We start from the raw sequence: 503,563 nt of genomic DNA on the forward strand, positions 1-503,563 counted from the left end.
CGGACCAAAATGTACAGTACTCAGTAGCTGGTCTAATTAAACCCATTTTGTGCTGAAATCTTCTTAGAAGAAGGAAGATTCTGAAAGCCAGGGAGACTGTCTGGATTTATCTAATTCTTCAGATTTTTTGTTGCATAAAAAGCGTGTATTAAGACAAGCCATCCAAACAGTTGCATTGCTAATGGAACCATATTCCTAATTCTTTGGCTCAGTAGATTCCACAAATCTTTAAGGCTTTTAGGGTGTATAACCTTTCATAGTTTGTCACCACTTCTGTCGGGATGGTGTTCCCTTTGCAAAATGTGTAACCCAGGGCTCCACATAAACTGTTTGTGGTCATAGAATGTTGCTTTGGGACAAACTTCCAAAATAGATTAAGCAAATTTGGCCTCTGGCTGCTTTTAGGAATTCTGCAAGTTTTCACACCCTTTTTAGAAAACAACCCTCTCACAGATCCAGATATCCTTTTTAGATGAACAAATAAAAACCCATAGAACAGTCAAATCAAACTAACAAAACACCCCACACAGCCTTTACAACAGACGGTAACACAGGAGGAAACCTCTATCAGGTCCACTAGAGACTGTTATTGATTTATGTGTAGGATGCTCCTGTTAATGCATGGCACTACTAAGCCACAAATTATTCAAGGAGTGATTTTTCCAATACACAACAAATACCACTAATGATTAGTGATCTTAGGAATGTGCTCTCTGTAGTACAGAAAGGATGTTATTGTAGTGATATAACTGCTTCACGTGACCTGTGGCACGACCTTCTGTGTCTGGTGAATGGAAGACAAAGGAACACATATAAATTACTTTCGATTCATCTTCCATTACATGTTGCAGGATGTCTTGGTGACTATTACATCTTATAAGCTGACTTAAACCACCCTCATCTGAGATATCCTTCCATTGACTTTGCTTTCGTTGGGGTCTCTTCGTGTGTTGCTAAAAAGGTTTCAAAAGGGGAAAAATATGAAATGTACTAAAATCCTCATGTTTAACATTCCCTAAATATATGAGAAGCCACCTCCTGGCAGCTCTGGCACAACTGTAGGCCAAACAAGTAAAAAATGTGCATCAAAATTTTGCTCTCTTTATTCTGATGAACCAAATCTATTCTGGATTCTTCCATGATTTGGCACAAGTGGTATGGTTGCTAGGCTCAAAGAAGGAGAGAGAATGCTCTGCATGTTTCTTTGTGAAAAAAACTTTAATGAGCCCTGAGCAGAGACTTGGATGTAGTTCAGTTTTCAGCATCTTAACGAGGAACGGTAATGTTAAAACCATTAGTAAACATCCTCTAAATAGTTCTTCAGGCAACTCTGTGGACTGGGTGAGACTGACTCCTGAGATGCTCTTCCTGCCATTTTGGTGTGGTCAGCACTGGACACCGCTGGCCAGGAAAGCAGTATCTGTTTCACAGAGCTGTCTGGGAGAGGAAGTAGAGAGCGATTTCTTCCTTAAGACACTTTTTACAGTGGAACCACTGGAGCTGGACACCACCAGGACACAGGGTTGACTTGCAGCAGCCCTTCCACAGCAGAAAGGATGAACCACTGGCAGAGAGGCCAATCTTTGGAAGCTGTGGAGTCCCAAATCCCCTCTGCCTTGCGGTGAGAGTGAGTGTGGTCAGTGGAGGGCTGAGAAGGTTTCGATTCTGAAGCTGAAAGAAACGTGAAATGATGTCCTTGTGGGTCTGGCTCCCACCCTTTCTCTCGTGCCTCCATCCTTGCTGGGAGGATGCAAGGCTGGGACTGTGGCTATGGAAGCGTGGACATGGCGACGTTTCATCAGCATCCGAAAAATACATTCATTTCATCTACCACTGAAAGACACGTAACGAGGTGCTCCCTTCCATGATGATGATGATGATGGTATTACAAAGGTGATTCTTTGATCCTACCTAGTGCTTAGGGTGTATTTCCCCCCAAAATACGCTTTCTTGACAACCATGGGGAACTAGCTCAGTACAGTAACAGCTACCATTAGTCTCTCCAAATGTGCTGTTTTGCCTTCTTGATGTGATTTTAAAACTTGAAAGTTACTTTTTTTTTCTTAAAAGTATTTATTCCCCATGGGTGAGTTTAGCCTCCTCAAGCAAGCCTCTCTGATACACACTGTAAATGTCAAAAGCTAGACGACGATAACTAGAATCGCAGTGTCTTGCGACTTTGGGGCGAATCCCTTGCTTTTCTAGAGCTGAACTGGCATTTCTGCGTGGAGATCGACGACACCAGTTTATCCTCTTCTATTAACTACAGCAACACTCGTGTTTCCAAGGAGTTTTGTTTTTCCGGGCGATTCTGCCTCACTTAATCTCTACTTCGAAACAAAAAAGCGAAATGCTCTGGGGCCAACTCCTCAAGGAGGACGGAGGTGGAATGAAGAGGACGTGTAGGGGTCGACTCCCAGGGGCTCCGTTTCGGGGCCGTTAACCCCGCGCAGGCCGCCCAGGCGGCGCCGCCCGCCCGCCCCGCGCACCCCCGCAGCGCCCAGGGCGCGGTCAGGGACGGGGCGCGGGCGGGGCCGCAGCCGGAGCCGCCGCTGCCGCCGGGGGCTTCCCCCGCGCAGAGCGGCCGGGACCCCGCGGCTCCCCGGGCAGCCCCTCGGCGGCAGGCGGGGGGGGGGGGAGCGGCGGCAGGAAGCGGGGCAGCCCCCCGGCCGCCGGGGGCCGCGCGCCGCGCACCCGGAAGCGGTTGGGCCGGTTGCAGGGGGCGGTTGGCGGCGCGCGCTGGCTGGCTGGCTCGCAGGCGCGTCCCGCCGGCGGCCGCGGGGCGCAGGGCAGAGACGCGGCCCGGCCCGGCCCGGCCGCCCCGCAGCCCGCGATGCCCTCGGACTGCCGGCCGCGCTGGCCACGCCGCGGGGCATGGTGAGCCCGGGGCGGCCGCTCCCCGCGGGGACCCGGCAGGCGGCCTCGCTGCTCCGCCTCAGCTTCCTCCTGCTGCTCCTGCTGCTGCTGCTGCTGCCGCGGGGCACCGGGGCGCAGAAAGGTGGGTGCGAGAGCGGGCGGGCGAGCCGCGCTGCCCGGCGGCCGGGGAGAGGGGAGGCGGCCGGGCGGGCGAGGGAAACCAGCCCCGCGGGACTCTGCTGCGGCGACAGGGAGCCCCCACCTCTGGTCTGCCCCCCGGCATGTGGCCCCACGCCCCGAGCCTGCCCCCTCCCTGGCCACCGAGGGGGGAAGGAAGAGCCCCGTTCTTGGAAACCCCCTTTTCTTCCTCCCCGCTCCCCCGTTGTGGGGTGCCCGCCCCATCGGGGAGCCCCCACGGCCCCCAAGTGCGGGGAGGTTTGCAGGGCCTGGGCTGCTCCCCGCCGCCCCCGAGCTCCGGCCCCAGGGGGAGCTGGGGGCGGGAGGGCTTCGGCCGGGCGGGGCGCGACCGGGCCGGGGGGAGACGCTGGGCTGCGGGGGTAGCTTGGGGGCACAAGGGCGGTCCGAAGGCTGGGGGGGGGGGTGGGGGGTGGTGTCGTCTTGAAGGACATCCCGGTTCTGGGGGAGGCTGCCCGAGCCGCGGGTCACCCCCGGGTTTGTCCTCCGCAGGCTGTCTGTGAAGTGGCGTGAGCCAGGAGGTGGATAAAGGGGAGATTCTTCTTGCTGTGAAAATAAACTTACACGCGCCCAAGAGCGTGTAGAAGCGTGTATAGGGGTGAGAGTCCGGAACGTGTGATAGACAACATGGGTTTTTTTGTTTGTTTAGAGAAGTCGGTGAAATTTCTCCTCCTCGGGTGGAATTACCGATTAGGCTTTATTTAGCATGTTGAAAATTACGAGGCACAGTTTGGTCACTTCATGGCGGAGGATCGGAGGATGCCACATTAACTGTCGCTTTGATCATATGCTTGGGAGAAAGTGGTGGGGGTGAATGTTTTGACAGCATCTTGAAACTCACTTCTGGGAATATACGGGTTGAGGAGAGAAATTTTATGGTTTTCAATGCCGCTTGCTTCTTGCCCTGGTCTTGCTTCATTTCAGAAACTCAACTCGGTTTTCACAAAACCTTTTCTTTTTGTACATCTGAAAAAGAGATGGAAATATGTTTGAATGTCAGAGGTGCTGTATTTAAATGCGCAAAGGGTATCAGAGATATATGCACTGTACTGTTAAGCATACATTTTGGTTAATTTTTTGAATGGAAAAAAGTCAGAGATGTGTCCATAGAGCAAGCTAGTCACATTGACTTACCTTTTAATCTTATTCCCAGCTAATTGCATTTAATTTTAAGTATGTTCCTATTGTCGTGGTTTAACCCCAGCCAGCAAGTAAGCACCACACAGCTGCTCGCTCACTTCCCCCTGGTGGGATGGGGGGGAGAGTTGAAGAGTAAAAGTCAGAAAACTTGTGGGCTGAGATAAAGACAGTTTAATAGGTAAAGCAAAAGCCATGCACACAAGCAAAGCAAACCAAGGAATTGATTTGCTATTTCCCATGGCAGGCAGGTGTTCAGCCATCTCCAGGAAAGCAGGGCTCCATCACGTATAACAGTGACTTGGGAAGACAAATGCCATAACTCTGAACATCCCCCCGCCTTCCTTCTTCCCCCAGCTTTATATGCTGAGCATGATGTCATATGGTATGGAATATGCCTTTGGTCAGTTGGGGCCAGCTGTCCCGGCTGTGTCCCCTCCCAACTCCCTGTGTACCCCCAGCCTGCTCGCTGGTGGGGTGGGGTGAGGAGCAGAAAAGGCTTTGACTCTATGTAAGCACTGCTCAGCAATAATGAAAACATCTCTGTATTTTCAGTGCTGTTTTCAGCACGAATCCAAAACATAGCCCCATACTAGCTACTATCCCAGCCGAAACCAGCACACCTATGCATGTATGAAGCTAACGCTAATAAGAATTTGGCATACCTGGTTTGTTTTGGTTTTGTTTTAAGTTATAATGGAGGAGGAGAAGACCCATTTGCTTTTGAGAGGAAATTGGGCAATTTTAACATTTAGCCTTTTGAAGGCTGCTTGCTGGGTGAGTCGGGCAGCAGCAAGGTGTTAGTTCATGTTGTAGGAGCATCACACTCCAAATACTTGTGCTGACCTGACACTTGTCTGACCTTTTGGTGAGCACACTGAGTTTGTTATTCTAGAAGAAAACTGAAATAACTGGGAAGGGGTGGGGTGGGGGACGAGTCACAATTTTCCTCCAGATTATTGAGTCGAATTGGCTCAGTGAGTGGTCAGAGGCGTGCTAGAGGGGGTGGCAAGATGCCATGCACCAAGAAGTGGGACTATGTGGACAGCAGGCTTTTGGTGCTCTTCACTTTTATCTTTCTGTACTCTGAGAAATGGCTGAAGAGCTCCTACCCAGAATTTCAATTTACAGCATCCCTCTAGTTAACACTTAAAATTTGCACAGAAGTATCGCTTTTGAGCAAGAGGGGAATGTCTTTATTGACGACTTTCATTTTATTTGGTAACAAAAAGCAGAGCTTGTTTTAAGGTTACAGTCTCTGGTGTTGTTGAATACAATGCTCTTCAGTATGAGAAACTGTTGGAGCTTCTAAGAAAAGTTCTGCTTGTGAGGGACTGTTTCCTTGCCAAAATATTTTCATTTATCTTATTCCAGAGAAGGTTGGGGAGCCCATATCCTGTATCTTTAAATGCTGGCATAGTTCTAATGGGTGAGGAGTTCCATACAGAAATAAAACTGCTGCCTTGCTCATGAAGGGTCTGTGCAAAGCCGTTACTAGTGCATTAAATATATGCACAAGCTTCTAAGAGAATATGTTTCTTGCCAATGAAAGTACCCAAGGCTTAGGAAATTCCACAGTTAAAGTTGCTTTTAAGCTGTTTTATAAAAATAGTATTGTATTTTCGTAAGTGATACTATGTAGGAACCTAGCCTCATTCGTTACATTAAGGAGGTTGATCCTCTGTTAATAAGCAACTATTCATTTTCTTTTCTGCTGTTCAGCAGCTCTAAGCCTCACATACTACGTGGTATTTAAATCTTGTTCTGAAGATAGAGTGTTTTCATTTCTCACATGCTTTTCTGTACAGCACCTCACTAGTATGAACCGATTTAAAAATAATAGTATGGTTTTGGTCAATGTGAAGGTTGTTTTGAATATTGGGTCAAATGTTCTTCTCCTCCTCCTCCCCTTCCAGATAGCTGCAAACTGAGGAATGAAAAAATGCAGGTACTGCTGTGGTGAATATTCACTTAGTAGCCCACTGTATTATCTTGTAGGATTTGAGTGGGATTTTTTTCAGTCTATAATGTTGAAAATCATTCAGTGTATGTAATTAACATTCTTTGGTCAAGGTCTTGAACTTGAGCGTCTCACTGTCTTAGAAAATAGGAGTATTTTGTATGAGGTGGAACACCTTCAGAAACACTGGAAAAGACTCAACAGGAAAGTACCCCGTGCTGTGTTTCATATAGTCTAATGCTTCAGGGATTGTCCAGCCGATGGCTGTGCAAGTCAGCTCTTGCAATTTTGAAACAATTCTGTAGTGACTCTAGCTCCTGGTGGCAAGGAAATTGATATTTGAAAAATACTTAAAGTGTTTTAGTTGGTTTTCATGTAATTAAGCGGGTGTGAATGAAAACAAGCCAGCACCATATAAGCTTCCTGCTCTTTGTGGATTGCATTTTGAGAAACAGTGCTCTTAACAGATGTTCAGCTAGTGACATAAAGTCAGTATGGCCTGTTTGTTAGTTAAGTTTAACCTTTTTTTGGATGTAGAGAAACGTTGTAAGACAGCTAAGAGGGAAATGGTTGCATGGCTTTCATCAAAATGGAAGTTGAGTAATGTCTCAGTTATTCTGAAGGTATGAAGATTGTAGGGTCTGTGGAACAAAAATTTTGTTATCACACATGTAGTTTAGTAGTCATCTGTCGGGATTCCTAGTGGATACTGATTTGCATATGAAACTGGAATAAAGCCTTAAGTTAAAGATAAACTTTGGATTCTGAAGTGGATACCCAAGTGATTTGAAGCAGATTTGTTGCAGCTTTTTCTGAAAAAAAATTAACTCTGGATGCTTGTTTGTGAATGTGATTGCCACATTTTGTTCTAAACAAATACCAGCCCATAAGGATGTTGTTACATAATCAAACCTGGTTGAAGAAAGTACAAGAAAGTGATTCATCACTGCAGCTTAAAATGTTTGCTTCAGTGTAGCAGAGATAAAGAATTTTTGAATGCGTGGTGGTGAGTTACCATGATCTGAAAAGCTAAACTAATGTGTGCAGTGAGCCTAATGAAATGGTTTTCCATGGCCTTGTGTTTTGTGATTGAACTGCGGTATTCCTGGATCTGTTGTGTGTTCCCTGTTCCTCTTCAGTTCCTCGGTGTGCCCTCCCCTTCTCTCTGCAGTGCTCCTGGTCTCACCTCTGCTTGTCCATCTGGCAAAGCAGTAGACAACAGTGGCTTTGACTGTGGTCAGTCCAGAATTAGGCACATGCTTATCCGTCTGCCTAGCCTCTGCCTTTCTGTAGGATCCAAAATAGTTTGTGATTATTCAGATGTTGGTGGCTGAAACAAACAGCTGTAGTGACTGTTGTGACTTCCCGGCCACTTACTGTACAGGGGTGTCTCAGTGTCTTTGTTAGTGAAATTGCAGCATTTTGCTTGCAGTATGCTAAGTTCAGAAGTTCCTGGGACAGGTGGGAAGACTAGAGCTAGCTGTGTGATTTTGTGAACTTTGTTTCCTTAAACTTTGTTTGAGACTTGAAAATAACTGTCTGTCCCTTTTGGTTGCTAAGATAACCTTCCAGTTGTGAACTTCAAGCCTGAAAGGATCTAACAATGTCCTCCAACTGTAGGTTTGGAAGACGGGTGTCTTGATTTGGGGAGAAGGAAGCAGATAAAGAGAAGGTGGCTCTAGCTACAGATCCATTAGCTGGGCAAGAGTGGGGGAGAGAGGGACAGGGTATAGCTTCTCCCTAGATACCCTGGAGGAGATGCTTTCCTTTTGGAACAGGGGACTGACAAGGGTTCCAGTTGCCAAGGTAGCCCATTGCAGGTGTCTCTTCCTGCTGCAGAGAGCTGCTAGCATGTGAATATAAAGCACAAAACAGTCTGCCATACAAGCAATTGTCATGTGCTGCCCTTCACACATAGTTGCATTTTCTACTCTTGCTAAATTAGATTGGGTGGTGTCTCATTGCCCTTTGTATCCATTGTCCTTGGCTGGGCTCATCTGGGAGGAAGAGAGTCACAGCCAAACCCATAAGGAATTATTTTGATTAAAAAGGCCCCCAGCTCTTTGGATGAGAGATTTATTATCCCTCAAATTAACAGTAGGGTAAGTCTTTTACGATGGGGTGGGCAGTGCTCAATTGAACTATTTGGTTTTGCTAAAAGGACAGTTTTACTTAGGAATGCAGAGTGTTTTGAAGATGCAGTTGTGCAGAATACAGACTCTTGGGGATTCGGGGATGGGTACCGTGTAGGCAGGAGTGCTGTGGCAAATCCCCTTCATCCGTGTGCTGAGAAGTTCAGAAATAGTTTTTCAAGACCAGACTCAGGGGTTGGCTAGGCTTAGCTGACATGTCTCCTGATTCAGGTTTTCTGATGCTCCTTGTCACTTCCCAGCATTGCACCTTGAAGATAGACGTGGTGAGGAGGAGCAGTGCTCTAGAAAATCATGTGGAGAAATGCTGTTCCTGGGGGAAAGTGAGCTGGTATTGGAAGTATAGACCTAAAAATGGTGAAAATTCTTTGCTTTTGAAAACAAGAATCTCGGCAAAGTTATTTTTCCTCCTCTAGTTACTGAGCCTTATTTGAAGTGGTTAAGTGGGTCTGGTGGGCAGAAGGTACGTACATGTGTTCTGCAGAGCCATCCTTTCTGGGAGGTTGCCTCACAGTACTGATTCTGAGTAGTGATAAATGGTGTAAATGGTGTTAAGTCCAGTTGGCGGCCGGTCACGAGCGGTGTTCCCCAGGGCTCTGTTTTAGGGCCAGTCTTGTTCAATATCTTTATCAATGATCTGGATGAGGGGATCGAGTGCACCCTCAGTAAGTTTGCAGACGACACCAAATTGGGTGGGAGTGTCGATCTGCTCGAGGGTAGGATGGCCCTGCAGAGGGACCTGGACAGACTGGATCGATGGGCCGTGGCCAACTGTATGAGGTTCAACAAGGCCAAGTGCCGGGTCCTGCACTTCGGTCACAACAACCCCATGCAACGCTACAGGCTTGGGGAGGAGTGGCTGGAAAGCTGCCTGGCCGAAAAGGACCTGGGGGTGTTAGTAGATAGCCGGCTGAACATGAGCCAGCAGTGTGCCCAGGTGGCCAAGAAGGCCAACAGCATCCTGGCTTGTATCAGGAATAGTGTGGCCAGCAGGAGCAGGGAGGTGATTGTCCCCCTGTACTCGGCACTGGGGAGGCCGCACCTGGAATACTGTGTCCAGTTTTGGGCCCCTCACTACAAGAAAGACATTGAGGTGCTGGAGCGTGTTCAGAGGCGGGCAACGAAGCTGGTGAAGGGTCTGGAGCACAGGCCTTATGAGGAGCGGCTGAGGGAACTGGGGTTGTTTAGCCTGGAAAAGAGGAGGCTGAGGGGAGACCTTATCGCTCTCTACAACTACCTGAAAGGAGGTTGTAGTGAGGTGGGTGTTGGTCTCTTCTCCCAAGTAGCTAGCGATAGGACAAGAGGAAATGGGCTTAAGCTGCGCCAGGGGAGGTTTAGACTGGAAATTAGGAAAAATTTCTTTACGGAAAGGGTGGTCAGGCATTGGAACAGGCTGCCCAGAGAGGTGGTGGAGTCACCATCCCTGGAGGCGTTTAAAAAACGGGTAGATGTGGCACTTCGGGATATGGTTTAGTCTGGTCTACCCTTGATTAGTCTAGAGTGGGCTTGGTAGTGTAGGTTAATGGTTGGACTGGATGATCTTAAAGGTCTTTTCCAACCTAGATGATTCTATGATTCTATGATTCTATGATTCTGTTCAGCCCAGCTCATCTTCAGAAGCCTGCTGAGGTTGTGCTCGCCTAGTCTGCTCCTCTAAAGAAAGTGGGAATCACCATTTTGTGTAAACACTCTTCAGAGTTCCCATACTTGATCCCACAATTTATTGTATTTTGCTTTGGATTTAGGCAGTACAATGCACGTTGGTTTTATATATATGTGTGTGTGTGTGTACATGGCTATAAAAATGAAGTATCTGAGCTTGTGTTAAAAAGGTAACATAAATGTTCTTTCAGAAGCTTGTACGCTGTTACTGTGTGCCTCTCAAGCCAGTGACCTTCTAGCATAATTAGTGCAGTCTTTAGGAAAATTATTTTCTTGCTACGCAATGGAGATGTTCAGCTTTCAAGATTTGGAGGAATATTTTCAATATGTTATTCACATAAGAGAAAAATAATCCATCTCCTTTTCTGCAATCCTGCCACCTGCTTTATACTCTGGGAAATGATGCATTAGGTTTTTAATGTGATCAGTGCTGTTCTGTATAGTTTCAGTCATCAGCTAGTTAAGAGGTGCCTTGAATGCATCAGCTTTGATAGTTCAGATAATCATCAGTACAAATGCAATCTTTGTTGGAATTGCTGCTTGACATATTGGCAAATGTTTCTATATTGATTATTTTATCCATATTTTGAAAGGTTTTTAAATAAGCTACTGTGTGTCACCCCTACCTTTGTAGCTGCACCTTGTGCTTTGGGGAAGCAGTTAGGGTTACCTGGAATTTGTTTAGTAGTCAAAGGATTTCCTTCTCTGCCTGCATTTTCTGATTAAGAGTTGCTTTTAGATTAATTTCTTTAATCAAATATTATGGAACATGTGTGGTCCCTTGTTTTTTTTTTTTTTAAAGAAAACAGTGATATAGCTGAAACCATTGTCCAAGAATAGACTGTGCATTTGTTACTAAACTGAGGTGGTGGGGAGAGGGAGAAGTAGTAATATTAACGTAAAAGGCAATGTAGCAACTTGCATTAGAATAGGCTCTATAAAATTTTCAGTGCTGTTTTTTATACAGAGTGGTGGGTTATTGTCTGTGAAGCCTGTTCATTAATGTGGTAAGACTGTGAAGTAACAGATTTTGCTAAGCTTCGTGCTTTGCCTTCCATTATTTGAGGCAAACAGCTTGAGCTGTGCTATTCATATTCTATTTGAGATTGATGCTTTATATATATAATAACATATATAACACTTTTTGTGTTATTTGAATTAAAAATTATACTTGAAAATGTGCTAGTGATTTGACATTTGGACCGCAGAATAGTGTTGATTTTGAAAATGGCTTTTGTTTAAAGAATTCTTTGTCTAGTGTTTGAAAAAGAAAACAAACCCTGCCCCTTGGGTGAGTAAGAAACATTTAACCTGTGCTGTTTCTTTTTGGGCATGTTATTTCTGCTGTTTCCCTGCATAACCACTTAGTTTCCCTTGGTGAAGAGCTGTGAAAGGGTAACATTTCTTTATGGTTGCTAAACTCTTCAAAAATGAGTTTAAGGCAGATAGTTCATACCTGTTCAGCTACTGGTATCTCAGTTATTTCAATCAGTTGATCTTGGAATTGATACAGAGGCACTTGCTACTGCTTATGGCATTTGGATACTTCCTGTTGGCATTTCGTACAAAATCTCTATGTTTATAATTGTCAGTTTTATTTGGGTTAGAATCTTTTTTCTTTGCAAATACTGGAATAAAAATAATTTACCATGAGTTAGCATTCTGTAAGGCTTAGACCAGCAAACAGCTGATGGGTGCTGAAGCTCAGTCATTAGTTATCCCTTTGACTTTGGTAAGACTAGTTATACCCTGAAAATCAGGCACATGAATATTTATCTTTGACAATAAGTGACAACTCATACTTCTAAATATTTTGTTGCGAGTTTGCAGTAAGACTGTGATTTGAGTTGACCTCCCTAGGTATAAAACAATAGAAATACATTTACAATAACAACATAACGTACAATACGAAGTGCGTGAGCCATTAGAAGCGCAAGGATTCTTAGCAGCTATTGGTAATCATGTTAATAAGGTAAATCCTTTTAAAGAAGAATGATTCCTGGAAGCAGAATATGTGTAAACGGGAGCTGAATATGTACTCGTCAGTTGTGCTCGCTTTTAATTTTTGATAACATGAAGAGGATGTTTTGGCCTGTTCATTGGTCTCTGTACAATAGCTGTTCTGTATTTTGACTCAGGTAGTTACTATGCCTTACAATTATTTGACTGCTGATCTTAAGAACCTCGGTTCTTCGTATCGTAATGAAAGTACTAAGTTTTAAGTTTTCAACTGAATGAACTTCTGTCCTATTAATAGAAATTCCATGCATCTTGTTTTTGAAGGGTAACACAATTAGGAAAGTTCCAGTTCTGCACTATTATTACGATAGCATACATAGCTGTTGCATTAGTAAATGTTTTTGTGTAAGCTGAATAAAGTTTATGAACTTAGTTGTGTCATTCTTGGCAATAGTAGGATTGAATAATAAGGAATTCACCCATATGCCATAAATAAAGTAGGTGCATTTTTTAAGAGTAAGTTAGAAACAGTTGGTTTGGTGGGGTTTCTTGTTTGTTTGGTTTGTTTTTTTTTTTCCTCTCCAAGTGTTTAAAGCATGCTAGCTATAGTTAAAAATTCTCTCTCAAGATACCTTTAAATCAAGTCTGAAAACTTTCTGGAAGGTTAAATTTAATGCCACATCCTAAATTCCCTTTGGTTAGAATTATGACTAGCCAACTGTAAGTAGTTGTGGTATACGAGAAATCATACTTAAAAGGGCCCTTCTGGTCTTCAGTACTGTGAATCCATCCTTCTGTAAAATGACCTATAAATTAGGATCAGTGAGGTACAAACTTGGCACTGTTTTCTTTTTGAAAGGTAAACGCTGGAGGTTGGTTGGTTTGTTTCTCTGTGTGTTTCATTTTTGTTTTTTGGGTTTTTTCTTGAGAAATGTTTCTCTGGTGCTTTCTTTATGCCAAAGTTTGTCTTCTATTGGCAACACTGTATTACATCAGGTTTGTTAATTGTAGTATTAAAAAAAAGAGGAAAATCAGATATTTTCAGACTTTTTTTTTTTCTGTTCTGTGTGGGTATCTTTGGTTTTGTTAACATTTTTCATTGTTCAGTAAAAGTTTTAAATAAATGTATTACGTTTTAACATTCCTACATTCTTTATGATGTGAAAACGTAATTCAGCTCCAGCAAATTACAGACTACCTTATTAACCATATTCCAGAACTTATACATAATTTACGTACTGAAAAATGAAAATAAAATTAATGGTCAGATGATCTATATGCTCTATTAAACTGCCCTCTCCACTTTGTAACTTCCTTTCTTAATCTGCCCTCTAAACCTTCCTCACAGATTTTTGAAGTTCTTTCCAAATGTGCTTTTAGTTCAAGGAAGAGGTTTTGTCATCCAAGATTGAAATAATATCCATCAGAACAGTAATCTTGCCAGCTACTGATCTTTGGATCATCAGCTGTGGTGAAATTTGATGTATTGTGCATGAGACCACGTGGATTCTCTTTTTTAACTTTTCTCCCGCATAGTGGTTCTTCTGATAGAACTATTCCTTTAAACAATACGCTAATTTTCTTGGTTCTTTACTTGAAGTGCTGTGGGAGATAACCATTTTATACATCCTCGAGAAATATTATTAGTGGTGGAAAAGGGAACTTGAAAAGCTTGGTAAGCTTCTGTAAATGGTTGTGAGCAGATAACTTTACTGTCCCAGTTTCAGAGAAGGTGATGTTGTAAAAGCTTCCCAGAGTGACGCTGTCAGTCATATTACACCAATACTGTTTATCTTGGTCTGGCATTTAAACAAAGCTTGAAAATAAAGCTTTTTTTTAAAAAAAAAAAATTGTAAAATTATTCCGGATTTGCAAAAGGTTAATTACTTTTCATCCCTAAATGCCATTTTCTCCTCATATTCAGTCATCCATTTGTGGTTTTCCTAGACTTAGATTGGGCAATCCTAAGACCTCCAATCTTGCTCTGTGAAGAGGAAATCTTTTCAGGTCTCTTAATTGCCGTTTCTTGGAGGAGTAGTAGTAGTAGTTGTTTCCATGCCTGGTTGCAGCTTTAGATACTGATGCTTCCATCAGTACCTGGTGAAGGGATAGGAACACTGAACTGTTTCAGCAGTTTTGTCACAGTTCTCTTTATATGTTCTATTTTTTGCACTTCTAGTTTTATATTGAGGTGAAACGAAAGTGGCATATTAATAAGACTTGGCAAGACAAGCCACTTGTATAGCTGTGTGGACGTAAATGTTTTTTGTGTAGAGAAACCCCACAGGAATGAGGCAGGTGAAAGATCCTCAGTATCTTGAGTGGAAAGATGAATTAGGAAAGCAATGGAAACAGAAGGTGAATTACAGTGGTGCAATGTTGCTTGGTTACTTCTCAGAGTTAGGAGATTTTGACTCTGATAGTTTACTGTAGTGATCTAGCATGTATGTGGTATATGTTGTGCACTTATGTTTGCCAGCAAGTCCACAGAGGTTTTTGTAGTTGGCAGCTGTTGCATCTTTAGCAGGACTGTAGCCAGTTAAATCCATATCTGGTCATTTTAACTTTGCTCCAAAATGCTTGAGATGTGGGGGAAAACATCTTACCTTGTTCTGCGTGGTGGAAAGAAGCCACTGGTGCTTAATTTTTCTTTTACAGGTCCATGAGTTTTGTGAAACCAGGAAGCCCTGGAACCACATTATCTGTTAATTTCTATTTTTATGCTGTTGTATACAGGTCTCAAAATACATCTCAGTATGACAAGGGTGGAAAGAGAGATCCATTAAATTTAATGCTTCTGAACATGTACATATGAAGTCCAGTGGTGATCAGTTTTTATCTTTTTCTCAAGTATATTTGAAAATGTCAAATAAAGCATTTTCATTACTTTCTCTCTTCATTTTTAAAGAACTGTTTCCAAGGTCTCCACTTCTATTAACACAAAGCATCCTTTTCTTCATGCTGTGAAGAAGTTAGAGCAGCTGATGGGCAAATTTAAAGTTCACAGATAGTTTTTACTGGAGCTTCACATGTGCTTTTGCTATAGTTTTGTGATAATTTTGGCACTTAAAACCCAGTGACTCAAGTGTGTAAATTTACTGTCATCTTCCTAGTTAATCAGCTTATTATTCAGTAGTACATAATGTTTGTTTTATTGATTGTATTTGTAGAGGGTCACAAGTGTGAATCTTCCTTTTAAGGGAACATCTACAAGGCCAAATTAGGAATGAATTACCTTTTAGAACAGATTGTGTATTATATTTCATGATGCTAGAATGAAGCCATGTTGTTCACAATGGGAAAATGCCAAACAGTCCCCATTGTAGTTTTGAAATTAGAGTTGAAAAGGAGTGTTAGAAATTAGGATGATGCTGTGTGTCGCCTACACAGGCAGACGGAAGTACTGGTGTAGAGATGTGGAGTGTTACTGTTTCATCAGTTGGATGACAAACTTTAAAGAGGGTTAGAAACTGATATTTAGAAGGTTTGAAACTGTTCTTGGTGCAGCTACAGGGTGCAAATAATTCCAACTGTTTTTTGAGGTTTTCTTTTTGAAAGTATCTAGATGCCCCACTGTTCTTTGTTCAGGTACCCAAACCATCAGCTTTCTTCCTGCCAGCTTCTGTTGATTTCCCAGTAGCCAAACACGATTTTTACCACTGGCTGCTACTGTCTCACCCTTTCCTCCCTGTCCCTACCTCGTGTCCTCTCCATTGTGCAGGCTCCAGTGATTGTTAGACCCCTGTTGACCCAGACCCGTACCCACACTCAGTAAAGGCAGATAGGGTGGTAACCTGGGTATAAAACTGCCCTACAGCTCAACAAGGGTACGGTAAGCACTGGCAGCAGGCAGAGCGGGAAGTTGCAGCTGTTTATAAAAGGCAAGATGGTACTGCAGCGGCTGGTATTTAGATCAGTGTATGCCACCGTGGATCTGCGCGTAGGCTGTGCCGTCTCATTTATGAACTGATAATGGAAGAGAGAAAAAGTTGACTGTAGTGTTAATTTAGCATGTGAATTACTGGTATGATTGGAGAATTTTTTGCTGCTTTGTTGACATTGTAAGGCTTGTGAAATTTCATTTGGTCCTGGCGTGGTGCAGAGTTTGAAGACCTTCCAAGAGATTTGAAGCCTATTCTGACCGTGACTACTGCTTATTCTCATAGAGTTTTGCGTGACCATCTGTGTGTTATTTTTCATTTACTTCATCAGCTGTGTTTCTGCTCTGTAGCAGTTAGAGCACTGAAGCACAGCAGTGTTTATTTTTATGAAAGTGTTGGTGCAGCTCGCTAAGTAAATGATATGTCTTGGGAAGCGGGCAAGCTGCATGTGCCAGACAAAAGACAACATAGAACTTGAGCTGTCACTGCAATTCAGCATGGGCAGCAGATCAGGAGGGCTTCTGTGTTATGTACCATTGAACACAGAGCCCTCTTTACAGAGTCCTCATGTAAATCACTTTTCACCATGGCTAGCCTGTCTTTGTAGGCTGCCTTTGCCTGCATACTATTTAAGCAAGTCATAGCTGTTCCTGAGGACTCACTCACATCATTTCCCTGACATCAGTAAGCAAAAGCTCTGTGACACAGTCTTACACAGCTGATCTTTCTTTTCTGTTCTTTTGAAGTAGTCAGTTTGGTTAGTACATGATAGCAGAAGAAGCAAATGACTTACCTGCTCTGACGATTTAATATTTGAGATAATTTGTTTTAAAATGTTACCGTTTTTTGGATGTTAATTTTAGCAAGGCTAACTGTTACTCTTTTGTGTAAAATTCAGTGGCTGAAAGCTAAGGCTGCATTTCCAGAGATGGAGATTGAAAAGCTGTGTGTACAGATGAAAATAATAAAGTGCTAATTATCACTAGCCTGGCATGTGGCTAGCGTTGTAAATGAAAACAGTAAAATGTTGTAATGGCATCTTAAATTTTGTACTTTTGCTGTTAAGAGCAAGAATCAGCCTCCGTCTCCTCCCCCTGCCATTACTGAGCTGCCAACATTCTGAAAGGCAAAATGCTTATTGTGCTTTAACTTTTGTCCTGCTGCTACCTTTGTTAAACCTCAACCTGTGCTTTCATTACCCTTCTAAGGGTGCCCCCCAGCAAGTAAATCAATCCAAGCTGAGACAACCCTAATCCCACCTGCCCTCCTTTCCTTGCCCTACCACTGGCAGTCGCACAATGAGCTGCCTCAGAGCGGTGAGTTGGCTGAAATCTAACCCTGGGCTGTGGGAATGGGCAGGGGCACTGGTTCCTCTTCAGCCAGCTCAGTTCCCGAAGCCTGCGTGCCACTCCTGTGTGACTGGTCTTCCCACGGGAGGGGTAGTTTCCCAATCATTTCTGGGTGGGATTCAAGGTTGCTTAAAATGCAAACACGGGCTGGCAGTGCTGGTGAAAGAAGCAGTTGCTGGTGTTCCCCTACTCTTACATTGTCCTGTCCTTCTGTCAGGGAAGGCACTACTGCGTCTGTGCACTAAAATAAATTGGGGGATTGCTCTGGGTTAAAACTAACACCTAGTTTTATCTGAAGTCCCTGGTCTGGTTTACCATGTGGCTGCAGAAGTGTTTACCTCCAGTACCAGGAAGGGTGTGAGAACAAGTGGCCAGAAGCGAGAGGCAGACAAGGCTTGCTTTTGTCTGTGGCTGCGCTAATTTAAAGTGCCTTCAAGTGTTTATTGAGCTGTGGCCTCACTTGTGGAAGTGCGGGGTATTTTATGTTGTGAAACATCTGTAATGGGATGAAATGCTCAAACCCATGTGTTACTGAGGCGAGTAAATGGCATAAAGATGAAGGTGGACTGTATGCTTGTTGGCTTGTTAAGAAAATTAATTCTGGCAGAGGAGCAGATTCTGTCCTGTGGACTTTGGTGGGAACAGCAATGAGTTTGGAGGACACCAATAAGGGCGTTTGAAAATACCTGAAAAAACTGTTTAGAATTTGATGTCTCTATGGTGTTAATTCCTCACTGCTTCTTACTTGGGGAACTGTTTTGTTGGTTGTGTAAACTTTCTTACCCGCACTGAGAAAAGCAAAAAGTAGATACAGTGTCTTTTAGTGGCACACTGATAAAGAGCAGGGAAATGCAGAGTACAGGAGCTAAACAGAAGAGAACTTATAGTAGTGCATTGAATCAGAAAGAGTTGTGTATTTGGATGAATGCTTTAAATGACTTAAAATGAATGCTTTAAAATATCTTTTTGCTTATGTAACTGTAATAGATTTGATTCTACCTATTCTTAAGAAAGATTTAATTCCATCCTCTATGTAGTCACAAACTTAGAGAAAATCGTAGCTTTATATATGTAAAATCTTCTCAGGAAACCCACTGGTTAAATTGAGTCTGTTCAAAGGGCAGTGCCACGTGTTAAAATTGAGATCAGTGTTTTGATATGCATCAGTTATGCCTCATAGACTGTAATCTTAAACTGTCTGATGTCTTTATTATTCTCTTTTCTCCAAGTAAGGAATGGGAAAGCATTCTCTAGTCTTAAAGATTAATTTTTAACATGTTTTGGTAGTGAGAACAAGATTAGCAGTCACTAACAGCAGCCAATCTCGGGGGGGGGGGGAAGTTCTGATTAATTGACTTCAACAGCTATAAAGAATAATTAATCTTTTTTGTGGGTATTAATAGAGTACTTAGCACCCACTTTTGCATGCGCAGTATCCTCACATTTTATTAAATTTCACATTTTCTTCTTATCCAGTGCATTTTGGTATGTTTGTGTTGGTTCAAGTTCTGTATTTTGTTGATGTAAAGAACTTGGGTATGAGAAATCGTTTTAAATCACCTGCATGATTGCATCAGACATCGGCGTGCCGTAGCCCGGGGGTCATATGTAATCTGTCAGGATAATTCATCCGGACCGCATTCGAAGGCGCCTGCAGAAGAGATGAATGGTTCTCCTGACGACAGCAGTCTGCTTTCCTCTACCGGCTTCTTAAGAGGCGCCCATGTTTCCAACACACGTTTTGGTGAAGAGCCGAGCTTATTCATGTTTGCTGTGAAGATGGTCCTCAGGACAGATGAAATTCAGTGCACATCTGCAGACCTTCCAGCAAATGTCAGGTGGAATGTGTATGTGCAAGTGATCTGGTGCTTCTGCAAAGAGCTCAATCTGTTCTGCAAGTGCAGTAGGTCTGTTGTGTGACAGAGAGGGCTGAAAGAAAGCACGAGAGAGACTCATTCAGCTGTGTACTGACAACAGAAGTTGTCAGCCTATTCAGGAATAATTGATTTAGGAATTAACATCTGTCTCTTCTATGTGTTCTCAGATATTCCACTCTCATGCACACAGATTAACAGAAGCAAAAGATTCTGTGGCACTTAAGAAATGACTTCCAAATGAATGACGTAGGTAATGCTCCTATGTATGTGGCTGTACTGCAAAGACTTGTACTTTCTCTTTTTCTTGGAGAAACTGCTGAGTATTGCAGACTGCTCCCGATACAGGATGTATATGTGTGTCTCTGGAGTCGATCGGTGGTATTTATACAACTTTGGCAGAAATGATGAAGCACCACTTACTCAAGAACTACCCTTTTATAGTACCAATAAAATAAAATGAGGTTTCATTGTTCTGCAAGTTTCACTGGAAGTGTGATTTTTAGAAATTTCCAAATAGCTCCCGAATGATGCTGCTGCCCTTGGCAGACTGTATATTGCATGCCGGACATGCAATTGTAATCTTTAAATTCTTCAGGCATGAAGTGTCTGGCACTTCTGCTATCACTAACCTAAGTGAAACACACAACAAAATGAGATCTAAAATGTCCTGTCAGAATGAGCTGCTACTTAAAATCGGCTTCACAGTAGATGCAGTTCAGCACAACTTTTCCTTTCCATTCTTTTCTAGTGTGGTTTGACAGCATCTTTATGGATAGATTAGATGAGTATTTTTCCACACATGTTTTCAAGAAAGCCTACAACAAAAGGGAGATTTGAGATTTGCATTTCCATTAAATTGTGAGAGACAGATTCGACAGTTTTTCTATGTAGCCATTAGAAGCAAGACTGACTGTTCCAAGCTAAAGGGGAAATTTGACATTTCTTAGTGATGTGTGTTTAAAAGAAAAGTCTCAATGTCTTTTTAAAACTTAAAATATTTCATTGGCATTTTATCATCTAAACGTGTAAGAGTGTTTTTGGAGTTAGTTCGCTTTTCTCGTCAGAAAGGTGTGCCCTGTTCATCATACAGATGCAGTGCTCATGTTGTTTCATGCTTGAGGCAGCTGAACAGTAAACTAGTGAAGAGGATGGTTTAAATGAATGTTAGGCATGATCGTTTCTACTTCTAATTGGAGAAATTTACAGTTTAAGTACAGTTTGGGTCAACAAAGAGACCCAAGTGCTTCTTTGTCTTTGACTGCCAGCAGCATAGGCTTAAGGTGCGTAAGTGTGGGGAAGAATCAAAGATACATGATTGTGTGCATTATTGGTATTTCTGGTTGTAAGAAATAGCATTTGTGTGGTTACTGCATTGCAGTAACAGGCCCATTGAAATGAGGAAAAATTAACTACCAAGTATTCTAGTTTGTGCAGCCATTGTTATTTTCCTTAAAATGCACTCAGAACAATGTATCTGCCCATACAGGCAAAAGCTACTATGATTTCATGTTCAAAAGGCCACTGTATTAGTGTAGCTGCATAGTATTTTCAATCTGTAAATGAGTAAATGGTTGCTGATCCTGTCACAGGATAGGAAGAGCATAGAACTGGTTAGCTGGCTCGTTGTTTTTATTTAGGACATAACCTGAACCTGCTGCTTATGGTGAGAATTAATTTTATATGTCTGCAGTATAAAGAGTGTTGAAATACTAGCTGCAGATATCACCGTGAATAAAGACCTAGTATATATTTATTGTTTTTATTGTTGTTACTATAATAAATTCCATGTATTTTGTAATGTGTGTGAGTACTTCCCTGTGAAAAGCCAGTTTACTAGCAAAGGAATTGGTGTTTTTTCTTAACTGTTAGGCATATTGTGACTAATAAGGAATCTGACATTTAAATGTTTACTAACTACTAAACCAAGGCCATGCAGGTTTTGAATGATAAATCTTTCACTTACTCTTAGGTTTATAACATGCCTTTGGCAAGAAACCAGGATTAAAATGATACACAAAACATACGGCTTAAGTTACCTCTTTGTAACAGTGGACAATTGTGTCTTGTGTTAAAACAACAGTAATTTAGGAAAGTAATTTATCAACCGTCACCCAAATGGAAATATTTGTTATGGGATGGAACAAAGCGTTTTAAAGCAAATTGCTCAAATTGGATGAAGAAAAACGTGGCTAAACAACAGCTTTACAAATAGAATTGATTTTGCTGAAGCAGCTATTCCAGTTACCTTCTCCAAAGAAGATGCATGTTTTGATTCAAGACTGCTAACAAGAAAGAAAAAAAGCTGCAGTTTGCATCTGTTTGTGATTCTGTATATAGCAGCAGCACTTTAGCTTTTAGAACATGCAACTTTCAGTGTGCTCAGATAGAGCATAGGTTTTTTTACTAGAAATCAGGTGCTTTTGCAAACAGATCAATCAGACCTAGTTAAGTACCACAGGCTTTTTCATCCATCACTTCTGTGCATTGGACTTACTCTTCCTTTTTTTTTTTCCATTCAGTCTTGCATGGACTACATTTAAAAATTTTGAAGTTTAGTTAAAATTCTTAAATACGTGTGCAGTTTTTGTCCCTGAAGCTTAGCTTGCCTTTTCATGTTTAGTGGAGGAACTACACATACTAGCATGTAATATGAAACACTTTCAGACTGACATGTCTGGCTGTCAAAACAAACCTCTGTCAATACAAATGATGTTGATCGTTGAGAATTTCTAGAGTGTGAAATCTTGACGTAATGTGAAACGTCATAATCGCTTGGTAGGAACTGTGTACACAGGCATGAATTTTTAAGGGTAAAATGGACCTACAGATAATAAATGTATTTGCAGTGGTGTTGAAGATGGTTTTTTAGCAGCATATCTAATCTGATTTTTGTCTTTGCTATTTTTGCTTACATTGCTTTGTTCAAGATCCTGAAAGATCCTGATTGCTTTTACAATAATATGTACAGATCTCTTCCAAAAGACCTCTGGACCTTCTAGTGTCCAATCTTGAAAATTATAATGCGGTTCCTGGCCTACTCATTTCATGGGAGTAAATTCAATAAATAGGCTTTTTAGCCTCCAGTGCTAACAAAAATAAATCAGAGATGTTATGGGGCTTATTTTGTGGGGCTTATGTTGTTGCAGGTGTTAATTTTGCTGGATGTGTCCTTGTGCTCAGGACATCTGTTTCATCTTGATACAGTAATTTATAGAGAGCCAGTGATGGTGGATGGTGCTTAAAGAACATTCCTATTTCCAAAGCAACACGCAAATTCTTACACTTCTTGTACTGTATACTTGGGGAAATTAATGTCTAGCTGTTGAGTTAATATATTTATCAGTTTGCTCTTTATACTTTGATTTTGAGAATACACCATTTGTGCTATTTTTTCCACTTGTTAAACAAGTCTTCTGTAGTATTGTTACTGCTGTTTAAAATTAATACTCAAATGTTAGGTAGAGGGCTCCAGGTTGGAGTTACAATTTAATTTCTTGTACAAATCCAGAAGAATTGAGCATGTTCTCTGAAGAGCTGTAAGAATTAATTACAGCATTAAAATTGAGGTACAGTAGAAAACAATGCACTGGCAGTTTGATGATGGTCAGACCTGGCAGTTATTTTCACTAGAGTATTTGCTGTCCATTGTCTTTCCACTTCTGTTCTTTTTCATCGTGTTGTGAATACAGTAACAACAGCAAAACTGATGTGCTCTTATTTTGTTGTTGGGTTTCTCCCTCCTTTTCAGAACCTGTTTTCTTCTGTACATAGGTGTTGAGGGAAGATGAAATAGCAGGGACACTTTCTGTACTGTCTGTGCAATTTTTAAAGTCATTATGGATTAATTTTTGTCTCATTGAGCAAGTTGTAGCAGCTCTCTGGTCACCTGTGATGAGAAGCTAAACACTAGGCAACATTAGTTGAATGCTATTTTCTCACAATTGCCGTTTCATCTGCATGTGACTTACCGTGGAGTTTTCTTGCAACATGATTAATATGGTTAAAAACCCAGCAAATCTTATACCACTGCTGAAAACCAGGATGACTAAATCACCAGTGAATCTTTGAAGATGAACACGCATAGCTGATGTATTTTTGTTCTTTTGTAGGTGATGGATGTGGACACACTCTTCTGGGCCCTGAAAGTGGAACTCTTGCTTCAATAAACTACCCACAGACCTCTCCGAATAGCACAGTTTGTGAATGGGAAATTCGTGTAAAGCCTGGGCAGCGAGTTCAGCTCAAATTTGGCGATTTTGATATTGATGACTCAGATTCTTGTCATTCCAGTTACTTAAGAGTTCACAATGGGATTGGCCCCACCAGGACAGAGATAGGTAGGAGCTTTTATTATTGGTATTTGAAAGCTATTGTCTTGTGTAGAACTTGGGTATATTGTTGGTACTTTTGTTACTTTTAAAATTTCTCCTTGTTTACCTGCTCTGAGCATAGAGTAACTACTAGGTGTATGGTACTAGTTAAGTTTTTTTATAGCCCTAGAAAACTCATAATTCAGTTGGATATTGGGCAGGGTAGGACCTTGCCTGAATACATCATACACTGCTTTGTACATGTGGGTTTTGAGTCTTACGAGAAGTGATGAAAAGAAGGAAGTGTTTATTATTTACAGGAATCTCAAATAAGGTAAAGAAATTAATTTTAGTAATTCTGTTATCAGAGTTGTGTTTTCCTGAGCTTCATATCAAGGAAACCCTGCCAAACTTTGAGGAGTGCTATGTGTACCTTACCGCAGTAGAAAAACAGCCATCAGGGACCTGTTCTAGTAAATTTACTGCTGATAGTACTGCTACAAAGCACAGCTAAGGAAAGATTCTCCTGTATGCTATACAGGTCTTCAGTACAGGGCGGGAGTGGAGGTCCAACTGTAACTATATAAAAATAAAAGTAGTGAAGAAAACAGTAGTCTGATTGTCCCTTTCTCTGGCGACATGCTCATTTCAAGTACGCTTACCGTTGTTGCTCAGCAGATGAACTCTCTATTTGGAGTGCCAGAGTATTCTTAATGTGATTATTCTTAAGTAATTGCATTTTGTTTGCTGTTATTAAAGCATATGTAGATGTCTTCTTGACACAATTCCTGTATCCTAAAAATGTACTGAAAAAATGATGAGTAATAATGGTAACAGAACATCCTACATTTTGTTTGTGCGTACAGCAACTTGATGTTAAATTCAGCACAGATCCTATAATAATCCTTGATTCTTCAGATTCTCAAAGGAAACTCCACTGTTTTTTTTTTTCTCAGACATTTTCCAGTAGCTTGCGAAGTTCTTGTAAGTGGTGGAGTGGGAAAAAAATGAGTGGCAAAACTATGAGGGTCTTCATTTAAAAAAAAAAAAAAAAAAAAAAGTAGTATATATATCTTACCTGAAATACCTTTCTTTTTATGTGGAATAGCTCTGATCTGAGCTGTTCACCTTGGTGGTTACCAGGCGTCAAAAGTTGTGTAGTTCAAATGTCCCCCATCTTCTGATAATGTCCACAGTTTAATTTTTGTCCTCTTTAAGAGGACAGATTGCATTTCATGACTATAAGGTAGGTTTTTTTTCAAATAGCAGTGTAACGTTATCATCTATGTCAAGATACATGTAGGGTTTTAAGACCCTTGTTTGGATAAAACTCAAAATGAATTGTCATTCTTGCTTCACTAAAATCTCTTGTTATTGTGCAGGTTATTTTTATTTTCTTTCCTAAAGCTTTAATCTGGAGAGAGAAAGGAGATTTACTTCACCGAGATTCTTTTTGTGCAACTTAAATGCCAATCCCACTAAATTGAGTCTTTTTATAAAGAGGCTAATGGAATGTTAGCTTTGTTAACCCTCTTTTCCCACTGTTACCTAGGTAAGTGTGTGTGAAAATAAGTATGTGCCTGGAGCCGTTGAGCCAGACTTGGTCTAAAATAGGAAATGCTGAAGTCCTAAAATGGCAAGGAATGTCCAGTTCTGATAAGTCTATTATTCACTTTTACAAGTGACTTAATGGGTTTGAGTAAATCTTGTACTTTGTTTCTCATGAATTTCAGCTGTTCCCAGCTGGTGTAGTAGCACTGTATGTTGAGCAAATGTGTGTTGTTCTACTCTTAATAAATTAAATCACAGAACAGTGATAATAACAGTGGCAGATAGAGACGATGCAGATTCGTGAGTGTTCATGTTTGAAGCAACAAACACTGGAGAGATTAAAGAGTGACCTGAATTTGTTTGGAATAAATCTGGATTTATCCTAAGTTTTTCCATTCAAGACTACTGACATGGTCTAACATAAAAATACTTGTATTACATAAAATCTGAAATTCAATGATACTATCGTGGTTTAGCCCCAGCCAGCAACTAAGCACCATGCAGCCGCTTGCTCACTCCCCCTGCCCCGATGGGATGAGGGAGAGAATCGGAGGAGTAAGAGTGAGAAAAACTCCTGGGTTGAGATAAGAACAGTTTAATAATTGAAATAAAGTAAAATAGTAATGATAATAATAACAATATAATAATGATAATAATAATAACAATATACAAAGCAAGTGATGCACAATGCAATTGCTCACCACTTGCTGACCGATACCCAGACAGTTCCCGAGCAGTGATCGCTGCTCCCTGGCCAACCCCCCGCCAGTTTATATACTGAGCATGACGTCATATGGTATGGAATAGCCCTTTGGCCAGTTTGGATCAACTATTCTGGCTGTGCCCCCTCCCAGTTTCTTGTGCACCTGGTAGAGCATGGGAAGCTGCAAAGTTCTTGACTAGCATAAGCAGTACTTAGCAACAACTAAACCATCAGTGTGTTATCAACATTCTTCTCCTACTAAATCCAAAACACAGCACTATGCCTGCTACTAGGAAGAAAATTAACTCTGTCCCAGTCGAAACCAGGACAGATACCTACTTTAACCCAAAATGACTTAAAAATTGGGTTATTAGATTAAAAAATGAATTGTTAGTGGGTTATTTCATTGGGAAACAGAGAAGGTTACTAATGAAGCTTTTAAGGGCTAGTTCTTGTTCCAAGCCTTTTGAATATTTACCAATAAATCAGAAGAAGATTCCAATCCTTGGTGTTAAATTTGTCTCTAGTTTAAATAAGATCTAGAGGTGTGCTGTATTAGATTCCATCACAGTCCTATTACTGTGTGTCTACAGTCAGATGTACTTATTTAATACACACAACATAAGCCCAGATCTATAGGAGCAGAGAGTGTAAGCTACTGTGGGAGTTCCCTCTCCTGCTGTAATGTTGCTGTGCAAAGCACTTGGGGTCCTTCAATGCGTAAGTGCAAACAAAATAGTAGTATTACATCTTCTGTGCTTACCATTGACAGAGGCGTCACGGCAGTCATGTTTTGTCCATTTCTAATGCCTACTTTTTAAAAAGATTGCTAAAAATCTGGCGAGAGGCCAGGGAAGAGTTAGAAAAATGATTTAGAGCCTCAAAAGTATGTCTTGCCATGAATCAGAAGGTACATCCATCTACAGTTTGTCAAAGGCTGTATCTCCATGGTGCAAGCAGCACTGGATAGTTTATCCAAGCTAGATTTCAGTGTCTTGCCCTGTGTATTTGCCCGAAGAAGAGGATAAATGGTGTCTTGAGGACAGTCTGACCTACCCTGAGAGGAGTCTCATGCTGGTCAATCATGTAACAAAATTTAAAAAAAAGGCAAAAGAAAAGTGGTAGTTGGAAAAATGATGCAGCTCATCACAATGACTGCAGTTAATCATTGAAACATGACTTAAAGCAAAACATAGGGTCAATGTGGAGCCTTGGTAAAAGGGAACTTACTTCTTTGTAACTCTTGCTGATAACCAGTTTAAGTAGTGAATTGAGGTAAGGTTATATTTATATAATATTATCAATTTCATTCAAGTATTGTAAAATCTGTTTTTTTTAATTAGAAATACCCTTGCTTTGTTAAAAAAAAATCTGAATAAGCAACATTTAGGAAGCTCTGAATAATGGTAGGAATTTGTATTTCTATTTTTTTTTTATTCTATTAGTATTTGAGAGTGGAGTTCACTTTTTAAAGGAATTTGATATACACATTATATTTGTTTGTGTTGTGTTTATATTTGTTTTGTATTGTATTTGTTAAGAAATATTCCTGCAGGGCAGTGTTATTCCACTCCCTCTACTTTAGTATTGTAATTTGCCTTTAGTTGAGAAGGCAGTCTGGCTTCTTGTTTTGCTATTTTACGATATGATAATATACTTACTATCAAGAAAGCAAATAAATGAATGGTAAATGGAAACATATGCAGTGCCATTTGCTGCTGGTGATTATCCACTTCGATGATCCACTGCAGAATCTTAAATAGGGTTATAGATAGTTTACAACATTGAATGGTCAAGGGAGCCTATAGAACAGACGATTTTTGTTTTTAATTAACAGGTTAATTAACTGATCAGTATTTTATTTAAGTTTCTAGTTAGTAGGACTGGGGAGTTCCATGTTGACTGTTTAACAGCCATTCATCCAGGTAACGTCATTTGGTAGTAATTCTAGGGCTTCATAGGACAAATATTGCCAGTATCTGCAGACTCCAGCATCGCAGTTTAAAATGTATTATTTTTGGTCATTTTGGATGCCAAGAGAAGTATCCAGATGCAGAACCTCTGTTAGGTTTTGTAGATGCGGTGAAACAGAAAGTGAACCACTTGCAGTTTGTATTGATGGTACTCACGTATGCTTGTATGTTAATGCCGAAGTGCAGTGAATCATGCCTGCTCTTGTCCAAAATTAAGAAACGTAGTTGACAGAAACCATGAAATAGTCAACAAGAAAGAAGTGCCCCAACAGCTGAGGGAAGAGAAAGGCTTCTTTCGCGTTTGCTTCTGTAGATGATTCTCGTTGCCCTAACTTGATCTTTTTCCTTGACAGATTTCTCATGGTCTTTGAAGAACTGACTGCAAGGGTTATGCATGGCTAGAGGTGAATGGGATAAGGTCACATTTATTTGCAAGTGTTAAGGGTATGAGAGACTCCCACCTGTGGACAGTGGCAAAATAAATGTGGTACCCATACTCTGCCATTTGCTTTAAATGGACACTGACTGCATTATTTAGTGTCATGTGCATGTATTTGGTTTTGAATATATGCCAGAAGTAATGTGAGCTTACACTGCAAATGAAAAAAAGATGCTTATTACATATGTTGGTTTTGGTCCATGTCTGTTCTCCTCCTTCTCTCCATAGGAAAATACTGTGGGTTTGGCTTTCAAATGGATGGTTTAATTACTTCGAAAAGTAATGAAATCACAGTACAGTTCATGAGTGGAACACACACTTCTGGACGTGGATTTCTTGCAGCTTATTCAACCACTGACAAATCAGGTATTTATAATTATTTGGTAATTTTTCTGTGCTGGTAAAATTAGAGCAAACTAGTAAAAACACGGAACTAATTTATTTATTCCTGCGTTCTCATGAATTAACTTCTAAAAATGAAGTCTTTTAATACAGTCTTCCTGATACTTCTGTGTAGGAAATTGGACTGTTCAGTCACTATTTAAGTTATTGTATTTTTAAAGAGATTGTATCAAAGCTTACCCTGGATAGCAGGGCAAGAATCACAGTTACCTGTTATCTGAAGCAGCTCTTTCATTCATAAAGGATGAAATGCATTTTTTCAGGTAGTAATCAAGGTGGCAGATAACTAAAAAATTTTCTTATTGAACTGTATATATTTTATACAGACCAGCTCGTGGAAAATTTTATTTCAGTAACAGTTTCCTATACTCTCTCAACTCTTTAATTATATAATCTGCTGACTACTTTTTAGGTTTTTTGCTATTTCTTGTTTTTTCCATGTTTTTGGTTATTCTAAAGGAGGCTGCTGTATTTGTTTTGCATCTCCTTTCACTGAGTGACATACGTGGTCCACAAGGAAATGAAGGATTGCCAGCAACTGCTTCACAAGGCAGAAGGCTTGAGAAAACCCTTTCTAGAAGTAATTCTAAAAAGAACAGATAAAGAGTTTTCATTTTTAATTTGTATTTTGTGGGTTTTCTGATGCTTTTCTCCCTGTATTTTAGACTTTGTGTGCTGATACACAGCAGACTAAATGTAAAATTTGAGGTATCAGTCATGTATGCCAGTAACTAATGTTTGTTCCCTATGCTTCCTGGTTTTAGTACTGTATGACTGTTAAATGCTGAAAACACAGGCCTGCTTAGCTAGCTTATTAATTTAATTTTGTGAAAAGAGCATATGTTTGTGTCTCTGAATTATGTCAGGTTCTCTAAAGTATAGCTATAAATTAAAATTAAGCGGCACAAAAAAAGAATGTTTGTAGTGTTTCTCTTCTTGTGTGTGTCACATTCTCAGTGGATTTCCCAGTTACTCAGACAAATTATCAAGGTTCTACTGTAATACAAAATCTGTTGCAAGAAAATTTAGTAGGAACATGGTTTTTTTTCATTCTGAGACTTTCAGTTAAGCCACAGAGGCTGAAATGTGTATTTTTGTGCACTTTAAAAAGCATACTCAAACTTGTTGTCTTTATCATCCTCTTGACCTAACATTTTTTCTTTCCAGACCTAATTACCTGTTTAGACAATGCAAGTCACTTTTCCGAACCAGAATTCAAGTAAGACTGATATTACCTGTTTCTCCCAAATCTCTTTAATGAAGTCATCTTACTGTTTCTACTTCACTCTGTTACTTAAACCTGATGCAGCTTGAAAATTGGCTGTCCAGAGACCTTAAGAAACAAACTAATTAGGGTCAGAGCTGAATAATTTTGACATTTGCACTCTTCCTTCCTCTCTCTCTCTGTCGCGCCCCCCTCCATTTTTGTTATTTACATACAGTATACAGTAGAACCTCGTTAATTTGCACTAACACGTAGGAGCTAATATCTCATTCCCGTAGAAAGAATGTTGCTTTTATGAACACATATTACAGCAGGTACATGCCTTAAATACTGAAATTCATATTACAGTTATCTAAGGAGCACTAAACTATGAAATTGTTAAAAATTACAAACCCATTTCATAGTGTGTGAATTAATGAGGTTCTGTGGAGACATAAAATGCTGTATCTTCTGTTGGGGGAAACATGTCATTTCCCTGTTTTCTCCTTCTCCATTTCCATCTAAAGTGAGGGCAGTGTTTAAAGCTGCAGACTATTGTGAAGTACATAAACTTACTTTTTGGAGAACTTCAGCCCTGTCATCACGAAACGTTTCAAAGTGCGACCTTTGCATTTCTCTTTGATTTTTTCCAAGTTCCAAAGTAGGGCTCTAATTGTAGGTTCTGGCCTTACTCAACATGTGTTGGAGTCTCTGAATCCTGCTACTTTCATGGTATCTGCAAAGTTGTTGAACTGCAGTGAAAATGCTAATGGTTTACTCCACTGTTAAATCTTGAAGATTTAATAGTTTTTGTAGGTGCAGTATGAAATGGCACTAGAATATGAACAGGGGTTTGCACCAGAGGTGCAGGTGTCTTGCCTCTTGTTTTTCATGAGCGAGTGGCATTAACTGAATTTGGCCATTTTTTTAATGATCAAAGCATTGCCAGGAGCTATTATATAACAACATTACTTTTCAGGTGTATTGTTTAAGGATGCAAAACAACTAGTTAAACACATCTCTAGTTTATAAAATAAAATTCATTAATATTGGTACTTATATGACTTTCAATTTACAGAAGCCATGCAGTATTTATATTACAAAATGCTGGGTTTATTAATTTATTATATTCAGACTGGAACTGTAGTTTCAGCTGAGACTTTTTGTATCTGTTTCAAATGTCTGTTCTCCTGCTGTGTACTTATATTCCTGAGTATTTTTTTGTCTGATTCGGTGTGTCTTCAATTAGCATATATCCTTAAATAGTGATGTATGAATGATAACAGTGTATTGTAAGTCAAAACCATAGTGACTATTTTATAACATTGTAAGAGTTGTAGTTGCATGCATATCTTGACTTGGTATTTTGTTCTCTTCCAGTAAGTATTGTCCAGCTGGATGTGTGATTCCTTTTGCTGATATTTCAGGAACTATTCCCCATGGATACAGAGACGTAAGTAAAAATACCGTGGGCTCACGTGAGTTTTGGTAAAACGTACACTGTGTAATTACAAGTCAGTTATAGTTGTTCTGCCGCCTGGGTTCTGGACTTTGTACCTCCTAAAGTGAATAGCACGGTACTCATTTTTTTGCACAGCTGCTAAATGGCTGGTGCTTCAGATGTTGCCATCTCCAAGAGGTGAAGTAGTGTAGTAGAGGCTCAAACATTTTTGTAAGGCCTGCTGAGAAGGCCTGTGGATCAATCAAAACATTGTTTTCTACTTCCTCTTCTGTTTTTGTTGGATTTCTCAGGTTGGGAAATTCAGATTTATAGAGAGAGAACCAGTTCTTTTAATGGTGTCGTCTTGTTTTTGACACTGTAATGCATCTCTGAACAGAAGGTCTCAGTGGTGATCTTAATTTTTTATTACAACATGAGAGATGAAATACTATGTATGCTCAGCAGCTATAAAACCATTTGCAAAATGGAGTTAATACTGTAACATTAATAGTTCTATAAATTGGAAATGCAAATCTTTAATAGTGTACTATTTACTAAGAACACTACAAAAACCTATACACTTTTTCTGATGTAGGCTTTTGTAACTGAATTAGCATACCTGCCATAGGACTGGAGGGTGTTTGCTTTGTTTATTTTTAAGTGATTATAATTTTGCTAGCAATCTGGTAAAAAATTACATTAAATCTTTTTGTTTATCTTAAAATACTCCTTTAATAAGCCTAGATCTAGCACAGAGGAAAGACAATTTTAAAACGTGAGCACAGATTTTAATATTAAATATAAACCTGAAGTATGCCTCTCTATTTTCTTTTCTCAGATATCTGTAAATCCTAGGCTACCTGCTTAAATAATTACCCATATGTAAAAATGTCACCACAGCGTAACTGTGTTATATGTTCTGGTCCACAGTGAGTCCTCACTAAGCGGCTGCAAGGTGACTTTTGTAGCTAGTAACAAGATGAAGTTGATTCTCTGCCTAACATATTTGCAGCATCAGAAGGAGTTCTGCTTGGTGGGAGTGAGAGAATGAGTAAACATACTTTCAGTGTGCTTTCTATTAAAAGGTTTCCTATGTGTTTATGTATTCAACTTCTGTTTTCTAATGTCACAGATTTATTGTAGGCTGAAAGTCTGGCTATCTGGCTTTTCAGACTGATTCACCTTGCTGTTTGTTTGAGCTTATTTGATCACAAGAGTTACATTCCAAATACAGGAGTGAGGATGCAGTGACATTTAGGACCTTCTTTCTGTGTTTTTATAAATTCCATAATAAACCAAAGATTCTAAATAACAGAGATAAGAGTTAAATAAGAACAGTATCTTAATGTAATAATAACAAAGATTATAACTGGACAATGTAGCATTTACAATATACAGTGTAGTATTTCATTTATTTACAATGTAGTATTAAATCTTTCTTTTTCCCTCCTCTTCAAGTCATCGTCACTTTGTATGGCTGGTGTTCATGCAGGTGTTGTGTCAAATGCTCTGGGTGGCCAAATTAATGTTGTAATCAGCAAGGGCATTCCATACTATGAAGGCTCCCTGGCTAACAATGTCACCTCAAAAGTGTAAGTGTACTTCCTATGTTCTCCTTACCTTTAGCACCTTAGATCTTGGTAGTGTCTTATCGCAGGATTAATTTCAGCTAGTGGAGCTACGTGTTCCATGGCCAGGTTCTCTTCTGTAAGGTTCTCACAATGCTCTTTTGCTACGGTGTGATTGTTTTAGCAGATATTTTTAACTTCTAGACCATAAAGATTAATTTTCCAAATTCTGCAAGGAGGCTTTCTCTTCCAAAATGCATGGCATGACCATAAATTCCTAATGGTCTGTGGAAAAAATAATAATTTAACGGCAACTTTTTAGTTGCAGGGAAAAGAGTATAACTTGCCATTTTATCTCAGAAGTCCCAGGAATGAAAGCAATCAGAGGAGATTGATTCTTGTTATTATGATTAGCTTAATTTAAAAGGGAAGCATTTTAATGAAGTCTTGCATTTTGCTGGGCAGATGTTTGGTTGAAAGCCTTGAACCCAGACAGCATCTCTGGACTAGATTTCAGCTGAAAAGGTGTTTGTACAGAAAGCGCTGCAACTTGGTGACAGGAAGTGTTACTTTAATCATGAAGTGCTTGTTTAGGCATATGTGCATAGGTTTCAGTGGCGAGCAGTCAGACAAGAAAAATAAATTGAAGACAGTTTGTTTCAATTTTCTTCACTGACTACCGCAAAAAACATCATCTTTTGTTCTCTGCAGGGGACCGTTATCTACAAGTCTCTTCACGTTTAAGACGAGCGGTAAGCATTATCACATATATTACGTGTTGATACTTTCATACAAATTTTGTGAGTAGAAGTAAGTGTGCTGGTATTTTATCTCTTAATTTTTGTTCTAGTTAGTGAGACTTTTTTTTTTTTTTAAATGCATTCCTCAGTAATGTATATTTTTGAATTGTTTTACTATCTCATTTTGGTGATTAATCATCACTACCTTTATAGGTACAGTGATGTATAAAGTAAGCCTTGCTTATCTGCAGAAAGAGATTTTTTTAGGTTGTGTTCCTCTGCTATAGTCTGGTTTAAAGTTACTTAACTCCCATACTTTAAACACGCTGCTAAAGCAGAGCTGGGCGCTTAGGAGTTGCTCTTTATTTGTAACCACTGTGCATTCTAGGTTTTTTGCAGGTTTACTCCTTACGCTTGCTTTGTTGCCTGCTAAGAAAGCTCGCAGAAATCCCCAGATGATTCCTCAACTTTCTCCACCCCATTTTACTTTTTTTTTCCTCCCATATTCTTGTAACTGAATGCTATGTGATAAATTACTTGTCTCCCTTGCTCTGGAAGGGCATCTCTTAGGCCTTGCTCTGTATGTCGGTTGTGCTCCTTCTTGGCCGCTGTGTTTTGTTTTGTAAATGTGTACCAGGTTGCTGATTGGTATAACAAGTGTTGCCCCTTTTTAAAGCTAGTAAAGCTTTGCATGTTTTCACTTTCTATCAATTACCCATTTTTCAAATAAATTAGCTGTAGTTTTCTAAATGGAAGCTAGCTTTTTTGTAAGTCAATTTAAATGCCATCTTTGAATGAATGTTGGAAGTATTGTGAAGACAGTGGCTTTTCCTTAGTCTCTTTAACTGTTTTAATAACAATATAAAAAAAAACCTAACAAAAGCATTATGTCTGTTTTCCATAAGGATAAAGTTGAAGACAAAAAAAAAAGGGGGGGGGGGAATCATACATGTATTCCTCAAAAGTAAACAAATACTTTTCCTAATATATAAATAGAAATGATGCTGAATGGGGGTAGAAAGGCAGTGTTTGGAGATGGAAATGTATACAAACAAGAAAAAATTAGAAAATATAATGCACATAATATTAAAATAATTTCTCTCCCAGACCCTCTGCAAGAGCTGGAAGAAGGAATTGCATGTCTGGTGACCTTATGCATGGTGAATATTAAACACAGTGATTGAGGCAGGGTTTGTTGCGGGTTTTTATCTTTCAGAATGTTATCTGATAGTGTATATGAAAGTAATTAAATGGCCTGGAAATACAAAGAGGTAGGACAAAATGCTTATCTAGACTCTCTGGATTTCAGTGACACATTTGAGAAATTACTGAATAAGCTAGAGACAAGATGCAGGTCTAGATTAAAATGTATGTAGTTTGGCAGCCTAGGAGTTAGCTGAAGGAAAAAGAGGACTCCGTAGTGTGCTCAAATGAGGTTTATCAGACTGTGGTGAAGTTACTAGTGTGGTTGTTCGTAATAGTTGGTTTCATGACGATACAAAATAAAGGAGTGTGTTATTAATGCTAGAGGTGCGGTCAGCGCAGAGGAAGGTGAAACTATTTGTACAGGAAGACCTGGCTGACTTTGAGACTTGAGTAATAGAATTTAATTGAAGAATCCCAGAGCAAAAAGTATAAGGTTGGGTACGTAGAGACTGAGGCATTTCTGCTTCAAACTGGCAGGATGTTAGATGGAAATGACAGATGAGGGAAAGGATTTGGTTAGTGAAGTGCTAATGTGATCCTGTGCTGTAGCAGGTGAAGCACGTCCAGTAGAGACAACGAACTATTAATGCCATCGAGCAGGACGTTGGCAAGGCCTTGCCTGGGATCCAGTCGCAGGTGGGCTCTGCCGCCTGGGCCTCCCTTGAGGGACGAGCACCCGACCTTGGTGCAGAGGAGAACTGCCGGGGAACCTGCAGGGAGAGGGGGAGCTCACAGCAAAAGGGAAACCGGGCTGGGTTGTTCAGGCTGGCTGACTGAAGGCAAAGATTGCTCTCTACTGATACATCTGGGGAATATGGATATGAGAGGGAAAAACTGTTGGCACTACAGAACAAGATTTTAGCAAAGAGCAAATGGATATCAACTAGCCACGAGGAAATCCAGCCAGGAATTTAGGAGATGTTTTTTAGCCATCAGCAGAATGCGACATGGGAAGAAACTTTTAGTTAGAACAGTGACAAAAAAATACAACCAATTTTAAGGATGTGTTTGAGCTCAAGGCCAGGATTATGACATGGCTTCCTACATGCTTTGGTGTATTATTGAAATTAATGTTGTAATACTGAGGTGGGTTTAAAAATCAAGAAGTTATATAGACAGAAAAAGGAACGAATGATCAAGTAGTCTGTTTCGCATCCCTGCATCAGCCATACATACTCTTAAACCATGACAGCTCCCCCAAAGGTTCTCGTCTACTGCTTTGTGTGGGTGGTGATTGAGCGAATATCCACACTACTCTTGAGCAGGCATAAATCGTGGAATACTCATGACCACAAGTTTGGTTCCAGCATCACTGTTAGAAAGCAGAAGACAGTGTGTTTTTTGGTAGTGTTGTTATGGAATAAATTTAGATGGTGGTTTAATACTTGCATGTAAAGTCTTAAACTCCAAGCAGGTAAAATCCTTGTGTAACTTGAATTTTTGTTTTGAATCCTCACCTTTTCTGTTGCTCAGGTTGCTATGGGACACTGGGGATGGAATCTGGGGTAATCCCTGATTCCCAGATCATGGCATCATCTGTTCTTGAGTGGTCTGACCAAACAGGGCAAGTGAACATTTGGAAACCTGAAAATGCCAGACTAAAAAGGGTTGGTCCTCCTTGGGCTGCTTTTATCAGTGACGAACATCAGTGGTTGCAGATTGACTTGAATAAAGAAAAGAGAATAACAGGTAAGTGAATCTGATGTGGCTTTTAAGCAGCATTCAGAAAGTTTGGTTTCTGACATCCTTTTTTCCAGTGCTTGGTCTTAGATAAAGTCCAGGTGACGTTTAATTACCATTATGGCAAAGTTGGTTCCATGTCCTAGCTCATATGCTGAGGAGCCTGGAGTTGAACAGGTGGAGTTTCATAGCAGAAAACACCTCTTCCTTCAGCATTTGTTGAAGTGTTTCCTGTGGTTTTGATCGATCCTCAATGCTTCCCTTTTCCTGCCAATTGTCTCCTTGGAGGTGCAAATCCATACCCAGTCAGCTCAGTCCACTGGTACCTCTGATGCAGGTGCACTGACTTACGTTTCTAGGTTTTCCCTACTGCCCATCATGGCCGTAGTGAATCCAACAGTGGAGACAGGAGCAGTTGCAGTGCAGTGTGCGATAAGCAGCAGACAGAGTGAAGCAGCTTCAGCCTCCCCTTCACCTCCTCGCCTGAAGCGGAACTTGGGCTGAGAGTTGGGGGCGGTGGGCCCCCTCAGCAGTCTGTTGCGCTTTCCCTCAGCAACGGACCAAACAGTGCAGACCGATGCAGCCAGGGTCTGGGTGAGGCTCTGCTCCTTCACAGAGATCGTGATGGACCATCCGTCGTGATTTTAGTAGCTGTGTTTATTTGGAGAGAGAGCTGGAGGTGCTGTTTCCCAATCCGCTCTGGATGGTTTGTTTCACATTTTGGGAGCTGAGCTTATGGTTACCTGTTCCTGTGGATCGCAGTGTGGCCCATGCTGAGCAGTGAAGCACTGAGGCATTTCCATTTTGGGGTTAACCTCAGGGGTAGCCTAAGTATTGGCAGTGTAGCTGTTGTATCTTCTGTGCTGCCGTTAGTGTTTTCCATTTTGATTTAATTATTCAGAGGTGATCCGCTGCCGTTAATGGGCATGTTTGCAATCTGACTTAAAAAATAAAGTGGCTTTAGGTAGAGTGCTTCATAGAGCCCTGGGCTTTAAGAATATCATGAAACATCTTCCTCTGATCAGTTTGGGTTTATCTCTTTCTCACATGCATGAGCTGGTCTCTGTCAACTCAGCTGCATGCCCTGCTATCAGCAGCTTGGCTTCCTGTCATTAAGCCACTGGGGTTTACCAGCAGCTTTTGTTATTACCTCCCAGGGGACTATTTGGATTGTATGTCACTCCTCTAATTCCTGTGCTAACAAGCTTTTACAAAACAGCTTTCCTACGTGTGTTGTTCTGCAGCACTGAAGCATCAGCTTTAGGAAGCTACAGTTCTTCCAGCGGTGCTTTTAGGGTGGCAGTGCAAAAGCAGGGAAGAGTGGTGCTGTCTCGGCAACTGGAGTCAGAAGTGGGCCATGGTCAAATGAACAGGCCGTTTCCATCAAGAAATGGGGGAAAGTGCTTAGCAAGGTTATCTCATGAGCATTAAAATACAACAGTAAAATGATCATGAAGTTCCAGTCACTGTAGAAGCTTCAGGCCCTGGCACCTTGGATAAACTTTTTGAAATGAAGCTGGAGCAGTGGAGATTCCAGCTACATAATTCTGGATTCAAAAGCTGATCTATTAATTTTTACAAATGGGTACCGTTTTTTTGTCTAACTGGGCACCTTCATTTTCACAGGTATTATAACTACTGGGTCAACCTTAGCAGAGTACTACTATTACGTCTCAGCCTACAGAATTTTATACAGTGATGATGCGCAGAAATGGACAGCATACAGAGAACCTGGCGTGGATAAAGATAAGGTAAAAGTACCACACGCTTTCTAGGTATGTTCTATGGAGATTTCACAATTGTAAATATGACTGATTTTGGTATGGTGAGGAAGCATTAAATAACTTCCCTTTCCAGTGTAATTTTGCATCCTAAACAGCATCTATGCAGAAGAAAATAGGAAAATATGTAAATAGGTAAGGCTTTGAACAGTTCTGAAATTCAGAGATTATTTTTATTACTATTTGGGGGTGGGAATATTCTATACAAGAAATTTCCATTGCGAGTGGTAGGCTGCCTGGTACTGCGTCCCTTTAAAAATAATCAGATTTCTTTCAAAATAGGTTGTATGTTTCAAAATTAAGGTTTACATTCTTACCTTCTTGTGGTTACAGAAGAAATGTTAGGGGTTGTATAATTTTCCATCCTTCATAGTGTTTCTGTCAGTCTTGCTTTTTGACAAAATACTAAGTTTGTTTCTTGTATAACAGAGCAGCTCTTGCAGAGGGGAGTTTTCTTAAAAAACGAAATGGTGTGGTCAGATTGCAAATGCTTTGCCACACAGAAAACTTACCCAATGTTAGCGGCAAGATAATCTTATTTTCCCTGTGTTTACAGTTTTGCCATATTTAATAGTAAAAATAAGAAGATTAATGTCCTCCGTGGTCTTTCTTAAACAAATGAGAGGATTCTCGGTAACCTGACTGGAACTAGGATTTCCTTCTTTTTCTTAAATTCTTGGATGTAACTTACCTTATTTTCATAGGCCTGTGGTATTACATAAATGTAATAGTAACTAGTAAGCTAGTAACTTTTCAGAAATGGGTCTTAAGAATGGTAACTCTTTAGCCGTACTTGGTTTTCTTCTGTTTACTGTGGGTTAAGAATGTTTCAAGGTGGGACATAGCATCCTGTTGATGAAGTGAAAGGTTGAAGTATCTTGTTTGTTAAATTAAGAGGTTTTTGAACACTGAACATAATCACAGTAGGAAACTTTCCTGAGAAGAGGAGACTTTACTGTCGTGCAGGTCGATCTCCTCAAACCTACACGTGAACCAAGAGAGACTGTTAGTATGAAGTATTCAAGGGGGAGGGAAAAAAAAACCCAAACAACCCAACATCTTTTGCTAGTTTTTGAGTGCCCTCTTCTGGCCATAAAATAAAATCTCAGCCAGCAAGCAGCCTAGATTAAGGCTTCATGTTTAGTTTGGTTATTTTCTTGGAAAACCATTGCAGCTGTTGCCTTTTAATTTGAGCATATTGTTTTTTCTTGCAAGTTCATGAAATGAAACAAATTGTGGAGCTTGAAGTTACAGCTTGAACTTGAATTTTTTGCACTGTTTGTATCATTAGGTACAATGCGTGAAGAACCATGCATATCCAGGAAGCGCCAGCTGTAGTTATTAAATGACAAAAAAAGGGTTCAGTATGGTTCATCTCTGAGGCTTCAAAATAGCAGATTTTTCGTCTCTCTGACATCATCTCGCTTGATACAGCTTTGCTTTTGGATGCATATGCACACAGGCTTCTCCCTTTGAGTCTTATACAATTGCACACCAGCTGAACCAGGAGGTGCTATTCCTCGTTTTTTTTGGAAAAATATTTGAAATTCTTAGCGTTTTTCAGGAGCCTAGAAGCTTCTCCAGGGCTTTCCTGTTGTCCTCTTAGGAAATAGCTTCTAGGGATCCGTCAGTACTCAAGAAAGGCTTTTCTTACAATTTTTATATATGAAAAAAAGAATAAAATGCTTGAATTGGGGAAAAAATGACAAAGTTGCAGTGTTGGAAAAGTTTTGTTTGACAGCACAGAGGCAAATGGGGAGAGAGTTTGATAATAAATGGAATATGAAAGTGATTTCTCATCAAAAAACTTTCACTGTATTGAGCTCAGAAGCAATTTTTTTTGCGCAAAAAATTAAATGAACAAAAAATACCGAGCTGCAGGTAAAGTTAAGGTACTACCATAACACTTGACATCAAAAGCTGGACTAATAAAAGCCATGAGTAAAGAAGTACTTTACTATTAATCCTTCTTGAAGATAATAGTCAGCGTTAACGATTCTTGTTGCCTTTGCTGTTACATGCTCAGCCTCAGAAACCTGAAGTGAGACTAACTTTCAGCGTTGGGCATCTATTTTCCTAATCTGTGACTTCTGCATTTGTTGCTCGGGTAGCCAGATGCAGCGTGCACCCGCTTTTAGTAGCGGGCACTGGCACGGCACAGCACAAACAAGGATACAGTTCAGCAATTTGGGCTGGGCGCATCCCCTCCAAGAGTCACCTCTGTATTTTGCTTCTCATTTGCATCTTTAACAAAAGAAGTAGTTCTCTGGTGAGACCTGTAGCTACAAGCCTGGCAGCTTAAGAGAAAAAAAAAAAAAATCACCCTAGTTTAGGGGGAGGTGGCTGTAAACTGGAACCCGGTCTTCTGCGTTCTTGCTATGTCTCATTAGATTGTGAATCCTTGGACACACAAACTGCGACTGCTTTGTGTTACTCCTTTATTTCCAAAACAACACCGTAGACTTGCCCTCGCATTCAATGTGTCTTCATCCGATGCTAGTAAGTGTATTTAAGAACAATAAGCTTAAATTCAGAGCAGGACAAATATCACCGAGCGCCATGTGCTTGTAAATCAGCACTGCAGCAAGCTGGGGAAGAACAGAGACCCTACACTTTCAAGGCAAATACCTTGTGTTTGCCTACCTAGGTTTTTAGTATCATGAATGGGTTAGCAGTTAGTTTGATAGCGTTACTTGGATACAGAAGAATGAAAATGCTGGTTAGCAATTTGTGGAAAAAACAATACGCTCAAACGTGAAGCGCTGCATTTACATTACCAAGTGATTTATTTTCCTGTGCCTAACTAAATTGTCTTATGTGTCTATTTGTAATCAGTCAGTGCTTTCAAACATGAAGAAAATCAATGCCCATGTAAGGACAAACCAAAATTCTTACGTGTAAGTAACAGTAATGGGGGCTCGTGTCTCTTTTGAGAGTGGAGACACGTTATGTGCATCAGGGAGCCCAGGAGTGAGCCCCTTAAAGGTCCCTAGGGTTGTTTGGGGGTTTTCTGGGGCTGTTGAACGGGTAGTTTCCTGGAATAATTGTTTTCATTCAAACCTGTAGGGATATTCTGGTCATTTTGTTACAAAAACTTAAATACAGGAGTGCAATACAAAAATCTCTACCTCGCATATCAGGGTTGAAACACCAGCGATCTGCACTGATCAGAAGTGTGCTAAAAACTCTTGACTGCTCCGTTTTATGCAGACACACCAGCTGTTACACAATACAGTCCTTGTCTGGAAGAGTGGCAAGGTGCTTTATTGTTTACCAAGGGGCGTGAGTGAGCAGAAAACTTGCTGTAGTATTTATTTTTCAGGCAAGCGTACAATTCTGTTCTGCATTATATCCAACGTGCTTTGCAGTACCTGTATCAGTGCTTTAAAGACAAACATGTTACTCGTTTGCTGTCACCTCTGTGGTGACACGCGTTGCAGTAGCACCCAAGAGCTGCATTTGCAGAGCCAAAGCCCAACTGCTGCGCGCTAGCGTGAAGAGAGTTCACTTCCTACCCCAAGACATGACACCGCACCAGCCCTCCCAAAGACGACGATGGCATGGCTTGCTGGGCTGGAGTACTGGGCCCAGGCTCTATATTGTTTTAAGCAGCTCGGTGCAAAATCTGTAGTTGGCTGTAAGTTTGTCAGTGTGCTTACACGGCATCACACAGTGCCTATCTGCTTACTGCTTTCAAATTCCAACCAGACAAGCCCGTTCTGTATTGTCGAATTTTGATGAGTTCTTTGTGTGCCAGGACCAGCAGCGAAGGACCAGCTTTAGCTCTCCCTTTATGCAAGGTCTGCGCCTTCCTCTTCCACAGCCGCTGGCTCCCTGCGAGCGAGGCGCTGAAGGGCGCTGAACCGGGATCCTTTCGCTCCGCTTGTGCTTCGGCCCTTGTAGGCAGCAACCGCTAGAGGACAGCGCCATTACGTACTTGACTGCCTCTCTGAGTGCTTTCTAATAAATGCCATACCCAGTCACGGGACAGACTGTGCTTAAACTATTAGGCTGTGTGAAGGCACCGCTTAATTTCTGCTTTCACATTGCCATAACTGCTTGAGAGAGAGGGATATATATTTGAGTCGTAAGTGCAAAATACCAAAAAGGACTGAGTTAGAATTATTCAGTGCCATAAGCATGTGAGATGGCTTTAACAGCAGGCGTTGCCTGGAGAGCATCGGTAGAATATTACACAGCACCTTCATTCTAAGTAAATAGTTGCATACACACCTTTATTTTATTTAGTTATATATTTAATAGGGCTGAGTGAGTGGAGATGTGCAGGCAGCAGCACCGTTCCGGGGTGAATTTTCAGGATTCTGCACCGCTTATTTTTCCTAAATAAAACATCCAAATTGGCTGTAGTTACTTAGTTGCTATTGCATGTGTATAACATAACATCTGTGTGTCTCTTATTTTTTTCTTTTCTAGATATTTCAAGGCAACACTGAATTGTACCAGGAAGTTCGCAATAATTTCATTCCACCTATTATTGCACGCTTTTTTAGGATTAACCCCGTAAAGTGGCACCAGAAAATCGCAATGAAAGTAGAATTGCTAGGATGTCAGTTTAGCATAGGTAAGGCAACTGAAAACCTTTCAACTCTGCGAGACAAGCAGTGAAATAATTTGGCAAAGATTACACTGTGGGTATCTTTTCAATGAGAAAAAAGTCCTTCTTAGCTCCATAATCCTTCCGTAACTGATACTTCTGAATTTCTTCCAAAGTTATTACACTGAATCTGGAAGATACTAGTTTAGGCGTAAACAAGGTAATTTAGAAAATAAGTGTTTCAAAAGACACCAGTCACTTGCTTTCTGTGTTAATTGATTCACGGGTTTTTTTCATTATATAATGTGAACAAAAGCATCAGAGCGAACTGTTCCAGCTGTCTTCTCCTGAAAAGGAAACATGGAAAACTACCACTTCAAAAAACTTTTTTTATAAATTCTTTTCCTCTGAAGGCCGTGCTCCTAAAATCACCATGCCACCACCACCTCGGAACAAGAATGACGACAAGAATGATGACTTCAGTGAAGACTTCATTCATTCAGTGAAGACTTCATTGCAGACAGATAAAACAACTTTCACACCTGAAATAAAAAACACCACGGTGACTCCAAGTGTAACCAAAGGTATCCACAGTTAAGCAGTAGAAGTGTTTGGGCAGTCCTTACGGTACTTTGGCATAGATTAAGTATGCTTTCTAAATTTAAATTTTCACAGTACTTAATGCACTATAGCAAATGATCAGTCTTTTCTTTCTAATATTTACCAGCTCTTAAATAGACATATGATAAAAAATGTACAGTTGCATACTGCATGCAGACACCAAACCAGTCTTCCAAGTCGTGTATATATGAGGTTCCGTCTTTCAAAACTTGTTCAAACTGAGTTCAGCTTTTAATTACTGAACAAATTTTGTCAGAAGGAGAAGTCGCGACTTGGACTTCCCTTCGGAATTAATCAGATGTAACTGCTTTGTTATTTAATTTGATAATTTCTTAGGACAAAATGCTTTTGACATAGCTAATCTTTTATGGAGCAGTCATGTTGGCATGAAATTCGAAAACCAGCATCTGGCATCATCATTTTGTTTATCAAAGAAAATTGTTGGAAAAGGGAGCAGGATCGCTGCAGATGTAGGCATTGGCGACGTGGCCTTTGGATGGCAGGGGACAGGATGGTCTCAGGTCACACGCAGACCCAGCACAGGCTGGTTGTGGTTAACTGTCAAGGTACTGTGGCATTTACTTCTTCTAGGAGGTTCAAACTGAGGTGGTTGCATATTCCTGGGCTCTTTTGGTCTTCCATGTTAAGAATGAAATACATTGTTCTAGCAGAAAAATCTTGCTTGTAGTAAAACAAATCTGTTGATCTTGATGAAAAACCTTGCAAAAACGCCAGCTGTGCATACATGTAGAAGAGCTAGATGTTAATTGACATTTACACTGTGGGAGCATCCAGCAGGGAAGCTTGGCTGGGGGATCTGGTGTGAGAGACGCTATACATAAAACTGATGTGCTTTACCCAAGTAATTTTCAAATTAAAAACTGATTTATGAGAAGCTCTTCTGTCTGACACCACTTAATTTAATGGCTTTCAGATGTGGCATTGGCAGCAGTTCTGGTTCCAGTGCTGGTGATGGTCTTCACTACTCTGATTCTTATCTTAGTTTGTGCGTGGCATTGGAGAAACCGGTAAATGAATAGATTAATGAAAGTGCTTTCAATGAATGTTAGCCTGGTGTGTGGGAAGGAAATGCTGCATGCATCGCTATGGGAACTACATGGTCCACACTTGTGGAAGGATTTTTTTTTTTTTTTTTTTTTTTTTCCCAGAACGGTATTCTCTGTGAGAAAACGTTCACTTGAACAGCAAGGACTGTGAAACCAGCTGTTGTAACTATTTTCATTAGAAGTGCTTTTACTGAAGACTGGTTTCTCCAGTAGCAGCAGACTGGTGATGGCAAGCCAGGTTACTGGTGCTTACACTTTAAATTTGAGGACCAGTTACAGCCAAGGTGATAGTTGCTGAGCATTAATTAATGCATCTTCCCATAAGCAGACTAGCTAAAATACCCCCCTTTTCTTTTTTTCACAGCAAGAAAAAAACTGAGGGCACTTACGATCTACCTTACTGGGATCGTGCAGGTAACAAAATGGTTTTATGAAATCCTTGACTTGGTGTTTTTGGTTTGATGCGTATTTCGGGTTGCAGTAACACAGACGATTTCCACTAGCAGAAGCTTCTCTAATGCGAACTGATGGAGGCATAGTGAACACTGAATTTCTTTTCTGGACAGACGTAACTGCTTCATTGTCTTGACTTTTCTCCAGAAATAGAAAATGCCTTGTCTCCTGCTAGAGCTTACAGCTTCAGATTTTTTTTTAGTAAACAAAGTATAGAACCTCTTAAATATACAACGTGAGGGGAAAAAATAATTTATGAGGAATGTCTTTATACATTTGATAATCATATATATGGTACTTTTTTTGGCCTGGAAAAAATCTTTCACCTTGGTGTATAATGTCTGCCAAATTTTGTCTTTCTTCATTGCCCTCGTAAGCACGTGGGCTTGTTTGCAGACCCTTTTAGGCATATTTTCCCTCCTACTGTCTTTGCCCAGTTAACTGGAGGTCAGACAATCCCACCAAGCAGCACTTGGCAAGTGTCCTGAAAATGCTTCTGCTACAGCATAAAGGGCTGCTGCAGCACTTGGGTTTGTACCGTCTGCGTGACCGTGCTTCACCTCTCTGTCCTCATGTTGAAAATACCCACTTCTCTGTGTGTGCTCACTGGCCGTTTTAAGTATGCCTTATCCTTTAGACAAGAAACTTTTAATGACCTTGTCTTCATTTATTACATGTCCGTTTCTGATAGGTCGCAGCATTGTCGTCTTAGACTATTAGACTCAAAATAGCCTGTCTTTGAATGTCAGTGATGGACGTGCCTAGTTTTTTTTCCTGTTTGCTTAAATGTCAGTGTTCAGTATGTAGGTCTGTTTTAAAAGGAAATGTGGCAAAATGCAATATCAAAAAAATGTTGCTACACTTCTCTGTGGAACCTCTGCCTGTCGCAGGCTACCTCGAATTTTGTTAAACAGCATTCTGTAGTTTCGAATCTCCTGTTTCTTGGGCTTTACCTACAGGATGGTCTCTAACAGCTGGAATGAAATATGTTAATGGACAGCAAAACTAGAATGGCTCTGGCTACTGGGGGAAGGGATGGGGGGAACCTAACAAAAGCTGCCCGCCCTACCTTCTCTCAAGAAAACGCTCATGACCGCGGTCACTCCTTGTCATTTCTGCTGAAGTTAAAAATCCTCTTCCTTCAGGTTTTTGCAAATATTCACTGATCAGCATTTTTCAACAATGTGAGTTAGAAACGTGACATTAACAGTCAGCAACCACAATAATTAAGTGTACTCTTAGGTTATAACTGAGATTGTCTAAAATGTTGGGTAACTATTTGATTTACAAATTGGAATCATGGCTGATTACCTAGTATTTATTTTGTCTGTTGTATTTTTATGAGTTTACTAATGTGATCAGTAGCTCTGGTGCTGCTGCTAATGGACATTCAGGGACAGGGTCACTGGCCTGCAGCAGTTCTGCAGGTGTTTGAAGGGGGAGCATTCAGGTGAGAGTAATGTTTTCACCTGCAAATCCTCAGTCTGCCAGAAAATACTAATATATCTTGTAACCTTAGGGTCATGCAAATACCTGCTACTACAAAATATAAGCCGTGATGTAAAAGTATTTTAGTAGCTTAAAACACAGTATATATGCAGTCTTAGGTGTTTGTTTTGTTTTGTTTTTTTAAATCCACATGAAGGATGGTGGAAAGGAATGAAGCAGTTTCTCCCAACCAAATCAGCGGAACATGAAGAGACTCCTGTACGCTACAGCAGCAGTGAAATTAGTCACCTAAGACCAAGAGAAGTCCCAACAATGCTGCAAACAGAGTCTGCAGGTACATTTTACTGGATTTGTGGGCTATATATAGGTACATATATGAAATGCCCAAAAATGTCAGGAATTGGGCTACATTTAATTATTTCCTGTTTGTTTCGGGGAACAGAGGAGAAATGAATAGTTCTGTTGATAAGTGCATTTTGTAAAATGCAAGCTTTTTGAGACCTGTTCTCGGTGTATCATAAAAGCATGTATTAATCGACTTGATGTGCTGTGGATAGACGCTTCATGCAGTCACTGAAAGTTTACTTGTACTTGTTCTGAAACCCCATAAACAGTTGAAGAATTTTTTTAGCCATGTTTTCATGCACTGGAAATTATTTCCCCCCATTATCTTTATGCACAAATCTGAAATGTGGCTCTTGGTTCCCTACACTGACTGTATGGATTAAATCATTCTTTTGATCTAGAAAAGGAGGAGTTACTGCTAACGGCATGTGCCCTTTACTTGCTGAACCAGTCATTAGAGGAAGATGAGTGACTGTGCCTTTGGTTCTGCGCTGATGTGCTCACGTCAGAAATACACAGCCGTGCAGGAATTACGGCTTCACAGCAGGCAGAATGACTTGTCTCTTTTTGCCTAGCTAGCCAGGTTTCTCACCTCCTGCTTTTGTAACTCAGACTAGCTGTTGAACTAAAACATCTCAGCTGACCACATGCAGGCTCCCCACCTCAGAGGACAAACCCTCTGCCCCAAGGACCACTTTTTATCCAAAGCCAGGCAGGATAATTTCATTTAATCCTGATTTTGCAGGGAAGCATGTTTCAAAAAACTTTGTTTTGAGGCAGATTTACAGCATGGGAAATTGCAGCTCACAAGGGAAGAAGTATAAACCTGAGAAGTCAGGATGTAGCTATCCTGATGGCTTTAACTATTGGGTGGAAATTACTTTTCTTGCCAAAGTAATTGGCACTGACGGACAAAGATGGACCACTGGTTTGATCTAGGATAATAATTTATGTGACACTATTGACAGGTTGCATTCAATGTGATGCCACTGTAAAAAAAAAAAAAAAAAAATCCATTAAGCCTGTGTTTATTTTGTTTTGTTGGGGCTTGCAACACAGAGTATGCTCAGCCGCTGGTAGGGGGAATGGTCGGCACGCTTCATCAGAGATCAACCTTTAAACCAGAGGAAGGGAAAGAAGCAAGTTATGCCGATTTGGACCCTTACAATTCACCTATCCAAGAAGTTTACCATGCTTATGCTGAACCACTACCTATAACTGGACCAGAATATGCAACTCCAATAATCATGGACATGTCCAGCCATCCCAGCACACCTCTTAGTGTTCCCTCCATTTCCACCTTCAAAGCTGCGGGGAATCAAGCTCCTCCACTGGTTGGAACTTACAATAAACTCTTATCTAGGACAGACAGCACGTCATCAGCACAGGCACTGTATGATACACCCAAGGGGCAGCCGGGGCCAGGTGCCGCTGACGAATTGGTGTACCAGGTACCGCAGAGTGTGGCCCATTCCACTGGGAGTAAGGATGAACTAAGTTAGCTCATGAATACAGTAGAATGATGGCTTGTTTTTAAAAGCCAGTTCCATAAAGCTGTCAGTTTCATTTTTTAATCGCATTGTGTTGATATTGTTAGTCTTAAATAATACAATGTTGAACCAAAAGATGTGGTGTTGGAGGTCTGGGAAACCAGTAGTTCTGCCTTTCCTTAAGCTGTATATATAATTACAGCTTGTTTCCTGCGAAACCGTGGACTTTTTTATTACTACTGTACAATTGTCGGTCAGACATGAGAGAAGAACTCTTCAAGATTAGCTTCAGTAATTCATAGATGTGAATGATAAATTGGGAGAAAGAGTTCAAAGTACGAAAGCCAATAATTTCTTGCTAATGGTACTATTTCGGGGGGGGGGAGAAACCCCAACACCCAAAGCTCCTAACTTTCTGAGATCTACATGTAAGCGCTACAGCTTCTAAAATTCATTTTACCCTTTAAAATGCCTGCACAACTTTGGACTTTAAAAACTACTATCAGGACTGATGGCAAAAATCCCCTTAACTTCATGGCATAAAATAGTTCAATTCTAAATGAAGTTATTTCAGCTTTTGTTCACAGGATTAGGGATCATCAGCTGTGTGTTCCTCAGAAGTTTCCCACCATTTTTGTTAGCCTTCCAAAACTAGAGTCTGCTGTCTGTACAATCTGGCTTCTGCCTCATCTCCTTAAGCCACTCAGTCTGTGTCTCCTGGATCCCTAGGAAGGAACAAGACTAAGTCATACAAGCAAGCTACATGGCAACTGCTTTTACATCTTCCCTACTACGTGAAGGCTACTCTGAGTAGCATCTGCCTTGAGTTCAGACTTCCCTGACAGTCAATGTGCAAGAAGCATCCAGGTGTTTGAGGCGATTGAATTCAGGAAGGTTCTGCCTCTCCCCCTGCCCCGCGCCCCCCCCCCCCCCCGGGAGTATCTGTTGTTGTGTGTTAAGATGGGAGCTTATACAAAGGAAGATATGTATATACTTTTGTGAGTGCTTAAGGAAGCACACAAATATTCTAATGGTGCACAGTTTGTGTTATACACGCATTTAGCACATACGGTACGTTTTAGCACAACTGAAAAACTTTGGCCTTACGGCTTTTCTTATGATTGTTCTTATTAGGAATATAAAAGATTGCAAAACCTTTCCAAGAGAACCAGTACTGTTCCAAAGAGTGTTCCATTTCAGAAGCATTTAACTGAACTTGTAGCCTTTGAATGTTCTCTACTGTGAAAACAATCCAGTCATTCTATTTGAGGTAACATAGACTAGTTTTAGCTAGGTAATCATGAAATGAAAACAATTTGGGTGTCTGTCTTGCCCTTTTTTATCTTGTTAGGAACAAAGCACAGCTTTTTAACCTAAGTAGTAGAAAAAACCCACAATAAAAATGCTTTATTTTTATTGTAACAGCACTGGTGGGAGGATGCTGAATTAATTCATACATGTGAAACCCCCTATCTACACATTAGCCCAGTTTTTATGGACTTCAGTGGTTACTGTTTGTTTCCGTGTTGTAACTCAAGTCAGCCTTGTGTATTGCCCAGGGTCCTTAAACTAGGTGGAGGACATCCAAACTAAAACTAAACTAAAATACTGTTCAAGAGGGCTGCCACCCTGTCTTTATACCAGTACAGTACCCTAATTTACACTTGAAAATTTGTTTGCACAGGGGCTGTATATAAACTCAGTAATCCAAAATTACTTGTGGCCTGTTCAACATGTAGAATGTGTTAGTACATACTCTGTGCTACCTTGAAGCCCAATTCTACAAGTTTTGATCATTCATTCTCATTCATTGAGGATGATAATTATTTTTAAGCCTAAATGTGAACGTAAGTAAGGGTGGTATATGAGACCCATTCATGAAAAAGAAGTTCCTGCCTATAGTTGTACTTTTGATGTTACTGCAACTTTTTCTGCTTGATACAGCTAATCTGCAATCTTTGTAGTTTTGCTTAAACAGGTAAGGAGTGTTCTTACCTATCAGCAGCAACTACGACTTTGAAATTATCTGAGCTGATTTTATCTGAAAGGGGTAGGAGGTTATTTATTTGCACTAAGATGTGATGTATTTATTCCAGCCAAGTTAAGAAACCTCTGCATTCTCAAATTGTACCAATTTAGGCTTAGACAAATTAATGTACCATAAAAATAAATGGATGTGTTCGAGTCAGTAAAACTAAGACTCTTGGATTTAATTTTTACTGTAGGCTAAGATGGTGTAGGAATTAAACAGTTTCTCTACAGTGGGTTATTTTTTAAGCAATTTAATGCAGTTTCATTATCTGAACAGCATGAGCTGTTGACTGAAATTCTTAAAAACAACCATTCAAGTCAGTCCCTCTTCTGAAAGAAATGGGTCCCAAGCTTTGCTCCTTGCTTTCAACGTGTTACCTGCTAGGGCTAAGAAGATAAGTTTGAATATGTAACAGTTGGGTTTAAAGTGTATGCTACAAACTGTTAAATATTGATTCCCAAATGTAAGTTGCATGACACACTTAAGATCAGCGTTCTCCTGTGTACAATACAAGCAGAGGTACATTTAATGGGTCTCTTCTACATGTGAAGACATACGGATATAAAATGTATTTCAACCTTGTTTGGCTTGAGTATTCTCCCAGAATGTATGTTCTTACCTCAGCATGTATTGTAGTTGCTCAGTATTTGTATATGTTGCTAGAACTTAGACTGTATAAATAGTGAGGGGTTTTTATATGTATGTTAAAAAGTATTTTAAATAAATTGTACATACATATTACTCAGTATGTTTGTATTTAACACCTACTTTATATGTAATTCGTTTTAGTTTGGCTCCAGCTCACTGACCCTTAGAAGTGGTAAAGTGACACTTACCAGAGCAATCCTCCTGGCTGGAGCCTGCTGCAGGGGCAAGTGGTATTTACCAGAGGGAGCTTCCCTGGAGTTAGCTGCTGGCAGAATGCCGGCTCTGGAGTCCTGTGTGGTGAGGGGCCAAGGCACGGCACAGGCAGCTGCCCTGTGTTCGTGTAATGAGAAAGTCAGGCTCTGGTCCTGTGGAACCCATTGCTTAGATGCAGAGACAATCCCCCCACCAGTCAGCACACCACCTCTGCAGTGGTAGAGGGATTTGCGCTAGTTTATTCTTAGCCTAGACCAGGGCTATTTTCCAGTTACTGAGAAAAAGCTGCTTTTGCTTTCAAAGCTTTTCCCTCCTTTATCTTAATTCTAGCACTGCAGTTCCTAAAACAAGGAAATCATAAATTACTCTTCTTTTGCAAGTAGAAGGTTAAAATTGGATCCTAAATGGCTCAGTCCTCTGCTTGTCAAACTGAAACATCCTTGTAATGTTACAAGCAGACTTGTCTTCAGAAAATGAATGCCAGTATCCTGCAACCATCCCTGCTTTAGTTGACCGCTGTTCCTGAGGGACTGCTGTGAAGTGGGACAGCCATCTGTGTAAAGCAGAACACCTGCCATTTCTTTACCTCTCTGCATCTTGTTAATTCTGCATGAAACGCAGCTTGCTGAAATGCTGCTACTTCACTTGGGCTGTCTCAGCTTCATGTTTAAGGTCTACCACATCTTGCATGATGGGGGCGGGGGTTGGAAACTTGAAGCAAAAACGTATCTAGATTTCTGAAAATGTTTCAGGAGCCAAAACCGCCCTACTTTTACACACCTTAGTGTGCATAAAAGTCTCCTGACATACTGGGTTTTTTGTTACTTTCCCACAAATGCTGTAGAGCAATAGCAAAAGGCCATGAGAAGTGCCTAAGTTAAAAGGCCAAGTATTCTGTTCACTACACAACTAGCACATGATTTCTAGGAAGAGAAGTTCCTGAAAAAGTAAAGCTTTTAATCTAAATGAATGAAATCTGTCCTTCATCCATAAGTGTTCAGCATTTGTACTGTTTTACGCTGATGAAAACAACGCACTTATGCTTGCAGTAAACTCTCTTCTCCTCCTGTACTGGGAGTGCACAGGCATCTCTTTGCAAGCTGGAAGAAACGCCTCTCACTCTACTGGACACTTCAGCTGTCTCTTAGTATTAAAACATCAATGAAATGCACATACTTCAAATGGGTGATGCTGACCTGTGAGGAGACTAGCACTAACGAACTGTGACTGTAGGTGCTATTCCAGTGAAAGTCAGCTTTGGGAGTTGTCTGTTCAAACTTTTCTTTAGGTAAGTCTTAAAACAGTTATTGATAGTGTAATCAAATATACCATGGTTCAACTTCAAGAGATGCACAGCTATCATGCTTATGAAACCCCATTATCAGTAACCAAATTCTGGTCTAAAAAAGGCATATAAACCTTGAAAAGCTTTCAGCACACCCAGAAGTTTATACCAACATCTGTCTCCGCTGCCTTGCAAAAGGAAAAACAACGCTATTTTTTTTGCACATGTAATGACAGTGCTGCACATGAAATTGGAACAAAGAACCCTACCTACATTCACGTTGGCAGAAGCCTAAAACAGCTTTTAAGTGTACTTCTGTCTGCATGCTGAACTTACCGAGGGCGACTACACAGTCTACCTAAACCCAAAGTTAAATAATGTGATTCTTTTAGCTTTTTTACCTTTGTATGTGGCTTTAAGCAAGACAGAGTTCAAAACAGTCAGGATGCAACTGAAAGGGAAAGTGGAAGTCTACAAGTCAGGTTTCACGCTAACACAATGCCACAATACGTTATTAATAGTCCATAAATAATTTTTAAGTCTTACATTATTTTCTAAGTGCCTGCAGTTCACTTGCCTTGGTCCTGAACGTGCTGCAGCTTCACAAGATTTTAGCTCTCCAAACGCAGCTTTTTGAGACAATGGGCTGAGTGCCAGAATCCACGCTGCTCGGGCAGGCTCCTTCATATTGGCCTAGTCTAGTACATGAGTCTTTCTGAAACAAAGGCAAAGAGAGTTGAATTTTATTAGTACAAAAGAATCCATACTTTATGTATCAAACATCTGACACACATCTAAAACAGCTGATGCAAATGCATGGATGATTGATTAAAATACTGCTTCAGAAATCCCAGAAACAGGTCTATTCAAGCCATTCTATAGATTTACTTTATAACCTCTCAAAAGTAGATTCAAAGATACGTTCTGTACTGCTGTACCTTCAGTAATTGTGTGAAGTTTTTGCCGCATCAAAAAACCCAAAGGCGGCCCTGTTACTGACAAAAATGCTTTAATTGTCACTTTAACTACCTCTGAAGTAGACCACACCACTAATATGTTTAAATGCTATAACTATTATTAGGAGAAATTACCAAAAAGTAGGATTTGGTAATGAAGTTAAGCAAGCCAAAGCTCTTGTAAAGAAAAATGGTCAGACTTTGTTTTAGCGTCTCAGCCGGAAAGCAGGATATCCAGCAGCACGACTGCCTGCTACTACTGTGGCTTACTGGCACTTCCACAGTTAGCGACCCACCTTCTGTGCCTGGAAACTCCAGAAGCCTGCTGCAGCGTCTCCAGGCACAGGGGACACAGGTGCTGAGGGGGGACTGCGCCTCACTGCCTGGTCATCTTCCAGCACCAAAACAGCCACTTGGCACCGCCACACACTGACTTGGGGAATCACAGAAGAGGTTTCATTTGCTCCCACAAAAAGCCTCAGCGGTATTCAGAACCACCACCAATAAACAGTTGAAGTTCTTGCACCGATAATTACTTCATTTCACATTAAGGCAAAAAGCAACTTTCAGCATTCATCTTATACGGCCTCTCCCACACTAGGAATTACTTTCTTACTGTTTCTGCAAGTTCTTGCATTTTTTTCTGTTGCACCAGTAGAAGCGCCATTGCCTGCTGTACAGAATATTAGTACAGGTATTAGTTCCCCCTGTAGAGGGAGGAATGCACACTTTTTTTTTTTATCTAAAGGGAGGAGTTATGCCAACTTTCTTACTACCACGATGCCTAGCGCAGGCATAGGAGAGGAAAAATAATTTGCTAGAATACATCCCCATTTGAGAAGAGCTCAGTTTGCGCACTATATTATTACCACTCCAAAGGAAGTGAAATCATAGAATCATAGAATATTTCAAGTTGGAAGGGACCTGTAAGGATCGAGTCCAACTCCCTGCTCCTCGGAGGACTTTCTAAAACTAAACCATATGACTAAGAGCGTCGTCCAGACGCTCCCTGAACTCTGACAGGCTTGGTGCCATGACCACTTCCCTGGGGAGTCCCTGGCCAGAGGTGCCAGTGCACTGGTTAACGTGTCAGCCGTGGAAACTTCCACCCAGCATCGACCTTCTGTCTTTTGTCTCCTGGTGCACGCTCTCCTCCAAAATACCCTCCAAAATACCCGATAAGCTGCTGCATAATGGAAGGTTCACAGGTGAGTTCTGTCCACTGCTCTGCAGTGGGAAGCACTTATTTGGGTCTCCTTCACCCAGCCATCCATTTTTTTTTTTGTTTTAAAAAAAAAAAGCTTGAAGACAATGCTCTTTCAAGTTTGGCTGAAATTGGCCCACATCTTTTGGCAAAGGAGAGGGCACAGGAGATAGACCATGCAGAAAGTCTCAATTCCCTCCAGAAAAGGATCTGAAAAAGCTCCATAATTAGTCAGTCACCACTTGCTTTGGTGCAAGCTAAGCATAAAAGTGCAGCCTCTGTCAAGGCTTCTTATGAACCTGCTCAGGAAAGGAAAGCAGGTGGAGGCAGAGAGAGTTAAAAAGTGCAGTGGAAGGTATTACTGTCACAGCACATATACTGTGTCTGTACTAACGGTTTTGAAAAGCTGGTCGTGCTCCCTGAGCTGTCAATCACTGCAAAATTTTGTAGTTCTGTTTTCAGTGGAGGTTTATAGTATCAACTTAGATGGAATAGTTCAAAAGGTAAACCTTGTTTCAACAGTTAAACGACATTCCTTAGCTGCCAAAGTCATGAAAAGCTATCTCTCTCACATTTCATTAACTAAAGAGGCAAGAAAAAGAGTTTTTCATAGCAATTATTAGGAGCAAATGAGGAATGGCTACAAAGAAAATAGAGCAGAGGGAATTTTAAATGATGAGGACCTTTAACATAGTAGTTTTTGTAGTTTAAGATCAAAAGGCAGACAAGTTTCACACATGCCTCTAAGAGGCTATAAAGTAATTAAGAGCTGGAGGTAAATAGACAAAAAAGGCCAGTGGTATTTTATACTCCTTCATACTTCAAAGTGAAAGAAAACAGAACCTTACTTTTAACAGTCATCTCTGCTCTACCATAGTAAACTCAATTTAAAGGAAAGATGAAAATTGGACAAACCACTGGAAAACTCGTCAGGACAAGTAAAAGACTTTAAAACCAGTGTGGATTGTTATACAAAATACACTATAAATAAACTGACCAGAAAAAATAAGAACAAAGGTCTTTTACCATTATCTACATTTCAAATTCTACCATTCAAGCTAAGAAAGGGTGTTGTAAAGGCGACAGGCTCTGTGGAGAGGAGCAGACAGGAACCACCACAGCACGAGTGGCAGAGATGCATCCTACAGGCTAGAGAGTGTGAAACCCAGGCAGCGCTGAAACCAAGCCTAAAACCAAACCGAAGGCTGAACCAGGCTGACACAAAGCTGACACCTACACCACGGGACCACATGGGATTTATGATGTCTTTATGTGTTTTGCCTTACTTCGTCATGTTGATTCTCTTCTTTTTATGTTGCTCCAGTTTTTTGAACTGAAAAGCCCTTCTGTCCTTTAGGGAGCTCACTGTAAGTAGAGGTCGAGGAAAATCTATCTCAAAGCTCCACCCCACAGAGGATCCCATCACAAAGCTGCACAATTTGCACGGGAACTGAAACAGGAATGTATAATTTACATTCACTGCAGTCTAGCAGATAACAGTACGTTAAACAGGAGTGCATACAGACATGAAAATAGTACCTGTCTTGAACTGGTATTTGATGTATCGTTCAATCTCATGACACAGCAGTGAAAATTTTTAGTTCACAGGAATCTTGCTGAGATTCAAGATTTGTTTTTAGCTCCTGCTGTGGACACAAAGTTAATATTCTATGTCAGAAATAACAGCATTATAAAACACATACAAAAATGTAAACTTATTTGTGTATGTAAAACAGCTATGATAGAATATATTCAGGATTAATTCAAGATTGCACTTGCAGAATAAAAATTAGAATACTCTCCAGACACTGAGACAAAATACTGCAAACAAGCCTCTGCTTTTTTCTTCAGGTTTTATGATGACAATTTTGGAACAAAAAACAAAATGGAGAAAAAAATTAAATCCCAAAGGAAGGCCCTAAGCCATCTATATTAAAAGGCAACTTACTCCAATGCCTCCTTCTGCCCAAGAAGACTGATTCACTGGGAGCAAAAACTTGCATTTTTCAGTAAAGCTCAAATAAATGTTTTGTAACTTTAAGAGACTTCCCAGCTGCAGTTTCATGCAACAAGCAAGCATTGCACTGGTCCAAAAACTCATTAACGTAAAAAGGAAGCCAGAACAGGGTTCATAGTTCTCAGCCCACGTAAGAGCATTTTAGCTATAATCCTGGAAAGTCATCTTCAGACAAGTGGGCAAAAAGACCTCATGTTACTGTCCTCAAAGAATTACTCGGCATCCTGTCTTAAGTCATATCTGGCACAATAAACACCATATAAATAACCATGCACCACATTCTTACAATATACAGTGTTTGATCCTATCTCACTATCTTAAATTATTCAGGACTCAAAATTATTTAGGAGATTCAAATGCTAATAATAGTACATTAATCACTAATGAAGAGCAGCTTTCCAAATACTCCCAAACTCTTCAGGTATAACACGCAGAAAAAGCAAGCTCCCCCCACTCCCCTGCTCTTGCATCCATAAAGTTTCTAAGGCTTCAAATAAGCAACACTTCTGGTGAGGACATTCTCTCTCCCAGCAGCAGCTAGGTCCCCAACACAATGTTAGGTCCCAATTTTGCAACTAGGTTCATGTAGGACAGCTTCCATACTGGTTTTGGTGGGGCAAGGTCCAGCACAGCACCGGGATAATTAGCTCTCAGAAACTGCTCAGGCAATATACGTTAGGGACTAAATATACAACAGGCTCCAAGGAAGCTCTGTTGTAACTGCCAAAAGGGAAGTTTTTTTGTGTGTGTGTGCTTGCTAAGTCCTGGTTGTTTCTTGCTCTTTACAGTGTCTTGTTTTTTATATCACTCCTCCTCCTTTTATACCTACCTAACATCAACCCTTCCATTACTAGCCTAGATGGTGAGCAGCCTAGCTTATTTTTTACATTTCTGAAGGTATTTATAAGCATGTACTACATTGCTGTAATAAACCATGGGGCACTTGGTTAACACCAAACACTTAAAGCACTCCTCCAGCAGCATGGACTTCCAGAATTTTCAAGAGCTGTCTTCCAGCCCAGCTTTTTGGTAATCACAGCAAACCATAATACAGTGTTATTTTGACAGTTATTTTAATTTCCCAAAATGAAATGGGATCAAAATCCAGTACTTTGATGTAAAGGAAAAAACCCCAACATCTTAACAAAATTCCAGTTCCTAACAGCAGATTATAACCAATGATGTTTCAATTATGTTTTCACAGCAAAATAAAAACAATTTACAGTTCTATGGATATTTTACAGCATTTTTTCAACACAGTAGAGGCAGATGAAACCATATACACAAAGAACTGGTCTCCTACATAAAGCAAACAAAAAAGTGCTGATTATTAAACCAAACTTCTCTCATAAAACTAGACCTCCGCTGGCAGTATTCCCACTGTAGTCCCACAGTATTCCTAACAGTGGCAGATACTAAATTTGTCAGTATCAAGAGGCTGAAACCATTATTCCTTATTCCAAAAGTTTCAATGTTTTCTGCATCTGTATCAGATTTTAAACTCATGCAATAATGAAACAAACAGCCACATGATATCCAGTACCAATAAAGCTGCCTGCAAAAATGAGTTCCCACTGAGCTGACTTCAAAGACCACTCAAAATACAACTATATTACTATTTTCAAAACTTCTGCATATTTCCAAATTTGGCTTTTTATAAGGCATGTGTATGACTTAGCATTAAAAAATTCCAAGAATATTTTTTCTGTAAGTCATTATACCAGCACTCTAATAAATTAAAAAAAGATATCCCTCCTTAATGTCAGCTGTAGATGATGCTATCACCTTTTTGCTTTCTGTAATGCCAACAGAATTTGGACACCAACAGACTCTAACATATATTGGTATCGCTAATCTTTTGTCAGTATAGCTAGTCTTTTTCCTTAACATATATCTGTGCATTTGAGACACTTACTTATCTCTCAGTCTCCACCACCAATGACTTCTCTGATTTATCAGTCTGCAGGATAGGTGCATTACAGTTCGAATGACTAGGTCCAACTACATACCTGTTGAATTCTCCTTCATAAATGACAGTTTAAAAACTCTCTAGTGATGAATTACTTTGTTGGTACAAACAGAGAGGGGTACAAAGAAGCTGTTTTCCTGTGGGAACAACATTACTATACCTTAATTTAAGGATTTTTTTTTTAAGGAAAAATTAACTAGTAATGAAATGTCAGACTTATGCAGGAGCTTGGATGCAGGACTTCTCAGAGCCAGCAGACCAACATGTAAGAGTTCTGAGAAGCTGTATGTACAATTTTATGCTATTTCAATGAGGTTTTTTCCCTTTCATTCTGCATTATAAGTTATATTTGACAAATTATTGTACAATATTATACAACTATTTTCAAGTTCTGCAGTTCAAACACAAATAATTTCAGAAGATTTTCATTCATGTAGTTAAAAAAAAAATGCTACCTGGCATACCTTTTTGCTTGTCTTCAGACTTTGCTTGAGTATAACCTGAGATGGTCTGCATGTCTTCTAAGCATGAGGCTTCATACAGAACCAAACAGAAATTTAACATTAAAAAAAAAAAAGTTGATTTTCTTTAACTGATCATTTTTCTATAAACACAAGCACCAAGAATGTATTTACAATACTTGTTTATCTAGTTATATGTAGTTATATGTAGTTCTATTTCAAGATAGTGCTACAAAGTTTTGCAAAATAAAAACAAGTCTTTATTCTCACTAACTTGGGGAAAAACATAATGTGAAACCACATTTTCTTCTGTACAAACCAGTTATATAAAAATACCACTGTCTTAATCAGGTTTTCTCCAGTACACTTGCAAGACAGTTTTGCGATTAACTGAAGTTTATTTCTTCACAGCATTGACAACTCCATGGAAACAAAACAAGTGGATTCTATTACCAGCTACTTTGAGGTTGATTAGCAAAGACCTTGATTGTATAATCTAAATATGCAATGGTAAATACTTATAAAAGACCCTACTGAGTCAAATTTAAAATTGCCTGAATTCTGAATGTGGGTTATTTCAGCTCTAAACAAAAATAAAATTTTTGCTTTCATATCAAGTAAGTGAGGTATTATTCAGCTCAGAACATCATTACTTATACAAAAAAAGCATTTTATTCTTATATTATTACAAGAAATTACTGTACATCTTTTTATCAACATACCTGTTTTCAGATGAAAACTGTATTCAAAAGGCCTTAAAAATAAGTGAACCACAGACTTCCAATTTTTTCTATTAGAGAAGGAAAGCACAAATGCCTGGCAAATGCCTGGGATCAATCCAGCATTTTCCTCTCAGGCACTTTATTGATCAGTGAGGATCACACATGGTATGTGTGAACTGAGTTGGAAGGAAGCATACGGTTTTTTAGGCCTACAAAACAAAACAATTTCCCTGATTCTGTTCTAGTAAAGAATAAATTGTGACCAAATGTGCCTCTCATATAAAGGCACCTGGAACAATTGAAATGGATGCAGACATGTGGATGTAGTAATGTCAATCTCAACTTAGAAGATACCAGATTAGGCATGGTGCATGGGTTGGGATGCAGTTGTCACATTGCATCATCTTCTATTTGCCTAGTTTTTATGCTTTGACTTGTTTTTACTCTTTCCTAGCACATGGCTGGCATTGGAAGCTGGTACGAAGCTAGATGAACCCAGTCAAGGTTGTTTTTATGTTACTAATGCTGCCCAGCGCTACTTGTGATTTGGCGGTCCCTGGGCTTGCTATCACAGTGGCTGCTCACACACAGAGGGTCCAAAAAAAGCTGCTGACCATGCTAAGAAATGCACAAATAAGTAAAAAAGAAAGGAACTGTACTTCATTCATACAGACACAGTGCTGAAGCAGGTTTGATCCAACACTGGGATCTCTTCCAAGGCCACAAATACCACAGATTCCCACATGGGAAACTTGTGAGCCCTGGTACACAAGCATGAAGTGTTTGGCATGTAAGCGCTCCACTGCAGGTTCAGGTGAGACCCAGACCAACGTCCACTCACAGCTGCCAGGCGTGCTAGCAAAGGTAACATGGACAAAGCACCAGCTCCAAAGAGCTCTTTCTGAATCCAGTGTGATGAGGCAGTGCTTTCACAAAAACACGTCCCCCGGAAGGCCCACAGGGAGCCGGCTGAGTCCCTCGGGCCCAGCAGCTTCAAGCCGGCCTCGGCCCTGCCGCAACCACAGCCCACCCGCTGACCTGGTGAGGGCGGGCTGGCGGCAGCGTCCTCTCGCCTCAGGCCGGCCCGGAGAGAAGGCTCCGGCGGGGCCGGGGGCCCCGTTGTTCTGGGGCCGCCTCCACAGCCACGCGCCGACCGTTACCGCGCTGCGGTGGCCTCGCGCTCAACCGCCTGCCCCCCCACCTGCTCGAGGTACGTTACTCTACAGCCGTTGCCGCGAGCGGCAAGTCCCACCCCCAGCCAGCTCCTCGGGGCCCCATTGGCTGCATCGAGCAACTCGCCTCCCGCCCGCTGCCCACCGATTGGCTCAGGCCGCCGCCGATCAGTGCGAGAACCCGACCCCCGGCGACGGCGCCGCGCCAGGCGGCTCACCTGGCCCTCTCAGGGCGGGCGAGCAAGAAATCGCGAATTAACCAAAATAAAGATACGCTGGCCAAACCGGCGGGAAGCTGGAGGATGGCAAAGGATCCTACTGCCAGAAACACGCACGGGATGTGCCAGATAAACCGGCAGCAGATAATCTGCAACTCACCTCTGAAAGGTGGCGCTTACAGGACACCCTGTGGTAACGGTCAGCCGTATCTCAGGGGAACAAACGCCACTTGCTGACAGCTCCTGAATTTCTTAAGTCTTTCATCTGATAAAACTTACCTTGCAGGGAGGGACTAAGATGACGCCAATTTCTTCCCTGCTGTTATGTCAGTCCCATTAGGGAGGTGTAAGTTTTGGACAAGGCCAGCATCCGCTAACCACATTTTCCTAGTACAATCTAGCGTCTTTACTCTTAGCACAGTGAAGTCTAAAGAACAAGTATGCTAAAGACTCCAATACACGAGACTTGCCACTTCCATCAGTTTCCAAGGAAGTCATGCTCTGTCTGCCTGTATCCCCCCCAAAATAACTTTGGAGTAACATTTGAGGAAAACCTGCCAATGCGTCAGTGATGTTACAGTTGTTACAAGTTTTATGAAACCAGAAGTGAACAAGAGTGCAGACAATGTCACAAATACATGGCTCAGGCTACCTCTACATAAGCCTCCTTGCGTAAGAGCTACTGACTCGCCACCTACAAAAGAAGTAAAGCCCAGGATCCAAAATGGGGACAACTCAATTAACTTTGGTACACTCCTGAAACTTTAAAATTATACCCACCCTGTAGGAAGGGAACACTTTCCCCCCAGAACTCAGCATTATTGAACTGACGTCATTATGGGAAATAATCTTTCAACAGCTGAGAAAACTTAAAATTACACCTGACACATTCATACTTCATTTCTTTCTATGACATGATCACTATCACCTGTTAGGTAGAGATGAGAATTCCTGACAAAACAGTTAAGTTTCAGGGCAAATCCCAAATTCAAAAACTTAGCCTATTTACTTATGCTGTGTGAGACATTCCATTTCAATCAAAACCCCCAAAAAGCCAAAAATTATGAGAATGCCCAACAGGCTTGTGCTCTGTCTTCTAATTTTCTTACCTCCCTTTGAACAGCAACTCTTGACCTTTTCAGTTAAGACTTGGCTTTCCACTGGTTGCCTGAGGTGAAGTTATGAACTCAGAAATCTGAATGAAAAATTCCTCAGGCTACAGCCTAAAACCCATTGGCACAATGACAGTTTATACATCTGTTAAGCAATTCTTGTATTTAATTCATTTTATCAGTAACAAAAATATGCAAAGATAAAATCTTATCCATAGCTTTACTTATTAGCTCATCACCTTTGTTTGGGATCAATGCCTTTTTTTATGATTAACTGCAAAGCCAGAAATGACAGTGCATGAAGCAAGCTTGTTCAAAGACTTTCTGTGATCACTGCTGTATCTCACACGAGACCCAGCAACAGCGAGCTTAAAACATGGAAATTTGACTGTAAGCACCAGATTTTTTTTTCTTTACCGAACTCGGCAAATGAAAACCTGTGCTTTGTTTTCCTCAAACCAGGAATGGCTGACACCAAAACTACATGTGAACACCACTGATACATGTCAGCCCCAGATTCTGATGGCTGATCTCCAGCCATGGCTTATCAGTCATCAGAAGATTATACTATGAAAGACCCTAGATGCAGAAACCTATCTGCTTTATAGGCCTTCTAATTCTTGTAAGGTGTAGCTGATGACTCACTGATTGTTCTTTTATTATTTTTACTTTTAGTGACTTTAAAGTAACACTGCTGCAATCAAAGCAACACACTGAGCATAGAACCAAGGTAAAAACCAAAGCTTCAAAAGTTGCTTACCGTCTAAATTGGTTGTAAATAAAATTCCCAGGATCTTAACTAAGCCAGATAAGCAAAAGCACTCATGCCACCACTTGATTTGTCCATGGGCTGCTTTTCTTACGATCGTTATGCTATTTTGTCAACCTCCAAGATAGACAAGCTGCACACAGCACTACCTCGGTGCTCTTCCCGCTCCCTTACCTTTTCTACATTTCCGTACTTGAACTCTGCAGGCAACTCAGAGAGGTCAGAAGCATAGCAAGCCATAAAGATGTCCTGGCAGCACACACTGCTTTCAGCAGAGACCTGGGAGGGGTCTCCTTCTGGATGTCCCGCATTTGGATGGCACAATGCAGGCTAGCAAAAGCCAGCCCACGCGCGGACTGTAACCTAATTACACAACTTCAAAACACACCCTGCCACCCACCAGGACGAAGCACCACTAGTGCATTTCCTTGGCCTCCAGCATTGGGGGACACAGTCCCGTTGTCCTCTGCCGCCGTGACAGATTGCTCGGCACACCCGCTGTGGGGAGGAGTGTTACTAAATGCAGATGTTGTTATTGTCCTGAGCTGTTGTGAAGCCTCTCTCTGCACTGTCAAATAACTGCCACATTTCACCTCAGAGGCAATAACAGTGGCTCAGTACACATCCCCCAAATGTTAACCTGGGGCTATGGGCAGATACTACTTCCCTTTTTTTCTTTTAACCATTCTGGGTTTTTTGACACTTCTATTTCCAGTGTTTTCAGGTTCATTGTCACTAATAACAGTCCATAGAAAGCCCAGGGTTTCATGTAAGTTACTTGAGAAACCTCAAGAACTTTTAACCTAATCTTAAACCCTGAATCCCCCAGTATTGTAACTGGGTTAACAGAGCTGTTAATGGAACAGTTTCTCATTACACACAGGAATCATGGGGAAAAAGGCAAATAACTTTGGGTAGCTGGGTCTGACACAGTAGAAAACCTCACTTTTTCACAAGTTTTTTTAATTGTTTCAGTGTGAAAGGGATCATTTTTGGCACTTAAATGCAAAGAGACAATGGCTGTAATTGTGTGGGAGTGGAACTGAATGGCCTCCTTTAATCTTGTTTCATGCTGTGTGTTTGTCAACAGGGTATATAGGTACATACTCAGTAGATAACACAGATATTTTGATTAGAGCTGTCTGAAATATCAGCTTTCCAGGGTATGAGCTATTTTGATTTCTTTACCTATGGCAATTACCATTTGATACCATTTCAATATTGCCTCTACTTGCACTGGACCAGAATCAGCCCTTTTGCCCTTTTTCTCTCCTAGTTGGCTATACAGGGAAAGGGAGAAAACTCATGAATGTAAGCAAAAGCCAAACAAGCCCCACTTTTCCTCTGCCTGGCTTCCCACAGCCTGGGGAGAAAGCAGGACACAGAGCAAACATAAACTACTCAACAGTCCTACTCTTGCAAACAAGAGGTCACCACAGGAAAGGCAGCTGCCCAAGGCACTCCCAGCTCGTAACGAAATTGTTCTTGGAATTGTAGGGAACAATGCAATTAGAGAGAACTGAGTCAAAACACCTTAGCTCAAAAAAATAGACTCTGTAGGTCAGAGAGTGTGTACTTTCCATTGAAAACCGAGAATTTTTTTCACTTCACTTGGCTGCTCCCCAAAATCATATGGGCTTTCCAGATCACATGTCAGGATACACTATCAAGTAGCTCAGCCAAATTTCTTTGCCTCCACATTCAAGAGCAGAGAAAGTACTTTGCGCCTTCCACCATTCTCCCTCCTTGTGCGAATTGCAGTTTTTTCTCAAATCAGCTCTGTCTCTCATGCCATACTGCTCCCAGCCAAGGAAGACAGCACCTTTTTACCACGTGACAAGCAACCGCTTTCTCCTATTTTAGATCTAAACTTAAATCCAAATTGGTATGCAATCTCTCTTTACATTATCAAAACTTGCCAAGCCCTGCCTTCCCTGAACTGCTATCTTTGACTTTACTCTGGTATTAGTATTTCTCAGCGGACGAGGAGAAAGCTTTTGCACTGTAATGCGTCATTAAAATACATGGCACCCCATCCGAACACTATTATTAATAATCTCCAAGCAACACAGCTGTTTATATAAAAGAGATGCAGCATGTAACTAATTTTTCCACATTCTATAGGTCTGTGATCACGCTAATCTGTTTCACACAAAGGACTCGTCCCTTTATTTTTAGATGAGATGAGTTAAGCAAATGTCTATGTTTAGAACACAGAGAAATCAACCAAGGCAGACAGATACTGGACATAAATGCATGAAACTGTAAAGCCTGATAAAGACTTGGAAAAATTCTGTAACTGAAGTGCTACTGAAATATCCTGTAACTCCTGCTTCACTTTTATGTCTCTCTATATAGATATATGTCCCATGAATGAAATTCAATCCTAAAGGGAGCTGGCAATAAAAAGTAGTACAACAGTTTTTGACATTAAAATACAGCTCTCTCTAATACCTCCCTGTAATTTAGAAATGAGATTTAAATTGCATATAAGTTTTTCATAATAATGGGATCTTTTCACCTCCAGATATTTTTGCCACTGTTAACACTGAACTACAGAACTCCTGAAGATACAATGCTCCCATGTGTAACTGTCACCTTCAAAATTACAAATGAAAACATGTATTAAAAAACCCCAAACCCCAGAAACTTATATCCCATTTAGCTCACCTGTTTCAGTCCATGTTTACCATATAAATTTAGATTACATCTACTACCAGGAATCCTTTGTCCAGTTTTCCATTTACTAAATATTCACTCCCCAAAAGGGGAAGAAAAAAAAAAAAGTCCTCTTTATTTATCTGTTCCAGAAAAAAGATGGGGAAAAGAACAAAATGCACTTTCTGCTGCTTTAAGCATCTATATCATTAATTTTGGTCCACCAAACGTAAACCCCATTTCTGACATGCATCTTTCTTTTTCTGAGTGAAGGAAACAGGTAAAGTTCCATCAGCTCAAAGAGACTGAATATATGTCAATGATACAAGATAAAGCTTTAAGTAGCAGTAACAAAGGAACCACCATTTTCCTTTGAAAGCAAAAAATATTTTTTTTAGTATTGCGCTATTTTCTGAAGTGCTGGCATCTGTAGGAAAGGGATTCAAGCAATTTAATAATTTTGCTATGCCAAAAAATTACAAATAATGGCAATAAGACTTTTATGGCTTAGAGACATAGCACTCACAGTGATGCTGTTGACTTACACTTTCCATGTACAGGTCTTAATTTCATTCAGCAATCTTAAACCTGGACATCTTCGTACTGAATTGACAAGTCTACATAAGTTAACCTCTCATAGAAAAAGGCCCACTTACTATTGGTGGAAGTATGCTTGATAGATAAGCTAATTAAAATTCAATTTTGAGAAGTTTTACCAAGGCTTTTTCTTTTTTTTTTTCTTTACTCAAGAGACATAATCTTAATTCATAAAATCAATGTGCAAGGCAAAAAGCAGCACTGTGCCAGAGACACAGTATTGGTCATGACACTCCAGGTGTTTTAAAAGCAATTTGTGCCTCAGTAAAAGTACATCATCTCTGGTTCCTTCATACCTCTGCTCTCCAAATGCCAGTATGCTTTCCCTGATCAATTTGACTTAACGATCCCCTAATAGCCAGAATAAATTAATTCAAAGTCACATTAGATTTTTGCCTGGAACCACACTTCCTGCTGGTATCAGCAGCTGACAAAAGGGGACAATCCCCTGAGACCTGCCACAATGAGGAACATTTAATGATGGCTTTTACTATCCTTCTGTTATGTTAGGCCAGTCCTTCAGCCAGGGCTCTCACTTCTGTTTCAGCCCCTGCACAAGAGGGAATAAGGTGGGAGCATAAAACAATTCCAATAAACATTTCATAGAGGTAGAGGAGTATTCCCCAATGTGGGCACTGAGGAACACATCTACAAAATTTTCTTGAGAAGGCACATTCATGCAAGCTCTGGCATAGCTGTAGCACTGGCACTAAAGGCAGCATAAGGAGGTTGCTAAAACTTATTTTCCACCCTTCCGAGCAAGGCAGATTCCATCTGCTGGGAGCAGTTCATCAAAACTGCCATTCCGTTGCTCTGGTCTGGGCAGCACAATCCCGAGTGACAAGACAGACACTGCGGAGCTGCTCAGAGTTAACAAATTAACTGTCGGAGCTCAAGCAACAGCTTCCAAGGACACTGTTCAGAGGGTACAAGAAAGATGTAAGACGTGTTTAAAGCTGTGGGGCAAGATAAAAAAAGAGGTTTTGGGTTTATAAATGAAGACTTAGACAACTTCCGCAATAATAGGAAGAGGAAGATTTGTGTGAAGACAGGTTTTCCCTGTGGAGGGGGGTTTGAAGACAATGTACATTTCAAGAGAAGAGGTTTTTGCACAAACCTCTGGGAGATAATGGGCAAACTGTAAGCACTACTTGCTAGACTGTGTTTTCTAAGTAAGTTTTTTTTCTGGTAGACACTGACTCACTGAAATACATACCTCATTATTCAGTCTCTTTTTACTAACATTTTTACCAGATACTTCATGAAGAAATAAAATCAGTGACAAGTGCACTGTGACTTAACCACCCAGATGACATATCATTTCCTGAAAGTCAGTTTCTCGGAGGATTTAAAAGAAAAGAACGAAAAAAGGAAGAGAAAAAGAAAGAGGCTCCTGTGGTCCGTCTGGAGCCAGAAATCCTAAGTTCAGCTTTGGCAGCAACTCCCATCAGGGCTTTCCAGAGGGCTGCAGGAGATTACATTTTCAAAAGGACTTAAAAGGTTTAGGAGCACGCCTCATTGTTAAAAGAGATTTAGACTAATGAGCTTAAGCATTTCCAAATGTACTGCTTCATGCTCTGTCTTGTCCAGCCTGGTCAGGGGTAGGGTTCTCCCACAGCTCCTGACAGATTTAGATGCAAGGGTTTGAAATACTGGAACCCCGTTTCTACTGCTTTCTGATGGAGGTGACTGGCCCCGGACCAGGAAAAAGCAGAGGGGACCACGCACCTTAGCCCAGCAGGTCAGCATAACCCATCGACGGAGCGAGACCGTACTAACAGCCCGGGCTGCGAACGTCAGCAGCACCCCTTCTGCTGCTCATGGCACAGTTACGAAGAGGAGATTAAAGGAAACAGTACCTTCTGTGGCTGCAATCAGATTCACCAGAGGCCATCTGTCAAAGGTCACAGGTTCCTAAGTGCCTGAGACACTTTTAAAAGCAGACGTGGGTGTCCTTGACAGTGGCACGCGGCCCTCCCTGTGCCACATTCCCTTCTCTTGCTCTAGTCTGTGATTTCTTTCTTGGTTTAGTATGGACTTTTTTTTAGGGGAAGGGGAGGTAAGGCACACAGAATACTTACCAAAGGAATTGAAGTGTTTTATTCCATTTGTACTTTTGCAACAGAAAAATTATTTTAAAAAATTTGGATGTACCATGGTATACTTGACCTAAATTCTTCAGTGCTATTCCTACATTTTGTGAGAGACTGGAAATAACGCCTAAATGTGTAAAACTTTGAACATGAAACATGAAAACTGATAAGCCTATTCATGAGCTGCAGTGTTTACTTTCTGAAAACGAAGTTGACAGATTTTCTGATGCTTTGTTTTCTATTGACAGTAAGTCACCACACCACAGAAATGGGGGCTTGAAAGGGGAAGAGACATGACATGTCACATAAGAGTCCGTGAACTTTTGCGTGGAAGGGTGGGGTAGGTAGCAGTGCAATTGTGGCCTAATAGCTATATTAGGTAGATGTTTCTGCTAAAATGTTTAGCAATAAAGGAGTTTTTAATTTAAGCTTTCTATTAAACCATAATTTAAAAAAATGTAAATCAGCATTTTGATGCCCTCTAGCTTTGCAGGTTAGCCTCAGTACCTAGATAAACCCAATAAAGTGCGTTTAAACAAACTCCAAACTCCTAAAAAATGCCCTGTATTCAACCACAAATGAAGTATCAAACTGTGATGAATATGCTGTGTTAAATTGGTTTCTTTTTCAGGGTAGCTGAAAAAGCTATATAAAACCTAAGCCAAGCCATTCAGCCCACGCGTATGGCCCACAAACAGACTTTAGCAGCAAGTTCTACCTGCTCAAGCTTTTTGTTGGATCAAGACCTCACTTTTTACACATCCAAAGATCCATTTAAGTCAAGAGAAATATTGTCTGAATAAAGGCTGAGTAAAAAATTAACAGGGACCCTTACTTCTGGCCAGACATTAGTACCCTATAATTTCTTTGCTCTTGCAATTCATTACGCTATCTTGTTTGAAGGCCATCTCACTACAAGTTTCCTGGGAAACAAATTTAGGAGCACGCTTACATTAATAAGAATGCAGCCTCAGTTAAGTTTGGTTTTGGATGATGGAACAGCACTGCCCATCAATTTGCTTACGTTCACCAAATCTGTTACTGAAACAGACCCAGAGCTCAGGGGGAAGAATGAAAGGTCTGTGCTGCATGTTCTTTGTTCACAGGACACCTTTGCCTTTGTGTTCAGAAAGCCAGCGAACCTTATTACTTCTGAAAGTATGTCTTCTTCTTTCTGAGCTTTAAGTGGATGGCAGTTATGACAAAACCTGTCAGGGTTGCTACTGTGCCAGAAACCACGTAGGCAATTCCCAGGAATGGGTTACTTCCTCCGCACCATACCACGGTTGAAAGAATCACGTGCTTCCTCCCCTTGAATTTGGTAACAGGGAAATCTGACAGAAGAAAGTTAAGGTTTCGCTAACAAAGTTTACATTATTTCCAGGAGGAGAAAAAGTAGCGGTAAATGCTCAAAATCCTTTCCAAGGCATAAAGGGTTTGGAGATCTGCGTTTGCTGAAAAAATTCCTGATCTGTGATGTCGCTCTTATTCTGGGTCCAAAAACCCAGTAGCAGCTGGTGGTAAGAAATCCAGTTATTTTAGACACAGCCTCTGTGTGAACATGGTACCACTATTTTTTCTTTTACATTCTAAATTTCAGATTCATAATTTATGTAACTTCTACAGTGTTAATTTGCTATGAAAACTCAGTTGAAAATCAGCCTTTTGGGCAGCTTATCATGATGACCCTCCACCTATTCTCACCAAGGGGAAGTGTTCACCTCTACCTAATACGTTGTCTGCCCAGAATGTCGTATGATTTTACCTTTCACCTCTCCATGTGGTAGCTTTCAGAATAGAACTGTGCTACAACATTTAAAATCATAGCTCTATCGGCGGAGAGAGAAGAGAAATTATAGCCAGCTTGACATAACTCCTGCTGACAAAACAAGTGCTTTAGTCAGCAAAGTTCACGCTGTTCGGTGTGACAGCACCAAAGTTCCTGTCAGCACGTGGCGCAAACCCGCCAAAGGGCTCTGCTGGCACAGGCATCCTGCACAGCTCTCAACGGCAGGGATTCCTCTGGCACTTCCTGCACCCCAGCAAGGGTGTCTACACACCTGATTAGGCCACTATTAAATATTTCAGCTAAAACAACATCTTCAACCATCAATTCAGGTTCCCACTCTTTGGTTTTACCCTTTGTATAAAGCTGCCATGTGCCGTCTCCAGCCAAAAGGAGGCCCCTCAGAAGTCAAATCCAAAGTCACGTGCTGCCATTTGAGTCACATGTTTTAACTCCACCCGCACGGACTACAGAAAGTCCACTTGTAGTCTCATCACCCTCACAACTAGGTCTTTTTATGGTGATGTAGTTTGGGGTGTTTTGCTTGGTTTCTTTGCCATTTTACTATACAAATTCCATCTGCTTCCATCTCATTGTAACTATCTAATAGTTAAGGAGCGTCTTGGATAATAAGAAAGGATACTATAGGAAATATGAAAAGTGTAATTCCCTGCTGGGAGGCCATCCGCAAACTGCCTTATCCGGCTGACACGACGGTAAAGATTTCTGAATGTAGCAAAAGCTGACACTCGCATCCAGATAATGAAGTCGTCATTTACATAACCGTTGTTCCTTTCATCTTCCTCGTCTAACAAATATACTGGTTTCTGCCAGTAAGGAGGTCTTGCTGTCCCTGGTGAAAAAGAAAGAAACCAGGAAAGACATACCGTCAGTAAAAACAGTGGTTGGTTACTAACTTCTGGGCCTACTCACAACCAACACAGAATATGAGATACAAGAGAGACACAAGACTGTGTCCAGTATTGAAAAAATTATATATGCTAGGCAACACTTTTCACCCAAGCATCTCCACTCACCTCAATCATGAATGAACAGAGTTTAACAGTACCCAGGGGTTGCTACACATTAGAAACATCAAGCACAGGAAAAACAAAGCGACTTGCACAAATGAAAATACTGTTTATTCTGGATTCTTGCCTCTTCAGCAAGCAATGCACTCTCTGTAATGAGGAGCTTGCCTTCATTTTTGCACATTAATTTTTTCCTGTAGGAGTCTTTTTGCAGTCTAGCAGCACAGCCTATGATATTTAGAATCTGCCATATGAAAACTACTTAGATAATTAACTCTTGCATATTGCATCCAGCACAGCACTGCCTTGATTCAGGATAGGGAACTTTTAGTCCCACTTCAATATAGATTAACCATAACAAGGAAACAGTCCTAGCAAACAGCTGTTTGAAAGAACTAGCGAAGATGGCAGTTTCACTTGGCTCACAACTGCCTAAAAATCTGCAAAGGTGTGAAGAAGATGTGACAATGCAATTCTCCTTCGTAGGTGTTTTCAGTAGAAAAAAATAAAATGACTGTATCCTTGCTTTCTCTGTATAGATTAAGCATTACACTCAACTATACAGAAGGGTGTGGATGCGGGCTAACTTCAGTCTTCCAAAACCACTTTCTCCCAATTTCTAGGGGGGGGGGGGGCGGGGTGGAAAGAAAAAAGATATTTTGGCTAAATCTGGCCTCTGCTCTCAGTCACCCTCTAAAGCTGCTTCTCCCACCTCCTTTGGGAGGTACTTCTCCCAAAGGCGATTCCCATCTGAGAATGGGAGACCTCCATACACAGGCAGGGAGGGAAGCCATTGGAAAATAAGGAGTACCAGTGGAACCATTCTTACCTGCAAACGCAGAAGAGAGATTGTATGATTTTGGATTGCGAAATTTCACATTTTTATCTGTCCACCAACTGTTTCCAGTCTTCAGCAGTGGTACTTGAATAACAGATGAGTTAAAATTGTAAAAAAGATCAATAGTATCTGCAGGGAATACATGAAGCAATACGTGTAAGTCAGTCATTCTCGTGTCCAGCATGACTAACTAAAACTGACACACTGAAGCACCTTACAAATGAATAGAAAACAAACCAACCAACCAACCCTGGGAAAGGTTTCATCATGACTGTGTACAGAGCACTGTACACTCCACAAGAATAATTAAGCTTCCAGAGCCTTAGAACGTGGGAAGTTTTAAAGACTGAACATGCTCCTAACAATAATCTTATTGAATCCCTGTGTAGAAATACGTGCAAGTACGTTGTGTCCATCAACTCCTCTGTAACTAACTTCTTTACAAATCACTTTTGGAGCGCTCTAGCTAGTTGCAGAAGTTACTCTTCTAGTTAGACTTCCCCTAGAATTTCTTTGACAGTTCTTCTGAACAAATTGCTTTGTTACATATCGTGTTTTCAGAGAACAGGGGAGAGATGAAAGCACCATCAAGGGAATCCATGATTCTTTGGAAAAAATTTTGCTTTAGTTTTACGCTAATTAGCCCTTGTCTACCAACTTGCACATAAACACTTCCTTAAATCAAAAAAAGTTTAGTTAAAATTGTGCTTAACTGTGCCATCCTGTTTTGCTGGGCAAAAAGCATTTGTTTTTATCCATTATATTTTCCTCCTCAGCTTAGTTTAACATAAGGCAAAAACATTTTAGGTCTCATTAACATTTATGTAAACACCTAGACAGCCAATGAGATGACGGGCAGGGACAGTTAGATGATGAAGATGGGGAGGGGCTGCTTTTTAGGAAACATGAAAAACACAACTCAACTGCATGAGCATCAATGAAAACATACTTTATTTTATCCTGCTACAAAAGCTGTGTTCACACAGCTCCTTAAGGCTCAGACACACTCTTCTGAGTAAGAGATCATTCTGTGCCCCACTACATCCCCAGCTGTTTGTCACTGGTTTATTAACAAGAGCTGCAATTCTCTGAGCTCTGCCTGCTTAACTGCTTGTCTGACTGCTCCCTTACCTGCTAGCTTGGGTTAGAAACCTTTCCCATGGCAGGAACTTGGCCATCTTCCTCATTTTACAAGGTTAGAGAGCAATTAGACAACCAGCTAAACTGCCAAAAGTGAATGGGAAGCACCCTCTTTCACAGCAGAGGGACAGAAATGAGCTACCAGAGGAGGGATTCAGACATCAACCCCTTCCCCCACATCTCCAGGAGCTGGAACATTTCATCACACCGTGCACTAAGGACAGATGCAGAGGCAGACACTGGGAGGTTTACCCTCAGCATTTTAAAATCTTACTGTCTCTAGTTCTCTGCAGGAGCATTCTGTCCTGCAGCCAGGGCTCCAGAACAGTGTGGGCTGCACACAAGTAGCTCTGCTGGCCTAGGTCTGAGCCCAGTCCAGTAAATCAGACTTCCAGGGGAGCAGGTGGGTGCACAGGCAGATGAAAATCAAATTGATCTAGAAGTTACTGAATGCAGCTGCCCTTCACAAGTCCTCTGGTGTGGCTGGCTCAGCTGCTTTAAAAGAGCTGTTGCATTGCCAAAAACTGCTGCATGGAACAGGTTAAAAAGAAGGGGGTGGGTGGGTACAGACAAAAAGGATGGGGTAGGGGAGAAAGGTCTGTACAAGTTTTTTGTCTCCTTTCCTCCCAAAGAAATCCATTCTGAAATCTGCCAGTACCCATGGCAAGGAGCCCTCTAGGTTGCAGCCTAAATATACTCGCAGGCAGATTATGCCCACTAGGTTACTATAAACAGAATCAAACCTGGGATCAAATTGAGTAAGACTATGCACGCTTCCAGCATTCAAAGAACAAAATGCAACCACATAGATCCACAGGTCCAAACCAATATGAAGAACATGTCGCCTCCTTCTAAGCACACCACTTTGGGAAGGCAGAATCTGGGCTCTCCCATCACTGCTCAATAATGTATTTTTTAGCAAGGAAGCATGCTAAATCTGTTGTATCATCGTTCCTTATTTCACCAGGGACTCAACTCCTCAGTCCTGTTGTATATTCACATTGAAGGGGGCCTTGGTAAATGAAAAATATTCCTCAGTTTCAAAATGAGGGGCAAGTTACTAAACAGTAAGAAGCAGAGCCCCATATTCACCCAGTAGCACTGCCAAACAAAATCTTTTGTGGGAGAAAGACAGAGATCTTGCAATATCGGGACTCAGCTGGATTGGGGTAACAGAATAGTTTCAAGCGGAAATTAGCAAGCAGATGTGGAGGTACCCGCTTACCATTAAACATGCTGTTGGCAATAGCACCGCATGGAGCCATGGGCGTCCCATTTTGGTAGGTGGTGAAGGGCGCGCAGTAGCTCTTCTGAATCTGCATTCAAGGTCACAGAACAATCAGGCACTGAACTTGGGGGTTTTGTTTTGGTTTGCTGGTGTTAATGTTCTCCTCCCACTCCTTCTTCTGAAAAGCCATTGAATAATTAAGTCTCCAGTACCTTTTGGTCACATTAGAGATGCATCCAAATGAATGGGTTTGTAGTTGAGGAACACCTTCCATATCACACTAAGTAAACTTAAGGTCTCCACCAAATTCTGCTGTGGACTTGCAAATTCCAGACTACAAAAACTCATTTGAGGATCTGCTATTGTAACATAGCTACAATTTAAAATGTTCCAGTGAAGCCTTGGCTTACCCTAGAACATCTTATTTTTCCTCCTTTTTAATTTTGACTGGACTGCTTCACTGGTGGAGAACAGCAAATGCAGTTAGCCACATTACTGCAGTTCTGTGCGGAAATCTTGATGTACGGAGACACAGCATGAAAAACAAAAGCCCATCAATTTTATCACCTCTCCTATCCCATTTCATAAGAAACTATAAATCCTCAGGTGTTTAAACACAGAAACAATTTCAAATAACTCTAATAAGCTGCGTATCTGGTTGGCACAAAAGGCAAAAGCAGTTGCACCTGGATGCAAACAAACAAGCTGACTGGACGCCTGAAGAAGCAGATGTACGGAGAACTTGTCTTGAGAGTTACAAGAAGCAGTTTATAGAAACAACAGATTATTATGGCACAATCACCCTATGTACTACTGAGAGGACAGCGTGTGGACTGTATGTATCTTAAGAAATGCTACTTTTAAGCCAAAGAAAACATGTTTTAGATTTGTAAGTAAAAAACCTGAATGCAATAATTACATTCTCCAATTTCCTTTTGCAGGCCTGCTGCAGGTGATGCTGTCTAGCCTCCTCTTTAGACCTCTAAGTTGCATACTTCAGAATGCTACATGATCACCTATTTCACCATAAACCTTTTCCTGCTCCTTGTCCACTTCCAAAGCCAGATGGCAAAATGAAAGACTTAATATAACTTAATTCCCTAACCCTATAATAAGAGCACAGCTTAAAACATTTCTGGCTAAGATGACTGAAAACACTAGAACGAAAAGCTTTCTGTAAATTTATTTGAAAAAGAAAATGTATTTTTAATCAGCATCCCTACAAGGTGCAGGTTTGAGAATTGCAACACTGGACTGACATCTTTTATTTATCCTCTCAATCTTCCTCTCTTATTAACTTATCAGACATAATGGCCCTAACAATCATAAAAGCAGAGACCAAACACTGAAAATCTGCACCTTCTTATTATTCCCTAGAGCCATCTTAACACACTTACAGTTACGCTTAGTTAGCTCTCCATATGGTCAAAGATGCACCTGATGGAAATACTGATGATCTCATAATATAAAGAAGAAAACTTACATTTACATTTCGACCCAACAACTGTGCATCATTTCTTGATATCATATATCGACGATGGTTTTGATAGAAGTTTTGCAGGCCATAGTACATAAAAACATCACCCTAGAATTCAAGGATAAATCCCTTCAATAAGGAGAGTTCATGTAGACAAAAAGAAATCCTATTACTTGCTAAAAAAGAGAGGGGAAGAGAGTACTCAATTCATATTTAAGTGTTGGTAACTACACTCTAAGCAATTACTTCAGAGGACACTGGCTAGAATCTAGTCTTTAACCCAACTGAAAGTTTTAGTATTTTGGCACACAATTAAATATACTTTAAATCACCAAATGAAACCTAAAATAAACATGCCCAATTATTATTTTACTCAAGATGGCATGGCTGGCCATGAACCTGCAATGACTATGAATAATTTTGTGGAGACAGACACTCATTTTCTATAAAAGAAGGTGCAAAAAACCTTCAAAAAGTACCCATTAGCTCTTAATTCCTTCAGATTTTTAAAAAAATATCAATTACTTGAATCCTTTGGAAAGTTCAGTCCTATAATTAAAAGGAGAATGCTAAGCAGGCAAACACAAGCAAGAAAGAGGATTATCAAACTATAAAAAAACATTATTCAGTTAAATGAACTTCTCATCTCAAACATCACTGTAATCTGAAGAATCACAGAGTATTTTAACAGCCTCTTCAATACTGAAGAACCCTAAAGTGACTTTGTAATTTAAATTGCACTGTAATTTTAAGGGATCATTTATGCAGTATTAAGCATAAGATCTCTTTGGCGGAACTTGAAGCATTTTACCAGTCTCAGCAACATAACCCAGTAGTTTAGGACAGGAAATGAAGAATACTTTTCCCAAATGAAACTGCAGAATGACATTACTAGACTTTAACTATTTCAAGATCCTTGGGGATTACAGTATAACCCTTGCAGAAAAGACTACAGGGGTTTACTTATGACAAGTGGTCAGAGCTTCAGATTTCCTTCTCGTCTGAGAGCTTAGCAGTGCAGTAACAACCAACCCCAGGCCAAGGGCAAGAGTTTGCTACTGACTCAAAGATAGAGAGGTCACCTCCACAATCAAACACCATTTCCTCCGTGCCCATCTTCTCCTTGGACATCTCCTAACCAAGGACAGAGGTAGCCTGATCTTGATTATGTTTAACATGTACCAAAATGAATAGCAAAGGCAAAAGTGTAAAATTTTGAGCATTTTGTGTTTTTAGAAAGTACAAAGAAAATTTAGTCAGGAGCTCTACAAAGCAGAATTAGTGTATTTTATCATACAGGGATATAAGTAACAGGAGGTACTGAGCAACTTGAGTTGGTTTCTCATATCCACTTACCAATATGTCTTCCTTTAGCGTGAAATTAACAGAACAGTGGCATTCCTTATTCCAATTAGAGGAATTTTCACGGAGTTTTGAACAATCTGAACATTTATCTGAATAATCAATCTGTCAGAGAAGTGAACAAGCAGAGGTATTCTCATAAATGACATGCACACAGGAAAAGGTTAGTGTTTTAGCTCCAAGACTTCTCAGAGCGGATTTCTTCTAAGTGACTCTGGACTGCCAAACACATTGTTAAAATTCAACAGAGGCAGAGAATCAGGACTTGGCCTCAATGAACATTCACAAATTTTATCCCTAGTATAAAGCTGGTTTAGAGCCTTTGATGATTGTTGCAGAACCTCCACATCTGCTCCTCGGCAAAGGAGTGCTGAGTGAAGAACACTTCTGCAGCTTGGTCTGGCTAACCAAGTAATGCTTGACAAATCCCCACATGCTTTACGGCCCACCCCTCTTGAACAGCCTGGATGTAGTGCTGAGTGTTGGCTCCAACCAGGAATCCATTAACACCACCACAGGTCTAACCAACCTTGCCTCCAGGTGGCATTTAAACATCAGGGCTCCCTGCATTTTAAGATTTTGCCCCAGCAAACATGTATGTTCTTCTAGTATCAAACACTATCAAAAGGATTAGTTTATTTCCCTTCAAAACCCCGGGAAATAATGACAACATTTCAGATATTACCAGCCAGTGGCAGTACTTACCACCCATATTTCAGATATTACCACCCAGTTAACCACACCGTGCTTGGCTTTTATCGGTGACCAACTATCTCTGAGGATTTTCACAGGAATACTGGCTGCTGGACACATGTCCAAGGCATGAAGCCATTGCTATCACTGTTATCCAGAAGCAAAAATTCAAAGCCTTTTCCCTCCAAACGTAGCCCAGTTTCTTCTTCATAGAATATATAAGAACACCACCCCCAAACAAACCTGGATCTCTCTGACGCTGTTTGCGGACAGTATGAGGCAGACTCCCACAGGAAGGCAGAACGCGCCTGTGAGAAAGAAGCTGGAGAGCACAGTCGCAATGGTAGGCTGGGGCTTCCAAGCTGGTAGCTTCTGTTGTTTGAATGCACTGTTATCTGGACATCTGGAAGGACGCGCCTCTCCTTCTTGTGGAAGAAAACTTGCCTTGTTTTCCATTTTCTTCTTGGTGAGAGGAAGGAATAATATACTTGCGCTGGTGAGTGTTTAGCTGAGATACTGTCCTTACTGTTGGGAGACTGTATTGTTTGTTCAAAGCTGCATTATGGCCAGGAATTACTTATTAACTATATCTCTCTCTTCCTCGTTTTCTACATTTGTGCCTGGATCCCCATGATCAGCTTGTACCAATCAAATGATTGTGTACTTTGGTCAGGGTGTCCAGCTCATGCCTCCTGGAAAAGGTTAAACGTGCTTTTTCCTGCCCCGCAATTCAGTAGGATTTGTTATGTTGTACTCATTTGCAGGGATACTGCCAGCTATACTGGAATTTCTGTGTAATCTCAGATGCATTATTTTTTCTCCCTTCACTTCCATAGCTGCCCAGCTAACAGGCATGGCATACAATGAAAGGAGCTCTACTCCGATGGCAATGGATGCCATTTGGGAGGACTGCAGGTGTTGAGACAGCATGGGACACAAAACGTTGCTTTGGAAGACCAAATCAATTTTCTTAACCTACTACATTCATTGCTATTGATTCAGATGCAATTTAAAGTTGTAAAAGGTTACGTGTTCTTTATTACAAAACGGCAACTCATTCTCAAAACATCTGATTTGGACCAATGGCTTTCCAAGATGCTGATGAGTTGCTCACCTATATTCCATCCCGCCCTCTGAAAAAATTGCATCCATTCCCTACTATCCACAATGACAGAAGAATCACCCAGAGATCATTGCCTTTTAATTTAAATGGTCAAACAGAAGAATATTTTTTGCATACTTCAACAGTTTAACCAAAATAAAGTCTCAATATACAGATAATTTATCATGTAATAGCAAAAAAGTAGCATTTGGCCAGCTCTAGAACAGATGGATGAAAAATACCTTTTTGATAAATTACTGAAATTCATACAACATTTTCAAAGAACCTCTAAGGCAAGAAGTAGATTATCACTCTCATGAGAGAAGTAAAGGTCTCCTTTGGGACAGCAGAGGGAGATAATAGGGAACTGAATTCTACAAAGACTTTCACACCCAAGTTTGCTCATCTTCAAAGTGACACAGTAGTAGATCTAGCAGGTGAATGCAATGTACCTCTAATTTCAATATCACATTGCTCCTGCAATAAAAATCATACTAAAACTATAACCAAAACTTCTATTTTATTATTAAAAGGAAACTCAGAAAAAGTTGCAATATGCATTCTTTCTGTATTGATAGACGTCTGAAAAGTCGAAATTCTTCATTCCATCACCCATTAATCACTTGCAAATTGTAGACAGGATAATAGTAAAATGCAGTTGCAAACGACTTCCTTGTTGGTAAAACCATTAAAAGAGTCCCAGCTTCACAGACCCCTCTCTGCACAGCTTTATAATACACATCTCCAGTAGGTCAATTGTTTCTTTCTTTATCTGAAGAAAACAAAAACCAAAGAAAGCATCAAAAGTTACTGATAATGCTTTGGCTAAATACCATTATTTATTTACTCAGGCACCTCACTATAGGACTAGACATTAAAGAAGAGGTTCCCATACAAGGTCCTGAGCTCCACAATGTTTCCACTTTGTAGAATACCTAACATTTGCTCTGCAGTCCTAAAGGACAACTATGGCTCGTGCAGTCCCATCTAATAGGGCTAGAGCTAAGCTGTCATCAGTACAGAGCTGATAAAACATGCCACAGCAAGAGATCCACCCTGGGCTGCAAAATCCCTGTGGAACTTTCCGGAGTATCAACGGGTATCAAGTAGTCCAAGGGCAGTACTGCACTGCAACAGCCACAACATTGTCTGTGTCTGAGACAGCTGAATGAAAGCGAGCACAAAGGTCAAGTCTACATGTGCTGCATGCAGAGTACTTCGGTTTATAACACGGATATGGCTGCAGCTTATTGCTTATCTAAAGATAAAAGACGAATGTACTTGAGAGGAAATATTGACTACATACTTCAGCAAGAACACAAGATTCTCTATCATCATAGCTAGTCCAGAGTCTCCCTATAGCTCCCTCTTCCCACTTTCAAATAACTTATTTGCAAGTTTTCTCTCAGGATTATATCCTTCAGTGTCTCCACTCCGCACAGGAGCAAATGACGTAAGAAAGTCTGACCAGTCTCTATTCCACGCTGGATATGCTACATGAGGGTGAAAACAGTTGTCTTTCTATCGCAAGTCCATTTCTTACAAACCTTTCTACTTTCAGGAAACCTGAAACTTAAACTTTCTGTATTTTCAAACTTACTCAAGGCTCAGTGTTTGTGTTCCCTGCAGACAATACAATGTTTTTTGTTGAAAAAACTCTATTTGAATCTTACAAACAAGTAATTTGAGGACTTGAGACAGCTCTGTATTGCCATCAACCTCTATACACAAAGATTTCAAAGCAGGAAGCTTGTCCTTTGGTCAGATCAGAAAGTATACAAACAATTTTTATTTAAACCTTTACACTTCAGTATAAATCAAGCATGCCAAGACAGAGTCTAATAAACTCATTTATCCCCCCCACTGGTTTCTTTGTGAGCTTTCTTTTTATTTCCTTCTCTCCACTGTTTGGGATGAATGGTCTGAGGCACATAGAAACAGAGAAAAAAAAAATCCAACAGCATTAACTAATGAAATGTTGAGGCATCTGAAAGAACACTGGATTGGGGTGCCATCCATTATGTGGATGTGACGGGATACAGGAGTGCCATATGGGAGGATTCATGTGGTTTTAAATTCATATATTTATCAGACTATACCACTGTGTTCATAATTCTCCACTGAATATGAGGTGAGTACAAAAACATCAAGTAGTTTGCACCTTTAAAATGAAGCTACAGATTTTCCATGAACGGCCAATAAGTACATGTGCTTCCAGCTGTTCTTGCTTTAGTGTAATTACAATGAAATGTAGCAAAGGAGCACCTTAAATATGCAAAGAAATTATTGGGTAAGTAAGGTTTAGAGCAGGGTCAGTATGCCTTGTTTCCAATTTTAAGGGCACAATTTTTCCTCTACAACTAACACAGGATGAAAAAAATAAGTACATCTGCCAGTTTTCTAAATTGTGTTGTTGGTACTATAAGTCCTCTTTTCTTTGAGCAAACTTACTACTAATCTTGGCATGTATTTGACAATTTTTATACAAGCAGGGGAGTTAAGATCCTCTGCTTACTAAGACTGTATTCCATATTTCACGTCTGCAAGTTGCCAGAAAATGCTATTGATTTCTACTCTGCTAAGATGCCTTATCTAAAAAATATTATTTGTGTATCTTTTATTACTGACATTCTTATAATGTTCAGGAATCTGCCTGATGTCCGCAGCAGGACAAATAGTTGCAAGATGCTCCACTTACATAGCTCAAGATGTCAAAAACCTTTCTGTATGTTGTGCTACCCGAGTAAAGCGCACATTTGAAGACTTTTCTGTAATCGCGTATTCAATATTCTGTAATCACACATAAATACCTATTCCTTATGCTAATGCTATATAGGATGGTGTAACACACTTACTTGGTTTTAACTTGAACTAAGCCTTAACATTTTGATGTTAAGATAGCCTTAAGATTTTCCCTTAATGAAATACAGCTGGAGTCACAACTGTGGCCTATATTCCTAGACAGACATGCAAAAATGATGTGATGCTACCTACAGTGAGCTGAAAGGGGTAGTTCAGGTTTGCAATAGCCCAAAATAAAAAATTAGCAACATAATTTTCATTTTTTTGAGGTGGATCACCTATAGTCTACTGTATATATATTTACTTCAGCTGACTTTAAAAATCCATCCCACTGCAACCAGCACCTTTTGTACTACTATCTTGTGCTAATATAGCTGTGAATTCATGTTCTCCATTCTTTAAAAAACTTACAGGTAAGTGTAAGCACCATACAAAAGAGCCTTATGTATTTTACCACAAGAGGGAGCCTCCTTGCCTCAAAAAGCAGAGCTGGTTTCTTCGCTACTTCATTTCTGCAATGTATTTTTTTGCGGGGTGCTTTATCCAAGATTATTAGGAACCTGTATCTTTGTCTATGTGGGACTGTAAAATACAGCACACTCAAAAGCATGGACAAGAGCAGAGAAGGATTAGTGACTGATAATTTGTTTCGCTTGTGAAACAGCTTAATGTATATATGCAAAAAAAATCCTTTTCCCCTGGAGATTCTGCATATCGGCCTGCTCTAAATGTGCAAAAACCATGGAAACACTGTGCAGGAAATTGGTAACTCTCTAACGACTGGTGGAGGAATCTGCCTCTTTCACTCTCCGCTGGCTAAATACCAGCTGATGCCCCACAGCATATGGTAAACATGCCTTGTCACAGCAATAAATGTGAAAGCTGGATTACAGAATTGAAAAGAATGGGGAATTATCTTAAGAGGAGTCTACAAATGATGGATGGCTCTACATAGTTTGTACCCTACCTCTTGCCAAAAAAACCCCAAAACAAAACAAAAAATCCCATGAACTGTCTGTAGCTTTATTCACAAGAAGTTACCTTACTCTCAAATGGAGACAAGTAAATGCTTCTCCAAAGTTTTATTTATTTTTTGAGGAAACTTTTGCGCAAAGTCCTCTTACCAAGAGGAACTTCCCAGGAACAGGTAGAATAGCCATCTAGCATAAACAGGAGAAATTCACAGCACAGCTGCAGAAGTCACAGCTGCGACTTGCAACAAAAAAGGAAAAAATCTTCCTCAGGAGGTAATTTTGAGACCTGAGAGTACAGACTTACCAGTCAAATATTGACTTCCTTGTGTTTCTAGACCACTAAAGTCAGCTTTACAGAAAGAAAACCTTACTGACCAAGATCTGGGCACTAGAATCGAAAGTAATGAATACACAGAATATAATATATACAGGTGCTTATACAATACCTCAGGGATATCCATCATTCTCCTTAGTTTCTGATCTCTCCAATTCCAATCCAGAATCATATATTTTGTGGAGTTCAAGCACAGGCCATCTAAAAAGGCAAAATAAATTTTACTACCAAGATAATATGACATATGCTTATCAAAATGGTTTTTGGCTTTTACATCTTTTGCTGTCTGTTTCCAAGGAAACTAATCTTTGAACACTTAAGTACTATATTTGCTGGTTGGAAAACTAATGGACTGACACTGCAAACTCCCTTAACCACATAATCCCATGCCTTTTTGGAAGATAAACACAAAAGCAGAACAACTACTGTTGCCAGGCTTGTCAAGAGCTAACATCCTGCCAGAAAATAATTCCTCAAACTTCCTCTTGATGAAACCACAGGAGTTGAATTTCCACAGCTGATGAGGAGCTGGTAAGTGACAAGGACCCTAGCCTGAAAACTCCTGCTAATGGAACTGACAGTGTTTAGCAATTTACAGGACTGGGTGCTATGTGAATGTGAGTCAGGTCAGTGGTACTGCTGAAGAATTCCTTTATCCTCCAAAAAAATTGTGGTGAAAGAAGAAAAAGGTCCTTTCTGAACTGGCCCTCCAGCTGTTCCGCTGTTTTTCCCAGTCTTCTACACGATGCCCACAATTTTTTTGTATCAGTTTTGACTCCTCTTAATTCTCTAGTGACCTGGCACTGCAACACTAAGGTGTCAAAAAAGGAATAGACCTTAAGATAAGATGATACACCTCTTGTCCCTGCCAGAAGCTGCCTCCACCTAACGTGGCAATGTGCTGACGTGCTCAGCAGTAATGATTTAATGTTGGTGGAAGGCACAGGAAGCAACACAATTATGCTACTCCTGTACCCTTTTGGAAGGAGCAGTAGAGTCCCAATCCACAGCCAGTCCCTGACCAAGAAACCACAGTCAGAGCAAGGCAATGTTTAGAAAGAGGAATGGAAAGAATCACCTTATCATCTTGTCATTTTGTTGTTCATTTTTCTTTGTGTACATAACGTCTATTGAGTAAGTAAAACTACTCAAAATTTGGGAAGAGAAAAGGAGATTTATGTAGAATAGTTAATTTCATTACAGACAAATCAGAAATAAAATCAAATCAGCAAGCAGATCTTTCATCGACCCCTCAAAAGTTTACACTGAGCTCAGAGTGACATATGATACAATGACTTCTGCCATTATTTCCTTTTGATTTACTTGCAGTGTTTAGCTTCCTGGAGCTTTAAATCTTACACCATGGTTTTGCAATCACTTTCAAGTCAGCATAAATCAGGATTCCTGCCAAAAGAGGAAATCCCCCATCTCTGCCTGCTCATTACCTGATTTTGTGCGCACACTGGTTGTGTTTTAATTGGGATCAGTTCTAATTGGTATCAGTTCACTGAGCTGCCAAACAGACTCTTGAGCTAGTGCAAGAAGCAGGAAGGGGGAATAAGTGGGCACTGACTGGGGTGGTGGGGTAGTATTACTCTGCCTTTCTCTGGTAATACTGATTTATGTCAGCTTAAAGTGATCATAAAATCAACTAGTAGAATCTTGACCTCATTTTGACTGACACAGTAGAAGTGGAGAAACAGAACTGTACAGTTTAGTACCCAAATCCACATATTCATGTCAACCTAAGCACTTCAGAAACAGCTGAAGTCTCACTTCTCATGAGACCAAGTATAAGATACCTATGGAGAAACCCCTCCTTGTTCTCCTACCTTGCTCCACTAGCGCTTTTACTCTCCCAGGAGTTCCAACCCCGATGTGGAACACGCCTTTCTCCAACATATTCATCTGTTCTTTTATCTAATTTGAAGAGAGAAAGAAAAACCACAGTAAGACCACGATTGTTTTAAAATTTCTTCTCAAAGAGCTGGAAAGAAATTCAAGATCTCATAGTATCTCTTTCTAGAATACCATCAAGTAACAAATACTATTCATCTTTCAAACTGTCAAACTGATATCTCTGGGAGAAAGTTTAAGAAATATAACAGCCGGCTGGGCATCACACTTCTCCAGAAGTTTGGAACAATTCTGGTCATTTTCAACTTCGAAAACCTGCTATTGCACCAACTATTTTTGGAGGTGAGAACAGTATGCTTCCTTCAGCATTTAAACAAATTCTCTTGAAATATCTGGAAAACTGACAAAGCTGAATTAGCTCTAAATTCCTTCAAGATGAAGACACTAGAAAAGGGTGAAATAAAGCAAGTGACATTTGTGTGTTTGACAGTATTTATATCAAAGGCCAAATGTCCACTCATTGCTTTCAACATCCCCATAATTTGTGCTTTCCAGTAGGTATGGAAATTGGGTATCCAGGCACCCAACTGGCAGAATACAAATGTGGGTGCTGGTACAGTTTGCTTCTACAAACCTATGTGTGTGAGCCTTCTATATGAACAGGCAAAAGCCGTTTGAATGAGCACCTTGCAGGAATGTGGAACATCTTTAAAACATTGCACACGCTTAAGCCTCTACATTCTGCATAGGATTGCACCAGAGCTATGGAGATGGTGTTTCGCTAGATTCGTCAAACTGCAACAATGGGTTACCGAAGCATTACCTAAAGAAAGGACCATTATATGAACACTACATGAAAGGCACTATTGGTAAAACCGAAAATCATACAACACTAGTTGGTTGTTTAGTTGTTCTATCAAATTTCCCTTGCAGCCCTCTTACCTTTATGTGCTTTGCAAACAACTTGAGGACTCTGCAGTCTCCTTTAAATGCTGTCATTGACCTGGCAATAAAAAAAATTGAAAAAGGAAATGCAAGCATCAGGGTCGGGAGACCACACAGCAAGAAAGCAAAACTAACTGGCATTTCCCAGTATGCTCGAGACACACAGTCCCCCAGTGACCCCTGCTTGTACTTTGAACACTATGTACATTCTTGTTTGCTACTTGATCAACAGTGATCAACAACTGGACAAACACAATAGCAGATATCAGTAGGGGGCAATATTGTTTAGATAGTTTTTCAGATAGTATTTAATAATTATGGCCTGTGCTTTCACAGCTAACTTAGTTCAAAACTGACTAATCGCCAAATTCTAATTAAAAAATATCTCAGTTACTGAGATACAGGCATGAATGAATATGTGTGTGCATGTACAAAAGGAAAGATCTGTGCATGGACCAATCTACATTTCACCGTCTTTACTGCAGAAGTTGCCCAAATTCCAGTTAATCAAAACTCATTTGTTGGAAAACCTGACTTGTTTTTCTGACACTCCATTTTGGCACACAGTAATAACTCATGTTCTGCATTAGTCAAGCAGGAGACAGCATATCCAGTATTTACTGAATGTCATTTAAGACAGCTTTCTCCGCATGTTTTTTTGCAGTGCACCAAATTTTCAATCTTCTCTTGTGCAAAGCTTAAGGTTTACATACAAATATATATATAAACCACCCAAGTCTCAGATGGTAATATCTGCATGCAGAGGCTAAGCACTACAGGCACATCTGCTATATCTATGCTATCTAACTGTGGCATGGAGTCAAACTTCCCAACTCTCCATCTCATGTTGTACTGACAGATAATCACAGGAAATGGGGTCAAGACACAAAAGACAACCATGAAATCTGTGAGATATACATTAATTCATCAAAGTCATCAAGAGTTCTGGAATAAGAAGGGGGAGGATAGAGAAGGGAAAAAAAGAGGACAGGGAACACCGAAAATCGTCATCTCTGCACAGAAGTTTTGCCAGCCTGAGCCAGCTGAGAACATGGATGCAGACCTGGAGGCACTCAGGCCACATGCATGTGTTGGCACTTGAGGCCCTGGAATGCCATGTCCTCATTGCCTTTGGTGCAAAGTCATGATTTGTAGTGGTGGATCATGATGCTTTCTGGCTTTAGTCTGTTCCCAAGTATAACATGTTGCATGTTTCCCCCAAATTGGTTACACTTTATTTCTGGTTTTTAACAAAAATAGCACTTCCATGCAACTGAAGTACTGTTACTTCAGTCTAAAACCAAACACCACACTCCCACAGTTTAAAGAAGCAAGGGATATTGCATCAGTTTGAGTCAGTGAATTTGTTGGCTAGCAGAGGACAGTGTCCCAGTTTTGCCTTTATGTCTGTGGTTCCAAGACAAAACCTCTGACTGACTGCCAACCTCAACATAACATTTGCTATCGACATACTTGATGAGTTCCAAGGAACGAAGGGCAGAACTGCAGATAACCAGCATCACGACCGACTTCTTCTCCTTGTGGTTTTTACGGAGTTTTGCCCACTTAGGACAGACTGCAATGAAAAAGCCCGTGTACACACACAGAGAAAGTACTACCTGCCACAATTTTAAATTACATGATGAATAGTAGCCAGCAGCAAGAACACACATGCTGACTCCTATGAGGTCTGGATCTCTGGCAACACTTTTACATTTAGTCATGGCTGAGAAACTGGAAAATAAAATGCCCCAAATAAATAAAATACAGAAATATCACATAACTGAACAAATTAGATAAGCATTAAAAATCAACAGTTTGTAAGGTGACAAGCCCATTGTCTTAATTTGCCACATATGGCAATTTGTATCAGAGAAAACCAACTGAAAAAATACATTTACCAGACGGAAAGTTCTATATAAATATATAAGAGAATAGAAGTTCTCTTGGTTCATGTCAGCAGACAGCTGCAGGATTTTTACTGTAAGATAATACATACACCTACTACTGAAGCCACAATAAATTACTGACAAATAATCCCTAGCAATTAAAAGAAACCCTAAAACATTTTAATACAAAAAAGTGACAGAGTAAAAAAGAGCCAGAAAAACAAGACCTGTCATGAAAAAAAGAAAAGAAAAACCCTTAAAATTATTTATATTTCATAATTAAAAATATTTGGAGGTGCAGATAAAAACGGCAATGATGTTGCGTTAACAATGTTTTTCATACAACTTTCATCTCATCCAACATTTTAACTCACTTTCCTTCAAGTATGAAGAAAAACTGTGGGTGAGATCATTGGCTGGCAAAAAACAGGAATCTGAAAACATAAAAGGAAAAAGTACTTTTGTTGATGTATTTTTAACAGCAAAAGAAGTATATATGTTTGCAGCATAACCACTAGTTACATGGATGAAATCACAACTGCGTTAAAATTCATCATCAATAAATTACTATTTGTGAAACAAAGATTAATGTACACCTAATGTACCAGAAGCTTTATACTGGAGAATTCAATGAAGGTAACATCCTTCAATTCAATTGCAATTCCTTTCTTTTCTCCCACCATGAAAAACCCTGAATACAGGCCTGCACAGTTGTGATCACATACTTTAAAGAACATTTTTATATGTCTTTGCCACAATCATTCAAAGGTCCTAGCCAAAAGCCTTACAGTCAGCCTGCTAGACTGTTCCTCCAATCTACCTATGATGGAATACATTTGTAGATCACCCAAACAATTCACACTGTATAAATGCAAGAACCTACCAATAATCTACCTGTCAATAAGTTGGTTTCTCTTTCTGGCCTTTCATATTGTGGTAATCTACCTAACTATATCGACCCTAATGGTAACACCTACACTGCATTTCAATGCCGCCTTCTTCCTTCATTTCCCACTGACTGCCTATCTTTTACCCGGTCACTATGTTAACGAGTAAGACATAAAAGCACCCTGTGGCAGACACGCCATTTAACTTCAGGTTTCAAATAGAGGCAATGAAGAAAGACAAGGTCCTAACAGGTTCTTTGGAAGGCCTTTCCTTTCTCCAGTGTCCATATAGAAAGGCTAAGTTCTTAAAATGGTGGTTAAAATTAGATGGTCTGAAAATGTACCATTGTTGTTAAAGGTCCTTTGCCTGATGGAACGATACATTCCTGCAGAGCATTAACAACTCTGTCTTCAGGGACCCACATATTTGACATCATTCTGCATGAAGTACAGCACCTCAGGGTGCCTGTCTATGGAACGAGATGTTTGCTGATATATTTTAGCTAAATCAAGGAGGTTTCCTTACAGACATTATTCATGTTCACATGGATGGCGCATTGTGCTAATGCTGGCAGCGTCACTCTGATTTCCCTTGGAACAGGGAGTGCGACAAACTTGGTTTGTAGCTCATGCCTGGCTGAAGTCCTGCCTGCGTAGTTTCTTGAGCGTAGCTACTCTCCATCGCTGTGTCTTCTATTTAATGGGTGTTGTTTTGCTGAAAACTTTCATTTTGTACTGATCCCTTTTATTAAATCCAGAGACTGACATTTACTGGGACTTGAGCTCTAAAGGGAATGACTGTGTACAACTGAAGGATCAGTAGCTGATTTATTTTTAAAATCATGTTTAAAAGATGCACTTGATGCTAGTGGGGAAGGATAGGGGCTACCCTTCCATAAACATTTGGTGGTAATAGGAGAGCTCTTCACACACACCGCGGTCCTTTCCTCCCAGTGGCAAAATACCTTTGCTGTTGTTTTGCTCCTCTGAATACATTAAGACTCATTAATGACTGAAGAATTCAAAAGATGGTTTCTAAAGGACACGAGCTTCAGTCACTGACTTTTCACCAAGATTCCAGCAACACTGGAGTTATTAACAACAATTTTAAACGAAAGTTTCAGAAAGGGGGGAAAACCACATAGCTCCAGACTTCAGCAAGAGACCATGCTGACTACAAACCTGACTTTCTGCACTGTGTCAGTTAACAAGAACACACAGCTCCAAGGAGTTGCTTGTTATTTGCTTAGTGCTTTGACGTGAATGACTTGACAGCTGTAGAAGTTCGTAAACTCCTTGGCACTCCAAACTTCCAACTCTCAGCAAAAAAAGACAGAAAAAATATCTCCATCCAACCCAAGAGCCAATCCATATGGAAATGGGTCACTTCACTAGCCCAAAGGGCTCTCTTCATAAGAAAAAAAACAAAGCAATTTATTATTTGCTAAAACCCCTAAAGGTCTAAAAATATTTAACAGAAGCTTTTCAAAGCAATCCATATGGGCCTTCTCCAGGTTTTCTTGATTCAACAAGAAAGCTGAACTTGCTCCATAGCAATAAAGAGGGTCAACCTAGAATCATGGATGTTAAGGAGGAGCATATTTATCTAGAAAGGCAGGCTTAAACATTAAAAGAGAGAAACCACTGCTGGCCTAGAAGGCTCCTATACTGGGCACAGGTCACGAAGAGTTCAAGAAGTACCAAAGGTGTACACAGGTTAGTTACCAGGCTGTTTGCTCTTCATGAGCACTACCAACAAATAATGGAGAGTGCCTATAAAATTACACTGCCTCTTTATCTGCAGAGTAAGAGGCAGAGAAGTTCAATGTTGCCTTCACCTCTAATGCAACCTCCAGAAGCTAATCCTGTTCTGTCCTGCTTTGCCTTTTCTATTGCTGGCTTTTAACTGGAGACAGAATACGGGAAACCAAGAGCGTCCTCATTATGTTTAAAACTCGGACACTTCACACTTGAACCAAATATACCATCTCATTTCATGCCACTCCCTGAAAAACCATTGTGTTCAACATCTCATAACCATGTCAGAATGACATCTCATTATTTCTTTGTCTACTCCTGCCAGCCCTCCTATTATGCATCTGGATTGACTCAGATAATCCCAGAAACAAAATACATTTTCACTTTCTCTGTCAGCATCTTGGAAGCTATTATTAGGAATCATATAATTTCTATTAGAAAAGTGAGCTCCTGAAATTAATACTTTACAATAAAAGGACACATTTAAATAATGTTTCTTTTCATTTCTGTAACTCCAAGAAACCTCACGTTTATTGCAAAGAAACTAACATCTTTACTTAAACAGCAAATTAATATACAGTATAAGAAAATATTTCCATAAAAAAGTACAACTCAAGACCTGTCCCAAAAATCCTCTTCTGCAGAAAAAGAACTGAACAGTATCATGAAAACAACGTTATTTATCTATTAAATGTAGGATAAGTTACCTGACAGCTTTAATTCATCTATTTCAATCACTGAACGGTTTTCACCAAAATGTTGACTAAGCAGATTTTGTAGATCTGCAGGGACACCAGGTTTTGGAGCAGATTTTTCCAGAATATCAGAAATTTTCTTCTGAAAAAACAAGTAAAATGGGTAAGTATAGCATTTCTGTAATTTCTGCTCTTTGGCTAGCTAACAACACTGTAAATAAATATTACTCCATAACTTTATACTGTTATATTGGCTTAACTACAGCTTAATTAGAAAACACGTTACGATGGGACAACATTCCCATCATCTTTAGTGGGAATGCAGAGTTCAGATGCAAGTTCAGATACTTTCATGAGATGATCTGTGAGCCCAAAGACAAAAAACTCTTGTGCACTCACCTGAAATGCTGCCGTAACAAAAACGGTTTGTCTGAAAGCTGGTTTTGTTGAGTTTTGCTGCTGTTACACTTCAGTATCAGTTTGAAAATTCAGGGTTTTCTTATAATTTGTTTTAATTTATTATTCTTAAAGCATAACAACAGGAATCAAGTGATTATGTAAGTCTTTGTTATATTTTTATTAAAACAGGGTAACTATCTATCTATTTTGGAAGGAAAGATGGTTAGCTATATTCACAGAATGCCATGCAAGTGTGATGAAAATGAGTTAAAAGCTCACAAAACCAGAAGTCAAGCAGAAAGAGTTCAGCAGCTGCTTTGTTCTTCCAAAATGTATAATTCTTTAAACCAAACTAATAATTTTGAGAGCCTGGACATGAGTTCATAATGATTGTGGTTTACACCTTAGGAATGTTAGCCAATATCAGGTCTGAATTTTCACTGAAGTGAAAGTGTTGCCATATTTTTTCCCATAATCAAATAGATCATCGGGGTGGAACAGCCCAGGGTTCCCATTCTCTGAATGATCTGCCAGCATTTAAGAAAACAGCAGATTTTCAAGGATAGAGGCAGACTGGAGAGAACGGCAAGAACGTGAAGCCTCTCTTGTTCTCACTGCGAAGTGATTCATTTGTGAAAGGCAAGCTCAAGGTTTCTCAGCTGCGCAAGCTAGACTGAACTTGCCATCATGAGGATGCATGGCAGCATAAGCCTAGAAGCGAACAGGAGCAGGAGAGTGTGGTTAGGGCGGAGCAATAGGGTACGTATCTGTGAGGGAAAGTGAGATTTCACAAAGAGATGAGGTGGGCCTGGAAGCATTTTTGGCAGCTTTGGAGGGGTGGTGAGTACCTTCAGTGCAATTTTGGCAGGCTAAGATCTGGGGCAGCACAGATCAATGGAAATTTTGAAGAGAGCTATAGCAGGAATTTTAGTGTAGGGGACAGATCTTTTTCTATCCCTCTTTCCCTCAGTCCATCCCAGCACCCACTCCCCTCCTTGTCTTCCATTCCCCACCGCTCCATCTCTCTCTTGCCCAATACCCCAGATACTCCCATAACAGCAGCATAAGGGGCAGAAGGCTGAACAGGGGAGAGCCACACAGGGGCTGCTGGAGCCGCTCTACCCCACAGCAAAGGCAACGTAGGCAGCTGCCTCTCCCAGCCATCTGCCACTCTGGCCACGGCTTGTTCCACCTCTGCTAAACACCAGCTGCACGTTTGCAAGACCCCAGCTGAATCTTTGACCGTGGGATACACAGAGATGAAATGCCTATGCCTTCCTCTCAGTCTACCTTTGGCCTGGTGCAAAGCCCTCTGCAGTCCCTGGAAGACTTTCCAGCGGATGTCTGGCTGTTGAGCAGGTTTTTGCCATGTGTGAATCTGCAGCATTCCTTCCCAAGTTTCACCCTCATTTGGCACTGTTGTATTTTTCTGCCATGCAACAACTGTCTTCCCAAAGAATGACCAGAGGCCATCTGCAGCATACACAGCCTTTGCATGAGGCCCACAACCGAACCTCTTCGTTGTTCTTCCTATCACCCACAACTGCTCTTCTCCAGCCCCACAGTCTGCCTCTTAAGTGACCCACATTTGGGAACCTCTGATTTAGCAGACAGCAAGACAGAACTATCAGGCTCATTTTACTTGGTAATTCAGCACACGGCGCCATTCCACAGGACCATTACGTCATTCGTTGGGCCACTTGGTTCCTTCAGGAAAATTATGGCACTCTGGAGGGGAGAAGCCTGATGCTAACGAGAAATTCTGTTAAGACCAAGAGCAAGGACACCTGAGCAAACTCTCTTCCTTCAAGGAGAGCTGTGGGGAAATGTTCCTCATGCAGGAAGTTTTATTATTTTTCTTCCAATTCATTCCAGATGCTTAAAAGCAAAGGGGTTTTTCCCCCCCTTTTCCTTATTATCGGAGAGAGCACTTTGTTTGGAACCCATACATCAACCTGATAAATACTTCCTGATGGATTTTTTGACAGGCTGTGTATGTCAACTTAGTGGCCTAGCCCCACTGAAACCAAAGGTGTAACTAAGCACCTATTGTTTGCCTGAGAACGGGGTGTTTTTGTCAGGTTTGGTTCACCAATCTCTGTCATTGGATGCTTTCGCTCTGGCAGCAGTGGAACAAGTGCTGTGGTCACTTCTGCCAGAGCTGCATTTAAAGCTAAATCCCACTCTTCCCTCTTCCCATTCCCTGGATGATTAAGAGGCCTGACAAAATATAAGGCCACCTCTCAGCCTTATGCTATTTACAGTCTGTCCTGAAAGACAATTAAGTTGCCTGGTGCCATGTATCTTCCATCTAGACTGCAGAGTGTGTTTGTTGTCGAGGGTGAGGATGGAGCATGGCCAGAGGAACAATACAGAGTATTTATTTATATACTTATGCTATGAGGAGAAGAACGAACAAGGACAACTCTTGGCTTAAAAGATGTAACAGCAGCTGGAGCCTGACCACACCACGGAAATGCGGCAGATTCTGCAACAACTGAACTTCCACCTTTCTTTAATGCAGTTACATTTGCCCAGTGTGCAACACTTGCAAGTGGGGTGTAGACATATACAACCCTTGAGCGGCATAGACACAATGCCCCAGTTCAGGTTGGGAATGGGTATTTTGAGTGAAGTCAAAAAAGTAGGAATTTCTATTCTTCTCTAAAAGAGGCTGCAACATTATGACCATATTATTTCTCATCCTCACAGGGTTGTCCTAATTCTGAATCTTGTAATAGCACGTACACCCACTGCCCAGTCCCCAAACACACTCTAGGACATTCATACCTTCTTTCTCCTCTTTGCCTTTACAGCACTCTCTTGTTTTTCTTCAGGCTGACTTAGAAAACACTCTGTAGGCTGCAAAGCACATATTAAAAAAAAAAAAGTAAGAAAAAGATTCAACATCAGATATCTGATCACCCTGGGGGAAAAAAAAAAGTCAACAAAGGGAGGTAAGAGGGGATACATAAAGTATAATGCTGGGTTAGGAAAAACCAAACAAAACCAAGCTTTCCCACCTGTAGAAGGGATCAGATTCTTACAGTTACATATATCTGGAGTAATTTTGGAATTGAGATCTATGTTGTTGTAACCAAGAGGGGAATAAAAGAACAGAAAATTGAAACACACAGGCTGTAGTCACAATTCCATAAAATGGTGGAAAGCAAGTTTCGATACATAAAAAAAAACCCAAGAGAAAAACATGAACAACACCTTTCACAAATTTTATATTTTAAATCTCTGTTATTGTGTGTGATTGTTTTTCTAAACTTTGCCAATAGTGCTCTAAAATAACTGGGTCTAAGGTGAGCATCCAGACGGTGAAAGATACCACAGAACTGGATGAGAATAATTGGAAACAATCATGCTCTGGATTTCCTTTTACATTTGTAATGCAAAATTTAGGAAAACATGTTTCGAATTTGTTCTGCCCCATTCTTGCTTTGTCTCCTCATAGCAGGCAGGGTCAAATACACACAAGAAAAATACATGGTGCATTTCAGAATAATCTTCATCCAACATGTGTTGCTCTTATTAACCCTCTTTTGTGCCTGAGTGAGCAGGCTGAATCGGTCCATTTGTACCAGAGCCCCTGTTCACATAAGCCAGGGTTAGGATTTGTCCTTAGCCATCTAAAATTGTCCAAAACAGAGGAAGCAAGGCACAGGCTTTCCTTGTTTTGAGCATAGCAATTCTCTTTTCTTTTGCCTTCTTAGGGACTTCCGCTTCATGGAAATGCAAATTAATCTACGTAGACAGGCTTTAGAGCTTAATAAGTGACTTGATGAAGAGCAATGGGGAAATAGGCTGAGCTGCAGGGAAAAGTTCCTTGATACTAGGATGCATTTGGCTGGAAAAATCTGCTCCTGTGAGAAACCACGGAGAAGTCTCATCACATGGAGCATTAAAAGCTCAGGAACAGCAAATCCAGCAGTGCTCCCTGGGGAAAGCCCGGAAGAAAAGTATCAGCAGGAAAGGGAGCCCAGCCGAAAGCCAGAGAAGCTGCTCCTTTGTTCCCTTGTGAGGGTAGCTTCAACAGAGCCAAGAGGGCCAAAGGAACGCTAACAGAAGTTCAGGGTATCTGAGCCTTTCTGAGCCCTGCTTGCACTGCCCCCCCTTAACAGGAGGACTTCATGACAACTGGTGCTATACGACCCTGGCCAGCACATTTGTGCATTTTCAAGCCCACTCTCATATCCTTATCAGAAGCATTTTGTGGACTTTAGTTGTTCATATTATGCCCACATTTCCCTTTTTCTCCCCACTTCCCTGGCTAATTTAGCTATAAAACCCAGGACCACCATGCTCAACACAAACAAATCACCTACTGCTTGCTCCTGCTTTCTGTGCCATGATGCAACCACAGCCATTGCACTTGCAAAGGCAGTAGCACTGTATAAAAGTGGCCCTGAAACTGGTTGAGGTTTGAAATGATACTTAGGAACTACCAGAGAAGATTTGGCTGGGGACTGGCTACGGCCAGCAAAGCACTCTACAACTAGGGCTGGAGTATAACTCAGCCTGGATCAATACCCACCCCATGAGAAGTTGTGATAGGGACCATGTCTTGCCTCAACAATAGAGATCTGTCCCTGTGATTTTCTCAGGTATAAACAGATACTATCTTCCATAGATACTCAAAGACCACTTGCCACGTGTTTTAATCATAAATTCCATGTTCAACATCATATTTTACGCAGAGAACAAGCCTTTGGATTGATTTAGTCAAGGGATACTACCAAGCAATCAAAAAGACAGAAAAGGGCCAACTTGAATCTCTTTCCTCCAGCAGAATATGATGGTTCCCTATCCTAGAAATATCCCTGGATACCCCTATCCTACCACTCTTTCAGCATATCGGAAAAAGCACTCATTCACGTCAGGCCCATGTCCCCCTTCATACACATTGTGAGCTGTTTACATAAATCTGCAAAACACTCCCAACCGGTATCTGCATGAGAAAAGAATAAAACCATGCCACACAGCTGAAAAATTTTCTCTACAGAAACAAAATTTTCTCATTGATAACCCTGCACCGAGATGTTTAAAAGTATCACCAAATGCAATCGCTTCTCCTTTGAAGGCAGCATGTAACCCTTTCTTTTAACAGCAACAGAAGTACACAGCAGGCTTGTGGTCAAAGCCTTGCTTCCTCACAGAAGCATGTTAAAGACTCAAAATTATCTCCTTTACAACAGCACATATATATATATACATATATATTTACTCATAGTATACTATTAGCCCAGCAATAAGAAGTCCACTTTATTCAGACATTAAAAATAACGCCATAAGAAAAACAGAAACTTCATGGTGGTGAATGGCTGTAAACTTACATGTCTTTGATGATCTGCAGTCTAAAATATTTAGGCATCTGATCTAGACTGAACTTCTGACCCTTACCCAAATGTTAGTTGCCTACTAAGAATTTCAATAGCTCTTTGCATGCCACCCTTAAGAAAAGGTCATGTGCATGTTTTTCTTATGCAAGACACAGAGCAGGCAACCTACTGGTTTTTGACATGGCTCCCTTGTGCTCTGTGTTTTTATGCTATTTTTACAGGGAAGTGCTTAAAATGCAGAAAACAGGAAATTTGTGCTGAGACCATTGATTTATGAACTAAAATGTCATAAATTCCTTGTTTGTTAATCATAGACAGAACATAAAATATTTCCTGTATTATATTTCTAACAATTTTTTTTTTCTTTACATGTTGCCAAGTTACTGGAAATTCAAATGTAGAGTGAAAACATTTTTGCATGTGTGTGAAAGTTTACATTCTAGGTCAGCCATATACTCTGACTTTTGGAGTCTGTAACAAAGTAAACACATAAATGCGCCATTCAGATTGGAGGCAAATTATTCATTTCATTGTAAGCCTGAGGATAGCCTGCAGACTAGAAACATAAATGTTCATAATTTTATTTTTATTTTTTGTCTCCTGACTGGCTTTAAGGTGCCAAGTCCACTGCAGAATAGCTTCCAGCCTGTGAATAAGGCAGGGATGAGTAAAATGGGTTATGTTATATGCACCAGAACTACAAAACTACTAGCTTTCCATAGATACATCTGATTTTGTGAGGGTTTTGCTCTAAAAGACATGCAGTAACACATCCATGACTTTGAGCTCCCATAAAGCATTGCCTCCTGGAGTTTCGTGGCTAAACATCAATTAAACTGATTCCAAAATGTGACAGGAAGAGCTGTGGCAGGTGTTCTGCTACAGCTGAGCAGTCCCAGTCCACCTTGGCAGGATACCCTGTGTTGGCTATCCTTTCTAATGTTAGAATCATAGAATCGTAGGTTGGAAAAGACCTTTAAGATCATCCAGTCCAACCATTAACCTACACTACCAAGTCCACTCTAAGCCAATCAAGGGTAGACTAGACTAAACCATGTCCCGAAGTGCCACATCTACCCGTTTTTTGAACACTTCCATAGAAAGAGCAAAGCAACTCCTCCAAACAAACTATCTTAACTTAGTTCCAAATGCTTAAGTGAAGATAATCGTGATAGAATGTGGCTCCACAGGCATCCTCACTGAGTTCAAGTCCTCAGCACCTGACCCCTCAGTAGAGCATGTACAAAGGCAATACAGCTTTCTCCTGTACTGCTCGGTTCTCTCTTTCCTAATCAAAACATGGAACCAGTTCAGGTATTTGGCTCACTTCACCTTTGGTCTCCTTGGAAAGACACCCAAAAGCATAGTAATTGCTACTGTGTTGTTTACACTTCTCTGTTACAAAAAAAAGAACACCCCTGGCAAATGGTTTTCACTTGGGCAACTGCCTAGGCATCACACAGTGAATTTAGCATTGACCTAGGCGTCAAAATTAATATCCATGACCTTAAGGAGAGATAGCTTCCAATGTCATTTTAGCTCTTTGACAGCCGTTCAGTCAATTCTCCTGTATGGTATCAGGAAGGCAGAAGAAATTTACCTTCAAACAAGAGACTTCTTAAAATCAGCTGACCTCTAGGTGACTCTTTTTTGCTCAAGTTGGGGTGATGCTGTCTGTCAAAGACCATGCTGCCTTTTCCTTGGCATGCTCCATGTAATGCTGAACAACACAGTTCCTACTGGTTTTAAAGGAAACTTTTAGTAGTGCAAGGCTATGAAAACATCAATCCCTGTAGATCTAAATTCTTCTTCACTTGGACTTTGCACTGGGGACATGGTTGGGTAGACATGCTGTACAACATTTAAATATAGCTTTCAAGACCTTGCAGGTACAGGGAAAGGGAAAAGATGAGAGGGGAGGACACTTGGTAGCACCATCCAGGCTTTTATCACTAGACAGTCACTTTGCAGGAGACAGGCCTGGCAATCTCAACTCACACAAAACAAGAATGAAGTTATTATTGAAATATACTGGAATGTGATCACTTTCAAATAAGGCAAAATAATTTAATAAAACAATCTCATTACATGATCAGACAAAGAGTGAAGAAAACCGTCCCTTGACTGAATGCAAGGGGACTATGCTTCCCAACACATTATCATCTCTGTGCTCTACCCAATTGCTAAATTTACAAACCTGCTTTCTTTTCTTTGTCACAACAGGTTTGGAATCTGAATCTTGATGTGTTGCTGTCCTATTATCACTTGCTTTCTCAACAGCTTCATCATCTGAAGGATCTAATGAGAAAAAAGAAGGGGTTTTGTTACCGTTTTCAAATCCATCTCCTATCTTTGCATTCAAAAATAGGGATAAAATCTTCAGCTGAAAGCTTGTCAAAATAACACAATCTCAAGATTGGCAATAAGTACAGCAGCAAGAGAAATTTTTATCATTTTGGAACACTAGTATTTGGCATTTATTCTAAGAAAAGTCCCGGGTTTCCCCTCCTCTTCACAGTATTACACCTGGCAGGCAATAGATACCTTTATGTTTCTGGAATGCTGCACAGTTGGTGCCAGCTGCAGCATCAGAGGTAGAAATATCTAATCCTCCCAAAATCTCCCTTGAATTAAGCTAAGCAGTGAACAATGAAAGAAGGTATTTTTGATAAACTACATCTCAAGCCGCATGACATCCCTCTAGATTATCTCAGAACAAGTAAAACATAATCTTGGACCCATAGCACTGCATTCACCACACATAATTACAGACCTATCTCATTTGACCCAGAAACAAGCAATAGCAGTGCTACTGAAGACTAATGGCACTATGGTCTATGGGATCACTGTAAAAAAACATCTTTCTTGCATCTGACGTCTTTCAGAATAAGTCATCTCCTTCTACTAAAACAATTCTTGCAGATGAAGGAAGAAAAAAAAACATAAATCAAACCAAACACACACAAAAATGCACACAAAACCCACCCCAGCCTCCATCTAAAAGCCCAAAATGTCTTACTGACACCAATTACCTACAAGAGGAAAAATCACAAGATTGGTATAATGTCCTATTGTATAAAAATATATGCAGACATTTTCTGCAGCCACATTTTAATTGTGTGTCTGTTACTTCAGTAATAATTAGGCAAACGCACCATTCCCAAAGTTTAACCAGAATGTCCATAAGACTAAAAAAGGCTTATGTTTTGAAAGAACGCTATTTAAATTAAGATGTTTCTTCTCATTCTCTTCTTCATCTCTTATCTACAGAGAGACTTTGGGGAAAAAAAATATCCACAGCAACAGTTCCCTCTTATAGTGCTATATTAGTGCCTAACATGTTGCATTCAAACCCAGAAGTTTCTTCTGGGGACTGAATTACTTCCCTGATTGTTATCATCCATCGAACTGAATAATTCAATTTCTGTATCTGGAATATTTCCACCCAACAAGTACTTAGTCATTTTTGCAATCTCCTGTATTCTGAAGTTGTAAATGGACAACTTCAAGACCAAGTTATTTATTTTGCATGAAGAGGAACAGTACAATTTCTTAAGCATCACCCCAAGCATGGACAATATAACTACATCTATGCAATCACTAGCTGTGAGCAGAGTAAACTGATGGCCAGAGAACGTGAGAGACAGAAAATCAACTATGGCTGGTATTTACTAATTCCACATTGAAATAGGTACCTATTGAAAAAAGGTAAGTGAAAGGATATGTGAAAGATATGTCAAAGAATTTAAGTGAAAGGTAAGTAAAAGGATATGAAGGGGGAAAAAGGAACCTTTATTCATGCATAGATGCAACATTAATGGGACAGAATGGGTAACAAAATGGGTACATATTCATGCCTGGAAGGATACCATCTTGCAATTTCCACTCCTTTTCCCACTTTGAAAAGCTTGTGTAACAGTCAGCATCCTAAAGTTGGGTTGCGACAGCTGCTAAGAGTTCAAAAAAGTTTGGAAGTTTGAAAGCTAGCAAGTGAAGAAAATCAGTGAATGTTTTAGCAGGCTGGATATCGTTTGTCACGAAATCTTACTTGATATAGATTAGATTCTTGGCAAACCGCAACAGCTTTAGAAACAGAGCAGCAACTGAGAAGAGAATTTGTCTTCTGTCTAGTACAACTAAGAGACTCTTAAGTTGAAGGGGTTAGATAAACACGTTAATGAACTTAATTCAGACCAAAATGAATGCCATGGAAGAAATGGCAGCACTTGTTTGCATCTCAACACAGGATGAAGACACAGTCTGAAATCTTAAATGGGAATCTACCAAGAAAAGCTCCCACTTCCCAGATCTAGAGCAAATGCACCAAGTGGACACTGCAGCTCAGCTGGCCTATTTGCTTCCTTCTCTTCGCAGGCACAGCCATCAAATCAGCAGCTGAACGGACTGTGGCCGCAGGACTGCTAGATCCCATGTGGGGTGAGGGGCTGGTGGCAGGGGAAGAGCAGGGATGTCACTCCTGGCAGCCCTTTACCACAGGCTAGCTGTAACATTAAGTTGACCCTTAAGCTGGTGCTAAGTCAGCCACAGAGGACACTAGGTGGCCGGCCATTCTGGGATCTCTTCTCAAAGGACATGAACGAGGGAGGTGACAAGTCTAAATCTCAGGCTTACTCGTACACTAGGAAATATACGGCACTGGTCTCCATGAGCTTCCCTCATAAGCTATTTTCCCTCTCTTCTGAGGGACAAACTGCGTCCGATTGACTCTTCTTCTGAGCTGCCATTTGGATCACAAACAAGAAGAATGAACACCCACCCCCAGTATGACTGCCACTTTTTCTAGAACATCACTGTTACTGTCTTGAGAGTCTTCATCAGACATTGAGTCTTCTCCCATGTAGTTAGCGATAGGACGAGAGGAAATGGGCTTAAGCTGCGCCAGGGGAGGTTTAGGTTGGAAATCAGGAAAAATTTCTTTATGGAAAGGGTGGTCAAGAATTGGAAGAGGCTGCCCAGAGAGGTGGTGGAGTCACCATCCCTGGAAGTGTTCAAAAAACGGGTAGATGTGGCACTTTGGGACATGGTTTAGTCTAGTCTACCCTTGATTGGCTTAGAGTAGACTTGGTAGTGTAGGTTAATGGTTGGACTGGATGATCTTAAAGGTCTTTTCCAACCTAAACGATTCTATGATTCTATGATTGGCTGAAGGTGAAAAGTTTTCTGGGAAAGTTTACTGGCCAACAAAAGTAAAAAGGAGAGAGAATTCCAAAGCCCACTACTTTCTCTTTTTTTTTTTTTTTTTGACATTGTCAATGGTGATATGGGTTTACTTTATTATAAATTTATTATTAATGTACAAAAAATATATCTAGTCCTGTACAGCCTAACACATGGCAGCAGGTAAACAGGGGAAGAGAGAAAGCTGAAGGTTTGGGAGACTAACAGATTTGTTCCTTATATTACAGCTCAAATATCTATGTCAATCTACTGGGTTCTTCCGAGGATGTCCGAGTGCTCCTGCACCATATGCCTGCCCCTATACACCAACAGATCCTTCCCTGGCCTATTCCTCTCCAAAGTCACTGACCACTTATGTCCTCCAGCCAGTTTGGAATCTCATGTATGATGCTTCATTAGAAGAAGCTGAAAAATTACATTATCCAGCATACTCCTGAAAGTTTAAAAGGTCTCCTGGTAACTCAGTGTTAACACTGTGCATTACCATGGGCTTGTTTCCCTCTGTATCACCATTCCTCTAGCAAATTTCTTGTGCTGCATTTTGGTAGGGCAGCTTCTGTGTCTGAGAACCCATCACTGACTTTTGTCTCTTCTGTCCTGACTCCAGAGACACTGGAGGAGTGACCAGCTTTTACACACACCAGCTCCCCAGACCTGGGGTCCTGGATGAACTACATCCAAGTGGGCTGTGGAGCAATGATATGAACGAAGTACATCAAAGAAATCAGAACTAATTGCCTCTTTGTCCCTCTTGCTCATCACGCTTGGGCCCCAAACACCCATTCCAGACTATATCTGTGCATGCCTCACTGAATTGAACTGCTGAGCCAGCTCTTTCTCAGCATATTTACTTCACATTGGATATAAATGAGAATTGCATAAAATAGATTCAGGGGAAGCTGCCTGTGATCTTTAAGCATTCCTTCTTAAATCCCACCACCATGCTCTGAAAGGCAAACAGGAGTCATCTAAGTTTTAAATAACCTCTTCTCTTTCTCAAAACTAAAAGCCACACAGCTAGCAATAGCAATCTAAAACTGGACAAATGGTTTCCATGAACTGAAATAGCCTGACAATGTACCACCTGTTCACTGCCCATCTGAGTTTTGGACTGCACATCGGGAAGCAATGTCCTTCTCCACTTTCAGCAAGAAGCGAGAGAAGAGGGAACCAATGTCCAGCCCCAGACTCAACAAACACCTGTGAAAACAGTTCAAATTTGAGCATCTTTCTGCAGTACCCGAGTATCTTTATTTCATACAACAGGAGGACTTCTTATCTGTTCCAGAAACAGCCACTCACATCCCCATCAAGACAGCAGCTAGTTTTGAGCTGTGATTGTTTGTGACACCACATCAGCTCCCGTGCTGACAGGCACGTTTTGTCATGGGCAAAGTACCACGGGCCAGACTCTGCCAACCATGCTCACATTAAACAGTGTACCTTCTTCTGCAAATAGTTACCTTGATGTCAGTGGGCTATTCACAAAATAACTAACTCAATGCAAATAAATGCAGAAGCACCCAGCCCACAGATCCCAAACGCGCCTGTATCAGAGCAGCACTGTTTGCCCTGCTTTGAGGTGTCAAGCTGACCAGGAGACTCCTCTCTGCCAGAACAGGAGAACACAAATCCTTTCTTAATAATAAATTGGCTCAAATGCAGAACCTAATCGATTAATACAACGTTGACTTTCATCTCCCTTGCAGTGCAAATGAGCAGGCAGGCAGTTGCTGATGGAATATGCTGCTGAAGGCATGATGTTATTCAGTGCAACAATCCTCTGCATCTGCTTTCCTGTGACATATGGACCTTACGCAACCACAAGGTCGTCAAAGATGTCTGAACAGTCATGTAATACTCTCAATATGGAAAAATAAATGTGAATTCCACAACTCTTCACATTTTTTCCTTTGGTATTACATCAGCGGCATGGCACATAATAACAGGCTTCCCAGTCATTGAGTATTTATACTTGATTTTATTTTGAACCATGCTGAAATGGAAAAAGCCATTTATGCTTAACACATACACACACACAAATACGAGTAAGACTTTCTCATTTATGATATTGATCACTATTTAAAATTATTCAGTGCAATGGTTTCTAACTTTTAAATTTAATACTGATATATACACTTCCAAGTACATCTATATGTATACTAAATATAGACATATACACATGTTTATACACATGCACAGATACTTAGGTAATTTAACAGGTTCCCTTTAATCATCACCTTTATTAACTAATATGTTCACAAAGAATGCACATTTGCTTGGTTACTTATACTAGTACTTTTAAAGGCAGACAAGACCTTAATGATATAGGAGGTAATGGCATGTGTTTTGATATGAATGCAGTTTTGTTCATACAGAATGGCTAGTACATACAAATTTCTGTTTGCTAGGCTGATACACCATTACTGAGACTTCTGACCTTCACATGCCACTTTTCTACCCTGAAGTGATTAATAAAAGCGTTATAGTGACCGCAACGTAAATAATTAATTCTATTAAGAACTAAGGCTGACTGAAAAAGTGCAACTCTTCTAGGCAGCACACCTCCAAATGCCTCAAAATAAAGAAAAAAGTTACTACTGAAAAGGAACAGAAAATAATCCTAAAATTCTTTGGAAAATGTGACTTGTGGTTTGAGCCAGCCCATGACTGAAAGAAAGATAAAGGAAGCTCACAGAAATGACGGCAGCTATGGGAAGTTCCTCATAGGAAGAGAGGAACAGAAGGGGTTTTTGAGAGAGAAAGGAGGCATGGTGCTTACAACTCTTCATAATATAGGAACAACGAGAATGTAATTAAAAAGAAAGCTCAGAATAGAAAAATATTCTTTTGCGTACATACCCAAAGATAACTGAGGGAATGATTTCCACTAGGGTTTTTTTGGGTTGGTTGCCCCCTCCCCCCTAAAATCTGGAAGGTAAGTGAGATCAGACATCTGTTTGGTATCCAGAAGACCCCAAGTGACACAGCCCAGTACAGGACAAGTTCATTTCTTACCATTAAACTAATCTCTGTGACAGAATTTGGAGGGAACCTGCCTTACATATCCACAAGGGAGACTCCCTCAACTTTTGTTTGATCTGTCACTGCCCACAGTCAGAGACATACTCTGGGTCAGAAAAGCCTCTGGGTCTGAACAGAAATCCCCTGCTTTCTTCCTTATGCTCCCATCAGGGCTATGTATCAGTACTAAACTAGAATTACCTACATGAAAATGAAGTTTATACATAATTTATTATTGCCCGCCCCCTGCCGCATTTTCCATCCCCAACTTCCATCTTCCTCTGACTGTTCTAAAATCGCCTCGTATCTGAAACCAGACTTTAAATAAAGCCTGTGTTTTCTAATTTTTAACGAAAAGCCTGTGGAAATAGGTTTTACATTTGTTATGCTCCCTTTCTAGTTTCAGATATGTTACAGGAAAGTATGTGCTTGTCATTACTCTGTAGGTGGACATAGTTCATTCAGTTTGGGTGTGCTACATTAGATTAATTTCAGGCTGCTTTGCAGGCTATGTTTTTACTTATTGGTTGATTAAACAGTACTGATCTGTGTTCATTAATCTGGGGAAAAATATTTCTCAGTGTTCCCAGCTTTAAATTCAGCAGATTGAAAAATATTTGATGCTGAGTAAAATGCCAAGTGTGTTGGGCACATCTCGAGTTTTTTCTTAATTGCCATTTTAGATTTCTTTTCTTTGGGAGAATGGGAGGAGAGGGGCAGAGAGCAGGTCAGGGAAAAGAATAAAATTGAAGTCTGAGATTTCAAAATATGAGAATAATATTCTCATAGTTTTGCCATCAAAAAATGGCCTAAATCTTCAGTGAATCAGATTGAGTAATCTTAATGTCAATGCGCTATGTTGAATTTTTCTCATTGCATCTCCCCTGCATGTCCCATCAGATACACACAGTGCAAGGTCAATTAATTTTCTGTAACATGTAACAGCTGTCAGCAAAATTGGCTCCCAGGTCCCTGTTCATCCTTGCTCAGTTGAGAGGCCTCCCCTTGCCACCACAGTTGTGCTGATCACAGCAACTGGGCTAAAAGTGGTGATGACAGTATTTTAGCACACAACTGTGTTATCACTCCTCAAGGCAGCAGGAAACACAAAGCTCAGGCAGGTCCTGCCATGCTGCCCACCAGTATTCAAAGGAACAGAGGAGTTCTTTTAAATAAGAAAGGCCTGGCTGGGGGGCTGATTAACTAAGAAAAAAGGATTAAAATTTTAAATATTTTAAAGCATTCCAAGCTCAACTACTTCCCTGACAAAAGGAAAGGGATAGAGAGACAAGGAGAGGCCATCAGAAGGGATGGAAGGATGCCGCGTAGCAGTGGGAGAAGCAGGTACGGAAGCCAGTGGTGCACAGCGGCAATAGGCAAGCAGCAGCTCAAACCGCCTCCTGGACAGATCCCAAATTACTCAGCTGTGTGGCACCAGCATTGCTAATCCTGAAAGGAGGATCTCTTTCATGTCTACCAGGACAATCCTCTCTAAGTTCCCTCTCTGTAGGCAACGGACAGCTTTGAATTTTCCTGATGAGAAGTCTAATAATAGCTCAGATACCCTGGAGCCCAAGGCATAAAGCCAACTGGCCAAGCAATAGCTATGAAGCTTTTTTAGGGACCTCCAGACCAACCACATGGAATGGCTAAGAGCGCAAATGTTATTATTAATACGGTTCTTCAGACCACTTGCTGGCTATTTACCACGACAATACTTTAGAAATTGCTAGAAATGAGATAAAATGTTAGTTACAAAAGTCATCTGTCCTTGAAGAAGATCACCACATAACCATTGCATCAAAAATAGCTACAACAGTGTCAGTACCCTCTTCATTTCTTAAATTGCTCTGGCTAAATTAGGAAGGGTCTGCTGGCACCCCCAGAAAGATAAATAATTCTCCCCATCACGGGCACACATCATCTGCAGTGGCATGACTGAGAAATACAGATGACAGATTACAGGGAGGGGGGTGGAAATCATCCCCTTACCTCCTTGAATAAGGATTAGCTAAATCATTTTAAACAGTATAGTAAAACAAGATTTAGTCTTAGAAATCAGTAAGAGAATACATATACTGACAGACAGTGAAAAATGAATATTTAATTGCATCAAAAGATGTAATATTATAGCTCAGTGGAAATCTTTGATGCAAGGATGACAACATGGTTAAGCAGAATGCTGCTTCAAAAAATTAATGAAGATCTTTCCTTTTTTTTTTTTTTTTTTTTTTTTAATCCCCTGCATTTTAGCTTTTGCAACTCCCATTTTAAAACACTGATGAAGTTTTCATATTTTTCTCACCAGGGTCATGAATGAAATGAAGTGCCTTCACTCGTAAGGCCTTAAAATACTTGGGTAGTTTGACCATTTGGAACTGGAGAGGAGAAACTGTGAATGACATGGTATTTGTTATTGTTACTAGGAAGAAGCTGCACGTAAAGCTCTGTTGCAGGTGACTACCAGTTAGTTACCGTTCCTTTGCTGACTTTCCCTGTTAGCCTACTGCAACAGAGAACAGAGCTGCCTCCCTGCCTGGGCTGAGATAATCTGCAAGGTAATTACATGTGGTGCCAGTGCTCCATCATCCCAAACCAGCCACGGTCCCCCAAGGTCTGGGCACTGTTTTCCCTTCCCATCTCTATGAACTAAGGACTCCTTTCCCAAAACACGGCTACTTCAGCACAGCAGTAAGTTTTCATATCTGTGAGGATGCCTTGAACTGCAGACTTTGCCTGCCAAGGTACTTTGAAAAAGGTATTTTTGAAGTGTACTTGTGAGGCATACCTGAAGGGCATACAATATGCAACTGAGCAGAAACAGACACAGGCAGAAACAGACACAGTCCTATCAAAGAATCAAAAGTGCTTCAGTTTTGTCCCATTAGGTAACATTCAGACGGCATAAGCTCCTTCCCACTCCATCCAGCCTAAGCTTGTGCCAAGCAGAGTGTCTTGCAAGCAGTCTCCAGGAATTCCCTGTACTAGTTTCTAAGTATTGGCATTAGCTTGTACTACAAAGACAACATTCTTAGAAAAATGTAAACCCCTTTCCTGGGCAGTTCAGAAGGCATGTCTACCATGAGGAATTTTTTTTGCTCGATAAATCTGGTGACAGGATATTCAGTTTAGGTTCCTCTTTCTTATACTAAATAGGAATTTAAATTAAAATCACTACCCATTTAAGCAAAAAAGAACTGGTCTTAATGGAATAATATCAAATTAGTTCTCACTATGCTCTGATATGATAGAAAATTTTTAGCATACAGACATAACTATCTGCCATGCAAAGGATCTCCCACAGAACATTTGTAACAACTACCTCTCCTTTCTCCCTTGTTTTTAACACTTTAATATTCAAAATGGGTTCTTCCAAACTCATTTTTGACACGCCTTGACTCGCTGACTGGGAGTGAACGAAAAGACAAAATAAAGGGCATATTGGAAAATAAGACCAGAGGAAATCCTCTGTTGTACACATGCAAGCACAGAAGAACAAACTTTACATGATCAAGCTTAGGCCCAGCTTGTAGTATAGCTACAATCCATCCCTTTGACTTTATCATTCTTATATATTGCCTTGTAAGACAGAAACATGTTAGAAAAAATCACAGAAAGTGACTGAGCAGATGTAAAAGTAGTAGGCCACCCTCCCCCTAATAAAAATAAGTTTTTCTCCTGCAAGACAAGAGTTGAATTTGACATCCTATCACTGCCTTACACAAAGAATAACCGCATCACCAAGGTAAGAAGGGAGAACTCAATACTCATTTAGTCACTGTAGTTTTAAAACCCATGGTAAGCAAAGGGCAAACACGAAGATTTGACATATTAGGAATATGACAGGCCTTTTTATTATTTGCCATCCAACTTAATTTCTTCATTACGGGTCTGCCAAACAAGAACAACCAGAGCCTGAAGACAAAATAATACATCAGCACAGCGCGCAAATCAGTTCTGTTTGCTCTAGTACCCTTCACCAAGGACACCATGAGTGAAGGCTCAGATGACATCCACAAGTCGCTGCAGTCTCCACATTTCTCTTTCTTTTGTTCTCTCAAAAACTATCCTTTACGCTGAAACGTCCAATAATTTCCTTAAATCTCCAAATTCAGTTTAAAAGCTTATTTCTAGAGATATGGGAAATGGGAGACTCATCTGTTTGTTTGTAAGTAGCACAGGTTTTGGCTGTTCACAAATCTACTGGATGAATGTTATAAAGTTAAGTATTTAACCTTGTAAAAAGGGCTTCTCTTCTTGATAGATGCCAGGCATTATATACCCTACAGTCACTTTAGAAACCACTCAAAAGGATGCCAGTAATACTGTGCAACAGGTTTTGCTAGTAAGAGAACACTCTACCCAATTCTGAAAAGCAGAGGAATGGGGCAAGCCAGGATACAGTTGACCACATTGGAAATGGGCTGAGACATTATGGTTCACCTGGTCTTCACCTGGTGAAGTGCTCCATGGGAGCTTTAAACAACTATAAGTGCTTCGGAATTTGGGGCTAATCAAAAGAAAAATCAGTTCACACATACTAGTTACAGAATGTATGACTGTACGAGGGGGAACCCCACAAGGCTGGCTTGAAGTAAGTATCAATCCCAACAGAGGCATGTGAGAGAGGAAACAGCCTGGGCTCTGGAAAAGCCAGACCCAGATCATTCCAGAGGAAATGCTACCAAAGAAGGCTGGGTAGTCAAAGAGAAAAACTGTCTACAAAGACGTGGAAAGACCATCCAGCATCATAAGGAAAACACAAGTTACAAGCCCAGGAAAAGCTAGGCACAAAATAGCGCCTGACTGCCTTCTACATTTCCATCTTGGCGGTATGGACAGGAAACTCATGCAAAAGCCATCCTAAAGAAACTTGAGTGTATACAGCTGTCAAACAAAATACTGTTCCATCCATCTCAACGAACTCATACAACCACTCTTAAAGCCTTTTCCCCTCCTTTCAGGAAGTTCACATTACTGTGGTTGGTCAGGCAACATTTACAGCCCTGCAAACAGCACCGCTCTGTAAAAGCCTCCCCAAAGATTAATGCTCCTTCCTCAAAGCCAAGCAGCGTATTGTTTGTATGAGCAAGAATACATCCCTTCTCCACAATACTCATATAGGAGAAGTGCACGTCACAGTTCCTGGCAAAGTATGACTATTGCTGTCCTTTAGGACCCACAGAGCACTGTGATTCCTTCTTTTTCTAAGAACTACCAATCTATCATGGATGGAAGCTGCTCCAGCTGTTTGCTGTGGAGTGTGAAGAGTACTAACTCATGCTGGGGAGGAGTACATATTCCCTCCCTTATCCTCATCTCCTTCACACTCTGAATGAGGGGATCTGTGGTGATTTCAATATCCCACCACTGGAAAGAGGGGCAGAAGTGGCAGCAGAACTGCAGAGCTGGAACTGGTAGGGTTGGTCTGGATTGCATCAGGGTACCACCCTGGAGCGCAGATAGCATGGTGCTATTGGTGTTCAATCATGTTGGTATCCTGTACATTTAGAATTTCACTACTTATACAGTGCTAGTATGTCACTCAATGTATGCCTATCTGGAGGCAGACTCGTTCCTTTTTCAGGTCCTCTCTTCAAATATGAGCATCCTTCATTTGTTACGATATTCACCCCTAACAAACATTTGTTCTTGTTAACAGGGAAGAAATAGGTAAAACTGGGAGGAAAGAACTTAGATAAATCCACAAAACCATCTAATGGGTGGGCTCTAGCCTAGGTCTGACTATGAGCAAGTTTTGGCCAGGAATGTAGTATGGTCCCAGATGTGATGTCTCCCTTAATACTGCAGGATATTCTTATTTTCTACTGTTCTCCCACTATCTTGGGAAGCAGCTGTGGCACACAGCTGTAGTTCTTGTTGTGAAGGTAACACACAGAGTCTGTCTGACCCTGTGGACTTCAAGCCAATAGATCATGATAAAATTACACAGTGGAACTTGCCATAAATAGTAGGCTTCAATTACAAAAATATATAGCACACTTCACAAAAACTTAACAGCCCTAATTACTGTTCATAGATACACATTGCTACGTTACTGACCACTGATATCATTCATGCCCTTTTGGCTCTCACATATTTTGCAGACATACACATCTATAGTATGAGGTTATCACACTCCTGATGCTTTCACAGGTTTTCTCTCAATATTAAAAATTGCATGCATGCATATAATGTAGGATACACTTAGATATATGTCATCACCAACAAATATATCCCACTGAAGAACAATACTGCAAACAAGCTTTTATCCCAACTCTCCTACATGTCTTAACACAGAATGTGAGAGAAGACATTTTGAGTTGCTCAGATTTACATTTCTGCAGCTTTTTTTATTCAGAAGCCTTCATATGAGATAGCAGTATCAGGTCGCTGTTTGACGGAGTATCAGGTTAACTCATATCAAGTTAAATTCTCCTTCAGGTTAAGAACAAAATACCCTGACATGTTGCCACATAGAGTTAGAGTGGCAGATTCCCCGGATTATAAAACATCTGTTGAAAAGCAGTTCGCTATCTAAGACACAAGGGTTATGTTTCTACGCCTCTTATTCTCTTGCTTCCTCCTCTGCATATACTACACATTTCTCTGCAGTTTGGTCTCTGATATTGCAGGCTCTACTGCCCTTTCAAGCTACTCTAGCATCTCAAATTCATACAGTATCAGAATATTCATTTGTGGATTTAACTCACTGTTCCAAAAAGTCTTACTGTAACAGCAAGCGAGAGGAAGGATAATTTCTTATAGACAGAAGGTTTTAGGAAAATACTACACACTCTGCTGCATTAAGGTTTTTGAGAGGAGGAAAGGTGGCAGGCTTTTCATCTATGTCAGTGCTCTCTATTTAAGACTAGCAATTACAATGCAATCTCTCATCTGTGCAGGTCTCTCGTGAACCGGCATGCGGCTCATTTGTCTAAATGATCAAATAAAGCACATTATGACTCTATCAGTTGCAACTGCCATAAAAATAGAGCTCATACCTACATTCATTTGCTGCAAGCAGATGGTTGATTGCTTTTCTGTCCTTTTATGTTGTAGTCCTGTTCCCTTAGATCCTCTCTTTGTAGAGAGTCGCATGCTGGGAGGTCAGTTTTCTGACAAGGTCATCTGCCTTCAGAGTATGAAGAGAACTGCACAGAAAGTGGGTTGGACTATATTTAGAGTTTGGTCCAACTCCGTGCCAAGGTCCCCCCACTGTCTCTCTCTTGCAGCACCATCTCAGGTCTATTCTTGCAGATTCTCAGCCCACAGAACACACGAGGAGAGGAAAGTCGCTCTGAGCTACTACTGGATCGAGGTTTTTGCAATTTGCTAAAAACAAGTGGATCAGAAGCTCAGATGAGGACTCCTTAAATCCCTCACTCTTCCAGTATTTATTTTTCTTTATTCAAGTGGATTTTCCCTTTTCAAGTGAGTAAGGAGAGGAAACTGCCTGGGATACAGCAAAAAGAGTCTACTGAGCTAAGGTAAGCTTGCTTCATTTTGGTATTGCCATCATAATTAGAGAGCAATTGATGATGACTGGGATCAGACATGCTTTTTCTGCTAGATCAGTTCTGCATGTCAGAATTAAGGGGTTTTTTGGATAATGAAATTCTCAATTTCAAAACATCAATTTTCATTATCACTGTCTAAAGGAAATAGGAAAATAAAAGGATATCAGCACGTGCAATAGAATATACATTATCTGCTTTTACCTGTTTAAATTAATGTAAAAAGCATACAGCCATGCCAGTAGACTGTATCATTCTGAAAGTAAGAGAAAAACAGATGTGTGACTATATTCATGATGATTACATATATAGGTGTGCATTTAGATGTGCTGAGCGATGTTTTATCCACATTATTTTGTACAGTATGAGAAAGTATGGCTTCAGGTTTGCAATACAGGGCTTGCTGCAAATAGCACAGATATTTTAAAAAAAAAAAATTTAATAGATGAACACATGCTCAAATCCGTTTACGTTCCAAAGAAGTTGCTCAGCTTCAACCAGATACAGGCAGGATTAAAGATCATATTGAATTCGGTCTACTTTTTGCTGTATGCTTTACACTGGTCCTGCATTCATTCTTCTTTTAAAAACACATAAGGCTGAACAGTTTGTTTTCTCAGCACCATTTTAAACTGTTGATATTCTTAAGGGGAAAAAGCCCTGGACAAAGTACAGCATCGCATGCCTGTCTGTAAGGAGATCCTAACACACTTCAGGTCACATGGACATCATGATACTGTGGTGTGGACTCCAACATGAAGAGATTGTTATCATGTAAAGACACTCTGGAGCCATGGATTTAGCACTGGCACACACACATAGTCTCTAATGCAACATAACCATAGCAAGCACACAAGAATGGTAACCTGAAGAAATAGGGTAGAAAGGTCCACTTGACCCAAAGGTCCAAACACTGTGCCAAAAAGTTCTTCATAACATAAACACTACATAAAGTCTTAGCAGAAACATCTGAAGAAAGGCAGATGGGTTCTGGATTAACAGTAAGCAAAGGGCAAGAGAGGTCACTAAGTCACTGGGAGTTCATCTAAGCCACGACTGGGCGAATTCCTGCACTTATTTCAGGTTGTCTTTTCTTAACATACCTGCTGGTTAAACAATGCCAAGCATCAGGCTGAAAAAGTAAAAGATTAATAAAAGATGGCAAAAGTCTTACCTGCTGAAGAAACTTCTGATTTTGGTTACTTCTCAACTCTTCCTAAGATCATCTCATTGTCCTGCTTCTGATTTTTGCTTAATAATTTATGCTTGGAGTCTCGAGTGTTAAATTTATTTGGAGGATCCATTTCACACAAAATACCTTCCTAGCAGTCCTAAGACTCTTTAACAGATGATAATTAGGGTAGCATGCCGTGGAGCCAACTTGGGCTGTGTGGCATGTGATAATTCAGATTCATCCAGAAGGTTTATATTGCATGAATTCAAAGAAGAGGCTGTTACGGGAGGGTTACTTAAGTACTGCAAATATATTCATCAGCAAGTAAAAGGCTTCACAGTACAAAAGCAACTAGCACAGCCTAAGACTGGCAACAACCTTTTATAAACAGTTGTTATACACTGATAGAAAAGAGAAAAAACCACATCTTTAAAATTTTTTAAATGTTCAGGTTTTGCCTGAAGTTATTGCTTAATGAATCAACTTAGTTTTTGTGACACTTTGTGGCACCTGTTCTCCATTTGCATGTGGGAAAATGTTGTTCCCCCATCAACATTAAAGACATCTGGGGTGTAGGGGGTGGCTTAAAAAAACAGCAGTACAGATGTGACTGTAGCTTACAAACACAGCATTCACAAAGACCCCTGTGGCAGAGGGGTGGGAGCACCGCTGCTTCCCAGTGGCAGCCAGGGACTAGCTTGTTTTGAAGGGAGGGTCATCACACCTTCCCCACAGAGCTGAGCCTAAAAGATCTGTCACTCAAACTGGTGGGAGGTTTGCTGCTATATGGATAAGAGGATGACAGCAATGGAAAATGGCAGTATCACTTCGATGATAAAGATGAACACGACATTACTGGAAGAAGTTAGAAAGAAGCACATCTTAGTGAACAGGCCTCATATCCTAATGTTGACAAACCTCAGTCTGCTTCTAACCTCTTTCCAGTTGGGGCCGATCCTGCTTGGTAGGATCCTCCTCTTACTATTCTCTCCTCTCCATTATAAAATTCCAGCACCAGAATGAGCCGGCTTCATCTTGCTAAGGTGTGACCTCCAATAGGCACGATGTGCCCATCCTAGGGGAGACCACCATAGAAAGGAAAAAATTTTAAAAAAGAAAATAAAAAGGAGGTAAAGATCTTTTTTTCCTCCTCTAGTGCAGGAAAGAAAGACTGAAACCCTTCATTTCTATTAGGGGGGCTTAGATGGGTTGAAATCCACTTTCCTCACCGGGGGTGGGAGGGCATGGCTATATGTGTTGACTGATGTGTCCAAGGTTGTGGAGAAGGAAGAGGAGGCTTGGCTGATGATATATGGTGCCAGCTGGCCATGCAAAGCTCCAAGGGGACATTGACAAACTCCTGGCTTTGGCACTGTCACCCTCAGCTGAGAGGTAGAAGCAGGGCCAGAGCCAGATGGCTAAATCCGAACAGTGCCAGGGGGTTGAGTAACTCCCACCAGCAGTCAGATCCCTACTACTGCCTGCTGTATTTATGTTCCTGCTTGGGATCTTTCTCCTGGTGCAACCAAACAACAAATGATGCTGGGATTTTCCTCCCTCCCTGCCAAACTGAACTGACAGAAACAAGCTGGGGTTTTGAGGGGAGTCAAATCATACCTTAAATCACCCTGAAACAAGTACCTTTAGCAAAAGGCCCTGTCAGATGCTACAGCATCATTGGCACATGGCTCTGTAGTCAGCCAGCAGGACCCAGGACGCTCTTCCGCCCACCACCATCGTTGCACAGCTGGTGCTGCAGCCAATGTCCAGGCAGGAACACCCAAAAGGGGATGGAAGAGTGTGAGAAGGGTAAAGGTGGCACCTGGAGAATCAGTCCAAGAGTACTTGGGTACAGTTCTCTAAGTGTATGCCTGCATGAGGAGGAACACAATATTTGGAATGAAAACAAGTTGCTACAGCTGCTGAAGCAGCTCACCTCAACACCTGCATAGAAATTCTCTTTCAAAAGCTTTTGTGGCTATTGCCATGACTCCTGAGTATACTTTCCAGGAAGAGACAGAGGATGATGTGCCAATACATGCTGTATAGGGAATAGAGATACTTGTAGGCACAGAAAAATCACAAAGCTATAGTTAAACAAACAGTTAATCAAATAATTGTAGTCATTCTGCTACAGAATATTTTCCACTGAGACTTACTGGTAACAGGGAAGGGGAAGGAAATCAAAGTTCATACTTGCAACAAGCCTCATAGCCCCAAGCTTTGTCTGACCTGCTTTCACAAATCCATCTCCCAAAAATAGGAGGGGGGGAAAAAAAAACCCCAAACCCAACAGATCTTTTCCATAGGCTCCCCTGCTGCATTTTGCTCTCTGTGCATCGGAGGTATAGTGGTATCTGGTTGCAGAAAACAGTCTGCTCTGAGGTGAGGAACAGCTTCAGCAGACTGCATTTTCTTTCAGTTTGGTATAGTGTTGGGACTAATGGAAAGATCTCCAACATTGTTTTTCACATTTTGCATTAGGAAATATTACTTTTAACCGTGGCAAATTCACTTTTGTCTACCCAAAGCACAATAAAGCTTCATGTTCACATCTAAGCAGAATAAGGCACAGAAAAAAAAAAGTCCACTTGAAGATCTAGGTACCCTACAGGCCTGCAGTACCACACTGCTTTGCAGCCGCAATTGCCAGCTCCAAACTGGTGAAAACTGTAGGCAGATCACTGCCTGCTACGTTTGGTGCCTTACTCCTTGCGCAGCCGCCTTTGTGGTTCCACTCAGTACAGTTTTAGGGGTCTCAGCGCTTACTTCAGTGATTATCCAGGACTGGTACACAACCCATTCATGTGAGATGAGGTCTGTTGTGCACAGCCTCCACATAAAAACAGGAACCTGGCGTCTTCTCAGTGCAGGCGGAGGGGAGGCAGAAGGACCGGCCCCACCTGACCTCAGACACTGACCACCAGTGCAACCGAGGACATAGCGGATGCAGCCTGCTTTCCCCTGGTCACATCTGCATCTCTCTGTATTTGTCATACAAATGCATACATTTGCACATACATATGTACACAGTTGCATACAGACAAATGACACAGTTGCAGGGGGTGTAGACCCACTCTCTACCCATTAATAGTAGAACATACTATTTTAGGCTGAGATGAAGCATGTCCTTTGAAAAATGCATTTATTTTATCTGGACTTTCAGTTTGGCTAGATGAAATGGAGAGCAGCTATGACAGCTTTGCCTAAAAATGATGATTAGAATGAAATTAAACAACTGAAAGTACTTTACCTGGAATGTTGTAAAAGTGTGCAGGGTTATGAGACAGCATGTATATACCCAGAGCAGCAATGGTTATCTATACTTGAAAATATGCCTTCAAAAGTATTTAAAAATTGAGGACATACAGCTGGCCACCTGCATGGATTGTTTTCTCATTTTCATAGAGCTGTTCCCAACTCCATGTTTAGTGACAGCTACAGAAGTAAGCTGAAAACAGAGTGCTCCAGTGTGGCACACGCTTCTTATGGCAGTAATGAAGGTACACAGCATGCTCGTAGAAAGACCTTTGCTCTCCCAGGGGAGCTCAGCAGGAGCTGGGAGCCTGGGAAAGCACCAGCACAGCAACGGCTGTGCTTTGCTGAGGAGTTTCTCTATGAACAGTGTATGCACAGCTTTCTGCTGCTCTGTGACATCTCCCAAGGAAAAGGATTATACGAAAGGCTAAATTGTATCAGTACGTTTCATTTGCAGATGAAGGTGGTTAACTTTAAAACAATTCCCAGTGAAAATCCCACCCATACAATGTCGCGTAGTCATGCAGGGAAAAGCAGTTAAAACAGGGATTATACAAAACTCTAACACAGATTTCTTATCTTCCATTATGTAAGCCTAAATTCTTTCAATCGCAGCAAATTTGCAGTGATCACTACTGGGGCTAAAACACCACAAAAAGTAATCCAACAACATGGAATTCTTTTGTCTCAAACATCAGAGAGTGAAAGTGCATATGCACAGCTGCAAAACTGTAAATTACAATTTTACATAAAATTAAACTTGGACTAAATATAGTCCTGTTAAAATAAATTCTTGGAGGTGAACTTTTCCATTTTTTCACTCATAACCAGCTTTTTAGTATACCAATCTGTTCCTCAGGCATTCACTTGAACAGGAGAACAGTGTCCAATCTCTAGCACACAAATAACATTTTAAAAAAATCAGTATTTACAACATGGTTGTATTTAGCACAGTACTCATGCAATTTTCTTAACCACTAATAATATTGCAGAAGCATACAAAGGATGCAAAGGATGAAAAGAATGTAAAATAATCCCCAAATGAATGATAAATGTTTTAGATACTCTCCCTAAAGAGACAGTTAAAAATCATGTGCAAAATATAGTGAAAAAAAATAGGCATTTTACATCAAGTCTTGCCTGTCTTTAAGAACACTCAATTTAAATAGAAAATGAGTGGCAGCCATTCTTCCCGTTACTATATTTTATTCTGCTAACATAATGGTTAGAGATATCATCCAATACAACTTGATGCATACCATCGTATGTCCACTCACACAATACCTGCCTAAAAGAGTGGGAAGACAAGAAAATCCCACTTGGGAAGAAAGTGGGGTGGTACAGGGTGAGCTTGTCAGTATATGAGAAAAAGGAAGGGTTGAGATGATGCATCAGGACTCGTGTGCTCAAGCACATGCTGTTGCTGTGCAGTCTGTCTCTCACAGCCAAGCCAATGGGCTGCATGTTCCCCACTGTACGTTCACCCACCAACCAGCACCAGTTAGAAGGCAAGACAGCTCAGGTTGCGATGGAGTTTCTTGATATAGATAAGTAGACACCAAGAGATTGAAACTATATGACCTCTCAACTGTTTTGCAACAGGAAACTTGAGACTCTTAAAGGGGGAAAAACAGCGTTCGCTCCCCCTCACACCAACTTTCATCTGACCTCCAGCTGTCTGAGGTGAACAACATGTAATCTAATTATAGCTTTCTTGAGTCTTCCTAGAGACTGCCCCCTTACGTGGGCAAAGAATCTCACGAATCTCTTTCAGAGCACAGATCATCCTCCACTTTAGACGACTCTTCTGCCCCATCACAAATGTGCAAGGGGGGGCTCCCCGTCAAGTTTGCTCCACGCCAGTGCAACTGAAGGAAGAAATGCCAGGTTTCACCATGCAGAATATGGAGTGACCACTGGAGAAGGCACAGCTAGCTTCTCTACTGTCCTTTCCTGTGACATGTCACTTAGAAAGAGCTGTTAACATTGAAGACATTTTTATTATTAAAAGTGCAAAGCTACGGTATGTACTGAGCAGTTTCATACTTTACAATTGTGGAGGATGTACTGCATAGATGAGTTGATACGCTGTGTTTTCTTTGCACTTTGTGTACATACCCACTACATGTGGTCAGAAGAGGGAATCCTAGAGGATTTATTTGGATGGAAGTCAGGTGCCTGTATGTGCTTTGTTATATTAAAGCGCTTTGGAGTACACATTTCTACATCTGATAGGGAGTGCTTAGCTTTTAGCAAATCACTAGCACTTCTTTCATCTGACTTCGTCTTACTGCAAAAACCAAGATGCAGGAATATCCCTTAATGTGATGTTTTGGAGTCTAAATAACATACGTAAAGTGCTATGGGATTCTTGAAGAAAGTGCTATACTAGAATAAAATAATAGTTATTACATTCAGACAGAAGGAACATGAAGTACCTTTCTTTAACCCTTGAAAAAGCATCAGTGTTTTTAAAAATATTTTCGAGAATCCAAATGAGTTCCATTCAGACCATTAAGATGAAAAACAAAGTTGGGGCTCACTCTGTCAGAGAGACACAGCTCAGTGGGATCCCTTTTAATTTGGAGTTACAATTCTCCAGTCTCAGTATCGACAGCCACAATCAAAGGCTTCTTTGTCATGTCTTTGCTAGTCAGCAGCTTCTGGGTGAATGTCCTGACATGAAACAAGAGAATGATAAGGGTTAGCCCTATCCAAAGGGTTTCACTACTGCATCCAGCTCAAGGACAAACTGATGACAGACTATGTAAAGCTGGGGTCAGAATATATATGGTATGGGAGAGACAGAAGCAGTGCTTTATCTAGGCCCTGAAGTCTCAACTCTGGAGACAGCCTGGTAAGGCAGATATCCTCTGCTATCCTGTATGAATTCACATGCTGTGAATTCTTCATTCGAGACCCTGTTGGGAAACGTAGTCTCCACCCACTTGATTTACTGCAGAATTGCTGATAAGGAAACCCCGCTGTAGCAGAACATTACCCACAGCACAACAGGGATGAGATACACAGCACATCTGCAGAGGGGAGGTTGGCGTCTTAACCAAAGTTACAGAAAACAGCAATTGTGAAATAATCCAAGTCTTACAATATGGAAAACAGCATAGCCCTCAAAACAGAGATACTTTGTCTCTCACCGTTTCTCTCTGGCTGCAGAAAGAATGGCCATATACAATTAATATTATCAAACAGAGCCTGGCATAGCAGTAAAAAAAATAAATCGTATGTACTGTCATGGTAATTTTATCCTTTTGTTTAATTTTTTAAACTGAACTAATTACTTAGCTCAGCAACGGTCAGGACTGGAAGGCTGCACCAGGACTGTAATGATAGTAAAACCCTGGGGAACAATTTTGATTATGGTGGAGGTTTCAGCTGACTACATTTTAATTAATCGGAGTAGTACAGCACTCTGAATTCCCAGGTATCCCATTTCAACCTGCAGACTAACATGACTTGTTTTAGGGCATATTTTAACATTGTTCTAATAAATTCTTCAACAGCTCTTTTAAATCTCAGAGGTAATCTAATTTATTTTTTATTTTTATCATGGAGCCTTTCAATAGGCATTTCAACTATAAATCACTAAAATGATGTGGCTGCAGAATGCCAAAAATAGACTCAGAAACCAAATATCTCTTCAATACTTGTATTAATTAAAAGCACAGCAAATTTTCTAATTACAAAACAAAAGAAGTTTTTTCATATTGATAAAGCATTTTAATTTAAACCAGGTCTCTACTATAATAAAGACAAGCCACAGTAGCATTCGGTTAAAAAGCTCAGCAGTGAGCCAGCATAATAATATTAGACATCATCCGTTATAGGATAAGTTGTCAATGGCGAGAAAAGCAGGATGTTCAGGGTTCAACACACAGTGCAGTGTCTACATTATCTGTACAATCCAGGCTTAAGTGAGCCATGCTTAAGGACTGACAAAACATGCGTGGTCTGAGAAATATGCGGCAAATGAAGAACCAGATCCCAAAATAAGCAAGTTTTGAGCTAATATATCACAGACCCAGCAGAGATGATGTAATTTATATCTTTAAATTCACAAAGCACATTAATTTTCCTTTGCATTCTTCTCTGCATCCTGAATTCCCCAGTGGTTTGCTACTGTATGGAAACAAGAATGTTAAACTGCCCAGTACTCTCCCGGTTTCTACTGAGATGCTGCAGTCCCCAACATCAATTAAATGTGACCTGCAGAGGTGGCTGTACACTGCCCCTATCCAGCAGCAGTAGTAGACACCGAATCTTCCTCCAAGAGGGATGTAAGAACCAGAAAAAGATCCAGATGTTACAAAAGGACCAGGGAAAAACCTGAAGACAGCCATCAAGCAGAGAGGGCTAAATCCAAGAGAAGGACAGAGCACACCACTGAAGCTAGCGGCAGTGGTGGCAGGAAAGGGGATGACGACAACAGATGTGGAGCTCTAGCTCTGAGCCGGTACACTTTTCCATGTCGATCATGTCGAGAATGCTTTTTTTTCTACAAAAAACAACCCTCTCCTCTTCTCAATGGGGTGAGCTGCTGCACCACCTGCTCGGTGTCTGAGAGATCATGGAGAGCTGTTCCTTGGTCCCTGTGTGGGGGTGACTCCTGCTGTCTCAAGGCACTATCTCTCATACAGCTGTAGAAACACACTTGCTCCTAGCAGCATCTACACCTTCTAAGGGGTAGCAAGCCCCTCATTGCTACACCACTAGGCCAAATGCAGCACACGTGTGCCAGCTGTCCACTGTCATTACCTAAATCTTTTGAGAAGACAGGCACCATAATTATGACTTTTCCCCTACATAAGAAAAGGCTTGGGGCAAGAAAGAGTAAGTAACTTCACATGGTCCCTTACCCCAGTGTATCCATAAAGCTGCCAAAACCCAACCCAAAATAAAATAAAATACCAATTAGATTCATTTTCCAGGGTGAAACTGCTCTGTGTAGGATAAAAAGCGTGGTCACTTCTGTGTAGAAGCAATGAAGCAAATGTGATTTAGGAGAATGATAATGGATTTCCTTTAACAATGGGAAAGGTACAGACCTAAGCTCACATCTCTGGCAAGGCATCTAGTTCAGCAATCACCATTTCCCACAGCATTCTCCTTGGGAAGCTGGCAGCTCATGGCTTGGATGGGCGTAGTCTTCGCTGGGTAAAAAACTGGCTGGGCAGCCAAGCCCAGAGAGTTGTGGTGAATGGAGTTAAGTCCAGTTGGCGACTGGTCACGAGCAGTGTTCCCCAGGGCTCCGTTTTGGGGCCAGCCTTGTTTAATATCTTCATCAACAATCTAGATGAGGGGATTGAGTGTGCCCTCAGTAAGTTTGCAGATGACACCAAGTTGGGTGGGAGTGTTGATCTGCTGGAGGGTAGGATGGCCCTGCAGAGGGACCTGGACAGGCTGGATCGATGGGCCGAGGCCAACTGGATGAGGTTCAACAAGGCCAAGTGCTGGGTCCTGCACTGGGGTCACAACAACCCCATGCAACGCTACAGGCTTGGGGAAGAGTGGCTGGAAAGCTGCCCAGCTGAAAAGGACCTGGGGGTATTGGTCAACAGCCAGCTAACATGAGCCAGCAGTGTGCCCAGGTGGCCAAGAAGGCCAACAGCATCCTGGCTTGTATCAGGAATAGTGTGGCCAGCAGGAGCAGAGAGGTGATTGTCCCCCTGTACTTGGCACTGCTGAGGCCACGCCTCAAATACTGTGTCCAGTTTTGGGCCCCTCAATACAAGAAAGACATTGAGGTGCTGGCGCATGTCCAGAGAAGGGCAATGAAGCTGGTGAAGGGTCTGGAGCACAGGCCTTGTGAGGAGCAGCTGAGGGAACTGGGATTGTTTAGCCTAGAGAAGAGAAACCTGAGGGGAGACCTTCTCTCTCTCTCTACAACTACCTGAAGGGAGGTTGTACTGAGGTGGGTGTTGGTCTCTTCTCCCAGTGGTTAGCAATAGGATGAGAGGAAATGGCCTCAAGCTGCACCAGGGGAGATTTAGACTGGATATTAGGAAAAATTTCTTCACAGAAAGGGTAGTCAAGCATTGGAACAGGCTGCCCAGAGAGGTGGTGGAGTCACCATCCCTGGAGGTGCTCAAAAAACGGGTAGACGTGGCACTCTGGGACATGGTTTAGTGGGCATGTTGCTGTTGGGTTGATGGTTGGACTGATGATCTTAGAGATCCTTTCCAATCTTAATGATTCCTAGTTTTTACTTTCATTAAAAAATAATCCAGCCACCAAGCCAGGAAACATGAAATTGCTACTCTACCCTTAATTGGTTTAGTGGTAGACTTGGTAATGTTAGGTTAATGGTTGGATTGGATGATCTTAAAGGTCTTTTCCAACCTAAACAATTCTATGATTCTACTTTCCTTTAGTTTCTGCTAACCTAACAGTACTACAGATATTCTATTTCACAGTTGTCATTACCACAAATGTTACAGGAGTAATTTGCTACAGTAAATAATCACAGAATTGGGTAAAGGCAAGGGCATTCTTGGGAGCATGTAAAGTTATTCCAAGCTGGAAACCAGTTGTTCATTCCTAGCAGCAATTGTGAAAGCAACACTTAGAGCGTTTGGACTGAAAACCTCAAAGAGGAAAAAGCATCAAATGATTGCCACAGATCAAGGCACAGCACCTGACTTTTTGAGTTGGAGAGGCAGTTTCTGCACAGACTTGCAAGCCTGAAGCTTTTTTTTTTTTTGCTTTTTTTTTTTTTTGTTCTCCCCCCCGCCACTGAGCAACCAACCGAGTACTTAGTTCAGGTTTCAGAAGAGCTTGAGTGATGTATTTAACACCCGCTGGGTACACCACCACTTACACTGTGTTCAAACCAGAAGGAAAGGAACAGCTGCTATTGCTCTCCCTGCCTCAGGTTAAGCACCAGGAGTGGGAACCCCCCACCAGGAGCATGTGAAAACACCAGCACCCACACGCTGCAGCCTCCAGTGATCTAGAATTCCCCTCCTAATTTTCTGTTCTTCACTCGTGCCTTGTCTTTTATCTGTATCCAAGGATGAGCAAAGGTAAATAACTGAGTGCACTTTACCTGGGGCTGACCCTAAAAGCTGCTTCAAAGCTGCAAGCTTGGGCAGATCCCAGCCAGGATCTCTGAAGGGAGCCCAAAAGAGCTTGAGCCTACAAAGCCTTATCACTCCACGGCTCTGAGAAATGCTCTGGCTACTAACCAAGCTCCTCTGCAATATCAAGAGCCACTAATGTCCCAGATGTTTTCTACACAGCAGTCACTAAGAATGTGAAGATAAATTAAAAGAGGGTGGGAAGCTGAAGCATGCTGCCCTCTGGCCTAGGTGATCTCGACAGAAGTCAGGTTTTCTCAGCTCCCTTTAACCTTAGAGCCCCAGGAAACATACCCTGGCAGGAAGTCTGCCCTAAAAAAATGTGTTGCGGGTAAACCATGGTTATGTTAAAAATCACCCACCTGTAGCTACTAGCCCTGAGTTGCTGAACATAGAGAGGGAGGCAGCATTATTTCTGAAAACGGGGAGGGAGAGCTTCTTCTAGGCAAAGAATTGTTCTGTCTTTATTCTTGCACCACTAACAGTACCAGTGCACCAGTACACTACCGGGACACAGCACCAGTGCTTTATGAACACATGCCATAGTGACAAAAAAGCTCATGACTCCAAACTGTATCTATCATCTACTTAGTCATGGACTTGGCAGTATTAGGTTGACGGCTGGACTTGATGATTTTAAAGGTCTTTTCCAACCTAAATGATTCCGTGATTCTATGATCATGAGAACTCGTGTCCCAAAGAAGAATGGGACAGATAAAATGCTGCCTTAGTGCAAGCATTGGTTTTACTGGCTTTGGTTTGTTTTTTAAAAACTAGAGAATCTGCACATCTCCTTCTCCTTAAATTGCTCATGCATGTTGGGAGTGAAGACTGTGCATTTGAAATGACTGAATCACAAGCATGCCTAACCAAGTAAACCTTACAAGGATGAGGGGGAAACTACATGCACTAGCGTATTCAAGCTGCCTATGCACGCAGCAGCTGCCTCCTGCAGGGTCACTGGAAAAATCTGTTCAGCCATTCTGATTGCTTTTAAGATCAAGGAAAATACAAACAAAAATACAGGGCATTGGACAGAACGCATCTCAGACAAAGCAAGGCATTTTTGGATAGGCTCAGACAGTTTCTGGCCTATTTTAACACCACTTAAGATTGGCAGAAATTTTGTGGAGGATAATTTTTGTCTCCACCATTTGATGAAGATCATGGCTTCATTGCACAGACCAGCCTCGGTAGGCCAGTAATACACAGGGTGCAACAGACGTAGGTCAAAAGTCTCCAACCTGTGCTCAACACAGAAAGCGTTCAAGGTATCAAACAATTCTCTTTTTAACCTTGAAATCCAAAATGGGAAGCAGAAGTGATTGTGGAGGATTTTCATTCAAAAAACAGCCACTGTTCTGGCTCGTCAGCCATGACTTCTGTTAGCATGTACTTCAAGAAGCTCACAGTACCCTTGTACTCTGCTACACAAGTAGGAAACAAAGTTCCTTCTGCAGTATTACTGTGTTGAATTATGGGGTCATTTTTCAAAGAGAGCTTTTAAGTGTACAGAGCTAGGAGTTGGACATGATCAGAAGTCCATAGATCTGCCTGCTACTTTCAACACAGTCGACTACAAGGTGCAAGCAACTTGCCTGCAGAATCAAACAGGAGTCGATCTGAATCTGTCTCAGATGGTTCATCTCATTCCTCTCAGGAGGCCCAAAACAGGCAGCTGCTCCTCCTCAGTAGGAGTGCTTGCCATGGCATCCCAACAGATTAGGCTTCATTCTACATGAAGATATACATTATTAATCTTATCTGAAGCAGACAGTGCTGACGCCCAGCTTCCTCAGTGTCTGGAAGAATACCAGCTGTCTCCAGTTCAGCCCGCGTAAATGGAGAGAATGTGTGCACGTATCAAGAGGAAATATTTCTTAAAACTTTGCAGGATTCAGAATCCTTCCCTTCTTTCCCCTATGCACTATCACAACAACTGCCTGGGATTCATACCCCACTCCATCTCTCTGCATGCCCAGGTGCAATAGACTCCTTTTTGTATCTTCTGCTTACAAGATAACTGTGCCTCTTCCTCTCAGACAAGGACCTGGCCCCAACAGCCCATCCATTTGGTTTTTTTTGGGATGGGTTACCGCAAGACTGTCTTTATCAGCCCAACCAAAGGAGATGCCCAGATTATGCAGCCAGTGGAAGATATGGCAGCACACCTCCCAAAGCACAGGAAAGGACACGATAAAGAAAAATACTGTACTCAACAATTCCTTAGCTTTTACTTCTTAGAAGTCCTTCACGGGCTTGGTTCTAAGGTTCAGCAATCTCTATGGTCTGTTTTCTTCATCAGTCTTGGAGCATTACAACCAATAGATACCACATAGCTGCTAGTGTTGTAAATAAAAAAAAGTTCATTTCTACTGCAAGGCAACCAAGTTGAGGAAGAACTTTTTACCCTGAACTTAAGAACTGGTCTGTAAGGGGTACTGGATAAGACTTGTATTCATCAGCCCTTCTTAAAAGTGGTCACAATCACCTGGATGGCAAATGACACAAAAACCAGGAAGAAAAGGATCTTTACTGACTTACAGACCTTTCAAAGCCTCTAACAATCTCAAAGATGTTTTAATGGTTGTGTAGACATTGCATAGACTGGTGCAATACAAATACATGGCTTGACAGGTAGATTAAGCCCTTAAAAACCACAAAACACGAAGCACTGTAGCTAATTTTGCACCAGAAACTTGTTTCTTGGTCCAGTTTTCCATTTCAGGATGCAGTCCAGCAGCAAGTTGGTTTATGGACAGTCCCATCAAGACACATGTATCTTACACATCCCATCCTCTCAAGAAAAATAGGGGTCTCTACTGTGGCAACATTACATGTGAGGAAGCACTATTTTTAAATAAAAGCCTTTCACTCTGTGTTAAAACAATTTCCAAACAGTTTTTGATATCCTAAATCAGGGGCCAAGACTTTGCTAGCAAGTGGGAAAGTGTTCTACAATTTGAAATGTTGCAGCCAACCTGATGAAAGATCATTCAAGCAATGTGAATGGCTCACATGCAGTCATTTTTACTGTAGAAATTGACACACCGTGTTCAGCTCTAGTAAAACTACACTATTTGTTATTATGGAAAATACACTAATTCTACTCACTATTTCCCACAGGTTTACAGCACTAACAAATCCGGATTTGTGTCATTAATCTCTAGAATTAATGACTGACTACCAGTAAGAGTGCAGTAGGTGGTGATTAAAGCAATAGAAATGCCCCATAACACAGATGTTATTGCCTTTGTTTGGGGAGGCACTGTGTGGTAAGTGAATATTAACTTCAAAGATCCAGCTCATTTTACACAGTTGGGCGCTCTGATTAAAGTTGAATTTGGAGCATGTTAGTGTAATAACATGCTCCCAGTATTTTTTTTTTTAAATCGGTAATTATAATGAAACAAATATGGCTGAGCAGTATTACCCTCACGCGCTTACATCATTAAAACAAGATGACATTGTTACTTTTATTTTCTAAAGCTTGTTTTCGGCAAAGCAAGCCATCTGTTCTCTCGGGTACTGTTTAGAAAGCAAGATTAGTAGATTAAGCCATTTACCTCCTCAAGTATTGTGCTTTTTACATTGCTATGTTTACCACACAGCTTCAGGCATGGAAAACAAAAACTGTCTTAAACGTGCAATCGCCTCAGAGCTCTTTGACAGGGCTGTTTATGCCTCTTGGATTAGGCTGATAGTTTTGTAGCATGAAGTACCAGGCTTAATCCCAAGTATAAAGTACTCAACAAAATAAAGATCTCCAAGTAGAAGGCTGAAACATATTACACATCCATCCTCAAATTCCACAAGGCAAACCTATTCATCCATAAGACAAACCTGTTCATATATATCTACCTGGAAAGTATGAACAAGGGTGTTTGACTAGAGCTGAAGTAATCCTGTTTATAATCGTTGCAAAGGAAGACTAGATAAGCATGTATACCTCATCAAATTAGCTATAGCCCACACTTGTATCTGGGTTTGATCCTTAGAGTCATCTGTGTATTTTTATTGAGATACATTCATTAAGCCTTCATCACAAAGCAATGACAATTAGTTTCCTCCATTACCTGGTTTCCAATTAATCAGTGGTCTTAAGAGTCTGATGTCTCACACACTAATGTAGACAGTTGGAGCCAAGATCTGCCTGTTTATACAGGACAGAAAACAATTTAAATATACACTAATAGAGAGAGTTTGATTTTAATTACATTAGACACAGTATTTGTCCAAGCAAGAGCACAAGGGCAGTACATTAAAAAACAGAAACAAAATAAAACCCCAAAAACTTGGCTGTTGAAAGAAAATTACGGTCACATCTCTCATGTTAGAAATGTTGATAAGAGTTTGGGGTTGCTGCCAAAGCTATTGTCATCCTGAAGATGTATTGGCTGCTGAGACACTGGTCACAAGATTTAAAGAATAAAACAACATTTAGTTTTATATAGAACTGTTACTTCATATAAAATTAAACAATTTGTTTGCTTTTTTGTTGTTTTGTTTTGCTAAAACCAACCACCATTCAGCATGTATTTACAAGAATACACATCTTTCAGGAGTCTTTTAATCAATCATAGGAATTTGTAAACCCATTTCAAAAATAAATATTTAGAGGTCATGTAAGCAATGAACTCAAATAATGGCTTAGATCCAGGCATTGTGTAGACTGAATGATGTGATCCTCCAGACATTTTTCTGCCCATGTGGTGCCATCAAAGAATTTTGGGGTTTTTAAAAAATTAAGGAAGGAAAGAAAGAGACAGATGATGAACTGTGAAATGAGACAGGGGTAATGCAAGAGGGGTCATATCCCACCACTCAAACATGACCCAGCAGAAGGGAAGGAATGAGGTAAGAAGAAAGGTCAGAGCAGCAACTGCAACCAGGTCTTTCCTTGGAAAGAGCTTAAGAACAGAATTAAAACAAAAAACAACCCTCACACTTCTCAGACATCAGCTGCTCTCTGCACTCTCCTCTTCTCACTAGTTTGGTAAGACTTTTACTAGACAACCTTTTTTAATTGCCCACTTGGACCCTGAGGTACTTGAGGAAAGCCCTGAGGGCTCAGCCATCACCCCAGCATAAAGTGTGGTTGACAAAATACTCTGCTCCACTAATTTATCTTTCCTTGATCAAAGAACTTCCTGGGGGTCAAGGAAAAGGGGAAGGAAAAACACCACCTCGCTGTTGAGAAATTATCTCCCATTTCAGACCACAGGACAACTCTAGAAAAGTGCTGCCTCTGCTTCAGTTCAGCAAGAGCACAAGAGACTGAGGTACCTTCTTCTGAGTTTGACAGCCATGGAAAAGACCTTCTTCCCCGGCCTTGCCACCAACCATGTCAGGTCTCTGTAGCAATTTGCAGCAATATACTTCATTGGGCTACTCTGCTAAATAAGTTGCAGATGCTTCTGTAGTAAATCTTTCCTTAGTCGTGTGCTTCAAAAAAAAAAAATCAACTGGAAAAGTCTGCTTCATAGGCTCCGTATCAGCCACAAAAAACTGCATGAAACCATGAAGTCAAGCCCAAAGCCCCCCGGAGGATTCTAGAGCACCACCGTCACATCCCCATTTTTCAATTTCATCCACTCAGCTGAAAGGATGTTTAAAACCAACATTTCTGGGGACAAAGAAAATCTCATTTTATTCTTCTCTCATTATTGAAATGTGGTTGAAACCTTCTATTCTCAGAACAGCCAAAAATAAATAAATGCCGGTACATGTAGGGAAATTTTAGCCTCAGAAGTGGAATTTCTCACAAGAACTTTTGAGCAGCTGAAGATGTGGGAAGGGACACTATTACTTGCTCTCAGCTAGAGCAGCTGCTAACGCGATTATAAGGGCCCCCTTTAAAGTCCATTTGCACAAAAGGAGGCGAGTCTGTCAGTTAAATAGCAGAGTAATTTACCACCACACCCATAAACCTCTGTCCTAGAACTGTCATACACCTGAATATCATCCATGAAAGCTGACCCCATGCTCAAGGGAAATGCCATCTAAGGCCTTACTGTAAACTTGAGCTGTTTCAGACCCTGAGATGCCATTTCTTAACAGTGTGACACAGGCCACCGTGCTGGAAGTCAGTCTGTTTCTGGGAAATGCCACTGCACTTCCACTCCTGACTCTTCTTTCTCAGGTTTACTTGTATAGCTGAAAAGCTTGTTTGGTGCTCCAACTCATCTATACCGTGAGTTAAAATGTTAAACATTAAACACTTAGTACTTCATTAGGCTGAGATTGAGAATCTCATAAAACCCAGGATACTTAAGCTACGGCTCAAACTTACAAATTACAGCCTTTTTCCCAGCACCTTCTGTATCTGTAATAAAAAAAAAAATACTACACAGTTTATCAGAAAAAACTTCTATACAAGTAGAGTGAGATATCAGAGGACAGCCATAATCTCTAATGCAAACAGGTATGCCAGAACAGAGAACAGTAAGATGATTTTCCTCAAATCACACACCCAAGTTAACAGCAAAGACAGGAACAGTATGCAAATCTCACTGAATTGATAAAACATCAGTAAGCCCACATGTGGCTTTTCTGCTTATTTATTCTAAGTGTCTCTACATCTACTTATTTTTCACATGCTGATTATGCAAGACTGAACTATGCTTTTCCCATACTTGTGAAGTGTTACATGTAACTGCTCATTATTTTCACTGAGTGAATTACCACCAGAGTGGGAATCATACCATTGAATAGCCTTAGCTCAATTAAAATCCCAAGCCTTTATGTTTGCAGTTACCATATTTCTCTTACAGTTACTAAAAATATTATCATATTTCTCTTATTTCTGAAAACTCTTTGTGGTTAAATAGGACAAATCTCTATCCCCCCCTTACTACTTGTAAGGTAGCCTCTCCAAGTGCCCGCTGCACAGAGCTCCACAAGGATAAGTTTGACTGACAAGTTAGACTCACAAAAAAAGAACAAGAAAGCCATTGAGCATCCCTTCTAGTGTTAGTGGCACACAGGCAGGGAAGATCAAACAGGCAGGGAAAGAGAAGCTGCTGTACTCCTACTCCCTGCCTTGCCTGTGCAAGATCCCTGTTTCTCAGGTCACTGTCAGTGATTCCTTGTCCCACACAGAGCCCACAATGTGGTTCCCACTGCCCATCCCCTTTACTTTGTTTCTTAGGGAAACAGGGCTTATATATGATCACAGTATCTGGGTGCATATGTCTATGTCTGTGTGCTGATCCCAGAGTTTTTGTCTCAGCCCACAGTCATTACACCAAGGTTTGACAAAGGGCCGGAGAAAGCAAATTCTTGCAAGTTCTTACAAGTTTTGTGAAAACAGGCAGGGAGGCGATTCTATAATTATCCTCATGGAAGGAGAGGCTGGCATGTGCGATCCTAGAGAGAGGGGAGAATCCCAGCAAATTCCTCAACCATGGGAAAAGTTTCATCTGAGAGTCACAGTCAACCACTAGACACAAATTTATAGGAAAGTAAGCATGTTCAACCCCAGTGCTCAGAAAACTACTCATCTGGCTAGACAGGCACTGTAAAACATAGTCATTTGAATGATTTAGTCCATTTTTTCTTCTAAGAAATCTTACTGAGCACTGGAACAGGAAGGAGCAAACTGGTGGGTGACACACATCTGCTAGCACAGAAAGGATCTTTATAAAAGCAGATTTTGTATTTTCCAAATTAAGAAGAAAAAAAGCCAGTGACACGGTGTGGCAAGGGATCCTGTTTGTTTCTAAGCCCATCTTTTCAAACACTTTGCATGCACATACTTTCAAACACAGAGAAGTATCCATTCTGAAATGGGCATCGGGGCAGAGCCAACATCCATGTTTTGGGATAGCTGAGTTTATTTTGTCAAGGTCTGTATAACAGAGCAGAGAGATCTATTATGAGTATCTTGATCACACATCCCCACCCAGCACTGGTCGTGGCTGCTTAAGTAAGGGGGGAAAGGGGAAGACTGACCCCCCATTTTCATCCGTATTCAAGTCCTGCCCTTAGTTGCCTGTGCCCAGTTCAGCCCCAACGACCCAACCTGGCAATGACCCATCACTCATGCTGTTTACCATTAACCTTGCTCATGATGATCCGTGGCAGTCACAGAGCAAACGCAAGCCACTCACCTGGCAGATCTGCAGGCACTTGGGGGAGGCAGCCAGTGACCTTTTCAGCCAGCAAAAACTACAGCAGGAAGACAGTGCTTGAACAAACCTTATCATGTGATAGAAAACTTCCCCACTGGCATAATAATGCAAGGGGAGACTATTTTCCACTGGCAGTTTACTATACGAGGATGTAGCCTCAGTACAAAAAGACGCATGAACTTCCAGGCTAAAACAGTTATGACGGGCCACAGCATGAAAGCTCTTCCATCCCTCGAGGAGTTCAAACCTAGCCAGGCACATTGCCTGCCACAGCAGTACTCCTCTGAGAGCCAGGTTTTTAACAACATAGGCAGCCCTTGGAATACAGGCAGCACACTCCAGAGGACAGGCGACTCAGACAGACGGCTGCACTGTCCAGAGGGTCTCACTGGTTAGTGAGAACTGAGCTTTGCCACACTTTCTCTTTCTTGAACCCTCACCTTCCCAGAAATTGAACAGACAGTATGGCAGGAGAGCTGTGGACTCCCTACAACTCTGTCCACCTACCTCACCTGCATCATGTCTTGGTACCTTATACCACCACCTTCTCTCCACCCCACAGATAGCTTCCTTCCCACCCCCCGGCCCCTGTGAAACTCTAAATGCTATTTTTCACAAGTAGAAATTACCAACATTGATATAATTCTTACTTTTTTTTCTTAAATTTTAAAAAAAGCTCTTTCTGTTTGCACTAAATATATAACTACTCCAACCCCCCGTGACTCAATATCTATCTATAAATACTTTAATGGAATTTATTCAACTTATTTTCTAGTTTCCCAGGTGATGACATGACAGACCTTCAACCTGGTCTTGCGTAATCAGAATAGGAGAGGTCAGTGAATTGGCAATAACAAAGTATTTCAGAGCCAGCAACAGGGAGAGGGAGTTCAGATACTTGATGATAATACACTAACGCAAATGCATACTTCCCTCCTCAAAGACTCCAGCAAAAGAAAAAGCTTTAGGAGTGGATTCTTCACACTGTAATCGCCCACAACGTTTCCATCTGGTTACTTAAGCACTGTCTGAATTGCTTGAATTAATCTGCAGCTAACCTGCAACAAGGACAAAGATCTGTTTTCTGAAGTCTAGAGAATGGACCAAAATACAACAGCTCCTACACCTCTGTGAAACTTGTAACAGACAATCAAAGACCTCAGTTTAATCTTTTTGCCCTGGTTTTCACTTGCCATAGCACTCCCCAAGTTAACAGGCTCTTCTCATTTTAGGATGAACATGCATTGCCTGTGGTGCCAGGCTTCGGTCATGCCTGCTGCCCCCAAAACAGGCACCGTGCACCTCTTCCATGGCACGCAATGGGCAAACCGTTCCAGTGAAGCTCTTCTGGCAGGGCTGGGTCACGATACTGGCAGTGAGTGTGGGCTACAGGGGACTCCTGAGCAAGCTAGATCCCTGATGTGAGAAGAAGTGGGCCAGAAAGACACTCACAGGAGGCAAGAGGAAGGGAGAATGCTTCTCCCCAGTAATACTGAGAACTTGAAAAGACTGGAGTTTGGCATAGAGAAATGCATGGGCTGCAACGTTTTTTTTCCTGAACAATCCTCCTCCATTCATGCACTCCTGCACAGCAATGTGAGACTCCCAAGAGGGAAGCTCAACAAAACACTTAAACTTTTCTTTGCCCAGGAGAGCCTGGCCAGCTCACCAGAACATGGCAATCTATGTGGAAGAAAAAAGTAGCAAAAGAGTTAAAACATCAATTTAAGTCCAGACTGGTTCTCCCTTCTCGGTAAGGCCCCATGTAGCTGCTCCTGTTAGTGAGGCACTGGAAGGGGTGATATTTTGGGCCTATTCTTCAGCAATGCTCTATAATCCCTGGCTATGCAGGAAGCCTGCCAATCAGCCACCTTGCTCTGCTTGCATGCAAACCCAAGTCGAGTAACCTGAGGAGACATTAGCAACTCAACACTCACCGCAATTTCACGTCGTGGTCTGACCAAGTGGCACAAGCACTTAACCACAGCCTTTAACAGCAGCATGCTGTGCACACTAATCCCTCCTTGATATTTCATGTCAGCTCCCACTGTGAATCAGCACAGACGGCAATGGATTTTGGCTTAACAAGCCAACTCAATTGCACTTGCACTTTTTGGAGCAAGGAAGATTATCATTCCTACCTAAATTACACCATGATCCTGACCGCAGCCCGCCAACCTCCTCCAAATGGTGCCTTACTGGAGCTAGTGTGCAGCCAGGAGTGTCGCAGCTGGGACTGCCTGAAAGGCTTGCCCATTCCCTTCAGGGGAAAACACCAAAGGAGTTGATGTCATTTACACGTTACCTGACTCTGATGAGCAAGCTTGCTGGCAGCCAAACACAACACAACAGTGACACTTTAAAAGAAGTGTTCAGGACATGTTTTTCATTACCACAGTCATTCCAAAAACACCATCGCCACCTCCACCTTATCCCACTGTGCAACAGACATTAACAAGCTGAAGTGATAGCAACACATGGATGATGAAAACATTCCACCAGCAGACCGGACTATGCTGAACACTGTGTGGGGACGTCAAGTTAGATATGTTCTGTACCCTGAAGTGTTTTTTCATGGCACATTAGACTTTCTGATTTTTTTTTTTATTTTAATTAAATATTGTGCTGAAGCTCCCTGGGGCTCCTTTTTTGCAACAAGGTAGAACTTCACAAGTATAAAAATCAGTTCAAATAAAGTAAAAAAAAAAAAAAAAGCCAACAACCCTTCCGATATGTTTTCCTCCAAAAAGAATGCATTTTTCCCTATGTCTTCTGATTCCCTCTTTATCTTCTTTGCTTTAAAAATATGACAGTAGAAATGGATAGTCCTACAAACCAGAACTTCACTAACACGCCACAATGCACACACTTAACAGCACTAGGCATTGATACTGTAAGTTGATAACAGTAGCTCTGCTCAGAAGAACTGCTGTGTTCTTGCCTGATCAAAACCTAACAGCATCAAATTTCTCAGATCTTCAGTGGATGAGGGGAATGAAAGAAGTTCAAAGGCCTCAGGTCCAGAGTGAGGTGATACCCTGAGGCAGTGTGGCACAGAAACCTGTGAAGCCAACAGGGCACAGGAAAACAATTCATTTGACTTCCACATCCAGAAATGCCAGGCACTTTGAGAGGTACCCACGGCATTTACAGCTGGCTGGCTGGAGGGAGCTGTGGATAACATTTGTCCTGAGCAAGGCTCTGACTTACTCATCTAGATTAGGAGCATCTTTTAATCACCCCATTTAAGAGCAAGGCTTTTGGAGGGATGACTGTTTTTGATAGGTATGCCAACAAACTAATAGCTCTACCAGCACTGAAGGGCTCTCTTATCTTAAGACAAGAAATTGCACAGTGTCACTTCTAAAATAAAGTCAGTTATTTCCTTCCAACTGGTATCTGAAAGTTGCCAACAGCAATAACAAAAGTATTCAAGAGAAAAAATAAGGGAGCACAAACATGGGGATTAGCTGGAAAACAAGACAGTGTTTTTTTTATTACTGTTACTATTTTTAATTGCAAATGGAGTCAGAACACATTCTCCTAGTGACAACGTAATTTAAGCAATCTATTATTCAGTATTATGTCAAATCAACATTGTGCAAAATCTTAACCTCCATCTCAGGTTCATCCCTCTATCCTACCCCCAATATACTCGTTCCAAAACCCCACTATATTTAACTCTGAGTTTATAAAGCAGATAACATAAATGCTATTGCACTTAACTCTAGGGAATTACCATCCCAGAAACTCCTGCTGGGGTAATATTTAAAACTTTAGTCCCCAAAGCAACATTTCTCAAATGACCTCAAGCCTTAAGTTACCTAAGTTGTATCAAAGCTGCTCAGACATGTTGTTGCTGGCATCGGCTCAAATTCTTTTAAAATATAGTTAAGATGTGCAATAGAGAACAATAAGGGTAGTACATGAGAAAGATTTTTAAAAGCTACTGATCAGAAAAAGCAAGGCAGATCTTGCATATAAACACGAGCAATCTTTTTAAAGGGTGGCTGAGTGCCCCTTTCACTCGCAGCTTACTCAGCCATTATGCTCTTCAAAGTACTGCGTGCCTTACCCTTCAGCTGTGTTAAGATGCTATTGATCAAGGACCAAGATACATGTTAATATGTAACCTGCCAGAGGTGTTTGAAATTTGATCTGATCTCATCAAAAGAGAAAATTCCTCACCCTTATTATGGAATGCAGAAAGTTACCAAGTGCCCCCAAGCAGGACACGGCTGCCTATAATGCCTTCCCCATACCGCAACACTGTCAGCTCCAGGTGAACCATATGGGTTCTCCATGCTATCTCCATCATTCAATAGTGGCTTTGAACCAAGAACGTTACTATTGAAGAACAAGGGCGGAAGGGCTGAATCCTAAGATAAGTAAGCGGCAGAGCTGACCTCATAAGCTGTTCCCTAGAGCATACCATTGGGATCGCATGAGGTTCCTGGAAACATTATATGAAAAACAGACATTGAGGTTTTACCATTCATAGGCAGGAAGTAAACAATGTTTACCAGGAATTAAACACACTTATTATTCAAAGAAATTGAAAACACAAAACCCACATGCAAATCATGCTGGGGTTAAAGAGGTACTTGGATCCAATAAGGGAACGCAGCGGGAACATGTCAAGGCAAAATCCACAATTGTAGCGTACACACATGTGCACGCTTGTGAACGTATAGAGAGAACTACAGACATAGCTTTCCAATGCTCTTCAAGAAATGTGGCCGCTACATTAGAAAAACAAGAATTAGAGAAGCACTTTGTTTGGTTCAGATCATCTCCCAAAGAAGCGAGTAGAAAAAACAACAACAAAAACCTCCAAAGCAAACAACCCACTTCAGCGGGAAGAAAATCAAACTACTGATGAGTACTTCTGAAAATCCTCCCCATCCTACTAACATGCTCTGCCGAGAGCAAGCTGCGTGAGCTGTCAAGCATTTCTGCTTTTGTCCACTTTGAGGTCCGTCCCATGCAGATAAGCCTCATGCCTGGGTTTCTCCCTTTACACATGGAAGAAATCGACTCTATGTATTTAAAGTGTGCACTTTAAAACATCCTCTAATACTGAAGATTATCCTTCTGTTCTCACATGCCACAGACTTTCAGGGGGAATTAATTGGAAAATAAAAGGTTTGAGAAACATCAACAATACAGAAAAAAGCAGAAGATACATATGGGGGGCCTAGAATTTGAAGCCGTGATCCTATAATTCAAATTTCTGCACTTTTTTTTTTCCTACTGTGGTGACCTCAGGGACAAGTATCTGTAGACCTTAAAACACAGGCACCCCAGCTGCCTGAGCTGCAGCATTAGGACCCACAGTTGGAGACACCTGGCATAATTTTCATTTTGTATATTCCATGACAAGCTCATGTGGACCAGACTGACAATTCGTAACAGAAACAGTAACAGTCCTGTACTGGTCCCCTGTCACCTTGACTGCTGGGAAACCCACCAATTTCACACTAACTAGCACTTAAAAATGGACCATCACTCTTAGTTTTGGCTGCCCTAACAGCTGGTCTTAAGATGAAGTAAAACCAGAACAATGATACTGAACTAGAAGAACATTACAGAGTGATTATTTCAGGGAAAATAATTCAGTGGGCTTTTTTATTTCACTTGGGTTAAACAGGTTTAGAGTGACCTCCCCCAAACATTTTATTTTTTTTTCCAGTAAGTTGCAAGTTGCTCTGAGCAGCTGAGGAAGACTGCATACTCACTCAATACTCTGAGCTCAATGTTTTTGTGTTTTCTTCCCTTAGAGGTAGATTAACTACTCAGGAAGAAATAATTTTAAAAGTACTGTATTCAGTGCTTACATAGTGTCTTCTATCAACAGAACCCAAAGAGCAGCATATACTTTTGAATCACTTATCAACCACAAATCCAGAAAACTGGACTTGCAATTACTCAGTCTTTCACAAAAGATATCAGCTTTTGGCAAAAAAAAACCCTTCTAGTTTTTCAGCACTAAAAAGCGATACTTTTTAGGACCATAGGAAGGTAAAGAAAAATAGCTTTTGATCAGTCCCACCTCACACAGCCAAAGTCTCATGCCTAAAAAGAAAAAATTTTCTTGATGTAGCAAAGCTGCACTACACTGAGATCTGGGTATTATCCTGGTGCCTGGATGACTCGATTCATAAAAATCCATAATTCTATCAATCAAAAAGCTGATAGGACACAAAATCTCAAGTGGCAGGTACACCACTGAGAACCTCTCAGCTCCAGCTCCACCCACTACAAAACATAAACATCCGCATCAGGTTCTGCAAGAGAACAGACACAAACCCCAGCACATCCCAAGGCCAATCCACTGCTCTGTCCCCTTGGCTTTATAATTCTACATAGAACTGAAATAAACCCAGCTCAAGGCAGCGTTCTGAAAACTCAGTGTACTAAAAATTTGTTCTACTCATATGCTCCCATGTCCTAAGAGACAGGCATAAACCATGACGAAAATATTAGGTTTTAGGGACTGAGATCTCACAGATGAGAACAGAAGAAATTCAACTGAAGTCAATGGAATTATACCCACTGACATGAGATCACAACACAGCACTCAAAATACCTTAAATCTTAAAATCCCCAGATGCAACGTCTGTGGCCAATGTCTATATTAGCTACACGTGCATTATCCTGAAAGGAGGTTTCAATTATTTTTATAGTGAGATAATGTTCCCTTGACAATCTTAAAGTCTTAGTAGCATATAACAATTAAATTTCATTCTTGAGAAGACAATAGCAAACATCTGCCACTTTGAACATATACAAGAATTAGCAATTTTTCCATTTTCTTCACAAGAACAGTGACTTTTCCACAATACCATAAAGCTACTGACAAGCTACATACAATAATTTGAGGGGAAAGCAAGGGGAAGTCTTCTCCTAGGCCAAGTGCAAACTGGAAGTTTTACAGTTTGCCAGTTGCAAGAAAAATAGGAAACAAAACACTTCATTTTGTAATAAAGTATCAGCTAACATACTTAGCAGAAGGAAACCCGTTCTTCACCAGCCAAATCTGACTTTCATTCGGTGAACTAAAAATATATCTGCAGAGGTTTTGTTAATACGGTTGACCTCAAATTTTGGAACTTTCTTCCTTCCAGATGCAAAATAGCTCAAAATTATGCATTTTCAGGGAAGGATCCAAGGCCCCTCTACCGTCTATTCCCCACAGAAGTTAATCACCAAGCATTAGTGAACACAGCCAATCCTAGAGACTAAGGAAACACTGTTATCCCCACTTTTGGATAGAAAATTGAGCAATTAGTCTCTTCTGTGTTTTCTACGATATACTTTACAGCATTGCTATGCAAGATTTAGCACACTGCATGATGCCACCACTGACCTTTCCTAGTGCTGCGCTCCTATGTTTGGTCCTAAACTGATTAGAGGAAAGAAAATAGCACAGTCGTCAGGGCTGTGAGCAAATGTACATTTTTCTCTTCTCCTCCCCTCCCCACTTTTCTTAAGATGAAGGCAAGGGAAGAAAAGAGACTACACATAGGAGAAACACAGAAGAAGTAACTTGAAGGTGGCAATATGAAAAAGCTACTTAAAGCTTGTTTTGCCAGAGGAAAAACAGGGAGCTGACATATCTTAACCAGCAACGTCACTACAGGTCAAGCCAACTGTTCACTTCAGCCAGTTAATCCAAAGTACAATTTGATTTGTCTGTGCTAGGAATCAAAGAAGAGGCAGTTAATTTTTTTTTTTTATTATTATTTAAAAAAAAAAATTGTGACTGTGCCATAACTAAGGATTCCTTGTAACGCGTCACCTTAATGCTTATCAAACCATGGCTGCATGTGGGAATGGTCACTCAGGGCCGGTTCCTGTCAGGACTGGCAGCACCAGCAGCAGCATCTTCAGGCCTTCTTCTGAACTATGGACATGTGATCAAAAGAACTAGTGGATCACACTTGTTTCTCTAAAATGTACAATCCAATAATTTTCCTAGAATGATCCTGGGCGTAAAAAGACAGGAAGGTTAGCTGTGTTCATGCCTAAAGAAAACAAACTTCAGTTACTGGAGAATAATGTTCCTTTCTTCTCTAAATGACCGTTCACCTGCATGGTAATGCTATGAAGCACCTCATCAGTATGTCCTTCCCCTGCCCAGCTCACCCCAAATAGGGTCTCCAATTTTCCAGCAGCACAGTGACTGCAGAGCCATTCTGCACCAAGAACCAAATCCTACTCAGCATCCTTTTCAACAGTGCTTTGCAAAGATGTGGTCTTGTTAGCTGCTCTGCAGACCTTGGGACCAGGAATATTCATTTAGAGATGCTACTGGAGGTTACCTACACTGATGGAAGGAACAAATCCCAATCCCCACCAGCAGCTGTACCCCAGCACACTAATAACAATGTACGAATGACAGTCTGCCACCCAATGCGACCACCTCTGAGCCAAGCCAGTGGCATATAAGGCCCTTTTTAAGACAGAAATGCAGAGTAATGCATTCTCCTACAGCTTAAACCCCTTGGGGGTGGGTGGAGAAAGCACCTTCTACCAGCAGTGTGGAAGTTCTTCAGGCAAGGATGGAAATACCTGAGAAAAGGGCAAAGGAGCAAAAGACAGCAGCTTCATTTCCTAACCTGACATGGAACTTCATATGCACTTAAAGGAAGTTACTCCAGGAGAAATGCTGCATCTCAGAAAACGTCTACGTATCGGGGACATGGCACTATGTCCCTACTGACCAGAGAGCTGGTCAGTAATTACAGTCTCAGCCTCTTCTGATTTCCTTTTTAACAGAAATGATAGCCCATCAAAAACCTAATCCTCTGCAAACCAGTAGGGAGCAGGCAGCCTTGCACTCATCTTTTTTTTGTGAGAACTTTCAAGACCCAATAAAGGAGACACAGAATTATCCCATTCCTCTCACAAAGTGTCACCAGATCATTCAGAAACTTAACTATAACCCATAGTTACAGATGCGGAGAGCTCAGTTTATGGTGCATTTTTGCATGTATATTAGCACAGAAACACACAGTATAACACAGATTCAGAAAAACAAACACCATTTTAGAGGTGGAGCTGAAGTGACCTCAAAATGAACCTCTTCCAGATTAAAGAGGCACCCTTCTGAAGTTCCAGTTATGAATCTAGGACCCCCGGGTGACAGGGATCTACTTCTGAGATGCATGGAAAACCAATAAGCTTGGCTCTACAACCATGCCTTGCAGGGGCTCCAGGAACAAGTCTCTTCCATCCCCACAAGCTGTCTGACATCCTCTGAGGACATGGAATGAGACCGGTGAAGAACAGGAATTTAAAACAGGCTGCAGGACAGCGTTTTACCAAGAACAGGGTGTCTTTGGGACTGCAAACAGCCCAGTCTACGTGCAAGGCACAGGCACTCTGGCCAGCGGAGTCACAGAGAAAGGGGCAGAGCTGGACAGGCTCCCACCAGCAGCAAGGCAAAGCTGCAAGCACTGATGCAGTGCTCTTCAGAGACTTCAAAACAGTCACAGTGAACACAAGCCCTCCCTACTTGTGCTAACCGAGCGTAAGATGGACCTTAAAAAGATGAAGGTATGAAGGATCAGGAACGCAGGCAGATGCAGTTATGTGGGCTGGTCTATAGGGAACACAACATCTTCAAAAAATCACCCCACTCACTTGCAGTGAGTCACTAAGGTGGAAAATACAGCTTTTGCTCTGCTCCTTCTGAGGAGGGAGCCATTGCAAGGCTCTAAATTGGTCTCAGTGGGGATCCCCTCATTAGTCATCATGGTTCACTATGAACCAGAGGTACTTTCTGTGAATGGCCAAACCACAGTGATGAAACAGATTTTATGTGAAGCAATCCCCTGCCACAACATAGATGCTATCAGCTAGTGTCATCATCCCGCATTTTCTTTTGTGAGTGAAGACGTTCAGTCTGACCGCTTATGTGTCAAACAGAGGGAAAAGGCCTGCTGAGAAGGAAGCTTTGGATTGCTTCTTGGCAATGCACTCTGGCCCTGGGCTCTAAACCCTGACGCACCACACGTAAGCAGATTATGCTCTTCACCCAGCAAACAAGGAGGTGCAACTCCTCAGCAACGAATGGAGCTCTCGGAGCTTACATCTCACTACAACTCCACCAAGTAAGAAACATGAGGCTGGAAACCAGGCTGTCCCACAGCAATACGAACTAAAAACTGCAAAGAAGATGCAAAAAAAGTTAAAATTCACAAAAGAAGTGATGCAAATTAGAAAGGCTTGAGTAACCTCAAGCAAAGAGCAACAAGTCCCAGAGGAGCTCTGGCTTGCCAAGACAAGAGGAGCAGCTGAGCGTGTGAGGGTGAGCACCATCCACTCTGGCTGCCTATGTGCAGAACGGAGGGAGGAGGAAGGAGGTGCACAGGATCCCCCTCTGTAAGGCAGTCTCTCCATCTGAAAAATTTAATCCAATACAAATTAAAGTGCTAAGAAAGTAAACGTAGCAAGAAGTTTAAAAGATGGTCTTAAAAAAAAACCCAGAAAAATGGATGTTTGTCTTATACGAGCCAAAGTTGTATAGCTTGATGGTTTTTGCTTAACTGCTTAATTTTGAGGCCAAGCCTTGTTTGCACATTTGTTTCATTCAGCCTACAAATGAGGAAAAATATATTCAGGGTACAACAGTCTTGACTATAGCTAACTTTTATTTGTAACAAGGCTGTTTCACTCTACTTTTAACTTGCTTCTGAACTCCGAGTTCCTTAAGATACCTTTGCAATAAAAAAAGATGGTAAAGTTTGCAGGTTGACTTGAGTTGACTCCCACTTTACATGTGAACAGGAGCTCTTCACAGCTGGCTCACAGTTAACACCCTCTGATCACTCCTTGGCAACAGCTGTAGAGGTCCACCACTGCAGTTAGCCATGAAGAAACAAGAGGTGGGGGAAAAAAGCCTACAGGCTAATTGTTTTTTTTCTTCCCTATCTTGCATTCAGAGATGACAGAGACGTAGCTTGCTATGTGAAAGTAGCTATGTGAAAGACAGCACACATCTCTGACCTGCTTCACTGTAGCTGAAGTTCATGTCACATTACATTGACATGGCTGCAGAAAAGTAAGCACAAAAGCAATAAATTACATTCCTAAGGAAGCAGCAGCTACCTAAAGCAATGAACTAGTAGGTTGGCAAAATCTTGCATCACAGTGCCAGGACTTTTAGGTCATGAAGGCAGGCAAGTGGGTACAGAGTGAGGTAAACAAGCATCTTGTTTATACTTCAAAAGCTCAAATTATGTGATGTTTCACAAACTTTTTCCTAGTGTGACATTTTGATTGGTTCATCCAGTTAAATGGCTCCAGGATGAACCAGTGATACTGTAAAGGATCTAAATTGCCATCCTGTTAAGAAGGGTGATAAAGACATGGGAGAAACACCCACAGAAATAGTAAAGGAAGGCCTGTCTTTGTAAGCCTGTAATTGTACTGCTCTGCATTGCTACATAATCTATTTTAAAACCGATTGGGTTCTTGTTTTCTCCCGAGTCCCTCACCCTGAATCTGCCAACTTTTCCCATCCTTTAGCTGATCCTGACCGTTCACGTCTCTCGCACACCTCAACTCTGTTAGCTGAGCCAGCCTACTGGGGGTCTTTACTGTGCCTTTGACTTATACAGGAATTTTTCTGTCAGTACAAAGAAATCCTAACCAAACTCTTCAAATAAAGCCAATACATATGCTTATAGCTAAATACAATAAATCTGAAAATTGAACCAATACAGCAGTTAGATCAATTACATTTTCTTACAGTGACTAATAATTTCTTTTGTGTTTTAAAAGTAAAGACTTACAGTTAACTGAAGCACAGGAAAATATTTAATGTGATTTTCCAAAGCACAACATTTCTGAAGCTCTGCCAGTCATGTAGTAGATTGAACACAGCATTACGAAGTATTCTCACGTGTAACCACAGTGACTCTATGATACAGGTTATTTAAAGTCTTGTGAGATTCACTTATAATTTTAGGTAAAGTATATTTCTTAAAGCATTCCACTGGCAACCATCCGAAGCTGCGTTCCAAAAACTGAAGTGCAAATTTCACAGCCTCTAAGCCCTGGCAACTTACATCCTATAAAATAATCAGAAATATTTATCTTTTGCAGAATAGCTGGGATCCCATGCCCTTGCAGACAGCTTTTGTATTTTGTTCCCTAAACAATACAAATATCACAAGAGCTGCTAGCAGGTTGGAAAGAGGTCAACAAAACTAGTGTCAGGGGCTTTTTATTTGCTTTCTTTTAAACTCCTTGGGGAGTCGAGTGATCAAAACCTAGCAAAGTGCATAAGCATGTTGTGTAACATGCTTGTTAGATCTGCTGGCTTCAAACTAAAAAGACTATAAAACAAAATTCCTATTATGGATATTTCTTGATGTTTGGTGGTCTGTCATACATTCCCACTACAGATAGTCATTTTTATCCTCTTGCTATTAAGGTCTCTGACTAAAGAGCATTGCTGCAATACTTCCATGAAATTACTGTAATTTGGGAATTTTACTTTTGGAAAAAAAATGTAACAGAATAATTAACATGTCTATCAATACCGCTCTCTTAATTAATGCCAAAAGTGGAAGGGCTGAATTGTTAACCACTTGCTTGCTTTAGCTATCACATTGACAGATCCACTTCTAGCATTTCAGCAATGCCAGAAGCCAGAATCTTCCTCTAATTCTGCCCACAAAGATCTGTCCAAATGGGCGATGCACTCACAAGAAACATCCAAGATAAAGATGTGTCTTCCTAGAAGCATCTGAACTGATACTTCACTGCTGATCCACACAAAGGGAAAGCAGACAATTTTGAAGCATATTTTGTATTTACCCTTAAGCAGTTCTTGGGTGAAGCTTAATAAGCTGGTTTTGATCTATGAAGTTCTCTGTATCTCCACGCTAACTACAATAGGAATGCCTCGCCTTTTCTTCATCTGATGGGATGGTCTGAGACTTGCCATCAGTAGAGACAATCTTTCCAATGCTTTCTTTACCAAATGCTAAATCTCTGGAGACCTTTTATGTACAGTAACCCACCACTGTGGATTACGGCCAGTGACCAGCAAACGGTTTTGAAGCTTCACCAGTGTGACTGAGAGAAGAATCCAGCCCAAGTGCCATAAACACCATAAGCCAAATCTTAGTCACACGGAATTCAATCGCAAACTTCCTAATGATTTTGTAGAATCCAAAATTTAATTTCGAGTTACAGAAACTTATCAATTAAAAAACACAAAGGGAATTTGACAGACTTCCTCAATATATATACTAAGGTAAAGCATTTTGCTACATTTTGACTTAACATTGAAAATATCCTTCCAAAATTAAACTTTCACATCCTTTAGTATTTCCTACAAAGTATTCCACCTTCCCACTCTCCTGGTATTTTACTAGCAGGTTTTAACATCATAAAACACCACACTACATAAAAATTCATCACATACAGCAGACTTCTCTCAAAGCAGGTGAAATCACAGATTCTGCAGGCAGTTTAGTAGTTTTTCCTCTAAGCAGCTAAGTCAGTCTTTCCCCCTAAAAATGTAAAGCAGCACTTTAGATCTACACATATAACTTGAATATTATTTCTTAAGTCCTCAGAGAAACTACTGATACCTAACAAGCTTTATTAAAAAACAGACAAAAAAAAAAACAAAACCCAAAAAAACCAAACCACCAAACCGAAAAAACCCAAAGCAAGAACTGCATTTGGTTTTGCATGGAAAAAAAGAGGAAAAAATATTCTCCAAAAAAGCTAGAGCTGAAGGAAAAAAACTTAAGTGCTTACACATCTGCTGGAATTATGAGCATCTTACTCACCAAACTATACAGTCTCCAGCTTATCTGACATGGCTCCATGAATGCACCTCTCTGCCCCCAGTAGAAACAGTTAAAGATGTTTTAAAAGTCTCTGAGGACAGTTTAAAATGAATCAAAAATGTAGAAACATGAACCAAGAAAAGCCTCAAATAAAGTCTCTGATACACATGGAAAGCTCTGAATTCAATCTCACAAAAGGGTGGCTTTTAAGTACAGCCAGTAATTTATTAACTATGAAAATGTTTGACTAGCCTAGACATTACCAAGGGCCTTTTCATTGCTAAATAACATATTTTATCAAATGTTGTGTTTAAAAAAAAGAAAACAAAACAAAATAAAACCCCAAACCAACAAAAACACTGTGTGGTTTCCACCTAGGAGAAAGCAGCAGAAAAGCATCCTTTTTCAAGACTGATGGTAAACATACTCCATGTCATGTGTGTAGGACAGGTTTTCAGATAACATTGTAAGAGAAGCAGCAGCTCTGAGGCTGGTGTGCCAGAAGCAGAAGCACTGCGCATGGGGGTGAACTGGAATCTGCATTCACCAAAGACAGGGATAACAAAACAGAATTACTAATTTCTTAGAAAGGCTTCTGGTTTCCCTTTCAAGCCCAGAAAGCGTTCACTCAGCATAATGCAGAACTTGCTACTGCTGCCTCTCATTCTTCAGGTACAGAAGTAGCCACATCCACACTCATATCATAACCTCCCAGCTAATAAAAGCTAACCAGTAATAACCTTTCCTTGGCCACAAAAAAGAAGATAAAAGAAGCCTTACAGTCAGAGGAGATGACAGAGAAATGCTGTCCACAGTGAAAGGCAGATGATATCAACAAGAAGAAAAAGTCCCTCTGACAGCAGCTGCTTCCTGCTCACTGTACAAGCTTCACTCCATGAGTTTCACTCCCCAGATTTTTCCAGTCAAGCACTAAGTAGAGTGGGACTGAACAAAGCTGTGCATTGCAAGTCTTTTTTTAATGCCCAGGAAAACAGTGGATCCTGAGAGATGCCAAAGGAACTTGCTGGGGAGAACCATGGTACTGTTTCAGGATGCAGACAGGAGAGCAGCATCTTTCTATAGCTCCCACCTGGCAACCACTGTAGATGCCTGCAGCAGCTCCGAGCTAAGAGCCAACCACCAGCCACCAATCCAGTCTACATCAACCCACAGTGCAGGTGTGCCCAGCTGGTCAACCTTCACGTCCTTACCAGGTTACTGACCTCAACAAACTCCAAAAAGAACAGACAGAGATCAGGAAAGTGAGTTATAACTGAATCTCCCAAAAAAGACTCAATTTGACTTCTACGTGACTTAGCTAAATTGTGAGACTCCCATAGCATATTTTCTTCTTCTTCAGCCTACACCCAAATAAAATCAGCAATAGAAATCTCTGCTGAAATTATCAGCCTCAGTAAAACTGTATGCAACATACTTGCCTGTAATTGCTGAACACAGGTTTTACATCAAGCCATGCTTCATCCTAAAGTCCTACTGATCTAAACAGTGACAAGCAATGCTCGTCTCTCCAGTCTGGTTACTGCAAACGTGGCTCAGAGTAGGCTAGAAGACGGTCAAGTGATGCTCATGTGCCTTCTGCTAAACCCAGCTGGCTCTGCTATTTTTTAATTTGTCAAAGGTGAACATGAAAGGTGAAAGGTATAAGACATGGAAGGGAATAAACCAGACTCTCATATTACCAGCTAAAAAAACAGCTGACAGGAGAGGGAGTAGGCCTTTCATAATCTAATGAAAATGCCACATCAGTTAGGACATGTATGTTTGTCATGTTTCTGTGATTATTTGTGCAATGTGCTTAGTCTGTACACTAGGTACAAACTCAAAGGAACTGAAGACAGACAAATTTTTCCTCATCACCTCCACAATCCTAGCCTTCAAATGAGCCCAGACACATAAGATGTCCCTGACATCCAAATCTGACCCTTGTTAACTAATATCTCTCACATTGCACCAACCAGCTCAGCAAGCTCTTTTCACTCAAACACTGCAGGGTTGGGGGGAGTAAAAAGCAAGGAGTCAAGAAATTGAAGAAATTCATAAAATGTAGCAATGTCTAGTAAGACACTATTATGTTTGCAGTTTCTTTTCAGACTACAACCAGACTTTTTTTTTTTTAAATTTTTCAAGGGCTAAGCACTCTTTTTTAGAGGAAATCTAATCTCACTACTTTCCATGAAGCACTCTACAAACCCAAACGATTGGTTAGTTCTCCTGACTTTGATAATAAAGCCTAGGAACTGTAAATTCTGTTTGCAACCACCAACTGGTGGCCACCTTGCTGAGCAGGTAACTTTCTTGTATTTAAAGATTCAAAGCTCCAACACGAAACTAAATAAATTCCTAGATTCCTGCATGTGGCTGTACTTGCCTCTAAGGGCCTTATATGCACCTGCAAAATATAAACAAAAATTAGATAATCCTATAACTATAGTTCCAGAATTTATGAATATGATTTTATTCCAGATTTTGAATAGTTATTTGCTTCCAAAAGAGGTATTCTTTCTATGGCTTTTCCTGCAGAAAATAGAACACTTGATTTTGATTATTGGCCCTGAAAACTAGGATCTTTTATTTCAGAGTCAGTCAAGCTGCCCCTTTTGTGGAGAGACAACTAACATAAAATCACAGAATCATAGAATTGTTTAGGTTGGAAAAGACCCTTAAGATCATCAAGTCCAACTGTTAACCCAGCACTGCCAAGTCCACCGCTAAACCATGTCCCTAAGCACTACATCTACATGTCTTTTAAAGACCTCCAGGGATGGTGACTCCACCACTTCCATGGGCAGTCTGTTCCATTGCTTGACAACCCTTTCCGTGACGAAATTTCTCCTAGTATCCAATCTAAATCTCCCCTGGTGCAACTTGAGGCCATTTCCTCTTGTGACTACAAATACTACAAACAAACCAGTCAACCACTATGGGGTTTATAATTTCTCAGGTTTTAACACACAGAAGGCAGAAGACTTAGGTAGAATACGAAGAAAACAAAAGTTCAGGACTTGCCCCAGTCAGATGTACTGTGTGGTTTAATTTTGATACTAGTCAGTGTTCACAAAAGCCCAGAACTGTCTCAAGCCAACTCCTAATTACGCAGGCAAATTAGGAAAAGATGACCAGAAAAGACTACAATATAAATCAAACTAATCATATGTAAAATTAGGCTAAAGCACACACATGCCATATTATTATTTGAAAAAAACCTAGTGGCTAGATTTCCGTAAGAAGCAGGTGCAGGTTTAAGAAGCAGTGGGCACTGTAATTAGATCAGCCCTTACTCTGCACTCATACATTTCACAGCCATTTGATGCACCAGAAGGTGTTGGGAGAAGCCCTGGTCTTGCTAATCCAAAACTCAGATAGCCACCAGAATTAAATGAGAGCTGATTAACATAACAAGGAGTTAACCCCTTAAATAAGCTATTGTAGGGCTCCCTCCCAAGGGATTTCTTAATTGCTATAAAAACAATGTTCCAAATCCAGCTTCCATTGCTAGAATGAAAACAAATGCTACAAAGAGTATGATGAGATGGAGGCCTTCACACAGCCACTGAGTTGAATGATGGGACCTCACATGCTGCTTTAGTTACCAGATTTAATGGTTTTAGTATGCCCATAAAGACAGGCTTCAAACTGACACTATTCCAGCGGTCACAGCTCACAGATTCTAGGCAATCCATCATCAAAACCCTTCAAAAGTATCAGCCAAATTTAACATCAGCACCTGATATTATTAAACAGACAGACCTGCACTAAAGCATTCTCGCATAGGAGCTTAAACAAATATTTCAGAAAATGCGTGTTATCATAAAATATACTTGGTCACCTCATCTGATCTCAGCAAGCAAGCATGGGGGAATTCACCTTGTATGGCATTAAAATCAGTGCTGCAGATTCAGTGCTTTACAAACAATGCTTCTTTCTCCTAAAGTAATGATGAAAGCCCTCCTTCTTCCATATTGCCTCCTCCATAGAGTTCTTCAGGGTGTTGTCTTCTGCTAAAGATATAAAACTTAAGTCTTGGCCATTTATGCTCACTAAAAGATACGAACTCCTCCACCTTCCCCCACTGCTAGCTTGTCCAAATCCCAATTTAGATTATTTCTGCCTCTCCAAAGTTCCCCTTTGGTGACACCTGAGTAAGCAGCTGTATTTTCTCCATACAACTCTTGTTTCTTCTGTCTTTTTCCTAACTGAACTGCCAGAAGTTTTTCAAATGGAGCAAAAGTCAAGCTAGAAACTTGTTTTGGGGCAAGGGGCAGCTTTTGGTTTTAACTTTTAAAAATGCATGGTATATGTGTCATCCCTGGAAGTGTTCAAAAAATGGGTAGACGTGGCACTTTGGGACATGGTTTAGTGGGCATGGTGGTGTTGGGTTGATGATTGGAATGATGATCTTAGGGTCCTTTGCAATCTCAATGATTCCTAGTTTTTACTTTCATTATAATTACTCCAGCCACCAAGCCAGGAAACATGAAATTGCTACTCTACCCTTAATTGGTTTAGTGATGGACTTGGTAGTGTTAGGTTAATGGTTGGACTGGATGATCTTAAAGGTCTTTTCCAACCTAAACGATTCTATCACTCTATGATCCAAACTAGCAAGATTTCAAAATTCAAAGGAAAGCAACCACAATTAACAGATGCTTTTACAAGAGCAATGGTGAGTAAAAACTAGCCACCAGGCAAATTCTAACAATCCAAATTGGCTAATGATCAAGGAAAGAGGCAGTTGCATCCAGCTACAAAATAGGCACCATTTTTTAAAAAGATTTTTTTTAAAACAGTCTTTGGAATTCATAGACAGATTTTATTTGCATTTTCTGTAATGAATTGTTACAATCATGTCCATCAAGAGATGGAAGTTGTGTTCTAATGTTACTAATCCTCTTATCAAAGTATTTTAGACACTGATTACAGCATTATAAGGAACAGCCAAAATGTGAAGACACAGGGGGAATGAAAAGGATGCCAAAGGACATCCTTTCTTAAGGGGAATGAAAAGGCTTAAAGGAAGCACAATAGGATGTCACTGCTCAATTGTCAATGCTCAAAAAGGTCAGTTTGGTCATATCACTTCCTTCACTGCTTTGTATCAATACTAGCTCAAGCTCCAGCTGCTCACCTGGTACTGTACAAAACCTAAACCCATATATGGTTACCAGTCTCTAACATCTTTTCATTTGTATGTTCATGATTTATATGATTTCAGGTAGATCTTGTCAGGAGAATTAGGAGAATAGGACCAACCTGACAGCCCAGAAGAGGCAAGGCTGCTGCAGCTCCTTGCTCCCAGGTGCAACCAGTAGCAAGGCTGAAAATGTATTCTCAGTAGGCACAAACACTCTCAGAGCACATGCACACACTGCACATACACAGATATATACAGCCACCACACAGATACTACACAGCCCCTCTCTGGCTGAACAGGAAGAGGTCTCCTAGTGAGAACATATGTATTTTATATGTACACACATGTACTTATTATGCATATGTGTGTGTGTGTGTATACACACACACACGGACAATATGGATCCCTTCAGCAGCTGGGCTCAGACACTCGGTCTGCCCAGTAACTGCTCCTGGATCCCAGTCCTCCCAGCTGCTGGCACCTGGACATACGAGCCCCCAAGGGCACTGCCCCCCTCCAGCTGCTGACAGAGACCATCACACACACATCCAGAGTGGCTTTGGACTCCCCTGCTCCACACACATGTACCTGGCTCCCAGACCACTTCACCTACTCACTGGCCCAATCTTTGCTACTGCTTCCACAGCCGGCTGCACACCCACACTTGCTCCGCATGCTGCACCAGGGACGCACGGATCTCTGCCCCCTGGTTCCACCCCAGTGGCTGGCACTGGGTCTCACTCACTTGGGTGTCCCCAGGTGCTGGCACCCAGGCACATGGGCCCTGCAGCCTGCAGTCCCAGCCCAGGTGCTGGCACCCAGACTCTTGCTTGCTCCAGCTGCTGCACCACGATTGCTGTATTCAGACCCCCATTTAGACACACAGAATAGAGAGTCCCTCACCCAAGAAAGAGGTAGAAAGGAATATAAGATGACACAGCACAGTCTGTCCTGTCAGGCACAGGGCATGGCCAGACAAGCATACTGACCAGCATTTAGACACAACTGGTCTTTTTTATGCCCTTAGCCCTCTATTTTCCCACACTTGCTCCTCCCCCAATCGCCTAAATGCCTCCCTTTGCCCGCCTTTGGTTCTTCCCTGAAACTTCCCATAAGTCTGATGCAATCCCAAAATGCTCTTCCCCTGCATCCCATCATGTGTGCCGTACATCTCAGCAGCAACCCTCCCTCAGTCCAAAAGGTGCTCTGGTATTGACTCATTTTGATGGGTTTCAGGTCTCGACTCTGGGGCTGAGGCTCTCCTGGGACAGCCCTGGGAAGGGCCCAGACTGACTGTCTCTTCCTCCCAGTCCTTAATTTGCATTTCTACCTGCCATTGTGCCCTTGTGCTCCTCTGGGCTTGTGGAGGTGGGCCTCTGGTGGGCTGATGGCCCCTGTGATGGGCTGGGAGGAGCCCAGGGCAGGGTACTAGTTGGGATCCCCCATCTGCCTTTGGCTCACATAACCTAGCAGATCTTCCCATGCAAGAGTGACCTGGCAACTAAAATGCCCTGCCCCACCCCAGCTTTCTTTTCCTTTTCAATTATTTATTGTTTATAATTGGTGAACATCTGCTTTTCCTACTGAGCATTTGGTATAATTTAGAGGAAGAATGAAAGGCATCTGTATTAGAAACACAGAGGCACTGAAATCAGACCAAACAATCCTCACAGAAAGGATGAGAATAAATTCCAGCCAAACGCAAAGGTGAATTTTCCAAATTCCAGTACCCCTCTTTGTAGAAGCGGATGCATTAAGTATTTGTCTGTGATCTTTTTCAACTTTTAGTTTATTATCAGGCAAAGAACTCCATAAATCTCATTTAACATTCACTCTGACCGCGGGTACCTTTGGCCTGGCCCAATGCAGAGCTCACAAGCTGGCTTTGACACACGGGATCCTTTCAGCTGGTCCAGCACATCACCTTGGGAGAAGAGGAGGAGTGGCGGCCGGCACAGCAGACAGACCTCCCTGGCCAATGCAGGCACACAGAGCCGCTGCGCTCCTGCCGAAAGTAATTTTTGCTTTCTGACCGAGCACTGCACGCAGCAGCCTGGTGCGCTTGTGGGGAATTGTAAGGCTTTTTGACCAATTCTTTCCAAGTGTGGGGAAAATTACTGCTGCTTATGTAATCTGTCTTTTGCCAAATGTGAATCTGGGAGCTCAGCTGAGCTGATGTTATTATTTCTTTAAAGTTAAAGAGCCAAAACACCTTTCAGTCTGATGCTCTTCTGGCTTCCACCACTGACTATAGATTCTGCTAAAGAGTCACACCACAGCCCTAAATGGCATCTATACCACTAGGATCAAACAAGGTGTTTTGTTTAAGGTACAGTTCAGAAGGCAAGATTTGGGAATACGGGGACACAGAGTTGTACGTAAGCAAACAAGCAGCAGCAGCATTATACTGTGTTAGCCCCATAGGTCCCAGGTACTACGCGATACCTGGTTTACCCGCATGATGGTGGGCTACCTTGCTGACCTGCGGCTCCTGGAAAGAGGCAGCCCCAAGTGTCTTCAGACAATTCGCAACCTTTCCAGCTTGTTTCTTAAATTGGAAACTTATTTAACCTCTTAATTGGCAGCACATAATTCTACTGTTTTATACGCAGAGTCTGTTCATAGCATATACCTTGAAGTTCTTTAGCTCTTAGTTTTCTATACCACTTAATGTAATTATGTATCACTGAAACACACCAGAAGACATACAAGCCAAGAAAAGAAAACAGAGACAATTAAGAAGGATCCTTCTCTTAACAAAAACAACACACTGATTACTTGAAAGCCCATTGTCAGGAAATGGCAGTGATGCATATCAATTTCAAAATAACAAGCATTAAATAAAAGCAGAAAACCAATTGAAGGAAGGCTGTTTTGAAAGCATTTTTACAGCAGCAATAAACCCCAGATTCTGAAAGACCTTTTAAGTCCAAGGCCACATGTTCTTACCAAGTACAAGAACTGGCTTACAAACTGCATGTAAACTGAGAACAAAACAATGGCAACAGTCTTCAGATTACATCTGCGATGAGAAATGGCTCCTCCAAGAAAAGGACGCCAACCCACCTGCCTCCACCGTGACTGAGTTTGGGTTGATTCTTACTCTCAGTCAAGTTTCTACTAACTCGAATGATCATTTATCATATCAATGCTCAGAAAACCAATGTCTCAAGTTTAGAAACTTAACTGTTGTATACATCTATGGAAAAAGAGTCTCTTCTGTTCATCTCGTGATACCTTAAAAGAAAACAACACGAGGGTATACCAATGTGAACAGGCGTGACAGAAAACACTAGCTTCCTCTTCTTTAAATAGCTTTGGCTGGCAAGGAGTAAAGGGGTTACTGCAGACTTCTCTGCCCATATGACTACTGAGGGATGACTTCAGGTTAGCAAGGTTAAGGAAACAGCTGAAAGCAGCAGTTCTATTTTTAACTATTTTTAATTCAGAGGCCCCTAAACACTGTCTAGCAAGGAGCAAATTTAAACTAAATAGAGGGGTGGGTTTTTTGTGTCCCCCTCTCCCCTAATTAAATTTTAGAGACCCTGTGAAAAGGACAGTCGATTGGTGCCACCCTCAATCCAACCTCCAGGTCTGTCACTGCTGCAACTGAAAGGGGCAATTGAGGTTTTGTTATTCTCAAAACCAGCATTCTGTGGCAGCAGATAATGCTTCTGCATCTTTCTTACATCCACTGTTAATAAACTTGATGAACCAGTCTACAACCCTCTGCTGACTCAGCATCAGCCAAGTCTGTTTGGGTAACCGTGAGCTTCTTCCCTTTTCACTGTTTCCTCCAAAGCTGATCCATATTTCCAGCGTTCCCAGTGACTTTAATGAGAGCCACCAGCAACTCTTAGGGATGCTACTTTAAAACCAAAAAAAACCAAAAAAGCAAAACGACGAGATGCAAAGGCAAAACCTGTTTGCTTTACTTGGTCTGGCTAAGCATAAAACAGTGACATAAAAATCCTACTTTAAAAAAATTGCTATAAAATTCTTGCTTCCTTCTATACTATATTCCACCTGAATCCTGCACGTAGGGGTAACAGTAAGACAGCCTTAAGACACTTCCAGACACCTCACTACAATTTCTTCTGTGGTAAACAGACCAATGTCAGCTAGCAAAACTGTCTGATTCTCAGTGAACCAACTATAGGTGTCATTAAAGTAATGGGAACCTGTAGCAGGGGAAAGCTGGGCCTCAACACTGGTGTCAGTGTGTCCTGGGCTGCTCTACACTTGACTCATTTCTAGATATTCCCACACGCTCCAAATTGTGAAATTTACTTGGGAAACCTTTCAGAATTCCCTAAAGTTATTTCTGTCATAGCAAAAAGTAAAAGATGAAGTACAGAAATATTTGATTTCAATCAATGTGATGAAAATCTCACTATAGGGAGAGAAGAGGGAGGAAAAAAAAAAAAGAAATGGTTGATTTTGGCTATGGTTGCTGCTGCTGTTGTTTTGCTGCACTTTGTTTTAAGTAAAGTTACGTTTTTCAACAGTGACAGAGCTCAGTTACAACTTATTAGCTATAACTTGTACAGTCAATCTTTGTTAGATTCTCTATCACCTGAAGCCTTTAAATCAATATTGGGCACCTCCTTAGAAGGTAAGTGGTAGCTCAGCCAAGTTTATTGAGTTGTATAAAAAACTGCTAGATTAGGCTCTATGGTTTATGTTTATGTAAGATTGCAACCATGACATAATGTCTCTAACCTTAAGTATTCACTAAGCTATAAAGTACCCAAAATACAAAGGCCCTAGGAGCTACTAACTCTAATGGACACAAAGGTAGGCATGTAAAACAGCCTGCTATATGACAAACAAGAAATAATCGAGTGCAGTAACTCCAACAGGGGCAACTTTGGTGAGGTATGGAAAAATACTACAAGCACTATTGTGCTGCAAATACAGTGCTGAAAATAAAAATTCACATATTATAAGAGGACAGACACAACTACAGAACATATCTGTTTTACCAGTGCCATGGCAACTATAAGAGAAAACACACACACACTGACCTGAAATAGTAGCAACTTCATCCAATTAAGAACATTGCTTAAAAGGGAACAAGCAAGAGCTGGCTGACCACGTATCCATAAAAGCTGGGAATATTTTCTGTTTCCAGACAGTGTTTCAATGCCTTTACTATTTTTACAAAAAAAACAACCCCAAAAACCCAAACCAAAACCACCAAAAAACCTCCCCAAAAAACAACACAAAGAAAAAAAAAACCCAAAACCCCACAAGGTGGGTTTGTCCCTGATTTTATAGTCCCTGAGTACATGAAGTTAACAAGCCGAACAGATGCACGCTTCAGGGACTTCTCCTAATCCAAACTGTCATGTTTCCACCCGCCTTGGAACCTGCTGATAAATACAAACTCCCTTAACCAGACCCTGATCCCACAGGCTGATCTAACCCTTACACAAGCATCCCATTCCTTTGCCTCACCAAAGAGGCGATGACCCGCTTACACAAATCATCTGACAAATTCAAAATGAAACAGCTGAATCTGCCTGGTCAGGGATTAACCGGCATTTCATCCCTGTCTGTCCACTGAACAGCCTCCACATTGCTAAGATTCACCACTCTAATGCCATTAACCGCAGTGGATTTGTAAGAAATTCTATGCACAATTGGATAGACCTGTAAGAATGGTTTTACAGGGTTGATTTGAGACTCCTACGTAAACAAAGTCTTGCATGATATGGTTTACAACTGTCTATCAGACATTGTCCCTTATCACTGCTGGCCAATTTCAAAAGAGGGAGAAAAGTCCTGAAGATAGTAAGCTCCTAAAAATCTGGTGAGAAATCAATGTAAAGGAAGGAGATTATGGGGGGGGGGGGGGGGGGACGGGGGGGGACACACGCACATCAAACCAGGTGAACTCTGCCATTATAAGTCTTTTTTGGTGGTACAGCACCAACATTGCTTTTGACTGGATGTAGCAGACACTGTCTACTGCTGAGTGGAGGTTTCAATGGGGAGCACAGTATGAAGCTAAGGTTACTGCAGAGCTGGAGGTACAGAAGCAGAAAAGGACACACATCTAGTCATTAGTACATTTTCAGGCCACAAACAGTGACAGTGTATGTTCATGAGTTCTCCACATCTGAGCAAAAACCCAAACCAGAAAAACCTGTCTAGACTGAAGTATTGTTTACCATGTCCTACAATAAATCTAACTGTAAGAGAAGTAAGCTTACTCACATACTGCACTGGACATTTAAATATTGTCTACCAAGCAAAAATAAATGCTAATTAAGGGGCTTTTTTTTCCCTTTTAAAAGTCATACAAGTGTTAAACTTTGAAAAGCTGACACGTGCATATCCCTTGTCTTTACCCATATCCTTATGTCTTTACCATGACTAAGACAGACAACAGTCTGATTTACAAGTACTTCAGGATTTTGTGAAAACAAGATTAACGTGGAAACTGTTCTGCAGCTCACCGACCCGTTGGAACCAACTCAACACAACTGCTGTGTACATATTCCTTCCCAGTAATGCAAGCCTGTAAGCCACCAAATGGGAAGGGAAAAAAAGGCAAAACAACAGGTTTTTTTGCATTTAATAACCAGTAATAGTTGGGACTGCTATTCTCTGCACTGCTCACTGACTTTTAAAAATCTGTCATTTAAATGTCTAGAATACCTCATTTCTCATGACTACTTGATCCAGTTCTCCAATCTGAAAGTCCTAACAACTGCTGCCGTTTGAAGCATCCAGAACTTTACTTGCACATACTTTATAAAAATGGCATCTGCTAGTAGAAGCAAAGCTTTTAAAGTTTGGGGGAAATAGCCTTGGGGTTTTCCCCTTCTGAGAGCTTAAAGTTTTATGAGTGAACCTAAAGGACTGCCAGACTCCTAAAGTGACAACACATTACGAAAAAATTTCCTATGTGTTTTGCAAATTTGAAGTCAGCCACATTTCACAACTGACATCAGGGTTTTTAATATCAGCTCTAATGAAATATAATTCTCCAATGACATAGCTGTGAAGTACAGCTTTTTCATTTCACTAGCTGGCAGAGAGGTTTTGGCCTTATTATTATTTCTTACGTAGAGCCAAAAGTGTTCTAGGCTCTGCACGGACATGTCTGAAGACAAGGCCTTTTCCTTGTATCTGCTGTGAACACCAAGACTGCAGGGTATTCAGCCTAACAGAACAGGTCAGATGCATTGTCACACGACTGCTACGGCCAAGTCGTACATTAGGACACAAGAATATGAATATAGTGTAAAGAATAGCTTGTCTTCATCTTCTCTACAGTTTCAATTTCACTAAATCTTTTTGGGTGGGTTTGGATAGTTTCTGGTTTCGGAGAGTTTCACTGCTTTTTAAAAAAAACCCTGTAGTCAATGAAGAAACTCCAGCCATCATCAAAACCCTGAAGGGAGCAGGGGGCAAGCTGAGGATTAAAAATTATAGTGTTGTTTTTAAATCTGGTTCTTGCTGAGGTCACATTTCTTCTGCTGGATGAGAGAGTGGGATATTTATTTTAAAAGTACAGGTACACGCACAGCTCACAACAGTTTAACTGCATATCAGTAAAAATCAGAAATCTCCCATTTGCAAATGACTGAACTAAGTACTTAACTGAGAAGAACTCTTCCTTCCCCATACCCCGACAATCCAAGAAGCAGGGATGAGAGAAAAAGCCAAACTTCTCCCTCCCTGAGGCTTACACCCCCTTGGCTGAGACGAAATCAGAGCATGGCAGACAGCAGTCAGAAGGTGAGCCTTGCCTACTCAGAAGCCCGAGAGTAGTTGGAAGGAGCACCTGACACAGGCACTTTTTTCTGAATTTGTTGTGGGGATAAGCAACAATAGCAATGTTGTACTCACCCCTTCACCTACGCATCCTGCTCAACACACATGGTTCTTCAGGACTCTGATGGTGTTACTTTGGGAAAAGAATGTGCCTCAACTTGGCTGTTCTCAAGACACTTAAAGGCTTTGGACACTGCACATTGTGCTCTGGGACTAAGCAACAACCCTGGTGTCACCCAGTGCTCAGAGACGCTGACACCCAGGGGACTCCTCCACACACAGATCTAGCTCCAGTTTAAGAGGGAATTTGAAAGGGGTATCTCATGGCACAATACACAGCAAGAAATCTAGGCCTGACCTGGCAAAACGTACACACAAAGAAGAAAAGGATAAGAGATCCTGACAAGTATGAAGGGGAAGCCACTGTTGCTCATCTAAATGCAACATCTCCAAGTAGTGATTATGAGTGGAAAGCAGCAGGGTGCAGCATCTCCACTACAGGGCTGATGCATACACACTCAGCTTGGGTGGGAGAGATATAAGAACCAGCATTTGGCACATTAAATTGAGAGGTGGAGAGAAAAGCCTCCAAAAAACACAAGGGACAGATGTCTGGCGAGAGTTAACATTAAGGTTCATTTGTGGGGTGTTGGCCTCCTGTATAACTCTTGTGGTAACACCTCATTGGATTCATAAAGTGTAAAAGCAGTAGATCAGTAGCAACTTCTCCTTCAGACTGGACTCTGATCAAGGTAACTCAGGACCCATGCTCTCTTTTTGCATCTTTCTGAAGTCCCCAAGGATTTTTTAATGGGGGTCTGCAGTACCTGACCTGCAGCCTAAACACAGCTTGAATTCTTAGTGAACGACAGCTGCACATCAGCTCTGTTTGAGGCTACAGCAGAAGCTGAAAAGAAACCATGTTTAAATTTCCTAATTTGGGGGGCTGGCGAGGAGGGGAAGAGTCTGCATAATACATTATGGTGCAGCTTGCAGTGGTGGTGGTTGTCTCTTTTGGTGCCGCAGTTCATTTCCAAAAAGATAGCTGTGCAGGATGAAGTAAGTGTTATCCTTCAGTTTCTCTAGACTGCTGACAAACATTACTGGTCTCCAACACTGATGGAATACAGAAGAGAAAATACAGTGCATGACCTCCCAAAAACAGGCAAACACTTTTGTTCTCTCTAGAGGATGCTCTGGGAAGAGGTGGAGGATAAATGGGGTCTGGCAGTCTTTTCCAGCTCTGTGCAACCAAGCAGAAGTTAGCAACAACCCAGATCTCCCCACCGCTGAGGGGCTGTTTGAAGCTTGCAGGAGACGACAGCACAGTGGGGGAAAAACTGCCATGCCTGTCTGCTCTCCATAGACCCAAGAGATCATGGTCAGGACTCACTACCATGCTTGCTGGAGGCTTTGCTTGAGAAAGGAGAGAATCAGAACCATGTAAGGATTGCAGGGTTTGGCCATCATAAATCTGGTATTTGTAACGGAGAACAGAGTGTCACTGGATGCCTGTTACAGACACTCAATGGTTTGCTTTTCACAATGCCATGTAATGATGCTTTGTACTGAGATTTCATACAGTAGTTCCTTAATTTAAGTAACTGCATTTTCTACTAGTGGGAAACAGTCTGCACTGACAATACCCAATAAGCTGTTGTCTCACCAATCATATTTCCATAATCGTTTACAACATTTGTTTTAAGGCACTGCTGTTTAAGAGCTCTCTTGCCTCTATTAGAGGACAATATAAGCCTGAAACCAACAAAATACTCTTCTCCAAAGACAACATCCCTTTCATCAGGCATTGAAGCAATAAATGGCTTAGGAAGGGGAAAAACTAGTTAACTAGTTGCTAAAACTACCTAGAGCCCTTGCTTGTGAACTAAAAAAATACTATTTCTCACACGGCTCTAGAGTCTTAATATACAAAGTTATACTAAAACAGTATTAAAACTTTTACATCTTCCACCCACACAAATGGAGCAGTCCCCTCCTACCCCTCCACAGCTTCCAGCCTCAAATATCCTGGCATAAAATGATCAGACAAAATAGGTGACTTATGTTTTTATTGGTTCCTCCAGACTATGACGACATTTCCTAAAACACTGAGCCAGGAAACTATTAATGTCTCTGAAAAAGTGGAAAAGGGTCAGGCTATTTCAAAGGGCATGTGTATGCTACGAAGCCTTTGTTATAGATGTATAGGCCACTTAAGATTAGATTAATAACAACAAAACTATTTAGCATTCACATAATATTTCTAGCTTTAAGGTATATTATGAACGTATTTGTAATTACCGCTCTTCACCTTTTTGAAAATGAAAATAAGAAGGTTAATAAGCTTGCATAAGATTTTGTAAAGTAGTATACCCATTCCAAGATCAGAATTCCCTGCAGATCTGTATGTTCTCCCAATCTCGGGCTGTTATTGGAAGGAGAAATGGAAATGCTCTCAACTTATCAACATTAAAAAAAGGAAGACCAGGAAGATTTTCTAGATTTACCTCAGCTGCGTTTGCCTGCATTTGGCAGCACAAGTCAGGTCAGGCATTTGCAGGTGGGGTCAGAGATTCCTTAAAAAAGGCTCTTGTGTGTTTTACATACAAGCACTAAACCAAACCAATTGGTACTCTAACAGGAGCATAGCACACTGCATACAGAGGGATCCTACGGAGGCTCCACAAAACCTTCCAATTTGCTAGCGCATACTACCTGCACATACCTCTTTGTTTTGTTTCCTTTGTCAGTAGGTCTGGGAATTATCAAGGGGGACACAAAGGACTTGCACAAAAGCCTTGGAAGTAAGGATGCTCCAAAGGCATCACCACTTCATGGCCAGATTAATTTCACCCACAAACCCAGTTCTGATTCTGTTCCTGACCGCACTAGAGTATGCACAAAGGTCAGTTCCCTAATGCAAGGGTGCAAAGCAGATTTAAACCCAACCTGCCTACAGCATATACAGTATGATGCATTTTACACAGAAGAGAGTGCTGAGGCATCCTAAAAGAAGTACAAGTCACTGGTCTTACTGACTCAAGAACCTCACTCATCTGTCATGTTTCAAACAATCACGATCTGCTCACACCCCAAACGCTGCAGGTAAAAATCCCACTATTGCACAGTGCCATCTCCTGGGCAAGCAAGACTGGAAAAACCCCCTCACGCCTCCCTTCTCTCTTGCAGCATCCAACGTTTTAGGATTGTTACCCATGCGTTGCCAGGCCAGGCATTACCTCTGTTCTCAGAAGGCAGGCCATGAATTCACGGAAAGAAGAGCAGATTGTTTACAGCTCCCACCATGAAATGTGAGACTCAACAGCCCGCTCTTGAGAGAGGCGGTATCTGCATAGGCAAGCGAACAAACCCACAGGATAAAGTTCACTCTCGGTTGCTGGCTAATCACAAATAAGCAATTGGGGCTTCCTTTCAACATCCAAACAGGAAATGGGAGTGGAGGAAGTGAAAGCTTAATAATTTCTTGCATGTTAACAAGTTATGTGAGCCACTCCAATAAAAAGAGTTTTGCTAAGTGAACTTAAACCTAGCACAGTCTGCCCCAATGGCAAGCGTTTATCTTTAAAACCAAGCTGGGCATCTTGGAAAGAAAACACTGATGCAAATATTTAAATCGGCATAGCTTCATTTCCAGGACAAAAGGACATCAAGCTATGGAATAAATTTGAGGATCCTACCTTTCTGTAATCACAAATCTTGAGATTACAATCCCCAAACCAAACCAGAGGTGGTAAATCTGGCATGTCTCTTGAAACATTCAGGAAAAAAAACCCAGGATTAGAAGGGTAACTTTTCAGTTATCCCAAACTGTTAAATCCATAACGGACCCTAACAAAGGAGCAAGAAAACTGGACATAATGTGCTAGCTCCATTTCTTTCCACTCTCTTTTAGGGCTACTGTCCACTTTGGCTCTGTATATCCATCCCACAGTATCTGCCTGGCCACACAGTAGAGGGACAGGAAAGCTGGGGAAGAAAGTCCCTGTGGGACAATGAGAACGGTAAAAGGCTTGAAGGAGCAAAGGACTCATAGGCCCTCATGCCAAATGCAGTGAGGAACATCCCTCTCCATCTTCAGGCCACCACATCACAGCCCCTGGCAAAAGTGAAAAGCGTGGCCCATTACACACTTGTAACTTGGTGCTACTTTCTTCACTGCAGGAGGAAGGAAAAAAGCTTTGTGCAACTGTTGAGTAACTCTCAAGAGTTCAAGACAGATGAAAGGCCAGCCTCTTGGTTGCCTGGAGATATTAAGGCCGATTAGGAGCAAAAGAAAGATGACTTATATGGGTGGATGCAGACTGATGTTTTGAGGGAACAAAACTGCCCCAGGACTACAAGGTAGAACTCCTTGTTTTTTATGCACATGCCCAGCGAAAAAGAAAAATCTCTTGAAGAAGTTGTAAGACTCAACAGTACAGAAATATCATTTAAGTGGGGTACATGGAGAACAGAACAAAGGCAAAGGAATTTGGAAAAAAATCCCTGCTGTCATTATATCCACTGCACAATCTCATTATCTCCCAGGGGTGCAAACAAGAACAGACATATAACATAGATAGTTACCATGGCCCACAATAAACTGGCTGGAGTAAATAAGGAGCTAAAACTGCATGGGTGCATGCTCTGCATTATGGAGCGTGAAGGTAGGTTTTGTTCCCCTAGCTTCAGCAGGAGAGACACAGGCAATCCTAGTTCCAATGCAGCATTTACCATTAAGTGCCATCTGCCATAAGCCACCTCAATGTACTTGTTATACTATGCACATGGCTGGAAATGCGGACCTTACTGTGGACTCTCGTGTCATTGCTCTGAGCAACAATGAAAGGGGAAGAAGTCTGGTTTACATGTCAACTTTCATCCTGGATCCTCCAGAGTCAGATCGTTTTCACAGCAGGCATTCCGTTTCCAAGGTGATGGAAGGCGGATCAGATACTTAATCAGCCTGGGTTTTGGACCACCCATTAGCAAAAACTCCAGAAGAAGAGTTTTGAAAGCTGAAAAACAATGACTGTGTCAGACTGCTGGGTTTGGTGGGTTTTTTTGTTTGTTTGTTTTTTAAGACTTAATCATAGGTAGGTGTTACCTCTTTCACTGAAGACACTGATACTCTTTTCCAAAGGACTTGTATTGCTACCTTGCACTCCAAGACTCACAGTATTAACTGTGTGCAAGCGTTTAATTTTGTGGAGTCACTGACTACCTCATTCACTTCTCTCTTAGGATGTTTGTATCCAGGGCAGCAATGCCACTTCCTACTACGTGAGAAAGACCATGACGACTTCGCAGGACTGCCACCTGCTCCGTTCCCAAAATGATGGCATCTGCCAGAACATTCAGGTTTCCAGCCTGTGATGCTCCAGCAGGTTAGTTGATCTTCACTTAACTTCTATAGTACCAAATGCTTTTCCTTAAGCCAGAGATTTCCAATTTTCTTTCCCTCTCCTCCCAGTAAGGAAGGTAAGAGTTTCCAGACAAGTTTACTTTGGTAAGGAGTGCTGAAGAGCTCATACCTGTTTAGCAGCTATAACTGTATCAACAATCCACTTCTAAAAAATGGAGGAGGAACGTGTTTGACAATTCCTAGTGAGACACAAATTATGATCCATGTCCTCCTTGCCCTACATTCACACCACATCCAAGCTCACATGTTCATTTGCTTAAGTGTCTAAAGGAAGATGTAGTTGTGACCAGTTTCTCTGGACCAGACACCAGGTAGCTGTTAAACAATACTAAGAATGATTTCACCATGATATGCTTGTACTGGGTCTCGGCCAAAAACTTTTTATATATTGCATATATTACTGTTTTGCTGCAATTGCTGTCTCAAAGCAAAGTAAGAATTTTGACAAATACATGCATGAGATCATCCAGACAAGGAGACTGTATGTTTGCAGAGGTGTGGTAATAACTTGACAAAATAGATTATCTTTTTCAGTCCGTCTTCCAAAATAAAGATTTTCTTGGATGATGAACTCAGGGGTTCCCAGAGTTTTGTCCATGGAGGGCAACTTAATGGGTGGGACATCAGGCCAGGAGCTGCATAAAAAAAAAAATCAATCAGCATGACAGTGCAGAACAGCCACAATTTTAAAATCCCTCTGAGGGTCATATTTAGCAGCTTTCCAGGTCAGCCTCTGGGAATCCCTGACTCAGATGCTGAATTCTTGTGAGGAATATAATTGATCCTTGTGGGTTTTTTTCCTCCTCAAAGACACATTTCTGAAGGTTTTCTTTTTTGTGATGACTATTGGGCTCTGTGTTACACAAGCAGAAGACTGACAAGGCAAGAGCAGACATGTGAACCTTTCAATTTATAATGTACTTGTAAACACTTGTAACCTCAAAACAAGTTATAGTCTTTATCGAGAAGGCCTCCAGCTCTAGAAGCAGCTCACGTTATATTCAGGTTGTGGTGAGGGGAAGGGGCACTTATCGCTTAAATTTTCAGTAGACTTTTAAAGTTTATTTCCATAGTCTGAAGGCTTGGGAAGGTAATGATAACTTTTAGTATTCTCTAGAATACCACTCTCATTGTGGTCTTGGCGAGTTATTTGCACGATGTGGTTTCTCTGCGCCACAAACATACACAAAGGGGAAATATTTCTGCCTTGCATTATCTCTGCAAGCGAAAGATAGCCTATGGAGGGAAAAGTAACAGCTGTGGAGATACACTGCTCTTAAGTATATCAACATCCATTCACATTTCTTCCAAGTGGGGGTGACAACTGTAAACTGCACCTAAGATTTGAGCACACAACTGTGGCAGTCAGATGACAATTCCATCATGGAAAAATAAGATGAAGAAGATTTTAGGCTTACAGGCACTCTCCTACACTTATACTTCATTGGCCTCTCATTCCCAGCTGCACACAGATTCACAAAATAAAGAGATGTTGGCAACTTGTTCTCCAGTTTGCAGGGTTAGCAGGAAGGCTTGCTCAGGTAATATGCCTGTGTCTGCTATTAACAAGGCTGCAGCTTACTTAACTTCAGGCAAATTAATGGAGAACATCTACCTTAGTCCTTAGGTACAAGCAGGTGTAACAGAGAATTCCCTTCCACCAACAGAAACTACCTGAGGAACAAACTATAAGTCTTTCTCAGCAAACTTTCTGACTTTCAGTTCAGATGTTTTGAGAGGAAAAACCACCAGTGAAATGAAGCATCAAACAGATAAAAATCTCTGGAGCATCCTCTCTGCTCAGAGCTCAGAAGAGCTCTGCTAAGCAGGGAGACCTGGCGTCAGCCCCACACTCCCCCGAGATGCAGGGGACTCCACTCCATCAGGGTGCAAGCTCCAGTCCTGAGCAAAAAATTTCTTTTGCCTCCGTTAGTCTGGCAGCCCTGCCAATGAACATCTCAAGTTCTGGGCAGGAAAGCACGTGTTGGGTCACGCACTTTTGTCACGCTGGATCACAGGCTAGTGCCTGTGGTTGGAGGACTGCATGACAACAAGAACAGTGCTCTGCTACAGTTGGAGCACCCTTGTTAAAAGGTCTCCTGTCAGTAGCAGGCATGGCTGGCTGGCAGAGATCTGGTTTAAGTGGAGCAATCTCCTTTTTGCTCTCATCCCACATGACAGGTGTGGCTGGTTGAGAAATCAAGGCTCATGCTGCCCCAAGTACCTGCCCTGCCTCCTTACTGAAGAGAAGAAAAGCAGCTGCCTCTGTTGCACAATAGGTGCGATCCAGGTTAAGCTGGGGGGGAAAGTGAGGCCAAAGCCTCACATGATGGTCTCATGTTCACTGCACACGCTCTGCCAGGTCTGGTCACCAAGTCAGACAACTCTCAGAAAGGTTCCCAGTCCACATGAAACAGAAAGGCCCGAGAAATACCACTTGCTTTTATCTGAGGATCAGACAGTGAGGTCATACGACGAAGTCGCACAGCTGCAACAAAGGGTATGCCATGCAACAGGTTTTCTACACTGCAACCAGCCAAGGAGGCTGCATCTGACATGTGGTCTGTTTAAGAAATACAGCCTCAATGTTTTCCATGTTTTATCTCATTCTGATCATGAGTTAAACAAGCCAGTCAGCCTATTGTTCTTACCACAGTGTAAGTAACTAGCTACATGTAAACAAAACAATTAAGTTCCATAAGGCATTTCTTGCCATTCAAAGCCGAACTAAACATTGCATTTTGTTTTGGGGATCCAAATATGGTAAATTACTGACAGTTAACTATGACTATGGGATTATTCGCTGCACAGAAAGGGTAAGTGGAACAGGCAGTACAAACTAGAAAATCACCTTTCTTCCTCTTTACCCCATCATTAACCATCTAAACCCTTTTCGTCTCACTGCTAGCTGCCTCTTGCTGAGTATCACCTTAGCATAACTAATTAACGATAATGGGCACAATAGAGAGAGAAACTTCATACACTGGCACAGCTGGCTCTAAACCCCTCACTCTTCAGTTGCAAAACCACCAGGCTCCTTCACTTACCTCTCTAGGAGAATACCTGAGTTGTTCACCTCTTAACATATTTGGCAGTCAGACATTTCATTAGGGGATAGCACCGCACACAAATATACACCAACACATTATTTTCTTATTAGCTGTATTCTTGTTGCATCTAAAATCAGACTAATCAAAATCGGACTGTCAACTTGCTGGACAGAATACGCACAGAGGAAGAAAGAATCCCCTCCCAAATGTCTACAAGACCGGAAGCCTGGATACTGTAAACGCAACACACACATCCAACTCAAAAAAGCCAACTCTTCCACCGCTAATTTGTGTACATGTTCAGCTTTGCAGGCTGAATATTCCTATTTTAAATATTCATACAATGTAGGAGTCTTGAATAGACAGGGTAGGAATAAAAAAACCCCGAACAGAAGGCTGAGAGAAGAAAACCAGGAGTAGAACTGGGACAGGACATAGTGGGTGGGTGCTGAGCCCTGAGGCAGAAAGGTGCCAGCACAGCAAGGGGAAGGATAGAGCCTGGAAGGTGACGGCAGTTTCCAGAGGTTCACAAGTTTCACATTGGAAATCTGGGAGTTAAAACCACAGTCATAGTGGATCTTCCCATTAGTCATGCTCTCCCAACCAACTCCGCTATGTGCTACCCTAGGCTTGTGCTGCCTAGAAACATCCCACTCTCCTGATGAAGTTACTAGATAAATTGTAAGTTTTGATATACAGCTAGACAAAGGTTAAGAAAACAAACTATGATCTATTTACTGTAGTACTGCAGCACACATCTCCATCTCCAGTGAAGGGTGAAAGACACTATTCTGTGCAACAGACTGGCAAGGACAGCCGTTGGGAGACCGAAATGTCCTGTTACAGTGGAATTATCCAAATGACATATACCTACGGGAGAGTTGGACGTAGGCTGCGCAGATGCTCTCTCCGGTGTATCAACAGAAGCAGCACAACTTGCACAAAAAACAGAAGCCAAAACACTTTGATTTGGTTAGTTTTCTAAATCCTGGGTGCCAGAATGGCAGGGGAGGGAGGACCAGGACAAAAAGGATAGAAATAGCCTAAATTTTTTCCTGAGCTTCACCCGCCATCAAAAATATAGCTGGCCATCAGTTTATTGCCACTTACCTTCTATATTCCTTGCAAATACTTATGGGCACACCTTCAAAACTGCCCATGTACAATGGAGGACCACTGAGCATCCTATATAGGAGGCAACAGAGCCGGGAACACATAGAAAAACAGCCAACTAGTTTTGAATTGGGAAAAAAACACATCAAGTGGTGCTTCTCTGTCCCTCAGGTTTTTACTCTTTGCCCACTGAAGTGAATCTTTCACCCAGCAGAGACAAAAAGGTCTAGAGCCCTTTCTCAGGACATATCTCAGGGTGGGATATGGTGGGAAGGGATACAGGTCTGGACTAGGGCCTGTTTCGAGGCACCTACGGACATGGAGAGTTTGGGAAGATCGAGTTAACCCAGAAGAGTCAGACAGCTGTGAAGGACTGGACTCCAAAGCCAGGGGTGAGGGGGTTAGACCTGGGACAGACTCCAAGATAGTAGCTGGCTCAGTGAGACTGGTGTCTACAGAAAGGTCCCATCCCTCTTGCAGCCAACACAGGAACAACAGGTGTGGTCTACAGCTTTCTTATAATGGTGTCATCACAGTATTAGGAATTCTGATTGTGAAGCATTTGAGATTGTGAAGGAAAAGGAAAGCTGCTTCCAGACCCATGCAGAGACTATAGAGATGTCAAAGCTCAAGCTTTCATCAAAGGGGCACAACTACTTTCAGCAGGTTCTGCTTGTCCTTTGGACAGTTTAGCATCCGTCCTTCCCAACACGACATTTCAGAGAAAGCTACTGTAGGAGTGCAGGCATTCAGGATGCACTCTGCAAAATGTGCAAATGCAGTACAAGCATTAAGTTTACCCTTATTCCTTACTTAAACATTATATTTCTCTGCCTCCTCTAACCTCTGCACCCTCTCTCAGCATCTTAATCTTAGCTCCATTAACCATATACTCTGCCCTTTTCTGCTTTGCCTTCGCTCTCTCTAGTTTTCCTCCTCTTCACTAAAACAGCTCTTCCTTCTTGCATGTTGTTTCCCCACTAACACAACAAAAAATGTAACACTAATCTGATTTCACAGGTGTAGAATAGTTGATTTTACTTTTGCATTCCCCACACTTCTCCCTGCACTGACACTGTCCACAAGCCCTCTGGGGACAAGGTCTGTTCAAATTTGAACTGTGCTTAGCAAAACAGCACCCAGAAGATCTCACCTGGCCCCTCAGCATGCCCCAGACAAAGGCACTTAACAACCTTAGTTGGTTAACTTGCTTCTTATACAGCCACCACCCTATTCCACCTTAGGCTTTGAAGTTTTCGGTCAATGCATTAACACTGCATCATCCTCCAGTACAATACCTGATGCAATTTTCATCAAGGTCACTTTGCCAGCAACTTTAAAGGCAGCTGAGGAATTCCACCTCAGACCCTAGGCAAGAGGCAAAACTGCTGTATCAGGGAAAACTCTTCTGAGGTACAGAGCAAAAGGCCTCTAAATTCCATCCTTAGAAAAATAAGGCTGAGTGCCTACCCAGCCCTTGCCTCTGCAGCTCAGAGGGCTCGGTAAGCGCTTGCATACCATGGTGTTGAGCATGGCAGTAAAACCTAGACAGATTGTTTAAACAAGCCAGGACCTGGGCATCCTGTTTCTCACGGCACCATCCTCATAACATACGACTGCTGCCAAACATTACAATATAAATTTCCTACTGAACCTAAGATGCAGTTGACAAATATCCAAAAAAAGAATAAAAATATTTATATCTTAAAACACGTTGACTGGGTAAACAAGACTGTAGCTGGGTCCCTGTTATGTCCTGCTTACCAATGCACAGGCTGAAGCAGACATAAATGTTTACAGCAGTCACTGTTGTACATGCATACGTGCCCCGTGGGCTGTCCTTCCCACCACTTTGCCTGGCAGGAGCGGAGCCGTGTCCTGGACAGGATGATGGGTGCCCGCTTATGCTTAGAAGGTGATGAGCCAAGCGCACTCAGCAGATGCCGAGCTTCTCAGCCAGCTGAAGCGAATCATTGCCACACTGTATACAAACACCATGCAAGATACAGGTACAACTTTCAACTTTTCTTCATGTCCTGAATGCCAGGTGGACCCTGACTGTGGCTACAGCATAATGCCTTTCACCATCCTTCATAACTGATTTTATGGAGATGGTTTGCTCTCTCAGATCATTATCTAAAACTTAAATAAAACAATCATGACCAAAAATGGTCAGTTAGTGGTCAGACTTGTTGTTTTTAAGTAATCAGCCTCAATTCTACTCCTCTCCAGCCCTCACTGCAAGCATTTAAAAGTCTGTCTTTTCACTCCACAGTTAATACTCATTTTCCTCTTTATGATGCCTGCGTGCTAGAATTCACTGTGCCATTAACGTGAAAAACTAATCGTCCATTACCTTAGTACTCTCCATCACATTTGGCCAAAACTGGCATTCATATTTAAAGGCATGTGCCTTTAATAACTCACAACTTAGGAATATATCAGTTTTTTTAAATGTACTTTTTAAACTGAAGATGTGTGACTAAAGGTCTCTAGGCCTACGTATATTCCACCTACCTGTATCTGGAACGATATTCTTCAAAACTCTTCAAAATGACAAGTGAAAATCTGTAACCTGCAGAAAGCTTGCAACAGTTCAATCCCACGCTGAAATTAACTTCTGTGCTTTAACTTTGGTAAGCAAACACAGGAAAGAACCATCCAAATAAAGGTACCAGGTACGTGCTAAGGGACTTTTTTTTCAGTTAGCACCTTAAAGAATACAATATTGTAACTTCAGGGCAATTCAAATACTTAAGAATAATTTTATGACAGAAGTTGAGCACAAGAGCCCTGTTTCAGGTAAGCACCTGAGTCCATGACTGGTCCTAGACTGAAGGTCTGACACATCAAGGTAGCAGGTCTGATTTCCAATGCCATCTTTGTATTACCAGCCCAACTAGATACTGATATATCACTCTACAGTAAGGGAGAGGACCTGTTTCAAACCTCCTAACATCTGAAGTCCTTCTGAAATAAGCATTTGCCATCCTAGTGAAAGCACCTCAGATAGATTTATTCTGCAAATTCCTTCTTATAAAACAGCACCATAAATAGGAGACAACTTGCAATCTATTGAACTGGTATAAAGAGACCCAGCAACAAAAATCAATTAAGTGCTACTGTCCACTCAGTTGTTCTAGTTAATTCTTGCGGTTTTATCATTACCGTGTTTTCCTTTTTCTTTTAATTGGTTTTCTCCCCTTTCCTTACTGCCCGAGAGACACAAACACACACAGGATTTGCCTATCTAGCCATGCAAACACAGCAATGGCAGAGGATGTGTTTGAAGAATGCCTGAACTACCATTTAAAGAGGAAAAAAAAATGGATTCTTTTTCCCTCGAGCAGTCACAGCCATTACTTGTAACAGGGATATGCAAAAAACATTAAGGCAGATGTATGAACTTTAAGTTGATGATATGCCGTAGTCTGTTACATCTGAGGAAGTGTTGTTACAGGGAATGCTTGTGAGAGCATTTTGATATGGGCCACAGGACTGGCTAACACCCGTTTCATTGCTCAATGTGGCATATTTTTCCTATTATGTAATGCTTATTGTAGGTATTATAATGATACATAGCTGAAAGCCATCAGTAAAGGCTTGCACAAGGGACCATGCAAAGAAAGCTGATACAATGATAAAGAGACAGCACTTGATTGTTTTTCCTTATACTTTCATACCTTTTGGTGGCTGTTAAATTGGTATGTTCTGATCAGATCTCCTAACCTCATCTGCCACCTTTACGATACCATTTGTCAGACCAAATTTAGAAACCAGCTGCTGGGAGCAGGGCTGCAGTCTCATCACTGGTGGAAGGTCAGTAAATAAGGAGGCCGGGGTGGGGGGGAGTGTTACTTCACATCATTACATTCTGTACAAGCACCATCTTTCGCAGGACAATTTCTTTCAGCACATGCAGATTCCAAAATGGTTAGAAAACAGACTAACTAGCTGGGGTAATTATGGGGAAACCTCTCAAAACACGAAACCATATTAGGTGGCCTTTTATTGACTATGCCTAATTTAAAGTTTATATGTCATCAGGGCAGACTTGCAGAAATACTCATGAACGCAGTGTAATCAAGCTTTTATTAAAACTAGTCAGACGTTTTCACCAAAGCCAAGATTTCATTAGGAACCTTTCTCTGGTTACTCTGTTTAACTTTCTACATTTACAGAACTCTGTCAAAATTACCTCTTAAAGATTTGAGGCTGAATTAACTGATACCTTCCAGGGGGCTATTTGTCACCAAGAAAAAGTGCAGTAATTTGGATAGTTTAGGTTATTCAGATCTTATTTCTTTTCTTTTGAGAAACTTCAACTGTGCTGACGATGAGAAACAGATGAAAAAGAACTGCTTCCAATCCCAACCTCAGATATTATAATTGTATTAAATGATCATTTAATTATTAAAAGGAGTAGAGTGCAATGCAAATGAAAGTTCAGAAAGTAAACAGTTTAATGTCTCAGAATCCCTTCTGTCACTGAAAGACCGCAGAAGTCTAAGAATCCACACCAAGTGGAATTTTAATACACTAAACAGGTTTGATTTATTATTAAAAATTAATGTGAAATTAAATGACTGAGCACTACTTCAAAGCAGCTGGCTATACAGTTACTCCACCAGTTTATTCATAAACCTGTTTCCTGGCCAAACACTCTAAATTCAATACAATATCATTATGAACTGCTGAATTGCATGTAGAAGTCTGCCTATCACTCCTTTAAAATACCACAATGAAGAGATGCTTATTCTAACCTCACTGTGCAAAATGTAATTTTGGAACCCCTATAATTCCACGATGAAATCACCACAATTGGTCTAAAAATGTAGTATTTTAAAATTTAATACCTCATATTTTGGGGAATAAAATATTTGCATCTTGCAAAGGGAGAGAAAGGCAGCTCAAGTCTCTCTGTCCTTACAAACAAGTTTGTCATGTAACTGGGGGGGGGGGGGGGGGGGGGGGGGAACCCAAAAACAAACCAAAAAACCCACCAGCTGCTTATACCAAAGGAAACATTCAACTACAAGCCCCAGTCCATTTTGGTACCTGATCACTTTTGACAGCACACAAGCATACACAGTGTGCAAGGTATAGACTGAAGAATAAGAAGTTGCACATTGTCCCGCACGGTGGAAAAGGGATAAGATATAGAAGCAAAACTATTTGGTCATAGCAGGCCCTTATACTCATTGGTTCCAGATGACTCCTCTCCTTGGTTTGCCTCTTCAGCGCCTTCTGGGCCACTAGAAAAGCAAGTTCCTTCAAGCAGAGATCTCAGTAAGGTCATTCCAAACATCAAAGGCAGCAACAAAGATGACACGCAAATATGAGAGAAGGACATAAAAGAAGATGAGTCTGGAGCAGCTGTCAGAATAAAGGAAGCAAGACTGAGGCTGGGCAGACAATAAGAGATCAGAGAAAGAAATGCTGGCAGATTAGCATCAAGCTGAGCAGTGAAAGCAAAAAAGGAAAATTTGCTATTGCTCTCCCCTGGAACAGAAAAGCAGTCAAGCTAAGAGGAAGAATTGGTGAAAGAACATAACTGTCATTATTAACATTAGCCTTGCCAAACTTTAAAGTCCCTTAAAAAAGGCAAAGTTGGTGTCTAAGACGAGAAATGAACAGGAAACATACGCTATTTATCTGGCAGCCAATATTGAGAGAGCATGCAGGATAAAATGTCAGAATTCTGTCCTCGTATGAATGTAATCAGAGAAGCTGGAAATGAGGAAAAAGCTAAGATGTTGCAAGCATAAGGGAGGAGAATGCAGAGCTCCCACTGCATGTAGGCAACTAACACGGGTCCAAAGACATGTCTAAACTAGAGACACTGCAATAGCTCTGTGAAGGTCGGGTATGGGAGCAGCCCAGCTGTGACTGCAAGAACATAGTGCAGTTTATTAACTCATAACCTATCAACCTTTTTAGTAATCCTCATCTGGCAATAGTGACTCTCTCACACCAGGAAAAACATAGTGTAAGAGTATGGGGAACTTACTGCTGTGGGGGATGAACAAGACCCCTCCAGCCCTAGGAGAATTTTTTTGAAAGCAGAAACAGCTCCCAGTTGGGCAGAATCAGAAAACTGCATCTCTTTGATTCAGTCCATGAAGTTTGGCAACAAACGTCAAGGATAAGCTTTAAATAAGGGGTTTACATACCTGAACTCTGCATATATAAGAACCAAAAAAAGTTTTGGCTGCAAAGGATTCTGGAGACGCTGAAAACAAGGGATACAGCAACCCTGAGCTACAAAATCATTCACTGACCTTCTCATCAGTCAGGAACAAATTAGACCTCAGGCCTGCAGTCTAAAATCCTTGTCATAGTTTCTGCAACCTCTGTTTTTTCTGGGGTAAAAATTATATGCACCCAGGCATTAAAACAGGATTGTGATTTAAAGTCAAATTAGTACCATAACAAATTCTGCATCGATGTATTTCAGTCCCAAAGTCATTTGTTCTTTCTCTTCATTCAGTCCTTCTCCAAGCAACTATGCGATGCCTAACACTGTGGGTTTGGTGGCATGGAAAGCCACACAGTGGGAGCTCATCTCAAAACAACCAGCTTCAGCTCAAGTACAAGACTAAATCTTTACACACCAGTAACTACTTTGACAAATTCAGGATGGAGGTCAACTCCAACAAGGGCAGGAAATACCCACATTTATATGAAGCCCCTGATTAACGTCCTACCACATCCAAGTGCTTTAATAAAGACAGGAACTGAGTATATGGAACTTGGCATCTGGGTAAATGATGCCTGTGTATAAAATGCAGTTTGCATCCCATCTGCACTACAAACTAAAAACAATGTGTTCAGCCAGTACTGATTTTTGCTGTGCTTGTAGTTTAGGTAAATCCAATCTCTATTTACCTACCTCATGACTGAGAAGAGATCAAATCCAGTTGAAGATTTTAAGAGAAGAGTATTGGATATAGACAGGAGAGCTAAAGAACCCCACATGCTACAGATGTGCTATTTGTACCATGGAAGCCCAGAGAAAATTGATCGATCAGACTGCCTGAACGAGATTTTAATAAACACCGTGCATGAATGACATTTTGTGCATAAATGACATTTTAATAAACACTGTGCCCATGCTCTAAGAGATTACATAGACATTCTCAGAGCTACTGGAAGAAGGATCATGACCTTACCTAAATGGGCAGTGTAACAGAGCTGGTAGAAGGCTGAACCATGACCTCAGTTTCGCCCCCAACTGGACAGTGTAATACAACTGCTGTCAAACCTACACATCTTAACAAAAAAGCAAAAACCTATACCAGAATGTAAGCAATACTTCAGCAGATGCTGTATTAAACCAGACCACGATCCGATATACATGGGTTCTGAGAGGGAGAGAGGGAATGAAATAATCAGCCTGAGGGTACACTCCAGTATTTCTTCAGAGACTTTTGTACATGAAGTCTTGCATCTTTTCATTGTCTCAACACTCCAGGCAGTTTGCATCATCTAAAAAGGAAAAAACCAGCAGTCCACGAAGAGAATCATCTGGGCCTGTAGCTATTTCCACTTTAACATATAATTAAAATGTTGAACTGAAGTGAATTAAAAAAGCTAATTCATACCATGGATAATGTGGTGCATGGTCAAATATGAAGCATATCGGTGGGTCTTATTTTCCGATGTAAAAGCTGGGTCTGCACAGGAATTCAGACTCCAAGCCTAAATATTTTAGAGACCTATTCAATTACATAAGAAAGACATTCTATACTTTTCTGTTATGGGGGCTGAAAAAGTGCCAGTGAACTTCTGCGCTGTTCTACCTTGTGAGGACTACACATTGCAGTCATGTTAGAAACGTGGCAACTGAATTTAGGAGCAGTCCTTGCAGTTTAACTCCATAATGAATTAGGCTGAAAGAATATATGTTTTCAACTCCTATGCAGGCATTCATAGTAGTTTTAAAAGGGATGAAAATGTCCTGATAGCTTGCTCCTGAGCTGCTATGATGCAACTCAAGCATAAAGTCATTAAAATTTGGTGTCAAGAAGTAGACTTTTTGTAATTTTAATTGTTTCTTAATTAGAGAAGAGACTATAGTGCATGTGTGGTTTATAATATTACATAACACAAATAGCATTCATTTTAACAATTGTCTAAATGCACGTTTAACCAATTAGCCAATATATCGCCTCAAATATTATCATGTCCAATAAAAAAAAATATTTTAAAAGCACTCAAATGCAGTTATAGTAGGAATGCCATAAAAACCTATTTAAGTGATGCAAGAACTCTAATCTGAACCAGGCAGATAGAACATCAATCCTAGAGTGTCTTGATTCTGTGGGTTTATATTAAAAGCTGGCAGAGGGATTAAAAAAAGGGATGAGACCAAATTTTCACCTAAATTCAGCAAAAGAATTTCTTTAGAAAAACACAAGGGCAGAATCCATGGTAGTGCAGAAGATGATATGAACAGGCCAACTGATTTTGTCTCAATGTATTGCTCCAAATTCAGCTTTTGGGAACCCTGACCACCAAAGACACTGCTCTCTTTCTCCCTCCCCCTTTTTGCCAAACACTGATGGTGTGAGGGCAGGACAGGGAGAGAAAGATCCTAGAGAAGGGAGCTTCCAACCATTATGCTATTCTGTTTTCTACTACTGCATAGTAGACTTTAATTTTTTAAACTTTATTTAATGTACCTTGTATTATCATATATAATTTGCATTATTAGTATGCATTATATCATCACATAAATTTCCCTTGCTTGTCTCAAAATCTCTCAGTCAATGTACACTCAACACTTTCTGTGCCTCCGTGCCCAGTTCCACCGAGCTGTGTAATGTAAGCTAGAAATTTTCTGTCTCTCACGCTCAAGGGCTCTCATATTTCTCCTCTGTATTCATGTACCTTTTCCTATTTTTCCTTAAAAATAAAAAAAATTACAATAGGCTTTCCTCCTCTTCTCTTTCTACCCATATAATAAAGAGATACCTTCACCCATTATGTGCCAGAGCAAATGACACAAAATTAAAGGAGTAGGTATTCTGCTTCTGGCATAAATAACAGCTCAACTATTGTGAGCTTTGCTTGTTCTCTAGAATGAAGTTGTAGAGGTGGGGAGGGAGAGAGAAAGATATCGATCTATAGTTCACCAGCAGTGTCAGAGAAGCCATCTTGCTCCTAACCTAGAGGGTGAGAAGAACTATAGGACAAACAACACCTACCAGTGACACCTCATCACCAAGCAATGAAAGTACAAATAGAGTAAAGACTGGCAAAGTTTGGAATTTGGAGAAGTGGGAAAAGCAAAGCAGGAAAAAAAAAAAAATTGGGACCAAGGACCACAACTGAAGGGAGACAGAGACACATGGCAATACTGAGCTGTATAGCCCATGGGAGATCACCAACTCTGGGATTAAATCCCACAAAAGCTTCTACAACACATTCAGGTTTGTTCTGAAAACTTGACAGGTATATGGGAATTATGAATATGAATAAATATGTTATTGAAGCAGCTGCTTATTTAAGTAAAAGATCAGGAAAGACAGGAGTCAAATGCCTGCCAACAAAAATGGCAGGCTTGCTTCTCCAGCAGGAAGAATATTGCAACCTTAAAAAAACAAAACAAAACAAAACAACCTAGGCTTGAGGTGCCTGATTTTCTTCTAAATACCTGAAGGGGGTAAAAAAAGATAGGACAGAGCTGTTGCAGCAGTTGGGGTTGGAAAGCGAAGCACAGCTCTGATCGTTTTGCTCTAGTTTTAGATGTGCAGTATGCAGAATTAACTGAAAATAGCTAGGCAATGATGCCTGTTGCATTCTAGAGATTAGGATCAGGCAAAGACTTTATGCTGGCTGCCAGCATTTGAGAAGCTTTAAGACATTTCAAAAGATTATGTGATTCCAGCAGACCTTTTTTTTTTTTTTTTCCTAAAAAAACCCCAAAACCACAAACCCCACACAAACGAACACCAAACTAGTGGGTGCTTTTTGTACACGTTGAGTACAGTCAAGCTTTATTTGAGAAAGCACTTCTTATTCTGCAATAAGCAGGATCCAGACAAGATGCTTCATCAGTTCACTGCCTCCTAACAAGATCTTTTCTTAGGAGCTCTAGGCTCTCATCTACCGATTGCTTTCAGTAAATCCAGCTTGAAAGAGAAGTCAGAAGAACCTAACTGGGAGCAAAAGTTGTTAGCTAAGTAGGCAGGGCACGGGTGATGTTAAATGGAGAGTTGATCCAGGACAAAGCAGTGCGTCAAAAGCTTGTATCTGGATTCTGACCTGTGAATATCGTCTGCCCTCATTGTGACTGGTGCCTCGAGCAAAAGTGATGAGGGAACTACTGTTTGCTCTCACTCACCTGAGCAGGATCCTCACCATGTACGAGAGGACAGTCACAAGCACTAAGGGAGGTGTACTCATGTTTTTGACCAAGAGGAAGTGAGATGAACAAGAGATGATAATCTGTGTGATTAAAAAAACTGCACAACCCCTGCATTCCCTCTAATTGTCACTAATTGTCAACATGAGTGTTGACAATTGGATGGCTTCAGGATTCCAACACAAGTCAGATGAAAGCATCTGGAAAATTGATACGAGACCACACCACTTACTTCACTGAAGACATACCGTAGTCACCATCTATAGAAATCACAGATTGTCCCCTTTTCCTTTCTTTTTCCTTCCTTTTTTTTTTTTTTTTGTCAAAAATTGGAAATAGTTTGAATAGTTTGAATAGTTTGAAATAGAGAATACAAACTCACTAGCTTTGTATCGTACAAATCCTACCCCCTGCAAGGAAGTTTAATCATTCACAGCCACTCCCATCACACTGCAGTCAGTTGAAAAGACTTCAGATTTTAAAGGAAACTTGTGATTTTCGTAACATTTTCTTCTCATACTGAAGTAAGCCATTTAAATCTCTCTATTACATGCTCTAGTACACCAAGGAGTCTGAACACAGGGAAATGGATTAGATAAATAGAAATATTTTGGTTATGACCTAATTTAAGGATCTTAAAAATAATACAACTACTTCAAAAACTGCAAGGCATCAAAAGGCTTAAAAACATTGCAGAGACATGAGAGCGCAAGATATCTGGCAACTATTGATAGAGTAACATTTAACTAGAATGAGAAACAGGAGGCATTCAGAGACACATGGTTACCATTCACATAAATTTATGACCAGGGCATTTCTGTTACTGTAATGCTCTGTACCAGGAGCCATATGCAATGGCTCGCTCTTTTATGTGCAATGTCCGTTTATGTCATATTGGCGAAAATTAAACAAAGGTTTGAATCTGGAATTCACTGGCCGCCAGTACAACATAAGAGATGAAGGTAGTACAGCTTCTGCTCTTTGTAAAAGGAATCAACAGCCCTAGGAGAAGGAATCATGCAGCTTTTACAAACTTCACAGTAAGTGATGGAGGAGATGGCTAGGAGACAAAAGCATACCTACCCTGTCCTACGTGCAATTAACATCAGTCTAGTACAGTTCAAACCACGTCTTTAAGAAAGCTGCCTAAAGTTTCTATCAAACTAATGAATGTACTGCTTCCTTGATTACCTTAAAAGTTCATTTGTGCATTTGCACTAGCACTGAAACTTCATTAGCGTTATGGCCTGTTCTAGAGGACACCTTTAGTAAGCGACTTCCTACCACACAGTCGATGGGTTTTTGGTCCTTGAACAGATACTTAAAAGGAACAGTGCAAAATACATTCTGCAAAGCAGACGCACAATGCCATCTGTATTGCAATTCCCTCATGAGTTTTACAGTTTATATTATCTTCCATATTACATACCTTCTTACAGAAGCACTTAGACATCACAGCACCCTGAGTAATAAGACCGCAGATTATAAATAGTAACAACTTCTCCTTAACAGGCAGTAAGTGTCCAGGATCCCAAATATGGTGAAACAATTTGTAAACTGGAGAACTAATGAGTTGTAGGAAAAAATATTCCAGCTTTTATCACAAACTGTGATTGTGACATCCAGAGGGTGTCTGCCTCTACCTGTACAACAATTCATATCATTAAGATGTCACAGGAAGAACTCCTCAGCCACATGCTGTTCAGCTCAGTCCTTTCATTCTTGGGTATGATGCCTGACCTCCTCAAATCATTCTTTACTCCCTGGTTTGTGAGGTTTATGGCTCCTCCTAAAGGCATTTACTTCAAGGGAAGAAAAATCCTATGCCTAAATCCATAGGAAATGCCACTGCCATAACCCTAACCCAAGCTTGTTTTACCTCCTGCTGCTCCTTTAAATTGCACTTCATGTGTCTGCATCTTTCTGTCATCCCTTGTACTCCACTGTCCTCTCTCTGAGGGTATCTGCACGGCCCAATACAGCACTGTAAATCCCTGAATCAGGCACCAGTTTGTAGCACATCTACACAAATGCAATACACAAGCCTAACATGCAACACTAGCACACTTACATTTCCAGTGCCTGGGCAAGCTCACTCAAAACTAGGTTAGGTATTTCTGCACATCTTTGCACTGCACTATGGAATCAGGCTCTCTAAAGAAGAACTAATCTTTCTGCTGTTTGCATAACGCACCTTGTTTAACATCAAGGCTCAGAAATGAAGTCCCTAGGCACCGCACAAATAAAAATAATAAACAATAGCAACAGAGCCCTCTTGTATATTCCTAAAAACTACAAGTATACTTAGTTGGCTGCCGAGATAAATGTTTTCCCTTTTCCTTTGATAAGGCAGCATGCCACTGCGGTTCTCTACAATAAAACACGACAGAGGAGTTGCAACACAACACAACTCCACAGGAGTCCATGTGCAGGGGACAGAGCCCAGCCCAACACCTACAAGAACTCCAACCTGAAACAGAGACAAGAAAACTCCAAGTTTGAATAGCTCATTCCCATTTCTTTACCACAGTGCAGCCAGATCAAAAAACAGCAAGGTCACAGCTGAGGTTAAACCTAGACAAAAGTTTTCTCATAGGTACAGGTTCTTCAAAGGGAGATAGGTTTAAGTCAGAAACATTTTACCCTATGCTTTTGGTGTTTCACCAGCTCATAAGAGCATCATTATTCCAAAGGAAAGCAAAACGTTTTCATGCGATACACTTCTTCCTCCAGCTTCCCTGACCAGTGCTTCATCAAGAATGTCCCTTTTCCTACATCTTTCTACTAAAAAGGCTACTTTGGAGAATAATAGCATGTTTTCCAGATGGAACATCTTGGTTTGCTTCTTTGCTTGTTTGCTAAAAAAAAAAAAAAAAAAAAAAAAAAAAGGAAAGAAAAAAGAAAAAAACCAAGCCCAACAACCACCCCTAAACAACGAAAAACTAATTTCCACTTGGAAGAAGCATTCTTGGCAGGAAAAAAAAAAATAAGTACCTCACGCACACAGCAGAAAGATTGTTCGTTGTTTCACTCTGCTGGAATGCTTTACAAAATCACTTACATCCTCATATGGAATAAAATGTCACAGCAGTTCTCAACACTTCACCTATATTTTACAAATACCTCAGTTAAGAGGTCATGTAAATTTTGCTCTCAGTTCTTCAGTGTGCTTTGATCTTTCTATAGTATTTTAGGGCAATTTTCAGATTATAGAGAAAATGGATTCCATTTAAAGGACATGAATTATCATACTGGAGAGTAAAGAGGAAAGGAGAAAAATAAGGGTATGTATCATGGATAACATTTTCAGAATTTCCTACATGAGTTACACATTTAATCCCATGAAATTTGAATGTGACTGAGAAGCCCAATATGACCTAGATGCTGTCCCCATGCTAATTAGGTAAGTGCCTAGAACCACCCCCAGCAACACATTAGCTACAGACTTCCAACCAGGGCTGTACCGCATTCAAAGAAAATATTGGCCACAGACAATCCCTCTCACAATGTGTGTAAATCGTAAGGGGATGCGGTATTATCCACGTCACTGAGTGTTACAGACATCACAAATGCACATCATGGTTTGTCTTATCTCTTTACTCGGGGGTTTTCATGACCGTGGTTCAATTCCTGCTCAAGGCCACAAAATGGGAAACAAACTTTTTTGGAAGTCAAGGCATTTGGACACTTTTAAGAGCCTATTCTTTCAATAGCTACAATCATCTGAAATTAATAAGTAAAATACTAAAAAGAAATTTTCTGTCCAGCTTTCAACATTTGTGGAGATGTCTGTTTTTTTTCCATCACCATCTGAGCAGCTGATAAATGAGAACTTCAGGAAGCTTGTAATGTTGCCATGTAAGACATTATCACAGCAAACCTTTAACAGTAGCTTAAGCACACTGTAAACTGAGTGCAGTACACTAAAATTGGACGAGAGTCAGTATGCATCATTTGGGTAGGACAACACAACAATTTTACACCATTTGTAACCAACCTCTTGCTGCTTGTGTTATGCAGTTAATGTCATTCACACTTTTTAACAAGGGGGGGGGGGGGGGGGGGGGGGAAACACGGACAAAACCCCCAAGGCTTCACTGCTTTTCCTAAACATGACTACCCCTTTGCTCTGTTATGATAAAAATCATTCCTATTCCTATTGGTGTGGATGACTGATGGAGGGTTTACAAATTAATAATTCCCAAAAGCAGCTTTAAAGCTACATTTCACAGATTTTTTAATTCAAGTTCCATATTAGAAGGGGGGATTAGTGTCACTGTTATAGAGAGTACTGAACATTAGTATAAAGACTTTTGAGTCTGTGCCATTGAAACAGAGCACTGTGCTGTATGGGAAACTCTTACTGCACTTATAATAGCTCATAATTCAGAAAATGTTCAGAAATGCAACACATCAGAAAAAATCTCAGATCTAATTCATTATGTTCATCTATTTAAAATAATGCATGCAGTGCTTTACAATTATTTGCTCTTCCATAAACATGGTGGTATTTTGACATTTAAGCAAAAAGTCTGCTCTGATTTATTTGCAGATTAAGTTGTATTTTTGTGCTACATGCTCAGCTACTCTGCCCCACAGACCAAATCATGAAATTTGTTCATATATGGTTATTCTTGGATGCATGGAAAGGAAAAAAAAAAAAAAAAAAAAAAAAAAAGAAAAACCCCCAAACTAAGAAGTTACTCAGTGAAAAGCTCGCTCCATCTGCCTGGAGTTTTATTAATAACTCATCACCATGGTATCACAGCATCTTAAGGAAAATAAAACAGACTGATAGTTGCTAGGCTCTCCAACCTCTAAGGATAAAAGGGAATACTTCTTGAGGAAGAGTGGGAAAACCTGTTTTGGTCTTGTTTCCTTATCACCCTTGAGGGCGAGGATAAGCCAAGAGATGGGCCTCATACTGTGTTCTGAAAGCTGCAAGTATTGTGGCCATCAGTCAAATCTGTCATCCATGACCCAATTCTCTGCACTAGCACTTACATAAAAAAAACCAGAAATCCAAGCTGTGAAGGGGCAAAACCTAAGCGAAAGGGAATCAATGAAGGAATGCATTGCTTTCTTCAGCACTCCCATTTAATCCTCAAAAGGACTCTTCAACCACACCACTGTTGCCCCCATTCATATTAACCTAAAATGTGCTGTTTGCTGACATGCCCTGAACTCCGCCCTGCAGAAGGGGCTCCAGGATAAGCACATGGCACAGACTTGCCCTCACTGAGCCCCACACTGTAGTGCTGTAAATGCATCTGACATTGATGGTGGGAACCAGAGAACAGTTCAATAACAGGTCCTCTGCCCAGAAGAATCTCAGCTGTTTCTCAGAAGTATTTTCAAAATTACTGAGTTTGAGAAGTGCAACCCTTTACCTGTAGCACTCTCCCCATAAATACTGATGTCCCCACGCCTCTGCCACGTTTAGGCTCTAGAAGGAACAGGCAGCCTGTACACACTTGTAAACATCATCTGCTTCAATAAATGAACTCAAAATATGCTATAACATCTTTAGAATTCTAACACAGAGAAGCATCAAGCTTAAATGCAATAACACACATATGGCAGACACGAGTTTGTTTGCAGTCCACATCCCTTTTCAAAAAGCATGTACTGCAAGGTTGCTCATGTCCGACTGTTGCCACACTACTATTCCAGGAAAGAATGGGACAGCAAAGGGAAGTCCATAAAAACAACATATAGGCTGGAGGGTACAAGAGCATGCTTCCTACTTACAAATAATTACAATATTGACTAAATTCATTCTAAGGCCAAAGAGCAATGCAGTCAGAAGTCACACCTTTCGTTGGTACACTATTCTGCTGAAGTGCCTCATGAGGAGGAAAGCTCTACAGAACCGTTATGTCTAGTGCCAGGGAGAGACATCCAGATGTGCAAACTATCCAGTCTACCATCTGTGAGAGGTACAGTGAGTAGTTACACCATTTCCTTTCCCTCCCCCTGTTAAGACAAGAAAGCAAGCAGGGTTACAAAAACACCATGGAATGTGGCAGACTGATCTTCAGTGCCACCTCCTTAAAGTCCCAGCAGCCATTACTTTCTTCACATGTAAGGTTAACACAGCAAAAAGATTGGGCAGCTAAAGGGAGAGAGAAGACAAGAAACACCAGAGAAGTGCCTTCCCCACTGAAGGGCTGGCACAACACGAAATGCCACAAGCAGCAGGCCTGCCTGATTCTCCCAGAGATGCTGCCATAGCTCAGCAGACTTCCCTCTCAGAAGGACCTTCACTCCTGTGTGCTGTTTATTCAGTATTTTAGAAGGAAGGAAACTGCCCTTTATCACATCTTTTTCACACTCATGTTACCGCATACTAAAGCAGAAGTCTGTCATCTCCATCAAGTACAAAATGCTGTATTTTGGTCTCTCAGGTGGCCTGATGTTAAATTTCTTACAGCTACAAGAGAAGTTAAGCACAGGAGGAGACCATTCCCCTTGGTCCTTCAGTTGCTTGGCTAATTAGTGCAAGCGACAACAAGCCAGAAAATCTTCTTCTTTTTGCTAGATAGTTGTAGCTCTGAGAAGGCAATGATTCCTGCAACATGAAGCTGTGTACTACTTAAGAGTCCTCCTTTTAGGGTGAAAAAGCCACAGAGGTCAAGGTAAAAATCTCTGGAAACAAACAAACAAACAGTCACCCTGATTTACCCCTGCCTGTCAGGCTGGGTGCATTTTGTCTCTCTCTGTACCCAGAACATATACAACTAATTCTATTTTCTAGAACTGCAATTGTTGATTGATGAGTCATCTTTCCTGTAAATTTATTTTTTAAGTGATTTTGGCATTGTTCCTTGAAATTCCTCTCTGGCTATGTAATGGAAATTTTGACCTCACACTCTGGTTTCTTTAACATCACAGATACCGAGATTGTGAGTTTAGGAAGACCAAACAGTTGAAGAAAGGATGCAATGAAGAAATCTGCAGCTTAAAAAGAAAGCAAGCTGTACTAAATAAACTCTCAAGTAAATATTTAGCTGTATGGCCATTAGGTTATGTTCCTAATAAAACAGCAACTCATTTATCATAATTAAGAATTCATTGAGGGAGGGGGTTGCCTCCCTCTTTCCCCTCCCAAAGTCGGTCATGTGGCCAAAGTCATTGGCAAGTGAAACTTGGCATACATCAAAGTTCACTTTTTTCCTTTTAATTAGAGACTCCCCATGTTACCGTTTTGAAAACATACTGCAATTAGTAGTCAGAAAACAAAAAGTAGACAAATGTAAACCAGAAGAGAGTGGAAAGAAACCAAAAGCACCGAACCATTCATCCTCGAGATAGAATTATTGCACAGGGTAGCATAACACCTTTCAGATTGTAATCCCCAAGATGAAGGACTTGTCAGCTCCCTATCATTCCTCCATTTGGAAGCAATGTGAAAAGTATATGGTAGCCTAAATTTCGCAGATATGCTAAGTTGAAAACACATGACAAAGAGCTTGGAATTTTGCACTGTCTTAGTCCCACAAGAAAAATTAGATGGATCTTTATAGCAAGAATCAAAACTGAACACATTTGTGAACTACTCCAATTTATCTAAAATGTCACTTAATAAATAGAAGAAAAACTCCTCGATCTGCCCAGCCTGCATTCAGCTGGCAGGAAAACCCCACAGTGCTTAGAAACAGACAGATGCCCCTAGCACCTGCTGGAGCCTCTAACCAGTAATTACATCAGCCAATTACAATCATCATGGTAAGGTAAATCTAAGAAGTGACTCACAATTCATGACTCACAAAGGCTAAGCCTATTTAAAATGAATTGACATTCATGCCTATCTTCCGAACGTTAAGTGGGATAGCCGAGGGACATGACAACATGAGCTTAAAATCATGCATTCTTGGACAAACTCTAAACAAGATTTCTCAAATGAGAACACCATTATGGTCGCCGGTAATTCTTCATGGTCATACCAGAGGGCATTCCACTCTATCCCACCCATGTTCAGCTTGCACTACCAACCAGCTTTTGTTCAGACCAACCAAAGGAGTATTTGGCAACAAGCTCCACTGCTGCACTAACCACAATGCAGCCCACAGTAGTCTCCTCACAGATGTCATTAGACACTGACCAACTTAAATGACTAATTTAAGCCACGAAGAACGCGGCAAGTTTGAAACTTCGAAGAGAGTCACAGCCCTTCCCCATCAGTGTAGCACTCTGAATGGAAACTGTGCATCCAACAGTAAAGTAGCTCTGACCACACAGGCTGAGACATGCGACCGTGCTGCTGGCACCCCCGACAGCCTTGCAGCAGCTCTGAAACTCACAGGAGTATCTGTCCTCGGTCTGTTGCAATGATGAAATGAGTTAATGTGACTTGTACAGGTGTGATGACTGACTGACAAGGTTTCCAAAAACACTTGTGATAAGATGCTACTGAAAAAAATCAATGTGTAATCACATTCCCAGCTCTTGTCATAACCTTAATGAAGTTGAATTAAAAAAAAAAAAAAAAAAAAAAAAAAAAGGCAGCATTTTGGTTTGGTTGGGGGGAGTGAAAGGAAGGCACATCAATTAATTTGTTTTTTTACATTTCCAGTCTCAGCAAGCAAAGTAACAGCTGGCAAAACCCATTCATACGCGCAGAAAAAAAATCTTCTAAGTTTCAGGTAGAGAAGGTCTATGAAAAAAGAAAAAAAGCCCAGCTCAAACTATAAGAAGAGGTAACAGCCAAGCTGAATCTGTTTCTATATACGTTAATGACTCAGAGATGGGTATAGATCAGTAAAATAATGCCCGAGATCTAGGGTAAAATACAGAGGATTTTCATACAAGGTAGTACAGACTCCCTTACATACAGTCATTAGTGGACATGGGAGAGAAATGACCAAAAGCTTTCTTACTACACTGATGGATGCATTTTTAAGTAAAGCATTTCAAATTCTCCCAAATCATTCTCTTTGGTTTCACAGGCAAACTTTCACAGATTCAAATGTACGCTGTATACTGGAGGAAGGTGGTGTCCATTCCAGTGATGAACATACAAACATCATAAGCAAAGTTGAGCAGAACATGGGGAAAAAACATTTAGCATCTGTGTAGTTACTTGAGCTGCTAGGGAAACTTGTACCAGATGTTTTTAGATGTTACCTCTGCTGCCTCCCAAACCACTATCTTGTCTGCTCTCTTCCTTACTTGAACACCAGTGTTATTAACAGGAACCATACATAGTTTGCTCCTGGAAGAAACCTTAATAAATCATTTATAAGCCTGCCAAGTACCACATCTCTTATTAGAAACTGAAAAGCTCAATAAATGTAACATGCTAAACTCAGTAACAGGTTATGCAAATGGAACAGGAAATAAATTTTCTCCTCAATCTCCTCTCAGTCAGGGGACAATTCAGCAAATACCAGAAAAGCCTAATTTTTACACACTAGTAGTATTTTCCAACTGATAGTGTGAGGCAACATTTTAAATACTTCCATCTACCTCATAAATAATGTTGCATGTCCAGGGGAATACCCTACTATCAAGGCAATCACTAAAATATCTGAGGTCCGTAATTACACGGAAAAGGAGAAAAGTAGCTGGGCCAGAGAATCCTGACACTGAAAATTAGAAGGGTTTGGGCACAGGGAAGAGGAGAAAGAGAAATGCGTCCCTCTTCCCAGTGATATGATTATGTTACGTATAGGTGTACCTGATTTAACTTGGGTAACAATCCATGAAAACATGACAGCTGAAACTATCAGAAACCAAGAGCAGACATATGGTAACAGAAGCATGTCAGAAAGCACTCTTAAGTTCTGTAAAATAAATTTATGTTGACTTCATTTTCATCCTCATCAACCCTCCTCTAAATCAAAGCCACTAACAATAGAGGTTCATGGACTGGCAGGAGAGGAATGACATTTCTCTCCCTGGGAGGAAAGGGGAACACACAGCCTGGGATCCTGAGTGGGAACCAGCCAGAAGAGAAGAGTAGCTGGGCCAGAGGATGGCCTGACACTGACAAGGAGAAAGGTGTGTGCAACACAGGGAAGAACAACATGTTTCTACTAAGACACTACCAGTATTATCAAGAAAGAAAAATAAACAGGGACGAGGTGACTTGTCAAACTGTACCTTAACCTCAAATGTAAACAGCTTCCAACTTGCACAGAGCACTAACGAGAGGCAATGGTCTATGCTCACTGCTCAATGAAGCACACCCATCGTGCACATTCTGAATGCAAGTTTTAACTCTTTTGAGAAATCAGCTTCAAATGTCTATAGTTTAACCCCCCAACCCCTAAATTTCTTAACAATTGCTGTCTGAAAACCGTTCTTTCCTTTCATGCAAGAAATTGTTTCTGAACTAATGTTCCATTTAACTCATCTTTGTAAAACATTCAACACCCTAGAAGAACTCGTTTTTAAGGACATACACTACCCACAAAAAGTAATGTGAAAAACCCCTGTAATTACATGATTGAATAACCTGAAATTCTCAAGTTATTTAATATACAGGGAATACAGTCATCTATCCAAAAGTATTATTGAAAGTGAAGATACATTTCAAAAGCACAAGGACTGAAATAGCAACAGAAATAATGGTCCACATAAATTACCAGAATTGAAGAGGGAAAGGAAAGAAAAACATCATTATTAAATGCACCTTGTTATTAGGGAGACTAAAACCCTTCCACGAGGGCTTCCTTATACACCTAGTACTGAAATGATCTTCTGTTGTTCAGTTACTGAACCGAGCAGTAGTTCAGTTACTGCCTATCACCACTGTTGTATGCAGGATTTGATTACACTTAGCAACAGTGAAAGTGTTGCACCTATATCCATCAAGGCAAAAAAAGAAAAGATCACACAAATCAAGACTTCTTATCCTAATTTTTTCTATTCTGGAATTTTAGAAATTATCCTAAGCTTAAGTTTACATATAAGCAATATATAGTATCTGTGTATGATCTAAAAAAGTCCAAAAGGAAGTATCTTTGTAAGACTGTTGGTGTAGTCCAGTTCATCTATTATTCTCAATGACCATGATTTTTTAAATGTATAAGGCAGTAATAATTAATCATTCCAAACTCTCTCAAGTTATTCTCCAGACTTTCTACTTTCAGCCCAAAGAATTTTTCTAGTTATTTTCTAGGTAGGTTGCACTAGACTATTCTATGTAATGCAGAGAAAAATACAATCAAGACATCAAAAAAGCCAAAAATGTACAGATCCATGTAACCACTATGCTCCAACTGATACACTGGGTGACCTTGAGCAAATCACTTAGCCACATTCCCACCAAAAATGGAGAAGGCTCCAGACTCAGAAAAATGACTGTCAGACCAAAAAAATGTTTACAGAGCAGCTTGCAACCATCAAACAGAGGGCTCTGCAAATGGAAAGTATTACAGCATATGCTATGTTCTAGCCATGAGGGTTTTTTTTTTTTAAAAAAAAGAACAGAAAAAAAGAACCTTTGCAATCATGACTAGGCACGTATGTTCCAAACAGAAATTAAACTCCTGTTTCTTGGGTATAGCTCCTTGATTTTTCATTACGTAAACTTGATAAAGACTAGAAACAAGAAAAAATAAATCAGAAGTTCATACATACAGGTTCATATGAAAGCTGTTGAAATACTTCACAAACTGCAGGCACAACAAGGTTCTTGGAAAGAGGCAGTATCTATTACTGGATTTAATTCCTATAGCTAAAAGTCAAATTTGCAGGCACCAAAGCCCTTCTTCAGATTTCAGTCACCTTTATAAAGTAAGGGATAAAGGGAAAAGAAGCACTTTTCATAAAAAGGGTGAGATTCAGAAGGGAAAAAACAACCTGTGTCAGGTCAGGATGCAATGAAGCACACACAAACCCTTGATTTGACAGATGGAACGAGAAGCCCTTGCCTTTGATTTGCACACAAGAAATCAAGATACGTTGGTATTTATTTGCAGGAAGAGAGGGTGTCACCATCTGAAAGGAATCCAGCAAATATTTTTTTCTCTTCCTGCTCAGCATGGGTGGTAAGAATGAAGGTGCAAAAAAACCAAATGCCATTCTGTTTCCTAACAAAATGCTTGTTCCATCCAAATGACTGGTCCCCATGGAGAAGACAGCGGCAGAGTTTGCATCAGCTTCTTCTGCAACGTATCGGTTCCAAGTGTGAAGACTCAGCAGTAGCAACAAGAAGAACTTTAATGCAGATGGAGGCTCAAGCTGTAAGCGTATGACAATTTATTGATAAAAGCAAATCTTGTTTTATAGTATACACTGGCCAGTGTTACTGCCAGCAATTAATTATGGCTATGAACACCACTAGCTAAGACAAGCATATGGTAGAAAAAAACCTGACAATATGATTAGTCGCTATGCAGGAAGTAAGAGGCAAAGATACAAGTCACAATTTTGTCTTTAACATCTACATAAAGCAGGGGTACTCAGGTTTTCAAGACTCTACTAAGGGAACCACCTGAGATTATTTATATTTTTACAGGGTCACTTTTCCTTTTGATTCTTATGCTTTAAACCAAACAAGCCAATAAAAAATAAGAAAATAGGATTATGAAGTCTAAAAGAAGGGTATATACACTTTGTTATCCTTGTTTATGTTCCTCTTCTCACCTGCCTCTGCATGAAAGAATCACACAAAACAAAGGAAGAAATACACTCATTGATTACAAAGGTGCTGCATAAAACAGACTCAACACACATTTTTTCCAAATGCACAGCATAAGCAAAGCAAAAGCCTACTACATTTTCCATAATTATCTTTTTCTTTTTTTAAAAAAAATCATCTATACCCTTCATTCAATGTGTAAATCTAAATAGACAGAGAACAGAAATAAGCATTTTCCCTCCACGTGTCAAATTGATGATTAGTCTAAACAATTAAAAGCATCAGAGTGCCTAACACCCATTGGTTTCTGCAAGCATTCATCCATACTGCATGTCTGGCAGTGGTTTCAAAGAAAATCTGGATTAAATAACATGATTCAGATGTGAAAAGACTGACAATAAACAGCATTTTAGTACCGCTCAGTCATAAACCAGCAAGCTTTAGTACTGCATGTCCACATTAGGAAAAATGAGACCATTTCTTCCGAGAACAACACGCTGGGTGTTTGACCTGTGTGCCCTGCAATGAAAACCAAGGGAAATTTGTTTTTCTGATTTCCCTTGTTTCATCAACATTTAAAAGCAGCCATACATAATAAAGTATAACTACTAAAAAATTATTTCTTTTAAAGTATTATAAAAATATTTTTAAAATTAATTACCCACTTTCATCATTTTTAATAAAGCCATTTTATGGTGTTCTTTTTCTTAAAGAACAATGCTCACAGAAAAACTACAAAGCTATAAAAGGCTTTTCTCAAAGATCACAAAGTGGATCAGATAGCCTCTGATCAATGCAAAAGCCATTCACTGCAAGCATGTCATGATGCTAACATAAATGATAGACCTACCCATGCTAAGTGGCAGCTACAGAGTTCTCAGAAGAAAGCACGAGGCACAATAACTTCTCCCACGTTTTATAAGGGCCTTCCTTATCTCCCTTCAAATCCCTGCAGGGAAGGGTCTTTTGGTGGTTCCCATAACCACTAATTCTTCCATAAAATGGATAAAAGAACAAACACTGTAATTGGACTCACCACATTTCTGGAGTTTTCTAGGCTGTGGTGGACAGATGAACTTACCCTGCTGTAAAAGAAACATCTCAAATGCAAGTATATATCACAACACGCCACTAGCAGATGGTGATTATAAAATGTGTATGAGGGAGGCTTGGGTGTACGTAGTCATACTGTTCGCAAGAAAAGACAGATTACTATGGATACATTGCCACAAAGATGCATAATTTCCAAAATTCAAAGCTGAAAATAGATTTCAGAATAAAATTTGAGCAGAATTGCTGAAAAGAGCACGATGTGGCAAAAAAAAAAAAAAAAGCATGACTGTACACTTGCCTCGTTCCTGTAATTTTTCTGTGACTATTAACAGCTATGGCTGGAGATCAGATACACAGCTAGATGAACACTGGTCTGACATAATACATCTGCTCCTCAGTGCTTCAGGAGAAGTCAGATATAAAGAAGTGATAGCCCTTCTTAATCACGTTACTGATGGTGTGATCTTTTTATTACTTAATTATTTCATAGCAGTTCTTTTATTGTTAATAGATGTGGTTTATGCAAATCTTATCCACTCCAGATACAGATTTATAAATTACTCTAAATTACAGTGCTGTAATTGGACAGTGTTGACATGAAACTCGAGTAGTTTAGGAATTTCCAGAGGCACGATGCCTGGAGCCAAAGTTTAATTTCAGCTCAGAAGCAGACTCCCTCTGCACCTTTAGGCTACTCATCTCCATTTCCTCCTCTCTAAACTTGCCTCCCAGGATGATGCTAGAGGTTTAATTAATGAATGTGAATCATCTGAGCATCGCCTCCTGAATTCCAGATATAACCAATAAAGAGCCAAAGTTTTACTCAGGCAAAACTGTAGCTACATTTGAGGAAAAGCACACCTTCCACTATGCCAGTCAGAAGTGATCTTGCAAAACACCAAAACCAAAGCTATGCTATTTTTAATCTCTGTCAACAAGTGCAGTAGCCTGCCTTTAAGTGTGCAGCCACTTTGTTTAAGCTTTCATACAGCCTGCACTCTGACCTGTGGCGGCATGACTTCTCTGCTAACCACGCTCGAGTTAGCAAACTAACATACAGCAGTCACATGATAATCTGTGTGTACCTGCCTTCTCAACCCCAGATCCAGAGCAGACACCATCACTGTTTGCGAGCATGCATACTCTGCCAGGAGTCACCTCTCCTCAGAGGATACATCTCCCCTTTCCCACCCACCGCCACAAGGCAGGTCAACACTCCTCAAGCTGGATGAGCTGCTTGCATGATCACTCCATAATTGTTTCCACCCAAGACAGGTTAGCACAGATGAGCTCCTTCAGCTTTTCTGGTTGAGCCTGCTTATTCTGACCAAAACAGGCCAGAGAACAATTGCAGCTGAGAAAGTGGGAATGAGGGGGTAGAGGGATATCGCAAGAGTTGTGTGGTAACTTCTTGTATGTGACCACCACACCATTAATCAATGCCAAGGGACTTGTTCAAATTACGCGGCTGCCAGATGTGTTCCTTCCTGTGCCTTTATGTCATTCACATGACTTCACATTCATGAGACTCCCTGTGCACCAGATTTGATCACCTCCATCTCTCTGTTCAAGTACTTTGTATACTGTGATCCTAGTTGTTTTTTGGCATCAGTATCAAGAAAATAATTTCAGGCACGTGTTACTGAAGAGACTGTTTTTTTATGTGATATTAAACAGCTTTACACTGTAGAGCAAAAGGAAGAGGAAGCTACTGGAAGTACTGTAACTGGAAAGCGCCATTACTTTCCATCTGGTGACCTCCTGGCAATTCCAGAGGTATCACAGCAGGCACATTCCTGTCCCACCTCCCTGTTTAGTTTCTCATGACAGTCATCATCACCTTCTTATCTTGTCTGGCCATTAGGATCATTTCATCATACACTGCAGGCTAAAGATCCTCACTGAGTAATTTCAAACCTATAGCTTCAGAGTTGTGAGACAGCTTGTGGGTGAATGTCCAGTTTTAATGACAAGACATAAAGTGATGGAGAAGCTGTTATGCCTCTCAGAGGCAAGCTGTTCCTCCAAGTTCCAAGACCAGTTTCGGCAAGTAAATGTCAGGAAAAGAGCCGAAAAAAAAAAAAAAAATTTAAGCCTACATCAGTCATTTATTACACAGAAAAGAATTAAACCGCTGTCAGTCGTAAGTTCCTCCAGGTCTGACTGTTTCTGTTTCAGTACCAAGTATATTGCCAGATTCATTAAAGAAAATGAGGGCAAAACCAACGCATATGCATGCACGTGCCCAGACACACACACAGTGGATGATAGTCAGTCACTCCACTCAAATCTCATGGCAAGATCCATTTCAACTATCTGCTAATTACCATCCTGGAAAAAAGATTCTATTCAGATTTTGTGATTGATATATAAAAAAGACATATATGTCTTGTTAACGCAAGACAAAACATGAGCATCTCATCATGGAATTACCTGAAATCTACCACTTATTTTCATTTCATCAAAACAAGACAGGTGGTCTGCTCACCACCAAAAGCTGGCTGTTCTCAGAGATTTCAGCCACTGTGAAAAGATTCTCAGGGGGTTACAATCAACCCTCTGAGATTGAAACTCACTGAATGTTAAACTTCATTAAATTTCTATTGATATTACGTTACAATCAAGACATTACAGGCCCCCTGTTACTGACTGCAAACCAGAGACCTGAATACTCAAAGGATTAAGGCTTTCACCTTATTCTAAATAGTTAAATTTGTTTTCAGCTGGCAACTTTGCCAGGTGAAAACAAGCAAATTAATATGTGGGTTTTTTTAAACAGGACTCAGACATCAACATTTGTTAGCAAACTTGTACATACTTTCCATCCATTTACGTTCACTGGCACTGAAGCACAGAGAGAGAGTATGAACTCCTCCCCCCCCCAAGCAGCATTCTCTCCAACCTTCATGAGCTAAACAAACTAGTTATAGGATGACTAAAAGCAGCTACGTATCTAAAACTAATATGTTAGTCAACAACTGATTATATTAAAAAATGTGATACTCATTTGAGAATACCCTTATAAAAAACGTTAAGAAATCCCATGGCTTTTTATGAGTCTTTTAAGCTGTAATCTAGTTTATATACACCATTTATAGCATAGAAACTGAGTCAGATGCTATATAATCAAGGCTCCTCATGAGAAGTATAGCTTTGCAATGACTCAATGTGCATTGTTCTCAACCTACACAAGCCTGAAACACTGCAATCATTACCAAGGGCAGCTCACAGAGTCTTCCCTCTAAAATCCACAGGAAGACATTTTCACCTTCCCTTCCCACTCAGAAATTCTCCTTATTGCTCTGTTACAAAATGGAGTCTGCCTTTCTCTGCCACAGCTACTGCCTTCCAAACACAACTCCCACCTTTTGACAGCTACAGGTAATTAGGTGCCTCCAGTATAAGCGTGACACCTCCATGCCTTTATTCTTGTTCCCTTCCCAGTTTGCTGTCAGCTCCATCCTAGCCTAAAGTATCCACAGAAAGGACTCCCCTGCCCTGAAATGCCTGGTCTCTTTCTAACATGCTAGAAGAGGCTGGCAGGAGAGACTATACTCTGACTTAACTCAGTCCTCCCTTCCTCCACACCCTACTGTGTATTGTCCTTTTGCCTGCAAGCCCAAATCAGGGATGCTGGCAGGAAGGGATGCTGCTCACTTCTGCAGAAGCGAGACCTCCTCTGTACAGAAATGCAGAAACCCTCCTGTGAAAAGCCTTCCCTTTGTATTTGGAACAGACCTGGGTTTAACTAAAGGCAAATTTTCCTATTCAAACGGGAAACGAGCAGAAAATGCAACACATAAGAGTAAAAACTTATGTGCATGAGAGTTCCTGTTCCTAGTAAATAATTATTACCTGCAGTACAGGCAGCGCAGATCTTGCCCCCCCCCCCCCCCCCCTTTTTTTCTTTTTCTTCAATTACACCATCAAAAGAAAACTAAGACCTTTTAGACACATAAATGAAGCATTCCCGCGCTGGAATGGCATCAGCATCTGGACACCTGGCAAAACATAGTTCAATACCTACTGTACCTATTTCTCAACCCCCCTTGAGAGCAAGCATGATTATTCTTGCCTTTCTTATTTACCAACAACATTTAAAGCCAAGAGTGTTCAGAAGTCCATTTCAATGGTTTTTGTTCTGGTTACATTACAGCAAATTGCTTTGATCTGGGGGAGGGAGGAGGAGGGGAGCAGAGAACATCTTAAGTTCACAGAGCCAAAAGCCAAGATGCACAAGACTGAAACATTCCAAAGTTAAAAATAATCGTCTTTAAACTGCAAGAGCAGAGCTGTAATTTCGAGCAGTACAGCATGACATCATGGTTTATATGGGGCCAGCTCAATAAATCAAACCGTGCCTAATTAGAGATCCTACTGCAAATCTACATTATTTGGACAAAAATTAAAACAGGACAGTCCATAACACAAGCCAGATATGTTTACTAAAATATGTTCTTTTCAAACTTTTAGGTTCACTACTGCTTACAAAGCTTTCACATTTAGTAAATTATAGACCCCTAAGCTTTTATTTTAGGCTGACTTCACTTTCAAGGAATTCTTCAATTAACTTTACGTTGCTTTAAGCTCTTCATCCAACGAGAAAACAATCTGTGGTTTCTTACTTCTTCCAGTGCCAATGGCTGCCCTCCACGTTTGACTTGCAGACTTACTGTCTTTTTAGAGCCAGGGTCTGTTTGTCTAAAACCAGCCTAGTTGTCATAGCATTTTGACAAGTCCTCTGTAAAAGGAGAACAAAACTTTGTGGTGGGTAAACTGCTACGAATAATGTTCTCACAGTCTCAACAGATGAGTGCCAAATTTAAGGAACACTCAGCAATAAAGCCAGAGCTGAAAGCCCTGACTACCTGAGTTGCCCTTCTTTCCTACCTACCCCAATTTTTAATTTTCCAACTTCTACCTTTCTCAGTTTTTTTTCTAAAATGTGTGCTTTTTCTCAAATATAAAAGCTATGACATGCTCAAACATTTGAAGCATAAAAAACCCCAGTGCTATCAAACATTACTATCTGTAGATGGTCAGGACACCTCTGGAACTATTGTAAATGCTGTGGAGACTTTAACTATCAGTTACTGTGTATATAATGGTAAATCAAGAGCCAAAGAGTTCAATAAAGAGCACGAGCTGAACAAAAGGGAGAGGATACATTCCTAAATGGCACATTTTTCCTCCTAGAGCTAGAGAGATTTTTATGTAATTTCTTAATCTCAGGTTAAAAAAGGGGAGAGTGGGCAGCTCTCCTTCCTTTTCTGACATTTGACTTGCTAAATGGACCAACATACGGAGGATTAGAAGAACTGTAAAGACAATGACTGAGGAGCAAAACGTTTGACACTGTCAACAAAAAAAAAAGGACTATACAAAAATAAGAGGTATGTCTATAGGTGCAGTATTATGTTGTCCAAATAATTTTCTTCTATAGAACGTTAACCAAGCACAGATATGGAGAAAGTATCATTCACTTCTTAATGCACAGATTTTAAATAAAATAATACAGAGGGTTTTAAAGGAATCAAAGCACATTAAATATTTATAAACATTGTTATGCTGTGCATATAAGACATGGCAAATGCACCTCCCTCAACCACAGCCACCATGACCAGCATACCCTTAAACAGGAATGCACCTTTCAGACGTCCATTTGAATTCTTTGTTTCAATAAAAATGCATCAAACTTGTAAATTAAGATTTTTTTTTTTTAATTTAAGACTATCTTTGTGGGCAGAAGTATTATGACTGACCTCTGTTAAGTGCAAGCATTTGGAGCCATAGCCATTCCAATTCCGCTACATTCTCAGTGTGCAGCGACAGATTTCTCAGGAAAAAAACCCTGTAACTATTTGGACATACTTCTGAAAGCAACACTGAAAATTAAGAAAGCAGCCTTCTCAAAGAAATATCTATTTTTGTAGTGTGTGCTTTTAAAGCACAATGCTTACGGAATGAAATACTTCAGTTCTCTTGTGTAAACTTGTACAGATTGTTTGCTATTGATCTTTTGAGTCATATTTTGGCAGTAAACTGGTATCCTTGTAGAAAATATAAGTACTGCAGACCAAGTGATGTAATCTACATCTATATTTAACTCTTTTTTTTTTTTTTTTTTTTTTAAAAGAGGAAAACTCGGGAAGGGATACAAAAATCAAAGACAGGTGAAACAAAAAGAAAACCCAACCCAGAATAATTGTAGTTAAATTTATATTTCAAAATAAATAATCTGGACTCCATACTTCAATTTTTTTCCCAGATTATGAGCCCTGTGATAATGAAAACCTTCAGAAGAGATAGACTGTTTGTAGAAACAGGGCTCAAGTCGCAGGACAGAACTCAGATGATAAAGTAGTGCTTCTACCTGTACTCAAGGCGTAGAACTATAGACTACTTTCTTAACTGAAAGACAAAGTGACTCTGTAAAACCAGGGCAAAAGCTGTTTTCAAGGAAGTGAAATCTACAGGTTTTTTTCACAGCACATTCTTCTTTCCTCCCTGCCCCCAAGTTACTGTCTAGTGGGGAGGGGGGGAGAAAAAAGAAAAAAAAAATAGAGAGAAAATTGCACTGTAGCGAGGTCATCCGTATGGCCCAGGCTTGTGCTGTGTGTGCAGTACATGTACATGCACTGCACACTGATGCAACATTCCCTCTCCACTTCTGTTGTGGCCCAAAGCAGGTGCCACAATGTCTGGGTTCCTGGTCCTCTGTGGAGTACATAACACTGCATGGAAGTCTGGACAGAAGCAGGAAGAGCCTATGGAGGAGGGTGGCTGACAGAGAGAAACTAATGCAATGTTCTTGACTGGTAATTAAAGCTTTGCTCAGCCTCAAACTCTTAAATGTGCTAAGTCTTTAACCAAAGAGATTGCCAGGAAAGGACAACAGCGAGTGAGAGAAAGAGTGCATGAGCAAGAGCGCGAGCGTGCGCAGGAGATGGAACACACATGCTTCTCCCTTTCTTCTTCTCGGATTTCTCTCATCAACTGGGAACTACTACCTAAGGGCTTGAATCTCTTCAAAGTCTGGTTACCCTAAAAATAAGAAGATGGTCAAGGCCAATATGTAGAGAACAACTGGAGGAATCCTACCTTTTAAATCCTAGGTCAATGTTTTCTTACGTCTCTGAAGCAGGGACTCACTGATGCCAGCTTTTTCGTACCTTTTCCTTACTCCTCATGCCACCAGTGTCACTGCCTCTCTACCCTCCCCTCCTTGTCACATTGCCTCCCACCTCCTCCTCTTTGCCACCTGAGAACCAGTTGTGTGGGGAGCAGTCAAGTTGAGGACGAACACCACAGACCCACTTCTGGGCAACTACAAACTTTGTCTCTTGGAATAAAGTATCTTGACTCCAGAGTTCATTTGAGAACATCACTAATTGCCTTTCAGATGGAATGGCAAGGAAGAAGACTATTTAAGACTTGAGAAAATCAAAAATCACACAACTTACATTGATTTTTATTAGAGGCTAAAACCCACGTAAAATCTGTTTGCATAATAAGCAAGAGATTTTTGTACTGCATTACACAAAGGATCAGACTAGATGGCTACAGAGGGTCCTTCTGACTAAGTTGTGACAATACAGACGCCAGAGAATTTTAAAGATCAGGATTATTTGCCAGTATGAATTACACTATTTCTTGTTTTAGCTTTAGTGATCTAAAACCAGACAAAACCCAAAGGAATCTTATGCACACAGCAGCCCAGAGCCTGCCTTTAGATACTGTCCAAATGACATACTACTTTGACCAAGGAGATAGCAATACCTCTGTTTCCATTAATTCTCTATCAAGAATCACAGGATTCAAATTGTTGATTTCCAGCATTACCTCATGCCCGGACTTCTCACTGATTAATTAAAACTGTATACGTATAGGAAAAAGAATTAAAAAGCAGAACTGCAATACTATGAACCAAGAGCGTCCCTGATAAAAGAAACGGACTGCTGTTCTCAGCTCCTTTCCATAGGTTGATTGTGAATTGTAACCAGACAAGGTCTCCTTTTTCAAGCTTCCAGCAACTGGCAAACATGTCTAATGCACAGGAAGTCATATTTATAGTTGCATTACTCTCCACAATATACCAATTCTCTTGTAATCAAAAGTTGTCTCTAGGCCTGCTAAATGAAAGATCTTTTTCCTTGGGATTGCAGCTTCTTAACAGGAAGCTTCCAAATCTACAGTTAGTAATGGCTGTGGAGGAGTAAACACAGCACAGTACAGCCTCCACATCATTATTAGACAATAAAAACCCCAAACAACTCTGGAATCCTGGTATTGCAACTTGTGTTAATTACTCTGTTGAATCATCGTTTAAGTTACAGTATGTGTTTAACTTATCTACTTTTTGCTGTCTAGCTTTAAATTCTTTTGGGGTATAGATAGATAAAGAAATACTCTGATATGGTTGCTGGAAGAGAATATATAAAAGGGCACAACACTAGCCTTGGCCAAGGATTCTGTTGTTTCCCTCCGCCCTCCCCTTAAATACAAAGAAAAAAGAATACCATTTGTTAAGGAAGATAGAAAAAGAGATTAATACTTTACCAAAGAAGAAATTCTTCAGAAGTCAAAAAACACTGCAAAAGTCATTCTTACCTAAAATTGAAAGAAAAGAGAGAGGGGAAATTAAGTAAGATTAAGAATCATCCCTTGGAGCACTGCACCTTCAAAACACAAAGAATTCACGAACAATATTTTACAGGCATCATGACAGTGTGGAACAAATCTAAAGAAAACAAGCTACACCAGAACAGGAAATTGCAATTTCTTTGAAACAATAATTAACCTTAAGAAGGAAACCACTACTAATATAAACAAACAAGTAATAAAGGAAACTGTTTTACCACAGGGAAACCTGTCTTTAAAGCAGTGGAACAGGGGAATATAAAAGAGTTTGCCAGAAGTGATGAGTCTCTAATGAAAATCGGAGCAATTCTGTAGTAAGGATCATGCATATGCAGACTTCAAATAGGTCATCTTCAAGGTTTCAAAGAGGACGCTGAAGCACCAGAAATTCAGTAACTTTTAAATAGAGGACTTGAATTTAAAATGTTTACTCGAATGTAATCTCATATTGCTGGCACTTACACATAACCAGGAGGCTGAAGGATTATCTAGCAGGCTTAATTGCTTTTATAATCATAGCTTTTGATGACCAATCTTTGTCATTTATAAGTAACTACAGTTATAGTAAGCATCTTGGTGATTGGTTCATTATCTTAAATGGGAATCAGAAATGGGAAAAGTTGAAAAATCAGAAACTTGAACTTTTTTTTCATCAGAAGACGACAATTTCAAAATTTTTCACAAGAAACATGCGTACAAAATTGAAAACAGGTCTATTTTTTAGAATTTAAAATAATTACTTTTTACATAAAAATGCATTCTCAAATCTGAAGTATTAATTTTTGCTTCCTTTTACTGCTTGCAATTCTTAAATAGTTGCAAGTGAGCGGCAGTCCTCTTGTAGTTACTGATATTCCACCGGGAGAAAAGAAGTTCATAGGGGTGTAAGAAAGCTGTAACTAAAATAAATACTAAAAAACAGAAACAATTTTTATTTCAGATGTTAAGTCAACTATCTGCAAGTAACAGCATTTCAGACTGTCCTTATTTGTTCGTGTTTATTACACTGGTGCCCTTTGTGGTTTCTAGTATTTTGGCAACTGGAACATACACAGTAAAGCTAGCAACACAACGACAGTTTAGCAAAGGCAACCATAATTTGATCTCAAAAACCAACACAGAAGAGAGCGAGCAGCTCTACAAACAGTGGAACCAACGTCGTTTGGCTTCCTGTGAATTTGTGTCCTATGGGGATTCAAAAAACCTTCAGTAGGTCCACAAGCTCACACTAAGATCTCTCTCTTCTACTTGGGAAACCATTCTCATGAAATTTATTGAAACTTATTATCATCAAAATCTCTGTTTTTCAACTGGTCCATCCCCATCACTAGGAATGGCTGGCAAAGTCCTTCTTTCCATAGAAGAACAAGCCAATGAGAGAAGTACCACATCCATTACATAGATTAATTCAATTTTTAGGAAGTGGCATTTAACTAAGAAAAAGAACTTTCCTGTTCTCCAAACCAGCTTCTATAGCAGTGTTAAGTTTTGTGACTTCTTATTATCTTTTACACGCATTTAGGAGGATCACTACAAGAGAAAAACCTTTATATGATGCTAAAATAGATCCACGGTCAGTAAATTCCACTACTTACCTACAAGGAGATTTTAGTAAAGTCAGAAATAGAAAATATTTGTTATGGAGATCTGAAACACAAATGCACCACCTGTGCCTCATCACCCTCACACAGTGAGTTTTTTCCTCTCTCTTCTAAAGGGATTTGGGGAATGGAAATTTCCAAAGCTAGACAAATGGCAGAAAATAACATGTACAAATTAAGAAGGTCACAGGGCTGCACTCAGGAAGCTTAAGAGATTAGTTCTGAAAACACCTTCTCAAATGGAAAAATGGTGGCAGCAGCAATCATGGGAGATGAGGGAAAGTCAGGCCTGTCTTAAAACAAGACAACACCCCCCCTCCCCCAAATTCCAAGGAAAAACTTAGAGCAAGAATGAAGGAAGATCACTGATGGTTAAGTTATGCACTTTTCTCATGCTGTTAAAACAAAGAGCAACAGTGCATTCAGAAACCCTGTGCGTTACCCTGTAGCTATCTACCTACCTGAGCTCACCAAGGGCTCCCAGGCAGCTAAGCAGCAAGCCAGACAGCTCAAAGTGTCGGCGACAGCCCTGCAAGGGGGTGTTTTAAGATACAGGCAGACCACCGATGAACCAGGAAAAAAGGCTTTGCTTCTGCGAAAGGCCTGGCAGAGGTAGAGTCCCAAAAGAATTGCAAGAAATCCCAAAGCAGAGACGGCGTCTGGGCCCTTCTCAAAAGCCAGAGGGAGCCAAAAGAAAGGCTCTGGGCACAGACCTCTCTGCACTGCAGTTCCACTGCACCACCAGCATGAACCACCTCTCTTTGACACGCGATGCCTTCACAGCACAACCTTTGAGCATCATGCCTACCCCCGAGATCATAATTTTCTTCAATTCCACTTGTTCTGTTCTGTTGGGGGTTTTGTTTGGTTGTTTTTTTACGCCTGAGATTCCGCATATCCTTCTGGTATCTTGTAATGAGAGACTACTCAACTAATGAATGGATACCAGGAACACCAAGAATCTGAAAGCAGATTCAAAGAAGCATTTCTGTGCACTCTCCCTGAAAGATAAGGTGCCAACACCCAATTTAAAGTTTGCTGGAGGCTTCCTATGGTCCCGGTATGACTAATGTACCCAGGTATCTTTCACACCAGAAAAGGTCACAGGAAGAAAGGCATATACAGAAAAATAACATACTAAATCTTCACTGTTTTGGAGATTTCACAGGGCTTTTTCTGAGTATGGAGGACTCTAATGCTGGCCTTTCACATCCCCCTATGCATGTTGATCTTCGGCCAAATACAAGATAAAGACTACTGAAGTACCAAAAAGACCATACAAAGCATTTGGAGAAAGCTACCTAGCTGCACGCAGAAACAAACAATGACCCGCAGCATTGTCAGACAAGCCGTCTGAAGCTTGACAACACACCATAAATGCCAGCCAAAGAAAAGCATGTGCAAAAGTCACATTAATCCTTAGGTAAATCTAGATTTAAGTAGCCCGACAAATAAGACTATGAACTATAGTTCTGGCCATTTAACTCACTTAGTTATTTTGGCTTGGTACACTTGTCATCGGGCCACCTGAGCCAGGACACTGCTGCTAACATCTGTTTCCTGCCTCTTGGGCCCTTCCTCAATCAGAGCTTCCTCTGGACTTGGGAGTTTGACTGAGCCAAGGACCCGGACGGAGCTCGCTCGCTCTCTCCACAGACTTTTTGCTGCTTTGAGCAGCAAGAGGCAACTATGACTTGACATGAGCTGGAGGTCAGGCGATGTCCTGCCTCATAAACCTGCAGGAGAAGTGACGGTACAGGTTTTACAGAAGTCGTGTAAAGACAGTTTCTTTTTTCACTTCATTCAGTGCCTTTCAGTTTTGAAAACGAAACTTTTAAGTTTTGTTTTATTAATTTTCTAGTTGAAAGCGCAAAGAGGGATTTAGATGAAAAGCAAAAAAATCAGTTCTACAGCCAAGGTGCTGGCTATTTAGCCAGAAGAAAACAAAAGCCAGAAATACCATTCCACTGCTCAAGCTGAAAGACAGATTCTAGATACACAGCTTACATAAAGGCACGCGCCAAACAATATGCTTGATTTTTGCTTAAACACTGACTCTCTGAATAAAATCTATGTTACTCTTTTATGTAAACAGTTCCTTTAGAAGCAGCAGAATGAAATATAGACAACATTAAGCTGGACATGAACTTTTGCCATGCCCATTCAGGCATCTGTGTAATTATAATCATTAACTCCATTAGCATATACTGCAATGTACGCCAAATGTTCTGCATGTTGCATTAGAGAACTTTTTTTTTTAAGATTCTTTTTAGTGATATTTTCACATTAAGAATTTACTCATCTGGTGCACCTTTTGAGACTAGCAGATCATAGGATGAGTTTGTTTTCATTTAAGATATGTTTGCAAAATGTAATCAGAAAGCACATACAAAATCTTATCTCAGGCATCGGTACCGCCTTTATTAGAAGTAGTTGAGAGGTATGCCTTATAGAAATAAGTTGGGTTTTTTCTTTCTGGCTAATTATTCACTTTGACCATTCTTTTCTCTCATGGGAATGTTATTTCCAAGAAATGTCACTTAGATAAGTATCAAGGTTGTTTACATTCTACACAAATGTTACGCTCTCAAGCTTTCATTTTTGAAAATGTCAAAAAGTAAGGGGGATGATGCTGCGCTTGTGAAAACATTCTTTATTAAGAGAATGAGTCTCATGGCATTTTAGGTTTCCCACAAGACATTTTTCTGTCTATCATTTTAGAACTTTTTCCCACACATCGTGTTCCTGATATAGGCTTTGGCAGGTTGTGAGATACGAGCTGGCTGGAAAATGATAGCTTGTTTTCAGCATAACCTTCTACTGTTAAACGTAAAGCACTTTTTGCACAAGATAATTCAGACTGAGCACACACACAGAAAACAATTTTAGTTGAGGAAAGCTGAAGGATGCCAAAGACTTCGTGACAGTTTTACAGAGGGGGAAAAAGGAATCTTGAAAAAATAATCAGCATGTTTTGCAAATTCTATGTTGTCTTCATTCTGGTCTCCTAAGAGAGACCTGAGAGAATTTGACAGCATACTTTCTAGCAAGTTTAGTGGAACATCAATACGGACACTCTACAAGGAACCTGCAGTTACAGGACACACACATACACAAATAGCAGAACAAATACTGATCTTCAAGTACAAAAGAGGTCCAAGTCACCCAGCCCACAATAAGGGAATGACCAAGACTTCAAAGTGTATCAGAGAACACACTCACATATTTTCTTGATCAATAAGATCAATTTCCCAGCTACTTGTTTAAAGAATTAATAGGTGGACCAAATTTGACGGAAACAGTTGTACCTGCAGCCCAAGGAAGTTTCAAAAGCTGGAGACAGCATCACAAACTTGCCATTTGTATTTTGTAAGCTTATATCTGTGCAAATACACAAGAAGAAACAGGAGGCTTTACTGACAGACAGCAACTGACTCATGGCCCTGTTGCAAAGCTTACTAATGTCATAACACTCGTTGCTAAACCCATGAACCTGAAAAAGAGCTGATAAAAATCAGAATTCACATAAGGACAGAGAAAGTTTATAAAGCTGCCTGGACCACAGATATCTAATGGTGCTTTTCATTTAGCATCATGGTCAGCTATCTGTAAAAAGTGTATTTAATGTTTCATAAACATAGAGTTTAAAACAAAAGTGCTTCTAATCAGATCTGGCAGGAAAGGGAGAAATGCATACATAGAATGAGGTAAGTGTGATCTTGCCCAGCTGAAGAACAGGGAATGGCAGGGCTTCAGGCCATGACTCACACAGACACTAAACAGTAGAGAGCTACAGATAATTCTCAGGTAAACTTTACATGAGCCACTACGTCATCCTTCTTTACCCTTCCTGCATTAATCATATCATTAGTAACCTGACGCAGCCCGAGAAGAATGTCTGATTTACAGGGAGCAGAGCAATGCTAACAGAACAAACACTTTGGCAGGACAAAAAAGGAAAGACCAACCTAAATCTCATTTTAGTTCAAACCACACCCTAGAAGAACAAGAAAACTAGGAAAAAGAAAAACCAAAACCAAGAAAGATACCTTCCCACTGTGAGATTGCATACTTTGTTAAAAGTTCCTGATGAACCAGTTACTGAGAGTACAAATACGAAGGACATGCAAGAGCACACGGATGAAGAACCAGCCCCAACACGTACCTAAACAAAGCAGAGAGGGAAAAAAAACCCCAAGCTTTCTTTTGAAGTTTTCATCACAGTTATGCAATTTCCACATTAGTCTAGATGTTTTTAAACATCTTTTATAGCGTACAGTGGTGAATCAATTGTACAGTGAGTACAAAGTGTACTGTTAGGAAAGATTCGTGTCCCAGCCAGGTATCTTGTTTACCCCACTAAATTAAGAAGGACAAGGGGAAATACTGGGACAAGAGAAAAATGTAAAATTTCAGAATCCCTTTTAAAATTATTACTCACTCTGGATTGATAACAGTCACTTCAATAAATGTGGCTATCATTTAAAATACTGTATATGGCTATTTCACCTTAAACATCTCAAAAAAAGTAATGGTCATTTGAAGGAAGGGCAGATCGCTTCCATTCACTCTGAAGCAAATAAAAAACCCTGTAGATTACTTTAAAAGTAGAATGAAATTATCCTTAAATTTCTTGAGGCAAAGAAAATTATCACCCAAAACATGCAAGGGGTGCAGGTAGCAGCAGCAGCTGCTTTAAAAAAAGTCCACAAGTGAAACCCCACTGCTTATGGGGTTTTGTTCAGGTTCTCATGACTTCATCTGCTTCTAAGTCTCCCTAAGTAGGCTGCCTATTTTGTTAACGTTTCCTTCCCATAGAACACTCCCTTTTCCCTCACTTTCGTCTCATTTTATCTTAGCGTCAATCCTGTGAACTGCCAAATTGATTTCTTAGTTTCATGACTTTAAACCACAGGGTTGCAGGTCTACTTTCCATCATAAAGCAAAGCTCTAGAAATTGAAAAGCAAAGTCAGAAAAAACTATTTTAATCTCCTCCTTTTCTCCTTTGACCCACTACAATGGCTGCATGTGAACTACTGATACCTAAATGTGTCACCTCAGTTAAACACAGCTAATTGTTTTGTTCTTACTGATTATTCATGGCATCCCTTTCTCAATATTAAAAGCAACATACAAAATATTAATGTTTTAGCATAAAATTGGTAAGACAATACATAAAAATATTAGTGGAATGCAAAATAATGAAGAAAATACAACATTTATCTTCTGACACCGATTTGGAAAGCTTCTCCATCATGCCATGACAATAGGCCTAAATCTCTCATTAAAATTTAAATCAAGATATTTTGAATGTTTTCTCAACTTACATAAATGGGCATGTCCCTTTCCTCGCTTCTTGCTTTAAAGCCAACATTGACTTGAGAGAAGCAAAAGACTGTTTTGTCCCTGATAGTTGTTCAACATCATGTGCAGAAAACCACCAGTAATCCCAAATCTGAAATAGGCAGTGATCTGCCTTACATCTATTCTCATTCTCATAAGTTTTCTGAAGGCCAGCGAAAGACTATGTGGGCAACAGTGGAAAAATCTCTCAGAAGAGTCCCTGCGTAGATAAACAGGGTTTGCCAGAAAATGGCAGTTTGGTAAGAGTGATCTGTTTGTGCTTCATTCAGCAAAGGTGTTAAGGACAGTTTCACAACTTCGATTTGAGAGGAGTGGGGGTGTCTAATTTGTTCTTTTTTAATTTAAGACCTTCTGAAACCAAAGAAAAGATTTAGAGACACAATGCCAACAGCTGAATGCATATTCTATAGTGTATATGAGCGCCCTGGGGAAAACCTACACCCTGATAAACAACAGATTCCATCTTCCCCTGCCCTGAGGAGTACAAACCAGGCTCATAGTTTACACCTAATCTAACAGTGGCTTTCAAAACAAACACATTTCAGACATATCTAGCAAACATTCCTCTTCCCACTCTGCATCCAAAGCCTTCTCTTGAAAAAAGGTCCTTCTTCCCTGACAAAGACTTCAAGGATATCTTCCAAATCTGCCAACAGCTTGCATTACATAGTACACCTAAGAATTTTAAACTGACCTTTGTCCCCTCCGAGAAAGCCATCAGTCTGTTCCAAACGACCCACGCACACTCAACAGAAAGCCAAAGCTCCCAGAAACTCTTTCAAATACGTAATGTATCTGTCCCATGGGGTGAGCCTGCATTTGCCTCTATGCACACACAAAAGGGTTGAAAGAGCTTTCCACAGTCTTGAATATCCCACAGCATGTGTCTGGTCCTTAGAGGCCTTTCCCTATTCCTTGCTCCGTGGCACTGCTTCCTTCCATGTCCACATCTAAAAAGGGTCTCAAAAATTTACTCACAACTTGGAAGTAACATGCACGTGCACTTTGCCAGCACAGGCTGTAGAAAGGCAAGGAGGAGGAACACCCACAACCTACTTAGGCTGCACACCTACTGTAGCGAGGCTCTTGGGATGGGAATACTCAGTATGAATACCTTCCCCAGGAAGCTGCGCTTTCCCCGAGGGAGCATGCAGTGGAGCCTACATGGCTGTTATATGCCCCATGCAAATGAACAGAGTTTTCTGGTGGTGGGAACTGAATTTCATACCTTCTGCCAACTTAAAAATCTATCCCTAGTGAGGAAAAACAAAAACAAAGAAACAAAACAGACAATGGTTATAGAGACTCCAGAGGAATGTAATGACTATAACAAAAGGCAATAGCAGTGGTGTGACAAGGGTTTATTAATGGGTCAAAAAACAGGCTGAAATGACTCAGCCACAGAATCAAATCCCAGCAGGATAGCCTTAAATCTCCTTCAGAGATTGCAGGCCTTCACGCAGTTTGTGTTCAAGTTCACTTGGGACCATTAAAAAGAAGGTTCTACCTGCTCTTTCACCTCTTGATCAGAAGTGCACCCTACCAAAGCAGTGCAGCGTCGCTATCCCCTTTTAGCAGAGCAGAAGCAGGCTCAGAAGCATCAAGCTGTACCCTCTTAGTGAACGGCAGCGAGTCAGAGCAGAGCACAAACAACTCCTACCAAACTGCCACTGGTGCAATGGAAATTGTTTTCTTAAAGTGACCATAAAACTACAGTAAGAAAACACTGGTCAACAGAAGTTTGTACAACTACTACCAAAAGAGCGCATAAGCAGGCTATAAATGTGGTGACAACACTGGAGTGACTTAGGTATTTTATCCCATTCATTCAAGGGAAGGCATGTCTAACCATCTTAAATACAGCCTTGCTCCTTCAAAAAACTACCCACCTTTGCCACTATTAGGAAGCAGGACTTTCATGCACCCTATATACTTCCAATATTTCAGCTTGTTTATTAATGCATATGTAGGTGTCATTCCAAGTACGCAAGAGACAGCAGTGTGTTGTGATTTTGAGGATTTCTACATTCACATGTAACCACTCACCAAATTGACACCTTCAACCCATCCATGCCAGGCCTTCTCTCAATTATCCCCCTTAAATAGCTCAGTAACACGAAGGTTAAAACATGAATTCAACAAAAATCTCAATTCCTTAGTTACAATGATTAAAAAAACCCAAACCACAAAACCAAAAAAACCCCCAAACAATAAGTCCTACTTTTTTCACTAACTAATCCACAGATTTTCAAACAGACCTTTCCAAGCAGTAAGACATTGTCTTCCTTGATGTTCCATGTGCACCATGGAACAGCCTTTGAAGGCAACAGTCACGTTTTAGTTTCTTTCAGATTACCAAGTCATGTGCCAAACTCTTCTATATATTTGATGGGGAGGTAAATGCCTACAAGAGTGCTTCAGCGAGATGCCTAAAGATCATAGAATCATAGAATGCTTTGGGTTGGAAGGGACCTTGAGAGGTCATCTAGCCCAAGCCCCCTGCAGTGAGCAGGGATTGAACCCGTGACCTTGGCATTATTAACACCATGCTCTAACCAACTGAGCTAACCAGGCTGGTCAGATGAAGGAGAAAGACCAGAATACACTGAGATCAAAAAGGGACAGTCACGGACCTGGCAGGAATTATGAACTGAACAGAAAAGAAAGCCACCACACTTTGGACAGGGGTGAGACATGGAACAGACCTCTCTACGGTTGCCAGAAAAGCAACAGAAAGCAAAAAATTAAACCTGCTGCAAGCCATTACTCAAAGAGCTATTTGGTTCTTAAATAAAATACTATGACAATGTGTCAAGAAGCATTACATTATCATAGTATGACTTCAGTACTTGTGAAAGCTATGTAAAAAGTTTACTTTCTTCCTGCTTGGAGGGCTGAATTATAGCCAGAAATCCCTGAGATCCTGCAATCATTTCCTTGGGAATTTTGCATACTGGACAAGTCACAGGTCTTAACAAGTGCACCAATTCACATCTAGTATTTTCTTAATACCCCCTGCTCTGACTAAAGACAAAAAAGGACCATAAAGCATCTAATTGTGCTATACTGAAAATCAGGAAAAGATTTTTTTTCTCTTCTTTGAAGCAGAAGCATAGAATTTCCTTATACACATGTTGTTATTAGTGAAGACTAACCCAATATACTTTGAAGAAAACAAACACAAAAAACTTAAACAACACATTTAACTTCATTGTAACAATAAAACAAGTTAATTAAATGCTTTGTGATAAATCACCTTGAAAAGCCAAGCAGACATATGGATCAACATCCTTTCCCATATCTTACATCACTACATGATTTTGTAAGGTGCATATTTACACAGCACTTCACAGAAACTTTCCTAATAGAGTCAAATTGTTTTAACCAACAATTAGTAAAACAGGATTCTGGTTTTATCTCTCTCCTGGGACTTCATCAGTAACTGCTGCATAATTACAGAAAGTTTCTCAAAAGGTTAGCCGTTTTTTACTTTAGAGCCTAAATTCCACACTTCACTGTCAAAAATTTGGGCCTGTAACGTTAAAAAGCAAAAATACTTAAAATGTAAGTGAGAACACAAGGCATCTGTAGTTTTAAAAACTCCAAAATGCTTCTTTTGTTAAGAGGTGTTATTACAACCATTACGGTATTTGTTATCTTATTATAATAGCTAACAGAAAAGCAATCAAATGGCACTTTACCTGAAAAAGTATGAGAAGTACTATCAGAGGAGTACTTGAGATTACCTGACATTGACATGGAAGAGGAGACAATTCATCACGTCCAAAAAGCAGTGGGAAATCAACATAGCCTGGTAGAAGTTTAGAAATCCAAGAGTTCAAGAAAGAGTTATCCAGAACACATGACCTAACCCAGACTAACTGGTGCCTTCTCCCTCTACTCTGTCATTATCTATCAGTAATAGATGGTTTAATACTAGAAAGATATTATGTGGTTTTCACTCTTGGCAATAATTTCCAGAAACAGCAGGCAAATATAAAACATAATTCAGTTTGAAACAACTATGTGTGTATATTAAATGAGTTGCTACCAGCAAATAACAAAAAATGCCTTCCTGTGTTCAAATAATCCCATTTTCCTTTCCTTTCTCTTCTGTTATGTCCTTGGATCACCTTCTAAAAAAACAGATCATACATGTTTCATTCCTCAGCATGTGGCAGGGCTGAGTTGAGTTTCACTCAGGTCTTCCTCCCAGTAGCCTGCCTCTAATCTCCTCTTGTACCTCACCTGAGCTCCTGGTCACATCTCCATAAAAAAGACAAACCACTGCTACTATACCATTCAACATCAATACCGTGGCATTCTTTCCTCTCCCATAGCTGCCTGGCTGTGGACTACACTTTTCAAATGGTCCTTTGAGATCAGTGACCTCGCTTCACAAACCAATGAATTCCCAAAGACAAAATTCTCTAAGTTCTAGCAGCTAGAATCTGCTCACTCCCCACCAACACAAACGAGTATTTTTGAAACTATAGAAGACGACAGAAAAAAGCAGAAAAGAAACAACTCTTTAAATGAAACAAAATCAGACATTAAATAGCAGTACTTTAATATTCTTACAGGCATCTGCAAGACTTCATAACAGTCATAACAGCATATTATTCATGTGCAACTTTTTGAATGGTAGAATCTTTACTGGATCTAGCCTAACTTTTAATAAATTATACAAATTTATCAAGCTAATGCTGAAATAAGGACCTCAACTCAAAAGAAATCTCTCGAGCAGTATTTACTTATGCATGTTAAAAAAAATGTCGTAATGGACTTTTGAATTTTATTGCAGATTCATACTACAAGAGAGACAATTCTGGACACAACTAAGAGAGGAAGTTTAGGGACAATACCCCTAACTATCAGCAGAAGAGCTCTGAACTGGTAGGAATTATTTTTATTTGCATGTTTTTAAGTGGATGCTACTGAAAAATATAAATAAATTGTAAGCTCATTTCTCATGTATGAATTTTTCAATAAGACAAAAATAACAGGAACCTGTACAGGTAAGACACTTCTTGCAGATAAACTGGTCTACTGACTAGTAAAAAATGTTAAATATTTTAAAAAACCAAAACATTCCTACTTTCTTGGCAAAAATTTGGAAGACTTTCTCCCACCTCTCCTACACATAGTGGGCATTGCTCTATTTATCTAATTCTTTTAAATTCTAAGTCATAGAATGCAGTGGAAGGAAAAAAGGGATTTTGTTCTGCTTACTAGAGAAGTCTCTTAGTTGATTAAATTAATTAAAAGCTTGTTAGATATCAAATCAGTCTTTGAATGTAAAGTAAATGTGAAAAAGTATTTTAAGTAGATTTACATTTCTCCTGTACCACTTTTTCAAGTCAAAGCCCCCCCCTGAAAAATGGTAAACAAAACAATCAAAAAAGTACGTGAAACCTCCAGATGTTTAAAAAGTAGGTTCATATAGCCAGCAATGTCATCATATTAAATACATACAGTGGTTAACTCACCTACTTTTGCCATTTGCACACTAGAACAACAAGCAATGGGGTTTTTCGGACCAAAATAATGTTTCTGTAAACACATTCTGGAATTTCACCATTCCATTTAAATTAATATGGATCTTACGGTAAGTGGCCCTGGGAGAGAGCGCATTTGTGATGTCTTTGCATGAAATGCCTTCCTGAAACACTTCCTGTCTTGCACCCATTTTTGGATATTATCACTGTTGTCTGACAAGAATGAGGTCAGCTAGGATTGTAGGGATACTTTACAGCAGCTGTTGGGCATTTCTTTGAAACTCCACAAGCCTTTAACTCCTTAACTGCCTCACCAAAACAGACACTGTAGTCTTACAGGAACACTGGAAGAATAATGACTTTTCAGGTTGCACAGGATGCCATTCACTGAGCAGTCTCAAAGTGCTTGACCGAGGGAAATAAAAGACTAAGCTTTTCAGGTGAGCGAAAGTGAGAAAGAACATGAATGTGCCATGTGATGTGTAATTGAGAAGTGTTACCACCTTTGCAGCAGCCAGGCCCAAGCAGAGCTGGGGAGGCAAGACAGCATCATTTATGCAGAAGAGAGATATTGTGCTTGAAAAACAGCAGGGACAGACAGCCAGGTTTAAAATAGTAAGGTTTATCAGCATTCTCCCACAGACACACACTTGGCTGACTCTCAGCAAATAAAACTGTCCAGTTGCTCAGTAGGACCAATAAAGCTGAACTAAATGGGTATAAGCAGCAAAGAGTACTCTGAATTTGCACAGAACTTAGTTATAATGTGATATACAACAAACTTCCATCCCCAACACCCTCACAAAACCCGATGTTTTAAAACTAGCTGTCTCAGGTCCGGCGGATTGTCAGAAACCTTTTTAATTCATTTATGAAGCTGTATTCACACAATCACTAACATAAGCTCTGTGTACAAATGAATCTTTCAGTAGGAAAAATTTGATCCGTATCAATCACGCCTGTATTTCCATTAAATGAGCCAAAATTTGCACCCATGTTACATTGGCTGTGGGAGGACAGACAGAGCCATAATGATGCAGACTGATGATATCTGGCATACAAGCTTTACTTGTATAAAAGTTAATGTGTTAGGTTTTTTAATAGAGTAGAAAGTTCCACTCGTGTAAATTTACTCCCAGTCAGTTCACTGAACTGCTTGGCCACTGTTTCCATTTGAGAAGCTTTAAGATACAGACTTACTGCATCACCAAAGCAAAGTTTCTTTATTGCTTTTTGACACACTGTGTAAGAGCTGTTGAGGGAACAAGGAGAATGGCTCTGCACCACGCCACAATGTCTCCAACTCAGGCACCAGGAGGCTGTGAGAGAACAGCAACTGGAAGTGCAGAGTGTGTTTTAAAAATCCTCAGTTATGAGACTGATGAGAGACAAAGAGGCCGTGATCATACGGCACAAATGTCCTGATAAGACGTGATTTCCATGGCTCGCTTCTTTCCTTTTTTACTATGTATTCCCACGTGTGACGCACATCCTCCCCCTTTTTGTACAGTGAACCTAGTTTACGCCTTGTTTCAAGCATACTATGATGATTTTGTAAGTTAAACCATGATTTAGTTACAATATTAAGGTTGGCATAGTTTTAAAAGAGCAGTGTTTCTCCTTAGGCTGCGTACCTGGCACACTTTGCAGAGTTTTGGCAGCGAGCAACTTAGCTCATCTGTTATCATACTGTAGCACTTCAGAGTGCATACCAGATCTAAGAAAGCATTTGCAAACTCAACTTGAAAAAAAAGAAATAATAAAAATCTTTCACAAAACTGATTCTGTCTTGCAAAAAAATCTCTTGTATGCCTTTGGCTGCTTCTGTCCCCACCTGAGGTAGGGCATATCAACACGTAATATGTTATGCATGTGCGTGCAGGTCTGCAGGGCAACCCTCCATGCCTTCCTTCCAAATGGCAACTTCTCAAAAAGTTGCCACTGTGTACCTTATTGTGTACAATAACTCAAGCTAAAGGCTGAGAAGTGAGTCAACACACAAGAAATTAGCTCAATTTTGCCTACAGTAAAAACCAAGCAGAACACAAACGCAAAAGTAAGCAATTTCCAAGCACTTCACCTGGCCCAAGAATCAAATTATAGCCTCATAACACTTTAACCAAGATGTGCTGCAATAAATATTATGCTGCTCTAAAGAAATTGTTAACACCAATGTGGCATCATCATCGTCAGTAGAAGACCTCTTTCCGCCCCCTTTCTTTTAAACTAGACGGATCTCAGCGTTGAACTACAGGTTGCCTCAAAGTTCTGTTTGCACCTGGCAAAGGACAGTCTGGCTTTTTTGGATGAGTTAAAGCCTGATAACCAGTGATACCGAACAAGTAGCTCCTTTATAAAATCCCATGATTCTATAGTTATGAACGACTAATGGAAAAGGCCTGAAAGCTGAACTTAGTGTAACAGAGGTGAGATGAAACAAGTTGGGTTTTTTTCCCCCAAGACATAAACAAAACCATCAGATGCATACAGCATTAGGATACTATCTCTGAAGGCCTAAGGGGCCACAGATAATTAGCAAGATGGCTAGGGCATGCTTCCTTTAAGCTGATATCATTATGTAGCATCACATTAATAGAAATGTGTTTTTCTTTTGTTTATTTTTGGCTAGATTTTTAAATACATTATTTAGTGCAGGGAAGAGACAGATGAACTTGAGTAAGGAAAAACTGCTGTTCCCCACAAAGACTTTTCAAATTAATTATCATTACCTACATTTTAAGTCAATATTAATGGATAGAACAATTCTGTGTCAAAAATCAGTTAAGTTTTATGGAAAGCAAAAGAGAAAGTAAGGAGTAACACTATTCAGCTACTTCTGGCACCTGACCACAATCAGCATCTCTGCCACAAGCAGGTACATGAGTTGACAAAGCTCAGCTAAGAACTAGGCAAAAATATTGTCTCTAGCTGAATGGGCAAAATTGTCCATTTTCATAGACTTTTCCCCTCCCTTCTCTTCTAAGCTGAAGATAATATAATTCTGCAAATGAGATGATGAAGGAGCAAGATCTACAGGCAAGTCGGCAGAGCACACAGGTAACAGAGAATGCACAGCATAAGACACCCAGAGCTCTTACTCAGCATTTATAAATTGTCAGATGCTGCCTTCTAGCCTGAATTTCTGAACAGGTATTAAAAATTCATTTAGGAAGAAATTGTTTCAGAAACGTGGTGCAAGGGTGAAACCTTCCTGCCTTTCCAGCTCCAGAAACCTAAAAGAACCAACTTTTGAGAATTATACATTTACCAGTAATTCTATCGTCACTGTTTTGGCATAAGGGCGCACTCACGAAGTCAATGCCTTGCAGTTTCTATTAGCTTACATCCCCCACTTTAGAGGGCAAACAAGACTTACTAAATCTTCGGAATCAAGAAAACGCTTCCCAAAGCCAAAAATTAAAATATGTATACTATTGCTTACATTTTATTTTCAGTTGCCCTCAATTTCTTTGTTTTTTCCATAGCTGTAATGATTAGAGTAAATAAATATTTACTGGTGTGTGTATATACACATACATGATGAAAAAAAAATAGGGGGAACTAATTAAGCAATAATAAACCAGAAACATTTTGGGGTTTGAAACAATTGCAAAAGCTGTGCTGTGTTCCTGCAAGCTCAAACAACTCAAAGTAGTTTGTCTTGTATTCTGTACACATTGGCACCTAATTGTTAAGATACAAGCAACATGTTCTTTAGGGACAAATTATCTTTTGATGAAGTGGTGAAAAAAATGTCCAATCTTACAAGCAGTTTAAATGATTAATTTTAGCTTTTATTTATTGATGAATCATCAACAACCTCTTAATCTAGCTTTAAGCGCCTATAATTGGCCTTTTCATGTGCCTATTGTGAGGCTTACGCAGAAGTATCTTAGTGTTAAAGTGGAAAGGTGTCATGGAGAGGAGAACAAGGGAAACTGGTTAGGAAGATCTAAGAGACACCAAACTTTGTGCAGAAAATCCAGTCTGAGATAAACAAAAGAAAATACAATAAAAGAAACTAACAACTACAGCTACTTCACCTGATCCATGCAGGTTGATTTAAAATGTTCACAGCACCCTTCAACAGCGAGTATCACAATACCTATCCTAAAACACTTGTAGTTTGAGGCATGCAAATGTTTGCTGCTTCACTCAGTTGAAAAAAAAAACAGACAGCAGCAAGAAGGAAGCCTGAATTGTTTTGCCAAAGCTAACAGGAAGGCAACCCCTGACAGTTTGGGTGCAGATTCTGCTCTGGAAACCTGAGGACCAGGAAATATAAATACAGGGAAAACTTCACAAAGCCTTATGAGAACTGCAAAATAATTTCCAAAGGAACGCAGAGGAAGCCTCATCCCTTGTGATACCTAAAACTAGACGGAACAAAATAGTGGAAAGTACCCCAAGGAAAAAGCTAGTACTGGCAAGTTGACAGGCTATATCGAATACGTTTTTTTCTTGTATCTCTGACTTCTATTAACATTTTTGTGGTTCTTGAGGCAGCAAGGTAGGAGCTTTGGTTTATACTCCATAAACACAAGCCAAAAGCCTCCCACAGTTCCATTTGGTAACATCAGCTTAACATGCTCAAATACACACAGACTTCTGACAATGAGTCAAGTTCCCACTCAAACATAAACTATGCCAACAAACGCCCAAGATTATTTCATCTAATAAACACTTGGTTAAAAAACACATCAAATCAGCTTGGTTTTTACATCAATTTAATTGCCTCTCACCACAACCATTGCCTAAGCTGTAGTATGCTGCAGGAAGCACCGAAAGATAAAGGTGGTTGAAAACATTCTCACAGCACTCCTCTGACTGCCATCACTTTCGTGATTGCACAAAGCTATGGAGTCTTCACTAGGAAGAGAGATTCTCCAGCAACCAGGCTTATGTTGTGAAAATCATTTTAAGGATGTCATGGAATCACAGAATCATTTAGGTTGGAAAAGACCTTTAAGATCACCAAGTCCAACCGTTAACCCAGCACTGCCAAGTCCACCACCTAAACCAAGTCCCTAAGCACCACAGCTACACATCTTTTAAATAACCTCCAGGAATGGTGACTCCACCACTTCCCTGGGCAGCCTGTTCCACTGCTTGACTACCCCTTCCATGAAGAAATTTTTCCTAATATCCAATCTAAACCTCCCCTGGCGCAACTTGAGGCCATTTCCTCTTGTCCCATCACTTGTTACCTGGGAAAAGAGAAGGACACCCACCTTGCTAAAACCTCCTTTCAGGTAGTTGTAGAGAGTGATAACGTCTCCCCTCAGCCTCCTTTTCTCCAGGCTAAACAACCCCAGTTCCCTCAGCCACTCTTCAGAGGACTTGCTCTCTAGACCCTTCACCAGCTTCATTGCCCTTCTTTGGATGCACTCCAGCACCTCAATGTCTTTCTTGTAGTGAGACAGTACTGGACACAGCACTGACAATACTGGACACAGTATTTGAGGTGCGGCCTCCCCAGTGCCGAGTACAGGGGGACAATCACCTCCCTGCTCCTGCTGGCCACACTATTCCTGATACAAGCCAGGATGCTGTTGGCCTTCTTGGCCACCTGGCCACACTGCTGGCTCATGTTCAGCCCGCTGTCAACCAACACCCCCAGGTCCTTTTCGGCCAGGCAGCTTTCCAGCCACTCTTCCCCAAGCCTGTAGCGTTGCATGGGGTTGTTGTGACTCAAGTGCAGGACCCAGCACTTGGCCTTGTTGAATCTCATACAGTTGGCCTCAGCCCCTCGATCCAGCCTATCCAGATCCCTCTGTAGAGCCTTCCTACCCTCCAGCAGATCAACACTCCCACCCAACTTGGTGTTGTCTGCAAACTTACTGAGGGTGCACTCAATCCCCTCACCCAGATCATTGATAAAGATACTAAGCAGAACTGGCCCCAGTACTGAGCCCTGGGAAACACCACTTGTGACCACCTGCCAACTGGGTTTCAATCCATTCACCACAACTCTTTGGGCCCAGCAATCCACCAGCCAGTTTTCTACCCAGCGAAGAGTATGCCCATCCAAGCCATGAGCAGCCAGTTTCTCCAGGAGAATGCTGTGGGAAACAGTGTCAAAGGCTTTACTAAGTAGACAACATCCACAGCCTTTCCCTTGTCCACTAAGCAGGTCACCTTGTCATAGAAGGAGATCGGGTTAGTCAAGTAGGACCTGCCTTTCATAAACCCCCACCAACTGGGCCTGATCACCTGGTTGTCCTGTACATGCCACATGATGGCACTCAAGATGACCTGCTCCATAACCTTCCCCGGCACCGAGGTCAGACCGACAGGCCTGTAGTTCCCCAGATCCTCCTTCTGGCCCTTCTTGTAGATGGGTGTTACGTTTGCTGACTTCCAGTCAACTTGAACCTCCCTCGTTAGCCAGGACTGCTAATAAATAATGGCAAGTGGCTTGGTGAGCACTTCTGCCAGCTTCCTCAGTACCCTTCGGTGGATCCCATCCAGCCCCATAGACTTTTGCGTGTCTAAGTGGTGTACCACATCGCTAACCATTTCCCCTTGGATTATGGAGGCTTCATTCTGTTCCCTGTCCCTGTCTTCTAGCTCAGGGGGCTGGGTACCCGGAGAACAACTGGTCTTGCCATTAAAGACTGAGGCAAAGAAGGCATTGAGTACCTCAGCCTTTTCCTCGTCCCTTTGTCACTGTGTTTCCCCCCACATCCAATAAAGGACGGAGAGACTCCTTAGCCCTCCTTTTGTTGCTAATGTATTTATATAAACATTTTTTTATTGTCTTTTATGGCAGTAGCCACATTAAGTTCTAGTTGGGATTTGGCCCTTCTAATTTTCTCCCTGCGTAACCTCATGACATCCTTGTAGTCCTCCTGAGTTGCCTGCCCCTTCTTCCAAAGGTCATAAACTCTCCTTTTTTTCCTGAGTTCCAGACAAAGCTCTCTGTTCAGCCAGGCCGGTCTTCTCACCCACTGGCTCGTCTTTTGGCACATGGGGATGGCCTGCTCCTGCGCCTTTAAGATTTCCTTCTTGAAGAATGTCCAGGCTTCCTGGACTCCTTTGCCCTTCAGGACTGCCTCCCAAGGGCCTGCCAACCAGGCTCCTAAACAGGCCAAAGTCTGCCCTCTGGAAGTCCAAGGTAGCAGTTCTGCTGACCCCACTCCCTACTTCTCCAAGAACCAAAAACTCTATCATTTTGTGATCACAGTGCCCCAGATGGCCTCCAACCATCACATCACCCACAAGTCCTTCTCTGCTCACAAACAACAGGTCCAGTGGGGCACCTTCCCTTGTTGGCTCACTCACCAGCTGTGTCAGGAAGCTATCTTCCTCACACTACAGACACCGCCTAGACTCTTCCCTCTCCACTGTGATGTCTTTCCAGCAGACATCTGGTAAGTTGAAGTTCCCCACGAGAACAAGGGCTAGCGATTGTGAGACTTCTCCCAGCTGCTTACAGAATATTTTGTCTGCCTCTTCATCCTGGTTGGGTGGTCTATAACAGACTCTCACCATGATATCTGCCTTGCTGGCCTTCCCCCTGATTCTTACTCATAAACACTCAACCCTATCATCACCATCATTAAGCTCCAGACAATCAAAACACTCCCTAACATAGAGGGCTACCCCACTGCCTCTCCTTCCTTACCTATCCCTTCTGAAGAGTTTATAGCCATCCATCGCAGCACTCCAGTTGTGCAAGTAATCCCACCATGTTTCCATGATGGCAACTATATCATAGTTTTCCTGCTGCACAATGGCTTCCAACTCCTGTTCGTTGCCCATGCTGCATGCATTGATGTAGATGCACTTCAGTTGGTCTTTGATCCCGCCACCTTTTTGGGAGTAGAAGCCCTAATTCCTACATGACCATTCTCAGGTGCTTCCATGGTTTCTAACACATCAAAAACGCTTGCGTCTTTGCTGCCACATGGATCTCCATCCCCTACCTCCACTGAGACGGCAGACCGAAGGACCTCACTAGCACACCTTCCCTCAAACACTGGTGTGCCGTCCCCAGGCTTATCTCTAACGAGCCTAGTTTTATCCCTTTCCCCCTTCAAATCTAATGTCAATGTCCTGACTCCTGAAGACTAGATTTTGGGACAAATACTGCACCAAAATTAAGGTCTTAAAGGAAAGGTCAAAGTCTGGTATCCTGTCATGGTACACAGTTTCAAAGCCCTCTCAAAATGTTGTCCTGTGATTCAACCTTCATAGTGTTATTCTTATAAAAGACATCTCTTCACAAGAAATACAATACTTGAAAATATGCACAATGTTACCCCAAGTTTATACAGATGCTGTTCATTAGCATATTTATTCTCTTTATAAAACTGTGACATTTGGACTTCAGATTTTTCCAAATTCCATTCCAACTCCCCTACTGAGTTTGTATACTGAGCATTAAAAAGACAACCAAAGCGAAAAATAAAAACAAAAAATTCCACACAAGGACACAACCAAAATGCAAAGTAACTTGTGATATGTTGGATTTATAGATCCTGAAATAGTCTTCTCCAAGTGATTGCTCTTTCCAGAATTTCATATTTAGTTACAGTAACGCAGAAGGCAGAGCTGGTGTGGTTAGCTCTTGCCCAAGAAGCCTTTCCAATGTAAGGAGCATCTCTAACAGACCACTGTGACAAGCAGATTAGAGAAGAGCAAGGCAAATTTCTACTATACAGATGAAAAGAAAACAGCAGAAATGAATTGTCAGTTAAAACACTGATTGGAATAGCATCACCAGCAGCAGTTATAGCATGGAGAAGAAGACTGAAATCTCCTAGAAATTCTTCTATCACACTAAAAGCTGGTTTTCCTGATTAGGACCTAGCCACATTTGAGAGGCTAAGCTGAAGTGTATCTTTTCTGTAAGAGCAAGCCTTCTTCCTCCACAACTACCATGCTGAGGCTAGCCATGGACAAGTAAATACTAAATTCACTCAAAACACTTCAGAGACAAAAGTTCTCAAAGACAACCCAGTTCAACTGAAAACACATGTATCCAAACATAATGTCCTGTCTCCATATGTATTTCCTCTTACATAATGGTGACATGAGCTAAAATTTCATTCCCACTGTGAGATTTCTTGACAACTCATGGAAAGATGAATTAACTATTCTAAATGGAAATAATGACTTGTGACAGCTGTAACTTCTGATATATAAAGTATCACATGGGCCTGACTCCCTGCTGTAAATAATTAGTGGATTGCAACAAAATGTATTTCACTACCTAGCTTTAAAAAGCACTGAAGAATTAATAGTCTAGGGTCTCACCTGTGCTACAGGATAAATGCATGAGGAAAGCCAGAGGTTGAACTAGTTCCACAACCTTTCTGACAGGGGCCAAAAGCAGATGCTTGGACAAAGAGAGCAACGGGAGCATCAACAGAGTGATCCTTCTCCTAGCATGCCCTCAGCTGCCATTTAAAGATTTAAGCTGCCTCCAGAACATCCTGCTAAACTACCACAACCAAACTGATCCTCTGCGAACCTCCTTACTGAATGGACTAACACCTCTGGCCTCATGATATCTTATGGCACTGACCTCTACAGTTTGACCATGTGCTGTGCAATGAAGTACTTTGTTTCAATTCTGTGGCAACCTGATTCACTGAGTGTCCCCCAATTATCATGCTATGAGAAAATAATTATTTCCATTTACTTCATGTGTGCCGCTTGGGATATCAGAGTCCTAAATCAGATGGCTCTTACACATCTTAGTGGGCATGGGGGTTTTGGGTTTATGATTGGAATGATGATCTTAGAGGTCCCTTCCAACCTTAATGATCCCTAGTTTTTACTTTCATTATAAATGATCCAGCCACCAAGCCAGGAAGCGTGGGGTTGCTACTCTACCCTTAATTGGTTTAGTGGTGGACTTGGTAATGTTAGGTTAATGGTTGGACTGGATGATCTTAAAGGTCTTTTCCAACCTAAACGATTCTATGATCTTCTTTCCCACTTGAACAGTCATGGTCTTAGTAGTCGTAGGAGGTGGTGCATAGGTAATCTAGTGCTACCTCGCATTTTATGAAGATAGGGAATCAACTGCATCTAATACCCAAAATATGTTTACACAAAGGGATAATGATGCTTTCCGGTTTAGCTTACTTGCTTTGTTAAAGCCCTCTGGTTTCTGACCAGTGCTAGAGACTGAGCTGAAGTATTCCCAGAACAACAAAGAGGGATCCCCTACAAGCCCTCTTTGCTGAGTAACAGTTGCTAATTAACTACCTCAGGACTTTTTCTTAGAGATACCATCAGAAGCACCTAATTAAATAGGCTGATAAGCCATCTATTTTAATAATTTTCTTGCTACAACTCTGACATCAATTCTGCAGGGCTTCAGCAAAACAAATTCTGCTATGTTGCACTGAACAAGCAGTTCAACATCTTTGAGAAGCAACACTGATTCCTTTGGGAAGGAAGAGTGCAGAACAGGGAAGGAAGAAGTTTTCATACCTCAATACTTAGGTACTTAACCAACCAGTCTCTTCAGTCTTCTGCTACACCTCATGGAGAAAGCAGGGCTTCTCCTGAACAGGAATCCAGCCTTGGATTTGTGGAAGTGCCCTCTGATAGCCCTATCCCTCTTCACGGTCTACAGCCAGCAAGGCTAAGCATGTATGCACAGCTAGTGTAAAAACCTTCCCGCACTCTCCTCTGCATATCTGAAAGCAAACTTTTATCTTACAGTATCTGATTCTGGACAAAGAATCATCCTTTTTTACAAGGTGTCATGGTCTCAGCCTTTACAATTTTCCCTCACAGTGGAGTAAGTCTGCATATGTATATACTTATACATTTTAAAAGATATATGTATTTTATGTATGTAAATACATAGGAGCCTCGTTTGTGTCCCACAATAGGGCACAGTGTTATTCACAGGCTTCCAGATGGTCTGTCCAGTTCAACCTGCACGCATAGCTTCCGTAAAACAAAAACGAAATGCCACCATTGGTGGCCACTTCCCCAAAATTGCCCTACATGTTTTGCCAAGGGCTTCTTGCCATCCTCCTGACAGATTCTCCTGTCCCTTCACCCTCCCAGGCAGTCTTGCTGCCCCTAGGGCAGCTGATTAGCAGGTGCAGAGGCGCTCTGTGCTCCAGCGCACAGCAGCAAACTTGGAGCCAGGCAGGGCTGCCCACCCTGGGGCAGGCAGCATGGCGAGGGCCGGCGGTACCCCTAGGAGCAGTGCTGGCAAGCACCGCTGCTCCAGCAGTTAGATGATGGCCGAAACGATGCCTTTGTTGTACCTGCCAAGCTGGGGAGCAGATGACCAGGGTCCATGCTTAAAAAGGCAGCTGCAAATTCGACAAAGCTGTTTCTTACAAGTATTGTACAAGCCCTTTGGGAAGACGGCCTTAAACCTCCACAGGGTTACGTCTTGCACAGGTGGCCTGTATAACTTCACAGGATCCTGTTCTTAATATTTTTTTTCAAAGCTTGCTCACTACATTTATTACTGTAGTTCTGACTAAGCCTCCAAACTATTTTTACGGGCCCTGAACAATAGTAAGCAGTTAGGATCAAGTTTAACTTGCTAAACTGAATTATATCTAGTCCAGATCCTTAAAATCATACACCTCTGACAAATGCTGTTGATCGCAGAACACAAAGGATCTCAATTGGGATAATATTAGTTTAAGAGATGTATGAAGAACACCACAAGAACAAGAATTTGCCATAAGGCTTTTTCATCATTCAGAGCCTAAAAAAAAAAAAATACAGTGCACCCTTTTCGCAACAACTTCATTTTGAAATGCGCAATGTAAATGTGGTAAGGCAAAGATGATCAGGTTTCTGAATGATCACTTTTGTGAATTTTTTCAGTGGCATTTAAGAACTCTGTCTAGGACCTAACAGGACATTAAGAAGTTGTAAATATCATTCGTCAAAAAAAGCAGCACTAAAATTAGAACATATTATTTGCAAAAGGCTATTTTCAAAGACTGAAGATTTTACTTAACTCTCTCAATGGTCAGCAAAAATCAATTATTTTGGCTTATTTGTAGAAAGACAAGTTAAAACTATTCCAATTTGATTCAGTTTCCTGAAACAAATCCTGGTGCTTAAGCACTGCTATGTAACGTTGAAGCATTTGCCAGGAACCATATACATCATAAAGAAATCACTAACTAGCCTAAAGAGATGGGTACATTTCAGCTCTGCAGCTCTAATTTGCATGAAGCTGAAATGATGACAAAACCAATCTCATTATGCAAATACTTTGAGGATAAACCTACATAGTTTGTCTTAGGCTCATGCAAGGTAAGAAAATAATGATGAACATGTATGATAAAATGGTACTGCTGTCATTATTAATACCAGTGTTATGAGCCACAATCTACCTCACTGTTACCATACATATGCATTTCTTCCTTATTTTTTCTTCAGGTCTAACCCTAAAAGCCAAAATGGACAGTCAGTTTTACTTCAGGTATCATGAATATACCTTCCCCTTCTCCTATCCCTGTGAATTTTATGTTTTGTTTTGTGGGTTTTTTTTTTTTCCCTCTTTTCTTTTTTTTTTTTTTTTAAGGCTATAGGCAAGAAAATGACTAAACTTTAAAGTAAGGAGAAAACATCTTACCATCTCTAGATTTTCCTTAATTAATGAATATGCTTCTGTTAACAACAGACCTTTAAAAATGCTACATTTTGAGACTGGCCAGACTATACTTAAAGGAAAATGCATGTACTCAGAGTTATACTACCAATAAGAGTCACAAAATACAGTCCCCAACCCTGTAATCCAATCTTACACATGCAGCCCCACAGACTTTAATGGGCTTACCTGCACAAGGAAAGCTTGCAGAACCCCACCATATGCACTCTGATGTTTACTTGGTATTTGGTATTAAATGATGCAGGACAGATTTTCTAGCCTTTCATTTAAAACTCTTTCCTTTCTTTTATCTCCAGAAATTTATTTGAGCAGAAAAATTAACATTTTGGTGTCAGAGAAGTGTTAGGATCTCTGATCACTCCTCAAATAGAATTACTTGCATATATAGGGACAACTAACTATTCAGGGCTGTGTATCATCTTAATCAAGGTAAATCCATTCTACTGTTAACACTTTTAAAATACTTACTCACTCAAAACAGAATTGATTGGAACAGTGTGCTAAGAAAAATTATCCTCTTAGAGAAAGAACGTAAATACTATTAATGTGGGAACATCTGATCACTACACACACACCTGCTGTGCGTTAAAATGACTCCTTTACAACCACTCAGAAATCAAACAGGGGGCTGCTTTGGAATTATTATTTTTTTTAATGCTAAGCAAATGTTCACAAGCAAACTTACATGTCAGAAGTTTAACCAGGAAGTGTCTTTTTCATGTATGTCTAGGAGAGATGCCTGTACCTATATAACACAGAATTAGGAGGATACGTTCAGATGACGAGGTGCACAGGTACTTTCAGAACTGGCATTAATCCACTGACTTAATGTATAGCAAGTTAGCACTATTTATGTGCAGAAGAGGCATGGTGCTCTCAGGAGCTAAATATTAGCTTCAGATAAAACAGTTTCAGTGAAGTCTTACTACACAGCAGCTCTAAGGAGGCGCTCTATGCCTGCAGGACATGACTCATTGCTTTGCTAGGAAGGACTTGCATGTTAAATGCAAACATTTACAGTCACGTGTCCGTGCCCTCCTTAACACACCTAAAAAACTGCAGACCTGTCCTCAGCTTCCAGGAAAACACCAGTAGGAACATAATATAGTTGCCACTGAGACCAAAAAAAGCAACTCCAAGAGGACTCTCCTGGTAGATCAACCCACTTATGATACCTGCTGCTCTGGGAGCAGTTCCTTCCCTAATCTTCCCATGATAACTGCAGGGCTGAACACAGGCAGCAGAAGGGTCCCTACTGTGTCCCTCAGGTCCCACCTTGCTGCTGCCTACATCCACACTGTATCACTGGCCATCTCAGAGGCAGGTGGACAAGCTTTCTGCAAGTCTCTCCAGCACCAACACACATGTAACAGAGCTCCAACAAAACACAGGACAACTGGTGCCGAGCCGCTAAGCTGGGTAATGCCAAGGTTTTGCTTTAATTTTAATTACCATTCTTCCAAAAGGATAAACAGGTGTTTTAACTGGGCTTTTCAGAGAGGCCTTTAGAGGGGCAGGGATGGGGAAGGAGGCATCCAGACTTTAGTGTTCCCTTAGGACCTCTCTGAACATCAGAACCTTGTAAAATACTTGTACAGATGCATCCATTTACATCAGCAAAATCTGTTTCCTCAACTCTCACTAGCCACTGGGCTAGCAACTAGCCACAGCTATATTTTCTTTGAACAAGTGGAAAACCAAAGAGAACGAACAACAGTATGTGCTCTAAGTCACCTCTCAAGCATGCCTTGCCCTCACCCCCAAGGACTCAGCTACAGTATAATCAAAACCAGGGTGAAGTCACAGCTGCAGCCACAAATCAACATTTGCCTTTACATATGAACCTTACATAGCAAAATTGCAGGGTCCTTGTGTAGCAATGAAAGGAATATATGAATTTTCTCCGCTTGTCCTATGCCAAAGCACAAATGATGGCCTCAAGACCGAATTTCAAACAAGGGGGGAAAAAAAAACCTGAAACCATAACCAGGGACACAGAGGAGGTACATCTACCTGGCTCACCAACCTCCACTCTACTTCCTTTTTTCTGTGAGGAGCCAATTTAACTTCACTGCTTTTAAGAAATGTCCTATTAGAAAGCTGCGGTTACCAGTGCATTTTTATTGCATTTTCCAGAGCTGCATCATCAGAGCAGGGCATATTCCTATGGGAGCTGAAGGTCCAAAACTGTAAGCCATTATAATAAATAATAACGAATGTCATGGCTAGTAAAACCTGTAATCTGAACACATACAAAAATTAATTTCACTGTGTACAGTTACTTTTCAAATTTTGTGCTTTTCACATTTTCCTGGCAGACACATATAGCCACAGTCACCAATTAATATCAACAATATAAAAAATATAAGCCACCACTCAAAGTCGTAATTTTACTTTGGCTTATTCAAGGCAATAATCAATCTTAAAAAAAAATTCTTCAAAAACTAAAAATGAACTACAAAGCTGACTTGACAATCTACCTGGAAGCTCTTGTTTTCTTTATGTTCATTGTGCTGAGGTGAACGTGCACCAGATAATTAAAAAAATTGTCCTGCCACAAAATCTACAGGTAGAACCAAGATAAATAAGAACAAAACCAATGGCGGCATCCCTTCCCTTCACTAAACCCCAAAACCTAAAATCTCTGTTCCATAGGAAATAAGGTCTAATTCTGCACAGAAAGGTTACAGTGAAGGACTGGAGATCTGAGAGAGACAGAGATTTTCTCTAAGAGGTATTTTGTTTCCATTAAACTCTCGGGAAAGAATGATTTAGGATATTTACCTACTTTAACCAAATTCTTCTCTTGGATATTAAACATGGATAACATGGGTGTGGGGAGCGGGGTGAGGAATCTTCTACCACCGTCCACGTGTTGCTGTTTTGTAGCTGCAGTTGGAAGAGGGAAATGCCAGAGCAGATTTCTTGCACAACTAAAGATTGTCTCAGAAAAAAATGTTAGCCTGCTGTTACATACTTAGGTATTGTCATTAATGAGAAAAGAAAGCAAGGAGAACAACAACATGCAATCACACTAGTTTCATATTATGGAATACAAACAAAACCTCAGTATTTCCCCAACTACAGGAACGCAAAGTACCAAATCACAAAATGCAATAAAAATCCGAACTTTATGATATATAAGGAAAATCCGGTCCACAGCTAAAAGAAAACCCTAAAATCCAGGATAAAAGCAACCTGAGTGATTTCATTTCTGATCAGATAAACCAATGAAAGATTACTATCTGATTTCTAGGTAGCAGAAGAATATAGTCATTGATGAGGATGGTATGAAGAGGTTTGGTTTAAAACAACAGCAAACAAAAACCCAAACAAACAAACAAAATCCCATACCAACAACTCAGAAATCCTAGGTTTAGATACAAGCCTGAAGTCCTACCTAGTGTTGTTCACAGATGCTTGGGGCCAGCATGACAAAAACAGTAAAATCCTTCCAAAATAAATGCTATTCTCTGCAGCTTCTATGAGTTAAGTACTCTATGCTATCAGACAGCACATAAAGATTTGGTGTGAAGCATAAAAGATGAAGTTCATGAAGGCAAACAGACATTTAGAAAAACATAAGAAAGTAAACCCAGGGCTTAGGAAGAACAAAAATTAATCTGTGTTCCTGAAAGCTGTCTAAAGGTGGGGAATTCCACATTAGGGAAACTTTCAAAGTTTGGACAATATGTGTTTTGTGTTGCTTAGATGGAAAAACAGATGCAAAGAGATTTTTAGACAAACCAAATCAAAACCAACCAAGCAAACAAACAAAAAAATTAGATATACAATTTGTGTGAAGCCCTGAAAGCCATATCTGGACATTTCATGTAACTTCAATACGCACAAAAGCAGATAAAATTGTGTTTTAAAATTTAAATTTAAAAATGTCAGTCAACTCACTCTTACACAGAACTCTTGAACATGCACTGCCAAAGACAATTACCTGAAGTAGAGCATCCCACACAATATAGCAGGAAAAACAACAGAGTTGTTTTTGAAAAATTATTTTATTCATGCCTGTCTTGGTAAAATTAGGGGGCATCTGTGGATTCCCCAACCTCCTCCCTCTCCAAACAAGGCATGTCCTCTCAGAGTAGGTTGCAAATGATCAAATCAATGGAATAATGATCTTGATTGTCTTAGCCAGCTCTCCATAGACATGAGTTCACAAGAGAGGCAGCCATGCAACTTCCTCAGACATTAGTAAAGACTTTTGATCTTTCTTTGAAGAAACTTTTCTCAGGATATTTAAAAGTCTGTGGTTTATTTTCATGTGTGGGGAAAAGCAATGCTGAGGCGAACACTCCCACACAAAGAAATGTCTCAACAAAGCTATGCTTGTCAAAAATACCCTTGAAGAAAATTAATGTATACTTACTTTGAAGGTGTACGTTTTTATTGTATAGACCTCACTGTGGTCTCTGCTGCCTATTTCATGACTCATGGATGTATGGCACTCCATGCAAACACCACAAAAAAAAAAAAAAGTAGAATGGAAATGAAGATGGCAAGGGTTAAGAAGTTTGGATCTTGGACACCCAGACCAATTATTGTGGGGTAACAAATTAACTTACATGGGATAACATATATTAGATAATTCTTGCTTACTAACCCTACATTTTTCATTGAAAACAAAAGCAAGGTACTTCAATGCAGTGTACTACTGCTCTTTTGCTGAAAGCTTATAAAAGATGACTTATTTTGGATTTGACACGTACACCAAGCACAAGAGAATTACATAGACACACGCTTAGTACACAAATACATTCTTTAAAATGTTATATGTGTGTGTGTACAAACACACACACACACTGAAATCCAAGTGCCACCATTGGTTTCTTGCTTCTCTTTTGCCCACAGCTATTATAACTAACATCATCATAACATTGTATTTCTTCAATTAGACTCTGTTTGGAGAGTTGTGATTATAGGCTGCTTTCAAAATGACCTTATACCACATTACCAGCATGTTTAAGGGCACCCAAGAAGATGGTTTGTCACAAGCACTTCTTTGCCAGAGTTAATTTACCTTCCATCAGAAAGGAAGGACCATATTATAGAAGACACACTGGCCACTGAAATTGTGTTTGTACACACATGTGCATATGTTTAGGGAAAGTTAATCACTTAAGTCAGAGATGTAAAAATTACACTGGACTGTGTGAACTTCTTTTGTCTTTTATTCTTACGGACGTCTCCATTATATTTGTGTTTTGCTTCTTATTACTTTGAAAAATAATTTGAAAATTAAGAGATCTGTCATGCTACTAAAAACGTTGGAAGAAAAATATTGAATTGACAGTATTTTAATTCTGCTTAGATGATTAAAATAGAACATTAAGTGTTCCCATTTTGCGGGTGACAGGAAGTTTTGGAAAGTGGGAGGGAACACTATAACAATAGGATTTTTTTTTTTTTTTTAAACCTGATATCACAAAGCTCACCTTGAATAATTTATAAGGTTACCACACAATAATGGCATTTTGGCTACATCAGGTCTGCTGAGGACAGCAAAAGAAGTGTGGACAATAACCTATATTGTCAGGAAGACAGAAATAGCTGCTTTTGCGGGTTCCTCATTTACCAAAAGCATGTTAACCTGGGGAAGGGAGGACACATACCTGCCAGCTGGAAGACAGACAAACACTTGGAGCATTTAGAGAGCCTTGTGCACTGAGAAACTTCCCCTGAATTTTAAACTCTGCCAAAACTGTCATATACTTGCACAAAATTCCATTGCTGAGACAATACTTTCAGGTATGTTTGCACCATGTTTGGCACAAGGAGATACTAATCTTGACCAGGGCCTCTATAAGATTTCATTTAGTAAGTGTCTAGAAGGAAGAGGAAAAGCAAAAGCCAGAAACATAGGTATTGACCCAAGAGGTGCATGGATCTCATGTGAAAGAATCAGAAATGAGATATGAATGTACAAACTAGATCAGATCAATAACCTGCAAAACATAAATAAAAGCCAGTAAAAGCTTCAGTAAAGTTACAAAAAAAACCCACATCCACCATTCAGTAGCCAGAAGGTGTGTGATTTGCCATACAAAAAATCTTAGCCTGTCCTGAAACCCAGAACCTAAAAGCTTTTGCTTTGGGGCTTTTTTTCCTTTTGTTTTCAATCTTGCATATTGTTATTTTACAAATAGATAGCTAGCCCCTTCTCAAGTCTTCAAATACCATACTTTAGCTATTGCCTGTGGGATTTATAGAAACATTTTACACACCATGCAAAAAACCATTTGCTTCGCAAACCTGAATATGCCACCCTTCAGCTTCATGAATACCTCCCGTGACAGATGAGTCTGGGAAAAGGCCAACTAAAGTTTCCAGTGTATTCCTAAAGATAGACTGAGCTTGCTTCTGTGGTGCAGCAACAAGGCTGAGCATTTTGTCTATCCAGGGGTCCCATCCTGAACCACCGCCAATTTCAAACAAGCCAGAGAGAGAGAGAGAGCAAGATACTGACATTTCTACAGATTTCAGGGAAACTGGTGCCTGCAGAGTTGAGAGACAGCCACAGTAAGGAAAAACTGAAATGTGGGATCCAAACTCATCCACAGCAGCAGCTGCTGCCTTTGACTTTCTATAGGTATAGATCTACAGAAAACCAGGCTCCATTGTACTTCTCTCTACACAGCTTCTTTAATCCAGGTTGGGGTTTTTTGGTTGGGTTTTTTTTTTTCAAATTTTAAAAATATACTTGGTCGTATATACTACAGTACTTAACCTAAATTGGAGCTGAATTATTGTGCTACGGAAATGTCTACAGTCCAGTCAATTTCAAGATATTCAGGAAAAAAGATGAGTTTAGATACACAGTTTCTGAGATAGGAACATTTTCTTTTCATGCAGCACTATTTCCCATCTTTGCTGTGGATAATGCTGTAATTACAGAGTAATTGTACTTTGGAGCCAAAATTACAGCAGCTGAATAATAAGTATTAAACCACAAGCACTGTATTAAATAACGTTAACTGTTTCTTACGCTCATAAAAAGAGAAAATTCTATAACTTGGAAAGCAAATTCATATAAATTAAATTGGAGCAGCTGAGTTTTATTTCAGTGTACTTTACCAATAAAAACCTGTCATACAGACAACTGCAAGATTCACATATTTTTATTTAGAAAGAGAAACAGAAAATATGGCATTGCAGAGTTTACCTTTTGAAACACTTAGATCTACCTGATGTTACAGCAGCATTTGTTCACATGCACCAAAAATCTCTCTTGCATTGATCCTTATAAATAATCCACTTCTAGTATCTAATTACAAAACAAGTGTGAAACATTTTACTTTAAAAAGAAAAACCGCTTAAACTCAAGGAAGCAGACAGACAAAAAGTTCCCCATATTAATCTCTCAGAAGCAATTCAGTGTAATTGTGTAAAATTCCCCACAACCCTCAATTCCCAGAAGTAGAAAGTTAAAGAAATTCTAGCTATTTTGATTCCTCCTCAACCTTTTGAACCCATGAAAACATGGGATGCTAGTAGTGTTGTCACCCTGCAGCAGCACATTGAAGCTATAGTGCACATATAACTTCAGAGTCATTCTCCCACTAAAACTAAAATCTTAGCTGCACTTTGGGGCCTTGTGGCATGTGTAGTACCTCACTGAGAAGACAAATCACCTCAAACAAATCTACTGTGTCTAACCTATTTGTTGTATATATATAAATACACTGTAATTTTCTAAGACTACCATCAACTTAGCAAAATGCTGGACTACAAACTAGGAGAAGCTGAATTCCTGTGGAGGAGAGAGAAGAAGGGTTTAGTAGAAGGAAAAAGTTATGCGAGCACCTTTGAGTGTTAGGTACGGTCAGAAGTTGTTCCAAGGTATAACCAGAGTCAAGGCAAAGTCAGCCCATGTCAGAAAACTCTCAAAGTACTGATTTCTGAGCTGGAAACTCTGTGGAATCCAGTTCTTCATTTCAGATTTCAGAACAGCTACCCAGTTTTGCCAAAGAAATAGTATGTGATGCAGCAGGGAGCCCAAACTGTTGATTTTCTGACAGATCATCACGAAGAGGTCTAGTACGGAGACCACTTGGTTTTATGGACCATCTGAAGAACCCCGCTTAGAACAAGATTTGACATCTCTGAATAGGAGTATACATTCCTAACCATATTTTCCGAATATGAAAACATCAAGTATGTTCCAAGAGAGCAGCTTATGCTTTCATGCAGAGCACTGTGAATGGGCATGCTTTACACTGCCACAGAATGAACTCAAATACACGGGCAAACACCGCATGAGCCCCAGTAGGAGATGGGCTGAGATCGGTTAATCTACAGGAAGGGCCTGACGAGCTCTGAGCCATAAAACCAGCAACTGGCCACATGATACAGGCTTTTTTCTCTACTTCCAGGCACAAAATACCATGGGGGGTGTGTGGGGGTGGGGGGGTGTGTATGTAGTTAGAGACATTGCAAGAGTGAAGACTGGATCACAAGTTCACACACCAGTACTGAAATGATAGACAACTGACACAGATACATTCTTCAAAACGACCTGGTGAAAACCTCCCACACAGATGCAGCCTTCTAAAGACACCTGTATGCCTGTACAGACCTCATACGCAAAAGGGACTTGGGAAGATCCTACCTAAGCATAATCATTGCATATGTGCAAAACACTACAGGATTGGAAGGGGGAGGAGGAGACAACAGACGGTGGAAATTTCACAGCACCTTTACCATCAGCAGAGTAACATGACAACTCACTCTAACACAGTCCAAAAGGCATCTTACTGTCTCAGAAGAGGCTCCCTGTCTCAAAAGGATGAGAAACCTGACTTGTGGTCAGATGAGCATAAACCACGACCAGCACAAAAATGACATCCAATTCTCAACCATGCATTTTCCTGTCTAGGAGTGTTTACATCCTCTGTTGAATCCAGATTTTCTTCCCATTTGAATAATTGCTGTTCTTGCAGGATCCCCCAAGGTCTTCAAAGACCAAGACTTGACAAGATCCCGTGAGAGGGGAAACAGATTGCTAATTTATTTTCTTTCTCCTGCTTGACTCCCTGCAACTCTGTATGTCAACAGGTGCATCAGGCTCCATGGGTAAGCACTCCTGCATCAGTTTTCCCAGACAAACAGCTTAATCTTGCAATTTCCATGCCAGGATGGAAACACTTACTTATCCCAGAGTCCCTGGGTGAAGAATTAAAGGAAAGAAGTTTCTTCTCCCTTACTGCCCAGCCTATGCACCAAAACAGCACAAGAGTCTACTGTGAGTAAGAGGACAGCCTGAATGAGATAGTCAGCCACGGTACAACAGAACATCCCTCTGGACAGAAGCCGCTGCAAACAGTTTTCAGGAAAATACTAAAGCAGTCTACCCAAAAGGAAGGGCTGTAACTTTGGAAGTGGTACAAATCTACCACAAAGCAATGTATTCCCACTCAGGGGAAGGATGAAAGGCCTAAACACATTCTGTCAGAAGGCACCAGTTCCAGAAAAGGCTCAGTGATTCCAATTAATAAGCAGAATTTTTCATCTTCTCCCATGGTTCAGCACGGCTCAATTGCTGGCCACAGGCCACATCAGGACTACAGAAGGAGAACAAGACAAACCTTCTGCCTTCTCTGGTGGGAGGACACGATGTGGCCTAGCCAAAAGCCCCTTTGCATGCCTGGATACTACCTGGCACACAGCCACACAAGAAAGCAGAAGAACAGAGACAGGAGATTAATTTCTCCTCAGGCATGTATGTGTGGCACTAAGCTGAACATGATGCTTCAAAGTAGCTTTTGCTACACAGGAAAGGAATAAATGTCCTGTAGCCCTGTAGTAACTAAGGTGAGACCACCTTTTTTCTTGCCCCAAACCACATTTGTAGTGATGGGCAGAGGGCTGCAGACCTCTTTCCAAAAGACACCATGTGCTTTGCACTCTCCCATTACATTGGCGTGCTGAGCAATTGCATCTCAACTCCTTTTAAAAGTCAGTTTGTTGGTAGGAGTCCTATCAATTTCAGCAAATCAAAAGCATTGCCATACCCCTTTAAGGGATGTTAAAAACCAGAAAGACATAATTCCTTGCTTAGTCACGGATTTTTGGAAGAAATGGCAAGTTCTTAACTATTCAGGATCCTTACCCTGGGATTACGGCAAGATTTGGTCCTGTCAGTGATTTTGTTAGCTCATAAGTCAATCACTGACTAAAGAAAAAAAATAGATGCAGAGGGAAAAAAAAAAAGGGGGGGATGCCTCTTAAAACCCTATGGTGTCTGTGGTGAAGTCATCTCTGAAGGGTATTTCAGTCTTTCCCACAAAAGTGTGGGGATTTCTGAACCACCTGCTTGTTCACTGCTGCCAAAGAGACAAATGCAGTTTCATCTCCTTCAGAATATGATTGAGAGGGTGGAGACCAAGCTAACATCACAGAAACATTTGGTCATTTATTCATCTGGCTCTTCAGGGAAGTATATTTTGATCCCTCAGATTACTTGCTCATCAGCAAGGAGAGGAAAATTTCTCCTTTATATGCAGAAGAACAGCATACGCATTCAGAGATGAGCAAGCTCTTTAAAAAACGGAACAGAAAACAAACTATAAAAAGAACAAGAACATGAACACTGAGAGTAGATTCAAACTTCGCTGAGTATGTTACTTGCAATAATTTGATTTACCAGAATGTTTCAACATAACCTACCCTTACTCCATTTTGAGTCTGGAACCAGTCTACCAAGCTGCACTGAATCTGATGAGCATGGGAACCATCACCTTGTGACTTCAAGCAACATCCCACTGCAAAATCTTCAGTAAAACAGACCCCTCATAACATGAAGGAAAGCACAATAGTGCAGAACACAGGCCTTGTGCTCTTCAATTAACACACTCACAGTAAACTAATCTCTATTTAAAGTACCCACTGCATGGTGGTCTGTGATTTCAGGAGACGTGACTTCATGATCTGGATGATCCCTTTCAATCTTCTTTTATTTTTGATGCAAGCAGATATTGCCTAGATGGTACATAAAGTATCATACGAAAATGCTGACAAGTATCCTTGTTTCTTCTGTTCATGTAGCTACAATCCCTGCTGCATAGTAATTGATCCAAAACAGGTGAAAGAACACAAGCACAAGGCACACACACCCAACCAAATCTTCACACCTGCCGCCTTCTTTCTTAGCAGTTGTTTACTGTTTTCTAAGGTATCTTATATTGTTATCCTTTTTGGTGGTACAGAGAAACAGGGCTTAAATTAGCTTCTATACAGAAGTATGCCACAAGATGCAAGAGTCAGTCCTCCAGGAGAAACCACAGAGACTCTGTGAACTACAGTCCCTGTTACAAGAAGGAACATGTCTTCCTTACCTCTTTTTTGCAAGACAGCTTTCTTGTACACAGACCCCTTCAATATGTGATTTAAAGTGAAAACCAGCTGAGACACAGATATGCAAAAAGGGAAATTTTCCACTCATTAGTCTTATCTTGAGAGCCTGGGCTCAGGAGGGATGAGACACCTTTTTGGGTGCCAAGAGACAACTGATATCCACAAATTTTATGAGCCTATTAACAGTCTGGGGGGAAAAAAACCCCAAACTGTTCTTCATTAACCTTCAAGAACATGGCAAGAGGTGTTCAAAGTAGAAAATAACCCAACATACCAAAACACACAGCTGGAAAATTTCAAATGACACTGCTTCTATCCTGAACGTTACACTAGGGCCATTCAGGGGCTTAATAACATTGCAGAAAACCAGCATCCTCTGGATTAGAATGGATCATCTTTTTGCCATGGTGCAAGGGCATGACACACCAGCTGATATTCTGTCCAAAATGTCAGGTGCACTTTGAGCATTAGTCCCTTAGGAGGTGCCACATCAAGGGGGTCTGACAACTTGAAGGTGGTGAGGAGTTTCAAGGTAGGTAGATGAGATGTTTATTTTTGTCCATTTCTGAGGTCCCGCTTTGCTTGGTGCACCAGCCACTACACAGTCTGTGGTAATTTGAAGCTTTGAATGGCCCTTCTGTTACTCATACGTACATCCTTTGATGACCACATTAGCACTAACATCCTTATGTAAACAGACAACACTACAATTAATAAGAATGCCAGTCCATGTACACATAACAAGAAGCCTTAAATATATCAACAAAGAACACATGAATAAGGCAGCCGACTAATACCAGAGTGTTTGTGCCTCTCTTGTCAGCTACATTCAAGTACCAATAAAAAAAGTGCTTAAAGCATACATTTAGTATGACACTTCAACCTCTAATTATTCATGTAAATTGCTAAATCTGATAAGTACTTGCATTAGCAGATTCAATAGTAGGCACTGGCATTCAGAAGTGCCAGAACAGAACGCAGGTAAAGTGTATGTAACAACTCTGCTCAACAAGAAAAGCAGAAAAATCCACTCCGGGATGCTGCAAAGGCACCATCTCCATAGGAGGGTAACCTATTTGGCAGCTGGCCTTCTCAGGGACCAAGTGCTTTTTGCCAGTGCAATAAGGACTGATCTACCTGATTAAGAAGTAGGCATGACAAGCTTAAAAGGGAGTCGCAGCTAGCCCTCTGCAGCTGTGAAAACTGTGTGTGGCATGTGGCCTTGAAGCCCACAGCATGCGTACAGTGTAAGAGAAAATGTGGGGAAGGGTGTCCTTGGCAGGATCACTGAGACTGCTGTCCTTTCAAGTTCAGGATCCTGTTTCCAGGTGCAGCCAACTCAAAAAGCTTGAAAAGGTACAAATCTCTTCCTCATGCACTGGTTCCTCTTCCCTTCCGTAAGGAATACCATATTGACACTTGTTGTCAAGAAGTTTGACGGTAGCTTATGTCCAATCGAGACTGCTGCTGCATCTGGCACACATGAGGGGAAAAATGGAAGGACTTCTTGGACTATTTCTGCTTTTCATAGCATCCTGTGCTTGTGGCATCAGAGCACGTGGACAAGCTCAGAGTATGTTCATTTACCTGATTTAACTCACAAGGCCTGCATTTGATTTTATGAACACTAGCTATTGACTGTATGCAAAAGCCAAGCAGGCATTCAGCATTTTACACTCAAAGAAAACCAACGGTCTTCTTCCAAAGTAGTAATACTCTGTAAGCAAGATGCAAAAGGTGAGTAAGCCTAATAAGCAGACCCCAGTGAATAAAGAGAAATTACATTCAACTGAAAGGACAGGATGAGCACCAACTTAAACTAATCATCATGAGCTAACATCACTGCCAGCCTCCTATGACCAACTCCTGGTTTCCTACATGCACTGTAATAAGCTCCCATCCTAACCTGACACTGTTGATGCACAGCTTCACGAAACAGTTCCAGTACACACTGCCGCGCAAATCTGATGCACCTTGGGTTTTGGATACCTGGAGAAACAAGTTTTTCCTTATGAAATACAAGCTATTATGAGTGCTTTAAATTAGACTAGAAAAGACTTCAGCATTATAGAAAATGTCATTTGCTTTTCTTGTAATGTTTTTGATAAATTCTCCCCAATCTCAGCCATCATCCATTACAAACCAAAAGCTTCTTCCACCTCCTCTGTTCCTGCAGAAAAACAACAAAAGGAAGTATTTGTAGTGTTCAGTGGACAATTAACACAGTTAAGGAGTGCAGTCACAGAGTTTAGGATTTTGAGTCAGAACCTGGCAGAAGGGAGAGCTCTGAAAGAACTTTATCAGCCACAGATTTGTGAGGTGAAAAAGCAGCGGCACGCTCATCTCCTGCCTACCGTAGGCCACAGCAATTTTCTGGACCTTTCAGCAATTAGCTTTGTGGTTTAGTACGAAACATTCTGTCTTATTTGTATTTGGAAAACATTTAATTTCACCTTTGAATCACATGATCAGGCTTTCATCTGCTAGACAGTATCATGACCACAGTTTTCCTGTAGAGGTGGACTATAATCTATTTATATCTTAATTTGAGTGGTGATAAGCAAAACAGTTCCTGAGGTTAGCCAATATTCATACAGTGTTAGTCATTTATCTGCAAAGGAATTAGAGTATCTTTACTGAACAGTGGCACTTCAAAGGGGCCTAGTTAGGACAGGTCTCCCTTTGGCCCGGTACTAACACCTCTAGAGTGCTAAAGTCTAGCACTAAAGAAGTAGTAAGGTTTCATACTACATGGTTATCAGGGGGGACACCATGATCAGGAAGGTAGTTTGATTTGGGGGGAGGGGGGTGTTGGGAAGTGGGTGTTTACAACGAGGCTCATCCCTTGCAGTCTGGAAGTGCTAACCCCTATATTTTGCCAAACACGGGGAATGCAACTGCATAACTCACTGTAGTGGAGGACTGCTTTTGTGCTCTCCCTTGGAAAGACAAAGGAAAACAAAACACGGCTATACAGTAAGGGCTGGGACATTATGAAATTGGAACACAAAGATCTTCCTAGTGAAAACCTTCTAAATCTAAATTTGCCTCATCACAATAACTATCTACTTGAAAGGTGAGGTAAGCACTGTCTTCTCAAATGGGAAACGTGGTCTGCGGTGATGTGCACAGTACTGCTGCTAAAGTTGCTGCCTTTGCAAATACTGAGGAGAGAATTGTTACAACTGCCTAAGACCAGTTAAGACTCACTTCATTACAGACATCGAGTAGGGATCACAGCCCAGCCTTGTTGGCTTACACAAGGTTGTCAGCTTTTGTGAAATGACGAACAGCCTTGTGTGGGAGGGAAAACTACCAGTCTGGAAGGAATAATACCCACCATAAATTATGGTAATAGTTTTATAGTCTCTGCTAGTTAAAACAATTACTTTTTTCCCCACCTTCCTTCAGCTTCAGAGATATAAACCATGCGTTCCAGAAGTAACAGCACAGAAAGCCCAACCAGACCAAAGCTGAGCCAGCAAAAGCCAAAAGACCACCATAAAGAAGAGGTTGGTTACAGTGGGAGAGGAACCGTGCAAAGAAGGCAGGAGGAGAAGGACGATGTAGCCCAAGCCAGTACCATCCTAAGAAGCCCTAAGGCAGAGAAAAAACAAAGAAGTTCTTTCAAGAAAAGAGAGGATCTCTCTCGTGATGACTTGCTATTTCTTCTTAGTGTCCTCGAGGGTGAATTACAGGTGATTTATTATCTTATTTTATGTCCCAGATTAAACACCCTCCCCACCCCCCCATCCCCAATGTACCACAAACACATGCTGCTTTCATGTTAAGGAAATGCCCTACCTAATTCGATACAGAAGGACAAATATAAACTACAAAGTACATAAAACCACAAATTCTAGCTATCAGCCAGAAAAGCTGATCTTTGCACCATCCCTAAATGCAAATAAAATTTACTCACAATGCACCTGTATCATGCTAAAAACACGCCTGGTCCACTGTGAAGGACCACGTAACTCTCAGAGCACAGAACTCACAGAACTTTCCTATTGTGCTGTCCCATTCTAAGTACTTTGAGTACAAAGTATTTGTCACTGTAAAACCTGTATGGAGAACACATTAGAGACCTTTAAGACCTGTTACTTAATTATTTCTTATCTCCCCTCTCCTATGAAGTCATGAGTGTTACTCCCTATGAATCAGTATGTGCCAGATCACAAGAAGTAACTCACGCAACAATATTCTAACATACTTTGCTAGAGAAATCAAAATAGCCATTTTATTTCCCATAATATGAAGCATAAGTGTTGCATGCCACTCAGCCCACAAGATACTGGATTTTGAAGAGCGAGCATTTTTCTATCTGGAAAAGAAGCCAGCTGCCAAGTGGTAAATGATGCCTAACCTGGTCAAACGTAATTTCAGGAAGTGGGAACCAGATTTCCAGCGAGCAGGGAGAATATTTCTGTGGCAGGCTGACTGCACAGAAGTAGCCGTGGCCACTTAAAACTGCTCACAGGCAGAGGGAAGAGCAAACTGGCCAAAATGGCATAAATGGGTGTATCACATGGTTTCAGAGTTTATTACCTAGACAGTACCTGGGTCGTTCCATTCTTAACACATGTATATATATTTAAGTAATAATACATACCTGCTTAAGAGAACACACATGCAGTATGAATATTTGATAGATGTACCAATCTCTGGGGGTAGATCCAAGGCAAACTTCTACAGAACTTTTCATTATGCAAATGGAACGATTTCTGTGTTTGTGAAACCTTTCTCTCCTGCTCACTTGCCCTTTCTCAATTTAGATTAAAATTCAGATGTCACACACTCCAAAACAGTTCTCTCTTCCCCTCAAAAAAGAGATGTGTGTGTATATATATTTATATTATGTATACACTTCATTACACTTGTGTAATACAAATATATATATATAAAAATATATATATATATATAAAAACCACACACACACTTCAATTCTTAAGATTTAAAACTGGAACAGAGTAAAATGAGAAACTGGAAAACAATGAGCCTGACATGAACATTTTAAATCATGTCCGACATTCCAAAGGAAGCATTATGAATGAAAAAAAGTGAGAAGTCATTTTTTATTCCTAATTTTCCACCTTCTGTAATGCCAAGTCAAATCTCTGAAGATCAGCTGTCAATCCAACCATAATTAAGTTTCAAAGTAAGATGCCATTACTCTCTGATTCCAGAACATTTAAGATGGACAAAGATCACTCTTCCAGGTTTTTTCCGCTACGATAAGGATTAGAAATAGATTTTTTTTTTTAAACACAGTCACAAACAGGGATACAGAAGTGCTCCAGCCAAGAGCAGTCAGACTGAAACTGTTACCCTCTCCCAATACATCCCTCTTTCTGATTTCCTCCCTTCCTATTCTACCCTTCTAGGATTAGCATGTACCTTGTTTTGTTTTTAACTGAAACCACTGTAGACAATGGATGTTTTGAGACAATTCATGTAGCTATATCACCACAATGGAGACAGGGGGCAACCTCCACCAGCAAAGGATGCAGGGAAAACCAGAGATAGGACACAGCCCTAGGGGTGGTGGTGACCTAAACCAGTTTCCCTTGCAGTGGAAACACTCACATAATCAGATATTCTCATGAAAGAACATTATCATTAGAAGTGGGACGTCGAGACAATTAGCACAATGTTTGCAGCCGGTATTCTGTCACCTCCAACTTAATGTCTAGGAGCTAGTAATTTTATAGCAAAGAAGTGTTCATGGTGGTTTGGTTTCTTTGGGGTTTTTTTGTTTTTTGTTTTGTGTATTTTGTTTTTCGTTTTTTTAAAGCACAAAGAGAATCTACATATCATTTCAAATACTGCAAATACACACAGCATGTTTCTCCAGCATGGAGCATGGACTTAGAGAGCAATGCTGTATGATAGGAAGAAGGTATATGCACCTGCCAGCTTGCGCAAGAATTTCTGAAATGCATACATAGAAGAACATACTGAAAACATACCTGAGAACATATTGTATCTACTCTTTGGTAACAGGATATAACCAGATATTTTGTAAGATTAAGGAAACAAATGCAGTGACGTGAAAAAAGGAGAAGTATAGTGCACATTTTAGGCTATTCTTTATGAAACTATATGATTTTTGGAAACCAGATAACACTACCTTCTCTTAATCATTATCTTTTAAAATGCACTTTTTTTAGTATGCTCTCACAAATTTAGAATACCCTTACAGCAGGTACTTCCAAAAAACTTCATGCTGCATGGTTGCTTATTACCCGAGGGCACGTACACGAGTGTGTGCACATCTACATGTCTATAAACACATAAGGCATGGTCTCACACATGCACGCATACATATATGTGCACGCAGGACCCCACTGCCAGCTTTGAAGGCAATTAATCTTCTTTTAAAGAACTGCCATTATTGCATGGCTTTGGAATGCCTGTTGCAAAGGGTCACATCCCCTGCACCGCACACCCCACTACGTTCACTGCTCAAACAAGCTCAGTGTAACAACAGAGGCAAATGACCCCAGGCAGGTTTAAACTACAGAAGCCACCTTTGCACCCAGAATATACAGAATGTGCAACACTGCCAGGCTTCAAGAACCATCCTAACATCTTTCACTAACAATTTAAAATCAGCTTCTAATACCACAAGTCACACTTTGCCCTGAAATTTTGTGTTGTGAATGCTACACACTGGTCCAGAAACAGCAATGCGATCTAATCACTAACAAAGTACTTAAGCACTGATGAGGGTTCTGAAGATGCTGGAGTTTATGCAGAACTAATAAAATACAAAGACCAATACTTCCCCCATGCTTTTTGACTGTCTTCATGTTACTGACTATTTTGCGGCACTTAACATACACAGCAGTCTTTAAAAAGTTTTTTAGTTTTCTTAAAATCAAAAGTAGAAAGCTAACCTGTAAATACATATACAGAGTTTAACAAAGTAAAACCTTACTTTGTGTTTCTTCAGGCTCAAGATGAAGTTATAGGAGTACTTAAGGCTGAAAAAATTGACTTGGCTTTGCTTGAAGCACAATATGGCTTTGTTACTCCCAAGAAGGTGTTAGAGGCCCTCCAGCGAGATGCTATTCAAACAAAGGCTGAGCAATGGCAAGAAGATATCTACGAAAAGCCTATGGGAGAGGTATGAACATGTAATTGATATTTAACCACAGTTCCCACCAAATTCAGCACAAACTATCTCACTGACTTCAGGGAAAGAAAGCAGATGACCTCTAAGTTTAGAATCTAACACAACTGTAAGTGACAGCAGAACAAAGTCCAGGGCCCAGTGGGGTCCGTAATAAAAACAGGTATCTAATGATCCTCACTTATACTGTGCACTAGGGGCTTTAAACACACAGACAGACATGATTTTGTCTAACTCAGACTCTGATAATCAGCCTTCTATTTTTGGCACCACCATCTTTTTTCTTTTTTCCTTTCTGTTATCGAAAAACATAACCCATACAAACAGATGCCTCCCCATTTGTCTCATTGAGGCCATCTTACCAATGGCTAGTAAGGGCCCGTTCAGCAGTAATGGCACAGCTGTCCACCTTTACATATCCAGCTCCCACTAATTCTGGGGGAGTCACAGGTATACCTGCTTGGTCTGAGTAGTTACTGTAATGAGCTGTCATTAGAAACTTCACCCAGGCAGAAATCTAATATTCTCACATTATACCTAAGTAACCTCTAGTTTAATTATATTGCAGCAGCAGCCATACTTTCTGAACAACGTTATCTGAATTTCATTTCTGCCCTGCAGTGCAAATCACTGGATATTAAAATCCCTTCATATCAGAATATATGGGTTTTTCCCAAGTAAGTGTGTCCTCTTGAATTCAGTTAAACATCTTTTAATACACTGCTCAGTATAGATAATCATCATAAAAATAAAAGCAGAAATTATGAATAGAATTCTTCTACTAAGTGTTTTCCAAGCTTTCTGAACAGAAATGTACCGAAGGATACAGAGTTCATTTCAGAGAAAATCATGTCAGGCAAAAGGTCAAAACTCATTTCAGAGGCTCAAAGGTTAAAATCTCTGGCTGTAATCCGAAACAGATAAAAGTTCAACTGTGGAGGTTAATTTATTTTAGAACATTGTGGCATTATGTCACAGAAACTTTCAGCACAAATGGAAATGATTTGAAGAGAAGTCCAAAAAAGCTTGAAAACATAAGTTCAGTGTGTTACTTTACATAAGTTTATACATGCTTTTTCCTTCTTACACTGAATGGCAGAGAAAAGATTTCTAACACCACTGGATTTAGCAATTCCAAAAGGCAAAGGTAAACATCCTGAGAGCAACTGAAAGGCTAGAAGGACCACTGGCACTTCGTATATCTTGGTAAACCAAAGGATGCCGTAATTGGCAGGCATTCCACAATTTCAGTTTCAAAATCCCCCCGAATTAAGTCAGAGATCCGTTTAGTTTTTGTTTGGATTTTTTTAACATTTATAAAAACCAAGGGAGAGGTGGAACCAGTGACAAAGTATGGGAACCGACCACTTAAATTCCCCCTTTGCCACCATGACAATGTACCTTTGTATCTGCCTACAAAATCTCTGCTGATCCAGTTCCTCTAGAGCATGTGTGTCTCACCCTTGACAGTTTAGCCTTGTAGCCCTGAACACAGAGGATCTTCCCAAAACTCAGTTGAAAATACAGTGAATTTGAGAAGGCATCTATAAGATTACTGGTCCTTTAGCGTTCTCTCACAACTCACTCATCTATCCTAAACTTTATGAAGTTTCTTGGCAAATTTGGTTAAGAATGTAGTGGGAAAATTTGGTGACCGGACAGCGTTACTCACTAGGAACAGGATTCATAGGTGAAGAAGTGTAGCAAAACAGAAAACAGTAGTAATACATCTTCCTTTGCAAAACCTATGAGGAGTGTGACAGATCGAAACCATGTCTTCCTTGGCTATGAGGAGATCTTTTTAGTTTTTTTGAAAGCAGAGGGTGTTTTTAGCCAAATTTGCTCTACAGCTGTTTCTTTCTACAACCTAACAAATGCCAGATAAACTTACTCTTATTCCTCACACTTGACAATACAATAATTGTTTTATGTTTAAAGAAGCTTAAAAGAAAAGAAAATAGACTTTTATTTTGGTTTTGCTTCTGACACAAAAGCCTGAAAAGGTTTTCCATCTCTGCATGGTTTATAAATTTATATCGTCAGTTATTCATGAAAAAATCTGGCTTCAGATCAATTGCCGCTTTTCTTGAACAGAAAACAAACGGTATTCAACATTCTAGTAAATACAGAATAATAGTATAAGAATCATTTTCCCAGATTCAAAAATAAACAAATAAATTTTTTAGAAGAATCAAAAAAACCTTTCCACCAACAACAGCTGTAGGGCACCAATAAGTCAGTCATAGGAAGAGACTGAAACAGTAACATTGACAACATGGCATTCAGGAAAAGCAGACCAACATATCCACATAGAAATTTGGCTCAGCTAGGGTTGAAAAAGACAAGGGAGGAACTGCTCCCATCACCTCCAGTAATCCTAAACTCAAGATTATACATTTATAAACAATGACCATGAGGATATTATTAACAGGAATAATATTTCACTGACCTTTGGATAAAGAAATGTAACTAATGTGGATTTTTTTCTGGCACAGCGCCAAACACAAAACAGTCTAAAAAGAGAGAGATGAAAAGTTCAGTTCCAACGTAATGGATATGAGACACCATCCTAGTTTGACTTCAGACACAAGTTGGTGGCAAAATGTATTTAAACAATTAAATTCCTGTGAATTTTCAGCTTGCTGAATTATTCACAGTTATGTAAGACCATGCCTCTTATTTTCCATTGCATTGTACAGTATGTTCAAGTATTACTTCTAGCAAAAAGCCCACATGGTTAGCAAGAACAAAACAACAAATCACTTAATTAAGATTTTATCACTTTAATTTTCAACAGAAGATATTTATACTGCTGGTTATTAGTCCTCTGCGGCCTTTAGCCAAGAACTGTATACACTGAGTTTATATGCACGTGTGTGTGTACATATAAATGGATATTTCTGCATGCGCAGATTTAGCATTTGGACAGAGTAATTTGAGGAACCAGGGGCTGCTGGAGACCGCTCCTGTGAGAGGATCTCACACTAGCAGGGGTTTACACGACTTCTCTCTCTTCTCTGCTGGATACGTGGGAGTCAGCCACAAGATCTCACAGGGAAAATGCAAGAGTCAAATTTGCTCCTCAGGGAAGTGCCCTTATCTCACAGAGGGACACAGCAGAGCTTCCAAACAAAACACACAGAAGTGCAGCAACCCAGTACCAGACTCTGCTCTGTTTGGTCTTGCAGGGAGGGAGAGGCATGCTGCACAATAACACAGAGAAGTGTCACAAGGCCAAATGCCCATAACCATTATACAGCTTACATACAGATCTCAAGTGTCTGCATTAATTGTGATGCAGGATCTGCTGCCTCTCCAATTCTCTTCTCTATCACCCACCTGTACCAGGAGACAGGCCCAGCACCTCTTCCCTTCCCTCCCGAGTAGAATCTCAAGCTCTTGCTCTCCATCTTGTCCCCAGCCACAACAGCCACACACCAGTTGTGAATGCTCACAGTAGAACCGATTTGACAGCGTTCTTGAAAAGAAAACCTGAATGCGTCTTCTAATCTGAGCAACAGCAGAAAACTGCAACATAAAACCAGCTTTGATGCAGCAGCTTACTCACTTGTCTCTCTTACCCTTTCATGTAAGCAGGTCTCCCCAGGGCACTACTGTTCTTTTACCCATTTTCAAATTCCTCATTCCCCCCCACCTTGAATACACCCCTCTCCCATTCCAGATAACTAGTTTGTAATCCAAACTGCTAATCTCAACACGGACAAAAGCACAACTGCAAAGTGAAAGGCACTGGCATTGCTCGCTGAGAACTACAAAACAAAAACCTGGAGTTACTACCTTTCTTCTTGCATATTTGCTGCTTAGATTACCACCTGAATTAACCTCTCACAGCCATTCAACAAATACTCTAGAGGAAACAAAATATACTGAACCCATAAAACACTGCTGGCAGGTCCCACACCCTTCACACCAAATGGTGCAGAAGCAGGACTATTTTCTATTTGGTTAACATTGTCTGTGTTGATGACTAACCCTCATCTCCCATCAGGCATTTATACATTTGGAAACAGGAGCCATGTGATTTATGATCAGCTTGTAGCCAGAAATTTCAGTGTTTTCTTATGATAGCAATTTACACATCCCCTCGGGTTCTTACCTACACTTTTGAAGTGGTGGTCCAATCCATACAAATGCATCACTTTATTAACCCCATCCATGCAGACTGCCTGCCAAAACAAATCAGAAGTTCACACCTTTGCCTTCTTCCCCACCTGACCTTGCACTGAGGGCCAAGACCAGCAAGCACTATCATGCAAGGCTGATGCCCAGTTCATACCAATTTAAATAAGATGGGGCCATAGTTGCAAACAGCACCATGTCAGAACTTGATCAAAAAACAGGAGGCAGGCTGCTTTCTGAGAACAGCATATATTCATCTGACAGCATGACCTTTAAAAAGGCAAGGATCAGAAACTCAGGTGATTGTGCTTCTTGCATCTGTGCAATAGCTGTTCCAAAAAACCCTCCAAAATCTTGGAGGGGGAGGAAGGTTAACAAAGCACACTGAAAATTCTCTCATTCTGGTAAGCTAGTAGCTGAACAAAAGATTTTAAATTTTGTAATTTCTACTTCTTGTGGAAGAAGGGAGAGTGTGGAGAAATTAAAAATGGCCAGTTTTCTTCAACCTGACCTTTTAAGGCAATTCAGTTTTCAACCTCTGTAAAAGACATAGAAAACACAGCCAAGAGATTACTGTATAAGGTGGCACTTGCTAACTGACAAAGCTTGCATATGCAAGGGTTTAGGTAAGAAACGCTTTCCCAAGAGAGGTCCTACTTCAGGATGCTGATTCCAGAAAGCATTGACCTTGGTGGTGTAAAAGTGTGCAAATTATGAGTGAACAAGATGAAAAAGACCATAACAACCTGCTGTAAGACCACCACAAAACAGCCAAAAAGGACAGTCACAGGTTTCTTTACATTTTTTGATCATGCATGAAATGAGCTCAGCTATGTCGCAACAGAAAAGACACATCATAAGCAGAAAGAACAGGCAATTTTCAAAATGGTCCACATTTCTGTTGGAATATTTTGGACTCAAAACATCTTCAAAGTCTCGTCAACATTTCCTTTTCCCTTATTCATAGCAGTGTCACCAAAAAAGTCAACAATTATGTACAAGAAATGTAAGAGAATATATAAAGCTTAAAAAGAAGCTGAGGTAAGCAGGAGGAGACTCAGAAGCCCATGTAGAAATTGAGGATATTCTCACTCATTCAAGAAACTCATGCTTAGGTATTCCAGCTCTTCCTGTCATAGCTTTTATCAGCCAAACTGTGAATAAACATGAGGAAAAGATAATTAATCATACTCCTTGGAATTAAATTGTCCAAAATAAGCAGTGGCCCTAAGATTCTGAAGACCCAGTGTTTCTTGTGGCACATGAAATTCCTTGTGGGGGAAACGTTGGAGAACCAGATCCAGCCTTGCTTCCCACACTGCCCATTCGTGAATTCTTTCCTATTACAGTGAAGCACTGCAAAGCAGCTTGACCTACTAGAATAGACTGTGGTTAAAAGGAGGCACTGGGCTTTGAGCTCAAAATTTCTCTTTTCCAACAAGGATACAAGGATTCCTGTGTTGACCTGATGAAGGAGGCAGTCTCCACAGGGGAAGGAGAATGAGCAGGGAACAAAGATTCTCACCATTATAGATATACTCTTCCCAGGTCTTTAGATGGCCTCCAGTGAGCAGTCCTCAAACTTCAGTGAGATCAGTAATGCCTAAGGAGGAAAACCCCTTCTGGTTTCATACACACACACACTTGCACAACTCGGTCACATACTGAATTCAAAATTGTAAGAGAATCCTCAGAACGATAACTTTCTCTCAGTTTGTGGAAATAACTTTGTTTAACAGCATAATGCCACTGAACATTTATACAAATACCTCTGTGGTTCAGAAAAACTAAACATTATTACCAAAACCTAAAATAGATTATTGAAATTAAAATATCACCATATAATAATATTTAGAAGCTCAGCAGAAATCCTTGGGCAACAGGAGGGAATTTGATGTTCAAAGTATGCTATGAAGGTGCCATCTGCAAGGCAAGCCCCTTTACAACGTGACATCTGAGGACCAAAACAGGAAATACCACCATTAAATAAAAATACTTCCAACCATTTCAAAATTTAGCTCTTACTTATTCCAGAAACCCAGAGCAATGCTCAGAGTAAGCACAGGAGACAGGATTGTTTTCCACTCTTGGTTCTATCACGCATTTACTGTGAAACCATAGGGAAACTGCTTTTTGACCTGTCCACCTTACAAAGACAATTCAATGCTCTCATTCCTATGCAGCTACAAATGAGGCAGCTACTTCTATTCAACCAAAAGTCAGTCTACTTCTGTGTGAAGCAAAGGCTTCTGCCAAGACATCTGTTTCTCTACCACAATGATCAATGAGAAAAGCACTGCCCGGGGAACAGTAGCTGTTAATTAGTAGCTGTTGAGGATCAGTCATGGCAGGAGGAGGAATAGAAGGTGACTGAGGGTCCTGCAAAACAGTACCTTAACTTATTTTTCTAGTTTATCGGAATTAGACTTACAGAACTAAATAACCCTTTCCAAACAGATACCAAAGGACATGGCCATTAGGCTATTAAATGCATTTTATATTATTAAGCCTCTCAAAATCTTTCATTAATGAAAGCCTGAGCAAGTAAGAGTTTCAAAATACTTCAGGAGGTTTTGCTTTTTTTGTAGCTTGATAAAGTTGTAGAGAAACACAAAGAAACTCACAGACGAATGCTGGAACAACTTCTAATGGTAGAAAAATCACACAGACAGACACTGTATGAACTAGAAGAAGAGAAGAGGAAGCACAGCAAATACATGGAAAAAAGTGATGAGTTTACAAACTTACTGGAACAAGAACGTGAAAGGTAAGGTTACCTCTTGCCATAACACTAATACCTACAATTTAACATTATGTCTAAGGATCTGTCCACCTTCTTATTCTGCATCCACTAAAAATCAGAAATATTTGCAGAGTTGTATTTTAAGAGTTCAGCTACGAAAACATGACTAATTGCTCCTAAATAACAGTAGTGTCTACACCTCCCATCAGCAGGTGAGGTAGGTCAAACTGTTGGCAGATTCTTCAGCACTGTGGCAGGACAACAGGTATGTTACGCTACAGAGAATACAGGGAGATATGCAAATATGTGAAGTTACAACCAACATGAAGCAGGTGAACCTTTCAGCATGTTTAAGATGCTCAGTGTACACTATAGTATGTAGTAACAGAATATGAAGTGAGGCATGCAGCCTTTGATGGCAGAAGAAAAAGGCATGAGGAAAAGTAGAAGCACCCAGAAGTGCCACAGCTTGTTTAAGCACAGTTTGAGCGTTTCAATACCAATTCTCAGAAGAAGGATTAAGAATTTAATGTCTTTTACTGTCTTTTAAAAAAGCCACTTTAAACTGTGGCTTCTCTGAATCTGCAGTAAAACTGAACACGGCGGGGGGCGGGGGGGGGGGGGAATTGAAGAACATTTCCTATTCCCTGGATAGCTACTCCAGAAGATAGGAGAATATTGTCTCTGTTTCCTTTCGCTTACGAACAGCTTCCAGATGGAAATGTTTGGGTGTGAGAACCTCAAGCCTATTCTAAACTCACATTATGCATAGATAATTCTTCCTCTGCTTTGCCTGTGTAACATCATGTTCCACGTATTTTGGCAGTATTCATCCTTCACACTACACCTCTCTCCTGCATGTCTATCAAAGATAGCACATATGCTTCCCACTGAGTACACAGCCATACTTTCATGGATTGCAATTAAAGCAGCTGGGGGAAAAAACCCTTTGCTTCTCAGAGAAATGTATACAGATGCAGTCAAGCACAAGCACACACAGGAAAGCACATGCAAAGTCCCCCCACAAGGCATCAGAACTAATTTTTTTCCTCTAAGAACTGTTTTTGTGAAACATCATCTTATCAGGAACCAAAACCTGAGATGAATGAAAGTTTTCATCTCTGCCATCTTTTTCTCAAAAACTATGACAGTCATCTCTTAGAGACAGAGCTAAACAGCTACAGTTGCTAAAAGTGGCAAAATGTTACATCAGACACATGTGCTCACACAGCGTGAAAATCTGCACACTAGGAAACGCTAAGCATCAGAGTCCTTGTGTTTTTTCTCTTGTGAAAACAGGGTGGACATGGGATTAAAACTCTCTTCCCTGTCCCTCCTCCATATTCCCCCCAAAGAAGGCTATAAAACATTGACCACTATTATCTGCAACATTTAGTCTGTCTGCTTGGAAAAAGGGGGCTGGTGGGAAATACTGAGGTGCCTAATGAGACCTTACAGGATGTAATAATAGATTTCAGATTAAGTCTCAATTTTTGTATTTTCTTTGGAGGACTTATTTTATGTGGAAAACCTTGAGGGGGTGTGATGTCACATGTTGAGCTGATTCCAAAATGTTTGCCAAGTAATGTCGCCATCAAGATCTCCACGCAATTGCCTGCCATAACAAAAACAAAAAAACCCCACACACCAAAAAAAAAAAAACCAACCCCAAAACCCAAAAAACCCACCACCAAAAAACCACAAAAAGTTAAGGCACATCTCTTTCTACATTAGCCTGCCTGACTTGACATTCAGAACACACACCCATATGCAGCAAAGTGACCTTTTCTTCCATTTCAAAAACCTTACTCCAATTTAAATCTTCTAAGGATGTGAATTTTGCATTTGGCTTAAGAACAAATAGAACTCTATGAAAAGTTTCACTGATAAAGCAATGACAAATGAATTTTTGCTCCCCACCCCACCCCCCCAATTAAAAAAAAAAATTCGGAAAAGCGTTAAGTATTTGTCAGTGAACTTTCTTCTTCTTTCAGCCAGAAGCAGTATTCTCTTCGAAGTGTGGAAGGGTATATAACATTCCTATGAGTATTTCAATTTCAAAGCAAATCCTGAACTTCCATTCAATTAGTCAAAAAAGTGTCTTGCTTTTATCAAAGAGCAAGGCTATAGTATATGCTAAAGATATCCTTGAAGAGTATAGAATACATGCAAGCCAAACAAGGTACATCAATAATACGTGATTATGTGATCAAAATGAAAAAAGCTTAGATGTTATGGTACAGTGATGCTGAAGCACTGAAAACTACTCTTGACAGCAAGAATAAAGAAACTATCGGTCAGATCCAACTCTTACGTATGACTGTGGATATATTTGCAAGTAAGGAGGAAGGAAAGCATTTCTTCTCTCTTACGTATGCACTCAGGAAGTACAGAACTGAAGAATTCTTAAATGAAAATTTTAGTGATGAACTAATTTATCAGATGATCATGTTTTACAAAACCAGGCAAGCCTCCATCTCTAGGGCCTTTCTGCTGCCTTACTCCCTCCATACATTACATTTCTCATTAAAAGCGTTAAAAAACATGTTTGGATCATGCAAAATATTAGCATTCTTCACTGATTCAGTAACCCTTCACCTTAATCATTTGAGAACCCCTCTGACTTCATAGCAAAGGGAACAAGACTCAGCAATTGTACATTGTCAGATTTGGGAGTTTAAGCTTATGACAGGACTAGTCACAGCTTTCTAGATGAGAACTGGATTAGCATTTAATGTTAACCCTTTAGGCATTTTAAGCATTTTTCTTGTTGCCAGCCAAAACTAATCCTCCATAGTCTTGCTGTAGTTAAGAGACAAAGATTTGCCTTCCTAACTGAAAAGTCTCAACACTTAGCAACAGACATCTACCAGTAAAAGAATGGTAAAATCATACTACTATCATTATATTTATTCATCTTCAGTCATATGTACTTTTAAAGCATAGAGCCACTGACAAACCCCTGCCAGATAAGGAACAGTTTTGTGGAGATAAGGAGGCCTATGGGCAACAACCAGACATGAATTGTACTCTGTATGTGTGCAGATCAGACAGGAACACAAAGACAAACTACATGTGCATGGTAGTGTACTAGACCAAGTCCGCTAGAGTCTAGAAGGGAAAATTTTATTGTATTGCTGGAGCCTAAAGAAATAGCAGCACCCAAACTCACAGGAACGTAGAACTCCAGAAGCTAGGTACAGAGACTACTAGGTGCACCTGAAGAACCATAGCATAAAAGCCACTGAGCTTGTTTAGAAGTTCTTGCATTTCATGGGGCTGGGGGATGGAAGACAGGATTAAGGACTAGAAAGAATACTTACTTTAGATTCAAATGCAGATTCCACTGTATCTTCCCTGAGGATGTACCTACTTGTCCAAGTATATTTATGCACATTCTGTATTTCTGCAGTACAATTAAATAGTAAAAGCTGCTATTTTAGAAAACATTTTACAAAGCTAAAATATGAAACTAGGTTTTCCAGATAAGTATGTTCCCAGTTTGAAAATACATGCCATATGCATGCAAGTATTTACATGTTTATGTTACCCCACACAAAAAAAAAAGGCAACGAAATAACAAAATAGTAAAATAATCAGCACTTACACAGCCCTTTTCCTCTGCAAACCTCAAGATGTTTTAAATATTACATAAGCACAGTTATTCCCCATTTTCTGAATACTGAATGGAAATGAAGGTATGAGTACAAGAAACCAGTCACAGGAAACTCAGGGTATAAGGGTTAAATTGGAGGAAAGGAAGAAAACTCCCAATGTATAGGTGTGTCACATCTTCAAACTTCATATATGCTATATAGACTCTCAACTATACAAAGGGTAAAGCTTTATTCTGAACATACACTAGTTAAATAAGTGAATGTTGTTCAACAGGACAAGAAAAAAAAATAAGACTTTGCTAATAAGCAATGTAAATAGATTTTTAAAGGCAGTTATTATAAATGTTGCTCACAGGACTTCAAATATTAGCACAAAACTTTGCAGGTGGGTATAGCAGCAATTAAGATCTTTAGCTTCGGGATGATCTACTAAGATGAGGGTTTTTTTCTACAGGGAGGAAAGCCACCATAAGTTTTTGTTTTAGCTCTGAATTCACACTCACAAAGGTCATATAGAGAATGTAGTCCCAAGAAGAAGACGACAAAATTGTTTACATATAAGATAATCCTAGCATTTCCTAAAAGGAAACTTCCTCCTTATGCTCTATAAGCAAGTGAAAAAACCTAAGCCAGCCAACCAAAATTTATTCTGCTGTATAAGACATTTCTTCTTAAAACATCAAGTGAAGGGCATTAGCAGTATTAAAATAAAAAGTTGTTATTATACCCTTCTGAGGAGTCAGCATTCACCAAGCTTAAAAAATGGAACCTAACCTGCAAAAGTCTCACAACTGTAGTCTTTCTCATCTAACAAAACACCATAAAACACTGCGCTTGTTGCTCCAACTGCTGCCCCCCTCAAGGTCAGTCAGTTAATATGACATCCTGTTGAGTGATACAGGCTAGAAGGAATCTCTGGAGGTCTCCAGCACAACCTGCTGAGTGCAGGGCTAACTTCACAGTCAGATCAGGTTGCTCAGATGCCTGTCCAGCTGACTATTGAAGATCTCCAAGGGACAGTGATTCTGCTGGCTGCCTAGGCTCCTGATGCAGTCCTTGCCATCCTCACCAGGAGACCCTTTCCCTCAGTTTCATTGCAGGCATCATTCTGGTCTGGCTTTTGCCCCATGTTCAACTGAAACTGCTCTCATTAAAGGCTCAGTAACTTTGCTTCTGGCAAACTCCTGAACCTCATCCATCTTCACTGTCTCTGATCTTTTGGCCGCCTTGGACACAAATGAGCTTTCAGCACTTCCCTGCCATCTTATCCACATGGAGTTTCTGCAACTCCAGCTGGCCTACTTTCTCTAAGTGCTTCCACAGTGTACTTTGAGTTGGAAACTTCTCATTGTCCACCTCTACTCTGTCCATAGGACCCCACAGGTCTTATTCTTTAGTTTTTCTCTTTATCCATTCACTCTCTGTGCTTCTCCTCACAGAAACTCAAAGCCAGCCATCATCTCTGTGCTGATGACTCAAGTCTACTCCAACCACCACCACAACAAATCTCACCATTTGTGAGCAACCTGCCATCATCCCCAACTCCAGGAGACTAGAAGGGAACTCAGTCTTTTATCCCCCTGCCTTTGGCTTCATCCTTAAGATTCTCTAACACCTCAGTTCTTAAAACTGGGGTAACAAATTCATACTGCTTGTTAATCAGCCTGTCACACTAGGCACATTTTCTGCCTGAGCCTTTCTACATGCAAGTCTCTCAAATTCTTCTTCATAGCACCTCCAAGAAAATAAAAAATAAAAATTAAAAAAAACCCACAAAACCCCCACAAATAAAGCAAACATATCTTTCTGTCCATCCAAATAACTAAATCCTTTTCCAGGCCCTCACTTCAAAAATATTTTTTTGTCATTTCCACATTAGCTGTTTCACCCCTCTGTCTCTTCACTGGATGCTCTCTCATTACTGCATTAAGGCTACGTATTTTGTCTTGTGTACCTTTGCAGTACACTCTTACCTTCTCATGCAATGTTAATACATGGACTAAACATCACACTAAAAACATACCAAAATTAAATCATATTATGTTATAATACTGCTCAGGTACTGAGTAGGTAAGAAATGTGATTTCATAAAACTGAGCACTTCTGGTTAAGTGTTTGGTTTTTTTGTTTGTTTGGGGTTTTGTTTGTTTGTTTGTTTGTTTTTTTAAGTGTCAGATGAAAGTAATTGCTACACACAGTAGGTCAAGTGAGCAATGCTTGAAAACTGGGACAGGGCATCAGAAGAGAAGGAACCATCTCGGCTAAAAGGTGAAGCGTGTTAGTGTGTTGTCAGCATAACATTGCCGTACTTTAATTCTGACACATTCATACATTGGAATAACAATACATTGCATGCCCAGCTCTGGAAAATTCAATATTCTATAACAGTGGGTATAATTAATATTTGGTGCTTTTCTTAATGAACCCAGTTAAATATTATAAGAAGCAGGATCTTATCTCTATAGAAAGCTACAGTAAAAATAAACACTGTTGACTTATTTACTCTACATGTGTTACCAGCAGTTTTTAATTTTATGCACACTGAACTATTGTTGTAGATTGCATTGTACTCAAATGCAATCATTTCCTTTTAGCTTTCTGGCAATGAGTTCTATATATTACATATGCCTGAGACTATGTCTTGCAAGTTGTGAAATGGATGCCAGATCTCTGTACATTTGACCTTTTTCATGGGTATCTAGCGTTCTGTAGGTGAATAAGAGAGACCCACCAGAAGCATCATTATTCTGCATTACACCCCAATGGGACAGTCCCACTAATAATACCACTGAGACACGAAGACAGACTCAAGGAAGTGATGTACACAGATTAATTACCTCATACTCGTACGTGAAAAACTATGCACCATTGCACTACATAACTTTCAACAGATGTTGTGAAATCAAACCCTTGTCAAAATTCAAGGATTCAAAGATTTCTACAACAGTTTCTGTGCATGATGGAAGGTTAAAATACTTTATCTTAAAGCAAAGAAGTCAGTAAAATCCAGGTTAACAAAGGGATTAAAAAACCTAAAACTGTTAAATAAGGTCACATTAAGTTTACTCAAAGCAAAGATTAAGAATAAATACAAACAGAAACAGGGCTTTCAACTCAGTGTTAACACAACTGAAAAATTCTCTAGATCCATGCTGCAATTCTAAATTATTCCACCTAATGTAATCAGCAAGCAGATGCAAGATGTAAGTGATAACCATTTCTCATGCAACTCCACTGACATTGGTGGAATGACAGAGAGAAGTGAAGCTCATATTTAATTTCTCTAAATTCTGAGCGTGTAAGATGTCTGTTCACTGCTTCAGTCACAGTCATGACTACCAACCAATACCATCATTGTGTACTTTGAGGCCAGGGAGGACACAATGAAAAACCTTAGTCAAACGATGTTCTCCTACACTGCTACCCTCTCTCCCCTCATGAGTGGGAAAAACAATGGTTCTTGCCATATGCGTCCCTGCAAAAGGGCATAAATTCTCCTGAAAGGGATGATCATGGAAAACCACCCTGGTAGTAGCTCTGGTCAGCACTTTTAACTGTAGTGTCAGAGCTCCAAGGGAAAGACGATCTTTCTAAGCTGGCAAGTCTCAGAATATTTATGGCTCTTGTAAATCAACACCAACTCCATATACTCTGTTTGGAGCCTAACCAGTGATCAGTGTGGACGATGAAGCACTGGCCAAATATGCTCATGGTGAGGCGCTGCCCTCAGTAATGGGGCATTCGCTCTAGTCACCAATTTACATTTCCAAATAAGACCGAGTGCACCGCTCCATGTGCAGTACAGCATAACTAGTCTAATCATAAGCAACAATAGAAGTGGATGACTGCACCAAGACCTGTGACCAAAAAAAGACACGGTGCATTTCTGATTCACTGCAGGGTGGGGCTGTGAGAGAGGGAGAAATTGGCACAGGATTTTGTAACTGGAGTGTGAACAGAAAACACACAACATCAGACAGACAGAAAAATCTATAAATCATTCTCTGAGATAGAAAGTTTGACACTATCATAAGTTTCCAGAACAAGCCACTGCTATGGGAAAAGTTACACTCCTGTTAAAGTGTGGAGGAGAACAACTCTCAATGAAGTCAAGATCTTTCTCGTGGCAGAAAAATTCACATGACACATATATGCTATAATTAGCTTAATATCTGAAGAACAGGCAAGAGAAAAACGGCCATGAGAACTGAGAATACAGGTCACACATCAGTTACCAAGACCTGCAGTCTAAACTCAGCCAAGTTTCCCATGGTGTACTATGAGCTTCAATACATTTATGCCCAGCTACAAAATCTCTGAGCGTTATATACACGTATGAAAGAAGCACACACGGGAAACTGAAGCAGTTTAAGAAAAATGTCACAGCCTCAGTCTCTGTGCTAAGACAGTAGTTTTAACAAGAGAATAAACAAGAAAATCAGTAGTATTAAATCCATTGAGAACAAAGATTACTGGAAAAAAATTGTTAAAAATAAACTCCAAAATCTTCTTAGATGACAATTTTGATTTTCACATAAGTACATAATATTTTTGTTTCTTGAGCCTGAAACGCACACTGTATAGTGTTACTTTCAGGAAAACACCACACACTTGGACAAGGTAACACATAACCTATTTAGTGTCTGAAGACCAAAAGCGTGAACACATTGAAAAAGGATGTTCAATATTTGAACCTTTCTGCTAAGAAGATTGGAAAAAAGCCACAGAATATGTATAAATTCAGAAATAAACTAAAAGGTCAAGAGAGACATATGAACTTTTGGTTTTAAAATTTGTTTCAGACTCCTATGGGGGGTGGGGGGGTGGGGGCGGACATAGGATAGGTAGATGGCTCAGAGTAGGAAATGGGAGTAATAGGAATTAGACACAAGAAAAACCATTAGATCATGTAGTCTCATTCCTAGCAACAGAGGGTTGTTCTCCAAACATACTGTCGACAATTTTGCTTCTTATATCAAACCTCTAAAATACAGAAAGGTCTCAATCCCTGTAGAACTGCTCTATAAAAGCCGCATTGTCATAAGTAAAATTACACTTTTCTATTCATTCAATAATTCACTCTCTTTAACAACTCAATACAGTTCTTCCTAATAGGATTGTTATTCTATTGAAAGATTTCTAGATACTTGGCTAAGACTAAAAAAGAACCCTAAGGCACCCATTTTGGTCACAGACACAGACCCAGCTGAGATCCACAGCAGATAAAACCCAAAGATTAGAGTTTGAGTGGGTTGCAGCAAAGTTTGCTGCTTAAGGATGATTCCAAATGGACAACTGCCCACTCCTCTTCTGCAGTAGGTCTCAATTGTGCACCCCTTGGGATAAAAACCTGACACAGCGGCCCCTGCGAGGCACAATTTGAAGGAACTCCAAAGAGGGAGCGGGCAGAGAGACTTAATCAGTCCTTTCACCCTCCCACAGAAAAGTTTGTGCTGGGGAACATGACTGGTAAAAGCTAGAGCTTGTACAGACATACTGACAAAAGAAGGCTCCAGCAGTAAAAGCTCTCAAACCATCACTTGATTGACAACGTTAATTTTCACGCAATAAAAAACCCAAACCCAACAGTTGTGATGGGGTCATTGTGATCAGGCTACTGAAAGGGGAGAGGGGAAGGAAGTATCTTGCCATAGAAAAGTTTTATTCCCCCCCAAAATAGGAAATTTAAAGTGCCAAAGGGACAGCAACACTGAAATACCCAGACAGCTAACAGATTTATGTCTGCCAAATTTGGCCTAGCATGTTACCTTCTCCCAGAATCTACCTTTGCCAAGAGTGCTGGAGAAGAAGGAAAACTCACCGAATCTAGAAACATGCTTGTCTTCAAATGCGCATATGAGCTTGATGAGATACACCTTGCACAGGTCTGCTCTCATTCGCTGCCCAAGATACTCCTAGCAGCTTCAGCAGAGACAGCATCAGGCTATGGCATTGCAAAAGAAAATCACTAAAACTGCTCTTTGGAACAATGCCTTATTTGCTTCCTCGCCAATACCTTTTCAAGTTACACATTTTGCTTGAAATTATGAGAGCCGATTAAAAACCTGCAACTTGAACAGAGATCTTCACTTTTAAAACCAGTGAGAGTCTTGCCTCATACACTACTGGGAAATTCCTTAGCCTCAGCACTTTGATTCACAGTATCTTCAAGTCACTGGGGAAGGACACATGTCCCACAGACAATATCAGGGTATAGGTAACAAAACAGTGGTTTTCTTGAACTATCCTTCCATTTCGGTCAATCATAATTCTTACCATCTCACTTGCACCTCCTTACATGCTATGCTAGCCTCCTTCCTCCTTGTAACCTGGGAAAAAAACCTGAACAAAACCAGACGGTCCTGTGGAAAAGGAAATAAAACCTAGCAGAAATGGAGACCATGCACCCTCCTCTCCCTTCAATTTGATTTGTATGCTAAGAATTTCAGGGTTATCAGAAAATTCTTAGCACTGTAAACCTTATTCTGACGAATACATTTATGACTACTAAGATGACTTTTAGGAATGTTCAGATCCTCCAATTTGCATCTAAGTCATCAGGAAATTGGGACATCGTTTATTCAGATGTTTAGACAAGATTTCACATGTTTCTCATTTGAAAATTTTATCTTACATCCAACAGGGGAACTGAGTAGCAAGACACACTCCCTGAAATCCTAAAATTCTCCCTTTTTTCAATAGCCTTGCCAGCTAAACTCTGGATGTCTTTGCGTTCGTTCTGTCAGAAAGGAGAATGAGTCAGTCTGTCCCTAACTGGCCTTCTAAAAAGGAAATTGAGAAGTTTGATGACATATTTGGATAAACACACTCACTGGATAAAGTTACTTAACTTTTTATATCTCTGAGTTTGCTATAAACCTTCAAAATCCTTACAGACTAGATTTAAGTACAGCCAATAAAAACTATAGATTATAAATAACTTAATAAAACCACTATATTAAAACTTAAAGGACCTTGTAAACATGCTTATCAAAGCTTCACCATTGTAATAACAGCACCACATCCATAAATCTATGTTATTAATTGCTAGTCATCCACAACTTTTACTGAAATATCAGCCCTATATAGATCATCTTTGGTTCAGAACCCAGTTTTCTCATGGTCTCTGAACACAATGTAACAGCCAACACTGTACCTCTGACTGAAGGAGCAATGAATAAACCCAGAGCTTATATAGTTCAACTCTCCTGAAAAGACAGTGAAGACTCCTGTTATCATCTGTACGTGCTTTACGTGTCCCTGAGTGTAGTATTTGGCCTAGAAATAAAAATTGTTGAAATATACAGTACTGAACCTACAGAAGAGCACGAATACTGAGCTGAAAGCCCTCAGTTTACCAAAGGGTAAGGAGATTTAAAATACCATTTTGGAAAGCATCATTTCTTGCAACAGTGAGCATCTAACAACACGGTGTGTAACTCAATAGAGTTTTATTAAGGGAATGTACCTTACAGATTCAAGATCCTGACCTCAGTGAATTCCCATCATCTTTAGCTCTGTATTAACTTCAGATGCAAAGAAAGAAAGAAGGCATTCCAATGCAAAGAAAGAAAAGAAGGCATTCCAAACAACAGCACTTTTACTAGTTTCATAAAATAAAACATTTATTTTACATGAATTATATACCAGGCTGTTTTACATACATGCTTATAAGCATTATTAAATTTCAAGATTAGTCTGGTCTAAATTTCTTGTCTGTAACCAATCTTACAATTAAGCTAATTTCATATCATTTCAGATTTCACTGCCAGCACTTCATTGAAGTGTATAGTTTAACACTTACGTATGCAAAGATCTGAATCTCAAAACAGTATACACAATCTCGCCCTTGGGTATTCTGATTACTAAATGCAAAGATAGTCGGTTTTATGATACCCAGGAGGCATCCAGAACATTTCTTGGAGAAAACTGAGAAGGAACCATTCACAATAAAAATAACAACATATAAAGGAATTTGCAAAGTGCTTGGAGACAAAATTAGCTTTTTAGCCACCTGACTACAAGACTGTCTCCATGGCTACATCTTTGAAACAGTCCTAGTACCAAAGTGCAGGTTCAGGCAGTAAAGTAGCATTTCAGTAAGTAGCTGAATGCAGGAAGAAAGGGCTCAGTTCTATGAGGCTGTGAAAAGAATTTTGGAATAGGATGCACAAACTCTACCTAAAATAAAACAAAAATAGGTTGCTGGTATTTAAGTTTAAAATTAAGATGAAGACTGTTTAAACTTAGCAGAAAGTTGGCAGGTAGAAAGGCATGCACAGTTCAAGACAATGCATCTATTAGGGATGCAATTGTTAAAAATCTGTATTCTTGGAAATAAAGCATTAAAGTAGTTAATGATGTTTGACAAGAAATAGCAAAGCTCTGTCTAACCAAACCGCATTTCAACCAAGCAGAGTGTAAAAAAAACAAAACAAAACAAAAAAAAAACCCCAAAACCCCCCAAAAACCAAAAAACAAAACAGCCAAAGAACAAGGGTGCAAGGGCTCCTATACAAATGCAAGTCCAAGAATCCAAGATAAAGACTAGACTGTCTAGTTTTAAACGTGGACATGGATAGAATGTGCTTCTCGAAGTGTGCAAGAAGAAAACATTCAGTGGAATATGATTATACTATTGATAAAGTATTTAAATCAGAATGAGGGAACTAATTATGCTGATGTAGGAGCTATACAGCTGTAACGAAAAAAAAAAAAAAAGGAAAGCAGAGAAGTGGAGAGAGTGAAATAAGATAAATGTATTTAACTCTGTAAAAGCATATCCAGACTTTCTGTGAGTTGAAGCTCATATATAAAGAGATAGTCATATAAATACTAGACTACTGACCATCAATCCAAAATAATGACACTTACCACATAGTGAAGAGAGGTAGAAAGGGCAGAAATAAGGGGAATCTGCGGTTGTTTTTCCATGCTGGATAAACGTCACACTAGCGTGTAACAGAGAATAGCTACTTAAATGCTCAAACTTTTTGTAAAGCATCTAATCATAAATTTCAATAGTAAGAGCAAGTTATGGATTTTCTTCCTACTGGAGCCATGAACTAGTCCACACTGTAAATATTGAAAAGCCAGAGATTAATAAGTTCTCAAATTCAACCTGTTTGAGGTAAGAGGGAAGAAAACAAAAAACAACTATCGCAGCTAGCTTTAAGTGGGATAAACACATAACATTAATGGAAACTAATTAAACAGAGCATCTAAAAGAGCAAATCCCTTGAAGGCACCACAGAAACAATTTAATAACACTGACAAAGCAGATGCCATGTAAATGTGTATCAGCAAATCAAAAGCAACTAAAATACTCTCCCCAAAGCCAACTAAGCAATTTAAGAACAAATTAAAATAAATTAAGTATAAAGACATCTTAAAGGGGAAAATATGTGCAAACAAAAATGACATACAAGAAATAGAAATGCTGGTATGTTAAAATCTATCAATCAAAAGTGGGAAGTGTGCATCCTACTCAAAGTGGAGAACACTGAATTGCTCTGGACATCCTTCTCCTCCAAACACCAAGGCATACAATTAATTTGATTCATTTGCCACCACCTTAGTTCTTTTTCATTTGTATTCTTCCCTAACTGACAGCATTGGATTGTGTGGGAAGTAAGAGGTTTTCACATTAGACTCTCTTTATGGAGAAAGACTGTGAAGCTGAGTAAAAAAAGCTCTGTAAAAAAACTGGCTGGGTGACCGAGTCCAGAGAGTTGTGGTGAACGGAGTTAAGTCCAGTTGGCGACCAGTCACAAGCAGTGTTCCCCAGGGCTCTGTTTTGGGGCCAGCTTTGTTTAATATCTTTATCAACGATCTGGATGAGGGGATTGAGTGCACCCTCAGTAAGTTTGCAGATGACACCAAACTGGGTGGGAGTGTCGATCTGCTCGAGGGTAGGATGGCCCTGCAGAGGGACCTGGACAGGCTGGATCAAGGGGCTGAGGCCAACTGGATGAGGTTCAACAAGGCCAAGTACTGGGTCCTGCACTGGGGTCACAACAACCCCATGCAACGCTACAGGCTTGGGGAGGAGTGGCTGGAAAGCTGCCTGGCCGAAAAGGACCTGGGGGTGTTGGTTGACAGCGGGCTGAACATGAGCCAGCAGTGTGGCCAGGTGGCCAAGAAGGCCAACAGCATCCTGGCTTGTATCAGGAATAGTGTGGCCAGCAGGAGCAGAGAGGTGATTGTCCCCCTGTACTTGGCACTGCTGAGGCCACGCCTCAAATACTGTGTCCAGTTTTGGGCCCCTCAATACAAGAAAGACATTGAGGTGCTGGCGCATGTCCAGAGAAGGGCAATGAAGCTGGTGAAGGGTCTGGAGCACAGGCCTTGTGAGGAGCAGCTGAGGGAACTGGGATTGTTTAGCCTAGAGAAGAGAAACCTGAGGGGAGACCTTCTCTCTCTCTCTACAACTACCTGAAGGGAGGTTGTACTGAGGTGGGTGTTGGTCTCTTCTCCCAAGTGGTTAGCAATAGGATGAGAGGAAATGGCCTCAAGCTGCGCCAGGGGAGGTTTAGATTGGGTATTAGGAAAAATTTCTTCACAGAAAGGGTTGTCAAGCATTGGAACAGGCTGCCCAGAGAGGTGGTGGAGTCACCCTCCCTGGAAGTGTTCAAAAAATGGGTAGATGTGGCACTTTGGGACATGGTTTAGCGGGCATGGTGCTGTTGGGTTGACGGTTGGACTGATGAACTTAGAGATCCTTTCCAACCTTAATGATTCCTAGTTTTTGCTTTCATTAAAAAATAATCCAGCCACTAAGCCAGGAAACATGAAATTATTACTCTACCCTTAATTGGTTTAGTGGTGGACTTGGTAATGTTAGTTTAATGGTTGGATTGGATGATCTTAAAGGTCTTTTCCAACCTAAACAATTCTATGATTCTATTCTATGATTCTAAGCCATCTGAAGCTGAACTGATAATAGAAGAAGCTTTAGATCAAATTTGTACAACACAAAGCAACAAGCCTTCTAGTACCTTACCAGGACTAAATGGTATTTAAGCGTTCTAAAAGAACTTGCATAAGAAACTGATGAACCATTAGCTGATGGGTAATTCCTCCCTTAAAAAAGCCAGAGAAATGGGAGGCAGCACTAGTTTTTAACAAGAGATTCTAGGAATAACTCAAGACCAATTCATTTGATTCACCAACTAATTAGAAGAAACTATAGTAAAGAAGAGAACCGACAGATATCAGGCAAACACAAAATACTCCAGCCAGCTGAGAAGAAAGCAGAATCATAGCACGTGCTAAATCTGCTCTCCTTCCCTATCTGTCCTTAAGTTGAGTGATGCTTTGCCCTTCTATGCTCCTGTTAATCCTGGTATCTGCACTGAAGCCAGACTAGAGCTAGACCTAGCAAGAGCTTAGGCTCACAGCAGTTCATTTACCCCTTTCCCGGCATGAGTATGTTTTTCATGCACTTTGACATGTATGAAAACAAAACTCAAGGGTCTGACTAGTTACTTACAATTGTTTGAAATAGATGTTTACAAAGGTCAATTTTTAATCGAGTTACTTATGGCTGTGCGCCTATCCATCATCATCCCATTTTCTCATCCCTCAGCTAAATGAAATGCAAGAAAGAAGCAAAGACCTCTAAATTATGAAATGCCTACAGGGTTCTTGAAAACTGATATCTTTTACTGTCCAGGATATTAAGCAAGAGTCCATTTTGACCCTGGTAAAAGTACATTGCAGAAAAACTTTGTGTTCATCCTAACAGTGGGGAAAAGCCTAATAGCTTGCACATCATTGGACACTAAAAAAAAATCCAGCCATGAAACAAACTTTCATAATTCATTTTGTTTCACTATACAAACAGCTTTTTTCCACAGCAAGTAATGATGTTTTTAAAAAACTTTCGGAAACAGCTGCCTATCCTTACTGCATTGAAGTAAAATCAGAATCTTGATTTGCTATTGCAAAAGCTGAATATTTGGACAGTTGTAGAACATCACAATCTTCGCTTTTTCCTTCTTTTCTTTCTAAAAATGAAAGAATGAGATCATAGGAACCCATGCATAAGTCTCCTGAAGATACCTATAATTAGTCAAATTTTCAAGAAATAAGTACTAGCATGTGGGGTCATAGTTTCAAAAGAGCTCAGGCATGCAGCCTTCACCCTCTTAGAGAACGGCAGCCAGACCTCCCAATGCATTCAGGCATGCAGCAGTTCATAACAATAATGGGGAGAGAAATGAAGATGCTGAGCTCACCAAAATAGTTAAGCTTTTAAAAAATTATTCCCAATAAAGCAGAGTTGCTCTACCTCAAAGAAGAGAGGGACAGGCCGTTTGTTTTTAAAAGAAAAGTACTAAACATATCTTCAATTACATTTATCTTAAAGAAAGCTGGAGAGAATATATCACAAGCCCTCTTCAGCTGAATCCACAAAAAAAAAAAGCAATATGGCAAAATGTAGATGAGGAATGTTTAAGACACTGAAATATCCTTCAAGAATTAGGACACAGGAGTACTTGGATCCCAATACGACTGAGACCATGAATGCAGAAAAACCATCCTGAACCATTTGAACACCATTCTACTTTCTCACAGCATCCAGACCTCTACCTTAATTATTTAAGAAACTTCTTGTTACGTTATCTTGTTTGTTCAGCTGTTATAATTACAGCAGGAAAGGGAAAAGCTGATGATTTGCTGTACAACACTGAAGAAACTACACTTCCTTATTTAACACAAACACCTCACTTTCCTCAAGCGTAAAATGGAACATCAACATAACACCGTAACTCATTACTGGTGCCACGTCTTATTCACTGTCATTGCATTCAGGACAAATACAGAAGACAAGAAACTACATACAACTATGCACTACAGTTCATAAAGTATGTACTAAGCAGATGTTCCTATGAAAACACTGTGCTTTTTTTTTTTTAAAATAAGTTTATTCTATTTGATCTGTCCTCAGATACTTCAGTCCTTAGTATTAAAATCATTCAATGTAATTTCCTTTTTGGTTCTTGTCATCAGCTCTGTAAAGAATACTTATTTTTGCAGTCATTAAGGTAAAATACGTATTTGTGGTAGCAGCCCAAAAAGAATACTAACCTTCACTTTCTCTTCAGGTAATGTTTCTGTTTCTCCATTCTTATACAAGATATCAAGACTATCTTATAATAGGTATATTACCTCATCGTTTAGTAAGCTTACTTAACATGGAGGAAATTTTGCCCTCCTAGGGCTCATGTTCCCCTCTCTGCTTTCAACTGTAGCTGTAAATTACATTCAGAAACAAAATGTAAACTTTGTTCCATGTTTGACATTAAAGGCATGACTCAGCTTATAGATGAAGATATCTAAAATAAGTGACTTTGTTCAGATGCCTCTGTTGTGAGGCAGGCACCTAAGCTCCCAGTGCTGTCCATGGAAATGTACTCATGACAGCTCCACTCAACTGACTGAAGACAGGTGTCTTCACATGGAGTAAAATCCCACTCCAAAAGTGGCAACTTGAAGGTAACTCAGCTAGGGTCACTACTCCTTCCTGTAACCTCTCTTTGAATAGGCCATTCTAAAGAGAAATCTTTACTGGGCTGTTTACTACATTTATAACAATCATTTGCAGCACAGTTTCTTGTACCTCTCCCTCATGTACCGGTATTGACCACTGACTCTGACCCAGCTTAACTGTTTCACATCTATTGTATCCGCCCATTCAGATTTCTTACCATTCTACTTCTGTTTACACATTCAGACTTCACATTTCAGTTCTTAAGAAGGAACAAACACCCTTCTGGAAGAAAATTAATTCAGCAAATGGGGGGGAAGGGACATGACAAAAACAAAATCCCAACAGCAAAATCCTAGGAACATCTGGCAATTACAGATTTTATATAGAAGCCCACTAACTTCCATTCTGCACTCTGAGTTTGGAGCAAGTGGAATGTGACGAACAGATATGCAATGTATGGTGGAAGTTGTGTCAATTCTCACAAGGATACACTTGGCAGTAAAAGATAAAATAGTTAGGAAATTGGCGCTAAACCCACACAGTTAAAAAAGAGAAATGTAAGAAAGGAAAAAAAAAGTTCGTAGATTACTGCTGTCTTTTCTCATCATTCAAGTTGGGGTATCCCTATTATCAGCAAAGGAAAGGCAAAATATAAAATGACATTTTCATGGGAAGAGGAAAAAAATTACAATCACTATTTGATTTCTAACTGTTTGGCTAAGTTTGGAGTTACAAAAAGTGTTTACATTAAGAACCTGAGCTTTGTTTGACTATTTACTTTATAGAAACTCTGAGTTGAGAAGCTAGCAGAATAAACTGTATATTATCATTGTCAGTGTAAATTACAGGTTTTGTTTGCCATAGCCCTCTGCAATAAGAAGCTGGCCAAGAGCCAAACGAAAGTGAATAATTTAAAACACTCAGTTACATTCTGAGACATTTTGTTTAGTGTTTAATAAGCTCTCCAGGGATGGAGAAATTACTAAAGCACATTGTCTTGACATGAGCTAAAATGGTCCTCTCTCGTCACCACATTTTTGGGAATTTGACATTAATGCATTAGATGAACATAGGTGCATATATATACATACACATGCATATATACATGCTCATATTTTTGTACATATGTATATTGAGATACATTTTATTTGACAGTTTTGCACATCTGATGTTCTTTACTGCATTCCATCTTTGAACTGAAGTGTCCATATTCAGGAAAATCCCTATTCATATTTATATATTCACTCATCTGTCTACTCTCTCTGCAGGATTTCTTGTTTTATATATTAAGAGAGGACACAATTAAATACATCATACACAATGCATCATGAATAGAGAGTGAAGACTGTTCAGGAACTGTTCTTTAGTTTATCTCACACTACAGAGAGAGAGAGACACTATTAACATAAAACCTCCAAAACTAAAAGTGTATAAAAAAGTTTGTTTCTTTTGCTGATAATCAGGTTATGACACTCACTTTCACCAGAAGTTTCTGAGCCCAAGAATTTAGAAAATTCTGCTGAGCCTCTAGATGCAAAACAAAGACACTGAAATTGTTAACAGTTGTTTCTGAGGATTCAGCAGCAATCAGGAAAAAGAAGGGAAAATTAATATTTTGAGATCAAATGTATCTCCTCTTAGAAATCAAAATGAGACCTTATCATAGAACAAATTATTCTGCCCCTGTTTACCCTACAGTTTGGCTCCCACTCTTTTGTTAGGCATCCTATGTCAGTCACTGTCAAGAGTCCTGATATTATGCTAGAGTAAGTGTCCTAACATAGCAGTATGTAGGCTCTGATTTCAACACATATAATTATTTTTAAGTTTTATTTAAGACCAAAAGGCAGGTGGGGCCGTTTCATATAAATGCCTTTCAGAATATACTGTGGCTGTTCATTGAATGTGGTTTCTTTAATTATGCACCTTAAGAAATTCAAGACACCACATAAGCTCTAAGGAGCGGACAATGCTGATGCTTCTCAAGTTACAGTATTTCATCGGTTGTGCAGAGGAAAGGTGCACAGGCTGGAGGGTTCGCCATAAGGCATGATTTCTTCCTGCACAGCTGTCCTCATCCTTTGAAACATGCCATTCATGCTTGCCCCACTCTAAAGGTGTATGTAAATATGTCACATGGGCACCACTCGATTATTTGAAATAGCAGCTGCTCAGCTGCAGCTCTACCCATATCTCAGCTGCCAGCTCAACAGAGGCTATGACAGGCCTCATGGCCTCCAACTACAAGTTCTGTTGATGGTCTGGAATATGAGTCAGAGCCACCAAAGCTACCCTGTAGCCTCTAGCCAGCCTTTTCATAGACATTATCAATACCCTCCCTTTCCTGGGAAGGAGAGTTTTACTTAGTGCCTTACCAAAGTTCGGATCGTATCTAGAAGTCTGCATCAGGACTAAAGGGAAACTGTATCTGTATACATATATATGTACGCACACACTTTCACGCAGCCAGCTTATGTGTTACTATAGCATCATACCAGCAAGCTGTAAAAAGTACTGAACCCAACCAGGATATTTGCTAACACATGATGAAAGGTACTTCTTAGATATCCAATAACTTCTTCTAAATAACTGTAAAAGCCTTTGAACCATATCTAGGAGAAAGCAGGCTGTGAAAAGGAGTCAGGAAAGCTTAAGGAGAGAGTAAAGAAACAAATTATGCACAGAACAACAGAAGAAACCATTCTACTAAATTGGAGCAAAAGTGCCTAGCCTTTCTCTCAGAGTAGGCCAACCAAATCTACTGTGAGGCTGTTTAAGGTCCAAACCCTAACATCACATGAAAGGTTGTGCGAGCAACTCCATCATGTGACCAAAACACTGGTGGTCCCTATAACACACATGCCCTCCAGCCTCAGAGACATGTTCATTTCACGGAGGAGCACAGCAGAGAAGGAGCTACAGGCCAGCAGGACAATTCATAAAGCCCACGGAGGATTCCTTGCCTTAAAGAATTATAGTAAAAGATAAAAAAGGCTGGTGAAGTGTTCTGGCAGGCCATGGCCCAACCCTGATGGTCACAGACTGGCTCTCCTGATCTGAAATGAGGTTTTGGAGAAAGAAATTGGGAAGAGATTTTTATCAACCAAAAGCCTCAAGTTATCCTTAAATGCACAAACTTGGGATGAGGTCTGGCACAGGGTTCCTTATAGACTGTGCTGTATGAAATACAAACCCTGCAAGCTCATAGTTTATCTGTCGTTCTCATAATCTGCACTGGCAATACATTGCCTGGGAAAAAGAAACAACTGAAGCTGTGAGAGTCAGGAGGTAAGGAGGACTCCCTGGTACTGCCACACACCATTTCAGAATGCATTCCGATGCCAGCTTTCGTACCTGCACCGTACGCTGCTTATCCCTCTCATAAAGAATACGAGAAAGTTTGACCTGTCATTTGTCATCAAAAATATAATTTAGGATATCTGTTATGTGATTTTGCCATTTTTTTTCTTTTCCAATCAAACAAGATTAGATTTGGCTAAGCTTTATGCTTATAGATTGTCTTCTATTTGGCAGTATCAACAAAACCCACACAGGATTACATGTAAAAAAGGTTATGCTATGTTTCCCACCACTGTCTTTTTTGTGCTGCAACACTTAGAACTGCTGGACTTTACTGAAGTGAGTCACAAATGGCACAGCTTGAAACCTTTACGCTTTGGCTGTTTGATAAACAGGAGTTCTTACTGCAAGCACAACAAATAAAAATAAAATTTCATCTCCAATGGTATCCGTCAAATAAGAAAAGTTGCAGCCTCTACAAAATGAGTTGCACACAGCAATATGTTGCATTTCTCTCAAAAACAAAAGTATGTTTCACACCTCCTTTTTCATTTTCTTTAGTAACATTCTGAAAAGGCCAGAAAATCTTTATCTGCAATTAGCAGAAAAATACTAGGAAATATTAAAGTGAATTTTACTCAACTTAGTTTAGGCAATCTTTTTATTCTCTACGACTAAGTCACTATAAAATGGCAATGGCTGTTGTTGGTGCCCTAAATATGCATAAACAAATATGAAAAAAATGAAATTAGGATGTTTTGGATTCCTGGAAGGGCAGGGGAGCAAAGGGAAAGGAGTTTGCAATGCCTTTTCGGGGGCAGGGGGGAATCAACCATAAATGTAAAAATCCTGACCTGGTCACTGTAATCTCAAAAGACGCGTTTAGGTTTCATTTACTGTCATGGATTTATATTGTTGAAATATTTAATTCATTAGTCTACATGTAAGCTGTTTTTATACACTTTAATTTCTCCACACTAATTAGCTAACATCCTAGGAGTTTACATCTTTTAAAAACATACAGTCTGCTTAAAAGGAAATGGTATGAAATAGCATCAGAAGACATTCTAGACTATAAAAAACAAATATTTACGTAGGATCTTTACTCTAATCATGTTGCATCCTCCTCTTATAATATTTACAAAGTTCAAATTATCATTTGCAATAAAGCCCCAAAAGCATTAGATTTGTTGTCACTTTAGTTTATCCACAGAGCTCTTCAGAGTATGCAATTCTTAATCATCTCTAGGCAAAATTTCAACACAAAAAAAGAATCTACAACAGCAGCAGCAATCCAGGCAGGATAAGGAAGTAAACAGGAAAATTGATCCCCAAGACCCAGAGAAGAAACCTATCCCAGCACAGCAAACCAACACAGCCTATATTAAATCCTGAAAAAACAACTCCAATGATACTGGACAAAAGGATTTTAACAATTCTGAATTTTGAAGAAGCTCAAAGTCTGTCCCTGTCAGAAGTCTCAGCTGAGAGAACATCCCATCTTCTCAGCATTAGAAAAGACAGGCTGAACCCAAAATGGCTGTGATTTCCAAAGCAAAGTCAATTTATGACTCTCCTCAAAGTAACTCATACCCACTGCTGTATAACAGTACAGGTATGACACAAAGCAAGCAGGTCAGCACTGACTAATCGTGCCACTGTTTTTAGAATCAGCTAAATTGTTGGCAGTCTTCCTTACAAGATGTTGTATCTTTAGACATCTTCCTGTGTCCTGTAGGAAGATGCATCAAGTGAACTAAGAACAAGGATTTCTTAAAGAAGGTAGAGAGATGCATGATGAGATTGCTCCATTTCAAATTCTGGGTGGCAATTTTAAAGCGGTTTCAGATCAGCAGGTCTGTAAGTGAAGGAAACAGCTACACTTCTGATCAACGCTCCACAATTCTAGTGCTGAGAAGTCAAAGGTAGGCAAGGATCAAAAAGGATTTCTCCCAATGCCCTGATGGCAAATGAAACAAGTACAGGAAGAAGATACTAATTTTGTCAGTACCACTAGTTGAGTCTACAAATAAAGCAGTCTGCTGAAAACAGAGCATCAGATGGATCTTAATTCAGGGCATGGAAAATAACAAGCGCCTTCCACCTGCCACCATGCAACTCTTGCAACAAATACCCAAACCAGTTCCTGAATTAGTTCTAAGGAGCACACCTGGCCAAAATTTTCTCAAAAATGACATATTTGCAAACTTAAACATCAGCATCACTCCACTGATACTTGAACAAATTATCTGAATTCTCTACAAAGTAGGCAGAAATTGGGCATGTTTTCAGAAGCCAGAGTTACATATCCACATGCAGCTTTTTTCAAAGCTCCAAAGATGTGTTTTAAGCAGCCAATAGCTCAAAAAAGAGGAAATGTTTATAGGGCAACTAATTGCCAGGTCTCATGGTAAGAACAAGTTCCTAAAGCTCAGTTGATGTAAAGGAAGATATGTCACTTTATGAGGAAAAGGCAAGACTCCTGGTAGCATAAAAGCACAGATTTCAGCCTTCAATCAGGGAGGGATGGCAGCAGTGGCTGGCTCTCATTCAGCATTCACTGTACAGGGATTCAAATAACATGGAGCAGTGCAGTTACTGTTGGACATAAGAAAAGGAAAGGAAAAAAAGGATGAGTTCACTTGTGCTGAAGAGGTGGTTAGCATTACACAAGAAGTAACTACCCATGCAACGTGTGCTCCTTGCCCAGCAGGCAGCCCGCACATGTCTGTCTGAAATTTGCTCTTCTGCGGGATGGTTGCCAGTCATGGCACATAGACATGCTGCAAGTCTGCTGCTTAAAAAGGCTGTACAAACCATTTGGATTCTCACACCATAAAAATGTCACATCTTGTGACTACAGTATCATCGTGGTGGAATACAATGACATAAGAGCCATGCATTGACACTCTTCTACCACCTGGCAATGGGTATTAGTTGGTATGTTTTAACCAACATACTGCAGCAAAAAGCTGTACCTCAAACAGGACAAGTCCTCACAGCATTTTATGCTGGTGTGATGGCCAATTCATGGAAAAATTCTAATTGGCTGAAGGCTTTATGATACAAAATGTAGTTATCTCCTTAGCAGTTACTCGCTCAGAAACTGAAACTCCAACAGAACAGCGGAAGGACTAAATTTCTTTAAATGCACTCTACAAAACTGATTCATAATTAGGAGGCAGGGCCCCGCAACACGGATACAATTCCTCGTCCCTTCTGACCTGCATCACTCTAGTCCACACATAATTAGTTACAGGATTCGGTGCGCATGGAAGTGATTGCACTAAAGTCAACTTACAAAAAAAAAAAAAAACCCAAAAAACAACTATAGGACAACTAAATGCATTGACACTTAAGTAAAATAAAACATAAAGAAGCTACCAAATAGAGTATATTTAATAATCTTCCTGAAACTTCTTTAAAAAAGTCTCCTCTTTCCTCCAAAAGAAGTAATACATTATTTTTGTTGTTTAAAAACAAAAAGGGGAAAAAAAAATAGATTCCCCCCCACGTATTTATAAAAAGGAAGAAAAAAACCACGTAACCAACTCCACAGATTTCTACAAATTCCAGATGCATTTTCCTGGCTTTTTGCTAACATGGGTGACAATCAAAATAACATAAATAGGTTTCCTTTCAAAACATTTGTTTTCATTCCTTTTGCTGGCAGTATTTGTGATGTCATTTACTCTGGTAAAGAAACTAGCTCAGATTTCTCAAGTTTTCAGGGTGTTAGTTGTTAACACAGAGTACTAATTATAGAGGGTTTTTTTTAAAAAAAAAAGAAGCTAGAGCTAGCTTTTTATCTATTTTCAGAAGTTTTCCAAATTTAAGTAAGATTGGTAAAGCATCTGTTGTTCTCCCCCAAATAAGCTACATTTGCTGGCATAATGCAACCAACTTATAAACGAGTATTTCTTAATAATCTCACATAGGACTTACCATCTCAAAATTAAATCACTAGACCATAAAATCCGAGAGCCAGAAGAGGTCAGAGAGAAGAACGAACAAAATTAAAACATCATTTAGTCAATTTTCCTTTTCCATGCAAAGATTAAGATCCCCTCAGAGAACATGACCGATCAGTTGCTGAGTTACAGTTCTCCAAGGGCCCCACCACTCTTCAGAAAAGAGGCCATACTTCTGAAGGCAAACATGGTAGGAGACATTCTCCCGGGTTTTGATCAATCATTTTTCAGAAAGAAAAAAGACTGCTTTCCTCCTAAGCATTTTTGAGAACATATTCTCTGGATTGAAGAGTTTTCAGCTGCAGGCCAAAGTTCCTAAACACACATTTTGCATGCCAACAGAAGCCCTGTAGGACCAGGTTTGATTCTGACCTTCCAACAACACTCTCACTTGAAATTGATTATTTAACTCAAGGCACAAAATTAACAGAAAGAGCTACCCATGTTTTCTTCACATCACATGCAGTTTGGGAGACTGTAGTTTGCTTACAATTGTGCACAGATGTGTGCACGGAGTAGAAATGCTTCTTTGACTAAAGTTAGCAAGTTACCTCAGCATGTACTTCACAATGCAAACATCATTTGGATGATGCCTGTTTCCAGGACAGCTCTTTTCACTAAGCAGTAAATCTTAAGTTGCATTAAGCCATAAACATTCTTGCTAACTTAACATGGTAAAAAAAAATCCCCAAACCTGAATATTAAAATACAGGAGGTTTTCAACTTTTCCTCTTTTAAAAGGAGAATATGAATGAAGGCAGGTTTGTGTTCCTGCATCCAGATTTTTACCTCTATTCCTTGGCAGAGAGGGTCTGAACCTCACACATCACCTTCCACTCCCTCAGAAAGCTCTTTGGACAGACATTAAGAAGGAACTACAAGATATGGGCTACATATAGAAAACCTGAATAAATGGAGCATACATTTTTGTCTTTAAATAAATCAGTCCCTCAGAAGTTAAGTCTACCAATTATGTGGCTAACGTTAGGGCAACAAATTTTCCCTTGCCTTCCTATTGCCATATGCCTGTCATTTTTTTTCCTACAGTTTCCACTCACTGTTTCAAACATATGTTGCCACTTATGTGCCAAGAAAGGAATCTCTGAATTACCCCCTTCATGTATGATGAAATGGCAGACTGAATGGAGCCAGAGAGCGCACCATTAGCAGTTATTCACACTTCTGTTTTCTCTTAACTTCCTCTTCTCCAAAGTTTATTCCTCCTATGCAAGGGGATGTAGAACTATAAAGCCATCCATGACTCATGCTGCAAAATATATAGCTGCAGCCATGTACCAGAGAAGCAATTTTTTTTAAAGGCCACCTTAAATAAACTTTTTGTCGTTTCAGTTTCCAGATGGAGGATTCTTTTGTGAATCGCTTACCCAAGCATCAACACGGGTGATCCAACATTCTTTTCTTGTAAACTCACTGCTCAGTTTACCAGCGGTTTGCAGCCTCTCTCCCTGCAACTCCTGCTTCCCAGGGTCAGCCTGGGTGCACACTTCACAGTTCCAGAGCAGTAGACCTCAAAAAACACCTATAGCACTACCCCATGCTCTTCTTTTTCTCCTCAAGAGAAGACCATGAAAAGATAAAGTCATGCACATAATTCTTCAAAGGGGGGGGGGGGGGGGGGGAACAATGTGGGAATCAGTAAAAGATGGAGGGAAAAAACAGGATGCACAAAACAACCAAAAAGCAAGTTAGTTTGATGACTTAAATTCCCACAATGCCAAGGCATGCTCCTGAAGGTGGTTCTTCCAGCACCCCGAAAACCTAGCTGAGTAACAGCCCATGAGGATACAGTATCTTCAGCCCTCTAATAACTCAGTAGGAAAAGAGCTATCCACTAAAACGGATGCCAGCAGCTACCTTTCAACCTTGCTAACATTAAACAGGGGTAACAGGTAGTTAGTCCATCAAGAAATACTTTGTTAAAACAGAGTAAAAATAACCAAGCATGTCCAGAAGGAGTCACTCAATGACACACACAATGCAAAGTAGATGTGTTGGATAGTTTCAAGAGAAGTTACAAAACAAAAAAAATCTTTCATGAAATAAAAAGTGTTACTAAACTAAAATGAATTCAAATAAAACTAATACCTTCACTATTTTCTTCTCTGATGCTCTTGCATTGATTATCAGCATCAAAATTGCCATGTTGTAATACTAGATTCCCCCCTCCCTTTTCTCTTTTTTTTTTTTTTTGTTTTTGGGTTGTTTTTCTTTTTTTGGCTGGTTGGTTGGTTGGGGTTTTTTTTTTAATGTGAGGAGACACAGACAGAAGTTTTCAAAGGAAATAAATAGAACCATATATTCAATGCCAGAAAATTACTTAAATTAAATTGCATAATCAGAGGCCAAAGAATTACCTTTTGCCTCCATTTAAATTCTCAAGAGCATGATAAAACCAGTAAAGATTCACAGCCTGAAGCCTGGTATTTTTTAAATTTTGTAAGGACACTGTTAATTACTTAAAGACATGGGTTCATGCTAAGAATGGAAACTAACACATCTTACTTTTACACTGTGTTTTGTTATTGAGTGACTCTTCCTGGACATGCTTGGTTATTTTTACCTGTTTTTAAACATAGTTGTCATCCCGGGGTTTTATGTTTGTTATTGCCAAGGTGTCCTATGAAACCAACTGCAATTCATGCAGAACAATGCTTTTCCTTAATTCTCAGAGTAGTGGCCCCAAAGTGAAATGATGTTATGTTCTTCATATTACTCATCAGTGCCACAAATTTCTGCCCTTACTGATGCCAACCTCATCTTTTCTGGAAGTTAATAAGCAATGATCACTTTCTTGACAAACACACAGAGTAGAACATAGCTCAAACCTTCATATTTATGCCGATTCAGCAGTGAAAATTTAAGAAATCCTCCACCACTTACTTCCATCACCAAAATGAACAAAAAGGGCCTCACAACAAATTTAAAGTTGTTTTTCAATTCTAACTTTCTTCAAAAAGCATATAAAGAAAAGGAACAGTCAGCACAGCAAAGCAGCAAATACTTGGCCCCAGAAAGTTTCAAATGACCCACTGTTAGTGAGGGGATGCAAAAGTTCTTTGGTGTTTTTGCAGAAAAAAGGAATATTCAGGCTTAAGTCGGAGAAGCCAAAAAGCAGGAGAGTCATGTGGCAAGCTCCACTGCCAAAAGAGAGAAATCCCACAGGTTGATTTTTTTTTTTTTTTTTTTTTTTAAAAACAAAACTGGGGGGGGAAGGGGAATCAATCTTGTTTTCCCAAACACACATCCGTAACATGTATATTTAGTGCTCCAAATTAACTAATAATCTTTTGTCCCAATGTCTGCTCCGCAACTGGTATAAAGATCAGTGGGACACTGAAACACGAAGATGCCTACACGAATAATGTAGAGGAAAATGTCACACATGCACACCCCAAACTTTTCTAAACAGAACTGCTGGTAAGTGAAGCAAGCTGGTAGGATGCCAACCACCACCTATTGCCCATCCAATGGATAACAGCTGGAACTTGCATTCATTTTATCTCATAAAAAATTTGAATATTAACTATATTAACTGAGCCTACTAACTACTCTTCCAAGCTCTGCCCTGTGGATGAATGACAAAAAAAAAAAAAAAAGTCTAAGAACGACACTGTCTGCTGTGAAAGGATAAAAATACAATGAAGTTTTAGATAAGTCTTCACAGTGAGTGCCTTCCTTTCCCACTTGAGGATCTTAAGTATTACACACATTTATGTCCCAGTTATGGTTGAAGTATCAAGACGAATATTTTGAGGCCAACACTTTCAAAATCTGTATCTTGTTTCAAGATTTTATGGAAGCACTGACCATCTGGAATTGATCTAGAGAAGAACTGGGGGATTCTGTGAAACGACCAAATCAAATTTATCATTTCTGAGGATACATTGGGACATGCATATTAACAAAAAAGTTGCCAACAAGTTCCCACTTTTCAGCAAATGTATCTCAAAAGCAAAGTCAATATTGATGGGTGACTCATACTGGTGCCTAATTTAGTCTGGGAGCAGGGCAAGAGAGGAGCAAAATCCATAGCCTTGGGTTCAGTCAGTCTTTTCACTGAAAAACACCTTCAGGTCTAAAAGGTACACGTACCCAAAGGCTGACTAGCAGTTTTAATTTGAAAAAGTTTGGTGCAATTTTACCCTGAAGCCATGCATAAAAATGTCATTAGGACAACACAGGAAATCACCTGTAGATCATGATAACATAAAGCTCAGACTTAAAAAAAACCCCATGCCCAAACATTTAAATGTGGTCTCATTTCCCACAGAGTAGGGACTTACTTATTTATATTACTTCAGATGAGGTTTATGACGTCCAGATTCATTAGAACTAGACTGAGATGACACAAAATACCATGACAATCAGTAAAAGACAAAACTTTGGTATCACTTTCATATCATTTGAGAACTATAAACTCCATCTCATACCTTTCAGAAAAAAAGGTCTTACTGAAAACCAGATTAGTTCTGAACTGGGCTGACTGAAGTTGCCAGACACCTAACAATAATTTTGCACATATGGGCCTTACCAAGTGAATAACTCTAAAAAGTGCTTAAATTAGCTTAGAAAGACAAATTTAATATTCCATAACCAAAAAAGTTTCTTTCCAGTATTTTTAAGTGGATCATTTTCCAATAAATTAAAACCACAGACTGAGTGGAAATTGGTCTGCCTCCTTTGAATTCATTAACAACAGAAATTACACCACATGAAATTTCAGCAAATCAGTCTATAAACATATGTGTAAAACTCTTCTGATTCTTTTTTTGTTTCAACACATTTAAGTATTTAATTATTAAGTATTTATTATTTAAGTACATTTACAGAAAGAAGGTGAACTCTTAGCCAATTTAAAATCTTATTTTCTTCAGCTACACCCTTCCCAAGTGAATCCTATCCCCAGTCTCTTATTTCACTTCATAGCTGTTGATAGGATGGTCAGGAAATGGTTAATTTTGCAAGATTACGTCTTCCATATGCAACTACCATTCAGCATCCCACCCTAAGGGTACAATCAACCAATAAAGACTTTGTTCTGATTATGTAATGCTTATATTTGATATCCCACTTGAGAGCTCTTTTGGATGTAAAGACAACTATAGCATAGTGACTTTGCAAATAAGATGATGTAATGTTACTTTGGAAGTAACAAAACATCTGAGCATGCCCACTGTGAACAACACAATTTGAAAGCCCAAGCACATTTCAGTCTGAACCATTCAATTGCTGGAGAGCTATGCCTCCCTTTCTGGTTTGTTTGCTCTGTAGCTCTTACAAACTTTCTGATCCCAAAACCAGAATCACTATTTTCTTCAGAACTAGTCACACAAAAAACCACCCAGCACAACCCACCTTCATTTGAAGTTAACAGGTTCTCAAGAAAAGGAATAAAAAGCCTCTCCCAACTTGTATTTATGAATAACAGCATGAAAAATGTTTTCTAGATAACTTTAAACAATGCATATGCCCAAAAGGTAGCAGTGAGAAGAACACATGCAGGATTTGTGCAATTCTTAAAAGGGAAGTTATATGTGGAAATCCAACTTGTAACAATACACCTCTAGCTTAAGATTTATGAAGGTGTTTAACTCCGGATTTACACTCAAATGTTGCAAATGAACACATACCCAGTACATTCATTGTTCATCAAACTAGAAACAGTAATAGCACATGAATGTCATAAGTCCATGCACGCACGCACACACAAACACACAGAGCGTTTTAAAAGGACTGTCACCTCATGGGGCTTTATATATAGCAGCTTTCTTATTTCAGGTCAATGAAGAAGTGTTTTTTAAAAGAGAAAAAAAGCTTACCAAAAGTAAAACGTTCAAATATTCACCAGAAGAATCACACAACAAAACAATAAAATTCCATTATCAACTCAGTAAAATCACTCTCACTGAAGAGGTTACTATGAATAGTGAGAGAGAGATTAATGTCAGGGTCAGAGAAATTAAGACAGACAAACAAATCAAGCCCAAAGTTTTAGTGGAAAACAAAGAAAACATTTTTCCTCATTGCAAAAGAGGTGACCATTTTCACTATCTTCAATGCCATGCAACTGACAGCAATAAATTGGCCCTATTTGAAATAAAAGATTCCCAAGATAATTCCATGCAGAAATGCAAGACACAGCCATTTTCCTTTCTAAACTCAGATTAATGCCAAAGTGAAAAATATGTATTTGAGACTCTGTGTGGACTACTTCCTGATTCTGGACCTCTTCCCTTTCCCATTGACCTCCCTTAGGGAACAAAAGTGCAATCATAAGCCTCCCTGCATTCCAGTACAAATGCTAAAAATGCCTCTTAATCCCAGTCACTCCATCGGACTCTGGCATCTTCACACGGTCCTCCCTCCATCTTCCAATAATCCACTCATGGATTTTCTTCTTTCAACATGACAAAGGTAAACTGGAACCTCACCTGACAAACGTTAGCCTCTTTTATTGCTTTTGGCTCCTAGATGCACTTAAAAATCAGAGACGAGCACAGAATAGCACAAGAAGAGAAGACAAAAAGCTTGTTAATATCTGGTGAAGTAGATAAAAAAAAAATCCTTCACAGAGTGACTGGGTCTACCTGTTCCCCTGCAGTTCTGAAAAGAAATAAATTATTATACTTGCAAAAGGATCCAGAAACATGATTTCCCATCTTCCTCTTGCATTACTTAAGATACTAATGCTAGTCCGTGAAGCCTGTAGGAATTCACTACCAAAAATGGGCAGCTTTCCTGCTTTTGAGAGATACCTAAAATAGAGAAGATGCTTCCAAGAAAGCACTTTCCCCAATACTGAAATGAAAGTAATGAGTCAAAGTTCGGTTAAACAACCCAAATTCTGTGACATCAATACATGAGGAACACATACTTGTACACCATTTAAAGGTAAGGTATCACAAACAGCCCTCAGTCACTTCTCCTAAAGAATAACTAGCTGGAAGAAATCAACATCCTTTGGAACCATTGTTTATAAAAGCTCAGAAGTATCTACAACTCCTTTGTATACATTTGCATATGCAAACTTTTCAGAGCAATTCCCCAAAGGTCTAGAGGCATTTCAGAATTCACTCCCGCTCAGACCCTGCTCTCCCTGAGCAAAGCCACCAATAAGGGTTTCCACAAGCCTCTGAGGTATGAGTGTTTCTGTTCCAAGGATACCCATCCCCATCAGAACTGCTCCAAGAACTCTAACCACCCACCACGCTGACCACTGAGCAAACTATACATAGCAACATCTTTCAGGCATGACTTGCATTGATTTAGATATACACAGATAGCTACAAGTTAAGGCTCCACTTACATTCCCAAGCCCCAAGGTCAAAGGCATTTTATAACTCTCAAATAAAGTATTTATTCTTGTCAAGCTCTGTATAACCTTATGTCACTCTGGACACACCTTACGCTTCTAGCAAAATAACTCCTATTTTGGTAGAGTTGAATCATGTATGCTCCTCTTTAGTCAGCAGCAATATCAAGAGGGACTGATTAGTTTTATGTGAGAATAGCCTTTGCTCATCTGCTGTGGGGATTCTGAAATAAAAACAAACAAACAAACAGAAAAATGGGGTAAACCAAAAATGCATCAAAAAACAAATAAACTTCACGTGTTCCAAAACACAGACATCTTACACTAGGAAAAGTCAACTTCAATCAAATTCTAAGAGGTCACACACAACCAGGTCTTGTTTAACCAACACAATGTACCTCAGGAATTCAGAAAATACTTACTCTTTTGCAACTTCTAGTTCTCTGTTTATCATACATGGAATCCAGACACTTCTCTATGTATCACTTTAAAAGTTGAAGTAAATAATAAGTGTTGTCATTTTCTACAGAAAGGCTGCAAGCAGTATCATAAGTACTCTATTACAGTAACTAGAATTGCTTTTCTCCCTCTGCCCTTGTTACTGGCTAGACTTATGCACAAATATTTACTTACACACACTTACATATTTATTGGGAGGAGTGGGTGGAGGGGGTGCGGGTGACAATGACGCGGGACACATGTGGGGAACAACCCAAAGATTAACAAATTTACCATGCATGAATCTTTGTTCTGTAGAGTCACCTAAGAGTACTAAGGTGTATGGTATTTTGTTGCACTATCCTTGCTATGAAAACACAAGCTATGTTAAAAAGCTATGCAAGGGAACAACTTGAAATTATATGTCCATTTAAGAAATCAGCTTGTTTAATTTTTTCTTGAGTAATAGGACAGTCTGTTTGTAAGATAAATTATTAACAATTACCAAATATACCATGAGATTTCATAGTGAAAGAAGCCACTTAGCTTCATATTTCTCTTACATGAAATTGTATTACAAGAAAAAGTCCAGCACCTCTCTACATTTAATCAATTCTACACAGTTCATCATGATCATGCACTTAATATACACACAACTTTTTATGGATTGTAACTATCTTTCATCTAATCAGTATTAATCTTCGTATTATGAGCTTCTGAGTTCACTGGCCAGAGCAAATAGAAGCCAGAAATGATGCTCTGTCAGAATGCTTTTAACTAAGTAACCAAGGGGAAACAATGTCAAAAGGAATGTGACAGGACAAGGAATAATGGATTTAAACTAAAGAAGAATAGATTTAGACTAGACATTAGAAAGAAATTTTTTACAATGAGGGTGGTGAAGCACTGGCACAGGTTGCCCAGAGAGGTGGTAGAGGCCCCATCCCTGGCAACATTCAAGGTCAGGTTGGATGGGGCTCTGAGCAACCTGATGTGGTTAAAGCTGTCCCTGCTCACTGCAGGGGGGTTGGGCTAGATGACCTCTAAAGGTCCCTTCCAACCCAAAGCATTCTATGATTCTATGAACAGAAACTTCATCCTTACAACTAAAAATAGGTAACTGAACAAACAAATTAAAAATAAAAGTACTGAACAACTAAAAAAACCCCACAAAACAAAGCAGACCATAGAGCACTGGGGAAGGTTGCAGGCAAGACTGTTTAAAGAACATAAGATTTTAGGGACTAAAAAGGAATTTTTGTCTCTCCTTTAAGAGCTGGAAGAGAACTTCCTTAAATCACTTCTTTGTGCTTGAGTATAATTTTCAAGCATGAAGCAATCTGCAGGTTATTCAAGCATTTAGTTCTTCTCCTGAAAGACTTTCCTAGTAATAGTCCATCCTGTTGACATAACATCCAGAGACATGAGATCAATAAAAGTGTTCCCAGATAACGACACAACTTTAGTATTGCTAAGTTTAAGGTAACAGTTCTTAATGCTGACATGTCTCATGCAGGCTGCCATAAAAAAACCCCAAATTAATACCCTTTTGTATTTATTCCCCTTCCTCACTCCAGGGTTTTGTGAAATTTTTGTTGCAGACTCTGGAGCTATGGAGTGTCTGAGTCTGCTAAATACATTTCCCCAAGCCCAAGAGACTCCTTGAACAGTACCTGCTGTGGGCAATACTAACACAAAGAACTACATGGGACTACACACTAGGAGATCAAGAAATTCTGTAAATACTTTTCCAGACTAGAGAATTGAACCACACAACTAAGTCACATTTCTGAACTATGAATTTATCAGATAGCTCAGCAATTCTGAATCCCAAAGGGAACAAAGTTTTACAAGTTACATTACATCCCTAGGAATCCACAGTCTAAAATGGCCTGTATGGGATACATTTGCTTCTGCATTATTTCAGTACAGATTCCTTGAGCAGGTATTGAAATCACCAGTAACAAAGTACTGTGCTTTAAACAGGGACTAGTGTATGGCTACTGAGATTGTGGAGAATAAGGAAAGCCTTTTAAAACAGATTTTTAGCAGGAATCCCACGGCGGGGGGAGGGCAGGGCAGGAATTTATCAAGGCATAAAAAACATCCCTTATTTTGTAGGTTTCATAACATAAACGCCAGTGTGTAGAGACCCAAAGAAGGGCCTGTGGGCCCAAGAGCGTATTTGTGTTTTACTTGGCTATTGCAGACAGCCCAACAAGAAATATTTTCTCTCCTTGCAAAGTCTGCCTCCCTTAGCATCCATAGTCATTCTTTTACAACCCTACTACCTTGCAGATAAGCTCTCTGTAACAACTACATTTTCACTGGGTTGATCTGTAGGAGGCATGAGAAGCCTACTCAAGAGAATTATAACAATGAAATGGAAGACTCATCATACATTTTGATCCTGGATTCTCTCTACTTAACCACTAAAAAAGAGTCTGACAACTTTTTACTCCTATATGTATAATATCAATGGCTCCAACAAGCCTTCTTACAGTTCCTAAGCTGCATTCAAGTCTGCATTCACCTAAGTGTGTGCCTCACAAGCTGGTGCTCTCAAAGCAGACCATGGCCTCAAGTGACTCCTGTAAAACTTGCAACCTGTAAGAAACACACTGAATGCCAAATGCCTTCTACCTGTGTGCTGGGCTTCACACTCCAAGGCATTGGTGCAACAGCATCACCCAGCAACAAGTGAAGAAACAATAGACATGAAGGGAAAAGCAGAAGGGAAGAGATGGTCGATGATATGGAGAAACTGAAGGAACTTGCAACAACTTGATCTACCTCTTCACCTCATCTGCATCAAAGCTTTGAATGAAGCATCTTCCACTGACACCATGTTCAACTAACATCTATGCAAAAAGTTGAGTCAACTTCACTCAAATCTGTGTGTTTATTATTCAAACAAGAATTAAACTGCTCAGAAAGAGGTTTGATCACTTTGAACAAAATGACTGAATTCACAGCTTATGTTAACATGAACAAAAGACCTGAGACAGGGATTCATGTGGAGTCAGATTTGAAGCTCAAAATATTTCAGCCACACCATTTCCCTGAAGTTCTACAAGAAGAACCTTGCTTTGACTGAATTTCAAAGGAGATGGATGAAGAAAAGTAGGCAACTAATTACAGCATCACATAATTTTTCTGAGGTCTAATGACTAAAGACAGACATTTAAAATCTGTTCTACTTCCAAGCATGTTCACAGACGTGGAACGTAGTACCTTCCAAGGTACCTCACCGCAACAGTCTTAACATGATTACAACTCACTTGTGCTATTGCATTAATTTTGAGATGGCTGTCATGCTTCCAGAAATAGCCCCACTAGACAGGCATACTTGCAGGGGGGATAATAAAAACATCTCTGTGCAGAACACCACAAACAAAATAAACCTCCAAGCCCAAACTGCTTCTTAAAGTACACTGTGGTGCAATTTTCATAGACTAAAGAACATTATCTCATTTCATTATGGAGAAAAGATTACTTGGCTATATGTGGTTTACAGAGACTAAAGGAAGGCATACAAATTAAACTCTACTAATCTTTGCTCATGGTAAGCTCTGCCATGCAAAAAATGTCTTTTTCATAAAAAATTATCTTGGTCCTATATACAAGAGATACGGTCCCATCTCACAAGCAGATACGGAGCACTTGCCAGTTCTCCTTAGGAGAGAAGTCATTACTAGTTAAGAGACGCAGTCATCGGCTTCTCAAGGCGGCGCCCAACAAAAAGGGATCTAATTATCCCTAATATTTGGCTAGAGATTTTATTTGTATCTGCCAAAAAAGGGAGAATAATGGAATCTGCAAACAATAGGAGAGTTTGGGAAAATATTTCTTCCCGCTGCCAAAAAAATTAAAAGCACACAGTAATGAAGATATGAATCTGTTTCCATCCATGGGCCATAGTAAGACACATGAATCTAAAGAATGTTACCTTTAGAACTTTCCCCTACTTCTCCCCATTGCCTTCCTCATACAATTGATCAGCTGTCAGTGCATTTCAGACTGTCACTTAGCCATAATAGCCTCCATATTTCTCTTTGTAATAGTCAGAAATTAATCTATACATTAGGATATAAAACACTAAACCACACTTTACTGATGAAATCTAAGAGAGCGTCAATCACAATGCTAGGAGAAGTAATAAAGACAAGTTGGATAGGACATTTTTCAAGGATGCTATCAATCCAAGGAATAATTAAAGAGTGAGCCTTCTTCCACTGAGTTAATGTCAAAACTCCCAAAGACTTCAGAGACAAGGCTGAGCATACATTGGAGAAAATCCTTGAAGTCACATGAGTTATTAAAACATTAAACATCAGATCCTATTTATGCAAGTCATTAAAATTCAACTTGTCAATCTTGCATGTGTTTCAGTTCTCCAGTATCACTTGCAAAGCTTAAGCAGACCACCTCCAAAAAAGAAAATGGTTTTAAGTAATGTAAAATGCTAATAAAAAGCTTTGACAGTATTTGTACTTCTGTAGGTGTCTATTTTTGGGATATGAAAGTAACCTAAAGATTTACACCCCACGGAGAATTTCAAGAGCCCAAGCTTCAACAATACCTACATGAAGTAAATGTGACCAAGAGCCTGATTCAGCCAAGCATTTCAATATATCATTAAAATCAGGCTTATGCTGAAGTCCTTTCCTTTTTCAACAAAAATACACAGGACTATGTTTTAAGTGCTTTGTTGAACTGAGGCCCAAGTTCTAATTTCCTTTATTTATCTTAGATACAAAATGGCTAAAGGAAGGGGTCAAATGCTGCAATAGATAGGTTATGGGTTTAAGGACGTTGGAACTGTTGCTATGAATTGCCATGGGAAGAAAAAGGAGAGAGAAGTAGCTTAACAATGGAAGTAATGGGAGGAATTCAGATTAAGATAAAATCTAAACAACAGCCTCCAAGTCTTTTAGATTATTTGTCCTGTCCTTTCGCTGCCTGCTACAATCTTCCGTCTTTCCAGCTTCTATTTTTCTCAAGTAAAAATCCTGAGAGAATATGGGCACAAATAACGATACAAAACGATAAGCAGAGAGACTAGATGAAAGCCACTGCAAGCAGGCTGCAGGGAGCAGCCCCACATTGTCAGGGGATGCACCAAATGATCTAGTAAGTTTTTCATTTGGTCTCTAATTTCTACAAATCCACAGCTACTTTTGCTGTCACAATACTTGCAAATGCACCAATTCTGAACAACTATGTCTAGTAACTAAGGAAACCAAATTCATTTTCGGGGATACAGGCATATCTGGTTGCCCAAAGGCTTTTTTTCCCCTTCAGTGAAGTTCACCAGCACCAGAATTCCACCTACAGATACTGGAAGACACTGTAAAAAAGCAGTAAAGGAAGGCTTCTCAGCAACTCTATTCACTGCCTCAGACATAAATAAGCTTTTCATGTTATAGTAATCCAAAACTTGGAATTTTTGATGATATAGTTCCTTAACAGGGCTTGGAATAGTACTGTACTCTGTCCTTTATTAAGTTGTGACAATACAAGAGAAGGAAGTCAGGTCATTACACACTCAGCTGATGCTCTTTGATAAAGCTGTTTTGCAGAAGGTCACAGATGTGCACTTTTGTATCGCAGAGGAGAATTAATTAAGAAACTAGAAGTTCATACTTTGGCCATCCCCAGCTGTAAACACAGACTTATAAAAAGGAGGATTTGCATTCCCTATTCCCTGCTCTAGCCTGCCCCCAAATTGCCAATAAACTTATCACCAGCAGTATCTGAGCTGTGTTGCTAGCAACTCCAGAACAAAACTGTAAGGATGGATTTTTGATTACCAGCTTTTCAGAAGTCCTCTTCTTCAAAGCTGTGTATGATCTACAACAATTGTTTCATGTGGGAGGACAAAAATGCAGGCAATTTTCATACAGAGATAGACTAGAGAGATAGGGGTTGCACAGGTGAAGGGGGAGATGCAGAAAAAAAGAAAACAATTGCAAAAGGAAGGAAAGAAAAAAATTAATGAAGTAAAATACAGAAACAGTAGTTTTCACTCTTAAGCATTTGTATGCTTGCACACACACACACATATATATGTAAAAGAGAATGCATACACATTTAACTCCTAGCTACCTTTCACAGGTCTACTCACCTGACTCCCCCTGCAAATCTTAACTGCATCCTCCACAGCCTGCTCTAAGACAGTACCTTGCACCTGCAGTTGTCCTGTCTTTTTGAACACAGTCCCAGCGGAAAGGGTGAGTTCGTAGCTGAAGATGAAGAACTTCATGTTCCCCATACAAAGGTCACCTGGATGAGCTTTTATGTATTTCAAATGATCCACACTGGCAAAATACTTTTGAGAAAAACTATGCAGCGTTAGTTCCCAAAGACATTAGCCAAGCAACTGAACAGTTCATTTTAGCTGAAGGACAGGTTATTTTTTTTGTTCAGATTTGGTTATTAAATCTCCCTAGAATAGGAAATAAAACATTATCCTGGTCTGTCCGTTGGTATATTCAAATAAGACATATCATTATCTCCAAAACCATTTTGGAAGGGACAGTATACAAGTATTGCACTATTAAATAGATTTGGAAGTTTTCTGATCAAGCACCCAAATCTGAACTTCCTCAGAAGCTTACAAGGGGGACACAGCAGGATCATCCATACACAAAAGTAGCACGCTTCTGAGTAAGTCTTTACCCAGTCACAGTGGAAAGGGCTGGCCGAAATTTTCCAACTAAAGAATAAGTATCTTTTTCAGGCTACACTCAGGGTAAATATGTGCAAGGTAGCTAAGAGATCTCTGTCTTTTTAATAAAATGCAAACATTTTAATCACCATTTTTCTTCATACCTACAGACAACACCCCCAAATAAGTAAATTGCCTTATGTTAGCACTATGTTTAAGTATGATAAAACACACAAAAAACAGACAGGACAGCTTAAGCTCTACCGAAGTTTATCTGAACACTAAAATTCAAATGCTGCAAACAAATGAATTGTGGATGCACCTACTTTAACAGAGCTGCACGAAATAGTGTAGAACACCTTTCAGTGGTCTAATTTACCCATCAACACAAAAGGAGTTTATTTCATTAACTCCTGCTAACCCTTAGTGGAATTTCAACAACAAGTTTCGTGCCTATTTCAAGTATTTCTTCCTTGTGTTCTCAATGTTTATTCAGGGTGTACACTGAAGGACAGGGAATACAAGAGATACATTTTAAGCTCTTCAATCTAAATCCTACTTTTTGGCTTCCTGCTTCTTTCCTAAATATTAAAACAAAAGACTCATTTCTTTAAGACCTTCTTACTAAAAATAGTTGGTTAGACTACTTAATTGTGTTAGCTGAAACACAAACATATGAAAAGGAAAGGGTTTTGTAGGAAAAACATTGAGGAGAAAAAAAAAAAATAAGATTTCATCTGGCCTTCCCATCATCACTTAGAGAATTGTTTTGTAGTTACATCATCAGGAAATAAAATACTATCCTCTGAGGACCCCGACTCTTTACAGAAGGAAAAAAAAAGGAAGGCTCGAAGTTCATATCACCCTCTGAGGAGTTCAGCTAAATTCACATTTTCTGTCATGTTAAAAAAAAAAGAAAGAAAGAAAAAAAGAAAAAGCTCCCTTAGAACAACTAATTAAAGAGGATGACCTTGAATTAATTTTTCCCTTCTCAAATTATAGGCTGTGAGACTCAGTGGAAAACATTATAACTAATCAGCTAACAACTTCTAACGACTTTATTATCAATAATAGAAAGGAACTGCCCTAACCCAAACCTTCCGCACATTCTTCTTGGCCATGAACTAGTAGACAAATGAAATATTTCACACAGTCCTGAGCGTCAGCTGGAGCCAGAACACATTAATAAGCTTTCTAAGTTCTGGCTATCACTAAAGTACACCAGTCAGACACGACGAGTCTGCACAACACAGAGTGCCTTATATGGCAAGGCAATGACGTAATGCTCCATAGGCTTGGGGCATGCAAAGAGCCTATCTCTCATTGTTTAGTGGGACTGCTGGAATGCTCACATCTCTGATGCTACAGCTGAAAGCCTCACACCATGGAGCAATAGATGACCCAGGATTTCTATAGTCCAGGAGTGCAAGGTAAGGGAGAGGGTGGGAAGCAAACTTCTGCTAGCAAGCACTGGCGCTTCTTGTTTTTTCCTATTGAGATACTTTTTTAGAAAAGCCACTTCCGAAAAAAGGGGTGAGGACTGAGAAACACTGAAATACCCCAAAACAGCACCAGGAGATGTAGAAGAGGTCTGGTTACTTGGAAGTAGGATGACTATTTCAAGCGTTAAAAACTGTATTTTAAACAATTCCTACAGAGCCAACAGATGAGGAATTAATTTCATGTTAAAGAAGGACGTGGTTATGAATTACACACACTTTCCAAATAGTCGGATAAAATCATGACTGCATTTAAAGCTGTGGAAAGAGTCCAACTGTATTGTAATATATTTAGGTAGAGCTACTGCCTCTCTTTATGCTGCATTTATATGCATATGCTATGTATTAGTAGACATGTATGCACATATGTCTCTAAGCATTTACTTTACTTCTGAACAACTTTTACTGTAGTTTACAGAGGGATGTATAAATTGCCACAAACATTACTTTGCAATAAGATTATGCTATGTCTGAAAGAAACAATTGTAACTAGTTTAATTACTAACAAACTTTTCAACTCCTACACACTGCTTCCCTCTTCTGTGTCTTGTGTGCAAGTGTCAAATCGCAAGAGGACAGAACTGTCACATTTTGATGAAAAAACTTTAAATCCTGGTCATCAAACAAATGATGAGGCTTTCAAAATCAGAAAACCCACTGGTCTCTTCGAGGCTTATTCTGCAAGATGCTGAACAGTACTGCAGTTATAAACTCCAAAAAACAGAGAATGGAAAGCAGTTCTGACAAGGCACTGAGCACCTTGAAGGCTAGACCTTAGTGTGTTTATAATTCACATCTACATAGTATACAAAACTACACTGTCCTCTCCCTTGATTAAGGACCAAACCCTGTCAAATCCTTGTTTATAGGAACAACTGCAATTAAGTCAATTGCACTGTCCTACTTGCAAATTCAGACTACTAAGCATTGCTCTCCAGAGTCTTATGTGTTATTTAAAATGTTAGGAAAGTTAGACTCTTAAGACCTTTAAGCCCAAACTCTTCTTAAAAGTAAAACATGTTTCTGTTGTATGTGTTCGTTTTCCTTAATATGAAATTAAATCAGCATTAAATGTTAGGACAGCAGAAAGGGGTTTTTTTTCCCCCTTCATTTGATGTTTTAAATCCTGCAAAATCCTTGTTCAATTATATATTTAAGAAAAATCAAAGCTGATACAATCATATGCATTGCTATACTATCAAGCACACACGGATTTAGAGACTGAGTCAAAATATCACGTGTGAACATTTTCGTGACTTTTGCTTTAAACAACAAGAAAATATGTAAGTAGTTATTTTCCACATGCTTCTAAAAAAAGTAAATATAGAGAGAGACATTTCATTTCGAAGATAATTCCGGTATTTGTGTATTATTAACCTTAGCATTTAGATAAAGGTCACATCCATGTTTACAAGATAATCTGTCTTGTAACAAGCAAATTTTACATCTCTGTTGATGCCTTGAGTCTGCCTGGCTATAGAATCAGGGAAGAGGGCACTGTATAGTATATATAGAACGAAAAGAATCCTAGCAACCAGAACAAACGTAAGTTTATAGCAGAAAACCAATACCCCGTATCAGTATCCTAAGCCCCTTACAATGTCTTCTGCTTGCTATTCTGTCATATCTGCAGACTTGCAGCCTACGTCCTAGCATTTTTAGATCTCTTTCCTGCTAAATGATCACTTGATTTCCTATATATCCTATATCCAGTGGATTTAGTAAGTACATTGTCAAGTTATAAATGGAAAACTTAGCTACGTTATGAAAAGATATGTTACGAACCAAAGTTAAGTAACAGACCTCAAAAATTGTGTCCTAGGAGAAAGGATACATTGAAGTTAAAGAACTACAATGTAATGAAGAAAAATGTTCGTAGAAATGCTACACATGGAATAAACATATATCTTTGATAAAGGCAGTAAGTAGAAAAATAAAAAAAACCTACCCATAGGTAAGAGACTATTTCAGCTCCTCCAAATCCAACAGAGGAGGGTAACATGTATCATCAATTACTGCTTTAGCTACCCAAAGTACCATCTGTACTATGAATGCTGCTGGCCTAATACGAATCATAACATCCATCGAAACCCAGAACTACTCCATTTCTCATAGTCTGTCTTCCTTAGATTGAAAGGGAAAACATTCTTCACTTAATACTTACAGGACCAATTTTACTCTCATTTATACCAGTAAAAGTCCAAAATAATTAGAATGAGGTATAATGATTAAAATGTCTCACTGTTGTTTCCTCCCAGCCCCCAGCATTACTCCTTTGTTTTATCAGATTTCTTAATATGTATTGAGACTACCTAATTTTAAGCAATTAAAGCATTAGCTTGCATCACTTAACAGTAACAGGCGACAGTAAAGGAAAAGAATTGTCACATAATTCAGTCTTCACATAATTCAGTCTTCAACAACTGTGTTTCTTCACTTAAACTTCTTTTTACAGTAACATTTTACAACATCCAGTGTAAACAGAAAGCATTTTAAGAACAAGTATATGCTCCAGAAATTCAAGTCAACTTCCTATCAAACTGTATTGACCCTCTGTTCCTTCCCCGTCACTTCCTTTCCCTCCACTGACAAATGCTGCATAACTGCTGACAGTAGAAGTTTTAGAGATTTGACCCACAAGACCAAAGGATATAACTTACATTTATTTTATTTTCCCCATCAGTACTAGTAAAATCAAGTTATTGATTGATTCTTGCTGAGTAACAGCACTTTCATATTATTTACCTAATACTATGATGAATTATCACATTTGCCATTGTTATGAGATTAAAAAACAGCCTGGTTTTACTCCCAGTCAGTTTCCCCTCTGTGGCAGTTCTTAAAAGGCTGGCCCTTTTCTTCAGGAAAAAATTCTTTACCAGGCGTAGTTTGGCACGGGCAAGCAAGCAGCCACTGCTCTTCTGGACCTCTCCTGCAAACAGCTTCCCTCAAATCCTGGGTGTGGTATTACCCAAATGCTGTTCATTAAAGGAGGAATTAAAATATCTAAGCCAGAGAAGCAATTAAAATATCTAAGTCAGAGAATCCTAAGGAGTTTACAATGTAGACAGACGCATCTTTACAAACCATCCCACAAAAATTTAGTTGTGACTCATTAATAGTTCCCTTTAATACTTTAGCCTGTCATCAAGTTGATTTGAGCTTAGAAACTATGCCTTACCAATAAAAATAAATGATTTTTAATTGCTTAGGTTTGTTTTTCTCATATTGAATGGATTCTGCCATGGCATCCTTGAGGTTTATGCTGAGCTTTTTTGAAGTGGTTGAAAGCTTGGTTAGTTCAACCATTCACTAAACTATATTACTCAGCTCCAAGAGGGTAAGAGGCATTGCTGAAAAATTCTAAACATAGCACCCAGTCTTGTGCTTTAAGTGAAGTAATGGACATTTGGAGTCTTAACACCTCTCAGTATGTTATGCTGATTTTGAGGTTTGCTGTATTTTCTGTCAGCGAGACAAAAATCACTTTGATTGCATGTCCTGGGCACCATGTTGTTTCTGGAAGGTCAGTAACAGCACTCATGCTGATGGACCAGTGGAGCACCCTCAGGCATTCACAGCTCACCTTCCTCAAGCGTTCACAAATTCAAGGAAAATAAATTTGAAGATTTTCTGCAGTAGTCTGTAGCCTTCATTTAAAAACAGTAAAAAACCAACACCTCCCAAAGCACTGCCTCCTCACCAGAACAGAACAGAGGTGACAGTGAAGAGGTGAATGTTTATGCAATAAATGAATGCTAGCTGAGCAAACACCCAGCAACATCATTGTATAACCCTCCCGTAATAACAAAATGGTTACCTTGGGGGTGAAAGGTCAAACCAACCTTGCTAGACAACATTTCAACACAACTCAAAGTCCTATACCCTTAGTCATTCATGTTGATAAATGCACATATTTTTGCCTGTTGCAGAAGTCACCCTTTCTGCTATAGTTCATCATGCATATCACAATGATGTAACACAACTGCTTGATGTGAGCCTCAAGCTGGGCAGGGGACCTATGGATGACCACCACAGAGTGGCTGCTGAGGTAAATAAGCAGAACTTGAGCCATTTTGCTTCACACTGCATGCTCACAGAAGCTGAGCAACCAGAGCCCACAAACACCTAACTGCTCGTGCTCAAGCTTCACAGGCATACTTCATGTAGGGTACACAAAGCTCCAGTGAACATGACTGAAAATGTGGATGGGAAAAGCTAAATATTTCTGACAAGAAAAACATTAATTTTTCATACATTTCAGGGATGTGAAACAACACATCAACCAGATTTAATTGTCCTTTATAGGCTTCCAAAGGCCTGGGAAGGAACACAACAATTGCATTTAAAAGAAATGATAGGTTAGAGTTCTTAAAGATGTGCCTTAAACCTAATATTCAAAGTAATTTCTTTCAAATTCATTGCAGAGAGTGGATTTAAAACTTTGTCCTTTTTTATTGGAGACACAAAGCTTACCTAGCATTTGCATAGCAACTACTGCAATGAGAGCATAAGATAAAGAGGAAAAATTTTAAAAACTGAAATGAAGCAGCATGTTGCTACTACCATGAGAAAAAACACACAAGACTGGTTGTTTAAAAATGTAAAGTAATGCACTCATAAAACTCACATTTTAATTACATATTGGATTTCAGCACATGGACAAAGGCATCTTAGAGAAAGTATAAGCTGACTGAATTCCGTCAACTTTTTATGGATTTAATCAATATTCTGGTAAAATGTGTAACTTCCAGTCATTAAGTCAAATTATGAAGAAAATTAGGAAGTTTTATCACCATTAAGCTTGGCTTACCCAAAACTAATGTCACCTACCACATTCCCAAACATGATTCTATTCTACTTAGCTACACAGAGGTTTCTCAGAAGAAGCCTAATAAATGCCACAGTTAGTTTTGTTTTCAACTTCAAAATGCTCCCCCAGTCAAGCACATTCTCAGCCTCCGTAGAGCCATTCTGTTTCAGATCCCTACTTAGAAAAGAGGAAAGTGAATTATATGAGCCTAATTTCTTTTTTAAATTTTGGACACTTGAACCTAGGGGTACAATAGCTCCACATTTGGGGCACCCAACCCCCAACCTGAATACCTGAAATCGAATACTGAACGTACTAACTTGGATGTAGGAAGGTGGAAAAATAATGCATTTTGTTAATGCTCAAAGCTGAAACATTTTCTTAACTTGCAAAATAGTCCCACAGACTCTTTCATGTAAAGAGAAAAGTCTTTTCACTAGCTGCCCATGTCATTCCCAAATTAAATAGTGAATTGGCTCCAATGAAAAGGCCACCATGAACTTTGGCAGGCTTAAAACTTCTCCTAAAATATGTGTTTCTAAAAACATATCTAATATATAAATGGGTACGTGCATTTGCTTGCATATGTGTAAGCAGAGCAGGGGGATAAAAAACCTCTGAAGCAAAGTCAGTAAGTACAGCTTCAGTATAGCTCAATTCAAGATAGATAAAATAGACTGCCCATAAGTGTGGTGCAGGGATGACACCAACCAGTGGAGAATGTTTAGGTCTGTGCTAGGAGGTGCACACATTGATTCCCTTTCGGGAAAGCAGCAGGCAACAGCTGACAAGAATCTTCAAGCTTACATATTTTGCCAACCCCTATAAAGGAAGACGGAAAAAAAAATAACATGGTATACAAAGGAGCAGACACTTTGGAAAGTGTCTGCTTGCCCTTGCTTTGTTCCCATCCTCTGCTTAAAGCTCTAGATGACTACTGCCATCTTTGTAAACAGCAAAATTCTCCTATTTCAATCAGGATTAACTGGGTGGGGGGGAATCAGGATTTGACAAGGTAACATTTTATAACCTGTAAATGACCCTCTCAGATATCTAGGCTAATGCAGTTAACCAAACCAGCAAGTTCTGTCTAGAGATAATTGAGTCTTTTTATTTTCAGCATTTGAAACCATGTTAAAAATTAATGATAGAAGTTAAAATGTATTACATCAGAAACATACTGTACATGAAAGCATGCTACAGCTCCTTCATTTTCAGAGTGACATCTGAAAATAGGAAAATATAACCTAAACATCACAGTCCATCAGCCAAGAGGCAAGAGATGAAATACGGCATGTAGCCAAATGCCCTTCAGTCACATAACAATACTGAGTTATAAATCAATTTGGGGTACAATAATGAGGCAGAAAATGTTCAACTGAATTAACAGTTGTCTGAAGAACAGGCAACACTTGGAGTCTAAAAGTCTTCATATGAAGGGGCAAAGGGAAGCATACATGCACATGGCCCTCCTCTTGCCTAAAAAAGCCTTTTTTCTATGACAGTTTTTGAAAGGCAGAGAAATAAAACTGGAAAACAACTAAAGATGGAAAAATTAAGTATCTCTCTTGGCTTTAGGAAGACTGTTCAGACCAATTTTGAAAGAGTTTAAGAAACCATTGGTCATAGAACAGCTAGGACTAGTTAAATCCACTTTTTCATCCTAACAATTTAGGGTTTTTTCCTAAGAAGTAGAGAAATATTTATTTTCCAAAGCAAGCAACAGTTACTCCAGCTGCTGAACACACATGCAAATAGCTAAAAAAAAAAAAAAAAGCTGATTCTAGATACAAACTGTTACTGACACTTACTGACTAAAAGACACGATTTTCTTTTATGCTTAGGCAGGGTATTTGATCTTTAACGCAGTGATCTACCAAGGCTGCAGAAGAATGGAAAAATCTTACTTCAACACATCATAATCAACAGATCTGAGAGTAAAAGATGTTCTTTAGCTAAACAATTCATCACAGGTGAAGAGGCTACTTAAATTATTATTTGTTATTTAAATTGTTGTTTAAATGTGAATTAAATCTATGAAGTAAACCTTGGTTAGAACTATACCCCATTAAAAAATTCTCGGACTATCATCTTTAGCTCTCCACTGTAGCTTCCTTTTCTATAGTCTAAAACAATGTTAGTCCTCTTTAAAGATCAGTTTGGAGAAACCATGTAAACTTAAATCCTGAACAAGAGCACATATACTAAGGATTAACATGCTTTAAACAAACACACATTGACTTTGCGCCTTTAGATGATGCACCAAGTGCTCCCAGGCCAATGTGGCCTGAGGTTCCTATTGAGACAAGAGAAAATGCAGCTTCCAAACATCCCACACTTCAAGTCCCAACATTTTCAGATACAGGAGACATATAGCAGGACATTTAGCAGGATTAGGACAGACAGCAAGAAATTGAATCATCTCTCAGGTAGCAAAGTCCCCAGAACTACAGAGCTTCAATACATAGTACTGTACCCAGAAGCAATTTGTAATCAATCCATTGGAAGTAGTTTTAATACAATTCTGAAGGTCACATATTGCAAAACAGGAAACTAGCAGCATTCTTCTCACTTGTAGCTTGAAAGGCCATCTTTAGCAAGTTAACCATGCTGCAATGCATTGCTACAACCTCTCACCTGTGGCCTCCAAGATGAAGTGCTGGCCAAGTCCATCTTAGAGAAAATGGACACCCTCACATTATCAGGTCTATGGGAAAAAGATACTTATTTAGCTTCAAAGTGAAATCTCTGTTTGACATTGTCGTGGTTTAGCCCCCAGCAACTAAGCATCACGCAGCCGCTCGCTCACTCCCCCTACCCCAATGGGATGGGGGAGAGAATCGGAGGAGTAAGAGTGAGAAACACTCCTGGGTTAAGAACAGTTTAATAATTGAAATAAAGTTAAATGGTAATGATCATCATAATAACAAAATAATAATAATAATAATATACAAAGCAAGTGATGCACAATGCAATTGCTCACCACCCGCCGACCAACACCCTGCCTGTTCCTGAGCAGCGATCGCTGCTCCCCGGCCAACCCCCCCCAGTTTCTATACTGAGCATAACGTCATATGGTATGGAATAGCCCTTTGGTCAGTTTGGATCAACTGTCTTGGCTGTGCCCCCTCCCAGTTTCTTGTGCACCTGGCAGAGCATGGGAAGCTGAAAAGTCCTTGACTAGCATAAGCAGTACTCAGCAACAACTAAAACATCAGTGTGTTATCAACATTCTTCTCATACTAAATCTAAAACACAGCACTATGCCAGCTACTAGGAAGAAAATTAACTCTATTCCAGCCGAAACCAGGACAGACATCAGTGTTACTACTGCTTTTATTACTTCCAGTCTTGGCTACTAGAAAAAGTTGCAACTGTATCAGCAAACCTGATTAAAGTCTTTTGCCTGTTTGGAAATCCATAACTACACTGCTTCATGAAACCTTTCATCAAGAAAAACTTAAATATCTCAAGCTAAATTTGCAGTAACAGTTAAGGTTCATGTTTTCTGCAAAAAAAAGGAATGGGGTGCCACCCAAGCCTGGTCTTCAAACGCTCGAAGTTTATTATAACCATACACATTATATGTTATATATTATAACACTACTTCAGGAAGTAAGAACACCAGAAAAAGGGCTTACTTTTGTCTTAGAATGTATGTATATAATAAAGATTTTATGGGTACCAACAGAACCCTCAAGAAGTCATGGAATTTTATCCTCCTGCACAGGAGTGACACCACCTACATCATTCCTGAGGAATGTCTGTCTCATTGTTTTTAACTAGCCCCATTCCTCCAAATGATGGCAAACTCACAGTCTTCCCAGACAGTCCCATTCAGACCTAAAGTACCTTTATTTAACTTACAATGTTTAATCTATGGGGTTCTAATCACGATTTCAGCACATAAATTCTTGTCATGTGCATCGAGCATGTGCAGAACATACTAAAGTTTGCAGCCAGCTTCCACCTGTCTCAAAGCAAGTGGCCACTGTATGACTGAGCAGCTTATCCAGGAGTGGCAGCAACAAGGAGGATACCTGCAGTTCAACAGAGGAAGAGCACGTGGCAGTATGGAAACTTCTAAATTTTACCACTGCTGATGATTGATAATATACAAATAAGGCCATGCTTAGCATAAGAGAATAGGCACAGTGCCTATTCTGCCCATAGATGAAAATATGACCCCAGACATTTATTTCTGTATAAAATGTGTGTTAAAATTGTTTTAGAGAACATCCAGTTCCTGTAAATGTTATGGGAAAATGACATTTGACTAACCAGTCTCCTCTGAGTAACATGATGTGTTATTGTTGGCTGAGTGCCATTTTCTGTCATACCAAAAATATTAACTAATTGAAGTTAAAAAAAAAGTTTGTACAAATTGGATCCTTGCACAATTATGCCCAGTTCTGGTCAAGACAGCAGGACTAGCACTGCGCCAGGTGAATCACATACCAGAAAAACACCTATTTTCCCAACTGCCCCCCAGAAAAAGCATCCATAAAACAGAGGTCCACCTTGAACCTACACACTGATGATATATACAGAATAAAAAAGCCACAACTAAATTATAGACAGGATTTATCTACTGAAATTGCTTAAAGAAAACTCATGATTGTTCTTTTAATCTAAAACAAGTATTATCATTAAACTGAAAAGTTTAAAAAGATGACTTAAGGGTTACAAACTTATACAGAGCTGAAGCAACTGACTCATTCAGGGAATCAGAACTTCTGCAAACTCCTCAGTCACTTGAAGGATGCAAATTAAACAGCCAAGACAAAAAACTCAGCCCTCCAACTATTACACTTCTATCAACAGTAAACACAGCATGGCAGTGATAACTAAGTAGTATTTGCCTCGTACAAACTAAACACACATGGCTGGGGTAATCACTGCTAGCAGCAGCCTGACCAGAAATTTCCAGAACTTGGGCAAGCTGTGCTCCCTTGTCTGTGCCTAATCTTCCCATGGGGAATGGGGGGAAGGCAGGCAGGGCTCTAAAAGACAGTTTTCAGAAGCTCAATTAACTCCTGCTACAATTTTTCACTTACGAAATCCTAGCAGTAGGCTGCAATGGTAAAGATGACTGATACTGACACCCCAAACACACAATGCAGGCACATCCACCTAGCAGTGGAGAGAGGGGAAAAAAAAAACCACCCCAAAGAAACAAAGGAAAAACACTGTCCTGTTTACCGCTGTAGGACTGAGTGTTTTATAACACCAGTGATTTTAAAAACGGCTCAAGAACTGTGGTCAAGCAATAATTTTCTAGCCATAATGCTTAAAGTATACATTCAGAACAAAACTCAGGTTCATAAAGACACAGGATAACTTGTTATCATGCAATATCAAATATCAAATCATCAAACACAATCATTCCAATGACACTGTCATTTAAAAATCACCAATTATAAAAAGCAATAGTTGTCTTGGTTTATTTGGCATAGTTACCATACTATTAAAACCTCTTTGGGTTAATAGTAATTCTCAAAATAATCTGTTACAGTAAGTCAACACTGCTTTTTAATTTTAATAAATCCAAAGTTCAGGCACAAAATTTCACTTGTTAAAGGTGAAGAAAAGACAAAAGCAGGACCTGGATTAGTAACTGAGAAGTTCTGCCTCAGTCTTGTTGCTTTGACCCCTATACCACATCTCTTGTGGTTCATCTTTCCATTTCCTTCTGAAAGCTTTCCATCTGCAAAACTATAATTTCCTGGCTGACGTAAATTTGAAGAGTTCCAAATTCTGGTGTTGCATCTGAAATTACTTGCTTTATTTCCGACTTTACAGGCAGCGTGGAGACAGGGTGAGAGAGATTCGGGGGGGGGGGTGGAATATGATGATGAATAATATGTACTATCGTAGTATGAAAAAATCCCAAACTACTAACCAACAAAACCCAAGTTGTATTCTCATGAGCCAATTAAGTTATTGATGCATTTAGATTCAGAAGAGGATTAACAGTCACGCTACATGCACAATTATATGCCATTGAAATGCCAACAGTAATAGATACTGACTTCATAGAATAACTAAAATATCTGTTAAATCTAGAAAGAGGGAAGAAGAAAGAAGAGTACATCTCAAAAATGGTGACGCATCAGGGTCCAGCTCACAATTCATTGTGCCATGTTTTCTAGCAGCTGAACTCTGGGACCCAGAGTTTTTAAGGCTAGCTTCAAGTAAAGCTCATTAATATTGTGGTCTTGTCAGGTCAGCGCTCATTCACAATTGTTATGCAGCCAAGAAAAAATGAAAACAAAACAAAAACCTGCCAACAATTTAATAGGATAGCAACTTCTTCACTCCCACCTAAAAGTCCAGCACCTTCCTATTACAATCTCAGAGGTTGCAGATGGCTGCCATTACAAGATTAGAAATGGACAGAATTAATAACTATCACCTTGCACACTCGAACATTTCCTGCCACAGAAAGCATTAATACTTTTTACACAAGACTGATGATTTGATAGGTGATTTCCAAAAATATCTAGGATATGGAAAGAATGTAATTCAAGACAGAAAATTACGTTCTTAAACTGAAGTTTCATGATAAAACAAAACTGAATTTTAGCGCTCAATTAAAATTACTCCATCTAGAAGTGAACATTAATCCAGTCTTAAATCTTAAACTAACCAACATAAATTCATTAAGAATTTCTCATGCCATTTACTGTCAGATTTACAGGATTTCATAAAATTTATCAGCACCAATATCCCTGTATCACCAGGAAGAATTTTCAGCAGCTTAACAGTTGTGAAATCATGGTCACAAACAACATTATTGTTCCAGATTAATTAATTTTTAAAAGAATATGTTATCTGCATGTGTTTACTCAGCATCACAGCTAAATACATCTGGTTATCCATTTGAAATTTTGCCCAAGTTAACCCAGAACTGGAAACACCATTCATCACATATGACTTTTATTAAGACTTGTAAAGCAAGTCAGCAATTTTAAGTATCAGATAAAACAATGATTACACTGTGGTAGTTTGCGGAGTAATAAGCAGAACTCACACCCCCCTCATTAAAAGTCCTAATTTTATAAAATAAATTTCCTTATTAGGAAATTTGCCTTACACACAGCCTCTCACAGTTGAGACAGCCTTTGTGGAGGTTTGCATCCTAATACAAACTAATGATTTGAAATATACATATGTAAATAAGATACTGGAAAACAAATTTTAAAGTGTTCGCATTCTGTCAGGAAGTGCTGACTGATTCAGATAAAGCCAACAGATTACACAACAGCTATGGTATGTTGTTGCTGCTGTAATTTCAAAGGCTTTTGACCTTCTTTATGACGGAGGGGAAAAAGAAGCATCAATAAAGATAATAGAGAGAGCCATAAAAGTAGCTATAACATATGTCTTCATAAAAACTACACATCAATAAGTAGAACTGTAGGCAAAGGCAGGGACGGGGGGCGGGGGAGAGTGGGGAAGCATAGCCACCCCAAGCCCAGAAATCAATTTTAAGAAACCCAAGTTTTGTTGCCATAAATCGTAGAAGGCACAGACAGACTGGCTTTCTTCCGAAAATAAATATTTAACTGGTGTCAAAAATTACAAGAACTTGTAAGATTTACCAGAAATGATGAAGCATGTTTCTTCTCTTATTAAAGGCCAGACCATGGCTTATTGCTCACTGGGAAGAATGCCTCAGACAAAGAGGCATGACTTCATCTACATTTAAAAGCTTTCAGCTCAATGTTTTTATTTGCATTGTACAGGAGGAAATTCAAGCACATGTCCGAAACCTTTAGAAGCAAGTCTCCCTCATGTTATAACCTGTAGAACCTCTAGTAAGCCACACCTTTTACCTGGTGAAGGGTTAAAAGCATATGAGCTAGAAAAAAAAATATACATATCTCTATGATTTACCAAAAAAAATATTATATATATCACAGACATTAAAAATCTCAGTCATTTCTGCAGAATGATCTGATAAAAATCAGATATTGATAAGGTGTGTATTAAAATCTCCTCAATACTTTGGTGGAAGGAATGACAGAAGTACAGCACCTATTTCACTTACACCCTTAAAGAATGCAGCCTTTTCTAAAGTTATCATTACAAGATTGCGTAAAGAAAAAAAATTGTTTTAATTGTTATTATTCTAAGAACAATGATTCATTCTAGAACAAACTCAAAAAATTAAAAAATAAGAGTCTTGCAATCTCAGTCTCCCATGCTTTGTTTAGTTTCCCTGAAACTCAAAGGAAAAGCATTCCCCTCAGAATCCTGTAAAAACAGAAATTAAACAACACTGATCTAATACAGGTCCCCCCCCTATAACAATGGAAAAACCCACTTAAGGACAAAATGATATCACATGACACCAAGAAGACAATGAACTGTTTTGGGAGTCCGCACATCTTGTAGAGAACACATAGTCATTAGGTTGGTAAACATAATGTAGTGTAGCTGAAGCTATGTGCACTTTAAAAAAAAAAAAAAAAGGAAAACAAGAAAATACAATTGAATGCATCGTATTAACACCAAGAATACTGAGGAAAGCAATTACAATGAACAGAGGAGAGCTGACAAATACAATTTAAGGAAATAAAAAAACAGGCAACTGGTATTGCAAATAAGTATGATAATAAGCCACAATAAAGCAGTCATTTATAACAGCAGCTCTTAAGAAAAAGTAGTAAGACACTGCCCTGACTCTGTTTAACTACCTAACATTCATGTTCATAAAAACAATTTCCAAAGATTGTTTTTGCTGGCCTGGATTCAAAAAGGGTTCTTATAGTCCTATGAAGTCACTGCCTAGAATTATCTGTGAAAGCTTTGCTAAATAATATACTTACCTTTGCCTAATATAAAATTACATTATCATGAAATTCAACTGGGAATGGAAATGAAAAAATATTTTATTGGCTAGGGGAGCGCCTGTTCTTTTTTTTAATTATTATTAAGACAACTTTTTTTGACCTTTGCATATTTTTGGTAAAATTGCTCTCTCAAATACTCTGGATACTCTTCTGGAAGAGAGTATTTTGGATGAAGTTAACACAAAGTATTTTTATTCCATCACAAAAGTATGTGAAATATCACAAAGTGCTACTACCAGTTACAGCACTTCTTCAATTAAACATGTGATTTCCCTTAATTCAAATGACATACATAATCAAGCCCTGTCCAGCAGAAGTCAGGTTCCCCAAAAAAGCTGACCAAAACCAAGCCATGAATTTAAAAAACAAGCAAATAAAACAAAACCCAAACCAACCAACCAAAAAAAAAAACAACCAACCCAAAACATTTTAGTGTCCTCCTCCATTCCTAACTGCATGTGTGCAGACACAGTTGCCGTGACCTACTGAACCATGAAACAGGAATTCAGCAGCCAAGAAAAATTATTCTGCAAATATTAACGGACTCCCAGTTGACTTCTTACAATATCAGTCTCAACTTTGTTCAAGAAATCATTGTCTATTCAGCACTGTTGAGGGCATTTTCTGTATAGAAATACATGAATACTTCTGTATAGGAATACATGAATAAGCATACAGTTACCAAAAACAAGTGCAAAATTTAACTACACAATAAAAAAAAAGTATACCATGCTTAATACCTCCCTTTTTTCTTTTTAGAAACACATTAAAATCCTTTAACTCACAGCTTCTGCACTATGCTCTGTAACTTAACTTCAATGGAGTGATTTTATAGAAGTATTTTTTCAAAAAGAAACAGATCTCAGGGGTTGGAAGTATTTGCCTGTACTTCTGTTTGAATCTTAAAACTGCATTTTATCTTTTGAATGAAGGAAACATTTTTAGATATCCTAAAGTCTTTCGGCATGACCAAAGAAACAGAATCTCTTGAAAAATCCTTCTCAGTTTACACAATGATCCAGCTCAGATACCAATAATTTAGGCACTTTGATTCAAAAAACCCTTGATCAGAGACTGGGTTAGACTACCTCACTCAAGCACTCAGTTTGGGCTGGAACTCAAGTGCTTTGCTGAAGGAAGTCTTAAGCATTCCAGATAGCTTTAGAAATGAAGTTATAGAAGAAAAAGAGAAGACGACAGAAAAATACAAATTGTACATAGACTGATGCTCACTGGAAGGACTGCTGGGGTTACTTATCAACCTCATTACTAATATATTACCATATTACTAATAACTTGATTATTTATCAACTGATTTTAGTTATTGTTTATGCACAATTATCTTATTTGCATCATAAAAAATTATGCAGCATCCCTATGAAAATTACAATTGTTGGTTACTATTTGATCTAAGAGTTTTCTTTCTAAAGCAATTTAAGGGGCATCAGTCGCTGGAGAATTACAGTTTCATTTGGCCAGAGAGATATCAACTAGTTAATACAGAAGTGTTGGCTAAAACACTGATTAATTTAGGTATTAATCACCTCAGCTAAATTTGCCTTACAAAAATAAATTACAGTGAAGCAAGCTAAAATAAATCAAATGCTAATAAGACCAAGTCTATTTTAACAGTATTAAGATGTCTTAGCTTCATGCACACGCAAAACCTGAGTTCGTTCCAAATGAAATTGTTAGTTGTGCTTCTGTTATGGTTTTATATCTATGGTAACGGTAAATCATCAATTGAACTTCACTACTAAAGCATTTAGAGACAAGGGTGGGGAGGGAAGAGAGATTTTTACACTGAAAAGAACTCAAACTGAAAGCAGCACTGAAAAGCGGACAAAAGTTTATATACCAACACCACAGTAAAAAGCCGCCTTTGAAGATGGTACAGTCTTCTCCCCATTTATTTGTTCTCTCAGCCAGCAGCATTCCTTCAAGCTCACTTCACAAACCTCTCCCTCTCCACTTACACCTTTACATGTCTGTTTTCCCCATTATGTTAACTGGCTGTTGTAAAGAATTCAGGGCTGCTTGAATTCTTGGAGATCAACTCTGTTTATTGGTACTTCCCATTCCGTCAATTTTTCATATGAAGCATTTCATTACATCCAATATAGCGCAACTTACGCACTAAAATAAAAACAGTGGGGATGGTGAAGGTGGTGTAAGAAATTTCAGTCATAGACTTCTATACAGTATCACCATTAAATCAGACAAGTCTGATGGACAGTTGTAGAATAGCAGGGACTTCCTCTCTCCGTGCAGGAAAACTACAACGCTGCCAAAGGGGATGTTGCTGAGGCAGCCTATTAAATGCCCAGAAATATCTGTCTCCAGTCAGTCAACAGCTAATAAAGAGCTCTGCAAAGGAGGCCATTATCTAAGCTCTTCCTGAACAAGAAGGATGGCTGCAACAGGAACTTGTCAGTGGGAAAGCTGTGAAGACTCACCACTTGGACAAGGGCATCACAATAGTGACCAGACACAAATGTGGAAGAGGAATCTTATGTTTCAGCAGCAACTTCTAGAGAGTCATTGTCATATTTCGTGGGTGGGTGTGTGTGTGTGTGTTTAAAAAGCAAGGGACCTCAGGTAATGAGTGCTGAAGCAGTCATTTTGTGCAAGTACAGTCCTGATAGGCAATTCATTTCCCTCCAATAATCTACACAACTGGTTATGTACCATACATATGAACAACAGTGAAACATACAAATTCTAGTATTTTATTACCTCAATCTAGGCTTTTCAGACTTTTCTTTAATACCAGAATATAGTTATAGGTCAGCTGTGGGAAAAATCTAATTGAAAGGAGGCAAATGTGCTGGCCAAACCTAATCATACCTCAGACCAACTCCACAAACATCTCCCTGACAAAGAAAAGTCTACAAAAGAACCTAATTATTTGAGGTATTTGGAGGTTTCTTAGGATCTTACATAAACAAATGCACAACCTTATCCCAAGTCTCTAACAAATTAAGCATGTTGCATCTCAGTAAAGACTGAATACTAATATAAACTTGTAAAACTACTTTTTTTTTTTGAAAACCATTACGAAAAACTTCAAGAATCATGTAAAAGCAGGGTTGCACTTAGGTATATCTGCAAAATTTGGATATAAGACCAAACCCAAGCCTAACAGACGCCAAGACATTTAGGCTTTTTTTAAGTTCAAAAGGCATAACCTGAATACCTGTTCATCTGCCGAATGCATTTTTTTTGTGTGTGTGTATGATACAAGGTCACAAAGCCCATATTCTCACTGAAGATTGACTTACATACAATGTTTAGTTTTGCTCTGACATGCTGCTTAGAAACTGGCTTTAGGGAGCGTAACTGCCTTGTGTGGCTGCATTTCCTTCACATACTTCAACACCCATAAGGTTTAATCATAAAACATCAGGATGGTTTATAAGTAACTTAAAGGTATTAGGAGGTTTATGATGCTGTAAATTATACCTGCCCTTGAGGGCCGCACTGATTTAATTTCTCAACCACTATGATAACCACATTTGTTAAGAAAACCTGCATGCACATAGCTAGCCTCAGCAAACAGCCAAGATCAGTGTTGTTCCAGTGCAGAAAAGCAGAAAGTTGTGTTGTACCAATACCTGCCAAAAGCTGAAAATGCAATCAAAGATACCTAATTACTGAAGTCTAAATAATCACACGGAAGTGTCCATTACAAAAGAACTTCTGAGTAGAAAGTAAGGCCCGTGGGCCCCATGATACTATAAGGAGAGGTCTGCTTGTAGTTACAAGTGGATATTCATGCACATCTGGCAGAGCTGTCATGATATTTCAGGTGTGGTTTTAAATGCTCATTAAAATGGCTACAAAATACAATATTATTTCCTCCCACAGATTGAAAAAGCTTCTTGAACAAGAAACAGCATATCAGGCAAAAAGAGAGAAGGAAAGCAACAAGAAAACAGCTAAACTGAAAGAAGAATTGACTAAACTGAAATCCTTTGCTTTAATGGTGGTGGATGAACAGCAAAGACTCACAGAGCAGTTGAATCAACAAAATAAAAAAATTCAAGAATTAACCAATTCTGCAGAAGAAGCACATGAGAAGCTGGCTTTTGCTGAAACAAAAGTTCAAGAAGAGGAACAGAGAGCCAGCAGGCTGGAGGCTGAACTTCAAGCCCAAAGCAGTAAGATTTCCCAAGACCAAGAAGCAATGATGGCCAAACTAACCAATGAAGACACTCAGAATCGTCAGCTCCGGTTAAAATTAACTACGCTTAGCCGACAAATTGATGAGCTGGAAGAGACAAATAAATCTTTACGTAAAGCAGAAGAAGAACTGCAAGACCTAAGGGATAAGATAAATAAGGGAGAGTGTGGGAACTCCATGCTTATGACCGAAGTAGAAGAACTACGGAAACGACTGCTGGAGATGGAAGGAAAAGATGAAGAGCTCATAAAAATGGAAGATCAGTGCAGAGAACTTAATAGAAAGTTAGAAAAAGAAGCATCACAGAGCAAGAACCTTAAAGGGGAAGTTGACAAACTCAACAAAAGAATTATGGAGCTGGAGAAATTAGAAGATGCTTTCAACAAGAGCAAACAGGAATGCTACTCCCTAAAATGCAACCTAGAAAGAGAAAAAATGTTAACAAAGCAGTTGTCCCATGAGCTGGATGGCTTAAAAGCTAGAATCGGTGAGCTTGAAGCAATTGAAAGTAAGTTAGAAAAAACTGAGTTTACGCTTAAAGAAGATTTAACAAAGCTGAAGAGTCTAACAGTGATGCTTGTGGATGAAAGAAAAACTATGGGTGAAAAAATAAAGCAAACAGAAGAAAAGCTGCAAGCTGCAACTTCTCAGCTTCAGGTGGAACAAAATAAAGTGATGTCCGTTACAGAAAAACTAATTGAGGAAAGTAAAAAGGCACTGAAATCAAAATCTGATGCAGAGGAAAAAGTGTCCAGTGTTACAAAAGAAAGAGATGAACTGAAAGCCAAACTCAAAGCAGAAGAGGAGAAAGGAAGTGATCTTGTTTCCAAAGTGAATATTCTAAGAAAAAGGCTTCAGTCACTGGAAGCTGTTGAAAAAGAGTTTCTTAAAAATAAACTTAAGGAGAGTACTAAATCTAGCACCTCCTTGCAGCAGGAGAACAACAAAATCAAAGAGCTTTCTCAAGAAGTTGAGAGGCTTAAGCAGAAGCTGAAGGAAATGAAGGCTATAGAAGATGATCTTATGAAAACTGAAGACGAATTTGAGTCTCTAGAACGAAGATATGTCAATGAACGGGACAGAGCCAAGCTCCTATCAGAGGAGCTGGAGGCCATGAAAATGGAAGTGGCTAGGTATAAATTAACGGAAAAGGCAGAGTCCAATCAAGAGCAGCATCTTTTTAAGAAGCTCAGAGAAGAGGAAGCTAAATCAAGTCACCTTTCCAGAGAAGTAGATGCACTGAAAGAAAAAATTCACGAATACATGGCAACAGAAGACCTAATCTGTCACCTCCGAGGTGATCATGCAGTCTTACAAAAGAAACTCCTCCAGCAAGAAAACAAGAACAGGGAGTTAGCAAGAGAAATGGAAAGCCTCACGAAAGAATTGGAGAGGTACAGACGCTTCAGCAAGAACTTCAGGCCCAGTCTCAATGGAAGGAGAATTTCTGATTTGCAAGTTTTTTCTAAAGAAGTCCAGACAGATCCAGCAGACAATGAACCACCTGATTACAAAACCCTCATGCCTTTAGAGCGAACAGTCATAAATGGGCAGCTGTATGAAGACAGCGATAACGAGGACAAAGACAACAACGAGGAGGAACAAACAGTGTCTTTTAAAAGCAACTCATCCATTGCAAATGCTGTGAACAAAAAATTATGGATCCCATGGATGAAGTCCAAAGAGAGCCATCCTCAAAATGGAAAGATTCATACAAAACAAAACGGAAACTGTGCACAGACTGGAGACCTAGTGCTAAGCCATACGCCTGGCCAACCTCTTCACATAAAAGTAACTCCAGACCATGGACAGAACACAGCTACACTTGAAATAACTAGTCCTACCACTGAAAGTCCTCACTCCTACACAAGCACAGCAGTTATACCCAACTGTGGCACTCCAAAGCAAAGAATAACCATTATTCAAAATGCCTCCTTAACACCTGTAAAATCAAAAGCAGCAGAAGGTTACATGAGCCCAGAGCAAGTAATTTCTCCTATTACTATGGCTACTTTTGCAAGATCTCAAACTCCTGAATCATGTGGTTCTTTAACTCCTGAAAGAACAATGTCCCCTTTGGCTTTACCAGGCTCAAGTTCTCAGGAACAAATACTCACCTCAGAGCCTTTGGAAATGGGAGCCAAGCACACTGTTTTTAGAGTATCCCCAGACAGGCAGTCGTCATGGCAGTTTCAGAGATCTAACAGTACGGGATCAAGTGTAATAACTACTGAGGATAACAAAATCCACATCCATTTAGGAAGTCCTTACGTCCAAGCTCTCACCAATTCCAAGCCCATCAGCCCTTGTAATCCAGTGCAAGACAACAGAACTCCAGCACTAGCTAATGGCCTACCCAGTAAGCCCACCAATAAAATCACCAGCAGTATTACTATCACACCAACAGCCACTCCTCTCCCACGGCAATCACAAATTACAGTAAGTAATGTCTATAACTGACCCCCATCCATGCTGTGACACCCTTACCAGCAACCCATCCTGTTTTTCATCCCAGCAAGAATTATTTGGAACAGCCCCTTTACTTTGGGAGAGATCTGTGCATGAACTATACAACAGTATATGGAACTAACGTTAAGTTTTGCCTGCTTAGTGTTATCAAGTGTGCACTTACTGTATATCTTCTCATTGAAATACAGTTATGTAAAATATTTAGTCTTGCACTTGTAAAAATGCATCTTTATGTATTTCCATTTTCAAAATAACTCACATTACTTTTGACTGCAACTTGCCTTGGTAAAATATTTTAACATTACAAAAACAGTAAATAATTGATTATTTTTATCATTGCTTGCAGAATGTTTTTGTTCGTTATGTGTGTTTTGTATTTTTTTGCATGTACGGTAGAATTTGAATTAAGCCATAATATTGCCTGCTAACTTTAGATAAGACTTGATTCGTTATCTTCCCTGCTCTTTCCCAACTCCTCCTAGCCTTCTCATTTCAGGTAATTATCACTACATCACACACAAACACTCCACATCAAATATTATGTATTGTATCTCATTACAAATTTATGATGCATACATGGTATGTTCCAGAGCGCAATCACCACTTTTCCTCCCCATCTTTTTTTACACTGTTTGGTTAAAACTCTTTTTAAATCTTCCTGTAAACTCTTCTTGTAAGTGAACTGAGTTCAGAAGCTTATATCACAAAATTATTCTCCCCAAACAAGGCAAGCATTTTTTTTCCAATACAACAGAAAAACTGCTATCATTTAGGTACACTGTAAAACAATAAACAGCAACACTTATACGGATAACTCAGAAGAATGGATTCACACATAATATTCAAATTGCATCTAAGCTCCTAGTCATCAGTTCAACATACAATATATATCACACAAGTACACTGAAGAAGAAACACGATTAGGAAACCATGGCATACCTTCACGTTTTTCATATAATAGGCAGAGAAAGTTTGATAGAAGTATTAAGTAGTACTAGACCAAGTCTCCAAACATGTTCACTTCTAGAACTACGGTAAAGAGAAGTACCACATACAGAATGGACAAAACACATTAAGGTATTTCAATGATGGATACAGTACTAGTACTTAAGGAAAGGACAGAAATCTAAGTAATTCTGCCCTTTACACATGTGCCGAACACTCAATCCTAACCTCCCAGAAAATATTGCTAGTAGTGGACCAACTTCACACAGAATGTAAACCAGCCCAAAAGACCTGAAATGCACTTTCAAATGTCTCTTTTTCAAAAGCTGTAAACGTAAATTGGAACAGCTGCTTCTTATTCTGAAAAGCTAAATGCCTATGTATCTTATGCTCTTGGGGAGGATTACTTCTATAAAAAATTCAACCTCCTTATCAACAAAGAAGTTTGCAAGTAAGCAGAAAGTCCCTATTCACTAAACCCACATCTTTTTTCTGTTTACATTATCTAGAGGAAAAAAAAAAACAAAACAAAACGTTTCTGCAGTATAACTTAGCAACTGATTCAGCAAAGGACTTTGGCACAGGCTTTCACATAACAAGGGGACTTTTATAGTTTTTAAGTCCTTTTGTGGACAGGAATCTAAATTATTACAACTGTAGGTGATAACTGATTTTAGAAGAAACAGTTTCTATAGAAAAGCAAAGCCCATCACCCATACACTCTTTTCTCAGTAAAATTAACAATGGGAAGAAAAAATTTTAACTTATAAGATAAGTGATAGAAATGGATGTAACAAATGTATTACAGTTGAGCAGTGGCAATTTTAAAAAGACAAAGTGTGGACTTGCACAAGTCTAGCTTAATGTCATGCTGATACAACATCTCCTGAAGTTACTGTCTTCATAAGAAGTCCTTCCTACTTGTTTTGTCTCAGTTTATCTCCACTGACAGCAAAAGTGAGATCTGACTAAGATCTGGGTCAGAACAAGTACACAGTCTTATCCTGCACAGCAAACTTTAGCTCCCACCAGCTTCAGCAAAAGTTACTGATTAAGACAGCAGCCAGCACTCAGGCAAGTCAAGATTACAATAATTTTAGTGTGCTAATTATATGAACAAGTTATTTAACTACAGTCCGGTTACACATTCTTTACCACAGTGCTCATTCAAAATTAAAAAGCAGTCCATTCAAAACACATTCTCTGTGCTTTTACTGCATATCCTACTGATCCATACCCAAGATCTCTGCAGGGACACATTACAAACATGGTACTGAATAACTGTGTCTGAAGTACATGCTTGCCAGTGTACTAACAGACACTGGAGTCTCCAAAAATTAAAGGATTAACAGTTGTCCTCCAGAAGCACTAATATTTTCTTCAGTTGGACTTAAAAATCTTGTAGCAAAAAAAACCATTTCATTTCATACCTGTGCTCCAAAATACACAGAAAAGCACTGATCATTAACCACCTGGCCATCTGTTACAACATCTTGTAAAAGAAAAGCACAAATCAGGACACAGCAATAAGCATGCTTAGTCCTTTGGACAATTCCCAAGCTATTATGAATGCAAAACCTAGGTGAGAGTTTATACCACGTAAGTTTAATTATTAAACAGGACAGTACTTCTGTTCCTGTCTTAATCCTTACACTGGTAATGGTTTACCACTAACTGTCCAATTAACAAAAGACAAAGGAAGCAGCCACTCGTGAGCATTAACTCCTAAATAAGAAGCATCACCATTGCCTTAAGTGAAGTTGCTATGTTTCCTAAAAACCCACCTTGATTAAGGGATGCTTATATTCCCCTGCTAATGAAACAATCTATGCGTAGATCTTAACTGATTTGACAGTGGAATTTTTGTCATTCATTTCAACAGATGAAAAATCAAATAACTATTTTGACTAAAAATAAGGTTTGCAGAATAAAACCTGTTCATCCTGTCCAAATTCCCAAGATCTAGTTCAAAGCACACAGCAGAGAAAATAAACACCTGGATGTATTTGTTGAGAGCTGAAACTTACCTAATTGTTTGAACAGAAATAAGTTAGCTGTAATTTTATCATAAAATAACGAATAGAAAGCATAGCTTAACAATAAGCAGCAAGTTACCTATTTACAAATTAACCTCAAGTTGTTCAGATCAACGCTCCATATTCGAGATTATTTCCATTTTGCTGAGTGGGAATATTCACCTACTTCCTTGGCAGACAAAGAGAAAACAGCAGAGCAAGGAGAAAATTAAATGAGTTGTCTGCAAATTGATTCAAACACTCTGACCAAAAACATCAAGCATAATCATATTAAAATTCAATGAAGTAAGACAACTTTTCTAGGAATTTCAAGCATTCCATAAATGGTAAGTATTGCTCTTAATTTGGAGGCTGAGACACTTGTTTTCAGCATTTGTCCAAAAGCCTAAAAATGACAGGCACGTAACGATCCAATTAAATGTTAAAGGGAAATATGGACACAAAGTAAGTAGTGTGTATCAGAGGGATTAAACCGTGAAAGAGAGCGTAAAAGCAGTCCTCAGCAGATCATAGCATCAATCCTTCTCTTTTCCAGAACTCTTAGCAAGCATCTCCTTTGAAGTCTAAAAATCTACCCTTTCCCCTGGATGTTAAGTTCCCAGGAAAAGAAACGGAGAATCAACTGATAAAAAATGGCAGAAGTTATCAGCCCACTTTCCTTCATCTTTCCACTTTTATTTCAGTGAGTGAGCAAAGGAACACAAGCAAGGGCAGCACAAACAGTTCAGTGCTCAGCATTTTTAAGTCATCCTTTTTATACAATTAAATATTTCAGAATAAATATTTGTAATTTTTGTCCTTGCAGGGAGGATGGATGAGGGGAGGGAGGGAAAAGGAGGAAAAGAAAAAAGAGAGTAAGAAGCAATAATGGTATTCTGAGAGCAAAATGCCCATCCATTAACTGAGAGGTAGTATTTCAAATTATTTAAAAACCTCCCTCAAGTAGCTAATTAAGAAATAGAACTGACAAAAATTACAGGAGCAGCCAGCTAATCTTCGTGATCCAAAGCACAGTACATAATAAGGTGTCTGGGGACAGAATGTCAGGCTGTAATAAGAAAAAAAGATCTGTATGTAAACATCTCACGCAAGGCTTAAGAAGGCATGCTCCCCACACTGGGGAAAAATAATCAGAAACAGAGTTGTACAGCACCACTTTCTGATTAAGATTGAATGGATGCTACAGAGTTAGGTGATGCAAATGGAGTAACCATCTGCAGGATGACTTTGTCCCTAGGAAACAGATACTGAGACAGGCAAAACAAAAACTGACAACTGCCTAATCTCCAGGCTTAAGCAAAGACTACCAAAACATTATGTTACCAAGAAACAGAAGAGAAAAAGATCTTATGGTTCAAGTACAGCACAAGTGGGTGTATAAAGACATTTTAAAATTAAAACCAAACACTGTAAGTAGGAAATTGCTCAAAAAAAAAAAAAAAAAACCAAAAACACCCCAAAAAACCAACCACCAAAACACCACCTTAAAAATTTAAGAAACATGAAGTGTTTTCACAAACCTGCCATCAGTGGCCCCAGGTTGTAGCTGAATGCTCTCTGCTTATACATCACCGAATGACCCACCATTCTGTGGGCACCCAGAAAGCCTCAAATATCAGAGCTGCCAACTGAACATGACCACTAAGCAAAGTACTCTTGGGAAACAGATTTTGAGTACAAGAGGAAAGACCTGTTTTAATCAATGACTCTCCACTTGCCAAGCAGTGGCCTGACATCACAGGTTCTTCATATAGGGATGGACAAAAGAAGCTCCCTCCCCACTCTCACCCCTACCAACATCCCATATCACAAAATACTGCCCTTTCAGTTATGTTGTCACCACTGTTCAGGAATGCAACACTGTGAACCAGGGTCAAGAAACTAGCCGGGATTTAAAAAAAAAAAAAACCCAACCAAAAAAAAAAAAAAACCAACCCACAAACAAAAACCAACCAACCAAAAATCACAAAAAACAAAAACCCCACCACACTCCACAAATCTTTATTAAAAAAAGGCAAGATCCTTTTCACAGCACAGCTCCACAAAACAGCTACATCAGCATAACTGAAGGGGCAAGTAAAAAGGATGAGCATTTTATACTGGAATCACTGCCAAAGCCCTGATCCCATCACCTTCGATGCTACCACTATTGTCTGAAGAGATACAATCTAGTGTGAAAATACATCACAAAGCACTCCAAATATACAACAAACATCCATCAGTCCCATTAACATCCTTCTGGGGTAGTAAGAAGAAATCACTCCTCTTTTAGGAGACAAGTTAATTGACTTGTGTAAAATCACAGCAAGGCAGCTTCAATCATGATTAGAATCTAGTTTTTTATCCCAGATTGTCTCATACTCAAGCCATTATAGGTCACATTTTATCCTGCAGAAACACCAATCTTGGCTGGACAAAAGGTAGAGGGTTTTTTTTAAATATAATTGTTATATCTATAAAAAACTTTTTTTTTAAATGCATATATATATTTAAAATAGGGCTCTGATTAACACACCTTTAAATGTGGCCTTCACAGAGGAAAACAGCCTGCTCCCAGACAGGAAAAAAGCCATGATGGTAAAAGCAAAGGGTTCTTTTTCCTTCGCCATGCAGAACACATTTGGGCCCAACCTGGTTACCGCTGTATGCTTCTTCAACATATATATTAACTAATATGGGAAAAATATATTCAAAGCTTTTGAACAGACAATACTGATACTGAAGAGGTTTTCATGTTAAAAGGTGTATGTAGGTATGAGTGCAGTTCCACACATCTTTAAAAAATGCATACTTAGAAATACCCAAACGCATATATCCCTACCTGCCCACAATCTGTACAGAATAAAACCCGCTGCCAAGAATCTTACTCAACAAATGGCAGTGCAGCTTTAAACCAAGTGAATTGATGATCTCACACAGATTTGTAAAATAATGTATTATATAAAAACATGAACAGTTAAGCAACAGCAGAAACATTTAAGTGCCGGCACTACCCTCTCCTGGACAGAATTAATATTGCAGTGTGTTTAGCATTCTTTAAAAAGGCCATACCACTACTCTTCTTAGGGACCCTAGGTGCCCTAAAAGGTGCCTGAGATCCCTCCTTGTTTCCAGGAGAAAAGGGAAGAGAACTAACAACAAGCAACTGTTCATTTCAGAAAACAGCCAGCTGTCTGGCGATGTTGATCAACCAGTCCCAGGTAAATCCTTGTCCTAGGCGAGCTGACCCACAACCTTTCCCTGCATCTTGTCAATTATCTATTAAAAATCAGTCTTTAAACTATAAGATGTTTAAAAGATCATCCCATTTTCCAGTGAAGACATGTCCCAAGAAAAGCAAGGCACGTAACAGAATTTTAGTAATTAGGAATACAACTTTCGCCTCCAACTCTGTCCAACCATGCTGTTTTTCCCCACCATCAGAAAGTAGATTTAAACTTGGTGTTCAGGAAATAAGACCACAGTGACACGTTTGGGTACACGAGTGCAAATCATGTCACATACATGGAAATTACTTCTAATATTAATACAGATTTTTCTGTCAAATAGGTCATATCATTGAAACCAAGAATGCTGTAATAGGCCAAATATCAGCATAAGAGTAGAAATTAAAGAAAATAGAGCTTAGAAGGGACCTCAGGACATTTTCCAGCCTATTCTCTTACTCCACCTTGACTTAAACCCTCCCAAATAAATGCCTGGTTCATCCTGTTCTAAAAAACTTCTGCAATGACAACTTCACAGTTACCTCAGGAATCTGTAACAGGGCTGAAATATCCTTGCCATTAAGAGTCTTGCTAGTTTCTAAACTAAATTTCCTTTGCTGAAATTGTAATCCAGTATTTGCTTTCCTACCCCTCCACTGGACTTCAAAAACTATTTTCTCTGCAACATACTTTCACATATTAGAAGACAACTATCATGTCTTTCCTCAGTTTCGTTTTCTCTACAACATACTAAACAAACCCAAATGCTTTCCCACTTAACAGCTCAAGTACTACAACTGTACAGATTACTAACCATTTTCCCTCTGCAAAGCCATTTATAACGGTGTGACAATGCAGCGCCCCAAGCCAGACAACACTCTGGCTAAGGTCTTACCAACATTAGCAAGTATAAGGATTATTTATGCTGCTCCTGCTTATACAGCTCAGTATAGCCATGCACACAAGTGGGTTGCAAAGAGGAAATGCAGAGCAACTGAGAATTTTCCCTCTGGATTCCTAGAAGACAGATGACAGGACCTAGTGAAAGAACAGGAAATATCCAAATGCCCTGTGCAGTTGAGGAGGCCTAACCGGAAATTTCAGCCAAAGCTGTCTTGTTTGGAGACCGAAGGGAATATTCAGGTTTATCGCTTAATCTTAACTCATTCTCACTTGCAGACCTGGCTTACGATCTGACTGCATTCAATCTTCCAGGAACAAATTTAGTCTGGCAAGAGGCATGCTTGTGCATGTACAGATACATGGACTTCTGTATAAAGGACTTTCAGCACCACCCCCTGGCCACTTCCACTAAAATTGAAGATGATACTCTCTGTTGCTCAAATTTCTTAAACTAAAAATTTAAGCAGTGAGAAAGAACCTTATCTAAAGTTATTTCTTCTAGATCAAGTTCTACAATGACTGTAGAAAGGTAAATAAGAAAACTTACAGCAGAAGTACTACACGCTCCCGCCTATTTAAATTAATACAGTTCAAAAAGGAAGTGAAGCATACATCATACTTCCAGAGGGGGGGAAAAAAAAAAATTCAGGATCAAAGGCAGGAGAACTACTTGAACAGCACAGAAACAGACCTATTTTTTTCTCTACTTGACCCCCTGCCCCCACACACACTTGCCTTACCCCACTCCCCAGAAAGCACTCATTGCATTGTGGTAAAATACCCAATGGCCCATATAAATAACAGATAAGCCACCTCTGTGCCCATGGGAAAAAAAACGAAGTTTGTATGGAATATATATCCTGCTATTTCACAGCACGCTTCCACAGGTGACTTCCTGAAATTAAGAAGGGCCATTCTCACAGTCACGTGTGAAAATTCCACAATTGTCACCCATGGAGCGTTTGTCCCCACCCCTTAAGTACTTGCTGTCATTCACTATGAAATAACAAACACTGCATATGCGTTCTCACTCACCCTTTCTCCTGCCAATTCCTATTACAGGTGAATGACATCTACTTCAGAAGTTAATTTAAAACTGAGGAAGTTAGAAGATCCTCATGAAACTGCAGCTTTCTTGATTCTTAGGTCATTGCTTGCCTTGAAAATGAGCTTTAACTGCTTATTTCTACAACCATAAGCACTACTGACAAAAACTGCGGTATTTCCCAAGTCCAACACCTTAAGCTAATATGATGCTGTTATATTTACAGACAGACATACCACATAATCTTCTTATTTCAAAAATGTGGCTAATTTAATGTCTTTGGGGTTTGTTGTCTTTGTTATTGCAGTAATTATTTGCCATTATTTACTTAGCTGTGTTTAGACGCATTAAGTAGAGGAAAAACACACAACTACTCAGGTAGCTTATAGGTAACATTTCATTTCTAGGGGTGTTTTGAGAGCACTGATGAGAACTCACTAGGGCTCTTGCGAACATGAAAGGCAGCTCAGCTTGGTTTCTGAAGGATAAACGTATCTTATTTCCTCTTCTATCACTTGGAAAGATAGCAAATATAAAAAATGGCCTACAGATGGGAACTCAAGGAGCCATAACTAAACAGCAATGATGAACACGGAGCCAGCAAATTCAGAATACAAGTGAATGCCAAAAAAAGGATGTGGGAGACTGAAAACCATTCATCTTGAAGGAGAAAATGAATTGGTAGAAAGGGTGCATATTGAAGAGATTCTTGGTGTGCACAGAGACTTCCCATATATAGATAAGAATTAGAAATCAAATTGAAAAAGCCCACCAAAATCTACATACAGGGTTGGTTTTTTTAGTCATTCAGGTCTGCCCAAAAACCAAAATGGACATCCCAACACACAAGCATGCCATAGCCAATGTATCTGCTTACATGCCTCTACACTAAGTATTGGGAAGGAACTAAGAGGACTGCACAAGAATTTTCAGTATACATGCAACTAAACCAATGCGGAACTTGATACACAGTTACTTCCAAGTGCTTTCCAGATAATTCCCACATAATACCATTCCCTCTTTACAGGTACATCTTAGAGCAGCTTAAGCATTGATGTAGCCAACTGACCCAAGATATTCTTTTTACAACTCATATCCAAGATGCATATTTTGTCAGTACCAAGTTTTAAAAAATAAACAAAGTTTAGCCCTGGATCTAGCTACACATGTAATTAAACTCAAAAAGTTAAGTGTCAACAAGTGGTTTCCTTAAATTTAAGTTACTCAGCCTTTCCTCTCTAGAATTTATATGGGAATGATGAAAAAGAAACCAATTTTTAAGTGTTGAATGAGGAAGAAGGGAACCAGATGGACAGGTTGTTAAATCCCTGCCTACAACAGAAGTTACAGCTATACAGTTAGATTGGTACAATCATTGAAGTGCAAGTTTATTTGTCCTGGCACAGAAACTTAACACTGGTATAGTTTTTTTTGCATAGGAAAAAAGCCCTATAAAACAGCTGTTATCTTCAAGTTTGAGCCTACGTCAGGAGTTTCATCAATTCAGTTACTGTGGCTATATGCAAACTTAACACACACGAAGGAGAGCAATACGAACACTGTTAAGTGGACCAAACCTTGACAAAGTCATTAGTTATAATGCAACTCTCAGCATTAACTGATAATAATTTATATGTATTCAATACTATTATTCAGAACTGCAAAATAGAACAGCATTTAGAATCAACAAAAAATGTGTGCCTGAAATGAAATCTGATGGCTCAGAAAGCCATATTGTAAATGGTGGTTTTATGAGCTGCAAGCTGGTGCAAGCTATAGGCCAGAGCACAGGGTTATTTTCACCCCTAACTTCCCACTCATTTAATAAGACCTCAGAGCCTAAATACCAGTTAGATGCACAAAACCTGTAAAAATCTGGGCCTATAAATACCTTCTTGAAGTACTAACACTGCTGTTCAACCAACTACAGACAGAATCCTCCAACCACTTCGTACTCTATGGAATCTCTGAACTGGAACACTTGTCAAAAAAAAAAAAAAAAAAAAAAAAACCAAAAAACCCAACACAACTCTTTCTTAGAGATACAAGCGCACTTTAGCATGCAAGACTTCACATAAATATTTTTATCTATTCATCTCAATATGCTTAGCAAATGATGGCTAATCTAATTCTTTTTATAGTTAGGAAATGGATGAATGTTTTACATCTCTAAAATTACATCAGATAGTGGCACTACTAGGAACAGCCCACCCAAACGTTTTGTTCTCAATACTGTGCCTCATCTACCAGGCCATACCACATAGTCAGAAGGCAAACTGTTCCAATTCAGTACTCAAGGAAAGCCATATAGCAGTAACACAATTATCCCCTCCAACATCAACCCCTTCTTTTTTTAACACAGTGCCTTTGGTAATTGAAGCAAAATGCTTTTTAGTTTGTTTTTTTTTGGTTTGGTGGGTTTTTTAACCCTTACATACTAACAATATGAGTGCTAAAATTCAAGACTACCAGGAAAATGGATGTTTTTTTTTTAATTCAGCTTCTAATGACAAGTTTCAGTCCAGTTTCAGTGAAAAATACTGGGATGTAGTACAAAAGAAAAACTTTGCTGCCACCTGGAGGTAAAATCTTCAAGGAACACAGAGCAAAGAAAAATGCATCTCCTTTTTCCTTCTCGCTTTCAAAGCCAGACTCTTTCCTTTCTCAATGTTTTTTTGTTTGTTTTTTTTAAAAAAAAAGCTACAGATTGAAGCTTTCTTATTTTGAAAATAAAAACATGAAATGAGTTACACACATTCAGACCCAGGATCTATGTATCTCATCTCTGGTAGTGACCACTGGTAAATGGTTATGAAAAAAATGTTAAGTACCAGGCAAACAGAATAATAATTACGGCTATCCACAGCTGAAATGTGCATCACATCTTTGTGTTTAGCAGTCCTTGACAGATGCCATGAATCAGTCTAAACTCTCTCCAAACCAATTTATATCATCATCTCAAAAACTGCCTGTCCCAATGAGTTTCATAGCTTATTGACAAGGGAAAATACTTTTTACTTATCTTTAACCCACCTTCAGTAGATGCCCTCTCAAGCATGTTATTAGAGAGAATTCCCCTATTCACCATAATGCTAGATTCCTCCTGTTGTTCTTTTTCTCTCCACAGTCTATTTTCCAAACTTGAAAAGGTTTAGTGTATGTTGTTAATCTGCATGCAGAAGCCATTCCATACCTGATCATCTTTGCCACCTTTTTCTGCATGTTGCCATACCCTTTTCTGAGCTGTTTGGAAAAAACTCTAAAACATCCACAATGGAGGCATGGTTTGGATTTACACACTAAAAAAACAGATGGGTTTTGTTTTCTTCTATTCTTTTCCTAGTAATTCCTAACCTGCCTGTTACCTGTTTGACAATTGCCAATTGCTGAGCAATGAGGACCATTTACAGTGACACCATGATCTGTGTTCTGAGTGACAATAGACATCATATTTACTACTGTATGCAAACTAGTTTTCCCTACATATATTATTTTTCATTTGTTAACACTGAACTGACACATATTTTTATCACCTTGTTACCCAATACGATGAATTACTGTCAGCTCTTGCTTCTAATACCCTCCTCTTTTATACCATATGCAAATGTCATCATTTCAGTACTAACTCTCTTCCCACGCAGTTTATGAATTTGTTGAATATCACAGGTGTCTGTGATGCTCAGACGGTATCTCCACAATACTATGAAAAACAGCTATGTGCTCTGCTTCCTTATCCACTTGCCACCTTTTAACCATGAGAATTTTCCTTCTTTTTCCACAGAAACTTTGGTCTCTCAATTCTTTTGTTAGAGACCACCATCATGTGAAAATGAAAAATCATAATATAACATGGTCACATCTATAACAGTAAGCTAAAGGCACCTACATCTGTCCTTCAGACACTAGGACACAAGTCAACCCAAGCTACAAGAAACTTCCTGAGCCTCCAAAACAGCCTAGCCAGATACAAACTACCTACTCAAAATAACCGTCCTCTGGGCTACGCCTCAGAATTGTTCCAGAATTAGATCCAGGTCACAGACCATTCAAACAATTCGATACTACTGACAATTTAACAGTTCCAGTGCCTGGGAACATTCACAGACACTGCCTACTTCATTATTAGACAATCTGATACCATATACCTATATAACAATAGCTGGCTAACACATACTTGAATATTATCCTCGACCAGAAGTGTGGATGATTTCCCACGGCAAAGTTAGTAACCATGTGGGTGAACATGCTATTTCTTATTGTCATTTCTACAGTTTGATCAGTTCAGCAGTTATACTTACGAATCTTCTGTGAAGCTTTACTCTAAAAGTGGCATCACATCCCTCCAGCATCACCAGCAATTTCAATGGCAGACTGCACATCACTAATAAGGATTCAGCAATTTTAAAAATCATCTCCTTCAGAACTCTTGGAAAAATACCACATTGTTCTGGGAGATCATTACTGTTCTATCTATATCTTCTTTCTCAAACTTCATGTAGCCCAGGTTGCTTTTTTTTTTCCTTACTCATCATCCATTAAGTACGTCTGATGTGCAAACTTTCCCCAAATTCCTCCATACTGAGCACATGTAATGGTCTGATGTTGGCTCAGCTTTATCCTTTTGAGAAGTCCTGTCATACACAATTACCTACAGCCAAATGGCAGGCTTTTGAATTCTGATTTTTTTTTTTTTTTTAAATAAATAGTTATTCCAGGCAAGCTTTTATGGCCACCAGGAAGCTGTTTCTCAAAACTTGTTTTAATCTAGCTCATTCTTATTCATACTTAATTCACCAGAGTTTCTATGGTCCTCATTTGAACGCCATTGCCATTTTATGTTTTTTAAAAAAAACTCAGTGAACTACTTTTACTCTGTTGCTCAACTATAAAAGGTATATATAAAGGCTTGCAATGTAAAAAGCCTTTCTGATGGGTAATGCATGTTTAACCCTACTTTCAGATACGGTACTTTTCAAATAATCTCCCTGCCTTTACAGGTCTTCACCCCTTTTCAGTGGTCATGTTAACTTTTTATGTTTGTCTAGTTACTTCTTTGCAATTAAATATGACTACGATGGATTCTGGAGGGAGAGTTCTCTCCTACAAATACATCCATTTTGTGTACACTGTGCTCACTTTCGAAGAATGATCTCTTATGGTAAAGTATGAGCTAGACACTGCCTACTACTCAGGTCTGAAGCAAGACTTGCTTCTGCATGTGGAAGGTTTATGATTATTCACTCAGAGAAGACACACAGTTCACAGCCTTTGTATTGCCTCACTCAGCCCCTTGGGCTGCTGCCCTAGTCAGAGGGCTGACAGGAACCCCCTCTTATTTATACTCTGGATTTCAATCCATTTAGATTTCTTTGATATTCACCAATCAAGCAGATAAGTTAAATACAAAGCTACACTCTCATTACCAAGGAGAGAAAGGAAGTTCGGACAGACAGTTCTAAGAGCAATGCGTTTAGTCTTACAAAGTGAAAAAGACGACACTGATGAGCTAAATATACAATCCATCTCTCCTCCCTAATGCATGACTTATTTTCTCGGTTTATTTCAAGATCACAGATGCATTCCGTCGTTCAATTCCAACTCGGATCCCCAAACCAAAGCCTACGAGCACAACCAAAGTACCTGTCAAAATTTCTGCCGGACATCTCAACAAACCACTCCAAGACAGCAGTTCTGGAAAGCTACGCATTATAAGGACTGTATCTAAAACCTGCCTTCAAAGCGGAGGAAGAAGGTAAATAATTTTCTATGATCTATGACATTAAAGTGGATTTAAGCAATCTGAATCTCAACAGTAATCGTTTCCATTGGGGAAAAGTCTGAAGCCACCCACATGGTCAGCACGTCAATGGTCACCAATCACATGACATCAAGAGACAGCCAAATTCTTAGGAGCCAAAGGTAACTGCATGTCTGCAGGGACCAAGCTCTGCTCCCATTTTTCTGGTGTAATTCCACAATTTGGCCCTCAGTACAAAAGCACAAGAGATTCAGTTTTGACATGTTCACAAATAACAATACTAATGTTGTCTCAGTAGATTTAGAGAAACATACCATCAATCAAATGAAGAGGGGTTGAAGGAGGTGCTGTTTTGTTTTCAAAGTTGGTCTAGTCAAGAAGTGTTTCAGTATGGATATCTTATGTTCAGTAGTAAAGACAGAATGAACATAGGTATGGAGAAATCTGCTCTTTTATAGCACATAGAACTTAAAGAAATGCAGAGCTCCTTCTTGTGCCAAGCATCACTTTAAAAGCATGATTTGAAGATGAACAATTCTCTCCTCAATGAGTTAACTAGTGTGATCATTCCCACTCGCATTTGTGCGGATGTTATCTTAGGAAAAGAGATGCAAGAATAGAGATGGATATTGTTTGTATTAGCTGTATAAACTTTCACCATTTTATTTGGACTGCAGTATTTAGATTTCAGTTCACTTAAACGGTATTTTGAAACTGATCAAAATTTCTGTCAAGCTTAACAGTAAGTTGTGACTTACACAGAAGTACAATTTTGTTCTTGCATTGCTCCACAATTTTGCCCTTCACCTGCTCACATACAAGTAAAATGGGTAACTGCATTCATAACTCTTAGTGAAGTTTTCTTTTAACCAAACTAACTCTTTCTACAAGTAGTTCTAGTTCATCCATGAAAGAATTTGCCTTTTTGCTTTTCTCAAAGCATAACATCTTTAAAATACTTAAAATTCACTCAAAGTTTCCTTTCAGCCAACGCACAAAAAAACCCCCAAACAAACATTAGAAGAACTCCAGGTTCATTGGTTTTCAGTTTTCTGAAAAATAGCAATTGTTGCTCTAATAAGAAAGTTTCTCATTGTTCCACTTCAGAAAGTTAAAACTAACAAGACGCTGTTACTGCAAGGAACCCCCCACAGAAATCCTGTAATACCAACTAACATGAGTTACTGGTTTAGAATATAAAAATTAATTTATTTCCCTGGTATTAACATCTCCCTCATTCTTCTTCCCCTAACAGAGTGCATTCCAACAGTCTAAATGGCTCAACTGATAATTTGTGGGAAAACTCCTTTCACATAGGCCTTTCTTTAAGAACTGCCAAATCCTAATTCCTAAATAAAGCAAAAGCTGGTGGTGATCACAGTGCCATAGCCAGAATCGTGATCCTTTTGCTGAAGCAAGGAGAAATTTTGATGCATTCAGTTACCCGATTTTTTCCCTTTTATTTCACAGCTAAAAATTTAACTTAGCCACTGAGACAGTACAACACATTAGCACTCCTGCGTGACTATTTTTGCAAACCCACAACAGAAACCTATGCCTCCCTCAACAGCTCCACAAGAAATTCTCTAGAACTTAAAAAAAGCAGAAGTTTAAAAAGATCAGTCTACTGAAAAATTACTTCAGCTTGCGTCCTACAAGTCACACTTGTGTTAAAATGCAAAAATTAAAGAATGACTCTTCCATATTAAAAAGAAAAGGTTTCAAATTTTATTCACTAAATCTGCATGTAACTATAAAGTTCCAAGATTCCATGTCATGTATGCTCAGATCCAAATAAAGTACACAGAAGCACACCATTAAATGTTCTGCAACTTGCAGAATGAGTGTATGTAAATGCAAAGAAACACAAATTTCAAAAAGCAGCTGTCAACTTGGCATGCTTATCAGAGATCTCTTCAGTACAAGAACAAGTTTCACCAGAAGGGACAGCAACTCATGGATGAGCCAATTACAAAAAGAAAAAAAAAAAAAGATACAAACCTCTCCATACACAGGTCTGCCAACAGATCTCAGCTCCGATCATGCAACAAAACTCCCACTGAACGTGCCACAATGAACAGTCCGCTTCTCGCTAGCTACAAATCACATATTACAAATTGATGCTATTTGGCACCCTTTATTGCCAGTCTACAGAAAGGAAACCTCTGGCAAAAGAAATAAATTCCCACAATAGCATCCTTTGCTTTAGAGCCCACAAAGGATCCCACAAATACTGTCAAATCATACTCCATGGTACTATATTATACTTCTCATCTATTGTACTGCTGACATGGAAGAGTTTCCCCTGTCTTTGGCTCCTGTCTTGGGATGACATCATTCATTTCTACCTATGAGGAACATGGCCCACATAGGCTCTTACTTAAGGATCTAAACAAACTGACAAATGGGGATACTACACTCTTAAGGGATTAAGGGAGACAAAGAAAGCATGGAGAATGAAAGACAAGGAGTGGTAACATAAAAGGAGGAAACTGGAAGAATTTCTGAAAAATAGAAGTCCATCCCTCTCCCTCAAACTGCTTAGGAGATGTGGCATGCTGGCTACAGGCAAGATACAGACATTATAGTGCTGTGAGAAGCGCTCTTTCTGTTCATGGAGAAAAGAGGAAAAAGTTGGTGTCTTTCACCAGTCCTAACCAAACTCCTTAGTATTCCTTGTCCTCGTCCTTAGAGTTCTGAATGCAATATAAAAATATTATTCAAGACTGGACATAGTTGTGACATGAACTGGAAAAACACAGGGAAGCAAGCCCTCCAGTTAGACGACTTGGGACATGTGTAACACTAAACAACGCCGATACATAGACAATAATCTCGAACTACTCTCTCCACAAATCTTCTCTCAAAGTTAAAGGTTTGCTGAAGAAGTTATTGGGTAAGATTCTTTAGTTTGTGTCATGTGACAAGGTAAATAGATGGCTAATCCCTTCAGGGTTTTTTTTTTTTTTTTTTTTTTACATCTATAAAGCACCTGCAGCAGGGTAAACATTGACATCTCAAAGTGACAGTAACTACCTTTAATCTTTAATATGGATTCTAAAATAATGATTTCCAAAAGCAAATTAAGAATTACTTATCTATCCATATACCAGGATATATATTTTGTGTTTTCACAGCCTTTAAGAGTCTGAACGTATTTCATACACTTCATCTTAAAAGTAGCCTCTTCTAACTACAAGTTGCTAAAATCTAAGGCACTTTTGATAGATGAGTTATTAGGAAGAATATTCCATTGGTTAGGACTTATTCTAGGTCTAGTCTTAAAGGACTTGGCAAAAGATCAATATTTAAAAAGTACATTTTGAATTCTTCTGCTTTGCACCTATACTTGTGGCAGAGATGCTTTTTTAAAATAGGTCAGCAAATGAAATTGGATAGTGAACTTTTTTTAACAAAACTTTGATGTTTCACAGAAATAAACTCGGTAAGTCTGTCAAAAGCGCTCGCTAATGGGCAATTATTTTCTTGCATTGCTGCTTACATTGTAAACCCTGATTTCCTATTTCATGCCAAACGATTTTAAAGTATTTTACAGTATCCATAAGATGCAGTACAAATTAACCTTTGATTTTACATCTGTTGTACGTGAAAAATAGCTACACAAAATAAAGGTGACAGATGCTCTTCCTACTTTACTGACGGCTTGTGTCAACTTAATGCAACAACAGGCTCCACATAAAGAACCTGCCAACAAGTTTACAAAGGTGGGTATGGACAGTAGAGTACATGGTTTGCACAACACTTACCTGTAATCATTACTCATAACACACTCAAAGAATGTTCTTGGAGTAAAGTGCATATAGTGCTTTTAGCACAGGGCTGAATTAGACACCTCCAGAGGTTCCTTTCCACCTGAATTATTTTAGTACCTAAACAATGCAATTGCAAAAAATCCCAAGGAGTTTTACATAACTCAAAGAGTTGTGATTCACGGTCTCATCTCAAAGTCAGATGGTTTATTCATCGCGTCAAAAGGTTATCATCCAAGTCCTGCTCTGTATCCAGTTTCTAAAGTAAAGCTGCCAACACTGTAAAAATCACCTTACCACCCACCCCAAATGAAACCTCTGTTTAGCAGAATGTGCAGTTAGGCTCTTAAGATATTTAGCACTCCTGAATGAAAAATTACTAATGAAGAGCATTTACCATGGGAACTGGAACTGCTTAAGGAACCTACATGAGACTGAAAATAAAAATGGAATGCTCAGGAGCCTTATTAGGGCTCATGACCCCTCTTTATTACATACATACAATTTTTATATTGCTCCCTCCCAAACTATTCTCCAAGTACCTTTTCACAGGAAATAAGCAACCATCGTCAGACACTAGAAGATCTGGAGCCTTTCCAGAGGGGCACATAATTCTGAGTAACTCCCAACTCTTATCAATATTATATTAAAAAAAAATCAATTTAAAAATCAATCTAAAAAAACACCAGTAAAATAGGGCACTACAAAGTCTTACAGTCATTTTAGTTGCCTAGATCTATCTAACATTTCTACATTAAATCTCGATATTACAGATGTAACCACAGGTTGTAAAGTGCTTTAAGACACATTGAAAAAAGCCAAGTACAAGAGCCAGATTATAATTATCAGGAATTATAATTATATAATTATATTATATATATATAATTATAAAAATATAATTATAATTATCAGGAAATGAGACAAATCAGCCATAGTACCTCACTCCAAAGAGCAATGGCTGGAGAAAAGCTGTTTAACTGCTGCCCTTTTACAATAACACATGGCAAGGGTGGCGTGAGACACCTCAGTGAGCACATGGGTGATGCTTTTCAAGTACCACAGATATTTTTCCCTCCAAAAGCTCTACTATGGATTCACTTGTTTCCAAGGCCTTTCAGAACTGTAAGTAACTTCACGTCGGTAACGGCAATCAACACACATTATGCAACACCCTTTCATCAAAGAAACTCGGTTTGGAAGAAAACAGTTTAGAAGCTAAATTAATGCAGGGGACAGCTGAGCTCTGAACTCGAAGCAAGCGGTTTTCTTCCTCTCCACCCCCCACGCCCCTCTTTAAAATTCGCTTAAATGTGTTTTTGTTGAGTGGGTTCCTGTCGTTACTTAAGTACTGGTATTTTCGTTTGCCGCTTCATCCTCTAACTACCCTGGGTCTGAAGGGTCAGAGGTTAGACCCCACCTGGCTGCGGAGATTTTGTTTACGAGCAAAACCGCCATCGGCAGCAAGCAGGGAAAAAGCAAGCGCAGTAAGAAAAAACGAGTGAGAGAGGAAAACCAGGAGAAGTCAATTAAAAGCGGAGAAGGGAAAGGCGGGGGGCTGGGGGGCTGGAGGCTGGGGGAGGGAGAAAAACGAAAAGGAAGAAGGAGGGCCGGGGAGGAGAGGGCTGGCCCTCAGGAAGACTGTTTCAAGCCCAGCGTGAGGAGCGAGCTCCAAGACAGGGGTACCTGGACTGCTGCCTGCCCCGGACGCAGTCTCCCACCACGGCTCCTCCAGCGTGTCCCCCATGCTGCTCCTGCTGCTGCTACCGCTGCTGCCGCCGCCACGCGGGGAGGGCGGGGCGGGGCGGCGCGCGCGGCCCGCACCTGGCTCCGCCCCCGGGGCCGCGCCTGCGCACTGGCACCGCCCGCCCGCCCGCGGGGCGGGGCCGCTGAGCGTGCCGGTGGCGTCCCCGCTGTCCCTCCGTCCGTCCCTTTCCCCCCGCCCCGTTTTTACCACTGCCAGGAGGAAAAGGGTGCCTCGTGAACATTATACAAAATTTCTTAAGTAATAAAACTAGGTGTTTAAAATGCATGGGGTTTTGTTGTTGTTGTTGGGGTTTTTTTTTTGAGTGAAAAATGTTGATGAAGCGGGGAAAAGAGGAAAGGAATTTGAAATACTACCCTCTCCTTCACAATTTTTTTTTTTTTAAATTTTCTGAATCTGGTTTGATTCTCTAAATACCTGCTTTCTCGGTTAAGATTATTCAGTGTTCTCTGAGAAACAAATATATAAGGGAAAACCTTATGTGTTACCTCTGAATGACTGTTCTTGACTCTTTGGGAACTGGATCCTGCACCCAGTTAAGCAAGCGTGTATCTTTTTTCACAGGAGCAGCCTCGCTTAAAGTGAGCATTCACATACCGGAGCACGTCCCGAAGCAAGCTGTGGAAGTAAAACAAAGTGTAAGGACAAGAATTTATCACAAGGTGGCACTGTTATTCCACGTATAAAGTAATTGAATCGGTTTTTTTTTCTTGGCTTTCATAGAAGTATACGGTTTTTTTTTTTCCTTTGAGGGTGTAGATGGGTAAGGAATGTGCACGATCGAGAGCTTTAGTGTTGTTCTACCCAGGGTTGCTAATGAACATTACCAGATGAGTTTTAGCCCTCGGAAACAGGGTTCTGTGTAAAACTTGTGAATTTTATCTCCGACTCGTGGAGTACAGCCTGGCAAAATACTGACTGTAGGAGAAGTCATTCAGTAATCAAACCTACACATAGCAGAGTAGTTCAGCTTTATGAGAAACGAAAAGATTCAGCTTTTTCACAGAACGCCTTCCCTGCCGGCGAAACCGATTCCCAAGTCTTCCAGAGGAAAGCATCAGCAGCTGCTGCTGCCCTGAACTGGCGGCGGGGCCTTTCCCCCCGCCCCGCCCAGCCCGGCACAGCTCAGGAGCGGGCGGGGAGCGGAAGGCAGCCCGCGGCGGCAGCGGGTCCCCCGCCAGAGCCCCCTCAGCGCCTCCCCCCGCGGCGGAGCGCCGGCCGGCCCCGCAAGGCTGCCCCGCACCCACCGCCGCCGCCCCGGCCGCGCTGAGGGGCGGCTCCCGCCCAGGGCGGGGGAACGCGGGCGCCACCCGCCCGCTGCTGGAGGGCGGCTCTGTCAGCCCAGCCCGGCCCGTAACCGCAGCCTCCCTACAGCCACTACTGAGGACCTGCCCCCCCCCCCCGCCCCGCTTCCCCGCAGCGAGCCCGGCGCTGGCTCAGGTGAACGCCGTAAGGGCGCGGCGACAGCAGCGACAAGCCCCGCCCGGCTGGGCTGGGCCGGCTCTCGCCCCGGCTCCCGCCTCTTCCCCTCACGCAGGCACCACCCTTCTCCCTTGCCAGACTTCCGCGGTTTGCGGCGGGCGCCCTCTACTTCACGACAGAACGGGGGAGGCGGGAACGCGAGCCGGCGAGTAGTGAGAAGAGGTGTCGGGAGAGAAAAAAAAAAAAAAAAAAAAAACCCCAACCCACCACCTGACCGCGCTTTACGGCCGAGCGAGGAGGCACGTCAACAGCTATGGCGGAAGGGGAAGAGGCGCCGCCGCCGTCCAGCAGCTGGTGAGTGACGGGGGTGTCGGTGCCCTTCCTCCTGCTCCCTTCCCTTTCCTCTGCAGCGGGGCCGAGGGGGAGGAGGGGAGGGGTCGGTGGGCGAGGGGGGCCGAACCCCCCCTCTCACGTCGCTGCTTCCCCTTCTCCGGGGACCCGCCGCACCTGGGGTGTGGGGCCGAGGCTGCGCCTCGGGAGGGGGCGGCGGCGGCGGCGTCCGTGGCCCCGCCGCCCCGCCGCCGCGGAGCGCTCGGCGGGGGCAGGGTGGCTGGGGGAGCTCCCCGGGGCCGAGGCGGCCCCCCTGCAGCCCCCTGCCCGCCGGGCCCGGCAGGCCCCAGCGCGGTGGGAGGCTGGGGCGAGCCCCGGGGCGAATGGCTCCGGGCGCTCGGCAGGTCCCGAAAGAGGGAAGTGCCGCCGTCAAACGAGGGCGAGACGGGGCGGCCTCCGGCCGTGCCCTGCCTGGAAGCGCGGCGGTCGCTGCAGTTTAAAATGACAGCTTCCGTACGCGGTAGGAGCTGCTCGGTGCGTGCGCCTGTCTGCCCACAGCGGGGTGGCTTTGTTCCGTTCGGCTTCCCCTTTCTCTGCGTACCTCCTCCGGCACAGGTGACAGTAATAGGTCCTGGCTTGGTTTCTGAATGACTTTGCTCGCCACCCTCCTCTAGTGCAGCTATCACTTGTAATGGATTTTACATTGAACCTCTAGGTCAAGAACAGAGACTGTTTCTGGAGCGTGTATAGGATCGTTTTGATGGTAACAGTGAGGTGATTTTAGTATTTGTTGCATGCGTATTCGCATAAGATTGCTGAGGCTTAAATAAACATTGTGTTTAAACACTGAAGCTGTTCTTACTGCACCCCACATCTCCATTCCTGTGCATCTTCACTTTGTTTTTCTTTTTGCGCTTCTGCACTGCATGTGATTTCTTTCTGTGGTTCTGTGCCACAGCATTCCTCTTTGTCCTTTCCACATATACACTTTTCAAACAATTACCATACAGGCCTGCTTTTTATTATCATTTCCAATCTGATTTTTTTGCTTCTACGCTTTATTTTATGTGGCGGATTCAAAGTTTCTTGCTAACTATGCTCAGCCTTCTTTGTGCTTAGTTATCTCGCTGTAAAGAAGCCAGAATTGACGTGCATGCAGGTGTAGCTGGTGTCTCTTCTTTGTCTAGGTTGGTTCTACAAATAGAGCTCTTGGATAAAACACCTAAGTATCATTTACTAGCAAATGAAAATGAATTGGTGTAGTTTTTTAGCCTTTTTTTTATTTTAGTTGCACCTTCAATATTTATGAAGCACTTTCTATAGGTACAGTGTTGCATAAGCATTATTTCTAAATATAGACCTGATTGTTGGGACATAATTACAAAGTTAAGGACAGACACATTGACAGTGCTGTCTTGACACTTTGAAATACACCCCTGGACATGGAATAAGAACCATGTTGAAATATCTCTGAAAAAATACCTCAGACTTCTTTCATTACTATTGTTGAAAGACTATTACAGTCTCCCAGACGACAACAAACTGCTAAAATTCCTGGTTAAGAACGAAGCACAAGTGCGGTTTCCAGACGTATTTCAGGGTGCAGCCTGCATGGCTGCCATTCTGACTGGCAGCTTCAAAATGTAACTATAGTAAATTTGATACGCTGGTACTACTAGAAAAGGCAAACTTGAAGGCATTCAATAGAAGAGATTTTGTAAGTCTTTATGGGAACAATTCAGGAGGTTTATGCTTAAATGCTACATTAACATGCCAGAATACATCCTGTTACTAGAGCTGTACTCTGTGAATAACATAAAGTTGTATTTCTTATTGCTTGTTTAGAAACTTCACATGGCTTTTTGGTTTTGTTGTTGTATTTGGGGTTTTTGTTGTGTTTTGGGGTTTTTTTAAAAGCCAGTTTCAGTGAAATATTTTCTTTTTCATTTATTGATTTAAACATATCTGAATGCTGTTGAACGGTTGTTGTTTTTCTAGGTATAGTATGTGTCTTTTGAATGAGCTTTTTGCTGTAAATCACTACATTATCATAGTTTTGAAGTATATAGGATTGTGCAATAACATTTCACATTTAAAAAAACCCAGCCCGAAACATAAAATGATGTCTATGTACACCTTAACTCTGTTGGGAACAAAACCGGCCGTGCTGATTCGTTGCCCTCTATTTAGTTCCTTAAGGGGATTCAAAGGCAGATGTAGTTTTGTGTTCAGAGACTGCAACAGCACCTTAAGTATGTAGAATCTAGACATGCTTATTAATATAAAATGCCCTTTTTATTTTTTCTGTGTCGACATGCAGTGCTGGTGTAAGTGATTGGGGGGGGGCACAAATTCATGATGAGTTAAACCCCTCGACACCCATAGTGACTGCTTGGTGTTTTGTTTTACAAAAACCACGGAAATTTGCCACTGTACAGTGCAATTTAAAAAAAAAAAAACCAAACCCAACCAAACAAAAAAAAAACCCCAAACCCCACAACACTCCTTCCCCCCAACTTAAATTGTGTAGAGTTATTGAAAGATGAGGTTGTCAGCTTTTCCTTCAGTAAATACAGGAAGTTTATCAACAGTTTTCATTTAAAAATGAGAAAAATCTATCAGACCTTGTTTATTAAATATTTCTTTTTAGCTATGTGGCATATTATCAAAAATTAATTTGAGAAATTGCCACCAGTACTTGATGCTGGAAGACATATCTGTGTCCAAAGCTAAGAATGCTGTGAAACACAAAGGAGGCACGCTGCTTTCAACCTGTGCTGTAAAATCTTAATTTCTTTTTTTTGTCGTCTTATTTGATTATTTTAACCATAATTTTAGGCAATACATCTGGTCAATAGAATGTATAGGCATGACAAGTTGGACTGTTATTAGTTAAAATATTTGTAATTGGAAGTTGTAGGTTTTTTCTCCTCATTTATCAAGGAAATAAATTATTTGGACTTAATTTTTCTTGTTCAGATTCTCAAACAGATAAAGATACAAGCAGTTACAAATTAATTTCTAAAAACTTTTTGTAGTTGTTTGTTTAACACTCAAGCTTCAGGGAACTTGATCAAGTAGTATTTTTTTGTTTTAAGATCTACACTTTGAAAGTTAAGACCTGAACTAACTAAATTTAACTGTAACCATAGATGGAATTGTTTCTGTGCATTTAACTTTGCATTGGAATCATTCATCGTATGAGACATAATACACTCCAGCTGTTTAAGACAACAGGGTGACAAAACTAGTACATATATATTTTCTCCATGCTTGGAATCTGACTTATTAGTGCTTGGAGCCATAGTATTTCTTCTGAAAGCACACAAACAAAAAAATCCTTTGTAGCTAAGTGTGAAATTAACGCACTTGAGGAAAAAATAGAGGTAAAAAATGTTAGGGAATTAATGTTTTTCTCCAAAATTCCATTGAGAAAAAAAAAAAAGAATATTCAATGCTGTTCTGGATACAATGGATATTTTGAAGTGAATGTGAGGGATTGATTTTTGTTTGTTTGTTTTGTTTTCACTAGAGAACAAATGCTCCTCATTACTTTAAATTTAATATCACTCTTGTTGAGGCTTTTTCCCAGTAACCAAAGAATCCTAAATTAAAAGTAGGAATCAGAGTAACTAGATTATATAAAAGCATATTTGGGGGTAGGGGGAGAAGCTTTATATAGTGTTCTGTGGTAGGAAGCTATGTTCTTTGCTGTGAGAAGGTAGAATGATGACTATAAAAATAAATTGATATTAGCCATTGACTTCGGAAATTTTCATGAGCACTATTCACTTGTCCAGTTTTCTTTTAAGTAAAGCTTGTTTGCGTTTACTGCATGTTATAAACCTGTATGCCATTGTGAGCTTTTTCAAGAAAAGTACTTTGCTTAAAATGCAGTTTAGGTCTACCTTCTCAGTAACAAAAATATTAAAAATATATTAGAATAAATTAGTCCAATCTGGCACTGACATGGATATGTACAGTCAGCCCTCATAATGGTGATGGCAGCATTGTGATATATGTGCCTGTCTTTCTCTTCGCACGCTACAATTGTCAGAAATACACAAAAACATGCCGACTGGATGTGTTTCATGTCCTAGGAGACAACGACTTTGTCGAAACTAAAACTGATGATACTCTTGGCAAGGGCTCAGCTGGTAGCATCCTTGCTTCTGATTTAGGGAAAACAGGAATGATGTGTGAAGATGTTTAAGAAACACTACTTCTTACACTGAAAGTTGTTGTGGCCTACTAGAGCATATCATGAGCAGCTATGAGGAGTGTGTCACTTGAGGAGTGTGGGAGAAAACAATCAGAGCAGCTTTTCAAGTGTTACGCCAGCATCAGATCAGTGGTCAGAATATGGGAAGCAGTTTGGTAAGCAGTATAATCTAAGTGGGAGTATGTGTTTTAACCCTCTTTTAGGCCACTGAGTAATATCTTTAACAGGCAGGTGTGTAGTAGTTGAATCAGCATATATGGAAAAAGAGTGATCATCTTGTTTTGGACTGATAAGTGTGTTTTAGATAACGAATTTGGGATGTGTAGAAGATACCTGTTGGGCTGTGAAAATAATTAGTATTAGAAGTGTGCCCATTATAAATTAAAGCTTTAAACTTTTGAAGCATTTTTTTTGAAAAATGCACTTTGACTTGGAAGAAGCAGTTCAAGGGATCTGTCTTTACTAATAATAAATGAGCAGACATAATGACTTTAGCAGATACATTGCAGGCATTGAAATCTACTGATTGATTATAGTTTTCTTAATACTATATGTCTTTTCCTATGTATTTGTAGTTTCTCAAAACACTTGCTACTGTCTTTTCCCTGCTGTTCACATTCCCACAATTTCTTAATCTCATTAGTATTTATAAGTGATTATTACCAACTACCTCAGAGTCATGTATAAATAAAATAAATAGTACTTTAAAAAAAAGTGAAGCTGAAGTCCCAACAGTTGGTCAGTTTTTTTATTGTCTCCAGCTCGCTCTCACATCTTAATTGTTTTGGCTTAAAAAACCCCGCAACATGTTGAATAGCTGCGAAGGTAGTTACTTACTGATTATAATATGTCACTGGACTGGCATGAATTTTAGAGATCCTTCTGTAAGTATGGAAATTTACTCCAGATACACTAATAGCAATATTATGCATTATGACATGTAGAACAGTATGTCTTGTGGGAATTAACCTTTCAGGCCATGGCTTGGGTATAGACTGGAGTTGTACACATCTAACCAAAATTTAGAATAGTGTCTAGAATTAGGCAGTGGAGCCATGGTAGAGTAGAAAGAAGGATGTTCAGGTCTGGAGGAGTTTGCCTATAAAGAGAAGTGCTGCATTCTTTCCAAAGTAAGTGTAATAGTTGTTGTCCATATGAACAAAAAACTTCCTAGCTGATCTTCACTCATGAAAGACAAGGATCCAGATTGCTAGCAGTTTCCTGGAACATTTATAGTGCAGACTGAAATAAGGTAAAACACAGCCATGTGTTTTACCAGGACATGTGTTAAAGTATCAAAATCACTTTGCAAGTTAGTGTGAATAGAATATTTGTTAGAAAATAATTTTTCTTAATCTTTGAGAAGTCCTCACTTCTAGCCTGTGAACAGTGTTGGGAGTTGATGGAGGAAAGGAATAGCTGATTAAATCATAAATAGAATAACACAATTCTCTTCCCACCCCCTTCCCCCCTCCGGCTGTTATTTCGTTTAACTCAATGTGGTAATGTATCACCTCTCTTCATGTGGGAGGTGGGCATATCAGATTCTTACTTTTTAAAGTGAAGTAGTAAAGCTAGCATTTGCCTGTCGTCTTCACAGTGTACAAAGTGCGGATGACAGTACTTATGAAGAAGATTTTGCAAATAGTAACATATTATCAAATAGAGGAAGAGAGGAAGTACACATTTGCAGATAACGTATTGAAGCTGATCTTGATGTTAACCCATGCACAGCTTTTTAAGCTGTGGATATTAGGTACGAGTAACTGGTAGAATTAGTACTCGGCTCTCTGAAACATGCTTTGCCAGGTGTGTTTTTGTAATTTGCGTAAATGTGTTTTTAAGTGTTTTTTTCATGTATATTAAATGACTTCCCCCCCCCCCCCCCCCCAAAATAATTTTCTTTGGAGGACATAGAAACCAAATTTAAATATTGCAATTTAAGACCTTTCCACCTGAAATACAATGTGCATGCAGCTGTTGCATTCATTTCCATGCGCCTATTTAATAGTTGGGTAATATTTATAGCAACTAATGATATTTTGTGTGCTATAATTCAAGGCCTAGCTGTTGCTCTCTAGTCTGTCATACATAGTGTGCACAGAAACCTGCAGTATATCTAAGAGCATCTGGCTGTCTTCAGCTGATGTTTGATGCTGGCTTCTGTTGAAGTTAGAACATCCCAGAGTTCATGCAGTTCTGCTGAGTGCTAGGTCTTTTTGTGTAAATGTCCTGGAAATACTTGATTTTTATTCAGGGTGAACTGATTTGGTGGTTTTAATTTTTCCAGTGTTGACTGTTTACGTACACAGTCCAACAACAGGATAGGTGACAGATGTGCAAGTGTGCTTCTGTGTTTTTTCTACCCCCATTTCTGTCTTGGGAAGGGGATATTCACCCATGCAGCCTGTAGTTCTATAAAAAGTGGGCTTTGGGATTTTTTTTTTTAATACTAAAAATATAAGAAAACAAGGCAAGTCAGTCTCTTTGTAAACTGTACTTTCTTTCATCCGAATTTGCAAAAACTTGAAGAAAACAGACTGTTAGTTGTACCCCAGTGTGTATTTGAAATATGATTTAAAGTGCTACCAAAAAGCACTAGAAAAGAAACCGGCTGATACAATGCAAGGAAAATGCTTACTCTACAAACTTGTGAATACTTTGAGAAGTCTTAAGTAAGGCTAGCTCTTTGCTTATTGTTAACTGTATGCATACATTCTTACACGATTGAGATTTTAATCTGTTTATCAATAAGGGTGATATTTAGAAAATCGGAAATTTGTGTGTTAAGCTTTCAGAAGACCAAACTTGAGAAGCTTTATATCAAGGAGTTAGTTGTGGATATATGCAAATTAAAGAAGCAGACAGAGCTCAACAGCTGACATTCTTTTTCAATGGGTATTTGGAATTGACTACACAGTATGTAACATGGAGATTAATTGAGAATTGTACTGATAACACTTTAACGTCTGTTATTACACATGTATAAATAGATGTCTTGTTCCCAAGGAATGCATCTTCATACTTGGATATCCATCTGTCCTGAATAAACAATCCCGTTCTCTATTTTACTCTGGCTGTAAACCTTCCGGCTGTGTGTTTAACTCCTCAGGTATATGAAGCAAAGTCTTTCTTAAGGCATATGTCAGAGATAGTAGAGAACAGTTAAGAGGATACAGTAAGGGAGAAGTTTTGCCTATGGGACCTATGTATCACTGCCACTGCTATTTTTCCAGTGAACCTGGTGTTTTGCCACTGCTGTCCTACATAATACTGAAATTCCTGAAATCATCAGATATGATTCTCTCATTGTTGACAGCATGGAACCATTGAAACAGTCTGCAGAAGTTATCAGAGAGATTGTAAAGTAATCATTTCTGAATGCGTACCTTCTTATCTATAATGCTTATGAACTTTTGTTTTCTTACTATGGCAACTTACGCTGTTTGGCTGTCTTGTCAATTTGTGTATTTTGCTACTTTCTACACTATTATTAATATTTTTATATATTTTAATTCAGTCTTGTGCACATGTCTACACTTACAGTACTAGAACTTAATAGTTAAGTAAACCTCAGTTTGACTAAAAGGTCCTTTTCCATTTCAGGGAAAGATGGGGTTAAAAGCTGACTGTTCTAAACCTTTGAAATAAGTTTTGTGTTTTCTAGGTCATATCGTATTTTATTTAAAAGAGCTCCGTCATCTAATTTAGATGTAGTGTTTGCTTTGAATGCATTTTGTACGTGTGAAAACTTGCTGTGTATCTCTTAAGTTGTAAACGACACTAAATCTGCATTTTTATGATACGTTTTGCAACATTGCCACTTCATGAAAGCAAACAATAATGCTCTGAACTTACTTTTTCTCATATGTAAATTCGATGGAATTAGAACTTGAATAATTAGACTTAAGAATAAAGGAATAAATAACATTTTGCAAATAATTATTTTCAGTAATTGATAAATTGTCTTATATCTTTACATATGTGTGGGTTTTGCCTGATAGTAGTCCCCAGTCTACATCTATTTAGTAGATAAACATTGAAAAATACTGTATAATTAATTTTTAATAAACATATTACATATCATTATTATAGGGAAAAAGATCTTGCAGACGCTTTAGAAGAAGGAGGCTGCGATCTTGAAACTGTGAGAAACATCATTCAAGGAAGGCAGTTACCTGCTGACCTGAGGGCCAAGGTCTGGAAGGTAAATATGAGCTTAAATCAAGAAGCAGGAAATACTTGAAGTTGTGTTTGATTTGAGGTAAATGATTTAGTTACCAGGCTTCTGTACAGAAGAGCTATAGTACCAGAATTTTAATATGCATGTATGTTGATTCAGTTTTAGGATATTTCTCTTCATTGTGTTCAGTAATTGGGTAACTACAGAAGGTTACTAAAATGTTTAGAGTGTTTTCTATTTTTGTTTTCAGATTGCACTTAATGTTGTAGGAAAGGGGGACAGCCTAGCATCCTGGGATGGCTCTTTAGACCTGCCTGAACAGAGTGTAATTCATAAGGATTGTCAAGAGCTAATTGGTAAGTGAAATTACGTTTAGATCACCTATGTGAAAATTTCTGTACTCTCAGTTGTCTTAGGGCTTTGTTATTGGAATTAAATAACCTGAATGATGTTTACATTTTGGAGGAAGCTTTGAGGAGGAACATGAGAGGGCAGAGAAAATCAAAAGGAATTTATAAGAAAACAGTAGTATCTTATCTGTACTCTGACTCTGAGATGGGTGACGTCATGGAAGTTTAAAGTATTAGCTTGTAAGTGATAGTTTGCGTGGTCAGAGCCAAATGGGAAGAAAGCTCCAGGAGTTGGAAAAAAAAATTTTTTTTTTTCCAAGCTCCATTGTTTAAACCAGACGCTCTTTCTGTAGTGTCATTCAAGTTTTTAACTGTCTAATGACTAGTACTTAATCTGAAAAGCTGGTGTATATATGCATCAAAATGCATATAACCTCTAAGGGAATAAGTATATTAAACGTTTTGGACTTTAAAGACTATTTTTTTTTTAAAGGTATGTTTTTTTAATAGTGTTTTCAGCAAAAATGAAAGGTTGCATTTGTGAAAGCATGATGCTGCCAGGACATTGGAAATAATATTCCAGTATGTCTGTAAGGAGCTGCCACAAGATTTGGTTGGCAACTCATCACAAAAATGGCCAAATCCCTGACACCATGCAAGAGCGTCAGTATCAATAATCAGGTGATGGAGTCATTGCTGACTTGTAAATTAGGATACTTCTTACGGCATCAATAAGAGAATCTTCTGTTTTATTACCTGTCACACTTTAAGTTATTCTTGCACAATTGAAAGTTAAGGCAGAAAACGGAAATTTTACATGCGTGTATGCCTACACACATACCTACTATGTTTAAAATGCAGTTCTACATTTTCTAGCTCTAGAATCTAGTAGGGCATATTTTCCTTTTCTTTCTGTCCTGTAAAGGGGGAAAAAAATTCCTCTGTGTTATTTAATCACAGTATTTTTTCTGAAGGATGGCAAAACATCCCTATTAGTATTCATAACATACAAAATTAAGCACTTCAATGTGTGTTAGTTCTCCTTTTGTCTTTATTGCAAATATTTTGTAATATGTGACAATATTAAACTGATGAAAGTAATAAATGTGAAGTTAGTTCACAATTAAGGTTATATAGGGATTTCAATTTTGGATTGGATTAAATCTATGTCAGTGTTTTAGCAAAGCAAGTAGTCTCCAAGTTTAAAGCAAATCTTCAGATGACATTTGAGTTTTATGTACTATTTTATTTTCCTGAAAGGTAGAGGAAAGGAAATGCCAAATATTGACCGGCTTTGATGGGAAAGTATTAAAGACTTCAGTAATGAGACTCATGGGCTTCTTGTAATGGCAGGGGAAAAATATTCAGTAGAAATTTAATGCCGCTGCATTAATGTAGTGTGTAGGCATCTCTTCCCCCCCATCTGGGACATAACATGGTTTCCTTCTTTTACTGTAAGTCAGTGTAGCTATAGTAAAATTGACATAATCTAAGTGGATTAAAACAAATTTATTTCTGAAATATATAATTCATTAGTGTATTTAATACTAGATTTTTCATTAAAAAATCTAAAGAGGTGTTTAATATTCAACTGAAATTTGTATGAACTTACACGAAAGTCTGGTTTCACAACAATCTGTATAATAAATACCAGTATATTTAACTGTAAGTAACTAAGTAGTTGTTTCATCACATGGAGGAAGGCATAATTTGGGGTATGGTGTTGACGTATTTCAGTATGTCTTAGATTTATTGCCTCAAGTGAGGTGGATGCCAGTCGTCTTCTGAAGTGTTGTCAGCCTTTTAAGTAAGTGACTATGCAGAAAGATGCTTTGGAACTAATGAAAACCTAAGCTTTGTATATGTATCAAACTCAACAATGACAGTATTTAAGGTGTTTAGCTTGCTACCTTAATTACAGAACTGGTTTTGTACCAAATTTTTGTGCCAATTTTCATCCTAATGCAACAATAGAAATTATGGATTCAGAATTAGTCTGTCATTAAATAGGGCACATAGTTACTTTTCAGTACCTTACAATGTTTGTAAGAATTTGAAACAATGTACTACATTATATAAAACATTGTGTTCATTGTTAGTGTATCTTCTGAATAGCAACAGTACCAAATCAAATATAAAAGCCAGGTGTAGTTGTAAGTAGCCAAATCATTTCTCTTTTTATAGTTACCCTAACAACCCCAAATTTAAACTATTGTTAGGAAAATTACTTTGAAGTAGAGATTAAAAATGTGATTTATATGTTAATACTAAAATTTAAGTCTGTAAGCCTAGCTGATTTCAAACTACTGATTTTCGTAAATTTGCATGTCAGTGGGCTTTTGAGGAATTGGAGGTATTCATTGTGGGTTGATCTGTGTTGAAATTCAGATTAATTTGTTGTAGAGTTGAGCATAAGTTATGTGCTGAGCACATCAAATAGGAGTAGAAGAGGGGCATTCTGTGCATTAAAAGAATCTACCTCTTTGTTTCATATAGAACCTGGAGAACCCAAACTTCTTTAATCCTGTTGTTGTGATATTTAAATGCCTTATCCTACTGGGGTTATAAAATCACTTGTATTTTGATGCCTTTTTGGATGCTTTTCTGTAGGCATTTAATCCAAGCTGCTAGTTTTTTGTTTGTCTGTTTTTGTTGTGTTTTTTTTTTTCCAAGCAGTCCCTATTGGTGCAATTGTGCTATGAAATAATCTCATTCAGTTTCTTTGAAGGGCCCTTAATATGGTTTATATTGCTGTGCCTATTTCAGACCAGTTGTCAGTGCCAGAAGAGGAGAAGACGGTATTACTTCTGGATATTGAGTCTGTTATTACTTTTTATTGTAAATCACGCAATGTTAAATACAGTTCTTGCCTTGGCTGGATACATCTACTCAAACCTCTGGTGCACCTTCGTTTGCCACGCAGTGATTTGTACAACTGCTTTTATGCTATCATGAATAAATTCATTCCAAGGTAAAACTCTCTTTCTTTTGCCTGCGTAGTATTTTTATTGGCACTAAAAGTATTTTCTGAAAGGATGTGCATGTTGGCTTCAGCTAGAGTAGCACCATTTGTAGCAAAGTTGTCAGATTCCTTCAGATGATAGTAAATTCAACCGTCTTCCAATGGTTTGAAGTCCAGGAGATGATTGATTTAGTTTAACATGTAAAGAATTAGCATGTGACTGATGTCGACTCGATGTGCCTTTTAAAGAACAAGTGTCATTTCATGCAATATCAAAAATACTTGTTTAGGAATTATCTAATTCACCTATGTTATGTGAAAGCATTTTTTTCTTTACTTTCCTAGCATTTTTGATATCTAAAATGCTTCTATCCCTGTCACTTCAAAGTACTTCATAAACACTAATTAAGTCTCAAAATCTCTTTAGAAGAAGTAGTTGATATTTTCCCTGTATTATACTGAGTTGGGACTGAAATTATTTTTTTTAAGTTGTTAGGTTTTTTTTTTTAATAAAAAATATGAAATTGCAGCTTTTCATACTGTTACATAGGTGCTCTCACTAAAATAACTTTTATTGATGTTGGAGTAGCACCATGACACTCCAGCGAGGCTACAAGGTCTGCTGATTAAGACCTTGTGAAGTAATATATGGATAGTCTGTAATTAAAGATCTTGGTCTGATTCTCTGGAGAGGAGATTCCGGCCCAGCTACTGGATGTGTGCTCATCATATGAAAAATGCATGTTTGGTGTTGTGGCAGGAAACATTTATCGGTCCTGTCACTTGACTCAGCTTACGTCCGTTTCTGATTTAAACTACCGTTGGATTCTCTGAACTGTTTTGGAATAGTGGCATTATGATCACATAACTCATGTATTTTCAGCCATAGAAGGCTTCCGGAGTGTCTACTGTTTGAGTTTCTCTGTAAGAACCTAGGTGGTGGTTCAATGAGATGTAGAGTGTTTTCTCTCTCTGTCTCCCCGCCCCCCCCGCCGCCTTTTTTTTTTTTTTTTTACTGGGAGAATGAAAGGCATAGAAAGGCAATTTATAGTAGACTTGCAAGTCTTTGCTTAGGTCAGTTTGATCTCAATTTGACATTTTACTGCTGGACCATCATTACTATTTGATAAAAGTTTAATTTTTAACTTTTTGCTATTTTTGTTTTTCTTAAATCATGCACTTTTTATTCACATTTTCTCATGTTTTGTAACTGTCATGAAATATTTATTGGGAATTTATTCTAGCAAAATACTGACAACAGGTGAGGAAAATGTACAGCATAACCTGCTGGACCATATTATATCTTGGATTTTTTTTTTTTTGAAAGAGCATCTCTAGCAAGCCAAATGAAGAATGAGGGCGGGGGGGGAACCCCATAACGAGCTATTTTAGATGAGAGAGGTTTGGCTATTTTTTCCTTGGAAACACTGTTACTCTCAAGACTTTTGGTATAAAGTATCCTGTGGATACCTATCTTTCTTTCCCTCCTGCCTTTTCTCTAGAATGGTGAGTTTTCTGAACTGTACAAAATTAACAAACAGTTAATATGGAAGTCCTAGGTCATTAGGATTCTTTGTTTGGGCCATAAGTAGAAGAAAGCACCATCTCAGATATGCAATTGAGTAGACAATTATTTGTGTGAGAGCTTGTAAGGTAGTAAACTAATTAAAAAGCTGCAAGTGGGTAAGGGAAGTGTGTCTCATCCCAGGGACCACGTGAGGAAAGTGCATTACATCTGCTTACATTACATCAATGTTACCTCTAGCAGAAGGTAGAAAATAGTTTCCTTTTTTTGGTTAAAAAAAAAACAAACCCACCAAACCCAACCACCCCACCCCCCAAAAAAAACCCAACAACAACAACAAACAACCACCCTCTCCTAAAGTAAAATGTAAGTTAGTTTCCAGGGCAATTTATTTCTGTTTGGCTAAACCTTTTTTTTTTTCCAATTGTTTTTGCTTTGCTTTTGTTTTTTACCAGTCCTTCCGATGGCTGAGCCTGCTGCCTCCATGGGGCTTCTAGCCTAGGAAGTAATGGATAGGTACAGGAATTCACGATTCTTGATAAGTGTTTTTTCTGGGGGGTTGTTTTTGTCTGGTTGGTTGGTTTTTGTTTGGGTTGTTTTTTTTTTTTTTTTTGGTTGGTTTGGTTTTTTAACTGGGTATTTAATAAGGGTTGATTACTATGATAGGTACCAGAAGTAAAAAATTACTGAGCAAAACAGTTAAAAATGTCTAAACAAGGTTGTTCCACTGTCAGTAGAAATGTGGAAAGATTCTTTTTAAAGTTATTTTTGGGTATGTATGCATTCTTAATGTTAAAAGGTGGTAAAGAATGATGACTGACTAGAATAATTGACCATATTAACCATTCAAACAGAAAGTAATTTGCAAATCTAGATTCTTATGCTAAATTCATTAATAGAGTATTTTTCTTCTTTTCACACTTTTTGTCCTGTTAATGGGAAGTCAGAGTTCTTGTGATAATTTCAAAAAAGAATCCCCACATATAATTTGCTGTGAATGTTTCCATTTCACCATCATAGACATACCCTTGTTTAAGAAAGTAAGGCTGATAATTGTGTTTGGAGATCTGTGTTCCAAGTTTCACAGAAATTTACTTAAGTTTGTACTTGAGATTTGTTCCTAATGTTTCTAAAAAACTCTTTTTTTTTTTTTTTTTTTTTTTTTTCATTTTAAATACTCCTTTATTTCCTGCTTGATGAATTGACATTTAGTTGTTATACATGTATGAAATAAGCATCTTTTTAAATTTCCTTTGGCTGCCATATTAGAATGATTTATATATTTTTTTAATTCTGTTTTTAGTTAACAACATTGATACCATGATAGCCTTGTTTTGATATTTAAATCTGTTTTAAATACTTCTGTATTATATACTCTATCTAGTATTGGCAGTATTTCGTTCTTTCTCCTGCCTTATTAATATAGTGGGGTTTTCAGTGTTTGGGGGTTTTTGTTGTCTTGGGGTTTTTTGATATTTTTTTTTTTTTTAACTCTTGAGGCAAGTTGACTTCAGGCTCAGTCCCTGTCAATTAAAAGAACAATATAGGGAATTACATAATCACATAATAAAGAATTGCTGCTGTAAGTCTGACAACTGTAATATTACGGGAGGTTTGTGATTATTTTCACTGCTACTTTTTAGGGATTGTTTTATGAAGGGAAGACCATTTCATCTGTTTAGACTGCTTCTTCAGTACCATGAGCCTGAACTCTGCTCCTTTCTTGATACTAAGAAGATGACTCCAGACTCATATGCACTCAACTGGGTAATAAAGTGAAAGTAGGGGAACATAATGAAAAATAAATTTCTGTTAAAATTTAAGTACATGTTGCCAGTTTATGGAAAAGTAGTGCAAGAGATTAGAACAGCATATATTGAAATCAATTGCATGTTTCAATATAGCGTGGGCTTTTTGTCTTCAGTTGTTTAACATAAGGTGTAAGATCTTGTTAACATCACATTTTTACTGTACTGGATGTTAATTGAGCCATGATGTTTGGAACTACTTGGAATAAGTGAGAATGAGAGCAGCTGAGGTACACAAAAAGTAAGAAGCCATGATGTTAGTTTTTATAGTGGGCAGCTGTATGGTTGTAGATATGGCCGCTCTGCTCTGGTGAGACCTCACCTGGAGCACTGTGTCCAGCTCTGGAGCCCTCAGCACAAGAAGGACATGGACCTGTTGGAGCCGGTCCAAAGGAGGGCCACAAAAATGATCCAAGGTCCGATATATATATATGTGTATATATATATATTTATATCCGATATATATAGACAGACACATAGATATATAGATATCCGATAGATATATTTCACCGCTTTGTGCATATGGTGCTATGCCTTTTAGAATTTAGGCGTATATATTTTACCACTCTTCAAGAATTGGTCATTTTCTCCTCGCTTGTAACTTCAAAACTGCCTCGAGTTGGGGGTGTTTATAAACATGCTTAACTCAATATTTTTTTTTTTATAAAGTGTGTGTAGCAGGACTACAACAGAAAGCAGCAAAATTCTCATGTTTCAATGCTACTTAGCATATGCAATACAAAAATGATGATACAGTGCTTGCAGAGGCAAAGTCTGTAAATTAATAAAGAAGACTTCATTACCTATGAACACTTTTAGGCTCTTCTTTCATACCCATTGGCTTTGTAAAATTTTTTTGTAACGCCATTACTTTCAGTTAAAGAAATAAGACTAATGAATTATTAAACTGTGAGGTCTGTATTTGTCTGGTTTTTTTAAAGATGACTTTTTTAGGCTGCTACCAGTTTTAATATTAAAATGTGTCCATGAAGAATTTCCATATTCTCAAAATCTGCCTTTTGCCAGTCATCAGCCTTCAAAAGAGGAATCCGGTCTTTTTTTATTACTGAATCTCCCTTTTTTAATATAATTTTCCTTAGTAAATACAAACTTCTTTGAAGCTGTTTATTAAAAGTTTAGTGATTCATTAGGAGAAAAATCTCCCCTTTGAAAGGAGGTAGGGAAATGAGCTAGTGTAGCTGCCAGTCCTCAATGTCATGCTTTCTGGTGTACAATCTTAGAAAAAAATCTTAAGCCTTATTTTATATTATGAGATTACATTAAAATTCCTTGTTTCATCTGTCAAAAAACTTAGTCTATATAGAGGTATTTCTAATGTGTAGAAATACACAAGCAACGTTCAGAGAGACCTGTCATTGCCTCATTGTTCAGGGACGTTTTTGTCTTCCATTGCGTTTGAGTCAGAATTGGATAGATCTTTTACCTTTTGTTATGGAAGTATACTGGCAAGTGTTGAAATAGTCCATGATGGTGTTTAAAAACTGATACTGGGCTTTTGAAAGCTGTAGCTCTGTTGATACAGAATTTGTATGCATCAGCCAGTTCAGTAAGACCCCAGTGAAGCCAGCTGGTATGCATTTGAGTTAGGTGTGATTGCAAATATTGCAAATATTGCAATGTGTGAAAAGAAATTCCTACCTTTTTCTTTTATCAATTTTGAACTTTGCATATCAGAGAGGATGTATTTTTAAATGGGAACATGGGAACAGGCAAAGAGTTTGTTAAATAGTAATGAAAATTTTCTGTTGCTTGCAGATGTTTAATTACTCAGCCATAAAGCATCATAACGTAATGTTAAGTAAGTGATGTTGTCAAACTGATGTGCAACCATGCTTGGTTCTACTGTGAAAAATAAAAAGAATGTTGTTTACAGAATCCTTTCAAAGTCCTATTTGTTAAGCTGGTTGAGTAATATGTTCTCTTATTATTGTCTTGTTGGTATAATTGGTATTTAGCAGTACCTATGAGCTAAACAGTATTCCAGCCTGATTGTGTTATCTCTGGTTGTATTTGCAAGGCTGACAATGTACAGCTGAGATTGCCTTCACACTAGTTGTATTTATTCACAGATAAGCTGTAGCAGTACTGCACTGTTTCCATAAAAATTGTTTTTGAGAGTAGAACCCTGGTGCCAATGTGTGTTTTAACGTAATTTTGTTGGGTTTATTTTCTTTTAGATATTTTGTATCTCTGTTAAAAATGTTCTCCTGATAAGATTGTTCCTGGTTATTGCTTTTTCTCATACTATTTTCCAAATTTTTAGCTTGGAAGCCTCTTCTCATATTACTGTTCAGCTGAAGTCACTCAGGCAATATGGGATGGATATCTACAACAAGCAGATCCATTCTTTATTTATTTCTTAATGTTAATCATCCTTGTCAATGCAAAGTAAGTGTGTAGTTAATTCTTTGGGATGTTCCTTGCTGACACAGTTGCAATCCACTTTTGTTTCATTTCGGTTTTACTGACTTAACCTATGCCTGTGACTTTACTGTTTTCAGAGACGTTATCTTAGCACAAGAATCAGATAAAGAAGAAATAATAAGTAAGTATTTCTCTTATATAGCTGCTAGTGAAATATGTACCATATCGTATAATCCCCATTGATTATTATTTTTAATTACTAAATAATGGAATTATTTAATTATTTCCTTGTGACTTTCTCATTAATGAAGCCCCTCACCCCCTATTTCCTATCTTACTATCCTTTTGCTGCATCACATTTGCCCTGTCCTTAACATTCTTTTCTTGTGTTTCCTTTTAGCACTCCCACACCTAGTTTTATACTTCATTTTGGAGTACTCAAAACAATCACCATGTTCTTAAGCCTAAAGCAGCAGCTTTCAAATCCTTCTTTAAATCTACTGCACTTGTTGCATTTTCCAGATTATTGTCTTTGCATGTACTTGATTTGAGCCTAATTCATTGTTCTTGTCTTACCATCTCGTGTTTTTATAGAAATTACACTAAATTTCTTGTGATCCTATTTCGCCTGCCTTTGTACATTTTTTTACATGACATAATACAATATAATTAATAATCTCCTAGTAGTTAAAAATGAGGGTGCTTGGAATTTTGCGTCTTTGCCATGTACTGCAGAATTACACCCTTGTACCATCCTGGACATATAATAGTACTACTGATTAAGTACTCTGTTTTAGAGGATTCTCTTGGTCAGCCCTCTTTAGAAAAGGCAGCTTGGTATTACAACTGAAAGCTAAAACTATACAGAGGTAAGAGTGTGGTAAAAAATAATTTGCGTGGAATGTTTGAACTTCTAGCAAATAGCGTAGGCTTCCTATGGATAAGGAGCATTTCCTGTATCTTCTCTTTCCACCTGGAGAGAGAATCAACATTCATGTTTAATCAGTAAACTCGGTTGTGTTATGCCTTATTAAAAGTAAGTTATTTTATGATATGAAAAGATGTATGGTGCTTCTTTTCCATGTCTGAAATAATGGTGCAATTTGTATCTCAGAATTCTTAGAAACTTCACCAGCCAATCTCGATTTAGAGGACATAGAAGATCTCTTCTCTTTGGCACAATATTACTGTAGCAAAACTCCAGCTTCCTTCAGGAAGGTAATAACAAAGTAATTTTGAAATTCTCTTCTTTTTGGTGACTGTTTAAGCTCCTGCTGACAGTTAACTTTAAATATTTCACTGTGTTTTTTTTGTTTTTTTTCTTTTAAACAATTTTTTTCATGTTGTTATTCTGGTGGTATTTACTGTTAGGATCTTTGAAAGATAAGAAGGTTAAGTGAAACATGTTAGAGAGAAGGTTCCCTGCAATATTCTCACTTCATGACTGATGACCTTGTTTTGCAAACCAGGTTCTTTTAAGAACTAATGAAACAAAAATGCCATACTGACACAATTGTGTTGTAGTAGACTGCACAGCAGTCCTCGCTGTACTTGCAACAGCAAACAGGAAAAAGTCAGTTACTAGACATAAAGCTGTCATCACCTGCACTGCTCTTGCAGTTCTTACTTAAGATGTGTGACTTCAGTGAATTCATGAAATAAAAGTAATTGATAGTCATTGCCTGTGGCTTGTATGTACTTTCTCTGATGTGTGTAGACAGGTATGTGAGATTTTTTTGGGGGAAAAAAAAAAACAAACAAAAAAACCCAAAACCCAGAATTATTTCCTCACATTGGCATGGTCAGAGTGGTGAACAAGTGTGTTTGTAATGGAAGTTCAGGCCTTGCCATGATTTTCAGAAAGAATTTCAGTTGATCAAAAATTTGATGACTCTGTGGACAAGATGCGCGTGTATCGGGCTTAATGTTTGTGACATGGTGGATATAGTTTATCACATCTAAAGACAACGGCTTCAGTTAACTTTTTTTTTTTCCCTCTTGCCTTATTAGGACAACCACAGTCTTTTTGGCAGCAGCTTGCTGGGCCTCAAAGATGATGACACAGACTTGAGCCAGGCTCTCTGTCTAGCAGTTTCTGTGTCTGAGATTCTTCAAGCAAATCAGCAACAAGGAGTAAGTATACTGAATTACCCTCCACCACCCCCCCAATTTTACAGAAAAGGAAAAGAATCGCTTACTCTTTGTGTATCTCAGATATTTTTAAGTACTAACAACACAGATGAATATTTGCTATTTCAGGAAAAAGTAGTCTTGTCTTGAAGTTGTCTCCCTTGTAAATGACCTGCTGACTGCAATGCATTTGTGCTGTAGCAAGTAGAGCTACAGTACAGAGGAGCTTCACACAGCTGATTTCAATCTGTGGAGTGGGAGCTTAAAGTAATACCTCACTAATTTGAATTCCTTTCCAAATGTAGCTGTGGTAGAGGAAAATTTAAAACCCACTACTCAGTACCTTTGAGAAGAATGCTGTTATGAAATATCTGTCTTTTGTCAATGAAAGTTTTAAACAAACAAACAAATTGACTCAAGCTATTTCTGTAGTAGTTAATTGCAGACACTTAGATGCAGGGACTTCACTTAAATAATTAAAACCAATACATCAATAATAGCGTGGCTATATTACAGTGTTTCTTATTGACTACTGGCTTTTTTTAGCAGTTTCCAGGCCCCAGTTTCATCATGCAGACTTCCCCCCACCTCACCCCCCCGGCCAAGTAAAGTTAAGCATCTGTTATATCCTGTTTAAGTGGGTGGGATATAAAGCTATCCTTATGTGCTGTGCTGAGTAGTAATGGAATGTTGGATTGGGACTTGAAAGTTGTCCCTTCTGATGTCTTGCTGATGTGTGCCCTCATACCCACTACCATTCTTTTCGGTAGAGGTGAAATAATAACACTGTGTATCCCACTTGGGTGATCCTTTCCAATGCACAGGCTGATGTATTAATGGAAAATCACTATTAGAATACTGTTGGTGGTCTGGTAACTGTAGAAGTTCAGATCAAATGAAATAAGATTTTCTGGTAGCTGTTAGCCCCTTTGAGGGGTTCCTGTACTATTGGAATTAGTATTAAAATATAATTGAATGATGTACTTTCCCATCAATAATTACAAGATTTTAAAATTTTGTAACAGGCAAAATCTTTCTCTTTCAGGAAGGAGTAAGGTTCTTTGTGGTGGATTGTCGTCCTGCAGAGCAATACAATGCTGGGCATTTATCAACAGCATTTCATTTAGACTCTGATTTGGTTCGTATGCTTTTTGTTTCTTTACTGATTTTTGAATCTTGAGTTAAATAGAAGGAGAGAGAAAGGCCTGTCTTGAAAAATAAATTATCTTTAGTTGACTCTAGTCTGTAGACTGCAGTGTCTAGCTATGTGATGAGGTTTCAAAAGTCAGCTTCTCTAAAGGAGATTGGTGCAACCATCATTTTACTGAGAAGTTTAGTCCTTAATGACATTAGAATTTGGGATTCCAGACTTCCTGTTCTTTGCCTGGAACCGGAAACCCATACAGGCTAAAGACTAGACATTGCTTGGAGGAGAAATCTCTTTTTAGCATCATAATTTCTAATGAAAGGTGTAATTCTTTTTTTTTTTTTTTTTTTTTTTTCTCCAGCCAGTCTTACTACAGCCTGCTTGTAAGGAGCATGTGTCTTTGAAAAGGATTTGGTTGCTCCTTTAAATTTTTTGCAATACAATATGAGAGAGGAAGTACATTAATTTTGAGACTGAGATGTACTATGGACTAATTACTTCATGACAGATTTTACTGTAGTTTCCATTTGACTATGAATTCCTAACTGAACATTCAATCATATTTTTTTCTCTGTCCCTTTTTCCCCAAGTCACTTATGCTTCAGCTGGCTTATGGTGTATTCTCCCCTTCTAGATTAACCCTCTACTATTTCACTTCAAGCTGGATGCATGGATGCTGCATGGAATGATTTCTATGTATGCACCCCATAAAAGGCTTTTTTACTTTTCTTAGTTAAGAAGCTCAGTCCTGGATCTGTTATCTTTACCTCTCTAATTAAAATGATGGATTATTCAGTATTATTTGCACAAGTATAATTGTATAGGAGAGAAAAGGAGGCTCAGAGGAGACATTATCGCTCTCTACAACTACCTGAAAGAAGGTTGTAGCGAGGCTGGTGTCAGTCTCTTCTCCCAAGTAACAAGTAATAGGATGAGGGGAACTGGCCTCAAGTTTCACCAGGGGAGCTTTCAATTGGATATGAGGAAAAATTTCTTCATGGAAAGGGTTGTCAAGCACTGGAACAGGCTGCCCAGGGAAGTGGTTGAATCACCGTCCCTGGAGGTATTTAAAAGACGTATAGACATGGTGCTTAGGGACGTGGCTTTGTGGTGGAGGGTTGGCAGTGTTAGGTTAACGGTTGGACTCAGTGATCTTAAGGGTCTTTTCCAACCTAAATGATTCTATGATACAGTGTTCTAGGTTTTAACCTAGATCAAAAATGATTTAGGAAAAAAACTTTCCCCATGTTATGTGGGTGTCCTTCTGCTAGCCTTAATTGAACATCATATTCAATAAAGTAGAAATAAGCATTATGAATTATTAAACAGTTTTAAAACCTAGTAATATATGAAAAAGAGGTCCATGAAGACAATTCTTAAGTTGGATGCGATTAGTTTGTATGTATTTAAATTACATATTGGAATTAACTTCTGCAGTGTGTGTCAGTTGGTATGGTTAGGATCCTGAATGAACCATGGTGCATGAATGTCACCAGGTTATTTTCTGGTTTTGGAAGTTTTAATGCCAGGAAAGCTGTAGGGAATAATCTTTGAAATGAAAAGCCATTAATGGAACTTCAGTGCGTTTTATACACTTGTATGTGCAAAGTACACACAATTTACTTTAAGGGGAGGCAATGGGGAAAGCACTCTGGAATCCATCTCGTTTATAGGTAGCCTTAGTTAGGGGAAGTAGTGAGATTTAGCACCTATATAATAAAGCACCAGCATTTGGCTCTAGGAAAACCCCAGTTAAAATTCAGGTTGACTTACTGATGGCTGACTTACTGATGGCTAGGTTCTGTACTTATTACTTTGTCATTTAAGCCAGTGTAAAGGCTAGATGATGAGAATTCTTCCCTCCCTTCCCCACCACACCAATCCATTCACAGGTCAATATTTCCTTATTAATTTAAATAAGTGCCTTCCCCACAAAAGCAGGTTAAAATTTCAGCTGTATTTAGAAAGTCTTTGTTTCTCCATCTTTCATATAGCAGCTCATTGTTTTTGCATGCATAATAGGCCTTCAGCAGACCACAACCTTAACTTTTTGAGAGTATCAGGAATCCTAGGTATCTCCTTGTACTCCTGATTGTAATTTTTTTTTCCAAATCTTGATAAGTAAGTGAGAAAAAGCTTAGCAGGGAGACAACAAGAGGAGGACCTTTCTGGCACCTAGAAATTCTAGGTATTTTAAAGGGTTTCAAAACTGCAAAGTTTGAACGTGTTGTGCTCAAGCATATATAATTATGGAAATCAGTCCCTCTGCTGTATTGTCATCTTAATGCAACATGAAAGACTTTTTCTGCTATTATTTGGTATCTGCAAAAATAAACTAACAAATGTTAGCTGCATTTCTTTCCTGGGGAGAACAAGGTGGAGTGAGGAAGAAAAGGATCATTCTCAGTGCTCTTTACATAGCATGAGATCTGGGTCAGGCTGTCTTTTTTTTGTGTGTGTGTGTGTGTGTGTCTGGTACAGTGCTGACGTTGGCTTGTTTGTGCTTAACAAATTATAACCATTTTCAAAGTTTGTGTCTTTTTGGAAGTTGTGTTACAGTATGTCGGTGTCAAACAGCACTTTTTGTATGTTCATTCCACAGATGCTTCAAAACCCATCAGAATTTGCACAGTCTGTAAAATCTCTATTAGAAGCACAAAAACAATCTATTGAGTCTGGCTCCATAGCTGGTGGGGAACATCTCTGCTTCATGGGAAGTGGCAGGGAAGAAGAAGATATGTATATGAACATGGTGCTAGCACACTTCTTACAGGTACAATTAAATTGCTGTTGATCTTAATAGCTGAAATAAAGTGTGTCTGCACATATCATTGATACTAAATGGCAAAATAGTTTCCCCTTAATCTTAACTGTTTTTTACATTACTCACATTTACAGTTTTTATGAAATTAACCCATGTTTCATCACCACGCTTGCAAAACCATTCCACAGATTTTTGCTTCAACCAAAAATGTCTTTTCTGTTGCAGAAAAATAAGGAGTATGTAAGCATTGCCAAAGGAGGATTTATGGGTAAGCTTATTAATAATGAGATTTGGCTTGAGAAAATTTGGTATCTTAACACCGTTGGTATTTTTATTATGCTTTGGCTAGAAATCAGCCAAATGAATAGCAAATAGGTCTCACTTGTCAGGTTTTTGTTTTGTGTAAGTCAACACTGTGCACTTGCACATTTGTCGTTAACTGTTACAGCTTACCCACACTTCTGAATGGTGAAAAATTAAAACGGGAAGTGGGGAAATTCCCTCTTTCTTCTAACTTGTCATTCTTGATGTTTAGCCTCTGTAGATTGCAGATCCATATGAAGATGCTACTTCATAATTACTCTTAATGGATGTTGTGTTTTCTTAAGTCATCAGTTCATAATTCTGCAATTTATGTTGCTGGAATCAATCAGGCTCTGCAGCAGTGGAGAGATCTGTGCTACAATATGAGTATAGAGGCATTACTAGTCAATATGTGCAGTGTCATAACAGCTACCTTTAGGATAGAAGCAGTGATTTATTTTTAGTTGCTGCTGTATTTTAACTGTTTTCTTTACTAAAATAAAAATTATCCTAATGTCTTTGTACTACTGAAAAAAAGGCAGGGATGATTATAGCGGTATCTGAATTTACCTGTTTTATTAAATCATGTGGAGCAAAAATTGTTACTGATTAGTCTTGGATATACAGTATTTTCATCAACAGTCTAATTCTAGTGTAGTTCTGAAGATTTTTTTAATGGTCTTTTAACAGCCCTCCAGCAGCACTTAGCAGATATCAATGTGGAAGGACCAGAAAATGGATATGGCCACTGGATTGCTAGTACCTCAGGCTCAAGAAGTAGCGTAAATTCCTCCTCTGTTGATGTAAGTGAATTTTAAGCTCAAGTGGTATAGTGGGATGGGAGTCCCAGGTGTACTGAATTTTTTTCTTCATATTCCTCATTCTGTTCTGTAAAATGCATTACTGCAAGTGATGATTGTTTTCAGTTGTGTGTTTAATTTCAAACTATATTCACTGTCTAGTTGGACATGACCTAAACCTTTTTGTCCTCTTCAGAGGAAGAGCTTGTAGAGAAGAACTTGCTGTAGTAATTCTCCAGCAGAATATATGTAATGGACAATTTTTTTCCTGGCTCTTCTTCACTCTGGGAATAAATTACTATAAAACTGGCATACAGTTTCATGGGAAAGCTCAAAATTGTCTCTTTTCTACAGCTGATATGTTGTATGTAGAATTTGGCTTTTAATTTGGATAAAATTTATTATTAATAGAATTCCTTCCTCTCTAGTTTTTTGTAGCAGAGTGCTCAGTAATAAGGTTTGTTAAGGTTGCTTTATTGGATCTTTATCTTTACCTCAGACACATATCGTTGCTGTCATTTGATAGAACTCTAAAAGAATACTTAATGCTGTAATTGATGTTCTACTGAGTACGAAAAAGAAGGTAATTACTATTTTGTAGTCTGTTTCCTTTCTTAACAAACTAGAGAGTAAACAACATTTTTATATGATTAATCCTGAGAGGAGTTACTTTTACAGGGTGATTCTCCTAATGGTTCAAGTGATGCAAAAGGAGTAAAGTCCCTGGTGAATAAAATGACGGTCGCTTTGAAGACTAAATCTGTGAATGTGAAAGAAAAGGTTATTAGTTTTATTGAAAATACATCTACTCCAGTGGACAGGTGCGTCACTTATCTCTCACTGTGAATTAGCAGTGACAAATGACTTGCCATTCCAGGTGGCTATTTTGTAAATGTGAAGACTGTACTAATTAGGGGGAAAAGGTTATCTTCCAGTTTCAGCTTTTAGATTTCCTACTGCTATCCTCACAATTTTATCATGACACAGTAAGCCTACTGTGCTGCCTTAGTGTTGCAAGGCCAGTGTGAGTAGCCTTTTCTCTTGAACGTTTATCTAGAATTTGTCACTGCCTGGCTAGTTTGACTTCTTATAATGTATCAGTTCTGTATTCAGTCTAAAAGTCAAGAATAATTTCACTTTTATTTCAGTTCCTCCCCATCCTGACTCTAATGGAATGGGTGAATGACAGAAGGATTCTGGACAGGTTTTTTGGTTGGTTGGTTTTGTTCTGTTTTATTTTTTTTACTGTCCTATCTTGTCAAGTTGAGGTTAACTTTTTTGAAGATCTTGATTTTTCAAGTCCTGATGTAAAGCTGCTTTTCAAACCCAGAATCCACTCTTGTTCATTTTTTGTATCCTCAAGCAGAGCTAGGAAGGAGAATGTGCAAACGTGTTAGAAGACACTTTCAAAGTTGGAAGTCATCATTCCAAATATTTATCTTAACTAGATAAAAGAATAACAACTTAGATCTGTCAAAGCTTTAATTGAATAGCTTGTGTTAGAGTTCTTTAAAATGCAGCCTTTGGAGTTGTATGTTGCTAAGACATTGGTATTCAAGAATCTTACAGAGCTAGTGTGTGTTTGATACCAGGATTTAAAATATGTGTCAAACAAACAGTAGCTTTTAGTAGTCTTGTACCTAATCAAAAGGTACAGATTTTTGTTTCTTTTTGTGTTGGAAAATGATTTTTTTAATAATTATTACTGCTTCACAGTCAGAGGCAAAAAATTCCTAAATAGCACTTGGTAGTAGCTTTTGTTGTGTGAAGAATTCAAGTAAGGCTTATATGTAAGCCATACATAGCATGAAAAATGCATCTTTTGATATAATTTTTACGAATTTTTCTCTACCTCGTGGCTAGCTGTCATGAAGCATTGCTTTTATTTATAAGCATCCTCCTTGAAGAAGATACATTGCCAATATAGAGCATTTAAATTACTTACCTAGATTTTTCCTTTAAACTTTTTTTTTTCTTAATTCTTTTGTTCTGTCCTCTGCCCCAATGTACTATAGAATACCTTTCAGTATTCCCTGGCCAGACAGAGCAAGCCTGGAGCGGTAAGCTTGATAATTAAGCAGTCTGACTAAAACCACCTTTGTCGTATTTAGCATGGCATTGCGATAATTGTAAGCATTGGTCACACTGACAAAATTGCTCGCATATTTTTGTATTAATTTAGGTTTTTTGAATATATTAAAGCTATTGGTTTTTACAAGTACTGGTCAGGGGACTAGAGGAAGAGAAAGAATGTATTGGCAGTGCTTTCTTCTCTCAGTTTCTGCTTTGTTATTTCTGTGCTCTTCCTTACTATTGCTTTTTATGGAATTTTTTTTTTCACTTGTCATTTCCTGTATACATTTTATTAGTGACTTGTACTAGGGAAAGACACCAGCAGCAATGACTGAACAAATTATGGCTTAAGGTTTTAACAAGAGAGACTACAACTATGAAAAGGACTTATTATAAACTGTTCATAAAGCATCATCAGAGCTTAGGTATAACAGGAAACCCATACAGAAATTCTGTCTGGAAATCTGGAATTTTTATGCTTCTCATCACATGGTGATAGAACATGCTGATAGAAACAGAGGTGCTCATTACTGAGAAAAGAAAAATGCTGAGTTAATAAGTAAATATACCTTGCAACTCTGCCTCATCTTGTTCACATAACTACTGTGTTTCACACAGATATGAAGTCCCTTCACGTTTCTCTCAGATTTATTGTTTTATAATTATTTCAGAAATAAAAATTGTGAATTGAGGTTGTATAAAATCACTTGTGATAAATGAAGGACAGCTCATGCGTAATGACTTTGGAACTTTGTTTATACTTTAGGAACTCTGTGTAATAGCTTTTGAACCTCATAGACTGAAAAGCATGAAGATCGGTGCTGGAAGAATTAATGAAGATTTAAAATGCTGTTTGGGTTTTCAAGGATTCTTTTTTCAAGTAGTTTGCACATACTTTGAGAGAGGATTTACCCATAAGCATTACAGAATGGTATTGTGTGAGCAAAACCAATAGTACTGTTAACCAGTATTCTTTTCTAAAAAAAAGTGGGAATTTCCCAATAGCCCATAATATATTTTGTTAATTTAGAAATCCTAAACATCGTGGGGATTTCTCCCCACATTTTGTTGGTCAGTTTTTAGAATATGTTAAGAAAGTGTTAAAATTCCAACCCTAAAACAGTTGGTGACTGTGTTTGATAACTGAAAGACACTTGACCTGTATTTGTAAACAAGTATTTTTGACATATTGAGATTATACTTCCGTTATTTTACTGGCTCCTTTCACTCATATAGCTTATCTTCTTTCATTGGAAAGATGCAATAATAAATTTGCTCACACTAGGGTCACTGGATTATTCTCTTAAAATTGCAGCTCTTAAAAACCTGGAATGGCATTCTTTTCCCATCCATTCAATTAGATCCACTTTGTGTTTATCACCAGTATATTTCATTTTGCAGGTTTGCCACTAGAGGGAATTGCATTCCATTTGTAAAAATGTAATGATGGCCTTCCATGCAAACATAGAATCATAGAATCGTTTAGGTTGGAAAAGACCTTTACGATCATCCAGTCCAACCCTTAACCTAACACTACCAAGTCCACCACTAAACCAATTAAGGGTAGAGTAATAATTTCATGTTTCCTGGCTTGGTGGCTGGATTATTTTTTAATGAAAGTAAAAACTAGGAATCATTAAGGTTGGAAAGGATCTCTAAGATCATCAGTCCAACCATCAACCCAACAGCACCATGCCCACTAAACCATGTCCCAGAGTGCCACATCTACCCGTTTTTTGAACACTTCCAGGGATGGTGACTCCACCACCTCTCTGGGCAGCCTGTTCCAATGCTTGATTACTACTTCCGTGAAGAAATTTTTCCTAATATCCCACCTAAACCTCCCCTGATGCAGCTTGAGGCTGTTTCCTCTCGTCCTATTGCTAACCACTTGGGAGAAGAGACCAACACCCACCTCACTACAACCTCCTTTCAGGTAGTTGTAGAGAGAGAAAAGGTCTCCCCTCAGCCTTCTCTTCTCTAGGCTAAACAATCCCAGTTCCCCCAGCCGCTCCTCACAAGGCCTGTGCTCCACACCCTTCACCAGCTTTGTTGCCCTTCTCTGAATACACTCCAGCACCTCAATGTCTTCTTTCTTGTATTGAGGGGCCCAAAACTGGACACAGTATTCCAGGTGCAGCCTCACCAGCGCTGAGTACAGGGGGACAATCACCTCCCTGCTCCTGCTGGCCACGCTATTCCTGATACAAGCCAGGATGCTGTTGGCCTTCTTGGCCACCTGGGCAAAAAAAAACAGGTTAAAGGAAATCCATTTCTAGTTTCAGGTGTTACCAGGTTTTTACAAAGTAGCTTTTTACTTTCTCTTGTCTTGACTAACTTTGATCTATAAACACCAATGAGATCTTCTCTTAAATCCTCTGCATATTTCAGTTTGAGACTATTTAAATGTGCTGCTGCTTACTCAATTGGTTATGTATTACTAAAGCATATTTACAAAAGCCTCCATATAGAAGCACTGCCCTCTTGAATTGTCAGTGTCATTGATGCTTATTGTCTTAAACACTAATGAGCATGTTTTTGTATGTTTATTTTTTGTTTCATTGTAGAATGCATTTCTGGTTTTTTCCTGTTAAAAATTTCCTTCTTTTGTCCACATTAATAAGTTTTAGCCATAGAAAATGTAGGTTTCTTTTTTAACTTTCAAATATGCTTTCAGGTATACATAAGTGCTAGCATTCATTTATATATTACTAGAGAGGTTGCCTCTCCAACTTGGTTCTACAGTAGCATGTAAACTGGAGTTTCTGAATATACTTAAAACAGGAACTAGGGCTGACAGTGTATAGGAAATATGAATACACATTACAGGGAGGGAGGTTATAGAAATTGAAATGGGGGAAAAGGACAGGCGTGTTTTGGTTTTGTTTTGGTTTTTTTTTAAACTACTACATGTTGCCAGTTCTAAAGGCTAAAATCATGAACTGTCTATTTTTTTCAGCGATTACCTAGTCTGTGGGATTGTGAACCTTTAGGTTTTCTCATATTTTTCAGGTATTCTCAGCAGTTGAGGGACAGAACTTTTAACATGAGAGCTGTGGCCATGTAATAACAGCACTCTGAGCTGGAACTTTAAAATATCTCAGGATTTGCAACAGTTACTGTCAAATAAGACTCAGTTGTGTTTGTGTCATTTAATATGATCTGTAGAAATAGATTTAAGTGTGATTTTTGAGGTCAATACCTATGCAGAAATCCCAGTGATGCTGGGATTTTAGCAGTAGGAATTGCTTGGGCTCATGCTGAATAAAGGAATGGACAGTAAGTCAGAGTTCACACTACAGTGGATGGTTTATAATGACCCCACTTTGAAGTGCTTACAGTATTTTGTTATCTTTTGAGGAATTAACCAGAAAAATGAGCTTCCACACATGTTAGTTAATAGTCTTTGTTCTTAAATCCATCCCAATTGGGCATCCATGTAAAGCTGCCCTGACTGTCCAGAAATATTTCAGGGTTTCATGCTAGAAACTTCATACCATGTTGTCAGTTTTCAGGTCTCTACCATATTTTGTCATTTGAGAAGGTAACCAGATGTTCTTCTTAAAACAAAGAAGTATTTCTTTTCACTTTTATTTGTTACAACAGTTAGCCTTGCCAAGTAACTGTGAAATACATCCTTTCACTAACCAAATTGCTTGATGGGTCAGTCACAGCTTCCTTGCAGGCAGCTTCATGAAACTCTCTTGTCCTTCTCAGCTGCAATGTTGTGTTTACATTTTGCTAGTATGTTATTGTAGGAATCATACCATCAGTTTGACAGTTACTTTTCTTCTCCCATCCCATGTTCTCTCCTGCCCTTTTCATTGCCAACAGACATGTCAGCAGCAGTGACAGAGTAGGAAAACCCTACCGTGGTGTGAAACCAGTATTCAGCATCGGAGATGAAGAAGAATATGATACTGGTACAGTAGAAGATTTTCCTCTTACGTAGATTAGCTTATTTAGACAAAATTATTAATTTTGGCTAAATCATAAGAGTGTATTTTACATCTTTGTCTTACAACAGGACATTTTTCTATTATCGTTGATTGTGTTTGTTATGGTGGTGCCTAGTACCAACCAAGAAACACCCTCTTCAAATACATAGTAGCAGACTAAATAAAAAAAGATTTTGTGGTAGGCACCAAACAGTCAACAGGAAGAAATAGAAATGGATGGGTGTAGTGGATCGTTTGTGTTCAACTTGTTATTTCTGTGGTAAAGATCTGTTTTTCTACACTGGGCTTGTACATGTAAACCTGCATTTGTACCTTTATTACTCATGACAGTAAGGAAAATGTAAAGGACCTCGTTTGGCTGATAGATCTTGGGTTGAATCTCTAGTATAAGCAGTTAGTTTAATGATCTGAATTTCTGAAAATATAGTTGGAGCTGGACTTAAGATTGCATTGAATCTAGTGATAATTTATTCATCTCTTGATGTGCATGCAGAATGCTTTAGAAAAAACATACCATTTTTCTTCAATTTTTTTATCTAGTTGAAAAATTACAGACAAAACTGGAACACCACACTTTTCACAAAGGTGGTTGTTTTTGAGACTAGTGCTAATGCTAGAATGGTGCAGACCTACTGCTGTCCTGGTTTTGTTCTGGTAGTGCTAGCTCACTCCCAACCATCATCACCTCACAAGTAACCATTCTGTGACTAAAAGGCATACTCGGCTTCCGTGTGAGAAACAAATAACCAGACTAAGAGTCTTTGACCTGGAAAAGAAATAATTTAGGAAGATTAATGAAGCAGGTTTGTAGGATCTGGAGTTGTTTAAACAAGATTGATGACAAACAGTTGATCATTGTGTGTCTGCTATAAGAATTGGGAAGGAGCAAATGAAACTATCAGGCAGAAGCTTTAACGCTAATGTGGTACTTCGCCAAATGCCATGTAATTAAGTTTGCACAGTTCTTCGAGCATCCATAATAGTGTTTGGCAAAGTCTATGTGGTTTCAGAAAACCAGGTCCTCAGAGATGAATTGTCTAGAACATACTTTCAATAATGGTTGTTTGCTAATTACATTTTCTGCTTTTAAAAGCACTATTAGATTTAGTAAGTTAGCAGAATCACTGTAGTGATTTGAATAAGCAAAGCCAACACATATGAAGTGAAGTGTGTGTTATTTTGGTACAGAAGAATGCAAAAAGTGAACCTGTTTCTGTGTAATTGTTTTTATGAAGTTTTAGTGGGCTTTTTGTAGTAAATAAATGCAATCAGCTATAATAATTGCAACCTGCTCTAGGTGGCCCTGCTTGAGTAGGAGAGTTGGACCAGATGACCTCCAGAGGTCCCTTCCATCCTCAACCACTTTGTGATTCTGTGAAATGAGGATGGATTTTGTTCCATTCCTTTCAATTTCATAATGTATTTTTCAGTGAAAACCTTTTCAAAAGTATGACTAATTCTGAATTGCTTTGAAATAAGTATTTAACAAAGTGTAGAAAACTGACTTTGAAAAAGACACTTTAAAGAGGTGTCCTTTGAAATTATTTCTGGGAGTAATTTCTATGCATTTAATACAGTTCATTGTTTTAGATAACTAGATTGCTTAAATTCTTCTAGTGTGGCACTAAAATTACTGCATAAACATAATCACCATATTTAGAAATAAAAACAGTATTTTGCAACTAAGTGATAACATTTGCAAGAGTTTTGGGTGTTTCACAGAGGTCTGTGCTGAAAACTTTGGTTTTGAGTATGTTCTTAAATGTCCTTAGAAAAGGAGGTGAACCTGAAGAGAACAATTTTTGCTAATGATCCAAGGTTATTCAAGGTAGTAAGGACAGACTGAAGAATTGAAGGAGTCTCTTGCTAGTCTGAGTGACTAGGCAATAAAATGGCACATGAAACTCGGTATCAAATAATGTGAGATGAGAAAGACATGAAAAAAACCAGTTCTAGTTTCAGATACAACATGGTAGACTGATTTGGCCATGTCCAGGAACAGTAGGTTTATAATAAGTAAGTGCTCATTAGCAATCAGAAAAGCAAATCAAATGCTAGGAATAATAAGGAAAGGAACAGAGAAGAAAACAGAGGTCATTATGTCACTGTATGAACCTATGGTTTACCCACACATTGAATATTGCATGTCTTGATCCTCTACCTCAGAAACAATATGTTTGAATGGGAGAACATTCAGAGAGGGGTAAGAAGGGTGAGAAAAGGTGTGAAATGGCTTTCACAACAGGCGTAACTGAGTATTAGAACTTTTGTTATGTGAAATAAGCAATTTAAGGGAGGAAAAGTGGCCCACAAAAATGCCTGGCCTGGAAAGGGATCAGCAGATGTTTATTTCTTCTTGTACAAGAAACTAGAAGCCACAAAAGGAGGCTTTCCTGGAATGTAGTTGACATGTTTTTGGTACTCCTTGCCAAAAGATATTAGTGTTGTGATGCAAAACGTTTACATGGCTTCAGAGAAAGTCTGGACAAGTCCATGTAAAAGAGATCTATTAAACTTTACTGAACGGACAAATCAGACCAGTCTAAGAAATCCCCTGAGCTGAAAATAGTTGTCTGCTGAGAGAGAATTAAAAGAGAAATATCAGATATGCATGCCTTTTTCCTTCTTCCCTCTGAACAATTGTTTATGGACACTCTTGGGGGCTAGATGGACCTTGGTTTGAATCAGCGTGTAGTTACTATGGGTTTAAATGAGTTGAAAAGTTGTTTGATGCTTTGTGAAAATCTTTTCTTCTCTTTTTTTTTACCCACTCCCTTCAAAATAGATGAAATTGATAGCTCCTCAATGTCAGATGATGATCGAAAAGAGGTCGTCAACATCCAAACATGGATAAATAAACCTGATGTGAAGTATAACTTCCCCTGTAATGAAGTAAAAGAAAATGGACATATGTTTCCCAGGTACTGGAATTAGTCCTAAGCTTAATGAAAATGTCTGTCTTGATACACATTGAAAAAAAAAAATTGGGCAATTAAGTTATTCTTGATATTAAAGTAGGAAGTGAAGGTGTAAAACAACCTAGGACAAAATGTTACTGCTATATTTGCATTCTTATATTTACAGTGTTATAGAATGGTAATAATATGTAATTATGAAGTTTTGCTTTGCAAGACAAGTTACTTAGAAAAATATTCTCGGTATGCGTAGGCTTATTTTTCAAGACCAGGTAGACCCCCATACCTGTGGCTCCATTTTTCCTTGTCTACTTGTCTCTGTGCCTTGTACTATGCACCCATCTTGCCCCTAAGATTCAGTGACCTTGTTAATCCTGCATGAGCAGAACATGATGCTTGCTGTGTGTTGGCTTCCCCAAAGAGTGCACATCCTGTTGAATCTGGATAACAAAGTTATGATGGGCTTTCTCTTGCATCATGGTCTGTTCTTGTCTTTTATGATTTTATTTTCCTGTTAGATTTATTTTATATGGTGTATGATTAGTAATCTGTCATAGTATGATTTCTCAAACTGAGTTGGAACTCAGCTAGTGTGTTCCCACCACTAGTTGAACGTGCATTCCTTCCATAAAGAAGGCAAAAGTGGGTGTTGAACTGAGCTGGCAGGTCAACCTCTCGACATTAGTGCCTGTACAGTGCGTGACAATCATGGAGTGCCAGCATGTCCTTTTAACTTGGGTCTGATGCTCCGCATGTAGAGTTGCCACTCTATAGATGGAGGAATGGGGTTGGGGTATGATTGAAGGATGAAGGAGAGAGGCTGGTGGCATTTTCCCTACTCTGTGCATGGCCTGACACATTACTGATGGTTGTGATCTTTGCTGATAGCACTCATGGCTGTTGTGTTGAGGTGATGATGTTAACTGCTCACTGGTTTTGTATGCTGTTGAGGATGCCATGCTTGTTTTCAGAAATGGCTCTGATACAGTACTCAAGGAAAATCTGAAGTATTCTGTAGACCTTTCTAAATTACAGATTTTAAAAGTATTAAAACTGTTTCTTAGATTTGGGAACTGTTATCTAGCTCTCTCCATGTAGCTTATTTGTGGAATTTAGCTTTCTAAATAGCTGATATTTAATTCATTAGCAAATTTAATTTGTATTTTTCTTTTCCTTCAAGTCACCTCCTAGTAACAGCAACTCATATGTACTGTTTGAGAGAGATTCCATCGCGAAAGGGACTGGCTTACATACAGTCTCGACAGGCACTCAACTCTGTAGTCAAAATCACATCCAAGAAGAAACACCCGGAACTGATCACCTTTAAATATGGAAATAGCAATACTTCAGGCATAGAAATTTTGGCAGTTGAAAGGTAAGCCACCTCAGTAGCAGAGATGTATGTAGTAATGATATACAGAATGCTGCCAGCTGGAAATCAGGGGCATGCTGTAATTTCCAGAATTGAGTTCAAAAGTAATAGTTTTTGTTTAGGAATATATAATTCAGATGTGAACTAGAAAAAAGATCTGCCAGCAGAATGAGAAGAGTTTACAAGACCCAGCAGAGAGGAACTCCATGCTCTGCAACAACAGTTGTTGGGCATGGAATGTGTTCAAGTGTTTTCTTTTTGCAATATGTCTCAAATGAAAACAAAGTGGACAACTATGTGCAGCCTAAAGTATGGATTTGTGAAGAGTGAGATTTAAGAGAGTGGTGTTTCTTCTGTGGCATCTTTTTTGAGACATCTCACTCTTCCTATGCATTGTACAAGGAGTCCAGAAGCCTAACCTCAAAACTCTGAACCCTGTTTCCTCAAAGTTTGGTATTGCCATGCTCAGCGTTTGCATGCTTAAGACTGGAGGGAAGTCAGGGATGGGTGTATTGGGCTGGTGTAGCCTGTTGTTTCTTGGCACTGTTTTAACAAAGTTGCTGACATCAGTTGGACATTTTCTTGTCCTCTTCCTTAGGAAGAACTGTGCGCAGTAGGTGCTCTCTTTTCACAGGAAGTGGGAGATGAGTTTTCTGGCTAACTAGGGAAGCTGTTCTATGCCTGTTGGCTGCTTAGAATGACATTAGTTTGGTAGTAGGTCAGACAAAGTTAAATTAAAATGTTGCAGATAACTTTGCTGCTTGTTGAATTACTTCATCACTACCTTGTTGACTGGAGCAAATCCAGAAGAGAAAGGATTGTAAATAAATGATCTAGAGCTATCTATATGAATTAAAAAAAAAAAAAAAAAAAAACCAAACAAAAAACCAAAAACGAATGAGGACTGCTATGCTTCAGTCAGACAGTGCTATCTGTATAGACCTTGAACTGCCTGATCTATACCATTGTCAATTAATGAAGAACTTTTCCTTTCCAGAATGGCATGTAAAGTACTTCTCAACAGTTCTAAGCTCACAAAAGGAAAGTGTTTAATACTATAAACAGGAAATAAATGTTATTTTCTCAGTAGTTTTTAATTTTAATGTATTCCCCTCCCCTCCTCCTTCCTCCTAGTTTGTGCCAGAGGAAAAATGAAAACAAGAATTATGGAATGGATGCTCAAAAATTTTGTAGTGAATTAATCATGGTTCTTTCTAATCTTTTTTTTTTTTTTTTTTTTTTTTTTTTTTAAGGTATTTGATTCCAAATGCAGGTGATGCTACCAAAGCCATAAAACAACAGATCATGAAAGTATTGGATGCCTTGGAGAGTTAATAACTAAAGACTTTGTAGAGAACAGTTTATAAAGAAGCAGCAACTAAGATACTGTACGTTGGACACAAGCTTACTGTTTCCCAACTGAACACTAACTTAAGAGAATTTTTCTGTTTGCTGATGGGAGTGCCTGAGTAGCAGGCTTAAGATAGGGTAAATTATTATCAATTTCTGAACAGGATTTTTCATTTTTTTAATTCTATTTTTTTTTGTTTTGAAGAAGTGTTTATTATAAAGGTCAGTTTGTTTTATTTTTAATGCAGCCTTAATGCAAGTGATCTGCATCTTTGCAAGAGAACACGCAGCTGGGTTCGCATTAAGTGTGTTAAAGGAATGAAGCTGTGCCAGGTACAGAGAAGCAATTGAAAACAGAACAGTTTTTAAATTACTGTCCCTTGAAAGTAAAATGTCTCCATTGCCTACAGTCTATAAATTTCATTTTGCCTACTGGGTGGTATCAAGGACTGATTAAAAACTTAGGTTTATGAGCAGAGCAGATAAAAAATCTTAGAAACACTGATTTCTTCTCATTAAAAATGGTTAAGTCCAGCTTGGGCTGCAGATAAATGGGAAAAAAATGCAAGCAATTTGTAAAATTAACTTTTTTAAAGGTCTTATGCACTACTAGATTAAATAATTGCAGTTGGTGGTGAGGGTATTTTTAAACACCAAAATGAACTGTGCACAATAAGTTTTTACTACAGGGTTGTAATTTTTTAATTATGCAAAATTTTACATTTCATAGGTTGAGGCTGTTTCTCTTGTAAAGATGAGTGTGTGTATTGAAATTGAAGTTAATGCTTCATGACAGACTATGATAGTTGAAAACAAGTTACCTTGCTCCTCAGAAACAAAATGTCTAAGGTAATAATTAGACCTTCAAAAAGCTTCAGTTCAGCACAGAAATATGTGCTGATTGGAGGTGTATTCAGCAAGAAAATTAACGCACACAAATAAAGTGAAGAGATTCAAGTGCTATATACCTGATAAATGTATTCGTTACCTGTTGCCTTCATTGATTCAAGCATTTGTTTATATTCTTTTAACTAACATGTTGTAAATTAGTTAATGTTTGAGAGATGGCAACTATGTGATTGTTTATCAGCAGCTTTCCACTTGTTCCAAGAACGGTTCTCTGGTTAGAAAGCTCAGTACAGGAATGTCATTATGGCTGAGGTGTAGCATCTTCATAGACTGATGTGGAAATTACTGAAAACTGTGAAATAAAGATAATGGCAATTAGCTTTGCTGCATGAAGCCTTCTGAGTATTTGAATCAAAACCTGTGAATTGGTACATCATCAGGAGGTAAAATAAATTAAACTGACCTTTATAAAAAACAGTTTTTCTAAGTTATTTTACTAGGAATCAAGCTAGGGCACCTTAATTCTGGAACTAATTCCTCTTTTTTTTTTTTTCTTCCTCCTTAGTATCTGAGTAAACACCAATAGAACTTGAACTGTTGAAGATATTTGCATGAAATTGCACCTGGGCCAATGCTCATGTATTTATAGTTTTGCCCAGCAGCTGTTGTATTACATTTTCCTCTTCCTACTCTCTTCTGAAAACATCCCAAAGAGTCTCTGACTCTGTGCCTACTTTAGCAATGAGATTTTTTTCATGTAAAGATGTTTGTGTTACTGTTTATAAACTACAGTTGTAAATAAACCAGTACAATTTGAACATAACTTGTTCTGTCGGAAGGCATTTAGTTGCATACTGTGTGAATTCTCTAAATCAATTGGCAGTTTCTCCAAAAGGTATTTTGTAAATGGAAGTGAATTTGATCTCTGGAGTGAAAGAAGTTGGTTATAGGGAGCTACTGTCAGTGACACCTTAATGTAAGTATATTGGAATTTAGACTAATGTTATTAAATACTTTTGGGTGAGCCATAGTAAGCATTCATAGAAAGGTCAAAATGAGTTAACAAGTGTTCAAATTATAGAGAAGGTCTCTGAATAAATTCCAGACTTCTCAGCATCATATTTTTATATTATGAAAATGTAGACAAAATGAAACAACACACTTCTGCTAGTTACTCGGAGGAGAGTTGTGAACATGATTTGGGGGCAATTGAGAAATTCATGTGTCACTGAAATATTTAAAGTGGTATCTTGAAGAATCTCATTACTTGTAGTGAAAAGTACACTTAAATGGGTGTATTTGGGCATTAAATATGCAAAGTGGGTAATGTGTGTGCTCCTCTGAGGACAACAAATATAGGCCTTTTAGATTTACAGTAAGTAAAGCTACAGTAAATTCTTAAATCTCTTCTGTGTAGAAATGTATAATCCAAGCCATTAAGAGGTTAAGTATTTGTAATTTTTAAGGCAATGTGCAAGTTATCAACAGACTCCTTATCTTACAAAGCTCAGCCCAAACTATGAATAATTTCAGTGGTGTTTTATGCATCTCTGCCCACAATTTAAAGGCTACTTTGGCCTCGTAGTGTATGTATCTGTGGTTAGTGTGTTTGCCACAAAACTTGTATTGCTAAGTAGAGATTCCAATTATAGTACTGGAGTGACAGTTTTTGAAAAGAAAAATCAAAATAGTCAGTATGCTACTTCCTGTCCCTTTCATCTTCAGGGGATTTTTTTAAATTATTTGCCAGCGGTTTGCAGGCTCCTGTTTTGTTTGCATGCACTTCTCTCTAAGATGACAGCTGCTATGTTGCAGGGGTTTTAATTTTGATTTTTCTTTATTTTGGTGATAGAAATGAGATCTGTAGCAGGAAAGAAGCACTCTTCAGACTGAGCTTTCCTGCCAAATAGAAACTCTTTCCTTTGTGTTTAATAGCCAGGGTCAGTGCTTCTGTGTGAGAATTTATGCAGAACTTCACAAGTACTATCTATCTATCAAAATACTCTGACTGTGGAGATGCAGTTTTTATTACGTTGCCTTCTCCATATATAAGTAAAGATTAATTGCTGCTCTTCCAGTTTAGTTCCTGTTAGACCTTACACCTGGATCTCAGCAGTGTTTTGTTTCTTCCAACTGCATTTCAGGTGTAGTTTCAAGACTTTTGATACTGTCAAAGAACCTTTTCAATATAGGGGTAGTCTACTGAATGCTGAAAAGTTTCTGCTTTTTGGGAAGGAGGCGGGTGGTAGTATGCAACTTGTTCTTTTGGGTGTATTTAGTGCTTTCAAGTATTGTTGTTTTGAAACTTGAAAAATACACTGTATCTCTCAGAACCGTGGGAAACAGTGGCTTTTTAGCCTGTGCTTTTTGCCTAGAAGGAATGATCCTGCTTCACTGCTTATTCTCTTTCTTATTTTGTGCTCTGCCCCAAACCTCATGTGAACTCAGGAGACAGCTGTTCTTTGCACCTGGAGTTCTGCAAGGTGTGCTGTTCAAAAGAAAAAAAAAAATGCATATATGCTGTTTCTACTACCATGGGCACATGTAAAAGGGAGGGAGCTCTACCAAAGAGCTGCTACATCGCCTCCTCATCTGCAGTTGTCCACTGTTGGTAATTCTGCCATCCTTTGGCTTGCTCACTTTGGGATACGCTGTTCCCTTTACTGCTCCAAGGGACAGAACGAACAGTTTTTCTGTTGAAGGAAGGTGTGTAACTGCTGCGCGCAGTGGTGGTTGTCCATTTTATGGTGGCTGTGCGCTTCCCATCCTTGAACTCTTGGCACATGTTTCCTGAAAGTGGCTTCAGCCCAGCATCTGTGAGAGATCGATCACCCTGGGTTACCCACTTTATCTTTGCCCCTTCCGCTGTCATGTGCTTTCATCTTGCAGAGATACTCTTGCATGAGAAATACGGTGCAAGAGATGCCGGCCTCTAAACAACACGAACCTGCAGTTCTGCAAAGGTGCTTTTAAAAAGTCCAAGATTGTAAAATACACACGAGGCAGCAATGTTCTGTGTCGAGTAAGAGGGAGCGCTCGGTGGTTAAGCTAGTAATAAAAACAGCGTGGCAGTCAGCATATTGGTTTCTACCTTAGAAAATGATTGTCCTTGTACAAGAAGGTGGCGATGGAATGAGTTACCTGTAAAGCGGTACAGGTGGCTTGGGACGAGCCCTTAACACACGCGAGGCTGCTGCGGCTGGCACCGGGCCGGGGGGGGGAGGGTGCGATGTGGGCCCCTCGAGTGCGCCGAGCACCGAGCGACGCAGGTGCACGGCCGTGGCTTTGGCAGGTGCTGAGCTGGCACGGGGGGAGCGCTCCCAGCTCCCTGCCGGCCGCTGGGGCTGCGCAGCGGGAAAGGCTCAGCAGCGGTTTGGGCTTGGGGGGGGGGGGGTCCTCCCGCCCTCCTTCCTGCTCTGAACCCGGGCTGCGCCGCTCCCTCAGCAAAAACCGTGTGGGGAAGCGCTGCGAAACGGGAGCAAGGAACAAGCCAGAGATTTTTTTTAAAAGCAGCATCCGAGTCCTTTTTAAACAAATCCCGCCGCAGGCCCCGCTGGAGAGGCGCTCCGCCTTCCTGCCGGGGCTCCGCCTCGGCCGCGGCCTCGGCCCGGCGCTGTGGCGGCGCTGCCTGCCCCCGCCGCCATCACGCATGCGCGCTGCGGGGGCGGAGCCGGGGCGGCGCGGGGATGCAGGCGGCGCGCGGAGCCATGGCCAGTGAGTGGCGGCGCGCGCGGGGGGAACGGCTGCTTCCTCGCCTACCGCTCCTCATCTTCCTCCTCCTCGCACTCCCTCCCTCCCTCCCTCCCTCCCGGCCGGGTCCCGGCACCGGCCGGGGACGTGGGGAAACGGGCGGGCGTGGGGTTCAACCTGCCCCTTCAGCGGAGCTCCGGCCTCCCGCCCCGGGCCTCAGGCGGTCAGAGGGGCCGCCGCGTAGTTCCGGCTGCCCCACTCGGGAAGTGCTGCTGCGCCGTGTCACCGCCTCCCCCGTGGCGCCAGGGGCCGCCCTGAGCCGCTGCCGGGCCCCTCCGTGTCCCCACCGGGCCCTTTACCCTCTCACCTGGCGGTGGGGACGCGCCGTGGGCTGGCTGCTGCCCCGGCCGGCGTCCCCCGGGCTCCGCAGCCCCCGGCCGGAGCGGCAAGGCCTCGGTCCTGGGTGCTGTCTCTGGGCCTTCGAAGGGGGGTGAGGTACTGCAGGTGCCAGAGGGAGCTGCCGTGGGCGCTCTCGCTTTGCTACAGAGTGGTGGAAGCCGCCTGCCGTGCGCCTCTCGGTACTGCTTGCAAGGGTCAGCTTGCTAAGAAATGTCATCTGAGGAAACCAGACATGCTCAGCTTCTGATGTTTTCCAAAAAAAGCTACACTTTGTAGCGATGCAAATACGAACCGTTATTTTACTCCGATACGCTTTTGCCTTCCTGTGGTTTGCATTGCTGTAGCCTTATCCTAAGAGTCGCTTTTAAAGAAGTTTTTGAGGCAGCTTAGTAAGGCCAGAAGAAGAGATCTTGGGCCTCTACAGCACTGTTGCACATTTCTCTGTATTTCTGTTACTTATACATCTCAACATTTATAAACAAAACTGTGGGCGCAAGTACAGATACTCTGTTGTGACTGAGCTTTAATTTTGCCCTTCAACAAACTCCAAACCCGAGGCATAGGGAAAATAAGATTAATTGTTTCCTGGTGTTTTAAACATTATGGGACGGAAGTTAGTTAAAATTTTTGCTAGTGGATGCTCTTTTTTTTTTTTTTTCCCCAAAAAAAGTGAATTTATGCTGAAATGTAAATCTTTAAGTATCCAATTTCTCTGAGCTAAAACACATTCCACAAATATGGGAAAGTTTTAGACAGGTTCCTAGTGTGGTTATCTAGGTGGGTCTGGAAGCTAACTATGGTTACATCTGTTCAAAATCTCAGTGAAGCTTTGTTTACTCAATAAACCAAATATTAAGAGTCTCCCACGTGAAGAGTGGCAAAGTGAGCAATTAATCATTTGCTTAACCTCTAGAAATTTCCTACTTAGCTACTGAAGCGAGAACTAAAGTACGAAGAAAGATACTCTGCGTGACTGTTCCTGACCCAATCTCATCTTCACTTGAATCAGTTCTTCCTGTTTCCCTGACCTGTGTTGCCTGCAGCTTTTTCTTTGTCCTATAGTGATCTTTGACTGTATGACAGGGGAGTTTTCCAGAGAAGAGAGGTGCTTTGAAACTGGGGTGCTTTTCTTTATGAGGTCAGAGCTTTTTCCTTTAAAAAAAAGGAGACCATTCTACCTGATCAGGATGTGTTTTCCCACCGTCCAAGGTGCTAAGAGATTCATGGAAGGAAGTTCAAGGGGTATGCACAAAACTTGATTTTATGTCCTCCACTTGTATACTTCAAGAGCCTGCAAATATAAATCCTGCTTAGCTGCAGTAGAGGCAGTGTTGACAACACTTGCAGCTGCTGCTTGGCTAGGAACCAAACTGCAAAGAAATGATCAGGAAAGATGTTATCTTTATCGTGTTTTATAGCCATTTCCTAGGCTAGGTGTGATTTCAGGGATAAAAGCAAACTATTCCCATATTTGGTGCTATTGGGATTATCCAGTCCTTTAGTTTGTTCGTGGCATTTTAGGATGTCCAGTGCTCATCAGGTGACGGGCACAACAAAAAGATAGGCTCACAAAGCATGTAGCAAACTGGGAAGGAAGAAGCAGGTCTAGGTGACTAGCAGTCTCCCTTTCTGTCAGACGGTATCTTGCATTAGAAGTTGGGCTGGGTACTGCCTAGGCTAAGCGTTACTAGCTTGTGAACTCGTGCGATCTTCGACCTGAGCAGAGTGATGGCGATGTATGGTTCCCATTAGCAAGCCTAGGTCTGAATGTTCTCCCTGTGCTAAGAGACTGTTTCCAGAGTCATAGACAGACTGCAAAATTAGTTGGAAGCTGTTTGTGTATATGTTAATATATAAGCAAATTTATTTTGTTAAATGCTCATTAGTGAAGTGAGATTTTTGAAGAGTTTTTCCTGGGGGAATTCCGCTGACTAATTTTTCTTTTCTGCCATTAGACTTTCGCCTGGCTCTTATTCAGCTTCATGTATCTGCTGCTAAATCAGATAACCTTCAGCGGGCCTGTGGACTGGTGAGAGAAGCATCAGCTAAAGGAGCAAAAGTTGTGGCTCTACCTGTGAGTAAAGATAGTGGTCTACTTAGCACCTATACCTCAAGCCCTTAGAAACCTCTTTCTAGTGTTACGAATGCTACTAATGTTACTAATTCCTGTTTCTCTCTGGATAGCTTAGATGCTGTATGAGGCTCCAAAATAGGAAAAAAAACAGGGGTTCTGTCTAGCAGCACACTTAAGAGGGGGGAAAATAATAATAAAAAGCAGATTCTTTTTTGTGGTATAAGATTCTGGTTAAGTTTTTGCTGGTTTAAATCCCAGGCAGTTTCATCACTGGTATGTTCTGAATTCACGAAAGTGACACTGTGGTTTGAATCTTTGCAGAAGCCTTCCGTGCTATAAATGTAGGACAAGGTGATTTTCAGCTAAAGAATGTTGATATGAAGATGAAAGAAAACAGGTATACGGTGACTCTCTTTGCCATAATCATTCCAGATTAGATGGTACATGAGAAACCAAATAGACTTAACACATTTCCAGCAGGTCATTTGTTGTTGAATTATGATTAAAACACATTTCTCTTGTGACTTCCTTGTATGGGAACATAAATAGCCACTCAAAATTACTGATAATTTCTGATCTACTTCTTGGATTTCAGCCACGATTACCGTGCTGAGTTTTCACATGGATGAGCAGGCTGGCAACGATGTGATGTTCCCAGTGCAGCTTTGAGCTTTTTTTCCTCTCTTCCTAGGGGTACGTGTGTTACCTCTGTGCCCTGCAGTATCTGACTCAGGAGAGCAGAGTTCATCTCTGAGTGAACTTTTGGTCTTAATATTTTACCCACAGAATGTTTTTCCTCCTGCTGTCACAGGCGAAGTATTAAGCAACCTTCCCAGCTCATCTGTGCTAACACAGCTCTTGTGTTGCAGATGTGACCTTTGATTATTCTGGCTGGGCCTTCTACATTGACATTATCTATTGTTTGCTAGTTTCATCATATGTACAAACACTGAGTTTTCCAGACCTATTTAGTTGAGATACTCACTTTGCCGATACGCAAATAAATATGCTTTTAGAGTAAAACTTGTCAAACAAGGGCAAGGTTTTTCACAGACTTCTGGGAGGTAAATTTGGTACTGGCATTAGGACATGGGCATGAAATATGCTCTTACCTCCACTTTTTTTTTTTTTTAAAGTCATACTACATAAAGAACAGAAGTAACTTGCACTGACTATATAATCTACACCTCTGCAGAGGCATATGGCGGTTTTCCTGTGACGTGTTAGCCTTGATGTGTTAAACTTTTTTCACTTCCGAACGAAGCAAAATTTGTGAGAGGAAAACAGTGTGTAATGTTTATGGATAAAGAAATAAAACCAGAATCCATTTGAATCTAGATAGAAAGCAATTCAAAGATCTGTCCCTGTATTCTTACCACTTTGGAGAGCACGGGACTAGGTGATCTGTGCCAACAGTCTGCAGTTTTGTTCCAGTGTCAGCTTATGAATGGCCCCGTGCACTGCTACCGCAAGCTTGCAGAGAGCTCTTGCCTGTTCTCCCGAGCACATCATTTCAGTACCACTCACGCTGACACTCCGAGTGGCAAGATGAAGGTGGAAGCAACTGACATTGCTTTCATTTCCTTGAAGTTCAGTCCACCTTTCAAAAGCCTGGAAAGCTCATTTGACAGCGTGCGGAAACTTCCCTTCCTGCCTCTTCTATCTACAAATTCTGCTGTGGGTTAACTGGCACCTGCTGGCCCAGTGTCTGTATATGGGGCAAAAACATCCATCCAGTTTTGGTTCGGTTATTCCAGTTCAGTAGAATCTACTACAGTTGTTAAGAAATTTGCTTGAGCGGTTAAGGCATAAATGTTATTGTGCTATTCACAGCTTGATTTTTTTTTTTTTTTTTGGGGGGTGGGGCAGATCTTGTTACAATGTCCAGCAAGCAAAGGTAATAATTGAGGCAGATGCTTGGGCTGGGAATCGCTGGCTGAAGAGTAGGTGCTGGTATTGTCTGATAGCCTATCTGCAGCCTTCAGCTGTACCCCTTTACGGGACAAAAAAGTGGTGGGGCCGGGTGTCTTGCATCCTCACAGAGCTGGCAAATATAACACAGAGTAAAAGTTCTGGCTATCTTGGGCATCTCAAACACCACTAGCCACATAGTTTAGGCATCTAAACTGCTCTGTTAATCTTACTGTCTAAAGATTACATGCCTGGTTCTGAGGGCTAGCAAATCTTTAACTAGAGCCTAGGACAGAAGACACTGTTCAGTTGTGGTGAAGTGGTGTTTAAAGGATTGTTGCAGCAAAAGAATAAGTAATTTTAAGATATACATGCTTTTGCAGACGTCCTTTTAAAAATGAAGAAATCATGGGCTGTGGATGAGCACAAGCATTTCACAGCTTTGGGAGGATCTATTTAGCTTATAACTTGTCAAATGAGCTAGGTGGAACTTGGTTCATTGTTCTGATGAAAACATCCCTTGCGATCTTGCTAAGTCTAGACCGATAAACGTGCTAGCCTTGTTACTTGCAGTTTGCATGATACTCCTAGCTCATGTTCTGTTTGGCACGTGTTCACACCAGCACACCCACTGCATTTTCTCTAATTGTTAAGGTCTCTCTGGCCTCCTGATATTTTCTAATTTGCTTATTGAGCTCCTGTAAACTAAACTCCTGTAACTAAAGATTGTATGGGAACATTGATAGAGAGGAGTTTGAAAGGTTAAGTACATCTCCGTGCAGTGGTGTTACTGGATTTTAACTTTCCTTTTCTCCCCGCCCCAATTCTAGGAATGTTTTAATTGTCCGTATGGAACCCAATACTTCAAGGAGTATGCAGAGAAGATCCCTGGGGAACTGACTCAAAAGCTCTCAGAAATTGCAAAGGAGTGCAGCATATATCTCATTGGAGGTAGTTTGCTTTTAGTGACCATCTCATTGAGGGGAAAAATGGGCAATGTCTATTAGTGCCGTTGGATCAAAATTCCGTATAATACAGTGGGGAAAATATTTGGTTTTGCCTTTACAAAGGATCTATTCCAGAAGAGGATGGTGGAAAGCTGTATAATACATGTACTGTCTTTGGACCTGATGGTGCTATGTTGGCAAAGCACAGGAAGGTAAGATGGCAGAATGTTGTTATTAAAGGTCTCTCAGCAGTGTTGCACAAATGATTTCATCTGTGCCTAAAGGTGATGTGAATTAGTAGAGTCTTGCATTGATAATAAGCTGTGTACTGTCAGTAAAATTGCATGGGACGTGTAAACACTCCTCCCAAAGGTGGTCATAAACTTGTTCTGGATAAGAATGACAAAATGCAGAAGGTATAATTGGCTTTTCCCAGATGCTGGGGAAACTGTGGTAAAGAGCAAATCCTGATCCATCTCATCTGTGTACCTTGGTCTAGGTCTAAAACACAGTACCACTTAAGTGGGATCAGGATTTTCCCTCGGGTTCCCAATGGATTCAGTCCTTCTGTTATCATAAATACTATTCTTTACATACTTTGTGTGCTATATGTATGATTAGTGCAGACAACCGAAGTCAGAGTTCCGTAGTTAAGCTGTGTCTGCTGTTTGTGGTAGATGCTTGCTTACTGTCATCTTCCACCTGGACATTGCTTTGTGCTTTCTGAGAAACTACCTCCTATGCGTAACTGTAGAGTGTAGTTTCTGTTAATCTGACTATGCATACAGGTATCATTCCTTAGGTGAACAACAGCTTATTTCTTTCAAGGAAAAACAAAAGAGAGAATGCAAGGTTCCTTGGAACAAATGAGGTGGTGCAAAATACCTCTGGGGTGCAGGTATTAATTTATTCTGTTAACTGATTCTATGCTTAGCTACACTATTAGATCACTTTCTGAAGTACTATGTTGCCTTCCATCTGTCATACCACACCAGTCTGCAAGCCTGGTAGTTGTTTGTAGAATGAGTGCAGGCTTGTACTGTGTAACTGTGAACGAATAATGATATAAAAAAAGCTGTATTATTAGGAAGCTCTGGTCAGGAACAGAGTCTTCTATTGCAAGGGGGGGATAAAGACTGTCTGCAAGGGCTAAGAGGCATCTGCATAGCTGAAGTCATGGGAACTTTATGACTTAGTGAAGGTGGTTTCTGGAGGACTTTTGCAGGAATGGGACTCAAATCTTAGAGAGGAAAATATCACCTGCTTTAACATACTTTAAAATCATCCTGACAAATTCAAGACATTTTATATGTATCTTTTCTTTTGCAAAATTACTCATTAGATCAAGATATCTAGCTATTTTGCAGGGATTCTTTCCATGAAGAAGATACAGAGCCATACTACAAATTAACTATTATATTTTTAGCTATTTTTAACTACTCTCTATTACTGCATGGGAGAAGGACAGGGCATTCTATTTGGTAAGTAAGATAAACGTTTGATACGTGCATCGCTTGGATCACAGGGATTATATGTGTTGTTTAAAATGGCCAGTCTTTGCCCCCCAGCCCCAAAAAAACCCCAAACTTCAGACATGTATATTTCTGTAAAGAAGAAAAGTGCTTTAAATCATCTTTAGGAGATCTCACAATCTTAAGCAATGTTTCATTGGGATCCTTACAAAAGAGCAGTCTAGATAACAGTAACTAGAATGGAAAGAGGCTCAAATACCAAGGGGAGAAATTGTTACTAATCATACTATAATTACAGGTTCATTTGTTTGACATTAATATTCCTGGGAAGATACAGTTCAGAGAATCTGAAACACTGAGTCCAGGGAATAGTTTCTCCATGTTTGATACTCGTGAGTATAAAACAAGCCCTCCCTTTAAGGAGCTCTACCACAATAACACTGCAGTCACTCTGGAGTTCTCTTCCCCCTCCTCCTCCCCAGCGATGGATTTTTAGACTATCAGATTTATGTTAGGCATTTGACAGCTATGGCAAATAGGGCTTAAGTTTGTTCCAAGTGCATGGGTCACTTCTGAAACTTTTAAAAAGGCAATGTGATTGCAAAAGGACAGAGGCGTAGAAAGGGTTGAAGCGTACATCATGACACTGCCCTTAATAAACAGTCGTCCTATCGAGTTGTTAAAGACAAGTTACTGTATTTTTTTATAGCAGTTACATCTTTAAAATGGTTCTTCTATAACATGGATTGGAAAAGAATATATGTAGCAAACAGCTACACTGGCACATTGTTTCATGTGAGGATGATACAATAATGGAGACAATTAACTGTAAATCCCATTCCAACATTCTTGAATCCATCACATCAGATAAAAAAGCAAGACACCTACTTCCCCCCCCTCAGTGTTCAGAAATTAACACGTCCTGTTTACTGAGTTTTCCCAAGAGTCTCGTCTCCCATGGTTGCTTTTTCCTCCTTGCAATGTGCATGCTGTAAGGAAGTACGTGACTAGTTTCTCTAGTCCATGAAGAGCAGCGAGTGCTTTCTTTTCTTGAAAAGAAAATAATGGAAAAGCCTGCGGCTAAATCAGAGAGGAATGCATTGCATAAAGACCTGATATAACATGATTTTGTGGAAGTGGCAGATAAGACTGCTTCTCAGAGTCTTCCTCTCATCATGAAGCATGAGTTCTCCCCCACAAATAGCCCATGCTTGTTACAGGTAGGATACACATTTAAATATAGCTCCTCTTGTTACTGTGAGACATATAAAATAACAACTGGCAGGATGGCTACGGGGAGTCTTGTGATTGCTTTTGTGTACTTGTGATAGCGATATGACTGTTGTCTCTTGTGTTTTGAGAACAGCATACTGTAAAGTGGGCTTGGGCATCTGCTATGATATCAGATTTGCTGAGATGGCTCAAATCTACGGACAGAAAGGTGAGGCTGGGTCACCTAAAGGAGTCTGGTTAGCCCTATGGCCTGAACTATGCAGGGCTGTTTCAGGGTGGTACATACTGGGCAGTCTGTGTGATCAGGCACTCTTACGCTCGCCCAGTAACACAAAATACATCTCGTGGCCAAGACTTTGTTATTCAAATGAGCGCCTGTTCTCCTTGAGTAAAGTAAAAGTCGTTTCCTGATACACATTTGCTGACGGAGTGATGGAGATGGGTGTATCCCCACACTTGGTAGCATTTCACAGGGCTTTGCTGACGCAAGTCATCACCTGTGTTGTGCATGGACAGGCTCTGTTTGGTTCCATTTTGGGCAGAGGTCGGGAAGTATTGAAAGAAACCTCGCCTTGAGTCTCAACATGAAGGGCCACTCTAGGGAAGACCATCTTCCCCTTAATGACGGTTGGGTTCTAATTTTCTTTTAACAAAGGTTGCCAGCTGCTGATATATCCAGGGGCTTTTAACCTGACAACAGGACCAGCTCATTGGGAACTGCTACAAAGGGGACGGTAAGAACAAAGTAGTAGCTTATCCTCCTGTTCCAGCGGGGGTTTTAGCACGTGGAACTGAACCGTTGTGTTCCAAATGACACTGTGCATCGGAAGTGGTGCAGCAGGGCCGCTCTGCTCTTGGAGCTGCACCGTTCCTCAAGCCTTGCATGGGACACCAAAATGATTTTGCTGTTAAGGAGAAAAGCAGGAAATGCTTAGCCTTCACTCCTGCAGCCCATCCGCAGTTAAGCCCTTTCAAGGGCTTTTCCCCATCGCTCTGTTAAGCACCCTTTGCACACAAACTTCTAGACAGAAGAGCCAATAACCATTTGAGAACTGCTCTAATTACAGATAGAAATAGACCCTGAGATTCCGGAATGCAGTATTATTTATTCATTTGGTCAGCTTCAATCAACTCTGCTGCATGCTGAATGAACATGTAATTCATTCTACCCCCTAACTCTGGAGCAGGTGCTAGAGACTTCTCTTTCCAGGCTCTGCTTTCTCTGCCGTTCACGTAATTTACAATTTTGGCTAGTCCTTAGGAGAATATATAGCTTGCCTGTCGGAGTGAATTCTTTCTCTTCTGTTTAGTTAATTGGTGGTATAAAAAAAATTTCTCACTTTCCTCCCCCTCTTTCCTCATCTTTCTGTGTACACAGAGCTGTTGATAATCAAGTCTATGTAGCTACTGTATCTCCTGCTAGAGATGAAAAAGCATCCTATGTTGCCTGGGGACACAGCACAGTAGTAAATCCATGGTGAGTTCTGGGTGGGGGGGCAGGGAGGCACCTTTTCTTGGTTAAAAAATATGCTTTACTTGACAGTCACATTTCAGTCTACTCTTAAAAATGTTTTAAGTTCTTGGTAAAAAGCACCTGAGACTTAAGCCTACATTCTCAAAATCATCCTTTAAAACTGTCTGACTGAAAAACAAGAAAGAAACTAAAACTAGTTGAACAGTATGCATTCTTTTTGGTAGCAAAGCAGCTACTTAGTACTAGTATTTAGCATTAGTTAAGCTGCTGACCTTTTCAACTTGTCCCTGAAGTTCAGTCTGTTACATACTATGCATTATGGCAGTTCTCTGTGCGGAACTGAACCATCTAAAACAGCTTACACAAAACTATTTCATTTCCTCAAAGAACACTGCTTTGACGTAAGAAAGAAGAAAGTCTTCAGCTAGATAAGAGACATATTCTGACTTAAGCAGGAGCAATGCAGGTGCACAGGAGGTAAAAGTGACCACATCTTCAGGCAGTGACTTTTCTTTCAAATAAATCCACTGATAGTTCTCTTCCAGATGATTGCAAAGTAAGAAAAAAGCTTTATCTATGTCTTGAGCTTTTAACTGTACTTGGTGAAAGCTGTGACAGAACACCTAGTGGGAGACATGATAAATAATGTTTGGTAGCTCGTGCAGATAAAGGTATACTCCTATTAAAAGCCAATAGGATCTGAAAGGAGGAAGCGTTAGTCTGTGCCGTAGATGGCTGTCCCTGGTGAAGTTGTTTCTTTCCCCTGGAGGTATATTGCATGCTCATGTGCACAGGTTCTCATAGTTGCTCTTACCACGATTCTCGATCTTTGGAAACATACTTATGGCAAGTATGTATGTGTCACAAAGAAAGCCTGGAAGCCATTTCTGTCATGCCAGAATTATGAATTATGATGCTATTTTTAGGACAGCCCTGTCTTTACAGCTGTAGACATCAAGGGTAGGAACTCCCTTGTGTACAAACAGCAGCAACTGGACTGATGCCTCGAGACCTCTCTGTTAATGCTATGAACAAATGTGCTTAATTTTGCAGGGGTGAAGTCATAGCCAAAGCTGGGGCTGAGGAAACGGTTACATATGCAGATATAGGTAAGGGTAAAGTTGTTTCTTTTCCCTGCTTGCTTTCTTGAGTACAGGTCACAAGACTAAGAAGAGAGTTTTTTTAAGTCTGTGGGCCTGCACGTGCAATTGCAGATGATGCAGCGTTCCCATCCCTTCTCCACCTTTGCTAGGCTAAAGCAAGAACAAGCAGCACTTGGCTACACTCTTCCAGTCTCCTTCCTTCCGAGGAAGCTGCCACCTTTGGAAAGGGCAAAGTTGAGGCTTCCTTCAGGCCTGGCTGCCCAGCTGCAGTGCCCTACAGCCCCAGTCTCCGTGAAAGCTGCCCTTTTCCCTGCCTGACCTCAGAGCAAGTCAGGAGCTCTCCTTTTTGACTGCTGTTCTAATAGCTCCTTCTTTCCCCCCGCAGATCTGAAGAAACTCACAGAAATACGTCAACAAATTCCTATTTTAAGCCAGAAGCGTCGTGATCTCTACAGCATAGAGATGAAACAGTGAAGCTGGGTGAACAGGGACGGTTCAGCTGGCACAATGGCTGCTGCTTTTATCTTTGGAAGGATTCCCTTACTAGTTGCTCCACAATCTACTGCTAAATGTGCCAGTTAAAAAAAAAAAAAACAAAAAAAACCCCAAACCCAACAGAAAACCCTCAACTTGGTAGTGTAATTCTAAAATTGATTCGAATACAACTTTTGTATCTCCTCTCATACTTGAGTATTTTACAGCTAGGATAAAGATGGAGGTGACATCAGTTCAATACAGTAGTAAACATTGCTTTTTACATATCACAATGTTTTAGTTACCTTTTGGGGTTTTTTTTTTGCAGAACATAGAAATGGGAACCTTGTTCTCTCTGGAAATCCTCTGAAGTCAGCTTTGGTATTATGAATTATTAGATAATCTAGAAGCATGATTCTTCCACCTCTGTCCTTCTTAGTTTGTACACACCTTAACAAAGCTCCTTGAATGTCCAACTTCTAACTTGGAAAGCTTAAAATTTAACACACTAAGCAAAACAGGCAAAATTCTGCTCTGTACTACTTGGGGACAACACAAGAAGCTGCCGGAGAGAACTACTACTGTAGAAGAATCTGTAACAGGTTTTGGTTCACACATCTTGCCTGCAGTGTATGTCTTACTCTCTTATTGCAATGCCTGGTCATTGCTGAAGTGATGCAGGTTACTGTTTTGTTCAAGCAATTCACATGTCACCACACCTTTGCACTATATACTGCTGCTTGACTGTAACGTTTGAATGGGCTTTAATTCTGCTGCCTGGCAGTCTTTGCCTGAAAAGGCTGAGGGGAGTCAGTCAAAGGGTCAGAAAACTCATTGCACTGACGAAGGCTTTCTGCCCACAGTCTCAGAAGACAGGTACTAGAATCGCTGAATGTTTAAATGCATTATTGCTACCGAAGGCTGACTCCTATCAGCTGCATGGGAAACATCATTGCTTTCGCTGAAGTGACTAACAAACTGATTATTAAAGATGGCTTTGAAATGCTTAAAACCAGCCTAGTATTTTGTAGTTGTGGTGGATTTTTTCTTAGAAGACGCACGCCTTGGTACTTATAATGTAAAAAGATAGGATTCGCACCCCCCCCAAGGTTCTTTTGGCTTCTCTGGAGGGAGCTAGGTGTGTGTTTTATAGAGGAAAATTAATGGTTAAATTAAGCCAAACCCCGAGGCATCCTTCCCCCCAAAAGACAGGTCACACCATTCCACTCAGGGGCATTATGTATTCCAGCAGGCATTTTTTGGTCTGTGCTTTTCACTGCATTTTGGTGTCCATACTGTAACTGGAACTTTTAAGAAACAAGCCGCAGAGCATAAGGTGAAATGAAAATTTATTTGTTGAAAAATAAATATAAAAAAATTAACAATTTACCATCTGAGTCAAGTCTCCTGCATTAGATTAGTGTCTCCCACATACTCAACATCAGCATCCACAATGGCCGTCACTGGGCTCCAACGTCTAAGAGCAACTATTATACATCTGTTTTTCTACACTTTATCTGTCTTTTCCCTCCCCTCTCTATACTAGTTTAACATGCAGCAGAGCAGGAACTAATTACTACCTTTGGAGGATTGAAGCAGTGCAGGATTCTCACCAGCTGACCACTTAATTTTAAAAATGCAAAGTGCAGCCTGCAACAGGCAACTGAATCCGTGGCCTGGACCCTCCTCCCCTGGAATCCCAAATGGAGAGAACAGATGAAAAGCTGTAGCAAGCTACTTTGGTGAGCGCAGCTGAAGAGCTGACATGAGCTCAGTCCTCTTCAGGCTGTCAGGACAACTTCTAAGCACCTTGTTTTAGCAGGATGTTTTTAGGGGTCTCCAGTGTGATCCACTCGGAAGTGATACAAACGGGACTGTGAAGTTCTGGGGGTTTCAGTGAAAAAAAGTCCACAATCAGTTCCCAGCTAGATAATACTTAACGCAGTCACTCTCTGTGGTGGTAGAAAACAGGCACTTTAAGTATCCCTATTATACATATGCACCAGTGTAGAAAACCAGCCAGTAACAGCCCTGAAATAGCTCCAGAATTTCAGCCTGCAAGAATTTAAATTCTTTTTAAAGAAATGGCAGAAAACACAGTAATGCCTCTTGTATGGGGCAGCGTTAGTACCACTGCAGCTGGGAAGCTGGGTTTAAGCTGCTCTTCATAGCTCCAGAATAAGTTACAGTACAGCTCCTTAGTATCTCTTAGTTCCCTCTTCACTTCCAATCTGCAATCAGATCCTAGTAATTCAAGTCACAAATTCTAACCTCCATTTTGGCAAACTTGTCTCTAACATGAACAACAGGGATTTTTACATGATTGGAATTAAGATGCAAGACAACTGTGTTTAGTAGAAGCAACCTCCCAGAGTCTCTAGGATACACCAGGTTTATCCAAGGCTTCAGTACGAGCTTCCATTATTTCAACAGATTTTTTTCTTTTTTTTTTTACATAGCAGTAATACTTGTCTCACTTCAGCTCTTGATCCCTACTAAAGAAAGCTTTTCTCAAAGTTCACATGCACAGCTGGCTTTTAAAGCAAAACCTCAACTATATCAGCCATCTTTAAAAAAAAAAACACCAACCAAAAAACAAAAAAGAAATCCCTTTCACTGAAGGGATCCACCTGCATACACACATTAACAGGGTGTCAGCTACTCAGATTCCCAGCTTGCTTGGCTGGATTTCCTTTCCCCTGTAATCTTCAGCTCTCAAGATCATACCTCTGTGGGTGATGGAAGCAATCAGAGATAAGCCTTGTTAATTCCACATCTCCTTTTTTCTTAAAGGTTGAAGTGAGAGAAGGTGACAGGGAGTCAGTCATTATTAGTTCTTCCTAGATTCAGAGCGACCTCAAGTAAGCACAGAGCACACCACTGCAGAGAGCACTTTCATCAAAACCTGTTCTTATGCATGTCCGAGAAAGAGACTTGAAGGTAATATTTATTTTTTCAGTTTACAGGTGATACGTCATTTACAAAAAAATTGCAGACAATGCATCCTTTCAGTGCAGTTTCAAACTAGTTTGAGAACAGGCAAAAGTCTGTGATGATTTGGAATGCTAGTATTTGACAGCACATGCTTTTTTCCCTTAATTGATTGGGTGGGGTAAGGAATGGGGTACAGGAAGGGTGAAGAGGAGAAAATGCCAATGTAAATAAGGCCATGCGAATAAAAACTCCTCAGAACAGGACACATCAGTCAGCCTGGCTTATTTTTGTTCTCAGGTAATTGATGCAGTAGACATTTGACGCTTGTTATGTGCAGTGCCCTTAGAAGCTGCCAGTACCTTCCAATGCCTTCAATTCTACGCCAACACTATGATTTCAGATCACCTGCTGAGCTAGCTAAAACAGAATGATTAAATCTTTATGTCTACTCTCCAGCATTTGAATTCTCAGCTGCAGTTGCTGGGAAAAAGGAAGGTCAAGTTGAAAATACAAGCTGCTGCTGTATGGTGGCACAACTAGAGAACAAGACAGTTTGACCACAGCATGGTTCATTTCTTTAAAAGATGAAATACATTAGACAATTCAGCACAAGCAAATCCATGATTTCAGCATGGAAAGAAGCCCACTAATGTGTCTCGTAAATTAAGCTACATCAGTTAAGTATCTGCATGAGGTTTATCCAGCCACATCAATCCAGGGAGAGGCAAGATGGACTGACTGACTTCTATACCAGAAAGATCAACCCAAAGGAAGAGAGCCCTCTGTGAAGTTCCTAGCTAGAGGAAGACTGTTTATACTAGTATTTAATAATTTGCCACTCTACTATTTGCAGAACAGTTGCTTCCTTTCTACAGTATTTGGAATCTTGGACAAGACAGGGTCTAAAGAACAAGGAAACCAGTACAGATTCTAAATCCATTATTCAAAGTTTTAGCCTATGCTTCGTTCCTTGTCTCACCTAATCCTGCAAAGGGGCTATTACAAGGAGCAGATCAGAACACAGCAGTCTCTAGAGACTGAGAATTGAGATGGTCTGTTAGCTGTTACATTTAAGCAAGAGCGTCAGAGATTACAAAGATTATATGCAAGCATGACCTTACCTTGGCAGCTCTACTCCCAGCAGCGCTTTCTGTTCTTCAAAGTCCCTCTGAACCCTGCAGAACAATTTCCTGTGACATTCAAGTAAGGACTGCTGCACAAGAACATGGCCTTTCTTCCAGTAAAAGCTACCCTGAAGTGGTGTTACCCAACCTCTTTCCCCAGCCAACCTTTTTACTAGCTCTCCTATATGGTACGCTAGGGCTTTCTGGGGTGAGGATAAGGACTATCAAATTAATTCCCTAATAGCTGCCACAGGACTATTTCTAAGTAAGCTATGCAGAGGGTGGGAGGGGTTTAAGGGAAGATTGTGCATGCTTGCATATATTTACAGGGATTCTCTCGACATGTACTAACTTAAAAAAACCCCTCTATTATTAAACAGTTTGAAAATTAATTTTTTCCTTTTTGCAAAATTAAAAGCAACCCTCAAGGATTAATTGCATATAAAAAAGAAACCTATTTTACAGCACTGACTAGTATTACCTTTAAAATCAACAGGAAAAAACCCCACATGCTGTAACATTGTTTGATAAAGCAAAAATCGCCCACAACATAATCACCCAAAATGAACCGGTGTGAAGTTTTTATTTGCATGGCCAAAATATCTTCCTTTTGTTCCCCTGCAACTTTATTTCCCTTAACACACTTTAAGGTTTTTGCTGCAGAAGGAACAAGATGCAACACTGCATACTTCCTTGAACAACCACTCCCACAACACCTAAACATTTAACAGATGTAGCAAATGACAACACCACGAACGGGAAAAAACTAAGTTCCACCATTCAACATGGTCTGCAACAGCATCTTTAGGGCTGGCTGAAGTGGGCACCTTCACTTTAGAAGGTCCTTTCCTCCTCATTTCTTTACAGTGTTGGTGGTTTCAATCCATACTTCTTTGCAACTTCTGTCTGGGCATAGGCAGCATCACAGAGTGAGTAGAGGTGGGCCATCTCCATTTCAGATTTGGCCAGGTTGATAGCTTTGTTGAACATTTCAATGGCTTTATCCAGATTACCTCTGAAATAATCCAAAATGTAGGCCAATTAGAACTGGCAAAGCAATCTTTTAACCTCTACAGCATCTTTTTTCCTCCAGGACTTACACTCCCCACTATGAACAGCTTAAAAGGACTTCAGGGAGGAACCACCACAAGAACTTGCAATGATGATGAGCAAACTGAGAGAAGCTGTTACCAAGCCTAAGCAACTAGGACAGCTGTTAAACAGCCTTCCGTTCGAGAGTCCCCACAGGTGGCAGTGGGGGATAAAACGTTCTCCACAGGACACCGAGTTTACTACAAAGGTAATGCTGGGACAACTGAATGAATTCTCATCTACCTTAAAGAGAGTCTGTATACTTAAGAGGAAAACTAGCACAGACAAGAGCTCACATTATTTAATAGGAAATGCTTGCAAAATTTCTCATGGCAACAGTTTAATTGTCTGTCCTTTTGATGGCTAGACATGTTAAAAAAAAAAACCCAAACCACTCAACTATACCCCACACTTCCGCACAACTGTAATACAATGCAGCGTTACAGAATAGTGCATTAGTCTTTCCTCTTTACCCTGTGAACTTACAAACTGCAGTCCTCTTGGAACTAAACCCAAATTGTCAGGCTTGAGAGTATAGCTCAGGATCCTCAGTACACATGGTCCACTAAGGTATGTTTAAGGACTACATCAGATACACAGGAAGCCTAGTAATGATTAAGGAATGTTTTAAATGCAGAAGGGATGTATTTAAACATACACAGACTCATCTGTATGTTGTCCAGCAAGTATGAAATTGGTGAACACAGGAACTTGTCAGATCATAAAGCGGAATTATGCCATAGAGAAAGGAAGGTTTTACCAAAGAGTTACAGAACAGAAATCAGGACTTTGGGTAAGAGCTGGCCTTGCACAGCACTGGGGAGAAGATCTTAAGAAAGATGAAAGACTTAAGATATGTAAGGAAGTCTAAAGGACTACTGTAATTTCACAAGTAACTTAAGAACTCTCAACATTCAACACTACCTTTGCACTTCAATCGTTCCCATGGTTTCATATGCAAAATCACATTTGTTATCAATTTCAATGGCCTTGCTTATGAGTTCTAACCCTTTGTCTAAATCTTGCTTCCACTGGAGCTGAAGTAAACTAGAAGAGAAAGAAAATTTAGAACAAACTTCACATACTCCTCCCCAAACCCTGATCACATAAGCAAAAAAAAAAAAAATAAAAAATAAAAATCCCAAATGTATTTAATTCCTAATGCAGGGCAGACAGTAACTTCATGGCTTTTAAAAACATGTATGTGAAAGTCACTTTCAATAAGCCAGGTTACCAGTTTAATGATTCTAAAGAAAGGTAAATTCCTCCCAAGAAGACTTGTTACAAGTTGTTTTATGAAAGAGAAAACTTCAGCAGAAAGCTGAAATTAAGATAGGGCTAAAGTAAGTCAGATACTTCAAGTAGATATGCAATTAGGAATGAGCACTAATGAAACTGTCCTGAAACTTATTTACAGTTTAGTCAAGAGAAACTGTAGAAATACATTGAACAGCACTAAGATGTTTTCACAAAGTTATTTCTCCTGGCTAACCTTCTAAACACAAACATTCCATTCAGGTTGATTCATCTAAATATGCCAACTGCCCTTGACCAAAAGGATCGCAAACTCAATACATACCCTTTATGAACATATGTAGTGGCATTGTCTGGCTCAAGGTCAATGCATTTATCATACATTTCATCAGCCTTGCCAAACTGCTGTTGATCAGTTAGCGCCTGCATCAAAAGAGAAACCTATATGTCAATACGCAACCAAAACATGCATTCTGCACTACGCTAATTCTATTTAAAACCATATTGACGATGTGAGATTGGATGTAGCTCTCTCATCATAGAGCAGGCCAGGCACACCAGTTACTAGAGTTAAGTTTCAAAATGGAGGCTTTTTAGAAGAAAGCTGCTAGGCTTTAAGTGCACAAATTACTGATCACAGTACCAATCTGTAATGGCAGATCCACAAGCAACATGCTAAGTGTAGTGCAAGTAAAAAACCATTCTGAAAGTCTGTACCTGCAAGTCTCAACTTCTTCCTCTTTCAAATATACTTCTTTCAAAAGGCAATGGCTCCATATTGCCTACCTACTTAAAATCAGAACATCTCATGCTTCGTACTAGAACAGGCAGTAGATTTTCTTAGAGAAGTGAGTCTCCGTTACCTCTGAACACTTGTACTAAACTCTGCTTGACCAGTACATGTCATTTGTAGCAGAACAAAACTGTTACCCTAGTTCCACACATTTAACTCCCAAATTACCTTGAAAATCCCTGACATCCACCAAGTGAGATGCCACACACATGCAGTAATTTAAGGCAAGTGTACACCAGACCTCTGTCTCCTAATAACCACGCCTGACTCTCATCACTTATATTCTGCTCCATCAATTCCCCCTCTACTTCCTCTACCCCAGAACACCCATACCCATAAATTCAGGTAGCTTATTAAAGACAGCGTGTGTTGTCTCAGAACTTATTCTCAAAAACCTTCATATATTATTTGAAGAAATGTATGTTATCCAAGCTAAAAGGTGCAAGAGAATGCAGCATTTTCTTTGAGAGAGAGAAAAATGTACCTGAGCATATAGTGCATAGCCTTCAGCACACTTCGGAAATTTTTTTATGACATCTTCAAAGCCTTTCATGGCTACTTGCACAGGCAAAGGATTATTTCCTGTATAAGCTTGGCGATACTATTCAAGAAAGAAAAAGAAAAAAAAAAAAGAAAAAAGGAAAAAAATGAAACAAAAACACACACACACAAAAAAGGGCTCATCAGACCTCTACCCACTTCCCCAAAAGATGCATACATCATAACAATTAAAAGTTCCAGAAGGCAACGTGCCTGTACATCCTACCAAATCTATTTTTAGGAACCTACCATGTGTCCAAGTCTCTGGTAGAGTGGACTTGGGAGAGGAGAAAGGGTGAAAGAAGGAAGCCATAAGGCCTGATAGTTGCCAATGGCCGCCTCCTACTTCAAAAGCCTAGAAATTCCAAGCCTAGAATTCCTCCGTGTTCACACCATGCAAAGCTGTCCTCAGAAGATTCCTGCATGCAGGGCATTGTACTAGCTTGAAATAGTTTGTTTCCAATTTCTTGAAGTTGACTGTTTTCCACAACATTAAAGCTTTATTTAAATGAATTTTATGTGATGCAGTTAGAGTGAAGATTTGTTCCTCTACCACAAGAAAAGATGATCTACTGTTTGAACAACGAACGTTTCAAAATGAAAGCAGCAAACCCTTACTCCAACTGAAGACACTGTTGCATTATTTCTTTACCTTATTGTTAAAAGACACCAAGATGTTTGTTGCACTACTTTTCCATTAAACTGGAATAAAACAGAGAAAGTCCTGTTTTCCAGAATTCTTTAAAAAGAAAAAGCACCCAGATCAACACCAGCATGTTACCTACCAGAGCGAAACATTTCTGTGCTTGAGCCAAGGCAGAATCGGGTCGCAATCGGATACATTCATCAAAGTCTTCCACAGCCTCTTCAATTTGGTCAAGTAGGATTTTCAGCTAGCCAGAATGAAAGAAAATCCTATTTCTGTATTTAATCTGTGCCTCAGACACTTAAGTGATAACTCAATTAGCATCAGTTACTTATATCGTTTCCAATTCAGTTGTAGAACTGCCTAGAAACCTACAAAACCCATGACTAAAAATCACTGCCATAAAATAACAAAGCCACCAGTGAAACTTTGGCTTTTTACACAAAAAGGCAATGCCCACGTATAGGGTATGAGAACTCTTGCATTTTAGACTGTTGCTGTTACTGCTTTAGCATTATGTCCAGTCTCCAAAACTCAGCTGTATTTTTATCAAGTTGCTTTGCCTCACTGTAGTTAATGCCTGTGGACTATTTGGATGTTGAAACATTTTGGCTTTCCCAGCTTGCATTTCAACCTTTTTTTTGACAGCCTCATTGCTCCACAAGAGTGGAAAACACTTCATCATTCTCTTACTTTACTGTAAACTATTGTAAACCACTAATTTTCAATCTGCAGAAAACTTTCGTTCCTTTCAATCAACACATAACACCATTCTTATTTCTGAGCACTAAAGAGATCTAATGAATTCATGGAGAGAGGCACTTGATCCGTAGAGGTCTTCCTTACAAATACAACTTAGCATATCTGCATATGGTAGTGTTTCCTTTTTTCTTCCAGCACTTTTTATATTACAGTTCTGTGGAAGCAGGCCTCTCTCGGTCTAGAACTTAGTCAAGGACACAGTAGTGTCACAAGCCAGAGAGGGATGAGCTGAACAGATGCAAGTCTAGGCCACAGTGCTGCAGACGGCGAGTTATCAGGAACACGTTACATTCGCTGTAACAAAGCTTCCTTCTATGCAGATGCTGCTCTGCCGTATCAGGCCCCTTCACAGAGCAGCTCGTATCTGCTCTAAGTGCATATAAGCCCTAGTACTTTTAAGTCAGAGTTCGTATTGATAGAGGGCTGAACCTGTCCCTCTGCATTCTTTCCTATAGCTGCAGAAATAAACTGCTTCTGCCTGACCTGAACCTGCAAATTAGACTGCGTGTTTATTCTGCAACAGTTCCAAATTAGAAGTTCATGTTTTTCTGCCACAAATAGTATAAACTGTCTCCGATGATGTACTGATCTTTATTTTTCTTTTAGTATATAGTGAAATATTCAAGTATTGGGACAAAATCTCTAATGTTTCTTACTTGTCCTCGATGGTGGTAAACATCTGCATTCTGAGGATCAATATCAGCAGCCATGTTAAAGTCTTGAGTGGAGAGCACAGGCTGCTGCTGCTGCATATACATACTTCCTCGTTTGATCAGAGCATTAGCTCGGAGCTGCAAAAAAAGTTCAAAGAAGCATTGGCCACTCCAACGTTCCTCCAGATTTAAGGCTTTGTTACAATTACAGTAAATTTTTCATTTCACTAGTTTTTCCCACTGACAGACTTCATTCATTCTAAGCATGAATAAATTTCATATTGACTCTAAATGAATCAACTCCCTTGCTTAATTTCAAGTATGTCAGCCTGTGCTTCCACCTCAGTGGATTTTCAACCCCCCAAAAATCCTTCATAAGACAGGTTCCCTACGCTTACAAATACATCAACATTTTTTGAAGCAGTTCAATACACAAGTACAATTAATGTTTTTCTCTTATCTATGAACTGATTTTTCAGACTGGGTAAGCCTCCAATTAATTCAATTTCCTCTCTTCTCAGTTTGTACTACTTAGCACAGCTGTCTCAAAAAATCAACAAGCCCTTGAAAAGACTATTTGTCAGGAATAAAAAGACAAAACAGTAAATAAACCAGAACACTCCCATTAAAGCATCTGAAAACATGGAAAAACATCATCTTGAACTCTACTGCAAGTTTAGCATCTAACTTCTACATTTTCTCAACCCAGACTACAATCCAGCTGTGACAGATTCTTACCTTCACATTTGCATCTTCCATGCTGATGACCTGATCTAGGTCTGGTTTGGCAGCATTTGCGTTGCCAATAAGTAGGTAGAAAGTAGCTCGCAGAAGCAAAGCTTCTGCCATGTATTTTCCCTTTGCTTCAATTTCTTTTGTGCTTTCACTGATAATTTTGTCATAGTTCTCTTCTTCCATATATTGTTTTGCTCTCAAATAGCCAGAGCTGTAAATGATGTAAGAACAGTTGTATATATATACACATGCATTCACTGAACACTGTAATTTCAATTCAGATTTTTCATTAAATCGTAACAAATATTAACTTTTGCTATACTCAGTTAAAACACCAGCATAGTAAGTAAAGTTACAAATATTCCTGGACAGAGCCATCACAGACCGAAAACAATTTAGACAAAGAATGGCAAAGCTACATTGGAAATAAAGAAGAAAAATGTTTTAAAGCTCTTGAACTCGAGCTTCCTTTGTCCCTTGAAGTTTTTTTTTCACATTAAGGACAGCCATAATCTCTGCCTTAAAACAAAGGGGCTGGGATGGAATTCCAGGTCAGAAAAGTGAAATATTAAACCTCACAATGTGCAGTTTATAGGTGGAAGAAAGGATTTCACAGCAAAAATTACAGTAAGCACTGCCTTGTCCTCAGCTAAGTGTCCTGGATTCAGTGAATCTGCCTGTAGATCAGGACATTCCATCTTACTTAAAAAAAATTCATAATGCTGTTTGCAATGGTTTCCATACTGACAGCAGTGATATCTTCCAAAAATAAACTGGAAAGTGGCATAGTAAGTTAAAGCACCATTCACGCGGTGCTCAAGCTCCACTCAAAAGAAAAAAGAAAAACCTCAAGCTTTTCTTTGTCAGAACAAATCTCTCATTTACGTGCAATCTGATTCCAGAAAGATGAAACACCCTTTCAGCCTCAGTTGCTGTAAATTCATAGTTTTCATTAACAAAGACCCTCCTGCTAGCTCATCTTCTCCCTTCCAATCCAAAGACTAACTTGCTGTCTTCCCTGGAAACTCTCCTTCAGTATAAAACATTCCTTTCTCCAGAAGCATCATTCAGCACTCTCCAGTCCTCCCATCCCAAGATTTACCATGATACGGTAGTAAATATTCAGCATAACTTCCCAATCTCATTGTCGTTCCTCTGTTTAGTAGATTGAAGCCACCTACAGTTTGGAACGAGCCAGTCAGCCTCCATAAAAGTTTCATTTTTAATACTGATCTCATTTCACAGACTCACTTTATTACCACAGGATTTCCCATGCCAAGTACTATAAAAACAACAGCAAGTTACACTGAGCAGAACGTCAAAATCACTGAAAACTTAATTCCAATACCAAACAATTCCCAACTGTACTGTACACTCACTTTTCTTTTACTTCAGAAGCCTCTCCCTCCTTATCCTTATCTTCATCTGATTTCTCACCCTTAAGCAAAGGTTGGGAGATTATATCATCTGTGAAAGAACTGAAGTAGGATTTAATGAACTGTGGTGAGGGCATCAGAGGCTCACGATTCTGAAACAGAGAAATGTAATTTCAAGTCATTACATGGTAAGAGCAGATGGTAAATATGGAGATGGATAAACAAATGTGATTATAAAAAAAATTGTTCATGAAAGAACCAGTGTATGACTTTCCACTACCTAATTTGATAGTCTGATATTTTTGATTTGACAGTTTGACATTTATGTATTATTTAAGCTTCAGATCACAATGCAATACCCATCACCAGTAGAAGTAAAGTGAAGATATCCAAGAGAGGAGGGACATAGTATCTTTCTGCATGTGTGGCTAGAAATGAAGACTCAGGATATCATAAGACATTGGGTAGATGTACTAAAGCAGTATGTGTGCAAATAAATTGGGTGAAAAATGCAAGCTGCCAGTTCAAGCATGAGCCTAAATTCAAGTAGATTCTGAACGGCGATGTGCCCTTTTCTCCAACTTGGACAACAGAAGCTGCTATCATTACAATGAAAACTAATGAGGCAACATCCTAATTCTACATGGAGCCTGGCCCAGATACCACACATTTTACTTGAAGTCCCAGAAGTAACACCTCTCACGTACAAAATTCTTTCTACAGCTGAAAAATATTTCTTGCTCAAAATGAACACTACACACAATTCAATCTCTCCTGCAATAAAGGCTTGAAATCACTCTTCTGAATTTCTCTATTAAGTTCTATCATAATACGGCCTATTTGAAGCACACCTATTTTATGATGCTACCACCACCACACTAACAGCACAATTCATTTTTGTTACCTTGACATCACACGTTTATGTGAGTTTCTATAGGAAAGAAATTCAGCATCTCAAAACTAACGTGGATTTCAGTGCTTCAACCATCACCACAAAAAACAAGCAAGAATGTTTTAATAACAAGTGAGAATGTATTAATACCTGTTGGAACTTTTTTGTAAACCTACAGCCACTTAAAATGACTGCTCCTGGTTACCCCTATACTTCCATAGTTTTCTTTTCTGCAGTGTCCAAACATTAACGCAAAGACGTCGAGTGCCAAAATAAGAAAGTATAAGCATGAGCACCTATTCACAGAAATGGAACAGAAACAGCCTGCAACTAAATGTCACAAGGAATTTGTGGTAGTTAGGAGGCGTATTTCTCAAGACAGAATCGGGAAGTCTGACCACTAATAAAAAGATATGACTTTGCACTGGATCATTTTTTCTTAAGCAATGCTTTTTTGCTTCTTTTTTTTTTTTTTAATTTAAAAAAACCCCAACCTTAAAACAGTATTATTTTGCCACTTCCTAAAACGCAGGAATTCTGCTGTCAACTTAATCTTTCCTACATTAAATTTCTATTTATAAAACCAAGAATAACCTGGGGAAAAAGCCCTCAATCATCATTCTCATTTTAAGCTATTCATTACATATGGAACCAATGCCTCTACGCATTTTCAATTATTATTTATAAACTTTCCTATCTCAACACACATACCTAACTCGACTACCTGATGTGCAACTGAACATTTGGCTACTGCTGTTCCAACACACCCCATTTCCATTATGTTGCAAGTCCAGAAAAGCCCCATGTAAGGCAGCACACCAACTTAGGGATCTCCTGAATGTCACAATAGATTTGATTATTAAAGGGAAACAATTGTTAGAAATAGGCCTTTCTTCCCTACTGAGGTTTCAAAAAGTTTGGATAGGTCCCAAAAAAAGCTACCCAAAAAACATCGGTACAACAGTAGCTTTGTACAAAACCGTTCGTGTCGACTCTTACATTTCAGCAGATGAAGACAGTGACTAGCTTACAACAATTGACAGAATGCCAACAATCAATATTTCAACAACCAGTCAGGTGAAATCAGAATTTGTCAGCAATATCACAAGTCCTACCTTGTATTTCTCTTTGGCTTTTTCTTTTCCAAGGAGTTTAAGAACTTTATCAGCTAATAACATACTTTGCTGGTTTTGGAAGGCTTCTAAAATGCAGACTGCAGTGACATCTAGGAAACAACATGTAAAAGTGAGATTAAAGACAAATTCTGATAGTCACTGGAGTACACTAAAATATGCCACTATTACAATTAGTCACAAACTAATCCTCTTCAAGGGTAAAAGCCTCTGTTTCCAGTTTACTGTATTTACCATGCTTTCCAAGATACAAATTTGTATCCAAAATGATCTCCTTGTGATAAAAGGACTTCATGACAGTGAATGAAAGAAATTACATTTATTTTTATCTTCATGTTTTTGTCTAGAGACAAACACGCTTGGATGAACAGTGAAAATGTACACCTCCAGCGGGGTCTTTCAACATCTTGAAACTTTGGGGATAGTAATTATGTTCATATTAAGTTCACATTAAAAGCATTAACACAGCTTCTCTGGTGGGACTGGTCCTAATTTTCTACTTTTAAAATTCATATTCAGTCCAATCACATCTCGCTTCTTCCTCAGTTTAAGAAATCTTCCCATAATACTTCTCAAATTTTTCCACTCATCTCTGTGACTTTGAAATGAAGCAAGTTTAAGAGAAATAGCTTGCCAACCTATTTAAAGTGCTAGCCCATATCATATCACTTGCATTCACACACAGAGCCTCTGCAGATGTTAACCCACTGCTGCCTGAACCACACTTTGCAGTGTGAAATGCGCTCTTATGGTACATTATCATTATCTCTCTGGATACTCTAGTTAATGTAATACTACCACTGATTTTTCTTATTTAATTTTCATTTAAACATCAGTAAAGATGAACAGAGTTTGGACTTGAAATCCAAACAATGTATTGTTTGAATACACTTGAAAAGCAAGTGGTTTACTCCAGAGTTTAAGTACAGTTTCTGTAATTCTACACCCTATAGGTACTATTATGCCATTGTTTATACAGAAACTCCCCACAAATGTAGTATGGCCAAGCAGCACATGAGAGTCCCTGTGAAAACACGCTACACCCAGAAAGAGTGTGAAAGATAGCGTGCAGTAATACTGTACTATACCACCTTAGCAGACACATTTCACCCAAAGCGGGCAGCTTTAAACTAGTGCCTGGACTTGGGTGAGGCAGCAATGTCTTCCCAAATTATACTGCCAGGTATCATCGAAGAGTTTTTTTGCTGGTGGCAGTGCAGTTTTTTGGGGTTTGTTTGGTTTTGCCTTCCTCCACTACAAGGACATGCCCTACTTCCTGGGATTTTACTGGCTATACATGGTTGGCAGGTAAAAGCAATATTGTATTAGAAAACTGCTGTAGTTCAGAAAAACCAGGTAATTTTCAGATCTGAAAAAACTGCAAGCTAAAAATCAAACACAAATCAAGGTTGAAAATAATTGCTACGAACATTACTGCTACTAACATTAAAAAGGAGTTACATTTTAAAAGCTGTCCTACTATGGCAGGGACACTTGATCTTTCTTGGGGTTTTTATCACCTGTCAAGTTTATTGCAACTACATAAGATTTAGATTTTATTATAGCACTCTGGAAGTGCAGCTGTTGGTCAATTAGTGATCGCAGAGGACTACACTAAATGACCTAAGTAGTCCTTTTCTAGTCATCATGGTCTTACAGGGCAGAAAGGTATTCTGCCAGCAGGTAAATAGATAGACAAATAAATAACATTTCCACATCTTATTTACCTTCTAATTTAGCAGACATAATTCTTAGCTGTTATACATAATGAAACTAATTTAACAGTTAGATTTGCTCATCAGAGTCCTGCCTTATCTTCCATCCTTCTTTGATAAAGAGCACAGCTGAAAATTTCATTTGCCTTTTAATCTTACACAGGCAGGAATGATTTCACTTGATGAAATTTAAATGGGTCCTTTCAGCAGTGTCCCTTAGTTCAAAAGTGCCCTCAAACAACACACCTGACCTGTAGTACTCCTTAATTTTCACGGCTTCTCAGTCACATCTTCCTGACAGTTCAAAATGTATTGTTAGGAACAGTATTTGGAAGGATTTGACACAGTAGTTCCTGCCAAATACATAGTGTTAATATTAAAAAAAAAAGTTTTTTTATAAATATGTTCCAATTTTCATAACAGTTATACATCAGAACCAAATGCTACTGAAGCTGTTTTCCTTTTAATACCTGCCAAATGCATTTAAATGACTGCAATACTCTTGTTCCTGAACATGTATCTCCACCTGCAAAAACACCTTTGTTTCTGTAGCAGTACCATTTCTCTAAAACCAACAGGGAAGGAAGTTTGTTACTGTATGGAAGCAGAATGCCTGTTGTCTGGGTTATCCACTCAGCATGTTACATGAATTCTATTCTAAAATGTAGGGAGTTTCCTGGGAAAAGAATACGTTGAGTGGCTACAGTAACATCAAGTTCTCAGCAACTATTTCAGGTCTGAGTAGATGACAGCTTGAAGAACGGGAAAAGGTTTCTTCTTACAAGAGAAGAAAATGTATTTGCAGTAGCTATGAATGATTTCAAATAAATAATTCCATGTTACAGCTCTGGGGCCCCCAACATAAGAAGGACATGGACCTGTTGGAGCAAGTCCAGAGGAGGGCCACAAAGATGATCAGGGGGCTGGAGCACCTCTCCTATGAGGACAGCCTGAGAGAGTTGGGGTTGTTCAGCCTGAAGAAGAGAAGGCTGCGGGAAGACCTTATTGCAGCTTTCCAGTACCTGAAGGGGGCCTACAAGAAAGCTGAAGAGGAACTTTTTACAAGGGTATGTAGTGATAGGACAAGGGGTAATGGCTTTAAACTGTAAGAGGATAGATTTAGATACAAGGAAGAAATCCTTCACTATGAGGGTGGTGAGGCAATAGAACAGGTTGCCTAGAGAAGTTGTGGATGCCCCATCCCTGGTAGTGTGCAAGGCCAGGTTGGATGGGGCTTTGTGTAACCTGGTCTAGTGGAAGGTGTCCCTGCCCATGGCGGGGGGGTTGGAACTAGATGATCTTTAATGTCTCTTCCAACCCAAATCATTCTATGATTACTGCAGTTACAGAAGGAAAAACAAAACAATCCCAGAAGTTATGCTCTCCAAAGCACCTGAGCTAATTGCACTTTTAAGTATACACATCAAGACACACTCACCTTCTAAACATTCCTTCTTATTGTCTAGCTTCTCATGAGCTTTTGCGCGTCTGAAGAGAGCTTTTACGTATTTAGGATTAAGCTCAACAGCCTTTGTGCAGTCTTGCGCCACTTCTGTCCATTTTTGCTGTGGGTAGAAAACACAATGAGAGAGGCCCTACTCAGCTGCGTTATATTAGCTTTCCACTACCAACTCCAGGGTCATGCCCACCTAACAGTAGCTGCAGTCCCCAGGGCTCTGGTTCTACCTGCTTGCTTCTATTTCTGCAAGTTTCTCAGTAAGAAACTGCCAGGCACCACTGGAAATCACCTGCACCAGAACAGCCACAAAACAGAAAAGGAATTCCTACAGAAAAACGAAACCAGACAGTCGTACAAAGCATATGGGAGAAGATAATGAGTTGATGCAAAGATGCTTGCAGGAGGTAACATCGGGACTGAAAGACTGGTACAAAACAAATAGAAGAAAAAAGATGAAAACATAATGAAAACCAACAAACAAGTTTAACAAAGTGCTAAACCACTTTTTTTTTTTTCATTTGTTATTTCAATTTACGATGCTATGTTACTACAAAGGGATGATAAATGAATATGTAGGAGTAGAGCTGGTAAAGGCTATTAAGAACTAAAAATCCATTTACCTGCAAAACTGATTATCAAAATAGGCTTTCTAATAACTGAAAAAGAGGAACCACATACATGTGGGATCCATTATGGCATGAATTAGTGTTCTATTTTATTTATAATCTCTCCTCTAACTTTCAACACTAGATTTCTCTAATCACACAGCGTCTCACTGATACTTCAGACAGTACAAAGCCAATTTTTCCACTCCTTTATGCAGCTCACCAACTTGACCTCATAAGCAAATCTACTGATACCATAATAAACAACACTGGTTCACTTCTAAACCTAATAATCAAGTATACTCAGCTATCAAGTAAATGTTACTTCCACATGTGCAAAATTTAGGTCTTGGGCTTTAGTAGAATTTCTGTGATCTTTTTGTTTAATTTTTGAAGCAGCATCCTTCCAAAATATTTGGCTTTTCACCTAACAGTTAAAGAAACACTCTAGTAGAGAGAAACAAAATTAACTTATATACAAGAAAATTGTTCCACAGGATAAGAAATTAAAACCTTGTCTTACAAGAAAAGGACACATAAGAATTACATCATATAAACTGAGAATAGTTAACAGAAAATAATTTTATTTGTATGTGGAAAAGCATGATGAGCTGGTGAAAAACAGCTGCAAGCAACAGCATCTTGTTGTGAAGGCAGAGACCACCACCTGGGATCTTTCAGTGGTCAAAAGTGACAAAATACATAATTTATAATGCAAATTTTTAGAATAAACACATAATTATCTTTAATTCCTTACCAGCTGTTCATAGGCAGCAGCTCTATTTTGATAGAAGGTAGAAAGATCAAGGTTTTTCTCAGGTGGGCACAGGCTGATAGCTTCAGTATAACACTGAATAGCTTGCTCATATTTTCCTGCTTTAAAATACTTGTTTCCTTTGTTCTTGGCTGCTTGGGCTCTGTCAAGAGGGCTCTGAAAAACAAAGTGATAGGTCAGTTCAGAAACCATCACCACATGCATGCTATGCACTGAAGGGCTGATCTTCAAAGATATAAAATGGATCTAAGTTATTCGTCCAAAGACTAAATATGTAAAGACAACAAAGCCCTCAAAGCAATTCAAATAAGAAAAGTTTCCTACTGAAATACATATAGCCTATAAGACCAGAGCTGACTCAGCAGACTGTGAATTAAATACAGAAAACACTTTGTGGAAAGACCTATTGAGCAAGATAAATAAAACCTGTAGGGAAAACAAAGCTGTTCTGCTTCCATACACTAGACAAATTAACTAACTTTATAGCTAACTCCTCTACAGCTTCACACAACCTCCTTCATCCAACCTCTAATACAAAGTGCTGGACCATCACAGTCTGTCATTCTTAGCAGAGGATGGAAAACTTTGCTAACTAGCCTGTGACCCTGCTAAATGAATCTTTACGTTCTCCACCGCCTGTCAATCACTTGCATTTCTGCAAAAACTAACATTGCTACCTGTAACCCCTAGATGTACAGATCAGTTATCAAATGTTGTGGGTTATAAGGAATCAGACATAAAAAGCCTTGCAAAGGGGTATGACCCACATTCAAGAAACACAGAGCTGCTAAAGATCCTAATAATCATCTTCTAGATTTCTGCTCCTCTTTCACAGCCTAGCTTCAAGGATCAACATTTTGGGGCAGTTCAGGCTAACCTGCCAGACCAATGAACAGAGCTATGAGCACAGCTGCCAGCCTACCAACCTCTCTGAGGAGGGAAAGAGCACAAACTGGGGGCAGTAATGCCTTAAACAATAGCTGCAGGATTCACTACATCTCACCTGTTGAATCACATGCACTGAAAAGATCATCTAGGATTTGCTGGCAATTGTCAATGCTGCTCTTTGACCATACTTCTGCCTCCTCTCCTCTCTCATCCACCCCAGTGCTAAACTACACCCAGATTGCTGTAAGACAAACTTGAAAGCATCTTTGCATTTCATCACCCTGCTTCCTTTAACGTCTGCTCACTTCATGCCAGTCTGATCATTTTTAGCATCTAAATCATTTTTCAAACTGAAAACCTGAAGGGAACCCAGGAGTTGCTGTACAACCCCTCTTCTAAGGCCTGGTTTCCAATCATTGCATGAGAGAATCAGATAATGGGTACCAGTCTTAGTTCCTACATAAAAATAGGCATCCAAATAGAACAAAAGCATCCTACAGGCACTCTCCTGAGGAGAGACTTACAAGTGAAACCATATAAGGGAGGGAATTTCTTAAATATCCCTGCTGCCAGAAAAGCTCTTCTCTCATGGGCCACCAATCACTGGGCTTATAGGAAATCAATCTGCACCATCTCCATTGTTCGAAGAACAATATAATCTGCATGGCTTTTAGATTTTTGATTTTTAATTATTTAAATTCAAATTGATAAAAAGATTATTAACTTCACCCCTCTTCATACACACTGTGTGTAACTCGATGGATACACAAACCAGAATCAGAATGCAAATATTTTTACTGAGAGACAAGTAACTGTGTATTTGAGAAGTCGTTTAAAGCTCAACCCAAGTTTGAAAAGGTTACATTTACTTCCAATACGTCCTAAATTTAGCTCTCAGTACAACAACGCTTCTCTTTTAACTAAGGAAAGGGTTATGCGTATGCCGCAGACAAACTTAAATGCATGAAAGTCAGCTTGCATTTTTCCTTCTGCATTTCTACAGCAAACCACATTAGAAATGTCTTTGTGAAATAACCTACAAAATTCAGCGCTGTCCCAATTTACCTGGTACCAAAAAGAAAAACACAATATGTGGGCCATGTTGTAAAATTCAGACCTGTGTTCCCAGTATGCAGAGATTAAGCATACACTACAACTAGATTACTACTTTATGATCACTGCCAATTGCTTTAGCCCAGGGATCTATTACCCCAATATGGGCCTCAGGCTGACCAGTCCATCTGCTCCATCCTGTGCACTTTGACTATGCACACTGCAGTCCCTGCATAAAGGCATATGCTACAAATGAGGACTACTGGATAATATCCAAATGCAATGGCTGCTCCAGTGTCAGGTGTTGGGATAGGAATTGTAACTGGAAGCAAGAAATCTGTAGCTCTGGTGCTGTCACTGGTGCTCTGCCAGTTCCTGGGAAGCATGAAGTCTTCAGACAAGCCTAACTGCGTGCAACAGGGACCAAAAACTTTAGAGAGTATGGGTATGATGCTACAGCAAAACCCATTAAAATTAGTACCTCTCTTATCAGAGTAAGCTTTGGATAACAGTAGTAGGACCACTGACCACACAACCAACTACACAGAAATGAATCATCGAATAGATGCTAACTCCATGGTTACTCTCTGCCCCACACATTGCATGATGCAAGAAATTTGGGGGTAGCAAGTCAGGAGTTAGAGCACAACACGTTATGATGTAATAAAGTCAGCAATAATGCCCAAAGCAAGAAAGAAATCAACTTCGTTGTTGTTGTTGTTGTTTATGCTGCCTTAAACTAGACTCCTAGCTCTTAGATGGTTTATCTCTGCAACCTTAGTCACACTATTCTGCTATAGTCCTCAGCATGCATGCAATACACTGTTGAATTGAATGGCTGCCATTTCAAATGCAAAGGCTAATACAGCTCTGTATCATCAGTAAGCCCATTCTGGTAAGGACTTAGATGAAGAAATAGAGTTGCTTAGCATCTCATACCCATGAAAAATGGATCCCATGCAAACTGTATAGAAATTGTGCCTTAAAAATAACAAAATGTTGTATCTACGTCTTGAAGCCCAAATGGTGATAAAACACAACACCAAGTTTTAAATTCAACTCTTTTTTTAAATAATGATCCTGGTGAGATTTATTTTCTTAGCAATCATGAAACTCTTTTACCATAGAAAACATAGCAGAAAATAGTGAATTAACTTAGAGCTTTGGTATGCAACTGATCAACTTATGGAACAAAACAAAACCAAAAATACAGCTTTTATTTTAATGTTGTGAACTTTTAAAGAATATTCATAACCATTTTTTTAAAAAAAAAGCTTAATAATTTCTGTTTAAGTTACATATTCAACTTAAGTAACTGCAGCATAACCTGATGAAGCCAAGGACACTAAAAAGCTAAATCTCATGAGTCTCTTCTTTTGCTTTGGTATGGTTTTGTTGTTGGGGTTTTTTTAAGATATCAAAGAACTCATGTGACATTATATGCTACAATACCTTTTCATAATAGCACAAAGAAGAATATGAAAATTAATTCTTAACATAAGATCAGTTTTTGAAAGAGTTTGTCAAGCCTTAGATTTAACCCTGACAAAATTTTTAAGCTTCTACTTCTCAGCCCTCCAGTTCTTCTCAACTGCTACATTGAAGATGTACACAAATAAGAAACTGATTATGCAAGCAAACTTCATGTACCCCACGCACAAGTAATTAACAAACCTCACACCTTCTTCTTCCATTTTCTTGCAAATGTAATAATTCTAGACAGTATTTTCCAATTTCACTGCTTCTCCTCACCTGACCCACTGCCATTCTATGTGGTGCACTGGACAGTTTTTGTCCCTAAGGCGAAGGTCCATATAGAGCAGGAAAAACTCTCACAGTTTGTCATCTTCTGGTCATAGAATCTGTGCAACAAGCAAACCAGCTCAATAAAATGAATGGAAATTCATAATCAATTATTGGCCACGGCAGTATAAACAAATAGCTCATAAGTTATCTGCAGTTACATAAAAAATAACATCTCAGTACTTAGGACTGCTTTCAGCAACTGTTCACTAACAAGTCTTAAAATGGAGTTTAAGCCAAAGGACACTTGTGTATTTGAGAAGCACTCAGTTATCTAGGTAACTAAACAAGGAGATTGCTGTCTAAAGACTAGACAGCACTGACAAAAATTTCTTAACTGTTAATTTATCCTCAGAAAATGTGCTTTCCTCACAAAATGTTCAGAAACTGCATGCAAACAACAGCAACTTAACAGCAACAGACTGCCAGCTGCAAGAATAATAAAGCTTAGTAATCCCCAGCAATGCCAATATGGCTAAGCTAGGAGTTCAGAACTTTATATATTTGGGGGAGATTGTTTTTTAAAGCAGAACAAGAAATTTGTTGCCAGCCAATGACAACAGTAATTCATGACAGAAGCACAAGCAGCAGGTTTCAGCATTTCTTTTGGTTGAAAAGTATTTGTGTGAGCCCCTGTCTGACAGATGCCATGGAGGGGGACTACTGTTTCAGCCACTGTAATTCATCAACTTGGAAAAAAAAAACCCCAAACCCAAAACAAACAAACAAACAAAAAACCCTCAAAACCAAAAACAAACCCCACAGCCCTGGTCTAGACCTCCTTTTCCCCTCTCCAAGTGAACAAATCCTCTTAATGAGATCAGGTACCAAAAAAAGTGTTTTCTGAATACCTGCTGTTACTGAACAACTATCTTTCCTCTTTTTTTGACTAACATTCATCTCGAGTCTTATCTGAGACCTATACTGAAAGGTATTAACCAAGTATAAATGGTTTTAAGATTCTCCTCAGCAGTAAAACCACTATGAGAAAAGTAAGTCCACATGAACTTAAGATGTAAATTCAGAGCGCAAAGACGTATTATAGTTAAAAATAATTAAGCTCAAGTTTACAGTACAATTTGTCAGCGTTCTCCAGCACTCACCTTCCTTTTAAATGAGTTTGTCATTCACACCTACCACAAATAAATGAGCTGCATATGAACTTCCAAAAGTCTAAAAATTGTTCTACTGCTATTATACACACATTTAAGAGTCTTCTACACCTGTCCACTACAGCTGGCATGAAACGTAGAAGACTTACAGTAGGTTGATAGTGAGATTTACTAGGCAACAGGTGCACAGTACAACAGAAATTACTTTTTACTTACTTGGCTTAGATCAATTCAGAATAAGTATCAATGTAAGTATATCTAGATAAAGGGGTTTAATTGTTCATATACTGATCTAAAGTCACAGCAGCGAGATAGGCAACACTCAGCAATTGCTATTAAAATAGATACAGGAAAGAAGCCATACTAGTTGGCTGTTGATCCCAATATGTGGCACCACACAAGCCAAGGAGTTTGGCCACGTTCACCCACCACTGCACTCAAGGACTATATCCAGCTCAAAGGAAAATGTGCAAAGACAGTGAACTGTTGTGGACCCAAGCGGCCTTGTCTGCAATACACAATGCCACACAGCTGACTAAGCAATTCCAAGAGTCTCTGCTCAATGCTTCCTCACATAGCAAAAACACAGGGTTAGCCTACGAACTTGCTGAAAGAGTTAAGGGGTGAGACTTGGACTATCACAGACTTACAAAAGGAAGTGATTTCAACTTAAGGAAAAAAAAAAATACTGAAGCAAGCAACACATTACCTCAATGACTAACTAGTGCTCGCTCCTGTCAGACAAGGGGAGTACAAACTTGCTAAGAAGTGATCATGGAATAAGTAAAAAAAAAAAAATGAATCAACTAGGTATCAGTTAATGCAACAAATGCAAAGCAGTTTACTTCTCCAACATGTTTAAGTTATGCAACATTCACTACAAACTGAGAGAGCACATAAAGCTCTTACTGAGTAACTAAAACACATTCCATCTAAATTATAAGAAACAATGACAACTTCTGTAATTAACAGATACACTCTGACTTCCTGACCTTTGAGCCATCCATAGATGCAGTTTTATCATCAGCACTTAACTGGTCCAATAATATCAGTTTACTGCACCATTGAGGAGCTGTGCTTACAGAAGGAATCTCAAAAGTAGTTCAGCTTTTCCAGATATAGCACCTATACTAAAGGCTTCTGCCAACACAACGTCAGACATAGATCACACACTTGGCCAGTGCATCTGTGCCAGGAGAATCCTCTAGTGCAGACACAGCCTGGGGAAAAAATGTGAGGCCTCTACAGCAGGTACAAGAAAAGCTTGAACTGGGTGCAAAATAGTAAGAAGTCTGAATAAAGAACAATGAATATTTTAGAATCTACATATTTTCAAAGAACAAACAAAAAAAATCAAGGTCGTGTCTTCAGAAACAGTGAACTGAGCATCAAACAGATACAAAAGCTGATTTAATGAAATGCACAAAAAAGATTGAGTCCTAAGTTACATTTATGAGCAAAAGAATAGTTACCTGACACACACACATACACAGCTGTTGGTAGTGCATTCATTATTGACCTGTGTGTTTTCCAAAAGACCTCCCTCTTGTGTTTAGACTGTGAAATTAATTACTGGTTCTTATTTCAAATACAAATCTGTACAGTGAATACAACCGAGTTTAAAAAAAATACCCCACCACATTAGAAAGGCAGACCAATACAATGCAGACGTTAACAAGTAAAGCATCTGCAATGGTTGTATTTTCAGTCAAGGGTCTTATCAGTAATATCCGTAACTAATAAAATATGTGTGGAAACATGAAATCTACATGGCATCACCGCTTTGGATATGAGGAACAGGAAGGCAATCCTCCCCACACACATAAAGCAGTGAAAGGAACCTGCAGCCACATTAATTTTCCTGCTGCAGCCATATTTTGAGTAGCTAGACAATTATCTCATGTAATCAGGCAAGTCTGATACCTTCTTCTACAGCTTTCCTAAGTAATATCTCTTATTTCTTTATAGTATAAGCAATGACACTCTTCAAGGAACTCTGGATCATACCACTCAACCATATACTTATTCTTAGATGCATAGAGTCTTCCAGTAATTTAATTTGTGGAGCAATCTGAAAGAGCTAGACACACAATATTTTAAATCAAGTGCTATACAAGTGTTTTAAATGTTTTAAGTGCTTGCTTCAGGTACAACCACAGAATGACTACAAACCACTTGACAGTATATACTGCAATTCAGAAATACAATCAAGAAACCCAGAGTTAACATACTAACAGCAAAGTCACTGCAGCTACACAAAGGTCACGAGTAGCTCGCACACCAGAGCTCACACGTAGCAAGCACACTGCCATAAATATGCCAGATGCTGTTTGCAGCCACAAGCCAAAGTTACCACAGTAAACAAAGTCTGAATTTGTCCTCTGTACACTACTTGCTCAGCACTGCTGCCCATGAACTAACAAATCACTGCATTCAAGTAACTACTGCCAGGTCCAGCATAGGTTTTGCAGTTCACTATGCTTCCAGGAATGCCTGTGAGTACCTGTGACTCAATAATTATATGGAAGTTGCCCACCCTCCACACCACTCCCATGTGTTCCTGCCACTGCCTGCCCACTCATGTAACACTAATTTTCATCACTGAAATGATCAAGATTAAAACCAACCTTTTCCAATCTCCCGAAGTTGATTTTTTCTCTCCTGATCATTTCAGGTAGGAAGTTTAAACCGTGGTCTGAGAGGTCACAGCGTTTCAGGTGGCACACAAGAATGGGAGAAGAAAATGCAGGAATATCTTAGTGGGATTTTCTTACCAAAGCAAACCAGTTTGCCAAATCCACCACTTTACACATGCTTGTCAATTGCAACCTCACCTCAGTAATACAACATGACCGTCACAATCCATCTGTGACCGCAGATGTGCAGAAAAGCGCATCTTAGAGGCATTTTTCAACATACAGATATACCAGAGAATCACAGATCTGATCTAGACTCTGATTTTTCCATGTTGTCCTTCAATTTTTGTATAGACCGTTTTAACTGAAAATTCTCAGAATGGTAATTTACAACAGGATAAATGTAAGTTTTGAAAGTATATCTATTTAGGCAAGCTCTACTCTGAAGTCTCAGTTGCTTGAACAGTACGGCTTTTGTATTTTCATGGAAAAGATTTCATTTTAAAAAGATTTCGTGTTTTCTTTCCAGTCTGCTGCATCCAGCATCTCAGACTAACACACAACAGATCACAGATTTCCTTTTCAAAATACTACTCCTGGAAGCAACTTACTCACAGCTATTGTACACCTCAGAAGCAGAAGTACAGCCACCCAACAGCAGCGTGTCGTCAGACCCATACTCACCTGGTTAATGCGTACTTCGTGACAAGATGCGGTCAATAACGCGCTTTTCCAAGTACCAGGACTGGAACAAATACACGCGTTCTGCACAAAGCACTACCAACGGCAGCAAGGCGAGGAATAAGCCGAGAACGTCAGCGCCCGGTTACGAGCGCCGACCTCCGCGCTGTTTCACGCAGAGGATAAGAGGATGCCACCCGAGCGCTCCCGCTGCAGCGTGGCTCCATCCCCTCACGCGTCCTCCGGGGCCGGCACTTTGACAACCGCTTTTTGGGCCGGGCCAGCGGCCTGCCCGGCCCTGTCTCCCGCAGACCAGAGGCCGGCCATCCCCCCCGTCCCCGCTCCAGGCGGCCCTGCCGGCGGCTGAACAGACCCCCCCGCTCCTCCCCGACCCCTCCGCGGCCCAAACTCATGCCCCGACGCCCCAGGCCCGGCGGGGGCAAGCCCTGACCCCGCCATTAAGAGCGGCTCTCCTCCCCCACCCCCGTCCCCCCCAGCGGCAGGGACTAACGGCCGCCGCCGCGCGCGCGCGGGGGGGGTGGGGGGGAGGGAGGTGTCCGCGCCAACGGCCGCCGGCGCGCGCTCACCATCTCCTCGTGGCCGGGCCCATCGGGCTGCCCCCCGCCGCCGCCGTCGCCGCCGCCGCCGCCGCAGGGCCCGGGGCTCGCCCGCCCCTCGGGGGTCTTCCGCTCGCTCGCGCCCTTGCCGCGGCGGCGGGCCGCCCGCCGCCCCCACAGGTAGAACGCGCCGGCGCCCAGCAGAATCGGCGCCCCCAGCACCAACGCCACTTGCCAGCGGGACAGCCCGGTGCCGCCGCCGCCGCCGCCGCCTCCCGCCGCCGCCTCCACGGGCTTCGAGGCGGCCATGACGCGCTCACACCGCCGCCCGGGGGAGGGGAGGGAAGGGAAGGGGTCACCGGACACCCGGGGCACGCCGGGAGGGCACGGGTCCTGCAAGCACTTCCGTCCGCCGCACCGCCAGGCCCGGCCCGGCCCGGCCCCGCCACCTGCCGGCGGGGTGGCGCCATCTGCCGGAGTGGCGGTGTTACCGCAGCACCCACCCCACCCCCCGCCGTCAGGGTGCCCCGGGGCGGCGGGGTGCGCCAGGCGCGGCCTCACTCGGGGGCTCAGGGAGTTCCGAGCGTACCTTTAAGTCCGGATTAATTTTGTGCAGAAGGAGTTTCTGGACTGCTAACGTCTCGGACTGCTGCGAAGTTTCTAGGACTTTGTACTGGGACATTTTGGAGCAAAACGATTCTTGTTACAAATGCCGGTTTTCTCTTTTTTTTAGTTATTAATTGGATCTGCCGTAAAAATAATTTAATCTGCAATACTGGGATGTTATATATGTTGCATATACACGTGCATTACACATATGTGTGTCTATGGCTACTTAGCATCCTTACCTGTCGGCGGAGGAAGTTTATGTGTCTGTCTCCACTTATCTCCCTGGAGCACTCGGCTGAGCATGAAGATGAGTCGTCTTTGGTACTTTTCCATACTCGGATAACACTAGTCATCTCACACCTAGAAATTTCATTGGAGGGAGGGAAATGGAAGGAATACGTGTGAAGACACATATTGCACTGAAGAAAAAAAGGATGGAAAATAAAAACAACAGTAAGATGGAGAATGGCGAAGGAAATACCTCAGGAGCCCATCTAACATTTGCCCTGCTGGACCATGAGTCAATATATCTTGGTGCCTGGTAGTAAACAGCTTGAGCTGTGTCTCCCTTAATTTATGGATTATTGCTATTTACATAAGCATATTTTGCCAAAGCTGTGGGACAGCCCCTCTCCCGCTTTTCTCTGTCACCTGTCTCAGCATGGCAGAAGCATTTCGTACTCCACACAGCAGGCTGCAGTTCTGTCTCACATATCAGAAAAGAAGAAACTTGAACCATACAATAGAAAATACGTGTCAACAGGCCAATAGTTTCCTCCTGGGGCAGCCTAAATTCCACCCACGTGATGCTTCCTATGAGCTAGCACAGACCTTCAGATGTACCTTGCCTGCACAGATGGGTAGCTTCAAGGACATAAGTCAAATTTAGGCTGTCAGAATATGGCCAGGAGTGTTCTTCCCCACCTGGAGAATCAGCCTACACACCATTTTTATTGCTTCAGGCATCTTTTTACTGTACTGTTTTGCAGGTATTCCTCTCGCTCCTGTCCATCTGTGCCTCTGCCAAGAAAGCAGCCTGCTGCGGGTTTGGTTGTGTCTCCAAGCTCTGATACGCAACATCAGAGGATATGCCGTCTGCACACCCATGTACTCCAGGTCCTTGTGCTAATTACGGTCCCATCTGCCCAGGAGGAGGTAAAACTCCAGCATGCAGGCATCCATGGCCAATTAGTCCCTTCACGCCTATTATTCAGAATGAAGAGTCCTACATCAGAGTATTGTACTTAAACCTCACGCCTACACCCACATGGATGAAACTGGAGTTTTGTTACTACATCTGTATTGCTAAATAGACTGAGGACAAGGAGCAAGGTTTAATGCTGGACAATTCTCCATAATGCTGAATTGCCAGCAAGCCTTTGGCATAGTTCTGGCCCAGGCCAACTAGCATCTCCACAGCAATGCCTAGGCACCAGGAGAACCTCGAGCTACCTAGCACACACCAAGGACTGCTTCCAATAGGAACATAGATTTAGGTCTCTTCCTCCTGTTCCAACACTATCCCCACAGGCTCTACAGCCTCATAGCACTCCTCCGTGTCCTTCTGCCATGTCCCAAGGTGTGTAACACATCTTGCAGTTTCATACTACACAAACAACAGTTTTATGGGCCACAACAGAGTTTTCCCGTTATATCAGATATTTTGACATAAAAAACACGCAAAAAATTACAACAAAGTGTTACAGCCACTGTATGCGTTACATACAGCCACGGGGAGACCCACAGCACAAGTGCCATGTAGGGTAGATGTGACCAGTCTAGCCACTTGGTCTCAGAGCCAGAAAACAGCCCCCACCCCTGTTCTGTTTTGCGGTATAAACAGGGCTTATATGGCCTACACCCGGGGCTGGTGAGGAGGAATCAGACCCATTTTTATTCTGTGTGCTGTCAAGTGAGGCAGGGCCTCCCCTAACCCTGATACAGCAGATGAAATGACTCTGGTGAAAAGCAGCCGATGCAAGTTCATGCTGGCTGTCATTACCAAAAAATGAACAAGCAGTTTCTTCAGGGCGGGTCTTTCTTCTACCTAGACAGACCACATTTCCTGAATACCGAAGGAAGAGCAGAGACAACAGAATTCCAGAGGGAGGGGAGTATGGGAAGAGCGGGCCATTTGTCCTCCCTCCCAGTTAGGCCTCTGCAAGCAGCTGTGCCAGCTTCTGACCACCGTCAATATGTCAATTCTGCTTCTCATAAATCACAAGCCTACTTTGGGTTCGTGTACGCACCTCCCAGGCATGTAGCTGTGGGCAATTCTCCATTGGTATTGACAGCTGGGGCACTCAATGGCAACACACAGGGAGTAGCCAACACATTTCCCTTCCCACCAGCCCCCTGTGGCAGTGTCATATTGGACATCGCCATAATGGAAAGGTTAAAAGAAACCTTGTTGAAAAGAGATGAGAAAGGATTGACTTTATGTTTAGAGAGTGCCTAGGGCTGCAGTGGGACGGGTTTGGGGGGGATGGAGAGCAGAAAGAGTGGTTGAAACTGCGTCTCCTCTTCCTCTTGTTGGCAGAACAGTGTGAGGCTCTTGGCTTGGTGGTGGCAGTTGACCTTGCTTTTCCGTGTCTGGTTGGGAGACTCCCCCAAGTTTGGAGTATCTGTACATGGAATATGAAGAGGATGATGATATTTCCTTTGCAAAATGGATGAGCAGCTTCTGGGGCCACAACTTGATCGATGAGAATGAGAAGGAGGGTAGAGGCCACAAGAAACGTCAGACACGACCCTTTAGTGAAAGGAGAGCCTCCCTTCCGGTAAGAGCTGTGTGCAGTTTTCTCTGTGCGTGTGCGTGTGCGTGGTTTATGTATAAATCCCAGGGGCATGGCCCTAGAGATCTGTGAGGATGAGTATGGTACACCTTGCTGAGTAAATCCATCTCCTACTGGCAGCAGCTAGTTGCTTTTTGAAGTTAGCTGCCTGCCAGAGTCAAGCCTCTGGTGCCTTTGGCATATAAGAAAACTGGCAAACTCCAAGTTAGGACCAAAAATGTAAGGAGAAGGGTATAATAACTGCCTGACTATGTTGTTCTGTCTGCTAAGCATGATCTGGCAGAGATCAAAACATTTTGGAAACTGGCATACAAACATTGGCTTCAACGAGTCTGTTCTCATGTGTAAAACTACATAAGCCTGTATGTGTTCACAGAATTTGGACCTAATTCTGCAACTATACCATCTCCAGGAAGTTGTATGCTTTAGTCCCTGGGATTTAGCTGTTTGCAGGTGTAACTTCTAATTTCAGCTAGAAGATGCGGTCCTTCCTTGTTTGAAACATCTGACTCTGAAAATAAGGATGCAACACATAATGTTATACTGCGAAGTAAGATTTTAAGGGAGAAGCACATTCTTTATTCTTAAAGCAACAAAATAGTTGGGAAAGGGGCAGGGTTCACACACAGAGGCATTTTTTTAGGGCAGCTCATAACTATCTAACCAATTATCAAAATGAAGTTAAACTGAAAGCAGCTGTTCCCAGTCTGCTCTTGACTTGAAGGCTGTTGATTTTATTTCAGCACTGAAAAAACGTTTAGGTGGTCCAAACCTGTCTCTTTTTTCCCAGCTACATCAACCAGCTTACCAAAGATACTATGTTTCCTCACAAACCACTTTTCACCTATATCCTTAGATCATTATGGCTGCAGCAAAGCAAATGCTATTCTACGGGGGAGAAACAGCTAATCTTTTCCAGACTTTTTTTTCTGCCCTGCTGTATTTTCACCTTGCAAGTTCTCCTTCACTGGAACTGCCACGTTCTAAGCTGTGGGATTTTTCATTTTCCAAAAACTTGACTAAGAAAACCAAAATGGACCAAAACCACCTGTCCCCTCTGTGAAGTCATGGACGGCTTGGAGAGCTAATGAGCTTCGTTCATTAGTTTTGAACTGATCAGCCACATTTGTTATTTACAGTTAAATTTCACCCTAGTCACAGATTGCAAGACGGATTCTGAGCTAGAGCTGTGCTGATGGATTCCATCAGAATGCCTGAAAGCAAAATATTTATTAATTTTTTAAATTAATTTCACTGCATTTTAATTTTGTCTATGCATATGTGATTTCTTTAGGCCCCAATACAAACTACAGTGTAAGAATATACTTTAAATCACTGTCTATTCAGCAAGCTGTTGAACACATCTTTGTGTACATTTGTGTGTATATTTGTGTGTGTACACATACAGTTCATTTGAAGCATGTTCTGACATTCAGTTTGTTCAAAAGCTATATAAATACTTAGCCAATAGCTATTCAAATACTTTGCTATAGCTGCATCCCTGAATCAACACCTAGAACTTGGATTAAGTTAGCTGACAGAAAGAGAAGACTGTGACTTTCGACATTACTGTTCAACAAGCTAAAGTTATCCTGTACACTTAATTATGTCTGGCCTTTACATTGATGCTCCACACAAATTTGTCTTGCTCCAGTAATATTATACAAGATATATAACTTTCCTGCTTTATTTCTCAGTGACAGAAATTGGCTGGAGGAATGAGAAGGGAAGATTTGTTTGGGGATTTTACGATTTGGCAATAAATTTTGAGATGAAACTTTTTTATTTGGAAATCTCTGACTAGTTGGTAGTGAAGAGCACTAAAACATGTTGTCTTAAACCAAATCTAGAAGTTAAACAAATGGGCACTAATAATTCCTTAGAAATACCTCCAGAAAGAGCATCTCCTTGTTGAGAGCAACAACTTGCTACTGCACCTGGATATGGTTTTTACACAGTTATTATAAATGATAACTACTGTAAGATTCATTATTACAAATGATAACTACGGTAAGGTTCAAAACACTTATCAGTGTTAAATATTGTCTTCATTTTATCAGAACGCTGCTATCAAACAGGAGGATTAATAACTGAGATCGGACTGCGTCTCTTCTGTAAGTTAATACCTCCACAGCAGATCACAGTGTACCCTTTCTTCTGTGTCAACATTGTAAATGGAGATAACACCGCTGTCCTGGTGCAAATCAAGTCAGCAGCTTCTGACTGGCACAGCTGCTGGCAAAAGTTCCTTGTGCAGATACAATGGTACAGCCAAAACAGCACTGCGAGCATGCTTTTTCTCATTTCCAGGGCTGGTATATGGTGCATCAGCAACAGTGCAATCCTGCCCACATGAACTGTGTCTGCACCAGGAGTGTTTGGTATTACATAGCAAAATGCTAGCAGTATAGCACAAAAGGCGGTTTTGCATAACGCTGGAAATTGCTTTCAGCTCCAAGTAGGTATGTTGGTCTTTGTAGTTTTTCCCGTGCTGTAGAAAGAAATTCAAGCCACAGCTCTCACCTTAAACACAGTGGTAAACTCCTGTGGCATCCTATCATGGTAAAGCCCCCCAAAATATGGATAAAGCTTTGTAGAACAACTCCCAAACTAACAACAATTTTCATTTTTTTTTCCCCAATATCTTAGTATACCTCACAGACATTACTGAGATGAGCTTCACAAAATGCTTTTGCTATTGTCATTCCCATTTTGCAGAGGGGAACACAAAATTATATTCATCCTTCACTGGGTCACTGGCAGGACAGGCTAAAACTTGCAACTCCACTCCTCTGAAAAGTGTCAGAGTTGTATATGTACATTGCTGTGGGCCAACACTGAATGTGAAAACTGCCTGGGGAGAACTAAGTCATCTGTTTTCATCTTCTTTAGTTAACTTGTTCCCCTGGCAAACTTTAGACACATTACCTGTAATATCGTGTTTGAAGGCTCCAGCTATGACTTTCCTTGACACATTCTAGTTATCCTCCATCATTTTGGTTCAGGGCAGTTTCTTACCTCCCAGACATTTCCTTGTGGGGAAAAGATAGGAGGCAAAGGAAGACTGATAAGAGTTTTACAATCCTATAAATGTATCCACCTTGAAGTAGACAGTGCTGCTGACAGGGGAAAATCTGATAAGAAACAGCTGAGAGTAGGAGCAGAACAACTGACTGCTGTTGAAGTTACTAACATCTAATTTAAACTAAAGTCAGACTGAACATCTACCACATTATTGTTACTACAGATCAGTTGGAGCCTAGGCCAAAACTTTTTTAAGGAATATATGCTTGGCTATAACCTTCTCGGAAGGAAAGGAAGCTGTGGGACAGCATCTGAATGTCAGATGTTCCAAAATATCCCTGAAGTGCTGGGATCATTGTGTAAACTTCAGCAAACAATGAACACTCATTCAGTGCTGACACACTGAAGATTAATTTTCTTACTGACAGCTGTGCAAGCCCTCGGATCAAGCCCAAAAGATGGAAGCAATCATCTTGTCTCCAACAGAAATTGAGAAAGAGAATAGACATATTATATTGACATCAAACTCGTGAAGTATTTTTGTTTCTGTACTTTCTGTGTGTTTTAGATGGGCAATTAGCAAAAGATTAGCTGTTGTGTAAATAGATACACTGAGCATGACTGGCCTTTACCCAAAGGCTCAAGCAGAAAAAGGGAGCACTAAAGGGAGTGAGAACCAACCCCTGAGAACATGCTCACACTTCTGGCTTTCCCAGCACTGGCAAAAATTCCCCATCTTGATACAGGGGAGCATTTAGCATTCTTCCCTCCCAGGCCTTTTCCCTTGTTTCACCTCTTCCCCACTTCTCTAGTTTAACAAGTACTCAAGGTCAGATCCTAGGAGCCAGAGACCAAGGAGATTTCACTAGAGAGGCACCGGATGTAGGCACGAGGCAGCTGCTGGGGCAAGGAGAGGAGCAGATACTGGAGCTGTGCCCAGAAACCTCTGGCAAAGGTCGACAGCAGCAGTGGGTGGACACCAGAGTGTGCAGATACAGAGGCAATCTCTGTTGCCAGCAGCTGCTGAGACTTCAGGAGGGGAAGTATAAATTAAAGCAGTCTTCAGCCATTCTTATTTACACTGTTTCCAAGCAATCAATTTGGCACCAAACATGTGTATTAAATGCATGTATTAAATCTAAGAAACAGGAAGAAAGCCACATGGATATTATCTAAAGTCAGTGCCAGATCTGCTTCACTGCCGAGCTTCATTTTATGACTCTTTCAGTTCTCCACAGAGTCGGTCTTAAATAAAAGAAGATTAATGTCCTGTACAAGTTATAAGCCACAAAATGTTCATGCTTAAACAATTGTGTTAAGGCTCCTGTCCTCTGTAGGGTTGTGTTCATGAGCCAGCAACATGCTAACGTGCATGAGCATGCTATCCTTCTAGTTATGGTGGTCTGTATCATGCAAAGGCACTGTGACAGGAGGTACAGTCACAGTAATATGATGACATAAGTATGTATGTGTAGCTTTACCCTTAGTCCACTGAGGCAGATACACATTTCAGAGTAAGGCCTGTCCCTTTTCTGGACCATTGGCACCATGTCAGTTTGTGAACCGCAGTCTTTTTGTTAAGGGCTTAACTATAATTCCATCTGTGATGGGGAAATTAAAAGCAACATCTTAGTAAAATAAAACATTTACAAACATTGCAAAACAGGATTGATAGAATACCATCCTCCGTTTCAGCTGTCCTCCTGTGTGGTTTTTTTTTTCCCCAAAACATCTAAGAACAAACACTAGTGATTTTTAGTGTGAGACAATTTTTATTTCCAGGAAACAATACATGTTGATGCCATTAAAATGACATAGAAGACATTTAGCTTCTTGTGCTTGACATGGCATACATACCCATGTCCCTCAAGCTCAATGTGATTGCTTTGATGCTTTTAAAAATAACAATACAATATGACCTTACACAAATTACAGCTGTATTGATTGGTTTGAAACTAAAGTAAAAATAGGATGGCAGAAATCATTACCACTGCTCTCAGAGGCAGTCCATAATACTAGTTACTGAAGTAAGCTTATGACTGGAAATGAAACTGAACCAGTAGCGTATGATCTGAAAACCCTTTGGTATTAGGTGCTTCTGTCAGGTATAAGACTTATGTAAAAGAACCAAGAGTTGCAGATACCTGTGAAAATGTGAAGTGTAGATTCGTAAATAGCAGGATATATAGCCCCAAGAAAATATATCCTCAGTTACCACCAACAGCTGCATGTGGCAACGAGTAATGAGGGAGGCAAATCTACCTATATGGATCTGCAGCATTTTGCTGGAGGATGCATAGCGCTGTCAGGTGTAGATTTACTGGTGATTGAGCGCGTCTCATCAAGCCTGTCTAATGTGATATAGTTGCAACCATATAGATGCACAGTCTCACTATTCAGAGAAAGGCTGCACAAGTCCCTGTTGTGCTGATACATTTATAATAGCGCCTGGGCCAGAGTAAATGCAAACGTATACAGGAGATGTTTCAGGTCCCTTGCAGTCCAAGGTCTGTAGATTCATGTGGCCACTATACCAAGCTGGTTTACCTTTCCACTGTTGTTTGTTAAAAAAACAAAACAAAAAAACCCCAACAAACCCTACCCTGAGTGTAGGGTTTTCTCCTGGATTTTCTTAGAAAGCATTTCAGGGTCTGTGGGATAGACCTTCAGTAGTTATAAACAATCACAGCTCCCTTGAAGCCAGCAGAGCTTCTTAGGGTTACTCAGTAGCTGAAGGCTTAGCATCAGGCTTATAAAAAACATATACACATTCAAACGTGTATGCAGCAGCTGGGTGCCTGGAGTGCCATAACCTGACACCTGAGGGGTCTCATTTTTTGCACTTCCCTTCTCTCTCTCACAGCTCTCACCACCTGCATCTTACCAGCGTTCAGCCCCTGACCCTGAAAAAGCATCAGCAGCTGGCAGGGTTTGGGGCATGCCTGGCTCTGTGTAGTGGCCTTCTCACCCATCTCTTCCACAGGTCTGTCTACTTCTAAAACCACCAATACATGACTCCACAGGACACAGCAGTTCTGTATGAGTTTAATCCCCTTTACAGACTTTCAATTAAACACAGCTGATGCAGGTCAATAGCTTTTATCTGCATGTCAGGCCTGGGAAAATTGAACCACATGGAAACTAAAGAGCTATCTACTCCCTCCCCACTTTAGCCCTACAAACGTAATTGTAGGAAGCCTGTTTCCTACCATTTCTGTGGTAGCAATGTGTCCCTCAATGCCCTGAAAGTGCTCCCTCATCAGTTCAGGACAAAGCAGAAAATTCAGACCTGGACAATAGAGCATCTTGTCTGCATGTAGGCCATGCTGCAGATTTGACACAACTGGGCTGGAAATGGTCCCTGTTATACTTAGCTAAACATCTGATAAGAGCTGGAGCACCTGTGGGTCAAGCCCTGTATCTGGCTCATCTGGCCACAAAAGGCTGTGTCTTTGCTTTATGAGAGTCCTGCCTAGAACTTGCCACCAGATGTGAGGCCTGAGTTTTTGAGGTTATGAAGGGTCCCAGTTTCTTTTAGTGTCAGTGGGCACTAGGAGAACCCAGCAGACTTTACATTTGAAATGCTTATTTGGGTGCCAAAGCTTATATACTCAAAAACAGGAATAAAAGCAAATTCTGCTACTGCCTCTGGAAAGCAAGCTCTTGGCAGTGTGATTCTCCTGCACATAAAAGGAGAGGTGCAGGAGTCTGGGCAAGGTCCTTCATTATGCACCATTGTTGGGAGAGCGCTCTGTAGCAGAGGGAATCTGCCTCGTGTGCTCTGCTTTAATATTCAATACTCAGCAGACCTCTTATTTTGCAGGCCAGGCTTTCCTCCCTCCATACAACACGACTTCATGCCTCTACCAAAGGGTCATCTTCAGGGCATCTAAAGGGCTCCAAAGAATTTCAAGAAGACCAAGATGTCAAATGCCACTGCCACAGGAAAGCAAGCAGAACACCTTCAGAAGACAGCTCATGCCCAGAGACAAGATCAAATTCCATCCAGGAATTTGCAGAGTCCTTTGAAAAGCAATTGCATCTCAAAAGCAAACGCTCAGTTTCTTTGGTAGGTAACAACCAATAGCAGCTTTAAGATCACTTCAGGAAAAAAACCCAAACCAGCAAGCAGGCCAGCTTTATCCCTGGTGTAATTGCTGTGTTTTTGCAGGGGGAAGAGCAGAAATAAACTTGAATTAGAATTTCACAAATGATGTGGTCCTTACAGTAGTGCAAACAAGGTTAAAGTGGCAGTATTGTTAGTATGAGCATTCTTGATGTAGTGTTACCATCTAGAGTTATTTAAAAAAAAGTGTATCTTCAAAATGAGACACCAAACTGGCTGTGGCAATGTTTTCAGAGATTTCTACGGCTGTGCCAACAAAATGTGACAATATAAAACCAGGTTTGCTTTGCTTTTGCCGTTAAGACCCAGCTCTCTTTCTCATTGCTGATGGCCTGGTTTAACTGTATACGGTGTAATCTGCAAGATTGCCAGACATCGTGGTGTTTGAGAGGCTTCTCCTTTACCCCTTGGGACTCCATATGTCTGCTTTCTTCAATGTCACCACACAGCTGCAGCAGCAGGCATTGCTATAAGTGGCTGAAGGTATTTTCACTGTAAGGACATGCAGCCAGCAGGGGATTCTCCCCCCATTTCATCCTTCTCTTCTCCCCCTCATTCTGTCCTGAGGCATGAGCATTTTCTGTATGGTTTGTGTTGATGAGGTAGCCAATAACCACCTTTTGTCTATGACAATTTAACACATTTTTATTATTATGATGCATACTATGTGGTGTATTATACAATGGAAGGAAGGGTAATAAACCCTAACTCATTTTTAAGTATCAGAAGAACACTATCAAATTCAGTCACACTACTGAAAAAGCTGTGCTTGAATAATGCTTGACATTAGCACCAAATAAAAACAGAGGGAAGTATCATTTTTTTTCAGTTTGTTGACACTAACAGTTTTGTATGGAGAAGTAATTTTCAGCTCTCTTTGCAGACCTTCTATGCAGCAACAAGAGAGAAAAAAAATCTCTTCAATAAGCAGCATCATTACATGAACAGTCCCACAATTATAGTCCTTGCATGCCCAGTCCTCTAAGAATATGCAGAATTATGGTGATGACAACTCTGTTACGCAATTGTTAAGATTTTAAGTGCATTCTCTAATCTTCTTTTTCCCCTTTAGGAAGTACTCAAAATTTATTTAATTTGGAACTTCACATTGCCTCATTTGCCAACCCTCACCAGTGGTTATCTGGTTTATCATTTATCATTTCTCAAAAGTGCCTACAGCTAGAAAGTCTGTGAGTGTGTAATAATTGTACAATAGGTATAGTGAGCATAATGCACTAAATATGGCTTTGGTTCCTGTTAAAAGCATGGATTCTGGTACCCTTCTGTAGTACACAGTGAGGTGTGCTGGGCTGTATTTCAATCTGCCTTTCAAGTAGACCAAAGAGTTGTCATTCCCTCAGTCACCACTGAGGTTTGGGAGATGTGAAGGACTTAAGAACCTCAAAGAACTGAGTGATAAGTGTTGCAGATCTGAAAGAAAATTTGGGAGTGGGCTTAAACTTGTAGCTCCAAATGGAGTGGGTTTTTTGCATTCAGAGCTCTGTGGGTGAAATTCAAACCACTCTTTACATGACTACACAGGTTAAAAGAAAAAGAAAGTGGGGGAAAGGCAGTCCCATTTCATCTCCTTCTCTGCATATTGCTTTTCTCTTATAACAGTGTCTTTGAGGACACTTCATGATATTCAGCACTTGTTTTCAGTGAGGTGTTTGCAGCTAGCACTGAACAGCCTCCAGGCACACAAAGATGAATCATGTGAAAGGGCAAAAACATGGAGCCTGGGCTGAAATCTGAGAGTCTCTCCCTTCTCCCCTCCTTTCTCTTCTCCCCCTCAAGCCCTCCAGACAGGTGACCCTGCTACCACACATAGAGAATAATGAAAAGCATGTTAGCTCTTGCTGAGTTTTAGGATGACTGGCTGGGGCCTTGAATTTGAGCCTATCATGTTAAAGCTGATCTTGCTGAGGTAGGTGGCTGGAATATTTTATTATACATTACTAGTGAAATAAAATAATGAGATTTTGTTGTTCATGTGGGAGTCGCTTTTAATTCCCTGCCATTTTTCTCCTGCCTTTTAGCAACCTGAAGGCATGAAGGAGAGAAGAGAGAGATTGCATTTGAGAAAAAGCAAGTCTCACAAGAGAATGGGAGAGAAATCAGAGCCAAGGAGAGAGCAGAAAGAAGATGAAGGTTCAGAAGCTGTACCTGCAAAATACAACAAACAGTTTCCATCACAAGCAAGCATTGAGAAAAGATATTTATGCACAGGCAGCTAGAATGCATTGGGATAATGAATTTCAACACCCTCCCTGAAGAGCAGAGGGAGCGTTTTTGTTTTGTTTTGGCTAAAGAGGCCTGTTAGCTAGAATAAATCCTGACCTGTAAAATAAAAGTAAAATTCAGCTGCATCATTGCCACCATGTTACTACCTTCCTGCCCATACTTTTTCCGTTAGGAGTGTGACCCTTGTCGTAGGAGGAGTGTGTCTGGACCAAGATCCAAGTTAGCAATGAACCACTGTAAGAGGGTTTCGGCAGATTTAGCATTGCAGCAGGGCAGCAGTGGATGTGTTCATTTAAGAGGAGAACATATATTTATTACAGAGCTGTGCAAAGTCATCCACACTCTTATAGAATCATAGAATCATAGAATGCTTTGGGTTGGAAGGGACCTTTAGAGGTCATCTAGCCCAACCCCCCTGCAGTGGGCAGGGACAGCTTTAACTAGACCAGGTTGCTCAGAGCCCCGTCCAACCTGACCTTGAATGTTGCCAGGGATGGGGCCTCCACTACCTCTCTGGGCAACCTGGTCCACCCTCATTGTAAAAAATTTCTTTCTTATGTCTAGTCTGAATCTATTCTTCTTTAGTTTAAATCCATTATTCCTTGTCCTGTCACAACAGGCCTTGCTAAAAAGATTATCCCCACCTTTCCTGTAGGCCCCCTTTAAGTACTGGAAGGCCGCAATAAGGTCTCCTTGCAGCCTTCTCCTCTCCAGGCTGAACAACCTCAACTCTCTCAGCCTGTCCTTGTAGGAAAGGTGCTCCAGCCCTCAGATCATTTTTGTGGCCCTCCTCTGGACCCGCTCCAACAGGTCCATGTCCTCCTTGTGCTGAGGTCTCCAGAGCTGGATGCAGTACTCCAGGGGAGGTCTCACCAGAGCAGAGTAGAGGGGCAGAATCACCTCCCTCGACCTGCTGGCCACACTGCTTTTGATGCAGCCCAGGATATGGTTGGCTTTCTGGGCTGCAAGCGCACATTGCCGGCTCATGTCCAGCTTTTCATCTACCAGTACCCCCAAGTCCTTCTTGGCAGGGCTGCTCTCAATCCCTTCATCCCCCAGCCTGTATTGATATCGGGGGTTGCCCTGTCCCAGGTGCAGGACCTTGCACTTGGCCTTGTTGAACCTCATGAGGTTCACACAGGCCCACCTCTCCAGCTTGTCCATGCTTATGTTTCTCTTTTAATTGAAAATGGGCTTATTGGTAGGTTTGGGAAGGAAAAAGTACACATAAACTACCACCTGCTTCCTGGCCCTGACATTCACTTAGATTTGGCTTGGAAACAGGTATCTTTTTCCTTTTACATTCTCTCAACACCAAATTTACAGGAGTAATAGAAAAGAAGCCCCCACGTTCTCTTCTACACCTTCCTGCTGTCTCAATTCTCTCTGCTTTCCCTCACTGTCACTGGCAATATGACTCTTGTTTCTCTGGCACCCCCCGGTCCTCTCCCATGTCCCCAGTCCTGTTTCCCCAGTCACACAACTAGTTCTTTCTCTCAACTTTAACTTCATCATTTTGTCTCTTTTGTGGCCTTCCCCCTCTCCATCTACTAGTGTATAGCCCCGACTCATAGCTACCAACATCTTTTGCTACATCTCTAGTTTTGCCCCATCAAAATTTGAGCCTTGCTGAAAGTTCTCCAGTAAAAACAGAGATGTTCTGCCTCTCACACTTCTGTATAATCTCTTCAAGGACTTTGCCACAGGTGATGGATTGCAACCCATTTCACTTTTTCTCTTTTCTAGAACTAGGGCCAAACCAAGGCAATGGGAACCGGCTCTGTCTATGGTAAGCAGGGCTTAGGAAAACTCTGCTTCCTCTGGCTGAAGATCTCAGCTCAGGTGTAAATCTCACCAACTATAAGATTTGCTTCTATGCAGACAAAATCCACCTCCACACACTGATAAACCCATACACACACCACCCCCCCCCCCCCCCCATGCCCCCCTTCTTCAACGTGTAAGTCTTCCCTGCAGAGAAAAACAGTGCCCTCTTTGGGATTAATTTCCCCAGGCCTAGTATAGAGAAAGCCTGCTTTGGGTAGTACAGTTAGAGAAGAGTGAAGACTAATGAAGTCAAGAGCAAAAGTCAAAGTCTGCTGGGTATTCTTCCTGTGATTTTCTGCAATTAACAAAGATCTTATTATTTTACTTTAGAGCCTTAATTTTGAATGTTCAACCTTTTAAAAGCTTAGGGCATACTTAAAATCTTGTAATGCTTATTTCCATTAAAGGATTGTTTTTCTTTTTAAGTAGGGCTTTGGGGGATATATAAGAAAGCAATTGAACCCTTGCTGATGCTTGTAAATTGCTTCTTGCCTGGTAACTTAAACTAATAAATCTGACTGAAAAATGTTCTTCCTACGCATAGTTCCTGTCCTCCCCAATCCCGACTGGGTTTTCATGAAGTTCTTCTGTCAGCCAAAACTTCCATGCAGATGGCTTTCTTTTTATAGCCTTAATTTGAAGACTGTATTACAATAGACCTGGGTAGAAAGGGGTGTGGCCAGCTATGCCTGATTTCCTCAGATAAAACCTCTCACATAACATCCTTTCATGTAGCAGCCTGCCCTCACATCTCGTGAGAGCTGAATGCTGTGGCTGCACCAGCTTTGCCTGGATTTCAGAGCATCAGCCTCCTCCTGCTGTTTTCCAGCCAGGTTAACTCAACAGGTCCAGCTGTATCTCAGCAGAAGTTGCAAAAAGCTTGCATTCAGGAGACTAACGTGCTGGTTGTACACCATACCTGAGGAAAAGAAAACATCAGAAAGAGCTAAAATAGAAAACTCATGTGTGCCTGGCTCCATCTTGCTGTTTACCATCTCCATCAAAGCACAGGCAAGCCTCACGGCCACCGAGGCAGACTAGCAGGTCTGCCTGCAAACAGCTCCCGTGCTTACCATTGAACCCCATCTCTCAAACAGGAGAGTCTGTAAGTGTTTATGTCCTTTCTGGGCTGACCCGTCAGCCCTGTGGTGTGACTCTGGAAACAGAAGCTTTCAAATAATATCCTCAACACTGTCCTCCTTAAATCACTAAAAAATGTTTACTCAAAAGTGTTATCTCTTGCTTCGTATCATGCCTGATTGGACCAACACCCCTTTCCAGTTTAGTCCCATGTAGTGTGAAACAATAGTATTACTTAGAAAGACTGAAACTGGCATGATAGAGTGAAATCATTCTCCACAGAAATTAACAATTATTCCATAATGTATTGGGCATTTGGGGAGGAAGGTAATCATCCGAAGAGGAATCTGATTGCAATGCAACGACTGATATTTCTATTTCCACAGAAAGTGGAATTGGGATATACAAGCAGTCAGAAAGACTCCAGAGGGTTTTCATTTTCACAGTAGGTCACTAGTTCGGTCGTGACTGACATAGAAAATAGTCACTGCCTTGATTCCCATCCCCAATTCCCAGAGCAGCTGGGCTGGCTGTGGGTGTTTTCTGCACACACACCCATTCCTAGGCAAATGCTGTTTGCTTTTTCTGCTCTTTTCAGGAGTGGGATGGCTACAAGTTGCATCAGAGTCCAAACCTTGGACATGAAGTACATCAGTTAGTGGGAAGCAAAGACAAAGGGACCAAAAAAATACCTTTTCCAAAATGCTCGTTAACAGGTAATGTCAAAAACCTGAAACAGTTTTACAACAGAGGGGAAGTGGCAGGTGGCAGAAGTAGGCTGACATTCCTGCTGCGAGCTGGCTGTCAAAAGTTGACATAACTCAGAGGCCTGTGAAGGACATTTTAGACTTGCTGTGGCTCATGGGTGGGATACCACGCTCTGGTAAAACGCTCCTTTCTTTGGATCCTTCCCAGAACTTCAGGCTAACTAGAAAATGCTCCTGTGGGAAGTTAGGGCATGGGTACTTACAAGCATTTCAAGAGCAAATCCAGTTATACCCCAGTGTTTTCTGAGAGGGCTGAGAATGCCAAGTGTGGTTACCTCATCTTTTAGGTGGGCATTCCCAAAGTAAAATATTTATGCTTGTGTGTTTCTGAGGTATTGTTTACTTGCAGCATGATTTTGAGGATGGATTAAATTTGGGGTACTTGTTAACATATCACGTATTAGTAGATAAAATGCCAGACCCCACAAAGGCAAAATGAAGCAATAGCTATATTTATGTACAGGCTTGCAACAATCCTTTCTAGGAAAAAAATGGGAAATACTCAAATGCGTAAATAAAACAAAACAGCCACGATGTATAACTGAACAAGAATATAATACCCATTACAAAAGAAACCTAATATTAAATTAAAAAAAAAAAAAAAGAAAATGTTCATCTGTACCTTTTTGTTCTTTAGCACAAAAGAAAGTTTTTGGGTAAGCACAGCCCTGGCTCTGAATGCATTCAGTGTACATATGCATAGTATAAAATCACACAGAGATATAGTCAAACCTGATAACCAAAATTATTCACAGAGAAATGAATCATAATCATGGGACCTTGAGTTTATACAGCCATCTGCCAAAACCATTCAAAACAAGCAGGTCTTGAAATATGTCCAGAAGGATATTGCAGCCAAAATATGATCATTCAATGAGAGAAGTGAGCTTGAAATCCAACAAACTTCATAGATAATGCCCTGCCTGCTGTCGTTGCATCAGAGCTTTAGGTAACTGTGTATGAACAAATGCTAAAATAAACCCACTCATCACAGAAAGCATTGCTTGTAAGGTGTTGATTTTCATTTACTGTGTTGTTTTAGGTTGGATTGACAGCTGATATTCCCCCTATTAGGAGGATCCCTCTGAATCCTAGCCCAGTCTCTACTGCACTTTGGAAAAAGATAACTTCTCTCAGCTGTGTCTTGTCTCTGAGGCCAGACAGAAAATAGGAGAAAGAAGTGATACAAGGAGCATCAAAGACTAATATGCTGTCATATTTGATGCATTCTTGTCCTTCTTATATATTTGTCAAAATGCTGCAGTTCATGCAATTTCTAAACTGATTGACAGTTTTGCTGTATTGAGAAGACCCACCAAAACTTGTGACAGTTATATGTGAATTTTCATCAAAAAGCTGATGGCGTCCTTACAGAGAGTCCTCGGCTTGGTGAATTAGTCCTATTCCTGATACAGAAGTATCAAAAAGGAGCTCTCTTTTTGCTCCAAAGCTTGAGCAGAAGGATTCATGGACACCGTTCCCCTGGACTTCCGTGCAACCATATCCCATTATATGAGGTGGATGCTAAGCTTTTGGCCTTTTGGAAAGCAACCCTTCCTGGACCTTTATGCGATGGATCTCAGTTGATATTCTGCTCTTCCTATATGCACAAAATACATCTTAAATGTCTCTCACATGCATTTTAATTCTAGTAGGTCTAATCCCTGAGGACTCCCATACGGAGAATTTTGGCTGTCAGAAAGTAGCTAGAGTGATTTTAGGTTAGCCTTCAGCTAGCACAACCTGATGGCTGGGAGAGAGGAACGGTTAGGGCATTCCTTTGCGCTGATGGTCCCAGCAGCAATGAAAGGTCCTCAGGGAGAACAAAGTAACTTTGGGTTGCTCTCACCTGTGCAGGAGTGGCAATCACAGATTAGCCCAGAATTTGGGAAGCAAAAAATATTTTCATGAACTCCTTCTCCATTGTGCCAAGTTCCATTTACCCACAGCTGGAGATGAGGCTACTTCAGACAACAGATTTTTCATTCCTTTAATGCCTTTTGTATGGGACAAATTTAGTCCCACCATAGTGTAATCCAGGTCTCAACTATATGGTCAACAGGCATCAACCACAAGGTTTATCACTCATTCAGGGTAGTCATTACAATTTGATTACCTAATCAAAAGCAATTCTGAGTTGAGGTCGTTTAAGACTGATAAAAATTTCCTTTCACTTGAAGGAGGAAGATTTGGATCCATGTGTTATTTGTCATTGTCCTGGTTTCGGCTGGGATAGAGTTAATTTTCTTCCTAGTAGCTGGCATAGTGCTGTGTTTTGGATTTAGTAGGAGAAGAATGTTGATAACACACTGATGTTTTAGTTGTTGCTAAGTACAGCTTATGCTAGTCAAGGACTTTGCAGCTCTGCCAGGTGCACAAGAAACTGGGAGGGGGCACAGACAGAACAGTTGATCCAAACTGACCAAAGGGCTATTCCATACCATGTGATGTCACGCTCAGTATATAAACTGGGGGGGGTTGGCTGGGGAGCAGCGATCGCTGCTCTGGAACTGTCTGGGTATCAGTTGGCGGGTGTTATGATTATCATTACTATTTTACTTTATTTCATCTATTAAACTGTTCTTATCTCAACCCAGGAGTGTTTCTCACTCTTACTGCTCCGATTCTCTCCCCCATCCCACCGGGGTAGGGGGAGTGAGCGAGCGGCTGCGTGGTGCTTAGTTGCTGGCTGGGGCTAAACCACGACACATGATGACTTGGGGACTGGCAGCAGCACAGAACTTCACTGCATGCACAGCTTCCACAAAAAGGTATCACGACAAACTCCCAGGGCCTTATTTTCTGTTCCTTGCAATGCAGAGAGGAGAGGAAGGGGTTTAAATACCAAATTCGCCAGACCTTGACTAAACCTTGAATGTTGGTGACTGAAAGAGATACACCTGCATGTTGAAGCTGCTGCAGTAATCCTGCGTTACCAGATGCTACCTAGAAGGTGGGAGAATCCTCAGTATCATCTTTAATGGTTTTTAACAAAGATTTGCTGTGGTGGAAAGACCAAAGATGAAGATGATGGGCCACACTGCTGCAGCCGCTGTGTGTCATTCTTTAAATAACAGTATTTGCGGAAAAGGGGAACACCAGGAACACCAGTGCTCTGAAGGAGCTGCAAGCAGCTGGGTTTTTCAATGCCTGCCGTCCAGGGCTGGCACTGCAAAGGAGCAAACAGTTCTCCTAATTCCCAGCTAACCAATGTTTAAGAGTTCAGTGAGTCTGGCTCACTCCTCTCCATAGAGATAAATTATGCGGTATGGTTGGTGCATATATTGATAACCTCAGGAAAGGGACCGAGGACTAAGTACTTCTCTCTTTGAGGTTGTTTCTGTAGGTGGCATCTGAAACATGTTGGTGGAGTGAAGTGAGAGAAGCAGGCGTAACTGCTACGCTAGTTGTACTTTCAAACACAAAACCTTATCTCAAGACTTTTTGGTCTGGTATCAAATAAGGAAAAAGAGAAAGAGAGTGCTGGATACCGCGTTCTTCTGGAAAAAAATAAAGTTGTGTCTGGTCTGGATCCTGCTGAAGTTATTCTGATGATAACAGGACTACATCTAATAATAGTATCCTCATTTCCTTAATATCATTGATTTAGTAAATGTTTGGGACCAGGGATCTTAATTTCTTAAGGGACTATATCAGCTACACCTCAAAATTCCTGGGAAATAATAGGAATTCCTGCATTAAAATCCTGTTTGCTAGCACTCTTTTCCATTTGCTTTTAACAGTGTATTCAAAAGTGGCTGCTAAAGAAACCAACCTGTCCAACATGTCGTGTCCAGGTACTTCTGTAAAGTCAGTGGCAGACTCTTGTCATCCATGATGAAGAAGACAAGAAGAGAGGGTCCTTTAGGACTACAGAGGGGAAATATTCAAGGCTTGATTCCAGTTACAGAAGAAGAAAGAAAACAAAACTTTTCTCGGTGGATTAATGAATTACAAGGTTATTGTAAGTGTTGTAGCTTTTTATACAGTTCAGAGTCTGACTTTGAAAATAAAAACTAGCTTCTAACTCCTTCTGCCTGCGTGTGTCATAGAAACATACCAGTGTTTAGGGAAAAGATAAAAATATTTTTACAATTCTATGGACAGTGTAAAAAAAAATTACACCTTTCCTACAAAATACATTGTTTACAAGTTATTTCACTTGCTGTCATGAAGTGGCTAGGCAACATATATAGCGATTTTCCAGCAGAGGGAGTCTGCCCATACGGAGTGAGAACACGCACTGTAGTCGGCTGCAAGCACGAGTTTGAGATTAAGAGTAATGGCAGTGCCAGTAGGAGACAACAGGAAAAAAAAAAACCAAACTCATAACCAAGAGTGCAGGCTCGGATGGTCAAATTTTGCCCTGTGTTGTTCATATATGACTTTTGTTGATACGGAGGAAATCAATAGACACTGAAACCCATGGCAGAGTTTAGGCTGGTGTGAGGGACTGCAGTATTTACCCCGTGGTCAGCAGAGGACCTTGATCTAGCTCTGGAGATCCTATATTGCTGAATAACTAGTTGGCAGCGCCTCGCTGCAGGCATTTCCCAACCTGTCCTCTTCTTCTGCCCTCCATTTCCAGGATGGAGCCCACACTCCCCCCTTTCAGCTGGTCGGAGAGCTGCTGGGGTAGCCCTGGGTGCCCCCACCCACATGCACACTGAATGCCCAGGCTGGAGGGAAGGGACGAGCAGCAACCCCTGTGGAGGGATGGAGATCCTCATGGCTGCTGCTTTCCTTGGGGTCAACGGGCGACCAACACCAGAGACTGCTCACCCAGCTCCTGCCCAGGGAGCTGCTCCTCCTGTACACCCAGCCGAGCTTCTACCCCGCATCCAGAAACCAAGGTGGGTTGTCTGCCCGTGCTTCTCTGAAACCGTCCTCACATATTTGCCTATAGCTGGTGAGCTGCTCCTGTAGGCCAAAACGTCCCTATCGTCGCTAAGGGATCTGCTGCTTCCAGTGCTCGGTCTTACTTTCCGTATTTTCCATGTTAAATACAAGAAAGCTTTTGGGAAGTTCTCCCCTAATCCTTACTATAGGAAAGATAATACATTTCTTGCCCCGTTCTGACAGAATGATTATATGTGATGACAGAAGTTTCTCAGTGAGAAAAAGCAATAGCATTTTTTTCTTATAAGCAGCACATGCAATTCTAGAAACGTAAATGTAGAAAGATTAATCAAAGCCTTTGCTTTTAACAACAATTTTTTTTTTAAAAAAAGGAACATTTCCCTTCCAGAGTAAGTTACATTTAGCAGGTCTATGCAGGTTTCCATGAATGATTTCATGACTCTTCTTTACTTGTCAGGTGGGCAGATTGGCTTTTCGAATCCAGATCTCACACAGCTTTAACTAGCAAAAAAGTCTCCATTCCTCCTGCTCTCCTATGTCACCCAGAAAAAATTAAACATTGCAAGAACTTTTCACATGCAAGATAGCTGAAAATAAGCTGTATTTTATATTACATTTCAGAACATCTCTGTTCATCAAAAGCAACCTCTGCTCTACAGCAGTCCATAGCGAAGTGAGCCAAGCGGCACATCCACCAGCATTTTGGCCAGTCCAGTTCAGAGTCCAGCCGATGCAGGGAGGTTTGTGCCGCTTTGCTGGGCTGCGAAGCCATGACGGCGAAGGGCAGGGACGCACTCCTGTCAGGCAGCTTTGCTCTCAGGGAGCGTCTGGCAGCGGGCCACAAAAGAAGCGGCTCCGCTTGGTTGCACAGTTCATGTGAGCTACAGTCCTCAGCCTCTCACTATTATTTCAGAGGAAATCTGGAGACACAGAGCCACGTTGAACTTGTTTCTTCAAATACACATGAATATGCTAATTGCAGGGGGATTACTCATGGTTGTGAAATGAAGCGTAAATGGACATGTTGGCAGGATCAGTTCCTATGTTCTGTCAAATAAAGAAATAAATTTGCTCAGAGACAAAAAGGAGTTAAACCAACTGAATTTCTTAAAACAGTCAAAGTCAGTCACAGGAATGTCAAAACAAAGCTGACAGGAGATTTTTTTTTTTCCTCTCTCCTTTCTTTTTCAATTGAAAGAGGATGTTCTGGCTGGGAACTTCATCAGGAGATCCAGGATCAGAAATCACCCTTGTTCCCTTTTACACCAATTACTGGCTTGCTAAATTACTTGGTCACTTCATTTTTATTGTGCCTGTTTACCAAGGTACCAAATAACATTTTATAGAGAGATATTATACATATGCTGACACGTGGTGACAATCAGATGTTTGTACCTCTGCATCTCCCGGGAGAAGTGTGCCGTACTGTGGGTTTCTGTTCACCACTCTCCCCTGCGTGGCCACAAACTTTTATTTTTCAAGCTGTCCCTGCATTTCTCTGCTTTCCCTCAACTTCCTTGCCCCGACACAGCTTTCTCCCTGTCACTCCCCTGCTTCCCTGCCACAGCCTTTTCCTATAAAGCTGCTTTGATCCCATTACATCCAACATCACCCTGTGAGTTCAAACCCACGTTCAAGCGTGCCTATGTTTATGAGGCGTCTGTGCCAACATATGCTAACTCATGAGCCGATGGAAATTTTGATGCTGTGGGAAAGCTGGTGGAGAGGTGGGACCAGGTGGGAGTCAGCGCTGTGGAAGTGGCCCTGCCTACCCTGGCAGCACCAGCCAGGCTCCTGGGTTAAAGCAGAGGGGAGGAAGAGCCGAGTGAGTTAACGCTAAAGCACGGCCGCAGCGGTGATTTGGCGACTGGCTTGGGAGCAGGGTGGGCGAGGCCAGGGAGGATTTGCTTAGGCTGGGCTTTTTCATGGGGCTGTCCAATTAGGATGTCCCTGGGAAGGAGTGTGATGGAGAGAGCCCAGAGCTACCTTTGGGAGGGAGCTGCTTTGTGAGATGGGTTGATGGCAAGGAACTGGCGTGGGGGTGTTGTAAATTCGGGTGCTTTGGGAGGGCAAAGATTCGCTAAGCGACAGCCAGGCAAGAGACTGAAGGATCCAGTTCCCGGTGAGACAGGATGCATGGCCGTGCCTGCGAGGAGCTGGCTGGGAGGACAGTGACTGAGCAGAAAGTGTTCGTCTCCAGGGAATATTGCGCCTGGACACAGAGACTTCCGTGACACTTGGATGGGCTCCTTCCTTATTAGTGCTCTTTCTCTTTCATGTGTGTGATAAATGCACACATAAATGCAATAAATGCAATAAATGGGGCAAGCTTTTTTGCACCAGAGCTTTTCTGGTCCTGGTGTCCCATGGGATGAAGACGGGTACCACAACAGCCATGTGCCCCTGCTCTGTACAGCGAGCAGGGGGACAGGACCTGCCGTGCTGCAGGAGAGCTGGGGGAAAAGGGTCGCAGGAGGCAATGCCCACGCAGCGACACCGGCTTTCTGACCTCCCCGTCCCTTCGTGCTGTCCTGGCTTTGTCTGGGACAGAGTTAATTTTCTTCCTAGTAGCTGGCATAGTGCTGTGTTTTGGATTTAGTATGACAATAATGCTGGTAACACACTGATGGTTTAGTTGTTGCTAAGTAGTGTTTACACTAGTCAAGGACTTTTTATCTTCCCATGCTCTGCCAGGTGCGCAACAAGACTGGGGGACACATAGCCAGGACAGCTGAACCAAACTGCCCAAAGGGCTATTCCATACCATATGATGTCATGCTCAGTATATAAACTGCGGGGAGTTGGAGGGGGGGGCAAAAATCACTGCTCGGGGACTGGCTGGGTATTGGTCAGAGGGTGTTGAGCAATTGCATTGTGCATCACTTATTTTGCTCATTATTATTTGTTGTTGTTATTATTATTATTATTTTCCCTTCCTTTTCTGTCCTGTTAAACTGTCTTTATCTCAGCCCACAAATTTTACTTTTTTTTTTCCGATTGTCTCCCCCATCCCACTGGGGAGAGGGAGAATGAGCAAACGGCTATGTGGTGTTTCGCTGCCTGCTGGGTTAAACCACAACACATGCTCACCTCCTACAGCTCTGCTCCTGCTCTCGCTTTCCCTCTTCCCCTGAAAAAGCATTTTTCCCTCTTTCTCCCTAGGCTGGGCTACAGCTGGTGCTTTTCATATCACTGCTCGACTGGCCAATTTTCCCATCCTGTTCTTTCTGCCTCGTGTCTCCATCCAGCGGGTTGTTCACCCTGATGTCCTCCCCTGGCTAGTCCTCTCTCCTGACTCACCCGAGGTACGTGCTGAATGCAGCGAGTGAGTCAGAGAGAGACAGAGAGAACAAAAATTAACGGAACGATGAGGAAGACAAAGTTGCATCATAAAAAAAGTCAAAAAAGCACCATTAGGTTTACAAAGTTAAACTCTCAAAAACTGGACAAACCCAGACCTAACGCTGCCTTTGGAAGCATAGTTCAGCCCCCTCCCCCCTTCCCCCGTGCAATGTGTATTATGTGACATGGTTTAATCATTTGACTGCATACTATTTTTCCCATGGGACTCGCGCCTCATTTAGTGTAAAAGCAGGACAGCATCTGGGAATGAAGCCGGTCTCTACGTTTCCTGGACTAAGTGTGTGACTACGAGCTCCATTTATCACCATACAACCTAGCCAGCGCACTGAATTCAGAGCTGCCAGCTGCTTCATGAGGTTTTTTGGGGCAGCTTTCCTGCAGCCTCTGAATGTTTTGCAAACATGATTATCATCACAGTGTGCATTACAGGTGAGGAGGTAATATTTCCAGGGAACCGGGAACTTTTTGTTACGATTCGCTATACCTTTTTGCATACTCCATTGCCCCTGGCATTTGTTCAGAACACTTTGTATTTCACCTAACTGCTCCAAGCAGACTTCATTTGCTGTTCTGAGTGCTTGGTGCTTCTATAAATCTATAACCTAGATGGCTCCTACCAGGTGCCCCAAAAAAAGGAACCGTCAGCTGAACACAGACATGCAGGTAACTTATCTAGAAACGACCAAGGAACCTGACAGAGGCAGGGAGAGTTTCTAGTTCTTGCAGCCACCATTTCTTTCCTCAGCTGGCAGATTATCCCTTGTTTTCCCACAGCCCTCTGCTTTAGATTTCCATGTCCCAGCTTCTGCAACAACTGATAAACTAGGACTTGGCTTGGCATTTGACCCCGAGTGAGTACACCAGGTGAGCTCTCCACCACCTGACACTATTGAGAAATTAGGCTGTTGTAGACATTGTTCGACTAATCTGTTGCTGACCATCCTCCACTGAAACATGCCAGGTTAGTACACACCATTTTCCCCAGCATGAATAAACTCTCACTTTCTAATTCAAAATTTGCTTCATGAGCTGAAGTGTAGTAAAAAAAAATCTCATTCCACACTTCAAACTTCTGTGGTGGCATTTGCAGCCTTAAAAATCATCTTGGCTCTCATTCAGCTGATACATGACAAGGAAAGAATAAGCAAAGATTCTTAATCTGCAATGTGGGGACAGGGCTCATCACTTTTATACATGTTTGTACTGTAGAAGACCTCCCCTGCACAGCTGTCAGTGTCAAGGTATATATTTGTTTCAAGTACTGACACTCTGAGAAGAAAAATATTCAAGCTCTGCAAACTACTTTCTCCTAGTGCTTCTGCTTTTCCCAGATTTCTCTGTTCTGAATTATCATTATACAGAAATGGAGAAGTCTGGGGAGAAAATTCTTGCTGTTAATATGCTTGGCATTTCTGGCTTTATTGCACTGGATTCTCTATGCCAAATTGCTAGATTAATTCAAAGGACTCTAATCAGCTTGAAACATAGCCAGTTACCCATGAATTATAGATTGTTTCAGGTATTGCACCTGCAGTCATTGCTGTTCCTCTCTTAATGCAGATAGGGGTAAGATGAGCTCTTTCAACTGTTTTTCTCTGTGATTGTTTTTGCGTGTTCTTCTAGATGAAAGACTTTCATGGGGGGGGGGATACATTTTTCTATGCTAGGAGTCAGCTTGACAAACTGCTGATTGATGCACAGCAAGCATACCAACTTGAAAAAAATATGTTTCCTGAAAGTTTCTTAGACAAGCTACTTGTAAAAAAATGAAAAGTACTTCAAATAACAACATGATTAATAATTATAAAAATTAATAATTAATAATTTTTGAATGCCATGTATAATGTAACTGCATTTTTTTACTGATGGCAGAATTAGGCCTAGCAGCATTTTTAAACTTTACAGATGTAAACTGGTAACTTCTGAATCCAAGAGCAAATATCCTTACTACCACTCCAAAACTTGGACTGTTGTAAGATGGGTGTTTGTACTGAAATTCACTTTTCTTTTGCTTGTTACAAGTTATATTGAAAACAGAATGTCAATGTTTGCTTTTCCTGAATGCATAGCCATGTATTTGCTCTTTTTTCAACTGTTGCATAAACTCTGCAAGGCCAGAAATATTTGTTTAACTTTCTGGGCACTCTGTCTGGAGATCAGTTGTTTTATCACTGTTGGCTACACCTACATGCTACATTTCATCAGCTATAAATTAGATGTGGTGCTACAGTGATACCTACAAACCGCACATCTTAGACTTGAAGTGTCCAAGGGAGCAGACAGACATTTCACTTCAGTTTTTACACAGACACATGTCAACGAATGTGTCCTGTTGGACTGGACTAGGCTCAGGAGGTCCATGGTTAGCTTCATACCCTGACTGTGCCAGGCCACGATCTTGCACATTTCTACTCTATAACCATGCGGGACGCAAGGTGACCTCCTCAGGGAGCAGGTTGCCATGAATGCAGCCAGTCAAGGTAAGAGCAGCAAAGGCCAAAGGCACAGAGTGCAGCTGCCAGAGCCCTGTAGAAACAACTCGGAGAGCAAGCTTACGGTGGTGTCTGCTGCCACTGTTTGCTAAAGGTACCGTTACCCCAAGTGACCAGGCTGAGACTAGCTCCCATGCCTCCAGGTGCTACCACTTGCCTTCTTGGGCAAACTGAAGATGTTGCAGTAATCCTAAAACACATACAACTCTGATTTGTCTGTAACGTACTGATGAGTATTTGGATCAAAGCATGGATACGTGACTGTGGGCAAACAGTGAAGTGCACAGATATGGTTGATGTAGGTGCCTGATACTTATGATAACTCTGATGAAGTAAAGAACTAGGCGCAGTAATAGACCTGTGGGGCTCAGAGCCACAGACATTTGGCCTGGTAATGTTCCATTCAGGTAACTTCTGTGAAAAGCGGTTTAAGCACTAATTGCAAATTCATTTCATAGCATTTAGGCCTAGCCATGAAGAAATGTTTTTATGACTTGCTTCAGGTGCAATGCTTGATATCAGCAGTGAACAACCAAACAAATGCCTATAAAAAGTCTCCTTTGCAAGGACTTTAGGCACTCAAGCCCAATGGAGATTTATTTAAAGTGTGTTCTTTAATCATTTTTGTGGATGCTAGTTGCTTTGACTCCAGCAAGAATGCAGGGATTCCCAATTACAAAGGATTTTTTCCAGGCAAAAATAAGAGAACACAGGGCATATGGAAATAATAAATTTGTTTGTCAGATGGGCAGATGTAAATGATACACCTGGGCTGCTGTATTGTTCAGAGAATCTTGCTTTTCTATCTTAGAAACCACAGTTTTTATCTGCAGTTACTTGATAGCTTGTTCTTAACTGAGTGAATAGGATTTACTGTGTCAGAGAGGATACATGGTATGATTACGTGGTCATTTTACCATACAGCACGGTCATTTTACCATACAGCAAAAGCAATGTTAATCACATCAAACTCATACCATTCAAGTATTGAGTGGTCGTCCAGAATCGTTCATAGCACAGACCTAACACTCACTACACCATTAAGCATCTAAAGGCAATTGTTCTTTTGCTGATGGACACGTTAAGCAGGAAGAAAAGTGGAACGGATCCAATACGTTATTGGTTACAAACTGGTAAACCGGATCTATTAGTAATTTCAGTTGTCTCTTACAATTGTATTGTAGAAAGCAATCCTGAACAGGCAGGAAAACACACTATGATCTGAAAAAGTCTTTTTCTCTTATTTGACTTAATGTGTACATATTTAAATTTTCTTTAAGGTATTTGCTGTTGTTTGTATTAATTCTCAGAATACATTGCCCCAGCAAGCAAGACTAGTGTTATACAATTTCTTGTCTCCTTTGACCAGCCAGAGTTTGGGAAGCACACGTAGCCCTTTCAGAGATGGGTGAATACTCTGTTCCTCCAGCTAGAGGAGGGCGCAGTTGCCTGCCTGTGTGTCAGGCATGTATCCTAAGTTTGGAACAGGTATGGTGAACTAATTTCCTAACTTTGGAATAAGGTAAAAAGAATAAGATAAAAACAAAGGAAGATCTAAACCTGACTGAATGTAGCAGCGCTGCTGGCCTTTTGTTGACGTGGCAAAAAATTGCAAAGGATGCTCTGTTGTTTCTGTGGTCCCTAACAGTTTTATAGAATATTCTATGCATGCACTTCTTTGTGGTTACTTTAATGCACACTGCAATGGTCCTCGCAGAAGTGCAGAATCCCTGCAGGGTTTCTGGAATGCTAATTGGAGTTTTTGACATTGGAGACTAATAGTTACTTAGAATCACTTTTAAGTCATCTTAAGTATGGATGGAAGTAAGGAATCCCAGGAAGTGATTTTTGCTCCACTGCCAAGACAAACACATCAAACCAGTGGTAAACAGATGAGGTAATTACAGTTATCAGTTTCATTGACTGATTTGGCTCAGTCTAACTGAAAACTCTTCTGCAACAGAAGGATATCCATTAGGTAGGAATTAATGCCATTATGTAAGATGCATTCTGCCAGCTAAAAACAATTGCAGAAGAAGTCACTCAGACCAGGAAAGGGGAGTAGCTGCCACAGAGGCTGGATTTCTGAAACACTGTTTACAGGGGGGTGGTCCTTCTGGAAAATATTAATTGCCTTTTTCTCTGTATTCATTACATCACCCAACCTGCAAAGGCATCTGCTTGCCAGATGCTGAAGGGTATTTGCTGGAGTACTGTTTATCTTATAGTGAAAGTGTCACTTTATACTAGAAAGACAGGCATGAACGGAGCTGTCTGAGAAGAAAACCGAGGGTAAAAAAGCATCAAACAGAAATGCACTGTTGATCTAAGTTTTAATCTTTACATGGAGTTAATTTAATCCACAAATTTCCCAAATCAAAAAGCTTTCCGATCCTGAAAATCATAAAACTTAAATTAGGGGACTTGGGGGAGGGGGGGGGTGTCTCAGAATTTAGTCTAGGTTATGACTGGCTGATGGGGAGAGTTGCACCTCGGCTTGGCTACTCCAACAGCCACAGGGAAGGCTGGCAACACAAGAGCTTGATGCTGACAGGTGTGGAAAGGGTCAGGGAGGCTTCTGGTGTCATTTAAACAGAGCTTCAAAACTGGATTGTCATGACTTCCTGGCAAATACCTCAAGGGAGGATTTTTTTCTGTATGTAAGATTTGAGGATTGTGTTGGTGTTCTCTGCTGGCTAAGGTAACAGAGGTGGTGCAGTGTAAGATGCCTTTCATTATCCTGTGAATGAGCCAGTAATGTCACTAACACCGTTTGCTACAGCATCACATTTGCAAATAAAACTGTGGCTTCATCCTTTCAGTTTTATTTTTAGACATTCTTCTTTGGGATTCAGGGCTCTGCCATACATTCCTGCGAAATTACAGGAACTACAGCCACGGGTGCTCATTTTCGTGGAGAAAACCACGGCGGGGGCGGGGGGGGGACGGGGGGGGACGGGGGACGACGACAAATTAAAAAAAGCCTCTGTTATGTGCAGCGATCAAAGGAGGGTTTGTGTGTCAGAAAGCCTCTCTACTTTTTCTACTTTTCCTCGCCTGCCCGGGCTAGTGGGAGCCGCTACCTCCGGCCCTGAGCCCCGCCGCCGGCCCTGCCCGCTCCCCGCTGCTTTTCCTGGAAAGCGGGACAGGACCGGGGCGGGGGGAGAGACGGGCACCGGGCAGCGCCGGATCCCGCTGAAGCCTGGCTTTCCCCGAGCCCCTTTTCTTTGGCTCTGCCCTGGGTCCTCCCCGACCAGGCGGGGAGGAAACCGCCCGCCCCCCGCGGGGCCGCCGGGGGAACATCTGGGCGGCCGCGCCGCAAACATCTGGGGCGGCGGCGGCGGCGGCGGCGGCGGCGGCGCATCCCCCCGGGCGGCCGCAGCTGGAGGGTCCCGCGGCCGCGGGGCTCGCCCGGGCCGGCAGCGAAACCCCTTGCAGGGGGCTGGGGGCTGCGGGGGAGGCGGAGGAAGAGGCTGCGAGGGAGCAGGGCGGCCGAGGTGAGGGCAGCGCGGCGCGCTCGAAGCCCGGGTGCGGAGAAGGCTGGGGGGGGGGGGGGGCTCCGCCGCGCAGGCTGCGCCCCCCGCGCAGGGCGGGCAGCGCGGGGTGAGGGCAGGGCGGCGGGGGTGTGTGTGTGTGTGTGTGTGTGTGTGGGGGGGGGGGGTGATATTCCCGGGTGAACGGACAACAACTACTCCATGTTTGCCTTAACTCGGTCCGTGCGGGGGGACTCCTGAGGTAAAAAAGCGCGGACGGGGCTTCTAAATGAGAAAAGAGCTTTTGCAAGGTTGCTGCTGTGAAAAGAACGACTGCAGCCCTTGCAGACAGCCGGAATATTTTAGCCCAGGTACAAGAGTTTTTGCAGCAGTGGTTCCGGATCGTTAAACAAAGGGGGGTTAGGTGTTAGGGATGGGAACAAAACGTTCACTATAGTTTTAAGTTTCTTGCCTGTGGTTTTTTTTTTTTTTTTTTTCTTCTCTCTTCCTTGGATGTCTCAAATGGAGGTGTACATCCAAACTTGAATTTCCAGGCAAAATCAAGAGAATTTAAAGGTAGCCACGTCTACTTACTATATGAGAGAAACCCTAAAATTAGATTATCCCAGCCTTTCTATTCTATTTCAAAATAGAATAACCCTTGGAAAAACACTTACAGTCCCTGCATATGTTCCATTTTGTTTCAATTTTTTTTTGTGATAAATCATATTCTTCTCTCCCGGTAATGCTTAGTACTTGACATGGTATCAAACATTTAATTATCTTTCTGATAAGGCTTTCTGAAATTGCAGAGCTTAGGAACTGGAACATAGAAGTACTTCAAAACAAAGTATTTATGCGTCTTCATTTTTAAACTGAATATATCATGATTACTATGCATTTACATACCTAGGACCTGTGATTTCTCCAGCATGTATAACTTCATTTGCATCACCTTATATTATTGTAGACCTTTTAAAATTACAGCATACATTGTACCACAAGTCATTACAAGTATTTTGTAGCTTCTAAAAGAAATGTATTCAATATCCATTATAGATGCAAATTCATCATTGACTCTGGAGTTACTTTTCCAAAGTTTGCTCAGATGTCTTTTGCTGCTTTTCAGGTTGCTTATGTGGGCTTTTCCTGTATTTTTCTCTCTACAAATGGAGTTGGGTAAACCAAACAGATTTCTCAGTTGTGGAGAGTGTGGGTAGAAATAACTGCTGGAGCAGAAAAGTCAAATGAACCTTGAGGAGTGGCTCGAATAATTATGCCTGTGTTTAGGCAAACTGCTCTCTGTTTACTCTTTTCTTGCACACCAAATCTGCCTGGAAATATAATTTTACTCAGTACTGCAAATGGCCAGTGCAGCAGCACAGAAAGGGGCCCCTTGTTCTCCAGTCTGAAGACATACATGAATCCAGACTCCTCAGTGTCAAACGTCTTGTCAACTGGCTCCTACTCTATTTCTTAGATGTGACCAAACATGTTCACGCTCACTTGCAGTTGGCAGCAGTGGTCATTTTAATCATCTCTTCCTACCTATGAGCAAGGCAAGTTCCTAAACCCAGGGATTATAAATAATTAAACACTGGTGTTGAAATATCTTAGTTTTTAGTAGAGTGCCACTCTACTGTGGCACTCTGGTCTTATTGTGCAGCATGAGCCAGACCTTGAGTTCTGGCACTGCTTTTTGCTCCAGAAAGATAAAAAGGAGGCTTAAGTCCCTTCTAATCAATTTATGCCTAAATCAGGGCCTGCTATAACATTTTAATGTTCTCTGAGAAAAAATCCTAAAACTTTTGCTCCACATGACCTTGCACTTGGGACATTTTTAAGATACAGTGTGTAACATCTGTAATGCCAGTGGTTTTGGAAGAGGATACAGCCCCTTGCTGTGGCTGCTGATCTGATTGTATTACAAAGCTCCTATTCCATAGCATTACTCTTGCTCCCTCCATTAATTCTGTCATCTGAGGGGCAGTAGGAACTGAAGCTGCTGCTACTGTAGCCTTGCGTTACGGAGGACTCTTCAGTTCCTGCTAATGTTGCATTAGCACTAGCTGATTCCCATTTAGTGAGTACGAGGTGGCCCCATAAAGAGGAACTATACCTGTTTCTCCGATGCGTTTTGATTTTTCTAGCTGGGGTAACTCAGACAGTTGTTTCTCCCAGCTGTTGTCAATGTTACCGACTGCCTTGCCAACGCTCCCATTTATTCATTAGTGTTTCTCTTTCTTTTCTGACCCAAATATCTTTCTGCTCTTGAGAGTATGTTTCCCCCAAGCAATAGTTGGTAGAGGCAGTGCACTCGGTCACCCCTTGTGACAAGCAGTGACATCAAGCACCCTGCTCTTGACAGACAAGACTTGCAGAGAAAATTTCCAGGTACAAAGGCAAGTCAGTCTAAGCAAAGCTCTAGGTGCAAATCTCACCTTCTGCTCTGTTGCATGGCTTTATGGAAATTACTGACAAGAAAGCTTTGTAGAATTTTCTTTCCTTCATATGATAACACAATGTTGCAAGCCCTAAACTCTCAGATATCATTGGTTACAGCATCCAAATCCATGAGATTTAAACCTTTATTTTAAATCACTTTCTTTGCCATCTTAGAGCCCTGAGTGCTCACACTACCTAACTACTCCACAGACAGACAGAAAGGCTGAAGGTTAAGAATCACTTAATCAAATAACTTCAGAAAGCAGAGATTCAAGAAGAAGAGGCAGGAGGAGACAGCAAAAAGCAGCACAGTGTCCCACTAGAAGCCAATATTCTGGACACATGCCCCTGGTTTCCAGTCTCCTCCCTAGCAGGGGACAGGAGAAGTTCAGCTCTTACAGGTGTCACCTGCTTGTTGCCCAGGTATGAGCTGTTATGAGCATCACATTGGTTAACTGAGCTGGTTTGAATTTTTTTGTTAAGAAAACTGAGTCCTTCCTATAAACACCAACAAGGACTTATTAATGCTCCTGCATTTGTTGAGATGAGCTCCCTTCACATTTTTGCTAACTTGAGACTATCCTTAAGATGAAAGCTTACTAGTATGCACAGCACAGCATGACACCTGCTTACCATATTTTGTCAGTGTTTGGTGATTCTTTAGAATGGGGTCTTCTTTGCAATATTGCAGTTTCTCATTCAAAGGCTTCAGTCACTCCAATAACTGGTACTGTACATAATGAAGAGAAACCTAAATGCCTTTTCTGCACAGTTACTGGTAGCCACAGTAAGGGAGCAACCCTTGCAACCAAAGAACAATAAATCATATTGAGGCCAGCAAGCCCTGTCTTCCATACCTGAAGATCTGTCCTTCTCCAAGAACAGAATTGCTCACTTTTCTCTTTCAGACCTCGCTTCCTTGCAGGCGGAAAATAGCATTTTAGACAACTCAAACACTGAGTTTTCTCTGTAAATGCCCCTTTTTTTGGTTGTCTCTTCTTGTCTTCAAGAAGTATCCGGAAACATAAATAACAATTGCAGCAACTCCTAACAGTCTGTAAAGTGCTCTGTAAGTGTCAAATGCAGGATTTGTCACAGCCCAGGTGGTCATTAGTATTTATTACAAATATTTGCCATAGTCCAGTGGCCCTGTCAGCTTTGCTGTCTTACTAGATCCTTCCACCAAAGCCCTGACTGTATTGTGAAGACACCGTAAGAGGAGGTCCACAAAAGTGATGCTAACAGAAACCGAATCATATTTTATTTCATTTCCTCTCCAGAGCTGGGCCTTGAGCAATAGATTATCAGTTGATATAACAAACTTTTGCTCTCTTGACATTTTCCTAGCATGTCTATCAGGACATGGAGAACATGTAGGTGAGCACACCTGGAACTACAAGGAGCAGCCAGGGATTATACCCTACAAAACTGGTTTCGGTAGCGTACCCAGGGAGCAATCTTCTTACAGGTGGTGTGACCTCTGCTTGACCGTGAGCCTTCAGGGATGCCTAAGGTCCTGCAGAAGTCCTTCATTGAGGTGACTTGGGCTGTTTTAAAGACAATAAGAGGAATTGACTTTAAAAAGAGAGAGCATATAGGAATTTTGCTAGCTGGCACGATTCAGGTTAAAATCAGGAAGCAATAAGAGCTCTAGCTGAGCCCAGCGCCAGGTGGGCTGGAAGGGGGACCCAGTCTCGGATGTCAGTGAAAAACTCCCACAGCACAGCAGCAGAATGTCGCAGCACGCCCTTCCACCATGCCGTCTGTCCAGCAGCGCTCAGCCGCTGCCGCCTGCAATCAAAAACTTGCTCGAGTCTGCTGGGCTGGGAGACGCCGTGCGTCAGCAGCAACTCGCTTTGAAGGCAGCAGTCTGCTGTGACCCTCTGCGGGGAAGGGAACTGCTGCTCTGCACAGGGGACAGCTGGAAGGTCGGCCCACGGGAGGCAGTGGCTACTGCTGGGCTCCTGCTGGCCGGGAAGTGGCTGCAGTGGCTGAAGCCAAACACACTCCCGCAGGAGGCAACACTCTCATACCTGCAATAGTTTACTCATGTACCCGTGCTATTTTACCCTTTATTTCAGGCAGTGCTAGGAAATACCAGGTTTTATGGCCAATAAAGAAACTATGAATCTTTCATAGGAAAAAATGACTCCTATGTATCCCATGGAATGACCAGGTTTAATTTTTTGTGTGTGTATGTTTTTTGAACTTGTGGTGATCTGAATAAAAGGCTCCAAATTTGCAGTCCTGAAGACCAAAAATTTCATATCCACAGACTAGCAGCTCTGATATCAAGAACCAATGGTAAGATTATTATGGAGTGTTTGTTGTCCCTGGATAACCCCTGGAGATAGCCTGCTCAGCTATGGGAGCAGAAACGCAGTCAGCAGATGCACAGAGAAAGGGGAAAGAAAGCCAGAAAACTGAGGGTCACGAGAGATGAAAAAACACAGTGAGGAGCACTCAAAGGGCTGAGAAGGACAAGTATCTAGGAAGGAGGAGTTGCTGACAGATGCAAGGCACTGAAAAAAATAGAGTAGTACAGGCTGTGGGCCCAAACTCAGCACTATGAGAGACTGTGTCTTGGAGTCCCTCCTTTCCAAGGCCAGTATATAGATTTCTGGTCGTTACCTCTTTGGGATTTATGGGCTTCATCCCTGTCTTGTAGGCCTGAAGATTTTGTCAAGGATTGAATTCTCTTACAGGCTTCGGAAGATGCCTATTCATGACATTTCTTTTTTTTTTTGACCTGAAAATCTTTATCTCCCGCACCCTTAAGCCAAAAATATCAAGGCTGTACTGCCATTTTTTAGCATTTCAAGAAGTCTTGAGTCCTGCTTTCATTAGCATATACAGTACTTAGTTCCAGTTTAATTCTGAAGGAGCTATAGCTGCCAGCTGGGTATTTCCTTAGCACCAGAGCAGTGATCTCATCTGGAAATGTGGGGCTGTAGTTGCTGAAATGCTTTTAGTCATGACATGAAATCAGTACTGCATTTAGTGAACAAAGTAGTTACAGCAGACATTGTTTTTCAGATCAGCGTGGCTCTCCATGATGTTTACAATTTAATGGCTGCAGGATAAAAAGCACTTGCCTCTTGAATACATCTTTAAACTGCAAGTAGGAAACTTTGGTACTGAAGTAAACTTGTCAGTGATTTTCTTTGTCTTAGGTGCATTCAACTTTGCTGGATTCCAGTTTTTGGTAAAAGCTGTATGATCACGGTTTGTGCACTGACTAGAAAGTGTCTACAAATGTGTTATTTCCTCCTCTTATCTGGGTGCATTATTCTCACTGACATCATGATGTCAGTGCGGCTGTTATGGATAAATAAGCATTTTGTATCAAATATTATAAACCACACATCATTGTTTCCTAATGTAGTGTATGGCAGAGAAACAACGCTTCAGTTTTACCGTTGCAGTAAATTTGCTCGTGTTTCATCTTTGGCTTTAACTTTTGTATCACATAGTTCTGTAGCAGAAACAAAATGTTTTGCAGCAGAGTGTGTTTGTGGCCTCATAACTTGTGTCATTTCTGGAAAAAAACCCCACATTTCTGGTTGACAGTCCCCTTTAACATCCCCCAGGGCTTGATAAACACAGGAAATTGCAAGGCATACTGCTGTGGCAGGAGAATGTGCAGGGAAGAGAAGCTGCCTGCTGCAGGGCTAGCTTGTGTCCCCTTCCAGTACAGGTTACGCTGCCTAAGCCCCTGGCTTTTTTTTAAAGGGAGAAGGGGAAAAAAGGGCAACTAATCTAGTTCTTCAAGAAGCGATTGAGAAGCCGCCTGAGCAACCAGGTGGTATAGCTAGTTTCTTTATACCACTTGTAAGTCTTGCCTTAGTCCCCACATGGGCAGACTCAACAGATCAGGAATCAAACGGATAAATGAAACATCCCTCCCAAAAAAGTCAGAAGATGTTTAAATCAATCACGTAAGTCTGTTTCTTGCCTGCCTTTCATGCTTCTGCTTGTGTAAGTGAGATAATTTTCAGGCTAAAAAGGCAGCTTATAATCCCCACAGAAATGCACACCTTTTCTTGAATGCTCACTTGGAAGCTGCCTTTGCTCATCCCCTCCTTTGCCAGTGGATCCCCGTATTTCCTTCTGACCCCGAGGAGTAAGATGCAGCCTGAACCGAGGGATGAACATCCCAGGTACACAAGGCATTACTGCTACATAGGGAATTTGTGGGCAACCATCAACAACCTATATTTGGTCGGCAAAGTTTGAGTGCAAAACATTTTTGCAATACTATGTAGCTTTTGAATTGCTGGAAAAGCCTGAATCATGCAGAGCTCTCTGTGATTACTGCAAGAAAAACCGTGCTTGGAGTTCTCACACATGAAAAAAAAAAAAATCTCACATTCACAAGTAGCTGCAAATTATTCTCATTCCTTATTGCAATCAGCTGCAGAAATATTGCCCGGTACATAAAATTTATAAACTACCTCGACAATTGAGTTTATTGCCATAATTATGCCTAATTACCTTTTTCTCCAATTCCCCTGAGACCACAAGCCCCTGGGCAGGGGTGCCAGGATGGGGGTCCTGGGGGAGGCTGGTTGGGGCAATTAAGGCCAATGGGTGCCCTTGAACCCTGACGGCAGCCTCCCCTCCTGGTGTGCTCCACACCCTCCCCAGGGTGGGGTTTCAAGGAGTACTTGCTGTGGAAAGCCCAAATCTGCACTGGAGCATGCGCCTTGTCTGCTTCCTGGGCACGCTCCTTGGGGTGGCAAGCCCTGCTGGTCAGCAGGAAGGGAACTTCCCCCAAGTAGAGTCCAAAATTTGCTTTGCTAGAGTCCAAAATCTGCTGGTGCCCTGCCTGGTGCGGCCCCACGGCTGCTGGTGGTGGCAGAAGGGTCCTGGGTGATGACGCTTCAGGATGGAGACATGAAAAAGTGAGTGAGCCTGCAGGGATCCTGGGAGTGCTCACAGCAGTAACAGGGGCGATCCGATCAGCAATGGTCAGGGATCCTGCGTACGCCCGCTGGACAGCCAAACCCTGTCATCCCTGGGGAGGGCTGTGGCTGGGTGATGGCAGCTGTTTGCACGCCTCTGGTAGGCACCAGCACCGTTGACTTTGCCTGGTGGGGTTAGCAGCAGGATTTGGAGAGGGTTGAGGTTGTGCAAGCAGGTCACCAGCTGCAGGTATGCGTGCAGCACCTGGTGTGACTGGGTAGCTTTGGGGGGCAGTGGAGGGAGCGTGGGCAGACCCCGGATGGCTGAACCCAGACCTCATGGCACCCAGCTGTGGGGCGGCCTCAGGATTTTCTCTGCTTGCATCTCTGGCAGATGATGCGCTCTAGGGAAGCTGGTGAGCAGCAAAAACTTTTCTGCTGAGACCGTAGCTGTGGCTCTGCCAGCACCCCTGGCCCTGAAATCATTGAGGATAAAATAGGGTCTGGGATTTGTACATCTTGCAACATCAGTCCTCCAGTGATTTGTTTGCTAGCTTATGGGATAAGGCTCTGTAAAAAACAAACCCTCAAATTTATTAAGTATTGTCATAACATGCTGATGCCATCTTTATCCAATAAATAGCACCTGAGGTACCAAAACTGACTGGCTCCCAAGGAGCTGCTTTGTCCCAGGCAGCAGCCTTTCTGTCCTCCTCTCCTTTCACCTCCCATTGCACCCCTGCCTTGCACCTCCCAGATCCACCTCCTGACCCCACAGTGATCTTCCTGCAGGGGAGGCTCTGCTTATCCTCACCATGCCTTCATACTAAGCCCCCAAACCATGCGATAACATCTGGTTTACGTGCAGGCAAAACACCTCCGTCACGTCAAAACTTCTCAGTCACATCAAAACTGTGGGTGGTGGCAGTTGGCTTCTAGCCTCACCAAAACAAACTCTTAGGCCTGATGAGAGAAAATTCATTAATTGGGAAGTTTAATCAGTTTAAGGCGAGCTCTGTCATGATGTTTTCAAGATAACTAAGGATTTAAATTATAATTCATATAACTCCTTTCTGAAGCCGACTGTGTTGAGAGTCAGCGTTCCAAAGGTCTGCCACAACAGCTGGCTGGCAGATCTGGCGTGTCTCTTTCTCAAGAAATACTACAAATAATCCCCAATATCTTTGGATGAACTCAAACTGAAGTGTACACTCTCTAAAAGTAATAATACATGATTGTATTGCTTATAGAAAAAAATCAGTTTTTCCGGTTGTTTTGTTTATTTTGGATATGCAGCAGTAGCTGCTGTATCAGTCTTTTTCTTTTCTTCTTTTCCCTTGCTTTGAAAAGTAAAAAATAGTTTTAAACAGGGTATCTTGATGGATTACCCAGATTCAGGGCAGAAAAATCCTGCAGTGATTACAGCTTTAGATAAGCCAGGCGTGAATTTACAGATTGAGAATTACTTTTGAAGTTTTCTATACTGTGCACTACAACGGACATCAACGCATCGTTCTTCATTTGGCTCTTACTGCAGCTGTACTCTCCTAGAGGGAGGCTTTTCGTACGTTTAATTTACCTTTTTAATCCAGTATCTCGCTTTGATGTGGGGTACAGGGTAAATCTTTCCATTTGGAGTGCTATGTACCTGTGATGAATAATAAAACAGCTACTGAATAGTCTTTCTAATGAATGGTGTTCAGTGAGATCAGACAAATGGCGAGGAAAGGCTGCTCCCCACTACCTCCCCTTTCCCTTTCGTTCAAAGGAGGAAAAAACCCAACGTGTCTGAAAAGACAGCAATGCCTTTCAGGCCAGTAAGTTTTAGAAGCACCAGAAATCAAGGCTTTCAGAGCAAAAGAAGTATTTCAAAGTTTAAAGCAAAGTTTAGGCGACTGTCTAAGACTTCAGCTCCTGTTAGCACTACCCTTTTTTGAGGCAAACAACGGTGCGGTGAGTACTGGCAGTGATGCACAAGCTGGTCAGACTCTTTGAACTAAAGATGTCCCGAAATGATGTACCTCTTCTGTGAGACCATAGGGGCTGGGTCTAACCTGTGGGGCTGAGCCCCCCAACCACACCACTGAAAGCCCGACTGCGCTGTAGGCTGCTCGAGCGTGAGCAGTGCTTTCCCCACCTGCAAATAGAACACACAGGCATCAACCCAGTGGGACTTTAAGGGTGGTGGGGGAGGCAGAGGAGGCAGAGAAAGGCTCTCCCGACCCTTGGACCCTCAATTGCCGCCCCTCCTCCCGCCCTGCCCAGCCCACCCTGGGCCAGGATCGGAGATGCTCAGCTCACAAGCAGGCTGACTTGGCACCACTAACATGTGCTCAGCCCCAGGGAGGTCTAGAGCTTAATTCAGCATCTTGTGAGTGGAGATGGAGGTGGTCATCACCATCCTGGTGGCTGGGGTGCCCGTGCTGAGAGCCGCCTGCCGGGTCTGCCACCGCTTGCTCCTCCTCACAGCTTTTGCTGCTCTGATCTGAGCGGACGGACGGCCGCCAGGCGAGGCAAAGCCCCCCACAACAGCTTGGGCATGGCACCCTTGCTTTTCGTCTTGATGGGAGACAAGTGGCATGCAGGAGCCCTTCCCCACACAGTAGAAATCCCAATGGGGTCCTTTATGTTTCATGAGAATACGTAAACACGTCCCTCATGCCCCCTTTGGCTGCCCCATGGCTGGCAGGCGCTGCTTCCCCGGGAGCCTTCCCCGGGCTCGGTGCAGCCATCTCGGCACGCTTTCCTTCCAGGCTTCAATATGCAGATGCCACATTGGCAATACCTGTGAGGACACATCCAGAAATGGGCTTGCTTGGGCAACCAGTATCACGTTTCCCTTTTCTTGTACTTCAGCAATACTTCCCTAGAAATTAGCTAAGGGGAGTTTTATCCAGGGAAAGCTTTTAAAGCTCATCCCTCCCCTTCCGCAGCCCTTACAGTGGGAGAAATCAGCTCTGGAAGAGGAGGGGACAAGCAGTAGGGGCAGTACCCTCTTCAGCATCCCTGTTTAAATCATAGCCTGCCTCATGCTACGCATGAACAGTTGTAATTTTTTTCTTCTCCTTTGTGGCTATATAGGTCACCTCTCCTCATGCAGTTGGGTAATAGTCTTACGACAGCTTCAGGACCTGTGCCTGTGGAAAAGTTTCTCTTCTCAAAAAAAAAAAAAATGCTTTCAGTGGAGTTTAGCCTCCAGAAATAGGAGAGGGCTCACGCTACGTGGCTAGACAGCATTATGTGAATCATCTGCAAGTACTCCATGGCCCACAAGCCACAGTTTAAAACTTCTTATGCAGAGCTGACCATAGGAAATACTTACTGAAAATAAAAATATACTAGAGCCTCCATGTTCTATTCATAACCAGATGGCTGCAGTGTAGTGTGGCAATCAGATTTTTAAGTCAGCGATGATAATAACAGAAAGTACAGATTGCCAATACTTCTAAAGTGGTTATTCTTGCTCGTTGCCTGTGCGAAGATTTAGCATGCCTTTGGGTCATGATGCAGAATGACTCAGTTTATAATAACTTAAAGAAAAACTGCAATTTAATATTAGAACTCTCATTTTAATGAAGAAGCTATTGGAGCTAACTTAACTCTCCTAAAAGTTGGGATGATGACCAGGTTTACTGGGTTTTGTTAAAATGACTGTATAACACTGACCAACCAATAACCTTATCACTCAGTGCACTTGATATACTTGATAATATGTATCTAGTTGTGGGTGCATAATTCACCTATCAAATACTGAGAATGACTTTATGTTTGTGAATCATAAAGAGACATCTGCATTGAAATACAAAATACAATTTATTAGTGAATAGTTACGCATTGGATCTGTATACGATTCATTTTTCTGTCAGTCAAGTATTGTCTTGATTTCTGTTTGTGGAGTAAAGAAACATAAAACCCTCTCTAAAGGTGAAAGAACCAAACTGCGAATATCCATGTGCTCTCTTTTGCTAGTACAACTTCAACAGCATGACATAGGGTACTGTGGCTTTTCTTCCTCTTAACTTCTCAACTGCCAGCTCTGCATTTCAGGTCAGCTGCTTTACAATTGGGTCTCTTACTCTTGTTCTGCAAAGCTATGAAACTGGGGAGACTGGCTGGGTGTTTTGAACAGCCAGGGAAGATAAGTACCTAAATTTATTTTTAAATTAAATGTGAGTACTTAATTCAGTGACACCCTTTTGATCTATGCAAGGAGATACTTTAAAATTATAACCCACAGAATTCTCCTACTATTCGCATAACTGATCTGCATTTGCTTCACCTTCAGGTATCACCTAGCAGAAAACTATGGGCAATTTCAAAGGGCATGCCCTCCCTGGAAGCTTTTTCCTTCTTTTTGGCTTGTGGTGGTCGGTGAAGTATCCATTGAAGTACGCCTGTCGAAAAAACAAGAATGCTTGCTACTTTGGTTCCAGGGCAGGATTTCAGCGCCTGGAGTTTGTTGAGGGGATCATCAAAGCTGTCTTTGCCCTGATTGGTAAGTAAGGTGGACTTGGAGCAGACAGCAAAAGGACTGTGCCTTTTAACACTTTTTTTAAAAAAAATTGTTCTCTGATAAAACATATCTTATTGTGTTTCGGTACTTTGTCCTTTTAACACCATGAATCTAAGAACTAGTGGGGCTACTGCTATTAATTACATAGTTAACGACTGTAATACAGTTTCCATCCATAGCACTTTCTGGGAGCTTCTTTATGGTCTCCTGACTACTTCACAGCTGGTCCACCTGAGTGTTCGTATGCTGTTCACTGCTTCAGGGTGAGAGAGAAGATATTTAGGCAAGGGGCTCTCTCACGCAGACTGGGAGCACCAGACTGGCGGGGCCTTGCTTTTCTGTTTTGAATCCAGCCGTCTCAGATGTTGGTAGTCTCCATCGAGTTATAGGTAAAATATATAAATGCAGATGGTTCTTCATTAATGTCATTCAAAAGTGAAAATACTCACAAAGAAAGACTGAACTCCAGATCTTATTGCTGCAGGACTGTTGCAGTGGGTGGAGGGGAGCTGTTTCTCCTTCTGTTGTGGACTGGCCCGGGTACAAACCCACCGGGATGGTTTAGTGAGCTGTGCAGCCAACTGGAAGTGCTTAGTTCTTGTTTACATTCCAGCAGGCTGTATGTTAGCAATTTACCTTTATAGAGTAAGCAAGCTAAATAACAGGGAACCTGGGGAGCTCAGCACATGTGGCTCTCAAGTTGAAAAGAATCTTAATTTTTAGCCTTTTTAGATTTTTAGATTCTATCTATCTACTCTTCTTTAGATGCTCAGAGTTGCCTGGTTTCTAACTGAGGTACAGGCTGTGCCAAAATCTTGTTCTTGCTTTTCTTTTCCCTCTGGGAGTTTCATCAACTAAGATACATCAGCACTGAAGTGATGTTGTGTATACGATATACATTTTGATATGCCTTAAAAATTATCAAACCTAAATAATAGCGTTCATTTTGAGGTGTGAGTGGGGACATCTTTCCTACAAACCTCCCAGTCAGTGTCTAGAGGTAGTCGGGCAGCTAAAACAGTCATCTAGTGGTTTTATTTTCACCCTGAAACAAAAAGCTATTATTTTAACATATGGTAATTTCAATTCCAGTCAAAAACATGGACAAGAAAGCCTGGCAAGGACAAACAGTAAAAGGAGCAGAAGGAGTAAAACCTGCTGTTTCTGTATTAGGAAAACTTGAAATAAAGGTGGAAAAGCTCTGCATTTGCTCTGCAGCGTATCTACTTATACAGCAGTATGCTGGTCCATGCTTTATAAACAATATAATTAACTTTAATGTTTTAAAAGCATAATGTACTTTAAACCCTTCCCAAATTTCACTGATCATATAAAGCATCTAAAAGCAGTTTTTCCCTTGCTGGAATACTGCAGCTAGTTAGCAAGACACCAAGGGGCCAAGGTAAGGGAGGCAGTGGAGCAGCAATTCAAATACTAACTCGGTATATGTTCTCATGGGACCTTTAATAACTCTGCATGGTAGAGGGATTTCCTTTTATGGCTTTATAGGAAAAATCCCCTTTGAATCAAGAGTCTGAACTCTGCCATCCTGCATACTGCAGGGGACTGAAATGGTAAATCTTTCTTTTGGGGACTTTAGCATGTGTTATACCCATGTTTGAACCACTGGGAAAGGCAGCTGAAAAATTCAGTCAGAGGACTACTACAATAGCAATTGTTTTAAAAAAAAAAGCAGCACAGAATAACTGTCTCCATTTTCACTGCTGGAAACTGCAAGATGCAAATAGTCCCACCAGAAGTGGAACTGAAGCCTGGTTTCCTCTGGCATTCTCCTCTCTGGATTTTGTGATGCTTAATATATGCTTGAGCCCACTCTGCGGTCTTTCCCTCAGCAAAGCACCTTATTTCATCTCTCCTTCACCCGCTGCCTATTATCTTGAAAATTTGTGTAAAATTAATATCTTCGAGGCCTCTGTTGCATTTTCACTTAAATTTGGACATGTTAAAAACTTTATTGGGAATGGCTGAACTGGGCAGAATGGGGCAAAACATAGCAATCACCCAGAGCAATCCTCTGGCAGCCAGACTAAACCCCAAATCAACTGGTGTTATGCTGCGTGGGCATATATTGTTGCCTCTACGGTTTGTGGAAAGACTTACCATTAGTCTACACCTTAAGCACCAGGACAAGTAGTTATACTTCTCGTTTCACACGCAGGAATGGTGGCCGAGCAGTTTGTTCCTGATGGACCTCATCTGAAGTTGTATAATTATGAGGAAAAGCACTGGGATCACTTGATGAACTGGCAACATGCCACCATGTACCTCTTCTATGGCATTTCAGGGTTGGTTGACATTGTGGCTCATGGGACCAACGCATTGCCAGTGGCCATGGACAGGATGATGCTTTCCTTAGCAGTGTTTATTGAAGGTCAGTTTACCTCTCCCTGCAGAGGTGCGTGTGAAACTTGCAGAGGGGTATCAGTCTTTGGTCCGGGAATCTCAAATCAGCCTTAGAGAATGAGCCTGTGGGAGCTGGGTGTTCAACTCCCTGAAATGCTTAAAAAAGGTCAGTCTTGGCCCTCCTTAAACTGCTGAGGGTTTGTCTACAGTGCAACCCAGAGCATGATCACGCATTGTAGAGGTGTATCTGTGCTTTCCTGACTGGCTCAGACAGCAACAGGAATGTTATGAAAGTAGCAGCACAAGCCTGTTTTGGGTAAGTGCTCAGTAGCTCAGGCATGTGCTTCGATGTATGTACTGACGTGGTACACAACTTGTTGGCTAAGGCCAGTGTGAGTGCATTTACCTGCACAGCCATCACATGTTGGAATTGCACTGGAGGCACACTCAATTTATGTTTTCTGTACGCACAGTATATCCCACAGCATCCCTCTTGTTACACCACGGAGACGGATGAATGAGACTTTTTGTTAATGTGTTTGCAACAAAAGGTGACAGATCTGCAGCTTCCATGCAATTTCCTGGTCTGAGCTCAAGAGTGGGAGTACACAGTACATAGGCATCAGTCTTAAAAAGTTACTCAGTTCAACTGAGAAGGTGATATTGGCAGAAAGAGAAATGCTAAAGGTTCCACTGTTTTCTAAAAGCAGATGCAGGGAGATTACAAGGGAAGAAAATACCTTACACTGATGACTTAATTTATTCCAGGTTTTCTCTTTTGCTACCATCTTCATGGGAGAGCCATGCTGGACGTTCATGTTCATCAGTTATTGCTATTTGCTATCTTTGGGGCTGCTGTTTGCATATTTCTGGAAGTATTCTTCCGTGGCAGTATTGTGCTAGAGATGCTCCGTACAAGCCTCTGCATATTACAAGGCAGCTGGTTCTGGCAGGTAGGTCGTTTTTCTGCCTTAGCCTTCCTTCACCAAAATTAGTCATTTACCCCTTTGCAGATGTTTCACAGGTGATACAATATGCCTTTTAAACACAGACCTCAAAGGACTCATAGAAAACAATGCACTCTTATTGTCCCTTTAAAGAGGTAAAAGTATTTATCATATCTGTTTTACAGACGAAGAAGGCATTTTACTCCTAGTGTCTTTTATTTGAACCAATAAAAAAGCTAAGGTGGTTTTGTTGAGCTCTCCCTTGCAATTGAACATCCCCTCTGATCTCTGTAACATCCTGTTCAAAATGCACCAGCCACATGGCAGTGATTTTACAGCCCGGCAATATACGCTGTTCTTTTTGTGAAGACAGTCCCCGCTGTCAGCTGCCGGAGCAGTGAGTAAATGCCCCGTGGAGTGCTGGACAGGTGAGGCAAAGCACCCATTGACATTGCGTGAAGAGGAATGAAGGTGCAAATTATCTTTCATGTTAGTTGCCTCTTTCTACTTTCTAAAAAGCATTTCAACAGTGGCAACCTAGGTTTAAAAGGTATTTGAGTTCCTGATTTGCATTAAGAGATTGAGTGATGTAAAACCTCCTGCTTTTCCAGTGTTCGGGAAATTGAGCAGAAGTAACAGACCAAATTTTTGTATTTCAGGGATGTGGCTCCCAAAAGGACTCTTCAAAATGTACCTGCCATGCCTTCACTTACTTGTGATTCTATCCGATTAATAGATATTTGATAGCGACCCTTTCTCTGCTGTCAAAAGAGAGAGAATTTAGTGAATTGCTGCGATCTTGTAACAAAGAAATAGGAGCACTAGTGCTGATGTGTGTTTCATCTTATAGTGGAGAACTGAGGTCACTCCAATGATTTTTCTTTCCGGCATGTCTAGACTGGCTTCCCTTTTTTATATGCTGGCCAGACATGATTAATAAAAATGTTTGCTGTTCCTTAGGAGAACTGGACACTCAGCACCAAATCAAATATTTAAATACTTGCTCTGGCAAGAAGACAGACCTCCAAAATGCAGTATTATTCTATAAGTGAACTCAAGAACCTGGTGCTGCAGCACTTGGCATTTTATTTTCTTGTTGGTCAATCTTTCTTCAGTGATTTAAGAAGGTTTACATAAGAGTAATTAGACGCAATTATTTACTCTGTTGTCTGCCTAGCCTAATTTTAGAACAAGTTATTTCTAAGCTCTGGAGACAATGTGGTTTTTGTTTCGAAGTAAAAAATTGAATAACTAAAAATACGAGAGATTTAAGTGTGGCTTTTTTCATACCCGCATCAGACTTCAACCGTATGTGTGACTGAAAACCACATACTGGCTGCAGCATGACAAATTTGTAAAAGGTAAAGGGACTTTCTTTCTGCATCATCGACACCCTCATTCATTGAATTCTCTGCATGGCAATGCAAAATGCACTCCTCTTCTCCTCCTTCCTCTCCTCCTCTTCCCAGCTCCCAAATTCTCAGCTAAACTGCTGAGTGGTGACTTTGAAGCGTATTAGGCAGTACGGAGGACTGGTGCTTGTCAAGGCAGACCTCTGTGTAACCATGGGATTACTAGTTTCCCAGCTTATGCGTTAAGCTGAATTTGATCTTTCCTGGCTCTGAATAAACAAATCATCTGTGTATTTCACACAAACTTATAGCCTTGGGTGAGAAAGCTCTGTTTTTACGTAATTTCAAACACTGACCTCTTCCCCGGATGACCCAGAAGAAATAGGCTTATGGCTGACATTTATTTATTCATTTATTATTCATCTTCTGAACGATGTAACACATTCCCAGTCGCTGTTGGGAAGAAGTGAGCCAGTGCAAATGGCCGGGCAGGCTGCTGGTTGGTGATGTGCTTGCAGTTCAGACCATACATGGCTGAGCACCATCCCCTTTCCTTACAGTACGTAGTTGTGATCGCTGCAGGACTTGTTGGGCCAGCTCCTTAATTCGCTGGGCAAGAGCAGGGGGTGTCCGGGACTGGCTCTGCATCTTCAAAGGCATTTCTGCACAAAACTGTGGAAAATGATCCATTGCATCTGAGTGTGACTGCAAAATTGTGTTTAATAGTAATCACAGACATAATCAGCACTATAAGAAAATGCAATATCTGCCTTGTGATGGGTAGCATAATACATGATACAGCATAGGATATACGTCAAATGATGTTTGCTAAATTTATTTTATTTTATTACAGATTGGTTTTGTGCTTTATCCTCCAAATGGGAGCCCAGAGTGGAATCAGTCTGATCATACTAATATGATGTTCCTGACCATGTGCTATTGCTGGCATTACGCCTTTGCTTTTCTTATACTTGCAGTGAATTACACAATCGTCACCTGGTAAGTTACTTGAAACACTACAACTTTGGAGACCTGTCTATTTAGTCTAGCAGGAGCTTTATTTTAGAGAAGTTTTACTGACAAATCAAAAGGTTTCCACAGTAATTAATTGTCTTGCAAGGTAAAATAAAAATAGATATTGCTTATCAATGAAGACAATATGACTCATTGCTTCAGTAGAAAGGGGAAAAACATTAATAAAGTATAGCTCTGACAGCATAATGCTTCTCACATAAAATGAGCTCTTTTTGATAGTCTTCCACATGTGTAAGTGCATAAAAAATTACAAGGAGGCGAGACCTTTTATCCCTACAACATCCCAGTGCTCATCTCTACTAATTCCAAGTGGCTTAGTCAGCAGGCTTTATGACTTAACTTTGAAGATTATTGGACAGGTTTCATTGTTAGCAATTTCCTGTGACTAGACCTGATTTCTTTTCACCAGCCAGTTCCATCCCTAATTTCTAAAGTTAGCTCTTTTCCTTGTCACCCAGTGCTAATTCTGACAAAATTCCAACTGCAGAGTTAACTTGGTTGTAAAAATGAGCCTGATTCTGCCCTGTGTGATCACCTTCTGCCCGCAGGACCTTACCAAGCCTTTGCCTGCACTGTCCTAAACATGCTTCTCACCCCTTGCTTTACCCCTACCATCCTAATAGCCTTATTTAATCATGTTGTCACCACATATAGTTCTTGCAGTCTTGCTTTGCACGGAGGAGGTGCCATCTCTTTTTGGCTCTCAGTCCAAAAGGCACCGACACTCGAGGCTGGGTAACTGGTTTGTTGTGTAAAGGACGGCAACTATAGAGAAGGTGACAGCAATCTTACATCTCTTCTGATGCTGGGAACGGCGGCTGCTGCAGCATCAGACAAGCCCCCCGGGTGTTGATCACAGCACGCGGCGCAGAGTTCCTGTCTGGGGAGGCTGGCCAGACTCACTCTTCTTCACAGCTTTTCTTCACAGCTTTACAATACTCTTCCAAGTGAACATAGCTATCAGTATTGTACCTGCAAAACATCGAACTTTCTAGATGTTACACAGAGGTTTGCTTAAGGTGTATGCTCTTAGATGTGTCCATAGGAACGAGCTCTTACAAGCAGTACATACAGGTGGCATTGTTAAAGGCAGCACATACTAACATCACACTACATGCTCGCATTGTGTGGTGGTCACTCATGCTAAAATACAGGTATCTTCAGTTAAGGCCTGGGGATAAATTCTGCCCAGATTCTGCTTGAAATCACTATCTCCTCTTTACAACATCTTCCTCAGTGGCCCACTTCAGGTCTTCATAAATCAATCATCCTAATTCCCCGATAAGATGCAAGACTTAAACAGTTTTTTACCATGTAAAAATGGCCAGATAAGCCTTTGAGTTACTATTGACAACTCTTTTTTGTTGTTGTTGTTGTTGTTTCCAGGGCAGTTCGTTCAAAGGTTAAACAGTCCCAGTCCATGGAAATGGGATTACTGAAAGCACCTGAACGAGATCAGGAGTCAGAAGATGAAATTTAGTATGAATATGTCTTGACTAGTTTACCCGCTCTACCATTATGCTAATTGATACCTCATTTCTAGATTTGTTTGCCATTTTATTTATTCTTTACTACAACTTGCTATGCAAAATATCATCCCTCAAGTACTGTCTACACAGTTACATCTTTACTTGTGGAGCGTAAGCTTGGTATCAATTTGTGGTGGTTGCACTAGTACCTTGCTTATCACATGCTTCAAAGAAAACCAGACTAATATTAGACAGACTTGGACTGGATGAGGTGGCATGATGAAGTCTGCGTGTTTGCCTCATTAAAAGCTAAGCAAAATGTTTTCCAGCTGCTGCTGAACAAACTCTTAAGTTTCCATAATTAGGGTGTCCAAGTAAGCATGTTTATTGCCCTGCAAGTAACTGTGCATAAATAACTGTGCAGACCTGGAAAACAGTAGAACAAGATAAAAAAATCAGAGTCTTGCAGCTGTCTTCTATAACACCTTCGTGTCTCTGCTTGTGGCTTTATGTTAAATGGAAAGGACTACTCACTGCAAAACCATTCAGCATTTCATTGAAAAGTGTGTAGTGTGTTCACTCCTGCAGAGACACTACCAAGCTTGGTAGGAGGACCAAAGAGGTGTATGATGATCAAAAGCCACTGCAGTTATTCATCCTTGTGCCTAGATAGTGCTGCCTCTTCGCTCTCATTTGACTTTGAAAGGCAGTGAAGTGACTCTGCTTTCCCTCAGTGCCTGGAGCAACTTCTTTTCCAGAAAGGCCGAGAGGTGTCCTAGGGCAGTGCCTGGCCACAAAGCCAGTTTCTTTCCCAAAGTTATTTCCTTTCCTTTGGTGGAATTTGGTGGAATTTCAGCAGGGTTCGTAGCAGATACGTGACTGGACCCAGCACCTGGGTCAGGAGTGGGTAATGCTGATCTGTGGGCAGGATGACATGGATTTGCATCCTTTTCCCTGTGCCACCCCCTGCAAGTGCTGGGCAGCCTGCACAGTGCTGCATGGTGAGCTGTGGGAGGGCGGATATTGCCTTCATAGTAGCTCCATGCCCAGCTACCCGCAGCAGTGAGTGACTTAAAAAAGGTATTTTTTTAATTGCATTTATTTTCTCCACTAAAACTGAACTCTTGATCCAGTGAAAAACAGAGTGCCCTCCCCAGCCCTCAGTGTTGCTTGGGATGTGCTCCAACCTCAACAAAAGGGAAATAACTGATACGCGGCAAAAGACACCAGAAAATGATGTTGTATATAAGCACACTGCCCCAGTGGAGCGGACTTTTGAAGTGTTGTTCTGGCTCTAATACATCTTTTGTAAGATTTGCACAGGCAGCTGGGCAGGAGGGAGCACTTGCTGCGCCACTCCATATACGCTCTGCTTTCCAGAGGACTGAGCATGGGATGCATGCTGGTGGCCATGGGCCATTTTACATATCCATCAGTGGTGAGGTGATCATTCTGGAAAACAGCCCTTCCCTTTAGATCACCTTCTAAAAATACTATATTCTAATTATTTTCGGAAACAGGCTAGTGCAGGACAACAAATTCTGTTCAGATAGTACCAGTGCGTCAGGTTTGGTGCTGCAGAAGTGTGTTCCTTCTATTATTTGAATATTTTCAGGTGCTCCTGAGGGAATGCAGAGTTGGACTCTGGTAGATGAATGAGAGCTGTAGGATCTGGTCCCTCTACTTTTGTGTTTCCCCTATATTTTTTTCAGTGTGAACCAGAAGAATGAGTAGCATAAAATTATTAATTGCAGTAAGCTGATTGCTTAAAAAGATAGGCAATATAATAGTTTGTAGCTCAAAGGGATCCCAGGACTCAGAAAAAAAAATTAAAGGCTTTTTCTAAAGCTATTTCACCTTCAATGCAACATACACATTCACTTCATTTTTAGGACCCACCTTTTATCCCCTCTTTTTCAAGGACCACCTTCCTTAGCTGCACATGCTGTTAATGCTGAATTTTAGACTGCCAGGCTTATCAGTGAGGTCATTTATTCTGAAGAAGATCTTCAGAAAGTACTTTGCTTCTCATAGGCAAGAACAATGTAAGTTTCTTCACTGCTTTTCTTGATAAATTATATTTAATACTGTACAAATGTTAAGGTGCTGTATCTCTAAACTAAAGGGGTAACCTAAGCAGGAAGAAAAGCATGATAAACTGGCAGAGCTTTGATATGTCTTCTTAGAAGACTTCAGTTGGTAATTTTTTAAAATTATTTTAGATTTTTGCGAAGTATCGTGAAGTGACACTCATAACCAGGTGTCAGATTATCCAGATGAATCTACTTTAGAAAGCAAGAATAGTTGGCTGACAGACATTTCTATGTTTAGAAATGTAAAGCAGGAAACTACAGCTGCATAGCCAAAGATCACCACTTTTCTTAATAATTTTTTGCCCTTCTTCAATGCCTTTCTCTGAAGGGCCTTCAGGATTTTGGCAAACTCTTAACAAAGTCTGTCTCAGGACACTCTTGTAAGCTAGGTATTGGTATGGCATTTTTGTAGCTCCATGTCTCAGCTTTGCAGTGGTCTTACTGTAAACTCTGAATTAACTGATATTTACTCTGCTCTGCAAGTCTAAGACTTGAGTTTCCTTACTGTGGTTCCATTAAAATCATATTTTCTGTTGGCATAAGCCAGAAGGAAGATCCATGGCTATGCTGAGGAGCTTGCCTGTTAATTGCAGCAGGGATACATTGGCCAAATGCAGCATGTCATTACACCCAGCTATAATCTTACCTCCATTGTGCCACATCACTCCTGTCTCTAAATTGTTGGGATATTTTTAGAGGGCAGAATGTTAGCATGGTTGGAGTGTAAAGCTTCTGCAGTGCTGGGCAGTGAAGATGATGGTTATGTATCAAAGAGAACTTGGGGATTATTAAAAACGTCTGTCGCGATAAGCCAAAATCAGTTGACGAAGTGAGCCTCATGGGATTCAGTAATGTGAGCTGTGAATGTAGAGGGTGCTTAGCAAACTCTCCTTTTGAAAAAAATGCTTTTTCAGAAACAAAAAGTGCCGGTACTTGAACGCGATGGCCAGAAAAGTGGCTGCCTGCTGCGGTTCCTCCTGTTCCTCCTCAGCCTGGTGGCTCTGGCACTGTGCTTACCCACACGCAGGCATTAGCCCAGCAGTGGCTGTAGGTCTGTGCATTTTCTTGGGAGAAAAACTCAGCAGGACTCAGCCTGCTGAGAGGTATCACCCGTACCTCCCTTTGTCTCCCTGCTGTGAATCTCCTGTAAAAGATCAGAGAACTGGACAAATAAGCCCATCAGACACATCTGCTGGTTTTGGTGCAACCACGCTTAGCAAAGGTGCCTTTCAAGAGACCCAGTCTGGAGGCTAATGCATTCTGTGACACAGAACTGTAGGGCAGGCTTCTTACAAAAACTCTCTCTTCACCTAAGAGAAAGTGGCATTGCATTATTAAGGTTGAAGAAATGCAAGGACAAACAGATCCTGAAGCCTCAAAGAAACAGTAGTGTCTTGGATTTAATTTTTAATACTTACAGTACGTGCAGAGTGAGGGTCATAGTGGGGTTTTGTGCCTGATGTATTTTTGGTGCCACAGAGTAAAGAAACACCCTGTTTCAGGGTGGGGTTTTGCTATGCAGAACACCTGACCTGTTCTTCTCAAGCACTGTTCAAAAGAAACGCCCAGGAACGGTAAGGTATCTATTACGATGAAAAAGGTACAACCTTCGGCATTTCACTAGCAACAGATTTTGCTTGAGTTGAATGAGTGGAAGGAAGTCTGACAAGTTTACAAACGCCACTCAAAAAGGTAGCTGCTCTGAAGAAAATTTAAATTATTGTTAAATATCGGTGCCTTTGAAAAACTATACGGTAGTTTATAATAGACAAGATATGCCTGTAATTTTATTTAAATAAAATTGATTTATTCATATAAGATGTCTGTCATGTTTTCAGGGGAGAAAATATAACCATTTATGGGGAAGGATGGGGTGGGATAGGCATGTTACTCTCATAGCCCACCCAGACACTTGAACAAGTTACACTCAAATTCAGCAAAGGCCAGCGCTGCCTTGTCAAATTCCCTTGGTTCTACTATTTAATTGTCATTTAGAACACAGGTGAAAACAACTCTTTTTGAGGTCTGGGCAGTAGAGCTTCACAGATCCACGGAAGTCAAATGCTATGGAAAAAGGAGGTCCCAGATTTGGATCTGGTCTCCTGTGTCATACATGATGGGGAAGCCAGCAAGCCAAGCAAACAGAACTGAATGAATGGGATATTTCTGTTTTGGCAAGCTTAATAACAAAAATATTTAGGATTTTATTTGACTTTTCTCCATTTTTCCTTTAAAGAAAAAAACCTTTTTCTGCCGTAAGATGAAAATGCATTCTGAAAGAAAAAACTGAGATACTTGAAGAAATGTTAGCAATTACAAATTTTGTCCTTTTCATATTTTTCACTAGTTTCTAAAATTAAAACTAGGGACTGTACCTGACAAAAAATAGCAAATAAATTGGCCACTCTCAGACTGCATTTTGGGGATAAATTAATTATTCATTAAAGATTACAGTCCTATGGCTTGCTGTTGTCATTCCATGGATTTGATACCACTTTGCTACATATTTGTCAGAGAGTGGGGTTTTTTTGTCAGCTATAGAGAACTTTGGGTGGGATGCACTTACCTGTACATAAGAAAACGTATAAATTTTTTCAGGACCAGGTAAGGGACAGAAAGTCAGCACTTCCTAATTTCCCAGTTCATCCAGTTGCTCACGAATCTAAGAGAATCATATAAGATTTCTGAATACTACCGGTCAGAAGCCTTAAAAATCCAGAAGTAGCTTTAAATAAACCAGTTAGGGAATCAAACAGTTTGTATTAGAAAATCAAATGTACCAATGTCACTGTATCCCCTGGGTTTGGGGCTGGGGTCAGCTATCCCCAACTACATCGCCAGCACGACTGCTTACTCTCAAGGAAAAGCTGGTAGCAAGATGCATGCCCCATCCCATTTGGGCACCAGTATAAAATGCACATTTTGACATTGGCTCTGTGTAAGACAGGCCAGCTTCAGTGTGTGGCAGAAGCTTGTCTCACAATGGGAAGGTGTTTTCACCCGTGGGGATGACTCTGGACCTCACGGTTGCATTGGTGTTGGGGTGAGGCATGGAGGGAGGCACTCATGCATGGTATGGGGAGCCTGGTCTTGGGCCGGCATTGCCTGAGCCCAAGAGAGCTTGCTCAAAGTTGTCAGTGGGCTGCAAAGGGGTCAGTAGCCCAAAGGCAAGGAGGCTGAAACCACCCCCTGGACAACCAGGGAACAAGATGTCCTGGGGGAAAAAGAGCATCTCCAAGCTGGCAGCTTAAAGGCAAGGCTGCTCCTGCAGTTCCTGGGTCCCCCACCACCCTACCAGGTGCACTAACACTAGCATGTTAGTCTGGATCAAGAGAGCACTTTGGCCCTCACCTGCTCATCCTAACTTAAGCACCACGGTTTGCACCATGGAGAGGAGTCAGAGCGTGGAAGCTGGAGTCCCTTCGTGGGAAACGAAGTTCGATAGTGCTCTCCAGCATGGTGCCTCTTGTGCTCCAAGCACTAATGGGTATTTGCATCCCTGGTACAAAACTAGAGTCCCCAAATGCCTGTGCGCAGAGTGGTTGTGCTGTAGAGGTCTACTCCTTTGGCACCACTGATAAAGGCACACACATGGGTAAGGTGAGGAGTTTGTCTTCCAGGAGGGAAGGAACCCATTAAAGTTCTGTCATGAGGATAAATGGGTTAAATGTGGCTTCCTCTCATTTACATTATCTGCGTCTCTGTAAAGCTTAGTAACTGTGGTATTTGTTCTATATCTGTAAATAAATACTTATTTTTCCTTGTATCTAAACCTAGCTTGAACTAAGACTAAATTTGGCAGCAAGGAATTTCAATCCTACAGCTTCATTCATCCTTAAAACTGAGGGACTAGAAAACTTTGGTGTATCTGGTACCTTAATGCCCTCCTCCCACATGGTTCAGTTCCTCTGAACTACAGCAATTGGAGTGGGAGTTACTGGTACAGAAGTCAGTGGAAGAAACCAGAATAGTTTTTTATCCAAAAAGCCCTTTAGCATGTGCAGCAGTGGAAGCAAACCTGATTCCCAAGGACTGCGCAACAACAGCACATCTGTTAAAAGGGAGAAAGAGAACTGAAAACTGCCGGGCACTTGCCTTTAAAGTCTGTTCTAGGTAAAATATGTGCTTGCTCAAAATATGTGGGAGTAAAAAGTAATATTTGTCAAATAAGGCATAACTAGTCCTCAGATGTCTTTTTCAGAACAGTAATTTCTAACACCTTGCCATGTAATTTGTTGCAGTTCATGGATTTCTATATTTGATACACTTCTTAGAATGAAAATACATTTTAAAAAGTAGATGAAAAACATAATTATAAATATTACAGCATACTTTGCAATTTGATTCAGAAAGAAAGCTCTCGCATATAGACCACTGCCATTTAATGACAACATATTCTGCAGGGGATGGTGCCTAAGAGGTCAACATCACCGTAAGGGCATGAAAATGGAGCAGAAATGGTTACGTCTACACACTGTGGTTACCAGGCATTGCCTCCCTGAGGAGGAGAAAGGAGAAATGGAAAATAGACTGCAGGTCTATACAACTGAATAGCAATTAAGCAAGTAGGAATCACTCCCAGCACTCTAAGACTAAGGGAGGGGAAGCTGCATTCATGGTATATGGCATTCCAGTCTGCCTCCAGTGTTATTTACCAGGGACAAGGTTCTCAGACACACTCTGGGATTTTTATGGCTCCTGTGCGGCAACCTCAGAAGCAGTAATGCTGATTTCCCCCTCCCGATGGGAATGACGGCAGGAGTGAAAGCTTGCACAGCTTCGCTGGAATTTTACTGGTTTGTGACTCCAACTAAGCCAGATGCAGCTGACACATAAAAAAATGTCAAAGATGGTGTTTACAGCTGGCACTGCACTTTATTCAGGCTTGAAAACAAAAAAGAAAGGAAATAAGAAACCTCTGGCTTTAATTAAGGCTTAAAAGAAATGGAGGAAAGCAGGAGAAACATATCTAGTCACTCAAGAATGGTTTTGTCTCCCCGCAGCTGCATCACATATACAAATTTGCAAGTAATAAGGTTTTCTTTCAGTTTGATTATTCTATCATATAAACATGGTTTAATATTCTCATAAGCAAACGTGTACTCTCCTTTAGGATGTATTTATTGATTTGTTTTAGTTTTGCCATCTGGTTCCTTATGCCAGGTTTTTTTCTTTAAGGTTTATATAAAATATTAGTATGAAGTTAGAAGCTGGCAACCTTTTCTTGCTCACAATCCCACTTTCCAGTTAACAAACCGTCTTCCATTTGCAAACCCGGGCTTGCAACCCAAGGTTTTGGACTCCCAGTATTTTATATATCTAAACACAACATGCTACTCAAAGACGTCCATGACGATGTTAGCTACCTAAAGGAATGAAGCAGGGATGTTATTTCCATGGAACAGAAAGGGCAATGTCAGTAACCATGAGAATGAATTCTTGTTTCTTTCCTACTTTGTCATTTAAAAAAAAATCTCTGCAAGTATGCAAAGTCCCCACTATCATCTAGCAGCATTTCTACTAGCAGAAGACCCAGACCTGTGATTCAGAAGCTGGGTACGCATTTAAAACACTGCAAACCTCAGACTTGGTGCTATATTGGATATAGCTTAACTTAATGTTGCTGAACTATTCTGTGACTCAGCTTCCCCATGTGCAAGATCCAGGCTGTCCGAATCACGCTTGGCTTTACTTTGCTCTGTACGAGCCCTGTGCGGGGACGGGCATCTTCCTGTGTGTCTCTAAGACCCAGTTTTAAACTCTTGGCCCTTCTAACCTGAGAAAAGCAAACATTTAACTGCCTGTGGCAAGAGGCTGTAAAGAATTAACACGTGCAAGGGTACTGAGCATTCTTTGTGAGTAGGACAAGGAGGAGATGTTTCTCTCCAGCTGAGCGTTGCGGTTGTTCACAGTTCGACAGCAGTGAGATAGCTGGGCCACGCAGCTGTCAGGCTGCCAGGGCTTGCCCGGGCAACTCTGCAAATGCTTCCTAGCCCACGGGATGGCTGGGCCAGTGGGATACTCGCTGGGGCCAGCCCTGGAGCTGTGCCACCCACGGCTGCTCTCACCGGGCGAAGGGGGCACCTCTGCTGCCCTGCCCTACAGAGCCCCATTTCTGCCCCTCTGATGAAGAAAGCCTGCCAGTGCCTGTGCAACCCCCTGGGGGGGATTTGCAGTTTGGTATTTTGAGTTAAAAGGCTCAAATGTCCCCTCTGTGCCAGGGAGACGGCTGTTTCCTCCCACCCTCGGACTCCCTCCCACCCATCAGCTGCATGCCACGGCCCCCACGCCCTCCTCGTGTCCCTGTGCGGATCCCAGCACTGAGGATCTTTTCCCTTCTCTGTTTTCCATGCTAATGAGAATAACATGGAGAGAGGAAAGATCTAGGACAAGAGACACACTTGTAACCCAACAGCTACCGCAGACGGGCAGGCAGATCCCCAGCCAGAGAGAGCTGCACCCAGAGGGACAGCAAAGACCCCTGTCCTGCCTGGAGGTTTGTCCCACTACCAGCCACTGGTGTGGTGGCACAGCCTGTCTTCAACTAAAATCTCTGCGAGCAGACTGTTAAGACATTTGGCTGTCTGAAGAAGCATATTAACAATTTTGGAGCTCCCTTTTGTGACTGTAATCTTAATTATTTCAGCATTTCCTTAGTCTTTCCTATGTCCTCAGGTGCTTTCCTCAATACAGAGTGTCTTGATCACTAAAAATTAGATGTTTGGTATTTTCTGTATCAATTTTTTGAATATGAGTATTTTTATTAATGTCTTGCAGATTGCCACAAAGGAGATTAAATGCGTACCTTAACTTACTCATCCTTTTTCTTGGTAAGAGGAAAAAAAATCTTAATGACCTGTCAGGTGTGAAAGAAGCAGGAGTGTCTAGCAGTATCAGTAGCAGTACCAATAGTATCTAGTGGCTAGACCATTGGGCCACATCCCAAGAAACCTGAACCCTTTTTCTGACTGGATTTCTGTACGTCCTTGGCATATCACATCAGTTTTTTGAGCACTGTTTCTAAAACTGAGGTGGAAGTGGTTCAGTAATTAAAAAAGCCAAACAAACCTCCTTTCCTCACTAATGAAGAAAGCCATGTAAAAGCAAGGTACTGTTCCTACTCACATGCAGGAGATTCACTGATCACTGATGATAAAAAAGACAGTGTTTATTTCAATTAGTTCTTTAAATAGCCCTATTTGCCTCTTCACTTCGACTGCAATATTCATCTCAGCTTTTAATTTGACAGTGGGAGACACACTAGCATGCAGAAGAAGGTGCTGATTTTGGCGGGTTTGGTGGTGTAGCTTTTCTTTGCACTTCACATTTTACTTGTGCCTTTTACCTGTTTTCTTCTTCTTTCTCACTCCTTTTGGGATGAATCAGATGTCCTGGGAATCTGAAGACTTTATTCCCAGTTGTGCCAGTGCATGCCGAGTGACCATATTTGGTGGTGGAGGTGCACGGGGGGGATGCAACAAGGCTCTGCACTGCCTGTCCAAATCATGTAGTATGGAAATCCATTTACTCTCCTGAAAGTGCATGCCAAGTGCCTGATCTAGGCCAGTCCTAATACACTCAGCATCTCCACCTCCTCTCAGCACAAGAGGAACATTGCTGCAGAGGACAGACCTTCTTCTCACCCTTCCACAGCCTCCTCCCTGGCTCCTGCCTGGCCTCCCCACTGCAGAGCCCGCCGGTTATGGCTGTGCTAGCAAACGAAATGAGGCCACACAACAGGACTAAACCCTCAGGTGCTAGCACGCTGCCTGGCATGGTTTTGGCCCATGCCAGTCAGCACCCCCCAGTCTATGTGCAGGTCTAGTTTGAGGACCAGAGTCAGTTCCCAGGAGGCAATATATATATACATATATATATGTATGGAGATGCCTTGCTTGGAGGGAAGAGAGGTTCACTGGCATAGCTCTGAGCTGTGCCATGCACTCAAACAACAGGATCTAGCCCTTATCAGTATAAATGTGGCTGGGTGTCTGAGCTGGGCCATTTTCCTATAGCAAGTAGAAGACATGGCATTTAATACCTTGATGTGAAATGTTTTATCGGGTGGGAAATGATAGAAAAAATGGTCTGCTACTTCTCCACCAAATTTTTTTTTTCCCCTAAATGGAACAGAAAAGGTTAGAGTTTTAGCAATAGACAAGTAGTTAATGGTTTATCCATCACAAGGTTATGAATGTATAATAACATTTTATAGCAGAGCACTCTGCACCACAACATCTTCAATCCACTGGGACAGAATATTGGTTGGAATTACCTGTTGTGTAGTGCCCGTGACCCTTTGGGCACTGTGTATTTGGCAGCTTGTCCTCAGGTTTAAAACAGGTAAGAAATATAATTCTACCCCACCTGAGCTCTATTTGAGCTCTTTGGGTTCTTTTTCCTTTCCTTAAGTATTTAAACATGATTGCTGATAAACATTATTACATCCATGCTGTGCGCTTCTTAGGTGGAAACCTTTTTCTTCTTACACTGATGTTTAAAGAAGTACCCCAAACTTTGCATTCTGCTGTAAAACAGAATAGGATGGCAAACAATCTCTGGAGTATTTTCCTTTTAACTCCTCTGCCTCTGATAGAGCTTTGAGAAATGTCTTGCAATTTTCTCACTCTTTCCATAGAAATCTGATTTATTTTTCAAAAGACAAAAACAAACCTCTAGCTAGTCCAGTAAATTATGTTTTAAAGAGGAAATATTTAGCTTTGCATATGTTAATATGTTTGCATGCATATCAGCAAAACCTGCTGTATAGCACCTGTTCATGTTTTCATTACAACTTGCATTATAGAAAAATTTGTTGAAAGAATAGCGGAGATATTGGTTTGCATGTTCTATACGTGAAAATCAGGTCAATGCACCCTCATAGGACACTCCTGTGCGCAAACTTGGACCAGAAAACTGGTCAGTGTTTCCTCTCAGCAAAATACTCACTATATTGACATGATACAAAATTATGCATGGACATATATTCAAAATTCATAGAAAGAATCGGATACTCCTGGCTAATTGCCCAGCAGGGAATCAGATATGATTGGAGACCAAGAAGCCTAGGGAAAAGTTTATATGAGTTTATATTCAGTTATATTTACTTCAAGAGTTTTATCAGATGTTTGTAGGGAGGGAACATACCCAAGCCCAAGAAATGGCACATAAGTAAACAGCAATTATTTAACATACATCAGTATAATCTACCTTTCCTAATGTAAGTATATGACCAGTGCTTTGTTTGACTTGATGGAGCTAAACCCAGATGAGATGGGAGTTAACTCTCAGTGCAACTTGGGGATTGTTCTGCTTATGACTAGGATTTACACAGCTGCAGGCAAATGAGCTGCTAGGAACTGGATTTAAACTGCAGCTGCTTCAGGGATGGAGAATACCTCCTTGCCCATCTGATGCATTGCTTGTTGTGTGTAGTGGTAGTGTTTCCTCTTTATTTTAACTTTATCCAAAAGTACTAGCATTAACAGTTCCCACGATGTTTGATTAAAAAAAAAAAACAGTTCATGAAGACATAGAAACTTTTAGTTTTAGTTTAAAAATATATGCAGTCAAAATCAGTGTGATTCTTGAGATGATTAATGTCTGCAAAACTTAAAAGCCAAAGACAAATAACAGGAAGATGTTTTCTGAATGTTAAAATAAAACCAGAAGAACCCCATGATTTTAAGCCAATGCCACAATTACTGGAGCCTGATGAGTGTTACTGTGTGTGGGGTAGACATGACTGCATTAGTCAGCTCAGGAATTTGTATTTGTAAAAGACACAGATTTCCCTCTGCAAAATAAAACCGCTTTACAACGGTACATGAGACCTTGAACAGTAGGCTAAGAAAGGATACCAGGAAGCACTAAATAGAGCCACAGTTTCGACTAGCTTTAACAAATCCCGCAAACGTCACATCGTTGCTGCAGAGGGACTCTTTTGGGAAAGGCAAAGGTAAGCCTGCTGCTGTTTGCCAGCACCTGCTCTTTGCTCTGTGGGCTGCATGGCAGCTGTGTCTGCACCTCCAGGGGTAAATGTTGGACATTTTACCCCACAGCTTCGTGCTTTTCTGTTTTACTGCTTTCAAAGGAGTGTCAGCCCTGTCTTCCTTTTCACCTTTCCCCTTCCTTACACTCCTTTTGCAGCCTGCGATGAACAGTGCCAAAGCCAGACCCCGACACCCAAGCCCGGCTGTGGAAGCACCGCCACCGCTGCTCCCACCCGCGGCTGCCCCAGCTGCTCCCTTGCCCTGCTCCTCGGCAGGCAGCCCCACGCCTGTGCATTTGCAGGGCAGTGCTGCTCCCTCTGTGGTTTTGGGATCCTCGGTGCCAGATTACCCTGCTGTGTCCCCTTCTGCCTGGCTGCTTCGGGCACGTGTTCACCAAGCAAGGCAGAGGCTTGGAGCTGTGCTGCAGGTTCCCCAGTATTTTGTCCGTTCCCCGGCTCCCAATCCAAAGCAAGTGGCTGAGCCCCGGTGTCACTCCTCTGCCACACAGCCCCGTGTGCCACATGCGTGTGCCACAACCCGTGGAGCTGCTGGGCAATGGGGCAGCAGCCGCCCAACCAGGCACCCAGCTCCCCCAGGTATAGCCGTTCTCCGCAGCTCCTTAGCTTGGGCCACTCAGATCCCCATTGCTGGAGGAGTTTTCCTTTCCTTTCTGTAAGATTTCCAAAGGAGAGACTGTGTTTTGAAAAGCTGATGGCTAGCGGAGACATCACCTAGTGACACATAGATGTTATTCCGCTATCATCATAGACATCTGGCTGTAATGTAGCTGAGACAGCCTGAAACGCAAATGCTAAATAGCAACAACATGAGCAAAAGCCGAGAGATGCGTGCCAAGAACAGAATTACCCCCACCACGTGGCACATCCCCTATAGTTTGCAGTAATCTTCCAGTTATTTGAATCCCATTAAAGAGTAAGAACTTAGGCAATCTTTTTAGTTCAGCGAGAACATTAGAAATGTACAATAGCACTTATGTTCCAGACAGCACTGTTTGCTTTTGAATTTTCTGGCTTTACTCTATTTGCCAGTGTCTCAAAACACAGGCACTAAAATGTCAGATCAAATGGCAGTCCTCAACTCCAGTTTTCTGCATTATTTCAAGGCATACACCGCACCCAGTGCACAGGTGCGCAATTTCCGCCACGAACCTTACGGGAAGGGATTCCAGCTCCATCCTTCACTTAGGGACCAGGTGAGATTGTGAGGAAGCCATGGTCCATGGAGATCCCCCAGGTCTTGGACCCGTCTTTCAGAGCCTGAGGTCCACCAACCCCTTCCCTGTTGCAATTTCTGCTACAGAATACCCCTTAACCATTCAAGATTTGCCAGTGTCTTTTTAAAGAAACTTTTAAAAATGTTGCTGAACACAGCAAATACCATGGTATATTCAGAAATTTCTAAGATCTGCAATTTCTCTGCTATTGCTTATACTGTCCTTTTTTGCTTTCTGAAGCTGTGGCAGCCTGTGCAACGACTGCTTCAAACAAAACCCACTATTTCTGCCAAAAGACAGAATAAAAATTGGCACCCACCCTGGAGTGTGGATAGCTGCTATGGCTGAGATTGGGGCATGGGTTTTTATCTGCTTTAGCCTACAATGCCTGTCTTAAATCAGAGTATCTCCGTCTGATTCTTGGATGTATGACTATGCATGTCTTTGTTACCATTCTGGGTCTGTCAGCACTGGGAATCTGTGGCCCTGTTTTGCCTTCTTGCTCCTGTGAAATCCTGCAGAAGTAATTTGGGCTTTTCATGGGTTCAGCAGCTTGAGCTTTTGGCAGCCTGGAGGCCAACACCATCGCTCCTGCTTGTCCAGCAGGTGCACAAAACCGTTCCCACCTACCTCGTTGTGGAACCACAAATTCAAGTTTGAAAGCTTTGACCCCACATTCACACCATTGGCTTTAGGGGCAAGGAGGGACCAGTGACTGAGTACACAGGCAAGTCTGTGGGTCACATATTTTTAGTTGAATATATTTTAGTTGAAGCTTCAAATAAATCATGTTTGTTTCTTTCCTTCATCAAGTTAGATAGATATGTGTTTTTACATACATATTAATGAATATATATATATATTCCTTATTTACACAGACACTACAGAATCTGTGGTACCTCTGTGCTTCTGCCTCAACGATGATGTCTGTCGGGATGGAGCCTGCGCGTGCCCAGAGGAGTGGGTGGGATCTCTTTGTGAGATAGGTCAGCACAAGCCAGGCAGCATGGGCAGCTGGCGTTATTTCTGGGAACCCCTCTGCTTTGGGAGGCTGTTGATCTTCCCACCACCACCGAGACCTGCTCAGCAGGGTTGGATCCACAAGCAGTGATGTGGCTCTTCTTGCTAGGTGAGGCTGTATCCTTCACCCACTTCTGTCACTCTTTCAAATGAGTAATATATCTGGGGAAGACATTACAGGTTTCAACTGTCTGTGGCCCATTTCTAGCCAATTTGGCCTTTGTTTGAATTCCTTTGTTTGAAGATCACAGTGACTTGAAAACCTGATTCAGACCTCAGTGGCCAGTATTGCTGTGTCTGGATCTGCCAGTGTTTAAAGGACATGTATTGGGTTTGCGTGGCAAGGTTTTGGTAGCAGAGAGGCTACAGGGGTGGCTTCTGTGAGAAGCTGCCAGAAGCTTCCCCTGTGTCCGATAGAGCCAATTCCAGGTGACTCCAAGACAGACCCACTGCTGGCCAAGGCTGAGGCCATAAGCAACAGTGGTAGCACCTCTGTGATAACATATTTAAGAAGTGGGGGAAAAAAAACAGCTGGGGACACAAACTGCAGCCAGAGAGAGGAGTGAGAATATGTGAGAGGAACGACTCTGCAGACACCAAGGTCAGTGAAGAAGGAGGGGGAGGAGGTGCTCCAGGCACCGGAGCAGAGATTCCCCTGCAGCCCCTGGTGCAGCCCCTGCTGAGGCAGCTGTGCCCCTGCACCCATGGAGGCCCACGGGGGAGCAGATATCCACCTGCAGCCCGGGGAGGGCCCCACGCCGGAGCAGGGGGATGTGCCCAAAGGAGGCTGTGACCCCATGGCAAGCCTGCACTGGAGCAGGCTCCTGGCAGGACCTGTGGCCCCGTGGAGAGAGAGGAGCCCAGGCTGGAGCAGGTTTGCTGGCAGCACTTGTGACCCCGTGGAGGGGATCCACACTGGAGCAGTCTGCTCCTGAGGGACTGCATCCCGTGGGAGGGACCCCACGCTGGAGCAGGGGAAGAGTGTGAGGAGTCCTCTCCTGAGGAGGAAGGAGCAGCAGAGATGACAAGCGATGAACTGACCACAACCCCCATTCCCCATCCCCCTGCACCGCTTGGGGGGAGGAGGTAGAGAAAATCAGGAGTGAAGATGAGCCTGGGAAGAAGGGGGCGGGGGGGGAAGGTGTTTTAAGATTTAGTTTTTATTTCTTATTATTCTACTCCGATTTGACTGGTAATAAATTAAACTGATTTTCCCCAATTTTTTCCCAAATTTCCTACACCTTGCATAGTACCAGCCTGGTTGACTCCCGTTTCAGTCCCCTCTGCCACAGCATGGCATCTCTGCATGGCTGTAACTGGAGCGCGTGTTCCCAGCTGATGTTGGGAGGGTGCCAGCTCACCAAGCTGTAGTATCTCCAGAGCTGGTAAGTTCCTCAGTTCACACTTTCCAACCCAACAACCCACACTGTGGCCAGTGTGACACTCGGATACACTGTCATGTGTCAGCTGTGCCTTTGTCAAATGAACTCACACGCTTGGTCAGAAGGATGTCAAAATATCTGCAGCTTATCCAGGAAAATATTCTTGGTGAAGGCTGCTAGGTAGATGGAAACTTCAGGTCTCCCATGTCATTTCCCTTATGACGGGATGGGCAGCACATCCAACAGAGAATGACAGTTTGGATGAGTTCATGATGGACTGGAACATTTGGGCAAAATTTTTCAGAGAAGTTGGCTTAAAAAAAAAAATCATGGCTGGGATTTCAGTACTGGAAATAAACCATTATGATGACTGTGTAACTCCCTGCGTTCACTCCTCTGGTATTCTGTATTTGATTTGCTGTGAATTGCCTTAAGAATAGATTTTAATAACTGCAGTTATTAAAATACATGAGGTAAGAATGTTTGGACAGGCATCATTAACTTGAAATAATAACAAACTTTATTGCATTTACAAAATCTGAATTTTACTCTGTTCTCCTGAGGAATGCTTATACTGCTTATCTGTCTGTTGTTCCGTCTTCTTGGCAACTTTAACTTTCTGACCAGTTTCAACTAAATTCACTAGACAGTTACAGGTCTTAAAGGTCTTGAGATCCTATGAGTTTTGCACATATCAATAGTTGGGTACAGAAAACCAACCCTGCAAATACCTCACTGAGAAAAAGGCAAGTAGACTCATGCCAGCAGTTAGGAGGTGGGGGCCACGTGGCCAGTCAATCCAGTCTAGCCACTAAGATGCATAGTTCTAAACTACCCATGACATTTGTCTCCTCTCCACCAGCTAACAAAATAAAGATGTATATTTTATGTATTGGGAATCTAAAGATGGATGTAGGACACAGAGGTGGGGGGGCTGAAGCATGATGGGGCATAAAGAATGTGGGAACGTAGTGCTAAAGGTGTTGGGGAAGCTGGAAGGAAGTGCAGTTGGGTGTTGGGGGTATAGAGGAGGTGATCTGGTTTATTGCCAGCAGGATAGAGCAGGGCATATAGGGTAGACAACTTTTGTAAACCAATTGCTTTTGTTCCACTGGTGATGGAAAATTTCCACTTGGCTCGTATTTCTTTCCTTTTGTAAATTATGTCATGGCTACTTTCCTTCACAGATCATGACAAAAGGCCTGGTTTTCCTCCTACTTGTGGTTTGTTTGTTTGTTTTTTTAAACTGTGGAGCAATTCTACTGAAGTCAGAATATTTGCAATAATTTGAGATTTGCCTCAGTGGGGAAAAAAGCACCAAACAATTTTATTTCAAATGGACTCTCTTTTGTTAGTCCAAAACCAAGTAGTATAGATATGTATATAAACCAACCCAGAACCCTTTCAGATCAAGGCTTGAATAACTAGAAAGAAAAAATAAAGCTTGGATAGGTATTCATGTATGAAAGCATATGTATTCATGCATGAATGCAGCAACTGATTCTTGGCTTTCGTCTGTCAGAAGGAAGGCAGGATCACCACAAAAGTATTCAAATCGATGGGTCTAGACAGGTTTCATTCAAGACTGCGGAAAGACGTGGCTGATGTCAGTGCGGGGCTGCTATCTGTCACCTATGGTGATCAAGGGAGACCACAGAGAACTGAAAAAAGGCCAACATTATGCCCACCTTTAAGAAAGGCAAGAAGGAGGACTGGGGGAGCCATAAGCCAGTCAGGCTTACCTCAGGCCCTAGAAGGATTATGGAGCATATCCTCTTGGAGTCTATTTCCAAGACAAGAAGATAATCAGGAACAGCATGGATTTACAAAGGGCAAATCATGTCTGACCAACCTGCCTGCCTTCTGTATGAAATAACTGGCTATGTAGACAACAGAAGAGCAACAGATGTAATATACCTTGATTTTAGAGATGCCTTTGACATCATCTCCCTCAGCATTCTCGTTTGGTAGGTGAATATGTACTGGTTGGGTGAATGAACTGTCAGCTGGGTTGAAAATTAACTCAACAGCCAAGCTCAAAGTGTAGCGATCAGTGACTTGATTGGACTATTGTAAAAGTAGAGTAACCTGCTGGTTGATACTAGGGCCAGTATCATTTAATGTCTTCATCAAAGACATTTGTCGACATGAATGGCGACACGTCATGTCCTTTCAGCAAATCTGCAGACAATACTAAACTTGGGGTGGGGCGGAGGTATTGTTGACACAGTTAATGGTAGAGCTGCAATGCAGAAGAGCCTTGAGAAGCCTGAGGATCACGCCAACAGAAACCTCACAGTGTCCAACAAGGACAAGTGCTGATGTCCATGCCAGGAACATTGGTACAGACCAGAAACTTGCTGGAAAGTATCTGGGAGTGATGGTGGACGCCAAGTTCAATATGAGACAACAGCGTGTGTTCATTGCAAACAAGGCAGAGCAGCTGTGCTATGCGAAGGGAGACAGGTTGATGGACACTATTACTCTCCCCTTCCTGGCACTGGTGAGGCCACACTGGGAAATAGGTGCTTAGCTTCGCCGCCTGCACGCCAGGCTAAAAAGACCTGGAGAAACTGGAGAGGGTCCAGCAGGATGCAGTGGGGATGGTGAGGGGCCTAGGGCAGGTGGCTGACGGGGAGCATTTGAGGGAGCTGGGCTTGTTCAGTGTGGTGCAGAGGAGGCTGAGGGCAGAGCTAAGAGCAGCCTCCAGCTAACGGAGTGGGAGTTGCAAAGACCATTGAATCCAAACTCTTCTCAGTTGCACCAGAAGGTGAAGCAAGGGGCAGCAGTCATAAATTGCAGTTTGAGAGGCTGAGATTGAGCATGAAGAGAAATGTTTTGGTTAGAAAGGTAGCGTGCCACTGGAACATGTTGTTTCCCAGTGAGGATGTGGAGCCTCTGGCCTAGATGCCCTCCAGAGGTACCTGCCACCTCACATTTTTGAGACACCTCGCCCTGTTAATTACCTCCTGGCAAGCGAGGTTCAGGTATGGTGCTATAAGGCAGACTTAATCTTTGCAGAGTCATGCATCCTTATTTGTTCATAACCATTTCTATAGAAGGAAAGTATCCTTGTGTCATGGGAAACTGAGACCCTGTAGGAAACAAGACCCACAGAAAGCTATGTGAATTGGCAACCCATGCCAGAACACCAGAGAACCCTTCAGGTCTCCTGAGCCCCCCTCAGGACCCCCACCACAAGTATGGTTCTTTGACCCAGTGCTACTAGTAGGACACAGTCAGCTGAAATGTGGTCTAAATTAGCAAAAGTTGGCAAAACCAGGATGTTGTGAGTCCTAAGACTAGGCAAAAATTTTCTGCCTACGTGCTGCAGTAATTTTTTTCAAGTGTTTGCAGCATTGCAAGACAAATTTGTGTTAAGTTATAACGGTATGGTATGACGTGAGAATGCAATAGGCTGCCATACTGGGTCAGGCCACGGGTCCGCTGAGCTCATCATCCTGCCTTTAGACATAGCCAGTACCAGAAAAGGCATGGGGTTTGAGGTGGTGACCCCGTCCTGTTCCAGCAGGCAGCAGGGCAGCAACTTCCTGCACCAGAAGCCGCATCTGACCCGTCATGGTTCAGAGTCACCAAAGGACCGTCCCCCATTAATTGTCCAAACCCCATTTGGGGCAAATGTGTATTTCTTTTCCCCCTGCTGCATTCTGTGGCATTAGGTTACAAAATCTGATTTCCACCTGGGTAACAGGACTCTGGAAATGAAGCTTTACAATCTTTCACAAATTTTCTAGGACCAAGACAGTGAAAATAGGAGAGATGGCAAAAAGAATGAGCTTTTAGGGTTTCAGTGACTTCATAAATATCACCAGCAGCTTGGGTTTAGACAAGATTTACCCAACTGCTTTTATTTACTTTAGGACAAAAGATTCAATGAGCTTCTATTGTCTCAATACTATTTTATTTTTGAAAATTGGTCCTTGTACTAAAAATATTTGATCTGGATATATGGGTTTTTTCCTTCTGTGCAGTTAATTTCTGTGAAGCCAGTGCCTGCATAGTGAACATTTCTGAAAGCATTATAAAAAAACCTGACTTTTGAACGGATTATAATGGGTAAATATGGCAACTCCAAAAAAAAAATGCGAACCTGATACTGTGAATGGTATGTATTTCTTTACCTTCACTCCTACTTCCCAAAAGTAAATGAACGGTTTGTGAAAGATGTCAGATTATTAGACCAGATGAGAGGTCGGTGTTTGAAGCCAGAACAGCATAGCCCAGGCAGCAGGAGCACAAACCTTTCCACACAGCTTTCTACCCCAAATGCAGAGAATTTAAGGTATGCACGCAAAGTCGTATCTGTGCCTGTCTGGGACTGGGCTGAGAGTCAGTTAATATCTGCTTCTGAACAGCCTTTTGATAGAAGAATAATCTATTTATATGCTACTATTTAGCATCAGGATTCAGGATGCTTTCCATCAACTGTGGTTCCAAGAACTGTCTCAGCTTTCAGAGACCTTGTAGAGCAGAAAGTGTTGCACGGCTGCTCCACGTGCCCTTTGCATTTCTCTCACGACATACAAACTATGTTTTTCAGGACACGATGAAAGGTCTTTCTGATAGCTCAGTGCTGATGCCTGTGCCTCCCATTTAAGAGATGTGCTTCTGTAGCTCTAGTGTAACTAAACCTACCTGAATCTGGTACGAATGGCAGCCACTCCAACAAGATTGTGTATAAGAGTATAAAACAAATGTTCTAAAAAGAACACTAACTGCTTAAATAATTGATGGTCACTTGTAACACTGAAAGACAAATATTTTACATGCAAACAGAAGATAACACTGGATAGGGTGTCACACCCCCAGTACAGTTTTAATTCCCAATGAGGTCATGTGCATGTGAGTGAGTACTTCTGTACTAAATGTGTATCTTTCTGCTTTTACAAAATTACAGGTAACACTTCAATACCAATCCAGATGTGCTCCAGAGAAAGGAGAACGCCTACTTTAGAGCCCCCACAAAATTCTGAATTTTAATGAAAATCTGGACTCCCTAGTGTCACAGGTAATTGTACATTACTATTTAAACAGTGCCTGAGATTCTGCATCATCCCAAGGAAAAAAGAAATGTGAGAGGAAACTGAGGCAGGAAATATATATGTGTTACATTTCTTAAAACTTTGCAGAAGCACAATGAATGACCCAAGCCTTTTTCAGTGGCATTCTTGGCATGTGCCTGCTTTGCAAATGGCCTGAATTTCCAACAGTGATTATTTTATTTTGCCTGAACACAGCATGCTATTTCATAAGTGGCCTGCAATTTCCTCAGTCAGGTTCCCAGTTCACAGCAAACACCTCTGAATGGACGCAATGCCAACCCAGGATACCAAATTGGTGAGAAAGTGGAAGGGATTTGGAGAAGACCGGCATGAGGGAACAAAGTGATGCTGACACTGACATGTCAGGAAGGATTAAGAGCGAAGCCTTTCCATTCAGTCCTGTGATCAGCTGAACACGGACGGAACACTTCTGACCCGCAAGAATTCAAATTCAAACTCTCTTTTATGAATGACAAACTCTTCCTGATAAAATCCATAAATGCCTAAGCCTTGCTTTAAGGCTTAGCTCTGCCATATCTGCCATATGGAGATCTGAACATGACTGAGCACATCACAGTGACTGCTTCTCTTCTGCTTCTACGCTTCGTTTCCTTATCACTAGTCCCAACTGGGAAAAAAAAAAAAAAAGAAAAAAAAAGGAAAGAAACCAGCTACAGTCCCTTTAAATAACAGAAGTCCCTTTCATCATGCATTTTTGCTTGACTATTCTACCTTCAACCCAATGCTTCACCTGCCTGGATCCTCTGATGGGAAACCCTTGAGCTCAATATTATATTTTTCCCACCACACAGACTTCACTAAATGGTTCAAATGTCAAATCTTCTCTAAAGTAATACATAATATTAGTAGTAGCTATTTCTAATGCTAATAAGATACAACGTAAGGTTATCCTGCTGCCATTAGTAATGTGGGGTTTTGTTACGCGTTGTGATATCATGCTGCCATCTAGTGAGCCTAGGGCAGCTCGGGGCGCAAAGGTGACGGCTAGGAAATGGGAGGAGGAGGTCTTCACGCTAGTGATCCAGAGCCCAGGTTTAAAAGGATTTTATTCCTTTTAAATACAAATATTTACTTTGAATACAAGGTCATGCTACAAGTCATAAGTAAGGATAGTGAAAACAGGCGTTCACGATGTACTACTAGTTGTTCATGGTGCATATGCAGATGTTTTCAAGTCAAATAATATCATCTCCAGTAATATAAATGCAAATTTCCTTCCTCCCCATGCAACACATTCACCTTTCTTTCCTACAATTCTAAGCTTTATAAACACTTCAAAGCTGCATGATTGAATTAATCTTGATTTTGATAGCTTCCCAACATAAACAATTTGAGAACAATTCAGTTATTGAAGCTATTCATTTAAGATATTCATTGGCTGGATTAGAAAAGGGATGACTTGATACACTGTTTAGTTGGTCTCCATAGCCTACAGAGGAAATTCTCCTGGTGATTAGCAGATTTTCCATCTCTTTAAGTGATGACTCTTTTTCCTTTTCTTATTCTCTTTCTGTTGAATAGCATTTTCCCAACAGGTTGAAACTGCGGGCTCCATCAATGTTTCAGCCACTGCAAGTAATACTCAAATCCTCACCTCCATGCCAGACCAACTGACCACACAGAACATCTCTGCTGCTGTGAACATCACAGTGCAGATTCTGAAAAAGACAAATGTTTCAGAAGACTCTCAGGGGAGACTTATTAAGACTGAAATAAGACTTCTGTGACTTAATATTTGGGATATCAATTCTGTCCCCCCTCTACCAGCAGAAGGAACACTCTCCTTCCGCTTAACTGTACATAACAGCACAACCAAATGCATGTATTTGGTCATTTAGCAGAGTTATTTAAGTGGCCTTGAGTGCATACTTGTGGAATCATCACTGGGTCAGTTCTCAGAGCTGAGCGTAAATTCATTTCTTATCAGCTGTTTAGACTTGCCTATATCTGAAATTCGAATATGAGCATCATTTGATGTTTAAGTTAATCATTTAATCCTTAATGTTTAAATTAATAGAAGTGTGGCATTTATGAACCCATTGGCACAAAGCTTGTGTTCTCTTGAATGGCATCCTGTACTTTGTTTACTCTGTTGTGTGTACTTTCAAGCAATGCTGATTAAGTGTTTTTACTTTGCCCATCCACTATGTAGCATATGGGGTGATTTATTTCAATTGCATTTGAATATTCCCTTTTTTTCCGCTTGTCTCAGGCATCTGTGGCAGTAATGGCTACAGTGAGTCAGCTCTCAGATGCCAATGAAAGAGAATTCAACCACAATAATCTTGTCAATATTACAAGAAGGTAACTTTAGCTTTTGCTTTTTTTTAGCTGTTGTAAACTGCATTTTCCCTTCTGTTTCAGGAAGAAAGTGGTTCATGGACAAGTCAAAACATTTTTAGTGTTCGACTCCAATATGCAATTTCATTGATTCAGTAGATTTATACCAACATAAACAATTTTGGCTGGATTTTTCTGCTTTGGAGAAAAGATGAGGATAGGGAATGAGGAGTAGTTCCCGCTGGACAACCAAATCAGAGAGGAAGCTCAGAAACTGAACCTGTAGCCGTATATTAACAAATAATGGTAACTTCTATCCCACTCATTATTTCAATGCAGCCTCATGAAAACAATGGAGGAAGTTTCTTTGACTGGCAACATCTCACAGCCCAACGTTGCAATCCAGTCTGCTCCACTGAAATTAAACTCCTCTACGATTCTGTTTTCAGCACAGAGAGGTAAGTCTCTGTGTGTTGTTGGATTCACCTGGACAAGGCGGTATGTACCATAAATCCTAATGCAGCCACTGCTAATTTTTGCAGATACAGCACTGGGATATTATCAGTCAACAAATCTAGAAACGCAGGAAGATGTCCCTGGGCTTGGTGACCTCAGTACTGAAGGTCAGATACTGTTCAACATTATAAATAACAGTAAGTTCTTTCTCCTACTGAAAACTGCACCTGGGAAAATTCTGAATGAACATTCACTAAAAATCTCCTTTGGGAAAAAAAAAACCCTTAGCCAATGCAAACAATTACATGTTGTTTTTTATGCATGCTGATGCCATGCAGTAGTACAAGAAATGCAGATGTCAAATGAGCTGGATAATCTTATTTATAGATTAATGCACATTACATGTAATGGCCAGAATGCTTTTGGTGTTAGGGACTTATTCATTTGTTTTGTTTTCTAAAATTAAGAATGTAGGAAATCTTTGACCATACCTCTACAGACATCAAGATCAAGAGCTAGTACATACGTACCTTTCCTGAAATCCAAAGACATCAACCGTTTCAACTAAAATTACTACTACTGTCAGGTGTCAGCCAGGACATACACATCCTCGCACTTACATGTTGGGATAGTGTTTAATGGCATGGTCACACGGGATTTTTCCAGATGTCCATTACTTACGCTCTGCAGTGCTTGGAGGATAAATCGGTGTTGCCCGGGAGAGAGAAAAAAAAAAGCTTACAGTTCCTCTGTTTCATTTGCTGCAGAAGCTGCTGGGTATGGGGGAGCTGAGCTTTGAACGTGTGCATTTCTATGACATGCTAAAATCACAAGAGTTTCAGACTGGGCTCCTGAAACCAGCAGACTTGTCCTCAGTCTCTCTGTATAGTGACAGTAACACTAAGACATCACAGCAGAAGAGTACAATGAAGGTGAAGTTTGTGGAGTGCTTAGATGTCATAAGGCTGAACATCGTTCATACACAAACCCACAGGGAAATGAATAATTCAGTCCTCTCACCAGGGTTAAAAAAGTCTTGAAGAGCTAAATCAGGTGGCCCCACACACCCAGCAATGACAATAAAAAAACCACTGAATAGCTCATTAACTGGACACTGTCCTTTCTGTTCACTGTTTCAGACAACAATCCTGTGGAAAAACAGTGTGATCATGTAATTAAAGCCTTTATCATAATGCCTGCATATCATAACACTTCCCTCAAAAGAGCTAGACTGAATGCACAACTTGTCTTAAAAAAAAAAAGAATTCTTCAATATTAAATGTACAATTGTGACATTTTGTAGATATAAAAGTTACGTTAGTCTCTCTTGATGATCAAATCGAGAGAGATCAAATCAGTCTCTCTTGATCTTAAATAAAAAGTATAAAATCAAGAACAAAATTCATTATATAAACGAGGATTTTTGCTTCCATGCTTAAGCAACAATTAAGACTAGTGATTTAAATCACTTAGATGAAATCTCTCTAATTGGTAGAGGAGAGTCCAAAAGTTGGATCTGAAGGCAAAAGTCCAGCCAGCCTCTTTTATCCTCTGACTTCCTACTAACTGTAAATGTCCCTGGTGGTACTATTTCTTATTTAGTGTTATTAAAAGCCTGGCCATTTGGAGTGTGTGTATATATTGGGATTTAGGATATTATTTTCCTCATGCAATTATTCCTCATTACTAGTATTTTTCCCCAGAAATGACATTAAGAGAAGGATAATAAATATTTTCACACTCCACCTCAGCAAAAATTATGACTCTTTTGAGATTCATGGGAAGAGAAGCTCCTCTCTACTTTTTAAATGGATTCTAAATAAATATCTAAACAAAAATCTGCTGTAAATACTGGATGTGTGAAACAGCATAGTGTAGACTTCTTCAAAGGTACCGGCTTCTCTAATATTTGCTATCATAGAATCATAGAATGCTTTGGGTTGGAAGGGACCTTTAGAGGTCATCTAGCCCAACACCCCTGCAGTGAACAGGGACAGCTTTAACTAGACCAGGTTGCTCAGAGCCCCGTCCAACCTGACCTTGAATGTTGCCAGGGATGGGGCCTCCACTACCTCTCTGGGCAACCTGTGCCAGTGCTTCACCACCCTCACTGTAAAAAATTTCTTCCTTATATCCAGTCTAAATCTATCCTCCTTTAGTTTAAAACCATTACTCCTTGTACTGTCATAACAGGCCTTGCTAAAAAGATTGTCCCCATCCTTCCTGTAGGCCACCTTTAAGTACTGAAAGGCCGCAATAAGGTCTCCTCGCAGACTTCTCTTCTCCAGGCTGAACAACCCCAACTCTCTCAGCCTGTCCTCATAGAAGAGGTGCTCCAGCCCTCGCATCATTTTTGTGGCCCTCCTCTGGACCCGCTCCAACAGGTCCATGTCTTCCTTGTGCTGAGGGCCCCAGAGCTGGGCGCAGTGCTCCAGGGGAGGTCTCACCAGAGCAGAGCAGAGGGGCAGAATCAGCTCCCTCGACCTGCTGGCCACGCTGCTTTTGATGCAGCCCAGGATATGGTTGGCTTTCTGGGCTGCAAGCGCACATTGCCGGCTCATGTCCAGCTTTTCATCTACCAGTACCCCCAAGTCCTTCTTGGCAGGGCTGCTCTCAATCCCTTCATCCCCCAGCCTGTATTGATATTGGGGGTTGCCCTGTCCCAGGTGCAGGACCTTGCACTTGGCCTTGTTGAACCTCATGAGGTTCACACAGGCCCACCTCTCCAGCTTGTCCAGGTCCCTTTGGATGACATCTCATCCTTCTGGCATGTCAACTGCACCACTCAGCTTGGTGTCGCCTGCAAATTTGCTGAGGGTGCGCTCAATCCCACTGTCTATGTCATTGAAGATATTAAGCAGCACTGGTCCCAGTACAGACCCCTGAGGGACCCTACTTATCACTGGTCTCCATTTGGACATCAAGCCATTGACCACGACCCTCTGGATGCAACCACCCAAACAATTCTTTATCCACTGAACAGTCCACCCATCAAATCCGTATCTCCCCAATTTAGAGAGAAGGATGTTGTGGGGGACCATGTCGAAGGCTTTACAGAAGTCCAAATAGATGACATCCGTTGCTTTTCCCTTGTCCACTGATGCAGTCACTCCTTCATAGAAAGCCATGAGGTTGGTCAGGCAGGACTTGCCCTTGGGGAATCTGTGCTGGCTGTCTTGAATCACCTCCCTGTCCTCCATGTGCTTTAGCATAGCGTCTAGGAGGATCTGTTCCATGATCTTCCCAGGCACAGAGGTGATCCATACCTACTTTTCTGTTTGCCTCATGAAGGTTCATCAGGCAATGGAAGAGTTGGCTTTGTCCTGTATCAAAATGACAAACTCTTCCAGTCAAGGATTTATAAGTTGCAGCAGTTTCTGTAAACAAATAATCTCTGGCAACATTGGTGGTGGAAGAACCAGTGGTGTTGAAACAGCCTTCAGTCCTAAGGTGAGCCTCCGTAAGAAATGCCATGTTCAGTTTGAACCAAAGGCTGCCCTTGCCCTACGACCTGTCTTCAGGACTTAGGGAAACTCAAGCAGAGGGGGTTATTTTGGCATACTGCCTTGATTTCTGCAATAAGCAGTTGAGAGGGTTTGTGGGATATATAGGTAACATAAGTGAAGGGTGTTTAGATAACATGGCATAGAAAACATTTTTCAACTTCTGTATTTAGCACCTGATGTTACTGACTCAGTACTGCTAAACTAGGACGTTTGCAAGCAAAACTGTATTCCATGAAAAGTTGTAGGTATACCAGAGTGGATTTGTCCTAGGGTAGATTAGTCCTAAATCAAGAATGAAAGAAGCCAGGTCCCTGGAGGACAATTTTTCTTTCCAGAACACTATCAAAATTTTTGAAAACAAGAAAAAGTCAACATGACTGACATAGCCCAATACACCTACCAATGTGGGGAGTGTTCATTTTTCATACTATCTTTTAGCTCCTGCTTCCAGTTAAAATCATTGTGTGTTTTGTTTTGACTTCCTCCCCCAGGAACTGATTCCAGATGTTACTGTTTTCTTGCAGGAAATGCTCTATGTGAGTGTCCATTTGCCCAAATAACTGAATTTTTAGATAATATGTACTCATGTTTAGCATGGTTTCTCCATAAAACAGTAGTTGGTTTCTTCTTATAATATTTAACAAAGGTTTTAAGCTTAAATACATGCATATGATAGATCAGTAATCATCATCATGGATCCATACAGTTAGGTGATCTGGGAAACGTGTCATTTCTAAGGAAATCACTGAAACAACCTTATAATTGATTTTTTAGTTCTACTTTTATTCCTCATTTTTCATTGAACTACGTAGTACTGTGAATAGTTTCTTTCACTACTTCTTTGCACTTCAAGCTGCTTGTTGCTTATTAAAAAGCAGTTCTAATTGCAGTACCCTGCAGAAGTATGTTGTCCAAAAATGCCTGCATGCAGTTTGACACATGACTGCATGAGCACTGTCGTGCTGCAGGAGGGAGGGAATGGTTCTTGGCATTTATTGTTGTTTGCTTCCTCTTACAGTGTGGATTCAGCTCTGGTTGGCAGTAATTTAACACTACTAATATCTGAAAGCTGTTGTTTGGCTTAGACAGAATTCATCTGGCAGTTATTTAATGCCCAGTCAATGTCCATCTGAACCGTAATTACCTGAATAATTCAAAGAAATGCGTAATTTCATTGGCAATCTTGACTGATAAAGGCACACACAATAAGTTCAAAATGCCAAATTATGCTGTTATAGATACCGTTCATTAGGTTTACTGTAAACCACCTAAGTCCCTTAGTAGCTGTCAGCTCCCCTTTCAGAGGACAATTTTCAGTACTTGCCATTTGCTGGTGCATATCTGTTTATGATTCTGTAGCCACTTTTTCTCCTTGCAATCCCAATCCATAGTACAACACATCCGAACTGCAGTCCTGCCTGTGTCTTTCGGGAATATACTGTCAATGACTGGAGCACTGCCAGCTGTGCAAAAGGAAAAGACCAGTTCTTGAGCTGCAGGTGTAATCACACTACTAATTTTGCTGTCCTGATGGTAGGGCGTTGTCCTTTCTTGAATGGGAAGAGTTTGGAGTTTTTTTCATTTGTTTGGTTGTTTTCAACTGTAAGACCAGCATGCCAATGTAAGGACATAGGCGTGCTGAGCTAGAAGGCACAGGAGTTTGAGATGTCGCCACATACTTGTTTCTGACCTGTGGCAGAGCTGGCAAATTGGGACATGCGAATTGTCCCCAGGCTGCTGGAAAGCCAAACGTATTGGCGAGTCCTGGTTTCCTCTGACACAGATTGTGGCTGCACCCACCTGCCTTTGCACCCCAGCAGCAGGGAAGTGCTGGCACAATTCGTTCCCCTTGCTCAGCTGTGGTAGCCTCCAGCTCTGCACCTCCATTGCTGCAGCTGGTTGTTAAATGAGTGTATGCCTAAACCCTAAAGTGCCCCAAGACGAACGGTACAGTAGCGTGGGATCTGTCTTAGCTGTGGCACTGCCTTCTGTTGGGTAAATAACTCAAAGTACTTAGCATTAACTACTTCCTTTGCTTATATGTTTATAAAAAGCAATCACTCTGTAAACATTAAGCCTGCTACCAGTAAGTTTTATATATTGCCCTCTTGTACTAGCAAGACTACTTACGAATTACTGTCTCTCTCTGACATTCATTATTCTTTCAGTATTTGTTTCAGCTTCTCTAAACAAAAGACTCCCTGGCTAAAATCACATATCTGTGGTCATTGACTTCAGGAGTGCCAGGATTTCAGAGTTCCTTTTTATTCTGTCTTCCTAGAACAGCATTTCCATATTTGTAATATTACTTGTTTCTGTATTCCTCTTTATCTTATGCATGGCCTTATTGCATAAAATGACTATATTCTAAGAGAAGATTCCCATCCGTTTATGCAAAGTCAACAGTATTTTCTGTATCACTGTTTACATTTACTTGCTGCTTTTTTGTCACTATACAAAGACGGGGTTTAATTTGTAATTTATTACAACATCTTACCTTAGACCTTATAGAATCATACAATAGAATCACAGAATCATTTAGGTTGGAAGAGACCTGTAAGATCATTGAGTCCAACCATTAACCTAACACTGCCAGATCCACCACTAAACCATGTCCCTAAGTGCCATGTCTACGTGTCTTAAATACCTCCAGGGATGGTGCCTCCACCACTTCTCTGAGCAGCCTGTTCCACTGCTTGACAACCCTTCCCATGAAGATATTTCTCCTAATATCCAATCTAAACCTCCCCTGATGCAACTTGAGGCCATTTCCTCTCATCCCATCACTTGTTACCTGGGAGAAGAGACCAACACCCACCTCACTACAACCTCCTTTCAGGTAGCTGTAGAGAGCGATAAGGTCACCCCTCAGCCTCCTCTTCTCCAGACTAAACAATCCCAGTTCCCTCAGCCGCTCCTCATAAGGCCTGTGCTCCAGACCCTTCACCAGCTTCATTGCCCTTCTCTGAACACGCTCCAGCACCTCAATGTCTTTCTTGTAGTGAGGGGCCCAAAACTGGACACAGCATTCAAGGTGAGGCCTCACCAGTGCCAAGTAGAGGGGGACAACCACCTCCCTGCTCCTGCTGGCCACACTATTCCTGATACAAGCCAGGATGCTGTTGGCCTTCTTGGCCACCTGGGCACAGTGCCAGCTCATATTCAGCCGGCTGTCAACCAGAAGACCTCAGAAGTCAAAACTCAGAATGCACATCAGTACAAACAGTTAAAGCTACTGTCTCCAGTCTGTGTTGCCTTGCATTTTGGTATGAATAATTTAATCTGCTATTTTGTTAAATATTTGATTGCCAATGTTAAGCCTCTTTTTGGAGTTCTTCACAAGCTTCTCTAGTTTTGAGGTCCTGAATAATTTTGTGTGAGCTGAAAATTTTGTCACTAGCTACCAACAGTCATAATTTCACTAAAACATTTTCATTTCTGTGTGCAACTAGAAACACCAATTTTAGAAAGAAAATTATCTCTTCTCATCTTATAACTGATACAATTTGTTTTCTAGGCCTTTCAGATAAAATATAAACATGCAAAGCCTTTGGAGTGTATTTCCTACACTGGTGTTGGATTGTCCATTGCTGGTCTGGTCATTACCACTTTGTTTCAAATATTCACTAGGTAAGAGTGAAGATGTAAAACTGCAAGTATTTTATGCTAAGTGACAATATTTTGCTCTGCATACAGTTTGAGGAAAACAAAGAGAGTAGCCAGTTTAGAACATATTGAAATATTATTCATTAGCAAATAATATTAAAAAAAAAAAAGAGCTAATCACATAGCATAGCTGGGGAAGTAAGCGTGGCTCACTGGTTAAAGTGAAGACGCAAGATATCTCAGCTATACCACTCACCTAGGTGAAACTTTAACCTTTCTGTTAATGTTAATCTTTTTATGTAAGGATATCTATATATGTGATTATTATTCAATAAATCCACCTTCAAAAATGTGAGATTTGAAAAGTAATGATATAACAGAGTATGGAAGAGCCCAGTCTGGTAGAAGGCCAAGGCTTTTGTAGGAGACACTGGACATGGCTGCTGACAAGAAAAATCTTTCCATCACTTTGACAGGGCAGCTCACCAGCTATAAGATAATAAAGCAGGCAGTGTATGCTACTGAGTATTAAGGCAAGGGTTGATCATTTTACCGTGGACTCCCATCATCGTGTCTAAAAATTTGACCTCTGGGTTTTGTCCCAGAGTGACATTTATCCCATCTACACAGGGTAAAGGCAGCCTGCCATTTCTGTTGCATTTCATGTCCCCTGCTGCCCTGCTGACATCTCTGTTACTGCCCTGGCCAGGCAGTTGACAACACAGACCCAGAGCTGTATATTGCTATGTTGATCCATGCTACACATCGAGGTGTTTAATTCATTACACTCACTTAATATTAGGCTTTTAAAATGTATAACAGTATTCCACCACCAGCATGACCTCCTTTTTATTTTCCTGTATGCCTTATACCCTGGTATTACCAGTCACCATATGCCTGTTACGTTGGTGTCTTCATTTAAGGCTATTCATTTCAGCTCACTGTCTTACTGCTTAGACTTTCAGCATTCATGTAGAAGCATATGTAACACTCCTCAGGTCCCCTTCTTGCTATCCTATTTAAATGTTACTCTGCTTTCTGTTGCCTATTTGATAGTTTCTATACTCTATTGCCTTCTGTTTATAAAATGTCTATAGAACAGATAGATAGAGAATAGATGATTTCAAAGCACCATGATCATACAGCAATGCAGGTTATATACACTCCTTGTGCTACAGTTTTATTTTGAGTGACTTAATTCAAACACAATTGCAGCAAACTTGCTTGATGGACGTGCTCGTGACTAATGATGTGCTGTCATTCCCCCTTGAACGAGGAGCAAAGTCATGCCAACAGAGCTGTAGTTATTGTAGATGAATGCATGTTTCTCACCTGCTTGCAGTGCTGTAGATTTGGAGCAATTCCATCAAGGTCAATGTATTTAAGATTGTAGGAGCTTCCAGGCTCTGCCTTTTAAATGCATTTATTAGAAAGCATTGGGAAGTGGAGGTTTATTACTCTCTTGTACCTTGAAGAGTGTTTAGAAATACTTAAGCTATTCCACCTCTTAACACTGAAGAAAAGGATTCTAAAAAGACCAGAGTGGAAAAAAGAAAATGCATCCCAACTACTGTTGAAAAGGCCCCAGTCCTAAAAGGTGCTAGGTATTCTCTGTTGGTAAGTTGTCTGAGAGTAATGACAGCGTAGAATTCTGCAAACAAGTTATTGTTTTGTTTTCTGTCTGTATTAAAGACCACACATTCAAGCTTGCTTTATTATCAATGGAAATGAGGAAATATTTTACAATTTTTCTTATTTTGCTCTACTTTTTTGTTCTAAATGTATTCCTACCAATAGGAAAACTCAAAAGTCATCTGTAATGTGGATGTTAGTGAGTCTCTGTTTCTCTATGCTTATTTTTATTCATCTCTGGAATTGAAAACCAAAACGCCATGAATCACAGCAGTGATACCACCAGCTACTACCAGCAGTACCTTCCTTATGATACTGCCAGTAACACCTTAACTCACATCTGACGTGGTAGATCCTCCCGCAGACTCCTGGGGGATGGTTGTGGCTGTCCTACTGCACTATTTTTTGTTGGTAACATTTATGTGGACAGCACTCAATTTTGCACAGTTGTACTTAACTGCTGCTTAGAGCCATGAAGCTCCTGCCTGGACACTTCCTTGTAACCATGTCAGTAATTGGATGGGTTAAGATTTAAAGTCATATATATAGCATCTCTTACCAAAGTATCAGTACATAGTACATTCAGGGAGAGTTGTAAAGATAGCAGATCAGTAGAGAGCAATTATAATCAGTATCTCTCTGGTTTAGCGCAACATGATTTAATAACTAATCTCCTGTTACTGCTCACACTGTTGGTAAAAGTGGAGCTTGTTTTCATTGTCCTGATATGGCACTGAAACCGATAGCTTGTTCACTAGCATAGCAACATGGGTCTGTTGCATCTTTCTGGCCAACATAACTATATCCCTATTTACCCTATGGTTTTGGTATCTGCATTCAAGTGCCCACATACCAAAGCAGGCTGTCAGGCTTACAATGTACCTTGGTGATAGTGGACGATACAGAATAAAGGTAGACCTCTTTCGGAAACATAAACACAAACCCCCTTCCACATGATACTCATTTAAGGAGTGTTGATTTCCAACTTGAGCTTATTTGGCAATGAAAAAAAAAGGTAAAGATTATCGCAGGATAACCCTGTCCTCCTGAAATTGCCCCTGTTTTTGTTTCAACCTTCATCCAATGGGTCTCCCCTATTACTCTTTAGCTCTGTTATAATATATACTCTAAAGATAAACTTGCATATGATGGCCAGATACCTATTTGGTTAGTTATATTGCACCTTGTTATATTTCTCCATGCAGTTTGTTTGATAAACCATTTTGCATTCCCCAGAGAAAGAGGAAGCACAATTGAAAGCCCTCAGTTCTCAAGGAATGGTTGCCTTTCACAGACAGGTTAACACAACCTAGAAAGCCCTCTGAGGTCTTTCAGGATGAAAAGTGGAGTATTATTGTTTTGTTTTGGTATTCTGAATAATGCATCTAACAAATCTTTTGAAATGGCCTCTCTTTATATCAAAAGTTGCTGGCTTGCAGCACTGGATCAAAATCAGAATTTCAGTGTGCAAAAGCCCACGTTGTGGTCATTCCTTTTGCCAGTATTCCTGCTTAACATCAGCATCTTCATCAAGATCACAGTCTCTGTGATATGGAAGAAGAATGAGAATTTGACAAGGTGAGATGGCATAGGACTTCTCAGATCTTTCAGCAAAAGTATTGCTTGGTCTCTTGTCACCAGCGCAGACTTTCTTGTCACAAACTCAGATTTTTAACAAAATCTTTTGCTTTGAAGAAATGTATGCTTAAAGCTGTCAGAAAATGAATTTCATTGTTGCAATGGGTCAAACTTTGTGCAAGTACATATCAGTGAACACATTTCAGACTTTTGCCCCCTTTTTTTTTGTTGCAGTGTCATTCAACTTGACTTCAGTGAAGGTTATTCTTGATTTAAATCAATAAAAATGAAAGCTAAGCTGCGTCCAGCCAAATCAGTATTATGAATTTCTCAGTACATCTGAACGTCAGACCAGCTTTCTAGCAGCTTTGAAGCAGATTTACTTGCTCAATTTTACATCAACACTCACAGGCTTCAAGTCACAAACTCTGCAGTGTACACTGTACTACTTAAAAGGCAATTGCTTTAATTTTTATTAATCCCACAGAACTGATCTGTTCAACAAAAGTTTGCACCATTTCTTCATTCCTTTTACATACATATTTCATGGTTGGCACAAACCAAAATACCTTATCTCTGACTCCTCTCAGGCCTGAGAGAAATTGGATAACCAAACTTCATTGGCAGCTTATTCTTATATCGAAAATTGAGCACATTTGGATTGAAGCTATAAGCATTCTAAAAAGCTTATAATAGCTAATGCATTAATTTTCAATGCTTCTTGTTGCCTTGGTAAACCTCACTTTTTTGTTAAAGAAAGACACATCCAAGATACATATTCCAAACACAGATTATTCTGATAAGCTTGGATAGATTTCTTTTTCTGGGTTTCTTCTCCGGATGACACCTCAAACACATGTAGGGAGTGCGTGTTCTCAACTCACCTGAATAACTATAGCCTATAGCACTATATAGCACTGTAATAAATAAAATAGAAAGTTTAAAACTCAAAAGACATTAAGTGGCATAGAGAAAGATTTAATAACTTTTTGGTGTGTGTTTCTAGGAATAAAAAGGATTAATTTATGAAAAAGATGACTGGCACTATCTCTATAGTTGCAGTGCTCAGAATCACCTGGACGATAGGGTACCTCATGTTAGTAAGTCATGAAGAAACAAGTCTGGTTTTCAGCTATCTGTTCTGCATTTTGAATGCTACCCAGGTAAAGTATTTAGCAATTCTGAGACTAAAATTTGAGATAATGGAAAAAAAGGTGTCCAATTTATTTGTTCTATAGCTTGGTATAGTGTGGAAATTTGTTGGAAAGCAGTTACACTGACTCAGAACTTTTGTTCAGAAAGGGATGCTATCCTTGTCTGTCACTCATAATGCTTTTCCCATTGTGCAAATCAATGTGGGATTTTATTTCAAGGTCACCACTGAAAGGACCTTCCTTTCTGACTGGCTTCTCTTATACCAGATCATATATAAAATTATATTCAGAGGGAATATCAGGAAAAAACTTCTGCATCAGCTGTGGGAGAGTCCCAGGGAAGTAACTAGAGCTTCGTGGCTTCACAATGATTCTGGATAAAAGCCTACAGGAAAGTGCATGCCTCTTTTTCTCCTGTGACCCTGCCGGATTCTTGCCTTTATATTCATATAAGGCATATGAAGTACTTGAAGTACTGGATCCTTCACTATTACACCACTGAGTATTTTCTGCAAAGCAGCTAATTGGACATATGTGAAAATCCCCTTATCCCTAAATATTAAGTTGTTTATTATCAGTTTGATGTACTGAAAACTGAGGGCTTGTACACCAGTGGGGATCAGATTTGCAAACTCTCTGTGCAAAAAGTCCTGAAATGATTATTAGTGTACTGATGGATGGATTATACCCATGATTTAAAACTGAACTCATAAAAAGACATAGAACACAGATCCACCTATTTAAAACTGTGATCCCTCTTTCTTTTTTTAACCCAGGATACTCCCGATTAATGCTTGAAATGAGAATTTAGAAGGACCAGTATAGAAATTTCAAAGTCCCACTTCCCTCCCTGTGTGTCTTGAATTGCTGATAGGGCACATCAGCCGCATTTAATGCTTATGGCATGCTCCAGCAGGTCTTACCTTCATCCTGTCCAGCAGAGGGTAATAACACGATTGTGAGACTTGCTAGCTAATCCATTCCAATGTGCAAATGAGGCGACTATAGCTGCAAATCCATAGTTACATGCAATAATTTTCCTATCGAAAAGTACTTCTTGTATTTCAAGGTATTAATCTCATTGTTAGTGGTTACTGAAAATTGTTTTGTGGTTGTTTTTCAAGTCAAATAATACTGACTAATCTTTCCTGGTTTTATCAGCAAAATATTAACTCCACACTTCCATTTACTCTACAGGGACTTCAGATTTGTATTCTGCACAGTTTCAGATCACCAATCTTCAAGAAAAAAGTTTCCGAAGTGTTTCGTGTTTTCTGGGTGCCAGAGGTACCATTGTACCTGCATTCAAGAACTTAGTACGTTTCAAAATCACAGCCTGCAAAACATTCACAGGAAACTTCCAGATCAACACAGACTTTTTCAGAGACTTATTTCCTTGTCTACCTTCCCTAACTGGAGTTAGAAACCTGTAAATACATGAAATATAACCCTGCATTTTTCAGCGTTTGTTTTATGTAGATCTCACAGGTATCTTGAATGACAGACATACTACTCCAACCGCAGGTAGCTCGAAATAGATCCCAAGCCAAGACTACCAGGAGTCAAAAGCAGGACCACAGGCTAGGAAAGCTGTGCGATTGTTGAGCAGTGATGCAGTGCTAGGTCCTCTCGATACTACTTGTACTGCATGTCACTGAGGCAGGTCTTTGAAATGAGTTGAGGTTGTTATAGTTTTCATTACAGTAAGATGTATAGAAGTTGCTCTATTTATGCCCTTCTCATTTTTCAGGCCTGTTGAACTTGTTTACCTGGCCTATGCACTGTAGCTCTCCTCCCCCTTTTGTAAGAACAATTTCAATTTAATTAGAAACCAAAAAGTAAATCAACAAACAGAATAGTTCTTGTTGGCTCTGGGTCCAAATTCTACTTACTACTTCCGTAATGTGTTGGCTTGGTCTTTACAGAAGAAAATCTGTATCTTACAACAGTCTTTTAAATTTCCCAGCTAAGACTTCTTTATTATAAATGGTAATTAGACAAAACATTCTCTTTTCATATGAGAAAATGAAAGAAAAAAAAAAGTTAGATGCTTGAAGAAACAGGCTAGGAAAGAAATTTGTTGTAAATATGTAACATAGGTCCTATTCACATCGCCCCCAGCATCAGCCTGTGATAGGAAGCATGCTCACTTTCGGAGGCAGATGGGTGTTACCAGAACAACAGCTTTAACACCTTGCTCTGAACTGACTTCGGGCTGCAACCTTCTCTGTCCATTGGCTTTATGAGGAGCTTGGAAGAGGGGTCCCTTAACCTGGGCGTTGAGTTTGGTTTCTAAACTTAGGCTGTAAGTGAATATAAACTCTCCCCCTTCTCCGTCCACCTCAATAATATTATTCAGTATAAAAAGGTTGAAAGCAATGTCAAAGGGAGAGAGGAGAAGAGTTTCTGGCTGTTGAAGTGAGGAGTAAGGGAAGAGGAGAGTACCGTGATGGAAGGAAGCATATGGTGGCTTGAGCACAACCGGTGTGTGAAGCGCAAGCAGCTCTTCCCGCTTTGTGACTCTGAGCAAAGCGGTAAGGCCCACTGTAGTGGGTTCTCGTTTAAGGAATGGGAGCAGTTATACTGACTCATCCCAGTCTCTGTGTGAGAAAAAAGCCTGAGAAATTTAGACAGGTAATTTCTAAAAATTTTCTTTCTTTATTCTGTTCTCTGGACAAATATATTTGTATGTTTTGCCATCTCTGGTTTTAATAAGATGGGAACACCATGCTGAATTTTAAATAATCTCATTTAAGAAGAGTGGTCAGATTTACCTCCCTCTCTCATTTTTTCTGAAAATGAATGTGGTGTGTTTTGAAAACTCCCAAGCTGCTCCAAATAAGGTCACGGGCATGATCAAATATGATGGGTGAGCATTTAGGGATAGCACCTCTGAGTACACCGGGCAGTGTACATGAGACTTTCTGAATGTCTTCACAGAAGTGTTTCAGCGGTCCTGAGAAGTTCTCTGTGTCTTAGAAACCCATGGTCTCTCTGTGAAGCAGAAAATAAGTGTTCTCTAGCATTGATAAGCCTCCAAAAAGAGCAGTTGTATCAGATATGAGGCTGAAGTTCATGACCACTGCTCCAGAAAAGGCAGAGAAGGTCATTAAAAGTTATCTAGGAAAGGTAATTCATACTGGCTTTTTTTTTTTTTTTTTTGGACAGGAATTTTATGTCTCTATGGGCATTCATTTTTTATTTGTAAATCAAATGTATAACACCTGCCTTTGTCAATTCCTTCAATTTCACTGAAGAAAGAGTATTTTAGAAATTTTAGTATCATTTAGGAAGGATGATTTTGGATTGCACTGTAAAACACAGCTAGACACTTTGAGGATGGCTCCTCAAATAAGTGATAATATTTTCTAGTCTGATATTTTTTCCCCACAAACAAAAATATTCTCTGAAGTACATCCTATTTAATTTTGAACACAGCTCTTTTAAAAAACTAATAAATATATTGTCTCCATATTATACCAAAAACCAAGGAAACATAACATAAAACATTTTCAGCATAAAAACCACCAGAAAATTATACATTTTATGGCTTTTTTTTTTTCATCCAGGGAATCCTAATTCCAAAAATGGAACAAAGTAAATGATCTTTTTCAGGTTATATTGTTACAGGAACAATAGTTCAGCTCTTATCTACACGTGGAATATATTGACCTTAACAAGGTACTGAACTTTGGTATTCTTTACAATATGTGGGCTTTAAGGATCATGAAGTTTCTTCTTGTTAAAACTTTGGACACACCGCTTTGATAAAGAAATGTATTGGAAACGGATTGAATCACCAGTACAAAGGTACGAAACACAAGAGTTTGGGTATGAAATGGATGTAAAAGTCCTATTTTCCAGATCTCTTTGTTTATGTTTAAAAGCAAAGAGATGATTTTTTTTTTTTTGGCATTGAAAATGCCCACATTATTTCTAAATATTTTCTAATACTTATCAAATAAGCCTCCTGAACCACGCCCCTTCTCCTCCTCAAAATATTTAGAATTACAAGCATGTATCATACTAAGCGTTTTTCGCCTCCCTTTCCATTTCAGTGGAACTGAATGCCTGCTTTATTGCCAGCTGGACTGGTTATTACACTCCTCTAAGCAGAGACAAAGCTGTAAGCAAAGACAAAAAAATCAAACTCCTATGACTTTTTTCTTGTCCCAGCAGAAATCGCCATTTGGAAGCCTTGCTTTTCAAGACACTAAAGAAAAAGGTGTCTTTTCAGAGGCACCTCTAACTCCTGGAAATAACTAGCTACAGTTGTGCTTTAGCTAGCTCTGCATAGGTACTTTGGTCATGCATACTAGCAAGTGCAGCTTCACTTATAAATGAAGAAAGGCAGCAGCAATCTCAAATATCCTAGAGTAACAGAAGGTGCAGTTGCAGCAGATCTGTGAGAGCCACCCTTAGCCGTCCATTCTCGTGTCTTTAACAGAGAAAACTCAGGAAATCAGCTTCAGATTCGTGCTTTTCTCCCTTGGGCGGACAAGATTAGCAGCGACTGCCTGGAAGTCATAGTCTTATCCCGGGAATGACTGAGGATGACCAGGCTCTCTGCGTGAGGCTGGCGGCGTCGGACGAGTCACGTGGAATTTTATGGCCGATTTGTCATCCCAGCGCCGCCGCCACACGAGGGTCAAAGCTTGCGTTTCGACACCAATCCTGTTAACGGTGCTCTGTCTGAAACGTCGTTTACTGTTTCGGCCACGTCTCCCCTGCTTCGGCTGCGGCTGGACGTGCCGCCCCCGCCGCTCCCCGAGGGCCGGCAGAAGGGGCGTTACTCTCACCTCAGGGCTGCGCCTCAGGTTTTGCCCCAGGGCCTGGCTATTTGGGAAACACCGGCTGAAACCCGCCCTTACCGGGATGGCCCAAACGCCTGAGGTGAGAAGCAAGGGGGGGGGGGGGGGGGGGGGGGGGGGGCCGCCACAACGCCAAAGGCGGCGCCACGCGCGCCCCGACGCCCACCGACGGCCGCGGCTCGCGCTGCCACGGCGAGGGAGGTGGGGCCCCCCGCGGCGGCGCATGCGCGCTGCGGCGCGGGCCGGGCCGGCCGCTGGAGTGCGCATGCGGGCGGCTCGCGCAGGCCCGGCAGTTGCAGCCGTCGCTCCAGCCCCTTCTCTCCCCTGCCACGTACGGGCGGCGGCGGCCGTGCCCGGGCTCGGACTCGGACGGGGCGGGGGGGCCTCCACCGCCGTGGATCCGCGGAGAAGCCAGAGTAAGAGAGCGGGGCCGCTCGCCTCCCCCTCCCCGCGCAGTTCCCGGGGGGAGCCGTTGCCGCGTGTGTGAAAGCGGCGGGAGGGGCGGTTGCGGGCTGGGGGTGCGCCCCCCCCCCCCCCGCCCCCCGCCTCCCCCGGTTCCAGGGGCGACGCGGCCCCTGGCGGAGAGGCTGGGAGACCCCTTGCGTCCTCCCGGCCGCGCCTGAGGGAGGCTGAAGCCGCCCCCCGGCCTCTTCGGCCTGGGGAGCCGGGGGTGAGGGCTAGCAGGGGCCTCCCCTCCCTCCCTCCCTCCGCAGGGGGGGTGCTCCCTTGCTCACCGAGTCTCTTCCCCCTTGGGAGCGAGGCGACCTGCAGACTCCTCATTTCCCGGCTGGGAATAGCTATGATTTCTGCTCCCCATTGGGTCGGGCCTGCCCTTATCGTAACTGGAGAAAAATGAAAAGAGCTTTTCTCTTTTCTGCTCACCGCCCTCCTCACCCCGCAGCTATCTTGGGGAAAGCTCCGTCGAGTAGGATTTGGGAGGCAGTCCGGCTTGGCCCTGTTTCTGTATGCTTCACCCTGTTGTTCCTTGTCCCTCTTTTGACAGAGGAAAAAGTGAAGCAGGAATGCCTGTTCTTCCCTTGCATAGGCAAGGCTGTTTTTCTCTGCTGCAATGCAAAAAGGGTAGTGAAATCCAGCGTGGTTATGACATCATGGCTTTAGAAGGGATCCTGAAGTGACTGACTTAGATTGGACAGTCACTGTCCACATGCACCATTTAGATTGGTGCATGATGTGAATAGAAAGTGAGCCAAGAGGGAAGGAAAAAATCTGTACCTCCAAAATGCACGTGGTACACCAGGAAGGTTAGAAAGACGTCAGTGTGAGTCTTATGAAAAATAGTCTTTCTTAAACAGGAAGACATAATGTTTTTTGTTTGGTTGTTTTTTTTCTCCCTCAAGAAAGTAGACACTCTGATTGGTTCTGTTAAAAAGCTCATTAGTGTGCATTCTGGATGTCTTCTCTGAAAAACTCTCTCAAGCGAGTCATCCATCCAGCTATGTCACAGTGAGGGAGGAAAAGCTTGAATGCTGTGCAATTCAATAATTGGAACATTTCACGTAGTTTTTGGTAACAGTTGCAAGCAGTTGCAGTGTTTAGAATCTGTCTCATGAAACCTGGACACCTTCAAGCAGAATGG

The 503,563-nt window shown here is 40.6% G+C and overlaps 10 protein-coding genes across 14 annotated transcripts; 7 read left to right on the plus strand and 3 right to left on the minus strand.

Moving 5' to 3' along the window:
- The first annotated feature begins 2,874 nt into the window (after positions 1 to 2,874).
- DCBLD2 (discoidin, CUB and LCCL domain containing 2) lies at positions 2,875 to 48,016 on the plus strand. The gene is made up of 15 exons (XM_075727584.1): positions 2,875 to 2,998; positions 23,136 to 23,363; positions 28,231 to 28,368; positions 29,572 to 29,623; positions 30,989 to 31,061; positions 32,508 to 32,641; positions 33,329 to 33,369; positions 36,037 to 36,252; positions 37,870 to 37,994; positions 42,459 to 42,606; positions 42,993 to 43,163; positions 44,135 to 44,228; positions 44,632 to 44,681; positions 46,366 to 46,503; positions 47,574 to 48,016. Exons 1-15 carry the CDS (start codon positions 2,875 to 2,877, stop codon positions 48,014 to 48,016), a joined length of 2,175 nt encoding a protein of 724 aa, XP_075583699.1.
- A 21,260-nt stretch (positions 48,017 to 69,276) lies between these two features.
- On the minus strand, positions 69,277 to 78,141 carry LOC104033494 (cell cycle control protein 50C). Its single transcript, XM_009486161.2, has 7 exons — positions 77,929 to 78,141; positions 76,987 to 77,097; positions 75,637 to 75,738; positions 74,151 to 74,241; positions 71,777 to 71,914; positions 70,560 to 70,769; positions 69,277 to 69,464 (listed from the first exon to the last, which is right to left on the minus strand). Exons 1-7 carry the CDS (start codon positions 78,139 to 78,141, stop codon positions 69,277 to 69,279), a joined length of 1,053 nt encoding a protein of 350 aa, XP_009484436.2.
- A 1,334-nt stretch (positions 78,142 to 79,475) lies between these two features.
- Positions 79,476 to 331,587, minus strand: CMSS1 (cms1 ribosomal small subunit homolog). The gene is made up of 10 exons (XM_075727561.1): positions 331,527 to 331,587; positions 98,873 to 98,973; positions 94,118 to 94,189; positions 90,941 to 91,070; positions 87,963 to 88,022; positions 87,173 to 87,275; positions 85,697 to 85,757; positions 84,730 to 84,817; positions 83,010 to 83,098; positions 79,476 to 79,559 (listed from the first exon to the last, which is right to left on the minus strand). The coding sequence occupies exons 1-10, from the start codon at positions 331,585 to 331,587 to the stop codon at positions 79,476 to 79,478; spliced, it is 849 nt and encodes a 282-aa protein (XP_075583676.1).
- FILIP1L (filamin A interacting protein 1 like) lies at positions 240,945 to 327,419 on the plus strand. Of its 2 annotated transcripts, XM_075723907.1 has the most exons (7): positions 241,059 to 241,214; positions 244,472 to 244,645; positions 251,380 to 251,558; positions 309,396 to 312,150; positions 318,320 to 318,361; positions 325,883 to 326,067; positions 327,329 to 327,419. In XM_075723907.1, the coding sequence occupies exons 2-7, from the start codon at positions 244,637 to 244,639 to the stop codon at positions 327,417 to 327,419; spliced, it is 3,261 nt and encodes a 1,086-aa protein (XP_075580022.1). In that variant the 5' UTR covers positions 241,059 to 241,214; positions 244,472 to 244,636. The 2 variants fall into 2 exon arrangements, with proteins under 2 accessions (XP_075580014.1, XP_075580022.1); XM_075723899.1 differs by lacking the exon at positions 318,320 to 318,361 and having other exon boundaries at positions 240,945 to 241,214.
- Positions 331,588 to 333,307: 1,720 nt separating the features above from the next.
- Positions 333,308 to 371,004, plus strand: TBC1D23 (TBC1 domain family member 23). 3 transcript variants are annotated; one of them, XM_075716871.1, is made up of 20 exons: positions 333,326 to 333,381; positions 341,675 to 341,786; positions 342,013 to 342,118; positions 344,879 to 345,083; positions 348,243 to 348,366; positions 350,692 to 350,816; positions 350,930 to 350,973; positions 351,907 to 352,010; positions 352,803 to 352,925; positions 353,968 to 354,060; positions 356,672 to 356,842; positions 357,059 to 357,101; positions 357,827 to 357,939; positions 358,615 to 358,757; positions 359,952 to 359,996; positions 363,551 to 363,553; positions 363,844 to 363,932; positions 366,754 to 366,889; positions 368,064 to 368,258; positions 369,509 to 371,004. In XM_075716871.1, exons 1-20 carry the CDS (start codon positions 333,341 to 333,343, stop codon positions 369,588 to 369,590), a joined length of 2,097 nt encoding a protein of 698 aa, XP_075572986.1. In that variant the 5' UTR covers positions 333,326 to 333,340; the 3' UTR covers positions 369,591 to 371,004. The 3 variants fall into 3 exon arrangements, with proteins under 3 accessions (XP_075572993.1, XP_075572986.1, XP_075572980.1); XM_075716878.1 differs by lacking the exon at positions 363,551 to 363,553 and having other exon boundaries at positions 333,308 to 333,381; XM_075716865.1 differs by lacking the exons at positions 359,952 to 359,996; positions 363,551 to 363,553.
- Positions 371,005 to 374,140: 3,136 nt separating this feature from the next.
- NIT2 (nitrilase family member 2) lies at positions 374,141 to 386,297 on the plus strand. The gene is made up of 10 exons (XM_075708152.1): positions 374,141 to 374,168; positions 376,499 to 376,617; positions 379,359 to 379,479; positions 379,599 to 379,687; positions 381,246 to 381,339; positions 382,314 to 382,388; positions 382,836 to 382,914; positions 383,559 to 383,657; positions 384,708 to 384,763; positions 385,143 to 386,297. Exons 1-10 carry the CDS (start codon positions 374,141 to 374,143, stop codon positions 385,229 to 385,231), a joined length of 849 nt encoding a protein of 282 aa, XP_075564267.1. The 3' UTR covers positions 385,232 to 386,297.
- A 1,632-nt stretch (positions 386,298 to 387,929) lies between these two features.
- On the minus strand, positions 387,930 to 412,758 carry TOMM70 (translocase of outer mitochondrial membrane 70). 2 transcript variants are annotated; one of them, XM_075711339.1, is made up of 13 exons: positions 412,480 to 412,758; positions 403,702 to 403,875; positions 402,319 to 402,445; positions 399,148 to 399,257; positions 397,144 to 397,292; positions 395,768 to 395,975; positions 395,033 to 395,167; positions 393,754 to 393,861; positions 392,913 to 393,029; positions 391,961 to 392,058; positions 391,306 to 391,428; positions 390,117 to 390,304; positions 387,930 to 389,340 (listed from the first exon to the last, which is right to left on the minus strand). In XM_075711339.1, the coding sequence occupies exons 1-12, from the start codon at positions 412,756 to 412,758 to the stop codon at positions 390,151 to 390,153; spliced, it is 1,782 nt and encodes a 593-aa protein (XP_075567454.1). In that variant the 3' UTR covers positions 387,930 to 389,340; positions 390,117 to 390,150. The 2 variants fall into 2 exon arrangements, with proteins under 2 accessions (XP_075567454.1, XP_075567449.1); XM_075711334.1 differs by lacking the exon at positions 387,930 to 389,340 and having other exon boundaries at positions 389,808 to 390,304.
- Positions 412,759 to 415,688: 2,930 nt separating this feature from the next.
- LNP1 (leukemia NUP98 fusion partner 1) lies at positions 415,689 to 425,240 on the plus strand. Its single transcript, XM_009477923.2, has 3 exons — positions 415,689 to 415,838; positions 422,701 to 422,946; positions 425,043 to 425,240. Exons 1-3 carry the CDS (start codon positions 415,689 to 415,691, stop codon positions 425,238 to 425,240), a joined length of 594 nt encoding a protein of 197 aa, XP_009476198.1.
- Positions 425,241 to 454,763: 29,523 nt separating this feature from the next.
- TMEM45A (transmembrane protein 45A) lies at positions 454,764 to 462,149 on the plus strand. Its single transcript, XM_009488869.2, has 5 exons — positions 454,764 to 454,953; positions 457,151 to 457,363; positions 458,104 to 458,288; positions 460,488 to 460,633; positions 462,056 to 462,149. The coding sequence occupies exons 1-5, from the start codon at positions 454,764 to 454,766 to the stop codon at positions 462,147 to 462,149; spliced, it is 828 nt and encodes a 275-aa protein (XP_009487144.1).
- Positions 462,150 to 467,617: 5,468 nt separating this feature from the next.
- Positions 467,618 to 498,568, plus strand: ADGRG7 (adhesion G protein-coupled receptor G7). The gene is given in 24 exon segments (XM_075711164.1): positions 467,618 to 467,718; positions 472,447 to 472,574; positions 476,336 to 476,443; positions 481,852 to 481,904; positions 481,906 to 481,953; positions 481,955 to 481,985; positions 482,778 to 482,842; positions 482,844 to 482,888; positions 484,479 to 484,628; positions 485,150 to 485,247; positions 485,563 to 485,681; positions 485,766 to 485,876; positions 488,971 to 489,040; positions 489,042 to 489,129; positions 490,577 to 490,596; positions 490,598 to 490,718; positions 492,703 to 492,815; positions 494,589 to 494,651; positions 494,653 to 494,755; positions 494,757 to 494,879; positions 494,881 to 495,017; positions 495,849 to 496,001; positions 497,008 to 497,164; positions 498,353 to 498,568. Coding segments are annotated over 24 exon segments (2,421 nt in total).
- Positions 498,569 to 503,563: the final 4,995 nt, after the last annotated feature.

The sequence above is a fragment of the Pelecanus crispus genome, chromosome 1 (genome assembly GCF_030463565.1).
Source record: "Pelecanus crispus isolate bPelCri1 chromosome 1, bPelCri1.pri, whole genome shotgun sequence".
NCBI classification, from domain to species: domain Eukaryota; kingdom Metazoa; phylum Chordata; class Aves; order Pelecaniformes; family Pelecanidae; genus Pelecanus; species Pelecanus crispus.

Bases quoted from the DNA above. Each gene is read 5' to 3' on its own strand.
- DCBLD2 (XM_075727584.1), top strand. From the start codon at position 2,875: ATGGTGAGCCCGGGGCGGCCGCTCCCCGCGGGGACCCGGCAGGCGGCC. The intron at 28,369-29,571 runs GTATTTATAATT...TTTTCTTTCCAG, and splicing joins TTCAACCACTGACAAATCAG to ACCTAATTACCTGTTTAGAC. The intron at 36,253-37,869 runs GTAAGTGAATCT...TCATTTTCACAG, and splicing joins TAAAGAAAAGAGAATAACAG to GTATTATAACTACTGGGTCA.
- LOC104033494 (XM_009486161.2), bottom strand. From the start codon at position 78,141: ATGGAAAACAAGGCAAGTTTTCTTCCACAAGAAGGAGAGGCGCGTCCT. The intron at 71,915-74,150 runs GTAAGCGGGTAC...TATTCCCTGCAG, and splicing joins TGCCAACAGCATGTTTAATG to ATACTATTGATCTTTTTTAC. The intron at 70,770-71,776 runs GTAAGAATGGTT...CTTTTTCACCAG, and splicing joins TCTCTCTTCTGCGTTTGCAG to GGACAGCAAGACCTCCTTAC.
- FILIP1L (XM_075723899.1), top strand. From the start codon at position 240,945: ATGCGTTCCAGAAGTAACAGCACAGAAAGCCCAACCAGACCAAAGCTG. The intron at 244,646-251,379 runs GTATGAACATGT...CTTTTTTTGTAG, and splicing joins ACGAAAAGCCTATGGGAGAG to CTTGATAAAGTTGTAGAGAA. The intron at 326,068-327,328 runs GTAAATAATTTT...TTCCCCTAACAG, and splicing joins CTTCAAAGCGGAGGAAGAAG to AGTGCATTCCAACAGTCTAA.
- CMSS1 (XM_075727561.1), bottom strand. From the start codon at position 331,587: ATGGGGGACACGCTGGAGGAGCCGTGGTGGGAGACTGCGTCCGGGGCA. The intron at 98,974-331,526 runs GTACCCCTGTCT...TTTTCTCATTAG, and splicing joins CGGGGCAGGCAGCAGTCCAG to ATCCTTCAGATGATGAAGCT. The intron at 91,071-94,117 runs GTATGAATGTCC...TTGTTTTTTCAG, and splicing joins AGGCAAAGAGGAGAAAGAAG to AAGAAAATTTCTGATATTCT.
- TBC1D23 (XM_075716871.1), top strand. From the start codon at position 333,341: ATGGCGGAAGGGGAAGAGGCGCCGCCGCCGTCCAGCAGCTG. The intron at 333,382-341,674 runs GTGAGTGACGGG...TCATTATTATAG, and splicing joins CCGCCGCCGTCCAGCAGCTG to GGAAAAAGATCTTGCAGACG. The intron at 357,940-358,614 runs GTAAGTGAATTT...TTACTTTTACAG, and splicing joins TAAATTCCTCCTCTGTTGAT to GGTGATTCTCCTAATGGTTC.
- NIT2 (XM_075708152.1), top strand. From the start codon at position 374,141: ATGCAGGCGGCGCGCGGAGCCATGGCCA. The intron at 376,618-379,358 runs GTGAGTAAAGAT...CCCCAATTCTAG, and splicing joins CAAAAGTTGTGGCTCTACCT to GAATGTTTTAATTGTCCGTA. The intron at 382,389-382,835 runs GTGAGGCTGGGT...CTTTTAACAAAG, and splicing joins TCAAATCTACGGACAGAAAG to GTTGCCAGCTGCTGATATAT.
- TOMM70 (XM_075711339.1), bottom strand. From the start codon at position 412,758: ATGGCCGCCTCGAAGCCCGTGGAGGCGGCGGCGGGAGGCGGCGGCGGC. The intron at 403,876-412,479 runs GTGAGCGCGCGC...TTTGTTTTTCAG, and splicing joins GGCCCGGCCACGAGGAGATG to AGCCCTCTTGACAGAGCCCA. The intron at 393,030-393,753 runs GTAGGTAACATG...TTTCTTGAATAG, and splicing joins CACAGAAATGTTTCGCTCTG to TATCGCCAAGCTTATACAGG.
- LNP1 (XM_009477923.2), top strand. From the start codon at position 415,689: ATGGAATATGAAGAGGATGATGATATTTCCTTTGCAAAATGGATGAGC. The intron at 415,839-422,700 runs GTAAGAGCTGTG...CTTATTTTGCAG, and splicing joins AAAGGAGAGCCTCCCTTCCG to GCCAGGCTTTCCTCCCTCCA. The intron at 422,947-425,042 runs GTAGGTAACAAC...CCTGCCTTTTAG, and splicing joins GCAAACGCTCAGTTTCTTTG to CAACCTGAAGGCATGAAGGA.
- TMEM45A (XM_009488869.2), top strand. From the start codon at position 454,764: ATGGGCAATTTCAAAGGGCATGCCCTCCCTGGAAGCTTTTTCCTTCTT. The intron at 457,364-458,103 runs GTCAGTTTACCT...AATTTATTCCAG, and splicing joins CTTAGCAGTGTTTATTGAAG to GTTTTCTCTTTTGCTACCAT. The intron at 460,634-462,055 runs GTAAGTTACTTG...TGTTGTTTCCAG, and splicing joins AATTACACAATCGTCACCTG to GGCAGTTCGTTCAAAGGTTA.